General features: G+C 45.9%; 6 protein-coding genes, 1 non-coding gene and 1 pseudogene across 20 annotated transcripts in view; 4 read left to right on the top strand and 4 right to left on the bottom strand.

Moving 5' to 3' along the window:
- Positions 1-1,278, bottom strand: part of Ptpn7 (protein tyrosine phosphatase non-receptor type 7) — a 13,351-nt gene extending 12,073 nt beyond the window's left edge. For 2 of the 4 annotated variants that reach the window (XM_045130340.1, XM_045130355.1), the window contains exons 1-2: positions 1,209-1,278; positions 31-205 (exon numbers count right to left, since the gene is read on the bottom strand). In XM_045130340.1, coding sequence (XP_044986275.1) covers positions 31-152 — 122 coding nt within the window. In that variant the 5' untranslated portion in view covers positions 153-205; positions 1,209-1,278. Of the gene's footprint in view, positions 1-30; positions 206-291; positions 374-462; positions 591-1,208 lie in introns of those variants that run through there. The other 2 variants (XM_045130349.1, XM_045130345.1) reach the window with 2 other exon arrangements.
- Positions 1,279-6,990: 5,712 nt separating this feature from the next.
- On the top strand, positions 6,991-29,824 carry LOC101593757 (receptor-type tyrosine-protein phosphatase V-like). 3 transcript variants are annotated; one of them, XM_004670665.3, is made up of 35 exons: positions 6,991-7,169; positions 7,435-7,527; positions 8,119-8,187; positions 8,541-8,589; positions 8,758-9,030; positions 9,188-9,457; positions 9,654-9,917; positions 11,573-11,827; positions 11,928-12,173; positions 12,324-12,599; positions 13,652-13,924; positions 15,756-16,019; positions 16,235-16,501; positions 16,970-17,251; positions 17,785-17,925; positions 18,200-18,410; positions 19,279-19,346; positions 21,126-21,252; positions 21,350-21,397; positions 24,200-24,293; positions 24,416-24,506; positions 24,611-24,687; positions 25,306-25,440; positions 26,224-26,346; positions 26,860-27,020; positions 27,128-27,263; positions 27,607-27,674; positions 27,826-27,913; positions 27,995-28,073; positions 28,203-28,279; positions 28,395-28,523; positions 28,653-28,769; positions 28,886-29,052; positions 29,277-29,412; positions 29,622-29,824. In XM_004670665.3, exons 3-35 carry the CDS (start codon positions 8,131-8,133, stop codon positions 29,679-29,681), a joined length of 5,109 nt encoding a protein of 1,702 aa, XP_004670722.3. In that variant the 5' UTR covers positions 6,991-7,169; positions 7,435-7,527; positions 8,119-8,130; the 3' UTR covers positions 29,682-29,824. The 3 variants fall into 3 exon arrangements, with proteins under 3 accessions (XP_004670722.3, XP_045015899.1, XP_045015892.1); XM_045159964.1 differs by lacking the exon at positions 16,970-17,251; XM_045159957.1 differs by lacking the exon at positions 21,350-21,397.
- A 4,705-nt stretch (positions 29,825-34,529) lies between these two features.
- Positions 34,530-187,623, top strand: Lgr6 (leucine rich repeat containing G protein-coupled receptor 6). The gene is made up of 18 exons (XM_045140196.1): positions 34,530-34,741; positions 69,626-69,697; positions 73,019-73,090; positions 84,688-84,759; positions 131,621-131,836; positions 141,167-141,238; positions 158,686-158,754; positions 162,137-162,208; positions 162,391-162,462; positions 165,075-165,143; positions 166,222-166,293; positions 168,126-168,191; positions 169,354-169,425; positions 169,893-169,964; positions 171,478-171,603; positions 172,966-173,126; positions 180,276-180,356; positions 183,514-187,623. Exons 1-18 carry the CDS (start codon positions 34,530-34,532, stop codon positions 184,761-184,763), a joined length of 2,898 nt encoding a protein of 965 aa, XP_044996131.1. The 3' UTR covers positions 184,764-187,623.
- LOC123458198 lies at positions 82,905-83,014 on the top strand. The gene has a single exon (XR_006635496.1). It is a non-coding gene; the product is annotated as a U6 spliceosomal RNA (small nuclear RNA).
- Positions 187,624-208,509: 20,886 nt separating the features above from the next.
- Ube2t (ubiquitin conjugating enzyme E2 T) lies at positions 208,510-227,792 on the bottom strand. Its single transcript, XM_045136588.1, has 7 exons — positions 227,688-227,792; positions 219,119-219,277; positions 217,035-217,104; positions 215,617-215,722; positions 215,010-215,108; positions 212,081-212,164; positions 208,510-208,872 (listed from the first exon to the last, which is right to left on the bottom strand). Exons 2-7 carry the CDS (start codon positions 219,225-219,227, stop codon positions 208,726-208,728), a joined length of 615 nt encoding a protein of 204 aa, XP_044992523.1. The 5' UTR covers positions 219,228-219,277; positions 227,688-227,792; the 3' UTR covers positions 208,510-208,725.
- Positions 227,793-237,603: 9,811 nt separating this feature from the next.
- Positions 237,604-500,047, top strand: Ppp1r12b (protein phosphatase 1 regulatory subunit 12B). Of its 8 annotated transcripts, XM_045142103.1 has the most exons (25): positions 237,604-238,036; positions 298,149-298,279; positions 304,586-304,704; positions 309,242-309,401; positions 311,191-311,335; positions 313,426-313,500; positions 316,926-317,005; positions 318,408-318,547; positions 329,362-329,474; positions 330,706-330,906; positions 333,218-333,300; positions 335,062-335,187; positions 338,193-338,375; positions 343,218-343,400; positions 385,413-385,503; positions 391,578-391,781; positions 398,756-398,945; positions 399,026-399,138; positions 400,866-400,907; positions 471,120-471,136; positions 474,371-474,515; positions 476,009-476,113; positions 479,642-479,695; positions 480,868-480,918; positions 493,400-500,047. In XM_045142103.1, the coding sequence occupies exons 1-25, from the start codon at positions 237,746-237,748 to the stop codon at positions 493,484-493,486; spliced, it is 3,129 nt and encodes a 1,042-aa protein (XP_044998038.1). In that variant the 5' UTR covers positions 237,604-237,745; the 3' UTR covers positions 493,487-500,047. The 8 variants fall into 8 exon arrangements, with proteins under 8 accessions (XP_044998038.1, XP_044998036.1, XP_044998034.1 ...); XM_045142101.1 differs by lacking the exon at positions 338,193-338,375 and having other exon boundaries at positions 400,869-400,907; XM_045142099.1 differs by lacking the exon at positions 338,193-338,375 and having other exon boundaries at positions 400,869-400,922.
- On the bottom strand, positions 262,878-267,050 carry LOC105944921 (annotated as a pseudogene).
- A 4,602-nt stretch (positions 500,048-504,649) lies between the features above and the next one.
- Syt2 (synaptotagmin 2) lies at positions 504,650-553,407 on the bottom strand. 2 transcript variants are annotated; one of them, XM_045144235.1, is made up of 9 exons: positions 553,322-553,407; positions 516,801-516,995; positions 515,724-515,890; positions 514,203-514,331; positions 513,326-513,493; positions 512,816-512,983; positions 511,408-511,525; positions 510,482-510,615; positions 504,650-507,594 (listed from the first exon to the last, which is right to left on the bottom strand). In XM_045144235.1, exons 2-9 carry the CDS (start codon positions 516,976-516,978, stop codon positions 507,388-507,390), a joined length of 1,269 nt encoding a protein of 422 aa, XP_045000170.1. In that variant the 5' UTR covers positions 516,979-516,995; positions 553,322-553,407; the 3' UTR covers positions 504,650-507,387. The 2 variants fall into 2 exon arrangements, with proteins under 2 accessions (XP_045000170.1, XP_004670764.1); XM_004670707.2 differs by having other exon boundaries at positions 514,203-514,322.
- Between the last annotated feature and the right edge of the window lie 21,990 nt (positions 553,408-575,397).

Raw genomic sequence — 575,397 nt, 5'->3', positions numbered from 1 at the left:
GAAGGTGGCTCTCTCTGGGCAAGATCTCACCTCTCCTGCAGCCGTACGTGCTTCTTGGCCGGAGCTTTGGCAGCTAGAGGCTGGGTCATGTCTGTCCCCAAAGACGAGGGCAGCGGCTGTGCTCTGGAGTGCCCCTCACAGGCCTGGACCATGCTGGGGTGGGGTATTGGGCCCAGGGGAAGCTCACCGAGCCATGAAACCCTTCCTGAAAAATAAGGCCCCGCAGCTGTTAGTCTCCCTGGCCAGGAGGAGACTCCTGAAGCCCAGGGCAGCCATCTGCTTGATTTTTACTTGGGAGAGTCTTCTGGGAAGTGGCCTCCTGGTCACTCTGGGAAATACAGAAGCTCTTTGGTGGGCCCCAGGGCAGATGTGCATAAAAGAACCGAGGAGGAAAACGGAGGCGTGACTCCAGTACGCTGGGCTGTAAGCTGGGTCAGGAGCAAGAAGGCAAGAAGATGTCACCTTGGTCTACCACACGGAAGGGGGAAAGCTCACAGGACCATTTCGAAGTCTAGCCAGCGGTCTTCTCCGCAGTGAGAAACTGAGGCCGGTAGCACTGTGGGAGCCAGAGAGGACCCAGGCATGCCAGGCTACTAGCCTCTGGCGGGTCCTTGGCTAAATGCTGGCCGTTGTCTTCTGGGGGCTACGTCCAGGGAGGTAGGCGTGGGCTGGGTGGGGGTGGGGGGAGTTTCCTTCTTCCTTCTGCCCATCCCCCAATCTCCCGCCTCTGTAACCGTCACAGGAAATGGCCTCACCAAGCCCTAGAGCGACAGCGCATGTTGAGGCGACAGCTATAGGACACGGGGGGGGAGGGGGGCATGCAGATGGCGAGAATGTCTTCTCTGGAAGGGAAGCCCCCATCTCCTAACAGCTAGGTCCCACACAGGTGCTAAGGTAGCCGGGGTAGACTCACTAGCCTGCAGGGACCGAGGTGAGGGGACATCACGGGTCTGTGCAGGTGTGGTTGCTGGACAGGGTTTCTCCCACAGCAGGAGGGAGCCCTGTCACCTCCCCTATCTTGCTGCTCCATGTGGCTTCTGTGCCCTCACAGCCTGGGGGGAACGAGATGTGCCACCACTCGTGTCCCGGTCAGGCACAGAAGCCCCAGATTCACCCGCCTGCGCTCCATCCTCCACGAGGCCCTCCCATTTCCAGGGGTCCCCCAGCCCCAGCGCCACAGAGCGCCCGTGCCCACTGCAGGTACTTACTGAGGCAGCTGTGTCCCCTAAGGCTGTTTGTTGTCAGCTGCCTGTCTGTCTGTCCTTCTGTCTTTGAGGGCTGAGAGGCTTCAGGAAGCCAGCTTCCTCCCTCCACCCCCTCCCCTGGCTTCCACCCACGCACACCCAGCTGCGTGCTGCCCTCCGGCGACCGCCTAAACTGCCACCAGGGGTCCGGCGCCTCCTCCCCGTGCCCTCTAGGGGTAGGCTCATGATGCCCTGAGATCCTTGCTAGGTGCCAAGGCCCAGCTCCCTGGGAATGGACAAGGGATGGGGCAGTCCTTGACCACCAATTCCCTGCTGCCACATTTCTCCTTAGGATCCCCTCTGCCTCTTTGCTGGGGAGTCACCCATAGGGAACCTCAGGTTGCTCTTGCTCAACTTGACCTTGGCCAGAGACTCATTTCTACTTCTCTTCTACTTCCTTCCTCCTACTTCCAAGGGAGCCCTTGGAAGCCCTTGCTGCTTCAAACCTTGGAAATTCATGGCCAAGTCCAGGCCATATTCCCTGGAGCAGATCTGTCACAGAGATGCAGTAGGGGAAAGAGGAGGCAGGAATCCTTGCTCTGCATGGAGCAAAAGGAGCCGGGGGCTGGGGGGGGGGGGGTTAGGAGTGTGAGGGGGACAGGCAGTAAGGTCCCCTTCAGGATCTGAGCCCCCCCAGCTTGTGCCCAGACCAATCACCAGGAGGCAGATAGCAGAGCCAACCAGGAGGAGAGTCTGGGGGCCTGGACCCTTACCCCCCAGGGCTTCCTCTTCAAATCCTGCATCTCCAAGGAAGACTCACAGGTAGTCGAAGGCTGCGACCCTCACATCAGGACCCTTCCGTGTCCTCTTCACCACTGGGGCATGTGGATGCTTGGGGCCTGGGAAATGGCCTTCAGGTCCAAGAGTCCATGGTCTCCCACCCCTGCCTGGTTTTGGCAGATTCTTCACAGGCCCTCAGCCCAGCTAGTCCAGGGTTCATGCCTGCTGCATGGCTCCTTCACCCTGTAGCATTCCCAACACCCTTCTCAGCCCCCAGCCCGCACAATCCGCATCCTGTCTTCCTCCCACTTCTCTGATTCAACTGTCAAAGGGTGACAGCAGGCAAGGAATGCTGTGCCGAGGCACAGGGGTGGGGGCCTGGAGGTGGTGTGTGTGTGTGTTTGGGGTGGGGGGCGGAGGTTGGCCTTCCACTGGCTAGGGGGCAGGTGAAGGGCAGAGGTGACCCTTTAGGGCTAGGAGGCTCTGGGCAGCTGCCACCCTTGGCAGTGGGGAAGGAGTCGGCTGATTCTTGCTTCTTGTAACCTGTGCGCCTCTGGGGAGTGGGGGAGCTTCCCCCCTGAGAAGGAAGCACAGGAGAGCTGAGACACGGTTGTCCTCCCTGCCAGGATGCGGTGGGAGAAGCAGGCATACTTGTGGACAGTAACCAGAGGTTGGCCTCTGCCTCGCCCTCCCCATAAGGGTTAGTGTTTGCACTAGTAGCTGGTGGAGGCCCTGGGCTAAAGGAGGAGGCAGGAGGTGAGTGGAAAGAGGGCCACCTCCTCCACGCTGTTGATTGTTATCAAGAACAGGAAGCCAGGGGCTGGAGAGATGGCTTAGCGGTTAAGCGCTTGCCTGTGAAGCCTAAGGACCCCGGTTCGAGGCTCGGTTCTCCAGGTCCCACGTTAGCCAGATGCACAAGGGGGCGCATGCGTCTGGAGTTCGTTTGCAGAGGCTGGAAGCCCTGGCGCGCCCATTCTCTCTCTCTCCCTCTATCTGTCTTTCTCTCTGTGTCTGTCGCTCTCAAATTAAAAAAAAAAAAAATTAAAAAAAAAAAAGAACAGGAAGCGAGGATACCACAGGGGTGGGGAGAGGGAAGGGGACAAAGCCCTCTTCCACAGCTCTGTGCAGTGTCCCCCCTGGGTTTCCACAGGTTAAACCTGCTCGCTGTGAGCATATCTCTTGCCCTCTATAGATGGGAGCCCAGTGGGGGTCAGGAAGTTGGGAGCTGAGCTCCTGGGCGAGAATAAGGAAGATGGAAGCCGGTAGATGGGGAAGGTGGTGTAGGAGCAGTGCCGGTCAGGAAGCAGACCATGAGGCTCTCTCTCCCAGTTCTCTCTGGGTGGGTTTTGGTGGAGGGGAGAGTCACTTCTTGCCTGCCGCCTGCCCACGCTCTGTCCCCATTCTGCCCAGGAATGCCTGAGCATCCACAGAGGCCTGTGGCCAGGGCCTTTACCACAAGCCTCAGATGGGTGACACACGTGCCCTGGCCCTGCTTCCATTCCTCCCTCCCTGCCATCGCTGAAGGGGGCTGTGCCCCATCCAGGCTCCTGCAAGGTCCTGAAAGTGGCTCCTCTCCTTGGCAGAACCTTTCCTCAGCTGGGGTGGGACCGTCCCGCCAGCTCCCCATCTCTCACCACTCACACTGCTTGTCTTCCTGACTGGGATTTCCGTTCTCTACCTTGTGCTTCAGAGGATGTAAAGTAATGGTGGGGACCCAGAAGGACCTGACTCATGAAATAAAATTAAAAAAAAAAAAACCCATTAATGTTTAGTAGTTGTGTGACCTTGGACAAGTTCCTAAACTCTGAGTCTTGGATTCCCCAGCAGCTGTCTTGCTCCCCAGGGGAAGATAACAGGGACAATAACCCCTTGTCGGCAGGTAGAGCAAGGCCAGTGAAAGGCTTTGCCCGCAGCCTGGTGCAGAAGCAGGAGAACGGGTGAGGGCATAAGCCAGGGAGCTGCAACTGGTGGAGGAGGCATTCGGCGAGCCTCTCTCCTCGTCACCCCGTTCCTCCCTGTGTTTTTCCCACCCATCCTTCAGCCTTTGGGGAAGCTTTACCTCAGCAGCTGGGAGCTTGGAGGGAGCCATTCCCAGCATGACAAAGTGGGCAGAGTCCACTCCCAAGAGGCCAGGGGATGGGATCCTCAGACTTCAGATATGCTGGATATGGGCTGGAACAGGGTGACAATATGTGACTTGTCCCATGTGAAGTCCCATTTATGGTCTTTTTGACCACCTACACACACACACACACACACACACACACACACACACACACACACACACACGGCCTGACTTCAGTTCCAGAGGCTGTGATCCACCACCAGTTCTTAGTGCCCCTTTAACTCGCAGAAGTCCTAGTTCCCTACAGCACCAGGGAAGCAAAAAGCTCCTTGCCAGATGGTTGTCAGTCTCCAGAGGTAAAAGTTGCCACCTTGCACCCCTCTGAGGGGCTTGCAGAGAGGTGGAGAGCCAGGAATCCTGGGTCTGACACACTACACCTGACCCGCTCCCTCCCGGGCCACTCTCCTCTGTCCCTCTCTGGAGAAACCCTGGGATTCTATTCTGGGCTGCTGTTCCTGGGTGCTGTGTCTCCCTCAGATCCTGGGCCCGCCTCAGCGGCTGTTCCACCTCACTCGGCAGGCCCAGGCTTGTGATGGTGTGGGGGAGACAGCTTATGGAGGAGGAAGCAGGAAGACACCAGAGGAGACAGGATGAGTGAGACACAGAAGTGCCATGAAGGCTGAAGGAAGACCCCAGCATGTACCAGGCTGTACCCCAGTGCCAGCTATCTTGGGTACCACTCCCATCCTGACACAGTTTCCCTCCTGCTACTTCGTGGGTACCTGCTGGTGAAAGGGATTTTCCCATACCAGTGATGAAGGCTTGTGGCCTTAACCAACTTGATACCAGGGAGTCTTCCCACTGAGAGCCAGGAAGGAGCCCTACTCTACCTATGCCTACTACCAAACCCAGTACCCTAACAGGACAATTTTAGGTCAGAGGAGAGCCCCCCCCCACACACCTCTCTCTCTTTTTTTTTGTTAGGGTCTCACTCTGGCCCAGGCTGACCTGGAATTCACTATGTAGTCTCAGGGTGGCCTTGAACTCACAACAATCCTCCTACCTCTGCCTCCCAAGTGATGGGATTTTTCTTTCTTCTTCTTCTTCTTCTTTTTTTTTTTTTTTTTTTGAGGGCAGGGTCTCACTTTAGCCCAGGCTGACCTTGAATTCTCTCTATAGTCTCAGGCCAGCTTTGAACTCCTTATCTATTTCTTTATATATGAAGCATGGGGGTAGACCAGATGGCCCTTCTAGTTGGTTTGCTCTATAATTCTATAATTATAATTATAGTATTGAATCTTCCCTTTTGGGAACTTCCACACTAAGATAAGCACATGGATGTGGAAGGCTGTGTAGACCATAGGGAGACAACTCAGCCAAATCACTCCACACATTACCCACATGTATATGTACATCTACCTGAGAGGCAGGAAAGCTATTTTTTTTTTTTGTTGTTGTCGTTGCTGTTGTTTGTTTTTCAAGGTAGGGTCTCACTCTAGCTCAGGCTGACTTGGACTTCACTATGTAGTCTCAGGGTGGCCTTGAACTCATGGTGATCCTCCTACCTTTGCTTCCTGAGTGCTGGGATTAAAGGTGTGCGCCACCGCACCAGCTCTTTCCTTCTCTTTTAAGCTTAGGGCCTGAGAAATGGACATGTGTCCTATCACACAGCCCTTTCTTTCTAGGAGCCCTCGTGTTTTCCTCCCACTCTATTTCTATCTAAACAGCTGTGTGCCCCTTAGTGGACCCTATGTGGACACATGCTCATGGACTGTGAGTCCCCACACCCCCAGCACATCACCAGCTGTCCCCCTCCAGTTCCTTGTTGACTTCCCACTGCCTGCTCAGTGGAACCTTAGCCTTCCTCCTTCCCTGGTGACCTTCAGAGTGTGGGAGGGAAAGTGGGTGACTTACTTTCTCCTGCCTGGTGATTATCTTCCTCCATCATGGGAGATGCCCAAGGCCTGGCTTTAGGCTGTAGGAGAGCAGAGGAGGGGCCGGAAGGACCGCCTGGGACAGCTGCGTTACACTTGGGAGCTGGGACACCAGGAGCTGTATCTGCTCTCCTTGCCTCCTGCCTTCCTTGCCAGCTCACTCCACAAGGAACTGATAAGGTACTGAGACCTTGGACGACTCCAGGGCTTCTTTAGGGCAAGGATGTGGGCTCTTCTGTGGGGATGGCTGCCGGTGTGTCTATGTGTGGGGGGGGAGGGAAGAGACAGCCTGCGTGGTACTTTTTTGCTGAGTGGAGAGGCTTGTCCTCAGGTGGGCTCTGCACCTTATCTGTCAGAACCTCTCTGTCCCATCTCCAGAGACCCTTCCCCATACCTAAGGCTGCTGCCAACAGAGTGAAAGCTGGCATCTGGGCCTTTTATACCAAATACCTCCTCAAGGCTGTATCCACAGGAACAGCTATGGAGTGTGTGCTGTCCCCAGAGAACTTTGGGAACACCCACCCTTTAACCACACCCGTGTGCTGCTAGGTCACCTCTACTCAGATTTTGGGTTAAGATGCTTCCTGCGCATTCTGTCCTTTGTGGTGGCTTATGGAGTATCTGCTAGAAAGAGCGCAGTAAAGTGTCCCCAGGTGAGGCGAGGCGGGGAAGGACCGAACCTCTTGGCCAGACTGGAACCTCGGATCTCTCTTTCCTTTCACTTAGGTTTCCCTAATTGCTAGTGCCTCTTCCTGCCTTTCAGAAGTACAGACACACACACACATGGTCACACACATGCACACGCTCATACACATGCACACAGCCTGGAAAATCTGATGAGTCTGCAGTGCTGAATTTCCAGGCCCCCATCCAGGCCGGGTGGGCGGCTCTGAGGTTTGGGACGGGTAGAGCGGGGGAGGGGCAGCAGCCCCTGGCACTGGCCAGAGCAGGGCAGCAGGCAGAGCTGGTCTCTGATGCAGGCCCATCCTCCCTGCTGAAGTGGGCCCCGAGTGTCTCTGGCTCCTGCTCAGAGGCTGTCTTGGGGTTCAGTCTGTACCTGCCTGATCTCTATGCTGCTGCCTTCCTGCCCCCACTCCTGAGCTCGCTGAGTTTCCGGGCTTCCTTCCCAGGGCCCAGAGGGTTGACTCGGCTCCTTCCCTTCCCACGGCTGACTTGGCGTGGGAGTCCCCAGATGAGCTGCACCAGGTGAGCAGCTGGCTCTGGGTGGGTACAATGGAGCCTGATGCTGTGTTTTAAGCCAGGCTTCGTTCAGGTACAGCTGGGCCTCGTGAGTGCCCATGGGGGCTGGAAGAGAAGGTAGGGGAGACAGTGGGTTACTGCTGACCTAGCTAGAAGTAGGGGGAGAAAAGCAGAACCCCTAGGGGTCTGAATCACTGCTAGAGGTTTCTAAGCAGAGGACCCTGATCGAGAGATGAAAACACGCTTTTCCATCTCTGCTCGGAAATCCCAGGTTCGAGTCCAGCTACTTTCCTCACACATGTGGAGCCTCAGGCTGTTCTCTTGCCTTCTCTGGGCTGCAGCCTTCACATCTGTGTAGTTAAGGGTGAGTCTCAAGGGCCGGGTAGATTCTCGATCGTCTGTGTTTCTGTGATCTTCTCCATACTTCTGTGTTTCTGGCTACTCGAGCATGGCAGCCAAAGGGGACACACACGTGGGGAGCTTGCCCATCCAGTGTGACCTGCAGAAACACAAGCTCCCTATCTGTCCGGAAGGCACGTGGGACGGAGTCGGTAGACCCCTGGCCTTCTTCCAGGGTCGGGGGAGTTAGCCGCTTCTGCTCTGCGTGTGCAGTGGCAAGGCCATCGCTCCTCTTAGCCCTCTTCAGGAACACAGTTCGTTTTCCTCCTCGAAGAGCCAATTGCTGGAGTTGGGTAGAGGTGGGAGAGGCTGAGGGAAGCGGTGGGCTTGCCTGCAGCCTGACAGTCACGGTACTCTTCCACCTTCAGGACTGGGGGCCAGACTCTGCCTCTCTCCCCTCTGGCTGCCTTGCTCAAGCTGGGTAGGGTGGGGGGTCAGCGTCTGGGTTGAGAGGCTGCCTGCTTGAAACGCTGCCCTTTCCCTACCCACGGGCCAAGGGAAGGGCTAGGGTGGTCTGGCTCCACCTCCCGCTGCCTCCCAATTTTTCCCTCTGCAGACACCCGTCGGGATGACACCCTGGATTCTGTTCCTCGCACTCCTCTGGCTCCAGGGTTTTTGGGCAGAGGTAAGGTGGGCTTGGAGGGGTTGGCCAGGCTGGGTGGGTGGGCCTGCTCTCTAGGGCACATCCAGGCTTCCCACCTCTCTATGGGCCCCACAGCTGGTTTGCATTAGGGGAGAAGAGAAGCTGCTCCGTTCCCACCCAGGCCAGCATGAAGGCCAGGAGAACAGATCACTCCGGTCTGCCTGGCTGCCGCCCACACCACGGGCGACCCGCCAGGAAATGCCCCTTTGGGTGTGTGTTGGGCGATTGGGGAATCTTTTCTCTGGCTGGGATCCTCACCCCACTGACTTTGCCAGAGCCCTGGGTCCCAGTGCTCTCTGCCCATCTCCTCCCTCTGGCCCCTCTCCTTTCTGCAGGAAGATGCATGTCACTCCCAGGAAGGGAGCCTAGAGCCAGAAGGTGGAGGTAGGTGCCTTCAGTGGGAGAGGGGACTCTGGAGGTGGCCAGTGGGTGGGTACAAGGCTCAGTTGGCCACCAGACCCTGCTTCCCTCTAGCTCCCGGTTTTGCCTGCCCTCCTTCTTCGGGGCAAAGGGGGTATTCGGAAACTGAGTACACATTCATATTTCCCCCAGGCCAGCCCCTGACTGTGAACATCAGCAGGCAAGGGAAACCTACCAGCTTGTTTCTGAGCTGGGCAGCTGCAGAGCCAGGAGGGCTTAGCCATGCCCTCCGCCTCACGCGCCTGAGCCCCCTTGGCTCTCCCGAAGAACAGCAGCTCCAGGTTCAAACCAATGAGTCCAGCTTTGTGTTCCATGACCTGGTGCCAGGGGGTCGCTACCAGCTAGAAGTGACTGAACTCAGACCCTGCAGACAGAATGTCACCGTTACTCTCACTGCCCGTATTGGTATGAGGCCCGCAGGCTGATGGGAAAGGGTCTTGTTTGAGGCTGGGGCAGGAGGTGGCTGTTCTAGAGGGCTGGTAGGGGGCTGGAAACCAAAGCTAACTTCTTGAGGGTGAGCCTTTGGTGGTGACCTTGTCGCCCCTCCCCACCTCCGTCACAGCCCCGTCAGCGGCCCGTGGACTACAGCTGCATAGCTCCGGGAGCCCAGCTAGCCTGGAGGCCTCGTGGGGTGATGGCCCTGGCCAGCGGGACAGCTATCAACTTCTCCTCTACCACCTGGAATCCCAGACACTGGCATGTAACATCTCTGTGTCCCCAGACACACTGTCTCATCATTTTGGCAACCTCTTGCCAGGCAGCCAGTATGTTTTGGAGGTGACCACCTGGGCCGGAGATCTCCAGGCAAAGACCAGCATCCGACAGTGGACCGGTCAGTTGGCACCCATGCAGGGCCCCAGGAGACAGCTCGTCTGGGGGAGATGAAGTGATGTGGAGTCCAGAGTTTCATAGGCAGAGTGTCCCAGGGTGGCTAGGTTTCTGGGACACCTCGTGCCAGAGCTGATGCCAGCCTCTTGCTCCAGGGTCCTTCCTCAAACCTGCGTTTGCTCTGCCCATACTTCCTGCAGCTCCTGCGCATCCCGACCACCTAGTGCTGCGTGCCTTGAACACCAGTAGTCTGCAAGCCTCGTGGAACAGCCCTGAGGGGGCTGCCTGGCTCCACTTGGTGCTCACAGACCTCCTAGGGGGTACCAACCTGACTGCCGAGGTCAGCCGTGGAGTCTCGAGTCACACCTTCATCCACCTGTCTCCAGGCACCCCCTATGAGTTGACACTCACTGCTGTTGCTGGGCCCCACCAAGCCACGGGGCCCAATGCCACTGAGTGGACCTGTGAGTGCATGGTGGGCAAAGGGGACACAACAGAGGCTGCTTGATTTTCCTCTGGCCAAGTTGTGGGGAGCAGAGCTCTTTCTGAGCCCTGGACAATTTGCCTCTCTGATTGGCTCGTCCACCTGAGATGGTGGTGGTGGTGGTGGTAGTTATGACTACGGGAGGGGGGCAGACTCTGAGCCTGGCACTTTCTGGGTATGGTTTCATGGAGTCCTCCAGCCGGATGTGCTAGTTACTCTAGAGAGGGCAAAAGTGGGGAGGGAGGGAGAAAGAGAGAGAGGGAGAGCCTGAACACGAGGTCACACCGTGTGTATCTGTGTCTAAACGTGGCCACTCTGAACCTAGGCTGGACGCCTGCAGAGCCTGTGTCACCTCTGTCACCAAGGCAGCACATTTAAAATTTTTTTTCATTTATTTTTATTTATTTATTTGAGAGCAACAGACAGAGAGAGAAAGAGGGAGAGGGAAGGAGAGCATGGGCGTGCCAGGGCCTCCAGCCACTGCAAACGAACTCCAGATGCATGCGCCCCCTTGTGCATCTGGCTAACGTGGGACCTGGGGAAGCGAGCCTCGAACCGGGGTCCTTAGGCTTCACAGGCGAGCGCTTAACCGCTAAGCCATCTCTCCAGCCAAAGGCAGCACATTTTCACCCCGAGAAGCTGTTCGTAGTTAACCATAGGGGAAGCAGGCTGCTGGGCCTGTGAGTTTTGTTTCTGCTTCCTGCTGGCTGTGGGTGGCGGGGTGAGCTACTCACCCCTGGGTGCCTTAGTTGGGCTAGTGTTGTAAGGACTAAGCGGGAAGTCCTGGGTGCAGTCCCTTCAGCCAGGCTGGCCGCACATGTGTGATCACTTGATGGGTTCCTTTTTTTGTTAAAATTACTTATTTATCTTTGAGAGAGAGAGAATGGGAGTTGAAGGGCCTCTAGCCACTGAAAATGAACTCTAGACACATGCACCACCTTGTGCATCTGGCTTACGTGGAGAACTGGAGAATCAAACCTGGGTTCTTAGGCTTCACAGAAAAGCGCCTTAATCATTATATGCATTCTATATATCCAGTCCTTGATGTTTTCTTTTGTTGTTGTTGTTAGTTTGTTTCTGTTATTTGGTTTTTCAAGGTAGCCCAGGCTACCTTTTTCTCTAGCCCAGGCTGACCTGGAATTCACTATGTAGTCTCAGCATGGCCTCAAACTCATGGCAATCCTCCTATATCTGCCTCCCAAGTGCTGGGATTAAAGGCGTGCGCCACCACGCCCAGCTTGTGTTCCTTTTTTTTTTTTCTTTAAATATTTTATTTATTTATTTGGAATGGTGGGAGGAGAGGAAAAATGCCAGGACCTCTTGCCACTGGAAATGAACTCCAGATGCACACACCACTTTGTGTATCTGGCTTTATGTGGGCACTGGGGAATTGAACCCAGTCAGTTAGACTTTGCAAGCAAGCTCTTTAACCACTGAGCCATCTTTCCAGCCCAACTTGACGTGTTCTTGTGTCTGTTACTGTTGTAGCCAAACTGTAGGTGCCACGTCATCTGGAGTGTGGCAAATGGGGCCGTTCCTATCCGGATAACATGTGGACAGGTGTGTGTAGAGGCTGCTGGTGCAGGTTTCAAAGCAGAGCTTTTCTTACACACTGTTTTTGCCCTTCCTCCTCAGATCCCTCCACCCCATCTGACCTGGTATTGACTCCCAGGCCCCCTGAGCTCTGGGCAAGCTGGAAGGCAGGGCCTGGAGCCCAGGATGGCTATGTACTTAAGTTAAGTGGGCCAGTGGAGCAGAATACCAATCTGGGCCCCGAGGCACTCAACACCACGTTCCCAGGGCCCCTGCCTACCGGGCACTATGCTCTAGAGCTAAAGGTCCTGGCAGGGCCCTATGATGCCTGGATCCAGGCCAGTGCCTGGCTGGATGGTGAGTCTGCCTGGGGAGAGGGTCAGACTGGGGGCCTGCCCAGGGCATCTACAGCCAGCGGTGCTGAGGCTCTTACTTCCTGGGCTCTGCCTCTCTCTAGAGTCTGCTGCCCAGCACAGGCAGGGCCCTGGTGCAACACTGCAGCTGGATGGACTGGAGGCCACAGGGCAGCCTGGGAGGCGGGCCCTTCTCTATGCTGACAGTGCCCCAGGCCTTCTAGGAAACATCTCTGTGCCCTCAGGTGCCACCCACATCACCTTCTGTGGACTGGTACCTGGGGCACGCTACCGGGTGGACATTGCTTCAGCGATGGGAGTCATCACCCAGAGTCTCACACGCCACACCAGTAAGTGCCAGCATCGGTGTCCCCTGCATCTGGAACTAGAAGATCTTGGCTTGGGGAGGAAGTCAGCGTAGGACCGAGGCTCAGGAGAGCTGGACAATGGATATCACAGGGTCATAGACATAACCTCTCTCCAAACTGCCCCCCATTCAGGTCCCCTGGCACCACAGTCACTGGAGGTCATCAGCAGGGATAGCCCGTTTGAACTGACCATTGGCTGGGTTCCAGCACCAGGGCAGCGGGAAGGCTACAAGGTCACCTGGCATCAGGATGGTCACCAGAAGTCGCCTGGCAACCTTGTTGACTTGGGCCCAGACAATTCCAGCCTGACTCTGAGAGACCTAGTTCCTGGGTCCTGCTACACGGTGTCAGCCTGGGCCTGGGTGGGGAATCTCAGCTCCAGCCCACAGAGGACCCACAGCTGCACCCGTGAGTTTCTGCTTTGTCTCGGGAAGGCTGGCCCAGCTCTAGGGATGTGGCCTGGTTTTCCCCCCACACTTTGCCCTTCTTGTACAGTGTTCTTTGACTCAGAGATGAGTCCAAGGGGAAGGAGGCCTTTCCTAAATCTGTTTGCAAGCATTTTCTACCTCTTATCGTGTAGCTGGGTAGCCATCCCCACCCATCGGGGTACCCAGTCATCCATCTTCCATCCACACACCCTTCTAGCAAATATCTAATCAATGCCTCCCATGTTCATTAATTTAATTTATTTGAAAGAGAGAGAGAGAGGCAAGGAGAGAGAGAGAGAACGGATGCACCAGGGCCTCCAGCCACTGCAAACGAACTCCGGATGCATGTGCCACCTGGTGCATCTGCTTACATGGCTTATTGGGGAATCAAAACTGGGTCCTTAGGCTTCACAGGAAAGCACCTTAACCACTAAGCTATCTCTCCAGCCCAATTTTCTAGGTGTGAGGTAAGTGCTGAGTCTAAAGATTTCTAACAGGTGTAGAAAGGAAGACGGATAAACAAATGGGTTATATACCTGTAATGTATGCAATTTTATACATCATATTATAATAAATGTAAGTGCTCTAGTAGGAATATGAATGACATACTAGTTTGAATCATGTGAAAATGTATTTTGTTTGTTTGTTTTGAGGTAGGGTCTCACTGTAGCCCAGGCTGACTCTTGGACTTCACTAGGTAGTCTCAGGCTGGCCTTAAACTCACAACAATCCTCCTAACCTCTCCCTCCTAAGTTCTAGGATTAAAGGCACGTACCACGCCACACGGCTTGTATTCTTGTCGATTCAGATGGCTAAGTAGCATGAGTTTCATGCGGCTTGATCAGATCTTTCCAGAGTCACAGAAGGGACACCTGATGAGGGGTCAGAACAGGATGATTTCCGCAGAACCTTCTGCAGCCTGCTACTCCTAGGAAATGGGAGCGTGCGGAGGCCCTGAAGGCCTGGGAGGTTTGGAGCTAAACTGTGGCAGGCTTCATGTTATTCCAAATCTGTCTCTTCCTGTCCTCCAAGGCCCGGCTCCTCCCACCAACCTGAGCCTGGGCTTCAGCCATCAGCCTCCGTCGCTGAAGGTTTCCTGGAGTCCCCCACCTGGTGGCAAGGACGGCTTTCAGCTGTGGCTTTACAGCCTGAGGCCCCTAACGCTGCAAAGTGAGGAGATCCTGGCCGGGGAGGCCCAGAGCTTCTCCTGGACCCAGCTGGCCAGGGGTTCTGAGTTCCTGATGCAACTCTCTACCCTGTGGAGACTGGAGGTCAGCAGCAGCGCCAACACCACAGGCTGGACAGGTGAGCGCCGGCCACGCGCCTGGCTGTTCTCTGGCCCTCTGCGCTCTCCGGGACCATGTGTCTTGTTGACAACTCTGAGTCTGGACAGGAGTTAGGCTGCCTGTGGGGTTGTCCTCGGGACCGCTGGGTACTATGAACCCCTTTATAGTCCTTTCGCGGGGAATCCCATGGGCATTCTATTGTACCACAGCCATGGGTGTGCCATTCTCCATATTCCTCACGGCTGGCCATGGGCATGTTGGGGCACCTGCTCAGGTCCCACCTGCAAGCTGAGGTCAACACGTCCATGGATGAGAGAACTGAGGTACAGAGAGGGAAGGTAACCTTGCCTTAAGATCCTCAAGTCTCCATGGGAAGTCTGGATTTACATGCAGGCAGTGTGACTGGAATCTGGGCTTGCTGCCGAGCCATTCCCAACGCGAGAAGAGCAAGGAGAGCCATGGAAATATGAGGTGCAGAGCCTGCAGGGGGCCCTTTCCCCCTCGAGAACTGCCGGGGCAGCCAAATCTGGGCTTGGAAATCCTTTGGCTTTTTCAGCTCACTGAGCCCTTGGAGCAGATGAGGATTACTGGGGCCTACTATCTCTAGCACAGCCTTCTCCAGTGTGGGGAGCCCCACCTATGCCCGGGCCCTCCCTCCTAGCCTTCCTCTTTCTGCAGGGCCCCCATCACTGTACTTCAGACCTCACATGTCTGCATGGAGCTGGCCTGAGGGTCAGCAGACTGGGGTTTAGGTGAGGCCCAGCTCTGAAAGCAAGCTTCAGCCCACCCCGGAGCCTCAGTGTCCCTATTTATTTAAAAAAAAAAAAAAAAAGGAGTGTTCCTGGGCTGGGGAGATGGCTTACGGTTAAGATATTGGCCTGCAAAGCCAAAGGACCCAGGTTCGATTCTCCAGGACCCATGTAAGCCAGATGCACAAAGGGAACATGTGTCTGGATTTCATTGGCAGTGGCTGGAGGCCCTGGTGTGCCCATTCTCTCTATATATGTATATTCCTTTCTCTCTCAAATAATTAAATATTTCTAAAGATATTTAATTTAATTTATTTATTTGAGAGAGAGAGAGGCAGAAAGAGGGAGAGAGAGAATGGGTGCACCAAGGCCTGTAGCCACTAAAAATGAATACATGCACCCCCTTGTGCATCTGGCTTACGTGGGTCCTGGGGAATCAAACCTGGGTCCTTTAGCTTTGCGAGTAAATGCCTTAATTGCTAAGACATCTCTCCAGCCCAAATTTAAAAAAAAATATTTTTAAAGAAGTGTTGATCCAGGTGTGATGGTGCACGCCTTTAATCCCAGCACTCAGGAAGCAGAGGTAGGAGGATTGCTGTGAGTTTGAGGCCACCCTGAGACTATATGAATACCAACTCAGCCTAGGCTAGAATGAGACCCTACCTTGAAAAACCAGAAAAAGAAAGGAACATTCCTGTACGACTGGGCCAAGATCACATTGCCCCAGATCCCAGGCTCTGAGGATGAAGGACGTTGCCTGTTTACGTTCATCTTGGTCTTTCAATCTCCTTAGGTCTGAGGCTAATGACCCCTTTCACTCCTGGGCTCCTCAGTTTAGTTCTGATTCCCAATCTAGGTGGTACCAGCCACACAGGGAGAGGAAAACTTTGAGCCTGGCCCCTGCTGCATAACTGGAGGGCCTGGCTTCAGAGTCAGGCTGGGGTCTTACTTGCTGCCCTGAACTGCCATAAACTCTTAGGTTCTGCTACCAAGAATGGATGAAGTAGAGGGAGGGATCTTTGGGGGCAGGAGAAACCCAGATATCTAATTTAGATTATTTTCTCTCTTCCTGCCCCTGTCCCCATCTTGACTTTCCTGCAGCCCCCTTTGCTCCTACCATGGTCAGTGTAACCAGTGAGAGTGCCACCCGGCTTCGGGTAGACTGGGTCCATGCACCTGGGGGTCGGAACAGCTACCAAGTGAACCTGTATCAGGCGGGGGCCCGGGCAGCCTCCCACAGCGTGGGCCCTGAGGTGGACAGCACAAGCTTTTCGACTCTGACCCCAGGCACGAAGTATGAGGTGGAGGTTGTCTCGTGGGCTGGGCCCCTTCGCACCGCAGCAGCCAACGTCTCTTCTTGGACATGTGAGTGGGGCGTGGAAAGACAGTAAGGGAGGAGACCTCTGGGCACCCTCCCTCTCTGACACATTAGCTCTCACTTTAGCCCCACTTCCCCATTCCCTACCATTTCCCTACCTACAGAGAGCTCTGCGTGAGGTCTGACAGCCCCGGGCACCATGCGATGGGTTCTCAAGGTCAGGGTCAGGGCCCTGACTGACTTGCTATCTTTCCCTCCATAGCCCCACTCATGCCCAGTGAGTTGCTGGTGTCAATGCAGGCGGGCAGCGCCACAGTCAACCTGGCCTGGGCCAGCGGCCCCTTGGGGAAGGGGACATGCCATGCCCAACTCTCAGAGGCTGGGCACCTCTCATGGGAAGAGGCCCTGGAGCTAGGCCAAGCTCGCCTAGTGCTGCGGGACCTCACACCAGGACGTACCCTCTCGCTGTCCGTGCGGTGCCAGGCAGGACCACTTCGGGCCTCGACTCATCCCGTGGTGCTGCCTGTGGGTAAGTCTGTCATGTGAAGTGGAGAGGAACATGCCTGAGAGCTTGGCTCTTCCCCTCTGAGTCATCCACTCCTTCCAGGCCGCCTGGCTTGCCCACTCCTGCCCAATTCATACCCCCTATGCCCCTCCAGTGATGTCTAAAAGATAGGCTGTAGGCCGGGCGTGGTGGCACATGCTTTTACTCCCAGCACTTGGGAGGCAGAGGCAGGAGGATCACCATGAGTTCGAGGCCACCCTGAGACTACATAGTGAATTCCAGGTCAGCCTGGACTAGAGTGAAACGCTACCTCCAAAAGCCAAAAAATATAAAATAAGTAAAAATAAAAGACAGGCTGTTTCTCCATGAGGCTGATGCCCCGAGGTGTAACTGCTGGCCCTTTGTGCCTGCTGGTTTTGAGAGCCCCTAGCCCGGTGACACTCATCAGGAGACACTGACAGCCACATCGTACAGAGCCTTTGGTTCCCACAGAGCCTGGCCCTGTGGAGGACGTGCTTTGTCGCCCTGAGGCCACCCATCTGACCCTGAATTGGACTATGCCTGTCGGGGATGTGGGCACATGTCTGGTGGTGGCAGAGCAGCTGGAGGCAGGCGGGAGTGCTCAGCTCGTGTTCCAGGCCAACGCCTCAGACGACGGCCTCCTGTTGTCCAACCTGACGCCGTCCACTCCCTACCGCCTCAGCCTCACTGCGCTGGGCGGAAACGGCCTGTGGAGCCGGGCTGTCACCTTGCTGTGCACAACTTCTGCTGAGGGTAGGCACTTTCCTCTGCCTCTCCCTCCATCCCTGCCCTCCGCCGGGGCTGTCCCTTGGCAGGGCCTGCAGTTCTCCCTGGTCCCAAGCCCTTTCCTCTTCTCCTGATCTTGATATTCTCATACCATGCTACTGAGCCTCATGTCCTGATTCCTTAGCCCAGGAATCTTCTAGTTCTTCTTCAATTGTGTCCATTAGCCATTTTTTTTTTTTTTAGATTTATTTATTTAAGGCAGACAGAGAGAGTGAGAGTGAGAGAATGGGCATGCCTGGGCCTCTAGCCACTGCAAACGAACTCCAGACGCATGCACCACCATGTGCATCTGGCTTACATGGGACCTGGAGAATCGAACCGGGGTCCTTAGGCTTTGCAAGCATGCGCCTTAACTGCTAAGCCATCTCTCCAGCCCTCATTAGCCGTTTGTTGTCAGGCACCATGAAAGGTGCTGGGGACAGGAATGCATAGTCTCTGCTCTGGAAGTCTGACTGTTAGGCTCCAGGTGAGGGACTCATTTTCATTCTCTCTGTTCCTAGCCTGGCACCCACCAGAGCTAGCTGCAGCCCCCCAGCTGGAGCTGGAGACCGGAATGGGGGTGATGATCACACGGGGCATGTTTGGCAAGGATGATGGGCAGATCCAGTGGTATGGCATCATTGCTACCACCAACATGTTGTGTGAGTCTTGGGCTTGGAGGGGAAGTTTGCAGAGGGCCTGGCTATGCCTGGCATTGGGTAAGCGAGCAAGATCCGGGGAGATTGACTGGTGGGATGAAAAGCTAGGGCCAGCGCCAGCTCCAGTCGATAGCAGAAAGAGGCCCCAGCTTGTTATGGAGGATAGGGCTGGCATTGGCTTGTGAGGGAAGCTAGAGAAATGGAGGTGGACTCTTTTGGCAAGCGAGGCCCCAACTCATTGACCACCTTGCTCTGTCCTTCCTCCTTCCCACCCTAGTGGCTCGACCTTCACGGGAAGCCATCAACCACACGTGGTATGACCACTACTACAGGCGGTGTGACTCCTACCTGGCCACCCTGCTCCCTGACCCCTTCTACCCAGGGCCCTGGTCTGTGCCAAGATCCTGGACAGTGCTTGTGGGTACAGAAGACTGTGGCCACACCCAGGAGATATGTAATGGGCAGCTCAAGCCAGGCTTCCAGTATAGGTGAGAATTGAGACTAAGCAGTGGGCGCGCTCGAAGCGTCGCTGTGGCTGTCACACGCGCTTTCAACAACAGATAGGGACAGACTCACACGTGCCCGTCCGTGAGTGTGCAGAGTGACTTGGATCAGGTTTCCTGGCATGAGGACACACAAGGGAACACCCATCTGTCCTTTTTGTTTTGTTTTGGTTTTTCGAGGTAGGGTTTCACTCTAGCCCAGGCTGACCTGGAATGCACTATGGAGTCTCAGGGTGGCCTTGAACTCATGGCGATCCTCCTACCTCTGCCTCCCGAGTGCTGGGATTAAAGGCGTGTGCCACCACGCCTGGCTTGTTCTTTTTTTTTTCTAAAAATAAATTATTTATTTTGTTTTTTGGGGGGAGAGAGAGAGAAAGAGGCAGAGAGAGAGAGAGGATGAAAGGGCATGCCAGGGCCTTCAGCTGCTGCAAACAAACTCCAGACACTTGCGTCACCTTGTGCATCTGGTTTATGTGGGTCCTGGGGAATAGAACCTGGGTCCTTTGGCTTTGTAGGTAAGAGCCTTAGCTGCTAAATCATCTCTCCAGCCCCCCCACCTTTTTTCCCCAAAAGGACTAGGAGATGGGATTTGGGCTGTCAAGGGCAAGTCCAAGGGTGTCCTGGTACCTATTTCTAGGGTTCCCTCTTGCTTTCAGAACAGGGCAGGGACGAGAGAAGAGAAGGCAGGGGTGGTCTGTCTGGGAAGGCAGGCTGACTAACCTCTAAGAGGGACATGGAAGAAGCTCTCACTTTCTGATCTGAGCATCCACTGATGGTGACTGTCTCCTGGGAAGGGTTTGGCCTAACTCACCTGCTGCTCCCCAGCAGAGCCCTGCTTTTCTGTCTCTCCCAGGTTCAGCATCGTGGCCTTCACCAGGCTCAGTTCTCCCGAGACCATCATGTCCTTCTCGGCCTTCTCAGGTAGGCCAAGCACCTGACGTGGGATCCAGCCGCCCCTGGAGAGGGGAGGTGCCGACACCCCTCTGTGGAGGCTAATCTACAGTCCGCAGTAGAAGGGATTGAGTTTAGGCTCCTGGGAGTCAGGTGCAGCTTGGCAGAGCTGGGAGCCAGAGCCTACAGCAAAGGTGTGCCTCAGAACTGGGGTGCGGAGGTAGTGGGGCGGAGCTGGGTAGAGGGGCCACTGCTGTGCACAGCCCTCTGCAGGCTGCTACTGTCAGGGAGTCAGAGTTTGAGACAGCTCTGTTGAGTAGGAATGAAGACACAAACTTCCAATGCGAGCCACCCTACGTACAGAACTTAGAATTTCCTAGTAGCTATATCGAAAGCTAAAAAGAAAGAGGGAGGACTGGAGGGATGGCTTAGCAGTTAAGGCATTTGCTTGCAAAGCCAAAGGACACAGGCTCAATTCCCCAGGACCCACGTTAGCCAGATGCACAAGGGGGCGCACTCGTCTGGAGTTCGTTTGCAGTGGCTGGAGGCCCTGGCACGCCTATTCTCTCTCTCTCGCTTTCCCTCTTTTCTCTGTCAAATAAATAAATAAATAATTAAAAAAGAAAGAGGTCATGTTAATTTTTAGCAACTATTTTACATAAACCAAATACCTAAAATTCTACTGTTTCAAAACACCAATGAAAAAATTAATGAGCAGGGCTGGGGAGATGGCTCAGCAGTTAAAGACACTTGCTTGTAAAGCCTGCCAGCCTGGGTTCAGTTCCCTAGCCTCCCAACATGATGCTGGATCAGCATTCATGTGTAACTGCAAGAGACCCTGGTGTGCACGTGCATGCACGCACACGCGCACACACACACACGAAGTTATCAAGGGGCCATAGATATAGCTCAGTTGGTAGAATATTGCTTAGTATGCGTCAAGTAAACTAGGTATGGTGGCACATGCCTGCACTACTAGTACTTGGGAGGTGGAAGAAGGCAGATCAGAAGTGACAAGTCATTCTCAACTTCACTAAGAGTTAGAGGCCAGCCCAGGCTACACGGGATCTGTCTGAAAACAATAGCAACCAAACCAAAACAAACAAAAAAAACCCCTGAGATTTCTTCCATTCATTTCTTTAAAGTTTTATTTTTATTTATTCATTTGAGAATGTTACAGAGTGAGAGAAGGAGGCAGAGAGAGAGAGAGACTGGTAGAAAGAGAGAGAGAGAGAGAGAGAAAGAGAGAGGGAGAGAGAAGGGCATGCCAGGACCTCCAGCCATTGCAAATGAACTCCATTCACATGTGCCACCTTGTGCATCTGGCTTACATGGGTTCTGGGGAATCAAACCCAGGTCATTAGGCTTCACGGGCAAGCGCCTTAACCGCTAATCTCTCCCAGCCATCTCCCCAGCCCCCATTCATTTTTTTGAGTCTTTGACCTTTTGTGTGTGTCGTGCTGAACAGATCTTAAGTTGGCCCAGACACACTGTGTGCTCGGGAGCCCCGTATGGTTACCACACAAAGTGCAGGAGCCAGTCCTTCTGACCCTCCGTCATGAGGGGACTCGGGAAGGGCGCATGGTCTGTGGAGTAAGGCCAGGCACGGGAGGTAGGGCTGGCTTGCTGGCTCTTCTCAGTTCCCCTGGTCAGCCAGCTCTGGGTTTACTGGCATCCAGGACTTCTGGGAGACATATAGCGCCATCCCAGCATTCTCCACTCGAGGGACCAAGTCCATGAGAGGCTGGTATGGCCTGCAGGGTCAGTGGGATGAGGCTACCATGTCTCACCTTCCCTTGCCCTCCACAGAGCCTCTGGTCAGCGTGTCCCAAGCAGCAGTACCCCTGCCAGTCATGGTGGGCACCGTGGTGAGCTGTGTCTTCATTGTGTGCACTGTGCTGGGCTTGCTATGCTGGTGGCGCCTGAAGGGACCAAGGTATGTGGGCAGCGGGTGGGGCTGGGAAGCGCTGTGTGACTAGGGTGGGCCAGCCCTGCCCCGGGGCTGCCTTCCACTTGCCTCTCCGCTGACACAGGGATGAGAAGGATGGCTTCTCCCATGAGCTGATGCCTCACAGCCTGCGGTGAGTGTGCTGGCCCCGTGCTTCCCAAAGGCACCGTGGTAACTGCTATGGAGAATTCTGTTGGCTCCGAAAGACTCCAGGATGATTCAGACAAGGAGCTCTATTTGTTTCCAGCCTCCATCCCCAACCCTATCTCAAAGGCTTTTTTATTTTTATTATTCATTTATTTTAAAATATTTTATTTATTTAATGAGGGGCTGGAGAGATGGCTTAGCAGTTAAGCGCTTGCCTGTGAAGCCTAAGGACCCCGGTTCAAGGCTCGGTTCCCCAGGTCCCACGTTAGCCAGATGCACAAGTGGGCGCACGCGTCTGGAGTTCGTTTGCAGTGGCTGGAAGCCCTGGCGTGCCCATTCTCTCTCTCTCCCTCTATCTGTCTTTCTCTCTGTGTCTGTCGCTCTCAAACAAATAAATTAAAAAAATTAAAAAAAATATTTTATTTATTTAATGAGATGGAAAGAGACAGATAGAGAGGAAGAGAGAATGGGCATGCCAGGGCCTCTACCCACTGCATACAAACTCCAGACACACACGCCCCCTTGTGCATCTGGCTTACGTGGGTCCTGGGGAATCAAACCTGGGCCCTTCGGCTTCGCAGGCAAATGTCGTAACCACTATGCCATTTCCCCAGTCCCCTATTTTTTTTAATATTTATTTTTATTTATTTATCAGAGAGAGAGAGAGAGAGAGAATGGGTGCACCAGGGCCTCCAGCCACTGTAAACGAACTCCAGATGCATGCACCACTTTGTGCATCTGGCTTATGTGGGACCTGGAAAATCAAACCTGGATCCTTAGGCTTTGTAGGCAAGCACCTTAACCACTAAGTCATCTCTCCAGCCCTATTTTTATCTATTTATTTATTGGAGAAAGTGAGAATCAGACAGAAGGAGAGAGAGAAAGAGAATGGGTATACTAGGGCCTCTAGCCACTGCAAATAACTCCAGATGCATGCGTCACCTTGTGCATCTGGCTTATGTGGGACCTGGAAAATTGAACCTGGATCCTTAGGCTTTGCAGGCAAGTGTCTTAACCACTAAGTCATCTCTCCAGCCCTGATTTTATCTATCTATTTATTTATTTATTTGAGAAAGCGAGAGACGGAAAGAAAGAGAGAGAGAGAGAATGGGTATTCCAGGGCCTCTAGCCACTGTAAATGAACTCCAGATGTGTGCACCACCTTGTGCATCTGGCTTAAGTAGGTCCTGGGGAATCTAACCTAGGCTTCACGGACAAGTGCCTTAACCACTAAGCCACCTCTCCAGCCCCTCAAAGGCTTTTATTATTTTTTTAAAGTTTTTTGTTTATTTTTATTTATTTATTTGAGAGCGAGAGAAAGAGTCAGATAGATAGATAGAGAGAATGGACACACCAAGGCCTCCAGCCACTGCAAACAAACTCCAGATGTGTGCACCCCCTTGTGCATCTGGCTAACGTGGGTCCTGGGGAATTGAGCCTCGAACCAGGGTCCTTAGGCTTCACAGGCAAGTGCTTAACTGCGAAGCCATCTCTCCAGCCCCCTCAAAGGCTTTTAAACCAATGCCCCTCCTATTTCCTCTCCTTCCTCCTCCTTCAAAGTCACTGTACAAGTCAGGGCTTACTGAGAGAAAGGGCCAAGGAAAGGGATATTCTAAATTATGGTCTTGTCATGTCTTGGGGATGGTTCTTCATGGTGTAATCTCCGCATGGTGGGCTGAGGCAGAAGGATGTCACCTTCTAGGCCAGCCTGGTTACATAGTGGCACTTCATTTCAACCAAAGAAGAAGAAAAATAAGAAAGGGCTCTTCTCTAAAGTCTGATATGGCAATAGGCCTGAGAACCAGGGAAGGGTCCGAAAACAGCTGCTGGCAGAATTCTTACTGAGGGTAGGTCAGTCTTTGTTCTACTAAGGCCTTCAACTGATTTGACGTCCCCTCACTTTACAGAGGGTCACCTACTTTATTTCTACCACTTTTTAAAGTTAAAAAAAACATATATTTATTTATTTGAGAGAGAGAGAGAGAAAGAGGCAGAGAGAGAGAGAGAGAGAGAGCATGCTAAAGCCTCTAGCCTCTGAAAACACACTCCAGATGCACGTCCCATCCCCCCTTGTGCATCTGGCTTACGTGGATCCTGGAGAGTTGAACCGGGATCCTTTGGCTTTGCAGGCAAACACCTTTACCGCTAAGCCATCTCTCCATCCCTTTTTATTTACTTTTCAAAAGGCAAAAGATGAATATAATTTGAAGAGAAACCAGAGTGCGCCGACCAATGTAAATGTTAACCCTATCCACAAAACATCTGCACAGAAGCATCCAGAACATTTGACTGGATATCTGGGCGCTGTGGCCCAGCCAAGTTAATACATGAGCTAGGCATTGCACTCCTCGACACCAGGTCTTGCTGTCTGGCTCTGACAAACCACACGGAACCTATCAGGCCAGACCTCAGTTTTCCCTAACATTGGACTTACACTAGGCTGTAGCTCAGGGGAAGCGTGCTCGCAAGACAGTTGACATGGATTGAGTGTGGGCTGTGTCCAGAAGCCCTCATGTGCATTCACATGTAGTTCTTGCTCCTAGCTCTTTTACTTCTCTCCTCCATCTTCCCACACTGGATTTGCAGCCCAGCTGGGCCCTGGGGGAGACTGCTGAAATGCGTATTGTTCCATACGTGGGTGGTAAAGGCTAGCCCAGGGTGTGCATGTCCAGTGCCTACCACACTTACAGCCAGGCTGTACATCCAGCCCGGCCCCTGTCCCCCAGGGGAGGGCAGGCAGGCCTCTGAACACCCCAGACTGAGCGCTCGTCCCTCCCTGTCCTCCCAGGCGAACCCACAGACCCATCCCCATCCACAGCTTCCGGCAGAGCTATGAGGCCAAAAGTGCGCACGCACACCAGGCTTTCTTTGAGGAATTTGAGGTGAGGCTTGTGCCACCCCATAGTCCAAAGAGGGAAGGCTAGGGGACATGTGGGCTGGGGTGGACCTGCCTCCCAACCTCATCCTCACCACCTCCGCCTCTCGCCCGCTTTGACCTTCGCAGGAGCTGAAAGAGGTAGGCAGGGAGCAGTCCAGACTGGAGGCTGAGCACCCTGCGAACAGCACCAAGAACCGGTATCCACACGTGCTACCGTGTGAGCAAGGCAGGCAGCAGGGGAGGGGTGGGGGCAGGGCCCCGGGCTTAGCTGGGGGAGGGGCTGTATGTGCTGGTCCCAACTGCAATGTCTACCCTCCGCAGATGACCACTCCAGGGTCAGGCTGACCCAGCTGGCAGAAGAGCCCCATTCTGACTACATCAATGCCAACTTCATCCCAGTAAGGGCCACCAACAGGCTGTGGGGGGCATGTGGGTTGGGGACATGTGCTGGCTTGCAGGGCACACTGCTGTCCTAACCATTGCCGCTGTCTAGTAGATCACCAGTTTACGCTGCTTTCGGTCAGTCTAGCATGTGGTAGGCCGTATGCCCGGATCAAGCACGGTGCAGGGGCACATGGGAGAAGGAAAAATTTGGTTCATTTGAGAAATTAAGAAAGACTTTCTTTTTGGTTTTGTTTTTGGATGTAGGGTCTCACTCTAGCCCTGGCTGACCTGAAATTCACTATGTAGTCTTAGGGTGGCCTTGAACTCACAGCAATGCTCCTACCTCTGCCTCCCGAGTGCTGGGATTAAAGGCATGCGCCACCACGCCCGACTCGTGATCTTTCTGCTTTCATGTAGTTTTTTTCTCAGCCTTTCCAGGTGGGGCGTGGGTGGTGGCAGTCTCCCTGAAGCCACCCTCCAGGTTCGTGAGCTTGCTGTACATGTGTAGGCGTGTTTGCAGTACCCTTACTCCTGTGGGTCACAGGTGGTTGTACCCACTGCTGTAGATTTGGAGTCCTGGCGGCTAAGACACTGGTAATGGGTCCCCACTCTGCACCTCCCCCCCATCTTAGGGCTACAACCATCCCCAAGAATTCATTGCCACTCAGGGGCCTCTCAAGAAAACAGTGGAGGACTTCTGGAGGCTGGTGTGGGAGCAGCAGGTCCACGTCATCATCATGCTGACGGTGGGCATGGAGAATGGACGGGTGAGTGCCCCGCAGTTTCCCAGAATAGCCACCAGGTGGCACATGTCCTCTTTGCGAGAACGGCTCCCTTGTTCTCTCCTACCAGGGGCTCTTAGGTAGAGGGAACTTGGGGTTGGTTGGGGCCCCCAGGAGCAGGAGGACAGAACAGGTAGTAAGCTCCCAGCTCCACTCAGTTTCCCCTGGCCTGTCGCAGGAAGACAGGCAGTCCATTTTCCTTCTGTAAACCCTCTGTGCTGCTGATACGGCCAGGATCCTGCTGGAGCAGTGAGGCCCAAGGCAGACTGCTTTTAAGTCAAGGGCACCCCGTTTCCCACGGGAACCAAAGCAAACACAGAGCCCTAAGGGTTCTAAGAGGGGCTCAGGGCTGAGGGTGTTGGGGCTCAGCCAGAGGATGGAGGCTCCTGGAAGAGATCGTCTCAGACCACGGAATTTAATCAGAGCCATCAAAAATATGGGTAGGGGGGCTGGAGAGATGGCTTAGCGGTTAAGCTCTTGCCTGTGAAGTCTAAGGACCCCGGTTCGAGGCTCAATTCCCCAGGACCCACGTTAGCCAGATGCACAAGGGGGCGCACGCGTCTGGAGTTCGTTTGCAGTGGCTGGAAGCCCTGGCGCGCTCGTTCTTTCTCTCTCTCTCTCACTCTTTCTCTCTCTGTCGCTCTCAAATAAATAAACAACAACAAAAATTAAAAAAAAATACGGGTAGGGAGAGTTGGGACTGGGCGCATCAGGGGCTAGCAGTAGCAAGACTGCACCCAACTCTCCGCTCTCCACCCCTGGCTGCAGGTGCTGTGCGAACATTACTGGCCGGCCAACTCCTCTCCTGTCACCCATGGTCACATCACCATTCACCTCCTGGCTGAGGAGTCGGAGGATGACTGGACAAAGAGAGAATTCCAGCTGCAGCACGTGTGTGCCCCAGGGGGGTGTGGCGGGCTGGTGCGCCGGGCACTGGGGCTGAGGGTCCCCTTCCTGGGATCACAAGCTCTTGGCCACTGCTCGAGGAAGTATGCACTTGGGGAAGAGATAAGGAAGCCCAGACCCAAGGTGACACAGCAAGGCAAAGGAAGAGCAGGTCCCTCACCCTGCGCTCAGCTCCTGCTCACCCCAATCCCCTAGTGTTGTCCCAGACTTTAACCTCCTGGGCCAGGAAAGCAAGGGACTATGGTGGCCCTCCTGCCTGGCCATCCTTGGGAAGCAGACATAAAACAGGATACTGCAGGAGGGCCCAAGAGCCAGACAGCAATCAGACTGGGGTAGGGGCTGCATAGCGGCCACCCCCAAGGCACTCCTGGTTTGAGGTGGTGGTGGTGGTGGTGGTGGGGTGCCCATGGGGAATTGGTGATGAAGGTTTCAGGACTGATTGAGTGACCTTGGGATGAGGAAGGGAGGAACGGTTCCCTTCCATCCACCCACCTCCAGGATACCCAGCAAAAACAGCGGAGGGTCAAACAAATGCAGTTCACCACCTGGCCAGACCACAGCGTGCCCGAGGCCCCCAGCTCCCTGCTCGCTTTTGTGGAGCTGGTGCGGGAGCAGACAAGGGCTGCGCAGGGCAAGGGGCCCGTCCTGGTGCACTGCAGGTGAGGGCGGGTGAGATGGGGGGAGGCCCTTGCCTGGCTGTGAGCTGGGGGAGAAGTCTGGGACTTTGAGGAGCCCCCCCTCAGCTTCCCAGGGGCTGTCCCCACAGTGCGGGTGTGGGCCGGACAGGCACTTTTGTGGCCCTTCTGCGCCTGCTGCGGCAGATGGAGGAGGAGCAAGTAGTAGATGTGTTCAACACCGTGTATGCGCTCAGGCTGCACAGACCCCTCATGATCCAGACCCCGGTAAGAGCCCCCCACCCACATTGAACTAGGCAGCTTGGACCCCAAGGAGTGGGAGGGTGTGGGAGGCCTCAAGGGACCAGAACAACAAGCTCATGGGGGCACCCAGAGGATCTCAGGGCAAGGGGCTCACCTGGGCCACCATACTACCTGGACTGCCGCTTTCTGTGAAAGGGAAGGAGGGGCAGGTCTCTGCAAGTCTCCACACTGTGGGATAACCCAGAAAAGTTTCCCCAAAGGCTCTCTTGCCACTCCCCCCCCCCCCGGGCATCCCTGCATAGGCTGGGGCTGGGACCATGTTCTCCTGGGTAAGGTCACTCAGCAGACTGATGCCTTCTCCCTACAGAGCCAATATATCTTCCTGCATAGCTGCCTACTGAACAAGATTCTAGAAGGACCCCCTGACACCTCCAAGTAAGTCAGCGCCCTTCCCATCTTAACAAGTAGGCACTGGTGCCCTGTGCCTGCCTGCCCGACTCCCGGCTCCTGTTCACTGGCAGAGTAGTGAAGATTGAAAGCAGGTATTGGGCAACCAAGTGCTTTTCCCTCTCCATCCTTCTTCCAGCTCTGGCCCTATCTCTGTGATGAATTTTGCACAGGCTTGTGCCAAGAGGGCAGCTAATGCCAATGCCGGCTTCTTGAGGGAGTATAAGGTATGCCTTGGGTCAAGGAATGGGAGAGAATAGAGAGCAGTGTTCCCCTGCCCAGTCTCAGGATGCCCGTGTCCTTTCCAGCTCCTGCTGCAGGCCATCAAGAATGAGGGAGGGTCTTTGATGCCCCCTCATGGCCACAAGCAGAATAGCATGGTCTCCCGTGAGTTTCCACGGATGAGGAGGCGCGCGGGGGGGGGGGGGGGGGGGTGGCGCTGGGGAGGTATTAGCATGGGGGCTGCAAGCATGGGCTGGGAGCCCCGGCAGTCTCACCTTCACCATCTTCCTGCAGGGGACCATGCTCAGGTGCAGTTTCCTCCGGTGGAGGATAGTCCCGCTGACGACTTGCTGGAAGCCTGGCTCTTCCCTGTGAGATGTTGCGGATCTCAAGATGCCCCATTTTGAGCTCTCCCAGGCTGGGGCGGGGACTATACGGGCAAGGGGACATCATCGTCCCCAGGACCCAATTGGCTCTACTCTGCAGGGTGGACCTTCTGGCCGTGACCATGTGGTACTGACTGGCCCTGTGGGGCCAAAGGAGCTCTGGGAGCTGGTGTGGGAGCATGAAGCCCATGTGCTGGTCTCCCTGGGCCTGCCTGACACCCAGGAGAAGGTGAGGGCAGTAGAGGGACACTATGGAGGGTGTGGTGGTCAGCGCAAGGGTGGGAGGAGTGGGTGGTACCGTCTGACAGGAGGTGGGCAGAGACTCGGCGGTTACCTGAAAGACCTGATTTGGTCCCAGCTGCAGGAATTCTGGCCCTCGGAGATGCAGCCCATTATCACAAACACAGTGACGGTGCGCTGGGTGGCTGACAGCGTCGTGAGCGGCTGGCCCTGTGCTCTCTTCAGGGTCCTCCACGTAGGTGTTAAGGCCAGAAGGTGGGGGGTGGGGGGCAGTGGTGGGGACAGTCCTGTGCGTTATCTCCCTGTGCGCCCTCGTCCCCAGAACCAAGGCTGATCTTATCTTTGCCTCAGGGGGAGAGCGGGATAGAAAAGCAGGTGCAACGCCTTCAGTTTCCGTGCTGGGAGTCTGAGCACGAGCTGCCGCCGGCTATGGCCTTGCCGCTCTTCCTGGTTGCCGTGCGCCAGTGCTGCTCCAGGGGCAAGAGCAAGAAGCCGGGCACGCTGCTCAGCTACTCCAGGTGCCCTGGTCAAGTATCACCGGGCCCCGCCTAGGTTATGTAGCCTCCCGAGCTCCCTCTCTTCTTTGCACCTTGCCCCAACCCCAGGGATTTGGAAGGGATTTTCCTTTCTCTGCCTGGGCTCATCCCAGGTGACCAAGTACCCAGGGTCCTTTTCCAAGCCCGTGGACACCCGCCGCCCTACCTCTCGCATGGACCCCCTTCCAACCCTAAGTCAATTGCAGCAAGGGTACGAACCAGCTGGCTACCTTCCTGGCCATGGAGCAGCTGCTGCAGCAGGCCGGGGCTGAGTGTGCCGTGGACGTCTTTAACGTGGCCCTGCAGCAGTCACAGGCCTGTGGCCTCATGACCCCAACACTGGTGAGAGGGGCTCAGCTGTGGGAAGGAATCGGAGAGGAAGCCCGGCTGCAGATGGCCTTGCAGCAATACCATAAAAGTCGCCACCAGGTGGCGCTGTGGACCACCATGCCCTGCCCCCAATGGAGTCATAGGTGTTAGAAGACCCAGGGGCCCTTCCTCTGTCGGGTTTGGGCCGGCAGGTGAAGCCTCCTGTCCCTGTCTGCCCCCAGGAGCAGTATATCTACCTCTACAAGTGCTTGAACAGCGCACTGTTGGATGGGCTGCCCTGAGCCAGGAAGTGGCCTGCTCCCTGCCAAGCAGCAATGACCCCATCAAGTCCACCAGGCCTGGGTTCCAGGGAAGAGCAGCCTCCATAGGGCCTCGCGCTGTTTAAGGGACGAAGTTGGGGAATAAAGACATATGGTCAAGCTCATGGCTGTGTTCTTTATTTCATTTTATTTATTTATTTATTTTATTTTATCTATTTGAGAGAGAGAAAGAGGCAGACATTTTATGTATATATGTATGTATGTACGTATATACATACATATATATATATATATAGAGAGAGAGAGAGAGAGAGAGAGATGGAGAGCGAATTGGTGCACCATAGCTTCCAGCTACTGCAAAAGAACTCCAGATGTATGTGCCACCTTGTGCATCTGACTTACATGGGTCCTGGGGAATTGAACCTGGGTCCTTTGGCTTTGCAGGCAAGTGCCTTAACCACTAATCGATCTCTCAAGTCCTCTTTTAATTTTTTGAGGTAAGGTCTTCCTCTAGTCCAGGCTGACCTGGAATTCACTGTGCAGTCTCAGGCCAGACTCAAACTCACAACAATCCTCCTACCTCTGCCTCCTGAGTGCTGGGATTAAAGGCGTGCGCCACCACGTGCAGCCATATGGCCATGTGCTTGTCTGTCCATTCTCCAACCGCAGGCAGGGATGGGAGCTGGGGTCTGGGGTCTGACTGAGCCAGTTGATCCACAGTAGGGATACTCTTGGCTTTCTCCCAAGAGTCCCATACTTTCACTCACCATTTCCTTTTTCTTTTATTTTTTTTCAAAAATTTTTAAAATATTTTTTGTTCATTTTTTAAATTTATTTAATTGAGAGAAACAGACATAGGAGAAAGACAGATAGAGGGAGAGAAAGAGAATGGGCGCGCCAGGGCTTCCAGCCTCTGCAAACGAACTCCAGACTCGTGTGCCCCCTTGTGCATCTGGCTAACGTGGGACCTGGGGAACCAAGCCTTGAACCGGGGTCCTTAGGCTTCACAGGCGAGCGCTTAACCGCTAAGCCATCTCTCCAGCCCCTTTTTTTCAAATTTTTATTAACAATTTCCATGATGATAAAAAATATCCCATGGTAATACCCTCCCTCCTCCCACTTTACCCTTTGAAACTCCACTCTCCATCATATCCCCTCCCCATCTCAATCAGTCTCTCTTTTATCTTGATGTCATGATCTTTTCCTCCTCTTATGATGGTCTTGTGTAGGTAGTGTCAGGCACTGTGAGGTCATGGATATCCAGGCCATTTTGTGTCTAGGGGGAGCACATTGTAAGGAATCCTACCCTTCCTTTAGCTCTTACATTCTTTCCATCACCTCTTCCGTATTAGACCCTGAGCCTTGGAAGGTGTGATCAAGATGTTGCTCAGTACTACAGTCATTTCTTTCCAGCACTGATACCTTCTGAGTCGTCCCAAGGTCACTGCCATCTGAAAAGAGAAGATTCTGTACCAAAAGTGAGAGTAGCATTAATACATGGGTATGAACATTAAGAGAAGTGCTTACTGGGCAGTTTGATAAGCATAGTATATTCATTTATCCAGACACCAGCAGATGCTATACCCCTAGGGCTCATGACTGTTTTAAGTTTTCAGTATCAGGGATGTATTCCCTCCCATGGAGTGGGCCTCCAGTCCAATTAGAGGGGCAGTTGTTTTCCCCCATAACAGACATGCCACTATTGCACCCATTGGCTCATTTGGCCTGGCTGGCCAAATATAAGGCTTGCAGTGTCCACTGTTGAGTATCTTCACTGGTAACTCACCATTTTCTTTAGGCTTCCATCTCTCTTGAATCCTATGATGGCTTTGGGCCTAAAGTTTCTCTTATTCATTGTCCACTAGCCCTGAATGCTGTAGGAATTACCTGGTTTCCTACTTCCTGACTCCTGCCATCCTCAACCTTCTATACCTGCCAGAGCCCCAGTGGGCCATCCTCAGTCACTGTGGCCCCTGCTAGGGTAGAAATGCTAAACCCATAGTGTGGCCTGGAAGGGAGTAACTAGAGGTGGCTCTGTGGCCAAACCTGGCAGATTTCTCTGTTCTTTCACTCTTTTCTTTCCTCCCTTCAAATAGAAGGGATGAGGGGAAGGGAGAAGCTGAGAGACCGGGGGGTGGGGGGGGGAAGAGTGGAGCTGAAGACAGAAGCCTGGTGCTGGGCACTGACTGTTCCTGGGAAGGGAGGGCCCTGCGAGGGTACAGAGAAAGCCTGGACTGCGGGGAGTAACTATAAGAACAAACTGTGGGAATGAACTATGGGAAAGAACTGTGGGAATGCTTCTCATGGCCCTTACAAATAATTTCTCTGAGGTCATTGCCATGGGATGCTAAATTTCTTACTTGCACCTTGCCCTAAAGCTGATCTTACGACTATGTGATTCACCTGCTTAGAGCAAAGTGACCAGGTTTCCCCTGCCTTTGTGTCCCTTTGACCTGAACAGCACAGATGAGCAACACTGACAAGCAATGTTTAGCGATGCTGGCTGATCGCAAGCTGTGCTCTTTGCCGGATCTCCACACTGGACCAACCAGAGCAGCACTCCCTTCAGTGGAGTTAGACCATCAGTGGTGGAGCGCTCAGGACTCTTACCCGCCCACTGGAGTTCTCAGTAGTGTGCTGCAGAGGTGGCTTAGCGGTTGAGGAATTTGCCTGCAAATTTGCTTGATTCCCCAGGACCCACGTAAGCCAGATGCACAAGGGGGCGCATGCGTCTGGAGTTCGTTTGCAGAGGCTACGGGCCCTGGTGTGCCCGTTCTCTTTCTGTCTGTCTCTCTTCTCTGTCTCTACCCTCGCTCTGCTTGCAAATAAATAAATTAAATTTAAAAAAGAACAAAAGTGGAGCTTTCTGGAGCTGAAGCTGTAGCTTGGTTGGTAGAATGTTTGCCTCACATGAACTAGTTCCGTCCCCAGAGCCTCATGAACTGGCATGGTGGTGCAGGCTGGTATCTCAGCACCCAGGTGATGGAGTCAGGAAGATCAGAAATTCAAGGTCATCTTCAGATGCGTACAAGTTCTGGACCCTGTCTACAACGAAGTGGAGCTTTCTGCTCAGCCGGAAGCTTTCCCAGAATGAGGTTAGGCTCTGGTGCGCTCTGGATGGACCACTGGAAGACAGGAAAACTGGGAGGGGTAACCCAACCCCGTCTAGCTCTGCCCTGGGGCTTGGCGCAGAGAAAGACCAGACCAGGGGCAGTAAGAATGTCAGTGTCCTCTTCTTCGTGCTTCATGCAGAAGCCCACGGTCAGCACCGGAAGTGTGGGTGGGCTAGAGGCTCTTAGGCCTGTCCCAAGGAGCTGCTCCAGAGGTGGAGACGGTTTTCCAGCCTAGAGCAGGAGGAATGGGGATGGCGTGGAGGGTGGAGCCAAGATTGTGGATGAGTGAGGCGGGAAGTGCAGGCCTGCCTGACGGGGTGCGCTTCCGCCCGGCAGAGCGCTTCTGTCTGCAGATCTTCACCGCTAGGAAGGACCATTCCTAGGTCTCCGTGAGAGCTCAGTCTCTGTCTTGAGGATCATGGCTTCAACTGGAATCCAAGAGGCCGTGTCTTCTGGCTTCTTGGTCTGTCTGGCTATACAGTTCCTCCTGCCCAGCAGGGTTAGCAGAAGGTGGAAAAGGACAGATGGTCCTGGACATGGAAGGAAATGGCAGAAGAAATTCTGGCTGCCTCTCAGATCCTCTGGTGTGCGCTCTGGGTGGACCACTGGGGGGACCGTAGAACTGGGAGGAGTATCCCAGCCTAGTCTAGCTCTGCCCTGGGGTTTGGCTCAGAAAGAGACTAGACCAGAGGAAGGAAGAGTACTCACGAAGGAAGTATGACCCCAGTGTGGCCCAACCAGAAACTTGACTCCAGCCTTAACCACCAGCTCCTTAACATCCTGTGGATGGCGCCCGCAAACCCTGGGGATTGGACGCTTAAGGTGGTTGAGCTGCACCTGCAACACCGAGCCTCCAGGTGGCGCCAATGCACCGACTCGCGGACGGTGTCTGACAACCAGCTGGGCAGAAGGCAAGCCCTTCAGCCTCCCTGGCTCCCAGAGAGCGGAGAGCAAGTTGATCACCAGGCCTCAAACCCGACTAAGCCTGAGCCAGGTCATTTCCATACCCTGAGCACCCGCTAGAAATTCAGGATACGGTGTCAGAATGTGTGCTCGCTGCCTCTCCTTCAAGGAGCCTGAGCCCTCCGCGGACCTCCTCTCTTGTCCTGTCCAGAATGGGGTGAGGCAGGTTGACCTGAGCTCCAGTCCTGGGGCTCCTCCCCATCAGCTGTGTGACCTTGAGCCGGTCATGTCTTTCAAGTCTCTTGGTCCCCCCGGTATAGAAACCTGGTAATGGGACCCGTGGAAAACCTGATGCTATTTCCTGGCAGCCTCCTCTGGGTCCCACGAGAACCTGTGGCCCGTCCCAAAGGCAAGAAGGGTTCTGGCCTGGACCTTGGGACGCCCTTTCCAAATAAGTGTAGGTCCTTGATGCGCTGTCCGCTCCTTGCCTTGGGCTTCCTTCTTCCTTTCTCCCCTTTTCCCCCCTCTGGATGAAATTCCTGCCAGCTGGGAAGGAAGGAGGGAAGAGGAGCGAGCCACAGTTTAGAAAGTTTCCTTGACTCCTCCTCCCCGTGTCTCCCTCCCTTGCCAAGCCCAGCCTGTGAAACCGAATAACGAAGATCACTCAACAATGCCTGCCCCTCTCTGACTGCACCGTCCCGCCGCCGCCGCCGCCGCGCCCAGGCTCAGCCGAGCCCCGTGGGGCGGTCCCCTGCCTCCCAGCCCCGGGGACCCGGAGGCGAACCGCGCGCGCCCTGCGCCGCCGCCGCGCGCCCGCCAGGTGCCCGCGCAGCCCAGCCCGGCCGCTGCCGAGATGCCCAGTCCTCCCAGGGTCGGGGCGCTGTGGATCTGCGCCATGCTGTGGACCTCTGCAGGCGCCGGTGGCACCCCTCAGCCTGGCCCGGGGCGTGCTGCCTGCCCAGCCCCCTGCCATTGCCAGGAGGATGGCATCATGCTGTCAGCCGACTGCTCAGAGCTCGGGCTGTCTGTGGTGCCAGGGGATGTGGACCCCCTGACGGCTTACCTGTGAGTACTCACTCGTTCATCCTCCCGGCTCCGTCGCACAGCGGTCTAGGACACCTGCCTGCTTTGGTGTCCTGGCACATGCGCATCCCTTTCCCAGTCCAAGGCTGCAGGGCCGGGCGGGGGAGAGTCAGAAACCGAGGACCAGGCAAGCAGAGAGCCCTGGGCTTCTTCCCTGCTTTGGTTTCCGGGAAGTTCCTGCTGTGGGATCAACCTGCGAGCCCCAGCCTGGCAACATGGGGTCTGGATGCCAAGCAAAGGGAGACCTGGGTTGGCAGACTCTCTTCTTGCAGCGTTCCCCAGCGGAGCAATGCCCAGCACAGTGGCAAGGGCAAAAGTGTCTGTACCAGTGGCGAGGGGCTGGGAGTGTTCTCTAGCAGGTTGGCGCCGCTCCACAGCAAGGGGCAGCCCTGTTCTACTGAGGGAGGATGGCCATGGGGAGGGGGGCCTCTGCCAGCGCCATCTCCCTGTGGGCATGGAGGTCTCCCTCCCGGCCCCCTCCTCAAAGGCCTCCCCCCGAAGTCATGTCCCAGGAGACCGTGCTGGAGACACTAATTTGTGGGCAGGCGCTGAGGCTGAAAACCAGAGAACCATTTTTAGAGTCTGAGTTGGGGTGAGATGGCCCGTGAAGGGGACCCTGTTGGGGGCAGCTGTCTCAGGAGCTTCCCCTCAGAGCCAGAGGGCTGGGGGGCTATGGTGGTCCACCACCTGGGCAGGTGGGGGTGGGAACTGAACCCAGACCACCTGCCCACACCCATTCCTGCTCTGGGGAGAGGAAACCCCAGACCTGCCCTGCCTTTCCTGAGGAGCAAGAACAGGTGAGAAAGTCTGAGTAGGATCCCCGAGCTCCTTGGGACTTGAAAGCGGCTCCTCATGGCTTTGGGGGTCCCAGGACTGATGAGCACAGAGAAAGAGGGAACTGAGCTAGTCTTGTTGGGGCCCATCAAGAGTTTGCCCAATTCAGTGAGGCAAGGGTGCTCCAAGTGGGCATGAAGAATCCTCACGGGGTGCCCCTTCCAATCTATGTTTCCCCCCTCCCTCATTAAATGTCTTCTACTCCAAAAGGCACAGTTGTGGGCCAGAGGAAGGGACGAGGACAAACTAGCATCTATATTTCAGAAGGGTGCACAATTCAGGGGGTGATGGTGGAGGTGAACAAGGCACAAACTGAGCAGAACCCCGTAGGGCTGTGAGGGTACCTCAGCACCTGGCAGAATATAGTGGTTCTGAGCCCAGCCAGGTTACACTCCTGGCAGTCCCGCTTCTAGCAGCTTTACAAAGTAGGGGTATATGACATTGTTTCATTGGGTGACTATACTGTGGCTACAAAGGGTTGGAAATGAATCTGTTTAGCCTGCCTTTCAGGGAGCAAAGGAGAGTGCTCTTGCTTATGTTAAAGGTTCAGGGCATACAGGCCTTCCAGAGAGTGACAGGTTGGTCCTTTTTTTGGGGGGTGTAGTAGGACTTGGGGAAAGAGAGTGCAACTTTTAGGATCGAAGTGTCCCAACATCCATGCAGATAAGATTTTCTCCACACTTTTCATACATTTCCCTACAATATGAGAACCGTCTTTGGGGTAGGAGAGGTGTTTCTGAGCTGCTCCTGAGTTGCTCTGGGAATTGAGGAAGCCCCTCTCTCCCAAGGCTCAGAGAGTGTTATTGAGGGCGGGAGAGGGGAGAGACAGGTGAAGGTCTTGAAGCAATGTGGGGAATTTTGTAGTGACATCTGCAATATTGGAAGAAGGTAGAGAGGACTGTGTACCCTGCTTGGAGCCATGTGGGTGTCCTATGTGGGTGGGGCAGAGGGCTTTTGCTGTCCACAGGAGGCACAGAGACAGACACTTCCCCCCTGGTCCTCTCCAGGGAACTCAAAGACACTTGAAGATGCAGAGAGTGAGAACATGGAGGAGGAACCAGGCCACGGAGGTCTTGGGGCTTCTTGTCTTCTTGGCAGTGTTAGGACATGCGTGTGGGCTGCAGAAGATGCTTTTGGGCCCTCTTACAAATTCCTTTTTATTTATTTATTTATGAGAAAGAGGAAGGGGGGGGGGAGAATGGGCATGCTAAGACCTCCAGACCAGGCAACCGAACTCCAGACACATGTGCCACCGTGTGCTTCCGGCTTACATGAGTTCTGGGAAATTGAACCTGGGTCCTGAGGCTTCACAGGCAAACACCTTAACACTAAGCCATCTCTCCAGCCCCTTCTTACAAGTTTCTTGACTTCTCCCCAGCACAAATTACTTACATTTTCTCCTCCACCCTGGGGCAGGGAACAAGGCCCTCCCTGCACCCCCCCCCCCCACCTATACCTGCCATGAAGTGGCTACTTCCCAGTTCCAGGGAAGATCAGAAACTCTACCTTGTTACCTATTTCTTTGATACTCAGGTCCAGAAACCATGACTACCCCAGGGCCTAATGCCAGCCCTGTTTGATCAAGGTTGGGAGGCAGATCTCACTTGCACATAGTCCTTCTAGTGTCTCTTTCTAGAAAGGCCCCTCCCACACTGTCATTTTAGTAACTTTTTCAAAAAAAAATTATTTATTTATTTGAGAGAGCAAGAGAGGGAAAGAGGCAGAGAGAGAGAATGGGCCTCGAGACATTGAAGGAACTCCAGACACATGCGCAACCTTGTGCATCTGGCTTGCATGGGTCCTGGGAATTGAACTGAGTTCCTTTGGCTTTGCAAGCAAATGCCTTAACCGCTAAGCCATCTCTCCAGCCCCATTTCAGTAACTTTACTGGGCTGTGTGTATGTCCCCAGGTGAAGCCTCCTATAGGAAGGGACTGAGAGAAAGAGGCCGCTGCTGGCTCTGGGGCGCTGCGCTCTGATGGCGTGGCAAAGGCATGGCGCCCCTCGCTCGGCTCCCTGGCGTGCATACCCAGCGAGTAGACAGGAGTAGACACACAGCAAGTACTTGTTTTCGACAAGATGGGAACCCAGCCTTTTGTGGAGTAGGAGAATCTGGGGTAGCCATGTGGACTCCCTCCTTTTGCCCCGAAGCTGAGCAGTATTGGAAACACTCTGTGTGCGAAAAGGTGTCCGTAGCACAGGGCTGCAAAAGCTCAGTCTCATACCCTGGCAGTCACCGCTAAGCACTCATTTCTTCACTCGCTGTTGCCAGGGCCTCACTCCACGCAAGACCTGATGCCAGGCTGCTTCACTGCGTTCTGGAGAATTCACTCCCTCCAAGACTGCCCGTGATAATGATTCGACTTGTGTGCAAAGTCAGTATATATGTGTAGATTCAGGGTGATGTGCAGCCTCCTCCCCACTGCCTGAGGATAGCTGTGACCAAAAAACCATGGAGTCAAGATGCTAGAGGGGATGGGGATAGGAGACAGGCCCTGCTATGCAGGGATGTGCTGCATGAACCTGGCCAGTTATTTTACTATTTATTTATTTAAGAGAGAGAGAATGGGCATGTATCATGGCCTCTAGCTACTGCAAATGAACTCCAGACACATGCATCTGACTTTACCTAGATACTGGGGAATCGAACCCCAGTCCTGAGGCCATGCAGGCAAGTGCCTTAACTGCTGAGCCATCTCTGCAGCCCAAACCTGGCCCGTTCATTGGCACCTCTGTGACTTGGTTTCCTCGTCTGTAAGGGAAACAAATACCTGGCTCAAAGGACTGCTGTGTGGGTTGACTGACGTAATAACTGTAGGGGCTTGATGTAGGGTCTGGCAGATGGGAAGAGCTCAGTATTAGGAGTGTTGGCAATGTCTGGAGGCACTGATCACAGAGGGCTTCCTGGAGGAGGAAGTCCTCGAGCTAGCAAGGAAGAAAAGAGGAGCAGCAAGCACCATTCTATGAATGGTGTGAGGCACGTCTGTCTTAGGGCTTCGTGGAAGAAGGGACGTGTTGTGTGGGGGGGGTCACTCTGCCAGCTCCCTTTCCCAGCTCTGAGGCGCCTTTCCTGCCCGGGTCTCCACTGCTTCTCTTGCAGACTCTTAGCCTGCTCCCCATGCTGGGAACTTGAGGTGTGTGAGTTCTAATCCTCAGTCCCTCTGTTGCTGGGAGATCTTATATAGAAGCCCCTAAAATTTCTCTGCACTGCCGCATGCTACATTTGGCTAGAAACTAGCAAGTGGGAGACGGTAGAGTTCCTGGGCGCCCGGTGCTGGCCTAGGGCAGAGAAGGGGCCTTGGGGAGGGCCTGGCAGTGGCTGAGAAGCGGGGTGCAGGGAGGATCCATGTAGCACCCCGACTAGAGCAGAGAGGCGAGGACGAAAGAGGGAATGGAATGATTCCAGGAAGTGGGGTCCCCTGGGCCCTCTGGTCGCTGCCAGAGCCTAGGGGGTTGCCGGAGGAGGAGAGTGACTGTGTGGGGGAGCTGACGACACCCCAGTTCAAAGGAAAGGCAGGAAACAGCCCCAGGCAAAAGAAAAAGGAAACCTCTGGGCTCTGGCAGCAGTGGGCATGGGGTGCGGCCGGGTGGGGCACCGGCGGAGGAGAAGAAAGCCTGGCTTAGAGGGAGTTGGCCCCCAGCCCACCCAGCACCACCCTCCTCCCCCCTCCCGTGGGCTCTCAACCCTGATGGTCCCTCGTGGTTCCTCATGCCTCGGCATGCTCTCGCGCCCACCCAGGCCCACAGGGGACAGAGACAATGGGAAAGGCACGGGAGGGGACATCGTGCCAGGGTGCTGCCGGGTCGGGGTGGGCTTCCAGGCTCAGCTCTACCGTGGGGAGGAGCCGCGTGTGTCTTCGCACGAACCTTCCGCCTCTCCAAAGTTTCCATTTCTCAATCTTGAAACTGGAAACACTCCTCGTGTGTACCTGGAAAGGTGGCAAGAAGGGGAAAAACAGGCAGGGAGAAAGCGTGGCGCCTTTCGCAGGACAGGCTCTGCAAACATCGGCTGCCGGGTGGGTTTTTTGTCCTTCAACAAATGCCCCCACTGCGCCCCAGGAGAGGGGGCCATTGGGGTGCCCAGTCCTTCCCGCTGCCCCTCATTTCCCAGGAAAGCCCCCTCCACCGACCTTCAGGGAAATGGCCTTCCGAGGAGCCAGCCTGCTTTTGCTCTGGCCTGGGTTGAGGGAGGAAGCGAACCTGCGCAGGAGACAAGCGTGTTGGGTGGTGGGGGTGACTTTGCAAAGAGGGCGAGCCTGGGCTCCCAGGTCAGGTCGTCTGGATAGCTTGGCTTCTCCCCAGAAATGGAGTGAGTCTTGATGGTGGGGCGCGGGGGACTGGGCGTGGCCTCCCCCACCCCCCCCAGAGCCTAGAGAGGCCTGGGTCATTTTGTGAGCGTGTCCCTGTTGGGCCGTGTGACCTTAGCCTAGTAACTGGCTCTGTGGGCATCAGGGCCAAGAACAAGGCGTCCTTCTAGGGCTTTGGTCACCTGGGGGGGAAGTTAGAAGAGGAGGAGGGAAAAATTTCCAACCTTCCCTATTGAAAACAGCTTCTGTTAGCCAACCTGAAATGCACTGAGAGAATCAGGGCCTCTTGGGATTGGGGGAGTCTTGTGATCACTCACCCACTCGCAAGAAAAGGGTGGTCCCCAGTTTTTAACAGTAATTCAGGACTCTCCAGCCGTCCTTCAGACGTGGAAGAACAGGTCCCAGAAGGAGAAAAACACCCGAGAGGCCAAACTTGGGCAGTGAGCAGAGAGTTATTTTGGAAGCAGTGAAAAGGACATGGTGTGTGTGTGGGGTTGGGGGGGGGGACTCAGGGCTTGGCACCACGCCCCCCGGAGCCATGCCAGAGCAGGCCACGGAGGCTGGCGGCTGAGGGCAGGTGGGGGCTGGGCCAGCAGCTCAAAGACAAGGCACCTTCGGAGGTGAGGTCTCCTCTGTGTCCCTTCCTGGCCCTCTCTTGTCCACCAGGATCTTCTTTCTCCTCCAGAGACTTCCAAGGAGACTTGTGCCCAGGTATCTTGAATTGCCCCAGTCCTGAAGATTGGAGTCCCCTCGGATTAATAAAGATGTGGGGCTGAGGCTGAGGCTGTAGCCAAGGAAGCACTACGGGCCTGGCTTTCAGATGCTCTTGTTAGTTCCTGGGCTTGGTGAGGATGTCTTCTTCCGGAAGGATGATAGCGCACCAGGAAGGTCCATGGTCCAGGCTCAGCCTGAATGGCTCCTGATGGACCCAGAGAGACATACTTAGGAGCTTTCCAGCACCCCAGTTTCTCTGTCTTAACCAATCGCAGTAACAGCTGGTGCTTCCTGATGAGCTACCACTGGCAAGAGCTGCCTTCAAGTACTTTATCTGAAGCATCTCATACAAACCTGTGGAGAGATGGCTCAACGGTTAAGGCGCTTGCCTGCAAAGCTAAAGGACCCAGGCTCAATTCCCCAGGACCCATGTAAGCCAGATACACAAGGTGGCACATGCATCTGGAGTTCGTTTGCAGCAGCTGGAGGCCCTGGCACACCTAGTTCCTCTCTCTGAAATAAATAAATAATATATAAATCCTGTGGAGGAGGTATCAGTGTAGACCCATCCTACAGATGAGGAAACTGAGGATTTTTAGATGCTTAAGGTCACTAGCTGGTAATTCAAAATTTCAGTTGAGAAAGTCTCCCTAACCCCTTATGGATAGTGCCTCTTGGAGGTCAGATCTGGAGGGTTCTGAGTTCTAGCAGGATAAAATCCCAGGCCGAGCAGCCTCTCAAAGCCCATTTCTGATCGTCTGTCTTTCTGGGGGAAGAGTTGGTGGCTTGTCCTAGTCCTCTCTCACCTATGTGCAGTGGTTTCTGGAGGCCCATCTGTGGGGGGCTGCTTAAAAGGGAAGGTGTTAGGGTTCAGTACAGAAGTTAGGGACTAGTAGCTGGGGAGGGTGAGACAGAGTAGCATCATTATCTGTGCTGTTGGCCAAGACTTATCATGTGCTCCGTCGGCTGTGAGGCAGTCAGGCTCATGGCGCTGATCAGGGAGTGTGGGCCACATGTTCTTGACGCGTGAACTCTTTGTACCAGCGCCTCCTGGGAGCATCCTCGGGACAGGTGTTCAGAGGAAAAAGAGGCCCCAGGGAAGCCACAGAAAGCCTAGGAAAAGAGAAGACGATTATTTTGAGTCCTGGGGACCAGAAAGATTCAACTTGGGCATAGTGGGGAAGACCCCATTATGGGAAGGATAAGCCATGAGTCAGGGGAGAGTGCCCAAGTTGAGGATTCTTTTTCCTTTCCTTTCCTTTCCTTTCCTTTCCTTTCCTTTCCTTTCCTTTCCTTTCCTTTCCTTTCCTTTCCTTTCCTTTCCTTTCCCTTTTCCCTTTTCCCTTTTCCCTTTTCCCCTTTTCCCCTCCCCCCTCCCCTGTCTCTTTTCTTTCCTTCCCTCTCTTCCTCCCTCCTTTCCTCCTTCCTTCCTTCCCTCTTTCTTTCTTTCTTTCTTTCCTTCCTTCCTTTCTTTCTTTCTTTCTTTCTTTCTTTCTTTCTTTCTTTCTTTCTTTCTTTCTTTCCCTATCATCCATCTGTTTTACCATCTTCCTTCTTTTCCTTCCTTCCTCACTTACTTTCTCTTTCTTTCTTTTGTAATTCATTTTAGAGGGGGACAGGGTCTCGCTACGTCACCCAAGCTGGCCTTGAACCCACCATCTTCCTCCTCAGCCTATTGATAGCTGGGACTGTACGGGCTCTCCAGCACACCGGCACACATCAGAACGTCTGTCCCTATCTCAGCAGCTTTTCCGCACTGCTCTCCGGGGCACGGTGCTGCAGAATGGGCCTTATCTTCTTCAGGGTACTTTTAAAACAAAGCAAAACAAAACAATCCAAGGTGTTCGTCAACTGGGCCGCTTAGTCCACAGGCACCCAGCCAACCCCAGGCAACATCTGGCCACCCTGGGGACTGTGAAAAGCGCAGACTCGGCACACCTGGAAGCACTGCTGTGGAGGAAAAGCTCTCTTCCCTTCTTTCTCGCTGTCTTGTGTCAGGATCACACCCAGGCTCTGCTCAGGCTGGGCAAGTGCTCTACTACCAAGCTACAGACAGCCTTTTTTGTTTTTTTTAAATGTAGCCCAGGCTGGCCTCAAACTTGTGACCTTCCTGCCTTAGCCTCCCAAAGGGTTTGTTTTAAAAATATTTTTATTAGCTGGGCGTGGTGATGTACGCCTTTAATCCTACCACTCGGGAGGCAGAGGTAGGAGGATTGCCGTGAGTTCAAGGCCACCCTGAGACTACATAGTGAATTCCAGGTCAGCCTGGGCTAGAGTGAGACCCTACCTTGAACCCCCCTCCCCAATTTTTTAAAATTTATTTGCAAGGAGAGAAAGAGAGAGAGAGAGAGAGAGAGAGAGAGGAGAGGGAGAAGAGAGAGAGAGACATATAGAATGGGAATGCCAGGGCCTCTAGACTCTGCAAACAAACTCCAGATGCATGTGCCACCTTATGCATCAGGCTCTACATGGGTATTGGGGAACCAATTAGGCAAGTGCCTTAACTGCTGAGCCATATCTCCAGCCCCTAAAGTGTTTTTAAAATATTTTTATTCATTTTCAAGGAGAGAGGAGGGAGAAAATGGGCATGCCACCTGCCACTGCACACAGGTGCCAGATGCATGTGCCTCTCTGTGCATCTGGCTTCACGTGGAACTGGGAACTTGAATCCAGGCTGTTGGGTTCTTCAAGCAAGTACCTTTAAGCACTGAGCCCTCTCTCTAGCCCACATCAGTGTTTCTTGACCTCTGTCGGCCATTTCCTTAGTGTCAAGATAGACAGGATAATGCCACACTGGGGAGATATCTCAGCGAGTAAAGTACTCGCCACATAAACACAAGGCCCTGAGTTTGGATTCCACATCAACATACTTGGTGTGGTAGTGTGTGCCTGTAATCCCAGCACTGGAGCATTGAAGACAGGGCATTCTAGGGCTCACTGGCTAGCTAGTCTAGCCATATCTGGGGGCTCTAGGTTTAGGAAGAGGTCCTGTCTCAAAGAGTAAGATGGAGAGCAATTGTGGAAGGCACCAGACATCAGCCTTTGGCCTTTACCCACACATGTGCGAACGTGCACATGTTCACTCACACATATGCAAACATGCATAAACATAAGCATTCATAGCACACACGAACACATGCAAAATAAAAAAAAATAATAGCCAGGCATGGTGGCACACTCCTTTAATCCCAGCACTCAGGAGGCAGAGGTAGGAGGATCACCAAGAGTTTGAGGCCAGCCTGAGACTCCATAGTGAATTTCAGGTCAGTCTGAGCTAGAGTGAAAGCCTACCTCGAAAAACCAACAACAATAATAATAATACCAATTGGCCCATGGGAGCTGTTTTTATTGTGTATGCTGGTCTACCCTTGGGAAAGACATTCATAAGGAGAAAGTGGCGCAGGTGTCAAGGGGCTTTGGCTTCTCCGCCCACCTTTGTCTGTTTAGGACTGTGCTGAAAGTGAGATTCAGAGGGCTGGTGTTAGAACACAACTCCCCTATCCTCTCTCCTTGCCACTGTCCCTTCCCTTTTTCCCTAAGAGGTGCCAGAAAAGGTGGGAGTGTCTCTGAGAGTGTCCAGACTGAGGCGAGGTGGCAGGAGGGTGCTGAGTGTCTCCCTCTGCAAATCCCAGTGCCGGGGATTTGGACGTGGTCCTCAGGCCCAAGGCCAAGGCCAAGGGGATGCTGCAGGGGAAGAGAGGAGCAGCAGTGCAGAGCCCCTGGCCTCCCAGCCCTGTACACTGCTGGGCTCCTTGACAGAGGCCAGGAGCCCTTCCTTGATGAGGGACTAAAGAGGGTAGCCCAGGCTGATTGTCATTTCCAGTGTGACTTGTCACTTGAATTGCCCCCGCCTGAGTTAGTTATCACTGGCTCCCAGGAAACAAGCCCAAAATTTTGTTGTTGTTGTTGTTTGCTTGTTTGCTTGTTTGTTTTTCAAGGTAGGGTCTCACTCTAGCTCAGGCTGACCTGGAATTCACTACGTAGTCTCAGGGTGGCCTCGGACTTACAGCAATCCTCCTACCTCTGCTTCCCGAGTGCTGGGATTAAAGGTGTGCGCCACCACTCCCGGCTTCCGAAGGGTTTCTAACACCTCCTAGAGGAGAAGGCCTTCCCAACTTGACCCAGCCTGAGGGTTCTTTTCTCTACATCTCCAGGCCTGTCCAGTTTGAACATCGAAATGGGCTAAATCCCTGAGACAAGTGTATTCTGACACGATTCATGCCAACTCACACAGTGCCTTTTAGCCCCCTTTGTTAATGTCTCCTGACGATGCCACTTGAACTTGCAGACTGTTTTTTTGGGGGGGGGGCAAACATTCAGTCCTTCGTTTGACAGACCTGGATGGAATGCATGCTCTCTGAGAGGCACTGCGCAGAGGACTTTGTCATGAGCTTTCCGTGCGAGGACAGGACCGTGACTGACCCCTCTTCCAGATGAGGGGAGACAGTGGAGGGAGAGAGCCAAATTGGGGGTGAACTTGGAGGACTCTATAGTCCACACATGCGTTGCTGGGAGGCGGCGGTGGGGGGGTGTGATAAGACAAGCACACAAATAACTGTGACACCTCATGGGAAGTGAGAAGTGTAGGAAGCCGGGCCAGATAACCACACACACACACACACACACACACACACACACATGCACGCACACACGGCTGACAGGCGGGGCGGGAGGAGGGACAGCTCTGATGATGACGCAGGAGCCCCTGGAGAGGCAGTGCCGGTACCAGAGAAAAACCACAGGCCATGGAGTGGAAGACAGTCATCTTCCAAGATAATCAGGCCTTCTTGATGAGTTGTGGGAAGCACGGTCCTGCCTGGAGGAGTGCTGAGTACCTAAGGAATGTGGCCTCCTTTCCTGTGAGAATATCAGTGGTATTGAATACCCTCTGTCTGCGTAAGGTCTGCTCATCTGGCTGGCTGTTTGGCAGGGTATTCTGCCTCATTAGAGTCAGGGCTTCACTGCATCAAAAAGAAGGATAACTCAGGGATGGAGAGTTGGCTTAGCGTTTAAGGTGCTTGCCCGAGAAGCCTAAGGACCCAGGTTCGGTTTCCTAGGACCCACATAAGCCACATGCACAAGGTGGCGCAAGTGTCTGGAGTTCGTTTACAGTGACTGAAGGCCCTGGCACACCCATCCACTCTCTATCTGCCTTTTCCTCTCTCTGTCTCCCTTTCTTTCAAATAAATAATAAATAAACCTTTTGGAAAGAAGGGTAACTCCCAGGGTCAGGTTGTGTCTCCTTTCAGATAGGGAGCTTCCTGCAGGCAGAGCCTGTGCTCTTGAATCTCCTTTTCTCAGGATGATGTCACAATCATCCCTTCTCACCTGCTTGCCCACCCGCACTGCGGGTCACTACCTGCAGGAGGGCATCCGGGGACAAGGCCATGGACAGTACAAGGTACATGCCTTTAGTCGTTGCTCCCTCCTTCTTGGCTCCAGATCTGGGGCAGCTCAGGGGTGGCAGCATTTGGAGATGGGGAGGCTGGATCAAGTGTCCAGGGATTGTGAGGGTTGAGGCGGGAAGGGGCTGTAAACAAATCCCCTGCCTTTGTGGTGGACAGAGCAGATTAGGAGGTTGGGAGGGGACAAGAAAGGAAGGGGCTATTGTCTCGGACAAAAACAAGAGAGAAGGAGAATTGGGACAGGACCTAGACCCCCGCCCTACTTCTCTGAGGGCAGATGGGAACTCGGGACCCAAGAGAGTTGGCGATGGGAGCCAGCTCCCTGCTGAGACTACCCAGCAACCGAGCCCTCCAACAGTTACCTGGCATCAGTAGCTGTGAGCTGGGTGACTTGGCCCGAGCCCCTTAGCCTGAACCCCTTCAAAAACTTGCCATCTAAGCAGCTGCACAGGACCCTAAGCTGTGACGGGACCTGCTGCTCCACAGATGCCATATTAAAGTGGATTTTATTTTATTTTCTTAAAAATATTTTTATTTATTTATTTGAGGGATAGAGAGAGAGAGGGAGAGAATGGGTGTGCTAGGGTCTCTAGCCACTGTAAATGAATTTCAGACATATGTACCACCTTGTACATCTGGCTTGTGTAGGTCCTGGGTAATCAAACCTGGGTCCTTGGGCTTCGCAGGCAAGCACATTAAACTGCTAAGCCATCTTTCCAGCCCCAAAGTGAATTTTGTAATGATGTGCTCAAGTTTTGTATTTTGTCCTGAAAATCATGTCTCCCACCGTGCTCTTAAGCTCCCCCACTCTCATGCTGTAGTATGTGGGGTGACAGCGGACAATATCTTGACCTGTCTCCCACCCCAAAGAGTCATACGTTAAAATATGACCTTCTCTGTGGAGATGCTCCATGGCTTATTTCATGCCAGTCACATTGCCGTCCCCACGATCAGGCTGGTGAGCCCTTTGGGTCTCATGACTGAGGACTAAGGCGGGAAGGATGGGAGGAAGGGATCTTCTGCTGTAGGATGCCACAGGGCAGGAGGAGTGAGCCACTAAGTTGCAGCTGAGGGGACTAGAGGGAGATTGGCATCCCTGGGCTGCAGGTGATCTTGGCATAAAACAAAACAAAACAAAACAAAACAAAACAAAACAAAACAAAAACCCAACCTGGTATCTTCTGGGAGCAAGGAGCTACAGGGAGCGCTGTGCTGAGTCCATGGTGAGCCCGAGTCCAAGTGCTTCTGACCGAGGCGGCTGTCAGGCTTTGGTGGGCAGGTGTTTGCTGATCAGGAAAGCGGGGGCCACATCAGCATCCTGCGTGCCGGGCTCTACTCCAGAGTCTACAGTGCAGCAGAGTGGTTAAGCGCGTCCACCTACCTCCTCTGATCCTGGCTTTGCCATGTGCCATCCTTGGGAGACAGGCTTTCTCTTTTGCCCTTTAGTTTCCTCACCTTGTTGTGAGGGTGAGATGAATTAATATACAGAACATGATGGCACTCCGTAATCATTCAATGGGCACTAGCTGTTGTATTTATTTCAACTGACAAACATTTTTTGAAGGTATGCTTAGTAGCAGGCACTATTGTGGTGGGCACTGGCATTAGATCTCAATATAGCATTCTCTTCTTCTTCCTCTTCTTTTTGAGGTAGGGTCTCATTCTAGCTCAGACTGACCTGGAATTCACTATGTTGTCTCAGGGTGGCCTTGAACTCATGGTGATTCTCCTACCTCTGCCTCCCGGGTGCTGGGATTAAAGGTGTGCACCATCATGCCCGGCTTAGCATTCTCTTCTTATTAGATATTTTTTTCACTGTCTTTTCTTTTTTCGAGGTAGGGTCTCACTCTAGCTCAGGCTGATCTGGAATTAACTATGTAATTTCAGAGTGGCCTTGAACTCATGGCAATCCTCCTACCTCTGCCTCCTGAGTGCTAGGATTAAAGGCATGTGCCACCATGCCAGGTGAGATTTTTTTTAACTTTAAAAAAAAAAACTTTCTTCAGGGTTAGTTACCCATAATCAAATAGGGTCAAAAATGTTATGTGAAAAAGTGCAGAAATAAATAGTCATAGGTTTGAACTGTGTGGCATTCTCATGCCATCTTTATTCCAGCAGAGCTCTGAATCATCCCTATGCCCAGGGTGCCCACGCCACATATGCTACCCTCTTCTACTTACTCAGGAGCTCTTTCGGTTCTCGGGTCCGTGATTAGGACACTGCAGCACTTGGGTTTAAGCCCCCCTTCTTGTACTTACTGATGGCCTCAAAGTGCGAGAGCGGTAGAGCTGGTAATTTAGACAAGGAGAAGCTATAAAGCACCTCCTTTAAGTAAAATTACAATAAGGTATTTAAAACTTTATTCAGTGGCAAGTTTACGTGCATTTTTGTGTGTGTATGGGCATACCAGGGTCTCTTTCAGCTGCAAACAAATGCCCATCTGGCTTTACATGGGTGGCAATGGAATAGAAGCTGGACTGGCAGGCTTTGCAAGCAAGCACCTTTAACCACTGAGATATCTTCCCAGGCCCTAGAATAAGGTACTTTTATAATATTTTTTATTTGTTAATGAAAGAGAGAGAGAGAGAAAGAATGGGTGTGCCAGGGCCTGTAGCCACTGCAAAGGAATTCCAGATGCATGTGCCACCATGTGCATATGGCTTATGTGGGCACCGGGGAGAGGTCAAACCTGAATCCTTAGGCTTTACAGGCAAGTGCCTTAACTGCTGAGCCATCTCTCCAGCCCTAGAATAAAGTATTTTGAGAGAGTAAGTGTACACATTTAAAGGCTTTTTATTACAGCATATTACTATAATTGTTATCTTTTATCTTATTATTAATTACTGTTGATAGTACTTACCATGCTTAATTTATAAATTAAGATTCATCATATGAGCTGGGCATGGTGGCACATGCCTTTAATCTCAGCACTCAGGAGGCAGAGGTAGTAGGATCATCATGAGTTCAAGGCCACCCTGAGACTATGTAGTGAATTCCAGGTCAGCCTGGGCTAGAGTGAGACCCTACCTCAAAACAACAAAATAAATAAATAAATATAAAAATAATTTAAGAAAAATCCAAGGTAGGGTCTCATTCTAGCCTAGGTTGACCTGGAATTCACTATGTAGTCTCAAGGTGGTCTCGAACTCACAGAAATCTTCCTACCTCTGCCTCTCGAGTGTTGGGATTAAAGGCATGCGCCACCACGCCTGGCTAAAAATAAATAAATATTTTTAAAAATTTTGTCATATGGCTCGGCAGCTAAAGGCACTTGCCTACAAAGCCTGACAGCCTGGTTTTGACTCCCCAGTACCCACATAAAGCCAGATGCACAAAGTGGTGCATGCGTCTGGAGTTCATTTGCAGTGGCAGGATTCTCTGGTGCACTCATACTTTGTCAAGGCATCTTTCTTTCTTTCTTTCTTTCTTTCTTTCTTTCTTTCTTTCTTTCTTTTTTTTTTTTTTTTTTTTTTTTTGAGGTAGGGTCTCACTCCAGTCCAGGCTGACCTGGAACTCATTCTGTACTTCCAGGCTGGCCTTGAACTCACAATGATCCTCCCACCTGTGCCTTCCGAGTGCTGGGATTAAAAGCATGCGCCACCACATGTGGCTCCTCTTTCTCAAATGCATAAATAAAATGCTTTTAAAAAGATTCACCAGAGATATGTACAGGATACAAGGCTTGGTACTGTGTGAGGTCTTAGGATATATCACTCTTAGATAAGATGTGCAGCTGGGGAGAAACCTGTTAGTAACATACTCCTTGAGCCCCTTGCCTCAGGAAGCTCTCCTCCCAGGTGCCTAGCCTTTCTGGTTCGCCCTGCCCCCTGTTGCAGAGGCTTCTCTCTGTAGTGTAAAGGGATGGTGGTCAGTATGCCTCCCTCATCTAATGGTGCCTGGATCCCCTCTAAACCCACCCGTCTGTAGCTTTGGATTTACTCTTCACTTGGCGGAACTGGAACCTGAAACCCTGGGCTGGAATTCTGCATTTGCCACCTACTAGCCTTTGACCCTTGACCTTTGACCAAGTCCTCTGATCTTCCTGGGCCTGTTTCCTGTGGGATGATAGTTCCTGGTCCCAAGACATTAGAGCAGCACATAAGGATTCCGAGGAGGTAGGGCGAGGCAGCATCAGTTAGCCGTTGAGAGGGGACATGGTAAGAAGGAAGAGCCGGGGGTGTTGTCCGTGGAAGCTTGCAGTGGTCATTCCCTGAGACCTTTGAGAGTCTAGGGGCCAGGACAGGGCCCAGCCATCCAGCCAGAACCAGGTCCCGCAGCGACTATGTGCTGCAGCCAGTGGAAAGAAAAAGAACGTCTCCCTGCTGCCCACCATGCTGGTAGTGCCCGCTCCCCTGATCGGAATGCAGAAGCCTAAGGCACCAAACTCCATTTTGCCTGCCCTTCCGCCACATGCCAGATTGGCATGGGGGTGCAAAAGCAGCAGGCTTTAGGGCCCAGAACACCTGCTAGAGATGAGGCTGGTGTCAGGCAATACCTGGAGCAACCTGTGGCTACCCAGGGCTGGTAGGTGGATAGCTCTGGAACCTCTGGGGATAAGGAGGGTAGAGCTGGCAGTGAGCAGGGAACGTTTAGAAGCTCCACAAGCTTGGCCCTAAGGAGTTCTCTTGATGACTTGCTCTGGCCCTCTGCCCAACCCCACCTGGACCCCCCAGATGGGCAGAACAGGTCATTCAACTTGCTTCAATGTTTGACCTCAAGAATGTGGGAGGAAGCTCTTCCGTGAGTCCCTCTGGATCATGCCCACTTTCCTTCCTGTTTCAGCAAGGGAGAGCCCCTGTTTTGCCAAGCTCCCTACGGTCGGCTGGGTTTCATTTCACTTTCTCCATAAGGAAGGTAGCCGAGTGCACAGAGGCAGCCTTGGAGATGCCCTGCATGTCCCAGAGGGCCCCCCTGCTTCTGAGGGCTCCACTGTTCCTGCCTAAGACTGCCCACATCCCACAGCTTCTCTGCCCCACAGTGGTCCAGGCCGCAACTGGCACCGGGGGTGGGGGTGGGGGCTTGCTCACGTAGTCTCAATTCACAGGGAGGGACAGAGCTCATGAGCAGAGCAGTCATAGGGTTACAGGCTCTGCTTGGCCCCTTGGCCAGACACCTCATGTAGGCCAGGCCACAAGCGGTACGCTATATGTCAACCTGGTCAATTCTTAGAAAAAAAAAGAAAGAAAGAAAAAGGAGAAAAAAAAAAAGGTGAGCAATGTGCTGAAAAATAAGTCTGAAACCAACGAAGTAATATGTCATAAGTCACATGGCAGTTTAAGAACAGACTCTGGGGAGAGACATAGAAACATCACAGCCTGTCCCATATAGTGCGGAGTGCAGTCAGGTTGGGAAATCCCAGAATCATCGTATTTGTTTTTGTTTTGCTTGTAAATGGTTACTGTGGTCATAGGCTGGACTTGAACCCTCCTACCTCAGCCTCCTGAGTGTTAGAATTGCAGATGTGTGCCACCATGCCCAGCCCACACTCTGAGTTTTAAAATTTGCCAAAGAGTTTTATGCAGAACCAGATGGTCAGTGTAGTCTGCACAGCCACTCCCCGACCGCTCAGAGAGCTGCTCCTTGCTGGTAGCCTTTAGTGAGGCACCGCTGGTTCATGACCAGAGCTGAAGGGAAATGCCCCATGGACCTGACTGTTGGATTGCTGCAAGGCAGTGGTCCAGAAGTCAATTCAGTGGTTGGAGAGATGACGCAGTGGTTAAAGGCACTTGCTGCAAAGTCTGAAAACCTGGGTTCAATTCTCCAGTATTCATGTAAAGCCAGATGCACATGCATCTGGAGTTTGTTTGCAGCAGCAGGAAGCCCAGATGCACCCATTCGCTCTCTCTAAAATAAGTAGTAAAAAAAAGAGAGAGAGAGAGAGAAATTGGTTCAGACAAGATTGCTTGTGGCTCTGGGAGTCTTTGGAAGAGACCAGGAATGTGTCAGCATGGGCTGACTGAGGCCTAGCTACCTCCATAAAACCCTCTCCAATTCTTTACTCGGAGAGAAGTCTCCCCTGTGCAACTTTCACTGCCCGGGGGACCCCTCTACCTGGATTCTGTCTCCATCTTACTTGTCTGTTTTTCCAACTAGGCTGGGCATCCCAGGATAGTGGGGCTCCATTCAGCAATGCTCCAGAGGCCTCCTCTTTGCAGTGGAGAGATGATGGGAAAATGAATGGAAGAATGACCATGGGAAGGGCCAGAGACCAGGAGGCTCAGAGCAGGAACCAACCCAGGCCGTGGCACACAATGGACTTTCCTCAGAGACAGGGCGGGGAGCAAGGGAGCCCTCTCCAGACAGGTGGGGGCACTAACCTGGCTCCACTGTGGGCAGGAGCCCGAGGTGTGGCATCCGACCCAGACGGCTGTGGTGAGGGCAGAACCGCAATGGGGAGTCTCTTCAGCTGCCAGCCAGCCAGCTCATGGCCAGGCTTGGGTTTCATTAGGGTGAGACATCTGTTCTATAAACCTTTTCACTCAGTCTTGCCTTTCCTATTCATTCTCTATTTTTATGTTTAAGAGAAAACGTTTGAGAATTTCCATCCAGTTCTAAACAAGCTAACATGAACAAAGATATGTGCTTGGCCCTGGGCAGGGGCCCCTGGGACTCAAGGAGGTGGGTGAGGGAATTCCTAGGGTGTGCCTGGCTTTTGCCCACACTCTGATGAGCCAAGATGAGGAAGGCCTGCATTCTGGGGTTAGAGAGACCCCCCACACTGGCAGGTTGAGGAGTTTCATCCTGAGCATTAAATGCCAGTTAGGGGATGTGCACAAGCTGGTGATGGGGGCAACCAAGAAGTTCCCAGGATGGGGCATTGGAAAGGAGTCTCCTGTGAAATACTGTGAGGATCCAAGGAGCTGTGTCTGATGCCAGAGGGCCCTGGGAGGGAAGTCTGGGATACCAACACCTTTGGTCATGCCAGAAAACTCACGTGTTTATTAAGCATCTATTATGCGCCAGAGTCTATGCAAGGTGTCAGGCATACACGGAAGAGTAAGATGAAAAAGAAACACAGAAATAAACACTGCATTTCAATTCCATGAGGTAACAGCTAAGAAGTCCTCACAAGATGCCAGGGAATCTAGAGGAGAGCCTTAGCCAGCTAAAATTCATGGCAGACTTTAAAAAAGAAGTTCTAGGGTTTTTTTTTTTTTTTTTTTTGAGATAGGGTCTCATATATCCCAGTCTGGCCTCAAACTTGCTACATAGCCAAGGGTGACCTTGAATTCTTGATTCTCCTGCCATATTGTGTAACACCATATCGGACTCAAAAAAATGTTTCAAAAATGAACTTTCGGACTGGAGGGATGGCTTAGCAGTTAAGGCACTTGCCTGTAAAGCCCAAGGGCCCAGTTTCGATTCCCCAGTACCCATGTGAGCCAGATACACAAGATGGAGCATGCATCTGGAGTTTGTTTGCAGTGGCTAGAGGCCCTGGTATGGCCGTTATCTCTCTCTGCCTACTCTCTCTCACAAATAAATAAATAAATAAATAAATAAATAAATAAATAAATAAATAAATAATTTTTACAAAGAACTTTTAGGATTAGAGATATGGCTAAAGGGTAGGTGCTTGCACTGTAACAAGACATCTCCTAGCTTATTTTTTGTTTTGTTTTGTTTGGTTTGGCTTTAAAAAAATTTTTTTGTTCATTTTTATTTATTTATTTGAGAGTGACAGAGAGAGAGAGAGAGAGAGAGAAAGAGAGAGAATGGGCTCACCAGGGCTTCCAGCCACTGCAAACGAACTCCAGACGCATGCGCCCCCTTGTGCATCTGGCTAACATGGGTCCTGGGGAACTGAGCCTCGAACCGGGGTCCTTAGGCTCCACAGGCAAGTGCTTAACTGCTAAGCCATCTCTCCAGCCCAATGGTTTGGTTTTTTTGAGGTAGGGTCTCTCCCTGCAGCCCCGGCTGACCTGGAATTCACTATGTAGTCTCAGGTGGCCTTGAACTCATGGCAGTCCTCCTACTGCTGCCTTCTGAGTGCTGAGATTAAAGGCATGCGCCCCCATACCTGACTTCTAGCTTTTAATTTAAGTATAATCTGTGTTGCCAAAAAAAAAAAAAAAAAGATTCCCTATCATAGGCAAAGAGCTTGATAAAATTTCGCCAGCAAATACACTTGCGTAGCCAGCATTCAGACTGAGAAACCGAATGCCATTAGACTCTATGCAAGTCCCCCAGCCTTGCACCCTCTCCTCGTCACCACGGAGCCCATGCAGGCAGCCATGATGGTGATTCCAATGTGGGTGGCTTTAGGCTTCAGGTAAGGGACATTGTGTCTGGTCTCCTTCCCTTGCTGTGTTTGTGAGTCCCTGTCTGTGGCTGTTTGCAGCTTGTTCTTTATAGAACAATTTGTCCATACTGCTGCGGATGGAGTTGGGCACCTTCCAGTCTGGAGGCACTAGGAATAGCCCCGCTAAGAGCTGTTTTGTACAGATGTCTAGTGAGCACACAGGTGCGTCTCTGATGCTTAAATGCCTGGGCAGGAGTTGCTGGGTCACAGTAGACCCAAGATGTCTACTAAAGAAGTGAGGTGACTGTCTTAAGTGGAGAAGTGTGAGATAGGCCACTGGCTTGGCCTCAGGCACCAAGAGGTGGCGATGACGGGGCTGAACAGAGGGTGGGCAGGGAAGCCCAGGGGCACAGAGGGGCTGGGGATCAGCACGCACAGAGCCCTCTCTCATTGCCCTCTGCTACCTATGTTAGTTTCCAGTGGTTGGCATGACAAAGTGCCACAGATGGGGTGGCTTAAAATGACAGCAGTTTATTCTCTCCAGTTCCCGAGCCAGAGCCCTGAGGGAAGGTGTGGGCAGGCCTGCCCTTCCTAAGGTGACCCTGGGGAGAATCCACCACGTGCTTCCTTGAGCCTCTGGGGGGAGGCCCGATTCCGAGTGTCCCCATCACTCCTCTGGACGCCTGTCTTGGCCTTACCCCCTTTGTGAGGTGTCCGTAGGACAAGGACAATCGTCATCACTGTGTTTGGAGCCTCCTACATCCTCCAGGGTAGGCTTCCTGTCTCAAACCTGTCACTTCACTACACCTGCAAAATCCATTTTCCGAGGAAGGCCACAGTCACAGCTTTCAGGGCCACCATGTGGCATCCTCGCCATCATTTTTAATTGTTTTCAAATTTTGTTTATCTGTTTGAGAGACAGAAAGACAAAAGGGGGGGGGGGGGGAAGAAGCACATAGATTTGGTGCCCAAGGGCCTCCAGCCACTGCAAGTGAACTTGACACATGTGCCCCCTTGTACATCTGCCTTATGTGGGTAATGGGGAATCAAACCTGGGTCCTTTGGCTTTGCAGGGGAGTTCCTTAACCACTCAGCCCTCTCTCCAGCCCTGCCATCCTCCAGTTCACTCTACCCTGTCGCAAACTCTCAGCCAGACCATTTGGTAACCATGAATTATGCGTCCAGGCTCAGCTTCCTCCAGAAAGCCTTCTCTAACTGTCCCCTGACTCCCAGGTTGGCACCAAAGTTCTAGGTTCTATCTAAAGATGCCTTTGCTTCTGAAATGCCCCCACACTTGGGTTTCCTAAGAGCCTGGGAGGCTTTTCCTCCTGTTTATGCCCAGGCACACATACTTTCTGCTTTCCCAGGAAAGGCTCGGTGGGCAAGGTCACCGGGTACAAGGAACCTTGGCCTAGGGCAACTTTCTAGCAGGGTCTGGTCTGGTTAAGGCACCAGGCTCAGTAGCCAGAGCCAGGGCCATCCCTTTCTCATGTCCTTTTCTTCCCCCAAGCCACCTTCAGAGGGGCCAGGTTGTTACCTTGTCCAGGGACCTTCGTGGTAATCTTGGCTCCACATTCAGCAAAGAGGAAGGAGGGAAGCCTGGGGCAGCGAGCAAACCCAGCCCTTTGCCTTTCCTTGGAGGAAGCTGGGAGACAGGAATGCCTTTGGCTGGGAGACCCTGGCCAGAGATCAGAAGATCAAAGGAGGAGATCAGGGGCGAGGCAGGTGGCACCAGAGAGAAGCAGCAGCTGGTGCTCCTAAGGGCAGGGCTGACCCAGAACGCCCTCCCCCACCCCCGCTCCACCCCAACCCATCTCTGCTCACTTTGTGGTATTGCTTCTCCCCACTGGGAGACTTTGGGGGTGACTACCTGTGAGAGGAGGGACGCCCAGTGGGCAGAGCAAAGGCCTTCACGCACTTCCTGTAGAAGGGAACCATCATACCACCTTCCCTGGACCCAGACGTGGAGGCACACAGAGGAAGAGTAACCTGACCCTCAAACCACTGTTCAGTGTTGGCACCAAGACACAAACTGGTTGCTACTCAGTGACGGAAGGTGGAGATCTGCGGTCCAGCTCCTGGCTGCATGAGTGAGGAGGCCTCCGTGTCAGGAAGGGCTTCTGGCTGGGTAGGGATTTTGGCCCTAGATTCTGGATCTCAAATTCCTGCATGTCCCGTGAATGGAGTCGTCAAGGAGTTGGGGGAAAGTGTAGATGAGTGGGGTGACGCTGGGAGGGAAGGATGTACCCAGCAGAGGCAATGGAGCAGGAGAGGATCTGTGCAGGCGGTGGGCAGGGCCCCGGGGCAGCATAGAAGGTCTCGCTGGATGGACTGCACCCAAAAGACAGGAGCGGCGGCGCGCAGCAGGGCGGAGTCTCCTCCAGCCTCCTGGCATGATGTCTGCGCAGGTGCGTTTGGAGGAGGGGCGTTCAGCACCCAAAAGTTCGGTAAATCCTGGGAAAGCAAGACCCAGAGGCCTATGCGATGGGTGGGGCCCTCGTGGACTCTGTGTCCAGCGGCTGTGTGCCTGGAAGGGGAAGACTTGGGGGGAGCAGGAAGCTTGGGGCTCTAGTATGGAAAGGTAGATAGACTTTATATCCAGGCACCTCTGCATATAGACATGGTGTCCTTCTGGACAGATCTAGAGATCAGAATAAGAGGTATGCGAAGGGGCCATGCGCTGAGTGCTCATCTCTCTGTGGCTTGTAGAAAAGGGATCTTGAGGGCTGGAGGGATGGCTTAGCAGTTAAGGCGTTTGCCTGCAAAGCCAAAGGACCCAGGTTTGATTCCCCAGGACCCACGTTAGCCAAATGCACAAGGCAGGGCATGCGTCTGGAGTTCATTTGCAGTGGCTGGAGGCCCTGGCGCTCACTGTCTCTCTCTCTCTCCTTCTATCTGTCAAATAAATAAATAAATATTTTTAAAAAAGAAAATAGTGGGGTAGCCATCACAGGCCCTTGCGTGCCCATTCTCTCTCTCTGTCTGTCTCCCTCCCTCTTTCTCTGTCAAATAAATAAATAAATACAATTTTAAACAAGAAAACGATCTTGAAGCTGGTGTGCAAATGTGTTTGTGTGTGTGTGCATATGCGTACATGCTCCTGAATGAGTGGCAAAGACAGGTAACTAGGACCTGTGAAGGAGTTCTTAGACTGTTTGGGGACAGCAGCCGCAGGAATGAGCCATCCAAGGATAGGAGCTGACAGCTTGTCATTGAGGACAGGATTGTGTCATCTGACCTTTGACTGAACCCTCAGGGACCACAGTCAAAAGGCCACCGGGACTAGTATTGCCGCCTGGGCTTATAATTGCCTCCTCTGTTGTCACTGTCTCCAGAGGACTCAGTGGCTTCATCACTGGGTGGGTACCTGTGTGTGACAAGTGCTTGGTAAACGCTTCATACCTGGTGGTATGATTAAACACACTTGATACCCACGGGTGCGACTTGTTGGTTTACCAGGTGCCAGGCTCTGCTTAGGCTCTTTGCCACTGAGGCAGCTAAGGCAAAAGCAGCTGAAATCACTTGCCCAAAATCACCTGGCAAGAAAGTGGCAGAGCTGGAAGGCCAGTCCAGGTCAAGATGACTGCAGGGGCAGTGCCCTTGCTGTCTCATGGAGTGCTCTATCGTGTGGATTGTTCTAGATCTGTATTGTCCAATACGTTATCCACTAACCACATATAGTGATGTAGCCTTGAAATGTGACCAGTGAAACAGGGGAATTGAAATTTAAATTTAATTGTTGTGAACTTAAATTTAGCCACATAAACCAGGCATGGTAGTACATGCCTGTAATCCCAGCACTCCAAAGGTGGAGACAGGAGCATCAGGAGTTCAAAGTCATCCTCAGCTGCATAGCAAGTTCAAGCCCAACCTGGGCTACATGAGATTCTGTCTCAAGAAAAAAAAAAAAAAAAACCAGACCAGACAGACATGGTGGTGCACACCTTTAATTCCAGCACTTGGGAGGCAGAAGTAGGAGGATTGCCGTGAGTTGGAGGCCAGCCAGAGAGTACAGAGTAAGTTCCAAGTCAGCCTGGGCTAGAGTAAGAATCTACCTTGAAAAAATAAAACAAAACAAAAGCAAAAAACCCTCTCCCAAAAAATGGAAGGAAGGAAGGAGAAAAAAAAAAAAAAGAAAGAAAGAAAAAGGGTTGACGAGATGGCTTAATGGTCAAGGCGTTTGCCAGCAAAGGCAAAGGACCTAGCTTTAATTCCCCCGGACCCATGTAAAGTCAAATGCACAAAGTGGCATGTGCATCTGGACTTCATTTGCAGTGGTTGGAGGCCCTGGCATGCTCATTCTCATCCTCATTCTCTCTCTTTCAAATAAATAAATAAATAAAATATTTTTTAAAAAACCAAAACAAAACAAAGGGAAAGAAAGAAAGAAGGCAATTTTGCCCACATGTGCCAGTAGCCACTTGGTAGGCGGCGCTGGAGTTTTTCCTGCAGGGAGGGGTCAGGGAGGGGCGAGCCAGAGCGGTCCTCAGGCTTCTGCGCCCCTGGGAGGCTCAGCACTTCATGCCTGTGGGCCGTTCTGTGGTCACACTGTGGCCCTGGCTGAGTGGGAGGCCCGGGTCCCTTTAGCTCTTCTGCCTGATGGCTGCAAGGCCTCGCTCGGAGGAAGGAGCCAGGGAAAAGCACGCACAAGGCCTGGGAAGTTTCTGGGCCAGGCTTCGCTCCCGTAGCCTGGCTCTGGACATCACGGAGCTCTCCCCCATGCTCGCTGAGTCACAGCAGAGGACCCAGGGGTAGGAGCAAGCCCTCGAACCTGACCTGTGGTGGCACTTCTGACTGGGATCTGGGCTTCTGCAGAAGACTCCTAGTTCACCCAGTACAGCCAGAGGCTGTGCAGCCCTGGAAGAGCCTGGCTCCTCCCAAGGGGATTTCCTTGCGGTGCTGAGAACTCGCTCCTGCCCGGACCCCCTTCTCTTCTCTCGGCAGGCACTCTGCCCAGGTGCCCGCACCCCGGGCTTGCTGCTGGTGTCACGTGATCTCTCTCCTTTCCCTCCCTCCCGCTTATGATCGTCTCACTGTGGAGTCCAGGCTGGCCTCAAACCGCCAATACTCTCACCTCAGCCCCCAGAGCGCTATGATTACAGGCAAGCACCATTCTGCCTGGGAGATGAGAAGAAAAGGAGGGCCGGACATGGTGGTGCGCCATACCACGGTTCCCCACATCTAGCATGTCTGAGAGGGAGAGACCTCTTCCAGTCTCAGCTCTCCTTGACCATTTTTCTCTGCCATCAGACCAGGGAGGCCAACAAAAGGGCAGCAGCAATGACATTCCGCAAGTCTGATGGTTTTTCTTTGCATGTGTATGTGTGCATGCATGTGGGGCGTGTGTGTGTGCGCGCGCGTGTGAAGGCTAGAAATTGATATCGAGTTTCTTACTTGATTACTGTAAATGGATCCACTTTATTTACTGAGGCAGGCTCTGTACTTGAACCCAGATCTTGCCGACATGGTTCAGCTAGCCACCATGCTCCAGTGGCGCCATCTGCCAAGTGCTAGGATTGCAGGTGGGTCAGGAAGCCCACCAGGCATTTACGTGGGGGATCTGAACTTAGGTACTCATTCTTTACTCACTGAACCATCTCTCCAGCTCCCTCCATGGTTTTAACTGAAAGCTACAAACAAAATCCTACCTTTTTCCCACCTCACCTGACTTTTAAAAAATATTTTGTATTTATTTATTTGTTTGAGAAAGAGAGAGAATGGGCACGCCAGGGCCTCCAGCCATTGTAAACAAATTCCAGACGCATGAACCCCTGTGTGCATCTGGCTAGTGTGGGTCCTGGGGAATCGAGCCTGAGTCCTTTGGCTTTGCAGGCAAATGCCTGAACCACTTAGCCATCCCTCCAGTCCTGACGATTTTTTATGAGAGAGAGGACGAATTGGCATGCCGGGGTCTCAGCTACCGAAAAACAAACTCCAGACACATGTGCCACCTTGTGCACATGCACACCTGTGTGCGTGTGTCACCTTGTGCGTCTGGCTTATGTGGATTCTGGGCAGACAAACCTGGGTCCTTAGGCTTTGCAGGCAAGTGCCTTAACTGCTAAACCATCTCTCCAGTCCTCACCTGACTTTTTTCAAAAAAACATTTATTTATTTGCAAGCAGAGACATAGAAGAGAGAAAGTCAGAGAGAATGGGCACACCAGGGCCTTCAGCTGCTGCAAACCAACTCCAGATGCATGCACCACTTTGTGCATCTGGCTTTAAGTGGATACTGGGGAATTGAACCCAGGTCATTAGGCTTTGCAGGCAAGTGCCTTAACCACTGAGCCATCTCTCCAGCCCATTTAAAAATTATTTATTTATTTACAGGGAGAGAGAGACACAGAGAGAGAGAGAGAGAGAGAGAGAGTGAGAGAGAGAGAGAAAAGAGAGGCAGACACAGAGAAAGGATCACCTGACTTTGTTTTTTGGTTTTCTGAGGTAGGGTCTCACTGTAGCCCAGGCTGACCTGGAATTCACTATGGAGTCTCAGGGTGGCCTCGAACTCACGGCAATCCTCCTGCCTCTACCTCCCGAATGCTGGGATTAAAGGCATGTGCCACCATGCCCAGCTGGATCACCTGACTTTTCAGACTGTCTCTTTCTCTTGCCCTTATCCAACATGAATTATTTGTTACCTGTGGGCACTGGCAACCTCATGGGACGTTCTCTCTTACAAACACCCAACTGTTCTGCTGCCCTCCACCCTCACCCTTCCGCCCCTTCCCCTTCTGGTTTCTCCTCAACAAGCCCCCCTGCCATGCCAGGCAAGCTGGGAGATGTTCTTGTTACCAAAGAGCGAGCCAAAAAATGACAAAACAAAGCAAATAGTCCTTTTACTTAAAAATACAGCATTGTTCTCACATAGGCTTTTGTGCAAAGCCCAAGAGAACAACCTGTGCTGTTACGTGGCTAAAAAGATCCACTTTCCCAGATGGAAGCAAGTCCCTTGTTTGGAAGTTCGTGAAAACTGCAAAGTCCGACAGAACTTTGTGTGTTTTGAATCTCAAAGATAACTGGTGTCTAAATTCTTTGATAGGAGATGTCTCAGGATAGATTGGCCAGAACAGGTTGCATTGGAAAACTCGAAGTTCTTCTAGGTTTTAGGAGGCCTTATTGCAACCCCTACTGTGCTGAGACTTGCTGTGTAACCTCAGGTGGCTTGGTCCCTCTCTGGATCTGTTCTTGCACTAGCAAACTGAAGGAGTGTAGGTAAGGTACCCACCACTGAGGGAGTATTTGCAAACTCATGGGCTATTGCTTTTAGTTTTCATGTTTTTTTTAATCTTTTGTGGCGTTGAGCATAAAGTCTAGGTCCTTGAGCATTCTAGGCAAGAGCTCTCCTTCTAAGCAAGAGGTGGATGGGTGCTTTTGTAATAATTTATTCTTTTTTTTTTTTTTTTGAGGTAGGGTCTCATTCTAATCCAGTCTGGCCTGGAATTGACAATGTAGTCTCAGAGTGGCCTGTAACTCACAGTGATACTCCTACCGCTGTCTCCTGAGTGCTGGTATTAAAGGCATGTGCCACCATGCCCGGCTAATTTATTCTATTTTAATTTTATTATACATTTTGAGAGAGAGTGAGAAAGAAGGAGAGAGAGAGAGAGGCAGACAGAGAGAATATGGGTGCCCCAGGGCCTAAGGCTGCTGCAAATGAACTCCAGACACATGTGCCACCTTGTGCATCTGGCTTACGTGGGTCCTGGGGAATTGAACTCAAGTCTTCTGGCTTTGTTAGTCTTAATAACTAAGCCGTCTCTCCATCCTGCATGGGTGTTTTTGATAGCCATAATGACCAGGAAGTGCCACCAGCTCTAATGAGCAAGGCTGGGAATGCCGAAAGCCCTGCCTTCACCGCTGGGGCTAGTAAAGTCCTATCTGCTGTCTTTTGCTCGGGACTCAGTTCTCTGAGCTGCTCATGTCTCACTTATATCCCCGCCTTCCTTTCTGCTTCAGGAAGCCTTCCCTGTATGCTCTTCCCCCTTGGGTCTCTTTTGTCCACAAAGACTTAAACAAGAGAGTGGCTGCACAAACGGTTTAGCAAACCACAGAGCAGGGAACCTGCGTGGGTTTTGTCGCTCCTTTATGACTGAGCAGATCGTTCCAGCAACGTTCTGCCTTTGTGCGCTGTCTCCCCACCCCCAACAGCCCTAGCTCTGCATCAGGCACAGAGGCAGTGGTGCAACTACTCAGTGATATTTAGGGCTGAAATAGACCCCTTTGAATTTAACTGAGACAGCTTCACTGATTCCAAATCTGTGATCTTTTCTCCCTACCCCGAAACCTGCCTACGTGGGTGACAGAGGAATCCTGCAAGTGGACTCTGGGCACCACATGGTCTCCATGGCATTTAGCCTATCCTTTGTGGTTGGAAGGGACCCTTCCACACACACACTGGGTTTTCTATCCTGGCCTCTCTCTCCCTACTGTCAACCCCACACTGTCCCTAAGAATGGTCAATGTCTGTCCAGCTCGGCCTGGCCCTCAAGGAAGGGCTGTCACTAAAGGAAGGGTACTAGGTAGTCTGGGAGGTCCTACTCAGAGAAGGCCCAAGAGAAACCTGATGGCCCACTGTGGGTGCTGGAAAGTACCAAAGTGTCAGAACATTACCAGTGAGAGTGGTTAACAAGCGCCACCATTGATGGGTACCAACTTAGAACCAGTCACCTAGTCACCTCTTTGCAGAGGTTGTGCCTTATAGCTGCAGTGGAAAGGAACCAAGGGGGACACTGGGAAGAACTTCTTGGCAGAGGTTGTCAACCACCGAAACAGAGCTGAGAAGGAACGTATGTTCTCCGTAGCTATAAGAGTTATTTGCTTTTGCTGTTGTTGTATGTGTTTATGTGTGTGGTGCTGGGGTAAAACCAAGGACATGGTGTACCAAGGACACCCTAGGCAAGGTTTGACCACTGAGCTCCATCCCCAGACACCTCTCCATAATGTACTTATGAGGCTGGGCATGGTTGGCGGCACATGCCTTTAATCCCAGTTCTTGGGGGGAAGAGGTAGGAGGATTGCTATGAGTTCGAGGCCACCCTGAGACTACACAGTGAATTTCAGGTCAGCCTGAGTTACAGTGAGATCCTACCTCAAAAAAAAAAGTTTCATAATGTACTTATTTGTGTTGTATATTATTGTTTTTAGTTAGCATACAAAATAGTTTTAAAAAATATTTATTTACTTATTTAAGAGAGATGGAGAGAAAGGGCATGCTAGGGACTTCTGCCATTGCAAACCAACTCCAGATGCATGCACCACCTTGTGCATCTGGGGAATTGAAACTGAGGCATCAGGCTTTGCAAGCAAGTGCCCTTAACTGCTGATCCATCTCTGCCGTCCTAAAATAACAAGTTCTGTTGTGACATTTACACACACACACACCCCATTGCTCTTTGCTCATAGTTGGTCCCTTGCTACCATCTTCTGTCTCTCCTTCCCACTCCTGCTCTTCCCCTTTCTCCATTCCAAACACTCCCCCTTCTGCTTTGAATAATGCACTTATTTAAATGTGTATTGAACACTGCTACCTGCCAGGCGCCCCATTAGGTTCAGAGAATAAGTAGATTAAGCCCTTACCTTGAAGAAGTATGTAGTCACGTTGAGTGTGTTGGCAGACACCTGTAATCCAAGCATTGAGGTGGTTGAGGCAGGAAAATTGCCAGTTCAAAGTTAGCCTGGGCCACCTTTCAGTACCTTATCTCAAAAAAAAAAAAGAAAGAGAAAAAGAAAAAGGCTTGTAATCAAACCAGGCATGGTGGCACACAGCTTTAATCCCAGCACTTGAGGCAGAGGTAGGAGGATCACTGTGAGTTTGAGACCAGTCTGGGACTACAGAGTGAATTCCAGGTCAGCCTGGGCTAGGATGAGACCCTACCTCCTCCCCCCAAAAACCCCAACTTGTAATCAGATGTGCCCTTATAAATTAATAACTATAATCTAGCTAGATAACTATGATATTAATAAAAGGCGCATTTATTGCATGCTGTTTTACATTTGTTAACTCACAGACTTCATAGTACACGCTTGTCATGTAAGTTATTATACACAGTCCATTTTACAAGTGAAAATGGAAGCTTAGAGGGGACCAGGGCCGCGAGGTCAGCAAGTGTGCTGGGCAATACTAAAGGCAGGTACAGTGTTCAGCATAGGGGAGTGCTCACTAACCTTCACTGAATGAATGTGTTCAAGATATTGCAGGGACTCAGAGGATGCCTGTGGCTTAGCTCTGCTGGGGAGGCAAGGGGCTGTCTCACAGAGGAAGTGACCATAGGGCCCAGCCATGGCTGAGGGTGGGCTCATCTCCCAGCACCCCAACTGACCATTCCTTGAGGACAGAGTCTATATTTTCTCGTGTGTGTGTGTGTGTGTGTGTGTGTGTGTTTAAAATCATGGCTAGTGAGGTGGTGCTATGTTAACTCACTTGACCGTGGTAATTATTTCACAGGGAGAATGTATATAAAACCAGCAATGTATGCATTAAAAGTAACATAACAAACTAGTTGCAGTGATGGGCTATCTGAATCCACAGCGCAGGCAGTGGAAAAACGGGCCTTTTGTGGTGGCCTTTCCCAATGTGTGGGGGACAGCCTTCCATCTCCACCCCAGCAGAACTCGGGGTCTTGTCCGCCACTGGTGCTCCATGCCGTAGGAAAAATGCAAACACGCAAGTTCCCCATGTGCCCTTGTGTCTCGCCAGCTCGCCTGGGGGAGCGTCTCCCCGTCCCCACCCCCTCCTGCACCATTCCACTGCTCTGGGGGGCCCCCTTCAGGTCCCCAGCATCTTCCTTCTTATCAAACCTGTTCCTGTCTCCATGGTGACACTGCCTCACCCAGCTTCCTTGGGTGGTCTGGTTGCCTCACAGGGTGAAGCTCTGAGAACATTTTCCTAACGTGCAGCCAGAAGCTCCCACTTCCCGTGCCCAGGACCGCTCCTCTCATCGCACCCCAGCCCCCCCCCAAACCTCTCCGTCATCACTCTCAGCCTCTGCTCCACCCGCCACGGTCATGGCCGTGTCCAGCTGAGGGGACACATGCCCCCTCTGGGCATCTTCAGCTGCTTGGAAGAAGGCTTCAGGGTGACAGTGCCAGCTGTTTTTGCCATCTCTTGCCTGTCAGGAACATTAGCAGCCACAGACCTAGTACAAAGTGAAAATCGCTAAATGCCTTTGTGCAACAATGAAGCCTGGTCCCTTAGAATGTAAAGTCATGTGTGTGTGGTGTGCATGTATGCATGCACGCATGCATGTGTGGTGTGCATGTGGTGTGTGTGTGTGTGTGTGTGTGTGTGTGTGTGCTGTATGGTGATAATCTGGCATTGGTAGATTTTATGTTTAGTGTCCACTTCAACCACAGATTAGTTAGAGCCCAGAACAGCATCACTGGATGCTCATCTCTCCCTGGGCTGGGAGATAGACCAGGAGGGTGACCAGAGGCCAAGGAAAGGGGCCACACTTGTCCAACATCAACCACTCCCCCAATTTTTCCAACCTAAAGGGGGAGACCTGAAAAAGCTACTTATTCCCCCCAACACCTGTCTTTGTCACAAGTAGATGTTTCAGGAAATTTTGCAAATTTTGAACAGCAAGGCGCCAACACTCACAGTGCAGATAGACACACAGACGTCCATCACGCCACAGGCCAGGCAGAGGAAGGCTCATGCAGGCACTCTGTAACCTGCACAGGACCCCTTCCATGTTCGTACAGATTCGAACAGCCAAGCCAATGCAGGCACAACAGACGCCAAGCACCGACAGTCAGGATGCCTCTCATTTCCCATGAGCCCAGACATGACCCAAATGTCACCGTTGTGTCCTCTGAGTTGGACAGCTGGTCTCCAAGACGGCCCTAGCTCATCTCTTCCAACTTGATAGGGCCACTTTTGTGCTGCAAGTGTCCGCATGTCAATCCCCTCTGTCCCTGTGCAGGGCCCAGGTCCTCTTGCCACCACCTCTGGCCATCCCTAGGCCATGTGGCATCAGTGCAGAGGAGCTGGCCTTTGAAATCTGCTTGGCCTCCCTCCGCAATGCTCACATTCCTCCGCCTTCCCCTGGCACCAGCCTCACCCCTTTTTCTCTTGTGAGAGAGCCAGGCTGATGGGGTTCCCCCACTCCACTTTCCTCTAGCCACACCCGACCCCTCTACTGAGCTGAGCAGCTGGGCTGGGTGCTGTCAAGGGCAGGATATGGGGACAGGTGGGTGTATAGCCCCCTCCTTTCCCTCCCCAGGGGGAGAACAATGGGGCTGCCAGCCAGGGTGGTGAGGCGGAGGGAGTGGGTGGGGGGCATGGAACTGCATCAGAGCCTCGGTAGCGGCCCCTGGGGGGACAGCTGAGTGACGAGGCCTGAGTCACATGCCCCGCGTGCTCCTTGAACTCCCGCTCCCGTGCCTGCCTGGACACATCCAGAAATGTACAGAGTAAATATTTAGAGGTAATCATTTTCACTGTACCTCCTACCTCCCTCCATGCTGAGGATGAGCCAGGCCTAGGACTCAAGGGAGAGGATTACAGGCAGATGCAAGACCACAGCCTGGGCTCCTATAGATACCACCTTGGAGCATGGGCATCCTGAGAGCCAAACCCAGGCTAACACACATCAGAGATGGTTCTGTGCACCCCAGTCTTCGCTTGTGACCATCCGCATGCCAGCTGCGGCTGCTACGGGGCGCACGCTAGGCCCCAGGCTCACAGATGGCCCCTCCACGGTTCACAGAGAAGAGGGGAGGGAATGCAGACAAGAGCCAGCCCCACGCTGGGCATGCCAGTTCCTTGACGCTACCCTGCACGGAATTTCTCCCTTCCTTGGAGGCCATGGAGTCTGGAGCCCAAGCTTTATCAAAGATAAAACATTTGAGACTAAACAGTCTTTTTATAGACTGGAGCTACGCTCCCAAGCAATGTCCCCCACCATCCCCAGCCTGCCTTTCTGAGCTCATGCATAAAGCGAATGCGTTTCTGGGGGTGGGATATAAAGACTCAGAGGGTTGAGGGTGAGCAAACCACCTAGGGAAGGGAAGAAGCTGCAGGAAGGCCTGCAGGTGTGGCCTGGAGATGTGGCCCACCTCCACAGTCCAGGGAGACAAGAAGCAGCTGGGAGGGTTTCAAGCCAGAGGGACACTAAATGCGGTCTCCGACATGGCGGCTCGCTCAGACACAAACAGAAGAAAATGCTGACGTGGGGCGGGACCCACACATCAAGCCACCGGGACTCCCCCCACCCGCAAACCCGTGGGGCCGGGACTCTTGCACAGGAGAACATCTAAGGAGGAAGGCAAACAGTTATTGTGTGTGTACTGTTTATCAGGCAGTCTGTAAACATTAGCTCACTTAATCCTCACAAGGACCTTTCCAGCTCGGTGTGAATCGTTCCATTTTCATGGATGAGGAAACAGAGGGTCATGGGAGTCAAGAGCTCAAAGACTGATGGGTAACTAGAGGAAGGATTTGACCTTTTGACTGTAAAACTCAATCCTCTTTCCTTTTGTTTTCTGTGGCAGCTCACAGGGGGTGTTGTTGCGAGGATTAAATGGGATTATTTGGATAAATGCTAGCCAGTGCCTGGCACCAGGCGGGTTCCTAGTCATATCAGTATAATTATTGTGATCATTTTGCATGCAGGGTATCTTAGAAGATTGCACCTTTTACCCTACCCCCACCACACACACGTTCTCACGTTCGGCATATGGACCCCGTAGCTTAATTAGCTGACCTTATTTAGGATATAGTATGTATAGATAGCATGAAGATTTTTGAATTCTTAAGAATAGGTGCAAATCCTATAATTCTAGAAATAAGAGGACTTAAACCTCTATAATATACTCTATCAAGGCAACTTCTTTTATAAATATATTTAAAATATTTTATTTATCTATTTGAGAGGGAGGGAGCAAGACAGAGAAAGAGGCAGACAGAGAGAGGATGGGCACACCAGGGCCCCCAGCCACTGCCAACCAACTCCAGATGCATGCGCCACCTTGTACATCTGGCTTTACGAAGGCACTGGGGAATTGCACTTTGTTCCTTTGGCTTTGCAGACAAACATCTTAACCACTGAGCCATCTCTCCAGCCCCCAAAAGCCTTTATTGATTTATTTATTTGAGAGAGAGAAAGAGAGAGAGAGAGAGAAACAGACAGAGAGATTATGGGTATACCAGGGCCAATGGCCATTTCAAATGAACTCCAGATGTTTGTGCCTCCTTATGCATCTGGCTTTATGTGGGTACTGGGAATCAATCCTGGGTCCTTTGGCTTTGCAAGCAAGCACCTTAACCACTAAGCCATCTCTCCAGTCCTCAAATTAACTCTTGTTTTTTTTGTTTTTGAGGTAGGGTCTCGCTCTAGCCCAGGCTGACCTGGAATTCACTCTGTAGTCTCAGGCTGCCCTTGAACACACAGCAATCCTCCTACTTTTGCCTCCCAAGTGCTGGGATTAAAGGCATGCCCCAGCATGCCCTACAGACTTTTTTTTTTTTTTTAAATCAAAGTAACTCCTTTATCAGGGGATAAAAGATATTATAATAGGCATGTCATATACATATGGCTAAGATTAGTGGTAGAAGTTTTTAATAGTAAATGTATTGGTCATACTGGAGCCATGGGTATGATGCTCAAACTCATAAAAAAAGGGATGATAAAAATCAATGTTTGATTATAAATTCTAGTGTGAAGAACTCTGAAAATGCAGAGTCATAGTCAATGCCTAAGCATGGGCCGTTCAGAATGATCTCGACTGGGGGTGCTGTGGGGCTCCCCACGTCCAGCCGCTTCTGCGGGAATGTGCCAAGAGGCCAAATCTTCCTACTGCAGAAAGGCTGTGTGTGTGTGTGGGGGGGGGGGGGGTGCTGGGGAGCCAAGCAAAGAGGAAGGAGGCTGGCAGAACTCTCAGCGGGCAGCGAAGCCCACTGTGCTGGGACTGAGCAGGACAGCACTGTGGCAGCCGAAGGGCCAGCCCCTTGGTACAGCCACACTGCCAGCCTGCTCTGCGGCCAGCGCTTCTGGGCCTTAGCCCCCTTTGCCACAGCGTGCATGAGGCATTGTTTGCACTAGAGACCCCTCTCTCCCTGCTCTGAAATTCTATGCCCTTTTCTCTAGCTCCTCCCGGGCATAGGAAGTATTGGCAGGGTGGGTGGGTGGGTGGGTGGGGGAAAGCAGTGGGAGAACAGGCAGAGAATAGCCCTGGGAGGTCTGGCTCCCAGCCCCGATCTTGTTCCCAGGGAACGTGCCAGACTGGCTGTGGGGTCAAAACGGCATGGTGGGAAGGTGGGGGTACCGCGGCAATCCCTGAGATACACCACGGAGGCTGGAGCTGCGCAACGGAGCTGGCCGGTGGGCGCTCACAGCCTCCTTCCCATTTCTCTTTGCGCAGAGACCTCAGCATGAACAACCTCACGGAGCTTCAGCCTGGCCTCTTCCACCACCTGCGCTTCCTGGAGGAGCTGTGAGTCCATGGTTCCGGGGTGGGGCGGCCAAGAAACTCTGGTCACCAGTTGCAGGGACCAGGGCAGAACTTGAGGGATGGAAAGGGGTTTGGTAAGCAGGTGAGACTGGCTGCCAGGACAGCAGTGTCGAGTCACGTGGTGGGGGTGGTCTGAGTTCTAGCCAGAGTTCTCCCCAGCTCCAGCCCAACTTGATTCTTCCAAGGCGGTGTTTCGTTATGTTACTCACATTGGCTTGAAACACACTGTGTAGCTTAGGCTGGTCAGTTTACAATCCTCCCGTCTCAGGCTGTCTCAGGATTACAGGCACAGGCCACCACACTGCCTTAGCTTTCCTCTCGATGTCACCTTTCCCCGAGAGAGCCCCCTTTGAGCAGCGGTCATCCTCTGTGCCTGGCCACCAACCATTCGCCATATCCTGGTAGTTCTTCTCTGAGATCTCCTGTTTTGTTCTCTATCCCCCAGATAATCACTCACATTTGGGAGGAAACCAGTCTCCTAAGGGACAGATTTCCTCCCTTCATTCTCATATACTCTACACCCTCAAGGCGCATGTCATCAACTCCAGAGCCTTCTATGGTTCCATTAGCTGGCAGGATGTACTTTCCTTAGATCCTTCCTCCAGAGAGCACTTACTTCCTACTCCATCATGTCATTCTCAGGCTGGACTCCTTGAATCTGGCCTCCAAACTCTAAGGTGCTTGTGAATCACAGTGCCCAGCCTGGGTGCTGAAGGAAGCCAGATCACTGTACCCCAGCTCTCACTAGCTCTCTTCCCAACACCTCTCAGTCCTGTGGATTCTTATCTTCACAGCACTGTGGATCCTTTGATCTCCATGAACTCTTGCTCAAACTGTGCCCTGGGAGCCCTTGGCCTTGGAAATGCTGAAATCCTAAACCAGGCCCCACTGAAGCCCTAACCAATGGCCCCACCTTGACCAGTGATGCAGTGAGCCTGCTGGAGAGGGGAGTCCGTCTACGCCCAGGCCAAGGCTGGGTTTTGTAGATCAATTTCTTAATGGGCCCCCTCCATGTAAAAGGAGCTCCGGCCCTCAAAGGGAGACAAGTTAAGAGCCCGGCCCTCAGAATCCCTGCTCCTGAAGCCGAAGAGCTGTGTGTAGCCCTCAGTAGCCCAGTGTGGGTCTGCATAGGTGGAGTGGATGGGGAAGATGGGGCTGGTGGTGGGCAGAGAAGACTTGGAGAAAACGGAAGCCAGCTTTCAAAGGCAATGGAGGGTCTTCCGAGGTGAACTGGCACAGCTTGGGCAGGAATACAAAGTATAGCCAAGGCCAAGGCACTCAGCACAGAAGAGGGGACACCTCAGAGTTTAAGGCAGAGTCCTACCTCCTGCTTCAGGAGGGGAGCCAGATCTGCTTTAAAGGTCCCCTCTATAAGGCCCATCTCTCATCTCTGTCTACATAACCCTCCAAGCTTGGAGACCTCAAGTCCAACAAAAGTCCTGCAAGGAGACTTTTACTAGGGATCATTTTTCCCACAGTGCTTTCCAATCAAACCCAGGGCCTTGTGCATGCTAGCTCTGCCATTGAGCTACAACCTCAGCATGTGATCATAACTTTAAACACTAGTTTTCAAGATGGGCTTGTAATACCAACACGGGGGCGAGAGTACAGGAAAATTGTGGGTTCCAGGTTAGCCAGGATAACTAATAAGACCCCGTCTCAGGAAAAAAAAAAAAAAAAAAAAAAAGCGGGGCGTGGTGGCACACTCCTTTAATCCCAGCACTCGGGGAGGCAGAGGTAGGAGGATCGCCATGAGTTTGAGGCCACCCTGAGACTACATAGTGAATTCCAGGTCAGCCTGGGCTAGAGTGAGACCCTACCTTGGAGAAAAAGCAAACAAACAAACAACAACCACTGAAAAAAACTTAGCTTCTGTGGGAGGCTGACATAATTCCACAGCTGCAGATCCCCGAAGCATCTGATTCATACCCTAATATCCCTGGAGCTCTGGAGATCCAGAGGGCTTTGTGACCCACCCACACAATTAGGCTTTGCCTAGCCATTCAGGTGTTAGCAGCAAGTGTGCGTGAAGAGCATACCTTGCTGCATTTGCTCCTTTAGAATTGACTAGCCCATGACAGACATGGCAATGCTTGGATGAGAACATGAGACCAGTCTAAGCACCCTACTTCATAATGTCGCTGGACTTGTCTCCACCCTTTGACTGGTGATGGGGTATAACACGGGTCAGTAGTCAGCGGCAGGTTGTGGCCATCAGGGTTAGCTCAGGAGAGGATGCAGGCTCTGGAACAGCCCCAAGTCCTGGAATTAGATCTGGGCAGGAGCACAGTGCTCTGTCACTGACCAGTAAACTGGGCTTGAGGGATAGTGGCTGCACCTGTCCAGTCTCAGTTTCCTCATCTGAAATTTGAAAGCAATATAGGTTGAACAGTCTTTGTCCAAAAATCTGACATCTGATTTTTTTATTGATTATTTATTTTCAAGCAGAGAGAGAAAGAGATGAGTATGTCAGGACCTCCCACCACTGCAAATGAACTCCAGATTCATGCGCCACACTGTGTATCTGGCTTTACATGGGTCCTGGGGAAATCAAACCAGGGCTGTCAGGTTTTGCAGCAAGTCCCTTTAACAGCTTAGCCATCTCTCCAGTCCCTCTTCCCACCACATTTTTTTTGTTTGTTTGTTTGTTTTTTGAGACACAGTCTGGGTATATGGTCTAGGCTGGCCTGAAACTCAAAATCCTCTAGTTGCAGGCTTGCAGATGCTGGGATTACAGGTGCGCATCACCAGGCTTGGACTAAGATCTGAAACATTTTGAGCACTTACAAGATACTTCCTACCAGCGAACTACTCTGCACCTGACCTCGTGTGACAGGTTGAAAATCAAAACACAGGGCCACTAAGTTATGGTAGGGATCAAGGATTGTAGTTCAATGGTAGGGCACATACTTAGCATGTGGGAGGAACTGGTTTCTATCCCTAGCCCCAAACAAAAGAAAACAACAAATTATTATGTAAATGACCTTTAGGCTATATGTATACAGAACAAATGAATTTTGTGTTTAGATTTAGGGCCCATCCTTAAGACATTTCACAATATAGATAGAAACATGCTGAAATCTAAATGAATCTGAAATCCAAAACACCCCTGGTCCCCAAGCATTGCTATGAAGTCTTACTTGCCATGTCCCTGGTGTGACTTCTGAGATATGAGTGAGTGTGTGCTATTCACTGGACTCTAGAGCTGAATAGATGACAGATTCTGCTCCAGGCAGGGACTCACTAGGTCAACCCCGCCTCGTGTTACCTGCCAGCATCACCGACATTTGCTTTGATTTCCAGGCGGCTCTCTGGGAACCATCTCTCTCACATCCCGGCACGGGCGTTCTCTGGCCTCTACAGCCTGAAGATCCTGTAAGTAGAGGCCTGTCCCTATGACATCCAGTGCAGCTGTGAGAATCGTGGTCCACCCGAGTTTTATCGCCACTCGTTTCTTTGCTTTCCTCTTGACTGATTTGTAAACAAAGGTTGGAAGAAACTTAAAGTAGCTTCTTGGTGGTGGCTCATGTCTTTAATCCCCCAGGCAGAGGTAGGAGGATCTCTGTGAGTTCCAGGCCAGCCTGAGGCTACATAGTGAATGCCAGGCTAGAGTGAGACCCTATCTCAAAAACAAACAAACAAAAAACCCTGCAGGGAAGGAGGTCTTTATGAACAACAATCATGATCATCTTAGGTCTTCGTGAAACTTAATTTGGGATTTCTGACGCTCTTTCTTTGTCTCTTTCTTTTTGGATTTTTTTTTGCAGGGGGAACTTCCTTTAAACAAAATCAAATAAAAGTTAAATAAAAGCACATCACTTTATTATTAATTATTATTATTATTAGCTCATATACAAAATAATGGGTTTCATTATGATCTTCTTTTTGGTGGCAAAATCATTTTAATGAAGCCAGGCATGGTGGCACACGCCTTTAATCCCAGCACTCAGGAGGCAGAGGCAGGAGGATTGCTGTGAGTTTGAGACCAGCCTGAGACTAATTCCAGGTCAGCCTGGGCTAGAGCAAGACCCTTCCTCAAAAAACAAAAACAAAATCATTTTAATGTTCTCCCTGAAGAGAGACCCCAAGTCACTGGCAGGTGGGCTTGGTGAGCAAGTAGTGTTTACTATGACATTCCCTTACATACATGTCACCATCCTAGTGTGCACTATGACATTCCCTTACATACATGTCACCATCCTAGTGTGCACTATGACATTCCCTTACATACACATCACCGTCCTAGTGTGCACTCTGACGTTCCCTTTCATACACGTCACCGTCCTTTGCTCATATTCACCTCTTCCCTCTATTATTTGTGTCCCTGTGCCCCAGTTTGTTTGCTTTTAATGTTGATTTGGGGATTTTTTTTTTTTTTTTTTGGCACAGGGTCTCACTGCAGTTATGGTTGGCCTAGAACTTGCTATGCAGACCAAGCTGGCCTTAAATTTGTAGAGATCCTCCTGCCTCTGCCTCCCAAATCCTGGGATTACAAGAATTTAGTTTAGCCGGCCGTGGTGGCACACACCTTTAATCCCAGCACTTGGGAGGCAGAGGTAGGAGGATTGCTGTGAGCTCAAGACCACCTTGAGAATGCAGAGTGAATTCCAGGTCAGCCTGAGCTACAGTGAGACCCTACTTCAAATCCCTCCCCCCCCCAAAAAAAAGAGAGAGAATTTAGCTTAGTTTTAACATCAGGTCTTGCTATTTTGCCCAAGCTAATCTTGAAGTTGAATTCCTCCTGCCTCAGACTCTGCTAGGGTTACAGGTGTGTGCCCAGTTTCTGATGTTTTATTTATTTATTGTCCTCCCCCCTACCCCACCCGTCCTCTTGAGGCCCAATCTTAGCTCCTGTGCCTCCAGCTCTGAGTTCCCACTCTCTCTGTGAATAAATCTCCTTTCAAAATCCAGCTGCCTCCTGCAGCCCCTTAACCTCTCCTCGGGAGCAAAAGGAGCATGAGAGTTGGAAAGGACCTGCTGTTCTTTCACTTGGTGTCTCCTTGCCACCGAGCTTATAGCCCCTTGTAGAAAAGGAAAGGCCAAGGTACCACCTCCTCCACCCTGACCTGTGACACCCCTCTCTCAGTGAAGTTCTCCTGCTGGGAGAGTGGGAGGAGGTGGGAGGAATGGATGCAGAGACTGAGGATGAGTAGGAGATTCCCAGAGGCTGCACTACCCCAGAGACGAGTCTGGAAGGGTTTATCTTAAAGCAAGTGAATGAGTGTCTGGGGCTTCCCTACAACAGTGAGCCATTCCCCAGCTCTGCTGTTCGGCGCCGGCTCTACCTGCAGCTCTTCCTTGTACAGATGCACAAGAGCATCTGGCTGAGGGGAGAAGAAAGCCTGAAAGCCAGTTCTGTGCCCTGGGTGGGGACAATATCCACCCCAAATCAGATCTCATTTCTTAGTTCTCAGAGCAGCCAGGGGCGACCCTTCCCCTCAGCGTCTACATGTAAGAAAGCATCTTAGGCTTCTGGTGCCCCTGGCCTCCGGATCCTCCCTTCACTGCCTCTACATCTCTGACTCCAGGGCTCAGAAGCCCCCGTTCCCTCTGCCTCACTGTGGTCCCCAGTGTTCTTGTGTCCCTCTCCTCTGCCCTGTGTCAGCCAACTCTCCCTCTCTCCGCCTGTCTGTTCCCTGCCTCTCAGTTCCTCCTGCCCCCTCTGTCTCGCTTCCTATAAACCTTGCTGCCCCCAGGGACTAGGGAGGCATCGCGAACCCACTGTGCAGTGCAGGCGGCCTGCTTGGTGGCATGTCTGTGCCCAGCGGCAGGCTCAGACCTGCAAGCCGGATTAGAGAACAGGGCTCTGTTTGCCGGGCTTCAGAAGATGTGAGGCTCACGTCCCATTTCTAAGACTCCGGGCTCAGAGATGAGCCTCTTCTTTCTTCTCTGCTTGCATTAGGCAATAAATCAAAGCCCAAGAGAAACCGCAGCCTGCCCGCCCCCTTCCCATCAGAGGCGCCGGGCCCAGGGAGCAGGTCAGCCAGGAGAAGCTGGGGTGGCTACTCACCCCCCACTCTGCCACTGACCCTCTCCTGGTCCATCTTCGAAGACCACCAGTTCCCAAAGCCTTTGTGCCCTCCCTGTCTGCAGAGACCCTCTGTGCAGGGATAGTGGGTGGACTGGAACCCCCACAATCTTCTTCTAGAACTTCCGAACAGGAGGGTCTGCATGTGTCCTGGGTGTGAAGTCCTTTGTGACATCTGAGGTCACTTCCCCTGTTGCAGGTCCTTCCATTGCTTGTCTCTTGGATTAGCAAGAAAAACTGAACAGTAGAGACCACTATCAGCCCAAGAGCTTCTTTTTGTATGGGATGAGTCTGGCATTCTCTGGGCTGCATTTGCTTTTCTTTGAGGTCTGCCTGGCCAGGGGAGGTGGTACACCCCACATCCTTCTTGTCCTCCTGAAGGCCACATGAGATATGAGGGATTCCCCCTCTGATACCTTCTTTTTGTATTATTATTATTTTGGTTTTTTGAGGTAGTGTCTCGCTCTATCCCAGGCTGATCTGGAATTCACTAGGTAGTCCCAGGCTGCCCTCGAACTCACAGCGGTCCTCCTACCTCTGCCTCCTGAGTTTTGGGATTAAAACCATGTGCCACCATGCTGGGCTCCCTCTGATCTGCTCTAAGGGGCTATGGCTGGCTGAGCCTCTTCCTTGAACATACCCATGCCTGTGCTGACCCTCACCTCCTCTGCAGTTTTCCAAGTCTTCAAGCCCACCAGCTCTGAACAGGAGCCAACTAAGTGCCAGTCCTTGCAGGAAAGACCAGCCTCGTGCTCAGATCAGATCTGTCCCACAGGCCACAAAAGCCCAGATGCCAAACTCGCCACAGCCCATCACATAACTGCCCTAAGAGAAGCCATGGGTCCTGCCGTCCCAGACATGTGGACCCCTGAAGGCTCCGCCCATGATACCTTTGTAGAGCGCAGGGCAATGTGGCAGAGCCCCTGGGTCCCAAGGGCACGTGTGTCATCTCCTTCCCTGACAGGCTGCTTTTCCCAGCGCTGCCCTCTAAGAAAGTAGGCAAGGCCTAGCCTTGGCCCTCTCCCCTCCTCTGCAGACCAGTAAAGCCCCTGTGGCTAGTCCAGGTCAATATGGCCCCCAACTATGACTCTTGCTGCTTCTCACCAGGCCCATATCTGAGAAATAAGGGGGGAGGCTCAAGGGCTTGCCTCCTCTCCTTGCCTTTGGGGGCCTGAGCAGGAGGAGCTCATCACCATCGCCCCTGGTCAGAGTCTGAGCCCACAGTCTGGGACTGAGGATCCTGGCGGCGTCTTCTTGGTAAAGACGAAAGCTCCAGAAGACAAAGCCTGTTGCTTCCGAGCTAACACCTTCAGCATGGCAGAGGAACTCAAGAGAGTTAGTATCTCTCTGGTCCGGCCCTGAGGCTTCTACTGTAGCCCTCTCCACACTGCATGAGGCAGTCTGGGGTTGCTTGTCCTCCACCTGGCTGGACGGCAGCCATGTCTGGGCCAGAGCTGGGCTGCGTCCACGTTGATGAATTGAAGGGAACTGAGCCGGGAGGAATCCAAGTTGTTTGAGAGCGCTGACCTCTGCCTGAGCCTTCCCAGCTCGGCTCGAGGCGGGGAGGCTGCGTGTAGCCAGGGAGAACCTCTGCAGAAGGACAGCTCTGCCCTTCCGAAGGGCTGGATGACAGGAAGTGGGCGCATGTGCAGCAGAGAGATCTAAGACCAGGCTCCAGGCCTCACCAGAACAGGTGTCAGAGAGGATTCTTTAGACTTCCGCTTTCTCAGACTCAGTTTTCTTACCTTTAGAGCGAGTGAGTTGGCATTAATTTCTCAATATTTTTAGCTGCAGGACTGAAACCAAAACCAATGACACTAGCCATAGCACACACGCCTGTAATCCCAGTTCCCGGGAGGCTAAGCTAGAGGATCACTGAGTTCAAGGCCAGCCTGGGCTACATAGTAAGACACTATCTCAAAGAAAGAAAGAAAGAAAGAAAGAAAGAAAGAAAGAAAGAAAGAAAGAAAGAAAGAAAGAAGGAAGGAAGGAAGGAAGGAAGGAAGGAAGGAAGGAAGGAAGGAAGGGAGGAAAGAAAGAAGGAAGGAAAGAAAGAAAGAGGGAGAAAGAAAAGACAGGGTCTGGGGCTATAGCTCAGTACAAAGTACTTCTTGCATGCACACAGTCCTGAGTTTGATCCCCAGAATGACAAGATGATAATAATACTAATAAAAACCTTACCAGCACAGAAATCACAATACACAGGAACACTTCCAGAGGGTGTAGACGGTGGGTGGGTTCTCTGAGCTGTCTCACCCACCCGCTCCAGTGACGCCACCAGACCTCCCTGATCCAAGGGGGAGGGCACTGGGAAAGCGGCTGTGGGCTGCCTCCCTGCTCCCTGTGGGCTGTGACACTCATGGTTCCTGCCCTTAAATGCCTCTCTGGCCCGAAAGATTCTCCTCTGAGCATGCTCCTCGTGACTGGTCGGGTAGATGATGAGAACTGCACTGCCAATGGGCCCAAGGTTGTGCCTTAGACTCATCCCAGAAGCTTGAAAACAAACGAGACCTCATCTTCTTCCTCCAAAGACACTACCCTAGAGGCTTGGATGGGCCGCCCCGTAGCCCCATTCTCCAGGTGATCCTGATGTTGACATGTAGCCAGGGCTAAAAGAGTTGAGTTAAATCTACTCTCCTCACCCAGACAGAGCCAGGTCAGAAAGAAACACTGGCCTGGAGCCCTGGTCCTGATGCTGCCATCAGTGTGCTCAGTAATTCAGAGCAGGTCACCTCCCCGCTCTGAGCCTCCATCCATTGTCTAATGAGGGGGAAAAAAACGGTTGCTCCCTATTTAAGGTCTTTCTACCCAACTGCATCCATACAGGAGCAACGGTGGGGAAGAGCAGAAGAAGCAGACAGATCCGATGCCAACAAGTGCGTTGAGCTCCAGCTTGCTGGGTATTCATTCATGAAAGGACTTCCTTATGGCCAGGCAATCTGGCTTGCCTTGAGTTGTTGGGGAGGCCCTAGGCCCCTTGACATTGAAAGGAAAGTTAATTGCTCTCAGACTTGTTGCAGTCTGTGCTGGGGTGGTACAAGTAGGAGATCCTAAAGCTCTTTGTATGTCTCACTGAGATGTCACAGAAAGAGGGGTGTGGCTAGGAGCTGATGTGGACCCCGAGCCATGGAAGTGCTCCTTGAAGGTGCAGCTCACCTAGGCAGTAACCAGACGTAGCCTCCAGGACCCGTGGAGGGGCATGGGCAGCTGTGACCCACCCTGTTGCTTATTTACCCATCATTTTCCCTGTATCTTTGCTCAGAGCAGGCCGAGGTCTCTGCATGAGGGTCACAAGGTAGTCCATGGAGATCCGAGTAAGAAGTGCTCACCACTCAGGAGTCAGGAAGCTGGAAGGGTGGGAGGTCCAGCACATGAGGAGAACAGAACTCCCCTTCTGCATGTTTTCTGACTCGCCCTGAGCACAGGTTTGCCAGGTCCTCAAGGAGCTCCAGCCACCTTAGGGGTCTTGTGACCGGGCCCAGTTCTAGGAGGGATAGCGTCCCCTATCTGCTATGTTACTTCTTCCTATGCAATTATGTGAGATTGGATAGCCGAGTCCTACCAGCAGGTGAAATTATTTGTTTGTGGCGCTAGGGATCAATCCCAAGGTCTCACACATGCCCAGCAAGAACTTACTGCTGAGCTACATCTCTAGCTATCATCATTACCATCCTCTGCGCTGATGGGAATGGAACCCAGGGCCTTGAACATGCTGGGCAAACATTCTACCACTGAGCAATAGCCACAGTCCTCTGAGGGAAGTTTATGCATCCTTTTGAAGCCTCTTCCCTTGAAAGACCCAGAGACGGGAGGCAACTCCCTTCATAATAAGTGGTAGAACTGAGAACAGTAATTAATGACATCAGCCACAGCTTTTCCTGTGCATATGACATTGCTGTGAGGTAAGGTACTATTTTATTCGATCCATGCAATCACTGCATGAGGTCAGCATCATTTCCACCAACTCATGGATGAGGACCTGGATGTCTAAGCACTTATATACAACTGGAGAGGGCAGAGCTTAGGATGGGGATCCAGGTCATGTGACTTCAGAGCCTGGATATTGGACATTGTACTTAAAAAAATTAGGGGCTGGAGAGATGGCTTAGTGGTTAAGGCGTTTGAAAGGACCCAGGTTTGATTCCCTAGGACCCACATAAGCCAGATGCACAAGGTGGCGAATGTGTCTGAAGTACATTTGCAATGGTTGGAGGCCCTAGCATGCCCATTCTCTCTCTCTCTACCTACCTGCCTATTTCTTTTGTTTTTTTTTTAATTTTTTATTTATTTATTTGAGAGTGACAGACACAGAGAGAAAGACAGATAGAGGGAGAGAGAGAGAATGGGCGCGCCAGGGCTTCCAGCCTCTGCAAACGATCTCCAGACGCGTGCGCCCCCTTGTGCATCTGGCTAACGTGGGACCTGGGGAACCAAGCCTCGAACCGGGGTCCTTAGGCTTCACAGGCAAGCGCTTAACCGCTAAGCCATCTCTCCAGCCCCTGCCTATTTCTTTATCTCTCTCTCAAATAAATAAATAAATTTTTAAAAAATATTTTACTTATTTGAAAGAGAGGGACAGAACAGGCATGCCAGGGACTCTAGCCACTGCAAATGAATTCCAGACATATGTGCTACCTTGTACATCTGGCTTGCGTGGGTACTGGGGAGTCCAACTTGGGTCCTTATGCTTCACAGACAAGTGCCTTAATTGCTAAGCCATCTCTGCAGCCCTAACATTGTACTGTGTTTTGTTTTGTTTTTTGAGGTAGGGTCTCGCTTTAGCCCAAGCTGACCTGGAGTTCACTATGTAGCCTCAGGGTGGCCTTGAACTCAGCAATCCTCCTACCTTGGTCTCCCAAGTTCTGGGATTAAAGGTGTGCACCACCATACCTGGCCCTGTACTTTTAGTTATTGTTTTTTTTTTTTTTTTTTTTTTAAGTAGGGTTTCCCTCTATCCCAGGCTGACCTGGAACTCACTATTTAGTCCAGGCTGGCCTTAAACTCATGACAATCCTTCTTCAGCCTCCTGAGTGCCGGATTAAAGGCATGGTGTGTGCCACCATGTCCTGAACCATGTAAGTTTTAAGTAAACTGGGGAGGCCCACAAGTTAAATTCCACCCATGAAGCACAACTTTGTCATCAGAAAGGTCCCTTGCTGCTGTCAGCCTGGACTGGAAGGGCAGGAAGCTTGAGAGACCTGCAGGATCATGAATGCTCATTAGGCAAAGCATTTGCCTTGAAAGTATGAGAACCTGAGTTTGGATCCCCAGAACTGACATAAATCGGGACCTGAAGCCACAGCATTCCTATGGCAAGATGGGAGGTGGGGACAAGAGAAGCTTGTGGACCAGCTAGCCTGGCAGACCCAGAGGCAAACAAGAAGAGACCCTGCCTCAGCAAAGGTGGACAGCAAGGACCGACATACAAGCTGACAGGGGTACACGGACACTCACACATGCACACACACACACACACACACACACACACACATTTTAAAAAGAGAGGAAGAAAGCCTGGCGTGGTGGCACACATGTTTAATCCCAGCACTCGGGAGGCAGAGGTAGGAGGATCACCGTGAGTTTGAGGCCACCAAGAGACTATATAGTGAAGTCCAGGTCAGCTGAGCTAGAGTGAGACCGTACCTTGAAAAAGCAAAAACATAAAACAAAAAAGGAGATGAAGAGAGGCCTGTAGTACCATAGAGTTATATGTGGAAAGGGGCTGGACCCTCTAGCTACTCTGCATTCTGCTCCACTCTGCAGCCTGGACTCCTCTGTTTCAATGGGGTGAGGTCCTTGATCCCAGGGCCCCCCAAATCTGCCCTTGTTCTCCCTTATTCAGTTTTGTCTCCAAATGAGCCCCCACTTCCCAAAGTGTGCGTTGGCCCAAGCAGTGTGATATGCTCCCTAGCTGGGACTTTCCTGTGTCCTTCAGAGGAGGTCTGGGGAGACAGTGGGTGTGACTGGCCAGGGTGGCCACATAGGAGGCACCCACAGCTGCCAGGCTCATCTCCAGAGCTCTCAGCATTGTCCTGCCCTTCTTCTCTGCAGCCATTATGAGAATGTTATGCAGTATCCTGATTCAGAGTGGATTCCAACCCTCTTGGGTCAAAACCCAGCCCTATCACTTTCCCACTGAGTGATCTCAACATGATGATAGCAATGACCCCATGTGGTGGAGCTGTTACCAGGCTAAGTTTGAGTGAATGCCCATGAAGCTCCAAGAGACAGGCTTGGCACATTAGCTGTTACTGTCACTGAACGCAAAAGCTGGGAAATGGGCCACTTTTCCTGAAGCCTGGTGTTGCCTGAGAGCTCTCAGGATGAGTGCTCAGCCTCTCCGAGCCTCCAGGCTGAGAGGTGAGTTGGTGAACTACTGTAAGGGGAGGTTGGAAGCCCTCAGTGTGGGCACCATGCCAGGCACAAGTAGATGCTCAGTGGGCGCTCACCCTCTCCCATGCCTCTTGGGAGCCTGACCAGCCTTTGAGGCAGACCTATAAACATTCATGGCCTCTCCATCAACAAGTTCTGGGGAGAAGGCTCACCCCCTCTTCCCAGGTCAGACAGTGACATCCTTCCCATCTGCTTCCCAGCTCTTCCTTGAGCTCCCTACGTACCCTTCTCCACTCATTTCTGGATCTAGAGCCTAGAGATAAAGAATGTTTAGGTAGGGATGGGGAAATGGCTCAGTGGGTAAAGTACTACTGAACAAGCTTGAGGTCCTGAGTTTGGATGCCCAGCACCCACATAAAATGCCAGATGCGGTAGCACACACTTATAATTTTAGCACTGGAGAAACGGAGATGGCAGATTCCTGAGGACTTCCCGGCTAGCTAGTCTAGCTGAATTGTTGAGTCTCCGGGTCAGTAGAAAGACACTCTCTCAGGCTAGAGAAATGGCTTAGCGGTTAAGGCTCTTGCTTGTGAAGCCTAAGGACCCATGACTCTTCAGATCCCACATAAGCTAGATGTACAAAGGTGGGCAAGCGCAAGGTCACACATGTCCATTAGGTAGTGCAAGCATTTGGAGTTTGATTGCAGTGGCTGAGGCCCTGGCATGCCAATTCTCTCTCTCTCTCTCTGTCTCCCTCTCTCTAAAATAAAAAAAAATAATAAAGGGGAAAAAAAGAAAGACACTCTCACACACAAAAAATAAAGATGGGTGCTCACTTCAGCAGTACATATGCTAAAATAGGAACGATACAGAGAAGGTTATTAGCATGCCCCCTGCACAAGGATGACATACAAATTTGTGAAGTGTTCCATATTTTTTGTTGTCTCTACTTATAGAAGCTGTCAATAAAAAGGTCAAACAAGGTCTGGAGAGATGGCTTCGTGGTTAAGGTACTTGCCTGTGAAGCCTAAGGACCAAGGTTTGATTCCTCAGGACCCACGTAAGCCAGATGCACAAGGTGGTACGTGCATCTGGAGTTCATTTGTAGTGGCTAGAGGCCTCAGGGCACCAATTCGTTCTCTCAAATAAATTTTAAAAAGTCAAACAAACAAACAAAAACAGAAGAGTGGTTGAAGAAGCCACCTGATGTCAACCTCTGGCCTCCACATGCATGTGCATACACACATCCATGCACACACACGTATGCCCTGCCCGCACAATACACATGCCACAAAAAGTGTGCAGGCAGGCTGGAGAGATGGCTTAGCGGTTAAGCTCTTGCCTGTGAAGCCTAAGGACCCCGGTTCTAGGCTCGGTTCCCCAGGACCCACGTTAGCCAGATGCACAAGGGGGCGCACGTGTCTGGAGTTCGTTTGCAGAGGCTGGAAGCCCTGGCGTGCCCATTCTCTCTCTCTCTCTCTCTCTCTGTCTCTTTCTCTCTTTGTCGCTCTCAAATAAATAAATTAATTAATTAATTTTAAAAAAAAGTGTGCAGGCGACAGCTACCCATCAAGTATCTCCATCCTAGTTCTACTGCCCGGTGTCTCCCTTAGAACCAGACAAGTAAGATTGTTGCTTAGGGTGCCCATCTCAGGGGTCTCCCTGTACTTTGGGGTGCCTGCTCTAGCTTTCCTAAGACCCCTCTTATACCTAAGCCTGCTGAGCTCCCACACTTGTTGCTCCCCTTCTTGTGTTCTGAGCCTCTCCCTTGCACAAGGGGTTCCTGGAGCCCAGGAGCTTCGGACTCTGTGGATCCGGTGTGGGGTCTGTGGCCAGCCCTAGTTCCAGACAGGAAGCCTAGGAAAGACCATTCCACTGGTTGACATATCACGTCTGTAGGTGTGCTTACGTGAAACGGGGTCACCAGAAGAGGTCTGTGCACTGATCTGGGTGCTTCAAATTGCTTCTGTAGACAAAGACTCCTCCAAGCATATGTGTTGGGGGCCCTGATGGCCCAAGAATAGTCTTCAGTTTTTTAGTCTTACCTCATCCTCATCTAACCCTTCCACAAAGAAACCTTTAGCCTCTCAGTTGAATGGACAGGGAAACTGAGACCTAGGAGAAAATACCGTACTTCCTCAAACACTTCCTGGCTAAACTTTGACAGAATCCCATCTCTGGTTCTTGTTCTCTCTCTCTCTCTCATCTCAGGGTAGCCCAGGCTGGTCTGGAATTCACCATGTAGTACAGGCTGGCCTGAAACTCAGTTTGCAGCCCAAGCTGGCCTTGAACTTGTGTTCTTCCTGTCTCTGTCTCTCAAGTGCTGGATTAAAGGTTTGAGCCACCATGCGTAGATATTTCTTGTCATCATCCTCTTTCTTCCTGCTACAACTTACAAGCCCTTCTGAGACACCTTTTCTCCCCCACACAGGTCTTCCCCGTTCCCTGTGTTCCTCAGCAGTACCCCAGTCTCCATGAGCGGGGTGAGGACTGCACTGTCCTTTCTGGGTTCCATCCTGGAAGGAGAAGGGGGGTGTTCAAGGGAGGAGTCCTCCTGGTCCTGTCCCAGTGCCCGGGTGGTGCTCCTGACGGCCCTTTCTCTCCCCTTCAGGATGCTGCAAAACAATGAGCTCCGGGGGATCCCCGCGGAGGCGCTGTGGGAGCTCCCCAGCTTGCAGTCACTGTGAGTCACTGCCGCCCCTCCCCCCCAATCCCAAGCTTCCTGGGTCTGGGCACAGCGCGGGCCTCACCTCAGCTCCTCTTCTCCTGCAGCCCCTCTCCCTTCTGTGGCCCAGGGAATTGTGCTGTCGCCATCAGCGGGTGTCCGTGTGCACTTGCGTGCGTTTGCAGGACTGTGGGAATGGGACTTCCCTAGGTAGGGCCACCAGGGCAGCAGTCCTGAGGCCACTGGCATTTTGCCATGGGATCTGGGGTGTGGGGTGGAGACTGCCCCCCCCAAAGAAGCATGGAGAAGGGGCTGTCTCCTCCCCATAGCTGGCTCTTGCCCCAGGACTTGATGGGAGGAGGGCAGCTAGGTTCAGACACCCATTTCCTACTTAAGTGGGTGGTGAGGGCCTGTGATCCTAGACCCTGGACCACCCATGATAGGGCAGTAGATGATCTTCTCTTGCCCAGCAGGGGCTCCAGGGCAGCAGGGCTAAGCCTGTAGGTGGAAGCGGGAACAGGTGCAGGACGGGGTGGTGGGGGGCGGGGGCGGGGGCGGGGTGGGGTGCGGTAGTGGGGGCGTGGAGTAAGGGAAGCCAGCCTGCTGCTCTCTGCCCAGGTACTACTGGGTCATATGTACATCGTACCCAGCACAAGGCTGGGAAAATGACAGGAGCCTAATACCTGCCTGTGGAACCCAATTGAATTTCAGATACACCTATATCCATCTGATGCAGGTGAATACATACTTTGGGTTGGAGGCTAAGACTCGGGCCTGGCATTTAGCCAGGGGAAAACTGTGGCATATACAGTGTGTATGAGAAGCACCTCTGACATCCTTGGCTGTGGGTCCTGCTGTGGCCCTTCCTAATCCGTGGTTGTGGAAGGCAGACAGTCAGCCCTAACCTTTCTTGACACTCTGTGGGCAAGACAAAGAAGTGGGGAAGGTGGCTTTGGTCCCCATCTCTCCTCTAAATAAAGGGGCCTTGACCAGAAAGCTGTGCCACTGCCGGCATGGTTAGGATTTTCCTCCCACAGATACCAGCTGTCCTGCCCTCATTGGCAGAACCCGCTCCTCCTCACTCTCTCATCTGTCTGCACTCCATGCCAATGTGACTAGCGGCCTCTGCCCCCGGCAGCCTCTCCCTCCATCCAGCTTCGCCACTGGACAGGGCAGGCAGGCAAGTGTGCCCAGGAGGCCAAAACCACGAGGTGAGAGCCAGGATAGCCTGCGCTTGCTCCACATTTGTGGGGAGATGAAACATTTGCTTAGGGCACCAGCAGAGAGCTTGGAAAGCTAAAACAAAGAGGAGCAGGTATTGGGGTGTCACTTTATCCAAAGCATCAAAGAGAACTTCATAGGAAAAGTTGGACTTTCACTTATTTTGAAGTAAAATTGTTAATTAAAAAATATTGTGGGCTGGAGAGACGGCTTAGCGGTTAAGCGCTGGCCTGTGAAGCCTAAGGACCCCGGTTCGAGGCTCGGTTCCCCAGGTCCCACATTAGCCAGATGCACAAGGGGGCGCACGCGTCTGGAGTTCGCTTGCAGAGGCTGGAAGCCCTGGCGCGCCCATTCTCTCTCTCTCTCCCTCTATCTGTCTTTCTCTCTGTGTCTGTCGCTCTCAAATAAATAAGTAAATAAAAAAAAATATTGTGAATCACACGTTTTGCTTAAAGTTTATGAAGTTGTTGCTTTTATATGAGGCCTGACACTTTGGGGTTAGATGGTGTTGCACTCAGGTTCACATTGCTGGTAGAAATCACCCAACCAAGAGCAGCTTGTGGGGGGAAAAAAAGAGGTTTATTTTGGCTTACAGGCTCTAGGGGAAGCTCCATGATGGCAGAGAGAAATGATGGCATGAACAGAGAGTGGACATCACCCCCTGGCCAACATAAGGTGGACAATAGCAATAGGAGAGTGTGCCAAACACTGGCATGGGGACACTGGCTATAACACCCATAATCCTGCCCCTAACAATACACTGCTTCCAGGTGACATTAATTCCCAAATCTCCATCAGCTGGGAACCCAGCATTCAGAACACCTAAGTTTATAGGGGACACCTGAATCAAACCACCCCAGATGGTCAGTTTCCTCTACGCTTTCTGGGTAGTGGACAGCCCACTGGCTTGGAGGACTAGACCATTAGTGTCTACCCCAGGCCCACTGTCCCCTTTGCTTGGGGAATCCAGACAGGCAGGGCCTGAGGCAGATGGGTAGGTCTCGCTTCTCTCCATCCCATGAGAAGAGCGCCTGCCTGCCCGACAGAAAGCCTGGCTTCAGGCCCTGTCTCGGATCCTAACCACGGTGTCACTCATGCTCTCTGGGCCACAGTTTCTCCATCTTCAGGGTGAGGATCATTGTCTTCCGTGCCCACATCTGAGAGCTGTCTGGGAAAATGCCACGTGGAGTGCATTCAGGCAGAACTTGAACGCAGAAGGCTGTGCAGAGCTGTGGCGTGGTGATGCTGGGGCAATACTGCTCATTTAAGCAGTCATCAGCTCATTCGTGTCAAAAATGGGTTTGAGGACATACTGAGGCAGTGCGTCTTGTAGTGCGTCTGAGAAGTGTCACTCGGGTGAAGAGACAGGGAAGGGCACGGTGGACAGAGTGTGAAAAGGTACAGAAATAGAAAGGAATTGAGTGATCACTAGGGAGTCTGAACTCTCTCTTTCTCTCTCTCTCTCTCTCTCTCTCTCTCTCTCTCTGTGTGTGTGTGTGTGTGTGTGTGTGTGTGTGTGTGTGTGTGTATGCATGCATGCATGTGTGTTAGGGGATTGGTGGTAAGGGCAGTAACGGAGAAAGACCTGGAATTAGCAAGTGGTGATGCCTGACAAGTGGCAATGACCCTGTTAAGGCTTCGGGCTCCATGATTAAGGTAGTAGGAAGTGGGCTGGAGAGATGGCTTAGCGGTTTAGGCACTCACCTATAAAGCCTAAGGACCCAGGTTCAGCTCCCCAGAACCCACATAAACCAGACTCACAAGGAGACACATGCACACAGGTTGCGCACAAGATGGCGCATGTGTCTGGAGTTTGATTGCAGTGGCTGAGGCTCTGGCGCACCCATTCTCTCTCCCCCCATCTTTCTCTGTCAAATAAATAAATAAAAATGTTTTTAAAGTATTTTTATTTATTTATTTAGTTGGTAGAAAAAGGGAGAAAGAAAGGGAGAGAGACAGAGAGAATGGGTACGACAGGGCTCTAGCCACTGCAAACAAACTCCAGATGCATGTGTCCTCTTGTGCATCTGGCTTATGTGGGTCCTGGAGAATTGAACCTGGGTCCTTTGGCTTTGCAGACAAATACCTTAACTGCTAAGCCATCCCTCCAGCCTTTTTTTTTTTTTAATTTCTATTTAGTTATTTGTGAGAGACAGAGAAAGAAGCAGAGAGAGAGAGAGAAAGAGATTGGGCACACCAGGGCCTCCAGCCATTGCAAACAAACTCCAGATGTATGTGCCACTGTGTACAAACGAACTCCAGACACATGTGTCCTCTTGTGCATCTGGCTTATGTGGGTCCTGGGGAATCAAACTTGGGTCTTTTGGCTTTGCAGGCAAGTGCCTTAAGCACTAAGCCATCTCTCCGGCCCAAGCATGTTCTGTGGTATCTCATTTAATCCCGTAAACCCTATCAACTAGCTTATATTATGAGGCTTCATAGATAAGTGGCTTATCTATGAAGCCAGCCTCTCTCCAGCCCACTTCCTACTACCTTCATCATGGAGTTCAAAGCCTTAACAGGGTCAGTTAAGTAACTTGTTTGAGACCACCCAGCTAGTCCAGAGTAGGGGCAGGATTGTGGTTTTGTTCTGACTTCAAAGTCCCACGCTCCCATCCTTTAGTACTTCTCCAAAGCTCCAATGCTTCAGGACTGAGAGACTTGGGTTCGAGTCCTGGCTTTATCACTAAGTAACTGGCAGGCAAGTCATCTGCCCTCTTTGAGTCTAGGGTCTGCCATCTCTAAAATGGGAGGGTCAAATAGGATGATTGGCAGCCAGGCTTTTCAAGAGAAAATCATGCCATAGAGACATAAGGGTATCCTGATGGAGTGCCTGGCCTTGCCTTCGCTGGCGGCTCACTTGCTTGCAGCAGCAGATTTGGTGTCCCGACAATGTCCGTGTCCTCTGTGAACCCTCCTGGTGTCCTGGGAATGTGGTAGACTTAGATGGGGAGGAAGACCTGAGTGTCTCCAGGAGAAACCAGCTGAGCCATTTTGTCTCTTCTTTAAAAAAAGGGCTGGAGGGATGGATTAGCAGTTAAGGTGTTTGTCTGCAAAGCCAAAGGACCCAGGTTCAATTCCCCAGCACCCACATAAGCCAGATGCACAAAAGGCAAAGCAGATGTCCCTTTCCATACTGTGACCAACCTCAAAGGGACAGCTACATCCCAGACTAATGCCGAGAGCCAGGCTAATAAGAGCAGCTCGCAAACAGTGCTTGGCATGTAGCAGTCACGTGCACCTGTCATTTCCTTTGGGCAAACCCCACTTCACAGATGAACACCCAGAGACCCAGGGGAGTGATATAGCTACAGCAGAGCCAGCGCCAGAACTCAGGCGGGAATCAAGCATGCGCGCTGCGGCACCAGACTGCCTCTGAGAGCAGGTCTGAAGGGGCTGATGAGTGGGAAGATGGTCAGCCCCGGACATGGACCAGCAGTGGGTTCCGGGGATGAGGCGATTTCTAGGGCACCTGCTCCCATTACTGTTGAGGTCTGCCAGAGGCACCCAAAGATCCTAGATTGTCTTCTTTCTGACTTCGGCTGGGTCTTCTAGCATTAAATGGAACTGGATGAAGGGGACAAGGCAGTGCTAGTTGTCTAGAAACTTGGGACCTACCAAAACAGCAGCAGCGGTGGAGAACCCAAAAGACACATGTGGGGTGAGGGAGGACCATGCGTGTGCTTAGGCACCGCTACCCCAGCGTGGATCTCTTTGCCAGTCATGCCCGAGTGGCATCCACACTCACAGCCCAGTTGACAGGCTGACAGTATGGGCCAGAGGCATCGGTCGGAGAGCTAGGGGCAGGGGTGGGAACGTACAGAGAATGTACAGGATAGCCATGGCTTCCCTCCCTACTTATAGGTAAATTTTCAGGAGGCCCTAGGGGTGGCCTGGGTGCTGTCAGAAGGCGCCCATTGGGTGTGGGATGGAGGAGCTCTCTTCAGGAGGAGCATTTCTCAACTCTCCTGAGTGCCAAGGGGAGGTAGAGAACACAGTGGAGTGGAGGAGGGAGGAAGATATCTGCGGGGCAAGGACTAAGCACGGAGAATGGACAAAGTCAGGGACAGACTTTCCGGAAAGTGGTTCTCAAAGCGTCGTCCCCAGAACAGCAGCACCTGTCACCTGGGAACGTTACTGTGCACGTCCTTAGCCAGTGTGGTGGCACGTGCCTGTCATCACAGCCTTCCACACGCGGAAACAGGAGGGTCCCAGAGTTTGAAACCAGTTTGGGATACATAGTAAGACTTTGACTCAAAAAAGGCGGGTGGGGGGGGAGCGTGGAATATACATCACTATGACTGTTGCAGTCAGGTTCATATTGCTGGAAGAAATCACCCAACCAAGAGCAGCTTGCGGGGGGAAAAAAAAGGCTTACACATTTGAGGGGAAGCTCCATGATGGCAGGGAAAATGATGGCATGAGCAGAGGGTGGACATCACCCCCTGGCCCACATAAGGTGGACAATAGGAACAAGAGGGTGTGCCAAACACTGGCAAGGAGACACTGGCTATAACACCCGTAAGCCCACTCCCAACAATACACTCCCTCCAGGAGGCATTAATTCCCAAGTCTCCATCAGCTGAGAACCTAGCATTCAGAACACCTGAGTTTATAGGGGACACCTGAATCAAACCACCACAATGCCCCAGTGCAGATCCAGGGGTCGAGTCTCTGGATGGGTCCAGTGATCTAGGCCTTAGCAAGTTTCCAGTGATCCCAATGCACTGTGAACGAAGATGAGCTATGGGAGGAATGGAAGCTCCCTTTCTGAACCTGCCTTAATACACCACAACTGGGCAGCTTAACCACCAGAAATCGCTCAGGTCATAATTCTGGAGGCGACAGTGTGAAGTCAAGATGTCAGCAGGCTGCACTCAGCCGGAGGCCCTGGGGAGACTCCTCCCCTGCCCCTTCCAGCTGCTGGCGGCTGCCAGTGTGCCCAGAAGCCACGTCACTCCAGTGTCTGCCTGCCACTTTCTCACCACCTTTTCCTTCTCTGCTGTCTCTCTGTCACCTTTCAAAGGGATGACCCCATCTCAAGAGCCTTCCTTTAATTATATGGGCAGGGCTGGAGAGATGGCTTAGCAGCTAAAGCACTTGCCTGCAAAGCCTAAAGACCCAGGTTCAATTCCCACACCAACCAGATGCACAAGGTGGTATCCGGAGTTTGTTTGCAGTGGCTGGAGGCCCTGCCACACCTATATTCTCTCTCCCTCTCTCTAAAATATATAAAATTAAAAAAAATTATATTAGCAAAAGTCCTTTTTCCAAACAAGGTGCCACTCGTTGGTTCTGGGCATCAGGGCAAGGACATATCATTTGAGGGCCACCATTATACCTGCTGCAAGGGGGGATGCGAGTGGGGAAGGGGAAAGATGAGCCTGGATCAATGGGAGCTGGCTTGGGGGTGAAATACTGAGGCTGTGAGGGGTGTGCTACGCATGCCTGTAATTTGAACAGTCCAGAGGTTGAGGCAGCAGGATCAGACACTCAAGGCCATCCTCAGCCATATGGAGTTTGAGGCAAGCCTGGACTAAAAGAAAACCTAGCTCAAAAAAAAAAAAAAAAAAAGAACACAAAATACCAGAAAAAAAAAAAACAGCAATAACACCGACAACAAAAAAGAGTTAAAGCTGAGTCAGGAGAAATAAAACAGAGGGGCACAAGAGCCCTTGATCCAACTATGGCAGCAGGAGACACAGAGCTGGCGGGAGAGGTGGCAACAAGGCCCCGACATCTGTGAGCTCGGGTCCCAACCTGCAGTTTCCCAGTGTGCCATGGAGAAGGAGAAGGGGAGAATCTTCAGCCCAAGGCTAGCCCCAAGCTCTTTTTTTTTTTTTTTCTGTTCTAGTGAGTTTTCAGAACCCCTAACTTGCCTTTCAGCTGGGGAGGGCCCTGGGGCCCAGCTGTGCCAGGGGACCTGGTGAGGAGCCCCCAGGGACACGCGAGGTGGTGATGGCCTCCCTGGCACGTCTATTTTGAGCAGTATGATTATATGCTACTGTGTTTGCATCTTCCTGAGGTTCCGGGAGTTGATTACTACATGCGTCTGGGCAGAGGCTGCTCCGAGGTGGTGGGTGGGCAGACCAACCGTCTTTGCAGCCCAGCAGGGTCCCCATATGGGGGACCCTCCCTAAGAGAGTGTCTGTGGTAGGCTGTGCCCTGGAACCTGTTGGTGATTCTTTCAGCTGAAAGTAGTGGTTTGGAGCAGACGTGGTCCCAGCTGGGCCACATAGGATGGTGCATCTGTCGCATGGGATGCAGTGGAGCACAATGCTGGGGGCTCCCTAGCTCTTCCAGGGGCCTTTCCTGCTGGTGGGTGATGCTTGGGGTCTTGTGGGGCCAGACATTCTTCTCTGACTAAGCCACTCCTAAGCCTCACGGAGCTCTGGCATCCAGGGTGTGGACCTGGGAGCTCAGACTGAGCTCTGCATACATGCACCCAAGGCCCGTGGCTTGGATGCAGCTTTAGGAGGCTGAGCATAGCTGTGAATGCAGCCTAATGTAAAATCAAAACCTTTTAGTCATTATGAGATTTTTGGTTTTTTTCTTTTTTACAAATATTTTTGTGACTTGATTGTATGGCTCTCCAGCATGAACTTTGTAGATGAGCACGTGTCACAATTTCAAAAGGCTGGACATACCCGGCAGCCCTCAGGCAGAGCTGAGAGACTGGATAGCCCTTCCTCCACAGGTTTCTCCTCAGCCTAGCAGATGAAAAAAAAAAAAAAAAAAAAAAAAAAGCTGAGGAACTCTCTGAGCATCTCCCATGGCACAGGCACCCCACCAAGTCCTTGTTCAGCAGCGGGTCCACCTGTCCACTTACTGAGGCCCTCCCTCACTGCCCTACGGCTCAGCAGCTTGTCCAACGTGGCAGAAGGAATGCATAGTCCACTAGGGCTGTCTACATGTCTCTTCCTCTCGGGGTCCCTTTGGGTCCATCAGAGCCTCTCTGCTCATGCGTTCTGGCCCTCGAGTTCCCCAGGAAGTCCTCTCTTTCCTCCTCTCTTCCCATGGTGGCTGTGAAAACTAACTCTCAGGCTAGAGAGATGGCTTAGCAGTTAAGGCGCTTGCCTGAGAAGCCTAAGGACCTACGTTAGACTCTCTAGATCCCTAGTAAGCCAGACACAAGGCAAAGCAGGTGTGCAAGGTTGTACATGCACATTAGGTGGCTCACGTGTCTGGAGTTTGATTATTGCAGCTAGAAGCCCTGGTGTGCCAATTCTCTCTCTCTCTTGCTGTCTCCCACTCTTGCTCTTTTGCATAAAAATAAACAAGAAACCAGGCTAGAGAAATGGCTTAGTGGTTAAGGCACTTGCCTGTGAAGCCTAAGAAACCATGTTCAACTCTCCAGATGCCACGTTAGCCAGACACAGGGTGAGGCAATCGCAAGGTCACACATGCTCACTAGGTGGCGCAAGCATCTGGATTTCGATTGCAGTGATGGAGGCCCTGGCACACCTATTCTCTCTCTCTTTCCCTAAAAATGTTTTAAAGAAACCACTCCCCATAAAAAAAAACCTAACTCTCCCCTTTCTCTCTGTCCCTGAACACACCCTTATCAGCTTAGTAGGCACCTCTTCCCCAGCCCCTCTTCTAGGAAACACCGTTCTTTGGCATCCTCAGCTTCCCCGAGCAGTTTCCTATCTGCCTGTGGACTTTGGCCACTTAGAGGGATGCGTATGGTTCCCAGGTCTCCATCACCAGCATAGGCCGGAACACCAAACCGCCCCATGGAATAACTTTGGGGACTCAGCGGTGCCTCACACTGGACATGGCCTAAAGTAAGGCCACCATCTTCCCTCCCACATGTACCCTTTCTACATTCTCCGGCCCAGGAAGTCATACTATCCAGTTACTTCCTTAATTTGGAAACTGGGGTGTCATCCTTGAGTCTACATCCAATGCACTGGGTCCCAGTGACTGTGCGCTGGACTGCTCTGGAACAAGCTCCCATCTCTTTGCTTCCTTTGACTGTATCTGCCTCCTACCCTCTGCTTTCATTGAAAGCTCCTTCCCCCCCCCCCCCCGCCCCCATGCACAATGCAGCCAGGCGGGACTTACAGAACCAATCTAACCAAGCTCCTGGCTCACGGTTCTTCAGAGGCTCCCAGCTGCAAGGCAAAGCTGTGCCTCGCAGATCAATTGTCATACCTACTGTGATTTGGCCCCTGGGCCTTGCTCATGGCCCACTCTGCCCCTGTGGCCCAGCTGCAGCTTGCGCTTGTCTGGAGGCCTGCCGCCTCCCTTCCTGCCCTTTGCTGCCGTTCTCCCCGGGACGCTGGCTCCTGTTTCTCCTTTTCCTCTCTCCCGTCATGCTCATGCTTTAGGCCAGCTTAGATGTCTCACCCGGCAGGCGGCCTTTGCTGATCGCTTTGTGCCCTGAGATACAGACACAGAAGCCGCCGACCCACCGTCACTTATCTCATTGTGTTTCCCTGTCTCGTCCTCCAAGTACCATTTGTGTGGACACTGTGCGCCTTTTGTTCGTTGTTATGTTGGTTCATATTTTTAAGTTTTTGAGGTCGGTGCTCCCTATGTAGGTCCAGGCTTGCCTTGAACTCGTGATTCTCCTGTCTCCTGAGTGCTGGGATAATGGTGCCTGGCTTTTTTTTCTTTATAATGTCAGTGTTATTTCAGGTACCCCACACCCACAGCAAGTATATAGCAGACACTGGGTGATCTCTGCCAAAGGTGTCACACTTCCCAGTCATCAGGGAACAAAGGCAGGGCACCCTAAAAACACCTCTGGTGAAAGAGCTCATTTCCGCGAGGAGTTAAGACCAGGTAGAGAGAGCGCTGGGAGTCAGGCTTCCCTCTTTCCTTAGGAAAGAGGCAGAATAGAAATGCATAAGTCAACAAACAAGGCAACAAGATCAGAAAGGATAGTCATTTGCCCAGAGACACAACTTGGAAGACCTGAAGCTTGGATTTCATCTCAGGTGTGTCTGTCTGGCTCCTGAGGCCATGCTTTTTCCACCACAGCTTACTGCCCCCCCCCCCTTGGTGGTGTGTGTGCGTGTGCGTGTGTGTGTGTGCGTGTGTGTGTGTGTGTGTGTGTGTGTGTGCATGCCCATATGTGGTACATGTGGGGCACATGTAGAGGCCACAGGACAATGCTGAGCTTGAGTATTGATCCTCAGATATACTTTGCACCTCCTTTTACATCAGAATCTCTCGTTAGCTTAGAGCTCACCAACTACGCTGGACCTCCTGGCTCCCCTTCTCCAGGCGCACCGCCGGAGCCAGCATCGTGATGTGGGCACTGGGGCTCGAACTCAGGCAAACGCTTTACACAGTGAGCTACGTCCTCAGCCCGGCCCTTGCCTTTTTAAGATTCTTTCTCAGGGCTGGGCGTGGTGGCGCACGCTTTTAATCCCAGCACTGGGGAGGCAGAGGTAGAAGAATCGCTGTGAGTTCGAGGCCACCCTGAGACTACGTAGTGAATTCCAGGTCAGCCTGGGCTACAGCGAGACCCTACCTCCAGAAAAACCAAATGATAAAAAATAAAAATAAATAAATTTCACCACTGAAGCAACTTGAAGGGTGAGGTGGAGCCTGCAATATTCTTTCTTAGAACACTCGGGAGGCTCTAGGGAGGCAGGAGGGGGCTTGGGTGCACAGGGCCCTTCCTGTCCCCTTTCACTGCCCCTTTGGGGAGGTTGCATAGCAGATAGGGCTCAGGTGGGAACTGAACAGGGAAGCGTCAGGCTGAGCTGAGCAGGATTCAGGTTATAGCCAATAGGGTGCACTGACTTCCAGGGAAGCTGTGCTGGGCTCCAAGAGGAGGTTCAGGGGCAGGGAGCCTCCACCATGGACACTGCACTGACATTGTCTGCACTCCAGAGCACATATCACACTGAATAAAAGAATAAACTTGTTAATTGTTTTTCAAGGTAGGGTCTCAATCTAGCCCAGGCTGACCTGGAACTCACTCTGTAATCCCAAGATGGCCTTAAACTCACAGAGATCTTAGTCCTACCTTTGCCTCCCAAGTGCTGGGATTTAAAGGTGTGCATTGAGCTGGAGGGATGGCTTAGCAGTTAAGGCATTTGCCTGCAAAGCCAAAGGACCCAGGTTCAATTCCCCAGGACCCACATTACCCAGATGCACAAGGGGGCACACATGTCTGGAGTTGGTCTGCAGTGGCTGGAGGCCCTGGTGTGCCCATTCTCCCTCTCTTTCCCTCTTTCTCTGTCAAATAAGTAAATAAACAAAAATAAAATATAAAGGTGTGCATCACCATGCCCTGCTGACTTCTTAGTTTTTTTTCCGGGGGGGGGGCGGTTCAAGGTAGGGTCTCACTGTAGCCCAGGCTAACCTGGAATTCACTATGTAGTCTCAGGGTGGCTTCAAACTCATGATGATCCTCCTCTGCCTCCCAAATGCTAGGATTAAAGGCGTGTGCCACCACCCCTGGCTTTATATACATACATACATATATATATATATTAGGGCTTGATAGATGGCTTAGTGGCTAAGGCACTTGCCTGGGAAGCCTAAGAACTCATGTCCAAATCTCCAGGTCCCACGTAGCCAGATGTACAGTGACACCAACACACAACGTTGCACGTGTGCACAAGGGGGCACACGCATCTGGAGTTCTTTCACAGCAGGCTGAAGGTCCTGGCGTGCCCGTTCTCTCTTTGTCTCCCTACCTCTTTCTCTCTCTCTCTCAAAATAAAAATCAAAACTTCAAAAAAATTATTTTTATTTATTTATTTGAAAGGCAAAGAAAGAGGTAGAAAGAGAGAGAGAATGGGTGTGCCAGGGCCTCCAGCCACTGTGAACCAACTCCAGATGCATGTGCCGCCTTGTGCATCTGGCTTATACGGACCCTGAGGAGTCGAACCTGGGTCCTTTGGCTTGGCAGGCAAGTGCTTTGTCTACATCAGGCTTTGCAATCAAGCACCTCCACTAGTGAGCCCGTCTCTCCAACCACTAAACGTGCTAGTTTTGACAAATACATCCCATGTCCCTCAAAGCCAAGAATAACAGTACTTAGAGCCACCTGCTGCTGGAGGGCAATCTGTGTGGCTGCAGCTCCTCAGCATTCCTGAGAATGAAGATTGGTGGTGGGGGGGGGGACAACTGTGCAGGCTGACTACTTATTTCCTCAGTTCCAGGTTGGGGTGGACGCGGGGCTCGGGAAGGAAGAGGAAGCCTCCGGATCCATGTGGCTGGGGAGCCAGGAGGCACGATTCCCCAGGCGGCCCGCCCCCCCCCCCCCAGCCCCATCCTCTCTCCTTCCTGCTCTGTCGGCTGCAGTTGACAGGAATGAAGCTGCTCAGCCTCCTCAGGGAGCCACCAGGCCTTCTGGGCCAAGGCAGCTGTCTCGGCCCCAGCCTCAGCTCCAGCCTGCTCCCCTGGTCCCTATTAACCTGCCTCTCAGCTGCGCATCTGCTAACCTGGGGGCCTTAGAGTAAAACTCCGTCAGAACATCTGGAGCGCGGGAGTGTGGGGGACCGGGGGGGGGGGGGGCTGGAGGAGAGAGGAGGTGGGAAGGGGGAGAGGGGAAGGAAGACAGAAGAGGAGGGAGAAAGGACGAAAGAGGGAGAGCAGTCTGGTGTGTGGGGCGGGGGGGGGGGGCGGGAGGGGACTGGCAGGGGGACTGGAAGCAAACTAGTCCCCTGGGGTTCTTGATTCTGTCCTTTGTCAGGAAGAAGGGCCAGCAGGGGGTTGGTGAAGAGTGGGTCATTTTGCTCCTCAGATCAGAAACCAGCCACAGTCCCTTGATGTCCTGGGGTAAATCTTCCTTTGAGTTCTCCTTTCACTTTAATGTCTCTGTTCTCCACCCTTCCTTCCATCAGAGCCACCTGACCCCGCCTTCCCCCCCACCCCCACCCAGGACCCTAAACCATCCTCCTCTGCCTCTAAGCCTGGGCTGGAGCAGTTTCTAAGGTTAGGGTGCTTTACTTCATGCATGCTGCCAAGGCTCGCCTCGCTCAGTGCAGCCCTTACGTCCTCCAGGAAGCCCCCCAGGATGGCTCCATCTGAGTCTGGGCCTGCAGAGTCCATGGGAGACACTGACTACCAGGGCCAGGGAGCCTGTCTTCATAACCTTTTCTCTTCTCTCAGTCTTGGCTTTTGCATCTGTTAGGCGGATGGATGCTCTGGGCTTTGTGTGACGGAACCAAGCACTCTCAGAGAGGAAGGTGACCGTGGGTGTTGAGCCCAGGACTGTTCTGTCGTAGCCAGCGCCAGTCGAGCCAAATGCCCTGCTGGGCCCGGTGCTAGAAGAGGGATCCTGCTCAGAGCTCAGGCCCAGGGGAGGGCCAGGCCATAGGAACAGACGTTCACACCCTTTCGGGGTGGTCTGGAGATCCGAATTGAGTCTCAGAGACTTGGAAAACTAAGTGGCAACCTTTCGGCAAGTTAGGGAAGTTCTGAGAAAGGGCTTCCTGCCCAGCCTAGGTTAGATGGCACTCATCCCTCTCCCTATTAAGAGCCGACAAATCAGGCTGGAGAGATGACTTAGTGGTTAAGGCGTTTACCTGTGAAGCCTAAGAATGCATGTTCAAATCTCCAGGCCCCACATAGTCAGATGCACAGTGACGCAAGGCATGCAATGTCGCACATGCGCACAAGGGGCGAACACATCTGCAATTTGTTCATCAAATAATAATTTTTTTAAAAAAAAGAGTCGACAAATGTCTGAGTATGACAGTGCCCAAGCTTTTTCAGTCTTGAAAGAAGAGGGAGGAAGGAAAGGAAGCCCTGGGAGTGTCAGGAGGCGTGAGTCAGCTTTGCTCCCAGGCTTCCCACCCAGACCTCCGTGCCCGCTGTCACTAGCTGGGAGAAGATGTCCTCAAGACCAGCGTGCTAAATCCCGCAGCTCAGGCAGCCTGTTTCCTTTCAGATGGAAGGATGCTATGGAATTTTAGGGTCCTTCTCTGAAAACGGTGTTTCTTTTTTTTTTTTTTTAATATTTTTTATTTATTTATTTGAGAGCGACAGACACAGAGAGAAAGACAGAGGGAGAGAGGGAATGGGCGCGCCAGGGCTTCCAGCCTCTGCAAACGAACTCCAGACACGTGCGCCCCCTTGTGCATCTGGCTAACGTGGGACCTGGGGAACCGAGCCTCGAACCGGGGTCCTTAGGCTTCACAGGCAAGCGCTTAACCGCTAAGCCGTCTCTCCAGCCCCAAAACGGTGTTTCTTAATAAGCCAGCCCTACCACTTTCTAGAGAAAGGATTGAAGATTGCCTCCACCTTCTGAGGTTCAGCTTTATAATCTGTAAATTAGGAACAATAAGGAGGTTGCGCGCTCTAGCATGTGTGCAGTACGTATGTGTGCGTGGTGTGGAGAGCGTGTGGTGTGTGCACATGTGGGTATACACGTGTATGGAGGCCAGAGAAGAATGTCAGGTGTCCTCCTCCATCCTATCGCTCGTCCATGTGTTTCCCTGAGACAGAGTCTCTCACGGAGCCCAGAGCTACCATATTCAGTCAGACTGGCTGACTTGTGAGTCCCAGAGATCCTCCAGTGGCCACTTCCCACAGAACTGGGGTTGCATGTGTTGTGTGGCCACACCCAGCTGTTTGATCCAACTCAGGTGAAGCGGGTCCTCTCGGGCTGTTGTGGAGCAAGAGCGGAAGTGGCCGAGAGGAAAGTCCAGTAGAGGAAGAAGAGCCTGAACAATGGGAAGTAGCCATGTGGGGGCCTGGGCAGGGCATTCAGTCAAGACAATGACAGCTTCGCTTGGCCTAGGTCTCACCAGCTTCCTGAACTTGCAGCCCCAGCTGCAAACAACCCCAGTGTATAGATCTATCTGCACAGCAGTGGATCTCAATGACACCAGAGGACCACTGGCTGGAGGCTTGGTCAGAGTTCCCACAGAGACCCATGAATCTGAGAGAACACGATGGGTCAGCTGTGCACGGCAGATCTACGAGGCTCTGCTGGGGGCAGTCAGCAAGCCTACTTTGGAGACCACTGCGGGATAGGGCCTAAGCCATGGTAGTGGCCGTGTGGTCAGGTCGAGGGAACACGGCCTTGACATTGTAGCGCCAGGCCTGGGGATTGGTTGGGCAAGAGGTGCAGGGGAAGGTGCGGTGGGTCAGAGAAGGTGAGATGAAGACCCCCCTCCCTGGCACAGCCAGGTCTGCTCTCTGTGCCTCCCCAGGCTGCAGGATCCGTGCAGCACTCCCTTGTAGCCCCCCCATCCCAGCCTCAGCACTCCAACAGTCCAGGATTTAATTATACACTGACGCACTTTGTTTTTTAAAAACATGTTTATTTTTGTTCTGACTCATTGTAGAAAATTTAGAAGATACAAAAAAAAAAATAAGAAGAAAATAAAAATTGCCCACAGTTCTACCACCCAGACACAATGCTTGTTAACTGTGTATTTCTATGTGAACACACATACTCTTACAAACTCATATAATCACTTTATGAGATGTTCTGGTATATTATCTTGGTGCTGCATTACTGTTTCTTCAACATGATATGATTATATCACAAGAATATAAGAACTTTAACTGAGTATTTAAAAAAATATTTATCTATTTGTGGGCATGCGCACATGTGTATGTACGTGCACATGCCCATACATGCACATGTATGGTCTGTGCACGCCAGGGTCTCTTGCCCCTACAAATGACTGCCAGACCCTTGGGCTACTTTTTGCATATGGCTTTACATGGGTGGCTGAGAAATTGAATCAGTGCAGTCAGGCTTTGCAAGCAAGTACCTTTAACTACTGAGCCATCTTCCCAGCCTCTTAAATATTTTTAAAATTTGTGATATAATGAACATCATCAAAGTAATTCATTTAAAGTATACAGTTCAGTGGTGGTGTGTGCATTTGCAAACTTGTGCAACCATTACCACGACCAGGTTCTCAAGTCTTTTTGTTTTTGTTTTCGAAGTAGGGTCTCACTCTAGCTCAGACTGTCCTGGAACTCTGTAGTCCCAAGCTGGCCCTGAACTCACAGCAACCTTCCTACCTCAGCCTCACAGGTACTGAGACTAAAGGCATGTGCCACCATGCCCAGCTTCTCAAACCTTTTTGTTATTCCCCAAAGAAAACTTTACTCCTTAGCAATCATTCCCACTCTCCCCTCCCCGCTCCTTGCCCCAACAACTGAGCTTCTTGACTCTAAATTGTCTTGTGCTAAACTCTTTATGTAAATGAAATTACATAATATATAGTTTTTGATGGATTTTTTTTTTTTTAATTTGAGAGAGAGAGAGAGACAGAGACAAAGAGAATTGGCATGCCAGGGCCTCAGCCAATACAATTGAACTTCAGACGCTTCCACCACCTAGTGGGCATGTGCAACCTTGTGCTTGCCTCACCTTTGTACATCTGCCTTATGTGGGATCTGGAGAGTCGAACATGGGTCTTTAGACTTTTCAGGCAAGCACCTTGACCACTAAGCCACTTCTCCAGCACTGATATATTTTTTTTCTGATCTAGAATAATGTCTTTGTAGTTCATCCATGTTTGTAAGTATGTATCAGCACTGCATTGAATTTTTTTGTTTTGGGATAGGGTCTCATTTTGTATGTAGGGTCTCCTTACTCGCAATCTGGGCTCAAACTTGAGACCCTTCTGCCTGACTGCTGCTCATTTCCTTTTATAAGGGAATAATATTCCATCAGACGAATAAACCATATTTTGTTTTATCTAGTCATGATTTGGTGGACATTTGGGTTGCTTCCACTTTTTTACATTCTTTAGTTTCTATCAACAATGTCTTACAGTTTTCAGAAAATAGGCCTCTTTTTTTTTTTTTTTTTTTTTCACATGGTGCTGAGAGTTGAACCCATGGTTTTGCACATGCTGGGAAATAACTCTACCATTAAACTCTATCCCCTGGCTCCTGGGTTTTGCATTTTTCTTAAATTTATTCCTAGATGTTTTATTCTTGTTCATACTATTGTACATGAATTCATTTTCGTTTTTTTTTTTTAATTTGTTTATTTGAGGGGGGAGAGAAAGAGGCAGATAGAGAAAGGAATGGGCCTTGCAGGGCTTCTAGTCACTGCAAACGAACTCCAGATTCATGCATCGCCTTGTGTGTCTGGCTTACATGGGTACTGAGGCATTGAACCCTGGTCCTTTAGGCTTTGAAAGCAAGTGCCTTAACCACTAAGCCATATCTCCAGCCCATAAAATCATTTTTTAATTTTCTTTTTGGGGTTAGAAACGCAATGATTTGTGTATCCTGATCTTATATCCTGTAGCTTTATTGAGCTTCTGCATTGGCTCCAATGTTTTCTTTGTGGGTTTTAATTAGGTGTTCCATATTTGGTAGGTATTTAAGGTTTGGTAGGGAAAGTCCCTGTCCATTTTTTTTTCCTTATTTTGCTCACCTTTCATTGTATGATACTTTATTTTTTTTTCAGAGTGTCCCCTGCCAGAAATATGCTGCAAATATTTTAATTGAAATTACATTGTCTATACATCAAATTGTAGATGCTTTACTTGGAAAATTTAGTCTTTTCCCACAGGATTTATTTTTCTCAATTACAAACATCTTTTACATATCACAATAATCTTTTTGTAGCTTTAGTTTTTTTTTCATTCAGGACCTATATATTTCTTGCCAGAATTACTTCATGATGTTTATTGGGTTTTGTTGTTGGTAAGCTTTTCTGGTGGCTGCCACTAATGTGAAAGGGATGTTTACACCACTGTCTCTTCTGCTCATTGTTGCAACGTAGGAAAGTATTCAGGTGATGGATTCATTTGCTTTCTGTTGCAATAATGAAGGACTTGAAATGGAATAATTTGTAAAGAAAAGTGTGGGGGATGGGGCTAGGAGGGTTCTGGGGATTGAACCCAGGGCCTCTTCATGCTAGGCAGGAGCTGGTTCTCCTAACTAACTCACAGTTCTGGATGGCCCACAGCACAGTGGCGTCTGCCCGGCTCTGCTGAAGGACTTCTGGCCTCATTCACAGCACGGCAGCTGTATCATGACAAAAGTACATGGGCAAGAGAGAGAGGTTTCATAACGAGGCAGGAAACAAGGGAGACTCAGGCACCAGGCTCGATCCTATTGGAATCCACCTTCACGGGAACAGGCCGGGGTTCACAAGAACAGCATGAATCTCTCCCACGTGTGGTACCAGCCACGGCCCAGTCACCAGCCTAGGAAATCTTTGGGAGACCTACTCAAGTCATATTCAAATCAGAGCAAGTGTACATGTACCTTGAATTTGGTATCTTTATTGTGTTTCATATTAATCTTGGAATATTACTATTGAGGGCTGGAGAGATGACTTAGTTGTTAAGCACTTGCCTGTGAAGACTAAGGACCCTGGTTTGAGGCTCGATTCCCCAGGACCCACGTAAGCCAGGTGCACAAGGGGGCTCATGCATCTGGAGTTCGTTTGCAGTGGCTGGAGGCCCTGGTGTGCCCATTCTCTATCTAGCTGCTCTTTCTCTGTCTGTCTGTTGCTCTCAAATAAATAAATAAAAATAAACAAACAACAAAAAAAGAATATTACTATTGAGTTTCTTGGACTTATAGGTATGGGATTTATAAGTATCTAATATTTACAAATAAAAATTACACCTCCACTTCCTTTTTCAAATATTTTATTTATTTACTTATTTTATTTATTTATTTATTAGAGACAGAGAGAGAGAGTGGGTGCACCAGGGCCTCTAGCCACTGCAAAAGAAATCCAGATGTATGTGCCACCTTGTGCATATGGCTTACGTGGGACCTGGAGGATTGAACCTGGATCCTAAAGCTTCGCAGGCAGGAACCTTAAATACTAGGCCATATCTCCAGCCCTTATTTACTTATTTTGAGAGAGAGGGGGGCAAATAGAGAGAGAATGGGTGAATCAGTATCTCCACCCAATGACAACGAACTCCAAATGCATGCACCACCTTGTAAGCATCTGGCTTACTTGAGTACTGGGGAATTGAACCTGGGTCCTTCGGCTTCACAGGCAACTGCCTTAGCTGCTAAGCCATCTCTCCAACTCTCGTTTCTTTCTTTAAAAAATTATTTATTTAGATGCATGTGTATGTGGGGGTGGGGTGCCAGGGCCTCTTGCTATTGAAAATGCTTTTATGTTATGGCTGCAGAATTGAACCCAGAAGTACAGGCTTTGCAAACAAGTGCCTTTAGTCACTGAACAAACTCCCCAGGCCCCTTTAGTTCTGATCTTGTCTTATTTGTTAGAACTTTCAGAGAATGATTATTGGTGATTAGGACAATAAACATATTTATCTTGTTCTGAACTTTGAGAGGAAATTTTCTAGTATATTTTCATAAAGTATAATGATGCATCTCTTCTCTAACATAAATAGTCTCTATGATTTTAGGAAACTGTTCTTCTATTTCATGTTTTGGTTGTTTTTGAAATAGAGCTTCCCTATGTAGCCCAGGATAGCCTCAAATTCATGGCAGCCCACCTGTCTCAGGCTCTTGAATGCTAAGATTTCAGGCATGAGACACCATGTCTGGCTTCTATTACTTTATTTCACTATTTTAAGTCTTATTTTTTTTAAATGAGGTTTGCTGGATGTTTCCGGATGGCTTTTCAGTATGTATTAAGATTATATATATTGAACCCTTATGCTGTAATAAAAATCCATATTATTATCCCCATCTTGGTAATAGTATATTATTCTCCCTGCATTCTGCTGATGGTATTACACTGGCAATATTGTATGTTAGCAAAGTATTCATAAATGACAATGGCTGATAATTTATTTTCTGTGTTCTCTTTGGTGACTTTCATAAATGCAGTGAATTGGGCATTATTCCAGCCTTTTCTGCAACATTTATAAAGCAAGAGAATCATTTTTTTCATTTGAAGCTTGGAAGAGTTTAGTGATAAATTGCCTGCTCCCAGGACCTTTGCTTGGGAAGCAAATTCCTTGATAATGTTTCTAATTGCATCTTTTAATGTTTGGTCTCTTCTGTTTTCTTTTTCTTTCTCATGTAGTTTTAACATTATATTTTTCTGAAAATTATCCATTTCATCAAAACCTTTTGTTTTGTTTTGTTTTGTTTTTTGTTTTTGAGGCAGGTTCTCATGCTAGCCCAGGCTGACCTGGAATGTAGTCTCAGGCTCAAGCTCACGGGGACCCTCCTACCTTTGCTTCCAGAGGGCCAGGATTAAAGGTGTGCGGCACTGCGCCCAGCTCCCTTTGAATGATTTTTGAGGCAATATTTATATGCTAGAGACAGATGATGAGCTTTGCCTCACTCACCCCTCACGGGCAATACTTCTCTTCTAAATGCCTTGTTGGCAATCTCTACCTTCTCTCTGCCTCTTGCCTTCTCCTCCCTTCCTAATACTCTCAAATTTGAGCCATCTTGGCTTCTCCAAACTCTGAACACTGTCTCCTCAGCTAGCGTGAACGTAAGTCTTCTCTGGGCTTCATCTCTGTACAGAGGCCTGGAAGCTCTCTCTAGACAGCAGGGCTGGACCCAGTTCTATTTTTTTTTTAATTTTGTTTATTTTTATTTATTTATTTGAGAGTGACAGACAGAGGGAGAAAGAGGCAGAGAGGGAGAGAGAGGCAGAGAGGGAGAGAGAAAGAGAGAGAGAGACAGAGAGAGAGAAAGAGAGAGAGAATGGATGCATCAGGGTCTCCAGCCACCGCAAATGAACTCCAGATGCATGTGCCCGCTTGTGCATCTGGCTAATGTGGATCCTGGGGAATGGAGCCTCTTACTGGGGTCCTTAGGCTTCACAGGCAAGCACTTAACTGCTAAGCCATCTCTCCAGCACCCCCCTTTTTTGAGGTAGGGTCTCACTCTAGCTCAGGCTGACCTGGAATTCATTATGTAGTCTCAGAGGGGCCTTGAACTCATGGCAATCCTCCTACCTCTGCCTTCTGAGTGCTGGGATTAAAGGCATGCACCACCACGCCCACTTGAAGTTCTCATTATTGAGGCTGAAAAAGGCTTTCTTAGCATGCTCAAGGTTCTGGTTTTGGTCCCTTCATGGACAAAAATAAGTCCTCATTCTTAATTCTTTTTAAAAAATATTTAAGAGCTGGAGAAATTGCTTAGTGGTTAAGGTGCTTGCCTGCAAAGCCTAAGGGCCCATGTTTGACTCTCCAAATCCCACATAAGCCAGACACACAAAGGTGAGGCAAGTGCAAGATCACACATGCCTACTAGGTGGCACAAGCATCTAGAGTTTGATTACAGTGGATGAGGCCCTGGTGTGCCAGTTCTCTCTCTAAAATTAAATAAAAATTAAAAATATTTAATTAACTTATTTATTTTCAAGAGAGAAAGAGTGAGAGACAATAGGCATGCCAGGGTCTCTAACCACTGCAAACAAACTCCAAACACATGTGCCACTTTGTGCATCTGGCTTTACGTGGGTACTGGGGAATCAAACCTAGATCATTAGGCTTTGCAGGAAAGCTCCTCAGTGGCTGAGCCATATCTCCATCCCATATTCTTAGTTCTGTTATTGTGATGGTGATGATTATATGATGGTGATGATGGGTCTGTGGTGTGCGAGCACACCACAGCATCCACCTGCGGCAGTCAGGGGACAATGGGATGCTGGTCTTCTCCTTACGCCTTGTTTGAAACAAGGTCTCTCATTATTTTCTTTGCTGTGCTTGTGTACATGTGTGTGATGTGGTGTATATGTGGTGTATGCAAATGTATGGGTGCATGCAGTGCCCCGTGCACTCGCCTGGCTCAAACAATTCTGTCTAATGTCTTGCTCCATTGTTCTTCTGCCTGTTCTTATTTGAGCTGGAGTACCATTTATATTTTAGGAGAGAAAGAGAGAGAATTAGCATGCCAGGGCCTCAACTACTGAAATCAAACTCCAGATGCTTGTGCCACCTAGTGGGCATGTGCCACCTTGTGCTTCCCTCACCTTTGTGTGTGGGATCTGGAGAGTCCTTAGGCTTCACAGGCAAGTGCCTTAACCACTAAGTCATCTCTCCAACCCTCTTTCCATTTTTTTTTTTGGTGAGCTCTGGTGATTCTTGGGTCTCTGCTCCCCTACAAGTGGGGTTACAGATGTCATCACCATGCCCAGCTATTTATGTGGATCCTGGGAATAGAACTGAAATAGTCTCTCAGGCCTCCTCAGGCCCTCACATTTGCATAGGAAGTGCTCTTGACTGCTGAGCCATTTTTCCATCCCTTATAAATTGATTTTAGCCACTGGGAAGGTGAGACAAACTGGCCAGCATGCTTTGGGATTCTACTGACTCTGCCTCGTGTTTATCAGTAAACTTCCAGATTTAAGTAAAGAATAATTCTTGAGCTGGGGAGATGGCTCAGCAATGAAAAAGTACTTGCTTGCAAAGCCTGGTAGCTGGGGTTCAATTCCCCAGTGCCCATGTAAAGCCAGATGCATAAAATGGCACATGTCTGGAGTTCATTTGCAGTGGCAGAAGGCCACTCTCAAATAAATAAATAAAATATTAAAAATAATAATTCTCTTGGGCTGGGCAAGAGAATTGGCTCAGCGGTTAAATGTACTTGCTTGCAAAGCCTGATGACACAAGTTTATTTCCCCAGTACCATGCAAAGCCAGATGCACAAAGTAGTTGGTTTGCAGAGGTAAGAGGCTCTAGTGCACTCTTTATCTCTCAAAAATAAATAAATAAGGGCCGGGCGTGGTGGCGCACGCCTTTAATCCCAGCACTTGGGAGGCAGAGGTAGGAGGATCACTGTGAGCTCAAGGCCACCCTGAGACTACATAGTGAATTCCAGGTCAGCCTGGGCTAGAGTGAGACCCTACCTCAAAAAACCAATAAATAAATAAATAAATAAAAATATAAAAATATTATTTTGCATAGATGTGTTGTGATTGCAGAGCTTTTTGTGGGTGCTAGAAATTCAAGCTCTAGAGCAAGTGCCAAGTAAGAATCTAAATACTGAATCATCTCCCTGGTCCTTCATTCTTAGTTCTTTATTTTAATTTTCTCTCTTGAGCTTACAGCTTTGAGTAACTTTTTTCTTAATCCAAGAACATAGCTACTATATTTTTTTTGAATTCCTTGCATGGTTAAGAATTTATATGTGTAGACTTCACAAATAATTGCCTAACTAAATAGATATAAAATTCTTGGATCAAACTCTATTTTTTTTTTTTTTTTTTTTTTTGAGCTGGGTATGTTGGCATACACCTTTAATTCCAGCACTCAGGAAGCTGAGGTAAGAGGACTGTTGTGACTTCAAGGCCAGCCTGGGCTCAAAGTGAGTTCCAGGTCAGCTTAGGTTAAAGCAAGAACCTGCCTCTCAAAAGCCAAAAGTCAGTTTTTCTCAGAATCCTGTAACATATGGTGTAGCTCTGTTCTCCCTCTGGCATATGGTATGCCTGAAGATTCTGAGGTCAGCATGCTTCTTTATGAATGTTAATGAAGGTTATTTGCCTTTTGTTTTTGACAATTGAGAAATTTGCCAGATTGTGTTGAGGTATGAATCTTTTTGTTTGTTTGTCTGTCTGTTTATTTATTTGTTTGTTTGTATGAGGTAGGATCTCACTCTAGCCCAGGCCGACCTGGAATTCACTGTATAGTCTCAGGGTAGCCTCGAACTCACAGCGATCCTCTTACCTCTGCCTCCTGAGTGCTGGGATTAAAGGTGTGTGCCACCACATTTGGCTGAATCTTTTTTTAAAAAAATATTTTTGTTTTGTTTGTTTTGTTTTTTGAGGTAGGGTCTCACTGTAGCTCAGGCTGACCTGGAATTCTCTATGTAGTCTCAGGGTGACCTCGAACTCAACGGTGTTCCTCCTACCTCTACCTCCTGAGTGCTGGGATTAAAGGCGTGCACCACCATGCCCGGCACTAAAAAAATATTTTTATTTATTTATTTACAAGTAGAGAGAGAAGAGAGATAGAATGGGCACACCAGGGCCTCTAGCCACTGCTAACAAACTTCAGACACATGTGCTACTTTGTGCATCTGGCTTATGTGGATACTGGGGAATCAAACCTGGGTCATTAGGCTTTGCAGGCAAGTACCTTAACTGCTGAGCAATCTCTCTAACCCCCTCTTATTTTTTCATTTTAGTCTATTTTTTATAGATCCAAGTTTTCTTGAAACATAATGTCTCCTATTTATCTACCTATTTGTTTATTTATGAGAGAGAGAGAAAGGAAGAAGCAGATAGATATAGAGAGAATGGGTGCACCAGGGCCTCCAGCCACTGCAAACAAACTCCAGACGTGTGCACCCCCTTGTGCATCTGGCTTATGCAGGTCCTGGGGAATCGAACCTGGGTCCTTAGGCTTCACAGGCAAGCGCCTTAACTGCTAAGCCATCTCTCCAGCCCCACCTAATTGTTTCAGCTTCATTTTTCTCTTTGCACCAATCACTACTTCTGCTTCGTCCCCTCCAGCTGAGTCCTTTGAAATACCTGCAGTTCCCAAGTTCAAATTCAGTTCCCTTTCCCATTGAGCTCCTCTTCATTTCTATCACTTTCATCCTGTTGTCCTTTTATTCTGAATTCGAGGGAATGCTTCATGTTTGTCCTCACTGCGCATTCAGATTTTAAGGTGACAGTTCTATTCTTTATCACTCACAATGCAAGTAGAATGTTGCTTTTCAACTCTTCCTTCCCAGATCCTACCTAGCCATTTAGTTCCATTTATCTTTAAAATGTCCCTTTATTTTCTCCCATTTTATGTTATTCTTCTATCGCAGCCTTTTAAGTGTTTCTTGTTCCTGCTTCATAAAAATTATACCTTGTGGGTGTCGCGTAACTTTTACTCCCATGCCTCTCATTCTAGTAACAAATTACTTTCAGAGATATTACTTTCTGGGTTCCATTGGTGCTATCATATCTTCCTTATTTTTATCAGAATTCAAAAAAAAATACTATCACTTTTTTATCTTTTAACTATTTCTTAAAATATTTTATTTACTTATTTGAAAGAGAGAGAGAGAGAGAATGGGCATGCCAGGCTTCTAGCCACTGCAATGAACAAACTCCAGACACATGAGCCACCTTGTGCATCTGGCTTTACATGGATACTGGGGAATCAAACCAGGGTCTTTAGGTTATGCAGATAAGCACCTTAGCTGTGGAACCATCTCTCTAGCCCTTAACTAATTTGTGATAAAATATACATGACAAAATTTACTCTCCTGTGTGTGGATGCTTGTGCCCTATGTGGAGGCCATAGAAGGACATTGGGCGTCTTGCCTCCATCACTCACCCCATGTTTCCTCGAAGGGTCATCTCTCACTGATTCCTACAGGACTGGGGGTACAGCCATGTGTGTGTGGCCCGGCTGGTTAGATGGGTGCTGAGGAATTGAACTTAGGCAGTCTCAGGCCCTCATGGATGTGCAGGAGGGAACTATCATGATTTGAGAGAGAAAGAGAGAGTGTGTGTATGTGTCAGGGTCTCCTGCCACTGTAAACAAACTTCAGACACATGAACCACTGTGCATCTGGCTATACGTAAGTACTGGGGAATTGAACCTGGGCCATCAGGTCTTGAAAGCAAGCACCTTTAATTACTAAGCCATCTCTCCAGCCTCCCCCCGCAGTCCTTTTTTTTTTTTTTTAAATTTTTTATTTATTTGAGAGCAACAGACACAGAGAGAAAGACAGATAGAGGGAGAAAGAGAGAATGGGCGCGCCAGGGCTTCCAGCCTCTGCAAATGAACTCCAGATGCGTGCACCCCCTTGTGCATCTGGCTAACGTGGGACCTGGGGAACCGAGCCTCGAACCGGGGTCCTTAGGCTTCACAGGCAAGCGCTTAACCGCTAAGCCATCTCTCCAGCCCCCCTTTTTTTTTTAATGAGAGAGAGAGAGAATGGGTGCAACAGGACCTCTAGCCATTTCAAATGAACTCCAAACGCATGTGCCATCATGTGCATCTGGCTTATGTGGGTCCTGGGGAACCAAACCTGGGTCCTTAGACTTCACAGACAAGTACTTTAATGACTAAGCCATCTCTCTAGCCCTCCAGTCTAATTTTTTTTTTTTTTTGAGGTAGGGTCTCACTCTGGTCCAGGCTGACCTGGAATTAACTCTGTCATCTCAGGGTGGCCTTGAACTCATGGCAATCCTCCTACCTCTGCCTCCCGAGTGCTGGGATTAAAGGCGTGCGCCACCACGCCCGGCGAGTCTAATTTTTAAGTGTATAGTTTACTGGCATTAAGTTTGGTTACATCATCCACAGACCTTCAATATATCTTGTAAATAGAGACTTGGGTTTCAGATGTAGCTCAGATGATAGAGTGCTGGCTTAGCATGCATAAAGCATGCCTCGGTTCAACACAAAAGCCATATAAACAGGGGTTGGTGGTGCACATCTGGAAAGTGGAGACAGAAGAATCAGAAGCTCAAGGTAGTACATAGTGAGTTTGAGACTAGCCTGGACCATATGAGACCCTATCTCAAAAAACAAAACAACCAGCACTCGGGAGGCAGAGGTAGGAGGATCGCCGAGAGTTTGAGGCCACCCTGAGACTACATAGTGAATTCCAGGTCAGCCTGAGCCAGAGTGAGACCCTACTTCGAAAAACCAAAAAAAAAAAAAAAGAGCCGGGTATGGTGGCATACACCTTTAATCCCAGCACTTGGGAGGCAGAGGTAGGAGGATCACCGTGAGTTGAGGCCACCCTGAGACTACATAGTGAATTCCAGGTTAGCTTGAGCTTGAGACCCTGCCTCAAAAAAAAAAAAAAAGAAATTCTGTGCCCATTAACCAATAGTGCTTCATGCCTCCCTTGTAATTTCTATCCTATTTGTCTCTATAAGTTTCACTACTCTTGGTACTTTATATAAGTAGAATCATGCAGTATTTGCCTTTTTGTGACTGGCTTATTTCCTACAGCATAATACTCTTAAGATTCATCCATGATGTTGAAACATGTGTCAGAATTTCCCTACATTTTAAGGTTAAATAATAGTCCACTGTGGATAGAGAACTAATTTGTCCATTCATCCTTGGATGGACACTGGGAAGCCTCCTCCTGGCAGCTATTGGGCCTACTACTGCTGTAAGTACAAGTGTACAAATATCTCTTTGAGTCCCTGCTTTCTTTTATCTTTGAATAGAACAAAAACTAAACTTGCCTGGAGGCAGTTTTGTCACTGTGAAAGTGATGTGAATTTCCCATGGTTTCACTCCTGTTCCCCAGGCTAGTTCAACCACTCAGATGGACAGCTGGAAGTAGTCTGTTGTGTCGAATTCCGGATCAGATTTTAGCATCTAAGCAGATAGGCATCAGACACAGCTTTGGTGTCCTATTGTGGGCTCCGTATCTCTTACCCAGTAATTGGCTATCTGATTCTCCTCACCAAGGTCTGTAGGAAAGTCTACACAGTCATTTGCTACCCAGGCTGAACATTAGAATCACAAGAGGAACTTGTGAACAATGCTGAGCTTAGCTTCCACCCCAAACCAATGGACTCGGGATTTCTGGAGGTAGTCTTTGGGCTTTGAAAAGGTCTGGAGGCAGGGGTGGGGGCTGGAGAGAGGGCTTAGCAGTTAAGGTGTTTGCCTGCAAAGCCAAAGGACCCAGGTTCGATTACCCAGTACCCACGTAAGCCAGATGCACAAGGGGGCGCATGCGTCTGGAGTTCATTTGCAGTGGCTAGAGGCCCTGGCATGCCCATTCTCTTTCTGTCTCCTCTATCTCTGTCTTTGCTTGCAAATAAGTAAATAAAATAAATCTTTTAAAATAAAAGAAGAAAAGAAAAGGTCCTCGGGTGGTGCCTCGGTAGAGTTAGAGTAGGAAACCATTGCTTTGCTGCACGTGGTGACTGCACATGTCTATAATTCCAGCAAGTCAGGAGACTGAGGTAGGAAACTTATGAGTTCATGGGCAACATGGCTTACGTAGTGAGACCTTGCAGCAACACAAAACAAAAAGCAAAGAACGCTCAAGGTGGAAGGCTACCAAGGCCGTCCTTGCCTCATGGAAACAGAAAGGGCATCCAGACCCTGCCCTCTTCTTCCTGCTTATTACTTCCAGGGAGTTAAAGTCTCTGTGCGAAATTTGGGTTTGGCTTATGGGATAGACCGCACAGCGGCTACACAGGGGAAAGGCTGCTTGTTTACTGGATTCTGACTTAGCATAGAGCTGGGGCAGGAGAAGCTGTGTGCCTTCTGTCGATGGGCCAGGCTGCTTTGTTTCACAAGACAAAGCAAAGGACGGTTCTCACCCTCGGCCCTTCCCCCTTCTGCTGACCTCACAGGTCACAGAGATGTTGGGTTCAGGGTAAGTGCTGCTTCTGCCTCAGGTCTCCATTTTCATCTTTATCCCTATATCTTCACAGGTATTTCATTGAGAAGGTGGTTGCACTCCTCTCCATTTTAGTGGACGCAACTTGAACATGTTTAATTTGTTTGCTGGAGGACAGGGACAGTGGTCAGTCTCCCTGTGTGTCTATGTGTCCATGGGAGAGTGGGGGGGGGGTGTCCTTGCGGTCAGTCACTTGGGACCGAGGAGGCTGAGTACAGAAGGGAACATGTGGGTTGGCTCAGGAGGCTCTAGAAAGGCATTTTAAACAGAGCTTTGAAGATAATACCTTAATATAATATTAATATAAATAATATAACATAATTAAGTAATATAAATAGGTACTAGCCTCTGGTAAATTACAGGGACGAATAACCATGGACTCTGGGACAAGGACATATAGAAAGAGGCATCCTTGCAGCTCAAGTGGAGAATAGGTAGACCTTTTGAGCAATGAGGCTGTTGAGAGTCAACTCAGGGAAGGGAACGGGAGGGCTAAGGGGTTTGGAGGTGATTGGAAGCCATTCTGGGCAAGAAAAACAAAGTCCGCCCGGGGGTGATTCTCTAGTTTTTGTGAGTGCATGGCTGGCTGGATGAATGGATGGGCAGGTGGGAGGCTAAGGAAGACAGGATTCGTATCACAAAGGTTCAACTTCTCTAGTTCCCATACTGTTCCATGGAGAGGAGTAAACAGATGGTGGGAAGGACCGGAGCCCTATGTTAGGAAAGCCGGAGCTAATATGGATTTTCCCCCTTCCTTCTCCTCCTCCAGTACTGCCTTTAGCAGTGTGAATATTTGGTTCAGTTTTATTCCCTCAGTGCCTATTGCTACAGAGTCTTCAATGGTTTCTTTAAATACTGGGCTAGGACTGAAGATACGACTCAGCAGTTAAAGGCACTTGCTTGCCTCTCAAATGATGGCCCAGGGTTTGGTTCCCCAGTACCCACATTTATGTGTCAGATTCACAGAGTGGTACATGTGTTTGGAGTTCATTTGTAGTGGCATGAGGTGCCAGCACACCCCTACTTACTCTTTCTCTGCCTCATTCTCTCTCTCAAATAAATAAAAATAAATAAATAAGTAATAATAAAACAGCAGCAGGCCGCATGGGGTGGTGCAGCTGTTAATCCCAGCACTTGAGAGGCAGAGGTAGGAGGATCACTGTGAGTTCAAGGTCAGTGTGGGCTAGAGTGAGACCCTACCTCAAAACACACACACACACGCACACGCCAGGCTGTCACTCAGATTCACTACACTGACACCACTGCCCTCCATCTGGAGAAGCTAGCTGGGAAAATCCCCATTGGCCTTTTCCTCCACCAACCACAGCTGCCTTTGCCAAAGGCAGGCATTAGGCCCAAGCAAACACAGGACCCAGCTCCCATACACATCTCAGACAGCTCGGCAGGGCCTCAGAAACCAGCTTGCTGTCTGGAATCCAATAGTTGGAGGATGGGAGATAGATGAGATAGCTTTTTTGTAGTTCCCACCCCTGGATTCCGGGATTGTCACCCACAAAGCTGGCCTTCTGCCCAGATCTGTGGGTCCATGTCTTCAGGGGAAGCTCATGAAGGCTACGCAGTCTCCTTGTGCCTCCCTCCTGGAGGGCACGTAATTATTTTTATACACTGCTGCTGAATAGAACACAAGGTATGGCTTGCAGGAGCGTTCAGGTATCAGCCTTTGATGTACATAAAGGAAGCAGTTCCTCTGCCTCCTGGGGCTCTCACAAGCCCATCAATTCTCCTGACAGATGGAGGGAAAGGGTGGCTTGGGCCTTAGCATGGCCTGGAGAACAAGTTGGAATTGCCTTCATGTTAATATCCTACTTTTGATCTATTGGAAAGCTGACAGTGAAAGGGGAAGGATCTTATTAGGTGACATAAATCAGAGCTGATGAAATCCCATTCCTCCAGCAAGATGAAACCTTCCCTGGATCAGGAGAAAGAGAGGAAAGGGATCCTGCCAGCCCCAAGCTGCCCTTCGATCCCAAAATCTCAAGAGAGAACACAAGGTTGACTCGAGGCTCTTTCCACCGTCACCCACCCTGCTCCCTTTTCACCCTATTTTCATTTAATGCAGCGGAAAGGAAGTCAGAGTGGGCTCTTGGATAACGCTGTTCGGAGGCCCAAAGCCAGTCTCTGCTGTCCTCCGCCATGACTGACATCCTTGCTAACGTCTCATCTCCCTGGCCTGCTGCTCCCCGCGTCCCAAGTCTGTGTCTCATTTTCAGAAGCCTCTCTCAAAAAAGCAGTTCTCCACGAAAACGTTACCAAATAATGCTTGCCAGACTTTTTTAAACAATAGCAGGCAAATTCTACACTGTAGGAAAAAAAAAAAAAAAGAAAGAATAGTGTTCAAATGGTAGGACTTTAGTCATCTTGAGATGCTTGTGGGGTGTGGGGTGGAGTTGGGCGCCTGAGCCTTGGCGTGACATCATACGCTTGTAAACTGGCCTGCACAGCCAGCCCCTGTCTTGGACACAAGGACAGAGTGCAGAAGAATTTGTCCAAAGAAAGCTTAAATTCCTGGTAGGACATAGCCACAAGAACCTATCCAGTGGGAGACACTGAGCCCAGGGAGGGGAAAGGGACATACTTGAAGCCACAGAGCTCTGTGCCCCAGAGCCATCTTCTCATTTCCAGTATGATCATCAGTGTGACTGTCCCATGCTAGCCTTTCTGGGCACCTTCTCTGGCCTAATGATCACACCCATCAGTTTGTCCCCTCAACTCCCAGACAGAACGCCCTCCTGCACACTCCCACTGCCTGAGATCCGTTGGTGATTTGCTTATCTTCAGGAGTTCCTGAAGAGCAAGACCCAAGTCTCATCACTGCATCCCTCACGCCACCCATGGAGCCTCGCTGCCTTCTCAGAGCTGTCTAGCGTGACAGCCACTAGCTTCATGCACCAAATAAAGTGAAATCAAACAAAAACTGCTTCCTCAGTACCGTCACCCACACTTGAAGCGTTCAACAGCCCCTTGTGCCTTGTGACTTCTGTGTTAGAGAGCACCATTCCTCCACTCTGTTTGACGGCTTTGCTCTAGAGACCAGGTGCACTCAGCACCCAGAAGGGGGCGGGAAGGTCTGGGGAGTCCTCTGCCACCCAGACCAAATTGATGCCGGGCACAGAGGAGAGGCTTGCAGGGGGACGGCCCTGGAGCTGCATGTGGAGTCCTATCACGGGCGTTCTAGGCTTGGTTGCTATTTCTAGAACAGACACATCACCTAGTCCTTATTTGGGATACAGCTCCACGTGTCACCCCCTGAGGGCCTGTGCTGGCACTGGTCCCCTTATCTGAAACGAGAGGTAGTGCCTTTCAGGACAAGCTCTGACACTCACATGGGCATCAAGGGAGCTCTTACCAGCGGCCTGGATTGCTCAATGGTCCTTGAAGACGATGGGCTCTAGTTCCCAGCCCCTCCGTCTCCTCTCTGCTGAACAGACCCCAAAACCACCCTCAGACAGGGCCAAGAAGCCCTAGCTGAGAACAGGGTGGGCTTCCCTATCACCTGCAGCCTGGGCTGGGCTTGGGTGACGGGTCAGTCGCGGGCCCCCACGCAGTGACACCGCGGTTATACAGTGAGAGCCATATCTCCCGCCCCACGCGGCCGAGGGCCATGGGCGCACACAGTCTGGGAGCACCAATGCTGCTTTCCTCGGTACCCCGCATTGCTGTCATACCCTCTTCCCTGTCCCAAGGCCTGTCCCCACGTTGTTCCTTCTGACACGGAGACAGCTCTCACTTGAGCACTTGCAACAGCCTCTCACTGCCTCCTACCTCTTGCCTCCACGGGTCTCTCCCAGCCCGGTGCCAACACCGTGGCCTTGGGGATCTTCCCCCACTACCGTCATCTATTGTCATCTGTTCTTGCCAGCCCTGTCACCTCATCTCCAAGGGCTGGAGAGATGGCTTAGCAGTTAAGGTACTTGCCTGCAAAGCCTAAGGACCCAGGTTCGATTCCCCAGTACCCACAGAAGCCAGATGCTTAAGGTGGTACATGCATCTGGAGTTCGTTTGCAGTGGCTAGCAGCCCTGGTGTACCCATACTCTCTGTCTCTCTTTCTCTCTCTCAAATAAATTAATTAATTAAATGTGTACATACTTAAAAAAAAAAAAAAAGAAAGTTCCTACTCCAACCTTCACAACCAGCTTAAATGTAACTTCCTCCATGAAGTGTTCCTGGGTTTCCCACAGGCAACATAAGGGTGTGTCTAGGTTCCATTTTCTACAAACTAGATCAAAGAATGTAGAGCTATGGGTTTAAAGCCAGAGGCTTTGGGGTCAGACCAATGGCTTCCCCCTCCTGAGCCTCTTTTTCTGTATGCAAAGGGCCAGGAGAAGATTAAGTAGGAGAGTATATATAAAATGCTTGGCACACCTGCCAACCAGCTAGTTCTCACTGCATGTTAGCTAAAGCTTGCTTACTGTATTCATAACTAAGAAAGTAAATAATCTAAGAGCTTTTTGTGTGGGGGGGGGGCTATAACTAGGTGTTATTTAAATTTGCTTCTCAGAACTGAGCACATTGCTGACGCAATAGGATTATTGGGTTAATCCAACAATTGATGATGACTGTAATGAGGGGCATCTCAGGTAACCTGATAGGCAGTGGGGGCACATCTGGGGGCTTTACGGGAGCACTCTCAAAACCACAAGGTACTTGGCATGGAGGTCAGGGGCTGGAGAGATGGCTTAGCAGTTAAGGCACTTACCTGCAAAGCCAAAAGGCCCAGGCTCGATTCCCCAAGACTCATGTAAACCAGATGCACAAAGTGGTGCATGCTTGTGAAGTTCAGTTGCAATGGCTGAAGGCCCTGGCATGCACATTCTTTCCCCCCACCACCTCTCTCTCTCTCTTCCTCTCTCTTTCCCTCTGTCAAATAAATAAATTTTTTAAAATAATAAAAAAAGAATGGAAGCCAGTATGTGCAAAGGCCCACATTGCCAGGGTCTGGAGGTACAGTCTTCTCCATGCCCTGGTAGACAAACCCTTCTATAAAGCAGGGTCAGGATGTGCTGCGGGTAGGGCACCCTCACCCACCCCGCAGCAGCCCCACGGCTTCCTGATAGCCCCTTGGCTTCTGTGCCGAGGCTGGCAGTGGGCATGGGGGCCAGTACTGGAGGCCTGGGGCCCCTCCTTGCTGCTCTGCAGGTGCCAGCCTGTTCCTGCTGGAACCTTCCCCTTCCCTGGCAGGCTCTGGTCAGGGCTGTTGGTCCCTCCAGGCAATCAACGGCTCCCACATGGAATATTTTCCCCACAGAATAAGCATTTCCATAGTGGCAGCTGTTGCTGCTTTTCTTCTTCCTCTTCCTCCTCTTGTGTTAACTTTCAATATCCTTCACTGCACCCTCACCTGAGCCTCAGAAGCCCTACCCCTTTCCCTCCTCTTCTCTCCCTTCCCCATATTCTGCTGAAAGTCAAGCTCCGAGCTGGAGGTAAGACGATCAACAGGCATGTGTCAAATAAAGAGTCCTTGTCCTCAGGGTCTCTCTCCTCCTTCTTTCCCTTCACAGTCCCAGTTAGAAAGTGAGAACAGAAAAGGGCCTGGCCCACAACTTCTGGGGAGTTCTGGGAGGGGGGGAAGAGCTGAGTCGCTGGTGTGTATTTAGCCTGTGTAGAGCATGGGCCCAGGTCTCAGAAGCCCCTTCACCTTGGCTAGTGCTGCTCCTGCATAGGGATTGTTTTGTTTTTTTTTTTTTTTGAGACAAGGCCTTTATAACCCAGGCTGCCCTCAAACATGCAATCCTCCCGCCTCTATCTTCCTGGCGCTGAGACTATATGCACCGTCACTATGCCTTGTGCCATCGCGACAATCCTAATGATCGTCAAGCATGGATCTGACATTCTTATTTTGTGAGGGGTCCTGCAGCTGTGTAGCTGACCCTGAGGGCCTAAGTAGAGGGCAACTCTGAGGCGATGAGGCCAAGTTGGGGCAAGAGTTAGGGCAGAGTGGCTCTGCCAGCCTCAGTGGCCTGAGTTTGTTCACTAAGATGACTGCTGGCATGGGGCTCCCTATCTCTGAACTCTCAGCGTCAGAAACTGAACCTCGGTTCCCCCGCTCTCTGGAAAAACGGGTGGCTGATGAGGGAAAGGGACACTCCAGGCCCCAGGGAGGGGCTAGAGGTGTTTCCTTAGGATGAAGGCGTCATGTCACGGGAGGATCCGCCGAGGCCCTGGTCCTTCTAGTGGGATGCGAAGTAGAGCTCCACCTTGCATGTGTATGTCCCTAGCTCTGTGGAGTGTCCCTCACGCCACATTTTCTCACAAATCCCAGTTTTCAGCCTCTCTCTATTCCTGAGGATCACTGTCCTGTAATTGCTACATCTGCTCACGTTACTTGGCTCAGAGCTGGAGAGAAGATCCAAGTCATGGCAGGATAGAAAAGATGTGTCTGACCTAAGCGGGACAGAAAAGACTGATCACATCCTGCTTTTCCCTGCTGGCTTCTTGGTCTCCCCCAGAGCATCCCGGCCTTAGATCCCAAGTCACGGGCTCTTGAAACAGGTACAAGGTGCCCGGCACCAAGCTTGGGGCTTCCAAGCACCTCCTTTGAAAGGAATCTCTGGCAACATCCAGGGGTCAGCAGGTGGCTCACTAGCAGCCCTGAATCTGTTCGTTTTGTTTTGTATTTGAGGGAGATCTGGTAGGATATAGGATGGATTAGAGGAAGAAATTCCAGGAAGGAAGTCTAGTCCCTTGTGGCCTATAGGAGTCCCAGGTTTTCAAGTAGAAATCAGCTTCCTACAGCTGAGACATGCCTCTCTCCCTCTCTCTCTCTCTCTCTCTCTCTCTCTCTCTCTCTGTGTGTGTGTGTGTGTGTGTGTGTGTGTGTGTGTGTCCTTTTATCTTTGGGTTGTAGTTGTTTGCTTCTTTGTTCTTTATTTTTTTTTTAATTTTATGTTTAGAGAGACTTTATTAAATTAAGAAAAGGGGGGCTGGAGAGATGGCTTAGCACTTAAGCTCTTGCCTGTGAAACCTAAGGACCCCGGTTTGAGGCTCGATTCCCCAGGACCCATGTTAGCCAGATGCACAAGAGGGCGCACACGTCTGGAGTTCATTTGCAGTGGCTGGAAGTCCTGGCACACCAATTCTCTCTCTGTCTCTCTGTTCCCCTCTTTCTCTCTCTGTCTGTAGCTCTCATATAAATAAAAATAAACAAAAAAATATTAAGAGAAGGGAAGAGGAGAGCAGGAAGAGCTTCTGCCCATGAGAAGGCAGGAGGGGTAAGGCCTACCTACCTAGAGACCCAAATCGGGGTCACTTACGGGTTCTGAATGAGGGCTATGATTAAACAGCCCTGACACCAAGTTATGGGGGCTGAGCTAATCAGCCATAATATGTTTTTTTCTCTTTCTTTCTTTCTTTTTTTTGGAGGTAGGGTCTCACTCTAGCCCAGGCTGACCTGGAATTCACTGTGTAGCCTCAGGGGGGCCTTGAACTCATGATGCTCCTCCTACCTCTGCCTCCCGAGTGCTGGGACTAAAGGTGTGTGCCACCACGCCCGGCTCATCTTTTCTTTCTTCAAGGAAGGGTTTTGCTCTCTTCCAGGCTGACCTGGATGGAATTCACTATGTGGTCTCAGGCTGGCCTTGAATTCACAGTGATCCTCCTATCCCTGCCTCCTGAGACAGGATCTCAGATAGCCTAGGATGGCCTTGAACTCGACAGGTAGCAGAGGATCACCTTAAATTTCTGATCCCCCTATTCTCACCTCCCCCTCCCTGCCACCACACTGTCCAGTCCTACGCTGTGTTGTGGCCAAGCCCCTCATCACTGGCAACCAGACTAGCAGAGTACAAAGACCCTGACACTCCTGCCATTGTTTCCCTTGACCCTTGACCTCTGAGGGCACACCTCCTCATGTGACACAAACGAGCCAGGGGCTTCCTTCAGGTTCTGAGTTTCCACTATTTCTCTTCTGGACCACCCTCTGTGGATCACCTCCTGCTGTTTAACCGGAAGCTCTTCTGTTTCCGTGTACTCATGTTCACTTCTCATCTCACTGTAGTCAAGCGGGACACCTATGTCCCCACTCCCTGGGAAGTCCCAGGGTTAGCCGTTCTCACTTTGCCCCTTGCTTCAGCCTCAGCCCTAGGCTGGGGAATGTAAAGAGCAGTTTGGCCCTGGAGAGGTTAAGCTGTTTCCCCAGAGCCCAAGCAAGCCCCAACTGGCCTGCAAGGGCCCTGCTAATCTGCCCTATCACCGCAGGGAAGACTTCTAATCGGAAAGCACTAGAGGGGCCCAGACCCACGTGGGAGAGAGGAGTGTTGTTGATTTTATTCCAGAGCTTAATTGGTATAATTGCTCTCTTCCTCTTGCCAAACCAGAGTCAAGGTTGGCTCTCTCACCTGCCAGAGGGGGACTGCTCTGAAAGGTCTCTTATTTCCAAAAGGCAAGTTCAGCTAGAGCCCCCTCCAAACCTTTCCACTCCCAATGGCAGGGGAAGCCTAGGGCCGCTTAGCTCAGAGGACTAGGGACCCCACGGGTGTCTGAAGGGGTTTTTATCTGCCCTCTCATGGCAGGGAAGAATTCTAATTGGAAACCCCTAGAGGGGCCCAGAGGGCACCACCACATCTGGCTCTTCTTTTCTTTTTTCCAGTCAGAGTTTCTATCAGAGACTGAATGAGTGGGATGTGGGAGGGACTTCTCTGCATCAGGGTGCTGACCCTTGGGGATCCCCAAGAATCAGAAGATCGTGGACATTGGGGGACAGAGCTAGTGTTGCTTCTTCTGCCACTAGCCAAATTGATGACCTCTAGGTCCAGTGAGAGACCCCCAAGAATAAGGTGGGGAGCAGCAGAGGAAGATACGGGACATCCACCTCTGGTCTCCACGTGTACACATGCACATGCCTGCTCCTCATACATGTGCCCATATACATACAAATATGCACACATGTGTGTGTGTACATCATACACACAGACACATGCAAAAAAGTTATTCTTTCTTTATCTGAAACTTAGATTTCACCAGGAATTGTTCTAAGTACTATATGGGACAGATTTATACTAAAAGTTATTATTTGTGTTAAAATTTAAATGGACAACATGCCATCATTGTTTTGGGGACAAGATGTCACCATGAAGACCAAACTGGTTTTGAACTCTTCTGTTTTTAATATTTTATTTTTATTTATTTACTTGAGAAAGGGAGAGAAAGAAAGAGACAGACAGACAGACAGACAGACAGAATGGGTGAATCAGGGTCTCCAGCCACTGCAAACAAACCTCAGATACATGTGCCACCTTGTGCATCTGGCCTATGTGGGTCCTGGGGATTTGAACCTGAATCCTTAGGCTTCACAAGCAAGTACCTTAGCCGTCAAGCTATCTCTCCAGCCAGCCCCTGGCCTTGAACTCTTTTGTTTGTTTGTTTTGTTTTTCAAGGTAGGGTCTCACTCTAGCTCAGGCTGACCTGGAATTCACTATGTAATCTCAGGGTGGCCTCAAACTCACAACGATCCTCTTATTCTGCCTCCCGAGTGCTGGGGTTAAAGGCGTGTGCCACCACACATAGCATTGAACTGTTGATCCTCTTTGCCTCAGCCTGGGATTATAGGCATGTACCACTAAACGTGGCAGAGGTTATATATTTTTATTCACTATATGCAACAATATTACCATCCTTTCACCAAGCCCAACTGTCAGGGTTGAAAGCATAGAATTCTTGCTTACCCCAAACACAAGTAGAGATCTGACTGAGTTCCTCCGTATTCTCATGCTACCTTCTTCACCAATGTCACACACATTCTTGATTGCCGTCTTTGGCATGTTCCTGTACCCAAGTATCAGGAACAGGTTACAGGCACCTGCCCTCCCCAGGCCTCGCCAGCTCGACCAGAGCACTCTAGGAGTATAAGCTGGTGAGGGAGGCACTATGGCTGTCTGCCAGAGCAGAAGGGAGCCTGGAGGCTCGTGCAGCCTGGCATTCCCTGGGAGGCTGAGAAAAGGAAGCTCCGTCCCGTATCAAGGCTCAGCTCAGCCCAGCCTTGCCGGTGGGTTGCACAAAATGCTATCAGACCATAGGTTACATATGGGAGCATGCAGAACATGTGGATTCACACACGCACACTCACAAAGAAGGGACTTGGGGCTGGAGAGATGGCTTAGCGGTTAAGCGCTTGCCTGTGAAGCCAAAGGACCCCAGTTCAAGGCTCGATTCCCCAGGACCCACATCAGCCAGATGCACAAGGAGGTGCACGCGTCTGGAGTTCGTTTGCGGTGGCTGGAGGCCCTGGCGCGCCCATTCTCTATCTGTCTCTTTCTCTCCCCTTTTCTCTGGCATTCTCAAATAAATAAATAAAAATGAACAGAAAATATTTTTAAAAAAATAAAAGAAGGGACTTCATGCTTCCCAAGTTCACAGAATAAAAGGTTCTCCCCAGTTTCCCTGCCCTGTCCTGTGCCACTTCCTGTCTCCCGGTACGTGGGGCCCAATGCTCAGCTTAGCCACAGCCACTGCCCTGCTTTCTCACCTTCTCAAATAGGGAAGCAGGTTATCACCTCCTTAATACACGTAAACATCAGTATCACACAATGGGGAGGCAGATGGATTTGGGTGTCAGAGAACCTGGGTTCAAGGCTGCGGCGATGACTCAGAAGTTAAAAGTACTTGCCTGTGAAGCCCGTTGGCCTGGGCTCGACTCCCCAGTACCCACGTGAAGTTAGACGCACAAAGTGGTACATGTGTCTGAAGTTCTTTTGCAATGGCAGGAGGCCCTGGGGCTCCCACGCTCTCCCCTTCTCTGTGCCTCTCATAAATAAATAAATAAATCAAGCGAGCTATCTATCTTGTGGAGTTGTTCAAAGGACACGTGTCACCTGCTTGTACCTGGCACTGTAGCTGGCATATGACAAGCCAGAGACAGCAATTGCTACTGATGTCACTGTTAGAGGTGCTACCAGCTTCAAGGAAGGCAAGCAATATCACCTGCTTGTCTTCCTCCGGGAAGTCAGGCTTCGTGGCTTTGTGAACTTATCCATTGCGTAGGCAATAGTGGAGGGCAAACCCCAGACCTGTCAGTCCAGCCAGGTCCCAAGCTCCTTCGGCTTTCACATCCAGTGGGTTGCTAGGCCTGGCCTCAAAAGGGTATCAGGAATCTGTGTTCACATCCTCTATCCACACCAGCCCTGTATTTTCCTGCCTTGAGAACTTCATTCATGATACCCTGATTGCGGCTTTTCCTTGTCTAAATCCTGTCTTCTCTTAAGAAGATCATCTCAAAGGCAACTTCTGTGTGGGTCCAACTAGGACTTGGGGATCAGGTAGGTGTTTGCTTGCAGACCCAGAGAACACAAGATGCTATGCTTATTGAGAGTATTGAGAGGGCTTCCCCAGACAGAAGAATAATCTGGGCATCTCCTGGGGCTGGGGGAAGAGGTGTGGTCAAAAACCCTCACAGTGACAGGAGGGTCTCCTCCAGCTTCTTAGTGTGCTTGCTGGGGCCATCAGTTGGTAAGGGGATTCAGAGAGCAGCCATTCACTCGTCAGTTTAAAAACACCAGGTCCACCTGCCAGCTGGGCATTGTGCTAAGTGGTGGGAATTCTGAACTCGATACAGTGTTCTACTTACCAGCATAAGCAGGAGGGTGAAGCAGAATCCTTGTCTTCTGAAGTAATTAGTCACATCTAAGAATGGTTCTCCCAAGGCCAGCTGAGCACTAACCCCAGACAAATGACCTTACACCTCCTCATTCAGTCTTCCTCTCTTGTCCAGCCACTCATGGCCATTAGACTAGAGTATCAGATGCTCTGAAGACTGGGTTCAGTGAGTTAAAACTGTGTTTGTGGGTCAATGTGCCACCTGGGAGTCAGGTTAAAATTCAGGTCTGGGGCAGGAGAGATGGCTTAGCAGTTAAAGGCACTTGCTTACAAAGCCTGACAGCCTGGGTTTGATTCCTCAGTACCCACATAAAGCCAGATGCCCAAAATGGTACATGCATCTAGAGAGTTCATTTGCAGTGACAGGAGGCCCTGGCATGTCCATACTCATTATCTCTCTGTCTGCCTCTTTCTCTCTTTCTCTTTCTTTCTCTCTCTCTTTCTCTCTCTCTCTCTCTTAAATAAACAAATAAAAATATTTTAAAGCCAGCCAAGGTGACACATGCCTTTAATTCCAGCACTTACGAGGCAGAAGTAGGAGGATTGCCATGAGTTTGAGGCCATCCTGAAAGTATACAGTGAATTCCAGGTCAGCTTGGGCTACAGTGAGACTCTACCTTGAAAATTTTTTTTTTTTTTTTTTTTGCTGGGCAGGGTGGCACACACCTTTAAAATCCCAGCATTTGGGAGGCAGAGGTAGGAGGATCACCATGAGTTCGAGGCCACCCTGAGAATACATAGTGAATTCCAGGTTAGCCTGGGCTACAGTGAAACCCTACCTTTAAAAACAAAAACAAAGGGCCGGGCGTGGTGGCGCACGCCTTTAATCCCAGCACTCGGGAGGCAGAGGTAGGAGGATTGCCGTGAGTTCAAGGCCACCCTGAGACTACATAGTGAATTCCAGGTCAGCCTGAGCCAGAGTGAGACCCTACCTCAAAAAAATAAAAAATAAATAAATAAATAAAAAAACAAAAACAAAAACAAAACTTAATAAAATAGGGATGGAGAGATGGCTTAGCAGTTAAGGCACTTGCCTGCAAAGCCTGAGGACTCAGGTTCGATTCCTCAAGGACCCACATAAGCCAGATGCACAGGTGGTACATGTGTCTGGAATTCGTTTGCAGTGGCTGGAGATCCTGGTGTGCCCATTCTCTATCTGTCCCTTTCTCTCTCTCTCTCTCTAATAAATAAGTAATTTTAATATTTAAAAATAAATTAATTCAGGTTCTGATATAGTAAGTATGGGGTGAGTCCTAAGAATCTGCATCTCCCATGGGCTGGAGATACGCTTAGCGGTTAAAGCACATATCTGCGGAGCCTAAGGACCCATGTCCAGAGTTCGTTTGCAGTGGCCAGACGCCCTGGTGTGTCCATTCTCATTCTCTCTCTCTCCCTCCCTCCCTCCCTCTCTAATTAATAAATAAATAAAAGTAAAATCTTTAAAAAAATAATCTGCATTTCTCCCAGGTTCCCAGGTGATGCTGAGGCTAATAGCCCGTGTGGTGGAACAGAGGTCTAGGGAAGTCTTCAGATGCCCACTGTTACCACAGAGGGGTGGGGCGTTGCCTGACCAAGCTGGGTGACATAACCCTCGGCTTCCTTGGTGGGGTGGCCAGGCAAGCATGTTAGTGTCAGACTGCTGCTGGGTGAGAGTGAAGCCCTAGGAACATTCTAGCTTAGAGCATAAATCAGTAAGGCACATAAGCAGTGACTTTGTGAGGTGGGCCATGAGTGTGACGCAATGGTCAGGACGTGAACTTCGGCATCGAATCGTCCAGGCTTGAATCTCAGCTCCATACTTTCTCCAGGTTTAGTGGCTTACCCCCTCTAGACCCCATTTTTTTCTCACTTGCAACTTTGTAGTTGTGAAAACAAATGATTTGATCCACAGAACCCTCTTGGAAATATTAAGCGCTGCTCCATAAATGGAAGCCTCCAACTTTCTGAGGAGCTATGAGATCCAAACAGGACTGCAGCCGGCTGTGCGCATGAGCTGCTCTCCACCAGCGTAGGGACCAGCCAGGCGCTTCCACCCCCTGAGGGTCTGATGGTTGAACATTAGAGGGAATGGGCTCTTTGAGAAAAAAAAAAAAATGCCTAGCTGTGTGAATTACCTAGTACAGTAGTCATGAAGGCCATGGCAGGCAAGAGATGATCAGTTTCCTGTGTATGTGCCTGTCACTTCCCAGGTTCAGTTTTCCCCATAGGCAAGAGACAGGAGCAGAATGACACTGAAGAGCCTCCGATAGGGTTTCTGGTGGTGGGAGCCGTGCCTGGGCGAGGAGTTGAGGTGATGAGCACTTACGTGTGGAAAGGATGCAGAGAGGGGCTGCAAAGACTTCCGGGATTTCTGGACAACTTTAGTGTGTCAGATCATGAGCAACAGCGATCACCATTAGGAGAGGACACTTGGAGGGCTGATGTTACAGCGACCAGATTCATTTTTCAAGTTTCTAGAGCAAACGGTGTGGGTGTGGCAGTCCATGTGTGGACACATCGGTTATGCAAAGCAGTTGTCTTGGCTAGTCCTTCAATATTAGCCCTCTTCAGAAGTGACAGAGAAATGCTCAGCACTGCAACATCTCTATCACACCTTCCAGGCTCAGGGTCCATTGCAGAAGAGGTGGCAGAAAGAATGTAAGAGCCAAAGGAAGGGTAGGACTCCTTACAACGTGCTCCTCCAGACACAAAATGGCCTGGATATCCATGGCCTCACAGTGCCTGACACTACCTACACAAGACCATCACAATAGGAGGAAAAGACCATGGCATTAAAATAAAAGAGAGACTGATTGAGAGGGGGAGGGGATATGATGGAGAGTGGAGTTTCAAAGGGGAAAGTGGGGGGAGGGAGAGAATTACCATGGGATATTGTTTACAATCATGGAAGTTGTCAAGAAAAAATTAATTAATTAATTAAAAAAAATTAGCCCTCTTCAGTAGCCAAGTGACCCTCACTCCAAGGATTCCAATTCTTGCTTTCTCTCCTCCCCTCTTCTCCCTTTCTTCTTTCCTTTGTTCCTTTTCTTCCTCTCTTTCTTCCTTTATTCCTTCTTCTTCTGTTCTTTTAAAAATATTATTTATTTAGTTGAGAAAGAAAGAGAGTGAATTTGGGTGCACCAAGGCCTCCTGCTGCTGAAATTGAACTCCAAATGCATGCCTGATCCACTTCGTGCATCTGGCTTTACATGGGTACTGGGGAATAGAACCCAGACCATGAGTTTTTATTATGACATTTTCTTTCTTAAAAAAAATTATTTATTTATTTGAGAGAGAGAGAGAATGAAAGATAGACAAAAAGAGAGAGACACAGAGTACAGTTGTGCCAGGGCCTCTAGCCACTTCAAACAAACCCCAGATGCATATGCTACTTTGTCCTGGGGAACCAAACCCAAGCTGGCCAGCTTTGCAAGCAAGCACCTTTAATAGCCAAGCCATCTCCCCAGGCCCTATTGCAATGTTTTCATATGCACAGACCACTGTACTTTGCTGCTGCATTGCCCCCATTGGCCTTCCTCCCCTTCTGTTGTCCCTTGTCCTTCCCCTAATTGGTTCGTCCTGCTTTCATGCCAAAAAAAAAAAAAAAAAAAACCTGCGTTATTTATCCTTCTTTCCCTTCCACTGCCCCCTCTTGTCTCCACCTCCCCACATTTTAGGCCCATTTCTCTCACCACACAGTCCTTCTAATTTCATATCAAGTCATACGTATTGTTTGTGTGTTTATTGCAGCACTGGAGTTAAACCTAGAGTCTTGTACATACTAGGCAAGCACCCTATCCCTGAGGTCTTTTCAAATCTAGATTGCATATATGAGAGAAAACTTCTGTTTGTCTTTCTGAATCTGGCTTATTTCATGTGCCATGATGATCTCGAGTTCTTTCCATTCCCATGAAATGACATAATTTTATTCTTTATGGCTGAATAAAACTCCATTGTGTGTGTGTGTGTATAAATATATATATACACATATATATATGTATGTATGTATATCACATTTTCTTTACCTATTCATCTGCCAATGGGCATCGGGTTCCATATTTTGGCTAGTGCTACAATAAACTTGTATCTCCAATCAGAGGTGGGTGAGAGGTCTTTCTTTTTAAAAAATATTATTTATTTATAATTTTTAAATAATTGTTTTATTTATTTATTTGAGAGAGAGAGGGAGGCAGATGGAGAGAGGTAGAATGGGCGCACCAGGGCCTCTAGCCACTGCAAATGAACTCCAGATGCATGCGCCACCTTGTACATCTGGTTTATGTGGGTCCTGGGGAATAGAACCTGGGTCCTTTGGCTTTGCAGGCAAGCACCTTAACTGCTAAACCATCTGTCCAGCCCTATTTATAACTTTTAAAAAATATTTTTATTGGGCTGGAGAGATGGCTTAGCGGTTAAGCGCTTGCCTGTGAAGCCTAAGGACCCCGGTTTGAGCCTCGATTCCCCAGGACCCACGTAAACCAGATGCACAAGGGGGTGCATGCGTGTGGAGTTTGTTTGCAGTGGCTGGGGGCTCTGGCGTGCCCATTCTCTCTCTCTCTCTCTCTCTGCTTCTTTATCTGTCTGTCTGTTGCTCTCAAATAAATAAATAAAAACAAACAAAATGTAAAAAAAGATTTTTATTTATCTTGTGAGAGAGCGGGAGGGAGAGGAAGCACTAGGGCCTCTAGCTGCTGCAAACAGCTCCAGACATGTGCACCACATTGTGCATCTGGCTTTACGTGGGAACTGGAGAATCAAGTGTGGGCCATCAGGCTTTGCAAGCAAGCACTTTTAATCACTGAGCCATCTCCCCAGCCACTATTTATTTATAATTTTCAAACATTTTTTGGGGGAGGGACACATGCATGCCATGGCCCATGTGTGGAGGTCGAGGAGAACCTCAGATGTTGTTCTTCACCTTCCATCTTGTTTGAGGCAAGGTCTCTTATTCACCACTGCGTAGTCCCTGTTAGCTGGCCTGCAAATTTCTGGAGGATGCTCCTGTTGTGCTGCCTCCCATTTCAGTACGAGCACACTAGGATCACAGACATGCACTATCACATCCAGCTCTGCATGGGTTCTGGGGATGTGAACTCAGGTCCTCATGCTTGCAAGGCAAGCGCTGTACCCATTGGGCCATCTCCTTAGTCCAAAACTTAACTACAGCCTTTAGATCATGGCCTCGCCAGCTTGCTTTTGCACCCAAGGCTGCACGTTCCCTTAGCGTAGCCATCGCCCCCTTGCTGGTAAGCTGGGGAGTTTCCCCCAGGGTACATGAGACTTAACAGGGAGGGCATTGGTGAAGTGATTTAGGCAAGTGAGCATGGATGACCTATTTTCAAACAGGATTGTGCAATTGAGATTAAAAAAAAAAACTCACACTCTTTACACACTTGTGGTCACACAGTTCTCTTTTGGGTTGAGAATGGTGGGATCTTCAGGCTTTTGTGAACAAAGACTGGAATTTCCATGATTTAGGTACTGAAGTCTATATGGGAGAACCATAGCCCAGAGCGAAGACTCCCTCAACAGAGTCAAGTCCAAGAGCAGATCCATGTGCTTGTCATAGTCAGCTTGTCTTTGTCCCAGCAGCACAGGCCAGTACAGCTTCAGCCTAATCCCCAAACTAGGAGGCAAGCACAGTAACCTTGCATGACTTGGACACACCACCGAAAAGCTAAGATGTGCACTGTGCTTGTTCTACTGGGCTACTAAGATCTGGAGCTCGCATCAAAAGTTCATGTGTCAGGTGGTGCATGCATCTGGAATTGTTTTGCAGTGGCTGGAGGCCCTGGCACACCCATTCTCTCACTCTCTCTCTCCCTCTTTCTCTGTCAAATAAATATATAAATAAATAAATATTTTTTAAAAATTTTTTTCTTTTTATTTATTTGAGAGCGACAGACACAGAGAGAAAGACAGATAGAGGGAGAGAGAGAGAATGGGTGCGCCAGGGCTTCCAGCCTCTGCAAACGAACTCCAGACGCGTGCGCCCCCTTGTGCATCTGGCTAACGTGGGACCTGGGGAACTGAGCCTCGAACTGGGGTCCTTAGGCTTCAGAGGCAAGCGCTTAACTGCTAAGCCATCTCTCCAGCCCAATAAATAATTTTTTAAAAAAGTTCTTGTGTCACCTTGGAACCTGTGCACAGACGGACACCACCATCCGTTGTTCTGAGGAGCAGCGAATCGAGGGTTTCTCCTACGGCATGCTGGCACCTTCCATAGGCCATGAACTTAGCTAAGAGCACCAGGACTGTGGCAGGAGCTGTGTACAATGACGGGATCTTTGAGGGGCTAAGGAGTAAGGGGTTACGGGGGGGGGTTGACAGACTACGGCCTACATCTTTAGGGAGGCCTTTTCCGTTGATTAGGTCTAGAGAGCAGAAATTTCTCTCTCCTAGGGCAAGGGACAAATCCATCACGTGGCCTTTAAGTGGACAGAGTTGGGGCAAATGTCACAATGATGTCAATAGGGAAGCCAGGGCATAGATCTGGAACCCTGGGCTGTGGAGAAACTACTTACTGTCCACAAAAAGGCTGCGGCTTCTCCATTGGACTTGGGAGGAAGAGATATGGTCATACATTGAAATGTATGCCACAGAGTTGGGTTGGAAGAGGCCAAATATGGGAATTTGAAGAAGTAAGATATATGATAAGTGGTCTATGGCCATACCACCCTGAACGTGCCCGAGCTCATGTGATCTCGGAAGCTAAGCAGGGTCGGGCCTGGCTAGTACTTGGATGGGAGATATATATGATAAGTGGTAGACCACTCACCAGGGTGCTTCAGAATCTCGGTTGGGGATCTCACTGGCCTAGCCCAGCTCAGCCCCCAAACTTGATATGCACTTGCCCTGGGTTGACTCCTGTCCCTCTTTTCTTCCTTTCACCAGACGCCTAGATGCCAACCTCATCTCCCTGGTCCCAGAAAGGAGCTTTGAGGGACTGTCTTCCCTCCGCCACCTCTGGCTGGATGACAACGCACTCACCGAGATCCCGGTCAGGGCCCTCAACAACCTTCCTGCCCTGCAAGCCATGACTCTGGCTCTCAACCGCATCCACCACATCCCCGACTACGCCTTCCAGAACCTCACCAGCCTCGTGGTGCTGTGAGTGCTGCTTCTGCCCCCGCCGCCTTGCGGGCCTGCGGGCTGCATGTTTTCTTCCAGCCGCACTCGAAATCTGGCTAGCTCCGCTCCTCTCTGCATGTTGCCAAACCTTCCGCTCTCAGTTTCTCCTGTGTAGAAGACAAGACCGTCATCTCCTGTTGGCCCCAAAGCCAGTAAACTTATAGCCTCAAAGCCAGTAAACTTATAGAAGTACTCTGAGAGTCATGAAAGAGACAAAACACTACAATCAGAAATCAGAACTTTCTTAAAGTCTTTTCTTTTCTCACTATGAAAATATAATGACCACACCATGCTATAAGTTAAGAATTGCTTAAGTAATTTCTACCACCTTTGACATTCAAAAGATGCAGTTTTATGTTTTGGCATTGGAATAGGCTAAATTCATCTAATTTCTCAGGCCTAAAGAAGCAAAAAAAAAAGGCTATCACATGTAATTAGACAGTGAAGCCTGGCAGGGTAATTACCTGGGAGATAGCATCCCTGGCAGGAATAGGGACTGGGGTTAACTCTGCCTTCCCAGTGGGAACTTTACAGTGCAAATTAGCTTGCAGCTAATTGCTATGAATGATTGGTAAGTTCATAGTGTAATTACTAAGGGCTTGGAGGTCATGTGTAATTGCTCTGGGTTACATACTAATTGCTACAGAAACATGGTTCAGGAACATGTGTGTGAGTGACTCTGCTAAATGGCAGCATTGCCTCCACTGCTCTTGGAAATCCACTGTGGTTTTCTAGGCCAGAGAATGGATGATGCTTAGCTCCATGGACGAGATGAAAGGCAGGCACTAATTTGTCTCATGGCCTATCCTGGGAACATGAAGAGTCACAGTACATGCTTCTATCAGAACGACCAAGCCTTTCATCCTTCTGGGAGTCAGTGTGGTTGGTTTTAGCCTTGGTGATTTCTTTGTGACCTTATGAGGGTCAAGGGTCAGGTCTCAGTGAGGGATGAGACTGCCGTAAAAATGACAATTTCATCGTGGGTCCCAGACACAGGGATAGAAACATGCACTTACAGAGCTCCTGGGTGGGCACAGAAGGCCACAGAAGGATAAGGGAGAGCTGCTGGCCTCAAGGGGCTTACAGTCTAGTTGAAATAACAGAAAAGCTGTGGGAAAGTTAACTCGGACATTGTCTAGGTTAGGCTAGCATGATCAGGGGATAAGGAGCAGATGTTGTGAAGTGTGGGCAAAGAGGGGAGGCCAAGCTCCTGAGAGTGAGTGATAAAAAGGCTTCAGGTGAGAAGCAAGGAAAGACAATGATATTTGACAAGCAAAAAGAATGAGTTTCAGGACAAAGGACCCTCCAGGTCAGCCAGACTGTGGCTTTAGAGCCCACATTCTTTGACAAGGCCCTGCCTTCAGGGTCATTGCTCCCTGTCCCCCTCCACCCCCATGCTCACCATCTTCTCCAGCAAGCTCCTAAAACATACCAAGTTTATTATTATTATTTATTTGAGAGAGAGAGGCAGAATGTATATAGAGAGAATAGGCACAACAGGACCTCCAACCACTGCAAACAAGTTCCTGATGCATGCGCCACCTTGACACACCAAGCTTCTCAGACACCTCTGGTCTGTGTTGGCCCTCACAGCAGGGGCTCAGGACCCTCCCCTTTGCTTTCTGTTCTGGGTCCCACCCATATTTCCAACCTCTACTGTGCCTTCCCTGATCACCTGAGTCTTGGGCTATCTCTTCCTCCTGTCAATTCCCCTCCTAGCCCTGAACACACAGTGAATTCTTCACAGAACAGAGTGCACTGTGTCCTCCATGGGTCAGGCAAAAGCACAAACATGGGAGGTATGGCCCTTCCACATACTCCGTCCTTTTCCCCAACAAGTCTGCTAAAAGAAGAAGAAGTAAAAGAACGAACACATGAAGAACATAGAGAAGGGCTGGAGAGATGGCTTAGCCTAAGGATCCATGTTCGAGCCCCCAGATCCCACCTAAGCCACACGCACAAGTCGACACATGCACAAGGTGGCACATGTGCGCAAGGTGGCACACGGGTCTGGCATTCTCAACTACAGTGGCTGGAGGCCCTAGCGCACCAGTTCTCTCTCTCTCATAAAAAAAAAAAATAGAGGGGTAGCTAAGTGTGGTGGCTGATGCCTTTAAGCTCAGCACTTGGGAGTTGGAGGCTTGCTAGGAGTTGGAGGCCAACCTGGGCCGCAATGAGACCCTGCCTCCAAAGAAGAAATGCCCAAACTATGGGGAGATAGTCAGTTGTGCTTGTCTGCCGGTGAGTAAGCAGTCCAGGTGGAGCAGAGGTCCCTATTTCAGAGAGTAGGGAGAAGTTCAAAAAGTGAGAGTTTGGGGACATACAGGTCATAGCAGAGTCTGGCTTTTTTTTTTTTTTTAAGATTTTTTAAAATTTATTTATTTATTTGAGAGCGACAGACACAGAGAGAAAGACAGATAGAGGGAGAGAGAGAGAATGGGCGCGCCAGGGCTTCCAGCCTCTGCAAACGAACTCCAGACGCGTGCGCCCCCTTGTGCATCTGGCTAACGTGGGACCTGGGGAACCGAGCCTCGAACCAGGGTCCTTAGGCTTCACAGGCAAGCGCTTAACTGCTAAGCCATCTCTCCAGCCCCAGAGTCTGGCTTTTATGTGTCATTGGGGAAAGGACACTTGAAGGTTTTCAAGTGAAAGTTAAAAGAGGCATTTTAGGGAGGTTCAGGGAAGGATAAGTGGTGGTGGGGGATGGGCCCATGACGGAGAGCTCATGCCCTTGCGCATCAAGTTCAGCTGGGGAAGTGGCAGGAAGGAGAGACAGGAAGGCGTGCCTATGAGGGATGTTTTGAAGCAAGAGCCGATGCATCTTGGAAATTTTAGAGGATGGAAGAGCAAGCAAGAAAGGAATCATGGGTGACTTCACGGTTTGGCTGGAAGGCAGGAAGCTGGCTTGAAAGTCAGGTCCATTATAGATCTAAGAGGCATGGAGGACCCACTGGATATAAGTAGGGACAAAGAGCCGGGTGTGGTGGCGCACGCCTTGAATCCCAGCATTTGGGAGGCAGAGGTAGGAGGATCGCCATGAGTTTGAGGCCGCCCTGAGACTACAGAGTGAATTCTAGGTCAGCCTGGGCTAGAGTGAAACCCTACCTCAAAAAAACACAAAAATAAAAAGTAGGGACAAAGGACTAAGGAAAAAAATCCTACTGGAGCAAAGCTGAAACAGAACCCTTGGATAGAATGAGGCTATAAACAGCATTCATGGGGGCAGGAAAGAAGTTTCTAGTAGAAGGTGACCTTGAAGGGGTTAGAAGGTTGGAGAATACTGTCCGGGAACTTTGGGATAAACTGAGAAGTCCCAGGAAGCAAATAAGGAACACTGGGCATGAGAAGAAGCAAGAAGCTTGGTTCAAACAAGGCATGGTAAGGTCTGTCTGTCATCCCATGACCTGGGAGGCTGAGGCAGGGAAGTGGCCAGTTAGAAACCAGCCTCGACTACTTGGCAAAACATTGTCTTTAAAACAAAACAAAAAACCAGGAAAACTCCAAGGAGTGGAAATGAGGGTCTGTTCACTTAAACCCCGTGCTTTGGTCACACTGCTCTGATAGGTGTGGAACTCCTTTCCTGGCAGGAGACGAGACAGCAGTGGTGCCTTTGGTGTGTTTGGTCTCTTCAGCACACTATGAGCGGCAGCCCAGGCCAGGCTACTGGATGCTCCAGGACTCCAGGACTGGATGGGTCGTTTGGGGGAGGAAGGGGTCCTGGGGCTAGATGCCTATAAAGCCGCTGGTCTGGACCAGAGCTGAAGTGGTGACAGGAATTTAGCAGTAGGCAGGAAGAATGGCAGTGGATGGCAGTTAGGATAGAGGTGTGAAGGACATAGGAGAAAGTGAAAGGCAAGCAGACGTGGTGGCGCAAATCTTCCATCCCAGCGCTCAGGAGGAAGAGATAGGAGGATCACTGTGAGTTTGAAGCCAGCCTGAGACTACAGAGTAAATTCCAGGTTAGCCTGGGCTAGAGTGAGACCTTATTTAGAAAAAAAAAATTTTAATAGGGCTAGAGAGACAGCTTAGCAGTTAAGGCTCTTGCCTGTAAAGCCTAAGGACCCAGGTTCAACTCCCCAGAACCCACATAAGCCAGATGTACATGGTGCTGCATGCTTCTGGAGTTGGTCTGTGGTGGTTAGAGGCCCCGGTTCACCCATTCTCTCTCTCCTTCCCTTTCTCTAATAAATAAATAAATAAATAAAAATTAAAAATATATTGTAAGCCAGGCGTGGTGGCGCATGCCTTTAATCCCAGCACCTGGGAGGCAGAGGTAGGAGGATTGCCGTGAGTTGGAGGCCACCCTGAGACTCCATAGTGAATTCCAGGTCAGCCTGGGCTAGAGTGAGACCCTACCTCGAAAAACCAAAAAATATATGTACATATTTTTTAAAAAGTGAAAGGGGCTGGAGAGATGGCTTAGTGCTTAAGGCATTTGGCTGGCAAAAGCCAAAGGATCCCAGTTCAACCCTCCAGGACCCACGTAAGCCATATGCAGAAGGGGGCTCATGCATCTGAGTTCATTTGCAGTGGGTGGAGGCCCTGGTGTACCCATTCTCTCCCTTTCTCTCTCTCTCTCTCTCTCTCTCTCTCTCTCTCTCTCTCTCTCTCCCTCTCTCTCTCTCAAATAAATAAAATATATTTTTTAAAAAAATTTTTAAAAAGTGAAAGGCCTTGGTAAGGGTGAGAATTTATTCCCCAAAGGCAAGGTATCTGATCCTATTAAACCAGAAGCTTCGAGGGTTGGGATCTGTTTCCCTTCCTGGGGCCTGGTGGAGCAGGTGATATGGGACCATGAATAAGAGTGTTCAAGCTCAAGCTCACAAGACTCCCGTCCCACCCTTTGGATCACTGCCCCAGAGATCAGCCTGCTCCTTACCCCTTGTAAGGGTTTTCCTTTCTCTGCCTAAAGATGTTTGTAAGTACTTCAACTTCAGTAACATAATTCAAATATATCACAGTGTAGAATGTTCTGCATCTAATTTTCCTATAACAATGGATGGTTTTGAGCTGCAGATTCTGTTTTGTTTCTTCTTCCTAGAGAATTTTTTTTACTTTTGGTTTTTCAAGGTAGGGTCTTATTCTAGCCCAGGCTGACCCGGAATTCACTATGTAGTCTCAGGCTGGCCTCAAACTCATGACGATCCTCCTACTTCTGCCTCCTGAGTGCTGGGATTAAAGACCTGCACCACCACAACCAGCGAGAATGTTTTATTTTTTTGGATATAATTTCCTTGACTAAATTTCAATCTTGTGTTTTGGGTTTTTTTTTTTCTTTGAGAGATATCAGTTAACATTGTTAGCTTTACGTCTTCCACATTGATCCGTTTCTAATGTTTAATCTTGTTTCACCCAATCCATGCCCATCTGGATTACATTGAGCTTTCTGCCACAAGTCAACTCTCACCACCGTCTGCTCTGTTCCTTGTTTGGCTTGTTGGTGTGTGCAATCATGCACACATGCATGCATGTGTGTGTGTGTGTGCATGTGGAGGACATAGGACAACCTTGAATGTCATTCACCAGGTGCCATCTACCTTTTCTGAGACAGAGCCTCTTACTGGCCTGGATCCCTCTGGGTAGAATAAACTAGCAAGCCAACAAGCCCCAGAGACTGGCTGGTCTCTGGCTTTTCAATGCTGAGATTATAAGCACCAGAACAACAACAGCTTTGTTTACATGAGTTCTGGGGATCCAGCTCAGGTCCTCATGCTTGAAAGGCAAGCACTTTACCTTTACCTGTAGTCTGTAGTATTTTCTATTTTCTTTCTTTCTTTCTTTCTTTTTTTTTTTTTTTTTTTGGTTTTTGGGTTTCACTCTAACCCAGGCTGACCTGGAATTCACTAGGTAGTCTCAGGGTGGACTCGAACTCACAGTGATCCTCCTACTTCTGCCTCCCAAATCCTGGGATTAAAAGCGTGCTCCACTATACCTGGCTAGTATTTTCTTTTTAAAAATATTTCTTTAGGGGCTGGAGAGATGGCTTAGCAGTTAAGGCATTTGCCTGCAAAGCCAAAGGATCCCAGTTCAATTCTCCATGACCCACATAAGCTGGATGCACAAAGGGGCACATGCATCTAGAGTTCGTTTGCAGTTGCTGAAGGCCCTGGTGCACCCATGCTTGCAAGCTCGCTCTCTCTCCTTCTTTCTCCCTCTCAAATAAATAAAAAAATATATTTTTTAAAAAATATTTTAATTAGCTGGGCATGATAGCACATGCCTTTAATCTCAGGACTTGGGAGACAGAGGCAGGAGGATCACTGTGAGTTCGAGGCCACCCTGAGACTACCTAGTGAATTCCAGGTCAGCCTGGGCTAAAGTGTGACCCTACCTCAAAACACACACACACACATATATATGTGAACAGAGAGAGAGAAAATATGAGCATCCCAGGGCCTCTTCCCCCTGCAAATAACCTCCAGGTACATGCACCACTTTGTGTATTTGGCTTTATGTGGGTTCTGGGGAATCAAACCTGGCCTGCCATGCTTTACAAGCAAGTGACTTTAACCATTGAGACATCTCTCCAGCCCCTGTCATAGTCTCATAATGTATTTTTGGTCCTCACTTTTATCTCCTTAATCTATAATGCCATTTTTATATTATTTATTTATTTGAGAGAAAGAAGCAGAGAGAAAGAGAGAGATGGAGAGAGAATGGGCATATCAGAGCCTCCAGCCACTGTAAACTAACCCCAGACACATGTGCCACCTTGTGCATCTGGCTTACATGGGTTCTGGGGAATCGAACGTAGTGGGTCCTTTGGCTTTGCAGGCAAGGGCCTTAACCACTAAGCCATCTCCCCAATCTTATAATGCCATTTTTAAATTTTTGCCTTTGAAGTATTCTTTGTTTTGTAGCAGAAGGCAATTATGGACAGTTTCCTCCTGTTCCTTGTTAATTATCGTGTGTGTGTGTGTGTGTGTGTGCACGCGCGCATGTGTGTTATCTGTCCTTTTCCTTCCATCTTCTTTGAGACAGGGTCTCTCCTGTTTGCCACCTCAAGCACCAGTATAGCTGCCCTGCAGGCTTTGGAATTCTGACTCCCCCTCCCATTGCCATAGGCATGTTGGGATCACAGAGACCTGTGCCTCTTTGTGTCCAGCCTTTATGTGGGGCTAAGGAGGACCAAAGTCAGATCAGCAATCTTGCAAGCAAGTGCCTTGAACCAGTGAGCAACCTCCCCAACCCCTCTTAATTGTATTGTTTGTTTGTTTTTGAGACAAAGTCTCAAGCAGGCCTCCAACTCATGATATAGCTGAGGATGACCCTGAACTTTAAAAAAAAATATTTTATTTATTTGCAAGGAGGAAGACACACACACACACACACACAGAGAGAGAGAATGAGCATGCCAGGGCATCTAGCCGCTGTGAATGAACTCCAGATGCATGCACCACTTCATGCATCTGGCTTTATGTGGGTACTAGGGAATCAAACCCTGTCCGTTAGGCTTTGTAGGCAAGCACCTTAACTGCTGAGCCATCTCTCCAGCCCAGCCCAGACCCTGAACTTCTGATACTCCTGCCTCCACCTCCCAAGTGCTAGGATCACAATCACATCAATGCTGTCCTCAGCATGAACTCTGTTTTCTTCTATGCTTAGGACGTCGTCCAACTTTGCCATCCCCTTCTCCCTCCGTTACCCTGTTGTATGATTGCGCAGTCCGCCTGTGATATCTTTTCTCTGTATGCTCTGGGAGCTCAGGGCAATTAGCCCAGTGCATCATCTGTGAGCCCCACTGACTGTCCCCGCCAAGTTGCAGTGTGTGAGGTTCAGTCCTGAAGGTTCCATCCGCTTTCTACACCCTGGTGGGATGAGCAAGAGAGGGAGCACGCTCTGACGTATAGACCAGCTGGGCTCTGCTGCCTCTACCCAACCGTGTTGAATGTGGAGATCACTCCCTGTGCTCAAGAATACAAGTGCTTCTGCCATCCAACGAGTAGCCTAAGCCTTTCTCTTTCACCTGTTCCCCTTGGAAGCAAGAAGTAGGGAGGAAAAGAATGTTCACACAGTTGCTTCCCTTTAGATAGTCTTATTTTTGTTATCATATTGTTGTGGGGTACATACATGCCATGGAAGGCATGTGTAGGTCAGGGGACAACTCTGGGGTGCTGACCTTCTCCTCCCACCTTGTGTGAGAGGGGGCCTCTATTGTTTGGTGTCTGAGAAGACCAGACTAGCCACCCACACAAGCTCTAGGATTCTCTTGAATCCGCCTCCCGTTGCCTTCAGGTGCACTGGGATTACAGACACCTGCGTCACTGAAGGTCTGCCTTCTTTCTTGGGTGTTGAAGACCCCTACTTCAGCGGGCAGGCTTGTGAAAGCAAGCGCCTTTGACCTCTAAGCCATCTGCCGGACTCCGTAGTTCCTTTCTCTTAAGCTTTGAGAGTTGTCAGAGAGAAATCTCAGATTTGGCTCTCACTTGCTGGAGAGAGAAAGCTGAGGAAAGGCCTTTATTGTGCTTGCCTGGCCAGCTGCTCTGTACCGTCTCTAGGCTGTGTTCTTCTTCGGACTTAATTCTCCCTTGCACTATTCCAGGTGAGGATCCTGCCTGGTTTTAGTTACTTTTATTCATTAGGCGTTGCGAGAAGACAGTTGTGTGTCACTTATTTTCAGTGAGCTATTTAACTTGAGCATCTCTCCCACACTGACCTCATTCCTCGCCCCACCCACCCCTGCCCTGGCCAGGGTCTTCACCCTGCTGCACAGACGCGCCGTGCCCCTTCGCACCTCCCTCCGCTCTGCTGCCTGGAATGCCCCTGTCTCCGCTCCCCATGGTTAGCCTGTCAAGACCCGGCTCAGGATCACCACCTCTGTAAAGCTTTCCTTGATGCCTCAGCCTTACCAACCTCCCAGCTCTCTCAGCATGACCACAACCCTCTCCAGTTGTAACGAAAAAGCTTAGCCTTTAATTATATGTTGTCTGCAGCGGTTTGCTGTTGGCTCCTCTAAGAACGTCTGGCCACTGAGTCAGGCCGGATGGGTCCTAGGGTGCAGGGCCAGAAAAGAAGCCTCAGATACAAGCCCCTCTGACATCAGCCCAGCCTTGGTTTGGGCTCTCCTCTCCCCTGTTCCTTTGCTAGGAAGACAAAATGGTGTAGCCTGTGGTCATCCCGCCTTGGCAATTGTGGCTTTTAGAAGTTGGTCTTGGCCAACCTGTGTGTCCCTGGAGACAAAGGGTTAGACCACTGGGGTCATTCTGTTCATGCTTCTGCCTCTGCACTGCGACTCCTGCCACCGTGTGCTCTCGTCTACCCTGGTCTGACGCTACGGCACACATTGACTTGTTTCTCCTTCCCACACAGGCATCTGCATAACAACCGCATCCAGCATGTGGGGACCCACAGCTTTGAGGGGCTGCACAATCTGGAGACACTGTGAGTGAGAGTCCTGTCCAAGTCCTGGCCCATCTGGTGATGAGACCTGTGACCTGGGTGGGGTGGGGAGGGCGGTATGGACACGGGAAAATCCAGCTAAGTCCTGGATGCTGTGATCTGGACTTGGGCTTGTCATCCGTGTGCTTCTGGCATTTTCTCTGAGATGCTATTCGAAATTAATTCCTTCCTCCTTTGGGTGGGTAATGGGTGCCCTGCAGGGGGCTCAGAATGATTCAGGAAGTGGGAACCCAGGACCACCAGAGAAGAGCCCACCAAAAAAAAAGAGTATAGAAAAGAGTGCTTCAAGGGAAAGCTACAGGAATCAAGATATGAAACCTGGGGAGTGGAAGGCTTGCCACGGTTATTGGCGGAGTGGGGAGGTTGTTCTGGAACTAACTTGATGGCAGTTTTGATGTCTGTTTAAGGGTGACTGCTGACAGAAGGGCGAGGAATACCACAGAATAATGTTGGGACTGTTTGCCAAGTGATCTAACTAGCTGCATGATTAATGGGGAGATGGCCCATTCAGTGCTGCAGCCTGCCTGTAAAAAGCACCAAGCTGTTGACTGTTAAAAAGCCGTATTATTCACACATCATCATCCTGGAATTCAGTTAAGGTCAAAATGCACCCAAACCCTCCCATCACTTCCTCTGGAGTCCTGCCAGCCCCCGCGGAGTGGGCTGAGTGGGCCCCACTGAACAAACAGTTGGCTAGGCTCTGCAAGTACGGCTGTCCGTGCCAGCAAGGGTCTTCAGCATTCCTGAGGGAGCCCGGCAGCCATGGACACCCGGTATAGGACTCAGACAGGGCAGTGGGGAGATGAGGCCCCAGGTTACCAGGTATAAACTGCTGAGGGTGGGGAAGGACTCATGGCATCAGAAACTGAAATCCTCTAGTTAGAACCCATCCCTCATTCCCTACCCGCCCTCCCCTCCCCTCCCCCAGAGCATGGCTCCTGAGCTGAGGGTCTGGAGAATACCAAGCAAGCTGGGTGTGGTGGCACATGCCTTTAGTTCTAGCACCCGTGAGTTCAAGGCCACCCTGAGACTACATAGTCAATTACAAGTCAACGCGGGCTAGAGTGAGACCCTACTTCAGGACACAAAAACACTCCAAAGCAACCCAGGAGAAAATGCTGGGAGATGGGAAACAGCACGCTAACATGCTGGGAAAGCTCCTGGGTGACATCAGCTTTAAGGGCGCTCGGCTATTAGCACCTGTGGTTGTGTGGGGACAGGGATGGGAAGCTCAGACCAAAGTGTCCTCCCTTTTCCTGTTGTCATGATTCCGAGGAGCACGGCTGCTTTCTTGGGCTCAGCATGTAGCAGGAGAAATGGCAGAGCTGAGCTCACCACTCTCAGCATCCTGCCCTTTGGCCAACCGAGTGCCAAGGTGTACACCGTGCCCCAGCCTAGACTTAGAAAAATGGCTTCTCTCTACCACTGTGCATGGCTTGGGCTTATGTGCCTCCTGCCCTGCTGTCCGAGATGGCTGGCCCATGTAGCCCTCTAAATCAACACAGGAGAAAGTTCATGTCCAGAGAGGTGGCATGATTCCTCCCAGATGGGCCTTCCCAGCCACAGGCAAAGCAGACCAGTGTGTGCTGAGAAAACCTGCATGGAAGTCCTTAGGAGAGTGCCTGTCACCTGGAGAAATGCGAATCACGTGAGCCTACTGCGTGCTAGGAGAAACTCGGACACCCCCCCCTCCCCGTAGAACCCCTCAGGAGACGAGAGCTCCCAGAGCTGTGATTGGAGTTGCAACGCACCAGCAGGGAATGCAACCCCAAGGGTCCTGGAACGCGGGCCTGCTAGCTCTGCTGGGAAATAGGGTGAGGAAGGGGCATAGATACTGTGTGTTGGTTGGCACCTCAAAAAAAGTCAGCAAGCAGATGTTTCTTCACTTTTGGGGCATGCTGCCTAATTCTTTCTCAATTAGCCACTGACTTGCTGCGCGGGGCATTGGCTCACTCAGCTGGTGCTGGCTGAATTACAGAGCAGCTCCGCCGCTCAGCGCCCACTGTCCCTTTCATCTATCTGCAGGAGTGCTTGGCCCCAACACACAAAGCCCAGGGCTGCACCCACTTTGCAGATGGGAAAGCCAAGAGCAAGCAAGAGACAAGGAAAAGCCCTCCTAGTTTTACAGGGTGAAGGCAGACTAGCCTAGTGGTAAAGCCCTCAGCAGCAGACAGCCTATTTAGTCCAGTGCTGCTTCTACCAGCTGTGTGGGCTCAGTCCTTCACCTACCTCTGCAGGTCACCTTTTCCTAATCCACAGCCCAGTGTCACAAGGCTGACGTGTGGGTTAAGTGGGATGGTGTGTATAAAGTTGTTACAGAGACTGGCACATGTATGGGACCTGCCCTCCACTCCGTTCTCCTTCCTCATCCACAACACCCTCTTTCTTCCCCACCCTTGAGGAGTAAACTCTTCTTCCAACTTTTGATCTCCAATTAAAAAGGGGGAAAGTGTGCTCTTTATCCTCCATTCCCCAGAGCCTGCAGGGGAAGGCAGATGTGGAGGGGGAGGAGCGGCCGGGAGAATGAAAGGAGAGAGAAATGATAGTCAAGTCTTTTAATTGTTGCATAATTGGCGCGCTCGGCGGCCTTGGCGATTACTCGGGAGCTTTCATGTGAGCGTCTTGCTGGAAGGGGACTTCTCCCTCAGGCTCCGCAAATCTCTGCCACTTAGACCTCTCTCATCTCTGGCAGCAGAGGGAAGATCAAACCCCCACAGCCCAGGCTGTGGTTTGGCTCGAGCCAGAGTTTGGCTCATCTGCAGACTGCTCTGTGGAGGGAGGGCAACCCCAGCCTTACCACCTGGGAGGAGGGGCCAGGTGTGGGCATGTGTGGCTTCACAGGCTCCCCGAACTATGCACATGGTACACACCACATGGCTCTACGTAGATGCCCCCCACTCCATATTAGTACAGCATAGAGATGTGCTCCACAAACCACACCTGGGCAACTCAGCCTCTCTTGCGTGCTCAGCTCTGGAGGCCAGGCTATCTGATTCCAGTGCAACTCTGTAGGCCGGTCCACGGTATATGGTTTACCACTGGGAGGCTCACTTTCTTCACCTACGCAGTAGGCTGCTTCAACCAGGCATGGTGGCACACCCCAGAAATCCCAGCACGCAGCAAGCAGAGAGAGACGATCAGGAGTTTGGGGATTGCCTGACCTATATGAGGCCCTGTCTTGAAAACAAACAGCCAGGCATGGTCGTGCATGCTTTAATCCCAGCATTCAGGAAGCAGAGGTAGGAGGATCGCTGGGTGTTCAAGGCCAGCCTGAGACTACGTAGTGAATTCCATGTCAGCCTGGGCTAGAGTGAGACCCTACCTTGAAAAACCAAAAGAGCAAACTAAACAGAAAGAATAGGTGAGGGTTGGAATGATGGCTTAGCAGTTAAGAGCTTGCCTATGAAGCCTAAGGACCCTGGTTCAAGGCTCAATTCCCCAGGACCCACGTTACCCAGATGCACAAGGGGGCGCACACATCTGGAGATCATTTGCAGTGGCTGGAGGTCCTGGCGCACCCATTCTCTCTCTCTCTGCCTCTTTCTCTCTCTCTCTCTCTATCACTCTCAAATAAATAAAAATAAACAAAAAATATTAAAAAAAGAATAGGTGAGAGTCATAAACCATGCTTTTTATTATAATAATTATTATTATTCTTAGAGAGAAATAGGCAGGGAGAGAGAGAGAATGGGCACACCAGGGCCCCTAGCCACTGCAAACAAACTCCAGACGCATGTTTCCCCTTGTGCATCTAGCTTACGTGGGTCCTGAGGAATTGAACCTGGGTCCTTTGGCTTTGTAGACAAGTGCCTTCAGTGCTAAACCATCTCTCCAGCCCTGCACTGTGCTCTTTCATTCTAAAGGATCCAGGCATTCCCAAATGCTTTGGGCTAGGGCTGGGGTGGGGCTTTGCTCTGCCCTCTGCTGTGGAGGTTTGGCATTGCCAGAAGAGGATCCTGGGATGTTTCTCTCCATGTGGTCATCACCACTCCAAACTTTGCCAAGAAGCCTCAACCACGGGCGGACAGAACATGCTGTGTCCTGCATCCACAAGTCCTTTGCATGCCCACAGTGAGGGTGACCTGCCACCTGTTGGGAAACTCCAAATCAGAGATGCTCAAGGTGAAACCTGTGAAATAGCATTTCCCCATTAGACCAAATCTACAGATTTGGGGTGAGCTGCCCATTTCTGTAGTTTGTAAGTGATGGGACCACAGCAGCATCTCCAAGCGCATGCTCCACTTGGCACTAATACTCTCAAGGGCAGGTCAGTGGCAGGACTTCCTAGGTGTCTGAGTTGAGATTCAAAAGATGAAGAAAGTTCCTGGAAGTCTCCCAGGTACCACGGCCCCTAGGGCATTCTTTAGAATTCCAAGCTTGAAGGCCCCAGGCAGATAGATATCCCCGCCTGACAAACAGTGATCTTCAAATTCCCACCTTCACTCCCTGCATCTGGGAATTTGATTGATGCATCTTGGCACAGTGGTGAGACCAGAGGGACAGGCCCCAGGATGCTCTAGGTCAACATCCCTCCTTTTAGCCTGGGTGATGGTCTCTGGGCCTTGTTATGACCTTGTTAAATCCCAGCCAAGTGGAGCCCGTGCTGGCTGGACATCTCTCTCTTCATGAGAGCCTGAGCCAGAGTAAGAGCAGACACTTCCTGGCCCCACTCCTTGTCTAATCAGGACCAGAATTCAACGTGGGTCTAGAAGGGGAGGAGGGCAGAACAGGAATTTATAGAATTCTGTCTTAAAATACAAAATTACGCATTCCATGTCCAAACTCCTCTACTGACAGATGTCCCGGTGATCTGTTTCCGCACAGCACTCTTATTCAACTGCAGCTGTGGTAGAAAATGTTCCTCTGTCTCTTTGTCACCGAAACCACAAATATCAACAGGCTTCACTCTCTACTAGCTTGGAGTTGGCCAGAATGTCAACCTTGGTCTGGAACAGAAAACCAGGCAGATTTCCACCTATGATCATTCAGAGCTCAGGGCATCCTGGAGTCTTGTGTTCAAATTCTGACACCACCATCAACAAGTAAGCATATGCATGACACCTGACCTCTCAAAAGCCTCTGTCCCCACAAACAGAGGACAAGGCTGATATCTTACAATTGAGAGGATGTGGCAATGATCCCATCAAATGAGTAACCTCATGCAGTGCCTGACACACCATCGGCGCTAATTTAACCTTAGCTTTCTCTTTCCTGCTCTTCTACACAGTGTTGGGTGGAATGTTTGTGAAGGTGGCAGGAAGGAGTTACCCGGGGGTATCATTTCTCAGTGCCCCATGCTGTGACTCATCACTATAGGATAAATAGGAATTCCCAGGCCGTCAGGGAATGGCTACTGTATTAATTTCCTGTGGCTTGCATGACAAACTACCACAAACTTGGTGGCTTAACAAAATAGTAGTTTATTCTTCCGCAGTTCTAGAGGTCAGAAGTTCAAAATCAGGCTGTGGGCAGGGCTGATTCTTTCTGTAGGGTTTGAGGTAGCCTGTGTTCCTTACCTCTCTCCTAGATTCTGGTGGCTTCTGGCAATTCTTGGTGTTCCTTGGCTTAGAGACCCATACCTCCAGTCTCTGCTTCCTTCCTCACAAAGCCTCCTCTTCTTATAAAAATCCTGATCATTGGATTTACAGCCCACCCTGTTAATCCAAGCTGATCTCCTCTGGAGAGACTTCACGGCACTCCTTCTATGTCCAAGGTCACCATCAGTGGCACCAAGAATTAGAACTGGGGAGAGGGGGCTGGAGAGATGGCTTAGCATATTAGCAGTTAAGGCACTTGCCTGTAAAGCCTAAGGACCCAGGTTCGATTCCCCAGTACCCACATAAAGCCAGATGCACAAAGGTGGCACATGCGTCTGGAGTTTGCAATGGCTAGAGACTCTGGCGCACCCTTTCTCTCTCTACCAACCCCCCCTCTCAAATAAATAGATAAATAATTAAAAAAAAAAAAGAATTAGAAAGCTGGGCATGGTGGCACACGCCTTTAATCCCAGCACTCAGGAGGCAGAGGTAGGAGGATCACTGTGAGTTCAAGGCCACCCTGAGACTACACAGTGAATTCCAGGTCAGCCTGAGCTAGAGTGAAACCCTACCTCGAAAAACCAAAAAGAAAAAAGAATTAGAATTGGGGTTACAGTTCAGCAAAGTTTGCTACCCACTGGCGGGCTCCATGGCAGAACCTGCTGGGGGCAGCTAATGGGTGGCAGAGGCCTAGGTAAATCTTTTTGATTTTTTTTTCCTCACTCCTTTCTTTTTCTCTTTCTCTTCTCCTTTCCCCTTCTTCCTTTCCTTTTTGTCTTTTCTTTACACAGCATTGTGCTACATATTCCAGGCTGGTCTTAAACTTAAAAACCTCCTGCCTCTGCCTCCCAAGTGCTGAAATCATGGGTGTGTGCCACTATACCCAAATACTCTTTTCTTCCCTCCTCACAACCACTTGTTGAAGAAGAACTTTGTATCCTCACCATATCGATGGAGAAACTGAGGCAGAGAGTGGGCGATTAACCCAAAAGCACTCAGCTAATGAAGAGGCAGGGTCTGAACTCAGGTTTCTCGGCCCGTGGCTGGTGTCGGCCCTTCAGACCATGCTACCTCTGGAGGCGGAGCATCAAGGAACTCCTTCCTCTCCCTTTCTTAATCATCTTGCATTTGTGGGTTTATTAGCAGCAAATTTGTGGGCTTTTGTGGCTTATAGAGGAATTTATTGTTTCATATAAAACGTTTTTTTCCCCCCTGGCTTCCCCAGCAGAACCACTAATGACTTTTAACAGGCAGAAAATTGAGCTGCCCAATAAGTTTGTCTTGTGTTCTGTGACCATGACGAGTTATTAATAGTTCTTCCCAGCACAACATTCCCTTTCCTATTGCCCTGGTGTTGAGGGGTCAAGGTCACCTCTGTCACTGCTGCCCCTTCCTCCCTGCTGGTAGTGAGTCCAAAACTTCTGCTTTGATTTCCCACTTCACCCCTCACTCCCTCAGGCATCCCGGCCAAGTGGTCTGGAATGGAGAAGGAAGGGAGGTTAAAGGGGGTGGGGCGCTCTGCCACAGGATCCTTAGCAGATGCCACAGGGAGAAAGCTAAGAAGTTCAAGGCTGGCTTTGCATATCTTTGGGAAGGAAGAGCTGGAAAGAACCAGCGATCTCCATGCTCTTTGCTTCTGCTACTCTGGACTCACTCCGTCCTTAACTACTGAGTTGCTCCACGCACCAGACCATCATGACGGGCCCGTCACATGTAGCTGCCACAGATCCTAAAGGGTTCTAGATCAGAAATCCTGATTCTCTTTTTAAATGTCCCTATCACGAATGTGCTGTTCCCAGCATTCCCGCCCTCACCATCCTAGCCCCGTTACGGTGTCCCAGCCAGGGTTTGTCTTCAGTTCAGGCCCTATACTCTTTCCTCTGGATTCCCGTGTGGCCTGCTGGCTTTCGATACTGTATACTTGCCGATAATTCCAGCTCAGACTTCTCTGGCCTTCAGACTTTAGGATCCAATATCAGTACTCACAGCCCAGGAGCTGGCACAGATGTCCCATGCTGTCACTTAGAGAAATGCCCTTCATGTGGGTCGCAACCATTGCCCTAGCCCCTCGGCTTTGCCTGCAGGCATGTTGCCTCTACACTCGGCTAAGGTCAGGTCTATGTACCCAGAGCCTTCAGGTGCTCTACACTAACGGGCCCCTAGCATCCCAGGTTCTGATCACGTTTGGAGAACTAGGTCCTGCTCTGAGGATCACAGCTTGAGAGTGGTGAGGACTTTTCCTGGGTCAGGGACAGAACATAGCTACAAATGTGCTACAGAGAACAGCCTTGGGTGGAACGTAATGTTCCTCTGTAGAAGATAAATACACGTGGGATGAACAGCCTTCCAGCTGACAGAGTGAGGGCCAAAGGGGGAGGTGAAGGTGGCACTCTAGATCAGGACGGGGAAGCATTACTTTGTGTACAGCAGCCCCTGCGGTGGCCACACCCGGACAGCCAGAGCAGTGAGCGCCTGGCCACCGGAATAATCCAAGCAGAAACTGGATAGCGGTCGGCCCGGAATCTCAGAGTCGATTCCTGCTGAGGGCGTGGGTAAACTGTCATTGTTCGTTGAGCCTTTCCAGTCCCAGGCTCTGGAGACCCCAGGTGCTCCATTAAAGCAAGACAACAAGAAACCTCAGTGTCAGAGATGAGCCACGGTGAAGACGGGCGCACGGTTGCTTCATGCACATTCGGAGTGTGCTCTGGCAAAGGAGCGGGTGTAGGTGGAGGGAGGGTGTGTCTGTGTCTCTCAATAGAAACTGATGACAATTTTACTAATTGCTGCACTTATTAATGGGTGGCCTTTTATGTAGGCTGTTTAGCAGCTGAAACAATGCTATTAGTCATAAAGTGCTGGTTCCTGGCTTTCCAGGTCATTCATTTGCCCTGCGCACGTGGAGTCAGATTTAAGACAGGTGCTCTGTCCGCCGTACCGGAAGAGCAATTAAGACATGTGTTCGGTGTGCTGGCTTGCCTTTGTTCCAGGTCTTGGGAGATAAAGACGGTTCTGACTTTACATCAGAAATGGTTGTGCTTTGTGTTTCATAGTGTGGAGCCAGGCTCGCCCACATCCCCTCAGATGCCCTTATCTGAGATCTGGTAATAAATATAAACATTCACCTTGAGAATAAAACATAAGTGGAAACTCAATTAATGATATTCATATTGCTTAATTGCTGTGAAAATTAGATAGAACAACCCAGATGGCTGCACTTGTAGTGTCTAATGAGTGGCTTGCCCAAGGTGCGAGGAGAGGCAGAAGGCGTTGACATTTGTTGACCCTCTACTCTGTGCCAGTCTTGACCAGGTGAAGATGGCCTTCTGCAATGGGCATCCTCACTTCCGGTGAAGAAACAAGCTAGGGAAATCAAGAGACTTGCTCAAAGTGATCTTGTTGGTCCACCGAACCCAGCAATAGTCTACCTAGTACAGATTGCATGCAAACAGGTGTTGAGCCTCCACATCATAATCATTTGGTTTTGACATTTTTATGAGCCCTTAAACTCCTATAAAACCCTCCTTCTCCACATCCTCTTAATCTTTCTTCTCCCTGCTGTTCATAGCCTTTCCAAGATCCAACTCTGGGTGGTATATAGGTGTTTTAATCCAGGAGGCAAGAGATCTAAGTTCAAGGTTTGACTTGAGACTCCCAGTAACTTACCTTTTACTTTCCAAGCTGCAGCCTCCTCATCAGTGAAGAAGCCACGCAATTCTGCAGTGTCCACTGGCCCACAGCGAGGCTCTCCAGAGATCTCTAGAGATCGCTGAAGGACAGAACTGGAGCTGGGGGATCCAGGAGCAACTTAAGGCCTGGGTTGCCTTTTGAGATGTGTAGACCAACTGCATGGGCTTGCCATCAGTTTGATTGGACTTGGCTGCAGACTGCTAAGCAGATGAAGGAAGGATTAGGCACGGACAGATGCAGCTTCCAGATTGAGTTTGGACTGTATTTGGGATGGTTTCTCTTTAACGCCAGTCCATCCCCATCTGCTTCTAGCTCCTGCAAGCAGCAGACAGTTTACTCTTCCTAGGGGTCTAGCTGCTCGGGGGGGATGGATTTTCCTGCTATTTAGAGCATATAAACCACCCTGATGAAACAGAAGAATCAAACCAAACCTGAGGTCACCAAGAGTCTACATGATAGGGTAGAATCCCAAAGGGAGGCGTTGCTGTCCTGAAGCAACCAGTCACCAAAGCTAAATGAGCCCCCATCTTGAGGCCTTGTCCAATGGGCTCAAATGATCATCTTTGACACCAGGTATTCACATATATGGCCCTGTCTCTCAACTGCAGGAGATCCAAAAGGGAACCCATAGGCTCTCTGACCTCAGTGGAGTTATGTTGTAGGGGAAGCAATACACATGCAGGCAAACCCACTGCAGGCCTGAGTGGCTGGGGCTTCTATCTGAGCCAAGCCACTCTGAGCTGTGGAACCGTGGCCAAGTGATTACCTATCTCTGTGCCTCAGCTTTTCAGCTTCAGAATGGAGACAATAATAATACCTACTTCAGAGAGCTGGTATAGTGGGGATTGGATTAACATGTTAATTTAGAAGCTATCTAGGACCATACCCTTATACAGTAATCACCGTTATTACCAACATCAACACCACCATCAACAATCTAATGTCATGCATGCTGAAAAATAAAATACCAGAAAAATGCTGAGAGAGTGAGTGATTCATTCTAACTGCAAGGATAAGTTTGGACGCATGAAGAAAGGTATATTTGACCCCAGTTTCAAAGTTATGACTAGGATTTCAATTGTTGAGAATGGGCAGGGGGAAGGCATTCCAGGCTGAGAGCAGAAGTGATCTGGCTAAATATACAAGACTGTGAAAATACATGAAGGGTTGAAATGCAGATGAAGCTGAAAGATTGGTCAGGGGCATTGGAACCCATTAAGGAATCTGAACTTCATTCTTTATGCCTTTGTTCTAGAAGCCTCCTCAGATTTTCCAGTATATGAGAGTGACAGAGTCAGCTTGCATTTCAAAATGATCTTTCTGGCAGGTATGCAGTAACTAGAAGTATGAGTCCCAGACTCCAGCCACGAAGGTTCAAATCCTGGCGGTGGCAGGCCATTGGTTAGGGCAGTATAAAATACTGTAACAAGCAGATCATGATGTGTCCGATGGCTCAAACACAATCAAAACTCATTTCTGGATCATGTATCAGTCCCGGGAGAATGTTTCTTTTTGGCATCTAGCTTGTGGAAAGATAGAGAAACCATGGAAGAGACAGGCTGGCTAGTTTGTAAACCCTGGACTAGAAGTAGCACGCATCATTTCTGTCTACCTTCTTGGGTGAGAATCTGGTCACATAGCCACGCTTACTATAAGGGAGGCTGAGGGATACACTCTGGCTACATTCTTGGATATCCCTCCTATTACACTATTCAAGGGAATGTTCTGCTATAGTGAAATTGTTCTAGGTCTATACTTCTTTTAAAATACTATTTATTTATTTATTTATTTACTTGAGAGGGACAGAGAAAAAAAGTGTGTCAGTGTCTCTTGCCACTATAAAGAAATTCCAGCTGGGCATGGTGGCGCATGCCTTTAATCCCAGCACTCGGGAGGCAGAGGTAAGAGGATCGCCGTGAGTTCAAGGCCACCCTGAGACTACAGAGTTAATTCCAAGTCAGCCTGGACCAGAGTGAGACCCTACCTCAAAAAAAAAAAAAGAAAAGAAAAGAAAAGAAAAGAAAATTCCAGATGCATGCATCATTTCATCTGGCTTCGCGTGGATACTGGGAAATTGAACCCAACTGACAGGCTTCACAAGCAACTGCCTTTAACCCCTGAGCATCTCTCCAGCCCCCTGCATCTATGCTTATATTTATTTATTTTATTTACTTATTTGACAAAGAAAGAGGGAGAGAGAGAGAATGGGTGCGCGAGGGCCTCCAGCCACTGCAAACAAACACCAGACACGTGCACTCCCTTGTGCATCTGGCTAATGTGGGTCCTGGGGATCTGAACCTGGGTCCTTTGGCTTTGCAGGCAAATGTCTTAACCGCTAAGCCCCTATGCTTCTAATAAAGAGCTGCTAGGCATGCATTGCCATGGAACACTTGAAGTGTAACTAGTAAGACTGGGAACGGGCTTTAAGTTTTATTGTCACTAAATAGCTACGTGAGGCCGGTGGCTGTGGTACTAGACAGTGTGGTTACACAGCAAACAGAGAAAAATTGGAGGCAGACAGACAGTGGTCACTGCCAGAGTCACTTGTTAAGGATGGGTAATTGAGCCACTGATGTGCTTTCACACTTCGCCCAACTGCGGAATGGGCAGAGTGTTGATGAACACCCTGTAGGCTATTGGAGGGTAAAAAGAGATCATTTCACCATAGCGCTTACTGGCTGGCACAGTGCTCAACCAATGTCCCGTGTGGGTCTGAAGACCGGGAAAATGAGCAGCAGTCCGGGAAAGAGAACCCTCTCTTATCACCAAACATTGCCCTGTGGTCCAACCAAGCTATCCCACTTGCTTTTCTTCTAGTCACTCACTGCCTCTCCATCCTGTTCTCCAGACCAGGTTAAAATGCACATCTCCATGAAGCCTTCTAGGCTTCCCCAGGTGTGCACGAAGATTCTAAGGCTTTATATACTGTCCAGGACCTTCGACATCATGCTGAGAGGTCTCGTCTTGTACATTTGTCTAGACAGGCATGCTTATCCTTATCTGTCTATCTTCCACTCTGCCCAGCAGAATTCTTTGTGTATTTTGGGACATTTGGCAACCAATGTCTGTTGCATGGAGTTGAATTCATCAAGGGCAGAGGGGGATTGCCAGGACATGTTCCCTGGACAACTAGAGCCAGAGATGCCATCTACATGGCACCGAATAAAGCCAAGATTTGGCAACTTTCCTGGTTACAAAATCCATGGAGACAGCCAAATTTAGGCCACCTCACTGGTGTGGAGCTGGCAGAGTGCTTTTTGACATTTGTGCAGTTTTTCTTCTCCCACATTTCTCTACAGAAATAGTCTTCTGGTTCACATGTGTCTCTTACCACTGTCAGTATACTACTGGCAAAATTCCTGTCCAGAAACTACCATAGAGGGCTGGAACCACCCAGTTTAGCTGCTTGGACATAGTTTATTGAGCTATATAAGGGTTCCATGATAGCAAAGCCACACAGAACACATCCCATGACCTCTGTGGCCCTGGACAACCCTACTAGTAACTCAGGACTATCTTATTCCATTCTGACATCAACAAAGAGTCTCAAGAAAATACCCCTAAATGCCCTAAATTCTCCTAAGGGCTCATTAACTTTTTAAAAAAATTTTTTGGTATTTCGAGGTAGGGTCTCACTCTAGCCCAGGCTGACCTGGAATTCACTCTGTACTCTCAGGGTGGCCTCGAACTCACAGTGATCCTCCTAACTCTGCCTCCCGAGTGCTGGGATTAAAGGTGTGTGCCCATGACGCCCGGGTCATTAATGGTTTTTATTAATAAGGTTATTTAGAGCTTTTAATTTATTCACTCAGTGCATATTTGTTGAGCTTCTGCTCTGTTTCAGACATTATTCTGGTGCTAAAAATGTGAAACAGACAGTGTCTTTGTTCAAGGGGCTTACATGCTGGTTGGGGAGATGGGAAGAAAATAAATAAATATCATGTGGCAATAAGTTTTATGAAGGCAAAGAAAGCAGGGTGTCTCTATTGTGACATAACAAATCCCTTCAAAACTTAGTGACCTAAAATAACACCTTATTATTTCTCGTGGGTCTATGGCTTGGCTGAGCTCCCCAGGCCCAGTAAGAAGGCTGTAGTCACTGGAGGCTCAGCTAGGGCTGAGGGCCTCACTCACATGCCATGGCTTTGCTGCAGGTAGCTGCTGGGTCTTCTGCTCTCATCAATCAAGAATACAGTTTGAAGCCGGGCATGGTGGCACATGCCTTTAATCCTGGCACTCGGGAAGCAGAGGTAGGAGGATCTCCGTGAGTTCAAGGCCAGCATGAAACTAGGAATTCCAGGTCAGCCTGAGCTAGAGTGAGACCCTACCCCAAAAAACCTAAAAAAATAATAATACAGTTTGAGGTCTGGAGAGACGGCTTAGCGGTTAAGCACTTGCCTGAGAAGCCTGAGGACCCTGGTTCAAAGCTCAATTCCCCAGGACCCACATAAGCCAGATGCACAAGGGGGCGCACACGTCTAGAGTTCATTTGCAGTAGTCAGAGGCCCTGGCGCGCCCATTCTCTCTCTATCTACCTATCTATCTGCCTCTTTCTCTCTGTGTTGCTCTCAAATAAACAATAAATAAATAAAAAGAATACAGTTTGAGCCAGATGTGGTGGCGCACACCTTTAATTCCAGCAGTAGGGAGGCAGAGGTAGAAAAATCGTCTGGAGTTTGTTTGCAGTGGCTGGAGGCCCTGGTGTCCATGAGTGCTCTCTCTTGCTCTCTTTCTCTCTTGCTCTCTGTATCTCTCTGCTTGCAAATAAATAAATAAATAAAAATTTTTAAAAAGATGAAGCAGTCAGGCGTGGTGGCACACACCTTTAATCCCAGCACTTGGGAGGCAGAGGTAGAATCATCATGAGTTCGAGGCCACCCTGAGGCTACATAGTGAATTCTGGTCAGCCTGGGCTTGAGTGAAACCCCACCTCAAAAAAAAAAAAAAAAAAAAAAAAAAAGATTAAGCATTCGTGCAGTGGAAAACCCAAAGTCCCCATTTCCCTCTGCCTGTTGCGTCTATCCTCAATGCTCCTCACCGAGTGTCTTGTTCAGCCCCAGGCAGAGCTCCAGGAGCCTCAGAATTGGAAAAAATTCCAGTAGGTCTAATCTAAATCAAAGTGCTTTGCCCCCATCCTGGCTTCCATTTGTCCATCAATCTCATACAGCCTGTGGGAGCAAATCAAAATGTGACACATGGGAGGCCAAGATGTCTGGCTCACTAAGGGTCGGAGGAGAGGGAACAGAAGGGGTTTTATGCTGTGATTACTCCAAATCACCAGGATAGTCTGAGGGTAATCCAGTTGTGTGTGTGTGTGCGTGTGTGTGTGTGTGTGTGTGTGCGCGCGCAGAGGGACAATTATCTAGCTCACTGGCTGCCAGACACTTGTCACTGCTCCTCTGGCCCCTGGGCTGGGTTCCTGGCTCTACCTGTGGACTATTAAGTGTAATGGCCCTCCCTTTCAAAGCAGTCTGTCATTATCTCCATGTTAGCATGGTATTTATTCACAAAACCCTGTCATGCCACTCTGTAATTAAAGGACCTCTATGTGGTCCCTTGCTCTGGCAGTGGACAGCTATTAAAATTGTCAGGGCAGATGTGGCTTTAAAAGGCTGAGAAAATGGACTGTGGTTTTCTGGAAGGTTCAACAGGGAATGGTGGAGCTGACATCCCTACATCCTTACAAAGTCTGAAATTGTGTACCTCAGAAATAGGATTTTAAAGGATCAAGACCATCCCTAACCAGGCATATTTTACACATGAACTCATTGGCTGGTGGGTTCCAAAGGCAATGTTAAAATTTTGAAAGTTGCTATCTCTTCTAAAGTCAGTTGCAACCCTGGTGTAGAAGGAATCCCATTACAAATTGAAGTAAAACTGTCTGAAAGTCCTCTGAAAGTCTTCCCAGAAAACAATGAAGATAATTTAAAAAAAGGTAGCCACCCAAGTTGGGTAAGATGTGGGGAAATGATCACTATCTCTCATCCTTCTTCCCTGCTTCCCCCAAAACTCAAGTAGCCCCTTTTCCACCAGGCCTCCCCTGCCTTTGAGATTGCCTTATTTATCACAAGCAGTTCTAACTCTTTTTCTGATGGAATAAAATTTTCCTCAGCCTCTCTCATCTCTTTTGCCTTACTTTACTCTGTCATTGCCACCAAAGGTGCAGCACAAAATGTTCATTAGTTTGGTAGGGCTGGAGATTTGGCTTAGCAGTTAAGGTGCTTATCTGCAAAACCAAAGGACCCAGGTTCAATTCCCCAGTACCCACGTAAACCAGATGCACAAAGTGGCACATGTGTCTGGGGTTTGTTTGCAGCAGCTGGAGGCCCTGGCATGCCCATTCTCTCTCTCTCTCTCTCTTTCTCTCTCTCTCACTCTCCTGCCTCTTTCTGGCTCTCAAATAAATAAATAAAAATTTAAAAACTTTTAAAAAGAATTTGGGAGCCAGACATGGTGGCAAACACCTTTAATCCCAGCACTCAGGAGGCAGAGGTAGGAGGAGCGCCATGAGTTTGAAGCCAGCCTGAGACTACATTGTGAATTTCAGGTCAGCCTGGACCAGAGCAAGACCCTACCTCCAGAAAAAAAAAACAAAAGTTTGGGCAATCCCAGCACTTGGGAGGCAGAGGTAGGAAGATCACTGTGAATCTGAGGCCACCTGAGATTCCATAGTGAATTCCAGGTCAGCCTGGGCTAGAGTGAGACCCTACCTTGAAAAAACAAAAACAAAAAAAAGTTTGGGGAATGGAAAGGTGGCTCAGTGGAGAAAGCACTTGCCATGCAACTCTGAATACTTGCGTTTAGACCCTCAGACTTCAATTTGAGTGTGTGTAGGGTGAGACAGAAGGCAAAAATGGGAAAAATTTCCCCAGAAATTCATGGATAGAGGGGTGAACATGAATGAGAGACCAAACAAGGCAAAGATCAACCCAAAAGTTGTCATCTGATTTCTGCATGCACACCATGGCATGTGCATTTCTGCATTCACACACACACACACACAAAATTAAGAATAGAAATTGTTTGTATGAAGGAGTTGAGGGGATAAGGCTGTGATTGATTAACGGTCAACATTTGACCTTTGTTGCCTGAATGGTGCTGTCAGTAATATCTTTTTATTTCTTTTAGGAGTATATACGATCTTTACATACAGGTATAGAATTTTCTGTAGCATAAATGCTTAAACTTGGAGCCTTGAGTATGGATATTTTAATTTGAAAAGATGTTGTCAAATTGTTTCTAAACAGTTGTACACATTTAGTTTATTAGAAGGCTTGTTTTCCCACATCCTTGCCAACTTGGGTTACTGCCCCTCTTAAAAATGTCCTTCATTGTTTTTTGATTATACATATGATAGACATTTATTATGTAAAAAAAATGGAAAATGCAATAAAAAGTAAGAGAAAACAAAGATTAGTTGTCATGCCACCATCCAAAGATAAAAACAGCCAGGAGGTGACACACGCCTATAATCCCAGCACTCTGGTGGCTGAAGCAGGAGAATCAAGAGCTCAAGGCCAGCCTGCGATACATAGGAAGTCTTTATCTCAAAAACAGAACAAAGCTGGGTGTGGTGGCTGTAACGTCAGCATTCTGGAGGCCAAGGTAGGAGAACTGCTGTGAGTTCAAGGCCAACCTGGGTGGCAAAAGTGAGTTCTGCGTGAGCCTAGCCTAGACTAAGCGCCGACTCAAAAACCCAAACACACACATACCACCACCACCATCATCAACAACAATCAATCAAAAGGTTTAAAAACAGTCCATCCTCACGGAAGACAGCAGAGGCTGCCGCCAGGGTAGTCAATAAGCTGTGGAACTTTCTGGGAGTCTGTAGTGGCTAGTGACGCATTCTTAAAGATCATCCCATCCACTTCTCCCTCCACCCTATGAAGCCGAAGACCTAAGACATACTTTCCTCGGCTCGTGGGGACAGCGCTGGAGCTGTGGTTCCAGGTATCCACACCCCTAAAGTGTGTCCCCACTCAACATGGTTCTGCTGCCAGGAAAGCTCCAAGCCAAGGATTTGTGGAGTAGGAAAAGAGTACAAACATTCGAAAAATGTGTTTCCAGACCTTGGCAGCTGGATCCAACAGATTGGAAAACCCATCTCCCTGGCCAACCCCACGGCCAAGTTTCCATTTCTCGGGGACCCTGACATGCCCCGTTAAGCCTCTGCGCTAATGACTGCTCTGCTTTCCATTCCAGCGACCTGAACTATAATGAGCTACAGGAGTTCCCCGCAGCCATCCGGACCCTGGGCCGACTGCAGGAGCTGTAAGCTTTTCTGTTGGTGACTGTGGGTGCTTCTCCCAGAGGCGGGGGCCAGTCTGTATCTCCCTCGCCCCCTTACCCCCTCACCCCTTCACGTCCCCTGCTCCTTGTAAAAAGCCATGGCTGTAAGGCCTCTCCAGCCCCAGAGCAGCTCTAAGTAGTCCCAGGCCTCATTAACTTGGCTTTGAGCATTTCCTTGGAGTGTGTCATCTCCAGAAATGGCCCTGGGCCCTTCAAGCCTGGACAGACACAAGGCAGAGGTCACCTCCTGCAGCCTGGACCTGGCACTGCCCCCGTCTTGGTTGGAAGGGCAGTGGCCTACAGGCTCGCTCCTCTGTACCTTGCCTCTAGAAGGACTGAGAAGTTGGCTCTGGAGTCCCACAGCCATTTGTTATTCTATGTGAGCATTCCCTGAGCACCCACTGTGCTGCGCTCGGTGCTAAACGCAAATGAAGGGTGAGCTAGACATGGGTCTTTCCCAAGGATCTTTCAGTCTCATGTATGACACAAGGGAGCATGTGTCAAAGGGAAGAGGACAAAGCACTACGCAATTCCAACCTTTAGTGATGTAGTATTGGCTAAAATACCCATGGGAGTTTAGAGTAACTTAGAAAGGTCGTTGTGGACTGGACAACCTGAGGTTGGTCTCAAAGGATGCGTGGGATTAAGGTAGCAGAGGGTGGAGGCTTCAGTAAGCAGAACCCGACAGGAAGCAGAGTGGGTGGAGGATGCCCACAGGAGGGACTCTAGCCTTGTTGGAAAAGGGTGTGCTCAATGACCTGAAAGATCCAGCGTACAGACTGGAGTCCAGCTAGACTGGATGAAGGTTCATGAGAGGAGCCCCGAATTATCAGGCAATCTTGCCTCTTCATGGTTCAAAATACCACCAAAGACCAGCCCCGTGCATGCCACTTTCCCTCACTGCTTCCAGAAGGTTAGGGTTAGGGTGCCAGGTGTATACAGAACAGATAAGGGATGACCAATCAGAGGAAAAGGTCTGAATGGAAAAGTTTTGGAAGTCCTCCATTACAGTGAGTCACTGAGGTCCGTTTTCTTCTCCATCTCCTCCTCTTCCCCTTTCTCCTACCCCTTCTTCTGAGCTAAGATATGAGAGAGGATGATATTTGATCAAAAGAATATGGAAAGCCGGGCATGGTGGCACATGCCTTTAATCCCAGAACTCGGGAGACAGAGGTAGGAGGAGCGCTGTGAGTTCGAAGCCACCCTGAGACTACATAGTGAGTTCCAGGTCAGCCTGAGCCAGAGTGAGACTCTACCTCGAAAAACAAAATAAATAAATAAAACAAAACAAAATATGGAAAAATAATGAGGGACATGGAAGGAACAGGGTTTGCCAAGGCATGTGTACAGAAAGCTTTAGAGAAGAGATAGCAGAGACCCAAATTTTCAGGAGCAAAAAGGTACACATTTACAGCTTTCTCTATTTACCCATCCCTCCATCCATCCATCATCTGCTGAAAGAAGGCTGTTTACGGACGGGTTATCTATCTTAAACTTCCCATCCCCTCAGAGTTTCAGGTCTGATGTTAAAAGAACTATTCAAATAAACCATAATTGTTACTAGAAGGAATGAAGGAGGGCACAAAAAGGCCTTAGGGGCAGTGCTGGCCAAAGGTGTCTGAGGGAGAACCTGTGTGAGAGACCGTGAAAGTGAAAGCAGTGATGGGACAGGAGAGAGATGGGGGTGAGCAGAGGCGAGGGGACGTAAAGCCAGAGACTTCCAACAGAAAAGTGCATCATCATTGGGCTGGAGAGATGGCTTAGCGGTTAAGCACTTGCCTGTGAAGCCTAAGGACCTGGTTCAAGGCTCAATTCTCCAGGACCCATGTTAGCCAGATGCACAAGGGGGCGTATACGTCTGGAGTTCATTTGCAGTGGCTGGAGGCCCTGGCACGCCCATTCTCTATCTGTCTGCCTTTTTCTCTCTCTCTGTCTGTCACTCTCAAATAAATAAATAAAAATAAATAACAACAAAAAAAGAAAAGGGCATCATAATAGGAGGAAAAGATGATGACATAAAAATAAAATAGATACTGATTGAGAGGAGGAGGAGATATGCTGGAGAGTACAACTTCAAAGGGGAAAGTTGGGGGAGGGAGGGAATTACCATAGATTATTGTCTACAGTATGGAAGTTGTCAATTAAAAAAATAAATTAATTTTTAAAAAGTGGGGGATGAAAGCCGGGCGTGGTGGTGCACGCCTTTAATCCCAGCACTCGGGAGGCAGAGGTAGGAGGATCGCCATGAGTTCGAGGCCACCCTGAGACTACAGAGTTAATTCCAGGTCAGCCTGGACCAGAGTGAGACCCTGCCTTGAAAAACCAAAAAAAAAAAAAAAAAAAAAAAAAAGTGGGGCATGAGAGGCCTGCATGGGGGAGGGAGTACTGTGTGATTTTTCAACTCAACAAGTTGTTTCCTGTGACCTCTTCTTGCAAAGTAACCAAGTGCATTCTTCCTGGCTTCCAGACCTCAGGCACTCAGCGCTCACCACCACACAATGTGATCCTGTCATTTGACACCTGACTCTTCCCCTTATCCCCAGTGCAGCCATGACACTTGTTTGTTTCTTCCCTTCATTTGAGGAACTTCCCTCTCCCAGGTTCCCCTGGAAGGTTTCCTCTATGGGGACTGACCTACTATAACACTCACCACAAATAACCAAGGAGTAGATTCCCCTCTTGGTACCTGGGCTCAGCTGCTTAGCCTTGAGTTGCTCTCACACGCCTCTTCTGAGACTTGAAGCCTGAGACTCCACCCCTCCTTCTCCTTACAGTCTGTCTGGGGACAAGCCGTATATGCTGTTGGACAGAGAAGAAAATTCACAGATTTAGAGGCTGGCATCTCCCAGCCGAGGTCTCTTTGACCTCTGGATCTGTCTAATCAATGGTCAAAAAGTGGCCTGGTGAGGTGGCGCACACTTTTTTAAATAAAATATTTTATTTTTATTTATGTATTTATTTGACAGAGGCAGAGAGAGAGACAGAGAATGGGCGTGCCAGGGCCTCGAGCCACTGCAAATGAACTCCAGACACGTGCGCCCCCTTGTGCATCTGGCTAACATGGGTTCTGAAGAATCAAACCTGGGTCCTTTGGCTTTGCAGATAAATTCCTTAACTGCTAAGCCATCCCTCCAGCCAGGTGGCACACACTCTTAATGCCAGCACTCGGGAGGCAGAGGTAGGAGGATCACCATGAGTTCAAGGCCACCTTGAGACTACATAGTGAAATCCAGCCTGAGCTAGAGTGAGACCTTGCCTCGAAAAACTAAAAACTAAAAAGTAAAAAAGTCAGAAAGCCCTGTGGAGTTTCTTCCTCTCTCCTCTTCTCCCCAAGTCCTCACTGCTCCCGGGTGCTGTCTTTCAGGGGCTTCCACAACAACAACATCAAGGCTATCCCAGAGAAGGCCTTCATGGGCAACCCTCTCCTGCAGACCATGTGAGTACTGTTGCTGCTGCTCCCGTGTGGAGGCAGGAGGGTCACTTCTAGAAAGCCCCAGGGAGGCAGAAGTGTGGGGAAGCTGTTATCTCCTATGTCCCTTCGCTGAGCCTCCACTGGGAGGAGAAGGAACTTTAAAAGGGGTGAGCATCTGAATTAGGGCTTGGGTCTTTTTCTTCCAGACACTTTTATGACAACCCAATCCAGTTTGTGGGAAGGTCGGCATTCCAGGACCTGCCTAAACTGCACACACTGTAAGTGGGTACCAGAAGGCTCCGTGCCACAGCCGGGACCTCTCGCCTGCACCTTCCTGCTTGCTCCCTTCTGCCAAGCACAGCCCTGCTGGAAAGAGAGGCCTTGGGGGGGGGGGGGTGGATGGGCTCCACTTTCTCAGACCTACCTGAGCTTAATGGCTTCCCTCCAAACTCCATGACCAGTGGCTTCTTCCTCATGTGAATGAAGAGAACCCTTCTCCATAGCTAGGGAAGGCCACCTGTCCTCTTCAAATGTATTCATGGCTCATGGGAGCTACTCCATGCATACCTGTTGGAAGAACGGCAGACAGGCTGAGGTTCTGAACGCTGGACTGCTCCTCCAATGCCGTGCGGCACAGCTTCCTGGGACCCTCACTGCACCGTGTTGTCTGCCTCACACTTCGGCTCCTTTGGTCCTCTTTCCCACTCTATCAACTCCCGATCCAAGTCTTACTTCTTTTTTAAAAATAATTATTTTGTTTATTTATTTGCTTGTGTGTACACACACACACACCAAGGTCTCTTGCCACTGCAATTAAATGCTTGTTTGGCTTTACATGGGCGGCTGGCTGGGGAATTGAACCCAGGCTGACAGGCTTTGCAAACAAGAGCCTTTGCAAGGTGAGCCATCTCCCACCTCTCAAAAAAAAAAAAAAGAAAAAAAAGCTGCTGGGACTGGAGAGATGGCTTGGTGATTAAGGCAGTTGCTTGAAAAACCAAATAACCTGGGTTTGATGCCCCAGGACCCACGTAAGTCAGGTGCACAAGGTAGCACATGCATCTGGAGTTCATTTTCAGTGGCCAAAGGCTCTGATGCACCCATTATCTCTCTGTGTCTGCCTCTTTCTCTTTCTCTCTCAAATAAATAAAATTTTTTTTAAATGAGCCGGGCATGGTGGCTCACGCCTTTAATCCCAGCACTCAGGAAGCAGAGGTAGGAGGACAGCCATGAGTTTCAGGCCACGCTGAGACTACATAGTGAATTCCAGGTCAGCCTGGGCCACAGTGAGATCCTACCTCGGAAAGCCAAAAAAAAAAAAAAAAAAAAAAAAGACAAAAGAAAGAAAAAAGCTTCACACACCTAACCTCTCCAAAGCACATGTTTCATTTTCACCTTCTGGTCACAGTTCATTTTCATGCAATCCTTGCTTCACTGTGTAGATGGAACCTGAAATACTCAGGTACAGAATGGGAACAAGTCTAGGCCCTGACCTTCTGATTCTAGGCTCACCGCTGGATGCCATGTTGTCTCCTCAGGGTCTCTCAAATACTTTTGTCTGTTTGATATAGGATTTCATGTAGCTGAGGCTGGCTTTGAACTCTTCTTGATCCTTCTGTCTCCACCTCCCAAGTGCTAGGATTACAGCTGTGTGCCGCCATATCTGATACTGTCACCTTTTAAAAGAGAAGTTTCTGGAATGGGGAGATGGTTCAGGGGGTAAAGCACTTGCTGTGCAGGAGTGAGGACCTAAGTTTGAATCCCCAAAACCCATGTAAAGCTGGACACCATTAGAGTGGGCATCTGTAATCCCAGCGGGCCTCTACAGTAACATGGAAAGTGGGCACAGGAGAATGCCCCTGAAGGCCCTGAGCCAGCTAGCCTGACATCCACAGCAGTGAACAAAAGAGCCTGCTGGAGACAAGACAGACATTGAACACACACACACACAATAAGTAAATAAATAAATAAAAATTTCCTCAGACACGATGGCTTATGCCTATATTCCCAACATACTCCAAAAGCGGAGACAAGAAATTAGGAATTCAATGAACCAGGTGAGGTGATACACGCCTTTAATCCCAGTACCCAGGAGGCAGAGGATTGCTGTGAATTTGAGGCCACCCAGAGACTACATAGTGAATTCTAGGTTATCTTGGGCTAGAGAGAAACTTTACCTCAAAAAAAGAAAAAATAAAATAAGGAATCAGCTACATAGTGAGTTTGAGGCCAGCCTGGACTACATGAGACCTTATCTCAAAAGAAAATAACAGGGCTGGAGAGATGGCTTAGCAGTTAAAGCACTTGCCTGAGGAGCCTAAGGACCCAAGTTCAATTCTCCAGTACCCATATGTAGGCTGGATACACAGGGTAATATATGCATCTAGAGTTTGTTTACAGTGGCTAGAGGCCCTGGCGCACCCATACTCACTCTCACTCTTTCTCAAATAAATAAATTAATTAAATATTTGAAAAAAGAAAAAAGAACAAAATAATAAAACACATTAACCCTGTCTCTTGCCTATGTTTTGTTTTGCCTTTTTTCAAGCAAAAGCCTCAATGTTGATGTTGCCCAGCTCAATCTCAGCTGAGATGGGCTGACAATTTAAGAAAATTACTAGTTCAAAGCCAGGCGTGGTGGCACACGCCTTGAATCCCAGCACTTGGGAGACAAGAGAAGTGGGTGGATCACTGTGAGTTTGAGGCCACCCTGACACTACATAATGAATTCCAGGTCAGCCTGGGCTACAGTAAGACCGTAACTCGAAAAACAAAAAAAAAAGAAAAGAAAAAGACTAGTTCAAACCTGCTAAGAAGCGTGGCTCAGCCTCTAACTAGGCAAAAATGCTAAGTGCCTGGCCAATCCTCCACAGCCAGTTTGCTCTGTCTGCAGATCCCTGAATGGTGCCACTGACATCCAGGAGTTCCCGGACCTCAAGGGCACCACCAGCTTGGAGATCCTGTGAGTAGATCCTCGCTCTCTCCACCCACTCTATTTCCCCAGGGACTCTCCTGCCCCCTGCTCCTGGAAGACTGTGCGCACCGTGCGCTCTCCATCCTCTGGCCTGCCTCGGCTGCTGGCCATATGTGTTGCTGCCTCCAGGCAAGGTAGGGGGAGATGAGCCGAGGAGAGGAGGTCCATCCTCACTGGCCCTGCTTGGATTTCTCTGGTGTAGCCTCACAGAGTTCCCAATCCCAAGCCATGGGTACACTGAGGACACAATGTGGGAAAAGGGTTGTGAAAAAGCCCATTTCCTTTGTCTTTGAAAGGCTTAATTCTACCATTGTTATATCCTGCAGCATAGTAGGCCCTCGGTAAGTCTTAAATGAATGAGTGTAACAATCAAGAAAGCGCCCAGCATGAGCGTTAGGAAGTCAACTCCCTGCCCCAGATCACACAGCTCATTCATGGCACTGGTAGGACTGGCTGTCTCCTCTGTGCCTCTATTGTCTTCCCCTAGCTCAATGGCATGTAGAAAATTTTTCCATGAGGGTAGTAATAGTTTCCCAAGGACGACCTTGGCCTTGGGTATTTCCAGGGACACCCTGTGCCTAAGCCAAGCCTGTTGTCCAATCTGCCCTCGCAACCCTGGCCACCCCAGCCTTGGGTCCTTCTCCTCTTTCCCATCTCCACTCCCTCCCCCAGAGGCACAGGAAGCGAAGTGTGCGCTGTGTTCCCATGGTCCCACTACTACGGCTGGCCCTCCCCTCTAAATCCTGCAAAGCAGGAAATATTTAGTCCCTGTCCTACACGCCCAGTGTTGCTGGGGCCATTGGGAGAGGTGGGGTAGGGTTGGGAACGACTGGGCTGAGGCCCCTCGCTCACCCATCTTCTCCAGGCCTAGGAGAGCTTGGAGCTCAGATATGGGAGCCTGGCTTTTCTGTTCCTGCAGCCCCACCCCCCATTTTATTTCTCCCACCACTTCTCTTTGGTCGGCTCTGTCCTCCCAAGACACTATCAGGTCCAGAGCTGGAGACAAGTGTCTGGGAATGGCAGGGCCCTGGGTCTGGTGCCAGCTCTGTCTTTGTTCTCCCTGCAGGACCCTGACCCGTGCAGGCATCCGGCTGCTCCCACCGGGAATGTGCCAACAGCTGCCCAGGCTTCGAGTCCTGTGAGTGGCTCATGATCATTCTCCAGTGCTGGCATTGCGTTCCTCTCTCCATGTCCCAGCAAAAGCCTCTCTTGCTCCGGCCCCACTTGGTCACGTCTCTTTTTAAAATTTTATTTACATATTTATTTATCTATTTGTTGCCAGCGTATGTGTGTTTGGGCGCAAGTGTGTGGATGGGTGTGCTTGCGCCTTTGTATGGATGTGTATGTGTAGAGGCCAGAGTTGATGTCAGGTACCTTACCCATCTCCTTACTTTTTTGTTTGTTTGTTCTTATTTATGGAGGTAGGGTCTCTCTCTCTAGCCCAGGCTGACCTGGAATTCACTATGTAGTCTCAGGGTGGCCTTGAACTCATAGCAGTCCTCCTACCTCTGCCTCCCGAGTGCTGGGATTAAAGGCGTGTGTCGCCACTCCAGGCTTCTTCCTTACTTTTTTGACTCAGGATCTCTCACTGAACCCAGAACTCACCAGTCAGGCTATACAAGCTAGCCAATAAATCCAAGGGATCCTCCTACCTCCACCTCCCCAGCACTGAGATTAAAACCTCATGTTGCCATGCCTGGCATTTTATATGGGTGCTTGGGATCCAAACACAGGTCCTTGTGCTTACATTGGCAAGCACTTCACCCGCTAAGCCTTGGCCCCTTAGTCAAACCTCTTTCTGGAGAGTGGGCAACTTTGGTTCCTGTCAAGGACCTGCCTGGGAAGGATTATCCCCTCTAGTTCATGATTAGAGGACATTGGTCCCTGGAGTCAGTCCTGGCTTGTTTGAGGCCAAACACTACCATTTCACTAGCTTTGCTAATTTGGATACATTCTTTATGTCTCTGAACTTCAATCTCTTCATCTTTAAAATGAGAGTCAATTTGTGAGGCTTGAAAAATATGTGTAAATTGCCGTGCATGGTGGCACACACCTTTAATCCCAGCACTCGGGAGGCGGAGGTAGGAAGATCGCCATGAATTTGAGGCCATTCTGAGAATACAGGGTGCAAGTCAGCCTGGACTAGAGTGAGACCCTACCTCGAAAAACCAAAAAAAAAAAAAATCTGTAAATCACCCAGCACATAATAGGTGCTCAAAAATGACATCATTACTCTAATTTACACAAAAAAAAATTAGTTCCTTTGGGGACTATGAAGGTACTTAAGTAGTCCAAGCTTTTCTCTTCCCCTTGACTTCAACTTCAATCTGAAACTCCTTGTTAGGGACTGGCTCATAGCTCAAGACATGTGCATTGACATCAAGGTATCAGGAGATGGGGTCTCTACACCCAGCCTTGCCCACTGACTGGTAGCATGTTCTCAAACAGATCCTATGTTGAGGTCCTGGGCCTCTGGTTCCTCGTCTAAGTGGAAGGCTGAGCCAGATATTTCCTGCCAACTCCATAAATGGTGGTTATCGGGGCCATTTCCGTGGGTGGTATTGACCATCTTGCTCAGTAATGCCCATGTTCCAAGCTTGTCTCACTGCCCTACACCCCACTCTCTGTCTCTTTTCTCATGTCCCTGTCCCGTACTTCCTCCCTGACTTCCCCCAGGATGCTCCCAGGGTCCTATAGACCTTCGTGTAGATAAGGTATGCCTCCGCCTGGCAAATATGCAAGTCAGCCCCAACCTGGTTCAGTGCTCAGCACGGGGAAAGAAAGGGAAGTCTATTTAAGGCAGTCGGCACTCTAGTGAAAGATGTGTTCGTACCATGTCTCTGCTGGGTCCCTGTGACCTTCAGCGCTTTGCCTGAAAAGCACAGCCCTCGTCTGGGCTGCTTCTCCCACCCCCCTTCACCTTCACATAGCCACTGCTTCACCCCGGCCTGGCCTCTGTCTCTTCCCCAGGGAGCTGTCTCATAATCAGATCGAGGAGCTGCCCAGCCTGCACAGATGTCAGAAGTTGGAGGAAATGTGAGTCTGGAGGCAACTGGAGGCAGAGCCATTCAAGGCAGACTCTGGGCAGGTCTGATGTAGGGTTGGGAACTTAGTAGAGATCTGAACAGGTCCCCTAAAACTCACAGAAGATAACACTGCTCGGAGAAGGTGCCCTAGAGTCCCATGATGGCTCCTTCTGAGTGACAAAATGCAGTTGTGATTAGAGCCACTTCGGGGCTCAGTGGGCAGGTTCAGGAAGTCTTGAGAGGAACTAAAAGCACCCTGTGTTTCGGAGTGCGTGTTCTAGCTTTCCACACCTCATCCATACGCACAAATAGATTGTGCTTGCAGACACAAATATGCACTATCATGTATGAGACTCAAGTTTCACAAGGAAAAATAATCATTTTAAAAATGGGTGGCGCACACCTTTAATCCCAGCACTCGGGAGGCAGAGGTAGGAAGATTGCTATGAGTTTGAGACCACCTTTAGACTACATGGTGAATTCCAGGTCAGCCTAGGCTAGATCGAGACCCTACCTCAACCCCACCCCCCCCAAAAAAAAGACAAAAAAAAAAGAAAGAAAAAAATCTTTAATTCCCATTTATCCAATTCCCAATTCCACTTATCTTAAACTAGCATGCCTTCCTGAGGCCCTCATGTATGTCCCCTGCTTCTAGTCAGGGCAATGCTTTGGGGGCCAGGGCAAGGAGGAGATGTAAGGGTTTGTCCTGTTTGTCTGGGTGACAATGTCATTGACATTGCTGAACCCCAGTGTTCATCTTCTGCTTAGACAACCAGTCTACTGAACTCGGCTTCCCAGTTCAAGCAAGCACGTGGGCCATCCAAGGGCTGGGTGGTGCTCTGCCCGAGTAGGGGTCGAGAGGACCTACGACACGAGGGAGAATGGGGGACAGTTCCGCTGGGCTGGGAGCCAGGCCCGGTGGGAACCCTGGAAGCTGACTCCCTTTTGGGCCACAGGGATGGTTTTGTGGCTTTGTCTCCTGACCCACTTACCCAAGGCAACCGGATCCCCTTGTGTTCCCTTTAATTCTGGTGACTTCCGCGGGCTGGGCCTTTCTTCCTGTGCCAGGAGAAGTGGGGGGCTCTCCTTTCTTCCTCTCAGTGCTTGGGGGGCGTGGAGCAAAGCCAGAGTCTGAGCCTGTGGGTTCATCTAGCTTCTCTTGCTGCCCCTAGTGGCCTCCAACACAACCGGATCTGGGAAATTGGAGCCGACACCTTCAGCCAGCTGAGCTCCTTACAAGCGCTGTAAGTACTGATGGCGCCCAGGGGTGGAGGAGCCTGTGTCCCCAGCAGCTCACACTCATGGCACATGTCCAGTCTAAGCACTCATAACATGTGCCTGCCTCCCCACTCCAAGCCCCTTCCCCAGCACCCACGTGTGCACACACGTGCATGCGCGCGCGCGCGCTCACACACACAGGCACGCGCACGTGTGAGAGTCACCTGCCTGTTCAGATGGCCTCATAAGCCCCTTCTCCAGCCAGTCCCCAGGGGTCCTGAGGCTGTGGAGCCAAGCTACCATGGACTCAATGTACCCGTTCCAAGGGCCATGGCCAGGCCAAGCACTAGGCCAGCAGCAGATACCTTCTCCAAAGGTCTAAGGTCACTGCTGTTGGGGAAGGTCAGGAGGGACGAATGTGAGGGAGAGCAGGGTTGGGACAGTCCACCCTCCGCCTGTTACTGTCCTTTCTTATCTCACACCCTGCTCACAGAGACCTAAGCTGGAACGTCATCCGGTCCATCCACCCTGAGGCCTTCTCCACCCTGCGATCCTTGGTCAAGTTGTAAGTACTTTTTAGGATGCTGGGAGCCAAATGGGCTTATGGACTGGCTGGTGGGGTGAAGAGCTACCACTGAGCAAGGACACATAGAAACGTTTCATCGCGCACCCCGGGAATGTTGGAGCAGCCGATCACTCTCACAGGATGTTTGACACGCTGTGAGGCTTGATAAGCAGACAGCCTGTCTCCTGCAAACTCTGGAGCATCATCTGCTAATGTTCTCTAATGCTTTGGCAGCCTCGGTCCTCCCAGTGTCCCCCTGCCTCACTTCCAGCCCAGCCTCTCCACAGGCCTGGAAGTCCTTCTCAGTACAAGAGGGTGGTGGCTAATGCGGGACCCAAGGTCTCAGAGGGTTGTAGGGCTGCAGGAGACCATAGATTCTTTAACCCACATAGAATGTAAACGGGAGCCTGCAGGGCTGCCTGCGTGGTCAATTGTGTCGGGCTGAAAAGGGTTTCTGACCTGGCTGCCACACAATGGGGTGCAGTTATTCACTGGGCCAGGGCTCTGCCCGAGAGAAAGCTGGTCTCCTTTCTGCCTGCCACACCATGCGTCCCAAAGGCAAGTACACCCAGAAGGGGCTCTTTTCTGACTAACACAAAGACTCCTCTGGACTAGCTCCTGCCCTAGCCTCAACGACCACCCAGCTACTGACCCTCACTGCATTGATGACAGCTCCAAGGCCTAGAAGGAGAAGCCTGCTCCAAGCCAAAGGCCACAGCCCAGAACTTCCAGGCAACACACAGTCCTTCCCCAGCCTGTGGCTCTCTGGGCCCTGGGCCTCGGTCATATAAAACTCTCACCTTCCTCTTCACACTCCTGTTTGCTCTACTCCTGCCGGTTAGGTAGGACAGATATTTTTATCCTTTGAAAGATGAGGACATTGGAACTGGGGCAGATTTGTGACTCCCTTTGGTTACACAGTGAGTTAGTGTCAGTGCCAGGTTTCCCGCCTGCCAGTCCAGGACTGTTTCCACGACACACAGTCTGTGGTCCTACTATTTGCTTTGGAGCCCCAGCATCCTCTAATAATGTCTCCGGGATCAGCCCGTGTATGCGCATGCCCTTACCTCTGGCTGCCAGGCAGGTCCCGCAGGACGCAATGGGCGACCCAATCCCTGCTTGGGACCGCATGCCTAGCTCTGTCCTCCACTGACTCTGGCCTCTCCAATCATCAGAGAGGCCAACAGCAGGCAGGAAGGTGAGATGGTCTGAATGGGACCCAGAACCGAGCACAGGAGCTACGATTGGGGATTGTGATCTACAAATCAGGACCGCTTGGCTTTAAGTTATAACAGCACCTGGTACATAGTGGGCGATGGCTTTTGTACAGAGGGTGCCTCCAGCAACTCTCGAGCGCCCCTCCCCTGGCATGTCGGTGTTTCCTCCATGAGCTTGTCTCCTGGCTTTTGCTCCATTCCTCTTGCTTCCATCTACACTGACCACCCCTTCAGCACAGCCCTGCTCCTTCAGCGTTCCAGTGACTGCCTATAACCCTGACCATCCACTGTCCTAGGGACCTGACTGACAACCAGCTGACCACACTGCCCCTGGCTGGGCTGGGGGGCTTGACGCACCTGAAGCTCAAAGGAAACCTGGCTCTATCTCAGGCCTTCTCCAAGGACAGTTTCCCAAAACTGAGGTGAGTGCTCAGCTTGTCCCCATGCCTGGGGACATGTATTACGCACAGCAGGAAGCCATTGACAGACAAGGAGAAAACCATAGGACTACAACCCTAAAAAGAGCCTCATGGAGCTAGACATGGTGGCTGGCGCACGCCTTTAATCCCAGCACTCGGGATGCAGAGGTAGGAGGATCGCTGTGAGTTCAAGGCCATCTGGAGACTACGGAGTGAATTCCAGGTCAGCCTGGGCTAGAGTGAAACTCTACCTAAAATAAAAAAAAAAAAAAAGAGCCTGATGGCTTAGAGCTTGGCTCAAAAAACCTGCTACCAGCTGATAAGTTCTGACACTGTGCCTCTTCTCCCTCCTCCCCTCCTTTATAGCATTCCTCCACTCCCAACTACCAATGCTAATGGACACTGGAGCTTATGGAGAACAGGAGCAAGCTGATATATAAAGCCCTCCTGGGTCTCCTCGCTCCGCATAGCCAGACTGTCTGTCCTCGCGAGGGAAGCGTCTGAGTCCCTGGAACCAGAGCAGAGCCCCGGCACTGACAAGGGGAAAACAAGTTGCACAGCCAGTCCCCTGGTGCTAATGACATCCAGGCCTCCTTCGTGCAGTGGCGGCAGCACAGCCTGTGTGGCCCGAGCCTCGTCTGCTGCAAGCTAATGAGATGCCCAAGGCGTCTGTCCTGACCCTCAGAGAACACAAGATGCAGCTCTGATATGCCCAGAATGGGGAGGAGACAGGGAGAACGATTCACAAAGGGCAAAAGAGTCGCTGAGAGAGAGAGAGAAAGGAACCTTGCTCACTCTCTCTCTGTTTATGGTGCTTAGGATCAAACCCAAGGGCCTTGCACATGCCAGACAAGTGCTCAGCCACTGAGCTGTATCCCAGCCCCTGCCTCCTTAAATAGGAGATAAGGGGCACAGAGTACCTCGAATGCTGTGTGAACTTGGGGAAGTTACTCCCCACGCTAACCTTGTTGAGGAGACTTCTTAACCGATAGGCAGAGAGCCCTTGGTGGTCTACCAAAACACCCCCAGAGCCCACCGAGGACAGAAGTCAGGCTGCAAGACTCAGCTAAAGAAAGCCTTAGAAGCCAGGCGTGGTGGCGCACACCTTTAATCCCAGCACTCGGGAGGCACAGGTGGGAGGATCGCCATGAGTTCGAGGCCACCCTGAGACTTCATGGTGAATTCCAGGTCAGCCTGAGATAGAGCAAGACCCTACCTCGAAAAACCAAAATAGAAAAAGAAAGAAAGCCCTAGAGAAAGCAGGTTATCTTGGGGTTGAAGGGCAAGTACTTAGTGCCCAGCTCCTGGGGCTGAGGCTATCTTACTCAGATTTCAAACACACTAAAGCAGCCCTCCGCCTCTCAGGATCCTGGAGGTGCCCTATGCTTACCAGTGCTGTGCCTATGGTATCTGTGCCAGCTTCTTCAAGCCCTCTGGGCAGTGGCAGGCAGAGGATTTCCACTTGGAGGAAGAAGAGACCCCAAAGAGGCCTCTGGGTCTCCTCGTTGGACAAGCAGAAAACCACTGTGAGTTACTGTGGGCCCTGGCCTGGCAGGGTGGGGCACAGCAGTGAGGATGTTTGAGAGGAGGCTTAGGGATGTGGGAAGGGAGTCCCTTGTGACCTGGGAGGAGCTGTTCCACTGCTTCTACACTTCACCTAAGGGGGCTCCCCCCACCCCAACCCTCGCCCAGAGATGCTGGGTGAAAGAATGATGGTAAGAATTGCAGCAGTAATATCTCAACATCTGCCTGGCCCTCTGCAGTTCATGAAGTGCCTCAAATGAATCATTCAGTTACTCCCCTACCTAACGATTCATGCCCGTCATCTGAGTGGTTGCCACCTCAACACACGAACCCTTCAACCTCTGGGTATTGTCAGAGAAGATATACCCATTATTATGTTGACTAATGGATAGAACTAGAGCAACTGAAATAAAATTGCTTTCAAGAAAAAAAAGAAGCATCTCTGCTCACAATATGACCTAGAACCAAACAGAACATTGTAGGTGATTGCTCTCGGAGGCTGTCCTTTGCCACTGCTCTGGCCATGAGTCCAAACATGAAACTCCAGTTGTCAGTGAGCACCAGGGCTTGCCGACATGCACAGGCTGTCTTGAGCCAGAACTGTTTCTAAAAGAGTTGGAGTAGAAGGAAAGGTTGGAGATAGGTAGCCAGGAGACTATGAGGTATTGTCTGCTAAGTAGTGTCTTGGATAAAGAGAGAGTTCCTTTCCTCTCCTCTACCCTATCCCACACTTTTTGTTCTTGACCTCAAAAAGAGTTAAGAGAGAGAAAGGGGCTCTGATTATTGGATTTCATTTTCCATCTTGAACTTCCTCCCCAATATCTCAGAGAAGCTGACCAGAAAAATAAAAATTAAACCTAAGCCAGGCATGGTGGCACATGCCTTTGATCCCAGTGCTTGGGAGGCAGAGGTAGGAGGATCACCATGAGTTTGAGGGCACCCTAAGACTACATAGTGAATTCCAGATAGGCCTGGACTAGAGTAAAACCCTACCTTGAGGGGCTGGAGAGATGGTTTAGCAGTTGAGGCATTTGCCTGCAAAAGCCAAAAGATCCCAGTTCAACTCTTCCAGACCCATGTAAGCCATATGCACAAGGGGGCACATGCATCTGGAGTTCGTTCGCAATGGGTAGAGGCCCTAGCGTGCTCATTCTCTCTCTAAATAAATAAATTAATTAATTAAAAAATACTTTAAAAAAAACTATCTCGGAAAAAAAACCAACTCTAAAGCTACATGAGACCCTGTCTCAACAACTTATGATGGTTTAACGGTACACACATAACTGGGTCCAAACCCAACTACACCATATACCAATTGGATTGCCTTCAACAAATTAACCTGAAGGGTTTGTTGTTGTTGTTTGTTTGTTTGTTTTTTGTTTCTTTTTGAGGTAGGGTCTCAGTATATAGTCCAGGCTGACCTATAATTCACTCTATAGTCTCAGGATGGCCTCGAACTCACAGTGATCCTCCTACCTTGGTCTCACAAGTACTGGGATTAAAGGTGTGTGCCACCATGCCCAGCCTTAACCTGAGTTTTAATTTCCTTATCTTTTAGTGAAAAAGATAATCCACCTCTCAGAGGTTGGGGGAGAGAACTAGAAGGTTCCATACAAAGCAAAGTGTGTTTTCCACCACCTACTGCTGTGAGAACCAGTGTGTTCAGGGACACATACGTGGGGACAGTGTCATTGTATAGCCTAGGACACAGCTCACAGAAGACAAGGACTGCACAGTCAGGGGTCTCTGAGTGCTTTCCTTCCAGTACGTGGAAGCAGGATAGAGGCATTTCCCAAGGAGGGTACAACTCCCAAGAGCAGGACAGGCCAACAGCTGTCCCCTAGGGACAGTCCCGGATGTCTTCTGCACACTCCCTAAGGGGAGTGGAAGGGGCTGGAAGGAGGAATGGAAACTTTCCTTCTTCAAGGTGAAACTTTCCACCCGGCTTAGGTCTTGGAGAACCACAGGACTTCAAGTTAGTGGGCTGTCTGCCGCTTGTAACAGGAGCTAGGGCAGGGCCCCCCACTTCCTGTGGGAGCAAAAGAGTCTCAAGAAAGCAAGCCAGGAGCTGCTGCTCCAGCCAGATTCGATTTCCTCCCTGTTTGAAGAGTGGTTACTTAACACCTTGGCCGTGACTTTCCCAGCCTCAGACAGAGACCGTAGGTTTCACCCCTTGTATTTCATTCATGCATTTTGATTTCAAAGAACTGTGTGGATCCCCATTCGTTCTGGAGAGCAGAGGCAGGCGGGGAATGGAAAGGAGAGGGAAGGAAATGCCAGGATGCTTGTGGGCATACCTTGGCCTTCCACTAGTCCTGGAGTTGTCCAAGTCAAGGGCAGCTCCATAATCTTCCAGCCTCCTGGGAGAGCTCCCAACACAAGCTGTTTCCCTTTAAGTCGGGAGGAAGGATCTGCACAGGAAACAGACCATCTGAGCCGAAGATGGGGACAAGTGCAACGGAATCTCATACTTATTCCTTTAGGATGGAGGAAGAGCCCACAAAGCACTGGGTCTTAAACCTCAACAATGCACAGGTGTATTTTAAAAGCAAGCAGTTCTTCCTCCCCTTTAGATGCCCAGACATTAGCCTGAGTTGAGAAACAAGGCTTATTCTTTAAAAAAGAAAAATCTTTCAAGCTGGCATGGTGGCAGGACGCACCTGTAATCCTAGCATTTGGGAGGTAGAGGCAGGACCATCAGGAGTTCAAAGCCAGACAGAGCTACAGCCTGCCCTGTCACAAACGCAACACAATGCAGAACAACAAAAATTTTTGAATAATGGGTTGTCCTTACAAAAGAGGTCGTGTCTTTATAAGTTTCAATTTTGTTTTTTCACTTCTCTGAGGTACAGTCTCCCTCTAGCCCAGGCTGACCTGCAATTCACTATGTAGTCTCAAGGTGGCCATGAATTCATGGCGATTCCACCTGAGTGCTGGAATTAAAGGCATGCACTACCACACCCAGCTAGGTTTCAAAATATTTTAAATTTCAAAATGCTTCCAGAATTTATAGACCTCAGGCTGGGAAGGGTGGCTCAGTGGTTAAAGGTACTTGCTTGTAAAAGCCTAGGGTCAATTCCCAAGCTACCTATGTAAGTTGGACCCATAAAGTGATGCAAGCATCTGGTGCTTGCAGCAGCAAGAAACTCTGATGTGTGTGGGCGTGTGTGTGTGTGTGTGTGCACGCACACACACACCACAAATAAGTTAAAAAAATTTTTAAGAATTTATAGCTGGGGAGATTTCCCAGTGTACACAGGCACATGTTTGCAAAGCCTTCCAGCCAGGGCTCAATTCTCCAGTATACACATAAAGCTGGTGACATAAACTGGCACATACATCTGGAATTCATTTGTAGCATGGCAAGAGTCCCTGGCACACCCATATTCATTCTCTCTCTCTCTCTCTCTCTCTCTCTCTCTCTCAAATGGATAAATAAAACCTTTTTAAAATAAGAATTTATGGACCTCAAAGATGTCCATACTCCCATGGAGTTCACAAATCCTATTATCATAAATACTGTAATAAGATTGGCAATGTGGTAACGTGGCTCAGGGGTAAAGGGCTTGCTTAGCATACACTCAGCACCACCAAAAACAAACAAAGGATCCCACAATATAAATAAGAAAAAAAAAAAACAAAACTTATTTGACTCAAAATCCTATAGAATGTTCTTGACAATAGGTCTACTTCCTAATTTTGTTTTATTGGACCAACCTAGAATTATAAAGTCTAGAATTAGAATTGAAGTTAGAAGGAACATTAATATTTGCCTAGTCCAGTTTTGACTCCTGGTAGAACTACCTTCTTTCACCTTGGAGACTTTCTGCTTCAATATTTCCAGTGACTGGGATGGAGAGATGGCTTGGCAGTTAAGGCACTTGCCAGAAAAACCAAAGGACCCAGGTTTTCTTTTTCGCAATTTTTTTTAAAATTATTTATTTATTTATTTATTTGAGAGCGACAGACACAGAGAGAAAGACAGATAGAGGGAGAGAGAGGGAATGGGCGCACCAGGGCTTCCAGCCTCTGCAAACGAACTCCAGATGTGTGCGCCCCTTTATGCATCTGGCTAACGTGGGACCTGGGGAACCGAGCCTCGAACCGGGGTCCTTAGCCTTCACAGGCAAGCGCTTAACTGCTAAGCCATCTCTCCAGCCCAGGACCCAGGTTTGATTCCCCAGGATTCACATAAGTCAGATACATAAGTTGGTGCATGCATCTGGATTTCATTTGTAGCAGCTAGAGGCCCTGGTGAACCCCATTCTCGCTCTCCTCTCCCTCTCTCTCTCCCTCTCCCTCCTCCCCCTCTCTCTCTATATATATTAAATAAATAAATAAAAAGAAAATATTTTAAAAACATTTCCAGTGACAAATTATTCCGAAGACATGCATCTATAAATCTCCCCCACCTCTTCTTTCTACTCCCTAGCCCTCCAAAATAACTAGTCTCTCCCTGACAGTCGAACATCCAGGCTGTCTAGTCAGACAAACCTGGGCTTGAATTCTGTGTTACTTGCTGATTGTGAGACCTGGGCCAAACCACTTACCTGATAAGCCTCAGTGTCCTTATCTGTCATCTGTCTGTGCAGCTACTGTGAAAGTTAATGAGGCCATGAAGTGAGAACTCACAGGGAAAGTAAGAGCTCAAGGAATATTAACCCCTGTTAGGTAAGTCTATGAGCCAACGTATTACATTGTAGCATGACACTTTAGTCCCTTGCCTCCAAAAGCTCCTTGAGACCAGAGGCATCTCTTATTCAGCCCTGAATTCCTCTGCACTTACACAGCATCCAGCTAACTGTGACAACTTATTCTTGTTAGAAAGAGTAAGAACAGGCCGGGCGTGGTGGTTTGAGCCTTTAATCCCAGCACTTGGGAGGCAGGGTAGGAGGCCTGCCATGAGTTTGAGGCCACCTTGAGAGTACATTCTAGGTCAGCCTGGGCTACAATGAAACCCTACCTAAAAAAAAAGAAACGAAAAGAAAAGAAAAGAAAAGAAAAGAAAAGAAAAGAAAAGAAAGAAAGAAAGAAAGAAAGAAAGAAAGAAAGAAAGAAAGAAAGACAAGAAGGAAGGGTAAGAGCAGGGCTGGAGAAATGACTCAGCAGTTAAGGCACTTGCCTGCAAAGCTTAAGAATTCATGTTTGAATCTCCAAGTCCCACATAAGCCAAACACACAATGACACAAGTGTGCAATGTTGCACATGTGCACAAGGGGACGCAAGCATCTGGCGTTTGTTTACAATGGCTAAAGGCCCTGGGGTTTGTTCTCTCTTCCCCTCCCTCCCTCTTTCTCAAATAAATTAAAAAAAGAAAGAAAGAGTAAGAACAGCCAGGTGTGGTGGCATATGCCTGTAATCCCAGCACTTGGAGGCAGAGGCTGGAAGAGTAACAAAAGCTCAAGGCCAGCTTGGTACATAGTAAGACCTGTCTCAAAAAGAAAAGAAGATTAGGCGCATAGTAGTGTACACATTTAATCTCAGCATTCAGGAGACAGAGGTAGGAGTATCAATCTCAGCATTCAGGAGGCAGAGGTAGGAGTATCACTGTGAGTTTAAGGCCACCCCTGAGACTACATAGTGAATTTGAGGTCAGCCTGGGCTAGAGCAAGACTCTACCTCAGAAAGAAAGAAAGAGAGAGAAAGGAAGGAAGGAATACAACAAAGAGGGAGGGAAGAGGAGAGAGAGAAGAGTCCCAGTGCTCGGGAGGCAGAGGTAGGAGGATTGCTCTGAGTTCAAGGCCACCCTGAGACTACATAGTGAATTCCAAGTCAGCCTGGGCTAGAGTGAGACCCTACCTGGAAAAAACAAACAAACAAAAAATTAACAATCTAAACCTATGAGCTCATAATAATATCCTCACAAAGAAAATGAAACATAAGCGTGGTGGCTCATGCCTTTAATCCCAGCGCTTGGGAGGCAAAGGTAGGAGAATCGCTATGAGTTTGAGGCCATCTTGAGACTACATAGTGAATTCCAGGTCAGTCTGGGCTAGAGTGAGACCCTACCTCAAAAATCAAAAACAAAAACAAACAAAGAGAGGGAGAGAGAGAGAACAACTTCACTTGAATTATAATTTGCCTTCTTCTAAAACCCATCTAATGATGATAATTTTATCTCCACCTTCTAGAACAAAACAGCATATAGAAGTTGAACTTGGATGCCTAAGAACCTTCAGCTCTTTGACAGTCATTATACCTCTTCTTATTTTTACCTTTTCAAGCTCTTCCAGCTACTTTGATTATACCACACAAATGTCATCTGCCCCTCACTATTGCTGACTCGCCTTTGAACACATTGTAGCTTACCCAAATCTTCTCTGTTATTTATTAACTAATTCGTTTATTTTTTTTCTTTTGAGACAGGGTCTCATGTAGCTCAGGCTGGCCTCAAACTCATTATGTTCATGAGGATGATTTTGAACTCTGGATACTCCTGCTTTCACCTTCCAAGGGCTGAGAATATAGGCCTGAGACATCATGCCCAGAACCAAATTCCTTCTTAATGCGTAGCATTGACAACAGGACATGGAATTGCGATGACAGCCTGGCTGGAGTGAGGAGCTGCACCTGCATTCTCAGTAGCCCTCATGGACTAACGCTGGCTGCAGAGGGCACAAGAGGGTGCAGGATAGCCAAAAGAGCAGCTCTAAAAGCAAAACGTTCACTGTATAGAACCACAAAGGCACATAATCCACATGTGGATAAAAGGGAGCTGCCCAGGGCTGGAGAGATGGCTTAGCAGTTAAGCACATGCCTGTGAAGCCTAAGGACCCCAGTTCCAGGCTTGATTCCCCAGGACCCACATTAGCCAGGTGCACAAGGGGGCACATGCATCTAGAGTTCGTTTGCAGTGGCTGGAAGCCCTGGCGCACCCATTCTCTCTCTCTCTCTCTATCTGCCTCTTTCTCTCTCTGTCTGTCGCTCTCAAATAAATAAATAAAAATAAACAAAAAAAATTTAAAAAGGGAGCTGCCCAAATATTGATACTTAAGGGCAGGAATAGATCTATAGGGCTATTGAGTGACCAGGGCTGAGCAGACTTAGTCAGCAAGACATCTGCTTGAATCAGTAGGAATCAGGACAGAGGTGAGGTTTGAATGACACCATGACCCAAGACCCCCCAGCCATTTTCTGGTCTCCCCTCTCAGATGATATGGACCTGGATGAGTTCCAGCTGGAGATGGAAGATGCAAAGCCACACTCCAGTGTCCAGTGCAGTCCAGTTCCTGGTAAGATGGATGCCTGGGGAGCAGGGACAGGGACACCCCACCATCTGGATGAGAAGGTAGTTCAGCAGCATGTCTTCACCCTTTTCTTTGCCTGACACCTGCCCTACTGGGGAAGTAGCCTCTTTGAATTCTTGTGGGGAGGAGCTGGAGTTCTCTCCCTAAGGTGGCTACTGGTGGGGAGCAGCAAAGGGTTGGGAGGAGTCAAGCAACCCTCACAAACCACCAATCAGAAATTATGCATCTAGGAGAAAGCTGTTCTCATGGAAGAGGGAACTGAGAAAGAACACCTTGATGCTATTGCTGTGGAGTAGGTGGGGTTGTTTTTTGTTTTTTGATTCCCTCTAAGATCCACAACAATCCTAGAGCCAAGGGAGACTCTAAAAGATCAACTTCTAGAGCCTCCTCCGCTCCATCCCAGGAAGAGTGAGATCTCTATTGAAGTCCTGCAGAGTGGAAAATTCTTCAATGTCCCTGGACAACTCCTGCAATACTGTCTTAAAACAGAAGAAGCTGTCTCTGGAGTCTACCTTACGGCCATTGAGCTGGAAAAAGAAGAAAGAAAGAGAGAGAGAGAGAGAGAGAGAGAAAGAGGGAAGGAGGGAGGAAGGAAGGAAGGAAGGAAGGAAGGAAGGAAGGAAGGAAGGAAGGAAGGAAGGAAGGAAGGAAGGAAGGAAGGATGGATTTCTTCCTCCTTGACATCGCTCAATCTAGGATGTTTCTAAGAGGTCCCTCTCCCATATAGAAAATGCTTAACAGGCCATGCCAGAAGGCAACAGCATCCAAGACAGCAACTGTTCAGAATAAACACAAAATGTTGATCAGTTTGCTGCTCCTATTTCATACCACCTCCATTTTCCAGGTTTCCATCTTTCTTTGGCTCAGGCCCCTTTGCCCTCTCCTTGCCCAGAAAGTAGCTTTCGGCCTGACTTTGCCGAGCACCACCTCTTAGCGTTTAGTGACAATAGCACGCCCCCTAGTGTCAATGTGGAGCCAGAGCACTACCCCGACCCAGCAGGCGCAGGTGGCATTGTTTTCCTTGGAAACTCATGCTTCGCTCACATTACTGCAGAAATGTCATGTCTGAAAACCAGCAATCAACAGGGATGAGGTAAAAGAGGAAGTTCCACAAACAAGGCCCAACTTGAATTTGCTTTTAAAATAGACTCATACAAATAAGTCAAATTACAGTGGAGTATTTATTACACAGCCACTGGAAATGTGTCTTGGGGGCGGCTGGAGAGATGGCTCAGTGGGTAACAGCCTTTGATGAGTAAGAACGCTTGCTATGCAAGTATGAGGACCTGAGTTTGGTCCCCAGCATCTATGTTTAAAAGATTGGGCACATCCACACAGCTCTGTAACCCTAGGGCTGGGGGTGGGGGCGGGCTCTGGGGCTCACTGGTCAGCCAGTCTAACCAAACAGTGCAAGCTCCAGGTTCAGTGAGAGGCCCTGGCTCAAGAAAATACGGCAGAGGAGTCATGCAGGAGGACACTCTGGCCCCTACACATGTGCAACAAGATGAGTGTTTCTGCACACATGCACACACCACACATACTACACACACCAAAAGAGAATAAAAGAATTTTTGAGGAATATAAAGATGTGGGAAATTATACACAACGAAATTTAATTTAGAGCAAAAAAACTCTATGAATGTAAAATATCAATTAATTTAAATAAATACGTGTGTATTTGAACAAAGTTGATATATAACTAAATATATATGTTAATGTATATGTAAACTAAGTCAATCTTGACCTGGAAGGAAATATACTAAAATAATGAGTTCTTTTTCAGAGGTGGAGTCATAAACAGTTTTATTTTTCCCATGTTATATTTTCAAATTTTCTACAATTAGCATCTATTATTTCATAATCAGGAAAAAAAATTTAAAAATAGCTCTCACAAAAGGCATCTCAAATTCCCAAGCTACCTAGCAATACATTGCAAAACAAGTCTGAAGCCAAAGGAAATGAAGAAATAGTATGTCCACAGTTACAAGGTGATTTAAGAACAGACTCTGGGGAGAAAGATGGAAATAGCAACATCTTGCCTATCTAGTGTGGAGTAAGAATGGGAAACCCCAGAAGTCATCTGTATTTTTTTAATTAAATTTATTTATTTTTTTATTTATTTTGCAAGGAGAGAGAGGAGGGAGGGGGGAGAGAGAGAGCATGGGTGGGTAGGGCCTCCAGCCACGGCAAATGAACTCCAGATGTATGCCCCCCTTTGCACATCTGGCTTTCTGTGGGTACTGGGGAATGGAACTCCAGTGGTCAGGCTTTGCAGGCAGGCGCCTTAACCACTGAGCCTTCTCTCCAGCCCTGTGTTTTTGTTCAGGTGTTGTTTTTTGTTTTGTTTGGTTTTGGTTTTTGGTTTTTGGTTTTTGAGGGAGGGTCTCACACTAGTCCAGGCTGACCTGGAACTCACTATGTAGTCTCAGGGTGCCTTCGAACTCACGGCGATCCTCCTACCTCTGCCTCCCGAGTGCTGGGATTAAAGGCGTGCGCCACCACGCCTGGCTTTTGTTTAGGTTTTGGATGAGGTGGGGGGGATGTAACTATGATTCCTGGCTGGCCTCAGACTCCTCATCCTCCTATCTCAGCCTTCAGAATGATAAGGTTTCAAGTGTGAATCACCACACCTGGCAAAGTTGCCTTGCGTTAGCATCACTCGCTTGGCCTGTCAAATAGTGACTGCCTGCTGAATAGATGTGCGCGCAAAGCAAGAGAGAACCAGTCTGTTCAGGGCCTCCACCATGGAGTAGTTAGCCACGTGGGCCACGCTGCTGTGTGCCCCTGCCCCAGTCATATGCCCTCCGCTCCTATGGGTCCGTTTGTTCCTTCTCTCCCCTCCAAATCTTGTTCCTTTGGCAACCTGGTTTACTTGGCATTTCCTCGTGTCTGGGTGGATAGTGGTGTATGTGTGCATGTTCCTGTGCGCTCACCCCCTTCACAACTCCCCGGAAGGAGAGCTGGGCGTGTCCTCGTTGTTTCTCCACCACTCCAGCTCTCCCGAGGGCGGCAGAAGCCGGATGCTGCTGAGCACCGAGGCTGCAGGCTGTGTGCCCTGGGCGGTGGGGCTGCACCATCCATCAACCTTCGCCCAATCGGCGGGGGCGGGCGGTGGGCTCACGTCTGCTCCTGTCTTCTCCAGGTCCCTTCAAGCCCTGCGAGCACCTGTTCGAGAGCTGGGGCATCCGCCTGGCCGTTTGGGCCATCGTGCTGCTGTCTGTGCTGTGTAACGGGCTCGTCCTGCTGACGGCTTTCGCGGGAGGCCCCGGCCCGCTGCCCCCGGTCAAGCTGGTGGTGGGAGCCATCGCCGGCGCCAACACCCTGACTGGCATTTCCTGCGGCCTCCTGGCCTCCGTGGACGCCTTGACCTTCGGCCAGTTCGCCGAGTACGGGGCCCGGTGGGAAGCCGGCGCGGGGTGTCAGGCCGCGGGCTTCCTGGCCGTGCTGGGCTCCGAGGCGTCCGTGCTGCTGCTCACGCTGGCCGCCGTGCAGTGCAGCGCGTCGGTGGCGTGCGCGCGCGCCTGCGGCAAGGCGCCGTCGGCGGGCGGCGTGCGCGCGGGCGCGCTGGGCTGCGTGGCGCTGGCGGGCCTGGCGGCCGCCCTGCCGCTGGCCTCGGTGGGCGAGTACGGCTCGTCGCCGCTGTGCCTGCCCTACGCCCCGCCCGACGGCCGGCCCGCCGCGCTGGCCTTCGCCGTGGCGCTCGTGATGGTGAACTCGCTGTGCTTCCTGGTGGTGGCCGGCGCCTACATCAAGCTCTACTGCGACCTGCCCCGCGGCGACCTGGAGGCCGTGTGGGACTGCGTCATGGTGAGGCACGTGGCCTGGCTCATCCTGGCCGACGGGCTCCTCTACTGCCCCGTGGCCTTCCTCAGCTTCGCCTCCATGCTCGGCCTCTTCCCGGTCACCCCCGAGGCCGTCAAGTCCGTCCTCCTCGTGGTGCTGCCCCTGCCCGCCTGCCTCAACCCGCTGCTCTACCTGCTCTTCAACCCTCACTTCCGCGACGACCTCCGCAGGCTCTGGCCGCGCCCCGGGGCCCCGGGGACCCCAGCCTGCGCCGCCGCCGCCGCCGCCGCCGCTCCCGGGGAGCTGGAGAAGAGCTCCTGCGACTCCACCCAGGCGCTGGTGGCCTTCTCTGATGTGGATCTCATCCTGGAAGCCTCCGAGGCCGGCCAGCCTCCTGGGCTGGAGACTTACGGCTTTCCCTCCGTGACCCTCATCTCCTGTCAGCCGCCAGGGACACCCAGGCTGGAGGGGAATCATTTTGGGAACCCGCAAGCCTCCGTGAATGGAGAACTGCTGCTGAGGGCAGAGGGAGCCTCGTTGGCAGGCCGGGGCTCCTCCGTGAGTGGGAGCTTCCGGCCCTCTGGCTCGCTCTTTGCCTCGCATTTATAAATGTCCTCCAGCCCCATTTGTCACTTTCCTATCTCTTCCCACCCTTCTTTATGCCCTCTGTGAATGATGGCTGCTTGTAAAACAAATACAACCAAAACTGACCAGTGTGATCCACCGCAAACGCCCAGGCAGTCTCCATTGGTCTCTTTCTCTCTCTCTCCCCCCATGGTCACAATCAATGAGTGCTTCCAGACTGAGTTTGACTCTGCCTTCTTAGGCTTCACATCCATGCCGACTTCCTCCCTGTCAGGTCCAAAGCTATAAAACAGAACTGCAAATTTGCTTAAGGGAATAAAGGAAGTGGAAGACAGTGGAACTATGGGGTGCCGAGAAAGCCATGTTCAGGGCACATGAGCAGTGCTACCTCATGGAGAAAGGCCTGGAAGGGAACCACCAAAGACGTTGGGGCATCTCCCCTTGGAACTCATGGATAAAATACAAAATGTCGTCTGTGTCCCATCAGTCTTGACTTATGCCATGCAAAAGTACTTCCTGTTAAAACGTGCTCTGGAAGACAGCTATGCTCACCATTATGCCACCAACGCAAAACATGCTTTCTTAGAGATTCAAAGTTATGCTGATGTGTTAAGGGCTGATGTGTTAAGGGCGCTTGGGATTCCTAGAGCAGTGAAGTTTATTGAACGTTATTTAATCTGGTTCCTCAAATTATTTGATGACAGGTTTGTTTGCTTTTCATGGACTATCTGTTAATATCTCACAGAACTTAGCACAGCTTCGTCCCATAGGTTCATCTCTGTACCATCTAGTACTAACTACCCAGTGATGCCACCCGCTTTGAAAGCCCTAATTCTTGAAGCTCAACCTGGGGTGAAGTGCCAGAGGTCATGTGACTGGTGATTCCATCATCCAGAACATACCGTCCAAACTCTACTGCCATCTTGCTTCTATTAGGGCAAGACTGAGGGGTAGCCTGTCCCAGGACCAGGGCAAGAGAAAGGAATCTTTGTGTGTGCTCCCACCCCCAAACATCAATGGAACGTCTGCCCTTGGCAAGACAGAGGATTCTTGGGTGCCGGCAACATACACAGGAGAAAGTCTGTGGCTATGTAGATCACCTATTTATGGTTCTCCATAATGTGCAGCCTGCCAATTCATGCCAAGCTTGATCCTTCCTTATCCCAGAGCCTACTTCTGGGAGAAAGGGGTTGGCAAAGAGGCGGGGTATTGTATTGTTAGCATTGCATTTTAAGGAGCATTGTAGGTATTGGGACTCCTGGGCGCTCCCAACACACCCCAATCTGATCTTCCTGCCTCTCCCCTCATGACCTTCCTTGCCTTATACTTTGCCAAGTGCAGCTGAAGGTCTACAGAGTGCCTCCCTCCCCACTCCAAACACACGTGTTCAATCTCAGGATAGGAGGTGGGGAGAAGCCAAGACTTGGGAATAGGTGATACTTATTCCCAAGAACCCCCAACATCACTTGTATGGTGAATGCTCAGGCTGAGAGCCACTGGGACATAGTTTTCTGTTTGAATCCTGCTGTGATGTTCAGCCGGACCTTCCTCCATGGGCTGCACCATTGAAAGAAGCTGAGAAGGCCCTCCTTCTAGGTTCATAGTTCAAGTTTCTATAGCTTAGCTTCTCTGCTGTCTCCCTCTGCCCTCAATGCCCAGTGGAGATTCTGACATAAGTTAACAAGGCCACCTGAGCAGGGATGGTGAGATGAGGCAAAGACTACACATGGAACTTGAGTCACGTCTGAATCTCATGTGAGTAGTGTGGACTTGTGCAAACTCTGAAGATAAATGTCATAACCATTTAATAATTCCTTAGGGTCTTAGCATGGGGTCAGTGTCACAGTAGGAACTCACTAATAATGGTTCCAGGACCCCTGCTCTCTATTTCCCCAGGGCTGACCAAGAGCCTGTGATTGAAGAAATTAGCATCTTTTGGTACTGAAAATTGATGGTTTTCTGAGATACGCCAGGGATGACAAAATTGGTATGGTTCTGGAGAGCTTTCTAAAAAAGTCACCTTATATCCTTCCCTGTCCCTCCTTACTAGCCACCCTAGATCATTGTTACCTGGATTTAGGGAGCCAAATGTGACGTACAGTAGCCATGTATTAAACGTCTAGGAATGATAGGAATTGTTCCCTGCAAGTAGTGGCTTTTACTATGAAAAGTGGGCCAGCACTTCGGGTTGTGAGCTGTAGAGTGGACTGCTGTCACCTTGTTGTCTGCTTCTAAATATCTGGGCACCAGCCAAGGCTGGACTGTCTTAGCAGAGAAGAGGTGAGGAGGCAGTAGAAGTATTTTCCATAAAGTATTGTCCAAAAGGCCTACCCAGGCATGGAGGCACACAGCTGAAGCCCAGCACTTGGAACGTGGAGGCAGGAAGATCAGGGGTACAAGCTCTTCCTCTATTGTATACTGAGCTTGAGGCCGACCTGGGCTACATGAGACCCTGTCTCAAAGAAACAAAAAACACAGACTCTAGTTGATGTACATCTACCCAAAAATAGGATCAAATAGCAAAATTAGCGTTTTGAGCCGGGCGTGGTGGCGCACGCCTTTAATCCCAGCACTCGGGAGGCAGAGGTAGGAGGATTGCCGTGAGTTCGAGGCCACCCTGAGATGACAGAGTTAATTCCAGGTCAGCCTGGACCAGAGTGAGACCCTACCTCGAAAAACCAAAAAAAAAAAAAAAAAAAATTAGCGTTTTGTGTTTGAATTTCTAGCAGGTCAGTATGTCATTCCTATGGTTATCTCCCTTGTGATTGGCAAGAGTATGAAGATTATGTATGTCTTTGATTAATCACAAAAATCCAGATTGTTTCAGTGCACATGAATCCTTTTCTTGTCATTGTTTTTGTCAATAAAATCTTCCAAAATAGTGTCCATGGGAAAGAATCCACTTTAGGGGCCTATGGTGACAAGGGTGGTGGAAACAGCTGACCTGGTGTGTACTAGCCTGGGCTCTGTGTGCTGTGCTGTGCTGGCAGCCAGTGCCAACCACAGTCTCTTCTCAAACAGAACTTATTGTGGACCACAGCTTGCTAAGTGTTTCATCAAAAGGAAAACCAAAATTTAATTAAGATAAAATAAAGTCCAAAACTAAAATAAAATTCATAGCCAAAGCCATGCACATGCTTTTTTAATCCCAGCACTTGGGAAGCCAAGGTAGGAGGATTGCTGAGTTGGAGTCCAGCTTGGGCTACAGAGTAAGTTCCAGGTCAGCCTGGGCTAGAATCAAACTGTGCCTCAAAGAGGAAAACAAGGGCTGGAGAGATGGCTTAGTGGTAAAGGCACTTGCCTGCAAAGCCAAAGGACCCATGCTCAATTTCCCAGGACCCACGTAAGCAAGCTGCACAAGGTAGAGCATGAATCTGGAGTTCATTCACAGCAGCTGGAGGCCCTGGCATGTCCATGCTCTATCTCTCTCTTTATCTCTCTCAAATAAATAAATAAAAATATTTAGGACTAGAGAGATGGCTTACTATACAAGGCACTTGCATGCAAAGCCTAAGGACCCAAGTTTGATTCCCCAATACCCACATAAGCCAGATGCACAAAGTGGCACATGCGTTTGGAGTCCATTTGCAGTGGCTGGAGGTCCTGGTGTGGCCATTCTCTCTCTCCCTCCCCCCACCTTCTCTCTCTGCCTCTCTTTCTCTCCAACAAATAAATAAAAATATTTTAAAATAAAATATATAAAAAGTAATATCAAAAAGAGGAAAACAGCAGGGCGTGGTGGCACACTCCTTGAATCCCAGCACTCGGGAGGCAGAGGTAAGAGGATCACCACGAGTTCAAGGCCACCCTGAGACTACATAGTGAATTCCAGGTCAGCCTGAGCTAGAGTGAAACCCTACCCCAACAAGACCAAGCCTACCACTGGGGTTTCCTGATATTGTGAACCCAAAGAAATGGCTTGCTTTCTGTTCCTTGGGCCAGCTTCCTCATTGACTGTCTGCCTTGGGATTCTTCCCTCCCTGCAGCCTCGCTTCTGTGTGAGATGATGCTCCTGAGACAAGCAGAGGTTCTTCCTGAGAGAAGAAAGAGCTGAAGCTCAACAAAACCCTGCAGTTATGGGAACACGATACTACCTCTAGTATCATGGCAGGGCTTTACTGGCCATTGCAGTCAGGCTCACATTGCTGGCAGAAATCACCCCACCAAGATCAGCTTTGGGAGGGGGAGGGTTTATTTTGGCTTATAGACTCAGAAGCTCCATGATGGCAGGGGAAAACAAAAGCATGAGCAGAGGGTGGGCATCACCTCCTAGCCAACATAAGGTGGACAATAGCAACAGTAGAGTGCGCCAAACACTGGCATGGGAAAAATGGCTGTAATAACCACAAGCCTGTCCCCAATACACTGCCTCTAGGAGGCATTAGTTCCCAAATCTCCATCAGCTGGGAACCTAGCACTCAGAACACCTAATTTATGGGGGACGCCTGAATCAAACCATTACACTGACTTAGTGCCTAACTTTCCTCTCCTTCTTATTGTCCTCCATTCTGTTGCTCCTTCCCCTTCCCATCTCCTTTTCCTTCCTTTCCTGCATTAATTTTTTTCCAATTTATTTATTTTTAAATTCATTTTAATTTTTCTACATAGGCTATAGTTTTATATCTTCTCTCACCAGCTCCCCATTCCCATTTTTTTTTTTTTAAATCTGATGCACAAACCCTACTCCCTTCTGACAGGGCAAATGGTACCTTTGTAACACCCATCATCTGCTCTTCTTGGACAGGAAGTATTCCAAACCCCTCCATCCTTCTGGTTCATCTTCAGAGAAGCCCATTTCCTCCACTGTTATTGTTAGATTGGGTTAAGAGAAGCCGGGGTAGGGGGGAGAAACCAGAGTTAGTTCTAGTAAATGTGTATTTCTTTTTTTTTTTTTTTTTTTTTTTGAGGCAGGGTCTCGCTCTAGCTCAGGCTGACCTGAAATTCACTATGTAGTCTCAGGGTAGCCCGAACTCATGGCAACCCTCCTACCTCTGCCTCCCAAGTACTGGGATTTAAGGCATGCACCACCACACCCGGCTAAATGTATATTTCTTAAGATGCAGATTCGAAGTAAACCCAATACCAAACAGAAGGCTGAGGCTGGGTCTTGTATCTAAAACCAGAGGCTGTTCTAAATTTGAAAGAGCACCAGATTCTAGCCAGTGGGAATCTGTGATTAATCACTTAGGCCCACCATGAGCAGGCTCTACTATTCTCTGTAGGCCTTTTTTTAATTTTAAGGCCTGCTTTCATTTTATTTTTATCTGCTTTGCCACCACAATCAATTGCCCTTTCTCATCACCCTTTTAAAAAGCTTTAGCTGGGGGGAGGGGTGGGCTGGAGGGATGGCTCAATGTTTAAGGAGTCTGCCTGAAAAACCTACTGACCCAGGTTCAATTCCCCAGTACCTGTGTACAGCCAGATGCACAAAGCGGTGCATGCATCTGGAGTTGGTTTGCAACAGCTAAAGGCCCTGAAGCACCCATTCTGTCTGTCTGTCTCTCTCTCTCTCTGCTTGCAAATAAATAAAAATATTTTTTAAAAAGCTTTAGCCTGGTGTGGTTATGCACACCTTTAATTCCAGCACTTGGGAGGCAGAAGTAGGAGGATTTTTGTGAGTTCAAGGCTACCCTGAGACTAGAATGGATTCTAGCTCAGCCTGGGCTAGAATGAGACTCTATCTCAAAACCCCCAAAAAAGGGCTGGAGAAATGACTTAGCAGTTAAGGCAGTTGCCTGCAATGCCAAAGGACCCAAGTTCAATTCCCTAGGACCTACATAAACCAGATATACAAGGTGGTACATGTGTCTAGAGTTCGTTTGCAGTGGCTAGAGGACCTAGCATTCCCATTCTCTCTCTTAGATAAATAAATTTAAAATTTTTTAAAGTTTTTGTTTGTTTTTTAAATATTCAATTTATTTATTTATTTTGGTTTTTTGAGGTAGGGTCTCACTCTGTTTCAGGCTGACCTGGAATTCATTATGAAGTCCCAGGGTGACTTCAAACTCACAGCGATCCTCCTACCTCTGCCTCCCGAGTGCTGGGATTAAAGGCGTGCGCCACCACATGCCTGAGAGGCAAAGGTAGGAGGATCGCCGTGAGTTCAAGGCCACCCTGAGACTACATAGTGAATTCTAGGTCAGCCTGGGCTAGAGCAAGACGCTACCTTGAAAAAAAAATTTTTTTAACCCCCCAAATACCTTTAATCTAAGTTTTCAAATAAAAAGTGTGTGTGTGTGTAGACCAGAGGTCAACTTCGAGGGTCTTTGTCAGTCAGCCTCCATCTTATTCTTTGAGACCGGGTCTCTCAGTGAACTTAGAACTCATTGACTTGACTGGACTAACTAGCTCAAGAGCCCCTGTGACTCCCTGCCTTCACCCTCCCAGCACTGTGATTACAGATACTAGCCATCACGCCTGGCATTTTTACACAGCTGTTGGGGATCCAAACTCAGGTTTCCATGCTTTCATGGTGTGGTAGTTTGAACATAAAATGTTCCCCAGAGCCTCACATGTTTGTGATTAAGCCTCATTGTGATCAAGCTTAATCTCCAGCTAATGGAGCATTGGGAGGTGGAATCTTGGTGAAAGAGGTGTGTCACTGAGCGTGGGCCTTGAGGTTCATTAGTCCAGCCCCACTGGGTATACAAAACTCACTCCTTCTACTTCCTCCATGCTGCTGTGGAGATGTGACACCTGGCTGTCTGCTCCTGCCATGCTTTCCCCGCCATGATGGAATTCCCCCTTGAAACCATTAGTTGTAAATAATCCCTTTCCTTCCATTAGCTGCTCCTGATCAGGTGTCTTGTCCCAGCAATGAGAAGGTAACTGCTATATAGATCAAACACTTTGCCCACTGAACTGTCTCTCCAGTCCCTAATTCTTGAATAAGTAGTATACTGACATGGTTTAAATAACAGAAGGTTTTTGTTGTTGTTGTTTTTCTGTTTTGTTTTGAAACAGGACCACAGGTAATTCACACTGGCCTTGAACTTGCTGTATAGCTGAGGATGACCTTGAATTTCTGATCTTCCCAACTCTACCTCCCAAGTGCTGGGATTAGAGGCGTGTACTACCACACATGATCTATAGGTCTGTTATTTAGAACTTGTGTACACATGTAAGATAAATTTTCAGAAGTATCATTTCTAGGTAAAAAGAATAATTAATAACTATACTTTTCCTGTATTTCATTGTTATTTTTGTTCATTATCTGCTTATTCATGACTTCTACATATATATGCCTCACTCTGATACCTGTTCTTCCTCAGGCCTCTCTGTGCATCCTTGCAACATCAGTTCCATGGTTAATTTCTCTCTTTTTTTTTTTTTTTTATTTCCTGAAGCAGTGTCCCAAGACATAAGAGATTCCAACTAGCCAATCTTCTGTTTCTAAACCAGGCCAAATCATAGCTCAATGACCAAATAATGGGTTGGCCACTCAAACCAGGCACTTGTCTACTTGTCCTGGTCCACTAATTTATAGTGTGTGCTTGTGTGGGCTCATATATTGGACACAGTTGAAACTCCAGGGCTTCCAGTGAAACAAGTGCTGTGGGTGCTTCTTTCTCAAAATAGACCCGAGGGCTAGCTGACAGGAAAGTTGCACCATGTAGGGACCTGTCAGTCTCATCCACTATACCCTTGATCTTTTCCGTAAGTCGTTAACAGAGAACAGAGAGAAAATGCTTGGTTTCTGGACAGAAGGGGAGAGGAGAGAAGAAGGGAATATTGGGCAGGGTGGCACAGAACTGTAATTTCAGCACTCAGGAAGCACAGGCAGGAGTATCAGGAGTCAAGGCCAGCCTGGAATCCATAAGACTCTGTCTCAAAAATGGTTTAATTAAAAACATTAACTAAGTACATCCCTAAAAAGTTAAATAATAAGAAATCAAACAAGCCAATTAAAAAAATGGGCTATGGAGCTAAAGATTTTGCATATGGAGCATAAAGATTTTGTACTGCAAAGGACACAGTGAAAAAAGCAAAGAGGCAACCTACAGAATGGGAAAAAATCTTCGCCAGCTATATATCTGATAGATGGTTAATATCTAGGATATACAAAGAACTCAAAAAGTTAAATAATAAGGAATCAAACTAGCTAATCAAAAAATGGGCTATGGAGCTAAATAGAGCATTCTCAATGGAAGAAATATGAATGGCATATAAGCATCTAAAAAAATGTTCTACGTCACTAGTCATCAGGAAAATGCAGATTAAAACTACATTGAGATTCCATCTCACTCCTGTCAGATTGGCCACCATCATGAAAACAAATGATCATAAATGTTGGCGGGGATGTGGAAAAAGAGGAACACTTCTACACTGCTGGTGGGAATGCAATCTGGTCCAGCCATTGTGGAAATCAGTGTGGAGGTTCCTAAAACAGCTAAAGATTGATCTACAATATGACCCAGCTATAGCACTCCTAGGCATATATCCAAAGGAATCATCTCATTTCCTTAGAAGTACGTGCTCAACCATGTTTATTGCTGCTCAATTTATAATAGCTGGGAAATGGAACCAGCCTAGATGTCCCTCAACTGATGAGTGGATAATGAAGATGTGGTACATTTATACAATGGAGTTCTACTCAGCGGTAAAGAAAAATGAAGTTATGAAATTTGCAGAAAAATGGATGGATCTGGAAAGTATTATACTAAGTGAGGTAACCCAGGCCCAGAAAGCCAAGCACTGAATGTTCTCTCTCATATGTGGATCCTAGCTACAGATGACTGGGCTCTGTGTGAGAAAGAAAAAACTCAGTAGCAGAGACCAGTAAGCTAAAAAAGAGATACAAAGGGAAGAGAAAGGAAGGGAGGAGGGTACTTAATACGTTGGTATTGTATATATATAAGTAGAAGAATAGATTAACGGGGGTAAAAAGGCCCAAAGTGAGGTCAGGAGAGGAGACTGAATAAAGTAAAGGTGGAGGTAGGGCCAATCAAAATCTGAGAGGATATAAATAAATCAAATGGAATCCTTCAGTTTTGGACAATGGAACACTCAGGAGCCATAGATCGTTGCCAGAAAATTTTCAGCACTAGGGATGGGATACCTTCCAGTGAGTTGTTAGCCAGGGAGGTCCCTGATGCCCCCAAAACATTATAGGCCACTGCCAAGGCCCTTGGTTTCCCACCAGGAATATATGGTAAGACCCTATTGCTGAAGACTCCACATACTTGGGCTGCAAGGCCACTGAGAAATCCTGTTGGAACTGAGCTGATAATCTACTCCATGTAGACCAGCTGACAGAAAGCTGGAAGAAGTCATTCTACATGCCGTTCAATGGGAGAAAGAGATACCACCAGTGAAGATACTCAACAGTGGACACTGCAAGCCTTATAACTGGCTAGCCAGGCCAAATGAGCCAACGGGTGCAATAGTGGCACATCTGTCATGGTGGAAACCAACTGCCCTCCAATTGGACTGGAGGCCTGCTCCAAGGGAGGGAATACATCCCTGATACTGAAAACTTAAAACAGGGGTAGTCATGAGCCCTAGGGTTGTAACATCTGCTGATGTCTGGATTAATGTATACACTATACTTATCAAACTGCCCAGTAAACACTTCTCTTAATATTCATACCCTTATACTAATGCTTCTCTCACTTTGGGTAGAGAATCTTCTCTTTTCAGATGGCAGTGACCTTGGGACGACATGGAAGGTATCATGGTGCTGGAAAGAAGTGACTGGAGTACTGAGTAACATCTTGATCACACCTTCCATGGCTCAGGGTCTAATGTGGAAGAGGTGGTGGAAAGAATGTAAGAGCCAAAGGAAGGGTAGGACTCCTTACAACATAAAATGTCCTCGATATCCATGACCTCATAGTGCCTGACACTACCTACACAAGACCATCATAAGAGGAGGGAAAGATCATGACATCAAAATAAAAGAGAGACTTATTGAGATGGGGAGGGGATATGATAGAGAATGGAATTTCAAAGGGGAAAGTGGGGGAAGGGAGGGTATTACTATGGGATATTTTTTATACTCATGGAAAATGTTTTTAAAAATTGAGAAAAAATAAAATAAAATAAGATTTAAAAAAGAAATCAATAAAATAAAAAAATAAAAACATTAACTAAGTACATCCCTAAAGATTGTTTCCCAGTCTAAAGGACCATCTAGCTAGGAAATACAGATAACACAGAACAACAAATAATTTCTTGACTGAACTAAACCATTTATGTCCCTGACATCTGTCATTCTATGTGTTCTCCAGGTGTAAGTCATGTCCTTTGTTGTTGTTGTTGTTTTGTCTTTTGTTTTTCCTTCTCACGCAGAAGCCCAATCATCTGTAGCTAGGATCCACATATGAGAGAGAACATGTGGCGCTTGGCTTTCTGGGCCTGGGTTACCTCACTTAGTATAATCCTTTCCAGGTCCATCCATTTTCCTGCAAATTTCATAACTTCATTTTGCTTTACCGCTGAGCAGTACTCCATTGTATAAATGTGCCATCTCTTCATTATCCACTCATCAGTTGAGGGACATCTAGGCTGGTTCCATTTTCCAGTTGTCTTTTGTTTTTTTTTTCGAGGTAGGGACTCACTGTAGCCCAGGATGATCTGGAATTCACTATGTAGTCTCAGGGTGGCCCCAGACTCATGGTGATCCTCCTACCTCTGCCTCCTAAGTGCTAGAATTAAAGGCATGTGCCACCATACCCAGTGAGCCAGTAATTTTTGTTTGCAGAAGTGAGGATTTTGGGCACTTTGCATGAAGAAATTGGCCAGAGTCTTCAACAAGCCTCTCCCTGCGTTGCCCTCTACCCAAGTCCAGCAAGAATGAACCGATTTGTCCTCTCAGCAACCTCAAGGTGGAAGAGGAAAGATATTGAACAGTGCCTTGATGGGCAAAGAAGGCTGTCAGAAGGAGTGTCAGGATAGGCTATCCTGTGGACATGGGCCTATGTGGGAACTCCGCAGGTAATCTAGAGCAAGACAGTGCCAAAGCACGGGGGAGAATGGAAAGGTTAGGTGAGAAGATAAATCAGAAAATCCACTGGACACTGCCCACTGTTTGGATTTTGCAGGTGGCTTCAGAATTATAGAACTGCCACATGTCCACAATGAGTGAAAGCTTGAAAACTATCCAAGTCCTTGATTCTGGGGTGTGTATTTCAGGGCAGGTCCTTGATTTGTAACCCAGGCTGGCCTCAAACTCATAACAATTCTCCTGATTCAACCTCCCAAGTGCTGGGATTACAGGGGAGTATCCATCATGTTTCATTCTCCCTGCTTCATTTTTAAAAATGATTTTTTAAGATATTTTATTTAAGCCAGGAGTGGTGGCACATGCCTTTAATCCCAGCACTTAGGAGGCAGAGGTAGGAGGATTGCTGTGAGTTTGAGGCCACCCTGAGACTACATAATGAATATCAGGTCAGCCTGAAACAGAGTGAGACCCTACCTCAAAAAAACAAATATATATATTTGCAGTCAGGTTTGCATTGCTGGTAGAAATCACCCAACCAAAACAACTTGTGGGAAAAAGAGGTTTCTTTCCGCTTATAGACTCCAGGTGAAGCTCCACAATAGCAGGGGAAAATGATGGCATGAGCAGAGGGTGGATATCACCCCCTGACCCACATGAGGTGAACAATAGGAACAGAAGAGAGTGCCAAACGCTGGCATGGGGAAACTGATTATAACACCCATAAGCCCACCCCCAACAATACACTGCCTCCAGGAGGCATTAATTCCCAAAACTCTATCAGCTAGAAACTTAGCATTCAGAACATCTAAGTTTATGGAAGATACCTGAATCAAACTACCACATTCTGCCCCTGGCCCCCATAAACTGATATCCATACATAACTTAAAATGCAATGCACTCAGTCCAACTTTAAAAGTCCCCATAGTTTTTATTAGTTCCAGTGATATTTATACATCCCCATAGTCTAAGATCTTTTAACTGAGCCATAATACCAAAAACTCCCCCCCCCCCAGCCCAAAATGGCACAGAATAAATATTCACACTGCAAAAGATGGCACTGGGAAAAAAAGATGGCAAAGAAACATTCAGACAATACAAGACTTAAAACAACCAGGGCAAACATCAAACTCTGTAGCTTCAAGTCCAATAACTCTAGTTGATGACAAATCTCCAAATCTGATAATTCTAACCGGCAAAATGTCTCTGGAATTCCAATGCCGCCCCTCCAGCTAGGCTACAAACAGTCCTGGAAAACTTTATCAGACGCCAGCAGCTTTCCTTAGCAGCCATCCCGTGGTCCCCACATCTCTACTGGGTCTCCACTTCTCCACTACAATCCATGGTTCATCCTCATGGCTCCATCAGGTCTCCATGCAGGCATCCAGCAAACCTGCTTCACACTACCCATGGCCATTTCCAAAACACAAGAACATGTTGAAAACTCAATGACTCTCTTTCCTGTATTTCTTATACTCCACAATAACAGGTAGGGTGCCAATTTGTTAATCCAGAGGGGAATAAAGCAGACTTTGAAGAATAGGACACACTTTGAGCCCTCAGGCCCTTTCAAAAGAGTCTACATTATTCCTCTTGCCCCAGCGTAGGTCAGCTGGCCCAATATCAATGGTTGTAATCTCTCAATTGCAGCCAAACAAATCTCTCAATTTGCACCCAAAGATTTCATTTTTTCTATGCCATATCCTTCTGCTCACACCAGTTCATTTCTACACAAAGCAACCTCTGCACAACTTCTGAGGACATGGGCATAACAGCAAGCTTCTCACCCAAACTGCTACTCCAGTCCAAGCAAATCTCTTTCCCACCCTCATAAGCCAAACCTCACAGTCCATAGTTATTACTGCATTCAGGTCTTTCAACTCTGATCAGAATAGTCCATCAAGCTGTACTTACAGAACTGTAAGGTATCTTTTAGGCCAAGGTTTCAAATCCCTCCACATTCCTCTTGAAAATCAGCTCCAAAAGGCCAAAGCCACACAGTCAGATATCTAACAGCAATCCCACTTCTCGGTACCACTTTACTGTTGCAGTCAGGTTTGCATTGCTGGCAGAAATCACCCAACCAAGAGCAGCTTCTGGGAAAAAAGAGGTTTCTTTTAGCTTACAGATTCCAAGTGAAGCTCCACAATGGCAGGGAAAACGATGGCATGAGCAGAGGATGGACATCACCCCCTGACCCACATGAGGTGAACAACAGGAACAGGAGAGTGTGCCCGACACTGGCAAGGGGAAACTGGCTATAACAGCCATAAGCCTGCCCCCAATAAGACACTGCCTCCAGAAGGTGTTAATTCCCAAATCTCCATCAGCTGGGAACCTAACATTCAGAACACCTAAGTTTATGGGGGACACCTGAATCAAACCATCACCACCACCACCACCACCACACACACACAACACACATTTTCCTTTATTTGCAAGGAGAGAGAGAGACAGAGAGGACCAGGGCTACTAGGCACTGCAAATGAACTCCAGATATATGTGCCATTTTGTGCATCTGACTTTATGTGGGTACTGGGGAATTAAACCTGGGTTGTTAGGCTTTCCAGGCAAGCACCTTAACTTCTCAGCACTCTCCAGCCCATCCCTGCCTTATTTTAAAGAGAAGGAAACTATTTTTTTTTAATTTTATTTTTTATTTTTTTGGTTTTTTGCCCAGCACTTGGGAGGCAGAGGTAGGAGGATTGCCGTAAGTTCAAGGCCACCCTGAGACTCCATAGTGAATTCCAGGTCAGCCTGGGCTAGAGTGAGACCCTACCTCGAAAAACCAAAAAAATAAAAAATAGAGAAGGAAACTAAAAGGGAAGAACTTGCCCATTATCCCATAGCTACCTTGAGAATCAAGGAGACAGATATATAAACTATAAGAACAGGATGCTTATAGTTGATAAATATGATTTTTGGAATCAGACAGACCAGGTTTTACTTAACCTCTCAGATACATTATGTAAAAAAAACGGGAATAATAATGGTACCAAAACTCTGCAGGTTACTTGAAAGATTAAGGAATTTGTTGCTTATTTGTCTGTTTGGTTTTCACATGGAGACTAGTAGTGAGTCCCATTAGTCCGGAGACTAAGGAGCAACTGGTGGGAAGTTGGAGAGAAGTTACTTGGAGAACATCACCTTGTCTGACTTCAGCTGTTTCAGGGTCCTGGATAGAGGGAGGCAAAGGAAGGAAGGGGACACAGTTCAGCGGGATGTGGTGTCAGGGGAAAGATAAGCAAGAAAAACAAGTACATGAAGGGGCAAAGCCCTCGAGTGAGGTGAAAGAAGGGAATGAGAGACGCTGGATAACCTGTCATCTCTGACATAAGGTGAAAGCTGAGGAGCAGGATGGGTGCTGGCGGGAGGGCTGTGGTGGGAGGCAGGGGCAGCTTGCCAAGAGAAGAGAGTGGAATGTGTCCTGTCTACATGTAGCCTGTCTGTCCATTGCCCAGCATCTCCTGGGCTTCGCTGTCAGTCCTGCAGCCCAAGACTGCAAGCTGCCCAGCTTGCAGGGCTGCTTGGGGAGCAGGTTCTGAAACCATAGCCAACAGCCCCCCCCCCCCCCGTCCTTCCTTCCCTCAGGCTGCCCCAACCTAAACAAGCCAACCTGGGCGGGGGGCGGGAGGGGGCACGCGCTGATGGAAAAATACACACTTGGCTAGAAAAGGAGCTTTATTTGTATGTGTTGAATTCCCGCAGCAGCCAAAGGATAAATAGCTAGTCCCAGCCTCAGCTTGGTCTGCCCGCAAGGTGGGTGGTAAGTCTGTTCTTATTTAGATCATTTGTGGGGAGAGGTGAAGAGGGGACTGGGTGGGGGCAGCAAGAGAGGGAACTTGGAATCTACAATGTTTATATGATCAGTCATGGTTGTCATCTCTCCTCTTTAATTTGGGATTTGGAGTTGAGAAACGTTGCTCAGTTCGCTTGTCCTAGAAACAGAGTAGACTGGCAAATAGGCCGGGGGTAAGGGCAGCTCCTCAGTGCCTACCTCTAGGTTGGCTCACTGTCTTCAGCCCCCTGCTAGGTACTCAACAAATGTGAGCACGGTGCCAGGCTCGGTCCTGGATGTTTTGCAAACATTATTTCACTCAGTCCTCACAACATCAGATTTAAGTACCACCGGTGTGGTCGTTTTAGAGGTGAAAACCCAAAAGGAAGACTGAGTGTGTTAAGAACACAACTGATAAGCAGCTCCACTGGGCTGAAAGTGGGTTTTCTTTCTTTCTTTTTGTTGTTGTTTTTCTTTAATTTTCTTTCCTTTCCTTTCCTTTTTCCTTTCTTTTTCTGCCCCTTCTTTATCAGACAGGCTTTCATGTAGCCTAAATTGGCCTCAAACTACGTCGCTGAGGATGGCTTTGAAATCCTAATCCTAACTCTACCTCACACATACTACAATTGGAGATTGCTGACATGAGTCCATGTTTTAGCCATGTCCTATCCTTTCCTGGGCTGGGAGAAGGGGCTTTTTTTTTTTTTTTTTTTTTTTTTTTTTTTTGCTTATTTATTTGAGAGCCACAGACACAGAGAGAGAAAGAGACAGATAGAGAGAATGGGCACGCCAGGGCCTCCAGCCACTGCAAACAAACTCCAGATGCGTGCGCCCCCTTGTGCATCTGGCTAACATGGGTCCTGGGGAACTGAGCCTTGAACTGGGATCCTTAGGCTTCACAGGCAAGTGCTTAACCACTAAGCCATTTCTCCAGCCCAGAAGGGGCCTTTTTTAAACCTTTGGCATGCCATTTCCTCCCCCAAGAGGAGCTGGGTGGCAGGGCAAGGTGGCTCATGCCTTTAGTCTCAGCACTTGGGAAGATAGGCAGAAGAATCCCAGTGAGTTTGAGGCCAGCCTGAGCTACATAATGAGTTGCAGGTCAGCCTGGGCTACATTAAGAACTGCCTTGAAAAAAAAAAAAGAAAGAAAGAAGTAAATGGGTGAGTTCTAATAAAGTTCAGCTCTGGTATTTCCTGTGACTGGAAAGAAAAGTACCCTGTACTACATTCTCAGCGCCTACCGTTTCAGTTATGTTCAAGTGCTATGAGGAACATCAATCAGGATTGTAGATGGGCCAGAGAGTACGTGAGGCTCTGGGGCTGAAGCTTTCCTGAAACAGCTGCATGAGTTGAGAACATTATGGGAGGGGTGGGGGTAGGAGGCATCCACCTCACATAGTGGCATATGTGAAAAAGCAGGAATGAGCTAGGCATGCGCAAGAGGTTGAAAGAAGGCCAATATGGCTGGTATGGTACATAAGGGGGAGGAGATACAATGAAGATAAAACAAAGCATCCGGGTCATACAAGGTCATATGGTATTACGGTTATCTTCTCATTGCTGGCAGAAAACACCAGACCAAAAGCAGCTGATGGGAGGAAAGGGTTTATTTTGCTTTACAGACATGAGGGGAAGCTCCATGATGGCAGGAAACGTAGCATGAGCAGAGGGTAGACATCACTTCCTGGCCAGCATCAGATAGACAATAGCAACAGGAGAGTGTACTATAGTGTGGCTATAGTACCCATAAGCGCACTGCTGGCCCCCAACAACAACATGCCTCCAACAAGGTTCCAGTTCCCAAATTGCCATCAGCTGGGGATCAAGCATTCAGAACACATGAGTTTATGGGGGACACCTAATTCAAACCACCACATGTGGGTCAGGGAAGTAGATTAGTTTTTTTTTTTTGTTGTTGTTCTAATTGCAAATGGAAACCAGTTGGAATGTTTTGAGGGAAGCCAAATCGAACTTACTGTCAAAAGATTATGCTTGCTGCTGAGCGGTGCACCGACTACAAAAAGTCAAGGATGGTGGGGCAAGAAAACAAGATAAAGCTATGGCACCATCCAGGTGAGAAATGATGGCAGTTTGAACTAAGGTGTTGGAGGTGGGCAGGATCTGGGGGGGGGGGGGCTGAACCGACTAGGTGATACTTTGTATGTAGAAACCCTATTTACTTTTTGGTTTTTCGAGGTAGGGTTACCCTGTAGCCCAGGCTGACCTGGAATTAACTATGTAGTCTCAGGCTGGTCTCAAACGCATGGCAATTCTCTTACCTCTGCCTCTTGAGTGCTGAGATTAAAGGCATGTGCCACCACACCTGGCTTAATATTTTTATTTATTTACAAGGAGAGAGAGATGGAGAAGAGAGACAGAGAGAGAATGGGTGCACCAGGGCCTCTAGCCACTGCAAACTACAGATGCATATGCCTCTTTGTGCATCTGGCTTTATGTGGGTACTGGGAAATCAAACCAGGGTCCTTGGGTTTTGTAGACACCTTAATCGCTGAGCCATCTCTCCAGCCCCAGGAAATTTTGTTATGTGAAGTGCCTTTTCCCTCCAACTTCCTTGAGATCTCATTTCACATGAAGGTGAGCTTGAGCTAATCAGTGCATAGAACTTCCCTGGCCATAGTAACTGCTTTCAAGATGGACTAGATTTTTTTGTGTGCATGTGTGTTTAAATTGTGTGTAGTATAGTATGTGTTGTGGTTTGATTCAGGTGTCCCCCATAAACATAGGATCTCTGAATGCTATGTTCCCAGATGATGGAGATTTGGGAATTAACACCTCCTGGAGGAACTGTATTTTGAGGGGTGGGCTTATGGGTGTTACAGCGAGTTTCCCCTTGCCCGCATTTGGCACTCTCTTCTGTTCCTGTTGTCCACCTTATGTTGGCCAGGAGGTGATGTCCACCCTTTGCTCATACCATCATTTTCCCTGTCATCATGGAGCTTCCTCTCAAGTCTGCAAGCCAAAATAAACCACAAGCTGCTTTTGATTGGGTAATTTCTGCCAGCAATGCGAACCTGACTGCAACAGTAAAGTTGGTACCAGAAGTGGTGTCATTGCTGCTGGACACCTGGCTGTATGCTTTTGGCCTTTGGAGCTGATTTTCAAGAGGAATGTGGTAGGATTTGACATCTTGGCCCAAGAGCTGCCTTGCAGTTCTATAAGTACAGCTTGATGGACTGACTATTCTGGTCAGAGTTGAAAGGCCTGAACGCAGTAAGAACTATGGACTGTGGGGTTTGGCTTAAGAAGGTGAGAAAGAGCTTTGCCTGGACTGGGCTAGAAGCAGTTTGTGTGAGAGGCTTGCTGTGTCCTGAGAACTTGTACAGGGTTGCACTGTGTAGAAATGGACTGGTGTGAGCACAGGGATATAGCACAGAGATTTTTGGGCCGAGGCTTCTGTTTGTTCAGCTGCAATTATATGAGATTACAACCTTTCAGATTGGGCCATCTGACCTGTATTGGGGCAATAGGAAGAATGTAGACTCTTTAGAAAGGGCCTGGATGCTCAAGGAGTGTCTTATTCTTCAAAGTCTGCTTTATTTCCCTAGATTATCAAATTGGCACACCACCAGGTATTATGGAATATAAGAAATGCAGGAGTCATTGAGTTTGCAACATGGTCTTGTGTTTTGAAAATGGCCATGAGCCAGTGTGAAGCAGGTTTGCTGGATGCCTGCATGGAGACCTGATGGAGCCTTGAGGATGAACTGTGAGTTACAGTGGAGACCCAGTGGAGATGCCAGGACCACAAGATGGCTGCTAAGGAAAGCTGCCAGCACCTGATAAAGTTTTCCAGGACTGTTCATAACCTAGCTGGAGGGGCAGAATTGGAACTCCAGAGACATTTTGCTGGTTAGAATGATCAGACTTGGAGATTTGTCATCGACTAGAGTTGTTGGAGCTACAGAGTTTGATGTTTGCCCTGGTTGTTTTAAATCTTGTATTGGTTGACTATTTCTTGGCTATGCCCAATGCCATCTTTTGCAGTGTGAATGTGTATTCTGTGCCATTATGAGTTTTGAGGGGATTTTTTTGGTATTATGGCTCAGTTAAAAGATCTCAGACTATGGGAATGTTTGGACATCATTAGGATTGATAAAAAGCTATGGGGACTTTGAATGAATGTATTGCATTTTAAATTATGGGGGCCAGGGGCAGAATGTGGTGATTTGAGTGTCTCCCCATAAACTTAGGTGTTCTGAATGCTAGGCTCCAGGCTGATGGGAGATTTGGGGATTAACACCTCCTGGAGGCAGTATATTGTTGGGGGCGGGCTTATGGGTATTACAGCCAGTTTCCCCAAGACCAGTGTTTTGCATACTCTCCTGTCACTGTTACCCATCTGATGTTGGCCATGTTGTCGTTTTCTCCTGCCATCATGGAGCTTCCCCTCTAGTCTGTAAGCCAGAACAAACCTCTTTTCCCACAGGCTGCTTTGGTCGGGTAATTTCTGCCAGCAGTGTGAACTGACTACAACAGTATGTATATGGCATGTGTCTATAGACATGTACGCCATGCATGTGGAAGCCAGTGGAAAACATCAAGTGTTCTCGTATTTATTTCCTTGAGATGGGGGTCTCTCCTTCAGCCTGGACCTGCTGTCCAAAAGCAAGCCCTAATGATTGTTCAGCCTTATACCCCATGCTTCAGGTTAGATGTGAGTGGCCACACCCACCTTTTTTGAATTCTGCAGTTTAACTTGGTGATCTCTGGCCTGAGAGGCCTTCATGCTTAAGCAGCAAGTACTCAACCTCTAAAGCATCCTCCCAACACCCCCAATTACAAATTTTTTTCCTATGAAAAGCAGAGTTCACAGACCTGCTGGATATGAGTAACAAAGTATGGTTGCTAGTGGTAGTTGCCTCAAAGGGGTAAGTCTTGGGCTGGAGAGATGGCGTAGCAGTTAAGCGCTTGCCTGTGAAGCCTAAGGACCCCGGCTCGAGGCTCGGTTCCCCAGGTCCCACGTTAGCCAGATGCACAAGGGGGCGCACACGTCTGGAGTTCGTTTGCAGAGGCTGGAAGCCCTGGTGCGCCCATTCTCTCTCTCTCCCTCTATCTGCCTTTCTCTCTGTGTCTGTCGCTCTCAAATAAATAAATAAAAATTAAAAAAAAAAAAAAACTTTAAAAGGGGTAAGTCTTTAAGGATAAACAGCCATGGAGAAAGCTGATAGTATGAAAGGCAGATGGAATGACCAAGATCTTCATGATTTGCTGCCTCTGACACCACTGATTCATATGCACATTACTCCTTCTCATTGGGTAAGCCAATGACTTCCTTAATTACTGTTGGTGTAACTTCACTCAGAACTGAAAGCACCCTAATTGATATGTTAATAGTATCTAGGAACCACCAACCTGCCATGAGTATAAGAGTTAAGTACAGAATAAAATTAACTTCTAGTTTTAAAAAGAAAACAGGCTGGGTGTGGTGGTGCACGTCTTTAATCCCAGCACTTGGGAGCCAGAGGTAAGAGGATCACCATGAGTTCAAAGCCACCCTGAGACTGAATTCCAGATCAGCCTGGGCTAGAGTAAGACCCTACCTCAAAAACAAACAAAACAAAATGAAAAAACTGGGTGGGAGAGATGGCTTAGCAGTTAAACATGCTTGCAAAACCTGCTGGCTTGGGTTTGATTGCCCAGTATCCATGTGCTGCCAGACACAAAGTGGCACATGTACCTGGAGTTTACCTGTAGTGGCAGGAGACCCCAGTGTACCCACATACTCATTCTTTTTCTCTCTCTAATAAATAAAAATCTTAAAAATACATAAGTTAAAAGCAAACAGCCACATACTTGGGCTGCAGGGTCACTGAGAAATCCTCCTGGAGCTGAGCTGAAAACCTCCTTCATGCAATTCCATGGGAGAGAGAAAAATCACCAGTGGAAATAAACAACAGTGGACACGGCAAGCCTTAAATTTGGCCAGCAAGGCCAAATGAGCCAATGGGTGCAATAGTGGTATGTCTATTATGAGGGAAACCAACCACTCTCTAACTGAACTGGAGGCCTGCTCCACAGTAGAGAATACATGCTTGATAATGAAAACTTATGACAGGGGAAGTCATGAGTCCTAGGGGTGTAACATCTGCTGGTGTCTGGCTAAATGTATGTATTATGCTCACCACACTGCCCTCTAAGCACTTCTCTTAATGTTCATACCAATTGTAGTGGTTTGATTCAGGTGTCCCCCATAAACTTAGGTGTTCTGAATACTAGTCACCCCACCTAATGGCAATTGGAAATCAAAGCCTCCTGGAGGTGGTGTATTGCTGGGGAGGGCTTATGGTGTTATACTCAGTTTCACCATGGCAGTGTTTGGCACTCTTCTGTTCCTGTTGTCCACCTAATGTTGACCAGTGATGTCCACCCTCTGCTCATGCCATCGATTTCCCCTGCCATGATGGAGCTTCCCCTTGATTCTGTAAACCAAGATAATCCCTTTTTCTTCCCAAAAGTTGCTCTTGGTCAGGTGATTTCTGCCAGCAATGTGAACCAGACTGCAACACCAATATATTAATGCTACTCTCAGGTTCTTTTCTGATGGCAGTGACCTTGGGATGTCTCAGAAGGCACCATGGTGCTTTAAAGAAATGACAGAGGAGGGCTGGAGAGATGGCTTAGCGGTTAAGCGCTTGCCTGTGAAGCCTAAGGACCCCGGTTCGAGGCTCGGTTCCCCAGGTCCCACGTTAGCCAGATGCACAAGGGGGCGCACGCGTCTGGAGTTCGTTTACAGAGGCTGGAAGCCCTGGCGCGCCCATTCTCTCTCTCCCCCTCTATCTGTCTTTCTCTCTGTGTCTATCGCTCTCAAATAAATAAATAAATAAAAATTTAAAAAAAAAAAAAGAAAAAAGAAATGACAGAGGAGTGCTCAGCCCTTCACATCTATCAAGGCTCGGGGCCCATTGCTGAAGAGGTGGTGGAAAGAATGTAAGAGCCAAAGGAAGGGTAGGACTCCTTACAACGTGCTTCCTCCCAGACACAAAATGGCCTGGATAACCAGGACCTCACAGTGCCTGACACTACCTACACAAGACCATCATAACAGTTAGAAAAGATGATGAGATTATATATATATAGGGTAATTGCCAAGCATGTATGTGTAAGGCCCTAAATTCAAAACTAAAAATTTGTAGAAGTTACAAACCTACTACTTTCAGTTTATGCCATCAACTATCACTAATGAATGGAATAAAACTGCATTGGTTTTCTTTGTATGGACCCATCACAAGTTGTATAGCAGACTATTATTGAGTGAGGGTACAAAGATATCCTAGATAGCAGATGTGCAGCAAATACCTGTTCAGAGATGCATCTTGTGTATACTGTATCTAGCACAAGTAAAAACCATCTCTGCTACACTGGGATACAGGGATATTATATAGTCTTTTTTTTTCCTGCCTAGTCAGCCCCAATACTTCCAAATCTTTCACATAGCACGGCAATCTCTTCCTTCACCAATTGCTTTGCATGCAAACCTGTTATTTTTGCCATTTAATAAAAGAAAGAGGGCTGGAGAGATGGCTTAATGGTTAAGCACTTGCCTGTGACACCTAAGGACCCTGGTTTGAGGCTCGATTCCCCAGGACCCACGTAATCCAGATGCACAAGGTGGTGCATGTATCTGGAGTTTGTTTTCAGTGGCTGGTGGCCCTGGTGCGCCTATTCTTTCTCTCTCTCTCTCTGATAATAAAAATAAAATAAATAATAAATAATAAAATAATAATAAATAATAAAATAATATAATAATAAAAATAAACAAAAAGTCTTAGGAAAAATAAAGGAATGAGGCTGGGGGTACAGTATAGCTTAGTAGTAGCGTTCACACCCAACATGTGAAGCCCTGGTCCTACTTCTCAGCAAACTCCACCTCCTCTACCCTGACAAGTATATTATGAAACCATGAGTATGGAATTCAAGTTTGGCATCTAACTGTCCAGAATAATACTTGCCAAGAGCTAGGTGTGGTGGTGTATGCCTGTAATCTCAGCACTCAGGAAGCAAAGGCAGAGGCAAGAGCATAACTGTTCTAAGACAGCCTGGGTGAGATAGCAAGAACCTGTCTCAACAAAAAACAAAACAGGAGCTGGGCAAGGTGGCACACGCCTTTAACCCCAGCACTTGGGAGGCAGAGATAGGTGGATCTCAGTGAGTTCGAGGCCACCCTGAGATTACATAGTGAATTCCAGGTCAGCCTGTGCTAGAGTGAGATCCTACTTCGAAAAACCAAAAAAAGAAAGAAGGGAGGGAGGGAGGGAGGGAGGGAGGGAGGGAGGGAGGGAGGGAGGGAGGGAGGAAGGAAGGAAGGAAGGAAGGAAGGAAGGAAGGAAGGAAGGAAGGAAGGAAGGAAGGAGAGAAAGACCAACCAGGTTGTTGAACAAATGAAAGTTATATCACAATAATTCAGATCAGTTTCATAAATCACAAAGTGAAAAATGAAAAAGAATTAATAAAAGACACATTTTATTCACTTTTAAGGCTTCTAAAAAGCTAGAACCTTTGAAAACAGGATTTCTGTTTGTTTGTTTTGGTTTTTCAAGGTAAGGTTTCATTCTAGCCCAGAGTGACATGGAATTCACTATGTAGTGTCTATGAATTCAGTGATCCTCCTACTTCTGCCTCCCAAGTGCTAGAATTACAGCCGTGAACCACCACATCTGGCATGGCTTCATGCAAGAGAGCAAAAGCAAGAGAACTGGCACGCCAGGGCCTCAGCCATTGTACTAGAACTCCAGATACATGCACCACCTTGTGCGCATGCACGACCTTGTATGCTTGTGTCACTTTTTGTGCACCTGGTTTACATGGGACCTAGACAGTTAAACATGGGTCCTTGGGCTTTGCAGGCAAATGTGTAAATGGCTAAGCCATCTCTCCAGCTCAAAGCTTAGGATTTTTAAACAGGTATTTTATATATATATCAAACATTTTGTGTCCCTAGTGATGTTGGTAAGTTGGCAAAATATTTTAACATATGACCATATAGCACCCTGACCAGTTCACTCCCACACACATTTAGGATAAACACATACCTAACATTAAACTATTATTTATTTTTTAGGTTTAAAAGTTTTCAATATACATATGTGCAAGATAAATAAAACAAGCTATACTTAGGAAATCATTGTATTACAGAACACATAAATATACAAGCTCTTTTATACAATATAAAAACTAAGTCATCAAATACAAAGAAAAACATTCAAGAAAGGCAAGCAAATGAGACCACCTTGTCAAAGAATCCATTAACTAAGAGGGACCAGGACAAACTCCCTGAATATCAGGATGAAATTTCTTTTCTATGCCTCCTAGCTGTTTGCCTTTCCTTTTCTGTGTTGAGTTGTATACTTCAGAGTCATTGGCTTCTAGTGAAGTGTCAGACAGTTCTTCTTCAGCCTAAAAAGAAAAAATAAGGTGTAGGACTAGAGAGATGGCTTAGTGGTTTAGGCACTTGCTTGCAAAGCCTAAGGACCCAAGTTTGATTCCTCAGTACCCACATAAGCGAGATGCACATAGGTGGTATATGTGTCTTGAGTTTGTTTGTAGTGGCTAGAGGCCCTGGCATACCCATTCTCTTTCTCTCTATCTGCTTCTCTCTCAAATAAATAAATAATAAAATAGTTTGTTAAAAAAAGAAACGGTGAAACATAACATTAACATACATGTCAGTGGAGAAAAACTAAGCTCTGTAATTCTACTTCTGGATACTTGTTAAGACTGTATTGTGCATATATTTATTTCAAAAGCATCTTTGTGCCAGGTGTAGTGGCACACACCTTTAATCCTAACACTCAGGAGTCAGAAGTAGGAGGAACACTGTGAGTTTGAGGCCAGCTTGAGACTACATAATGAATTCCAGGTTGGCCTGAGCTAGAGCGAGACCCTACCTCTAAAAACACAAAAAAAGAGTTGGGCGTGATGGCGCACTTCTTTAATCCCAGCACTTGGGAGGCAGAGGTAGGTGGATCACCGTGAGTTCAAGGCCACTCTGAGACTATATAAGTGACTTCCAGGTCAGCCTGGACTAGAGTGAAACCCTACCTCAGAAAACCAAAAAAAAAAAAAAAAAAAAAAAAAGGCATCTTCTTCAGTTTTCTTCTATATTTATTTTTATTTTTATCAATTTTAAAAGCTACGCATAGTGGTACATGCCTATACGTCCAACACTTTGAGAGGCTATGGCAGGAGGGCTATTATGAATTCAAGGCTAGCCTGGACTACATAGTGAGTTCCAGGCCAGCTGGGGCTACATAGCATGACCCTGTCTCAAAAAAAAAAAAGAAACAGAGCCAGGCATAGTAGCGCACAACTTTAATCCCAGCACTTGGGAAGCAGAGGAAGATCCATGAGTTTGAGGCCATCCTGAGACTACAGACTGAGTTCCAGGTCAGCCTAGGTTAGGTTACAGTGAGACCCTACCTTGAAAAACGAAAAAAAAAAAAAAAAAAAAAAAAACCTTGTTTGTTTTTGGTTTTTCGAGGTAGTGTCTCCCTCTAGCCCAGGCTGACCTGGAATTCATTATGTAGTCTCAGGGTGGCTTCGAACTCATGTTGATCCACCTACCTCCCAAGTACTGGGATTAAAGGTGTGAGCTACCTCTCTTGGTAAAAAAAAAAACCTTTAAACTCAAGTTTTTCCTTTTTCACTCTTCTATGAATGGTCCCATAAGAAATATAAAATTTCCCCTTCTGCCCATACCTTCTCTCTATTTCTGTAACTAAGAGTCAAATATAATACAATTTTTGCCAGGCATATTGGCACTCACCTTTAATCCCAGCACTCGGGAGGCAGTGGCAGGAGGATCGCTGTGAGCTCGAGGCCAGCCTGAGACTACATAGTGAATTCCAGATCAGCTTGAGCAAGACCCTACCTCAAAAAAAAAAAAAAAAAAAAAAGCAATTCTAGGGGTTGGAGAGATGGCTCAGTGGGGTTAAAGCACTTGCTTACAAAAGCCTAATGACCTGGGTTCAGTTCCCCAGTAGCTACATAAAGCCAGATTTACCAAGTGGCCTATACATCTGGAGTTTGTATGCAGTGGCTAAAGGCCCTGGAATGCCCATTCACTCATTCGCTCTCCTTATAAATAAATAAATTAGAATAATAATTTTTAAAAAAAGACAGGCTGGAGAGATGGCTTAGCAGTTAAGCACTTGCCTGTGAAGCCTAAAGACCCTGGTTTGAGGCTCAATTCCCCAGGACCCACGTTAGCCAGATGCACAAGGGGTTGCACGCATCTGGAGTTCATTTGCAGTGGCTAGAGGCCCTGGTGCGCCCATTCTCTCTCCCTCTCTCTCTTTCTCTGTCTGTTGCTCTCAAATAAATAAAAATAAACAAAAATAAGTTTAAGAAAAAGACAACTCTAAGTCAGGCATGGCTGTACATGCCTTTTCTAGTTATTTTGTTTTGTTTTGTTTTTGTGAGAGAAAGCAAGAGCGAGAGAAAGAGAATTGGCATGACAGGACCTCCAGCCACTGCAAGTGAACTCCAGATAGGTGCACCACCTTGTGTGCATGTGCCACATTGCATGCTTACATCACTTTGTGTGTCTGACTTATGTGGGACCTGGAGAGTCAAACATGAGTCCTTAAGTTTCACAGGCAAGCACTTTAAGTGCTAAGTCATCTCTCCAGCCCAACATGCCTTTAATTCTAGTACTCAGGAGGCTAAAGAAAGAGAATCGATATAAATGTGAGGCCAAGCCAGGCGTGGTGGTGCACGCCTTTAATCCCAGCACTCGGGAGGCAGAGGTAGGAGGATCGCCGTGAGTTCAAAGCCACCCTGAGACTACAGAGTTAATTCCAGGTCAGCCTGGACCAGAGTGAGACCCTACCTCGAAAAACCAAAAAAAAAAAAAAAAAAAAAGTGAGGCCAGCCTGGGTTATAGAGTAAGTTCCAGGTTAGCCTGGGCTAGAAGGCACTTATTCACCCACAAAGCCAAAGGACCATGTTTGATTCCCCAGGACAAGCCAGATGCACACGGTGGCACATGCATCTGGAGTTTATTTGCAGTGGGTGGAAGCATTGATGCGCCCATTCTCTTTCTCACTATTAGCCTCTCTCTCTCTCTAAATAATAAAAATGTTTAAAAAAAAAAAAGGGCTGGAGAGATGGCTTAGCGGTTAAGCGCTTGCCTGTGAAGCCTAAGGATCCCGGTTCGAGGCTCAGTTCCCCAGGTCCCACATTAGCCAGATGCACAAGGGGGCGCACGCGTCTGGAATTCGTTTGCAGAGGCTAGAAGCCCTGGCGCGCCCATTCTCTCTCTCTCCCTCTATCTGTCTCTCTGTGTCTGTCACTCTCAAATAAATAAATAAATAAAAATTTAAAAAATATTTAAAAAAAAAAAAAAGAATCAGAGGTAACTTCCCTATAACACTGTAACCTCCAAGAATATAAAATATTAAGCAGTTGTTGGATGCCCTCTAGTGTTACCAATAAATGACAACTGTTAGGAAAATTCAATTGTTAGTTGAAGCAACTAAGGTATTTTGCTGATGATTATAAGAGAGAAATATCAATTAGCCATTGTGGACTATAATATAAATTTAGCAAAATAAATAAACCTTACATAAATATGTGTTCAATGAATTAATAGCAAATATCATACCCTTTGTTTCTGTCTTGCATGCATCTCTGTCCACTGCCTCGCTTTCTGGAGGAAGACTTGCTTATTATATTTAAATTCTGAAGACTGAAACAAAACCAATGAAAAAGTTAACTCAAAGAAAGTGATTTGCAGTGATAATCTCAAGCTGTTGCAATATTAGACGTACAGGCAGAGGGGCTCTGTGCTGTAGCATTAGAGGTACAGGCAGAGGGGCTCTGTGCTGTAGTATTAGAGGTACAGGCAGAGGGGCTCTGTGCTGTAGCATTAGAGGTACAGGCAGAGGGGCTCTGTGCTGTAGTATTAGAGGTACAGGCAGAGGGGCTCTGTGCTGTAGCATTAGAGGTACAGGCAGAGGGGCTCTGTGCTGTAGCATTAGAGGTACAGGCAGAGGGGCTCTGTGCTGTAGCATTAGAGGTACAGGCAGAGGGGTTCTGTGCTGTAGTATTAGAGGTACATCAGAGGGGTTCTGTGCTGTAGCATTAGAGGTACAGGCAGAGGGGCTCTGTGCTGTAGTATTAGAGGTACAGGCAGAGGGGTTCTGTGCTGTAGTATTAGAGGTACAGGCAGAGGGGTTCTGTGCTGTAGCATTAGAGGTACAGGCAGAGGGGCTGTGCTGTAGTATTAGAGGTACAGGCAGAGGGGCTCTGTGCTGTAGTATTAGAGGTACATCAGAGGGGCTCTGTGCTGTAGTATTAGAGGTACAGGCAGAGGGGCTCTGTGCTGTAGTATTAGAGGTACAGGCAGAGGGGCTCTGTGCTGTAGCATTAGAGGTACATCAGAGGGGCTCTGTGCTGTAGTATTAGAGGTACAGGTAGAGGGGCTCTGTGCTGTAGTATTAGAGGTACAGGCAGAGGGGCTCTGTGCTGTAGCATTAGAGGTACAGGCAGAGGGGCTCTGTGCTGTAGTATTAGAGGTACAGGCAGAGGGGCTCTGTGCTGTAGTATTAGAGGTACAGGCAGAGGGGCTCTGTGCTGTAGTATTAGAGGTACAGGCAGAGGGGCTCTGTGCTGTAGTATTAGAGGTACATCAGAGGGGCTCTGTGCTGTAGTATTAGAGGTACAGGTAGAGGGGCTCTGTGCTGTAGTATTAGAGGTACAGGCAGAGGGGCTCTGTGCTGTAGTATTAGAGGTACAGGCAGAGGGGCTCTGTGCTGTAGTATTAGAGGTACAGGCAGAGGGGCTCTGTGCTGTAGCATTAGAGGTACAGGTAGAGGGGCTCTGTGCTGTAGCATTAGAGGTACAGGCAGAGGGGCTCTGTGCTGTAGCATTAGAGGTACAGGCAGAGGGGCTCTGTGCTGTAGCATTAGAGGTACAGGCAGAGGGGCTCTGTGCTGTAGCATTAGAGGTACAGGCAGAGGGGCTCTGTGCTGTAGCATTAGAGGTACAGGCAGAGGGGCTCTGTGCTGTAGCATTAGAGGTACAGGCAGAGGGGCTCTGTGCTGTAGTATTAGAGGTACATCAGAGGGGCTCTGTGCTGTAGTATTAGAGGTACAGGCAGAGGGGCTCTGTGCTGTAGCATTAGAGGTACAGGCAGAGGGGCTCTGTGCTGTAGTATTAGAGGTACAGGCAGAGGGGCTCTGTGCTGTAGTATTAGAGGTACATCAGAGGGGCTCTGTGCTGTAGTATTAGAGGTACAGGCAGAGGGGCTCTGTGCTGTAGTATTAGAGGTACAGGCAGAGGGGCTCTGTGCTGTAGTATTAGAGGTACATCAGAGGGGCTCTGTGCTGTAGTATTAGAGGTACATCAGAGGGGCTCTGTGCTGTAGTATTAGAGGTACAGGCAGAGGGGCTCTGTGCTGTAGCATTAGAGGTACAGGCAGAGGGGCTCTGTGCTGTAGTATTAGAGGTACAGGCAGAGGGGCTCTGTGCTGTAGTATTAGAGGTACATCAGAGGGGCTCTGTGCTGTAGTATTAGAGGTACAGGCAGAGGGGCTCTGTGCTGTAGTATTAGAGGTACAGGCAGAGGGGCTCTGTGCTGTAGTATTAGAGGTACAGGCAGAGGGGCTCTGTGCTGTAGCATTAGAGGTACAGGTAGAGGGGCTCTGTGCTGTAGCATTAGAGGTACAGGCAGAGGGGCTCTGTGCTGTAGTATTAGAGGTACAGGCAGAGGGGCTCTGTGCTGTAGCATTAGAGGTACAGGCAGAGGGGCTCTGTGCTGTAGTATTAGAGTTACAGGTAGAGGGGCTCTGTGCTGTAGCATTAGAAGTACATCAGAGGGGCTCTGTGCTGTAGCATTAGAGGTACAGGCAGAGGTGCTCTGTGCTGTAGCATTCGAGTACATCAGAGGGGCTCTGTGCTGTAGTATTAGAGGTACAGGCAGAGGGGCTCTGTGCTGTAGCATTCGAGGTACATCAGAGGGGCTCTGTGCTGTAGTATTAGAGGTACAGGCAGAGGGGCTCTGTGCTGTAGTATTAGAGGTACAGGTAGAGGGGCTCTGTGCTGTAGTATTAGAGGTACAGGCAGAGGGGCTCTGTGCTGTAGCATTAGAGGTACAGGCAGAGGGGCTCTGTGCTGTAGCATTAGAGGTACAGGCAGAGGGGCTCTGTGCTGTAGTTTTAGAGGTACAGGTAGAGGGGCTCTGTGCTGTAGTATTAGAGGTACAGGCAGAGGGGCTCTGTGCTGTAGTATCAGAGGTACAGGCAGAGGGGCTCTGTGCTGTAGCATTAGAGGTACAGGTAGAGGGGCTCTGTGCTGTAGTATTAGAGGTACAGGCAGAGGGGCTCTGTGCTGTAGCATTAGAGGTACATCAGAGGGGTTCTGTGCTGTAGTATTAGAGGTACAGGCAGAGGGGCTCTGTGCTGTAGCATTAGAGGTACATCAGAGGGGTTCTGTGCTGTAGTATTAGAGGTACAGGCAGAGGGGCTCTGCGCTGGAGTATTAGAGATACAGACAGATAGGGCTATGTGCTGCAGAGGAAATGGGAATACTTACAATCTCAGCCATCAGTGGGTCATCAGGGTTGGGTTCTGACATGAGAAGTTGAATAGAGGTCAATGCTGTAGCAATGTTGAGGGATGGTCTCCATGCACCCTACATACAGATGAACAAATGCTTTTGTATTTGAATGTGTCATTTAAAGATGGGCTTGGTGGCGCATGCCTTTAAATTCCAGAACTCGGAGGTAGACATAGAAGAATCACTGTGATTTGAGGCTACCCTGAGACTACATAGTGACTTCCAGGTCAGCCTGAACTAGAGTGAGACCCTACCTCAAAAAAAAAAAAAAAAAAAAAGAATGTCACCTTTAAGAGCTGAGCATGGTGATGTACTTTCTGGGCAGCCTAGACTACATGAAACTGTCTGAAAACATCAAAAAGAATGTGATACTGTAATTCAAGTGTTATGTGGTGTATGCATGACAGAAACAGCTCAGGCAGAACTTGCTATGTAGCTGAAGAGGACTTTGAACTTTCTATCATTGTGCTTCCACCTCCCATCCCTGGAGTTACAGGCATGGGTGCACACCACGCCCAGCTAACTCAAGTTTTATAGATGAAGAAAACAGAACATCAAAGTCAAACCTTTATTCCTTACTCACTTTTGGTGGCAATTTGAGAATATCTAGACAGATTCTTCCATTAGAATCAATGTTTGGATGATAGATTGGAGTCAGAAATCGGATCTGTGGAGGTTCAAATGGGTACCTTTAAAAGTATAAGGCAATAGAAAATCAATGAAAACGCTCAATATGCCCACCACCTAGATTTAAACTACTTCACCTTCTAAATAATTCGAAGTATCACCTAAGAATAAGGATGTTGCCCTATATAACCGATGCCATTTTATCTATGAATAGTTTTAAAAATATTTCCCCAATTATCACTTACTATTCAAATTTCCTTAATTATCCCCCAAATATTTTTACAGCTGGAATTTTCAAAACAGAATCCAATTAAGACTTAAAACATTGCATTTGGATATCTCTTCAGTGACACACACACCTTGGAAAGTTCCCAGTCTATTCTCAGAAATGATGTATGAGATGACTATTAAAGCAACTCTCCTAGGGCTTTAACAAGTTTGGTCAGGATTGGACCTGGTAATTAGGTATCTAGTTTCAATATTTAAGATACTCATTTCATCCTTGCCTCATTCTACACAAAACTACAGCCATAACTTATCATATTAGAGCCTTTAAAAAGACCTGAAATGTAAAGTAGAGGTGGTAAGGACTGGAGTCAGAGGAGTTTCATGTTTTATAGGTATGTTATGGTCTGGGAAGATGAAAAGTTCTGCAGATACTAAAAGAAGGAAAAGAAAGAAGGAAGGGAGGGAGGGAGGGAAGACTGGAGAGTTTGCTCTTGCCTATGAAGCCTAAAGACTCAGGTTTGATTCCCCAGTACCCATGTAAGCCAGATGCACAGGGTGACACATTCATCTGAAGTTCGTTTACAGTGGCTGGGGACCCTGGTGTGCTCATTCTCTATCTGTCTACTTCTCTCTTAAATAAATAAATAAAAATATGAATGAAAGACAAGCTCTAAAGATAGACATAGGGCTTGTGACAAAACAATGAGATGTCTAAGATGGTTAAAAAAATCAATTTTATGCTATATAAAATATGTATTTAACCATAATTTTAAGGGGGCTCAGTTATAATTTAGTTCATCATTTTAGAGAGGAAAATTGAACTCCAGAGAGATAAAACACCTTACCATATTAAGTCCAGATAAGACTAGGATATTAAACTCTAGATCCTTTAATTCCTGATTTTCATTTTGTTTTGTTTTGTTTTCTGAGGTAGGGTTTCGCTCTACCTCTGGCTGGCCTGGAATTCACTATGTAGTCTCAGGGTGGCCTTGAACTCGTGATCCTCCTACCTCTGCCTCCAGAGTGCTGGGATTAAAGGTGTTTGTTATCACACCCGGCTTAACTCCCAAATTGAATGCTCGACATTGTTCTGTCTTGCAATAATTGTGCTTTACCTTCTAGGCTAAGAATCTAATTCATATTTACCTTTCAGGAAGCATAACTTCCAGTTTGAAGATACCTTTCTCATAAGGTGTGTTGGCTCCACCTAGTATTTCTTAAGAGAGGAAGAGGGGAGAGATTAAAAGGGAATCAGATTAGAAAATCTGAATTATGCCACAGACCAGGGAAGTAGTTCAAGTTCTTGTGGAGCAAGCACACAGCCATGGCTTTACTTTCTAGCACACATAAACCACAGTAGTAGCACACACTGTACTCCCCGCAGTAGCAGAGGTAAAGACAAGAGGACTAGAAGGTCAAGGTCATCCTCAACTACTTAGTGAGTTCCAGGCCAGCCTAGGGTACATGAGACCCTTAGTCTCAAAAATTTTAAAAAGGGACTGGAAAGTTGGCTCCATGGTTAAAGGCACCTGCTTGCAAAGTCTGCCAATCCAGGTTCAAATCCCCATGTAAAGCCAGAGGCAAAGTGGCGCATATATCTGAAGTTCGTTTAGTGGCAAGAGGCCCTGGCACAGCCAATTCTTTCTCTCTCTCTCCTTGCAAATAAATAAATAAAATGTGGAGCCAGGTGTAGTGGCACATTCCTTTAATCCCAGCACTTGGGAGGCGGAGGAGGATCACCATGAGTTCGAGGTCACCCTGGGACTACATAGTGAATTTTAGGTCAGCCTGAGCTCGAGTGAGACCCTACTTTGAAAAAACCAAACAAATCAATAATAAAAATAAATAAATAAAATGGGGCTGGAGAGATGGTTCAGTGGCTAAAGGTGCTTGCTTGCCAAGCCTGACCTGATAGCCCAGGTTCAATTCCCCAGTACCCACATAAAGCCAGATACAGAAGGTGGCACATGTGTCTGGAGTTTCATTTGTAGTGGCAGAAGGCCCTGGCATGCCCATTCTCTCCCCTTTCCCCTCCTTCTCTTTTTCTTTCCCTCTCTGCTTACAAATAAATAATAAATAAACAAATAAATTTAAAACAAGTTACCATACCAAATGAGCCTCATAAGGTTTACAGTTGAAAGAGAGAAAGTAGGTCTAGAATAATAATTCTTTCTTATGGCTTTGACAAATTATTTTTACAATGCACCATGACATCCATATACCCAACCCCAAAATTGTGTCAAATAAAGGACATATAAAAAACCTAAAACTACAAAATGCTGGCCACAAGGCCAAATACAAACTACAAATTTATTTTGTTTGGACTACACATTCTAACCATTTCTTTCTTATCTAACCTCAGAGATCTACCTTTAAAATGATCATCTTTGGTCTAAACACTGCTTCAGAGCTGATTGCACATTCTTTTGTTGTTGTTGTTGAGACAGTCTTATTCTATAGCTCAGGCTGGCCTTGATGCAATCCTCTGTTGCAGGTTACTTTTGCTTTGCTAGGACAAAACACCTGACCATAAGCAGCTCATGGAAGGAAAGAGCTTATTTTGGCTTATAGTCTTGAGGCCAGGTTTTATCATGGCAGGGAAAGCTTGGCAAGAATAAACAGCCAGGCAGGCACCACATCTCCATAGCAGTAGGAAGGAAGGAGTCTGAGTACTGGACTTGGAGCTGGGATATATTACCTCTTTGGGAGGTAGAACCTTGCTGGAGGAGGTATATCACTGGAGGCCAACCTTGAGGTTTATTAGCCCAGCTCCACTGGGTATAACTAGCTCACTCTACTTGCTTCCCTGTTGCTGATGCCCCAGACACACACCTCCTCCAGCAAGGCTCCACCTCCCAAGATCCTACAACTTTCCCAAATTGCCACTAGCTGGGGACCAAGTATTCAAAAAACATGAGCCTATGGGGGATATCTTACATTCAAGTCAACACGTTCTCCTACCTCGGTCTTCTAAGAGCTGGTATTACATGAATGTACTACCAAGACCCAGCTCATAAATCTTAATTATAAATTAGCAAAAGGTGTAATTAGGAGGAAAAAAACATGGGAAATGTCAAGCAAGCCTTATAATTGTAAACAGACTGGGGTAAAAAGACAGGGCATTTTAACCTTACAACTACTCTCTAACTTGAGAATATACAAATGCTTGGGTTTCAGCACAATCTTCAATAGGGTTATGACCATCATCAAAGGCATGACATGATACCTACGAGCTCTCAGATCATCTACTTGGTCCTTTTCCTGCCAGCACGTGATGCCTGGAGGTGGGTCTGTGGCCAACATGTACAGCTCCTTCTTCAGACGTGAAGCTTTCTGCATGGTCCTCAAGTAAAAGGAACCATTCACAGTTTACCAGTGGTTGAGGTATGCTAAAGAAGAGAAGCAATCATGAAATAGCCACAATGACTGGAATGTTCAACTCACAGCTTCCAGATTATTACTCTCCACTCTAACAAAGGCATTCTCTTCTTCATTTCATTTTATCTACTTAAGTAAACAAGTTTTAAAAATTCAAAAAATAGGAGGTATAAAATTAGTGCCTATTTATATCAATAAATTATAAAGTCATGAGGCCAGAGCCTAGATCTGGTTCTGCTTATAAATGTGTCTTCAGCATGCCTGGCATAGTAAAGGACTTGATAAATAGTACATGCTTTGTGAGAACAAGAATGATACAGAGAAACTAATACCTAAATGTCAAAAGCCCTTATGCTAGGGCTTCCAGATCTTCCTAGTTTTTCAGGGAATCCACCCCACAAATTAGTTCATTTTTCGCTAGCATTTCTAATCTTTCCTTCTCATCTGTCAACATTCAAATATGTTCTTATATAACATAAAACATTATATATAAATGCATAACCACAACAACTATTTCAATTCTTGTTATACCTCCAGTACATACCCAAAGGATATATTTGCTATACATATATGTATACTGATATACATTATCAATATAATTTCCCAATTTGTAGCTTCTCTTGCCACTTTATTAACAATGTCACTTGATGAACACACTTTGTATGTATGGTGAGGGTCAGAGCCAGGGATTGAACCCAGAGCCTTGTGCATTCCAGGGCAGTGTTCTATCACATTACCAGCCTTTTTAAGGTTTTTTTTTTTTTTAACTTTGAAAATTTTTTATAAAATGTTTAGTTTAAGAGGGAGAGGCAGATAGAGAATGGACATGCCATGCCCTCCAGCCACTGCACATGAACTCCAGAAGCATGTACCACCTTGTGCATCTGGCTTACATGGGTACTGGAGAACCAAACCTGAGTTCTTAGGCTTGGTAGGCAAGCAGCTTAACCACCAAGCCACTTCTTTAGCCCTAACTTCTTAAATTTTTCAGACAGGTCTCCCTGAATTCCCCAGGCTGACCTTGAACTCACTCTCTACAAGCCCATGCAGTCCTTGAACTGACTGTTCTACCTCAGCCTGCAGGTTACAGCCCCATGTCACCAGGTCTAGCTAATGAACACATTCACTTTTTTTTTTTTTTTAATTTTAGAGAGAGTGAGAGACAGAGAGAAAGAGAATTGATGCTCTGGGGCATTAGCCACTGCAGTCGAATTCCAGACACTTGCACCACCTAGTAGGAATGTGGTGTGACCTTACACTTGCCTTACCTTTGTGCACCTAACATGGGATCTGGAGAGTAGAACATGGGTCCTTAGGCTTCACAGACAAGTGCCTTAACCACTAAGTCATCTCTGCAGCCCATGAACACATTCTTAATGTTAGTCAATTTAGAATCTTTTCAGGCTGGAGAGACGGCTTAGCAGTTAAGGCACATGCCTGCAAAGCCAAAGGACCCAGGTTCAATTCCCCAGTACTCACAAGGTGGCACATGTGTCTGGAGTTAGTATGCAGCAGTTAAAGGTCCTGGAACACCCATTCTCTCTCTTATCTGCCTCCATCTCACTCTCAAATGAATAAAATCTCTTCCAGGGGCCAGGAAGATGACTCAGTGGTTAAAGGTGCTTAGTTTAGTTGCAAAGCCTGCTAGGTAGGGTTCAATTCCCCAAGCCACCCATATAAGCTGGATGCAAAAAGTGACAGATGTATCTGGTGTTCATTTGCAGCAGCAAGAGGGTATGCTGCCCCCCCCTACAAACAGCATGCATGTCTCTGCAAAAAAAAAAAAATTCCATAACCCAAATTTAAAAACATTTCCTACAGAATTATAATTTTTGCAATTTTCCCTTTAATACTTAAATCTTTAATCCACTAAAAACTGATCTTTGAAAGTTGTAATAAGCATCAGTAGTATTGGTAAGAAACTAGAATAAAGCTAGGAGAAAGTGGAACAGGGAGGGGTGAGAGGAAGGGATAGTTGGCATGCAAATGGAGGGACAGAATACAGGAGGTGGAAGGGTCTTGCAGGGGAAATGGGTAAGGGAGGGCTAATGGGGGGTACACAAACCTAATGATGGCATGAATCAATACCATAGAAACCTTCCTTCTGGTTAGCTAATTAAAAGATACAACTCTTGGGGTTAGGAAGATGATGCAGCAGTTAAGGCACTTGCTGCAAAACCTAAGGACTTGGGTTCAATTCCCCAGCCCCCATGTAGAGCTAGATGTACAAGGTAATGCATGTATCTGGTGTTCATCTGCAGTGGTTAGAAGCCCTGGCGTGCCCATTCTTTCTTTATCTGCCTTTTTCTCCCAAATAAATATTTTTTAAAACATACTATTCTTAATAAGGTGGAGGGAAAAGTACCTTATAGGGGGTGGAGAAAGCTTAGCCCTAAAACCATAGGCTCTTGCTGGTAAAGCCCAGTGCCAGAACTGGGTTACCTCAGTAAGCTATTAGTCAGGTAGGCCCATGAGGCCCCCAAAACAATGCAGACCATTGCCAAAGCACTTGATTCACCACAGAACTAAATGGTAAGACCCTGTTGCTGAAAACACACTGGGTATAGTAAAAGGACACCAAGGGATCATGTTGGAACTAAGAAGGAAACCAACTCCCTGATGGCTAGCCTCATAGTGCTGCCTAGTATTCTCATCTTAAATGACTTTTGTCTTATATACTTAGGATATTAGGTACAAACAAGTTTGTAAGTGTTAAATACAGAGTTAAACAGAAAATTATAGTTTTTTAATCATTATGACAATACTTTGTTCTCTAGTGATAATTTTTTCTTAAAACATTATTTCATATTAAAGTTATCACAGCTTCTTCTGATTGGTATTTGCTGAGATTCTGTTTCTCATACTTTCATTTTATATTTCTCTGTATTAGATAAACCCCTAATATATATCTGGATTTTAAATAACCATATTTTTTCTATATTTATTTTCTTTCAGATTTTCTCTTTCATTTTCTCCTATTAGCAGGAAAGTTAATTGTTTTTGTATTACTATATAATGACTTCAAATCTTGCATTTATACAATATTAAGGACCTAAATGGGCCACTTATATTTCCAATTTTATCTTTTTTTTTCATTTTTATTTATTTATTTGAGAGTGACAGAGAGAGAGAGGCAGATATATAGAGAGAATGGGCGCACCAGGGCCTCCAGCCACTGCTAACAAACTCCAGATGCGTGCAACCCCTTGTGCATCTGGCTAATGTGAGTCCTGGGGAATGGAGCCTCGAACTGGGCCTTTAGGCTTCACAGGCAAGTGCTTAATCACTAAGCCATCTCTCCAGCCCAGCCATCTCTCTCCAGCCCCCAACTGTATCTTACAGTATTCTGAAAAGAAATAAATGCTCTCCTAAATTGGGAGAGTCAAGCTCTCAGAGAGATCTATTAAATGTCAAGGATCCACATCTACAATACTACACATATGCACACATGCGTGCGCACGCACACACACACACATTCAGGCACATTTGTCTTCCACTAGGTAGAAGTTTGTATTTTACCTTTTTTCATAAAGTTAGTATCTTATTTAATAAATGTTCTCAAATAGAGATCCAGTGGAGGTGTTATAAGTAAAGGTCACATAAAGTCACTGTTTTTTTGCTTCGTTTGAGACAGGGTCTCACTAAATTACCCATGATGGCCTCAGACTCACAGCAATCCTCTGGTCTCAGCTACAAGAATGCTAGGATTACAAGAGGCATACATTACCATATCTCAGTTTAAAGATTACCTTTAAAAGCAAGACATTAAATGAACATGATCCGAATTGGTAATTTTTTTTTCTCCCAAAGGAGGGTCTCATTCTAGCTCAGGCTGACCTGGAATTCACTATTCAGTCTCTGGGTGGCCTCGAACACACGGCAATCCTCCTACCCCTGCCTCCCAAGGGCTGGGTTTAAAGATGTGTACCTCCACACCTAGCTACATTTTATATAATTATATTAGCAGACTATAAACAGTAGAAATGTATGATAATCTCAACTCCTTCCTTCCCTCACCCCACTACTCTCCCCTGCCCCCACCAAAAGGATCTCATATGTAGTCCATGCTGGCTTCAAACTCACAATTCTTTATCAGGCTTCTAAATACTGGGATTACAAGTGTTCACCATTAAGCCTGACTATGATAATCTCCACTTTGTTACATCTATTTTAGCAACAGGAATATGTTCAAAGATACTTTCCTGAATCATGCTGCAAAGACTAATTTTAGTCCTTGGGTTTTCTCTCTTTAAAGAGGATAGACAAAGTACTCCTCCATCATTGAAACATTCTTACAGAAAGTCGGAACTATCTGAATAAAATAATGTAGTAAGTTAATAGTGAATAGAGTCAATTACACTGTAACCATCTTTTTTTTTTAAATCTATTTGAGAGAGACAAACACAGAGAGAAAGGCAGAGAGAGAGAGAGAGAGAGAGAGAGAGAGAGAGAGAGAGAGAGAGAGAGAATGGATGCGCCGGGGCCTCCAGCCACTGCGAACGAACTCCAGACGCGTGCGCCCCCTTGTGCATCTGGCTAACGTGGGTCCTGGGGAACCAAGCCTCGAACCAGGGTCCTTAGGCTTCACAGGCAAGCGCTTAACCGCTAAGCCATCTCTCCAGCCCCACTATAGCCATCTTTGATATAAACTCATTTAAAAAATTTTTAATTTATTTATTTTTCTTTTTTGGTTTTTCCAGGTAGGAGGTAGGGTTTTGCTCTAGCCCAGGTTGACCTGGAATTCACTGTGCAGTCTCAGGGTGTCCTCCAACTCACAACAATCCTTCTACTCTGCCTCCCAAGTGCTGGGATTAAAGGCATGCACTACCATGCCTGGCTTGTTTTGTTTTTTCAAGGAAGGGTCTCACCCTAGCTGACCTGGAATTCACTATGTAGTCCCAGGCTGGCCTCAAACTCCTATCAATCCTCTTACCTCTGGCTCCCAAGTGCTAGGATTAAAGACATGCACCACTATGTAAATGTTAAATTCACCCTGCCCCCTCGCCCCCCTCCCCCGCCAGGTAGAGTCTTCTTCATTTGTTGCAGCTGGAGACTCTGGTGTGCCCATTCTCTTTGTCTCCTCTCCTCTCCTCTCCTCTCCCTCTCCTTGCAAATAAATAAGTAAAAATATTTTTTAAAAAAATATATTTAGCCAGGTGTGGTGACACACACCTTTAATCCTACTTAGGAGGCAGAGGTAGGAGGATCGCCATGAGTTTGAGGCCACTGTGAGACTACATAGTGAATTCCAGGTCAGCCTGGGCTACAGTGAGACCCTACCCTGAAACCTCTCAGGAAGAAAAGAAAAGAAGCAGAGAGAAAGAGAGAGACAGAGAGGAAGGAAGAAAGGAAGGAAGGAAGATTTGAAGGGCTGGAGAGATAGTTTAATGGTTAAGGTGCTTGCCTACAAAGCCTAAGGGCCCAGGTTCAATTCCCCAGTAGCCACATAAGCTAGATGCACAAGGTGGTGCATGCATTTGGAGTTACATGCTTGCTCACTCTTGCATGCTTGCTTTCTTTCTCAAATAAATAAATAAGTATTAAAAACTAAAAAAAGCCGGGTGTGGTGGTGCACACGTTTAATCCCAGCACTCGGGAGGCAGAGGTAGGAGGATCGCCGTGAGTTCGAGGCCACCCTGAGACTACATAGTGAATTCTAGGTCAGCCTGGACCAGAGTGAGACCCTACCTCGAAAAAACTCAAAAAAAAAAAAAAAAAAAAAGAAAGAGGGCTGGAGAGATGGCTTAGTGGTTAAATGCTTGCCTGTGAAGCCTAAGGACCCCGGTTCAAGGCTCGGTTCCCCAGGACCCACGTTAGCCTGATGCACAAGGGGGCGCACGCTTCTGGAGTTCGTTTGCAGAGGCTGGAAGCCCTGGCGCGCCCATTCTCTCTCTCTCCCTCTATCTGTCCTTCTCTCTGTGTCTGTCACTCTCAAATAAAAAAATTAAAAAATAATAATTAAAAAAAATTTAAAAATTTTAAAAAAAGATATTTAATTGAAGCCTGGCATGGTATTGCATGCCTGTTATATCCCATTACCAAAGAGGCTGAGGCAAGGGTATTGAGAGTCTGAGGTCAGCATGGTGAGAAACCCTCTTAACAAAACAAAACAAAAACCAAACCAAAAAAAGATACTAGGGAACATAGTGGGTAAGAGAGTGTAAACTAATATGGGGCAGAGAGATGGGGGGTGGAGAGGTGGTCAACCAAAACCAAGTATGTGTAAAGAAGTTTTTTCAAATGCTGACTAGGGGTGGGGAAATGGCTCAGCTGTTAAAGGCACTGACTAACAAAGCCTGCTGGCCCAGGTTCAATTCTCCAGTACCTGTGTAAGCCAGATACACAAAGTGGTACACATGCATTTAGAATTTACATGCAGTGGCAAGAGGCACTGGAGTGCCCACTCTCCATCCCCCCCACCATTCACAAATAAAATAATATTTTCTTAAAAATATAAGATGCTAGGGCTCAGTGGTCAAAGGTACTTGCCTGCAAAGTGTGGTGGCCTGAGTTTTATTCCCCAGTACCCATGTAAAGCCAGATTCACAAAGTGGCATATATGTCTAGAGTTCGTTTGGTATGGCAGACGTCCTAAACACCCATACTCACTCTTTCTGTCTGTTTCTCTCTCAAATAAATAAGCAAAAATATATTTGTTTTAAACATAAGATGTTTGGCTGGAGAAATGGCTTAGTGGTTAAGGCCCTTTAAAGCCTGCAAAGACAAAAGACTCTAGTTGGATTCCCCAAGACCCACATAAGCCAGATGCACAAACTGGTGTGCCTGGAGTTCATTTGCAGCAGCTGGAGGCCCTGGTGTGCCCATTTTCTCTCTCTTTGCCACTTTCTCTCTCTCAATAAAAATAAAATTTTAAAAAAAGATGCTGAAACCAGGCATGGTAGTGCACGCCTTAAATTCCAGCACTTGGGAGGCAGAGGTAGGAAGACTGCCATGTGTTTGAGGCTACCGTGAGACTACACAGTGAACTGCAAAACTGCTAGAGCAAAACCCTACCTCCAAAAACCAAAAAGAAAGAAAGAAAGAAAGAAAGAAAGAAAGAAAGAAAGAAAGAAAGCTAGCTAGCTGAATGTAAGCAAATATTTTCTAAATCAAAGTTGAATATAGTTAGGAAAATACTTTTCTATGTCAGATACACTGTGAAAACCTATTAGCACGCTATATTACTTTACTAAAATTTTAAAAGATACCAATTAAAATAAGTTCTGCTGATATTAAAAAAATAACAACCAACTGATCAAAGTTTCTTACAATCTAGCCCCAAACCCATGTTTTCGACCTCCTTCCTAGTAACTACTCCCTAAACTTGTGTTTCAACTGCAATGAGCAACCTACTGTTCGTAAGTCTCATTCTCTTTCACACCTATGGACAGTATGTATCCATCAAATGACAATTTCTTCCATCTCTACAGTAGCACAGCTGGGTGCTCTACCCTCTCTGTGCTTCCACATTGATTTGCATCCTGCGTTGTAATCCACCTCTGACAGCTTTCACAGTGCAGGTTCCTAGTCTTTTTACCTTTTTTAAAATTTTTATTTATTTGCAAGGGGGAGAGAGGAAAAAATATGAGAATGGGGCTGTTTAGGCACTTGCCTGCAAAGCCTTAGGCCTCATGATCTACTCTCTAGGTCCTATGTAAGCCAGAGGCACAGTGACCTAGGTCGCACATGCACACAAGGGGGCACATGCGTCTGCAGTTCAATGGCAGTGGCTAAGGCCCTGGAGTGCCAATTCTTTCTCTGTCTCACATTAAAGGGGGGGGGGAGGAGCCAGGCATGGTGGTGCACGCCTTTAATCCCAGCTCTTGGGAGACAGAGGTAGAAGAATCGTCGCAAATTCGAGGCCACCCTGAGATTAATTCCAGGTCAGCCTGGGCTACAGTGAAACCCTACCTTGAAAAAACTGAGGGGGGGGGGCGGCTGTTGGGCTTGCCTCAAAAAAAAAAAAAAAAAAAGATGTGAATGGATGGGCACAACAGGGCCTCCAAGCCGTGCAATCGAACTCCAGATGCATGCACCACTTTGTGCATCTGGCTTCGCATGGCTCCAGGGGAATCGAACCCAGGTCGTTAGGCACTGCAGACAAGCGCACCTATACCGCTGAGCCATCTCTCCAGCCCCAAGTTTGTTTTTGTAATCCAGTCCTGCAGTAAATTTAATCATCAAGGAACGATCGATCTGGGTATAGAGCTGATGCTGAGGGAAACATCGGAAGGTATATATTCTCGGCGCCTAAGTCTTCCACACGGTAAATTCCCCCGCGGTGTGCTCCGACCCCAAGTTCACCACCAGTAAACGATGGGGGCGTCCTCTCCCCGCCGCCTGGCTTTCCTGACTCCCGGGACGAGAAAACGCCCAGGTTACGTAGAGACCGGACTCCTTCCCGCAGACCCAGAAACTCACAGCGACCTCGCGGACCCGTTCTCACAGGCGGGGAAGCCTAGACGCCCAGCCCCGGCGAGCCGAGCCTCGGCACCACAGCCGCGCGGGTCTCCTGGGAGCGAGGACGGTTGACGTGGCTCCGCCTCCACCCCTGCGAGGTCTGTGATTGGTCCTCAGCGATCCGGAGGGAGGAGCGCGCCTGCCTATTGGCCCGAGCTCCGAGCGTGCTTCCGCTTACGCTGCATTCAAATTAGCCCGCGCGCCGGCCCCTAGGGCTTCCTGGGCTCTCAGGCGTTCTCCGTGCGCTAAGCGAGGGCACTACTTTTACTTACTGGAAGGTTTTTTTTCATTTACTTTCTTTTGAAACAGGGTATTGCTATGTGCCATGTTTAGCCCAAGGTGGCCTCGAACTCACCGCAATCCTTCTGCCCAAGTGTTAGGATTATTGGCGTGCACTTAAACATCCAGGCTTTAAGTATTTTTGACAGAGGATGCTTTACTTCTTCATCTAGAATGAATAGATGCAAGTTAAAAGTTAGCAACAGAGGACTGGATGGCTTAGCGGTTAAGGCATTTGCCTGCAAAGCCAAAAGGACCCAGGTTCAGTTCCCCCAGGATCCACGTCAGCCAGATAGATGCACAAGGGGGCGCACGCATCTGGAGTTCGTTTACAGTGGCTGGAGGTCCTCGCTCCCCATTCTCTCTCTGTATCTCTCTCCGTGTGTGTGTGTGCGCGTGCGTGTGTGTGTGTGTGTGTGTGTGTGTGTGTGTGTGTGTGTCCCTCTTTCTCTGTCAAATGAATAAATGATATTTTAAAAGTTAGGGTGCTGGAGAGATTGCTTAGTGGTTAAGGCCCTTGCCTGTGAAGCCTAAGGACCCAGGTTTGATTCCCCAGTACCTACCCATGTAAGCTAGATACACAAGGTGGCACATGCATCTGAAGTTCATTTCCAGTGGTTGGAGGCCCTGGTGTGCCCGTTCTCTCTCTCAAATGAATAAATAAAACATAATTTTTTTTTTTTTAAGTTAGCAACAGGGCTGGAAAGATGGCTTATCTGTTAAGGCACTTGCCTGCCAAGCCTAAGGACCTGGGTTTGATGCCCCAGTATCCACATAAGCCAGATACACAAGGTGCCGCATGCATCTGGAGTTCTTTTGCAGTGGCTGGAGGCCCTGGTGTGCCCATTCTCCCTCTCCTCTCTGTCTGCCTTTTTCTCTCTCAAAAATAGTTAGCAACAATCTTGCTTTTCACTGAATCATTCACTTATTCATGAACTAACACATTTGTGCTATGGGGTAACTTTATTAGTTGTTTTCTATAATATGTTTAATAGATTAACAAAATTTTCTCAAAAAATAAAGACCTTCAGGATTCATACTTTAGAGCTGGAGAGATGGCTCAGCAGTTAAAGGTGCTTGCTTGCAAAGCCTGAAGTCCCAGGCTCAATTCTCCAGTATTCACATAAAGTCAGATGCACAAAGTGGCATGGGTCTAGAGTTCATTTGCAGTGGCAGGAGGCCCTGGCATGCCCATACTCACTCTCTCAAATAAATAAATGTATTTTTTAAAAAGTGTTGCAGAAATGGCTCAGTGGTTATGGCACTTGCCTGCAAAGCCTAAGGTCCCAAGTTTGATTCCCCAGTACCCACATAAAGCCAGATGCCCAAGGTGGCACAAGCATCAGGAGTTTGTTGCTGTGGCTATTGGCCCTGATGTGCCCATTTTCCCTCTCTCCCTCCCCCTCTCCTTCTCTCTCTCAAATAAATAAATAGAATATTGAAAAGAAGAGGAAAGAGCATGGGGGGATTGCTTAGCAGTTAAGGCATTTGCTTACAAAGCCAAAGGACCCAGGTTCGACTCCCCAGGACCTACGTTAGCCAGATGCACAAGGGGGCACACGCATTTGGAGTTCATTTGTAGTAGCTGGAGACCCTGGCATGCCCATTCTCTCACTCTCTCTCCCTCTTTCTTTGTCAAATAAATAAAGAAAGAAAAATAAAATATTTTAAACAATAAAAGAAAAAGACTAGGAGATGGGCATGGTGGCACACACCTTTAATCCCAGCACTTGGGAGGCAGAGGTAAGAGGATCATTGTGAGTTTGAGGCCACCTGGGTGTTGTGGCCCATGCCTATAAAATAGCTCATTTCAGGAAAAAAGAAAGAAAGAAAGAGAGAGAGAGAGAGAGAGAGAGAAGGGAGAGGGAAGGAAAGAAAGAAAGAAGGAAAGAAAGAAAGAAAAATCTAAAGTTAAAATTCAGCTTCACAAAGTATTCTATCCATTAGAATTCTGAAGAACCGAGCAAAAATGTTTAAGTGGAAGTTAGGTAACTTGTTAGGAGTCTTTGCATTACATGGAAATTTGGTATTAATGACCTTGCACCCATTGTGTTGAAAAATCAAACCCAGAGCTTCCCATTTACTAAGGCAGCTTTCTGTCACTGTCACATCCCCGGCCCTGGAACAAATGATTTAGCTGTCTTCCAACTCTAAAAGGGTGTTAGTTTATGACAAGGAAGTACCTGTTTATAGCTAAACTAACCCTGACTTCCCAGAGCTGCCTCTGCCAATGGAATGCTCCCCAAAAGAATGGCTCAGTTTTGAGCCAGGTGTGGTGGCACACGCCTTTAATCTCAGCACTCAGGAGGCAGAGGTAGGGTGATCGTTGTGAGTTCGAGACTACCCTGAGAATACAGAGTGAATTCCAGGTTAGCCTGGACCAGAATGAGACCCTACCTCAGAAAAAAAAAGGGGGGAGGGCTCAGTTTTGAGAATCAAAGAATTAGACCATGGGGAATCTGCGGGTGGGACCAAAAAAATCATCCAGCCTCCATTCCTCATTTGTCACTGCTGTTAGCTTATTGTGCACCTTCAGAGCAGCCGTGGCATAGAAGCAACTATCACACCCTTTCTAATCTTATAAGCCAATATAATTTTGACTACAACAGTAATTTCTACTTTTTAAATTATACACACACACATATGTGTGTGTGTGTGTGTGTGTGTGTGTGTGTGTGTGTGTGTGTGTATGTATGTGTATGTGTGTATTTGCAAGGAGAGAAAGAGAAATCAGGCAGAGAGAGAGAATAGGAGAATAGCTGAGAGTTCAAGGCTACCCTGAGACTACATAGTGAATTCCAGGTCAGCCTGAGCTAGACTGAGACCCAACCTAAAAACAAAACAACAACATCAACAACAAAAAGATCTTGAAGGACCTAAGTTAAGATGCCAGCACCCATGTGAAAGCAGTCATGGCAACCAGTCCTGTAATCCCAGTGCTGGGGAAGCAGAGATAGGAGAATCCCTGGGGCTTTCTGGTCAGCTAGTCTAGCTGAATGAATGAGTTCCAGATTTAATGAGAGAGCCTGTCTCAAATAAATCAAGTGAAATAGCAGTTGAGGGAGACACTTAATATCTACCTCAGGCCTCCACACTCGCATGCAGCCACCCACACATATATGCCACACACATAAAACACACACACACAGACTCACACATTCACTAGGACTCTGCCCACGATTCGACTCTGGGGTTCCCCACTTTAGCTTCAGGACTGAACTAACTAGCTTATGAATTGGCCAATCTAATTTTCAGTTGGCTGTTGAGATTGTACATTTATTTTTAGCATTTACTTATTGCAATAAGGTGTCTTCTGTTATTACTTTGGAGTTGTGTCTCATTTTACTATTGACATTTTCTGGCATTTAATCCCTTCAATGCTCTTTTCAATTTTCTTTCTTTCTTTCTTTTTTCTTTTTTGGCTCCCAAGTGCTAGGATTAAAGGTGTTCACCACTATGCTCAGCTAAGTTTGCTTCCTACACAAACTGTAACTGCAGCTCAACTAATTCCATCTTCAGAACTGAAACTGATTATGTCTTTGGCTAGTTCTCTGAGAAATAAAATTTTAAATGCCTTTTGAAAAAGGCAGAAACAGAGCTGGGTGTAGTGGCTCACATCTTTAATTCCAGCACTAGGGAGGCAGACCTAGGAGGATTGCTGAGTTCAAGGCCAGTTTGAAACCACAGAGTTCCTGGTCAGCCTAGGCTAGAGTGAGACCTTAGCTCAAAGAAAAAAGAAAGGAAGGAAGGAAAGAAGAAAGAAAGAAGGAAGGAAGGAAAGAAAGAAAGAAAACAAAGAAAAGGCAGAAACTGGGCTGGGGTGACAGCTCAGCAGTTAAAGATGCTTGCTACAAAGTCTGTGTCCCAGGTTCAGTTCCCAGCACCTACCTAAAGCTGGGTGAAACCAAAATGGTGTATCCTTCCCGCATTCTATCACAGTGGCAAGAACCTGGTATATGCCCCCCACCCCCCACACGCACACACTTGCAAATAAAATATAAAACAGAAAAAGCAAAAAGCATGAATTTGGGGGGAAAAAAGGACCTACGGTTTGAAAAAAGGGATGAAAAGGAAAACACACACACACACACAAAACAAAGAAACAAACAAACAAACAAACAAACACCAAGAAACAGAAGATGCCAGGGAGAGAGCGCACACCTTTAATCCCAATACTGCAGAGGCAGAGGTAGGAAGATTGCTGTGAGTTCCAGGCCAGCCTAGGACTATCGAATGAGTGCCAAGTCAGCCAGGACTAGCATGAGATCCTACCACAAAAAAAAAAAAAAAAAAAAAAAAATTAAAGTAAAAGAAAACAAATAAAGCAGAAGAAAGGCAGAGGATAGCTGCGTGCTAAATGTGTAATTTCCAGTTGACCACTAGAGGGAGGTATGTTAAGTGGTATAACTGATAGGCATACAAGCCAGAATGAAAGATCGTCACAACACTCTACAGATGTCATTTTTAATTTTTTTAACTAAATAATAAATTCATCAATTTAGATTTTTTTTTAGGCAGCACTTCACTCTATTTTAGGCTGATCTGGAACTCACTCTAGCTGGTTTTCTAGGCTGGTTTCAAATTCATAGTAATCCTTCTACCTCAGTGCTAGAATTAATGGGGTGAGCCTCCATGCCCAATCAATGTAGAAATTTTTCCAGTTAGACTGGCTGAACAAGGAGACCCCACCAATCCTCCTGTCTTCGCCCCTCTTAGCACTGGGGGTACAAGCATGTACAGCCACAACTGGCTTTTTTTTTGAGAGTGACAGAGAAAGATGGAGAGAGAGAGAGAGAGAGAGAGAGAGAGAGAGAGAGGGGGAATGGGTGCGCCATGGCCTCCAGTCACTGCAAACGAACTCCAGACTTGTGAGCCCCCTTGTGCATCTGACTAACTGGGTCCTGGGGAATTGAGCCTTGAACCGGGGTCCTTAGGCTACACAGACAAGTGCTTTACCGCTAAGCCATCTCTCCAGCCCCACGATTGGCTTTTTAATGTCCATTTATTTTTCTGAGTGTGACAGACAGAGAGAAAGAGGCAGATGCAGAGGGAGAATGGGCACACCAGGGCCTTCAGCCACTGCAAACGAACTCCAGATGCGTGGGCCCCCTTGTGCATCTGACTAATGTGGTCCTGGGGAATCGAGCCTTGAACCGGAGTCCTTAGGCTTCACAGGCAAGCACTTAGCTGCTAAGCCATCTGTCCAGCCCACGATTGGCTTTTTATGTGTATCCTGGGGATCAAAGTTAGGTCCTTATGCTTAGGCAGCAAACACTTTTACCTGTTGAGCCATCTCCCCAGGCATCAACTTGGATTTTATATATATATATGTATTTTATATATATATATATATATATATATATATATATATATATATATATATATATATATATATATATATATATGGGCATACCAGGGCCTCTAGCCACTGCAAACAAACTCCAGATGTATGTGCCACCTTGTGCATCTGGCTTTATGTGGGTAGTGAGGAATCAAACCTGGGTCTTTAGGCTATACAGACAAGCACCTTAACTGCTAAGCCATCTCTCTAGCCCCACTTTTAAAATTCTTAACAAGACCACTATGTAATCAAATATAAAGTTGAGAGGTTGTCATTTGCCAGGTCCATAGTATTAAAGTGATGATAAGAGTTAAGCTTATGGCTAATGTTTCCTGATTAAAAAAAAATTACTATTTGGGCCTAGGGAGATGGCTTAGCTGTTAAGGCACTTGCCTGCAAAGCCAAGGGGCCCATCTTTGATTCCCCAGATGCACAAGGTGCCATAGGTGTCTGGAGTTCCTTTGCCATGGCTGGAGGCCCTGGTGGGCCCATTCTCTCTCTGTCTCTCTGCCATGTGTACTTTCTCTCTCAAATAAGTAAATAAATAAAATGTCTTTAAAATTATTTTAAAAAATACTCTGTGTGTGTGTGTGTGTGTGTGTGTGTGTGTGTGTGTGTGTGTTTGGAGGACTTTTGACACTGCAAACACATGCCCAATGCCTGTGTCACTATTTGATTCTGGCTTTATGTGGGTGCTGGGGGATCGAACCTGGGTCAGTAGGTCCTTTGCACACAAAGACCTTTAACTGTCAAGGCATGTCCTCAGCTTTTTGCTAATTTTTTCTTTTTCATTTTTCAAGGTAGGATCTTACTCTATTCCAAGCTGACCTGGAACTCACTCTGTAGCCCCAGAGTGCCCTTAAACTCAATGATCCTCCTACCTCTACTTCCTGAGTGTTGGAATAAAAAGTGTGTGCCACCATTTCTGGCTTTGATATAAATTTCTCTTCTGTTCTAAGTTCTATCTGGGAACATATGGGCAATTTTACTTGACAATACGAGACTGAGCTGGAATAAGAAGAGGTCCCATGTTGACAATTTACCAATAAAATCTCAGAAAGGCTTTTTTTTCCCCCATTTTTGCTTTATTGAGACAGGGCTTCACACCATCAAGACTGAATGGTCATGTCAGAGCCTCCAGCCACTGCAAACAAACTCCAGACACATGTGCCACCTTGTGCACCTGGCTTATGTGGATACTGGGGAACCAAACTTAGGTCCTTTGGCTTTGTAGGCAAGTGCCTTAATCACTAAGCCATTTCCTCAGGCCCTCTCTGTGTATCTTTGGGCTGGAATTCAGATCTGTCCCAAACACACCTTTGGGTTGGACCCCAGAATCTGGCCCCAGTGACACCTCCACCCACTAGGTAGCTGGAGACCCAATTTACAAGCTTTAATAGAACACCTGAACCTATGGGCAACATTCATTCCAACTACCACAGAGTATGGGTGTCATCTCCAGAGTAATACTCTTGGGAAAGCAAAGGAATCATGGGGCTTTTACTTAGGACACCTATGCATATTCATAAAAGGGTGGATCAATTGTAAGCATGCTCAGCTAGGGTTAGAATTTTTCTTACAAAACAGACGTGTTGTGCATGCTTGTCATGGAACACATATGTAAAAGATTAAAATGACAGAGATATCTCTGAGTATGATTGTACCATAATGCTTTATCTGAAAATAAAGAAGAGGATATTTTGAAGATACATTAACACAGGAGACACACACACACACACACACACACACACACACACAGAGCAAAGAGAGAATGGGTCTGTGCCAATGGAAACAAATTCCAGTTTGTTCCAGTTTGGCTTTACATGGGTATTGGGGAATGGAGCCCAGTCCATCAGGCTTTGCCTTTATATGTTTATATTAAAGATATATATGCACATAAAAATGTATATATATAATACACACACGCACATATATATGTGTGTATGTGCATATCTATATCTATATCTATATCTATATCTATATCTATATCTATATATATCTTTTTTTTTTTTTCGAGTTAGGGTCTCATTCTTACTCAGGCTGGCCTGGAATTCACTATGTAGTCTCAGGGTGGTCTTGAACTCATGGTGAACCTCCTGCCTCTTCCTCCCGAGTGCTGGGATTAAAGGTGTGAGCCACCATACTTGGCTACATTTAAAACTATTTTTATTATTTATTTGCAAGGAGAAAGAGAGAGAGAGAGAATGGGCACACTAGTGCAAATGAACTCTAGATGCATGTGCCACTTTGTGCATCCAGCTTTTTGTGGGTACTGGGGAATTGGAACTTGGGTCATTAAGCCTTACAGGCAAGTGTCTTAATCACTGAACAATCTCTCCAGCCCTTCATTTTGTTTTTCAAGGCAGGATCTCACTCTAGCTCAGCCTAAACTTGAACTCTCTAGCCTCAGGAAGGCTTCAAATTCATGGTGATCCTTCTACCTCAGTCTCCCAAGTGCTGAGACTAAAGGTGTGTGCCACTATGTCAGGCTTATTTTCACACTTAAAAATATTTATTTAATCTTACCCATAACTGTGGGCTAATTCCACAATGCATGACCCATATACCTCAACAAGGAGGGGTCATGGGGAGGGGGTAGGTCATGGATGAGCCTAATAATGGTACCAAACTGACTGTATTTGATGAATACAAAGCTAATTAATAAAAAAAAATATTTATTTATATTTATTTGAGAGAGAAAGAGAGGCAGATAGAGAGAATGGGCACACTAGGGCCTCTAGCCATTGCAAACAAACTCCAGATGCATCCACCTCCTTCTGCATCTAGCTTCAAACCTAGTTCCTTTGCCTTTGCCAGCAAGTGCCTTAACCACTAAGCCATCTCTCCAGCCCTCATTTTCACATGTTTTGTTGAAAAATTTCAAACACACAGGAAAGACTAAGGAACCTAATACTGTATATGTTCTCTTCATAATGGATAATACATTTAATTGTATTTTGTTCAAGGCTAAAATCCTAAAGGGTGTAGTTATTAAATCAATCAGAGAAGCGAGTTCCCCCCGCCCCACCCCTTTTCTTTTCTTTTGGTTCTGGAATAGAACCAAGTTCATGTTGAGTATGAAAGTATCTCATGTGTTGCCTTAGGAGTTTAGGATTTTCCCTAATAGCTTTCTGTGGCTTTGAAAAAAAAAAAAATCTAGGGGGACAAAGAATAGAGGAAGAGAAGGGAGAAAGAAGGAAAACTACTATCTTATTGACATTTGATTTGCAACTAGTCTATGAAGTATTATTACTCCCTTCGTACACAAGAGGCTTATAAAAATCAGCTAGTCTATAGATGTGAATTTCAGAGCTTAAGGTGTTCCTACTGAACTTGGAATGCATCCTTTTTAGGACTTGGAATAAGTGTTAATGTTTGAAAGTATGGAAAACCTGTAATAATCTGGGCTGGAAAGATGGCTTAGCAATGAAGACACTTGCCTATGAAGCATAAGGACCCAGGTACAATTCCCCCGAACCCACATAAGCCAAATGCACATGGTGGTACCTGTGTGTGGAGTTCGTTTGCAGTGGCTAAAGCCCCTGGTGCCCCCATTCTCCCTCTCTTTCCAATAAATAAATAAAAACGAAAAATAATGTAATTATATTTGATATATACATGTCATTTTATGTGATATATCTCATATATATGTAAAAATATATGTATACACATATATGCTTTTACCTACTCACATTCACATCACTGCAATTAATACATGTCAATTTCGTTTGCAGTGGCTGGAGGCCCCAGAGCGCCCATTCTCTCTCTCTCTCCCCCCCCCCCCGCTCTTTCTCTGTCAAATAAATAAATAAAAACTTAAAAAAAAAACCTCTATTTAAAACCAAGAATTAGATTCTAGTCTTTCGTGTACTATACATTTAATATCTCCACACTAGAAAATAGCAGTAAGTGCTGCTTTTCCACTCCAAAAGTGTGAAGTGATAATTAGGTGGCTAAGATTAGTTATTAGTCATTACAACAAACTACGACTCCCAAAATGCCCAGAGAAAGAGGCTGACGACGATCCAGGAGACAACTAGCCGCTTCAGGGCAAAGGTGACCCCGCTAGATTCGGCGACGAAGGAGGGAGTCTCGGCTCCTTGTATTTTTTTCCCGATGCATCTAGGGATATGTAGTTCTCCAAAGGCAAGTGAAAGCATCCGTCGGGCAGGACTTTCACTACAAGTCCCACGATGCCCCGAGGCTTGGGCAGCGCCTGCGTGCTGAAGCTAAAGGAGCATGCAGGCGGCGCTAGAAGCAGGAGGAGTAAAGATGGCGGCGCGGGGGCCTCCGCCTTCTGCTCCCGACTGAAAGCTCTGCGAAGGAGGCGGTACCCGCAACACTAGCCGTGCCGGCATTCTGGTGGTTAGTCTGTGCGGCAGCTGTCGGGGCTTGAGCCATGGCGGAGCTGGGGCACCTGGGAGGGAAGCGGGCCGAGTCGGCGCGAGCGCGGCGGGCGGAGCAGCTGCGGCGCTGGCGGGGCTCGCCGACCGAGCTGGAGCCCGCGGAGCGGCGGGGCGCGGGGCGGCAGGCGCAGACCAGGCGCGGGAGCCCCAGGGTCCGCTTCGAGGACGGCGCGGTCTTCCTGGCCGCCTGCTCCAGCGGGGACACGGACGAGGTGAGAAAGCTTCTGGCAAGAGGTGCGGACATCAACACGGTCAACGTGGACGGCTTGACAGCCCTGCACCAGGTGAGCGCCGCTCGCGTCTTGTAAGGCGTCCGAGCGTGCTACGGACCAGCCTGTGACCCCGCGATCCGCCCCACGGAGGGTATCTTGGTGTCACCGCAGAGACCTCTTGCTCGGAGGTCAACTTTGGCCAACTCGCTTTCATTCTTGGCCACCTCCCTCCATGAATCAAGTCTTTATTTATTTATTTATTTATTTATTTATTTTTTCCGACCCCAGGGTCTGTCTACCTGAAGGAATTTTGTCACCCTGATGTCTGGTCAGTGTTTGTATTTCCCTCCACCTACTTGGGTTGTCATGGTGACTGGTGATTTGGTCCCTGGGGTTCTGTCTATAGATTAGTCATCCTCACTTCGGTCTTCTTGTTGCCAGTACACCATGCCACCCATGTGCCGAATTAGTATCATTCGTGTGGCCTCATTATCGGATATGTTGGGTCAGTTAAAGAGTCTGTTCCTGTACTGCCTTAAGACAAACACATCTTCTCAAACCACACTTCTTGTTTTGCTTCTGTGTAGTTTGTGTCTTCCTCAGGCTGTAGCTTTTACAGCATCCTAGATCTCATTGTTGTGGGTGTTTTCTTTCCAGAAGTGCTCCCTCTCTCAGGGTCAGGGTCACTTCTGTCTGGTATTTATGGAACAGTCTTTCAGTTGGTTTTCTAAAGCCCTCTATAGAAGTGACTATCTCTGTGGGTTATGGGAGATCTGATAGTTCTGGGCTTGGTAATGGAATACCTTCACTTCACTCCCTTATGCTACAATATTCTGTATATACTGACTGTGATAAGTATGACTTCTCTCCCCAGCTGAACTTCATCAGTTATTTTGGTGAGCTGAGAGCTGGGCACCCACTCTTAAGCCTCCTGCCTCCATCTCCCAAGTACTGGTATTAAGGCATGCACCACCACACCCAATATATTCAGTGCTGGGGATAAGCTAGCAGGCAAGCCCTAGACCAGCGAAGCCACACTCTCAGTCCTCTTCTTCTTCTTTTGCTTTTAAAAGACATTTTTATTTATTTATTTGAGACAGAGAGAGGGAGAGGTAGTGAGGGAGAACGAGCGCGCCAGGGCCTCTAGCCACTGCAAACGAACTCTAGGTGCATGCGCCACCATGTACATCTGGCTTACATGGGACCTGGAGAATCCTAAGGCTTCACAGGCAAGTGCCTTAACCACTACACCATCTCTCCAGCTCCAAATCCTCTTTTAAATAAATCAGTTTTATTTTAAGCCACTTTCCTAAATGTATTTAACACATAGTTTAAAATTGTTCCTATTGTTCTCTTTTATGTGAAAGAAACTTCTCTTTTTACACTATTTTCTTTCCTTTTTTTAGTTTTTCAAGGTAGGATCTCACTCTAGTCCAGGCAAACCTGGAATTCACTATGTAGTCTCAGGGTAGCTTTGAACTCACGGCAATCCTCCTACCTCTGCCTCCTGAGTGCTGGGATTAAAGGAGTGTGCCACCATGCCCGGTTTTTACACTATTTTTACTTTTGTTTTTTTTTTTTAAATTTTCAAAATTCTATTATTTTTTAATGAGTTTATTTATTTTATTTTTTCTCAATTTTTATTAACATTTTCCATGATTATAAAAAATATCCCATGGTAATACCCTCCCTCCCCCCACTTTCCCCTTTGAAATTCCATTCTCCATCATATCCCCTCCCCATCTCATTCAGTCTCTCTTTTATTTTGATGTCGTGATCTTTTCCTCTTCTTATGATGGTCTTGTGTAGGTAGTGTCAGGCATTATGAGGTCATGGATATCCAGGCCATTTTGTGTCTGGAGGGAGTACGTTGTAAGGAGTCCTACCCTTCGTTTGGCTCTTACATTCTTTCTGCCACCTCTTCCGCATTAGACCCTGATCCTTGGAAGGTGTGATCAAGATTTTACTCAGTACTCCAGTCACTTCTTTCCAGCACTGTAATACCATCTGAGTCGTCTCAAGGTCACTGCCATCTGAAAAGAAGATTCTCTACCCAAAGTGAGAGTAGCATTAATATAAGGGTATGAATATTAAGAGAAGTGCTGACTGGGCAGTTTGATAAGCATAGTATATACATTTATCCAGACATAAGCAGATGTTACACCCCTAGGGCTTGTGACTATCCATGTTTTAAGTTTTCAGTATAAGGGATATATTCCCTCCCATGGAGTGGGCCTCCAGTCCAACTGGAGGGCAGTTGGTTTCCATCATGATAGATGTGCCACTGTTGCACTGTAATTTTTTTTTTTTTTTTTTTTTGAGGTAGGGTCTCACTCTAGTCTGGGCTGACCTGGAATTCACTATGTAGTCTCAGGCTGGCCTCAAACTCACGATGATCCTCCTACCTCTGCATCCCGAGTGCTGGGATTAAAGGCATGCACCACTGTGCCTGGCTTATTTTTATTCATTTATTATTGCATGTGGGTGTATGTGTATATGTTGTTATGGGTGAATGTGGGCATACATATCATGGTGCACATGTGGAGGTCAGAGGACAACTTTGGGTGTTGGTACTTTCCTTCCATTTTGTTTGAAATAGGGCCTCCAGCCACTGCAAACGAACCCCAGACATGTGCGCCCCCTTGTGCATCTGGCTAACATGAGTCCTGGGGAATGGAACCTGGGTCCTTTGGCTTTGCAGGCAAACGCCTTAACTCCTGAGCCATCCCTCCAGCCCTTAAATTTTTTTAAAATAGGTTTTCATTCATATTTGTTGTTGCTTGTTACTTTTTCATTCTTTTCAGCCTATTTTTATCTAGTGCCTTTGATTTACTTCTTTTTTTTTTTTTTGGTTATCTGAGGTAGGGTCTCACTGTAATCCAGGTTGACCTGGAATTCATTATGTAATCTCAGGCTGGCCTCAAACTCACAGTGATCTTCTTACTTTGCCTCCCATGAAGGCATGCACCTCCACACTTGGCTGACTTCCTTTTTTTTTTTTTTCCTGTTTTTTTGAGGTAGGGTCTCACTGAAGCTCTGACCTGGAATTCACTATGTAGTCTCGGGGTAGCCTCAGACTCACAGTGATCCTCCTACCTCTGCCTCCTGAGTGCTGGGATTAAAGGCGTGTACCACCACCATGCTCCACTTGACTTACTTTAAAAAAAAAAAAATTATTTTTATTTATTTATTTATTTATTTATTTGAGAGTGACACAGAGAGAGAGGGGGGGGGAAGAGGCAGAGAAAGAGAGGTGCACCAGGGCCTCCAGCCACTGAAAACAAACTCCAGACGTGTGTGCCCCTTATGCATCTGGCTAATGTGGGTCCTGGGGAATCCAGTCCCAAACTGGAGCCCTTAGGCGTCACAGGCAAGTGCTTAACCACTAAGCCATCTCTCTAGCAGCCCCCCATTTTTTTTTTTATTTATTTACTTGAGAAAGAGAGGAAAAAAAAAAGAAAAGAGAGAGGGCACACCAGACCCTCTAGCCACTGAAAATGGACTCTAGATGCATGTGCTACTTTTTGCATCTGGATTTACGTGGGTACTGGGAATCGAACCTGGGTCTTTAGGCTTTGCAGGCAAGTGCCTTAACTGCTGAGCCATATCTCAAGCCCCTTGTCTTTCTTTTGACTACTTAAAAAAATATATTTTATTTATTTATTTATTTGATACAGAGAAAGAGGCAGAGGGAGAGACAGAGAGAGAGAGAATGGGCATGCCAGGGCTTTCAGCCACTGTGAACAAACTCCAGATGCATGTGCCTCCTTGTGCATCTGGCTTACATGGGTCCTGGAGAAACAAACCTGGATCCTTTGGCTTTGCAGGCCCCTTGGCTTATTTATTTATTTAATTTGCTTTTCAATGCAGGATTTTGCTCTAGCCCAGGCTGACCTATAATTCACTATGTAGTCTCATGGTGGCCTCAAACTCATAGGAATCCTCCTATCTTAGCCTCCCAAGTGCTGGGATTAAAGGCATGTGCCCCCACACCTGGCTAAAGTTCTTTTTATTTTAATTTACTTGAGATAAAGAGAGATTGAGTATGGGCGCATCAGGGTCTCCTGCCACTGCATGTGCCACTTTTACATCTGGCTTTACATGGATATTAGGGGATCAACCGAGGTGTCAGGCTTTGCAAGCACATTGAACTGCTGAGCCATCTCCCCAGCCCTGTATTTCAGTTTTTTTTTTTCAGTTTTTCAAGATAGGGTTTCACTTTAGCCCAGGCTGGCCTGGAGTTTACTATGTAGTCTTAGGGTGGCCTCAAATTCACAGTGATCCTCCTGCCTCTGCCTCCCAAGTGCTGGGATTAAAGGTATGCGGCCCCATGCCCATGTTTGCATTCAAATTTTTGTGTGGACATATCTCAAATTTTAGTTGGGAGCTGGAGAGATGGCTTAGCAGTTAAGGCATTTGCCTGCAAAGCCATAGCACCCAGGTTCAATTCCCCAGGACCCACGTAAGCCATATGCCCAAGGTAGAGTATGAGTCTGGAGTTCATTTGTAGTGGCTAGAGGCCCTGGCACACTCAGTCTCTCTATCTCTGTCTCTATCTGCCTTTAAAAAAATTTTGTTTGTTTGTTTACTTATTTGAGAGTGACACAGAGAGAAAGAAGCAGAGAGAAAGAGAGAGAGAGAGAGAGAGAGAGAGAGAGAAAGAAAGGGCACGCCAGGGCCTCCAGCCACTGCAAACAAACTCCAGATGCGTGCACCCCATTGTGCATCTGGCTAACGTGGGTCCTGGGGAATCGAGCCTCAAACCAGGGTTCTTAGGCTTCACAGGCAAGTGCTTAACCACTAAACCATCTCTCAAGCCCTCTATCTGTCTTTTTGTCTCAAATAAGTAAATTAAAATAAAATAAAAAATAAAAAATATTTAACAAAAATTTTATTTGGCATGCTCCACCATGTCTGGCTTGAATGTTTAGGTTTAAACAAATTTGCCAAATACTTTTTAAAAGTGGTTCTCCTAATTTTTGTCCTAAATGGCAATGCAAGAGTAAGCTTGGGCTACTATAATAAAGTACCAGAACTGGTTGGTTTAAACAACACGCACCATTTCTCCAGTTCTGCAGGATGCCAGCAGAGTTTTGGTGAGGCTTCTTTTTCTAGCTTGTGGCTAGGTGTCTTCTAATCCTCCCATGGAGAGCAGAGAGAGCAAGGTCAAATTCTTAGGTTTCTTCCTCCCTCCCTCCCTTCATCCTTCCCTCCCTCCTTGTTGTATTTTGTTTTGTTCTGTTTTGATTTTGAGACACTGACCTTCAATGCTGGGATTTGAGGTGGGTGCCACCACATCTAGCTTGTGTCTGTTTTTATAAGATACTCATTTCATTTATGGGGCTCTACCATCATTACCTCCCAAAGGCCTCACCTCCTAATTCCATCATATTGATTAGGATTTCATTTTATGAATTATGAGGAGACACAGACCATTCAGCTGAATCAGCTGATAACATCCTTGCCTACATTTGATATAGATTTTTTTTTTTTTGAGGTAGGGTCTCACTCTAGCTCAGGCTTCCCTGGAATTCACTGTGTAGTCTCAGGGTGGCCTTGAACTCACGGCTCTCCTTCTGCCTCCTGAGTGCTGGGATTAAAGGCATGTGCTACCATGCCCAGCTAAAAGTTTGTTTTTTTTTTTTTTTTAAACCAGGCATGGTGGCACATGCCTGTAGTCCCAATGTTTGGGAGGCTGAGGTAAGAAGATCACTGAGTTTGAGGCCAGCTTGGGACTACAGAAAAAGTTCCAGGTCAGCCTGGGCTAGAGTGAGACCCTACTGGGGTGAGCAGTTATTTTTTTTTAAGATAAAATCTTGCTGTGTAGCCCAGGCTGGACTCAAAATGTCAGTCCTGCCTCAGCTTCCTGAGTGCTGTGATTACAACTGGGATTCCATATGCACCAGTTGCAGTAGTATGTTACGTGTTTTAGTAGTGACAGTAGCAGCTATATTAGCAAGTGGACATAACTCCCATTTCAATACTCTAGGACTTAATCTGTGCCAGAGTATGTCTTAAGTGCTTTTAGTTTATTAATACTTATCTAATATTAAAAAAAGAAAACCTTCAAATTGGGCTGGACAGATGGCTTAGTGGTTAAGTGCTTACTTGTGAAGCCTAAGGACCCTGGCTCGAAGCTCGATTGATTCCACAGTACCCATGTAAGCCAGATGCACAAGGTGGCGCATGTATCTGGAATTCGTTTGCAGTGGCTGGAGGCCCTGATGCATCCATTCTCTCTCTCTGCCTCTTTCTCTCTCGGTCAGTCACTTTCAAATAAATAAAAACAAACAGCAGCAACAAAAAAATCCTTCACGAGGGCTGGAAAGATGGCTTAGCAGTTAAGGTGCTTGTCTGAGAAGCCTAAGGATCCAGGTTCGATTCTCCAGTACCCATGTAAGCCAGATGCACAAGGTGACACATGCATCTGGGTTCATTTACAGTGGGTAGAGGTCCTGATGTGCCCATTCTCTCTCTCCCTCTGCCTCTCTTTCTCTCAAATAAATAAAAACAAAACAAAACCCCATCAGCACTTAGGAGGCAGAGATAGGAGGATCACCATGAATTCAAGGCTACCCTTAGACTTCATAGTGAGTTTCAGGTCAGCCTGGGCTAGAGTGAAGCCCTACCTGGAAAAACTAAAAAAAAGAAAACAAAACGAAAACAAACAAAAAACCCTCATAAGATGAGTAGTTTTATTATCCTTTGGACTTTACAGAGGTGGGGAAACTGAGACATCATTGCTCCAGGCCACCAGGGTAAGTAACAGAGCTACAGTTTATTTAAGCTCAGGCAGTCTGTTCATGTGCTTTTGATACGATATTTTCTACTATATTACTTTTATTTTATTACCTTTCATTGTTTAAAAAAAGGGTGCTGGGGAGATAGTTCAGTGGTAAAAGGTACTTGCTTGCAAAGTCGGCTGAACCCAGTTTAATTCCCCAGTAGCCATGTAAAGCCAGGTGCACCAAGTGGTGCATGTGTCTGGAGTTTGTAGTGGCCCTGACATCCCATAGTGTTTGTCTGTCTGCCTGCCCCCCCCCCACCGCTTGCAAATAAATGAATAAGTTATTTATTTATTTATTTTATTGGGCATTGTAAGCCAGGTATGGTGGTGCATGCATTTAATCCCAGAACACGGGGGTGGGGGGAGTAGAAGGAGGATTGCTGTGAATTCGAGGCCACCCTGATACTACATAGTGAATGCCAGGCCTTGACCACCCCCCAAAAAAGGGCATTGTAGAGTTCCAGCAATCAGAAAGCTGAGGTAGGAAGAGCTTGAGTTTGAGGTCAGCCTAGGCTACGTCATATAATTTTGTGTCAAAAAAAGTATATAAGGGCTAGGCCTGGTCACGCACACCTTTAATCCCAGTCCTCTGGAGGCAGAGGTAGGAGCATTGCTTTGAGTTCTATGCTACCCTGAGACTATATAGTGAATATATCTAGTCAGCTTGAACTAGAGCAAGACCCTTACTTGACCCCCCAAAATAAAGTATAAAAAGGAAGTATAAATTAAAATTTAGACAAATTCAGTCAACTTGCTTAGAGATATATACTAGGAACATTTTGCATATTCCTTTCATGTTCCTCCCCTCATGTTCATTATATTGATTCTGTATAAATGAATATGTTTACCAAGTAGATATCATGCATTTTTCTGATGTATTTATCTTACTTTCCCCTGTAAACATTTTGTTTTTATTATTTTTTTAACATATATATGTATTTTTTTAGTTTTTTCAAGGTGGGGTCTCACTTTAGCGAGACTTTACCTCAAAAAACCAAAAAAAAAAAAAAGAGGGGTAGGGATGTATGTCAGTGGTAGAGCACATGCAAGGATGCAAGGTCTAGTCATTCAATCCCCAGGATTGGGGGAAAACAAAAAGATGAGAAACTTGGCTGTTAGCATAGAGGTAAGAGTATGAAGAAAGATGAGAGACAATATAATTTGGTGGTAGGCAGAAGATAACAAAAATTTAAGTTAGAGCCATTGATAGGGACAACAAATGTCCTCTCAAAGAGGTCAGTATCCTAGTGCCCAGAACTTGTGTATCTTTTTTTTTTTTTTTTTGGTTTTTCGAGGCAGGGTCTCACTCTGGCTCAGGCTGACCTGGAATTCACTATGTAGTCTCAGGGTGGCCTCGAACTCACGGCGATCCTCCTACCTCTGCCTCCCGAATGTGTATCTTTTTATCTTCAGTGGTCAAGGATTAATTTTTCATTTTTTTTGTTGTTGCTTTTGGTTTTTTTTAATTTAATGTTTTTATTGACAATATCCCATGATAATTCCCTCTCTCTCCCCTTTGAAACTCCATTTTCTATCATATCCCCTCCCCCTCCAAATCAATCTTTCTTTGTTTTTGTTTTTTGGGGGTAGGGTCTTCATCTAGCCCAGGATGACCTGGAATTAGTCTCAGGGTGGCCTTGAACTCATGGCAGTCTTTTTCCCTCAGCCTCCCCAGTGCTGGGATTAAAGGTGTACATCACCATGCGCTGCCTGGTTAAGGATATTTTAAAAAAGGGACCCCGAGGGGCTAGAGAGATGGCTCAGTGTTTAAAGGCACTTGTTTGCAAATTCTAAAGGTCTAGGTTTGATTCCCTAGTATCCTAGTATTCATATAAAGCAAGGTGTGCAAAGAGGCCCATATATCTAGAGTCCATTTGTAGTGGCAGGAGGGTCAGGTGTATCCTCCCTAACAAACAGGTTTTTTTCTGCTATTTAGTCTTTCACATTTATTTTTATTTTATTGTTTGGACTTTTTTTTCCCTTGAGATTGGGTCTTGCTCTAGCCCCAAGCTGAATTTAGTACATAGTCTAAGGCTGGTCTCAAATTCACAGCAATCCTCCCACCTCTGCCTCCCCAGTGCTGGGATTAAAGGTGTGTGCCACCATGCCTGATTTATTATTATTTAAAAAAATATTTTATTATGTATTTATTTATGTCTTTCTGTGTGTGTGGGGGGGAGGGGCAGAAAGAGAGATAAGGGCATGCTAGGGCCTCCAGCCACTACAAACGAATTCCAGATGCATATCCACCATGTGCATCTGGCTTTACCTGGGTACTGGGGAATTGAACCTGGATCCTTAGCCTTCTCAGGTAAGCACCTTGACCACTAAGCCATCTCTGCAGCCCTCTACCCCCTGCTTATTTTTATTTATTTGCAAGCAGAGTAGAGAGACAGAGAGAGTAGGCACACTGGGACCCCCAGCCATTGCAAACAAACTCCAGGTGCATGCACCACTTTTTTTTTTTTAAACTTTTTATTTATTTATTTGAGAGCGACAGACACAGAGAGAAAGACAGATAGAGGGAGGGGGAGAGAATGGGCGCGCCAGGGCTTCCAGCCTCTGCAAACGAACTCCAGACGCGTGCGCCCCCTTGGCATGCACCACTTTGTGCATCTGGCTTTACTGGAGAATTGAACCCAGGTTGTTAGGCTTGGCAAGTAAGCACCTTAACCGCTGAACCATCTCTCCAGCCCTGGGCTTATTTATAAATTTAAAAAGAAATAATTTTTTTTAAATTTATTTATTTGAAAGCGACAGACACAGAGGGAAAGACAGATAGAGGGAGAGAGAGAGAATGGGTGCGCCAGGGCTTCCAGCCTCTGCAAATGAACTCCAGATGCGTGCGCCCCCTTGTGCATCTGGCTAACGTGGGGCCTGGGGAACCGAGCCTCGAACCGGGGTCCTTAGGCTTCACAGGCAAGCGCTTAACCGCTAAGCCATCTCTCCAGCCCAAGAAATAATTTTTAAATTTATATTTATTAATTTACAATGAGTGATAGAGAAAATGGGTGCACCACAGCCCCTTGCTTCTGCAAACTAACACCAGATGTATGTGCCACTTTTTGTGTATCTGGCTTTAAGTAGGTACTAGGGAATTGAATCTGGGCCAACAGGCTTTGCAGGCAAGTACATTTAACCACTGAGTCATCTCCCCAGCCCACCTATCATATTTATTTATTGAGTGCTTGCTCTGTCTCTCTCTCCCTTTCCCAACAGTACTTTTCTGTACAGACCAGGCTAGCCCCTAACCCGTGACAATACTCCTACCTTAGTCCTCCCAGGGCTTGGATTATAGGTGTGTGCCACCATATCCAGCTTTACAGAGTCATTTTTTTTCTAGCATTCTAGAGAGGGTAGGGGGACTACTAGATATGTTAACAGTAGTATTCATAACTTTTTGTGCTTATAGATGAAAATTATCATATTTATCCCTTTTTTTTACCTAAAGATGATGGGAAAAGATGTGAGTTTGGGATCTTTAATAATTAATCTTTAGTGGCTCAATATAGTAACAATTGAAATGAAAGATTTTGACCCAGGGTATGGGAAGCTGGCTCAGTGGTTAAAGGCCCATGCTTGCAAAGTTTGCCATCTTGGGTCAGTTCCCAAGACATCCATGTCAGTTTGACCCAAAAAATGGCACATGTATCTGGCATTTGTTTGTGTAGGCAGGAGGCCCTTGGCATCCCCACTCACCCTCGGGCAATTAAATTAATAAAAATAAAAGTTCTTGACCAAAATTTTATATTGAGCAAGGAATCAAAAGCTCATTTAGGTTTAATTCACACCTTGCTCAATTTGTTTATTTTGTCTTTGTGTGTGTGAGAATATGATGAGCCTGGGCTGACCTGTAACTCACTCTATATCCCAGGCTGGCCTCGAACTCAAGATGATCCTCCTACCCCGTGTGTGTGTGGTAGATTGAATATATGGCCCCCAATATACTTGATGTGTTATTAGCTTGTAGTTGGGATCTGCAGGCACTTGGCTGGAGGTGATGTTAATGGGTGGGTCTTAGGGTCCAGACCCAAGGTGTGGTAGTGGGTTCGTGATTCTAATCTAAAGATATACAAAGTGTGCCTAGCAGGAGTTTCTGAAGTGTGCTGTGTAATGTGGCTTTTGGTTTGGGACTTCTCTCTCTCTCTCTCTCTGCTTGCTCCTTTAAGAGGGAGCAATCTTCTTTCTGCCATTATGGAACTTCCCCTGGATCTGTAAGCTTCAATAAATCCCTTCCTTCGTAACTGTGCCTGGTCTGGAAGTTCATCTCAGCAAGCGTGAAGCTGTCTGCTGTACTCTACCTTATACTGCTACGATTAATGGCATGTGCCACTTGGTATTTTTTTCAAATATTTATTTATTCATTTGAGAGAGAGAGGAAGAGAGATTGGGTGCGCCAGGGCCTCTAGCCACGTCAAACACAGATACATGCTCCCTCTTGTGCATCTGGCTTATGTGGGTCCTGGGGAGTTGAACTGGGGTCCTTAGGCTTCACAGGCAAATACATTAATCTCTAAACCATTTCCCCAGCCCCACTTGGTATTTTTTTTTTTTTAAGTTGGTGGCTTTAGGTATGAGATATGACTTTAAAATGCTCAGATTGTGTTTAGATCCTGTGAACAAAGCTTCACATTTTCATATGCATATCTCTTATATTGATTTTCCTCTCCATGTTTAGATTGTTCCTCTTTGACAGTAAATGGCTTGAAAAATGAGGTCAAAGGAATGATTCACCTCATTATAAATCACTAGGGATAGTGGAAAGTGACTTTAAACGATGTCTGAACTGCATTCCATCTGTTGAGAATCATTTTACCTGTTGGAAAGTTGCTGTAGCACCAGGACCCAGGAATGTTCATGCCTTATCAGATGCCATACTGAGCTAGTAGTGGGAGAATTTTATTGGTACACACTATTAAACAGTTTAAAACAGGCAACATAATTGTGATTGCATCACTTTTAAAAAGTTATCTTTATTTATTTATTTGACAGAGAAAGAGGGAGAGAGAGAATGGGTGTGCCAGGGCCTCAAGCCATTGCAAACGAACTTCAGATGCATGCGCCCCCTTGTGCATGTGGTTAACGTGGGTCCTGGGGAATCAAACCTGGCTCTTTGGGATTTGAAGGCAAAGCCTTAACTGCTAAGCCATCCCTCCAGCCCATGATTGCACCACTTTCAGTTAAGAATGGAGATTAACTGAAAGTGGTGCAATCATGGGCTGGAGGGATGGCTTAGCAGTTAAGGCACTTGCTGTGCTGTGCTGTGTTTGTGCTGTGCGGTTAAGCTCTTGCCTGTGTAGCCTAAGGACCCACGTTCAACTCTCCAGATCCCATGTAAACCAGACACACAAAGGTGAGGCAAGTGCAAGGTCACACATGTCCACTGGAGTTGCGTTGCAGTGGCTGAGGCCCTGGCATGCCAATTCTCTCTCTCCTCTCTCTATCTTGCTTGCTCTTAAAAAAAAAAAGAATACAAATTGTCTTGCTTCAGCTTTATGCTGCTTCTAGTCCATGACAAAACCATCAAGGCTTAAAAGTATTTATTTGCCTACATGTGCACACACGTGTATAGACATGCTGGGATCTCTTGTTGGTGCAGACAGACACCAGACACACATCCCACTTTTTGCATCTGGCTTTATGTGGATGCTGCAAATCAAACCTGGGCCAATAGGCTCTGCAAGCAAGTGCCCCTAACCACTGAGACATTTTCTCAGCCCCTAAATGATATTTTCTGATTTATTTTTAAATATTTTTTTAGAGGCAGGGAGACAGGGACAGAGAGAGAGAGAGAGAGAAAGAGAGAGAGAGAGAGAGAGAGAATTGGTGTACCAGGGCCTCAGTCACCATAATTGAACTGCAGATGCTTGCACCACCTAGTGGGCATGTGCAACCTTGCACTTGCCTCACCTTTATGCGTCTGGCTTATGTGGGGTCTGGAGAGTAAAACATGCGTTGTTAGACTTTGCAGGCAATTGCCTTAACTGCTTAGCCATCTCTCTAGCTCAACTTCTTTTATTTATTTATCTATTTATTTGTTTTTCTTTGTTTATTTGAGAGAGACAGAGAAAGAGGGAGAGAATGGGTGCACCAGGGCCTCCAGCCACTGCAAATATACTCCAGAAGCATGTGCCTCCATGTGCATCTGGCTTATATAGGTTATGGGGAATCAAACCTGGGTCCTTAGGCTTCACAGTCGAGTGCCTTAACCACTAAGCCATCTCTCCAGTTGATGTCTGTCTTTGAGCCTGTGTAACATTGCTTAAGCTTAGTATGTTCCAGTTCCATCCATTTTCCTGCAGATTGAATAATTTCATTATTCCTTGCTGCTGAGTAGAATTCCATTTTGTATCTGTATGACATTTTTATTATCCATCTATCAGTTAGTAGACATCTGGGCTGATTTCATTTCCTAGCTGTTGTGAATAGAGCAGCAACAAACATAGCTGAGCAAGTGTCTCTGTAATAAAGAGTAAGTAAAGCCGGACGTGGTGGCGCACGCCTTTAATCTCAGCATTTAGGAGACAGAGGTAGTAGGATCGATGTGAGTTCCAGGCCAGCCTGGGCTACAATGAAGCCCTACCTTAAACTCCCTCCCCCCGCAAAAAATAGTAGAGTCTTTAGGGGCACATGGCTGGTAATTTCTTTTGATTGATTTAGGAATTTCTTAGTTCTAGTTTATTAAGGTTTTGGTCTTTGTTTTTTTGAGGTAGGGTCTCACTCTAGTCCAGGCTGACCTGGAGTGCACTATGTAGTCTTGGATGGCCTCAAACTCAAAGCCATCCTCATACCTTTGCCTCCTGAGTGCTGAGATTAATGGTGTGCACCACCACGGTTGGCTATTAAGGTTTTAATAGCTTTTATTTATTTATTTGCAAGCAGAGAAATATAGAAGAGAGACAGAGAAATGGGTGCACCAGGGCTGCCAGCCACTGCAAACTCCAGGTGTATGTTCCACTCTGTGCATCTGGCTTTACATGGGTACTGGGGAATCAAACCTGGGTTGTTGGACTTTGCAGGCAAGTGCCTTCACCACTAAACCATTTATCAAGCCCCTAAAAAGTATTTTCATTACAAAATTTAATATGCATATAGAAAATTGTATGTAAAACATAATGTGGATTGGGGAGATGGCCCAGCAGTTAAAGGTGATTATTTACAAAGTCTGTCAACCAATCTAGTGGATTCTTCTTTATTTATTTATTTTTTGTTTTTTGAGGTGGGGTCTCAGTCTAGTCCGGGCTGACCTGGGATTCACTGTGTAGTCTCAGGGTAGCCTTGAACTCATGGTGATCCTCCTACCTCTGCCTCCAGAGCGTTGGGATTAAGGAAGTGTGCCACTATGCCAGGTATATTCCACTTCTTTAATATCTGAATATTTTGTCTACTTCTGTCTGTACTTTTTACCACTAAAGTTAGTTCAAGTTCTAGGATGTTTCCTTCCCTTGCTTCCCCACTTCTTATAGTCTCTTCTCTTTGCCTACCCATTTTTTAGGTCTGAGTTCAATACCTCTGCCTCTAAGGGGCCTCCCCCGGGTTCTACCTATCCTATTTCTTCCCACGTTAAGGTATTTCTGTTTTCCCTTGGTATTGTCTTGCTTTACTTGTCACAACACTTGTCATATAGTCCTAGAGCTTAACTGGCTGTGTTCCACAAACCAAACTCTGTCTGTTGCTCTCAGATAAATAAAAATAAAACAAAAAATAAAAAAAAAGAATTTGATAGCATTTTTCTTATGCTTTTTAAAGACCAACATAACAAGGAGAACATAAAGTAGAAATGTTAGATGCTAAAAATATTGCAGAATTTAGATCTTTGACCTTCAGGGAGTTTTCAGTGTGAGGATGCAATGTTAGGAATAAGTGCCTCTGACATTTAAAGTTGTTGCAGACTTTAGCCCGTTTGCTGCATCATAGGTGCTACAGCTTTGAATTCAGCTAGAAGCAGCATAAAGTGAGTGATTAGTAGACATGTAAGAACCCGTACTTGCTACTGTAAGGATAAAACGCACTAATATTTAGAGTAGCTTAAGGAGGACCCTCAGTGGAGTAGGGACAGGAAGGAGGGAAAGGGCGGTACTAATATATGATGTATCCATTATAGTTTTTACTTAATAAAGAAAACAAAGCCGGGAGTGGTGGCGCACGCCTTTAATCCCAGCACTCGGGAGGCAGAGGTAAGAGGATCACTGAGAGTTTGAGCCCACCCGGAGACTACAGAGTGAATTTCAGGTCATAGTGAGACCCTACCTTGAAACACCAAAAAAAAAAAAAAAAGAAAAAGAAAACAAAAAACAAATGCGCCATATGCAGGGATATATATGTTAATTAAATTTGCTGGGTGTGGTGGTGCATGCGTTTAATCCCATCACTCAGGAGGCAGAGTTAGGAGGATAACTTTGAGTTCAGTGCCAGCCAGGGACTACAGAGTGAGTGCCAGGTCAGCCTGGGCTGGTGTGTGTCCTTATTTTAAAAAAATAATAAAGAAACAAAACAAAATAACAATAACAAAAGGAAAATTACTCTTTATTGCTTACTTGATAGAAAAATCACAGTGGAAGTTGTTAATTTATAGCAAAGAAACATAGAAAGGGTCATAAGCTATGATAGGATAATGGACCAAAGCAGAGTACATTGAAAGTAGTTTTGGTCAAGAAAAACAAGGTTGTTCTTAGTTGTACTTCACTATGACCTGGGGCTCAAAATAGTAAAGGAAACATTTTCTTCAAGAACTATGATAAAATATAATTACATAAAAAGGTTCTAACTAGCTGTTTGAGTGGGATAATGGTGTAATGAATAGATTCACAAATGAGTATAATTGTTCTGAAGAGCTAGAGGTTCTTTTTAATTGGGAAAGCCCATTCCTGGCAGGTTGGTCAGCTCATAACTGTTTTTTTCTTTTAAATTTATTTTATTTGAGAGTGACAGAGAGAGAGAGAGAATGGGTGTGCCAGGACCTCCAGCTACTGCAAACGAACTCCAGACGCGTGCACCGCCTTGTGCATCTGGCTAACGTGGGTCTTGGGGAATCGAGCCTCGAACTGGGGTCCTTAGGCTTCATAGGCAGGTGCTTAACCGCTAAGCCATCTCTCCAGCCCATTATAACTGTTTTTTTTTTTTTCTTCCAAGTTAGGGTCTCGCTCTAGCTCAGGGGGACCTGGAATTCACTATGTAGTCTCAGGATGGCCTTGGACTCACTGCGATCCTCCTACCTCTGCCTCCCCAGTGCTGGGATTAAAGGCATGCATCACCATGCCTGGATGTTTTATTTTGAGATAGGATCTCATGTTGACCAGGCTGGCCTTGGACTCATTCTATAGCCAAAAATGACTTTGAACTTCTGATCCTCTTGTCTCCATCTCCCACGTTCTGGAATTATAGGTGTTTATCACCATACCTGGATTGTGCATTGCTGCATATCAAACTCAGGCCTTTGAACATGCTAGGTGCTTTGGCAGCTGAGCTATATCCCCAGACCAAATGGGTAATATTTTAGGTAATTAATATGATAAGATTGTGTTGGATTGATTTTAGGAGAGAATGACAAGAGTTAAGATGCACACAATTGGAAGGCTAGGGGCTAGCTCAGTGAGTAGAGCATTTGTGTAGCATGCATTAAGACCAGGTTTTAATTCCTGGCTCAAAACAAAACAAAATAAAATTATTAGTTGCAGGAAAACAATGATTAGGGATAAAGAAGACAGTCTTTCCGTGCTGCTTCCATTCTACACTATAGCCTGAGTGCATATGGGGAAGCAAGAGAGGAAGCTGGTGTGGGGAGAGTAGAGCTTAGTTTTTGTTTTTTTAAAAATATTATTTATTTATTTATTTATTTGAGAGACAGAAAGAGGCAGAGAGAGAGAGAGAGAGAGAGAGAGAGAGAGAGAGAGAGAGAGAGGGAGGGAGGGAGGGAGGAAGAGAATGGGCGCATAAGGGCCTCCAGCCACTGCAAACAAACCCCTGATGCATGTACCACCTTGTGCATTTGACTTACATGGATCCTAGAGATTCGAACCGTGATCCTTTGCAGACAGATGCCTTAATTGCTAAGCCATCTCTCCAGCCCAGGTTTTCTTTTTCTTTTCGAGGCAGGGTCTCACTCTAGCCCAAGCTGACCTGGAATTCACTATGGAGTCTCAGGCTGGCCAGTGATCTACCTCTGCCACCTGAGTGCTGGGATTAAAGGCATGCGCCAGCAGGCCCAGCTAGAACTTTCTTTTAACACTTATAATTTGAGGTAAGATTATGAGATATCAAACTGTTAATGCGCCCTGAACATTTAGAATTTAGGGTCAAAGATTTTAGTCAGAATTGGTCAACCCTGGTATGGTGTTACATGCCCTTAATTCTAGTATCAGGAAGCTGAGGCAGTAAGATTGCCAGTTTAAGGCCAGGCTGTGAGACCTTGTCTCAAAACAAAACAAACAAAAATCTGGAAAGGAAAAAAAAGAAAAAGAGTAAAAAGAATTAGTGGAGTCCTCACTCTATATAGTCATCCCAACTGTCCTTTTATTTTATTTAAAAAAATTGTTTTATTTTTATTTATTTATTTATTTATTGAAGAGGGGGACAGTGAGAGAAAGGCAGAAAGAGAGAGAGAGGGAGAACAGGCATGCCAGGGCCTTCAGCCACTGCATACAAACTCCAGATGCATGTGGCACCTTGTGCATCTGCCTTACATAGGCCCTGGGGAATCAAATCAAGGTCCTTTGGCTTTGCAGGAAAGCTCCTTACCCACTAAGCCATCTCTCTGAACGACTCTTCACTTCATTGCGTTTGTGAAAGTGTATTTCCCTGTTTATGCAAGGCTTGATCTCCTAGGTTTCTGAGTAGTGCTACATAAAAATCTTGCAATATTCGTTACTGGCTCCATAGCAGATATATTTGGTTTTTGTATTAAAGAGTCAGCACAATAGAGTAGTTGGGAGAGCAGGCTCAGGGCTCCATCAACGGATTTGTATCCTTATTCTGTCATTTAACTATTTTGGGCAGTTTACTTAGACTCTTTTTGCTTTAATTTCATTATAGGTCATATGAGGATAATAACAGTTTCATATACATGGAGGAGTTGTGAGAAACAATTGAGTTAATGTATGTAAAGTGCTGAGAATGCTATCTGGCACAAATTATCTTACATTGTTTTTATTAAATATAATAAAGTGCCATCATCTGGGTTTGCATTATGATCCACAAATGTTTTAATAATCCCTAGTGGCTCTGTTACTCATTTTTATGCTTCCAACCACATCTTCCTATTAACAGCTGTCTATGTATCTACTTCTGCCTCCATCTCCTACCACAAAAGATATGGCATTGTCTCCACCTCCAGACCATCACACTGTTCTTCATTTTCTTTTCTTTTCTTAGTTTTTCCTTTTTATGAGAGAGAGAGAGAGAGAGAAGGAGGGAGGGAGGGAGAGAAGGTAGGGGAGAGAATTGGTGCACCAAGGCCTCCAGCCATTGAAATTGAATTCCAGACACTTGAGACATCTTGTACACATGTGTGACCTTGCATGCTTGCATCCCCTTGTGCATCTGGCTTATATGGTATCTAAAGAGTTGAACATGGGTCCTTAGGCTTTGCAGGCAAGCACCTTAACCACTGAACCATCCATCTAGTCCTCTTACAGTTCTTTGAAACTGACATTTCTTTCCTCTCTCAAATTATCTTTAAGGAGTAGTATACACCCACTATTCTGCTTCTGTGGAAACTGATTTCTCAAAGACCCCAAAGACTTCCTAAATGTCATACCTTATTGTCCTTTATTCTTTTAAAAATATTTTTATTTGCAAGCAGAGAGTAGGGGAGAGAACGAGATAGATTGAAATAGAAAGAAAGGGCACAGCAGGGCTTCTTGTCTTTGCAAATGAATCCCAGGTGCATGGCCACTTTGTGCATCTGGCTTGATGTGGGTACTGGGGAATCAAACCCAGGCTGTCAGGCTTTACAAGCAAGCACCTTTAACCATTGAGCCATCTCTCCAGCCCTGTCTTTCATTCTTTTTTGCAGGCAAGTGCCTTAACTGCTAAGCCATCTCTCTGGCCCTCCTTCATTCATTTTTTTTTTTAATTTTACTTATTTATTTGAGAAAGAGAGAGAGGAAGAGGGAGAGGGAGAGAGAATGGGCATGCTAGGGCCTCTAGCCACTGCAAACACACTCCAGATGCATGTGCCACTTTGTGTACATGCTGTATGTGGGTACTGAGAAATTGAACCTGGGTCCTTTGGCTTTGTTGACAAGTGTCATAGCCAGTAAGCCATCTCTCCAGCTCCCCTCACCTTTTAAAAATATTTAATTTATTTATTAGAGAGAGAGAGTCCTTAATTCTTTTAATTTATTATTATTTGTTTTCGAGGTAGGGTTTCGCTCTAGCTCAGGTTGACCTGGAATTCACTATGTAGTCTCAGGGTGGCCTTGAACTCACAGTGAACCTTCTACTTCTGCCTCCCAAGGGCTGGGATTAAAGGCGTGTGCCACCATGCCCAGTTTATTTATTTATTTGTTTATTTTTAGAGAGAATGAGACAGAGAGAATTGGTGTGCCAGGGCCTCAGCCACTGCAATTGAACTCTGGATGCTTGCACCACCTAGTGGGCATGTGCAATCTTGTGCTTGCCTCACCTTTGTGCGTTTGGATTACATGGGATCTGGAGAGTTGAACATAGGTCCTTAGGCTTCATAGGCAAGTGGCTTAACCACTAAGCCATATCTCCAGGCCCATTCATTCTTTCTTTAGCCTACTTATTAAAAAAAGTTTTATCCTTTGACTTCAAAACAATGCTTTCTTTTTGAGATCCTTCTTTTCCATCAGTGCCTACTAAACTTGATTTATATATATATATATAATATATATATATTAAAATTCCCACTAAAGTATAGATGCCTGGTCCCTAGCTCTGGAAATACCAACTTAGTACATCCAGAGTAGAACCTAGGATTGTGTGTATCATTTGCCCAAGTATCTCAAGTTATTCTGATGTGGTTTTGAATTTTGAAACCATTGACATGCAGAGTCAACATCCACTGGCATCCACTGTTTCAGCATGTTTCCTAGTTTTTCTCCCATTCAACAATGTTTACATATCTGCTATTTGACATTTTTTTTAAAGCATTTTACCTGAACTTGTCTTGTTTTTGAGGTAGGGTCTCACTGTAGCCCATGAAGCTTACTCTGTAGCCTAGGATAGCCTTGAACTCATGGCAGTCCTCCTATGTCAGCCCCCTGAGTCCTGGGATTACAAGCAAGAGCTACTACACTCAGTGTCTTCCTGAACTTTTGCCCATGTTGCAGCAACCATATATGATTGCCCAGCTTCATACTTGACTTTTCTCTTGCTGGTCATGAGTCCTGGTGGCAGGAAGCATGTTTCCGCTACATGTTTCCTCAGTGAACTGCTGGAATGCATGAATCAGTTCAGTGACATTCAGAAAGATGAACTCTTTCAGCATTGAGAAAGGCAGAAGACTGAGGTCTGACCTCTAGAGAATTGACGTGATTAGAATAGGAAGAGGAACCAAGAAGTGACTGGAGGAGAAAGCTAAGGAACTAGTTAGTATACCATGGAAGCTAAAGAAGAGAGAATTTGTTCAATTGTTTATCCAGCTAGCTGGGTAAAAGCATATGTTTATTGAGCAATCACTGCATGGCAGACACTGTTTTAGGGGACAAAGAATATATGCTTTAGAGAACTTGAATGTGTATTCAAGTCTAAAATAGAAATACAAACACACACACACACACACAAACTTTAAATTATTTGGCTTTATTCCTGATGAGGCTTAGAGTTAGGAATTGGTAGCCTATCCTAGTTATTTATCTGTATCTACTAGCAAGAAGATCAATAGACAGTCATCATTATCCCCTCAATTGTTAATTACTTCTCAGACTTAGTTCTGTTGTTGGTCATCATTCCCTAAGGATGTAGAGTCTGGTTAGGTAAAGCTAGACTAGAATTTCTAGGCTGATTTTTCTAAAAGATAGTTAGGATCAGGATATTCTCAACTAGTTAGAAGTGATTGCTATGATTACTTAAGTCAGAGAATTACAAATCTAGGATCCATCAGTCTTAGAATCATAATCTTTTCTGAGAGGATGCTTGGATAAGCAGTGAAATCATTTGAGAAATTTAGTTAGTCTGAAAGGACAACTTATCTTACTTCTTTGGACACAATTGACAGAAGGAATCATCCTATAACTGCTGTGCAGGGTCTAGATCTCAAGAAATATCTTCTGCCTTTCCAGACCTAATGATCATACTCCTGGAAAACTTAAACCCTGGCTTCATGAGTTTCTGACAGTGCTCTAGTACATTCTAAATTTTTTTTAAAAAAATTTTTGTTTATTTTTATTTATTTATTTAAGAGCAACAGACAGAGTGAGAAAGAGGCAGGAGGGTGGGGGGAATGGGCGCGCCAGGGCCTCCAGCCACTGCGAACAAACTCCAGACGCATGCGTCCCTTGTGCATCTGGCTAACTTGGGTCCTGGGGAATCAAGCCTTGAACTAGGGTCCTTAGGCTTTACAGGCAAGCGCTTAACCACTAAGCCATCTCTCCAGCCCCTAAATTTTTTTGTTGTTTCTTTGAGTCAGTGTCTTGCACTGTTGTCCTGGCTTGCCTGGCACATGCATTGTAGTCCAGGTTGCCCTCAAACTTTGCAGTCCTTCTGCTTCTGCCTCATGAGTGCTGGGATTACAGGCATGTGCCAACATGCCAAGCTTGAAAAAAAAATTCTTTTTTTGAGACATGGTCTCAGAATATAGCCCAGGCTGGTCTTGAACTAGAGATTCTCCTGTTTCAGCCTCCTCAGTGCCAAGATTATAGGACAAGTATGTATCACAATGCCCATCTTAAGGTGGCTTTAATAGGTTCCATTTGGCTTCTACTAGCTGGCTGTGACTTGTTGCCTGGATTTCAGTTCCTTGTATTTTAGATGTTATTATCAAAATAAGAGTTGGGCCTGGTGACACAGGAGGTGACTCAGAAGGTAGATGCAGGAGGATAAGAAGTTCAAAGCCATTTTCAGCTACATATTAAATTCAAGGCTAGTCTGGCTATATAGACCCTGTCAAAAAGAACAGAAGAAAGGAGAAGAGGGGGAGAGAAGAGAGGAGAGAGAAAAGAAGAAAATAGTGTTACCGTTTTGAACATGGGGAAAAATTTTAGACAAGACTCCAAATTACATTTAATATTTATTTATTTGAGAGAGGTAGAGAGACGAGATGGGTGCACCAGGGCCTCCAGCTGCTGCAAACGAACTCCAGACATATGTGCCTCTTTGTGCATCAGCCTTTATGTGGGTATTGGGAAATTGAACCCAGGCTGTCAGCCTTTGCAAGCAAGTGCCTTTAAGCTCTGAGCCATCTCCCCAGCCTTCCAAGTTATATTTAAACACATGAGTTTCCTGCTGAAAAATTCTCTCCAAGTACCAAATCAACCAGAATTGCGATTTAGAGACACAGACCCTTTGCGCTTCATAAGCTGTTTGTCAAATCCTTTTCAGTACGTCACACTGTGACAGGCAGAAAACTCAGAAAGTAAGAGTTTCATAATTTAGTGTTTCCAGCCCAGGCCTGCAGTTGCATCAGTAGAATGGTTTGTCAAATGGTTTTGATATAACCAGTGAATAAAGAGGAAAATATGTTTCAAATAATTTCTAGGAACATGATTTGGATTCTTATACTTGGTTCTTATTCACTTTAAAATGAATGCTATAGCCCTACACACACTTCCTTTGCTGAAAGCTGCCTTGAAGCTGTAGCTTTCAATCGCCTTCCCTGCTCTGTTTTCTGTCAGCAGAAACCTTTTCTCTTCTTTACTGCAGTCTGCTGTGATGCTTTGATTAAGCTACTAGCGCAGGCCAACTTTGACTCTATTCTAGTAGCTTATTTCTTGGAACTTGAGTCCTTTCTGTTTTTTTTTTTTTTTTTTTTTTTTGAGGTAGGGTTTCACTCTAGTCCATGCTGACCTGGAATTCACTATGTAGTCTCTTTCTACTTTCCCAAAGAAATGATCAGATGTCTTCTTTCAGATTCTTCATATTTGAATCATGTTCTGTTCTGACACTTTGAAGAACTAAGAAACTCAGCTCTCAAGTATGTATGGTATAGTCTTTTAAAGTCCTGTCTTTTTATCAACACTTCATGTGGAGGTTGGGGTAATTGCATAACACAGATAACACTGGAATTTATAAAACAATTGCTGGCCTTACTAATTAATAGTTATGTTCTCTTTCTCACAGGTGTTATTTTTTGCTGATGTGTACATATACCAGTCATTCCTTGATAATATATTGTATACATACATAAATTCTTGAAAGGATATTAAAATTCTCAAAAATCTCAGTCATTTATAGTTACTCAACATGAGAATAGTAATTTTTTAGAAAGGGTGAGGCAGGAGGATCACAAGTTTGAGGCCAGATTGGGTTATATAGCAAGACTGTCTCAAGAGGGAGAGATGAAAGAAAAAGATTAAAACATTATATTTTTCAATATTTTATTTTTTTAATAAAAAATTTTTTTTTGAGAAAGAGAAAGAGGCAGATAGAGAAAGAGAGAAGGGCATGCCAAGGCCTCTGGCCACTACAGATGAACTGCAGGTGCATGTGCTATCTTGTGCATGTGGCTTTATGTGGGTCTTGGGAATTCAAACCTGGGTCCTTAAGCTTTTGCAGGCAAGCATGTTAACTGCTGAGCCATTTCTCCAACCCTTCCTCAGTATTTTAGTTGAGCAAAAGTCTCTTTTTGTCTATCTCACTTCTACAGTAAAGGAAAGAAAGAAAAGCAAAAAGAGGACCTTTCAGTTGATTTGATGTCGATTGAGTCCTGGCCCGTGTTGTGTGAGCGAGGTGGGAGTGATCTTGAGGAGCAGTGAAGGGTCGTGTGTGCCTCCTGTTTCAGGAGCCTCTTGCAGCCTAGGCCAGGACTCAGGCAGAGGGCCTCTCCACACAGCTTCCTGTTCATCTTGGCTTTTAATTATGATTTATGTCTCTCCACCTGCATTTTTCCCAAGCCAATAGGAAACATCTAACTACTGGTATTTTCCATTCAGCGGTTTTGGAACAGCTTAAAGACTTCAAGAGAGAAAGCCATGGTTTTATTTGTTTTTATCTTATTTGATTTTTTTCTGAGGTGTAGGGTCTCACTGTAGCCCATGCTGACCTGGAATTCACTGTGTAGTCTTAGGTGGCCTTGAACTCAGAGTGATCCTACTACCTCTGCTGAGATTAAAGGCGTGTGTCACCACACCCAGCCAGTGCTTTTTATTTTTATGGTTTCTGCGAATGAGCTAAGAAACAGTTACCTACTTATTCTAAGCCCTTCTTTTAATTTTAATTTTTTTATTAACAACTTCCATGATTGTAAACATATCCTATGGTAATTCCCTCCCTCCCCCCACTTTCCTCCTTGAAACTCCACTCTCCATCATATCCCCTCCCCCTTTCAGTCTCTCTTTTAAATTTTGATGTCGTGATCCTTTTCTCCTATTATGATGATCTTATGTAGGTCGTGTCAGGCACTGTGAGGTCATGGATATCTAGGCCATTTTGTGTCTGGAGGAGCACGTTGTAAGGAGTCCTACCCTTCCTTTGGCTCTTACATTCTTTTTGTCACCTCTTCCACAATGGACCCTGAGCCTTGGAAGGTATGATAGAGATATTGCAGTGCTGAGCACTCCTCTGTCACTTCTTCTCAGCACCATAGTGCCTTCTGAGTCATCCCAAGATCACTGCCAACTGAAAAGAGAAGGTTCTCTACCAAAAGTGAGAGTACCATTAATATATGGGTATGAACATTAAGAGAAATTCTTTCTGGGCAGTTTGATGAGCATAGTATATACATTTAGTCACACAGCAGCAGACGTTACACTCCTAGGGCTCATGACTACTCCTGTTGTAGGTTTTCAGTATCAGGGATGTATTCCCTCCCATGGAGTGGATCTCCAGTCCAATTAGAGGCAGTTGGTTTCCACCATAACAGACGTGCCACTATTGTACCTGCTGGCTCATTTGGCTGGGCTGGCAAAATATAAGGCCAAGCCCTTTTTTTATATGCTCATAAACTTTAATAAAAATATTGTTATGACAAAATTTATGATACTAAAATTCATGGTTTCCACTTCTTTAATGGGAGACTTCTTGATGAAAATTTAGTAATCCTAGCTCTTCTGGCCTTGCTTCAAAATTACCCATAAAGGGACTTGGTTCCAATTTTATTTCATCATCAGTATAAACTGCTACAAACCATACTGATTTCCGAGATGCAGAACACTCCAAAGGGATGGTCTGAGATTGACAGTGAATATTCATTGGCGTAAAGTATATCTCAGTTTGAAAGAGGACTGTATCCTCTGAGATAACCATTTTCCTGATGCCACATTTATGAATAGGGTATGTAAAATGGTATAAATATATTAATATCCAGTCACAGGGCAGCCCATTCCCAGAAATAATTCATCAGCATACATGTACAGATTGTGCCTGTTCTGTTGTTAGTAGAAGGGCTAATGGAGACCATCACCCAATCCAAAGAACAGCTTATTTTCACACTGATGTCCTCCACACAAGGCCAAATTAAGACAGCAAGACGAATCTAAAGCCGGAGAGACCTTCATCTTCACTGAAGCTGACTTCCAGCTCAGCGCTGTCCAGGAAACAGTCCAAGCCCTTTTTTGGCATCAGTTAATATGTAGCATATTAAAATAAAAATGTCCATTGTTAACACCTGACAGTCTCATAGGCAAGTGTATTACTTTTCTCATTGATGTGAACAAATACTTGAGAAGGAACTTAAGGGAGGAGCAGCTTATTTTGGCTTACAGGTTGAAGGGATACAGTCCACCATGAAAGGGACGATGTGGCAGCTCCGCAGTGTGCTGAAGCTAGTTGTTGTGGTCCAGTTCACATCGCTGGTAGAAATCACCAACCAAGAGCAGCTTGTGGGAAAAAGAGTTTATTTTGGCTTACAGGCTCGAGAGGGAGCTCCATGATGGTAGGGAAGACAATGGCATGAGAAGAGGGTGGACATCATCCCCTGGCCAATATAAAGTGGACAACAGTAACAGGAGAGTGTGCCAAACACTGGCAAGGGGAAACTAGCTATGACACCCATAAGTCCACTCCCAACAATACACTGACTCCAAGAGGTGTTAATTCCCAAATCTCAGCTGAGAACCTAGCATTCAGAACACCTAAGTTTATGGGGGACACCTGAATCACACCGCCACACCAGTGATACTGTTTTGGCAGTCTGGAAGCCAGAGAATGTAACAGAAGGGAGACAGGGAGAGTATACGCCCAGGACCCACATCCACCAGTGACCTATTTCCTCCAGCTGGGCTCCACTTCCTAAATGCTCCATTGCCTGTCAAATTGGCATCTCCAGCTGGGGAGCAGGTGTTCAAAGTGAGCCTGTGGGGGACGTTTCACATTCAAACCACAGGAATAAGTAATTTAATAAGGCCAGAGTTATTAGGGCAGCAGCAAATTATGATAAGAATCTATTAACCAATAGGTATGGAGTTGAGAAATGTCTGAATAAAGGAGTCTTCATGCAAAGCTCAGGTATAGGGAAATTATTTTCTGAGTATTTTATATCAGAGACATGATTTATCATATTGTTAAATAATTGAACACTCATAGGAAGTTAGAGAGAAAAGAGTGTCCTTCACCAAGTTTCTTCTACTGTTAACATTTAAATAGCTGTAACATCAAAAGTAGGAGGTGGTTGGGTGTGGCAACACGCACCTTTAGTCCCAGCACTCAGGAGGCAGAGGTAGGAGGATCACTGTGAGTTTGAGGCCACCCTGAGACTATAGAGTGAATTCCAGGTCAGCCTGTGCTAGAGTGAAAAACTACCTTGAAAAAACATCTAACCAGCCAAAACAGCTAGGAGGTGACCACTTGTACAACCCACAGATCTTCCTTAGGTTTCACCAGGTTTACATGTACGTATAGTCAGTCGCCTGTGTGGATTTATGTAACCACACAGTCAAGATGCAGCAAGAAAGAATTTTAATTTTCAGAGTTATTTTGAAGCTTTTCTGCTGATTTTGATGATGTGACTTTTTTCTTTAGAAATCCAATTTCTAGAACCATTTGGAGTGGCACATGTCTGTAATCTCAGCCTGTGGAATGTTCTGGCCGGAGGATTGCTGTGGGTATAGCAAGACCGTGTCTCAAGAGGGAAAAACCCTACAAAATAAAATAAAGTCTAATTTTCAACTTGGTAAATCTGAAAATGTAAAGCATAATATATTGAGGGAAATAAAATTTTTTGAGCACTTAAAAAGGTTGACTGTGAAATGTATCTCCTGGTATTTGGGAGATGGCTCAGTGGGCAAGAGTGATGGCCGAGTTCAGCCCCTTAGCACCATGTTTTCTTTAAAAAAAAAAAACAAAACAGTGCTGAGTGGGGCAGAGACAGGAGGATAGCTCGGGCTCCCTGGTTAGCCAGTCTAACAGAAAAATGTTCAGCTGCCAGTTTAGTGAGACTGTCTAAGGAAACAAGGTGGAAGAGCAATCAAGGAGCACACCTATTGTCCTCTGGCCACCCCATGTGTGTACATAGGGCACACGTATCTGTACATGCCACACACACTCCACTACTACTACTACTACTACACACACCAAAATAGTGTGTCTAGCATCTAAGAATACTTCATAATATTATTACTTTGTTTTTAAGATTTTATTTTTGTTTTATTTATTTGAGAGAGAGAAAGAGGCAGAGAGAGAGAGAGAATGGGTACACGAGGGCCTCTAGCTGCCGCTAACAAGCTCCAGATGCATGTACCACCTTGCACATCTGGCTTATGTGGGTCCTGGGAATTGATCCTGGGTCCTTTGCCTTTGTAGGCAAGCCCTTTAACCAGTAAGCAATCTTTCCAGCCCAAAAATACTACATAATATTATTTAATAGTGACATAAAGTTTAATTATCATCGATCCACTGACTTCTTTTTTTTAATAGGGATAATTATGAAACAGAACTTTCATTATATTTTCTTCGAGACAGGACAAAAGAGTAACAGATTTTGAGTCAATTTCTTTTTTAGAAGGAGAGGGCTGGACCTCTCTCTATAGCTCAGATTGGCTTTGAATTTGTGATCTGTCTCCTAAGAGATTATAGGCTTGCACCATCATGCTTGGATTAATTATATATATATACTTAGTTCATATTTTTAAAACTGTGTATGCTAACAGATTTACTAAACTGAGAAATCTGGGCTGGAGAGAGAGTTCAGCAGTTAAAGGCACTTGCTTGCAAAGCCTGCCAGCTTGTGTTGGCCCTGGCTTGGTTCCCCAGTACCTATGTAAAGCCAGATGCACAAAATTGCACATGTGTCTGGAGTTGTTTGCAGTGGCAAGATGCCCTAGCATGCCTGTTTATATTCATCCCCTTTCTTTCTTTTTTTTCCCTGTTTCCCTCCATCCTGAATAAATAGCTAAAAATACATTTTAAAAACTGAGAAATCTTATGAGGTGTTGATTGTATACTTGCTGGCAATATAAAGCACACAGAAAGGCCATTGTCTCACCAACTTTTTACTTCTACTGACTTTTTTTTTTTTTTCAAGGTCTCTAGCCTAGGCTGACGTGGCACTCACTATATAGTTTCAGGGTGGCCTTGAACTCACAGTGATCCTCTTCTGCCTCCCAAGTGCTGGGATTAAGGCGTGTGTCATCATGCCCATCTAAAATATATCTTTTTAAAAACCATTTTTATTTATTTATTTGTAAGCAGAGAGAGAGAGAGAGAGAGAAGAGAGACAGACATGGAGAATGGGCACACCAGGGTCTCCAGCTGCAACAAATGAATTCCAGACACATGTGCCACCTTGTGCATCTGGCTTTACATGCCTACTGGGGAACTGAAGTCAGGTCATTAGAGCCTGCAGACAAGCACCTTATCTTCTTTTTAAGGCAAGGATTCCCTTGTTGTTTTTCTACTGCACATGCCAATCTAGTTGGCCCATAAACTTCTGGATTCTCCTGGCTCCTCCTGTGGACATAGATTTATTGTAATCACAGATGCATGTGCTGCTTTCCCTCTGGCTTTGTGTGTGTGTGGGTGTTGCAGAATATGTATGTGTTATGTATGATGTGTGTTGTATGCCTGTGCAGATGAGATGAGTGTGCCCCGTGTGAGTGTGTGTAGAGGCCAGAGGAGAACCTCAGGTGTCTTTCTCTTGTTGCTCATTGCAATGTTTCTTTGAGATGAGGTCTCTCCCTCAATCTAGAGGCTGTTGTTGGTCAGCAAGCCCCAGCTATTCTCTGGTTTCCATTACCTCCCCATGGACTCTCCTTTTTTATTGATTTTTTTTTTTTGTGATTTTAAGATGCTATTTTCTTTTTTTAAAATTTTTATTAGCATTTTCCATGATTATAAAAAAAATCCCATGGTAATTCCCTCTCCCCCACCTGTTTTTTTGAGGTAGGGTCTCACTCTAGCTCAGGCTGACCTGGTATTCACTTTCTAGTTTCAGGGTGATCTTGAACTCATAGCAATCGTCCTACCCCTGCCTCCCAAGTGCTGGGATTAAAGACATGTGCCACCAAGCCCAGTTGGACATTTTTTTTTAATGTGAGTTTTGAGGAGTTGAACCTGGCATTCTTTAGCCAAAAAGGCCTACATACTTAAGCAGCATGAAGCACTCTTAACTACTGAGCTATCTCCTCATACTGCTTCAGGCTTATTTGTTTGGTTTTTCGAGGGAGGGTCTCGCTCTAGCCCAAACCGCCCTGGAATTCACTATGAAGTGTCAGGGTGCCCTCAAACTCATGGTGATCCTCCTACCTCTGCCTCCCAAATGCTGGGATTAAAGGCGTGCACCACCACACCTGGCCTTTATTTTACTTATTTGAGAGAGAGGGAGGGGGAGAGGGAGGGGGGGAAGGAGGGAGGCAGGCAGGCAGGCAGATAAGGGTGTGCCATGGCTTCTAGCCACTGCAAATGAACAACAGATGCATGTATGCTACCTTGTGCATCTGGTTTATGTGGGTACTGGGGAATAGAACCGGAGTCTTTCAGCTTCACAAACAAGCACCTTAACTTTTCCAGCTCCCCTCTCAAACAAACAAATAAATATTGGATATTGCTGCTTTTACATTATAATGGCAGTTTGAGTGTCTGTGAGAGTCTATGACCTATGAAGCCTAAAATACTTTCTGTTCGGCTCTTTACAGAGAAAGTTTATCAACCTGTACTCTAAATCAATGTGTTGTAATACCTTATAGTACATTTTATTCATTTATTTATTTAATGCATGTGTGTATGTATGTGTTCATGTGGGTGCATGTGGGTGTGGTTGAGTGTGCACATGCTCACAGAGCTAAGAGAACAACCTGGAGTGCCATCCCTAGGACTGCTGTCTACCTTTTTGTGAGGCAGAATCTCTCAGTGGCCTAGAGCTCAATTAGGCTACACTGGCTAATCACTGAACAACAGGGATTGTCCTGTTTCTGCCTCTCAGGTGCTAGGATTACAAGTGCACACTATCATGCTTGGCATTTTTATGTGGGGACTGGGGATCAAACTCCAGGTCTTCATGCTGGCATGACAAGTACTTTGCTGATCCAGTGATTCTCTTTTATCCCTTCACCCTAGCTCCTGTTACCCTAGAGGCCCTCCTCAGTGGGGTTATGGTATTCACTGTGGGGTCATGGAGGTCTCTGTTAGTCTGCATGGAATAGCAAGGGGGACTTTGCTTCCAGTTATTCCTGCCCACTCTTTGGCTCCTACCATCTTTCTGTCCCCTCTTCTTCAATGTTCCTTGAGCCAGAGCAGACCTGTTGGCATCTGGTTTATTGTTGAGTCCTCTGTAGCATCTGGCTTTCTGTTTCGATTGATCACCATGTCTGCCACCATCAGTCTGGTGCTGGCTGTCAGGTTAGCAGTGCTCATGCTGTCACTTTCACTGCAGCCTCTCCTGCGCTGTGGCAGATGCGTAGAGGGGCATACCTCACAGTAAGCAGTTGGCTAACTTCTTTTAGCTTTTTGGCTTTTCAAGTAGGGTCTCGCTTGACCTGGAATTCACTGTGTAGTCTCAGGGTAGCCTTGAACTTGTGGCGATCCTCCTACCTGTGCTTCCCAAGTGCAGGGATTAAAGGTGTGTGCCCCCATTCCCGGGTGGCTAACTTCTTGCTTTATCGAAGGGTCTTGTTTCTTCTTTGTTTTCTGTACCATCTGTAAAATAAAGCACATTCTCCAAACAAGAGTGAGAGTAGCTTGGGTTAAAGGGGAGCATGCAAATTTGAGAGATTTCTTCTTCTTCTTCTCCTTCTTCTTCTTCTTCTTCTCTTCTTCCCCTCCTCCCCCTCCCCCTCCTCCCCCTCCTTCCCCTCCCCCTCCTCCCCTCCCCTTCCCCTTCTCCCCCTCCCCCTTCCCCCCTCCCCCTCTTCCTCCTCCTCCTCCTTCTACTCCTCCTCTTTTTTTTTTTTTTTTTTTTTTTTGGTGTGCAAGTCCACTTTTCTTCTCCAGGTGGGGGCTTCTCTCTGAAGTCTATGAGCTTCCTGACATTGGGATTCTGATTTGGTTTCCAGTACCAGACATGAGTTCTCTTCCACTGAGTGGGCCAAATGTCCAATCAGTGAACAGCTGGTTACCTGCAGAGGTTGTGTGCCACTATTGCACAAGTGTGGACTTTTTGACAGGCTGTTTGGTTTTGTAGTCTGTAGGGTCTCCTGCTTACTCATCCTGTTGGTGGCCGTTTTCCTCCAGTGGCTCCCACAGGGCTGTCCAGCACCATGAGGACCAGTCAGGGGGGCTAGCTTTTTTAGGTCCTAGCCTGGTAGCCTGATGTCCTGTGCCCTCAGTCAGCCGGGTCTTCAGCAGTAAGGTCTTGGTTTTCAGCTCTGGCAGGTAATCAAGTGTTTTGGCAATGCCTACATCATTTGGAGACTTCATATGTCTCCCTGCCCAACAGCTTACTGTAGGGGGCAACCCAGTTCCAGGCCAGGAGATTTACTGGCCAGAGTTCATGCTTTTAAAGTTAAGCCTTTTCCACCTTTTGTCTAGCTGCCTCTCCACTTTGTTTTATTATATGGCACATAGCCCAACAGTATATTATTAATAGCAGTCGTTGGATTTATGTACAAGTTTCATTTTTTTCTTTAGGGTACTAGGGATTGAACCCAGGACGTCATGCATGCTTAGCAAGTGCTCTATCCCTGTGCTGTGTCCCCAGCCCCTTGTACTAGTTATCTCTGTAGAAATGTGTTCCCATGTTTATCTCCTGTGTCCTTATATCAACTCTGAGATAAAAGGAAGGTTAAGTTTGGTGCTTTCCGTCTTACAGCCAGGAAACTTAGTTGGGATGGGCTGTGACATTAAAGTCAGGCTCTCTTGCTTGTTCAGTATCTTGCAATGTCTCCATTCTGTTTTGAGACTTGCCCTCTACCTTTGTCCTAGATAGGCAGTAGCTCAAGCTTTGGTTTGTTGGTGCCCTACAAATGAGATAGTTGAGAGAGATTAAAAGAGCAAGACAACTCACATCTTTCTTTAATATCCATCACCTTCACAATAGCATCTGAAATTCAGTTTGGGCAAGCTTTACCTAATTCTGAGCTTACTCCCAATGCAGTATTCTAGGAAGCTTGGATGTGGTTACAGGTAAATAGACACAATCAAGAGAGATAGGATATTTTTCGTTTTTAACACTGCTAGGCTATATGGAAAGTTTGCTTTCAAAATGAATTATAATGGTTGGAGAGATGGCTTAGTAGTTAAGGCATGGTTAAGGTGCTTGTCTGCCGAGGGTTACTGACCCGAGTTTAGTTCCCAAGTGTCGATGTAAAGACAGATGCACAAGGGGTCGCATGTATCTGGAGTTTGTTTGCACTGGCTGGAGGCCCTGGTGTGCTCATTCTTTGTTTCTCTTCTTGCTTTCTCTCTGCTTGCAAATAAATAAATAAAAATATTTTAAAAAATGAATCTGGTATCCTTTTTCAGGTTTTCACTTGGTCATTATTCAAGTTTTGGAATTGTTTTGCTATTCCTAATCTTTTCTTGGGCTTAGAAATGCCTTTTTAAAAATTATTTATTTATTTATTTTTGAGGTAGGGTCTCACTCTAGCCTAGACTGATCTGGAATTCACTGTGTAGTTTCAGAGTAACCTCAAACTCAGGGTGATCTTCCTACCTCTGCCTCTCGAATGCTGGGATTAAAGGCGTGCGCCACCATGCCGGGCCTCAGAAATACCTTTATTTATTTATTTTTTTCATTTTTACTAGAGAGACAGAGAGAATTGGCGTGCCAGGGCCTGAGACACTGCAATCGAACTTCAGATGCTTGCGCCACCTGGTGGCCATGTGTGACCTTGTGCTTGCCTCACCTTTTTGTGTCTGGCTTATGTGGGGTCTGAAGAGTCAAACATGGTCCTTGGCTTTGCAGGCAAGTGCCTTAACTGATAAGCCATCTCTCCAGCCCAGAAATATCCTTTTTAAAAAATATATATATTTTTTTTATTTATTCATTTATTTGAGAGAGAGAAAGATGCAGATAGACAGAAAGAAAGAAAGAATGGTCATGCCAGGGCCTCTAGCCACTGCAAATGAACTCCAGATACATGTACCACCTTGAACATCTAGCTTTACGTGGGTACTGGGGAATTGAACCTGAGTCCTTAGGCTTCACAGGCAAGTGCCTTCACTGCTAAGCCATTTCTCCAGCCCAGAAATACCTTCTTCTAATAAAACTTGTTTTTATTATGGTGTGTTGTTATAACCATTGTTTTTATTTTATTTTCTTTTGTTCTTTCTATTTTTTTCTTTTGTATTAACAACTTCCATAAATATAAACAGTATGCCATGACCATTATGACCTAGTACCACCACTCAGATTCCCCTCCCACTGAATCTCATCTTTCCAACAAGTCACTCTTCTATTTTGGTGTCATCATTTTTTTCCTGTTTTCTGAAATTATATATATATGTATTTGCAAGTAGAGGGGGTGGGGAATGGGTGTGCCAGGGCCTCTTGCCATTGCAAACAAAACTCCAGATGCCTGCACCACTTTGTACTCTGACTTTACGTAGACACTGGATAATCGAATCCAGGCTGTCAGCCTTTGCAAGCTGAACCATTTCTCTAGCCTAATGCCATCACTTTTTTCCCCCTGTTATGCAGGTCTTGTGTAGGTAGCATAAGCCACTGTGAGGTCATGAACATCCAGGTCACTTTGTGTCTGGGAGACATTACTGTAAGCACGTACCCCCTTCCTTTTGTTCTTACAATCCTTCTGCCATTAATAGATGAAATTAAATTTTTCCGTATGTTTGAAATTTTAAAGTGTGTTATTCTTTTATCATTTATATGGAGCTTTTCTTTTATAGAGCTCTTCTTTTCTTTCTCTCCATTCCTTGTGTTCCTTTTCTCTCTCTTTTTAAAGACAGAGTCACGGGCTGGGGGATGGTTTAGTGGTTAAGGCATTTGCCTGTAAAGCCAAAGGACCCAGGTTCAATTCTCCAAGACCCAAGTTAACCTGATGCACAAGGGGGTGCACACGTCTGGAGTTCATTTGCAGTGGCTGGAGGCCCTGGCGTGCCCATTCTCTCTCTCCCTCTTTCTCTGTCAAATGAATAAATAAATAAAAATAAAATATTAAAAAAAAGACAGAGTCACACATTGTCATTCAGGTTGACTATCGAGATCAAACTGTGACCTACTGAGTTATGCTATATTTTGTGTAAAACAGTGGCTTTTCAGACTATGCCTTGCCCTAAGAGACTTTTTTATTTTTATTTTTTTGAGGTAGAGTCTCACTCTAGCCCAGGCTGACCTGGAATTCACTATACAGTCTCAGGCTGGCCTCAAACTCAGGATGATCCTCCTACCTCTGCCTCCCAAGTGCTGAGAGTAAAGGCGTGTGCTACCACATCTGGTGGCTCAAGTCTCCATTTTATAAGCAGCTTTTGACTTCATTGTAAAGAGTGGAGGATAACTCTGCACTTGATTAGAGATGTGAATGGCACCATCTGTCTGGCACCACTCATGTAGCACAGACTGAGAAATGACTTATTCCTGGGAATATAAAGGATACACCTTGTAAATTTTTCAGCATGAATTGGGGCAATAGGAATGCATGGTCATTTTAAAACCATAATAAAGAAAATAAGCCAGCTGGGCTTGGTTGTGCTTGTCTTTAGTCTCAGCACTTGGGAGGCAGAGGTAAGAGGATTGCCAGGAGTTTGAGGCCAGCCCGAGACTACAGAATGAAATCCAGGTCTGTCTTGGCTAGAGTGAGATCCTACTTCAAAAACAAAACAACAAAAACCTAAAAACCAAGCCCAGGAATTTACCAGACGCATCTGGAACCCATAAAGAAATGGGCACTTTGGTCTGGAAGAGATTGTTTAGTAGTTAAGGCACTTTCCTGGGAAGCCTAAGGACCCATGTTTGACTTGCCAGATCCCATGTAAGCCAGGTGCACAAGGTGGTCCACGTGTCTGAAATTTGATTACAGTGGTTGGAGGCCAGTTTCCCAGCTCTGACCTCTTAGATTTCTTTGAAACTCTGCCTTTAATCCTTTGTAGTCAACCTATAATCTACATAGATGCAGATCTGTAGAGATATTTACTGTGCAATGTGTGATGTGTGATTTGAGCTCTAACATTAGCAATTAAGCTTGGAATAAAAGAACCTGTGTTTGCCTCAGCTGGGGAAGCACGAGTATCTGGCAAATTGCTGCCATTCAAACTGTCACACCTTGTGAATTTATTGTTATTCAATGAATTCTGACATTGTCATTCGCACCTGAGTTCTTTTATGTTTCTGACATGGTGCACTCATGACATTGATCTTGAATTCATGATCCTTAGTGCTGGGATAATAAGCATGTCCAGTCATGTCTGCCTTTCAAATAAGGAAATATTTTTATGTGAAAAAAAATCTTTTATATTTTTAAAAAATTATTTATTTGAAGGAGCGAGAGCGAGAGAGAGAGAGAGTGGCAGAGACAGAGACAGAGAATGGGTGGTGCACCTGGCCTCCAGCTTCTGCAAACAAACTCCAGACACATGCTGTACCTTATGCATCAGGCTTTTGTGGGTCCAGGGAAATCAAACCTGGGTCTTTTGGCTTTGCAGGCAAACACCTTAACCACTAAGCCATCCCTCCAGCCTTTTTTTTTTTTTTTAAACTGGGCACAGTGGCATATGCATGTAATTCTAGCACTCTAGAGGCAGAGGTTAGAGGATTGCTGCGTTTGAGGCCCGCTCAGTGTACAGCTTTTTCTTGACAAGTTCTGTACATACGCAGAATATACCATGATCATAATCCCCTCTCACCACTCTCCCTTTTCCCCTTCCTGAGTCCCCTTCCACTAAATCCTTTCTTCTTTTCAATTTGCCTGTCTTCTATTTTGATGACATCGTTTCTCCCTCCTGTTATTTAGGTCCATGTGTGGGTAATGGCAGCCACTGTGAGGTCATGAATACCACAGCCACCTTGTGTCTGGAAGATAGTACTATAAATAGTCCTTCCCTTCCTTTGGCTATTACATTCTTTCCACCAACTCTTCCACAGTGGTCCCTGAGCTTTGGAGGTTGTGATAGAGATGTCTCAGTGCTGAACACTCCACTATCATTTCTCAGCACTTTGGCGAGTTTTGAGTCATCTCAGTGAAGACCTTTATTTTGTAAATATATAGATAAAAACAATGTTTTTAATTTGCCAGCTTTTTTTTTTTTTATCCCTAAGATTACATTTTTTTTTCAAGGTAAGAGTTTCACTTTAGCCTAGGCTGACCTGGAATTCACTAGGTAGTCCCAGGGTGGCCTGGAACTCTTGGGGCTCCTCCTACCTCTGCCTCCTGAGTGCTAGAATTAAAGGTGTGCACCACCACGCCCAGCAAGATTATAATTTTTAGAGAAGAAATTTAGGTGCTTTCTTCAGTTGTAAAGTCACCATTGTCATCGCTAATAGGATTTTAAAGATATTTCAGCTTATCCTGTAACCTCAGTCCCCTGTTGTGTGGGCTGCTGTACAATCATTCTTCTCTTCAGGCCTGTGTCACAGTATTCATGACGCTGACCCACCCAGGATTTGGCTGTAGGTCAAGGAACAGCTGTGAGATTGGGCTGGTTGGCATTGATTTCCCTAGGATCACTTTAGGATTATTTAACCTGGAAAGGACAGCAGTACATGCTAGTTTGCTGCTCAGATGTGATTCCTGAACACAAGTCAGGCTTCAAGACAACTTAGCAATAGATGGGAATAAGGAACAGAAAAGACTACTAAGCGTTCCTTATTATTCCCTGTTTTGGCTTAGTAGTGTTACAATCCAGCCAGGATCTTAAGCTTCCAAAAATCTCTGTGCTCACCTCTCTTACCACTGGCATTCTAATCAGTCACCCTGTTCTGTGTGCTTCTCTAGTCCATCCCCTCCCTGTCTCTCCCTGCCAGTGCCTTATTTCACTATCTCAGCTTTTCTAATCTGGAGTAGTTTCTTGTCTTTTCTTTTTAAAATATTTTATTATTTATTCATTTATTTATGGGGTAGGGAGAGAGCCACTGCAAATGATCTCCAGATGCATGTGCCATCATGCATCTACCTTATGTGGTATCTGGAGAATCGAACCTGGATCCTTAGGCTTCGCAGGCAAGCGCCTTAACTGCTAAGCCCTTTTCTTCTCTTTCTTTTCTTTTTTATTTTACAAAACTTTTTTCTTTCTTTTCCTGTCTCTCTCATTTTTCCATCCTTCCTTCCTTTCTTCCTTCTTCCTTCCCTCCCTTCTCTTTCTTTCTCTTGTTCCTTCTTTCCTTCTTTCTTTCCTCTCACCTCTTTTCTTCCTTCCTTTCTTCTTTCCTTCCTCCCTTCCTTCCTTCCTTTTTTTCTTTTTCTTTTTTCTTTCTTGGTAGGGTCTCACTTTAGCCCAGGCTGGCCTGGAAGTCACACTGTATTCTGATTCTGGTTCCTGGCTGGATTGTAACACTACTAAGCCAAAACAGGGAATGATAAGGAACTCTTAGTAGTCTTTTCTGCTCCTTATTCCCATCTATTGCTAAGTTCTCTTGAAGCCTAACTCAGTATGTCAAATTCTTAACATTTCAAAAAAAACGGGGGGCTGGAGAGATGGCTTAGCAGGTAAGCACTTGCCTGTGAAGCACAAGGACTCTGGTTCGAGGTTCGGTTCCCCAGGACCCACGTTAGCCAGATGCACAAGGGGGTGCACGCGTCTGGAGTTCATTTGCAGTGGCTGGAGGCCCTGGCACACCCACTCTCTGTCTCTCTCTCTTTGTCTGTCACTCTCAAATAAAAAAATTTTAAAAACCCTGCATTTCCTGTGTTTTCCAGACTGTTGTATATATTGTTACCTCAAATTGTCCTTATCTATTCTTCTTGAGTAGGCTAATTTCTCCTTCATAACATGCAAGTTATGTCCGTTCAGGTGTTTCCTTCCCTCTGAACCAAACAAAGTTAGGGACTTACTCTGTGTCTGGAAGAAATAGGATCTTTGTAAATGTTACATGTGTCAGTGGGAAAGTGCTTTACAGTCAGAGAACACTGGTTCCTGAGGCAAATTCAGTAGTGTACTGTTTAGTCTCTGTGAGTTTCTGTGTGCTCTGTAGCTTTTCTTGTTGCTGATTTACAGCTTAATCCTACTGTGGTCAGATAGAGTACAAGGAATTTCAGTTTTCCTATATTTGTGGAGATTTGCTTTGTGTTCTAATATATGGTCTGTTTTAGACAAATGTTCCATGTGCTGCTGACAAAAATGTATATTCTGCAGCATTTGGATGGAATGTTCTGTAGCTGTCTGTTAGGTCCATTTGTTCCATGACATTTAATTCAGATGTCTCTCTGTTTATTTTTTGCTGGGATGACCTGTCAATTGATGAGAGTGGGGTATTGAAGTCTCCCACTACAATTGTTTGATGTTATGTGTGACCTTAAGTCTAATAAACTGGGAGCCCCCATGTTAGGTGCATATATGTTTAGGATTATAGTGTCCTCCTGCTGGAGTGTTCCTTTAATCAGTATAAAATGACCTTCTTTATCTTTCCTCACTAATGTTGGTTTGAAGTCTATCCTGTCAGATACTAAGATAGCAACCCCTGCTTGTTTCCTAGGCCCGTTTGCTTTCCATCCTTTCACCCTAAGGTGGTGTCTATCTTTTATTGAGAGATGAGTTTCCTGGAGGCAACAAATGGCAGAATCCTGCCTTTTAATCCAGTCTGCAAGCCTGTGTCTTTTGGATGGTGCATTGAGGCCATTGATATTAAGAGTTATTATTGAAAGGTATGCATCTATTCTTGCCATATTTCTTATTTTGTAGTGTTTCCTGTTTTCCCTTTACTCATTTGTTTTAACTGTTATTTGAGTGTGGTTTATTTTATTCCTATTTCCTCCTGTGTGTTTTGCTTTCTCTTTGGCATTAAGAATTCCTTCAAGTATTTTATGTAGAGCTGGTTTAGTTGTCATAAATTCCTTTAGCCTGTTTTTGTTGTGGAATGTCCTTATTTCTCCATCAATTTGGATAGATAGCTTTGTGGGATAAAGTAATCTTGGCTAACAGTTGTTATCTTTCAGAACTTGGAATACATCATTCTAAGCCCTACTGGCTTTTAAAGTTTGTGTTGAGTAATCTGCATATTCTGATGGGATTGCCTTTATAGGTGACTTGCTTTTTCTCTCTTAACTGCTTTCAGTATATTTTCTTTGTTTTTTGTGTTTAGTAGTTTAATTATAACATGGTGATAAGAGCTTCTTTCCAGGTTTTGTCTGGTGTTCTAAAAGCTTCTTGTATCTACATTGGCATTTCTTTCCCAATTTGGGGAAATTTTTTCTTCTATGATTTTGTTGAAAACACCTACTAAGCCTCTGCATTGAAATTCTCCTTCTGTTATACCCTGAATTCTTTTTTTTTTTTTTTATTTTTTATTAACATTTTCCATGATTATAAAATATATCCCATGGTAATTCCCTCCCTCCCCACCCCCACACTTTCCCGTTTGAAATTCCATTCTCCATCATATTACCTCCCCATTACAATCATTGTAATTACATATATACAATATCAACCTATTAAGTATCCTCCTCCCTTCCTTTCTCCACCCTTTATGTCTCCTTTTCAACTTACTGGCCTCTGCTACTAAGTATTTTCATTCTCACACAGAAGCCCAGTCATCTGTAGCTAGGATCCCCATATGAGAGAGAACATGTGGCGCTTGGCTTTCTGGGCCTGGGTTACCTGACTTAGTATAATACTTTCCAGGTCCATCCATTTTTCTGCAAATTTCATAACTTCATTTTTCTTTACCGCTGAGTAGAACTCCATTGTATAAATGTACCACATCTTCATTATCCACTCATCTGTTGAGGGACATCTAGGCTGGTTCCATTTCCCAGCTATTATAAATTGAGCAGCAATAAACATGGTTGAGCATGTACTTCTAAGGAAGTGAGATGAGTCCTTTGGATATATGCCTAGGAGCGCTATAGCTGGGTCATATGGTAGATCAATCTCTAGCTGCTTTAGGAACCTCCACACTGTTTTCCACAATGGCTGGACCAGATTGCATTCCCACCAGCAGTGCAGAAGGGTTCCTTTTTTTCCACATCCCCGCCAACATTTATGATCATTTGTTTTCATGATGGTGGCCAATCTGACAGGAGTGAGATGGAATCTCAATGTAGTTTTAATCTGCATTTCCCTGATGACTAGTGACGTAGAACATTTTTTTAGATGCTTATATGCCATTCGTATTTCTTCCTTTGAGAACTCTCTATTTAGCTCCTTAGCCCATTTTTTGATTGGCTTGTTTGATTCCTTATTGGTTAACTTTTTGAGTTCTTTGTATATCCTAGATATTAATCCTCTATCAGATATATAGCTGGCGAAGATTTTTTCCCATTCTGTAGGTTGCCTCTTTGCTTTTTTCACTGTGTCCTTTGCGGTGCAAAATCTATACCCTGAATTCTTATGTTTGATCTTTTCACAGTGTCCTGGATATCTTGAAATTCCCATTCATACCTTGCTATTAGCTTGTCTTTCTCTTTGTTGGACTGTATTAGATCAGCCACCTGGTCTTCTAGTTTAGATATTCTGTCCTCTCCTTCATCCATTCTACTGGTGAGACTTCCCACAGAGGTTTTTATTTTTTATTTTTATTTCATTGACTGTATTCTTCAGATCCAGGATTTCAGCCTGGTTTTTCTTGAGTATTTTTTCCTTACTCAAGTCTTGTAATGATCTCTTTATTTCATTAAGCTGGTTTTCTGTGTTTCTCTTTCAGAAGTTTGTTTTCCTTTGTTTTCTTCTTTGATTCCCTTCATTTCTTCTCTGATTTCTTTGAGCATAGGTACCATCATTTTCTTGAAATCTTTGTCAGACATTTCATCTAAAACAGTCTCATTGGTGATCATTTCTGATGGATTTATAATTTTTGGTGGGACTGTATTGTGTTGATTTTTTGAGCTTCTTGTATTATATTGTAGCGACTTTTGCATCCTGAATTGATTTGATGCTTGGGTTTTCTACTTATCTGCAGTGTTCCCAGATGTGGCAATCCACCTCTACATACCCTTAGGATATGAATTCAAGGTGTAGCTCTTGTCCACTAGTCAAGCCACAGAAGTAATCCTAGGTGTTCAGTTTGCTTGCTAAACAAGTATTCTAGTGGATTGGGTGGAATAATTTACTGGCAAATTCTAAGCTTCAACTGAGAAACATACACAATCAATAAAAACCAAAACAAAGTATGTAATTGTGGGGATTAAAACAAACAGATAATCATATAAAGCCAAAGTCCATAAGAGTGTGTGTTGTTCTACACCCTTAATCTTGTCAGCTGGGAGGTAGAGATTTCTGTTCTGAATTGGGTTCCAGGTCAACCTGGATCTGGGTCAGATCCTGCCCCCAATAATGACAGAAGCAAAAAACAAAGGCTCTCTCTATATAAAAGCACCAAAAGCAACAATATTCAACCCCCAAATACAGGTTATTTGGAAATGGTAAAGCCACGCAATAGTATGTACTCCATAACATGCCCTGACAAGGAAAGAGAGGTTAGCTCTTGCAGTGCAGGTCTGTGTACCTGGTGTTTTTTTTGTGTCAGTCAGCCTCTTTACCTTTTGGGGTGGCTTCCAATCTCACCAATGCTGAGTGCCCACCTCATTCCCTCCATGTTGTGCTGCTGTGCAGCTGTATCTCTCATTAGCTCTGCTGGCTGCGCTGCTACTGGGGGCTGAATGCTGGAGGTTTGTGGTTCTGATGGGAGGGTATGGGAGAGTTCAGACTTTTCGAGTTGCTTAGCTCGTTAGTTGATCTCAGCTGTCTTTCCTTCAGATTTCTTTTTTTTTTTTAAACTTTATTTATTTATTTATTTGAGAGTGACAGACACAGAGAGAAAGACAGAGGGAGAGAGAGAGAATGGGCGCGCCAGGGCTTCCAGCCTCTGCAAACGAACTCCAGACACGTGCGCCCCCTTGTGCATCTGGCTAACGTGGGACCTGGGGAACCGAGCCTCGAACCGGGGTCCTTAGGCTTCACAGGCAAGCACTTAACCGCTAAGCCATCTCTCCAGCCCTCCTTCAGATTTCTTAACTTTGCAAGAAGGCTGATGATGTTGAAAAATCTGTTGTTTGGTCTCCGCTGCTGCCGCCACCTGGTGTGCCTGGAGTGCGGGCTGTGAGCACCTCGGTGGGACTTTAGCCAGTTTCTTCCTTTCTGGTGGATCTTGGTCTCTCTGTCTCTCCACTGTGTCTAAGAATAACCTATATTCCTTCACTTTTCAGAAGAAGAGTGTATTTTGCTTGGGTTTTGCTTAAATCCTTCCCTAGGCTGGTTTGGCGTGGCTCCTATGCCGCCATCTTACCTAACAGTCTACTGAGGCAAATTCTTAACCTGTTCTTTGGAAGAATGAGTCAGTATCTAGAACTAAATCTTTCTTCTTATAGTTTTTAAAAAAATATTTTATTTATTTATTTATTTGAGAGAGGAAGAAGTAGATATAGAGAAAGAGAGAATGGGTGCACTAAAGCCTCTAGCCATTGCAAATGAACTCCAGATGCATGCATCCCTTTGTGCATATGGCTTACATGGGTCCTGGGGAATTAAACCAGGGTCCTTAGGCTTCACAGGCAAACGCCTTAACCGCTAAGCCATTTATGTAGCCCTTAGTTTTTATTTTTTTAGCTGCTGCTTCTTCCTTTTTTTTTTTTTTTTGCTCATGCTAACAATAGATTGGATGGATCTCTATAAATCCATTTAACAGTTACTGTTAGAGTCCAGTCTGGTCTCAGTCCCTGAACTTTATCAACTATAGTAGTCCTTTACTCCAATCCTATCTTATTTTTCTTATGAATAAAACCTTAACTGAGGTCTATTTGCAACTCACATAGAGTTTATGCTACATTTATGTTTGTTTTAAGTATGTGGAAAAGAGTATCCCTTGTTAATTCTCAGGCATTATTACCAGTGTAATGATAATAAGGATAGAAACTGAATTACAAAGGATTCAACTATGTGTCAAGTACTCAGTGGTTTTATGTACATTAACCCACTTATTCCTAATTGGGGCCCCATGAAGTAGGAACAGTGATGAGCTGGTGTGGATGAGGAAGGTGAAATATATGGAGATAACTTGTACGAGGTGGTGAAATTACTGCCTGGGATTTGGGTTCAGGAAATCTTGTTTCATAGCACTTTTTCTTTTTTTTTCAATGTATAATTTTTTTATTTTTACTTTTTGGTTTTTCGAGGTAGGGTCTCACTCTAGCCCAGGCTGACCTGGAATTCACTGTGTAGTCTCAGGGTGGCCTTGAACCCTGGCGATCCTCCTACCTCTGCCTCCCAAGTGCTGGGATTAAAGGCGTGCGCCACCACGCCTGGCAATGTATAATTTTTTATTGACAACTTCTATACTTACTTGGAGGGCATGATAATTCTCTCCCTCCACTCTCCCCTTCACAACTCCACTCTCCATCATATCCTGTCCTTCTCTCCATTAGTCTCTCTTTTATTTTGATGTCATTGTCTTTTCCTCTTATTGTGAGGGTCTTGTGAAAGTATTGCTAGGCATTGCAAGGTTGTGGATATCGAGGCCAGTTTCTTTCTGGACAGTTGTATTGTAAGGAGTCGTACCCTTCCTTTGATTCTTACATTCTTTCTACTACCTCTTCCACAATGGACCCTGAGCCTTGGAAGGTGTGATAGAGATGTTTTAGTGCTGGACTCTTCGTCATTTATTCTCAGCACTATGTTGCTTTTGGGTCATCCCAATGGTCACTGCTGTCTGAAAAGAGAAGCTTCTCTAACCAAAAGAGAGAGTAGTGTTAATATATGAATATGAACATTAAGTGTAGTGCTTTCAGATCAGTTTGGTAAGCATAATATATGCATTTAGCCAGACAAGAGCAGGCTTTATAACCCTAAGGCTCATGACCTCCTCTGCCATAGGCATTTGATTAGGTTTTCAGTACCAGGCATGTTTTCCCTCCCATAGAGTGGGCCTCCAGTCCAATTAAAGAGCAGTTGATTTCCCCAAGAGCAGACATGCCACTATTGCATCATAGCCCCTTTTATTTTTTTTAAAGTGAAAGTTTATTTATTTATTTATTTATTTATTTATTTATTTATTTATTTATTTATTTATTTATTTGAGAGCGACAGACACAGAGAGAAAGACAGATAGAGGGAGAGAGAGAGAATGGGCGCGCCAGGGCTTCCAGCCTCTGCAAACGAACTCCAGACGCGTGCGCTCCCTTGTGCATCTGGCTAACGTGGGACCTGGGGAACCGAGCCTCGAACCAGGGTCCTTAGGCTTCACAGGCAAGCGCTTAACCACTAAGCCATCTCCAGCCCCCCTTTTCTTAACTAGCATGCTGCGTATACTGAATAGGGTTATATAACTGCTTTATCTAGTATCTTTTACCACATAGGTCTGTGCATGGGGCATGGAGGGCATGAAAGTGTTTTGGACCAATATATTACTAGAGTTATTGTTTTGTTGTTTGTTTGTTTGTTTGTTTTTGTTTATCAAGGTAGGGTCTCACTCTAGCTCAGGCTGACCTGGAATTCACTGTGTAGTCTCAGGGTGGCCTCGAACTCATGGTGATCCTCCTGCCTCCCAAGTGCTGGGATTAAAGGTGTGTGTCACCACACCTGGCTTATTACTAGAGTTTTGACTATACAAAATTCTTAAAAATATACTGGGAAAATAATGACTTCTTGTTTAATATCTTCCTTATGGATAAAACTTGGTGCACTGCTTTGTACTTTCTGTGAATTTAAACTTCCTGTCATTCCTTGTGGCTTTCATGCCTCACCCAACTTACATTGCAGAATCACCTGCCTTCTTCCCAGCCTTACTTGATATCCATGGAGCTTTGCCCACCCCATGGCTTCTACTCTGTACTCCCGTGGCTTGTGAAACACTTGTTTATGGGCACAGAGTGATCTGAAGCTAAATAGAAAATACTTCTCTATGGAACAGTGGTTTATTTTTCACGCCAAGTTGGCAGAGGAGTAGACCTTTGGAGTGCTGTGGCTAAGACAGGTAGCCAAGATATGAGGGAGGTTTCTAATCCAGACCCATGCTAATAAACAGAGTGGTAACCAAAGCAGTTTAATAGGATCTTTGTATTTTACGTTTAGTCTAGTTAGGAGTGACCAACCTGTTTTCACTAACTGGCCACTTCACTCATATGAAATTATTGGAGGACTAGACACTAATATCAAATTACTTTGTGTTAAAATTATTTTGAGGGAGATGGGATCAGATGTTACAAATGCTACATGAGCCAGGTGGTATCTTGTCCTTGGCCCGTGAACTCTAATTTGGCCACCTCTATATTGGTAGGTAGAAAGCACTTTAGGTTGTTCTGCAATTTAATATGTGACCTTAAATTAATCATTTAATGTGTACAGGCTAAGTTTGTCCATCTTCAAAATGGCTGTGCCACTTTACTTACTGCTCTAGGTTTTCCTTTACACCCTTGTTATAACAGCACTTCCCCACCCTTACCCCCAAGGGACTTTCTTTTATTACTTTAAGGAAAACCTTTTCATTGTTTAGTATTCATCTCTTACGGAATTTTTAAATGGTAACCTCAGGGTCTGGGAGACAGCTCAGTCAGCAAAGTGCTTGAAGAATAAGGGCCTGAGTTGTATTCCCAGTAACCAAATAAATCTTGGTGGCTGTGCATGACTGTAGTCTCAGCACTGGGGAGGTGGAGACAGGCAGGTTGCTGGAGCTTGCTGGCTAGGCAGTTCAGTCTCATTGGAGAGCTCTAGACCAGGGAGACCCTGCCTCAAGGGAAGTAGCAGCATTCCTGAGGATTGACACCCAAAGTCATCTGTGGTCTGTACAAACACATGCATACACGAACTCAGGCATATACACATATTTGCTTACACACGTATGAACATATGTGCAACACACACACATACACGCACGCGCGCGCGCGCCCACACACACACACACACACACACACACACACACACACACAAAGGTAATTTCAATAGAACTTTCCTCCTTATATAGGTGTCATTTCCAGGCATGGTGGTGCAGGCCTGTGGTCCCAGCTACTTGGGAGACTGAGGCAGGAGGATTGCAAATTTGTAGTCTGACTTGGCTACAGAATGAGCTCAAGGCAAGTGTGGTTAGCTTAGCCAGATCCTGTCACAAGATAAAAAATTACTCATGAACTGAACTGCTCCACTGTGCCTCCTCCATGATGGACTTAAACCCTTAAAGACTGTAAGTTAAAATAAATCTTTTCCCTTAAAAAAAAAAGAGAGAAAGTTATAAGACTCATTAGGTCCCTCCCGAAGTTACATAAGCAGTAAACAAATACTGAGAGCAGGCAACTTCTGCCCAGGGAGCTCCAGGGACATAGGTTTTTGGGGTGGGCTTTTTGGTGATGCAACTGCCTGAGTTACCCATGATGGCATAAGTAGCCCCAATAAACTCATTAGTTTATTAAGTTAGACTTGGGTGAAGTTATTTCTTTGATCTCTTTTGAGGCCCTATGCAGGGTGAATAAATGTTCATAGGAAAAGTTTATACAACACCCTATATCCACAGGATATGTAAGAATCTCTCCTTGGAGCATTTATTTATTTATTCCTTTTTTTTTTCCCCGCAAGGTAGAGTCTCACTCTAGCCCAGGCTGACCTGGAATTCACTATGTAGTCTCATGGTGGCCTTGAACTCACGGTGATCCTCCTACCTCTGCCGCCCCAGTGCTGGGATTAAAGGCGTGTGCCACCATGCTCAGCTTGGAGCATTTATTTTGAACCTCAAATTCTATGCCCAGCAAACCATCATTCACGAGTGAGTCAAACTAAAAACATTGCTAAGATAAAAATTAAATTTAAAACAGGGCTGATGAGCGGTCCTAGGTTCAACTTCCAATACTACAGACAAACAAGATCTAATTATTATAGTTACTCAATTATATATACTCCTTTGTCTTAAGAGCAAGTGGTATTTGGAGTTTCCTTTTTAGTCTTCTTTTGTTTATGTGTATATGTATGTGTGGTGGGAGCATGCTAGAGTCTGTTGCCTCACAAATGAACATCAGGCGTTTGTGCATGCTAGGCAAGCACTCTACCAACTGAGCTACACCTGGATTTAGGACATTTAGAACAGGCCTTGCTAAAATCTAGAATGAACATACTTTTTGAAACGTAAGTATTATTAATCCTTAGGAAACATCATGCTTACTGTTGATGGAAGAAAGAGGTCTTCTACTTCTAATTTGTATACATGGGTAGACTTGGCACTATGCCAGTCTGAGAACAAAAATCCCAATCAGTATGACAATATGTGGTAAAAAAATGTTGGTATGTTTGAAACAAGATCTCACTGTACAGCCTTGGTTGGCCTCACCCACTATATGTAGTCCAGGCTGGCTTTGAGCTTGTCAGTCTTTCTGCCACAGCCTCTTAGTACTGAGATAAGAGGCATGCACCACCATGCTTAGCTCATGGAAAATTCTTTACTTCTGCTGTCTCTCTTGGCTTTCTATGTTGAAAGGCCACTGATCTGTGTCCAGAGCCTGCCTTAGCACTGAGTACATAATCAGATATAGTTCTCATCATCTGTGAGCCAAACTGTCTCTGCCAGTGGGGTTCTGAGTCCTTCACACAGTGCTGACAGTGGCTAGGCTCACCTGTCACGCTGGAGTAGACTGCTATGAGGATTCTCACTTAAGCAGGAGTCACACTGTGTCGCGATTGGAATGGAAAGACAGTATTTGGAAGAATTGATCCAGATACTGAATCACTCAATCTTGACTACTATATGCAGAAGCCTTCCCGTAGTGGTGACTTGCCAGTGTCTGGGATTTACAAACTCCACTATCACCTTCCATTTCTCATGTAGTTTCTTGGCATATGATGAAGCTACGTAGGTGGAACAAGGGGACTTTGAGCTTAGAGATGTTGAGTTTCTCAGGGAGCTCATCCGTCAGCACTGGCCCAGGGCCAGCTTTAGTTTCAGGGCTGAGTCAGAATACCTTCAGAAAAGCCAGGGGGAGTGGCCCCAGTTTGTATTCCCACCATCTGAGTGAAGGCTAAAGTATCAGAAGTTCAAGGCCAGTCTCAGCTACATAGCAAGTTGGAGGCCTGCATGAGACTCAGACTCAATTCCCCATCTTCCCAAATGAGAATAAATATACGTAGCAAAAATCTAATGGGAGAACCATGGTTAGATCTGTCAGTTTTGCTGTTTGAGCTCAAATTTGGTTAAAAAAAATTCAGAACTTTTTTATTTAACATGCTCTTTTAAAGAATCTGTAAGAGGGCTGGAGAGATGGCTTAGCGGTTAAGCGCTTGCCTGTGAAGCCTAAGGACCCTGGTTCGAGGCTCGGTTCCCCAGGTCCCACGTTAGCCAGATGCACAAGGGGACGCACGTGTCTGGAGTTCGTTTGCAGAGGCTGGAAGCCCTGGCGCGCCCATTCTCTCTCTCTCTATCTGTCTTTCTCTCTGTGAATGGCTGTTTAAGCTTTAAAAAAAAAGTCTTACAGATTCTTTTTTTTTTAAATTTATTATTATGATGATATCATTTATTTATTTATTTATTTATTTGAGAGCGACAGACACAGAGAGAAAGACAGATAGAGGGAGAGAGAGAGAATGGGCGCGCCAGGGCTTCCAGCCTCTGCAAACGAACTCCAGACGCGTGCGTCCCCTTGTGCATCTGGCTAACGTGGGACCTGGGGAACCGAGCCTCGAACCAGGGTCCTTAGGCTTCACAGGCAAGCGCTTAACCGCTAAGCCATCTCTCCAGCCTCTATAAGACTTTTTTTTTTTTTTTGCCATTTTTCATCAAGAAGAGATTAATCACTGCTGATGTTTTCAGTTAATAACAAGGAGTAAGAATATGGCAGGTTTTCCAGATTCTGCTTCCTTACTCTATGTCAATTTCTGTGGCTTTTGTATCAAATTACCAGAAACCTGGTGACTTACAGTAAGAAAATTATTTTCTTTCAGTTGAGTGAATTTGAGGAACTGCCATACCATTTCCATAGAGGCTATACTATTTTAAATTTTTATTTATTTATTCATTTATTTGTTTATTTAGAGAGGGAGAGAGAGAGAGAAGGGGCATGACAGGGCCTTTAGCCACTGCAGATGAACTCCAGACATATGCACCACCAATGTGCATCTGGTTTTTGTGGGTTCTGGGGAATCAAACCTGGGTCCTTAGGCTTCACAGGCAAGTACCTTAACTGCTAAACTATCTCTCCAGTCCCTCCCACTTTTTTAGTATATATGGGAGTTTGCGAATGTGGCTCAGTTGGTAGAGTGCTTGCAGCCACCCATGTACCCTTTATATATTTATTTATTTGCAAGCACAAAAAGAGAATGGGTGCACCAGGGCCTCTAGCCACTGCAAATGATCTCCAGATGCATGTACGACTTTGATTCCCCAATGGGAATCAAATCCAGGCCATCAGGCTTTGCAAGTCAGCACTTTCAACTACTGAGCAATCTCTCCAGCCCCTATACTATTTTATAGTAATGCAACAGAGAGGATTTTATTAGTTTTTTTTAAGGGAAGGTCTTGCTTTCCTGGAATTCACTATGTAGTCTCAGGGTGGCCTCAAATTTATGGCAATCCTCCTGCCTCTTTCTCAGAGTGCTGAGATTAAAGGCATGCACCATCATACCTGGCTTAGGGTTTTAATTTATTGACATCTTGGCCAATCTTTTTGTTATTTTCTATTATTTTATCCAGTTTATTTTATTTTATTCATTTATTTTGAGAGAGAGAGAATGGGCACACCAGGGCCTCCAGCCACAGCAGAGAAATTCCAGATGCATGTGCCACTTTGTGCATCTGGCTTATGTGGGTACTGGGGAATTGAACCTAGGACCTTAGGCTTTACAGGCAAGTGCTTTAACCACTAAACCATTTCCCCAACCCCTATTCAGTTTTTTGAGAATAACCATACTAGTGGGTACAAGGTGTTATATCACTGTAGTTTTAAATTTTTTAAAAAAGATATTTGTATTTATTTATTTGCAAGCAGAGAGAGATGGAAGACAGAATGGGTGTGCCATAGCCTCTAGCTGCTGCATGATCTCAAGACACATGTACCATTTTGCACATCTGGCTATAAGTGGGTTCTAGGGAATTGAACCCAGGTTGTTAGGTTCTGCAAGCAGGCACCTTAAGTACTGCACCAGCCCTCCAGCCTCATCACTGTAGTTTCCCTAATGATTAGAGATGTTGAGTATTTTCTTGTGTGCTTTTGGCTATTTCCGTGTCATTTGTAAACATGGGGCCGTATCTATTCAAGTCTTTTGCCAGTTTTTTTCTTTCATATTGCTTTTGTTAAGTTTTACAAGTTACCTGTATCCTCTAAAATCTAGATATAAATTTCTATCACATACATGGTTTTCAATTTTTATCCCATTCTGAAGATTGCCTATGTTAATTAGAAGTACCTATTGGTTCGCTCCCCTCACCCCCTTAATAACAACACTTTTATCAGCATGCTATATTGAAATTAAGGCAAACACAGGATTAAAAACAACCCACACAAGTAGGTGTTAGGCTGCACTAAGCCCAGCTTCCCATGGGACACCCACCCAAGCACTTGGAGTTGTTTTTGTGGAAGTGTTTGCAGGCCAGGGCAGGTAGTATTAGCATTATTCTGACTCAACAGCAAGGTCATCCCTGAAAGCCAGCACTTGGTGGCGGTGACAGTTGTAGACTATTCTTGGAACCAAGAAGGCTTCGTTTTGTAAGGTTTCTGTGAGCTCCCAGATTTAACTCTGGCACTGATCAACCGTGGGCCGGTCTTTGAAACAGATAGTGCAGTAGCAGATACAGTAGAAAGATCACAGTACCCTCCCCATGTTATTAGCAAAAACAAGTATTTTCCTTTGGCGAGAGCTTGCCTTGACTAGAGAAATGTGACATGTTGATTTTAAGAAACTAATTTATTTTATCTGGAAGTTTTTTGAATAGTTCTTTTGGACTAATAACTAAGTCCAGGTCTCCATTTCTTTGAGTGCTTGGAACAAACTATTGCTTTAGTTATATTCTTGTGTGTCTTTAGGACTACAAAACTGGAGGAAATAGACTTATTACACAATGGAAGGGATTTGAGTTAAAGGCAAAGAAGGTTCCCATCATTGTCATCGTTAACATCCAAAGCTTGTTTAGCCTCCTAAGCAGAGGAAAGGCTTTTTATCTGTTCTGGGCAGAGGCATGGAGTGTTAGGGCCCTTCGCCCTGGACAGAGTTTTATAGATGGGCGAATCTGCTCATGCTCAGTGGTGGAGTCGGGTCGTGAGTGAGTCAGCAGCACAGCTGTGGATGGAGCAGGCAGAGGACGTCTAAATTTAGTCATTATTCATTTGAGAAGGTTTGAGGGACCATTCGTCTCTCATCCATGCTTTAGTCATAGTCCTTTTGGAAGCCAAGGGGCGGGGGTGTGGAGGAGAGAAAGTGTCAATCAAAGTATTAATGAGAGCAAGTTTCCTACAAATCTAATGCTTGTTATTACTTATAAGGATTATTCTTTTCCAGCTTAATCATACTATTTTATTCATATACTATTTTTATGTAACTCTTAAATTTAAGTACTCTGAAACAGGGAATTTTCTGAACTTAGACTTAAAAACAAGCTACCAAATCCTGTTGGTTCAGAGACATTATTTTTATTTTATTTATTTATTAGATAGAGAGATTGGGAATGGGCACACCACTGCCTCCAGCCAGTGCAAACAACTGCCAGACACATGTGCCACCATGTGCATCTGGCTTATGTGAGTTCTGGGGAATTGGACCTGGGTCCTTAGGCTTCACAGGAAAGTGTCTTAATTGCTAAGCCTTTTCTCCAGCCCCAGAGACAATAAAATTTTTTATGGCTTTTAAAAAATATTTTATTTTTATTTATTTATTTGACAGAGAAAGAGAGAAAGAGAATGGACAAGCCAGGGCCTCCAGCCATTGCAAACGAACTCCAGATGTGTGTGTCCCCTTGTGCATCTGGCTAACGTGGGTTCTGGGTAATCGAACCTTGGTCCTTTGGCTTTGCAGGCAAATGCCTTAACCACTAGCAATCCCTCCAGCCCTAAAATTTCTAATTAATTAATTAATTTGAGAGAGAGGGAGGGGCAGCTATAGAGAGAAAGGGCACACCCGGACCTCTAGCCACTTCAAACAAATTCCAGACATATATGCCACCTTGTACATCTGGCTTACATGGGTACTGGGGAATTGAACCTGAGTCTTTAGGCTTCATAGGCAAGCCCTTTAATCTCTAAGCCATCTCTGTCCACCCCAGGCACATTTTTAATCAAATTAATTTGTTCCCATAAAATATTGTACATGGGTAAGGCTGTATGAGTGATGCTTAAATACGTTTTGTGTGTATGGCTTTTTTTCCCCCTGCACAATTGCTATTTGTGTAACCAGTGGCTTAGAAATAATGCTAGGAACAGTCCAAAAAAACCCTGTGAGGTCATTGCTGATCCCAGTGCTATGGATAAGTACACGGATGCTTTGGTTAGATATTCCATTCAAGGTTTGCACACATTGGCAGAGATGGTGTGCAAACCCTGTTCTGTCTGACCCTGAAACTGATGCTTTTAACAGTATATTGTCCTTCATTTTGTGGGTGGTATGGCATGTAATTTGAACAGCTAGATTACTTGATGTTCTCTATACTGATTCTTTAAAGATTTTGCCAAATTACATCTCAGACTAGGAGAATTTTAAGTTATTCTTTTAAATATCCTCACAGTGCTATCCTGATAAAATACTGTATCAAGAATTTGAAATTTAAGATGCCACAGTTGCTTAGCTTGGGAGAGCTTTAGAGTGAAGGATTTGATATTTATAGGCAAAAGTATACAAAATTGAAAAGAACACTAAAGTAGTGATGGGCTGAAGGAAATTAAGAAAAAGAAGGTTGACTTTAGGAAGGAATGAAAGAGAAAAAGTAAAATTTCCCACTTGGTATCTTGACTAGTTGGGATTATTTTAGCCACTCTGGAATTTTTGTCTTCTCACATCTTCAAATGGTGAAGAATGGTTTTTCAAAACATTGGCTTTCAAAAGTCTATCTGAGGCCGGGCGTGGTGGCGCATGCCTTTAACCCCAGCACTCGGGAGGCAGAGGTAGGAGGATCACCGTGAGTATGAGGCCACCCTGAGACTCCATAGTGAATTCCAGGTCAACCTGGGCTAGAGTGAGACCCTACCTAGAAAAACAAAAAACAAAACAAAAGAAAAGTCTATCTGGTGGTGGTGTGGCCAGTAGAGCTAAGATTAAGATTGTTCTTTCAGAGCTGAAGAAATTTTGCAACCAAGAAAGAAGCAGTTGGGTCAGCTGTCTTGGGCATGAGAGAGTCATAGTCAAGGTGACACATGGACTGCCTTGATGTAAGAGTTATTAGTAAGGGCAAAGTGTATATTTAGCATAGCCCCTAACCTTCTCTCTGGGTTTCAGTATGCTTCTGAAAACTGCCCTGTTGTGTTTGAGTGTGTACCTCAAAGTTCAGTCCGTGGTGGAGCCTAGTGGGAGGTGTTTGGGTCATGTGGGAAGGGTATGGCTCTCCAACAGATTAGTGCCTTTTCCCATGGGATGGAGCTGGGAGTCCAGCTCCCTCTTTTCTCTTTCACATGCATTCACTGCTGCTTCTGCTTTTTGCCTGATTTGAAGTAGCACAGATTCCTCACCTAATGCCCCTGCCCAGTTTTGAACCTCTCAGTCTGCAAATCATGAAGCCAAAATACATAGCTCTTTCCTTTAAATTACACAGGTATTGTGTTATAGCAACAGAATGGGTTAAGGTGTGTGGCTTCCATCCTTCCACTAGAAAGTATTTGTAGGTTTTAATGAAGCCTCTGCAGTGAGTGGGCTAGACCTTTCCATGTTGGATTATAGACCAATAACCATATAATAAAGGACAAATTTAATGATAAACATAATTATGAAACATTTTAAAATCTCATGGATAATTAGAAACATTTTATGTTATAAAGAAATAAAGACTACAAATGAAGGCATGCTTGTAGAATGCTAAGAAAACAAACAGAAATGTAATTTTGCAGCTGCTTGTTAAAATCAAATCAAATTTGGGATAAGTTTTGCCAATATCAGTATTTGTAAAAAGATCATCAAATAATTTGGGATAAATAACATGCTTTTTGTAACTAGAGTTAGCTAATTACATTTTCGCCTAAATTAACCAAACTTTTTTTTTTTCATCTTTTCCTCTTGTCTTTAGACAGGATTGGTACTAGGTTTGTTTCTGGAGGGAATGCTTGTAGTTTTCTTAATAGCTATGTATCACTGAGCTCCCGTAGTTACAGCAGTCCTCCAGGGTTCTGGCTTGAATTCTTTCCACAGTAACCTGCTGCTGCTTCTATTGTTGCTGATCAATATCTCTTGATATGTTTTTTTTTTTTTTTTTTTTCCAAGGTAGGGTCTCACTCTAGCTCAGGCTGACCTGGAATTCACTCTGCATTATCAGGGTGGCCTCGAACTCAGTGATCCTCCTACCTCTGCCTCCCGAGTGCTGGGATTAAAGGTGTGTGCCACCACGCCCGGCTTCTCTTGGTATGTTTGATTGAAGATAGTGGTTCTCAAATGTTTTTAATCTCCAGATTCCATTATACCCAAAAGTTTATTTAGAGGCCTCCAAACTTATTTATAATTTTGTTCATATTGGTTATTATGTGTTGATAAAGTTTAAAATACATATCAAATACATTATATATGAAATTGTCAAAAAATAAACCCATGCCTCTAGTCACTGTAACAGTAGGTTCTAGGCAATCGGACCTGAGTCCTTAAGCTTCTCGGACAAGCACCTTAACCACTAAGCTATCTCTCTAGCCCAAATGTTTTTCTTTTTTAAGAGTGAGTCTCACTCTAGGCCAAGCTGAATTAGCCTCCAGCTCACAGTGATCCTCCCATTTCAGCCTCCTGTGTGCTGGGGTTAACGGTGAATGCCACCATGCCCGGCTTAATTAATTAATGATTTTTTTTTGGAGACAGGATCTCATGTATACCAGGCTGGCCTCTAATCCGCTGTGTAGCTGAGGAGGACCGTGAACTCCGGTTCTCCTGCCTCCACCTCCTGAGTGCTGAGACTATGGGAAGGTCACTTCCATGCTTAGTGTATGTGGTGCTGAGTAGTCACGCCGGGGCTCAGTGCCTGCTGGGCAAATAGTCTACCAACCAAGCTACGTCCTAGCCATGCTAGTTGTTTCTGCAGTGTCAGTTGGAAATAGAAACTGAAATCATGTCATGTGCTTGTCTTACTGTTACTTTAGAACCTACTACTGTGCTTTCTACTGTAATGCCTCTTTCACTTATACCTCTGTTTCAGTGTAGCCCCGGTTGACCTGGACTTTATGTAGTCTGAGGGTGCCTCAAACTCATGGTGATCCTCCTATCCCTGTCCCCCCAAGTATTGGGATTAAAGACATGTATTTGGTTATTTGGAAAATACAGGTTTATTGAGTTCTGTAAATCTTTTTTTTTTTAATTTTTTTAAAAATTTTTATTTATTTATTTGAGAGCGACAGACACAGAGAGAAAGACAGATAGAGGGAGAGAGAGAGAGAATGGGCGCGCCAGGGCTGCAAACGAACTCCAGACGCGTGTGCCCCTTTGTGCATCTGGCTAACGTGGGACCTGGGGAATTCAGCCTCAAACCGGGTCCTTAGGCTTCACAGGCAAGCGCTTAACCGCTAAGCCATCTCTCCAGCCCTTTCTTTTTTTTTTTTTTTTTTTTTAGGTAGAGTCTCACTCTAGCTCAGGCTGACCTGGAATTCACTCTGTAGTCTCAGGGTGGCCTTGAACTCATGGAGGTCCTCCTACCCCTGCTTCCCAAGTGCTGGGATTAAAGGCATGCGCCACCATGCTTGGGGTTTTATAAATCTTTGTTATCAACTAGTCACACTTGTTGATAATCCCATTGGCAAGTAGAAGAAGAGTATCAGGAAATTGTCAGGCTTTTGTCAGTGGCTGGGTTCCAAACTTCCAGATTTCACTTGCATGATCAGGTTTTATCATTGTTGACAAAGACAACTCCCTTCCTCCCTCCCTTGCTTCTTCCTTCCCTCTCTCCCTCTCTCTTTCCCCTCCTCCCTCCCTCCCTTCTTCCTTCCTTTATTTATTTATTTATTTTTAAATTTTATTTATTTATTTATTTGAGAGACACAGAGAAAAAGACAGATAGAGGGAGAGAGAGAGAATGGGCGCGCCAGGGCTTCCAGCCTCTGCAAACGAACTCCAGACGCGTGCGCCCCCTTGTGTATCTGGCTAATGTGGGACCTGGGGAACCGAGCTTCGAACCGGGGTCCTTAGGCTTCACAGGCAAGCGCTTAACTGCTAAGCCACCTCTCCAGCCCCTTCCTTTATTTTTGAGGCAGGGTCTCACTGTAGCCCAGGCTGACCTGGCACTCACTCTGTAGTCCCAGGCTGGCCTTGAACTCATGGTGATCCTCTTTCTTACCTCTGCCTCCTAAGTGCTAGGGATAAAGTCGTGTGCCAACACATCCAGCTACAAGTTACTTTCTTTCTTGCTTTTTTTTTTTTTTTTTTGGTTTTTCGAGGTAGGGTCTCACTCTGGTCCAAGCTGACCTGGAATTAACTCTGTAGTCTCAGGGTGGCCTTGAACTCATGGCGATCCTCCTACCTCTGCCTCCTGAGTGCTGGGATTAAAGGCGTGTGCCACCATGCCTGGCTACAAGTTACTTTCTTTGAGGCTTAATAACTATAAACTTCCTAGAACACTTTTGAGTACAAATAGTATTCTGCTAAAAAGTGACTGTTTTACAACTTGGTTGGCTATACAAGGGCTTTTTTCTAGAAACAGCCATCAGACTTTGGGTGCAGCAGTGTACTGTGTATACGCTTCGGGCATACTTCCTATTGTGTCACACAGAACTTAATAATAAAAACATGGACTGGAGAGATGGCTCAGCAGTTAATGTGTTTGGTTGTAAAGCGTAAATGACCCAGGCTCAATTCTCCCGTACCCATGTAAAGCTAAAGGCACAATGTGGCACATGCATCTGGAGTTTGGTTGCAGTAGCTGGAGGCCCTGGTATACTCATTCTATCTCTCTGTCTTTCTTTTTTCTATCTCTCTCTGCTTGTAATCAAATAGATAAGAGAAAATTAAGAAAAAAAACAACCCAACAACATATTCAAGTACTTAGGTTGGACAACATTAATAGGGGCTGGAGAGATTTTTCAGTGGCTAAAGGCATTTGTTCCCAAAGCCTGACCACCTGGGTTCATTTCTCCAGTATCCATGTGTGGTGGTTTGATTCAGGTGTCCCCCATAAACTTAGGTGTTCTGAATGCTAGGTTCCCAGCTGATGGAGATTTGGGAATTAACACCTCTTGGAGGCAGTGTATTGTTGGGGGCAGGCTTATGGGTGCTATAGCCAGTTCCCCTGCCAGTGTTTGGCACACTCTCCTGTTGCTTTTGCCCAATTTGTGTGAGCCAGGGGGTGATGTCCACCCTCTGCTCATGCTGTTGTTTTCTCTGTCATCATGGAGCTTCCCCCCTTGAGCCTGTAAGCCAAAATAAACCTCTTTTCCCACAAGCTGCTCTTGGGTGATTTTTATTTTATTTTGTTTATTTGTTTTTTTGGTTATTCGAGGTAGGGTTTCACTCTAGTTCAGGCTGACCTGGAATTTACTATGTAGTCTCAGGGTGGCCTTGAACTCATGGTGATCCTCCTACTTCTGCCTCCCAAGTGGTGGGATTAAAGGTGTGTGCCACCATGCCTGGCTGGTTGGGTGATTACTGTCAGCAATGTGAACCTGACTGCAACATCATGTAAGGCTAGATGCACAAGGTGGCACATACATCTAGAGTTTGTTTGCAGTGTGGGAGACCCTGGCTTGCCCATTTTCTTTGTCGCTCACTCTTTTCTTGCAAATAAATGCAAAATAAATAAATTTTACTGCTTCATTCTTAGGTGGAATGAGGTTTTTTTTTTTTTTTAATTCAATTGCTTTGTCTATAGCACCAGCAATTTTTTATTTTTTTGAAGCAAGCCCAACAGGTTGGCCTTTTTTTTTTATGCAGGAGAGCGGAGAGAGGGATTAGGGAGTAAGGGGGAGGGGAAGAGAGAAGAAAGATAGAGAGAATTGGTGCACCAGGGCCTTCAGCTACTGAAATTGAACTCCAGATGCATGTGCCCTGTTGTGTGCATGTGCGACCTTGCATGCTTACGTCACTTTGCATCTGGCTCACTTGGGACCTGGACATGAGTCCTTAGGCTTTGCAGTTAAGCTTAACTGCTAAGCCATCTCTCCAGCCCAGCACCAGAAATTTTGTCTGTCCTGATTTTGGCATAATTATGCAAATGTCAACATGATGCAAAGAAGCAATTAGTTTCTTAATATTATTGTGAAAGCAGTTGTGATTTGGTGAATGGATTCTCCTAGCTAAAGTTTTAGCTCCTTATATGAAATTTGACAGAGGGGATTCACAGGCAAGTTTTCTTATTCATTCACACATTTATTTATATATTTATTTTGAGACAGTGTTTTACCATGTAGGTCAGGCTGTTCTCGAACTTGTGGCAATCTGTGCTTCAGCCTCCCCATTGCTCAATGCTGGTATTGCAGGCATTCACCACTTCTTTTAATTTTATTTATTTATTAGCAAGGAGAGAGAGAGAATGGGAATGGACATGCCAGGGCCTCTAGCCATGGCAAACGAACACTAGACGCATGTGCTCCTTGTGCATCTGGTTTATGTAGGTCCTGGGGAATTGAACATAGGTCCTTTGGCTTCGCAGGCAAATGCCTTAATCACTAAGCCATCTCTCCAGCCCCTATTTATTTATTTTTGAGGTAGGGTCTCAGTTTAACCAAGGTGACCTGGAATTCACTATGTGGTTTTAGGCTGGTCTTGAATTCACAGCCTCCAGAGTGCTGGGATTAAAGGCATGCATGCACAGCTCATAGGCAGGTTTTTAAAAGGTAGTCTCATGTGTTTTTAGGTCCTAAATTATCTTATTTTGGAACCTGTCTAAGCCTGAATACTGGTTGCCTTTGTCAACTGTTTTCTTTTTGTAATGTAGATATGTCAAGAGAGCAGCCCCCTTGTTTATTTATTTATTTTTAATTTAGATAGTCTTGAGATCTAATCCAGGCTGGCCTGGATCTCTTTAGTTTTCCTGCCTTGGCCTCTCTAGTTGTTGTTTGTGACTTTCTTTGAGGTTTATGGTAGATTTTAAGTTCTTTATGCATAAAGCTTTTTTGCTGTCCTTTAATTGCTGCTGTGAAATGGACAGAAGAACTTATGTCTGTAGCTACAAACATATTCTCCTATATTGCTTGAAGCCATTCTGAAAATACATTTCTTCATTTGAAATGTTCCCCACATCATTTCCTACCAAAGCAGTTGTTGTACCAAAGTCTTACACCATAACTGCCTACTTAGAAAACTGCATCTTATCCTATATTACTGTTTTCTTTTAAGATTCTTAAACAAATCAGTGCTCACCACATTTTAACATGCATCCTCTTTATAATAATGAAATAGGTTAACTGCTTAGAGCCCTTTAGAAATCATTTTCAGAATTAATCTTAAATGATCCTAATAGCGCTATAAACTCAGAAGTTATTTTTGTACATTGACTATCAAAATAAAAATATAATAAAAATTTAAAAAGACAATATGTCAATAAGGGCTGAGAATATAGCTCAATGATAGAGTGCTTGCCTACCACTAGATTTTGGGCTTAGTTCCTAATACAGAAAAAAAGAGAGAGGGAGGGAGGGAAGAAGGAAGAAAGGAAGGAAGGCAAGGAAGGAAGCCCACTAGGTCTGAAGATTTAATGTATCATTAGAATTCTCCTGGGCTGGGCACTGAGTATACGGAGAAATGTCTAGTACATAGCGAACTCCATAAATACTTGTTGAATGAATGAATTTCTCTTTCCAGGCCTGTATTGATGAAAATTTGGACATGGTGAAGTTTCTGGTGGAGAACAAAGCCAATGTAAACCAGCAAGACAATGAGGGCTGGACGCCCCTTCATGCGGCAGCTTCCTGTGGTTATCTCAACATAGCAGAGTGAGTGAGTTTCTCTGGTGGGTTTGGTGGGAACAGATTTCATTTTGTTTTTTCTCTGCTTTTAAGAATCTGAGGGCTGGAGAGATGGCTCAGTGGTTAAAGGTGCTTGCTTGTAAACCCTGACTGCCCAGGTTTGATTCCCCAGTACCCACATAAAGCCAGATGCACAGGGCGGCACAGTGGCAGGAGGTCCTGCTGCGCCCATACTCACTCTGTCTGCCTTTCTGTGTCAAATAAGTAAATAAAAGTTAAAAAAGATTCTGGGGGAAAGCAGGGGGGTGGGAGGTATTACCATGGAATATTTTTTATAATCATGGAAGATGTTAATAAAAATCTGAAAAAAACATTAAAAAAAGATTCTGAATTTCAGTTATAATGTATTATAAATTAAAAAGCAGATGTTGATTATCTTTAAAAGATAACTGATACTATATTTTACATAGCTGCTAAATGCATGGCCCTTAGTAAAACTCTGCTTGCCTACTTTAATTTATCTTTCATTAAGCATATTATTATTAGGCTGTTTTCGATTATTGTCATTATTTATTTATAGTAATATTATAAGTCAGGGAAAGAACTAATTATTTATATATTTATCAGTTTGGTTTTACCTTAAGGCTAATAAAGAATGTATTAAATAAGATTAGCCACTCGCCATCTTGTCTTAGTTTTTAATTTTAAAAAATTTATTAATTAGAGATAGGGTCTCACTCTATAGCTTTGGCTAACCTTAAACTTGCTATGTAGACTAGACTGTCCTCCAAGTTACTGTCCTGCCTCAGCATTCCAATGCTGGAATTGTAGGCATGTGTCCCACACTGGGCTTCTTTTTGCATTCTAAGGATTGTAGCCTTCTACTCTTTTTTGTTTTTTTTCTTTCTCAGAGGTTGGGTCTCACTCTAGCCCAGGCTGACCTGGGATTCACTGTGTAGTCTCAGGGTGGCTTCTGACTTACAGCAATCCTCCTACCTGTGCCACCTCGCCTGGCAGCCTTCCTACCCTTATTTCCAAGACCATTACAGCTCTAACTTTGCAGGAATAGAAATGAGGAAAACATAAACTAGCTTTCTAGGAAGAACTCACCTACATTTTATTTTGTGTTCTATGATAATCTTTTTTTTTTTTTTCTTTTGAGGTAGGGTCTTGCTGTGGACCAAGTTGGCCGAAAGTTCACTGTGTAGTCTTAGGCTAGCCTTGAATTCACAGCAACCCTCCTATTTCAGCCTCCTGAGTGCTGGAACTAAAATTGTGCCACTCCCGGCTTTATCTATCTATCTATCTATCTATCTATCTATCTATCTATCTATCTATCTATCTATCTATCTTTCTTTCTTTCTTTCTTTCTTTCTCTCTCTCTCTCTCTCTCTCTCTCTCTCTCTCTCTCTCTCTCTCTCTTTCTTTCTTTCTTTCTTTCTTTATGTCTTCTCAGCTGGGTACATTAAAAAAAAAAAGGTGTTGGGCCTGGAGAGATGCCTTAGTGGCTAAGGCGTTTGCCTGCAAAGCCAAGGGACCCAGATTCAGCTCACCAGGACCCACGTAAGCCAGATGCACAAGGGGGCACATGCGTCTGGAGTTCGTTTGCGGTGGCTGGAGGCCTTGATGTGCCCATTGTCTATCTGTTTCTTTCTCTCAAATAAATAAATTAAAATATTTTTTAAAAACTGGAAAAAAGATGCCTTAGAGTTTATTTTTTTTCCTCATTTAATTTGAGTTTGGGCTTAATACTAGTCAGCTGGATTATTTCTATATTTTTATTATTAATAGTGGTTTACTTAGAAACAATAAATTGACCCCAGAGTACAACATTTGGCTTGGCTTATAGTTTGTTGCAATGCTAGTTTATTTTATATATGTATATATATTTTTATTTTATTTATTTCTTTATGAGAGAGAGAGAGAGAGAGAGAGAGAGAGGGAGAGAATGAATATGGGTGCACTGGGTCCTCCAGTTGCTGCACACAAGCTCTAGACACATGTGCCATCTTGTGGGTCTGGCTTATGTGGGTCCTGGGGAATCAAATGTGGGTCCTTAGGCTTTGTAGGCAAGGCCTTAATCAGTAAGCCATCTCCTCAGGACCCTATTCTGAGTTTTTACTAACACTTTTTTTTTTTTTTTTTTTGGTATTTTAAAGCAGCGTCTCATTCTAGCTCAGGCTGACCTAGGCTTCATTCTGTAGCCCAGGCTGGCCTTGAATTCATGGTGAACCTCCTATCTCTCAGTCTTCTGCATGCTGGGATTAAAGGTTTGCACCACCACACCCAGCTTTTTATTAATACATTTCCTTTTTTTTCTCCTGAAAATAGTGTCAGAAAAACCTTTTATCAGTGCTCAGTAAGGCTTTATTTTCTGGGGACATAGAGAGCTAATGACTATTTCTAAGCCTCTGGACAGCTGAGGTTCCATTGTTTCCTACTACTGCTGACTATTGCCACTCTACTGTTCATTCTTGTTCAGGAAGTACAAAACTAAAGAGATTTTTTTTTTTTATCCCCCAAACTGGAGAAAAGTGGAAAAAATGGAGAAGGGCCATATTACTTTATAGAAACCATTTTTCTTGACCATTAGTCCAAGAACATGACAAAAAGGGGGAAGGGAATAGGGATTGTATAACTGAGGAACATTGTGCCATATCCAGCGAAGTCTTTTTGACTTTTAAAGTTTATTTAAATTATTTATTTATTTGATAGAGAGGGAGGGAAGGAAGGAGGGAGAGAATGTATGCACCAGAGCCTTCAGCCACTACAAATGAACTCTAGACACATGTGCCACCTTGTGCATCTGGTTTACGTGAGTCCTGGAGAATCGAACCTGGGTCCTTGGCTTTGCAGGCAAGCACCTTAACCACTAAGCCATCTCTCCAGCCCTCCAGTAAGGTCTGAGAAGACAGAGTGGTCAAGATGTTTCATTTAATTCAAGCAGTATTATAAAGTACCTAGAGAAGAAAGAAAGATACCCTGGTGATAACAAGGAAGGCAATAGTTGTCCTCAATCCAGTGATAAGTGTGTTTCAGTGATAAGAATACTTACATCAGGTTAGGTTTATGTGACTGTAGAGGTTCAGCTAATGTTCATGGGGCACAAGGGTGACATTAAAGAAGAGAGAAAATTTGGTTGGTGGAACAGACAAAACCTTCTTAGAGGCAAAAAAAAAAAAAAAAAAAAGGAAAAAATGGATCTATGAAAGATAATGAAAGGAGTATGTTCCATCTCATTAGAGGGGAGCTGAGTAAAAGGGAGGTATGTTTGGGAATAATACATGGTTGAGTTTGATTCAACCCAATAAATAATTATGCATTTAGTATGTGTACTATTTGTATTTTGATTTTTTCAGGATGGAGAAGGTGAAATTTTTGGCCTGAAGAGAAAGGAGCTATGGCTATGGGGAAATGCAGTTGTACTTGATGGATGCAATGATAGGACTTGATAGATCTAAAAGTAAAAGTAGATAGAGGGAATTAATTTTGAAATTGGATAAGGTCTATCTTATTCTAAGTCTCTGAGGAAAGGAAAAGAGATGAACAGCTGAACAGCTGGGCATGGTGGTTTACACTATAATTCCAGCACTCAGGAGGCTGAGGTAGGATGATCACCATGAATTTAAGACCAGCATAGAGATACAGAGTGCATTTCAGTCAGCCAGGCTACAGTGAGATTCTGCTTTGAAGATTAAAAAAGAAGAAAAAAATCAGGTGAATTATAAATGCCTTTGAGCTTTGTATATGAAGACTTGATTTATAAATTAGCATTTATTGATTATACCAGATATTAGTCATTGAGAAATTATGGTCTTAATCTAATTTTAAAACATATTTTATTTATTTGCAACCAGAGAGAGAAAGAGAATGGCCGTATCAGGGCCTCTAGCCTCTGCAAATGAACTCCAGATATGTGTGCCATTTTGCACATCTGGTCTTACATGGGACTGGGGAATCAAATCTGGGCCATCAGAGTTTGCAAGCAAGCACCTTTAACTGTTGAGCCATCTCTCCAGCTCCTTAATATTTTTTAAAGAATAAATTAATTAATTTGAGAAAGAGAGAGAGAATGGGCATGCCAAGGCTTCTAGTCGCTGTAGACGAACTCCATACTTATGCACTGCCTCATGCATCTGGTTTATGTGGGTACTGGGGAATTGAACCTGGGTCCTTAGGCTTTGTAGGCAAATGCCCTAACTGCTAAGCCATCTTTCTAGCCCTTAGTTTGTTTATTTTTTCTTTTTTTCAAGATAGGGTCTCACCCTAGCCCAGGCTGACCTGGAATTCACTATGTGGTCTCAGGATGGCCTCTAACTCATGGTGATCCTCCTACCTCTGCCTCCTAAGTGCTGGGATTAAAGGCATGTGCCACCATGCCTAGTAATCTAATTTTTGATTCCTTTTTTTTTTAAACCAACTTTCAATGCAGTGGCAATATGTTGATTTAAAAAAAAATCTTTTATTGTGTTTAAAATGTGGTTAGTTAGCCTAATAGTAGATCAGTAAATGCTTATTTACTGATGAATGGATTTTTGAATGATTGGTGTTTATTGAATTGTTGAATTTATTAAATCTAATTTGCATAGTCTTTTTCCTGTTCAAGTACTTTTGGATATCTGATACTGCTCCCAGCATTATTGGGGTTCTTATTGTCCTAAAGGTAGTTGAAGCTAAACTTGAATTAAAAAAACTGAGGCCAAAAGCTTTTGCCTTGTGCCAACTAAATGATTTTTGAGAAAATTACTTAACATGTGTGTACCTCCGTTCCTTAAAGTAGGAGTTAATAATACTCATTTCCTTCTTTATGATCTTGCCTGTTATTCAATACATATATAAACAAACACATATATATTTATGAACATGTGTATATGTATATAAATATATATTTGTGTGTGTATGTGAAACACTTTGAAAACAAAAAGAGAATCCATGTAAGATACTTCAGTTGTCAGCTTTCTCCTTTAGAAAATGTGTTCCATGTGGGTTTAGAAACTGCTTAGCTCTTTTAAAAAAAGTATTTTTATTTATTTACTGAGAGAGAATATATAGGCAAGCCAGTGTGTCTTGCCATTGTAAACAAGCTCCAGACCCATGTTACTTTGTGCATTTGGTTTTATATGGATACTGGGTAATTAAACCCGGCCAGTAGGCTTTGCAAGCAAGCGCCTTGAACTGATGAGCTATCTTCCCAGTCCCTCTGTTTAGCTTTTTAATGTTTCTTCTTCAGTAATTTAGTTTCTCCTAAGGATGCAGATTTCATGAAATAGCTTGTTAAAGGCAGTTTCATGGAGGTCTAATATATGTAAATGTTAATACCCATTTTATCCTTCAGTTCTTGTACCCACAACACTACCTAGTAAACTCCAGCTTGGCACTGGAAATATTTTCATGAGAATTACTTATTATGTAGCTTTTGGGGACTTACATTTTTAATACTTGTAAGTATAGTAAATCTTTTCGGAACCTATATTTGAACCTAAAATGAGATCTTATTTTGTAGCTAAGGACTGGCCTTCAACTCACCATGTAGGTTAGGATGGCCTTAAACTTGAAACCCTCCAGCTTTAGCTCTTGAATGCTAGAATTACAGGCATGGGCTAGCCACCCAGCTCTCCCTATAGTGTGTTGACTAGACTCTTGATGAGAATTTTAAAAAATTCTTTTTTTTTAACTTTAAAAATATTTCAATTAATTCATTTATTTGAGAGAGATAGATGGAGGGAGGAATGGAGAGAAAGAAGCAGATGGTGTGGGGGCAAAGGAGAAGAGAATGGGCATGCCAGGGCCTCTGGCCACTGCAAATGAACTCCAGACACATGCACCATCTGGCTTACATGGGTACTGGGGAATCAAACCTGGGTCCTTATGCTTCCCAGGCAAGTGCCTTAACTGCCAAGCCATCACTCTAGCCACCCTCCCCCGTTTTTTTTTTTTGAGGCAGGGGCTCACTCTTGTCCAGGCTGACCTAGAATTCACTCTGTAGCCCAGGCTGGCCTTGTACTCACAGTGATCCTCCTACCTCAGTGTCCCTACTACTGGGATTACAGGGATGTGCCACTATGCCTGGTAAGGAAAGAGGGGTGGTTAGGAATGTGAGTATGAAAGAAATCCTGTTGTTGACATTGCTCTTGTCAGGAAATGGAGAAACTTACAATTTTAATTATTGAAGGCTCATAGGGTTGAAAATTCAGAATAAGTTAATAATGAAACAACTTACCTATTCTGTGTCTAAGCCTTTCAGATGTGCGGTGCTGTGTGTAAACTCTGGATGTACAAGTGTACATTGATAGATTGAAAGGGATACTATTGATCCTGGATCTCGTCACACAGGTATTTCATTAACCACGGAGCCGGTGTGGGCATTGTGAATAGTGAAGGGGAAGTCCCTTCTGACCTTGCTGAGGAGCCGGCCATGAAGGACCTTCTTCTGGAGCAAGTAAAGAAGCAAGGTAACCTAGAAAACGCGTGCTGCTGGGCAGTTGTCTCACACCATCCCTACTGATCGCTTGTTGTAGAGCTCTTGATTATTATGCGACAAAGATAAGGACAGCATTCAGTCATCAATTACCAACATCTTATATCCTTCTAACAGCTCACTCAAGAATAGGCCAAATGCCAAAGGGATGACCAGACCAGGCATCATTTTCTTTCGTTGTTGTTTTGGTTTTTCAAGGTAGGGCCAATCTCTAGCCCAGGTTGACTTAGAATCTACTGTGCCATCCCAGGCTGGCTTCAAACTCATGGCGATCCTCTTACCTCTGCCTCCAGAGTGCTGGGATTAAAGGCGTGTACCACCACACTGGGCTGACCAGGCATTCTTGTTTTGGCTGTTCTGAAGTTATGTATGAATCCTATAGTTAGAGTGACCTGAGGAGGAATATGAGCATTACATACGTTATGTTACATCTGCTATATATTATAGAGGCCAATGAGAGGATGTGACACAGTGTGACCAAATTCATTTTGTAACTTGGCAGTCTTTTTCCTAGATGAGAACTAAAAGTAATACTGGTGAAGCTATTTATTATAACCTGTGAAAAAATTTTAACCTTTAACCATGCTAACCATGAAAATTATTCTAGTAGTTTTTATTTTGCTTGTTTTCGAGAGACAACGTATCACTCTAGCCCAGGCTGGCCTGGAGCTCACTATTATACCCAGGCTGGCCTCAAACTTGCTCTTGCCTTAGCCTCCCTGGTGCTGTGATTATAGGTGTGAGCTACCACACCTGGTTCTGATCATTTCTGGAGGTAAGAAACTTGACTTAGAAGAATATACTTCAAAACTATGTGTTTCTTATTTTGTAATTTTAGAAAAAATTAATTTGGGGGTATAGGGTGGGATTCTCCTATTAGTTGCCTCAAATATTTTTTTTTTGGCTTACTTATTTGATTTGTTTTGATTATGTTTGATTTGTTTGTTCCTTTTGGAGACAGGGTCTTACCATATAACCCAGGCTAGCCTGGAACATGACAACATGACATCCTCCTGCCCCACCTCATTGCCCCTCCACAAAAGATGGTGTTTCAGGTATACCTAGTTTCTGAGTTTTTATTATTAAAAACTATTGAGTAACAGTGGGCAAAAGCAGAGAGGTAGGTCTTAGGAATTCAGCTAGAACCATCATCAAACTCTGCGCATGCAGTATTTGAAGACTGTTGGGGTCGGCTAAACAACCTTATCCACAACTCACAGCTCATCTCAAAGTTCTGGTGGCCTTTCCTGCTACAGTCTTATAGAATAGTTAGGGCCAAATCTAGTCACATCGGTTTGTTTACATGTTTCAAAGCTACTTTTGTGTTTTAACAGCAGAATTGAGTAGTTCTGATTACCAGAGAGCTGGTAAACCTGAACATACTAATTATCTGCTCTTTATAGAAGGTGGGTTGAGCCTGAAAGTCATAGATATTCTAGGGAAATAACTGCTGCTATGACCGCCATCCATATAGAGTGTTCATGTTGTATGTAATTAATGACTATGCTTATCAAACCCTCCAGTCCCACTCAGTTTCATCTAAGATATAGTTTATAATTTAAAAACCATGCTAGTTTTAAAAAATAGTTTTGGTTTGGGAATCTACTTTTTCTATTTTGATTGATGACTCTTCCACTAAGCTGTATGGTCTATTGAAACAGGCGTTCATATTTGTGCTTAATAGTTTTTTATAGCACTGCTCATTCTCTGTAGTGTGTAGAGTTCTGGTTTGTCTAAATGCACTTCCTCTTTACCCCATCCATCTCCCCAGATCAGACGGATAATCGTTATGGAATTCATGGCTTCTCTTTTAAAAGCTGAGAGTAAGCAAACCAAGCACAGAAAAAGACTGCTCATGAGTATAAAACCTTTTGAATGGATATGCTTGTTATTTGGGCGTTTCATTGTTTTGTGTAATGAGGAATGCCTCACCTCGGCCCCTCCTTACCGACATAGCTGTTGGACAGCTGTGTGCTAAAGGGAAGATCCCTTGGATTTCCTCTGTAATGACTGCAAAGGAAACAAAGTGCACATTTTCTTGAAAAAATAAACTATTTTTTCAATTTCTTTGGTATTTCAAGGTAGGGTCTTCACTCTAGTCTAGGCTGACTTGAAATTCACTATGAAGTCTCAGGGTGGCCTCAAACTCATGGCAATCCTCCTATCCCAGCCTCCCGAGTGCTGGGGTTGAAGGCATGTGCCACCATACCTGGCAGAAAAGCAAACTGTATTTTTTAAAAATGTTTTTATTTATTTATTTGTGAGGAGAGAAGGAGTGAGGATGGGCATGCCAGGGCCTCAGACCATATTATTTATTATTATTTTTAAAAATATATTTATTTATTTGAGAGAAAGTGAGAGAGATGTATAGAGAAAATGAATATGGGTGTGTCAGGGCCTCTGGCCACTGCAAACAATCTCCAGATGCACGTGCCATTATGTTATCTGGCTTATGCTAGGTATTGGGAAGGTGAACCTAGGTCCTTATGCTTTGCAGGCAAGCCATCTTGAGCACTAAGCCATCTCTTCAGCCCCAGACCATATTTTTAACTGCGTATCACTTATTCATCTCTGTATTACTGTATATAGTTTCAGATAAGTATGTTCATTTGAATATGGTAATGAGCTTGAGAGGCAGTTCATTTTATAAGGCATCTTACCTAAACAGATTTTTTTTGGGGGGGTCGGGATTTCAAGGTAGGGTCTCATTCTAGCACAGACTGACCTAGAATTCAGTATGTAGTCTCACCATGCCCTCAAACTCATAGTGATCTACCTTCCTCTGCCTCCCCAAGTGCTGGGTTTAAAGGCATGCACCACCATGCCTGTCTGTGTAAACAGATTTTTGATAGTAGTCTTAAGAAGTAATGAGAAAAAAATAACAGAAATGAGAATATTAAAAGCAGCTCTGTCACTACTGTATTTGTGGCCTGTGCAAGGCACTTAGGCTTTCTAGGTGTATCTAGTAAATGAAGAAAGTATTACCTAATATATGTATATATCTCAAATGATTATTTAGAAGTTAAGATCATATAACATGTAAAAAGACTTGTAGCTGCATACAAATATTGTAAAATAAAAATAATATCCCTTCTAATTTTTATGTTCTGTTGGGAATGATGATGGGGGCTGGAGAGATGGCTCAGTGAATAAAGCGCTTGCCACGCAACTCTGAGTACCTGAGTACAGATCTCCATGTAAGAGCTGGGAGCAGTGGGGAGGCCTACATGAGAGTTTCCCAAAAGCTGGTAAATGGAGTGGTAAACAGGAGGCTCTGCCTCAAAAGAGGTAGATGGCAAGGACCAGCCTGAAAGTTATCCTCTGCCATCCATACTTATGGTGGCCCAAACATGCTCACACACACATAACATAGCAAATAAATAAAAATTTCATTAAGAAATAAAATTATAGCTGGGCATGGTGGCTCACACTTTTAATCCCAGTACTTGAGTAGCAAAAGTAGGACTGCTGGGAGTTCAGGGCTACCACGAGAGCACATTGTGAATCCCAGGTCAGCCTGGGGAGAGTGATGCCCACCTTGAGACCCCTCCCCAAGAAAAAGAAAGTTATAAAAAGATTTAAAAAATCTTACAATATTTTTAAGGGAGGGAGGCTGGGGAGATGGTTTGATAGACAAGAGCACTTTCCTGTGCAAACATCAGGACCAGAGACCAGAGGACCTGAGACTACCTGAGATCTATTCCTAGCATGTATGCAAAAAGCTGGGTATGACCATGCATGCCTGTAACTTGAGGTGGGGGGTAGAGGTGGAAACCAGAGAATGCTGGGGCTCTTTGATCATGCAGTCAACCTGAAAATGACAGCTCCAGTTTCCATGAGAGTCTATCTCAAGGAAATAAAACAGAAGAGCAATAAAGGAAGACACCCAACAGTCTCCTCTGGCCTCTGCAGTTGTGCACACAGAACGTGCACATGTGCATACCCTACACATGTACACACTATAAACAACCTACACAAAGAAAAATAAAAAGAAAACAGTGTTAGGTATGTTCCCTTAAAAAACCTGTATCACATAATATTTAGTAATATAACCCTAGAAAGGCCACTAATTTTTTTATACAAATGCCATTGCTCTTTATTTGATAAATTCCCAACTAAACTATTATTTTTTAAAATTTATTTATTTGAAAGAGAAAGAGGCAGGGGAGAGAGAGGAGAGAATAAATGGGCATGCCAGGGTCTTCAGCCACTGCAAACGAACTCCAGATGTGTGTGCCCCCTTGTGCATCTGGCTAATGCGGGTTCTGGGGAATCAAAGCTGTGTCCTTTGGCTTTGTAGGCAAATGCCTTCACCGCTAAGCCATCCCTCCAGCCCTAAACTATTATTTTTGATAATATTTATCATGTAGTTTGAATCTAAGGAAAATAGCTTTGCTGTGCCATGTATCTGAGACATATATATTATTCTGTTGCCCACAACTTTGTTAAAGGTTATCTAGACTTCAGCTAAAATTCAGTAGTGATGGTTGTCTGCTATCTGGCTTCTGTAGGAGTTGACCTAGAGCAGTCAAGGAAAGAAGAAGAGCAACAGATGTTGCAGGATGCCCGCCAGTGGCTCAACAGTGGGAAAATAGAAGATGTGAGGCAGTCTCGCTCAGGGGCCACAGCCCTGCATGTAGCTGCTGCCAAGGGCTACTCTGAAGTCCTCAGGTATTGTCCACGTAGATCAAGCAGGAGTTTGGTACGAAGATGAGTTTTAGAAGCTGAAGATTTTAGATTTTCAACTGTTATATGTTTCTGTTGATTTCCTCTGTGATCATGCCTGTTTTTTTTTTTTTTTAATCACATTATGCTGTTCCTCTGTGGGTAGTCTCCTTCCTTCTACCGTCACTTTTCCTAATGTGTATTGTGAAACAGATTCGAGATGTACTGGCTGGGAAGACTTCTTCCAGCTATGTGAGTTTGTTGTTAATTCTCTTACAACCTCCTCTTTGACAGTGCAGACTTGTAATCATTTTGGTTCTTTTTGACTCAGATAATGTCTTTTGGCTCATTAGATTAATTATACAGATATTAAGTATGCTGTGTCCAGCTTCTGTAAGAGAGATGATTGAATTATTTTGCAACTATTCTAGTTTCCCTTATATTTCTAAGTGTTTTAAAGTTTATTTTTATTTGAGAGAGACAAGGACAGAGAAAGAGGCAGATAGATAATAGCCAGTTAGCTAGATAATGGGTACACCAAGGCCTCTAGCTGCTGCAAATGAACTCCAGATGCATGTGCCTCCTTGTGCATCTGCCTTATGTGTGTCTTGGGGAATCCACCCTAGGTCCTTTGGCTCTGCAGGCAAATACCTTAACTGCTAAGCTATCTCTCCAACCCTCCTAAGTGTTTTATGTTAACATTTGCTTGATGTTGACATGCTTCTCCATGCACAGGGACTGCTGATGGCAATGTTGTGCAGTTGTTGCTGCACTCTTCTAATACAGAGGTTCTAATAGGTACTGGTACTCCCATTTCTGCCTAACCGTGACGTTTGTACTTTGTTCCATTCTTGAAAGGTGTGTTATCAAAGGCCTTAAATCAAAGGTGTAATTTAGGCTTTGGAAATCATATTTTTCCTGTTGTGTAACATGAATATAAATTAGACTGTAACTTTATAGTTAGCCAGAGTTCTCTGCAGATATTTTTGCAGAATTGGAGGTTTGAGATTTTGCAGTAAACAGTGATAGCCTATAAAGACCATCCAGAAAGCTAGTTGATCTATCCTAAAAATATGTGAACCCTGATTGTAGATGTGAATTCCTCTCTCTACTGGAAAATAAAGTCTATACTCTGCAATAGAGTTGTGTAATTTGGCTCACTGAATTAGGTTAATTCTAGGTATAAACGTGTCCGTGTATTTCTCTTATGTGGTATAATATGGATATGTATAGGAAATAACATATGCATGAACTTTTTGTGCATGTAGTGTGCATATGTATGTGTGTGTACATGCATGCATGTCTGTGCATGTGGAGGCCAGATGTTGATGTCAGGTGTCCTTCTCAATCTCTCTGCACCTTGTTCTTTGAGGCAGGGGCTCCCTATGAACTTAGACCTTAATTCAGCTAGACAAGCTAGCCACTGAGCACCAGGGATTCCCTGTATCTACCTCTCCAGTGCTGGGATTACAGATGTACACAACCATACCTGGCATTTTATGTGGGTATGGGGATTTGAACTCAGGTCCTCATGCTTGCGCAGCAAGTATTTTACTGACTGAGCCATCTCCTTAGCCCATTTATGTGACCTTTTTTGGAGAGAAAGAGTAAAGATAGTTTATGACTGATGCTCGGAGTAGTAATATGAAATGCAAGTTAAACCTTAGAAGACAGAAGGAATCACAGGACCTCGGGGGGTGAGCCCAAATCTGAAATATCAATGCTATGATAGTTTATTTGGCAGAAAACTATAAAAATCAAAGGGATAATTATATTATTTGGGGTTTTCTTCTAGACTTTTAATTCAGGCTGGCTATGAACTCAATGTTCAGGATCATGATGGCTGGACTCCTCTTCATGCTGCTGCGCACTGGGGAGTAAAAGAGGCTTGCTCCATCTTGGCAGAAGCCCTGTGTGACATGGATGTCCGGAACAAACTGGTTAGTGAGCCTGAACCTTTAAAAGGGCAATGAAATTGGTGGCTGGGTGCCTAGCAGAGGTTTAAAGTCTCTGTTCATCAGCCAACTGAGCGCTCTGGAGCAAAATGCATCACTTGTAGCTATGGTGTGTGTTGTCCTCTGCCTCCCAGCCCTTTATAATCAACACAGAACAATATTTGCTATGTAAAATAATATTCCACTAACAAGTCATTTGATTCTATTTATGTTGAAGCCCCTAAAACAAACAGAAAAATATTGCCTTAGTAAAAAATGAATGTTAAGAAGTCCAAGATCACTATCCTTGGTGAGGTAGGAAATATTTTACCATTTTTCAGCAAATGCCTTAATCGCTAAGCCATCCCTCCACCCCCTGAATTTATCTTTACAATTAAGACTGCTTTGGAATAGTAGGGCTTTGTTTTGGTTATTTGCCAAGAAGCCATAAGCATAAGAAATGGTGTGATGATTTTTTTTCATTAGTGGTTTTTTTTGTTGTTGTTGGTTTTTTTTTTTTTTTTGAGGTAGGGTCTCACTCTGGCCCAGGCTGACCTGGAATTCATTATGGAGTCCCAGGGTGGCCTTGAACTCACGGTGATCCTCCTACCTCTGCCTCCCGAGTGCTGGGATTAAAGGCGTGCACCACCACGCCCAGCTTTTTCATTAGTGTTTTATACAATATAAAACTATGTTTAAAGGATTTGCTATAAATTATAATGTTTTCACTGTGACAGTTGAAGGCATCATAATGTAGGGTAGGTTAACTAAAGAGGTAGCTATAAATTGAATATCTGTAGTCCAAGGCTGATGATCCAAGGCTCTAAAATCTAAAACTTTTTGAGTACTGACATGATACACCAATGGAAAATTCCACACCATGAAAACACAGAACTATTAAAAATATAAAACTAAGCCGGGTGTGGTGGCTCATGCCTTTAATTCCAGCACTCAGGAGGTAGAGGTAGGAGGATCGCTATGAATTTGAGGCCATCCTGAGACTACATAGTGAATTCCAGGTCAGCCTCGACTAGACTGAGATCCTACCTTGGGGGTGGGTATACATATATCATTTAACCATTAAAGGCACTTGCTTGCAAAGCCTGCTAGCCCTGGTTTAGTTCCCCAGTACCTACGTAAAGCCAGGTGCACACAGTGGTGCATGTATTTGGAGTTTGTTTGCAGTGGTAAGAGGTTCTGGCAGGCCCATATCTCTCTTGCTCTCTTTCTTTTTGTAATAAACAAACAAAAGCTATCTTCAGGCTATATGTATAAGTTATATATGAAACAATGAAATTTAAAAAAATTATTTTATTTGAGAGAGAAAGAGGTAGATAGAGCAAATGCATGCACCAGGGCTTCTAGCCACTGCCAACAAACTCCAGATGCATGTGCCACCTTGTGCATGTGGCTTATGTGGGTACTGGGGAATCAAACTTGAGTCCTTAGGCTTTGCAGGCTAGTGTCTTAACTGCTAAGCCATCTCTCCAGCCCCAAATGAATTTTTTAAATCTTTTAAAATTTAAATTTAATTTTATTTATTTGAGAGAGAGGGGGAGAATGGGTGTGACTGGGCCTTCAGCCACAGTAAATGAACTCCAGACACATGTGCCACCTTGTGCATTTGGCTTACATGGGTCCTGGGGAATTGAACCTGGGTCCTTTTTTTTTTTTTTTTTCAAGGTAGGGTCTCACTCTGGTCCAGGCTGACCTGGAATTAACTCTGTAGTCTCAGGGTGGCCTTGAACTCGTGGCGATCCTTCTACCTCTGCCTCCCGAGTGCTGGGATTAAAGGCGTGCGCCACCACGCCTGGCCGAACCTGGGTCCTTTGGCTTTGCAGGCAAATGCCTTAACTAAGCCATCTCTCCAGCCCCCAAATGATTTTTTTTTAAATTTGGATTCTATTCCTCCACATATCATTGTGTATCTGTAAATATTCCCAAAGCAGTTCTGAGCCTAAGCATTTTAGATAAGGGAGATTCAGCTTCTGTCATTGGAATTAAAGGCAGTAAGTTAATATTGAACAGTTCTTGATAAAGTCACTTAATTGCCACTTCTGTTTTCTACTGGTCATGGTGCCCCTTTTCTCTTCCAGGGCCAGACGCCATTTGATGTGGCTGACGAGGGTCTTGTGGAGCACTTGGAGTTGCTCCAGAAGAAACAGAATGTGGTAAGTTTCTTGGTGATGCTTTCAAAGCTTTCCTAGTGCTTTGCAGTCTGCTCTGCTTTGGGTATCTCAGTAACTTGCTATAGTGCTGTCTGTGAACTGGACATATGTGCACCCCACACATGTCACCATTTATTTTCTTCAGGAACTATCAACAGCCTGCTAGAAGAAACATGTTGTTGCATATTGTAAAATGTCTTCAAGCAGCTAAAAGTTAAAAACAACCTAGTAATTCCCCTTGAATTCTAGAAAACAAATCAAATCAGTGGGTTTGTTTTTTTTTCCCCAAATAGGGAGTACTAGGCTACAGGATAACTTGTTACCTTTTTCTTTTCCATACCAAATAAAGGATGCTTTTACTTAAAGCACATTGACTGCAGGAAGAATAATATCTTTCTTAACAACACAATTCTAGAATTGTTATTTGACATTAGGCAGCACTTGGTCAGTGGTTTATACTCCAGATTGATAAAACATTCAGAATGCAGTCCTCCTTCCTTCTCTCCTCCTATTTTGGCTATTTTTTTTAATTATTATTATTATTATTATTATTTTATTTTTAGTTTGGTTTTTCAAGGTAGGATCTCACTCTGGTCCAGGCTGACCTGAAATCAACTATGTAGTCTCAGGGTGGCCTCGAACTCATGGCGATCCAACCTCTGTCTCCTGAGTGCTGGAATTAAAGGCGTGCACCACCATGCCCAGCTTATTATTAATTCTTTTCATACAGGGTCTCACGTAGTTGATGTTGACTAACCTTCCATTCTCTGGTGTCCGCCTCCCAAGTGCTAGGATTACAGTACTGTGCTACCACACTTGGTTTATACAGTGCTGAGGACTGAACCCAGGACTTTGTACATGCTAGGCAAACACTTTATCAGTTTATCTACCTCCCCAGCCCTTTTCTCCTTATTTTAAATCTTTTATTGGTTCCAAGTACTTGTCTGCTTAGTGCTTAGCAGGAGAGCTACATAACTGCTACCAGTGTACAAACTGCAAAATGGAAAATCATGAGCTTGGCATGGTGGTGCACGCCTTTAATCCCAGTACTCAGGAGGTAGAACTAGGAGGATCATCATGAGTTCAAGGCCACCCTGAGACTGCATAGTGAATTCCAGGTCAGCCTGAGCTAGAGTGAAACCCTACCTTGAAAATCCAATAATAATAATAATAATAATAATAATAATAATAATAATAATTTTTTTTTTGTTAGCAGAGAAAGAAAGAGTATGAGTATACCAGGGTCTTTTGCTGTTCCAAAGAACTCCAGGCACATGTATCACTTTGTGCATCTGGTTTTACATGAGTACTCGAGAATTGAACCTGTGCTGACAGGCTTTGTAAGCAAGTGTTTTTACCTGCTGAGCCATCTTCCCAGCCTTCCCTCATCTTCTTTTCTTTGTTGAGCAATCAGGATCACTAAAAGCTGGGACTTTCCAAATGTAGCATTAATGCATTATTTAGCAGCAGTAGCCTTCCTCATGCTAAAAGTATGTTTTGCATACTTGGATTTTATTCTTTCTCAAACTCTTCTTCTGACATGAATTTATTTTTTATTTATATTTTTATTTATTTATTTAGTTTTTGAGGAAGGATCTCACTCTAGCCCAGGCTGACTTGAAACTCACTAAGTGACTACTGGCCTCGAACTCACAGTGATCTTCTACCTCTACCTCTGCCTCCCACGTATTGGGATTAAAGGTGTGTGCCACCATGCCTGGCCCTGAAATAATTTTTATACTCAAATAGAGATTGCAAACACTCACACATCCTTTTCCTAACACCATTGAATTTTAGACATGAATGATATCTTCACCAAATAATTTTTGTTTTTGAATTCCCTCTGAAACCTAGGCTGTTTTTTTTTTTTTTTTTTTTTTGAGGTAGGGTCTCACTTTAACCCAGGCTGACCTGGAGTTTATTTACAATGTAATCTTAGGGTGTCCTTGAACTCGTGGTGATCCTCCCTACCTCTGCCTCCCGAGTGCTAGGACTAAAGGCTTGTACCACCATGCCTGGCACCAGGCTGTTTTTGAATTTATGATCCTCCTCCTTCAGCCTTTCTGGTATTTGGGATTATAGACTTGTACCACTAGACCAAGCTTCACCACATAACATTACTATACTAATGGGATTATTTATCCTTTGCATAACTAGGGTCTGAGGACAGACAGACTGATACACACACACACACACACACACACACACACACACAATTTATTTATTTGAGAAAGAGAGAGAGAAAGAGGCAAGTAGAATAGACACACCAAGACCTCTAGCCACTGCAAAGGAACTCCAGACACATGTGCCACCATATGCATCTGGCTTACATGGGTACTGGGGAATTGAACCTGGGTCCTTAGGTTTTGCAAGCCAGAACCTTAACCACTAAGGCCTCTCTCTAGCCCATACATTTTATCTAGAGCATACATCTGAATACTAGACAGTTTTTTTTCTAAGAGCTTATTTCCCATTTGGTACCTGTGATGGTTTTAGAACTGTTGCCAACTGGGTTGGAGAGATGACTTAGTGGTTAAGGTGCTTAACTCCAAAGCCTAAGGATCCAGGTTCAGTTCCCCAATGCCCACATAAGCCAGATGCATAAGATGGTGCATGTGTCTGGAGTTCTTTTGCAGTTGCTAGATGCTTTGGTGTGCCCATTCATTTTCTCTCTCTCAAATAAATATTTAAAAAATGTGATGGTGTACACCTTTAATCCCAGCACTTGGGAGGCAGAGGTAGGAGGATTGCCGTGAGTTCGAGGCTACCCTGAAACTCCATAGTGAATTCCAGGTCAGCCAGGACTAGAGTGAGACCCTCTACCTTCTAAAACCAAAATAAATAAATACGTGGTGGCACATGCCTTTAATCCCAGCACTCGGGAGGCAGAGGTAGGAAGATCACCGTGAGTTCAAGGCCACCCTGAGACTCCATAGTGAATTCCAGGTCATCCTGAGCCAGAGTGAGACCCTACCTCGAAAAACCAAAAAAAAAAAAAAAAACCCAAAAAACAAAAAAACCCACCAAAAATAAAAACCAAAATAAATAAATAAATAAATTAAATATTAAGAAAAAAAGAACTGTCACCAACATATTTCAGTATGTGGCTCATTAACAGTTCTTTTCAAGTTCCTGCTGACTTTTTGTTGTTGTTGTTTTACAAGATAGGGATTGAGTATTAGGAAGGGGCAATTTCCTAAAGTTCTAACACCATGGTTTTCCTCTTCTGTCTTGGATGAAGATTTTCCTCTATCACTTTCTTCTAAGGAGACTCACCTGATTTCTTATTTTCTTAGATTTCCCTGTCCTCTGAAGTTGGTCCTGTTTGTCTCAGAATGACAATGCCATTGTAGCTCTCTTCAGTACTGCTGACTCTTTTTTAAACCAATAGTGAGTTTCTTCCCTTTTCTGTTTTTCTCAATTATCAGCTCCGAAGTGAAAAGGAGACACGGAATAAACTCATTGAATCGGATCTGAATAGCAAGTTGCACAGTGGACTCTTTAAGAAGTAAGACACACAAGTGAACGACAGGATGAGCTCGTGTTGCGGTCTGGTTCACGTTGCTGGCAGAAATCACCCGAGCAGGAGCAGCTTGTGGGAAAAAACGTTTATTTTGGCTTACAGATTTGAGGGGAAACTCCATGATGGCAGAGAAAAATGATGGCATAAGTGGAAGGTGGACATCACCTCCTGGCCACCATCAGATGAATAACAACAAGAGAGCGTGCCAAACACTGGCAAGGGGACACTGACTGTGACACCCATAAGCCCGCCCCCAACAATACACTGCCTCCAGAAGGTGTTAATTCCCAAATCTCCATTAGCTGGGAACTTAGCATTAAGGACACCTAAGTTTACTGGGGACACCTGAATCAAACCACCACAACTTGGTTGTGTATGTGACATACTTGAGAGTTTGCACAGGGAAGAAAGTCTGTATTTGACTTTAACCAAATGATCTTCAAATATGAGAGTGATTTTGAGACAAGGAGATAGCAGTAATGTAGTGGGAGGAGACACTGAGGATGGATATACTTACACTTAGAAACTGACTCTGGCCAGGAATGGTGGTGCACGCCTTTAATCCCAGCACTCGGGAGGCCGAAGTAGGAGGACTGCTGTGAGTTCAAGGCCACCCTGAGACTACGTAGTGAATTTCAGGTCAGCCTGAGTCAGAGTGAAACCCTACCTCTGAAAAAAGGAAAAAAAAAAAAAAAGAAATTGAGATTTTTCAGACTGCATATCTTCTATAGTAGCATAAATAAAAAAATTTATTTAATAAAAATACTTTATTAAGTTAAATATTTATTTGAGGTGAGGTACTGGTCATGGCAGGGCCTCTTACCACTATAAATGAACTCCAGATGCATATGCCATTTAGTACTTCTGGCTGTCTCTACGTGGACACTGGGGATACAGGTCAGGTCCTACAGGATTTATATATAAGCAAGAGCCTTTAACCACCGGGCTCTCTCCCCAGTCCTAGAGTTTTATTTTTGTTCCTCGTGCTTCCCTTGCTCTACTGGGTGTTCTGTCGGCTAAGGAACAGTCTCTTTTGTTTACCATTATTTCAGTGCCTGTCATGGTTCCATGACTATTACTAAGTGCTCAGTAAACATTTGTTAAGTGATTCATTATTTAGTATATACCACACCATCACCACTACAAATCATCATCACTATTCATGGTTCTCTTTTATTCATATGTTGAGCAGGCCATATTTGCTTGAGTCTTGCTCTGAAATTAGTACTAAGCCATAGACTGGGAAACACCAAGGTTCATGAGAACACTATCGATGTAGGAGGAGGATCTGTATTTATAGGTTTGTTGCCTTTATTATACCTGATTGTCAGTGAACCTAAATGATATGTTACTTAAAGATTGCTTTAAAATTGTTTCTTCAATTAAGCAAAGAGAAGATGCTCTATGAGGAAAAGATACCCAAGTCCCAAGAAATGGAGGAAGAAAGTAAAGAATCCAGCAGTTCCAGCTCTGAAGAAGAGGAAGGTGAAGATGAGGCTTCTGAATCAGAAACAGAGAAGGAGGCAGGTAATGCAACAGTTCTCCAGGTCAGCTGCCTGTCAGAGAACTGGCCTGGCCTCGAGGCCTTCAAAGAGAGCTAGATGTTCACTTCTCAGGGATGACAGTGAATGGCTGATGACAACATGGATATAAAAGTGGTGAGCTCTAGTAAATGTATCTGCCAGTTCTGATGCAGCCATATGATAAGGTGCACAGAGAATTCTTGCATGAGGGAGCCAATTGTACTGACTTTGTATTGATGGCATAAGGAACAGATTCCAACACACCAGTATGCTGAAAGGCATAGAGCATATAAAGGCACTTTTGGTTAAATACTTTCAATACACTGGTGAAATTTTTCATTTAGTTCTTGTGTCAGTCTAATTCTCTAAACAGAATCCTAAAAACTGTTTTCCTACTCTCATTATATAAAGCTTCTTCAGTTCCTGATGAATTAAGGAAAAAACAAATTGTACTTACCTTTGACTCCTTTTGATAATATATGCGGAGCATCCTTCAGTGTCCATGGAGATTGGCTTTGGGACACACAATAGATAACCAAAATTCTTAGATGCTCAAGTCTCTTATGTATGTTGGCACAGTGTTTCCATAGAACATGCACATCTTCCTGTGTACTTGAAATCATTTCTAAGTTACTTATAAGTAATGCAGTAATCATCCCTATGTTGTTTATAATAACTAGTGTGGTATAAATGGTATGTAAATAGTTGCTTTGGGAATAATGTAAAAAGTAAAGGAAAAGATTATATGTTCAGAACAAATACAGGACTTTTTCAGTGCATGGTTAGTTGAATCCATAGATTGTGACCCACAGACATGGACACCCAACTAGACATTAAATGGAGTTCCATAGGTTTACTAGTTGACAGGACAGGAACTCTTAACATAGGTGCTGAACATGATCAGACATGATGGTTCATCATAAGGATCATAGTTTTCTAGGTTGTGATTTACAGACAGGTAAACACTAAACAAAGAGTAATGCATTTTGCTACAGGGAAGTTCAGTTGCAACAGAATTGTTCTCATGAATAACTGGAAATTAATGAGAAACTAATTCATAGCACATATGCCTTGCATGGACTGGCATATTATCCCTTCAGATTTGAGTCTACTTTAAGATGAAATGTTTCCATTGGAAGACCAAATTAGAGTGGGGTGATGAGCCACATGCTAAGTTTATAGTGGAGTCTGTTTTCATCTGAACTCGCTGAACCCATAATGAAGATATTTTACTCTCTGGACCCCAGCTTCTGATATCCGGCTTTGCTGACATAGTTTTTCTCAATCATGGAAGACTAGTACCCTTATTCATATTTCAATCTACGGCTCACTGGACTTCACCAGAGGATGTTAGGGGCCATCAGTTCTAGAGCAAAGGCAGGCACCAGTGTAAGAGACAACTTTCTTCTTTGTTTCTGTTTTCTAATTTAATTTAATTTTACTTTTTTTGTGTGTGTTTTTCAAGTAAGATCTCATGGTAGCCTAGACCGACCTGGAACTCACTCTGTAGTTCCATACTGGCCTTAAACTCACAGCAGTCCTCCTACCTGTGCCTCCCAAGTGCTATAATTAAAGGCATGCACTACCATGCCTTACTATATTTACTTTTTGAGGCAGGATCTCACTGTAGTCCCACCTTCTGAAACTCACTTTGTGGCCTAAGCTGACCTTGAAGTAACTCATGGTGATCCTCCTACCTGAGCCTCTTGTGTACTGGGATTAAAGGTGTGAGCCATCATGCCTAGCTGAATTCATTAATTTTTGTTGTTGTTGACAACTTCCATAATTGTAGACAATATCCCATGGTAATTTCCTCCCTCCCCACTTTCCCCTTTGAAACTCTTCTGTTCATCATATCCCCTCCCCTTCTCAATCAGTCTCTCTTTTAATTTGATGTCATGATCTTTTCCTCTTATTATGATGGTCTTGTGTAGGTAGTGTCAGGCACTGCAAGGTCATGGATATCCAGGCCATTTTGTGTTTGGAGGAGCACATTGTAAGGAGTCCTACCCTTCCTTTGGCTCTTACATTCTTTCTGCCACCTCTTCTGCAATAGATCCTGAGCCTTGGAAGATGTGATAGAGATATTTCAGTGCTGACACTCCTCTGTCACTTCTCAGCACCATGGTGCCTTCTGAGTCATCCCAGGGTTACTGCCATCAGAAAGAGTAACATTAATATATGGGTATGAATATTAAGAGAAATACTTACTGGGCAGTTTGGTGAGCATAGTATATACATTTAGCCAGACAGCAGCTCGTGACTACCCCTGTTGTAAGTTTTCAGTATCAGGGATGTATTCTCTCCCATGGAGTGGGCCTCCAGTCTAATTAGAGAGCAGACAGTTTCCCCGTAACAGACGTGCCACTGTTGTACCTGTTGACTCATTTGGCCTGGCTGGCCAAATTTAAGGCTTGCAGTGCCCACTGTTGTGTCTCTTTACTGGTGATTTCTCTCTCTCCCATTGAACTGCATGCAGTGTAGTTTTCCAGCTTTCTATCAGCTTGTGTATATGGAGGAGGTTTTCAGCTCAGCTCCAGCAGGATTTCTGTGAACTTATAGCCCATGCATGTGGAGTCTTCAGCAATAGGGTCTTACCATCTATTCCTGGTGGGAAACCAAGGGCCTTGGCAATGGCCTGTAATGTTTTGGGGGCAACAGGGACCTCCCTGGCTAACAACTTATTGAAAGGCATCCCATCCCTGGCACTGAAAATTTTCTAGTACCAATATGGCTTCTGCATGTTCCACTGTCCAAAAAGGTAGATTAGATTTTGATTAGCCCTCCCTCCACCTTTCCTTTACTCATTCTCTTCCCCTGACCTCACGTAGGCCTTTTAACCCCCATTAATCTGTTCTTCAACTTAAATATATATAATACCATACTATTAAATCCCCAACCGCCTCCCTTTCTGTTCCCATTATATCCTCTTTCTGGCTTACTGGCCTCTGCTACTGAGTTTTATTCCTACTCACAGAGAAGTTTACTCATTTGTAACTAGGATCCACATATGAGAGAGAACATGTGATGTTTGGCTTTCTGGGCCTAGGTTACCTCACTAAGTATAATCCTTTTCAGATCCATCCATTGTCCTGCAGATTTCATTTTTCTTTGCCACTGAGTAGAACTACATCATGTAAATGGGCCACATCTTCATTATCCACTCATCAGTTGAGGGACATCTAGGCTGATTCCATTTTCCAGCTATTGTGAATAGAGTGGCAATAAACATGGTTGAGCAAGTATCTCTAAGGTAATGAAATGACTCCTTAGGATATATGCCTAGGAGCGCTATAGCTGGGTCCTATGGTAGATCTATTTTTAGCTGTCTCAGGAACCTCCACACTGATTTCCACAATGGCTGGACCAGATTGCATTCCCACCAACAGTGTAGAAGGGTTCCTCTTTTTCTGCACCCTCACCAGCATTATGGTCATTTTTTTTCCATGATGGTAGCCAATCTGACAGGAGTGAGATGGAATCTCAGTGTAGTTTTAATCTGCATTTCTTTATAGCTAGGGATATTGAACATTTTTTTATATGTTTATATACCATCTGGTTATTTCTTCTTTTGAGAACTTTTTTTTTTCGAGGTAGGGTCTCACTGTGGCTCAGGCTGACCTGGAGTTCACTATGCAGTCTCAGGGTGGCCTTGAACTCTCAGCAGTCCTCCTACCTCTACCTTCCGAGTGCTGGGATTAAAGGCATGTGCCACCATGCCTGGCTTTAGAACTCTTTATTTAGTTCCATAGCTCATTTTTTAACTGGGTTGTTTATTTCTTATATAGTTTTTGGAGTTCTTTGTATATCCTAGATATTAATCCTCTGTCAGATGTATAGCTGGCAAAAATTTTCTCCCATTCTGTAGGTTGCCTCTTTGCTGTATTCACAGTGTACCTTGCTGTATTAAAGTTTTGTAATTTCATGAGGTTCCAGTGGTTGATCTGTGGTTTTATTGCCTGAGCAATTGGGGTTGTATTCAGAAATTCTTTCCCAAAACCAATATGTTGAAAGTTTCCCCTACTTTTTCCTCTAGCAGTTTCAGAGTTTCATGTCTGATATTAAGTCCTTTGATCCATTTGGATTTAATTCTTGTGCATGGAGAAAGATAAGGATCTATTTTTATCCTTCTAAAGATACATATCCAGATTTCCCAGCACCAGCTAAAGAGGCTGCCTTTTCTCTGATGAGTATTTTTAGCATGTTTGTTGAAGATCAGGTGGCTATAGCTACCTGGACTTACATGTGGGTCCTCTATTCTGTTCCATTGATTTACATGTCCGTTTTTGTGCCAGTATCATGATGTTTTTGTTACTATGGATCTGTAATATGGGTTAAAACCAGGTATGGTGAAACCAACAGCCTTATTTTTGTTGCCCAAAATTGTTTTAGATATTCGAGGTTTTTTGTGCTTTCAAATGAATTTTTGGATTTTTTTTCTATTTCTTATAATATAGAGATTTTTGAGTCTTGGATTAATTTAATGCTTGGGTTTTCTAATTCTCTGCAGTATTATTAGATGTATCAATCAATCTGATGTTATGTATCTTCAGGGTAGGAGCTTAAGGTGTTAGGTGTGGCTCTTAAGACTCTCAGAGTAACCACAAAAGTGACCCTAGGTTTGTTGGTTTGCCTGTTATGAGAATATTCTAGTAGGCTGAGTGGAACAAAATACAGGTAAATTCTAAAATTTAACTAAACGATGTACACATTCAATGAAAAACAGCACAGAGTATTTATGGAAGTGTAGGTGTTACAGCAAGTAGATCCTCAATCAAAGCACAGTCCTTAAGGATATGTGTTGCCCCACATCCTTAATCCTGTCAACTGGGAGGCTGAGATTTCTGGTTTGTTGAGGGTTCCAAGTCAGCGTGTGACTAGGTGAGACCCTTCGCCAATAAACAACAGAGGAGAAGACAAAGGCACTATAAGCCAGGAAGCACCAAATGACAAGCCCAAAATATAGCTTATTTAAGAATGGAAACTCCAAGCATTCATCAGATTTAACATGTAATTTATCCTGACATGGAAGGTGCAATTAGCACTTCTGATTGGAGCTTATATAACCAGGTTTATTTGGTGGGTACTGACCTGGTGTAATCCCAGTTACCTTTTGGTATGGCTTTGGTCTCAATTATGTTGTGCACCCACTTGGGTCCTTCTTTGCTGTGCTGTGGGCCGAGGTAGGCTGGCTAGGTCCTTGCTCTGATCGCCTGTGCTGGGTGCTATGTAGGTGAGCTCCCTTCCCCAGGTCTCTGGTGCTTGCTGGCACTTGCGCTGGTGGTGGGGAGAGGGGAGGCTTGGATGGTGGCTGAAGTTTTCATGCTGGTCCTCATGATCCTCTTCCTTAGGAGCTGCTCCTCTGTTCTTCCCTACTGTCCTCCCTTCATGTTTCTTGAGTTTGCACAGAGGCCAGTGTGAGAGGAGAATCCCCTCACCCGGCTTTTCCTGTGGCTCAGGCCGAGCATTATGCTGTGGCCATGTAGACCCGGTTAAAAACTGCTGGAGCCGTTTCTGCCAGCCTGTGTGGACTGTAGATGCTCTGGATCTCTCCTACTTCTCTGCTGCTGTTGATAATTATACACCTTCACTTTTTAATAGTAGGGTGTATTTTGCTGTTTTTTTTTCTTTTTTCTCCCCTGTTTTGGTGTGGTTCCTACTCCACCATCTTAACCAGAAGAGTCCCCTGAATTTCTTTCTTGTAATTATTTTTTTTTTAATTTATTTGCAAGCAGAGAGACAGAGAGAGAGACTGATGAAAGACAGAAAGACTAGGAGCACCAGGGCCTTTAGTGGCTGCAAACAAACTCCAGCTACATGTGCCACTTTGTGCGCCTGGTATTACATGGGTGCTGTGAAATTGAACCTGGGTCATTAGGCTTTGCAGGCAAGTGCCTTAATTGCTGAGCCATCTCTCCACCTTCCACCAGCTGAATTTCTATTGTTGTTATTACTACTATTTTGGTTTTTCAAGTTAGAGTCTCACTCTGACCCAGGCTGGCCTGGAATTCACTATGTAGTCTCACAGTGGCCTTTAAGTATTGGCAATCCTCCCACCTCTGCCTCACAAAGGCTGGGATTAAAGGCATGTTTTGTTTTGTTTTGCTTTAGCCCAGGCTGACCTGGAATTCACTATGTAGTCTCACACTGGCTTCAAACTCACAGCAATCCTCCTGCCTCTGCCTCACAAATTCTGGGATTAAAAGTGTACCACTATACCTGGTAATCCATTCAATGCTTTTTGTTCCCTTATTTGTTTCCCTCTAGCACTGTATACATACATCTTTTCCAGCACTTAAATTCTTGCTGGGAATGCTGAGGTTATTATTATACTTCTTGGTCCTGGCATAATTCCTACAACATGACAGGCGTTCATATTTATTAAATGTTTTTGTTGACTATGCCTAGTAGGGGAATAGAAAGACATGCACATGAATATAGTGTGTCATGTGAGAGAGGTAGATGCAGTCAGTGTATTTACTAGTAAGAAAGATTATGTTAGTTCCAGGAATTGTCATAAAACTTTACATCTGTATAGTGCCTTTTACTGTGCAACCCACTTACGAAGATTTAATCCCCATAGCCATACTTTGGGGTATATATTATTATCACTTTTTTTGTTTTGTTTTTCTTAGGTAGGGTCTTCCTTCCTATCACTTCTTTTAGAATGGCAAATTCACACTGTAGGAAGTTAAGTGAATGAGGTTTCACAGCTAACATGTTGGATGGCCAAGATCTTAACTTAGCTCAGAACTACTCAGAACAGTAGTTGGCCAGTGGAAATTATCTGCATAAGAAGTGAAAGAAAAAACTGTGGAAAAGGATGAAATCCTCAAAGGAGTAGAGGAAAGTTGTATAAGGATCTCAGGGAACAGTATGTTCAGAGAATGAGATCAGATGTGATCAAGAGTTGAGGAAGGACTGGAGAGATGTCTTAGAGGTTAAGGCGTTTGCCTGTGAAGCCTAAGGACTCAGGTTCGATTCCCCAGTACGCAGATAAACCAGATGCGCAAGGGGACACATGCATCTGGAGTTTGTTTGCAGTGGCTGGAGGCCTTGGCACACCTGTTCTCTCTTGCTCTATCTGCCTTTCTCTCTCAAATAAATAAAGAAAAACAGTGAGGGAAAAAAAAGTTGAGGATAACCAGGATGTGTCTTTCTGTCAGAAGTTAGAGAGGATGCTACAGCCATTAGGAAGGCACTCGTAATCCTAGAGAGCAGCTTCAGGTGGTTGTGTAGGCAGAGACCAGATGGTTCCAGCAAGCCTCCCTACTCATTTCTGCAGTTCTCTGCCAACTGGAATTGTGCTCATGCTCAAATCAGCTTTTGTTAGGAAGCCTTACCATAGAGATTTGTGGTTTTCTTCCCTCTGCTAACGTTAGCAGCTATTTATTTGAAACTATTTTATAGTGCTTTTCTAATACTGCTAAGGTTTGTATTCTTTTTTTTTTTTTTTTTTTCCTCATTCCTTCTGCTATTCCCAACAGGCAAGCTTTGGAGCATTTGAATGTGTATGTATTGTGTCTTCATTTTTCTTATGCCATATGCTTTGCACAATGGGCTCAGTTAAAAACATATATTTACCAGCCAAGTGTTGTGGAGTACACCTTTAATCCCAGCACTTGGGAGACAGAATTAGGAGGATCAGCATGAGTTGGAGGCCACCCTGAGACTACATAGTGAATTCCAGGTCAGCCTGGGCTAGAGTGAGACCTTACCTCATAAAAGCACAAAAAAGGGCTGGAGATGTGGCTTAGTGGTTAAGGTGCTGGCCTGTGAAGCTTAAGGACCCAGGTTCAAATCTCCAGTACCCATGTAAGCCAGATACACAAGGTGGCACATGCATCTGGAGTTTGTTTGCAGTGGGTAGAGGCCCTGTTGCACCCATTCTCTATCTCTCTGTCTCATGTTAGAAATTTTATAAACATGAGAGGCAGGTATGATGCCTCATACCTGTAATCCCAGCACTCAGGTGGCTGGAGTAGGAGGATTGCTATGAGTGCCACACCACAGACAAAATTCCAGGGCTAGAGTGAGACTCTACCTCAAAAAATAAAAGAATTAGAGATAACATTTGAAAATTGCTTAACTTATTGGCCACAGTCTCTTATTAATACTATTGTGTCTGTGAATACTATGAATTATTGTGACCATTCAAGTCATTCTTTTAAGTACTATCTGAATAACTGCGGCCCCAGCAAATCTACCTTACTAGCCAAGTATGACAGATTGTTACAGTAATACAGTCAAATGCATGTAGTGCCTTTCCATATATCAACTCTGTGTTTGGCTAGGTGACTTGCTATGGCCACTGTAACATTTGGAATGTAACACAAGCAGAGGTTTGAAAACTATACCCTTGTCCTCTCTAACTGCTTTTGGAATCCTCTGCCAAACGAAGAAGTAGGGCAGGGCTGGTTAATGTGAGGACAGACGTGGCTCATTTATCCTCACCATCCAGCCACCACCAGGAAGCTGAGTAATGCCATCCAGGACTAGCTGTCCACTCAGATGCTTTACCGACAGAAGGCCCGTAAGGAGTGTGCTAGCATGCCAGAAGGAGACATAAGCCATCCAGCTTATGCCTTCCCAAACTGCCATGTCTGAGGATACAGTGAGTGGTTATTGTTTTAAGCCATTAAGGTGGAGAATGGCTTATTCTGAAGCACTAGTTAACTGACACACAAATAATTAAGCCAAAAAATAAAGAGGGAAACAGAAATTCTAATCAAAATAGTTACATTCTCCTCAGAATATAATATTTTGGTATCACATTAATATATCAGATGTATGAAAACTATTAATTTATGAGGTTGCATCTGTGGATCTTTAAAAATGAGAGCAATATGGGCTGGAGAGATGGCCTAGTGTTTAAGGCTCTTGCCTGCAAAACCAGAGGACCCAGGTTCAATTCCCCAGGACCCATGTAAGATAGATGCACAAGGTGGCACATGTGTGTGGAGTTCATTTGCAGCAGCTGGAGGCCCTGACATACCCATTCTATTTCTTATCTCTATCTACATGTCTCTCTAAATAAATAATAAATAAATATAAAAACTTTTTTTAATGAGAGAAATAGGAGCTGGAGAGATGGCAAGTTTCATATCATATTTTAACTCTGTCTTTTTATTGATTGATCAGAAATTTTTTAAAAATAGAGTTAAAATATGATATGAAATTTGCTTAGTCTCACACAGGTAGGATGTGATTTGCAATTATTACATAATTTATGAGTAAGTTACTTTGGAGTTCTTTTTTTTTGTTATTTTTTAAAAAATTTATCTATTTGAGAGAGACAGACACAGAGAAAGGCAGACAGAGAGAGAGAAAGAGAAAGAGAGGGAGAATGGTCGCATCAGGGCCTCCAGCCACTGCAAGTGAACTCCAGACGTGTGCGCCCCCTTGTGCATCTGGCTAATGTGGGTCCTGGGGAATCGAGCCTCGAACTGGGGTCTTAGGCTTCACAGGCAAGCGCTTAACCACTAAGCCATCTCTCCAGCCCAACTTTGGAGTTCTTGTTCCACAGTATATAGACTAGAACCATATCCACTAGGTATAGGCACCAATGTAGTTATTTAGTACACAGCCATTAACAAGCCATACACACTTTCTGATTGATGACCCTGTTGTGATGGACCACTCCTACTGATGTGAGGCTAGTGTCTAAAATTTGGTAGCTTAGCCTATATCTTTTGCATTCCTTTCTACCGTTCTGTCTTACTGTTAAGTCCAAGAATATCCACTACTTATATTAGACCAGTCACCTCACTGACCGACAGATATGTGCGTTTCCTCCTCCACTTGTCTATCAGCACTGTCTTTTAGCTTCCTCCAGAGCTGTTTCTCTGGAGAACCCTGGCTGATGTAGCAATTTTCTTGTTTCTTCCCTTAGGTGATGTGCTTTTTCTCGGAAAGCCTATAGCTCTTAATCTGAATCAACCGGATCAGCACTTGGATTCTACATGATCTTGTGTTTTTATTATAATGTATCATTTCTTTCTTTGGATTATACTGACCTAGGAATCAAGGCCGGTCTTACTGCTCCCTTCCCTCCCCTCCTCCTTTGGTCGTACATGTTTATGTGTTCGTGTGTGTGTGTGTAGGCATGCACGTGCTGCTCTTCACGTGGAGGTCAGAGGACAACTTTTAGGTGTCAGTCCTCGTCTTCAACCTTGTTTGAGGCAGGGTCTCATTGTTCACTGCTCTGCTGACCAGGCTAGCCATCCTGTTAGCTTCCAGCAAGTTGTGGTGTCTCCACCGCCCTTCTCACCGTAGGCTCCCTGGGATTACAGGGTCAGCGCTATACCGTCCACCTTTATGTGGGTTCTGGGGAATCTAAACTCAAGTGCTCATACTTACGTTGCAAGCACTTTATCCTTTGAGTCATCTCCCCATCCCAGAGTAGATTTTCTTTTTTTAAAGCAGGTCTCACTGTAGCCCAGGCTGACCTGGAACTCACTCAGTAGCCTAGGCTGGTCTTTAACTCATTGTGAATTTCCCAAGTGCTGGGATTAAAGCCATTAGCTACCATATCTGGCTCCCAGAGTAGATTCTCTGTAAGTAATTACTAATGAATTTTATATACAGTATAAGAATGTAGAGATTGTTTTCATCTGGAAATTGGACACTACCAAAATGAGATGCCATGACTTGATTTTCTTCTGCCCACAGTTGTTTGGTTTGAGTTCAGGCATTCCATGACCCTAATAATCTGTTGTTAAAATGAGCAAATTTTTTCTGTTAGTGGAAAAGGATTTCTATACACAAAGGTAAGATTTTCATACTTGGACTTACTGCTTCTCTTATCTTAAATAACAGATAAAAAGACAGAAGCCACTGTCAACCATTCCAACTCTGAAAGCAAGAGTCGTGTCATGGAGCAGTTCACAGCACCAGCTCAGAACACCTTCCCTGTCTCTTCTGCTAGGAGAGTAAGTACTTTGGAATTGATTTTGGGGTTATATTTCCCTGTATTGCAATCATAAACATTTAGAAAGCCCTTGAAGACAAATTCTTGCAAACCAGTAGAGACAACATTCTTGCCTGACATAGGCTTGCATGAAAAAATAACACTGCCTGTGTTATAAGACTTAAGAAATAGAAATTCACTTCTTACAGTTCCAGAGTTCTGAAAGTCTCAAATCACTGTGCAAGCCAATTCAGTTCCTGGAAAGGACTCCCCTGTCTTGAAAATCGCCCCTTTCTTGCTATGTTTAACACAGCGAGGGGAAGCTCTGGTGTGTCTGTCAGGGTCCCACCCTGTTGAAGTAGAACTCTACCTTGTTGATTTCATGTAACCTTTTTTACTTTCTCACAGGCCCAATCTAAGACTTTGACATGAATTTTGGAAGAATACAGACATTCAATTTGTAACATTGCAAAAAAAAAAAAAAAAATCCTTACAAAACCATCACCAAACAAATTTGGCTATAGATGTGTTTGGTAACTTGACAGGATGAAAATAGTCTGGGACCAAAAAATTCTGTCTTTTGCCTGTTTTCTTCATATCTGAAGCTAAGATAACTATACTTAAAGTTAAGAGTGGGCTAGGAAGATATCTAGCACCAAGAATTATTTTGATGGAAATTCTTCCTTTTCACTTCTCTTCTAAACTTTATTCTTATGGTTTAAGTCTTTATGAAAGGTGAAGGACAGAAGTAGAGAGAACTTGCACTTCTGCTACAACCTCTTCTGCAGGCCCCTTGGAAATTTGTAGGCTTCTAGTCAGTGAATCAATTCCTGGCTTCTGGAGAGAACCAAAAATGTTTTGGTTTTGCGGTAGGGTTTCACTCTAGCGCAGCTGACCTGGAATTCACTACGTAGTTTCAGGCTGGTCTTGAACTAACAGCGATCCTTCTATCTCTGCCTCCCTAGTGCTGTGATTAAAGGTATGCACCACCACACTCAGCTCCAAACTTTTATATTTTATTTATTTGCAAGCAGAGAGAGAGAGATAAGAGAGACAGAGAGAATGGGCGTGCCAGGGCCTCTAGATGCTGCAGACAAATTCCAGATAACATGCGCCACTGTGTATCAGGCTTTCTTCAGGCTTTCCGTGGGCACTGGAGAATTCCTTCTGGGCCATTAGGCTTTGTAGGCAAACACATTAACCACTGAGCCATCTCTCCAACCTAGGACCTTTCTTTTCTTCTTCCCTCATAGTTCTCCAGTCTCTTTAACAAGCCAGAAGAGCCCAAAGATGAATCTCCTTCTTCGTGGAGATTGGGACTCAGAAAAACTGGCAGCCACAACATGTTGAACGAAGTGGCCAATTCCAGGGAAGCTTTAAGGGACCGAGGCTCTTCCATCTGCCGCTCCTCATCAAGCCCTCGGATCTCTGCCCTGCTGGACAGCAAAGACAAGGTGCAGTGAAGCGGGGCTGGGGCTCCAAAGCAGTGTTCTCCAACGAAAGAGTTCTTGACCACGAATGAAAGTATTTTCTAGTTCCTAAGTTGACTGAGGAAGCACAGAGGCTTTAAAGATGTGTTTTAAGTGAATAAAAGTGACTCCTCATTTGAAAAGGGAAGGGAGTCTTGATATGGGGAATTTGTTATTTGTTGAAATGCAATAGCTTTGACATAGTAATAGTTTACTCAAATAATTTACTATTTGCTTGCTATTATTTGTTTGGCTAAAAAAGAAAAAAAAAGCTTTAAATACAGTTTTTCCTTTTGGCTTACCTTATATTCATTCATTCTTAGTCTCTTACCTAGAGCAAACAATGATTCAGTGAAAGTTGAATATAACCCAAATGATTCTTCTGAATCAGTATTTGAAAAACTTAGGTTTTTTTTTTTTTTTGTTTTGTTTTTTTAATCTTAAAGTAAGATGGGCACATTAGAACTTAGATTCTTATTTTAGACAGGCTGGCTTGGAACTTGGTATATAGCCTGGCTGACCTCAAACTTCAGTTCAATTACCTCAGCCTTCTAAGTGCTGGGTTTACAGGTGTGTGCCATCATGCCCATTTTAGGAAAAAAATTAAAGTTGTTAAAAGTATGATCAGAGTTATTTCATGAAAAATTATTTGTGTAGTTATCAAAGATTAATTTGATTTTAGATTTAACCAGAGTCAGTGTTCTTTTCTGGGGCCGTGCTTCCTTATAATCAGAGTCCTCTTACTGTCTTATGTTTTTGGAGGTGGCTCAAAGGAGTGAGGCATGGTGGTTGGATTCATTACAAAACATATTTATTATACATGTTCCTAAGGAGGCTGCATTTCAAAGCAAATGTATGCTGGAGACTATCTCAGACCTATTTCATTAAGAACATTAGAGGGGAGCTGTTTGCTTTTTAGACTCCCCTGCTCTAAGCAGTGCTGTTATTTGGGTGATTTGTGCTATTTTCTTTAGTGGATCATCCTGACTTTTCTCTTGAGAATTATTTCCCCCCATATACATTCCCTGTCCCCTCCCCCAACCAGGCAGGGTCTTGCTCTAGCCCAGGCTGACCTGGAATTCACTATGTAGTCTCAGGGTGTCTTTGAACTCACGGAGATAGCCACTTTCTTCTGCCTCCCAAGTGCTGGGATTAAAGGCATGCACCCCCATGCCCAGATCCCTTGCAGGTTTTAATGGAGAAGTTAGGAATAAACTTATAAAATCTAACCTTTTATAATACCCTTCAACATGGGATTGGTGTTGAATCTAGATAAGAGATTGTGTACCAATAAGTGCCATTCTTTTTTGGAGGGGGATTTGAGACAAGATCTCACTATTGTAGTCCAGGCTGGCCCTGAACTTAATCCTCCTCCTGTACTTTTCAAATGCTGGGATTATAGGGGTGTGTGCCTCTGTGCCCAGCTACGTCCTGCTTTTTTTTTTTTTTTCTCCCTCTAGGTAGGGTCTCACTCTAGCCCAGGCTGACCTGGAATTCACTATGGAGTCTCAGGGTGGCCTAGAACTCATGGTGATCCTCCTACCTTTGCCTCCTGAGTGCTGGGATTAAAGGCGTGCACCACCACGCCCTGCAAGTCCTGCCTTTTTTACCCCAAATACTTTTTTTCTTTTTAAAGTATTTTATTTATTTATTCATTTTATTTTATCTATCTACTTTTTTCTTTTCAATTTTTTATTAACAATTTCCATGATTATAAAAAATATTCCATGGTAATGCCCTCTTGTCCCCCACTTTCCCCTTTGAAACTCCATTCTCCATCATATCCCCTCCCCCTCTCAGTCAGTCTCTCTTTTATTTTGATATTATGACTTTTCCTCCTCTTATGATGGTCTTGTGTAGGTAGTGTCGGGCACTGTGAGGTCATGGATATCCAGGCCATTTTGTGTCTGGAGGAGCACGTTGTAAGGAGTCCTACCCTTCCTTTGGCTCTTACATTCTTTCCGCCACCTCTTCCGCAATTGTCCCTGAGCCTTGGAAGGTGTGATAGAGATATTGCAGTACTGAGCACTCCTCTATCACTTCTTCCCAGCACTGTGATGCCTTCTAAGTCATCCCAAGGTCACTGCCATCTGAAAAGAGAAGATTCTCTACCAAAAGTGAGAGTAGCATTAATATAAGGGCATGCACATTAAGAGAAATGCTTACTGGGAAGTTTGATAGGCATAGTGTATACATTTAGCCGGTCAGTAGCAGACATTACACCCCTAGGGCTCCCCAAAATATTTCATATTATGCCAATATTGTACCCTTTTTGTGTTTTGTTTTGCTTTTATAGGAAAGAGAAAACAAAAACTATTTTGGTTCAATAGCACCCCGAAGGCTCAGCAGCACAAGTAATATTGAAGAAAAGGAGAACAGGTAATCCTAATACAAGCCAAAGATGATTTCTTTTGGCTCTTCCGAGCATAGTGATCTGCCCTTTTCCATAGGTGTCCTCAAAACATTGTAAATTGTTTGTTCCTTCTGCTCAGGATACCGCCTAGTCCTCCCTCCCTCCCTTCTTGTGCCAATTACTCACCCTTTAAATTCTCACTTCAATTAAGCCTTATTGTCTTTAAGAAATCTTCCCTGACCCTTGCAGATATGAGTTAGTTTTAGCCTCCTACTGTCTCTGTAAAGGTAGAGTCTATGTCTACCTGGTTTCTCAAGGTCTCCTCATTCTCAGCACACTGCTTACCTATAGTAAACACTGGAAATATTATTAACTTCAGTCGTAAGTAGATGAAAGTTAACATGTTCTTCCCCAGTTAAGATGAATAATGGAGTTTTTAAAATTATTTTATTTTTATTTATCTGACACAGAGCAAGGAGAGGGAGGAAGAAAATGGGCGTGCCAGGGCCTCCAGACACTGCTAACGAACTCCAGATGTGTGTGCCCCCTTGTGCATCTGGCTAACGTGGGTCCTGGGGAATCGAACCTGGGTCCTTTGGCTTTGCAGGCAAACGCCTTAACCACTAAGCCATCTCTCCAGCCCAATGTAGTTTTCTGAAGTTTTACTTTACCTCAGGGCAAAGCCTTTCTTCTAAAGGTATGTTCCTCCTGGGAGCATGTTAGAACTGTAGAATTGTAGGTTATACCCCAGAACTGCTGAAGCAGAACCCTCATTTTAACAGAGCTCCCTAGGTGGTTCAGATAAACATTGAAGTCTGAGAATAGCTCTAGAGAACCTTTTGTAGACTTTCTAATAAATAAATACCCCAAATTCTTGATTGTGGATCCAAGAATCCTGGGAGAGTTTCTTCCTGAGTGTCTTCTCATTTATAATGCTAAAGAGTCACCCAGCAAGCCCTCTCTCTCTTTCCTCCCTGTACTAAATTCTCCCATGAAGACTTCTCGATCTCTCCCATCAGTCCCATCTTTGCCTTTTTTGTAACCTGTTGTGAAGGATTGCAAAGTGTTTTGTGAGTTTTTTTTTGTTTTTGTTTTTGTTTTTGAGGTAGGGTCTCTCTCTAGCCCAGGCAGACCTGGAGCTTACTCTGCAGTCCCAGGCTGGCCTCACACACAAGCAATCCTTCTACCTTTGCTTCCCTAGTACTATGATTAAAGGTGTGCATCACCACACCCTGTCATAAAGTGCTTTTTAAATGAGGATTAAAAGTGACTCCTGCAGCTGGGGAGATGGCTTGACTGTTAAGTATGTGGGTCTGGGAGGGCCTGAGACTGCTCATTTAGTTCCCTCAAAACCCATATACGCGGCTGTGGCCACGTACACCTGTAACCCCAGTCCACAGAGTGGAGACTAGAGAATTACTGGGGCTTGCCAATCAAATGTGCTACATGGTTCACTCATCCGCACACACGTGCACACATAACATACTCCACCATTCATACTCCACACACATGGACCTGCAAAAGAAAAAGTGATTTCTCATTACAAAGGGATGGTGGGCTGTTGGTATAAGTAATTTGGTACCTGTTGAAATGAGTTGGCTTTGACATTGGGAGAAGAAAGCAGAACATACTTATACTCTACAAAAACAAGTACATGAAGCAGAATCACTTGAAAGATGTGTCTATTTCGTTAGCATCTAGTTTGCTGTCTGTTTTCTCTCTGCTTCATACTGTGGACCAAACTGGTGGTAGGAATTATTGTTTCTTTCCCTTTCCTGCTTCTGCAGAGAGTCTGCTGTGAATCTAGTGAGGAGTGGCTCACACAGCCGGCAGCTGTGGAGGGACGAAACAGAGGGAAATGAAACTCCACAGACAGCTGCTCCCTCCACCTATGTATCAACCTACTTGAAAAGGTACCACTTACAGAGGGATGGGAGATGGTTTTCTTTCACTCTGGTCATGGGAATATTGTGCATGCCCCTTTATGCCCAATTGGCACTATAGAAATGAATCAACAAATGAATTGCTTTTCGATTTCCTGAGATTAACATCTTGACTAATTTAAAATTCAAATTAATTTATTTTCTTAATAACTGAATTAAAATAAGCTAATTCCAAATCAACATCACAGGCCTGACTTTATCCTCCATCCTCTCAGTTCTATTGAAACCTTCAATCAGAAGTGATATCTGTTATATCTCTGGGCAAGACTGAACTTAAAACACCCTTGCCCAGTAGCAAGTTTCCTTTTCTAAAACTAGTAGTTGTTATCAAAAATCAGATCTTTTGTGGGGAGGGAGGCTTTCTAAAGGGTGGCGAGGGGTGGGAAATGGAAAGTTTTCTGTTGCATTAAAGACATTTCATATTAAGCTTGTTAATTTAGGGAGTTGAGTTTTTTTTTTTATGACTTTAATGGCCCTCAGATTCATCAAGATGTGAAACTCGCAAGTTTGGTGCAGAGAAGGTACATGGGTTTTCTTTTTTTGTCCTCATCTGTATTCCTTTTCTGCAATCGTTTTCTTTGCCATGAGCTTGCCAGCAAGCAAAGCCCCTCTGCCAGAACCATTAAGCTACACGATACACTTGGTTATGTTTCATTTGAATTTTGCTGCTGATGTGGAGGAGTCTGTTTTCATTGCTTACTTTGAATTCTCTCTTCACTTCCACTTGACCCTTCCAGCTGCCTCTTCACATTTCACCATCAGGTTGGCCACTTTTGAAATAAGTGACCATAGACTGTATGAGCAGATTAGCTGTTTGGGATCAAAAGTTACTTTCCACCTGACAGGAAGACTCTTAAATAGTTAATATTGTAGCATGGAAAATGGCTGTAAAAGAAAGAGCCACTGTTGCCTTTGAGTTCTTCTGTTCTGTAGACATATCCTTTAGGGTATGACTCAACTTTCAGAGTGTACAAGTTTTGTACAGATCAGTGATCTCATTGATGTTTATCTTAATTTTTTTTTTTGAGGTAGGGTATTGCTCTAGTATGGGCTTACTATATAATGTAATCTTGGGCTGGCCTCAAACTCACAGCATTCTTCCTACCCCAGCCTCCCAAGTGCTGGGATTAAAGGCATGTACCACCACACCTGGCTAATTTTACTCCCTCCCACCCAAGGTAGGGTCTCACTCTAGCTCAGGCTGCCCTGGAACTCACTATGTAGTCTCAGGGTGGCCTTGCACTCACGGTGATCCTCCTACCCCTGCCTCCAGAGTACTGGGGATAAAGGTGTGTACCACCATGCCCAGCTAATTTTACTATTAAATTTTTAAAAGTATTTTTAAAATTTTTATTCATTTATTTATTTTAGTTTTTCAAGGTAGGGTTTCACTCCAGCCCAGGCTGAGCTGGAATTCACTATGTAGTCTCAGGGTGGCCTTGAACTCATAGCTGTCCTCCCACCTCTGCCTCCTAAGTGCTGGGATTAAAGGTGTGTGCCACCACACCTGACTGAAGTATTTTATTTTTATTTATTTATTTGAGAGAGGAAGGGAGAGAAAGAGGTAGAGAAATAGGCAGGCAGAGAGAGAATGGGCATGCCAGAGCCTCTAGCCATTATAGACAAACTCCAGATGTGTGCACTCCCTTGTGCATCTGGCTTATGTGGGTCTTGGGAATTGAACCTGGGTCCTTTGGCTTTGCAAACAAGCACCCTAACCACTAAGCCATCTCTCCAGCCCAGTTTTATTATTTTTGAGACAAGGCCAGTGTAGTCCAGGCTGGACTTAAGCTCCCTGTATAGCTGATTATGACTTTGAATTTTTTATCTTCCTGCCTCAGCCTCTTGAGTGCTAGGTTTGCAGGCATGCAGCATCACACCCCATTTATGCAGTGCTAGGGACTGAAGCCAGAGCTTTGTGCATGCTAGACAAGCACACCACCAATGGAGCTACATCCCCAGCCTACTGACTCTTATTTTTTTTTTTTTTCAAGGTAGGGTCTTGCTGTAGCCCAGGCTGACCTGGAATTCGGTGTAGTCTCTGGGTGGACTCAAACTCAGGGTGATCCTCCTAGCTCAGCCTCCTGAGTTCTGGGATTAAAGGTGTGCACCGCTATGCCCAGCTTCCTACTGGCTCTTTATTATATGACCAAGATATTTTGGACTTTATGAAGCTACCACTTATCTCTTACAGTCAAATCCAAGATCACAAAAATAAAATAAGCTGGTCATGTTAGCGCACATCTTTAATCCCAGAATTTGGGAGGCAGAGGTAGGATTGCCATGAGCTTGAGGCTCCCTGAGACTTCATAATGAATTCCAGGTCAGCCTGAGCTAGTGAGACTTTACTTTGGCGGGGGGGAGGGGGGGATATCTTTCTTTTTTTTTCAATTTAAATGAAAAGGTTGATGTTTATTGCCCATACAGTATTACTTTGTAGACTTAAGGTTTTAATTCCTTCTAAGAGCATTTTTGGTTTAAGCTAAATAACTGCAGTTTTCAAAGTCATTGTTTCACAGAGCTTCTTTACTCTTTTTCAAATCTCTAAAACCTCTCAAGTCTTACTTGGCTTTTGCAGTGTTACTTCTCTGTCACGTAGACATTTGGGGTTGCATGATTTTTGGCTTGGGTTTGTTGGGGATTAGTTTTTCTAATTTTGATTACTTTCTAGTAGAATTATTTGCCTTCTCATCATATTTCCTACTTTCCTGCTTTTCTTTGTTAACTGTCATCTCTCCTCCTTCATTCTTTTGGATGATTGACCAAAAGACCATCCTTCAAAGAGTGGTGATTGCTTCACTCTTGGATGACTGCCTGCTTGCTGCCAGCTGGAGTTGATCACTCCACTTCCCAGCTGTCCTCCCCTCTCTTTACCCACATTCCTGTCAAGTGCACCGCCGGGGTGGGAAGGTGGAGCTGGGAAATGGTGGGTGAGCGGCATGTCCTGAAGAAAGTGACCGTGTGCTGTCTTGCAGTGCTTCATTTGGTAGAAGTAGTGACCCCACAAGTCCCTACATTTCAGCCAATCGCAATTCATCTCCTGCTACCTCACCCATTACCATTGGTTCATCCACCTCTCGGGGCAGCCAGTGGCAGCCTGCCTCTCCTTGCCCTGCACCAGTCAGTGCAAACACTTCTGCGTCTGTGCAACATGGCAGGTAAGGCTGCTCAGAGCCATTTGACTTGCATTCATCCAAGTTAATGCTCCTGGAAACATGAGATTTGAAGCAAAGGGGCTTTGTCATCGTGGAAACAAATTCAAATTCCTATGAAAATGTCCATAATTTAATGAAGATATTTTTGTTTTGGCTTTTACCAATTGCTTATTGAATAACATGGAAGCTGTGTCATTATGCTTGGTCTTCGGTCAACTTAACATAATTGCTTTCATCTCTCAACTGCCTTTCAAGTTGTGATTACAAATTAAGGCTTAGAACTGCTATGTTAAATTAGGTATTAAAATATTGCCATATTTTACTTATATTAACTTCTTTGTAATTATGAGTAGGATTCCCAAGTAATCATTTTGGAAGATGGCATACAAACCCAGGTCAGAAGGAAAGCTTACCTGTGTTCCAAAAGCCTGCTGCAGCCTTCTGAGAACTTTAGCTAATGAGTGTTTTCTTGGGAACACTGTGGGAAGATTCATGTTTGTCTAAGCTGTGTTCTGGGACCAGTATCCTCTTGGTTTCTAGCTCATCATCTAAGGAAGCACAGACAAAGTGTCATTGTAAAAGTGCAGCAGACTTCAGCTGCAGTTAAACTATGGTTTTTAGTCCTTTTCTGGTGGTCAGAGACCTTTTTGTTTTGGCATATGGCTGTTTTTGGCTCTTGTCTGGACACAAAGAAAATGAAAACATGTAAATGATGACAGTGTTGTTGCAGGAGCACCAGCTATGGTGACACTTGCTTGACATTTGTCAACTAAGTAGATTTTTATTTGAAATAAGTAGTGACTATTAACTTGGCCAGGTAGGACAGTTGCATAATGGGTTTTTATTAATATTGTATAATTATGTAGAAATTCATTAGGTTTGCATAATAAATTACTTGAGGGAGAGACAGACTTGTGATAATACTAATACTGTATAATTATATACAAATGTATTAAATCCCTATAATAATCCAGCTGTACAGGTATTCTAAATATTTTTTTTTATTATGAGAGACAGAGAAAGAGGCAGATAGAGAGATAAGAGAGAATGGCCGCACCAGGGCTTCCAGGTGCTGCAAATGAACTCCAGACACATGTGCCACCTTGTGCATCTGGCTTATGTGGGTCCTGGGGGATCGAACATGGGTCCTTTAGCTTTGCATTACAGGTCCCTTAACCACTAAGCCTTTTCTCCAGCCTGGTATTCTAAATATTATTACTATAGATGAATAAATTATGGTTGAACATTTATCTGGTATGGCCAAGGCCCTGGTTCAATCCCCAATACTGGAGGGAAACAGAGCTAAAGCTAGGGGAAAATAAAAGTATCTATAGTTTATTGAACCCTATTTTGTGACACACGTTGGGTTAGACACTATACAAAAATTATGTCGGTATTAGTTTGCTCACATATAATACTAAATTCATACAATAGTGCTATAAATAAGATAAGCATTACAATTTTTCTACACAGAAATAGGGCTAGTACAGTAGCTTCAAAAGTCATTAAAGGATCCATTTTTTTTGTTTGTTTTTTGAGATAGGGTTTCACTCTAGCTCAGGCTGACCTGGAATTCACTATGTGGTCTCAGGGTGGCCTCGAACTCATTGCAGTACTCCTACCTCTGCCTCCCAAGTGCTGGGATTAAAGATGTGTATGTGCCACCATGCTTAGCCTAAAGGATCCATTTTTTTTAAAGTCTTTGTGTTCTCTAATCTTTATGTTATGGCTTCTATTTCCAAGGTTTGCTTCATGGTTCAATATAACTATTGGAGCTGTAGTCATTGTGAGTACATTTTGGGCAGGAAGCAGGAAGAAAGAGGGAAGCAGGCAGAGAGAATACCTCTGAACCAATCATTTTCTTTGAAGCATTAGTTTTATTTTATAGCACATTGCACCTTCCCAGCGTCTGGGAGACCTTGAAAGATGTGGATTTTTAGTAGGTATGTTGCTGTCTTCAAAAATATAGGAGACTTATGAGCTGTGCATGGTGGCACACACCTTTAATCCCAGCACACAGGAGACAGAGGTAGGAGGATCGCCGTGAGAGCTATCCTGAGACTACATAGTGAATCCCAGGTCAGCCTGGGCTAGAGCAAGGCCTCACCTCGAAACCTACCCCCACCTAAAAAAATACAGGAGACTTATTAGTTAGGGGAAAGAGAACAAAGATTATCAGCTAGGTAACTCCTGCCTCACGTACACACGTATCTTTATTTATAGTCTCATAAACAGCTCCAAGTGTATGAAGTATTACTCTTACTAGTGAGGAAACAGACCAAGAGCTTAATCATCTGCTCAGGATCACATAGTTAGGCAGGATTTGAGTCCATTTTTGTTCATTACAAAACTCATTTTGTCACTTTTTATTTACATTGAGTTTATATTTTCTTCTGGGTACTATTTTAGATGTTGTGCATCCATTCTTTATTTAGTCATAATGAAAACCCTGTATGTTATAATATTGTTTTCCCTGTTTTATAGATGAAGAAAAGATTAAAGGGTTAAATTATGGTTTAAATCCCAAGTGGCTTTAAAGGCTATATTTTTTATTCCATTGTATACCCTCTGGTCTTTACTTAGAGCTTTTCTTAATCTGCCCCCTAACAATTTCCTTGTAAAATTAATTGTGCCACATTTCAAAATAATAGTAAAAATCCTATTCTATAATTTAACAAAATCTCTTATATTTCAATAGCTTAAGAAAGACCAAAGAATGCTACTTTTGTTCTTTTTTATTTTATTTACTTATATTTATTTATGAGAAAGGGAGAGGGAGGGAGGGAGAGAGAGTGAGAAAGAATGAGAATGAGAATGAATATGGGCATGCCATGGCCTCTAGCCTCTGCAAATGAACTCCAGATGCATGTGCTATCATGTGCATTGATATATGGGTTCTGGGGAGTCAAACCTAGGTCCTGTGAAACTGCCAAGCCATCTCTCCAGCCCTGTTTTTGTTCATTTTAAGCAGAGAGAGGGAGAGAGGGAGGGAGGGAGGATGCACCAGGGCCTCTTGCCACTGCAAATGAATTCCGGGTGCATGCTGCCACTTTGTGCTAATGGAACCCAAATTGTCCGGCTTTGCAAACATGTGCCTTTAACTAGCCATCTCCTCAGCCCCAAAGCATTTTGTTAATCTTAAAAACAGAAAAGTACAAGTAAGGCTTTGATAAGTATAATGCCTTACCTAAAGTGTTTTTTGTTTGTTTTGTTTTTGAGGTAGCACCTCTTTCCCAGGCTGGCCTCAAACTCCTGGCCTCATGTGCCCCTCCTACTGTTACTTCTTAAGTAGGCTGAGGCTTAGAAGCAGCCTACTGCTGCTTCTGCATGGGCATAGTATTTTTCACAGCTATGCTTTTGGTTAATTTTGTTTAGTACTTCCTGCGTATTCATAAATCTAAGGACCTACTTACCTTTCTTTTTTTTTTTGTCTGTCTGTTTGTTGTTGTTATTGTTACTGTTGCTTTCCAAAGTAGGGTCTCACTCTAGCCCAGGCTGCCCTGGAATTCATAGCAAGCCTTCTACCTTTTCCACTGGAGTGTTGGGATTAGAGGTGTGCGCCACCATGCCCGGCTCTGTTTGATTTTTTTAAATGAGAAAATGAATATAAAATTACACTTTTAGAGCCAGGTGTGGTGGCACACCTCTCTAATGCCAGCATTTGGGAGGCTGAGGTAGGAGGATCTCTGTGAGTTTAAGGCCAACCTGGAACTACAAGTGAGTTCCAGGTCAGCCTGGACTAGAGTGAGACCATGCCTCAACCCTCCCCCACAAAAAAAATCTACTTTTATGAGATATTAATTGCTTTTGGAGAAGTAGCTTGTATACTTTTGCTACCACTGCCATCTTCCAAACTATTCTATTTTTACATTTGTATCTCAATACCATATTTAGATTGTTATCTTCTGATTATTTCTTTTAAATTTATTCTAATTATTTGGAAGTGAGCCTATAGCTACTTGTAAACATTTCTGGTAATAATTGTGAGTAGGTGAAAAACAAGATTTTTAACATTTGTGCTTCTCATTGCTTTTCCCATTTCTGTATCAATTTTGGATCTCTGTTACCCCAGCAACAAGCTGTGACATCACAAATGATAGCTTTTTGGGTGGAGAGCCAATGGTTGCTTCTAACTCTTTGTTAAGAAACAAAGATCTTATTTTCACATAATTGAGTTTAATTATACAGCTTGCTGTTCAAATGTCTGCAGTTAAGGTTACATATAGAATCTTGTTCAGGGTTTGTTTGAATTTCTCATTTATGTGGCTATGAATGTAGACAGTTAGGCATTTGACTAAATGGAGAAAGACTGCTGTTGCTGGACTGGATGGGAGAGAACTAAATAGTCTCAGGTTGTATTTTTTCACATGGATAATTCAAGATGATGATCATCAAATCTAAGCTGAGGACTACCACAAAGACCCCACTGCCAGGAATTGAGGGTCTGGTGGAGACAAATATTGTAAGTAACTTTAGTGTCTTTTTCACGTGTAAAGAGACTCTGCCTTTGTGCATGTGTGGAGGGAGGCCAGGTGGTAATGAGTCATTTAAAACACTCCTGCATATGTCACTATCTTGTCTTGTGTCACAGCTCATTTTTGTTTGTTCGTTTTCAATTTCATGCAATATATTTATATATATATATATGTCCTTGGACAGGGAATGACAGACTAAAGGTGTAATCATACTGTTCCAATATTTAAGAGCTCAGAAATAATTAACCAACAAACAAAATTTGAACAGAAAGAGTCTCATTAGACCTGCATACCTCCTTTCTCTGTGAAATGCTTTGTTATACAGCATGCCTGACCATTCTCCTTCTGTTCATGTCTTTTTGAATTTCAGGACTCCTTATAAACACCCGGCTGACTCCAGTGCAGAGAAAACAACAGACAGTGTCTGTTCTAGTGCCCCGCTCTGTGTGATCACCAATCGCCCTGCACCCAGTACTGCCAATGGGGTCACATCTGCCACTGTATTCTCCCCTGCTGGAACAGACTCCTCTGTGGAAGCTCGGGAGAAGAGGAGGTATGAGAAGTTACTGATGCATTTGTGCTTTTTTGCTTTTCAGTAGAGGATAAAGGAGGGGGTTTGAAGTTTTCAAGCTCAAATAAATATGTGGAAATAGATCTTAATTTTACTGTTTCAGTTCTGTATTTGGTGGTGGAGATTGTAGTTGTTTCTGATTGTCTAATGTTTTGTTCTAAGCATTCCTTTTTTCCCTGTCTTATGAGAGTTATCAGGTATTATTTCTGCACTTTGGTGGTGGTTTTTTGAGGTAGGGTTTCACTCTAGCCCATGCTAATCTGAAATTCAGTATGTAATCTCGGGGTGGCCTTGAACTCACGGTGGTCCTCTTACCTCTGTCTCTCAAGTGCTGGGACGAAGGCCACCAAGCCTTGCTATTTCTGCATTTTGTGATGGGGAACGTGAAACCCAGAGAAAGATCTTTTGTTTTACTCGGGGTAGTCTGTGATGACTTTCTGGCAACAAAGTAGTAGTGTGGTGAAAGGCTCAGAGAAACAGGGCCAGGGCATGTAGTTCTAATTAGCGAGGAATACTGAGAAAGACGATGGTGCTAGTGATGCTAGAGTGGAAAGACAGTGACTGGCTCTTCTGCAGTTGTTTTTGTTGTTACTGTTGAGATGGCTCTGTATCTCCCAATACTCTTGCCTTAGCCTCTTGAGTACTGGGATTACATGTGGACACTGCCATGTCCTGCTACTAATTTTAGAGAAAACTTAACAGACAGCAGTTGTAGATTGACATGGGAAACACTTAAAGAACAGTATACAAAGAGTTTTCATAAATTGTCAAGAGTAAGAGACCTTGGATGAACGTGACCAGTGGGAGAACTGACCATTTTCTCCCACTTACAGAGGCATAGAGTGGAGCACATTCCATTTGGAGGTTTCAGATCTACTTGAAAAGCCAAGGCTGTAGCTATCCTTTTACGACTAGGAAAATAAGTGAAATCATCAAAATTTAGATTTCAATTTAACTCATTTTGACTGTCTAACGGAAAGATACCTTGTGTTTCTCATATGTAAGAAGTCAGGAAATGATATTTGTAAGACAGAATAATGAATTTACTATTTGCTTATTGTGAACATAGCCTAAAACATTTTGAGAAGGAAAGGGAGAGTTAAGTGAGTTAAAAATAGTGTTTTTTTGCTTCCTTTTTTTTTTGTTATTTTCCATTTCTTTACATAAAAATTGAAGAATTTTTGGGCTAATAGGTTTCAGAGCCAGCAGCTGTCTGCTTTTACTAGACTTGTAGCCAATAAGTAATAATAAATAAGTTTTGAATATTTATTGTTTATGAATTATAACCTAAGATGTAATAGAGGTACTGTTAATTTAATCTAAAAACAATGTTTAAGAATAATATATTAATTATTATTAATTGGGGGAAAACCTGTTTTGATTGGATATTTTACCCTACCTCCTCTTTTCTCAACATTTTCATACATGTATACAATGCTTTTTGATTCCATTTCCCTCAGTTACCCTCTCCTTCTCTATTTCTTTCCCACTAAAACCCTTCTTTTCTTTAGATTCCCCATCCTGTTTTCATGCCTTATTTGTTTATTTGACTCCCTGATTTAAATTAAGGTTGCTTACAAAATCTTGGGTAGTGGTTCTTTACTGAAGAATGGGTGGCTATGCCACTGAATGACATGACTTCCCCTCTGCCAGTATCCTAAGTTGTCATTATTTACTCTGGGAGATGGAAGGTGTTGCGGTGAAATATTGACCAGCTCAGTCATGTGCTGGAATCCCTATCTGCTGTGAGTTCATGAGTATAGCAGACTTGATGTATCCAGAAGACAGCATTCTGCAGCACTGCTTCCATCCTCCTGTTCTTACATTCTTTCTGCCCCTCTTGCTGAGTCTGGGAGGGTATGGCTTAAGTGTCATGCTTAGGGTGGGGTACATACTAGTTGCCTATTCTTGGTATCTTTGCTATCTATGTCTCTGTCTTTGTCTTTACCCTTTGCATAAAGAAACTTCTATGTTTTAGGCTGTGAGTAGTATCAATCCAGTGTTGTGGCTTGACTAGGTAGACCAAACAAAGCTCTCTTTAAAAAATGGTCTAGGCAAGTGTGGTGGCAGTAGGGAGGCTGAAGTAGAAGGAGCACTGTGAGTTCAAGGCTAGCCTGGACGATAGTGAGACCCTGCGTCAAAAACAACAAAAAAATGTTTCTTAGCTGAGAGCAGTAAAGCAAGTTAATTTATTAAGATCACAATCCTTGAAAAGGTGGAGAAATCAGGTTTGTTATCACAGTGTCTCAAACTGTTGCCTCTCTGTTATTAGACAGTTACTACCTTCTGAGAATTTTGTAAACCTATAAGAGCATAATACTGCACTTGCTACGCTTGCTGATTTAATTTGGTTGCTGTATTCAGTCTATAAATAATTGAGTACATGATATGTGTCACACAGGATTACTAGGATGAGTTTCCTGATGAAGCAACAGCTACATGAATAGAAGGACTGAGCTGGGGAGATGGCTCAGAGGCTAAAGGTGCTTGCTTACACAGCTGGCCAGCCTGGGTTTGATTCCTCAGTACCGATGTAAAGCCAGCTGCACAAAGGAGCACATGGGGCTGGAGTTCATTTGCAGCAGTAAGAAGCCCTGGTGCACCCATACACTTTCAAATAAGTAAAAATGAAAATAAGTTTTAAAAATAGAATAAAAGGCTAGTAGGGCCAGGGAGATGGCTCAGTGGGTAAAGTCTTGCTGCACAAGCATGAGGACCTGAGTTCAGATCCAACAACCCGTAAGAAATGCCAGGCATGGTGGTGCTCACCTGTAACCAGGCACTGGGGCGGTCAAGACAGGGGATTGCTGGAGCTTGCTTCAGTGAGCTCCAGGTCCAGTGAGACCCTGTCTCAGAGAATCAAGTGGTGTGCAGTTTGGAAAGATGCCTGGTGTTTACATGAATGTTCATGTGCATACATGCACACTTGTGCACGAAGTGTTAATACACATGCAAAGAACAAAGAAAAACAGGACTAAGCTGAGATGTTAGTGAATTATGAGTGTGGTGTGTCAAGTACAGGTAGAAGTGTATTTAGGAATGGCATCAGGGGACCCTAGTTAAAGAGCTGATGGAGTTAGCTTTCACTTATTTCAAAATATTTATTGCTGCTTTTACCAAGTATCGCAGTAGCCCAAGTAATATGTAAATGATCCAAATGAATATGATCAGAACATTTAGGAAACACATGGGCTACCTAGTTAAAAAAAAAGATGAGTGTTAACAATAATTACACTCATGATTGGCACACATCGAAAATAAAAAATGATTCAATTCCATACACAAAAAATTTTTTTGTTTTTGTTTTTTTGGAGACAGACTAGCCTTGAACTCATGCAACTTTCTAGCCTCAGCCTCCTGAGTTCTGGGATGACAGGTATGCACCACCATCCCTGACCTCATACACAAATGTATAAAAGTTATTGCATAAAATTTACCGTTAAAGTTATGTGCACACAGTATATATGATGGTCAGATTTTTGTCACTGTGACCAATACCCAAGAGAAATGATTTGATTTAAAAAGAGGAAAGTTGGGCTGGAGAAATGACATAGTGGTCAAGGTACTTTCCTGCAAAGCCAAAGGACCCAAGTTCGATGCCCCAGAACCCACATAAAGCCAGACGCACATGGTGGCGTAGGCATCTGGAGTTTGTTTGCAGTGGCTGGAGGCCCTGGCGCACCCATTCACTTTTATCTGCCTCTCTCTCTCTCTCTCTCTCTCATTCTATCTCAAATAAATAATTTCTTTTTTTTTTTAAAAAAAAGGAGGAAAGTCTATTTTTTTTAATTTTTTTTGTTCATTTTATTTATTTATTTATTTGAGAGCAACAGACATAGAGAGAAAGACAGATAGAGGGAGAGAGAGAGAATGGGCGCGCCAGGGCTTCCAGCCTCTGCAAACAAACTCCAGACGCGTGCGCCCCCTTGTGCATCTGGCTAAGGTGGGACCTGGGGAACCAAGCCTTGAACCAGGGTCCTTAGGCTTCACAGGCAAGCGCTTAACCGCTAAGCCATCTCTCCAGCCCGTAAGTCTATTTTTGCTCATGGTTTCAGAGATTCGAGTCCATGGTCAAACTAATTCGTTATTTCTCAGCTTGTGGTATGGCAGACCATCATGGTGGAGCAGAGCTGCTTATTTCATGACAATCAAAAAGCAGAGAGTGACAGAATAAGGGGTTTAGGATAAGATATAGCCCCAAGAACATGCCCCAGTGACCTAGTTCCTCCAAAGAGGCCATACCTTTGAACATTTCTAACACTTCCCAACAATACTATATAATTATAAATCCATTGATGGATTAGTCCATTGTTAAAGGCAGAGTGCCCATGACCTAGTCACCTCTTGATTGGTTCCACCAGCTAGAGACTAAGCCTTCAACACATGAGCCTTCTGAGGGGACACGTCACATCTAAACCATAATAGTGTACTTTAAGCATAAATGAATTTCATGTTTAGATTTGGATCTCTTCTCCAAGATTCCTCATTTTGTTTATGAAAATATTCCAAATTCTGAAAGAAGTTCAAAATGGGAAAAACTTCTTAGCACCAGCATGTTTTTTTTTTTAACATTTTTGTTAACAGATGCTTGTTCTGTACTATAAAGAAGTAGGTGAGTTGTTTTGAATAGTGTGCTTATAGAGGATCTGCTTGTGAAGACTTCTCCTGGGGGATCAAAGAATGTTCTCATAAGGGTGTGATGCTCAAACCAAGGTCTTGTGTAGGTTGTGTCAGCACTGTGATTTATGAATGCCATGGCCACTTTGTATCTGGACTACAGTATTACAAAACATTCCTTCCCTTCCTTTGACCCTTATATTATTTCTGTCACCTCTTCTGCAATGGTTCTTGAGCCTTGGAGAGTGTGATAGAGATGTCTCACTTAGTGATGAACACATCATTCTCATTTCTTCTCTGTACTTTGATAAGTTTTGAGTCTTCTCATCAGTCACCTCCATCTAAAAAAAGGAACTTCTGGTTAAAGAAGTGAGAGTAGCATCGATACATGGGCATAAACATAAGTACTTAGAGGGCAGTTTGATGGGCATAATATATCCACTTAGCCAGACAACAGTAGTTTCTCTCCTCAGGCTTATGATCTCCTAAGTCATAGGCTTTTGATTAGGCTTTCAGTACCGGGCGTGACTTCCTTCCCATGGAGTGGGCCCCAAATCCGGAGGGCTATTGGTTTCTCCCATAACAGACATATCACTATTACAGTTGGCACATTTTGTCCCCCAGTGTGCTACATAGCTCTTTTCAGCATCATGACAGCTAGTTATTAGGGAGTAGGCTTCCAGCTCAGCTCCAACTCAGTGTCCAAGCATGTTTTGAAAACTGACACAGATTTTCTACAAGTGAAACATATTGTCTTACTCTTAGTTTTAACAAAAAAGTGGTCATCTGTCAACCTTTTGTTGCACAATCTGTAATTTATTTCTTTTGAGTTCTATTTTCTTTTGAGACATTGTAGAAACCATACTGTGATTTCAAAAAAATATATAATAAGTAACTATATTTACTTTTTAAAGGAATATTTTTATTTATTTCCAAGCAGAGAGAGAGGGAGAGAGAGAATGAATGAAGGAATGAGTGAGAGTGGGCATACCAGGGCCCCTTGCCATTGCACATGGACTGCACATGCATGTGCCAGTTTGTGCATCTGGCTTTATGTGGGTACTGGGGAATCAAACCAAGGCTGTCAGGCTTTGTAAGCAAGCACTTCTAACTGCTAAGCCATCTCTCCAGTCCCATATTTACCTTTACTATGAAAATTAAATGGCAGGAAAATCAAAAACAAAGGGAGGGCTTTCCACATCTCAGCTGCTGATGCAGTAAAGGGCTGATTGTAAGGCACAGCAGACACTGAGGTGCTAGACATGCTTGATGTGAGGTGTTAATGTACTTACCTGTCTTGTAAATAACATGAAATACCTCAGGTGTGCATGGTATATTATGGTATATTGATAATCGATATATTTCACTCACCCAGTTACCATGAGCACATGTAATGTCTGATGCTATCAGTTTGACTTATGTACTTGGAACACACTGGACATAAAACTGTATGAATAGCAAGAGCATACACAGCTTTTTTTGCAGCATTGTAACACAGCACTATCATCTCCAGAGTTCACACTTGAGAACTGCACAATCAAGTTATTAAAAAAGAAAAACAAATTTCATTATTTTAAGTAAGTTTATGATTTTGTGTCATGGATATCCTAGGGTACATGTGACCTGCAGGCCACTGGATACTTCTGATTTATGAAGTGGAGTGGGCATTCTGTGTCTAAATGCATTTTGGAAGCAGTGGATTAGACCAAGTCAAACAAGCTCATTCAGATTCTTTCTCAGGTCATCCCCGTCTCTGGAAGGTGAGGTGGAAAGGGGATTGAGGATGGGTAGAATGTACCCAGTAGGGTTTTTCTCCACAGAAACCCCAAACTAGTATTCCACTGGACAGTTTTTGGAAATTGTGGAGCTAGAGATGTAGGCAGGAACAAAATCACATAGATTGCTATCTGTGCCATATTAAAAAACTTAATCTTGGGCTGGAGAGTTTGCCTAGTGATTGAGGTGCTTGCCTGTGCAGCCAAAGGACCCAGGTTTCATTCCCCAGGACCCATGTAAGCCAGATGCACAGGTGGTGCATGTGTCTGGAATTTGCAGCAGCTGAAGGCTCTGGCACACCTATTCATTCCCTCTCCTTTTCCCTCCCCCCCCCAAAAATTTAAAAAAGTTTAAAGCCAGGACTAGTGGCGCACGCTTTTAATCCCAGCACTAGGGAGGCAGAGGTGGGAGGATCTCCATGAGTGCGAGGCCACCCTGAGACTCCATAGTGAATTCCAGGTCAGCCTGGACTAGAGTAAAATCCTACCTCAAAAAACAAAAAACAAAACAAAACAAACAAGCAAACAAAAAACAACTTGATCTTACATTCTCAAAGCTATGGAATCCCACGGAAAGATTTCCAGCAGGAGAATGACTTGTTCAAATAAAACATATCATTTAAGCCTTTACAGAATTAAAACCATTTAATTTTTCCCTCTAGACAAGCATTAGCTGAAAGAAAAAAAAATCAAATGTTTTGAAACAGCGAAATTTTCCTTCTGAAAGAGCATGCTGGGTGATAATGCTTCTCTTTTGAAGCTGCATTTTTCTCTAATCAGCTCATTGTGGAATTGTTTTCACTCCTGCTGGGAAAAGGTGATGGAGCCCTTCAAGCTTCAAGCCTGTGTTTACAGGTCCAGTTTGAAATAGTTAGTGAGCATTGGGATCAATGAGGCTTTGAAACTGCCACAGCAAGATGTACATAGCGGAAAGTCGCCTCTCAGAAATAATCTCCATTTTCTCTTGTAATTGGAACACTTGGACTGAGGATTGGGCCTTACTCCTAAATTCATAGTTGGCTCTCTTTTCAGAGGTCCTTTTTCAACGAGGGGATAAGTGAATGTGTGTTCAAACTGACCAACAGTCAGTTTCATCTCTGTACCCTCTGGTAGTAGATTTTTATTAAGTTAACTGCAAATAGACCGTTAAATGAAAAGCTTAAAGCAAAATTGTGATACCAAAAAGTAAAAAATATGTCAGTGTTAACGTTGTGGGGGGTGAGGCAGTTGGAGGGGTGGGTTCTGGCTAATTTTTATTTTGTAATTCTGAGTTTTTCAGTTTCCAGAATGAAAAGGTATTACTGTTATAATGGGGTGGAAAGGGCATGAGCACGTGAAAAAAATTTAAATCAAGCCAAATGTGGTGGCACATACATTCATTCCCAGAACTTCAGAGCCTGAGGTGGACTCACTGTAAGTTTGAGGTTAATCTTGGGCTACAGAGTGAGTTCCAGATCAGCTTGAGCTACAATGAGACCCTCCCTTGGAAAACAAAGTAAGTTTAGGAACTGTAGTCTTTCTTTGATATAAGTCTGTGGAGATGGCCATGTCCATTGAAGAATAAATGCAATAGAGATTCAGAGTTTTCAGGGTGCTAGATAAATTATGTTTTCTTTGTTTTACATTTTTTAAAGTTTTATTTATTTGAAAGTCAGAGAGAGAGAGAGAGAATGGGTGTACCAGGGCCTCCAGCCTGTGCGAATGAATGCCAGATGCATGTGCCACCCTGTGCATCTGGCTTATGTAGGTCCTGGGGAATTGAACAGGGTCCTTTGGCTTTGCAGGCAAGTACCTTAATCGCTAAGCCATCCCTCCAGCCCTGTTTGTTTTTGTGGTATAGGGTATTGAAGGTAAGGCCTTGATACAACTGGGCTAGATTCTCTAGCTCTTTTGTAAACTTTTTTGTTAAAATATTTTTTGTCATTTTTATTTCTTTATTTGAGAGTGACAGAGAGAGAGAGGGAGAGAAAGAGACAGATAGAAAGGGAATGGGCACGCCAGGGCTTCCAGCCACTGCAAACGAACTCCAGATGCGTGCGCCCCTTGTGCATCTGGCTAACGTGGGTCCTGGGGAATCGAGCCTCGAACTGGGATCCTTAGGCTTCACAGGCAAGCGCTTAACCGCTAAGCCATCTCTCCAGACCTTTTGTAAACTTTTTGAGGTAGAGGCTTACTAAGTTGGCCTTGAACTTGGGATCCTATAGCTTTAATCTACATAACAGCTGAGGCCACAGGCCTGGCCAATTTGCATGTGTTTTTCAGGTTTTTTTTTAAAGACAGGATTTCAACTGGATTCTGTGGCCCAGGGTAGCCTCAAACTTGTGGCAGTCCTCTTGCCTCAGTCTGGGTGCTGGGATTACAGATGTGAGCCATCATGCCTAGCTTAATTTAAACACATCGTTTATAGCACAATTTGGGACACAACTTATTGTTCTGTTTTTTTTATTATTATTATTTTTTATTTATTTGAGACAGAGAGAGGGACAAAGATATAGAGAGTGAAAATGGGCATGCCAGGGCCTGTAGCCACTGCAGACGAACTCCAGATGCATGCACCACCACATGCATCTGACTTACATGGGACCTAGAGTATTGAACCTGGGTCCTTAGGCTTCCCAGGCAAATGCCTTAGCTGCTTTGCCATCTCCCCAGCCCTGTTATATTTGTTTATTTGAGGGAGAGCAGTTAGAGAGAAAGAGAGAATGGGCACACCAAGGCATATAGCCACTGCAAACGAACTCCAGACACATGCGCCCCTTGTGCATCTGGCTAAGCTGGGTCCTGGGGAGTTGAATCCGGGTCCTTAAGCTTCACAGGTAAACACACCTTAACCGCTAAGTCATTTCCTCAGCCCACAGTTTATTATTTTTAATTATATTTTGTTTGTATATATGTGTGAGTGTGAATGTGTGTGTCCCACAGTGTGTGTATGGAGGTTGGAGAATACTTTCTGGATCATCCCTCACCATTCTGCTTTGTTTGAGACCAGGGTTTCTCTCCATCTTTCTCTGCTGCTGGTCGATCTGTCTGTCTATCTGTCTCTGTCTCCCTCTCCCTCTCCCTCTCCCTCTCCCTCTCCCTCTCCCTCTCCCTCTCCGTCTCCCTCTCCGTCTCCCTCTCCCTCTCCCTCTCCCTCTCCCTCTCCCTCTCCCTCTCCCTCTCCCTCTCCCTCTCCCTCTCCCTCTCCCTCTCCCTCTGTGTGTGTGTGTGTGTGTGTGTGTGTGTGTGTGTGTGTGCATGCATGCACGCTTTCCTTGAGAAATTTTCATCTCTACTCCTCCATCAGAGTGCTAGGCTTTTTAAAATACAAGGTCTGAGGATTGAAGTATGGTATTCAGGCTTGAGTGGTACTTTATCCACTGAGCAATCTCCCTGGCCCATAATTTATTATTTCTAAGAAGAGCATATCTTGGGTTTTTAAATTTCTCCACCCCCTGAAAAAAAACCTTAAAATTCAAATGCACTCAACGTGTATTCTTTTTCACATGGAAAGGAATAGGAGCTATGCTTCTTTTATGAAAAGGAGTGAAGCCCTAAGAGCACACAGTCCTTCGCCTGCCATCATCCAGACCTCCTTTTCTTCTTTTTAGAATTACTTTTGAACGTAAGTCATATCTACTCAGAATAAGGCTTTGATTCAGGGGCTAATATGCCTTAACCTATAGTCCAGAATGCAACAGTCTTGGCCTTCTTGGCATTTTAATCATTGGCCTCCAGTCTTTGAATTGTCCTGAGGAGTATGGAAAACGAGGTCATCAGGCTATAAAGAGCTGATTTGACTGGCAGACTGTAGGATAAAAATGGCAAGTGGCAAGCAGTTGGTTGATAACTCTGCAGAGATACCAGAGTTAAGCAGCAGCTGTCACAATAGTGTAGTGGTTAGTTCATGTTCCAAAGAGTCAAGTTTTCCTTAGCAACAAAATGTAAACAGTTCTCTTGACTAATATTAGAGTTTGATAAGTGTCTGCCTTCACCCACCTTTGCCTCTCTTTTCTGGTTTCATCTGTAGATTTTTTTTCTTCTCCTTCCCACTTAACTCTGAATTTTACACCATTTTTTACACTTGCTTCATCTTTTAAATGGCTACAGTTTTTCTATACAAGAAGCTAAATTTGCTTGTCTCTCCAAATAACCTTCATTACACACAGCTCTACTTGCTTACCAGGATATGGCCCATTACTGACCGAGTCTTACACACCACGCATATCTGCCTTCTCGAATCCTTCAAGGTCTTTAAAGCAGGTAATTATTCCCACCAAGGTGACACTGTTGGCAGATTAATCTGACACCGTTTTCAGAATGTTAGACATTTAAATCAAATAATTAAACTGAGTCATCCCTCTGTCTCCACGCTAGACAGTTGTCAATTCAAAAGGTAAATCTCTCTGGGTGTGGTGGAGCAGCCTTTAATCCTAGCACTTAGGAGGATCACTGTGAGTTTGAGGCCACCCTGAGACTACATAGTGAATTCCAGGTCTGCCTGGGTTAGAGTGAGACCCGACCTCAGAAAAACAAAAACAACAACCCAACAACAACAACAAAATAGTACTCTTCAAAAGAGATTCCACAAACCCAGTTTTCAACAACTACTATCCTTATCAGTTAGCATGGCCTCTCTCTGCCAGCAGACTGATTATAACTTGCTAACAGCTCAGATGACCAATAAGTTGCTATTCTGAAAATTTCTAATTTGCCTATACAAATTAGGATTTGTTTTGCAAATAATTGTGGAATAAAAAGAAAGGGAAAATAGCAATACCTTCACAAGACTCTCATAATAGGAGAAAAAAGACAATGACATAAAAATAAAAGAGACTAATGGAGAGGGAGGGGATATGATGGAAAGTGGAGTTGTGAAGGGGAAAATGGGGAGGGGGATATCATGGTTTATTGTCTGTAAGTATAGAAGTTGTCAATAAAAAAAAATTTTTTTAAGGGAAAAGGAAAAAGCCGGGCATGGTAGTGCATACCTTTAATCCCAGCATTTGAGAGGCTGAGGTAGGAGGATCACCATGAGTTTGGGGCCACTCTGAGAATACATAGTGAAGTCTTCCTTGTCTAGAGTGAGATCCTACCTCAAAAAGTCAAAAAGAAGGAAAAAGTTATCTCCTCCTCCTCCCTCATCTGAAGTGCAGATTTAGAGGCACTGACAGCTAAAGGCACCTTGTAAACAATGCCGGTGGTGGTCATATTGCACTCTGAACGATTTTCTTTTCAGAGCAGTCTGCTTTTATTTTTTTTTTTTAAATACTTTTTTTGTTCATTTTTTATTTATTTATTTGAGAGCGACAGACATAGAGAGAAAGACAGATAGAGGGAGAGAGAGAGAATGGGCGCGCCAGGGCTTCCAGCCTCTGCAAACGAACTCCAGATGCGTGCGCCCCCTTGTGCATCTGGCTAACGTGGGACCTGGGGAACCGAGCCTCGAACCGGAGTCCTTAGGCTTCACAGGCAAGCGCTTAACCACTAAGCCATCTCTCCAGCCCTGCTTTTATTTTTTACTTTTTTTTTTTTTTTTTGTTTTTCAAGGTAAGATTTCATTCTGGTCCAGGCTGACCTGGAATTCACCATGTAGTCTCAGAGTGGCCTCGAACTCATGGCAATCCTCCTACCTCTGCCTCCTGAGTGCTGGGATTAAAGGTGTGTGCCACCACGCCTAGCTTTTTTTTTTTTTTTTTTTTTTTTTTTTTAAGCTCAGACTGACCTGGATTCAGATCCTCCTTGCTTCTTCCTCCCACCTGCTGGAGTTACAGGTGCATGCTACCACACTCAGTCTGAATTTACCTGCTTTAAGAGCTTGTTTGAAGGTTCTGGCAGGGGAGAATAGCCACCTATATGCCCTTGACTGAAGAATAGTCCTGCTCTGTTTATGGAAGGTTGTTTTGAAGTGGTGAGGGAGGAAGAGGACACCTGTCTAACCAAACCAGATCGGCAAAATCAATACGGTGACAGATGTCACAGCCAGATGGCACTCACATCTGCACTTGTCTGCTTTGAGATAATACATTGCTATCCAAGGGTCTAGACTACTCTTAGATCTAGCAGTGAAAAGCTGGACTTAGTAGGAAGTGCATGGGATTGATTCAGAGTTCCATTTCAGTATTTTCTGCGTAATTTTGGGGTAACACAGGTTTCTTATAGGTAAAAGTGGGAAAGTAATACCTTTCTTGTGAGCTTATTGTGAGAATTAGAAATAATTCATGATGAACCTAGATTACTACTGGCTTTTCTCATGGGGCTGTTGTGAGAATCAAAAGAGCCAGATTATGTGGAAGTATAAAACTTCCCAACCTATGAAAGTTTACTAGACAGTTATTACCAGCAGAACATTGTGTGTGTTTCTTTAAGGTGTGTGCCTTGCTGCTCCAGAACTAAGACATTTGGAAATAAGATCTACCCACAAGTGAAAACAGTGCTACTGTTTTAGATTGTAGGTAGTTCTATTCCTTTAATTGTTGTGGATGTGTGTGGTGTGTGCGTGTGTGCGCTGTGTGTGTGTAGGTGTGTTTGGAGGCCAGTAGACAACTTCAGGTGGTTTCTTCAGGAACACTGTCAACATCTCAGGCCAGAGACTGCTAAATTTGACTCCCCAGAACCCAAGTACAAAGTGGGTCATGGCCATGCACATCTGTGTGTTTGGGGATGGGGTGGCCGCAGAGACCAGATAACCATGGCAACTTGCTGACAGACAGCAGCGCCCAGTTGAGGGAGAAATGTCATCTCAAAGAAAGAAACAGAGATATGTGGAAAGAGAGGGCCACCCAATATTCCTCTGGCTTCCACACGTGTGCATGGGGAGCATGCATCTGCACACACACACACACACACACACACACACACACTCCACACCCCTCACCACACACATATCACCCTATTGCTTTCAGAGGCTTGGGCACTGCTAAATTGCCCATGCTTCAGCAAATGTGCCCCACCCCTGCTTATGCAAGCAACCTAGTTAGCACAGCTCATTGGTGTCTAAGTAAGACATGGAAGTCAGAAAGGGTCCAGTTGGCAGGAAGGGGTTTACTGGAGGTAGGAGAGGGATAGGAGGGTAATAAGAGGTGAGTATGATCAAATACAGGATATACATACATGAAATTGTCAAAAATAATAAAATATTTTATTCCTAACAAATGCTCATGACTCGAGCCTTAGGCAGGCCATAATGTTTTTGTGCTGATGGAGGGCCTTGGCTTGATGTGTGTGGCTGCTGACTGGTCAGGGTGCTGGCTGCTGCAGACTGGGGTGGCTATGGCAGTCTAAGATAATGAGATGCTGGATAGGTGGTTGAGTCACTAAAGTACTTGCTGCACAAGCATCAAGACCTGAGTTTGGCACTTCCAGTTAAGATAGTGGCATAGGTACCACGCCAAAGCAGCCTACCGGGGGAAAAGCCAAAAGAAACCTTAGCAAAATACACACTTTTACTAAAAAGTGAAGTGTATAGGAAAAATGAAACAGCAGTGGAGAAGTAGGAGAGATCCAGAGCATCCAGAGCCCACGTAGGCCGGCAGAAGCAGCTCTGGCAGGTCCGCTGACTGCGGGAGCAACAGCGGTGCACCAGAAAGCTGCCAGGCTTGGCTTGAGGTGTAGGAAAAGCCAGGTGAGGGGATTTTCCACTCACACCGGAGCTCTCCGCAAACTCAAGAAATGTGAAGGGAGAGCGGCAGTGAACAACGGAGGAACAGATCACAAGATAGAAGAACACGTGGACCAGCGAGAGAACTAGAGCAGCATTGGCAGCCTCCCCTCCCCACCACCATTGCCCAGCTCCAGCGAACAGAGCAGCGTCCTGGGACCCGGCCACGCCAACTTGAACCGACAGCGGGACCCAAGCAGGAGCAGAGGTAACTGGGATTACACCAGGGCAAGGTCTAACCTGGTCACAAGCTGATTTGGAACCCTCAACAGATCAGAAATCTTAACCTCTTTGTTGTCAGGATTAAGGGTATGGGTGGGGCACCACACACCCTAAGGGACAGTTAGAGGATCTGGTTGTAATAATTCCTATGCCACACCTAATACCTTAAGCTCCTATGCTAGATCTGGTTGTTATAATACCTACTCTTGGATAAATACTCTGAGAGTCTTGAGAGCCACATCTAACTCCGTAAGCTCCTACCCTGAAGTTATATAACATCAGATTGTCTGATACATGTAATAATACCCAGCTGACTAGAAAATCCAATTATTAAATAATCCAGGATGCAAAAATATATACATTATAACATAAGATAACACCAAAAATCAAGACAATATAAATCCACCAAAAAGTATTAATACATCAGGAATGACCTCCAGTGAGAATGAGTTGGAGGAAATGCCTGAGAAAGATTTCAAAAGAATGATTATAAATATGTTCAAAGAAGTCAAAGAAGAAATCAAAGGAATGAAAGAGGAAATCAAAGAAAACACAGGACACCAATTTAATGAAATACAGAGGTCAATACTAGACATAAATAAGGAAATAGAAATAATAAAGAAAAATCAGTCAGAATTACTAGCAATGAAGAACACAGTTAATGAAATAAAAAAAACTCTGTAGAAAATCTCACCAGTAGAATGGATGAAGGAGAGGACAGAATATCTAAGCTAGAAGACCACGTGTCAGATCTAATACAGGCCAACAAAGAGAAAGACAAACTAATAGAAAAGTATGAGTGGGAATTTCAAGATATTCGGGACACTATGAAAAAATCAAACATAAGAATTTAGGGCACAGTAGAAGGAGAATTTCACTCCAAAGGCATAGTAGGCATCTTCAACAAAATCATAGAAGAAAACTTCCCCCAAATTGGGAAAGAGGTGCCAATGCAAATACAGGAATCCTTTAGAACACCAGCCAGACAAAACCTGGAAAGAACCTCTCCTCGCCATATTATAATCAAACTACCAAACACACAAGCCAAGGAAAAAATATTGAAAGCAGTCAGAGAGAAAAATCAAGTTACCTACAAAGGCAAGCCTATCAGGATTACAGCGGATTACTCAACACAAACTTTAAAAGCCAGAAGAGCGTGGAGTGATGTATTCCAAGTCCTGAAAGATAACAACTGTCAACCAACATTACTTTATCCTACAAAACTATCCATTCAAATAGACGGAGAAGTAAGGACATTCCGTGACAAAAGCAAGCTAAAGGAGTATTTGAAGACAAAACCAGTTCTACAGAAAATACTTGAAAGAGTCCTCCATGCTGAAGAAAAAGAAAAGCACCCATATAAGGAACCGGGAAAAATCAAACAATACTCAAATACTAGTTAACACAAGGTAAAACCGGAAGAACTACAAAAAAAATAGCAAAACTGAATACACACCTTTCAATATTATCTCTTAATATCAACTGCCTCAATACCCCAACCAAAAGGCATAGGTTCACAGACTGGGTTAAAAAGCAGGATCCTTCAATTTTTTGCCTCCAAGAAACCCACTTTTCTACAAAGGATGGACACTATCTTAGGGTGAAAGGTTGGAAAATGGTATTTCAAGCAAATGGACTTAGAAAACAAACAGGGGTTGCTATCCTAATATCTGACAAGGTAGACTAGACTTCAGTCCAACATTAGTTAAGAAAGATAAGGAAGGTCACTATATATTGATTAAAGGCACCGTCCAACAGGAGGACATTATAATCCTAAACATATATGCACCTAACATGGGGGCCCCCAAATTCATCAAACACTATTAGAACTAAGGTCACAGATAACATCAAACAGTGGTAGTGGGTGTCTTTAACACCCCACTCTCATCAATTGACAGGTCATTCCAGGAAAAAATAAACAGAGGCATCTGGACTAAATGAGATCATAGAAGGAATGGACCTAACAGATATATACAGGATATTTCATCCAAATGCTGCAGAATATACATTCTTTTCAGCATTCCTCTCCTTGCCATATTATAATCAAACTACCATTGGAACATTCTCTAAAACAGACCATATATTAGGACACAAAGCAAATCTTAACAAATACAGAAAAATTGAAATAATTCCTTGCATTCTATCTGACCACAGTGGAATCAAACTACAAATCATTAGCAAGAAAGGCTATAGAGCATACACAAAATCATGGAAATTAAACAACACACTACTAAATGATGAATGGGTCAATGAAGAAATCAAGAAGGAAATCAATAATTTCATAGAGTCAAAGACCTGAGTTTGGATCTCCAGCACTCATGAAGATGGTGGGTATGATGACACGTGCCCATTATCCTAGTGTTCGGAGACAGGCACATCTCAGGGCTAAGCTGTCTAGCTAGTTTGACCAAACTGACAAGCTCTGGGTTCAGGAAGTGACTTCATTTCAATGAACATGAAGGTGGAGAGTCATAGGGGATGACATCCTCTGTCATCTACATGAATATGCACATACATACATGAGTACCTGCACACACAAGCGTGTTCACATACTTAGGAGCATTCATACATGCACGCACATGTACCACATATACCATACATATGCCCAAAAAGTAAGCAGCAGAAATTCCTGCATCGTCCCTTCAGAAGAGATTTGCCCATGGCATGGCATGCTGAGGACGGTATTTCCCCACAGTGGCCTTCTTTCAAAATCACTTGGGACTGGTCCTCTCAAACGCTGCCACTGTTTGACCAGCTTCTGAGTGTACATAAGATTCCAAACCCTGTGTCTTTCTGCAGTGTTCTCAGCATCTTTCCAGGAGCAGGTTACATCTTAAGAAGACACTTTCTGCGCTCATCTGTTAAAGGCTTTGTCATGAAATTGCAGCAGTTTAGTCACATTGTCAGGCCCCACTTGGCCTAGTTCTTCTGCCACTCTACCACGTCTGCAGTGCGTCCTCCCCGGGAAGCTTTTGTGAAGTCATCTGTGAGAGTTGGAATTGTCTTCCAGTCTTTTTTAATGTTGATATTTCAACTTTTCTAGAAATCATTAATGTTCCATGTTTATCTAGAATAGTGAATCCTTTCTGGAATATTTTCAGTTTTCTCAGATCTACTATAGGATTCACCATCTATGCCAGGTAAAATCTGTTTTATAACTAATAATATCTGGTAGTCAGAATTACTTTGACTCATGGGTAGATATTGTATTGGTATGCATGAAAACAGTGGTAACCTCAATAGGGTGGTTTCAATAAGATGTCATCCATAAACTTAGGTGTTTTGAGTGCTTGGTCCCCAGCTGATGTCAGTTTGGGAGGTGGAGCCTTGCTAGAGGAGATGTGGTATTGGAGGCAGGCTTAGGGGTGTTAATGCCAGTCCCCCTCCCCCACCTTGCCAGAGTTCGGCTCACTCTCTTGCTGCTGTTTTTCCCTGTCATGGCAAAGGTGAGGTCCAGCCTCTGCTCATGACATGCTTTCATTCCCTCTGCCATCACAGTTTCCCTGGAGACTATAAGCCAAAATGAATACTTTTCTCCCACGAGCAGTGTCATGTAAGTTGCTTTATCCCAGCCACATGACAGTAACGACAGCAGCTCCTATGTATCTCCATCCTGCCTCAGTGAACTAAGTGCATTGTCAATGGGCAGTAATATTTTGGAATGAATCTTTTTTTTTTAAGCAGTAGTTCTCAACAATATATTTAAAATGTTTAGTAAACCATGTTCTAAGTAGATATGTGTCACCTGGACTCTTTCACTTAGAAAGAATGGGTAAAGTAGATCTAGTATGATTCTTAAGAGCATTAGGATATTCACAATGGCAAATGAGCATTAGCTTTAACTTCAGTAATAGTCTTTGAGACTTTGAAGCTAGACATTGACTTGCCCCTGTAGGTATGGAGGTTCTAAGTGGCCTTTTCTTCCAGTAAAGGCTATTTCATCTACGCTGACCTCTGGTTTAGTGTAGCCTCTTTCTTCAGTGATCTCGTCTAGATTAAAGACACTTGTTGCAGCATTGGTACTCCCTGCATCACCAGAGCTTTTATGCTGTGGACATAGCTTCTTCCTTCAGCCTCATGAACCAGCTTCTAAGTGTTCTAACCTGCTCACTTCAAATATTTCTCTATACCTACCTTACCTCTCTGCCCTGAGAATTGAAGAGAATTAGGCCATTACCCTGGATTAGGTTTTGACTTGGGAAAGGGGGTTGGTTTGATCTTCCATCTGGACCATTAAAACTTCCGTATCAGCCAGCCTGTTCACTTTCTTAGCACTTGTGTGAGCTCTGGAATAGCCTTTCATTTCCTTCGAGTGTTGCTTTATTTTCCCCACTCACAACTTGACCAACTGGTCAAGGAGATTTAGCCTTCAGATTCTCTTAAGCTGTCGACATTACTTCTTCATTATATGTAGTCACTTATAGTGGTTTGTTTTTCTTTTCTTTTTTGGAAGTAGGGTCTCACTCTAGTCCAAGCTGTCCTGGAGTTCACTCTGTAGTCTCAGGGTGGCCTTGAACTCATGGCGATCCTCCTCCCTCTGCCTCCCTAGTGCTGGGATTAAAGGCGTGTGCCACCATGCCCAACTTTGGCCTGTAGCTTTTGATTTACAAAGAGAGATGTGCAGGCCTTCCATTTGCTTGAACACTTAGAAACCACTGTCCTTCAATATTCCTATGTCTTAGGGAATAGATGAGAAGCTGGTGGTAGACTGGGAATGGCAGTTTGTAATCAAAACATACACAAATACTGATTAAGTGTTACTGTCTTACATGGGTATGGTTTGGGGCACTCTATAACAATTGCAATAGTAATGTCAAATATTACTGATCACAGATTATTATAACATATACAATAATAAAAAGATTGAAATATTGTGAGGATTACTAAAACATGATTCAGTGACATAAAATAAGCACATCCTATTGGAAAATGGCTCTGTTAGACTTACTCACAGCAGGATTTTTACAAGCCTTGAATTTGTTTAGAAAAATATCACCATTAAGCACAATAAAGTAAAGTGCAGTGAAGCAAGATGATACCCCTATTTATGGTGTCATTCGCTGCTTTAATGTTCTTTCTGTACGCTAAGGGACCATCTTTCTCATAGTAACACAGTAAAGTAAATGGTAGCAAGTGACTCTTCCTTACTTCCTAACCCCATGATAGTTTGTGCATTACAAACCAGCTGGGAATGGTGGTGCATGCCTGTAGTCCTGGTACTCAGGGGGCTGAAGCAGGAGATCATGACTTTGAGGATAGCCTGGACTACCATCCCAGATGCCCCCTAAATCCTATTAAACCAAACAAAAAACATCCCCTTCCTCAGATTTCTTTCCTGCTTAAGCTGATGAGGTTGTTTTCTGTTGTTTTGCAACCAAGTACATCATACATACTGTGCAATATTGAACATTTGATGGGATGAATGAACCTTTTCTGCATTGTGCCATCTCTAAAGTCAAAATGTTATTCTACTTGTCATTCTTGCATTAGTGTGGATATGCTTATAGCCAGCCACATGCTTTGCTGTCCCAAGTGTATCTAGATCAATGTAATGAAAAAGTTTAAAAAATATTTTATTTATTATTTGCAAGCATAGAGAGAGAGAAAGAGAGGGAGGGAAGAAAGAAAGAAAGGAAGAGAGAATGTATGTGTGAGTATGGGCGTGCCAGGGTTTCTTGTCCTTGCAAACGAACTCTAGACACATGCACCACTTTGTGCATCTGGCTTTATGTGGATACTGGGGATTTGAACTTGGGCCATCAGGTTTTGCAAGCAAGTGCCTTTAATCACTGAGCTATCTCTCAAGCCCCAAACTCATTTTTTAAAAAGATTTTTTATTTCTTTATTAGAGAGTCAGATGAATGCATGTGTGCGCACACAAGAGGGTGTGTGTATGTGTGTGTGTGTGTATTGGCACACCAGGGCCTCCAGGCACTGCAAATGAACTCCAGATGCATGCACCACCTTGTACATCTGGCTTACTTGGGTCCTGGGGAGTCCACCAGGGTCCTTTCACTTTGCAGGCAAGTGCCTTAACTGCTAAGCTATCTCTCCAACCCCCCAAAACTCTTTTAATGAACATTTTTTAAGTTTTTATTTATTCATTTACTTCAGTGAGAGAAAGAGGCTGAGAGACAGAAAGAGGCTGGGGGAGGGAGGGAATTGGCACACCAGGGCCTCCAGCCACTGCAAATGAACTCCAGGTGCATGTGCCCCCTTGTGCATCTGGCTTATCTGGGAACCAAACCGGGTTCTTTTGGCTTTGCAGGCAAGCGCCTTAACTGCTAAGCCATCTCTCCAGCCCTCTTTTAATGAATATTAAATTAAGTAATAAGAAAGTGTGTATGATTAATTTGTTGATTGCTTTGTCTTTCTTAGTAAAGAGAGGAGTAGTGCATCTTTCAGTTGATGGTGCTTTAGATGGAGTAGAATGTAGTCTGATTTGCCCTGTGAGAATGATGTTGTCAGTTTATATTTAAAAACAAAATTGCCCACGAATATCTATGAAGGTTTTTTTTTTTTTGAGGATGATGAAGATGCTTTAAAGTTAATTATGGGAACGACTGCCTAATTATCACTTACTGAAAATCACTGAATGGGATACTTCATAGTAAGTTGTTTAATAGCAGTTTAGCCCCAGTAAAGAGTTCTGGGAAAGAAGATCTGGATGGGACCTGCACACAGGTGATACATGCAAGGAGATTTAGGCCTTAAGTTAAAAAGTCTGTTCTCGGGCTGGAGAGATGGCTTAGCGGTTAAGCGCTTGCCTGTGAAGCCGAAGGACCCTGGTTTGAGGCTTGATTCCCCAGGACCCATGTTAGCCAGATGCACAAGGGGCCACACGCATCTGAGTTGGTTTTCAGTGGCTGGAGGCCCTGGCGTGCCCATTCTCTCTCTCCCTCCCCCTCTCTCTCTCTCTCTCTCTCTCTCTCTCTCTCTCTCTCTCTTTCTCTCTCTCTCTCTGCCTCTGTTGCTCTCAAATAAAAAAATAAACTAAAAAAAGTCTGTTGTCCCCTTCTCAGTTCTGTTGCTATTGAAACATAGCCACACTATTTTCCAGAGACAAGGACATTTGTCATGAGGTTCCTCAGTTTATCAGTTCAGGAGTAGGGGTTTTAAAAGTTTCCCCTTCCCTCTCAGGACACATACATTTAGGGAAAGAAAAAGGAAGGAAGGAAGGGAGGAAGGAAGGAAAAAGAACCAATTGTGGCTCTTCCCCAGTTCCTCAGCCACTTGAGTGAAGGAGCAGTCACCTAACACCTGCTGCTCCCAGCCCTTATCAGCCATGTTCTTACAGCTAATCGGCTTTCCGATAAAAATTCTTTTTTCAGAGCTGTATTAGTAACATGTAGGAGGGACTCAAATGTTGTGCCTTCACCCCTGCTTATACCCTACCAGTTCATTTTCCCTTATTAGTATAAGGCAGTTGCTTGTTGCAGTCTCATTAAATAGGTTCTGGTGTTCCCTGGGAAAAGACAGCCAGACGAGTGGCTGTTTGTTGAAAATTTGGCTTCTGGTAAATCATTGCACAGGTGCGTGGCAAGGTGTGTCCAAAGCAGCTTGACCTCCCCTGTGATGAGCTGACTGCAGGTGAGCTGCTTGCCATTTTTGTTGTATGGAAATCAGAGGCCCAGGAAGTTGCCTGTGTGTTCCAGGGCATGGAGTCATAGTGACATTCCCAGTGTTTGAGTGCTACTTGCTGAGCTAAGACATCACCAGGTACTGGAAATGGAACGGCAGAAGCAGCAGGTAACGTTTTTTATGAGTTTGCACATCCTAGATATATATACACTGCTGCTTCTCTCTACCCTTCTTCTAACGAATCTATGGGAGGCTGCATTGATTGCAGACATTGTTTTGATCGTATAATTGGGGTGGGAGAGGTGGTGTTTTGATGTTTTGATTGATTGGGGAGAGAGAGAGAGAAAGAGAGAAGGCAAGTGGTAAGAATAAGAGTCATACTATTCAGAATAACCAGTTTGGAACTTATGTTATTTCATATTTTTAATGAATTTAAACAGGTGCCCTGATAGAAAGAGCCAACTCAAAGGCTAAGGGGTCAGAGGACAATTTATAATTTAAAGATCTAGGAAAACTTTTTTCTTTTTAAGAGGAAATTGGCATTGGGACTATTATTCTTAAGTTGCATGCTGTTAATATACAGGTATTGTTTATGTTTTGATTTGTCTTACATTTTAACTAAAACAAAAATTGCTGTCAGATAATTTGGGTAATTATAGAGAGAACCTGATTTATGTAGTAGGCAAAGGGAATGTTGCCTTCTGTTGGCCTTGAAGCAGGAAATTACAAAATGTCATCTGGCTGGACCTGGTCCACATGCCTTTAATCCCAGTACTCTGGAGGCAGAGGTAGGAGGATAGCCGTGAGTTCAAGGCCACCCTGAGACTACACAGTGAGTTCCAGGTCAGCCTGGGTTACAGTGAGACCCTACCTTGGGGAAAAAAGAAATATTCATCTGTGTAAAAGCTTACTACAAATTGTATAATCACATTGGTTGGTTAGTTAGGTAGTTTGTTTGTTTCAGGGTCTGTTTATGTAGCCCAAGCTGGCTTTGAACTTGTTCCTGCCTTACCCTCCTGTCTGATAGGATTACAGGCACACATGGGCTACTACCTCTGGCTCTAGATTGAAAAAAATTATTTATTTATTTGCAAACAAAGAAGTGAGGAGAGAAAGAGTTGAGGGAGGGGGAGAGAGAAAGAAGGGAGGGAGGGAGAGAATGGGCGTGCCAGGGCCTCCCTCCAGGTATCGCAGACAGTCTCCACATGCATGCAGCACTCTGTGCATCTGGCTCCACAAGGGCACTGGGGAGTGATACCAGGGTCCCTAGGTTAGGCAAGTGCTCTCACAGCTGAGCCATCTCTCCAGCCCCTCCAGATTGAATACTAATGAAAGTATCTTTTTTCTATATGTAAGGTGAAAAGTTTCCTAACTAGTCTTATATACTCAGAGAACCTGTTCTGGGGAAAAATTGAAAATGATGCAGGCAATTGAGAAAGTTGTACTGCTTGCTAGTCATTTGGTCCTGTAAAGAAATAACTCATCTTTAAGATGGGAGGGGGGGGTCTCTGTGTAGCCCAGGCTGGCCTGAAAGTGGTGGTCCTCTTGTCTCAGTCTTGAATGCTGCGATTCTAGGTATGCATCCCTGCACTCAGCTTTCATCAGCCTCTTTGAATTCATTATCTCTAGAATATTCCTGTTCTCCCAGTCTTCTTTACCCATTCACCTCTTCTCTTCTTCCTCTCCCTCTCTTCTTTCTTCTCCCTATGTTTTCTGTCTTAGCCATGTGCATCACTTTACAGGTACAAAAATGAGACATTTTTTGAACAAATACTCTCCTTTTATGATCCTTTTCCTAATTGTCCTTGCAGAATTCCCCTCCCCCCGAAGTTTTCTCTGCTTGTATCAATACCCTGTTCCTAGCAGAGGGGCTCCTTCAGTTAAAGCTGTGCTGCTGACCTGCTCTGCCAACTCCTGACACCAGGCTGTACTCATCAGCGCTCTTGCAGCGCACTTCCTGCAACTGACTTGACCAAGTAGTATGCTGCTGCTGTTTTTTTTTTTTTTTTCTGGTATCTTTTTAAATAATGTTTTATTTGAGAAAGAGAAACAAAGGCAGATAGAGAATGGGTTTTCCAGGGCCTTCAGCTGGCACAAATGAGCTCCAGATACATGCAGCACCTTGTGCATCTGGCTTATGTGTGTTGCAGGCAATCAAACCTAGGTCCTTAGGCTTCATAGGTTAAGTGCCTCAACTGCTAAGCCATCTCTCCAGCCCTGCTATTGCTTTCAATCACTGTGGCGAACTTTATAAGCATGCTTTTTTGTACTTTATTTTATTTATTTGAGAGAGAGAGAGAGAGAATGGGTGCCAGGGCCTGTAGCCCTGCGAACACACTCGGATGCATGCACCACCTTGTACATCTGGCTTACATGGGTTCTGGCGAGTCAAACCTGGATCCTATGGCTTTGCAGACAAGCACCTTAACCACTAAACCATCTCTCCAGCATGCCTGCTTTTTTAAAGTTGGGTTTTCTTCACACCACAGAACCTAATTCATAGATAGTGGAGAAATGTTTGTTGAATAAACTTGTGCACGTAGTAATAATCTTCTTTGTCCATAAGATGGCAGCAGAGGAATGTCAGTTTATCTACTTGGAAGCAGGAGTCTAAAACCCTAGTTTGTGTTTGGACCTGTTTACAGATTAGTATTTTAATATAAGACATGTAGACTTCCTGGCACATGGAAGCCCTTTGTGGATATCTGTGGTACTGCTTCATAGAAGACCGGCAGGAAAAGGGTAAGCAGCTCCCTGGGTTGCAAGTAAGACACCAACTTTACCCTTCAACAGAGCACAGCTGTACCTTCTCAGGCAAGCCATGCGTTGCAGTCAGGTTCGCATTGCTGGCAGAAAACACCGACCAAGAGCAGCTTGAGGGGAAAATGGTTCATTTTGGCTTACGGGTCGAGGGGAAGCTTCATGATGGCATAAGGTGGACAACAGCAACAGGAGAGTATACCAAACTTTGACAAGGGAAAACTGGCTTTTTGATTTAATTTAATTTTATTTTTTGGTTTTCCGAGGTAGGGTCTCACTCTAGCCCAGGCTGACCTGGAATTCACTATGTAGTCTCAGGGTGGCCTCAGGCTCATGGTGATCCTCCTACCTCTGCCTCTCGAGTGCTGGGATTAAAGGCATGTGCAACCATGCCCAGTGAAAAACTGGCTATAGTACCCATAAGCCCGCCCCCAACAATACACTGCCTCCAGGAGGCCTCAATTCCCAAATCTCCATCAACTGGAAACCTAGCATTCAGAACACCTAAGTTTATGGAGGACACCTGAATCAAACCACCACATTCCAACCCTGGCTGTCAAACTGATAACTGTCCATGATGTAAAATGCAATGCATTCAGTCCAACTTTACAAGTCCCCATAGTTTTCAACTGATCCTAATGATGTTCAAACATCCCCATAATCCAAGGTCTTTTAACTGAGCCATAATACCAGAAAATTCCCCCAAAACTCATAATGGCACAGAATAAACACTCACATTGCAAAAGATGGCATTGGGCATAGCAAAGAAATATTCAACCAGTACAAAATTTAAACAGGGCAAACACCAAAACCTCTAGCTCCAAGGTCAACTCTAGCCAGTGACAAGTCTGCAAGTTCAATAATTCTAACCAGTGGCAAGTCTCTGGAGTTTTAATTCTGCCTCTCCAGCTAGGCTATTCACAGTCCTGGAAAATTTCACCTGGCGCCGGCAGCTCTCCTTAGCAACTGTCTCATAGTCCCGGCATCTCTACTGGGTCTCTACTGTAATCCATGGTCCATTCTCACAGCTCTGTCAGGTCTCCATGCAGGCATTCAGCAAACTTGTTTCATACTGCCCATGGCACAAGACCATGTTGCAAATTCAGTGACCCTCTCTTTTCCTGCATTTCGTATACTCCATAATAACAGGTGGGGTGCCAATGTTAATCCAGGGAGGAATAAAGCAGACTAAAGAACAGGATACTCTTTCAGCATTCAGGCCCCTTCAAAAGACTGCATTCTTTCTGTTGTCCCAATGCAGGTCAGTTGGCCCAGTCTCAATGGTTGTAATCTCTCATACAATTACAGCTGAACAGGCAGCAGTTTGGGCCCCATGACTTCATTTCTGTGCCATATCCCTGTGCTCACACCAGTCCGTTTCTACACAATGCAACTCTGCACAACTTCTCAGGACACAGGCATAACAGCAAGCCTATCACACAAGCTGCTTCTAGCCCAGCCCAGGCAAAGCTCTTTCTCACCCTCATAAGCCAAACCTCATAGTCCATAGTTCTTACTGCATCCAGGCCTTTTGACTCTGACCAGGATAGTCCATCAAGCTGCACTTACAGCACTGCAAGACATCTCTTGGGCCAAGATTTCAAATCCTTCTGTATTCCTCTCAAAAATCAGCTCCAAAAGACCAAAAACCACAATCAGTGTTTAGCAGCAGTGGCGCCACTCTCGGTACCAACATTGCTGTTAGTCAGGTTCGCAATGCTGGCAGAAATCACCTGACCAAGAGCAGCTGGAGAGAAAAAAGGTTTATTTTGGTTTACAGACTCGAGGGGAAGCTCCATGATGGCAAGGGAAAATGGTGGCATTAGCAGAGGGTGGATATCACCTCCTTGTCAACATCAAGTGGACAACAGCAACAAGAGAGTATGCCAAACACTGGCAAGAGGAAACTGGCTATAACACCCATAAGCCCTCCCCCAATAAGACACTGCTCCCAGGAGGCATTAATTCCCAAATCTCCATTAGCTGAAAACCTAGCATTCGGAACACCTAAGTTTATGGGGCCACCTGAATCAAACCACCACACCGTGTAACTTCTCTAGTCTGGGTTTCTTTTTTTGTATTTATTTTTATGTTTATTTATTTGAGAGAGAAGAGGCAGGGAGACAGGTGAAGAGAGAATAGGAGTGCCAGGGCCTCTATTCACTGTGAACAAACTCCAGATACATGCACTATCTTGTGCATCTGGCTTATGTGGGTCCTAGAGAATCTAACCTGATGGGTCCTTGGGCTTTGCAGGCAAGAGCCTTTACCTCTAAGCCATCTCTCCAGCCCTAGTCTAGGTTTCTTTTTCTCTTCTCTGCTCCTCTCTTCCGCATAAGATTTATTTCATTTCGTCCAAGGCTTGGGAGAGGCTGTGGGCATTACAGAGTTGCCTAGTGGCTGGAAAGGCTGGTGCAGAAAAGGTCTTGAGCAGAGCAGAGAAGCCCCTGGAAGGCTATGCTATATCTAGTTGTGCTTCAGGGTGAGTCACTTGAAGAGGTACTCACCCATATTTGGCTGAGGGCACCTCCTCATCCAAGAAATGGTTTTCCAGGAAGTCACAGAGGTGGGAGCCTGTGTGGGTAAAACCTGTGCATGAAGATCCAAATGAACCTAGTTCAAGTTCTTCTCCAGTGCCAAGGTGGCTTCCATGGCCTCCTGAGTTTTCCCCACTCATCTTGAGAAGGCTTCTGCACACCCTGGCAGAGGGCCCAGCAAGTTGCCATGCTGATTTTGCATCCTGAGTAGATGCTCCATACCCTTGTGCTTCTCCCTTGGCCAACTCTTGGAGGAAGTGGCCCACATCCTGCAGAGTCACATTGTCCCATTTGCAATAGTAGTTCAGAGAGAGGTAGGCATAAGAGGCCTGCAGGTGCAAATTGACCACGCAGTTGATAGCAGGCTCCACCTCAGTGGAATAATTCTGACAAATCTGGGAGGCCATGGCTGGTCCAACAATAAGGAGTTAGAAGGTTCTGGCTGGTCCTGTAAGGTGCAGACAGTGAGGAGATGGTCCCAGAGGTTGTGACTGGAAAGACTGAAGGGCAGTTGGAAATTTACAAAAAAAAAAAAAAAAAAAAAAAAGCGAGTGCGAGAGAAGTCCCTGGCTCTGTCCAAACACTGTTGAAGTAAGACATAGACACAGGCCACAGGGGCCCTTGGAGTGGACTGCTCTAGTCTGGGTTTCTTAATTGGCTAAGTAGTAGGGTTAGGAGATCCATAGGTAATCCATGGATTCTAAAATCATAGAGTTCTTAGTCAACTGTGCATGTCTGAATGAACTTTCATGAAATTTGTTTTATACTAAAAACTATGGGCATTATAAGAAAGGGATATGCCCTAGCTTGTACCCTCAAGATTGAGGAGCTCAAGTATAAGCATAATAAGCCATGAGTGTAGGTTAAGGAATACACCCACAACATTCAGAACTGAGTTCAGGCACATTAGGAGTTGAGAGGAAAGGTGAATGATAGAGGATAAGGTGTTTAGAATGGGTTTCATGGAGAGAGTGGAGGTAGAATTTGAGTTGACACTCACATATCTAAAAAGTTAAGTAGAATAAGAGGACTTATGATTTTGAAAGTTTCTTGCATGCCCAGAACCTGTTTTTTTAAAAAGATTCTTTTTTTAAAAAATATATTTTATAGCCTGGCGTGGTGGTGCATGCCTTCAATCTCAGCACTCGGGAGGCAGAGGGAGGAAGATTGACATGAGTTCAAGGCCACTCAGAGACTACAGAGTGAATTCTAGGTCAGCCTGGGCTAGAGTGAGACCCTACCTCAAAAAACCAAAATATACATACATATACATACACATATACATACATACACACACATAGATGCATACATACATACACATATATTTTATTTGAGAGAAAGAGGTAGAGAGTGAGAATTGGGTGCACCAGGGCCTCCAGCCACTGCAAAGGAACTCCAGATGCATGCACCCCCTTGTGCATCTGGCTTACATGGGTCCTGGAGAATTAACCGGGATCCTTTGGCTTTGCAGGCAAACACCTTAACCACTAAGCCATCTCCTTAGCCGCAGAACCTCTTTTTTAGAAGAAAATTAAGATCAGAACCTGCCAGCAAGCAGAATTAGTAATGAAAAAGTCAGGTTTCAAAAATTAGGTCTTCTGTACTCCATTGCCCATTCTTTCCAACAGCACCAAGAAAAGGCAGCTAGGAAGTTAGTCTGAGTCAGACCATTCTGTACCATGAGCTTGAGGGGGTGTAGTTTCCTGGCTTCTAGGAAGTTACTTTTTGGGAGATGTCGCTTCTGAAAACAAAGCCAACTGGAAACTTTCTTTATCCTCTTTGAAATCTAAATAGAAAATTAAGGGATTTTGAGAACCAAAAGAGATGTTGCTTAGGTCACCTGCCTTGTGCAATATTGTGTGAAGATGCTGGGTATCAGTTTATCTTTAGGAGAGTTCCAGAGCACTGAATAAGCACATTTCTATTTAAAGAAGTATTTAAAAATTGGAATTAGCTGACAGTAGTTATAGATTGCTTCCGACTCTTTTGTGAACAATGCTTTTTCCCTCATAGTCTATTAGATATAAGCAGTATACTTACTTACTCAACTCTTTATTTCCTCTTAGGAAATCTTAGTCTCCTAACCTCAAAAAGGAATGTAGAATGTGATGCACAGTCCTGGTGCCCCTGTGCTGAAATGGCTCAGTGATCATTGACACATGAATAAAATGTAGTGATGCTTCATGAACTAAATTCCATTATAGTGAAGCTAACCGTGTTTAAAACAATACTGGGCATGCAGAATTCATAAATATGGGAAGCAAAGCTGCAGCCTTAGCTTCTCCGTGACAAAATGCTTCTGCAAAGATTTGCTTTGTGCTTCAGAGGTGCTTGTCTTTCCTGTCTTCGTTAGAATTCAACTTCGGCCCTGCATTGCCCTTTGATGTTATCCTATCTCATTCTTCCTTTGCTGTTTGTTGGTCTTGAAAAAGTCCTCTGATTTCACTTTACTTATTTTCTAGCCTCTCATTTACTCTTCATCCTATGAAAATAGAATTTCTTCCCTATGTGCCTACCCAGTGACATTGACCTGACAGAGAGCAATAACAGTAGTTCCTAATTATCAATATCAAATTCTATGTTCACTTCATCTTTTACTTTGAATTATTGAGAGCATTTTATAATGTTGACTACTGCCTTTGATTTTTTTTTTTTTTTTTTTTTTTGTCCTGTCCTCTCCTATTCTTTCCTGGCTTTTACCTTCTCTGAAGTTCCTTCTTTGTGCCTTTGCAGCCCTTTTTCTGTATCCTGTAAATATTCTGTAAGCACCACCATTTTCTTTCCAGGACTCTCCCTTGATTGTTGTGCTCAGTCCAGTTTCTGCAGCTGTCACACTATCTCTGTCCCCAGCCCATATCTCTGTTGCTCTTCATACTACAGATTAGCGTCTTAGGACAGTGTCTGACTTACTCTCTAGACATCCACAATAGTAATCATTGTGGGGAGAGTTTTGTTCTGTTTTGTTTTTGTGCTGAGGACCAAACCAGGGCCTTGCGCTTAGTAGGCAAGTGCTCATCCACTGAGCTAAATCTCCAACCCCAGAGTTTTTTATATTGAGGTATGGCCTCACTGTATCCCATGTTGACCTAGAACTCACTCTTGTAGTTCCAGGCTGGCCTTGAACTCATGGTCATCCTCCTACCTCAGCCTCCCAAGTACTTAAAGGTGTGTGCCCTGGTTCATTTGTGACTTTTGGTTTTCCTTTCTCCCTCACTTTATGTTTCAGGTATTTCTTTCCGTGTTCTCAAATCCTCTTTAGAAACAGTATATAAATAAAGAAAACCAGACATTCTTCCTCTGGCTTTTAAACAAAGAAAGCCTTATGAATTAAAAAAAAAAAAATCAAAGAAAAGAGAGTTTAAATGGAAGTACTCTACTTGGATTAGATGAATGGATAAAAGTGCTTCCAGAAGTCATAGGTTACTATCTGAAAATCCCATTGTCAGAGGTGCGCTTCTTCCCTGTGAATGGTTGGACTTGGAGGCCCCCTAAACAGCATGGGCATTTGCCACATTTACTGGTTGCCCAACAGAACTAGATGGAAAAGCCCTCTTAAAGACACCACACACTTTGGTCAGACAGATTGGATTTGAGCCCCACTCCACAGGAGGGAACCCGTGTCTGACATTGTAAACCTGATCAAAAGTCCAAGGGAGGGGAGGGAGAAGTTAAGAGGATAGGAGAAGAGGAAGGGATATGAAAGTGAAGGGGGACTAGATGGGAGAGGAAGGAGAGAGAATAGGTGAGGGTGGGAAACAAGAGAAGGTAATAGGGGATGAACGGTGACTACGACAGAAACACACTGTGTATATAGAAAAATGCTAAAATGAAACCCATTGTCATGTATAATTAACATATGCTAATAAAAGAGCAAAACAAGCAAATTTTACCATATATAAATTATACTTCAGGATCTCACTTTTTAAAAAGTGCTACCTTTGCTGGGTGTGGTGGCGCATACCTTTAATCCCAGTGCTTGAGAGTCAGAGGTAGGAGGATTGCAGTGAGTCCAAAACCACCCTGAGACTGCATAGTGAATTCCAGGTGAGCCTGGGCTAGAGCAAGACCCTACCTCGAAAAACCACACACACAAAAAAGTGCTATTCTTTTCAACTTTGAAAAGCTTTTAATTGATGCATAGTAACTGTAAATAAGTCTAGGTACAGGATGACATTTCAGTATAAAAATGTGTAATGATCTGATTAGGATAACTGACATATCTATCCTTTAATACATTTATTGCATTTGTTTGTTTTGAGGTAGGGTCTCACTCTAGCCCAGGCTCACCTGGAACTCTAGTCCTTAGGCTGTCCTTGACCTCACAGTGACCCTCCTGCCTCTGCCTCCTGAGTGCAGGGATTAAAAGCATGTGCTACTGCACCTGGCTTTGTTGCATCTTTTGTTGAAAATATTCAAAATCTTCTCTAGTAGCTGTTTTAGACCATTCAGCTAATCTTTTCAAAACATAACTTTTCTCCTGTGCTATAGAAGTTACTTCTCTTTTCCATGTGTACCCATTAACACACTGACTGTCCTTTCTTCTCCTTTTCCCACCTACTGAGTCTTATGTGAAAGAAGTTAATCCAGCTGCAAAATGGACTGATGGGATATGAAGACTAGATTTACTATGTAGACTTTCCCCAAAGGTTAATCTGACATAGGGCCTTCAGAGGGTTTCTCTAGACCCTTCCCTTTTTCCTTGTGACTTGGGTCACAAGAAAATTCAGAAATCCTTGAAACTGCTAAGTGCAGATATAGTGCTTTTTTTTTTTCTAGAAAGGGGTTAAAGTATTTTTCTGATTGTTAAAGGTGGGTTAATGTGATTGAAGTTAACTACAGATCTTGGGGACTTTTTCTACTTCCCTAGGTTCTCCTTTTTATTTTTATTTATTTATTTATTTTTTCAAGGCAAGGTCTCATTCTGGTCCAGGCTGACCTGGAATTAACTCTGTAGTCTCAGGGTGGCTTTGAACTCATGGTGATCCTCCTACCTCTGCCTGCCAAGTGCTGGGATTAAAGGCGTGCATCACCACGCCCGGCTAGGTTCTCCTTTTTAAGGTAGGCCATACCAGAGATGCCAGCAGCTGGAAAGATATGTGTGGGCATCAGGGATAGCAGGCACCTGTGAGTCTGCTGTCCCAAGTACTGAGTACCTTCTGCTGCAGCACAGGTCTGCTCCCGGTTCCTTGTAGTATGCAGGTTAGAGCGTGTTTCTGCCTCCCCGACCCTAGGTGACCTCTCCTACTCCCTCTATCTTCTGAGACTGTCCAGAGGGCACCTTCTCTCTTTCCTGGTGTATTTAACTTACTTTAGTATTTAGTGTGTCCTGGTGAGTACCTGTGTTTTCTCCATCACTACCATATAGTTAATAAACTTAAACTGTGGAATACAAATCATGTTGTGTGTATCTTACTTGACATGGCCCTTTGCATACTAATGATTTTTATTTTTGTTAATTTTTATTTACTTATTTTGTTTTTCAATGTAGGGTCTCACTCTGGCCCAGGCTGATCTGGAATTCACTGTGTAGTCTCAGGCTGTCCTTAAACTCTTGGTGATCCTCCTCTGACTCTTGAGTGCTGGGATTAAAGGTGTGCACCACTATGCCTGGCTTGATTTTTCTATTTGAGAGAGGGTCTCACTGTAGCTCAGGTTGGCCTGGAGCTTTTCTTGAACTCATGATAATCCTTCTGCCTCACCTTTACCCCCATTTCTGGGATACCAGTATAAACCACCACACCTGGCTTAACAGTGGTAAAAAAAATTTAAAAAAAAGAACCAGAAGATTTTTTTTTCACAGTTCACTGTTTGTAACCTTTAAAAAGTAGCTTATGGAATTTTCCACAGTGTCATGTTTTAAGTATTACATGAACATTATTTATATTCTCACCACTGACGTGACCATTGCTAGCATCTGTATATATTCTGAGATTCTGCTACGTGGATTTTTTTCCATCTGAAACTTACTACTCATGTAATCTATCTATCCTTTGGCAAGATCAGATCCTAGCAGCCTGCTAGATCTACCCCAGTTCTTTTTAAATAAAATATATATTAAGAATGTGGTTTAAGCCAGCGTGGTGGCACACGCTTTTAATCCTAGCACTTGAGAGGCAGAGGTAGGAGGATCGCTGTGAGTTCGAGGCCACCCTGAGACTACATAGTGCTTTCCAGGTCAGCCTGGGCTAGAGTGAGACCCTACCTCGAAAATCCAAAAAAAAAAAAAAAAAAAAAAAAAAAAAAGAAATAGTTTAGTACTTTAGGACTAGAAAGATGGCTTAACGGTTACAGTGCTTGCCAGTACCCACATAAAGCTATATGCATAACATGGCACATGCATCTGGACTTGTTCGCAGTGGCTAGAGGCCTGATGTACTCACCCTCCCTCCCTTCCGCAAATAAATACATAAATATTTTTTTAAAAAGGAATCTGAGGCTGGGTAGGTGGCTTAAGCAGTTAAGGAGCTTGTCTGCGAAACCTAAGAGCTCCTGTTCCAGTCCTCCAGATCCCACGTATAGCCAGACACACCAGTGACGCGAGCATGCAACGTCACGCATGCCCACAAGGGGCACAGGCGCTTGGAGTTCGTTCAGTGGCTGAAAGGTCCTGCTGCATTCATTCTTTCTCTCCCCTCTCTCCCCTCTCCCTCTCTCAATAGTAAAAATAATGTGGTTTAAATGTCTCTCGTCTGTGGCATCTCTTGACTTCTTCCCTAAAAGTAGGTAGGCTCAGTCCTGATTTTAATATTTCTCATTCTCAAACGATTATCACTTCATTTATGTACACGATTACAAGATGCTTTTACCTGTTTTTTTTGTTTGTTTGCCTGTTTTTCGAGGTAGGGTTTTGCTGTAGCCCAGGCTAACCTGGAATTCACTCTGTAGTCTCAAGGTAGCCTTGAACTCATGGCAATCCACCTACCTCTGCCTCCCAAGTGTTGGATTAAAGGCGTGTGTCACCTCGCTCAGCTGCTAGTTTGTTTTGTTTTTTCTGTGCTTAATGGACATTGAAGTCCACTCCACACTCTGATACTGCTGCTGCTGAATGTGCTCATTCCTCTATGTAAAGATGTGTGTCTCAAGAGTGTTTCAATTGGAAATTATGTTTCTAAAGGATTGAATGTATGTTTCTTTCTTAGATTATATTTTTTACAGTTACATTATATTTGAAGCATTTTGTTTTTAATTTTTGCCAGTCTAATGAAGGTTGAAGTAGTTTCTCATTGTTTTAAACTTGCATACTAGAGAAACAACATTTTTATAAGCCTTTCTAATTTCCTATTTTATGAGTTTCTTGATTTCTTTGATTTATGCATTTGGGTTGTTGATCTTTTTTTATGGCTTAAATGCTTTGTAGATTTCCAGGTACAGATATTTTCTAAATGATTTGTAGTACTTTTTAGTTTATTTAATTCCCTGTAATTTTATTTTGCAGATGATGTGCAGTTTAGCCATTCCTGTTGTTTGAGATTTGGATTATTTCTATATATGTGTTGTGTTTTGACTTTCTTGGTTTTTAGGGGGAAAAAAAAAGCAGTGGTACAGAATTCATCCTGCTCTACTTTAGTAAGTAGTGAAGGTTAGAGATAGTTGTTCAGGTGTAGATGGTATAGCTTGTGGGTATGAAATAGAGCAACACTCGCTGGCCTTGTTGATGTATGAGTCTGTCATTCTTGGTATCATTAACACCTGCTGTGACCAATGAACTAATTGTAAAGTGACCTACATAAGTAAAACTGTCATTTGTGAAAGTGGCATTGGCACTGGAAGCTGGCATGTTTTTAATGGAACAAATGTTCAGAAGGAGAATTCAAGATGATATACTAGTGGTCTAAGGTAGGTCACAGAAATGCTAGAGTTATGTCAGCCCGGGAGCAAAAGGGGCTCTCTGAGCCACACTTTTGGTGCTCTGTGTAACTTGGAAACTAGAGTGGGATCTGCAGTTTTTCTGCAGTGGGCCAGGTAGTAAATATTGCAGGCTTACGGTCATGTGGTTTCTCTTGGGTCTGCTCGTTGTCTGCAGTGCAGTGGAAGCAGGAGGTACACTGTCTTCCCACTTGTATACGTCATTGTGGATTGCTACAAAACTTGGAGGTTTATCTTCTGGTTCTTTTTTTTTTTTTAAGATTTTTTTTTAATTTTTATTTTTTATTATTTATTTATTTGAGAGCGACAGACACAGAGAGAAAGACAGAGGGGGAGAGAGAGAATGGGTGCCCCAGGGCTTCCAGCCTCTGCAAACGAACTCCAGACACGTGCGCCCCCTTGTGCATCTGGCTAATGTGGGACCTGGGGAACCGAGCCTTGAACCGGGGTCCTTAGGCTTCACAGGCAAGTGTTTAACCGCTAAGCCATCTCTCCAGCCCCTGGTCCTTTTTTTAAATTTTTTTAATTTTTTCTTTATTTTTAATTGTTTTTATTGACAGCTTCTATACTTACAGACAATAAACTATGATATTTCCCTCCCCTCCCCCACTTTCCCTTTCACAACTCCGCTCTCCATCATATCCCCTCCCTCTCTCTGCTAGTCTCTCTTTTATTTTGATATCATTGGCTTTTCCACCTATTATGAGGGTCTCATGAAGGTGTTGCTAGGCACTGTGAGGTCATGGATATTGAGGCCAATTTCTTTCTTTCTTTCTTTCTTTCTTTTTTTCTGAGATAGGGTCTCACTCTGGCCCAGGCTGACCTGGAATTCATTCTGTAGTGTCAGGATGGCCTCAAACTCACAGTGATCCTCCTACCTCTGCCTCCATGCCTGACTCCAGGCCAATTTCTGTCGGACAGTTGCATTGTATATCTTCTGCTTCTTTAAGAAAATAAAAAAGTACTGATCCCAAGGCCTACAAATTCAGCACTATTGACATTTGGGGCCAAATAATTCTGCCCTTCCCCCAGGAGAGCATGCTGAGAAGTACCAGTCTAGAAGATTCAATATCTCTCTCTCTTTCTCTGTGTGTGTCTCTCATTTTGGTTACTGGAGTTGTAGCTTTGGTTCCTTGCTTAATGTTGAATTAGAGACCACAGTGACACATGAGCCTTTGAATGTAGCTATCCCAGAGTATGAAATCACATCGTACCTTGCTGTGTGCAAACACTACAAGAAAGCTTGATCTGTAGGTAACTTATCAAGCTGAGCATCACTTAGCGTCTTTCTCTACTTAGGTTTAATCCATCTATGACATATCAGGAATCTGTCCCTGCACTTCTCTCATGTGTTCTTTTTTATCCGTCTCTTTCCCACTGTTGGTGTTTTCTAACTGGCTAAGCCTAACCCTCCAATGAGGCACTATTTACAGCTCACTTGTATAGATGCAGCAACTGCAGTAGCCCAAGGACAGATGAAATAGTACCCAGAATGAGAATGCTACATCTTGTGTTCTTTCTTCTTTCACATAGGAAGAATGCCTTTTCCTTTCCCTCTATCAAATGAGAAGTAATATTGATTGGTTGGTACAGTGTATAAAATATGCAGCTAATGGAATGGTATTTTGGGAACTATTAGCAGCATTGACTCAACTGAGCCCCAAGATTTTACCTTCCTCCTCTTTTCTTCTCCCTTTCCTTCTCCTCCTCCTTCCTTGTAGCAGCTTCTTAGCAAATTAGAAGCTTTGCCTCTGGCTTGCTGGGTAGCAGTGGCAGTGCAAGCCTTCTCTGGTTTCCAGGGGAGACGGGTGCTAAGACTGCAGTCTTTCCCAGCGGCCACTTACCTTTCTTGCTGTTCATCTCCACATCTCTTGACCTTCATGCCGCCATGCAGGCCTGCACAAGAAGGTAACAGTCTCTTTTCTTAGAGCAGTCTACATCAGAGGGGACTAAGGGAAAGCAGGGTGGTATGGGGTAAGGCATATGGAGACAGCAGAGTATAAACACTGGAATTAGTCAAAAAGTCGTTCAGGAGTGCTCTGCGTCTATGAGCTTGTTCCTATTTTCTATAGCTAAAAATGCCCTGAAAATGGGAACTAGAACTACTTCATAAGACTTAAAAGTATCACATATATGTAAAAATGTAAGGTGCAGTAATATCACCTCTGGGAAGCACAGAATGAAAATGAGAATTTGGGGAAGAAAATGTAGTCAGCTGCTTTTAAACACACTGTCTTCTTAACAAAATTCTGTTAGGTGCTAGGTTACACGAGTTGAATATAGTTTCTGTGTAAGGAGAGAGCTGACAATAATCTCTCTCTTAGCTGGATTCTTGGGACTTTCAGAGCTGAGCTTTCCAGTATAATATCAGTGGTCATGCACGGCTACTTTAACTTAATTAAAACTAAAGTTAAAAATTAGCATCTCTGTTACACTAGCCACATTTTAAGTGCTTAATAGCCACAGTGACCGCTGGCTACTGAATTAGACTGTATATTGAATATTCCCATTTTTATAAAAAGTTATGTTTAAAGAATGGAATAAAGTACCCTACAAAATATAAATATATATAGTGGTATAATCAGCCCTGTTTATCATGGGTTTTTCATCTGTAGATTCAACCAACTGTGGATTGAAAATGTTCAGGGAAAAACATCTGTACCAAATTTTACAAACTCTTTTAATCCCTTAAATAATATGATACAACTACTAATTTCATAGCACTTACATTGTAGTAGAGATTAGAAATAAACTATGAATGCTTTAAAATATCTGGGAAGATACACATGTTACATGGGGAAGGGTGTCTTGGAACTGTAGAACCAATCCCCCTTGAATATTGAGGATGAGCATACTTGGCCAGACCCATGAATAGGGATTTTAGCAGGAAGCCCTGAAGGCCATCTTTCCAGATTCAGTATAAATGTGGATTCACTATGATTTAAAGCTAGATAAGGGTCTGGAAAGATGGCTTGGTAGGTAATGCACTCACTGCTCAAGCTGGAGTACCAGTTTGGTCCCAGGCCTTACATAAAAGCTGGAAGCTGTGTCAGCCTTCTGTGGTCTTAGTACACCGATGCTGACAGTGAGTTGGGAGGTGGAGACAAGAGTATTTGCCAGAAGCTTGTGGAGAGCACAGCAAAGAACAGCAGAGCAAGACACTGCTTCAAAATGGGGTAGACAGGCAAGGACTAACCCAAAAGTTGTCTTCTGATGTGCGCACACAGACACAATTAAAATAAAAAGTTAAGGCTAGGTGAGACCTTTAAACCTATAGACTTTCTGCATTATTTTATAATTGAAGAAACTAAGATATGGAACAAATAGTTTATAATTAAAAAAATAGGTCTGCTGTGAAGCCTAAGGACCCATGTTTAACTCTCCAGATCCTATGCAAGCCAGATGCACGAAAGTGAGGCAAGTGCAAGGTTACACATGCCCACTAGATGGCACAAGTGTCTGGAGTTTGATTTCAGTGGCTGAGGCACTGGCACACCAGTTCTCTTCTGTGCGCTCTCTCTCTCTCTCTCTCTCTCTCTCTCTCTCTCTCTCTCTCTCTCTCTCTCTCTCTCCTCTCTCTCTGTGTCTCTAAAATAAATTAAAAAATTCTGGGCTGGAGAGATTGCTTAGTGGTTATGGCTCTTGCCTGCAAAACCTAAAGACCCAGGTTTGATTCCTTAGTATCCATGTAAGCTAGATGCACAAGGTGGTGCATGTATCTGTAGTTAATTTACAGTGACTGTAGGTCCTGGGGTGCCAATTCTCTCTCTCTCATTCTCTCTAAGTAAAATAAATAAACATTAAAAAAAAATAAAATAGGTCTATCTGTACCATTCCACAGTGTTAGTCTTCCATCCCCAACTGAAAACAACAGGTAAACTTTAACACCTGACTTAACTGGGGAGTCAGCTGCATCCTTCAGAGAATGAGGTCCCTTGCATTACTTTGTATCTGTTTGTTCATGACAGCATGTTGATGGGCGCCCTCTGGAAATGGGAGAATCATTCTCAGATGTTAGAGTGTTCATTATGGCAGACTATTTGGAAATGTCAGAGGGGGCTGATAGAAGGCCAGTGCATGACAGTAGTATGCACTTACTCCTCGTATTGATGAATTTGGAAGAAAAGATACCCTGCTTTATAAATACACATAAGCTGGAATACCACTTAGTTTGGTGGAAGAAACAGTTTTTTCATTGTGATAAGAAAGGTTATACTATAAGCAGGACATCATAGTTGTAGTCTCTTTGAGCTTATGACATTGTGATCTTGGGCATTTTAATGCTCCTTGATTGGCTGTTCTGTAAAATAGGAATAATTTTATCATCTATACCCAAACTTAGAATTATGTCAAACAGCTATTTTTTATTCATTCAAGGTAGGGTCTCCCTCTAGCCCAGGCTGACCTGGAATTCACTCTGTAGTCTCAGGGTGGCCTCGAACTCAAAGCAGTCCTCCTACCTCTGCCTCCTGAGTGCTGGGACTAAAGGCATGCACCACCAAGGCCGACATAAATGGCTTCTTATTAAAAAAGATATTTATTTATTTGTGAGAGAGGAAGGGAGAAAGATAAAAAGAGGGAGAGGAAGAGGCAGATAGAGAAAGAATGGGCACTTAGTGGCCTCCAGTCACTATAAATGAACTCTAGACGCTTGCACCACCATCTGCATCTGGCTTATGTGGATACTGGGGAATTGAGCCTGGGTCCTTAGGCTTCACAGACAAGCACCTTAATCACTAAACCATCTCTTCAGCTCCCTCAAATGACTTCTTTTTTTAAAATCATTGTTTAAATATTTTATTTTTATTTGAGAGTGAGAGAATGGACACAGCAGGGCCTCCATCCATTGTAAACAAACTCCAGACACATGTGTCACCTTGTGTATCTGGATTATGTGGATCCTGGAGAATCGAACTGAGGTCATTTGGCTTTGAAGGCAAGTGTCTTAACTGCTAGGCCATCTCTCCAGCCCATCAAATGGCTTCTTAAAGTCCTTTAGGGATAGTTTTATTACGTATCACTGCTATAGAAATTACTTAATGTAAAAGTATAAATTTTAAAATACCTTAAACACGGGGAAGGAGAGAGGACTCAGGTTAAGGCACTTGCCTGCAAAGCCTAAAGAACCATCTCCTTTCCCCTTCCCCTTCCATCTCCTTTCCCTTTCCCCTCCCATCTCTTTTCCCCTTTCCCTTCCCCTTCCATCTTCTTTCCCCTTCCCCTCCCATTTCCTTTCCTCTTTCCCTTCCCCTTCCATCTCCCTTCCCCTTCCTCTTCCATCTCCTTTTCCCTTCCCCTTCCATCTCCTTTCCACTTCCGTCTCCTTTCCCATTCCCCTTCCATCTCCTTTCCTCTTCCCCTTCAATCTCCTTTCCCCTTCCCCTCCCATCTCTTTTCCCCTTTTCCTTCCCCTTCCACATCCTTTCCCCTTCCTCTTCCCCTTTAATCTCCTTTCCCCTTCCCCTTTGCCCTTCCCCTTTGATCTCCTTTCCCCTTCCCCTTTCCCTTCCATCTCTTTTTCCCTTCCCTTTCCATCTCCTTTCCCCTTCCCTCCCATCTCTTTTCCCCTTTCCCTTCCACCTCTTTTCCCCTTCCTCTTCCCCTTCAATCTCCTTTCCCCTTCCCCTTCCATTTCCTTTCTCCTTCCCCTTCCATCTCTTTTTCCCTTCCCTTTCCATCTCCTTTCCCTTCCCCTCCCATCTCTTTTCCCTTTCCCTTCCCCTTCCACCTTCTTTCCCCTTCCTCTTCCCCTTCCATCTCCTTTCCCCTTCTCCTTCCCTTTCCATCTCTTTTCCCCTTCCATCTCTTTTCCCCTTCCATCTCTTTCCCCCCCTCCACTTCCATCTCTTTTCCCCTTCCCCTTCCATCTCCTTTCCTCTTCCTTTTACCCTTCCTTTCCCCTTCCTTTCCCTCTCCCTTGCTCATAAATAAATTAATTTAATTAAATAACAAAATATTTCCAAAAATATGAATAAGCCTAACTCTATCACATAACTTGAATGCTTTTTTAAAGAAACTTATCTCCAACAAGCACTCTAAACTCGGGGGGAGGGGTGAACTTTTGAATCATTTAAAGGAGAAATATCCTGTCTTAAACACATCTTAGAGAAACTAGACAAGTTGAGGATACTTCTAATTCACATGAGTTTATTTCACAGAGTTGACCACTATAGTTAAAAAAGGGATAATTATAGTGCAATTTTCTTTCATGACTGTGGGTGTAGACATGCTAAAGTAAATAGTAGTGTATCTCTATAAAAAGTAAGTCTTAAAATTTTTTTTTAGTTGTTTTTTGAGGTAGGGCTTTGCACTAGCACAGGCTGACCTGGAATTAGTCTCAGAGTGGCCTCGAACTCACGGTGATCCTCCTACCTCTGCCTCCTGAGTGCTTGGATTAAAGACATGTGCCACCACACCCAGTTTAAAAACTATTTTAAAATGATGCATTGTTACCTGGATGTGTGGCTCAATAGTAGAGTTCTTGACTAGCATGTACAAAACCCTGAGTATGATCCCTAATACCACACACAAACAGCAAAAATAAAATATAAAATGCAAAACCTTAGACTCTTTGCTATAGGAATGGGAAGGAATTGCTTTAGTTTGGTGAGTGATATCTAAAGAAATCTTATAGCCAACATCACATTTAATTTAATTTAAAATGCTGAGCGTGTTGTCTCTGAAGGCAGGAACAGAGCATGGATACATTATCATCATTTCTTTACAGCATGCTCTATGGGTCCTCGTCTGAGCACTAAGGTAAGAAATGAAAGAAGAACTGTAAGGGTAGTGAATAATCCACAGATGAGATGATGTAATTCTGTATGAACAGTAACACATTTACAGATGTCTTGCATGCTGTCATTTTTACTGATGGCAGTTAGCATTCCTGTCATTCTGACTTCCTGATGTTAGTTCTCAGAGTGTGGAAATACTTGCTTGTTCCCCGAGTATGTGCAGCAAAGGCATTACTTCTGTTACTTTTCATTCTTGACAGGTCCTATCTGACTCCTGTACGAGATGAGGAAGCAGAATCTTTACGGAAAGCACGCTCCAGACAAGCGCGCCAGACACGGAGGTCTACTCAGGTAAATAGGGCTTTTCAAAAAATATATTTTATTTATTTACTTGAGAGACAGAGGAAGAGGCAGAGAAAGAGAATGGGTACACCAGGGCCTCTAGCCATTGCAAATGAACTCCAGATGCATGCACCACCTTGTGCATCTGGCTTACATGGGTCTTGGGGAATTGAACCAGGGTCCTTAGGCTTCACAGGCAAATGCCTTAACCACTAAGCCATTTCCCCAGCCCTAAATGTGGCCTTTTAAAACATGTCTTTTGTCTGTCTACCTTCCCAGTGGGGTAAAATTTAAAAACATAGAATAAAAGCTTTATTCCAGCCACTATATTAAAAGTTTTTACTACACTTACTATTCTACTGTATAGACTCAAGTGAATCTGTATCTACTCACCCTTAACTGTATATTCCAGTTTCAAGTAGAATGATTACATCTGAACTTAAGACCTTTAAATATCCTTACGGCCTACCACACCTCAAGAATCTCTAGGGGAAGACAAGTGTGATGGCACACGCCTTTAATCCCTGTACTCAGGAGGCAGAGGTAGGAGGATCTCTGTGAGTTCGAGGCCACCCTGAGACTACATAGTGAATTACAGGTCAGCCTGAGCCAGAGTGAGACCCTACCTCAAAAAAAAAAAAAAAAAAATCTCTAGGGGGAAAAGTTTAAAAGTTCCTCAAAATATATGATAGAGAGCTGGAGAGATGGCTTAGTTGAAGATGCTGGCAAAGCCTGACAGCCTGGGTTCGGTTCTCCAGTACCCCCATAAAGCCATATGCATGAAGTGGCACATGTGTCTGGAGTTCATTTGCAGTGAGAGGATGCCCTGACTTGCTCATTTCCTCTCTCATTCATATTCTCTCTCTCCTTGCAAATAAATAAATCAATAAACAAACAAACAAACAAATAGATAAAAAGATGGCTCCTTGGTTAAAGCACTTGACTGCAAAGCCTAACAACCTAGGTTTGATCCTCTAGTACACATGTCAAGACAAGATACACAAGGTGGCATATGCATCGAAGTTTGTTTGCAGTGGTTAGAGGCTATGATGCCCATTCATTCTCTCTCTCTCTCTCTCTCTCTCTCTCTCTCTCTCTCTCGCTCACTTTTTCTTTCTCAAATAAAATTTTTTTTTTTTAATTTCCAAAAAATATTAAAGAGAGTTCCCATTTGACCCAGCAGTCTACTCCAGGTATATAAGAGAATAAAAATGTATGAAAGTTGTATATAGATGTTTATAATAGCATTATTCACAATAGCCAAACATAGAAACAACCCAATAATATATTTTATAATATTTCATTGCATGTATATGTCTATTAACTAATGGATAAATAAAATATGTTATGTCCATACAATAAAATGTTACTTGATTTTTTAAATTTTATTTCACTCTAGCCCAGGCTGACCTGGGATTGTCAGGGTGGTTTCAAACTCATGGTGATCTTCCTACCACTGCCTTCCAAGTGCTGAGATTTAAGGCATGGCATGCCCAGCTTTGGAATATTACTTGGCATTAAAAATTAATGAAGTAGTGGGCTGGAGAGATAGTTTAGCAGCTAAGGCGCTTGCCTGCAAAGCCAAGGACCCAGGTTCGATTCTCCAGCTCTCACATAAGCCAGATGCACATGGTGGGCGCATGCATCTGGAGTTCATTTGCAGTAGCTAGAACCCTGGTGTGCCTTTTCTCTCTCTCTCTCTCTCCCCCCCTCTCCCCCTCTCCCTGTCTGTCCTTCTTTCTCTTCCTTTCTCTGTCTCTAGTAAATAAATAAAAAATAAAAGTAATGAAATACTGATACATGTTACAACATGGATTAACCTTGAGAAAACATTATGCTGTGTAAGACTCCAGAGACAAAAGACTCCATTTGTTACAGAATTCCATTCTTATGATATGTCCAAAATAGGTCCATACAGAGAGAGAAAGAGAAATAAAGTAGATTAATGCCAGGGGATATAGGAAAGAGGAATGGGGAGTGAAACCTAAGGACCCACGCTCAACTGTCCAAATCTCACATAAGCCAGATGCACAAGGTTGCACATACACACAAGGTGGTATATGTGTCTGGAGTTTGATTACAGTGGCTGGAGGCCCTGGAGCACCAGTTCTCTCTCTCCCATTAAAAAAGAAAAAAAAAACAAACACTAAAATAAAATGAATGTTAGATAGAATGTGTTTGCCAAGCCAGAAAGCCACAAGACCAGCTAGGTAGGAAGCTGCTAATAATATGTCAGATGAAAATAATTAGTGCGTAAACTTAGGGTGTGATGGCTGAGTATGGAGAGAAGGCTATGAATCTGTTATTTAAGGAAGCAGGAAATGGTAAAGCCAGGAAAGAGAGGAAAAGAAACATCCAGAGAGCTGGAAACACCAGAAAATAGCTGTGGCACTGGAAATGAATGAAAAGACAGTTTTCTGCTAAAAGGAGTTCAACTGTTTTCACCCTATGGAAGTCTAGCGGGAAAGTGGATAACTGAGAAATGGGCATTATACATTGTACACAAGAATCCTTGTTGCCTTTTCTGACCCTCCCAGAGTGGGTCAGTGTTCTTTGGGTTTTTGTTTTGTTTTTTTAATTGCTTGAAGACCATTTGCTTCTGCATCCTATAGAGGGCATCTTCTATGAGGCCCGTGACTTTTGTTTTTGTTTTACTGTAGTGAATATAGCATAAAATTTATCAGTTTGTTTATTATTAAGTTTTATACTTTAGTGGTATTATATATATTCACATCACCACTGTCCATCTAACACTTTCTTCATCTTTCCAAGCTGAAGCTCTATATCCATTAGACATTGACCACTTTAGGAATCTCATGTAAGTGAAACTATACAGCATTTGCTCCTATGCACATTTCACTTAGCTTATTTCATTTAGTGTAACGTCAAGGTTCTTCCATATTATATCATATGGCATAGTTTCCCCATTGTACATATGCCATAATTTGTCTAGCCATTCATCTGTTAATGAACACTCGCCTGTTGTGAATAATGCTGCAGTGAGAATGGCTGTACACAATTTCCTCAAGACCCTGCTTTCAGCTCTTTATGCTTAAAAATGGAATTTTTTGGATCATATGTTAATTCTATCTCATATATGTATATTGGATTTTCAAGGTAGGGTCTTACTCTAGCCCAGGCTGACCTGGAATTCACTCTGTAATCTCAGGGTGGCCTCAAACTCCTACCTCTGCCTCCCAAGTGCTGAGATTAAAGGTTGCACCATCACATCCAGCCTAAAGGTCTTCTTTATTTAAAAAAAAAATTTTAATTTAGTTACTTGCAAGCAGAGAGAGAAGATAAGCTAAATGTGCACACCAGGGCCTCCATCCACTGCAGATAGACTCCAGATGCATGTGCCACTTTTTCCATCTTGCTTTATGTGGGTACTGGGGCATCAAACTCAGGTCATTTGGCTTTGCAGGCAAGCACCTTAACCACTGAATCATCTTTCCAGCCTCCATTTTACATTTCTTTTAGCACTGCACCAGGATTGTCAATGTACTCCACCGGGGTTGTCATTTCTCCACATCTTTTTAATACTTGTCACTTTCTGGTTTAAACGTTTTTAAAATAATTGCCACAAGGGCTGGAGAGATGGCTTAGCGGTTAAGCTCTTGCCTGTGAAACCTAGGGACCCCGATTCGAGGCTCAATTCCCCAGGACTCACGTTAGCCAGATGCACAAGGGGGTGCACGTATCTGGAGTTCATTTGCAGTGGCTGGGGGCCCTGGTGTGCCCATTCTCTCTCTCTCTCTCTTTCTCTGTCTCTTCCTCTCTCTGTTGCCCTCAAATAAATAAATTAAAAAAAACACAAAAAATTAAAAAAAATAATTGCCACAAGACACTAATTTTGCTCATTATCTTTTCCCTCAATGTACAATAGATAAACAATGTATATTACTGAATGTGTCAATCAATGGGTAAGAAATAAACAATAGAGGAATATAAATTACCTTAAAATGATTTTAAATTTGGTTATGAAGAGATGGGAGAAGACAGGGAAGTAGCTGGAGAAGGACACAGGTAAAAGCAGAGGAGGCTGTGATAAATCCTTTGCAGTGATGCCAGACTTGATTGGTTTGCCTGTGATCCAGCAGTTGGAAGGTGCATATAAGAGGGTCAGGGATTCAAGGCTAGCCTAGGCTACATTGTCATGAAGTAAAGAAAATAAAACCATATAGGAAAAAATTCAGGAGAGAAAATGAGAATATGAAGTTCTACATCAGAACTAGGAGAGGTCTTTGGGCTTCTTGAAATATGTACGTGACTTGAAAATATTTTATTAGCTTTTCAGTAGTCTTCATTAGATTTTCTAAGGGACCCCTCCTTCCCAAAACAAAGAAAACCTATCCAGAAAGTAAACACCAAGCTTTATAGCATGACCTATGACGTAGCTTCTGCCTGTTCCCCTCCATGCAGATGTCCTCATTCTCCCTCTACTTCCCCAGCTTCACTTTCACTGAATTGCAGACAGGTGGCTGAATTATCCTTGGCCTCTCCTGTTTCTGAATCTTTGGACAGGCTCCCTCTAGTTGCAGTAATCTTTACACCCTCTTCCCCATACATACACCGTACCTCACCAGCTCTTTTTTATTCCCCCAAGCTGCTGTTAAGTATACCTCTTAGATAATCCTATGTTTCTATCTTAATATGCACAATTTCTAACAAGAGTCTTGTTTTCTTCTGTCATTTCTGTTAGATTAAAAGGTTCTTGAAAGGAATCATTTGATTTGTCTTTGCAGTTCAGTTATTTTAAGATAGTGTTCTCTAAGAGAATGAGTGAAGAATGAATAGTAAAAAATTAAAATTGAGGGACTGGAGAGATGATTTAGTGGTTAAGGCAAGTACTTGCCTATGAAGCCTAAGGACCCAGGTTCAATTCCCCAGTACCCACATAAGCCTGATGTACAATGTGGTGCATGCATCTGGAGTTCATTTGCAGTGGCTAAAGGACCTGGCACACTCATTTTCTCTCTTCTTTCTATATCTCTGCTTGCAAATAAGTAAATAAATAAAATAAATTTAAAAAAATTAAAAGTGGGGACTGGAGAGATGGCTTAGTGTTCAATGTGCTTGCCAGCAAAGCCAAAGGACCCAGGTTCGATTCCCCAGTATCCATGTAACACCAGATGCACAAAGTAGTGCATGTGTCTGGAGTTCATTTGCAGAGGCTAGAGGCCCTGGCATGCCTATTTTCTCTCTCAAATAAATAATTTTTTTTTGTTTTGTTTCTTGAGGTGGAGTCTTGCTCTAATCCAGGCTGACCTGTAATTCACTAAGGAGTCTCAGGGTGACCTCACTGAACTCACTGCGATCCTCCTACCTCTGCCTCCCAAGTGCTGGGATTAAAGGCGTGCGCCACCACATCTGGCTGATAAATAAAAATTTTTAAAATATATTTAAAAAATTCTTAGTGCTCTATAACTGTCTCCAAGTTTTGGGTCTCTGAGCACTTAACCACTTAAGCTGGAATAATCTCACTGTCCTCCCAGCTGTCCTACCGCAAGCCTCTCATCATTTACTTTGCTTCTCTCCAGCAGCTCCTATGACCCTGGGCAGGAAGGCCATTAATTGTTGTCAATCTGTGTATGTTTCCTAGAGTTGTTCAGCAATTGATGGTAGAGAAAAGCCAAGCTAGTGTTTGGGGAGGCTTTTTTGTTTTTGTTCTAACCTAGCTGTGAATTTCACCTTTTTTTTTCCTGAGTCTGGTTTTAGTCTTTCTTTGAGTGTAGCCCCCCACCCCCCGCAGCATGTGCTGTTCAGAGAATAAGAGTGTTGATCTTCGGCAGGGGGGAGCATTCAGATAAAGATGCTGACCACTGTGTGGTATGGGACAAGTAGATCTATAGCAGCACCATCCTCCTCTTCTCCAGAAAACAGATTGGGAAAGCCAAAGTGTTCGTTTGAAATGAACCCAGACTTTGGCCTGTGTTCTTTGCACACTGAGGTATTTATTTTAAAGCATGCATTATTTAAAATGTATCTTGGGAGCTTCATTTGGGATGTTTTTGAGGTACATTCCCTGCTCAAACATTATTGTGTATTTGTGTTAAATTGTTGGATTTTGTGATCTTTCCCAGGGTGTTACCCTAACAGACCTGCAAGAAGCAGAAAGGACTTTCAGCCGGGCAAGAGCAGAGAAGCAGGCTCAGGAACAGCCTAGTGAGAAGCCTGCAGACCCGGATGGGCTTGAGGGGAGCACTGAGAAGCAGGAGCCCTTGGCAGCCCCAGCAAAGGAAGTTGGGGAGAGCCAGCAACGCTGGGGCAAAAGTCTGGATGAGGAGGTAAGCTCATTTTTGTTGGCATGTTCTGCATCACAAACAAGGTAGTTTGGTGACTGCTCATCACTAGTGATTTATGAACTGTTGTTGTATGTTGCAGCAGACCACTGATAAAAAATACCACTATAGCTGTCTTTAGTGGGCAAACTTATGTGACTGAAAGAATTCAAAGTATTTCAGTTGTTAAGTGACCAGTTTCTCCCAATGCTTTTGAATGAATGCCTTACTATTTATTCTAAAATAAAAAATTAGGGCTGGAGAGATGGCTCAGTAGTTAAAGATGCTTTCTTGCAAATCCTAATAGCCTGGGTTCTACTTCCCAGTACCCATGTAAAGCCAGATGCACAAAGTAAGACATGTTTCTAGAATTCGTTTGCAGTGGCAAGAGGCCCTGTTATGCCCATACTCACTCTCCCTCTTTGTAAATTTCTCTCAAATAAAAAATATTTTTTAAAAAAGTTATAGGAGCAGTCTGCAGAGATTGCTTATTGGTTAAGGCATTTGCCTGTGAAGCCAAAGGACCCAGGTTCAATTCTGCAGGACTCATGACAGATGCACAAGGAGCACATGCATCTGGAGTTCATTTTGCAGTGGCAGGAGGCCCTGGTGTACCCATTTTTTCTCTTTCTGTCTCTTTTTTATATCTCCCCTTCTCTGCTTGCAAATACATACATAAAACTTTAAAACATTTTTAAAAAATGTTATAGGAGGGCTGGAGATATGGCTCAGTAGTTAAGGCTCTTGCCCATGTTTGACTCTCCAGATCCCACATTAGCCAGACACACAGGTAACACACTCATGACCACTAGGTGGCACAAGCATCTGGAGTTTGATTTCAGTGGATGAGGCCCTGGCATGTCAAGTCTTTCTCTCTCTCCTAAAAAAAAAGGTACAGGATAGTAAAATGCAAATAAAAAGATAAGCATTTATTATTTGTGCCAGGTAAAATTTTAAGCATTTCACATGTGTTAATTTAATTCTTAGGAGAACCTGGTGAGGTAGACATTACTATTCCTAGTTCTACGTAGTCTCAGGGTAGCCTCGGACTCACAGCAATTCTTCTACCTCTGCCTCTTGAGTGCTGGGATTAAAGGTATGTGCTACCATGCCTGGCATTATTCCTATTTCTGAGTTGAGAAAATTAAGTCACAGTGAAGTGTCCCAGAGTGGACTGATAAGTTTTGTGTTTACTACAGTTAGAAGGGAAAGGGATCTCATTCTTGCTCTAGCTTTAAATTCTAAGTTCTGAGATTCTCTTAATACATTTTGTTTGTTTTGGAAGTTGAGTGCTAGTTTTCCAGGTAGTCCTTAGACACCTAGTATACATTATCTCATGTAATCTTCATTGTCCTGTCTGAGGATGCTGTTACACCCGTCCTACAGATGAGGAAGTTGGAGCTTAGAGAAGTTCAAAGTCTGTAACTTCTATATTGTGAATGTTACACAAAGTGAAAATTTACATTATTAGGCATCTTTAGCAAACCAAGTTGAGGCTAATTGTCAGGTTCTATTTTAAGTCTAAGAAAAATATTTCAAAGGGGAGAACAGATAGTCTTAAAAGTTTTGGGGTGCTGGAGCTATAGCTCAGTGGTACAGCACTTGTCTAGCAGACATGAGGGCCTGGGATTGATCCACAATACCTCAAAAAGAGTAAGAGTTTCAGAGTGTGGGCACAGCAGCTTTTCCCAGTGCTCTCTCCTTTCTTTTCCTAGGTGACTGCTTTCCTCCACTGTGGCTGGTGTCCCATGTGTGGTTTGGGCCCATCAGCTTGCCACTAGTGTCCCTTCTTTTTCCTTCCAGGTGCCATTGGAGCCAGGGATCTGTACATGAGTTTGGACAAAGTGGCTAGCCCCAATGTATTCCCACTTCCCCTTCCTGTGTGACCACTTCTGCCATTGGAGCTGGGGTTCTGCATGTTAGTTTGGGCATGGAAATTTGCCACTAGTGCACTCTTCCTTCCCTTTCCTCGGTAGCCACCATTTCTACCATGGTAGCCGTGGGGTCCAATGCATGAATTTGGCACAGCTGCAGTGGAACTGAGATCACCTCACCTACCTTACCGTGAAGCAGCACCAAGTTTCTCCAAGATTGAACCTTAAACTGCACAAACAGAGCAAAGATAAGTAAATACAAAGAAACACCAAACATCATTCCAAATATCCACTTAACACAGGTGTGCCAGAAAGGCTTATCTCCAGGTGGGTAAGTCTCAATGCAAAATGGGTAACAATAAAATAGAGCAACACCCACCCCCTGAGAGTTGCCCAGAGGAAGCTCCAGACAGAGCACTAAAAGGAATGATTATCAGTGTGTGCAGAGAACTCCGAGTGCTCACTTCAGCAGCACATACACTACAGCTGCAACACGGGTCAGCTTACCACGGCCCCTGCGCAGGGTGACATGCAGAGAACTCAGAGTGCACATGGATAAAACACCTGAATGAATTCAAAGAGGATACAAATAGATGCCAAATGAACTCCAAGATAACACAAACAACGGCTAAATGAAATGAGGTCAAATCAGGATATGAAAATGGAATTCAGTAGAGATAGAAATCCTGAACAAAAAAAGGAACAAATGAAGCTGGAAATGAAAATTTATAATAATAAGTCAAATAAAAAGGGCCATGGAAAGTTATACCAATATGATGGGTCAGGTGGACAATAGCATAGGTGCCCATGAAGATAAGGTAAAGGATATTTGGTCTGTTGGTCCAAATCAATGAGAAATTTAAAAAAGCATATGGGGCTAGGAGCTCAGAAGTTAAAGGCACTTGTTTGCAAAGCTTACCAGCCTGGGTTCAGTTCCTTAGTACCCACTTAAAGCCACACTTAAAAAGTAGAGTACTATGGAGCTAAATAGAGAGTTCTCAAAGGAAGAAATACGAATGGCATATAAGCATCTAAAAAAATGTTCTACGTCACTAGTCATCAGGGAAATGCAGATTAAAACTACATTGAGATTCCATCTCACTCCTGTCAGATTGGCCACCATCATGAAAACAAATGATCATAAATGTTGGCGGGGATGTGGAAAAAAAGGAACCCTTCTTCACTGCTGGTGGGAATGCAATCTGGTCCAGCCATTGTGGAAAACAGTGTGGAGGTTCCTAAAACAGCTAGAGGTTGATTTACCATATGACCCAGCTATAGCGCTCCTAGGCATATATCCAAAGGACTCATCTCATTTCTTTAGAAGTACATGCTCAACCATGTTTATTGCTGCTCAATTTATAATAGCTGGGAAATGGAACCAGCCTAGATGTCCCTCAACAGATGAGTGGATAATGAAGATGTGGTACATTTATACAATGGAGTTCTACTCAGCGGTAAAGAAAAATGAAGTTATGAAATTTGCAGAAAAATGGATGGACCTGGAAAGTATTATACTAAGTCAGGTAACCCAGGCCCAGAAAGCCAAGCGCCACATGTTCTCTCTCATATGTGGATCCTAGCTACAGATGACTGGGCTTCCGCGTGAGAATGAAAATACTTAGTAGCAGAGGCCAGTAAGTTGAAAAGGAGACATAAAGGGTAGAGAAAGGAAGGGAGGAGGATACTTAATAGGTTGATATTGTATATATGTAATTACAATGATTGTAATGGGGAGGTAATATGATGGAGAATGGAATTTCAAACGGGAAAGTGTGGGGGTGGGGAGGGAGGGAATTACCATGGGATATATTTTATAATCATGAAAAATGTTAATAAAAATTTAAAAAAAAAAAAAGTAGAGTATTCAGAAGGCACCATGGTGCTGAGAAAAAGTGACAGGAGTGCTCAGCACTGCACTCTCCCTGTCACACCTTCCAAGGCTCAGGGTCTAATGTGGAAGAGGTGGCGGAAAGAATGTAAGAGCCAAAGGAAGGGTAGGACTCCTTACAACGTGCTCCTCCAGACACAAAATGGCCTGGATATCCGTGACCTCACAGTGCCTGACACTACCTACACAAGACCATCATAATAGGTGGAAAAGATGACATCAAAATAAAAGAATGAGGGGGAGAGAGTATGATGGAGAATGGAGTTTCAAAGGGGAAAGTGTGGAGGAGGGAGGGAATTACCATGGGATATTGTTTATAATCATGGAAGTTTTAATTATAAAAGACAATAAAAAAGGAGTATGAATCTGGAGTTTATTTGCAATGGCAGGAGGAGGCCCTGGTGCATATACATACACATGCATGCAGAAAATGAAACATGAGAGATACTTAGGGCACTTTGAAAAGACAAAGTATTCATGTAATGGGCATAGAAGAACTTTGGGCCAATGGCATACAAAATATTTTCAGTAAAATTATAGAAGAAAGTTTCCCAAATCTAGAGGAAGAGATGCCTGTCCAGGTACAAGATGTGTAGAGGATATTAAATAGTCAAGACCAGGAAAGAAACTTCTTACGACATAATATAGTAAAAACACTAAATACACAGAACAATGAAAGGGTACTGAAAGCCACAAGAAAGAAACATCAAATCACAAATAGAGGCAAACCCCATCCTAATAGCCAATTTCTTCCCTCTAAACATGTTATGCCCATATATTAATACTACCCCCACTTTTGATTAGAAAAGTTTCCCTTTTCAGATGGGGGAGACCACTAGGGAGACTCAAAACTCATCAAAGTGCTGGGAAGAAGTGACACTGGAGTGTTAATCAGACGTCTCTATCACACCCTCCAAGGCTCAGGGTCCACTGCAGAAGAGGTTAGAGAAAATGTAAGGGCTGCTTACAATGTTATTGTCCATATAAAATGTTTTTTTTTGGGGGGGTTGGGTTTTGAGGTAGGGTCTCGCTGTAGCCCAGGCTGACCTGGAATTCACCATGTAGTCTCAGGGTGGCCTCGAACTCATGGCAATCCTCCTACCTCTGCCTCACAAGTGCTGGGATTAAAGGCGTGCACCCCCATGCCTGGCTAAAGTGTATCTTGATATTCATGACCTCACAGTACCTGACACTACCCACACAGGACCTTCCTAATGGGAGGAAAAATAATAGTGGTATCAGAAAAGAAAAGCTAGTTGGAAAGAAGAAAGGATTCTGTAGAGGGGGGACTTGGGGGAAAGGGAGAAGTGGTAGGAGGGGATTATGATCATAATATATTATCCATAATCTTGAAATTTGTCAAAAAGTAAATTAAAAACTAGCCAATTTTTCAGTGGAAACTCTAAAAGCCAAAAACATTTGGAATGATGTATTTCAAATATTGAAAAACTACAGTCACTAACCTATACTACTATACTCAGCAAAATTGACTCTCATAATAGGAGAAAGAAAAACTTTGTTATCAAAGCAGGCTAAAAGAAGTCATGGCCACTAAATCAGTTTTGTGGAGGATACTGGATGGAATGCTACATTAAGAAGAAGAATAGCCAAGCATGATGGTGCACACCTTTAATCCCAACACTTGGGAGGCAGACTTAGGAGGATCGCTATGAGTTTGAGGCTACCCTGAGAGTCCAGAGTGAATTCCAGGTCAGTCTGGGCTAGAGTGAGACCCTGCCTCGGGGGGGGGGGGGGAAATGGTGGCACACATGCCTTTAATCCCAGCACTCGGGAGGCAGAGGTAGGAGGATCGCCTTGAGTTCAAAGCAACCCTGAGAGTATATATGAATAAGCCTGGGCTACAGTGAGACCTTACCTCGAAAAACAAAAACAAACAATCAAAAACATAAAAAGGGTAAACACATTCTAGAGGCATCAGGGTTAGGGGACATTAATAATCTTAGAACAGGCTGGAGAGATGGCTTAGCAGTTAAGCGCTCGCCTGTGAAGCCTAAGGACCCCAGTTCAAGGCTCGGTTCCCCAGGTCCCACGTTAGCCAGATGCACAAGGGGGCGCACACGTCTGGAGTTCGTTTGCAAAGGCTGGAAGCCCTGGCACGCCCATTCTCTCTCTTTCTCCCTCTACCAGTCTTTCTCTCTGTCTGTCGCTCTCAAATAAATAAATAAATAATTTTTTAAAAAAATAAAAGAAAAAAAAATAATCTTAGAACATTTGTTAAGCAAATGAAGACAAAGAAAATAGTAAACTCCATGAAGTAATCAATATGCCAGGAATTAACTCACACTTTTCAGTAATATACTCTAAATATTAATGGTCTCAATTTCTCAATCAAAAGATGCAGATTAACAGACTGGATCAAAAAACATGATACATCATTTTGCTGTCTTCAGGAAACCATCAAAGACAAGATGGGACATCTTTGTCACTCCCCCCCCCCCCACCCAAGGTTCAAGCAATAATTTGGAAAAGAAGATGGAAAGAATGTAAGAGCCATATAATGGGGAGGACTGCTGTGGAACTCTGTCATCCAGACATGGCCTGGCCATTGTATTCATGACCTCACAGCAGCTATTGTAACGTGCACCAGATCCACATAATAATGGGCCCATCAACATTTGTGAAGGGTGGTGGAGGAGGAGGTCATGAGGCCCCCAACCCTCCATGAGGAGTATATAGGTAATGATGGACCAAGTGTCAGGGTAAAAAAGGGACTAGTTGGAAAGAAGAGGGGACTTGGTGTGAAGGGGATGGAGAGAGGGATCAAGAGAATGTAATGAGCCGGCCATGGTGGCACAGGCCTTGAATCCCAGCACTCGGCAGGCAGAGGTAAGAGAACTGCTGTGAATTCAAGGCTACGCTGAGACTACATAGTGAATTCCAGGTCAGCCTGGGCTAGAGCAAAGCCCTACCTCAAAAAAAAAAAAAAAAAAGTGTTTATTAACACAGCTGTTTTAGTACCTTTTAGGACTCATCTGGACACTTAGCAGCATGATGGTATCTCCAGAGTAGATGTCCAGAAGCTGTTGATTTATGGCTAATTAACTAATTTTAATTTGGCTTAATAGCTATTGATGGAGCACCAACTGTTAATAAGGCGTGTGAATATTGAAAAGGCCCATTTTGAATAAACTTGCTGTCCTTTTTTCTTAGTTGAACTTGACTTCTAATATCTTATCCCTTTGGATCATTTCCAGCCTGTCTATCATCGCCTAAGGTGTTCAACTCAGCCAGATAAACCCACAACACCAGTGTCTCCTCCTTCATCAAGACCCTTACTGTACACTAGCTCCCACATACTCCGGACAAGTAGACCTTCAGCCACTGATTCTGAGAGTTCAGAGACCATCACAAACACTGCAGCTGCAAAGGAAATGGACAAAAATGGTATGTACAGTTTCAGAAAGATACTTTCCAGTGAATAGGGCCCTGATTCTTAAGATTCACTCTGTTTTTCCCCTGGTCAGAGAGTGAAGAAGCGGATTTGGATGATCAGTCCTCTAACAAGCTGTCTATCCGAGACAGAAGGCGGCCTAAGGAACGGCGAAGAGGCACAGGCATCAATTTCTGGACAAAAGACGTAGGTGTATTGATTCTTCTTGGGGCAAACATATTGCCTATCTGTAGCAGTTACTGTTTCCCTGCTGGGACAAAACAGCTGACCAAAAGCAGCATATGGAAGGAAGGGTTTATTTCATTACAGTTTTGAGGAGAAGCTTCATCATGGCAAGGGAAAGCATGGCAGAACAGAGGTTGGGCATCCTATCTTGCCACAGAAGCTGGAAGATAGCAACAAGAGTGAGATGGCTAGTTACTAATCAGTAGGACTGCACTAATAATCCTCAAGGCCCATCCCCACTGACACACCTTAAGGCTCCATCCATCAAAGGCTCCACCAGCTAGGCATTAAGTACTAGAATCACAAGCACACGGAGCTGGGTGGGGGCATTTTACGTTTAGATCACCATAACATAGTTGCCATCTTTCTTAAGAGAAAGGGCCCCAGGCTGGAGAGATGGCTTAGTGGTTAAGGCACTTGCCTACAATTCCAAAGGACATAGGTTCAATTCCCCAGGACCCATGTAAGCCAGATGCACAAATTGGTGCATGCATCTGGAATTCTCCTGCAGTGGCTGGAGGCCTTGGTGCATCCATTTTTTGTCTCTGCCTCTTTCTGTCTGTCTTTCAAATAAATAAAAAATTAAAATAAAAATTATTAAAAACAAAAAAAAAGAAAGGGCCCATGTGATGCCAAGAACTTTGTAGAGTTCCAAGAACTTTTACTGAAGAGAAGAAAAAAGACTCAACTAGTATGGGACTTACTTGGTATGTTCTTGATAGATACATAGTACCAAGAACAATGCTGGTCACATGGTAGACCCTCAGTAAGTAATTGATGAAGAATTTTAAAAGCTGAAAACTTAACAACTATCATGTAAACAAATATAACAAGTGAATAAACTTGGCAAATTTAAGCCATCCTCCCTATTGGTTCTAAAAATTCATATAGTCAACAATACCTTAATGTTGTGTGGAAGCAGAGATCATAACTAAATCTTTTAGGAGAGTTTTTAAAAGTTCAAAGAGCTTAAAAACTATAAGTTGACCTGAGTTTTGACTGAGTTTTACTCTTTTGAAATAAAAAGAGCAAGTAGTAGGAAATTGATTAACATTTGCTTTTAAATAAAGAGTGGTCACCAATGCTTACTTAACATAAACACCCATTCAGTACTTTAGCAACCCTTTTCCATAGTTTGTGCTATTCATTCAACTTTGGTATTGACATTTTAAAAACTAGTGGCCAATACCTTGAACCAGAGGCTCCTGGTTATTAATAACTCACTTGAAAGTTAGATAAAGCTACCTAGTGAGACAAGAAATGTAACAGTAATAATTACCTACTATAAACCATCTTTTGGGGAAAAATGTATTCTTTGTCTTAGGGCTAAATAAACTAATCACTTTTTTCTTTTTCTTTGTCAGTGCTGAGTCTTAAATTCAGGCCCTTGCATGTATTAAACAAAGACTGTACCATTAAGCTACATCCCAAGACCACAGACTGATAACTTTTCACATTGATGAAATAAACTACCTCTTTTATCCAGCTGTGGTTGATTTGACATTTTTGACTGTAGGTGACATTTCTATGTTGCTTGCCTGTCATAGCTGTTAAAAGCAGCTTCACTTGGCTATCAGTTCTCATTGCCCATGTTTGAAATGCCAAGATGTGTAATTGATAGGAACTGACTGTGATGCTTTCAAAGAGGCCTTGACCATGACCTTTTGTTTTTCCTCCTCCTCTTTCAGGAGGATGAAACTGATGCCTCTGAAGAAGTCAAACAAGCATGGGTGAGTGACAAGCCAGTAAGTGATCCACAGTCCCCTTCAGGGCTCAGCCTTGCTCTTGGCAGAGAGCTTTGGTAGACAAGCAGAGCCCATGCAAGCTTGGGTTGGGGCCAGTGTGGAGATGGGCATTGCTCTGAAAGGGTGGCAGATGCTGGTGGCTAGTCCTTTCTCATGTGACACAGCAAAGACCATGCTCTTGAACAGTTTCCCAGTGTTTGTCTGTGCCACATGTCACTCTTCAACACCAGTACAAGTTTTGCTTTTTTCTTTTGAATATTCCTGGATTGTATCAAGTATATTTTTTGTTTTGTTTTTTTGAGGTAGGGTTTCACTCTAGCCCAGGCTGACCTGGAATTCACTATGGAGTCTCAGGGTGGCCTCGAACTCACAGCAATCCTCCTACCTCTGTCTCCCAAGTGCTGGGATTAAAGTTGTATGCCACCACGCCCAGTCTGTATCAAGTATTTTGAAATCATTGGAAGAAAAGTAAAAAGTGCTACCAGTTCTCCATGGATCTGTGCTAATAGAGAAGAACATAAACATAAAACATCAGACAGTCTAAAAGTCATTTATATTTGATTTTGAAATAAGCTTATAAACCACTTTTTTAATAACTTCACCTTTTTTATTTATTTGTGTGCAAACACATGTTTGTGTGTGTTCATACTTGTCAGGGTCTCTTGTCATATCCAATTCCTCTCTCCAGAGAAAGTCCTGCATACAGCATTCCTGAAGATAGTCCTCTCTTCTGTGAGCTGCCAAACACCATTGAATGCTGAAGGCACTATTTACAGGAAGGAAGGAATTTGGTTTTTACTAAATTAGTAGAAATGTATGTGCTTTACTATTGGCAGTATGTGAAATGATAGCCTTGTAGTGCCCACAGTTTATTGGACTTGTGTTCTTAGAATATATTTAATGACTCATAAGGAATATCTACAACTAGCTTATTTTAGCAGTAAGGACATAAGTAGCGTGTTGTCATTGACCTACCTGGATTTCAGTTAAGTAGCTGGGCATGGTGGCACATAACTGTAATCCCAGCAGTCATGAGGTTGAGGCAATAGAATCACAAGTTTAAGACCAGATATAGCAAAACTTTGTCTCAAAAAGAAAAAAAAAAGGCAACATAGGTAATTGCCTACTCTTGGTTGAGACTGAGGCTGCTTAAATAGCACAAGTTATGTTGTTTAGAAATAGCATATAGAAGCTAGGAGTGGTGGGGCAGGTTTTTAATCCCAACACTGGGGAGGCAGATTGCTGTGATAGCAGGGGAAAACAATGACATGAGCAGAGAGTGGACATCACTGCCTGGCCGATATAAGGTGGACCATAGCAACAGCAGAGTGTGCCAAACACTGGCAAAGGGAAACTGGCCATAACACCCATAAGCCCACCCCTAACAATACACTGCCTCCCGGAGGTGTTAATTCGCAAATCTTCCTCCGCTGGGAACCTAGCATTTAGAGCACCTAAGTTCATGGGGGACACTTAGCAGTTAAGGTATTTGCCTGCGAAGCCGAAGGACTTAGGTTCCATTTGTCAGTACCCGCTTAAGCCAGATGCACGGGGGCCAGGGTGGGGGGGTGCTCATGCATGTGGAGTTCATATGCAGCGGCTAGTGGCCTTGGCCTGCCCATTCTCTCTCTATCTGCCTCTCTCTCTCTCAAATAAGTAAATAAAATACTTATTTTAAAAAAGCAAAGCAAAACAAAAAAGAAGTAACATGTGAAGGTTTTTTTTTTTTTTTTTTCCTACAGAAGTGTGTGTGTGCACATACATGCACAAATAACTCTTAGATTTATTATGGGGCTTGGAATGGCTTTTGGTGACAAAGTGAATTCAGGAATTTTCTTTGGTGACCAACCATTGCACAGAGGATCTGAGTAATAGATTACAAAACAGTAGAATGAGCCATAATTCCTAGATGGTTAATACTGGCCATTCAAATGTAGGGATTATAACAAGGAAGGCTTTGTTGTTATAGAATGTCTTTTGTATGCAAAGATCTGCCTACTTTTTAAAAATATTTTATTTATTTATTTATTGAGATACAGAGAGAAAGAGACTGGGCACACCAGGGCCTCCAGCCGCTGCAAATGAACTCCAGGTGTATGTGCCACCTTGTATCTCTGGCTTATGTGAGTCCTGGGGAATTGAACCTGGGTTCTTTGGCTTTGTAGGCAAGCACCTCAACCACTAGGCCATCTCTTCAGCCCCTGTCTGCTTTTCTAAACCTCTTGGCATTGGAAAATCCTAGCATATAGTACCAAGTAAAGAGAATTAAAATGATCAAAAGTATTGCTGCTCAGGGAATTCCATGTTAAGTCACTGAATTAAAATTACAAAAAAGGGCTCGAGAGATGGCTTCATGATAAAGGTGCTTGCCTGCCAAGCCTGAGGACCCAGGTTCAATTCCTGAGTACTCATATAAGCCAGATGCACAAGGTGGTGCGTGTGTCTGGAGTTCATCTACAGTGGATGGAGGCTTTAGTGCACCCGTTCTCTGTCTCTCTCTCTCTCTCAAATAAAATATCTAAAAAGTTATCAAAGTGTTTCTGGTTAGTGAAGAAAAACATAAATTGTTGAATTTTGGATGAATTCATATGTCACACTAAAAAATATTCCCTTATCCTTTGCTTTAGGCATCTACTAGTTTTTACCATCTATCAGGCTGGCTAACTTTATTGTGAATCTAAGCAAAGAATGAGCAGCTTTTTACCTCTAGGCTAGTAATTTTACCTATAGGATTGGTTCAAACACTGTCCAAGTACCATTCTGCAAAGGGGAAAGCTGATTATAGTACAAGGTGAGGCTTTTTAAAAAGTCTTTTATCGCTTTGTTGCTCCTCCTTATATAAGTGAATCTTATTATCTTATTTTTCTCCACTGTATACTGTTTTCTAATGCTAGCAGCCATTATCGATATGGGTCCACAGAGCAAAATACCTGGTAATGTGTCTTATCAATCTGTGGAGTCCACCCCCATACTGCTCTGGTACCTTCCTCTCCATCCATCAGGCAGTAAATTTGGCTCAGCTCTGTAGTCAAAAATGTCAGTCAAAGAAGAGGCATTCTTTTGAAATGGCACTGTTAACTAATTAGTGTAGAAATTGCTGAGACACAAAGGCAGTTCTTGTTTGGCTTAATAGAACTATATCTGCAATTGAGGTCATGCTAGTTCCACTCTCCCCTAAACCACTTCTAAAGGTGATGGTGTAGCAGTTACTTTCTCATTGCTCGGGTAGAACACTGGACCAGGAGCAACTTATGGAAGGAAAGGGTTTGTTTCAGCTTATAATTTCAAGGGGAAGATTCATCACAGTAGGAGAGATGGCAGAGCATTCACCTGAGCATCACAGCTTGTCACATCAGCTGGGAGGAAGCAGCAAGAATGAGCTTGCTAGCACTACCAAAGACTTACCCCCAGTGACACACCTCCTCCAGCAAGACTCTACATCCCAAACGCTCCACCAGCTGGGGGTTAACTATGAAGTTTAATCACAAACACATGAGGATATGGGGGATGCGCCACATTCAAATTGCCACAGATGGTATCTATTATTTTTAAAGTTGAGTCTTCCCAAGACTGGCATAATTTTGATCGAGCTATAACTTACAGTTAATAAAATACATAAATTTAAAGTGGACTATTTGGTGAATTTTAGCATTTGTGTCTGCATGTGTAACCACCCCCAAATCAGGTTATAGAACTTCTTTGTCACATTAAAAAGTTTCTCTTTGTGCCGGGTGTGGTGGTGCCCGCCTTTAATCCCAGCACTCAGGTGGCAGAGGTAGGAGGATTGCCGTAAGTTCCAGGCCTCCCTGAGAATACATAGTGAATTCCAGGTCAGCCTGGGCTAGAGTGAAACCCTACCTTGAAACACCAAAAAAAAAAAAAAAAAAAAAAAAAGTTTCCCTTTGTATTGTCCCAGTCAATTCCCTACCCCAAAAGATAATCATTCTTCTGATTTCTGTCAGCCATAGATTAATAGTCCATGTTCTTTAATTTAGTATGGAATCATCTAGACATATTTAATTTTAAGGATAGACAGCCAACTTCAGTGGTTTTTATCTCTATCACATGTCTCCACTCAGGGTCAGAGCTAAAATGATTCCAAATATGAATGGGTATTTTTCCCCCTCTCAAAAGGTTTCAGGAATTCCTTAGTCTCTTGCCTTTGTGCCCATAACCGCTGCATGGTTAAGAAAACTTTTGTATCAGTTAACCTAAGGTTCTTTTAAATACCTGGAAAAATGTTATTTACAGATGACAGGTATGGTGCCTTGATGCATGCTGTCTACAGAGTAGATGATAAAAGTGATCATCTTGCATTGCTATGCAAGTGACCCTGAGGAAGACTGGGTATAAGTTGAGTCTAAGACTTTGCTTAAGTCCAGCAGAATAAATAGGTTTAGTCCAAACTCATCCTGTTGGTAAATCCATCAGCCAGTGAAACTGATAGAGAACATATAATTTGATATATTTGCACCTCCTATGTTACCATGGTCTTTTCTAGAGTAAATATTTTCAGATTCTTGACATCTTATTTGAAGAATTAAAAAGTACACACATTCAGCATGAATGAATTCAGAATGAATTACTCTATTTTGCCTTCGAGCTCATTGAACATTGTGAGAGGTTACAGGAAAAATGTAAGAGCTAGAAGATGGGGGAGAGTGTTTTGGAAGGTTGTATTCTAAACCTGAGGAAGTCATTGCATTTATGACCTCACAGTGGCTGTTATTATCTGCATAATATTGGGCCCATCAATGTGTCATAGATGATGAAGAAAGACAAAAAAAAGACATCAAAATAGTAGAGGGACTGGTTGGAGGGAAGAAAGGATTCATTGGAAGGAGTATGGAGGCAGGGGGTGAGAGTGATGGAAAGGTCTTATGATCAAAATACATTATATATATAATTTGGTTTGTGGGGGCTGGGTTGTTTTTTTCAAGGTAGGGTCTCACTCTAGCCTAAGCTGACCTGGAACTCTGTAGCTCCAGGCTGGCCTCAGATTCACAGCAATCCTCCTACCTCTGCCTCCGAAGTACTGGAATTAAAGGCATGTGCCACTTTGCCCAGCTAAAAATGTTTTTTAAAACATACATAAAAGCAAAGCAGCAAGAAGTTTTATTTTAAGTGACTGTACAGGGTTCACTTCAAGGGAACCACAGAACTAGCTAGAGGACAAGGAACCTTGGTTATTGTTTGCAGCTTCCCTTTGTAAGGCCCAGGAGGAGTTGAATGCTGTGAGTGGAGTGTATATGGGCAGTCTTTCTGTTTTGATTGGGAGATGTAGGTTACATAATCCTTTAACTCTGTGTTCTTTCCCATAGTGCATCTGATTTAAAAAATTTTTTTTTAATTTATTTGAGAGAGAAAGAGACAGAGAGTGAATGGGCACACCAGGGACTCCAGCCACTGAAAATGAAATCCAGACGTGTGTGCCATCTTGTGCATCTGGCTGATGTGAGTCCTGGGGAATTGAGCTTTGGTCCTTTGACTTTGCAGGCAAATGCCTTAACCGCTAAACCATCTCTCCAGCCCCTGATAATTTTTTAAATTATTTTAATTTTATTTATTTGAGAGAGAGAGAAAGAATGGGCACGTCAGGACTTTCAGCAACTGCAGACAAACTCTTAATGCATGCACCACCTTCTACATCTGACTTACATGGGTCATGGGGAATCGATCCTGGGTCCTTTGGCTTTGCTGTCAAGCGACTTAACTGCTAAGCCATTTCTCCAGCCCCAACATCTGATTTTTCTCATACATATGCCCAATCATGCATATACACAAGATGGTAAAGAGATATTTTCCCCTGAAAGTTCAACTAAAGAACAAATTTGCATTACTGCACATGTACCCAAAACCTGTTCAGGTTTTATCAACCCTCTGACCCACAAAAGGGCAGTTATCAGGGGTTGCCAAGAAGGAGCAAACATACTGCATTGTTTGCAGTGCGGTGTACCTGCAGCTTGGGGTTTCAGGTTTTGAAGAGCATGGTTAGGAAAGGCGTATGTGTGTGTAGCTCAAGCCAAGCAGAGTCAGGTTGCTAAGCTGCATGCTTGCCTGCCTCACCTTGGTAGGTATATTTAAAGCAGTTCTATTTCATTATCCATATTAAGTATGTAACAGCCTGTGAAAGTCATTAGATATCTTTTTTTTTTTTTGCTAAGTGAAAAAGAAACTGAATCTGAATGTTTATGTAAAATGCTTTCATATTCAAGAATGTGTTTGAAGTTTAATATATAGTAGTCACCCTTTTTTCATGGGGGATATCTTCCAAAATCTCCAGGGGATTCCTGAAATTACAGGTAGAACTCAACCCTACATGTACTGTGCTTTTTCATGTACATACATACACATGTAAAATGAGTTTTAACTTATAAGTTAGCAAAGTAAAAAAAATTAACTAGGCCTGAAAAGATTGCTTAGTGGTTAAGGTACTTGCTTATGATGCCTAGGGACCCATGTTCAACTCTCCAGGTCCTACATAAGCCAGACGCACAAGGTGATACAAGCATGCAAGGTGGTACATGTGCACAAGGTGGCACACACATCTGGAGTTAGATTTCAGTGGCTGGAGGCCCTAGTGCACCAGTTCTCCCTCTCCCTCTCTTTCATTAAAAAAAGGCCAGTCTGTTGTGCTTGCCTCAAAAAAAAAAAAACCTAACAATAATGACTAGTAAAACAGAACAGTTGTATCAGTATACTGTAAATTACCAGCATCAGTACTCTTGATTTTGGGGTACTGGTTAAATAAAATCAAGGTTGCTTAATACAAGTACTGACATGATCATAGTGGCTTAAGCTAGCTAAGCAGTTTACCACTACCTGTCTAATGGGTGGGGTACATCCAGCAGGACATTCAGAGGGAGGATTTATGTTCCGGGTAAGACAGAGCAGGATAATGTGAAATTTCCTCACACTACTCAGAACAACACACAATTTAAAATTGTGAGTCATACGTTTCTGGCATCTCCACTTCATGTTTTCAGTGCTTGACTGTGAGAAACTAAAACTTCAGAGAGCAGAACTGCAGAAGTGGTCAGGGGGACTGCTGTAGCAGCAGCTGCATGGAGCATTCACTCTGGTGGAGTAGCCATGAGCACACACACCATTTAGGTTCTTTCCATTTTGCTCACCTGCATCTTTGGTCTGCCTCTTCTTTTTATTTGAGAGAAAGAGAAAGAGGCAGATAGAGAAAATGGGTATGCCAGGGCTTCTAGCCACTGCAAACAAACTCCAGATGCATGCACCACCTTGTGCATGTGGCTTCCCTGAGAACGGGGGAATTGAGCCTGGGTCCTTAGTTATCTAGGGAAGCACCTTAACTGCTAAGCCATCTCTCCAGCCCTCGAGTTGTATTTTATATGCTGCAATTTTGTGTTCCCCCATCTACTCTCTGGAGCTGTTTCCTAAGTCAGACTTGCTTCATAATTGACTTTAGCACTAGAGGGCACAAGTAGAAAGCAGAAAGGATGTTGCTGAGCAACCTGACTGAGTAATGGACCAAGGAATGAAGCCAAAGACAAACCACTTTTGGTTTAAAGGAATTGAAGAACCCAATTCAATGTGATAAAGGTATTTGCCTAACTTTTCATATATAAGAGTATAAGGGAGTTTAGAGATAGCATAGTTTAGGAACCTCATTTCAGAAGTTAAAAAAACCAAGGCCTGAGAAGTTAATTATTTGGAGACATGGAAGCATTCCTCGGTAAGTATCCTGAGCCCTATGTCAGGGAACCTTTATATGTGATGATAACAGTGCAGTCCTGAGATAAGGCCTATATTCTTTCCTACACAACATTTGAATTTGACCTAGCAGGTTACATATTTAAATTGACTTTGTAGTAGCACCTTCCTTCCTTGAGTGAAAGGAACTAGTAGAGTGGGTTACAAATCATCCTTAAAAAATATGCTGGTCTGGGGCTGGAGGGCTGGCTTAGCATTTAAGGCATTTGCCTGCAAGGCCAAAGGACCCGGGTTCAATTCCCAAGAACCCACGTTAGCCAGATGCACAAGGGGGCGCACATGTCTGGAGTTCATTTGCAGTGGCTGGAGGCCTTGTTGCGCCCATTCTCTCTCTCCCCCTCTTTCTCTGTCAAATAAATAATAAAAAATTTATATGTGTGTGTGTGTGTGTGTATGTCAGGATTATATTAATAAAGAATTGTTAATTCATGGTTATTAAGGTACCTGCTTTTTTTGCTAAGTATCTGGTGGCATGCTTGTGGAGAGATCTGCTGGCAAAATGTTATAAATGAGGTAAGAAATTGAATGTAAGTTTTTCAAACTAAATAGAGATAAGGGAGCCTGACCGAAATTTACAGCAAAGTTTAGTTCTAAATGTTAGCAAAAACATAAATACCCCAGAAATGCCTGTAATACCAAAAGCCACTGAGTGTGTTTTCCATTTTGTCCTGTTCCCCTTTTATTAGTGTTCCTATTCTTCCACCCAGCAAGCACTCTTAAGCACCATATCTTTAAGCACTTCTCTAGAGTATTGGATTGTAACAATAAACAAAAGTCCTATTCTTTGGGATTATATTCCAGTGAGGGAGACAGACAACAAATTATATCCATATGCAACAGTAAATAGTATGTTAAAAGGTAATAAATGCTATTGAAAAACCATGGAGTAAATATTGTAAGGAGGAATCAGATAGGAGTTGACATTATAAATAGTTAGGCCATAATTTGAGCTTAGAGAAGATGAAGTGGGTGTGGGGTGTTTCAGACAGAAGGAACCCCAGCAGTAGGCTCTGAGGCAGGGTGTACCCTGCAATGCTTGAGGATAGGTTAAAAAATCCAAGAGTATAGTTGAAAAAAAATGAGCAAGAGGACAGACAGCATAGGTTGATAAGTCATTATGAAATCTTTGGCTTTTGATTTGAGCATGTGGGTATCTGCTGCAGCATATCAAGTAGCGGAGTGATGTGATGTTAGTAAATGGGCCCCTCCTCTGCCACGTTGAGGACTGTCTGCCGAGGGTCACCAGTGAAAGCATGAGCATCAGCCAGGAGTCTGTTCCCGTTACTGCAGGAGAGATGGACCAAGCTTTCAGACATGGAAAGTTGTTGTACTTGGGACATACTGTGGAATTAGAGCCACCTAGATTTGCTGTGGGCTTAGATCTAGGGTGAGAAAAAAGAAGTAAAGGTTGTCACAAAAGGGTTTATTTAAGACAACTTGAAAAGATTAAGTGTCCATACCTGAGATGGAGAATACTATACAAAGAATAAATTTGATGGAAGACAAGCAGACATTTGGTTTGGGGTTTAAGTTTAATATGGCCAACTGACCATCTTTGACATGGAAGTATCAATAGAACAGTTTGATCTAGGTGTCTGGAGTTCAAGTGAGAGGTCCAGGATGGATTCATAAACGTGAATGCTAGTAAACATATAGATAGTAACTATATCCATTCTCATGGTTTGAGATACAAAGAGTAACTAGACAAAGAAAGGCCCAAAGTTCAAAGTAATAAGGCAAAGAACCATGGTAGATCTCCTCTCCTGGCTCTCGACTTTGAGAATATGAATGCAGTTTCCCTTTTGCCCAAATCAAAAACAAAATGTAGAACAGCAGGTTGTTTGGTTTTGTTCTTGTCTTAACATTTTTTATCAATTTGTATAGGGATCTTGCCCATGGAAGTGGCTCTGCTTTTTATAAAAGGTGGTCTAGGACAGGAGATCTAGAGCCCCCATCCCTTTGAAATGGAGATCACTACTAGCTCTCTGCAAACCCTGTCCAGAGCTTCAAGACTGCTCTTCCAGCTTCAGAGTTCTGTTGACTAACCATGCCTGCGCATGATTTGTTAAGTTCATTTACCTCTTAGTCTCCTTTGTTTTGCCCAACTTTTCTCAGCTGTATTAGTTTTTGTTGTTGGTGCTATTGTTATTTTGTTTTTCGAGGTAGGATTTTGCTCTATCCCAGCCTGACCTGGAATTCACTATGTAGTCTCAGTGTGCCCTTGAACTCATGGCAACCCTCCTACCTCTGCCTTCCAAGTGCTGGGATTAAAGGCATGTGCCACCACACACTTTTATTAAGATATCTTAACACTTCCAGCTGGGCATGGTGACCCACACCTTCAATCCCAGCACTTGGGAAGCCAAGGTAGGAGGATCACCATGAGTTCAAGGCAACCCTTAGTCAGGGCTAGAAAAAGACTGTATCTCGAAAAGCCAAGAAAAACTTTCCATTTCAGTTAAGAAGAAATGAGAGGAAAATAAAAGGTCAAAAGGTTAACTATTCCTGGTAGCTGGATAATCTTCCACATTGTTGGATAAGGTGTTCAATATTACTGGTGTGAAAATCAGTTATTCTGCCTCTAAAAGGATTTTTGAATAAAGCACAGTTTACTTGGTGTAATGTGACACTGGATCTGAACTTACAGGGTCTCCAAGGAATATGTGAGCTTTGATTACTGAGACTTCCTTGGCAACAGCAAGACCTAAAATTAATTGAGTCTTTAAAAGGAAGATGCCAAAAAAAAAAAAAAATGTTTTAAGATGGTTTATGCAGCTTGGGCTAAATCCATATATAGAAAATCATAGCATCTGCTGTATTTTAAGAAACTAGTTACCAAACAAGAGCAAATGTACAGGGAAGGGAAAGGAAAGGTCCTTCCAGGTCAAGGTGGAGTCACCACGAGCATCTTCAGTACGTACCAGATGACAGGCAGCTTCCCAGAGTGGGTGGCTGCCGCTGATCCATCGCCAGCCTCGACTGCTCACTTTCCCCAACTGCATACACCCAGGACAACTTGCTTTTCTACGAGTAGAAACTCTCTGGAGCTGGCTACAACAGAGCTGTTTGTAACAGCCATCACTTATTAAATCTGTTCTTATTTTTATATCCTTATCATGTTATCAAATTTTCCAGACTTCTTAAAACCCTCTCATTCTGGGCTGAAGCTAATTACCTTTATTTATTATTATTATTTTTATTTTCATCTGTCAAAGATAAAGAGGTTAAGTAGAGAAAAACCTGTATTTTATTATCTTTTTAAGTGCTGAAAGCAATAGAGGCTTGCCAGGAGATAAACAAGACTGTAGTTGTTACATTGTATCCTATAAGAAGTGTTGCACTTTACTTCGTAAGAAACTATCTCATAGCTCACCTAGTGCCTTTACACTTGGGCAAGCTGTTGTTCCATCTCAGCAAGGCAATCTTGTCTGTGAAATACCTTACCATATTAGGCAATCGGGCCTCATAGAGAGGAGAAAGCAAAACAGACCTACAATTTTACCTAAAAGGAAAAAGGCCAAGATATTGCCCCAGTGGTGGGTAGTGGACAGAAAATTGCTGGCTACTCTCCATTAGACAAAAGGATTTTATAAGATTAAGAACAAGATTAAAAAAAAAAATACTATTTGAGAGAAAAGAACCAACAAATAGCCAAAAGCAAAGTTGTGAAAGATTAGAAAAACAGGGGGAAAGGCTGTTATTTATTCAAAGAAAGAAAGGAGAAAAACAGCAAAATACCTATGCAACTAGAACTACTAAAAATACTGGCAGAAGAGCATACATAGGAGGAGCAATTTAGGCATAAAAATGAAAACAAGCTTGATAGAGAAATTTGAAGGGATTTATTTGCTCAGAAACAGAAAGGATTTGGAGCAAAATGTGAAATGTGAAGTTCTGTTCTTTCCTTTTCTACTCATTTTTTTCCCTCCTTACCTCAGCAATCCCTTTGAAAACTTACTGCTCAGAAAGCCAGGTATGATGGCACATACCTGTAATCTTACTCAAGGGCCCGAGAAAGGAGTTCAAAGCCAGCCTGGGCTACATAGTAAGACCCTGACTCAAAATAAATGAAGTTCCTCAGACATGTCTCATGTGTGGTAGAGTAATAGAAAAATCTAGAATATTTCTCCAACTCTCTAATCCATTCTTTAATAGTTAAGTAGTAAATAACTTTAAAATCACATGGTTCTAAAAGTCAATGCTAGTATTTTATATATAAACTCAAGTGTAAGGATAACTTTAAAAGCTCAATCATCATGTAAATTGAGAGAAACTAATTGTTGTAGTCAGGTTCACATTGCTGGTAGAAATCACCCAACCAAGAGCAGCTTCTGGGGGAATAAAAAGGTTTATTTTGGTTTACAGGCTCGAGGGGAAGCTTCACGATAATGGGAAAATGATGGCATGAGCAGAGGGTGGACCATAGCAACAGGAGAGTGTGCCAAACACTGGCAAGGGGACACTGGCTATAACATCCATAAGCCCACCCCCAACAATACACTCCCTCCAGGAGGTGTTAATTCCCAAATCTCCATCTGGGAACCTAGCATTCAGAACACCAAAGTTTATGGGGGACACCTCAATCAAACCACCACACTAGTTTTACTGATCCCTTACAGTATTTATACATGATATGTGTAATTATCCTTATACAACAAATTCTACAGGTTTGCATTTGACCTCTTCCATCTTCATAGTTCTGTGATGTATCCATACCTCTGATTACTTCATTATGCCTTGGAGGATTATTATTTCAAGAATTAGCATATTTAGGACTGGAGAGATGGAATAGTGCTTAAGGTACTTGCTTATGAAGCTTAAGGACCCAAGTTTGATTCCCTAGAACCCCCAAACCAGATGCATACAAGGTGGTGCATGCATCTGGAATTCATTTGCAGTGGCTGCAGGCCCTAGCACACCCATTCTCTATTTCTTTCTGCCTCTCTCTCTCTCTCAAATAAATAAAATAAAAAAAGAATTAGCACATTTAGATAGAGTATATTTAGTTTAAACCCTAGCACAACAGTATGCCTCATAGAATTATTGACCCAAGAATTACTGTGCGCCCCCACACACATAGTATACATAGTTTACACACTAGTACCAACAGAATGTGGGTTCATGTTTGTATTTCATTATTTTGTTTTTTTGTTTTTTTTTTGTTTTATTTTGTTTTTTGTTTTTCAAGGTAGGGTCTCACTCTGGTCCAGGCTGACCTGGAATTAACTCTGTAGTCTGAGGGTGGCCTCGAACTCATGGTGATCCCCCTACCTCTGCTTCCCAAGTGCGGGGATTAAAGGCATGCACCACCACACCCAGCTCTCTTTTGGTTTTTTGAGGTAGGGTTTTGCTCTAGTCCAGGCTGACCTGGAATTCATATGTCGTCTCAGGGTGGCCTCGAACACACAGCAATCCTCTTACCTCTGTCTCCATTAGGGCTGGGATTAAAGGCATGTGCCACTATGCCTAGCTTACTTTGCTTTTTTTATTTTTATGATTTCAGCCAAATGTTCTATCAGTGAATTGTATTTCAGGATAGTAAAGATGTTCTCTGTAACCATACTGTTCAAAAGAAATCATTGCTAACATTCTGGTGAATTTCTTACTTGCATTTTCTATCAATTTTTCTTTTCTTTCCCTTTTCTGTTTGTTTATTTAGAGGCAGGATTCCACTCTGACCCAGGCTGATCTGTAGCATAGGATGTCCTCAAACTCACAGTGGAACTCCTACGTCAGCTGCTTAAGTGCTGGGGTCATAGGAATGAACCACCAGCCTTGCCTATTTTTAAAAGCATTAAAGCAACTAATGAAGGACTGAGGAGACAGCTCTCTGTCAGTAAAGCATTTGTTGCACAAAGTATGAGGACTTGGGTTCAGGTCCTTAACACCCACATGAATGCTGGTCAGTGCATGTAACCCCAGCACTGGGAAAGTGGAAGTAGGCAGAGTTCAGAGAAAGCTGGCCAGCTAGACTAGCTGAATCAGTGGGCTCTGGGTTCACTGAGAAACCCTGTCTCAGTAAATAAGGTGAAGAGCAATGGAGGAAGACACCTGATACCAACCTCTGGCTCCCATACATGTGCACTCCACACATGAACATGCACGTACACATATGCACATACCACACATATATACACATGCCAAAAAAAAAAACCCCAAGTAATGATATTCTTGAGAAAAGGATAATTTTCAACTTGAACATTCCTGAGACTCCATCATTACCACAATGACAGTTTCATAAGGTTGTCTTCAAAGTGCTTGGGTTTAACTCTTTTATCAAAACAGTCAGTTCTATGATGGCTTTGATCATAAAAGAGCCTCCAGGAATAATTGTTCCCCTTTCAGTTGGAATCTAAAGGTTGCCTTGGTTACAAAAGTATTCATTTCTTCTGTTGATAGCATGGCTGGAGAACCTTAACCATGGCTTAGACTTAGTTAATGCTAGAGTTCTAGCCCTGTGATTGAGGTAGAAAGCTTAGTGCAGGATTTGAAGCCCCTTTTCAGCAAATGGAGTGTTTGTGGATTTGCCCCAGCAGGAATGTTAAGTTTACAACACTATCAGATGTTGCCTATAGAAGTGTGGTTTTATTTTAGATGGAACATAAAAAGTCAAATAGTTGGAATGAAAATGTAAAGATTAATTAGTATAAATTACCAATTTGAATTGTCTCAGTTCATAGCCAAGCAAGTATAAGAATCAGATAACAGCTATTTAGTGGTATAGATCTCTTCATAGGCAAGCCATAATTTCATAATCAAATATGATCCCTTAAAATACATAAATGTTTATACAGATGGGTCTTTACAGAGTATGACCTTTTAAAAATGCTTGATGCTTTTCATGCTTTAGAACTTAAAAAAGTTTTGTTATAACCAGTGCTAATGTTTTTGCCTACTAAAAGGAAAGGAGGGACATTTTAAAAACTCCTTGCCAGAGCCAGGCACCACAGTGCATGCCTATAGTCACAGCTTCGGCCTTCTTTGGAGGCTGAAATGAGCGAGTTGATTTAGGCCATCCTGGGATGACATAGTAATAGAATCTATCAAAAAAAAAGTTGTAAATTAGTAGATCAAACTAAAAGACATATTATGGCCTTGGAACTTTTTTTTCTTTTTTTTTCTTTTTTATTTATTTATTTGAGAGCGACAGACACAGAGAGAAAGACAGAGGGGGAGAGAGAGAATGGGCGCGCCAGGGCTTCCAGCCTCTGCAAACGAACTCCAGACACGTGCGCCCCCTTGTGCATCTGGCTAACGTGGGACCTGGGGAACTGAGCCTCGAACCGGGGTCCTTAGGCTTCACAGGCAAGTGCTTAACCACTAAGCCATCTCTCCAGCCCGGCCTTGGAACTTTTTTTGAAGTTGTTTTTCAGGTGAGAGAAGCATTTCAAGAGGAAAGCAACAAGTTTAAATATGTCACTTAGAGCTGGGCGTGGTGGCACACGCCTTTAATCCCAGCACTCGGGAGGCAGAGGTAGGAGGATCGCCGTGAGTTCGAGGCCACCCTGAGACTCCATAGTGAATTCCAGGTCAGCCTGGGCTAGAGTGAGACCCTACCTTGAAAAACAAAAAAAAAAATCAAAAAAAAATGTCACCAAATAAAACTTTATTTTATTTTTTATAATCATGGAAGCTGTTAATAAAAAAATAAAAATAAAACCTTAAAAATAAAATGTAGGGAGATTAACCCCTCCAAAAAAAACCTTTATTTTACTTAGGAGGTGGGGGAGTTTCAAAAGTGATATGCCAAACTGCCAGGTGTGGTGGTGCATGCCTTTAATCCCAGCACTAGGAAGGCAGAGGTAGTAGGATCACCATGAGTGCAAAGCCACCCTGAGACTACAGAGTGAATTCCAAGTCACCTTGGGGTAACCCTGCCTCGGAACAACAACAAAAAAAAATGTGATATGCCAAGCTGATGAGTCATGAGGCTTTCTGTTGTGACTGGATGTGAAACTTCTCATTTGCTCAGTTTCTGGTATGGCTGCTTGCTGGCTGTTGTTAAGAGATAACACTGCCTTTCTAAGGCCCATAGAGAGGCAGATATTTGTATCTGGTCTCGAGCAGTATGTCCTAGGAAACGGAAACAGACAACAGGGCCAGCCTTCTTCATTTGGGGAACATAATGCTCTAGATCAGAGGTCAACAAACTTTATGTAAAGGACCTTATGTTTTCTGCTTTAGGGGACACCTAATCTGTTTTAACTACATAACTAAACTAAACTGGAAGGTGTCTATGTCCCAATAAAACTTTATTTGAGGCTGGAGAGATAGCTTAGCATTTAAGGCATGGTTAAGGTGCTTGCCTGCAAAAGCTAATGACTCAAGTTTGATTCCCGAGTACCCACGCAAAGCCAGATGCACAAAGTGGTGCATCTGCCCTGGGGTTCATTTACAGCAGCTGGTATGCCCATCCTCTGTTTTTCTTTTCTGTCTCTTTCAGCTTGCAAATAAAAAAAATAAAAAGATTAAAAATAAAAGTTCAGGGGACTGGAGAGATGGATTAGCAGTTAAGAGGCTTGCCTGCAAAGCCAAAGGATCCAGGTTTGATTCCCCAGGACCTATGTTAGCCAGATGCACAAGGTGGTACATGCTTCTGGAGTTCATTTGCAGTGGCTGAAGGCCCTGTCGTGCTTGTTTTCTCTCCCTCTCTATCAAATAAATAAAATTTTTAAAAAAATATGTTCTTATTTGCAGATTCTAACTTTGAATGTGTGTAAGAAAAGATATTGGCTATGAAGCTAGGTAGGAGAGCGTGAGAGAGGAGGAGGTGTGGAGAAAGGGGAAGAACTAAAGCTCATATGTACTATTAAACTGGAAGAGAAACGATGGGATAGAGGTTACAAGTGGGGAGGCAAGGAAGGGGGAAAGGGAAGGAAAAAATTATATTTTAAAAAGCCATAATGAAGCCAGGCATCGTGGTGTACACCTTTAGTCCCAATACTCAGGAGGCAGAGGTAGGAGAATTGCCATGAGTTTGAGGCCACCCTGAGACTACATAGTGAATTCCAGGCCAGCCTGGGCTAGAGGAGACCCTACCTCAAAAAGGGGGGGGGGATGAAGAGATTGCTTAATGGTTAAGGAGTTTGCCTGCAAAGCCTGAGGACTTTCCAGATCCCACAAAAGTCAGATGCACAAAGGTGAAGCAAGTGCAGTCACCCATGCCCACTAGGTGGCCCAAGCATCTGGAGTTCAATTTCAGTGGCTGAGGCCCTGGCATGCCAATTCTTTCTCTCTCAAAAAAAAAATTATAAAGATTTTTTAGGGCTGGAGAGATGGCTTAGTGGTTAAGACACTTGCCTACATAGCCAAAGGACCCAGGTTTGATTCCCTAGGACCCACATAAGCCAGATGCACAAGGGGGTGCATGCATCTGGAGTTTGTTTTCAGTGGCTGGAGGCCATGGCTTGCTCATTTTTTCTCTCTCTCTGTCCCGCCCCCCTTATCTCCTTCCCTGCCTATTTCTGTGTATCTCTTAAATAAAATGTTTTTTTTTAAACTTTTTTAAAAAGCCATAATGAAACCCAATTATCTATATGTCTGTATGTTAAAAAACAGTGACAGTGCTGGAGAGATGGCGTAGTGGTTAAGGCACTTGCCTGTGAAGCCTAAGGACCATATCACCTCTCCAGATCCCATGTAAGCCAGATGCACAAAGGTGAGACAAGTGTAAGTTCGCACATGCCCACTAGGTGGCACAAGCATCTGGAGTTTAGTTCTAGTGGCTGAGACCCTGGCATGCCAATTCTCTCTCTCTCTAAAATAAAAAAAAAAAAATGATAAAATTAGAAATAGTGTTGGTTTTAGGACAAAAAGACTTAGATTCAAGGTTGCTTCCATCTCTTACTAGTTGTGAGATTGTAGAAAATAACTTAATGTCTCTGAGTTCTCTAAGATCTCTAAGAGTTCTTTAATCTATGAAAAATAAGATTATTGTCCCTATTGTGTAGGATTATTGTAATTGGCAACCATAATGTAATAAATGAAAGCATTTAGTATGATGGTACTTCACCTGGCTTTCCTCCACTCTGATGATATTCCCATTGCTCAGAATTCTTTCCTGTTCTACTGCCTCTGTCACTCCCTTCCCAGCACTAGCATTTATTTCCTATTAATATTTGGAGAACAACTAATGTCATTCTTATTTCTAATTATGAAGATTGCATGGATAATATGCTATTAATGAAAGTAAAAACTGCTTCAATGACCTTTTCTGGAACCAAATGAGAATTTTGTCACTGTCTTCTAAGTGGTTGACTGTTTCAGCTGGGGCGGGAATGCTGAGCAGTGAGGAGAAATCTGGCCACCCTCCCTCCCCATCATCAGCTTTGTCCACACATGTAGCAGGGTACAGACCACACACTGGTTTTCACATGCAACATAAAGGTTATAAGATGCCTTCCAGTGAATTTTGGGATTCTGGGCCCCCAAAACATTACAGTGTATTTTTTTTAATTTTTAAAATTTATTTATTTGAGACACAGGGCAGAGAGAGAGAAAATAGGCGTGCCAGGGTCTTCTAGCCACTGTAAATGAACTCCAGATGCACATGCCACCATGTGCCTCTGGCTTACGTGAGACCTGGAGAAGTAAGTCTGGGTTTGTAGGCTTCGCAGGCAAGCGCGTTGACCACTAAGCCATCTCTCCAGCCCCACCATGTATTTTTAAGAGGCTAGCTGAAGATGACATAGGATGTCATCTACACGCTGCATCCTCCAGACCCACAGAATCGGAATCAATTTAGCTTTTACAGCATTGTGATTAAACAGTTCTTATGCATTCTGTTTTGTTTTGTTTTTTCCAGGTAGGGTCTCACTCTGGCCCAGGCTGACCTGGGCTCTTATTAGTCATAGTCAAAAGCTCTGAGCTTTGTCCTTGAGTTCTCTTTGCTACCTCATACCCTTTTTTTTCTTTTTCTTTTCTTTTTTTTTTTTTTTTGGTTTTTCGAGGTAGCCCAGGCTGATCTGGAACTCACTATGTAGTCTCAGGGTGGCCTCGAACTCATGGCAATCCTCCTACCTCTGCCTCCCAAGTGCTGGGATTAAAGACATGCGCCACCACGCCCAGCCTATTTCATTTTCTTACCCCCCAGTGCTATAGATTGAATTCAACCACTGAGTTGTGTCCTGACCCTAGGGATTTTTTTAGTCATTATTATTATTGTTATTTATTTCTAATTCACTCTTCCTTCTGTTCAGAACTCTATCTTATCCTTTTCTTCCTCTCTCTTATCTATTCACATAGCATTTCTATCTGTACAGAAATTTCTAACTGTACAGATGACACACAAATGTTGGGTCCAAGCTCTTACATCCTGTACCTTTGGTGCACACTTCTTAGCTCTGTATCTATCTGTAATTTGATCCAGTCAGTTGGGAATTTATTATTATTTTATCCACTTCTCAGCTATCAGTGACAGACATGTTTGTAGAAAAAACATTTTACCTTTTGTTTTGTCTGGACTTACTTGTATATAGTATTTTGTTTTGGTCTGGGTTAGTTTGCCTTTTCTGTTTAAAACAGATTATGTCTACACCCACACAGACACTTCATCCAGCTTCCCATGCTGTCCTTTGCAGAGTGGTGACCAAACAAGGCCATGCATGTGGTGATTCTGACTTCCATTTGATTTGGACATTGATTTCTAGATATTTTCCCCCTTTACCTGGCAATTTATTTATTCAGCAAACTGAAGAATGGAGGAGTTGGTCTGCTTATAAAGTACCAAAATGTTCAGGTCACAGAAAATTACGTTTAGAAAGTACTTTAGTCCAGCTCTCTATCTTGCAGATGAAAACCTGGGATTCTAACAAGAGGAAGCGTGATTTAACCTAAGTTGTGTAATGCCTTAGTCCTGGAGAATAGTGCGAGCAGTTCTGCATTCTTTACACTGTGCGGACGGCTGACTTCCCGGTGCAGAGGTGCAGAACGGTGCTCATGACAAGACTGCCGGCGGCACGGGCTCTTCCTGGGGTAGGGAAGCTGTGTCTACCTTTGGAAGCAGTGGCAGAGCGGGGCATACCGCTTACAATGAAGCCTGCTGCGGTGCCAACTTTCTTTCTTGATTTTTTTAATACATTATCTATTGCAGTGCAAACAGATCCAAATAATGGCAGTTTTCTTCCATTGCATTCAATTCTGAGTGTAAGAACTAATGTCTACAAATAGCCAAGCTACAGAGAATTTAACTGTTTTTATTTCAAAGTGAAAACCACTCTTCTAGGTTTTTGACTTCTAGGTCAAGATGGTACAGTAAGCATATTCTGAATCTTATTCCTCCCATGCTAAAACAGAAATGAAGAGTGGATTTTTAAAAATTGTATGTGCAGGACTGGAGACATGGCTTAATGGTTAAGTGCTTGCCTATGAAGCCTAAGGTCCCCAGTTTGAGGCTCAGTTCCCTAGGACCCATGGAAGCCAGATGCACAGGGGGGCACATACATCTGGAGTTTGTTTGCAGTGGTTGGAGGCCCTGGCACACCCATTCTCTATGTGCCTCTTTGTCTTTCTGTTGCTCTCAAATAAATAAATAAAAATAAACAAAAAACATTTTATAAATAAAAATTGTATGTGTATGTGGGCGTGTGCACACGCACCAGAGTCTCTTTGCCACTGCAGTGGAATGGTTGTATGTAGGTGGCTGAGGAATTGAACCTGGGCCAGTAACCTTACAGCAAATGCCATTAACCACTGAACATTCTTCCCAAGCCCATGAGCAAATATCTTTAAAAGATTTTTTCCTAAATAATCACACTTACAATAAATAATGAATGAATGAATGAATTTGGGTCAATAGTAAAGAGAAAGACAACTGATTTATACACACAGCAAAATAAAGGCGTTTCAAGATACCTACGGGGTAATTGACAGCCCACAAATCTTCTGGAATAAAAGAACTAAAAGATGGTCTTTAGGAAAGTAGAGAAAGCAGAACACAAAGCAAAAACTGCAGACAAGCAGGGCATGATGGTGCACGTCTGCAGCACTTCTGGAGGCTGAGGTAAGAGGATCCTTTTGAAATGGAGGCCAGTCTGGGGCTACAGAGTGAGTTCCAGGTTAGTCTGACCTAGAGTGAGTCCCTGCCTCAAAAAAAAAAAAAAATAATAATAATAATAATAAATAAGTGTTAAATGTTGGTGCTAAAGCTGTTCGTTTTTCTTCTGTGTTTCAAAAGCTGTCGCTAAAGTAACAATAATATGATGTTGCAAATGTAAGCATGTGCTAAGGTCCTTGATTTAAATAGGGAATATGTTGATCAACTTTGTAGACTTTTAAGGAACAATTAGTAAGTCTGTGAAACAGGAGTAAGGTTGGAGGGGAGGGGTATAGCTCAGTGACAGATCATTATTCTTGCATGCTTGGGGCCCTGGGGCACTAGTAGGGGTGGTTGGGGAAGAAGATTAAAAAGAGCAGAAATAATCAGTAAAATAAAAGAAATATAAAGCACAACTCCCGATTCTGTAGAGGATTTTTTTTTTATTTTGTTTTTTGAGGCAGGGTCTCACTTAGGCTGGCCTTGAACTCACAGAAATCCTCCTGCCTCAGCCTCTCAAATGCTGGAATTAAAGGCCTGGGCCACCATACCGGTCAAAAATAAATAATTTTTTTAAAGTGCATTAACTTCACCTAATAGAAGACCAAGAAGATGAATAGAAGGAAAGGAAAGAAGGGTGAATAAAAAATACAAAATAAAATTTGCAAGAAATCTACAAAGCCAGAAGGATACTCATTAAATTATCCTGTGTTCTATTTTTAAAATGAAACTAAAGGTAAAAATAAAAATATGAGTAAAGATAAGAAATTGAGCAGCATTGATATATCTCCAAAGATAATCTGGGGCTGGAGAGGTGGCCCAGTGCATGCAAAGCCTGACCATCTGAGTTCAGTTCCCCAGTACCCATGTAAAGCCAGATACACAAAGTGGCTCATTGTATTTGGAGTGTGTTTGCAGCAGCTGCAGGCCCTGGTATGCCTTCTCTCTCTCCTTCTCTTTCTTTCCCCAAATAATAATTTTTTTAAAAAAAAAGATAATTTTGGCCAGGCGTGGTGGCACACACCTTTAATCCCAGCACTTTGGAGGCAGAGGTAGGGGGATCACAGTGACTTCAAGGCCACCCTGAGACTACATAGTAAATTCCAGGTCATCCTGGGCTAGAGGGAGACCCTGACTTGAAAAAAGCAACAAAAAATAATTTGGGCTGGAGAGATGGCTTAGCAGTTAAAGCACTTGCCTGTGAAGCCTAAGGACTTATGTTCAACTCTCCAGGTCCCACATAAGCCAGATGCAGTGACAAGCGTGCAGTGTCGCACATGTCCACAGGGGATTCATGTGTCTGGAGTTCAGTTGCAGTGGCTGGAGGCCCTAGCACTCCAACTCCCCCCCCACACACATAATAAGATAATTTTGTGCAAAGAGCATCAAATTATATCCAATAAAAAGGGAACAATCCCCTAAAGGATATCAAATAATAGACTGTAGATTCTAAAATTTTATTAGTCAAAACATATAGTCTCAAAACATATAGAACAAAGACCAACAGAATTAGGAAACTATAACTGCAATCAGTAGTACAGATTTTTACATGCCTCTCTCAGAAGTCAGTGTGTCACACACAGAATACTTAAGTGCATGGGCTGGAAAGATGGCTCAGTGCTTAAAGATGCTTGCTTGCAAAGTCTGATGACCTAGGTTCAGTTCCCCAGTATGCATATAAAACCAGATGTACCAAGTAGCACATGCATCTGGACCTCACTAGCAGTGGCATCAGGTCCTGGCACACCCAAACTCATTCTTTCTTTGCCTGGCTCTTTCTGTCTCTCTTTCTTTGCAAAGAAAATTTTTTTAAAAATTCAAAATAAATAAAAATATTTTTAAAAATACCTAGGGACATAAAGAATTCAATCAAATAGAAATAAAGCACATATGCCATAAAGAACTCAATAACTTAAAAGTAAAACTTATTCATTCAATAAGGATTGATAGACTAATTGCCTGATATCAGATACTGTTCTAGGGTCTTGAAGTCCATTCATCAACAAAATAGACAAAGATCCTGGCATATTAAAGCTTACATTCCAGCAGGGAGTAGGAGGAGAGAACAGGGAGTAAACAATATACATAATAAAAGATATACTAGACACTAGTGCAGTTTAAAAAGAGTTGGGTAATGAGGATTAGATAGAGGACAGATTGTAGTGTCCTGCAGGGTCTCGTTAAATCTCATTAACTGAGATTTGAACAAAGATATGAACAAGTTAGCCACAAAAATACCTGAAGGAAGAATATTCTAGGCTGAGGGAACAACTAGAGCATAGGCCATAAGGTGGGTACGTTCTGGTACATATAAGGAAATGAGAGTGGAAAATCAGTTCAAGTGAGTAGACTGTTGTAGGGCAGGGGTGTCCAGCCTTTTGACATTATAGCAGGACATTGTTGTCTACAAATGTGGCAGGCTGCATTCATAGCTATCCTGGAACACAGGCAGCTCAGGTTGACCACAGGTTGGACACACTTCTTATAGGGCTTTGTAGTGTGCCCTGAGTTGAGGGGCCATTGTAGGATTTTGAGTACAAGAGTGACATGATCTGGCTTAACTTTTCCAGAATCACTTAGCTGCCCTTTTGAGGTTCAACTGGAGAGAAATGGAAGTCAGGACACAGAATAATGCAAACGCAAGATGGTGGGGTTGAACACGTAGTAGCAGCAGAGTTGTGGAGAATTGATAAAACACTAGGTACATTTGAAGGGAAAGCCAACATTTCCCAGGGGATGGGGGGTAAAAAAACAATTCAGCATGACTAAGCAACTAGAAGAGAATGACCAGAAACTGACATAGAAACGAGTGCACGTGAAGCAGATTGAAGAACGTCAGGAATGCAATTTGAGTTTGTAGTACATACTAGATACCTAACTTTGGCAGTAGGATATAAATATCTGCACAGCATTTAGAAGACATTTAAGCTGTGAGACTGGTAAGGTAATGGAAGCAGGAAGGGCATAGTGTCCGGTGAGAGAGAAGAAAATGTGTCAGAACTATGGTGATCAAATGACAAATGTGGCTGATGGTCAAGTAAGACGAAGAACTGGCCATTGGTTTTTGACATGATTAACCTTGATGAAAGAGTGGCTTGGAGGGAATAGTGGAACAGGAAGCCTGATTAGTATGTCTGTGAGATACAATGGGAAGAGAGGAATTGGAAATAATTTTTTTTTTCTAGGAACAAGCTTTTCAGCAAAGTGGGGCAAGAAACACAGTGGCATCTTGCAGGAGAGATGTCAAGATGACAGCTTCTAAGATGGGAAAAACAAGAGCTTATTGGCTAATGGCATTGATGCAGTAGAGAGAGTGAAGAAAAGGCTGGTACAAAAAGAAGAATGGGAAGTTGCATAATGAGGTGCTTGAGGAGGCCGGAAGACTCATGTTGAAGGATGAATAGCTTCAAAGAGTAGATTGAGTTCCTTAGTGAGAGAACGGTAGTGACGGCTAACTGTGGCAATGGGCCATAGAAGTCCTCTTCTGCTCACTTTATGTTTCTAAGTGAGAGCAAACAAGACCAGTAGCCAGGAAAGAACATGAGGGAGGAAATGCTAGACATTGTACAGGGAAAAGAATGAAATGGTTACTTAGGAAAAGTGAATAATTAAGAGTTCACTAAAAAGGTTAGGGAGATGACTCAGTTAAAGTACTTGCCAGCAAGCATTAGGGCCTGGAAGGCATAATTTGCCCCAAGTTCAATTTCCAGCCCCCATGTAAGCAGCTGACATAGCCATTCATGCCAGTAAACTCAGTCCTGTGGGGATTGGACACCTGAGAATTGCCGAGGCTCACTGGTCAGCCAGACTGACCAAGAACAATGGCAGTTATGGGTTCAGTGAGGCTCCATCTCAAGGAAACATGCAGTGAGCAATGAAGGAGGATGCCCCACATTCACTTCCAGTCTCTGCACATGCATGCGTCTGCACATGGGTACAAACACTGCACGCAAGCACACACACACGAGCAAGCAAAAAAAAAAGAAAAACAAAAACAAAAACAAAACCCTAAAGTTTCAAAGTAATGAATTTAAATTAAGACCAGTCAGGCCAGGTATGGTATAACACATATGTATAATCCCAGCACTTGAAATACTGAGGTATGAGGAGTGTCATGAGTTCTGGGCCAGAATGAAACCCTACCTCAAAAAAAAAAAAAAAAAAAAAAAGGAAAATATAAGTTGAGGTTTTGGAAGATGGCTCAGCAGCTAAAGGCACAGCTTGCAAAGCCTGTCAGTGCAGGTTCAGTTCCCTGGAACCCACATAAGCCAGATGCACAAAGTGACACATGCATCTGGAGTCTGCTTGCAGCAGCAAGAGGCCCTGGTGTGTCCATTCTCTATGTGTTTGCAAATAAATAAAAATATTTGGGCTGGAGAGATGGCTCAATGGTTAAAGGCACTTGCTTGTAAAGCCTGATGGCCTCGGCTTGATTCTCCAGTACTCACATAAGCCAGATGCAGAAAGTGGCACATGTGTCTGGAGTGGTTTGCAGCAGCAGCAGGAGATCCTGGCGCACCCATCCATCCTCTCTCAGATTGCAAAGCCTGATGCCCCAGGTTCATTTCCCAAGCCACCCATGTAAACCAGACAGCAAAAAGTGCTGCAAGCACCTGATGTTTGTTTGCAGTGGCAAGAGGCTCTTGTGAGCCCCCCCATACACAGAAGCACACATGCAAATAAATACAAATTTTAAAAGAAAAGAAAAAAGCAAACAGTATAAACAGAATTAGGAAGGGAAGAAGGCACAAATTACAGATAAAACATAAGACAATAAGCTATTTTAGAAAATAAAACAAGGAAAAAACAGAATCCACACCAGCTTGTCTTCCTTCCAACTTATTTAGGGACAAGACAAAGGTGGTAGAAAACAAAGTTAAGACTTCCCACAAAGCACTAGATAACTAAAGAGCTTGACATTGTGCCTAGTGGACTAGGAGATATAATAGTCTGTACTGTGGACTTTGGTTTGGGGCTTATTTATTTGAATATGGTACTAACTAAGCATATGGAAATTGACTCTGATCTAATCTTCAAAAACATAAGTGCTATCTGAGAGCAGAAGGCAGCGAGAACTGAGGGCACGAACCACCCCTCACACATCAGCCAGGGCCCAGGTGAAACCACAGAGGAATTGATAAGGTGAGCAAGCGCTGCTTCCGTGGCGAGCCTGACAACCGGCGCCAGGGTGATGGAGACAGACACTGAGGAGACTCAGCGCCCCAGAACAGAAACCCTGAGCCTGCCGAGAGTTCAGCACTAAAACAGAGTTAAACCACACCCACCATGGCTCGGGGAATTTTGTGGAAGAGATGGCAGAAAGACTGTAAGAGCCACAGAGTGGAAGGGAATATCCAGAGGCTTTGCCCCCTACATTGACTGCTGCTGTCATAACCCATAACCCACAACTCCATGGTGAACACTAGTAATTCCACTGAGGAGAGCCCTCAGTGGAATGGGGGCAGGGAGGAAGGAAATGATGGTACCAACACATGATGTGTCCATATAAAGCTTTACTTAATTTAAAAAAGGAGAAAACAATACATTGCTATCACCACTATCGCCACCCCAGCTGACCATCCCACTTAGTAACATTGCATATAACACCATGCAGATTACTTGGAGCAGTGCCTGGCATAGTTAGAGGCCTGTTCTCCATGTTCAGACAGTATGTGGTTTTATGTATGCCAGTTAGATTGATCATCACGAGGCACAGTTCTTTCCTATATTGCATGCTAAGCAGTAGACCCCAGGAATCTAATTAATTTGATTCCCTCATAGGTTCTGTTTGTACAAACATTGCCATGCCTCATGAACCTCACAAGTGGCTTGCTTAGAGAAATGCATATGCAACTCTCATACTCAGCAACAGAGTTTGCCTCTGTATAATTGTGTTTATGTGGCATCACACTGGTGTTGCAATGTTGGAATGACAAGAGTTGACAGGACCATTAACTGGTGTACCCTGGGAATTGCCCCCCCATGACTGACTAGAGAAGTGTTATTTCTTAATTTTAACATGGGGTGCCCAGCTAGCTCAGTTAGTGGAGCGTGAGACTTACAAACACGTACACAAGCTGTTCTTTACCTGCTGCCAAAATAGTCTGGACTGAAGTTGTGCTGTCTTTATGAAATGCTTTTCTTTCAACTTTTTCCTCCTGATGGTAAGGATTTGGGTGCTTTTATTTTGTTCTAGCGATCGCCTATATCTTAGGCATAATAAGAAACTTCTGTTGTTTAGACAGGATCTTGCTGGGTAGCCAGGGCTGGTCTTAAACTCATAATCTTTCTGCCTCAATTTCCCAAGTGCTGGGATTACAGGTATGCATTACCATGCCCAGCAGAAAGAAACGTGTGTGTGTTCCCATATTTGTAAATGCACATATGTGCACGTCTGTATGAAGGCCAGAAGTTGACCTCTGGGGTCTTCCTGAGTCACTGTTTACTGAGGCAAGGTTTCTCACTTGAACCAAAGGCTTGCCAATTCCAATGGTCTAGCTAGCCAGCTTGCCCCCAGAATCCCCTCTTAGTACCTCCTGAGCACTGGGATTACAGACCAGCCACCACACCCACCTAGAGGCAAGCATGTTACCCACAAAGCCTTCTCACCAGCCCCAGGGGGAAATATACTATCTTCACAGGAATGGTTTGCTGTTGCTGATGATTTGTTGTGGGACAGGGTCATACTTCGGTCAGGCTCACACAGACGGACCAGAACCTCACTGTAGCACAGGCTGGCTTTGAACTCATGGTGGTGGCTTTCGAGTACTGGCATTGCATGTGTGAACCCCCCATCTGGCAGAGTAGCCATATTTTAAAAACCAGAGCCACCCAAGCACCTTTCTGCAACAAAACCCTAGTGAAGGAAAAAAACTGATCTCCAGTGTAAATGTGAAAGGCAAAAAAATAAATGTTAGATATTAGAAGGTGTGGCTCAGCCAGAAGAAAGTCATTTGAGAAGAGAAGTAGGAGAATGTTGTCCATGGAGCTGAGTAGTGCAGTGTCAGCACCATCTGATGTTTGCTTTTGTCTGGAGGCAGGCATTGTTTTGTTTGGGGTGTTTTTAATTCTCTTTGGGGGGCTGGAGGTTGAACTTAGGGCCTTGAGCATGCTAGATGAGCACCCTCCCACTCAGCTATATCATCAACCTTCGACTCTTTGAGAGCGTTTGGAAGTGAGAACATGGAGCTAAAACTGACAGTGTGTGCACAAACACTTACACTGTATGTTTGCGTGTGCAAAGGAAAAAGGGTGTATGCCAGTTCATTGTGTACCAAGAAAGTTCTTTCAGATATTCTTCCAGAATCATGCTATTATAAGGAAATCACATGTTGAATTCCTAAACACATTTTTAAAAATATTTTTTTATTTGCAAGGAGAGAGAGAGGAGGGTGGGGGAGAAAGAGAGAAAGAGAACAGATGTGCCAGGGCCTCTTGCCACTGCAAGCGAACTCCAGGCACATGTGCTACTTCATGCATCTGGATTTCCATGGGTATTGGAGAATCAAACTCAGGCTGTCAAGCTTTGCGTGCAAGCACCTTTAACCACTGAGCCATCTCTCCAGCCCTTAAACACATTTTAAAAATTTTATTTTTATTTATTTGACAGAGAAAGAGGGAGAGAGAAAAAGGGAGAGAATGGGCATGTGAAGGCCTCCAGCCACTGCAAACAAATTCCAGACATGTGCACCCCTTGTGCATCCAGCTAACGTGGGTCCTGGGGAATTGAACCTGGGTCTTTTGGCTTTGCAGGCAAATGCCTTAACTGCTAAGCCATCCCTCCTGCCCCCTTGAACACATTGTTAATGTTGAGAGGGTGTGTTCTTACTAAACCTAGACAAACAGAACCTGATAAAAATCAGTTTAAAAGCAGAAGGGATTATTGCAGTTTACGGTGCAGTCCGTCATGCCAGGGAAGGCTGGCAGCGGGAGCTTGAGGCAGCTGCTCACATTCACTGAGGAAGCAGAGTGATAAGTGGTACTCAGTTAGCTCTTTTCCTATAGAGTCAGGACCCCAGCCTTTAGAATCGTGTCACCCACAGTTAAGGTGGTTTTCCCACCTTAACTAACCCAATCAAGATAATCTCTCACAGGTCCTGTTAAGTTGACAGTTGACTATGAACCAAACACTGGTTGCTCTTCTTCTCTAGGATACATTTTTCTTAAAACTTTGCATTTTCTAACTATTGTTCTTTTTCTTACCACCTGCTAGAATTCATCCAGATTTATAGGCTTTTAGGGCAGCTACCAAAATGTAAAAATAAATCAAGCTAAATGGTCATTTTAAAACTTGAAGTTAAATATAATTCTTTCTATTTATAATTTATTTTTCACACCCATCTTATGATCTTAATTAATAGGCTGTTTTCTGTGGCATATAGATTATAAAAATCATCTATTGTCATAATTCTCTTTATGGGCTCAACAGATTTATTTGGGTTACTTATACACACACACACACACACACACACACACACAAACACACACACATTTATTTGTATTGCTAGGGATCTAATTTACCCTCCCCTTTCAGGCTAGGCAAACACTCTACCATCAAACCATCAAACAACATACCCAATGTCCTTATTTATTTATTTTAAAAATGATTCCAAGGCTGGAGAGATGGCTTAGCAGTTAAGACACTTGCCTGCAAAGCCAGAGGTTCGATTCCCCAGTACCTGTGTAAAGCCAGATGCACAAGGTCGTGCGTGCATCTGGAGTTTGTTTGCAGTGGCTAAAGGTCCTGGTGCACCTATTCATATTCTTTCTTTCTGTCTCTCTCTCGCTGTCTTTAAAATAATTAAGCAAATAAAGATTTTTTTAAAATTGTTCCAAAATGTAATTCAGCATCTTTCTCTCTGGCTTTTTTTGCCTTTTTATTTTTTTCTATGTAGTCTCAGGGTGGCCTTGAACTCACGATGATCCTCCTACCTCTGCCACCTGAGTCCTGGGATTAAAGGCGTGAACCACCATGCCCGATTTGTCTTTTTTTTTTTTTTTATGTGAGAGTGGGAGAATGAGAGAGGGAGTAACAGGTGCACCAGGGCCTCCAGCCACTGCAGTCAGACTTCAGATCATGCTTCCCTTTGTGCACATGTGCAGCCTTGCGTACTTGTATCACCATGTGTCTGGCTTTCATGGTACCTGGAGAGTCGAACTTGAGTCCTTAGGCTTCACAGGCAAGCGCTTTAACCACTAATCCATCTCTCTGTGTTTTTACCAGGACTCTGGGTATAATTTATGTATGGTAAGCTAGATAGATTTAAAATGTGCCATCTCCTGAATTTGGGGTTACGTACACATGGAACCGTGTCTCCATGTGTATCTGTGGTTTTAACAAATGTCACAGATACATCATATGCTTTTAAGCTACTTGACCATTTATAATAATTAACCATCCATATTTTTAAAACTCTATTTAAACAAACTTTGCTGGTTTTAAATTTAACAAAAAGATTTAATTAATCCTAATGATTATGATCAATTAGAGCATTTTTTTTTTCTTGTCCAGGCGCCATGAATCTTTTAGCAGGAATGCTTCACTATGTGGGTCTGTCTTCAACGCAGCAGGACACACTCAGCTTCCCTGACCTTGACCTAGCAAATACCACTACTGTCATCAGGATCTTGGTCTAGACCCAGTGGTTTCATTGAAAGCAGACTAGATAGGGAATAATGTAGCTTAGTGCAGTGTAAAGTAGACCATGCATTCAAGTGTGAGAGTGGACAGTGGTCAGAGACCATTGCAGGACAGAGCACACTTTCAGGGGGAGAAAAGCAGACTGTGACCAAAGGGACCTTCCTGCCAACCTACATTTTAGGCAGGCTTTATACTATTTCTAAAAAGTCTCTAGAACAAGCTTTTTCTGAGGAGGGACTTTGTCTTGTCTAGGTAGTTGAGAAGGCTGTTTGGATCGACTATTACAAAGGGGCCACTGAGGGGTTGCAGAGATGGCTTAGTGGTTAAGCACTTGCCTGTGAAGCCTAAGGACCCAGTTCAAGGCTTGATTCCTCAGGACCCACGTTAGCCAGATGCACAAGGGGGCACACGCGTCTGGCATTCATTTGCAGTGGCTGGAGGCCCTGGCGCACCCATTCTCTCTATCTGCCTCTTTCTTTCTCTGTCTGTCATTCTCAAATAAATAAATAAAAATATTCTTTTAAAAAAAGAAGCCAATGATAGGTCTTGGTTCTTTATCAAAAAATGTGATGGTGTGAATGGCTGTCCCCCAGTAGGTTCAGTTGGTAAAGCTTTAGATTTCCAGCCTAAAGATACGCAAAGTGCTTGAGCTTTGCCTGCGGTTCCTATGAAAGGGGGCCAGCTTCTTCTGCCATTATGGAACTTCCCCACTATCTGTAAGCTTCAATAAATCCTTTCCTCCCTATCTGTGCCTGGTTTTGAAATTCATCCATGACTTCAAACTGTCTACTATAGAAACTCTCCTGTTAGTAATTTTGTAAGATTCATGGCTCCTGGAGCCAGATTTTTTTTTTTTCATTTTAGAGAGAGAGAGAGAGAGAGGGAAAGAGAGAGAGAGAAAGAGAGAAAGAGAATTGGCACACCTGGGCCTTAGCCACTGAAATCAAACTCCAGATGCTTGTGCCAACTAGTGGGCCTGTGCAATCTTGTGCTTGCCTCACTTTTGTGCATCTGGCTTATATGGGCTCTGGAGAGTCTCACGTGGGTCCTTGGGCTTCACAGGCAAGTGCCTTAACTGCTAAGACATCTCTCTAGCCCTGCTGAAACCAGATTTTAATAGTTATCTATTAGATGTGGTTATGTACATACTGGAGTAATGGAAGCAGAAGGATCAGAAGTTCTGGGTTATTCTTGGCTAGTCACTGAGTCCAAGACCAGCCTACCCTGTCAGAAAGAGAGAGAGAGAGATGCTACTGATTAATGACCTTCTAGGCAGTTTAGGATGTCACATCTTCTCATCTCCTCTCAGGGAGAGATAGTACTTGGGTCCCATTCTTCTGAGCAGTAGTTAGGTATTAGAGTGTTGCATGGCAGTTCAAGTCATTGGTTTACAGGCTGGTGGTTAGGAAGGAGGGATCCAACTCCAACTGTCCTCCCAGGTGTTCATAATCTGACTAGCTACCTATCAGTATTGCCTTCCATCATTGTGATGGTTAATGTTTCCACAAATTTACAAATGCCTCTACAAGGCCTCTTGATGCAGCAAATGAAATCCAAACACATGCATCACCTTGTGTATCTGGCTTTATGTGGGTTCTGAGGAATCAAACTTGGGCCAGCAGGCTTTGCAAGCAAGCACATTTGACCACTGAGCATCTGTTTAGCCCAAGTTCCCAAGGTTTACACTTCCATAACACTAGGACTGTTAATCATATGAGAGCAATTGAAAATATTTTATGGACTAATAGTTACAACAAGCTCCATTCTGGACACCTCATAGATCCTGTCCTGCTTGTTCTCTCTGATACTGTACTTCAAAATGTCATCCTCTCCTCTTCTCATTTCCAGCAGTCCACGACAGTATATATAAGCCTTTTAATGGATGTGTTTGTTGGTTTGATTTTTGTAGCTTTTATTGCTTTTTCATAAAAATCACATCAAAAGCCCCTTCTGAAATTGAAAGAATTGTTTGGCTCATCTGTGCTCTGCATTCCTTGCTTGTAGACTGAAGGCTGACCTCTCACTCTGGAATGATTCATTTCAGAGAAGTGAGAGTAAGAGATTCACTTTGTGATCAAATCCTAATGTGGCTCCCTCCCTCAGGAGCATGTGTGCAGGAGTCATTACTAACTGTGTTACCATCCCCAGTCTTCCCATCCCCAGCACAAGGGATGGTTTCACAGCACATAAACCAAAACAGAGGATTAACACAGGGGGAGGGGAAGACTAATGAAAACCTATTTCTTTCATAACTTCTTTTTACCATATTCCATCAAATAATGTCTGTAGCTCTTCTAGATGCTCAGTAGTAAAACACCAGTGTAAATTCATAGGCTAGTACGTGAAGCTTCTGTGGGTTCTTCCTTCTGGTTGGGGTCTGCATCATCAGTGGTCTCCTTTGCAGACAGCTTTTATGTAGGGCTGGGGACGTGAGTCCAAGGGTGAGGGCTTGCCTGGCACGCACCCCAATACTGCAACAAAGCAAAACCCAGGTTAGTTGTTTATCTGAAATCAGAAATTATTATACAAAAACATAGAGATCGTAACTTGCAACTATATAAATCTTAATATTTCCTGCGACGTCTTTGAAGGCAGGAATCCTATTGTAAAGAACTATATGTGCTGATATTACCTTGCATAGAGTAAACACTTTAATAAGTTTTGGATTAGTGATAATGAAAAATAATATATGTTCTTTGGCCTTTTATGTTTATAAATAAACCTGAAAATGAGTATTCATTTGAAATTCTCAGTTTTAAAGGAACAAACATCTTAAGTGGTTTAAACTATAATTTTTGATATAATACTTGACTCGTCACCTTCTTCCCTAAATCTGAGCTAAAGTACTATGTATTGTGGCAGCTTAGAAGTTTATAAAATGAGCTACTAAAACGTTGATTTAGCCAAGAAATTGTTGAAAGACTAGGTAACGTCTGCCAAACTGTTAGTGGTCCCCTTTTCACCTTGTAGACCTTGCAGTCTGGAAGCCGTGCTCACTTTCTACTTTCTCTTGTAGCTTATTACATGCTATGGTGAAGAGTTGTTTGTTGGGCTGGAGAGATGGCTTAGCGGTTAAGCGCTTGCCTGTGAAGCCTAAGGACCCCGGTTCAAGGCTCGACTCCCCAGGGCCCACGTTAGCCAGATGTACAAGGGGGCACATGCGTCTGGAGTTCGTTTGCAGTGGCTGGAGGCCCTGGCGCGCCCATCCTCTTTCTCTCTTTCATCTGCCTCTTTCTCTGTCTGTCACTCTCCAATAAATAAATAAAAAATAACAAAAAAATTAAAAAAAAAAAAAGAGTTGTTTGTCAAGCTGGGGAGATGGTTCTGGGGGAAGGACGTTTGCTGTGCAAGCATAAGGACCTGAATTCAAACCTCGGCACCTGTGTATAAGTCTGAGGATGCTCATGCATGCCTATAACCCTTGCACTGAGGAGGTCAGAGATAGGAGGATTGCTGAGGCTGGGCTGGTCAGTAAGTCTCACCAAAAAAAAAAAAAAAAAAAAAAAAAAAAAAAAAAAAAAAGCTCCAACTAAGTTTGGTGAGAGACCCAAGAAGGGAGGAAGGAGGAAAGAGAGGACATCTGACTTCTTCCTCTGGTCTCCACATGGGTGTGCACATCTGCACGCACACACATCTTTTGTTACTGTGCTGAAAGTAGAATATCAGATATTGTACTTCCAAATAGATAGCTTCAAGTTTATGACTATTTCAGAAAGATCTAGCCTTAACATTTCTGACTGAAATTATTCAACACTTGTTACCTTAAACATCTAGTAATTCAAGCTCAATCGTAGCATTCCTAGCAATAATAAGAGGGTCTTCTATCATAGGAGCACTCTCTACAGAGCTTGATATTGCTATCCTTTACATTAAAGACCTTTAAAGGTATAGTTAAGGACTATGACTTGATGATACTACTCTCGATAACTTTACCTTTAAAGAAGAAGCCAATTCTAAGAGATTGAGGTTTTTCAGGAACTGCAGCTTGTAATATAAAGCCTCTGTAGGTTTTCTCAGCCCATAGAGTTATGAGGATAATGTTTAGAAATGGTTTGTAGATGACGTAGCTTTGCCATTATAGTCAACCCTAGTCTTGGCATATACGTGTATAGTTAGTTGTATATGCTACTGTTTGGAGTGATTATTTATTTATCTCTACCTCCTGAGTGCTGGGATTAAAAGTATGTGCCACCATACCTGGCTGGAGTATTTTTAAAAATTTTTTATTGAAAACTTCCATAATTAACAGACAATAAACCAGGTTAATTTCCCCCCCCCCCATACTTTCCCCTTCACAACTCCACTCTCCATCATATCCCCTCCTCCTCTCAATTAGTCTGTCTTTTATTTTGATTTCATCATCATCTTTTCCTCCTATTATGAGGGTCTTGTGTAGGTTGTGCCTACACAATAATAATGCCAATAATAATAATGGGCATGTAGGCCATTTTGTATGTGGAAGAGTGCTTTGTAAGATGTCCTGTACCCTTCCTTTGGCTCTTATATTTTTTCCACAATGGACCCTGAGTCTGAGATGTTTCAGTGTTGAGCACTCCTCTGTCACTTCTCAGCACCATGGTACCTCTTGCATCATCCTAGAGATCACTGCCATCTGAAAGGAGAAGTTTCTCTAACCAAAGATGCGAGTAGCATTAATATATGCCTATGAACATTAAGAGAAGTGCTTACTGGGCAGTTTGGTGTGCATAATATATGCATTTAGCCAGACACTAGCAGGCATTACACCCCTAGGGCTCATAACCTCCCCATCATAGGTTTTCAGTATCAGGGATGTATTCCCTCCTGTGGAGTGGGCCTCCAGTCCAATTAGAGAGTGGCTGGTTTCCCTCATAACAGACATGCCACTATTGCACCCCTTGACTCATTTGGCCTGGAGTGTTTTTTTAAAGATGTCTTACTATGACACACTTTCTTTTTTTTTTTTTTAATTTTATTTTTGAGAGAGAGACAGAAACAAGGAGTAAGACACAGAGAGAGAGGGAGAGAATGGGCACACCAGGGCCTTTTAGCTGCTGTGAATGAACTCTAGATGTGTGTGCTCCCTTGTGTGTATATGCAGCATTGCACACTTGCATAACTTTTGCATCTGGCTATTTGTGGGACCTAGAGATTTGAACAAGCATTCTTGGACTTCACAAGCAAGCACCTTGACTGCTAAGTCATCTCGCTAGCCCAATACTTTCTTTTTTAAAGTATTTTATTTTAATTTATTATTTGAGAGAGAATGGGCACACAGGGCCTTCAGCCACTGAAAATGAACTCCAGACACATGTGCCACCTTGTACATCTGGCTTACATGGGTCCTGGGGAATCAAACCTGGGTCCTTTGGCTTTGCAGGCAAATGCCTTAACTGCTAAGCCATCTCTCCAGCCCCTGCAAATGATACTTTCTAACCTGTCTGTTGTGTTACCTACACTTTATATTCTCTCCTTCCTTACATACTGTTTGGTCCTTGCCCACTTTGTTCTCTCTTTTTTCTTTTTAGTTATTTATTGTACAGAGAGAAAGAGTGGTGGGGGGCAGAGAAAATGGGCATGCCAAGGCCTCCAGCCACTGCAAATGAACTCCATACACATGCACCACCTGTGCATCTGGCTATCATGGGTCCTGGGGAATAGAACCTTGGTCCTTTGGCTTTGCAGGCAAACATCTTAACCACTAAGCCATCCCTTCAGCCCTCATTCTCTTTATTAGATAAAGCTTAGAAAACATTTTTAATCACTTTACTCTGTCTTGGATAAACATTGGAACCCCTTTCCCTGACTTACAGTCTGTTGAATGGCAGATTCAGCAAGCAGAATATGATGTTTTATTTTTCTCCGAACCTAATAATTCTATCATGTTTGATATCCAAAAGGTAATATACTTGAAAAACCTATAGATGAAGCAACTGTAATTGTCTTCCTCTTCCTATGATAATGTCATTGTTGATTTTGGATTGTCAGTTGTGGTGGTGTTTAGGATGGGGGTTTATTCATTCAGGAAAAGTGAATTGGAGTTCTTTCTTTGACATCATGGTAAGTACAGCTTCCTCTAGTTATGCCATTAGTTGGCATTCAAGGACTCTCCATGCCATATACCTCACGAGGATTTACAGGGCTAATTTGAATAATATCAGTGTTTGCATAGTGAACAGTCAGATGCAGGAATATTATTGTTCTCTCTTGGCTTATAATAGTAGTGTTTATCAAATCTCAAATTTTTGTAGTGCTTCCAGTTTTGAATAATCAAGCAGTATAATAGTGGGACAATTTTACTTCAGAGAACATATCCTTTGCCAGTTTGATAGCTAAGAAACAAGATGGCTTTCCTTCCCTTGCACTAGTCTGAAAATTGTTCTTGCTCTTCTTACCAGCAAAGGGCTTGTACATATGCTTTAAACCTTTCATATGATTTCATATGATTCATAGTATGAAATACATCTTACAGTGTGACCCAATACATATGTCTATATATGTGAATGTGTTCTATATAGACTAAAGCAGCAGTTTTATGAAAATGTTCTCTATTATGGTTAGTGCATAGTCTGTTTCACTTTAAAAAAATTTTATTATTTATTTGTAAGGAGACAGACAGAGAAATGGACATGCTAAGGCCTTCTACTGTCCTGGAAGGGATTATAAGTCCATAAAAATGCAGGAGTTCCCAGGCCAGTGAACCCCAGTTTCAGGTCCTTGGCCAAATTATCAAAGAATTGGAAATGTTGATGCAGATAATGGTAAATTATGAGTTATGAGATTTATTTTAGGGAGAGTTTGTAGGAAAAACAAAGCAGGAAAGTCCAAACCAAAAGATAATCTTCCCATTCTGAGGAGAGAGGGGAATGGAGAAAATCTTCCTTAACTTGCTGGGAAAGAAGCCTCAGGGAAGGGCCCCGGGAGACAGACAGACACAGACACACACACACACACACACACACACAGCCGGAAAGTGCTCAAAAAAAAAAAAATTAGGAAGTCATCGCTGGGAAAGGAAAAGAGACTGAGGAGATCCCTTCACATAGTGAATCAAAGAGAGGTCACACACATAGGATCAGATATCCAATCAGAATGAACCTTATCTTCTGACTCAGGTATATAAGGGACCTGTTTGGTTTGTGGTCTTTAAGAGGCTAACTTAGAGGGCCAGCCTACAGCTGTGCTAAGCCCTGAAAAGGTTGAGGAAGAAACAAGAAGCTGTTGCTGAGGAATTGTTTACATCCATCTTGGATGAGGCTGAATTGGTTGTGTGTTCTAGTCCTGCCAGTGGGTCAGTCCTAGATACCTACCTAACAGAAAAATAAATAAATAAAATGTTATCTTGCTCCTAATTCATATCACCCCCACTACAACCAACTCCAAGTGCATGTGCCACTCTGTGCATCTGACTTTATGCCTGGGAGTGTTCCTTTTGACTATTAGAGTGAGGTAGCATATGCCAGGATTCTCCATGGCACACATCCTTTTCCTCCTTAGTGATGATAATTAAATATTTTATAGACCACACATTGAGATTATGTAAAATCCCCCTTTGTCTACTAGTTTGGGCATCAATTATTGTTTCTTTCCTGGATTGATTTTATGATGATGCTTCCAAACAGTGATTTTTCTAACTTCATCACTCTCCACACATTCATCAGTAGACACTGTGCTATAAAGAACTTTCCTCCTCATTTTTATCCATTTCTTTTAGTAGTGTGTTTGTAATGAATGCTTGTTTTATTTAGTGGATTATAATTCATTCATATCTCTATTCTGATGTTTCTATGGTCCTTCCAAGCAGACTTCTAATGTCCTTCATTCATGTACCTGTTGTTTGAGTACTTTCTTCTGCCACACGAGACCCAGGCTCATCTCCTTTCCCTGTTCCAGCTCTGGAATTAGCCACTTCTCCAGGGAGCCTTGTTTCTTTTAGTGCAGAATGACATTCAGAAACCAGGTACTAGGTCTTCAGATGTTACTGGGGTGGTTGCTCTTTCTAGGCCCTCTCAGGATAGAAGCAAGGAAATACATACATAGATGCACACATTTACACATTTACATTTAATTATTTCTACTGAAATTCCTGAGTCTATTCCAGTACCTTCAATTCTCTATAACAACACAATGTAAAGTTTTCCAGTTTAGTGGAGTATATGTTTTCAAAGGTTTGTCCTTATGATTTTCTGAATTTCATTGATATCTTTCATAATGGTTACCTTTTTATCCTTAATTTTTCCCCTCCTCCACCATCCAGTTCAGAATTTTGGCAGGCCCAATATTGTGCAGGTCTAGTGCACATAATTGCTATGAGGGTATGAGTACAATGGCCATATTTATAGTAAGGTATGTTTCTTGAAGGAAACAAAAAGAAAGATCGTAGCTGGGTGTGGTGGCACACGCCTTTAATCTCAGCACTTGGGAGGAAGAGGTAGGAGGATTGCCATGAATTTCAGGCCAGCCTGAGCTAGGGTGAAACCCTGCCTCGAAAACCCAAAAAGAAAAGAGAAAGAAAGAAAAAGGGTTGAAGGGAGGAAGAGAGGAAGGGAAAAAGGAAGGAAGAAAGGAGGAGGAAGAGGAGGGGAAGGAGGGAGGGGAAGAGTGAAAAAAGGAGGGAGGGAAAAAGGAAGGAAGAAAGGAGGAAGATCTTGCCTTCTAATCCATTTTGTTAGTCTGTATCTTTTGACTAGGGAATTAAAAGCATTTATATTGAGTTATTATTAAAGATGTATATTAGCCGGGCGTGGTGGCGCATGCCTTTAATCCCAGCACTCAGGAGGCAGAGGTAGGAGGATCTCCGAGAGTTCGAGGCCACCCTGAGACTACATAGTGAATTCCAGGTCAGCCTGAGCCAGAGTGAGACCCTGCCTCGAAAAACAAACAAACAAACAAACAAAAAAGATGTATATTAATTTGTCATTTTGTTGATTTTATAGTATTTGGTGTTTTTATACTGCTCTCTTGATTAAGTATTATTTATTCTTTCCTGTGGCGTCATATAAGGTCTTGTCCATCTCTTTCCATCTGAAGAATTCCGTCTTAGATTAAGTGTAGAAACATACTGAGCAATCCTAAAATTTAACTGAACAATATACAGACACAAGCAAAACCAATTATAAGATACATATTCAAGAGTGGAGATTTTAAATGATAGAAACATGCAAAAAATGACAAAAGTTAACCTAACATGACCAAAAAGGCAAAAAAAAAAAAAAACAACTTAATGTACATTAAATTTACAAGGGGGACTTGGGCGATGGCTCAGTGGTTAAAGAGGCTTGCTAACAAAGCCTGCTGGCCTGGGTTCGATTCTCCAGTACCCATGTGAAGCCAGATGTAGAAAGTGGCACAAGTATCTGGTATTCATTTGTAGTGGCAAAAAGTCCTGGTACATGTATGTGGATGCACACACACAGATAATTCTTTTTAAAAAAGAAAGTTACTGGGCTGGGAAGATGGCTCAGCAGTTAAAGACATTTGCTTGCAAAGGCGGCTGGCCCAGGTTCCGTTCCCAAGCCATTCGTGTAAGCCAGATATAAAAATGTGGCCCAAGTGCCTGTGTTTGTTCGCAGAGGAGAGGCCCTTGTGCCCCCATCCATACACATGCCCACATGCTCTCACGCCCTCCCGCAAGCAAGTAAAGTGTTGTTTTTTTTAAAGAAAGAAAGTTATTACGTTGATCAATATTTCTCCTTGTTGGGATGAGTTTTAAATTCTTTCCCTTCCTGTGATGTTTCATTTAGCAACCTGCACTGATTCAGGAGGCACTTCTAATTTAAACCTATACAAGAAGATTTGGGATATGTATTGTTCCAGTGCAGATCAAGACAGTTACTTTTCTAAAAAAATTATTTTAATTGGGGGCGGGGGAGAAAAAGAGGCAGACAGAGAAAGAATGGGCATGCCAGGGCCCCTAGCCACTGCAAATGAACTCCAGACATATGTGCCTTGACTGCTAAGCCATCTCTCCAGCCCCAGTTACTTTTTTTTTTTTCAAGCTAGGGTCTCACTCTCACCCAGGCTGACCTGGAATTCACTATGTAGTCTCAGGGTGGCCTCACATCCTCCTACCTCTGCCTCCTGAGTGCTGGGATTAAAGGCATGTGCCACCACACCCGGTTTCCCAGTCATTTTTATTAGTGAGTTTCTAGCCTACCTGAGCTGAGGAGTGAAGTCATTATTATTATTTTGGCTTTTTGAGGTAGTGTCACTCTAGCCCAGGATGACCTGGAATTCACTATGTGGTCTCAGAGTGGCCTTGAACTCACAGTGGTCCCTCTACCTCTGCCCCCACGTGCTGGGATTGGCATGCACCACCACACTGCCAGCTGTCAGTACCCTTGATGCACTCCCGGCTTGGCGGGGCTCAGTGCTGTGAGGCGGGGAGAGTTTAGTGGGAGCCTTTGGCTGCGGTTTCAGTGTGCAACGGAGGGAGAGGAGGTGGAAGGACATTGCCTGGTGGTGTTCCCATGGAGCTCCACTGGTCTCTGTCTTTTCTGAGAGAAGAGAACTGATAGAGAATGTCTCATGCTCAGCAGATGGAACTAACTATATAAGGATATCCATTATATAAAATTTATAGATCTGAATTCTCATAATCAGTAGCCTTTTTAGAGAGAGTATAGATAAATTCTGACCTGTGTTAGAATTGACCTGTCTTCCTAAGGAGGTGGTTTTCAGGTTCAGAATGAATCAAGACCTCTTAATAGATGCTTTTCAAAGTATAGTGTTTAAGTAACCCCATGTAGTTAACCACTTCTCCTCATTTAAGTTCATAAAACTAGTCTTTGGAATAAAGAATATATCAAAACAATCAAAGGAAAAGGAGTGGTTTGTTAGAAGGGTTTAAAGAAAAAGAAATGTAAATTACATGTGAAAAAAGAGCCCCGAGAGGAGTAAGTTGTTACTTTGGGGATAAACATTGGCTTAGAAAGCGTTTGGCCTAGAAATGTTGGATAGTGTAGTGATGACAACAGAGTGCAAAAGATTAAATTTGAGATGTTTCTTCAAGGCCAAATCCAAAATCCTTCAACACCCCGCAAGAAAAAATTCCTCTCTTCTTAACTCTTACTCAGCCTTGTGCTGCGAGTCCTGTAGTGATGCAGTCTCACAGCTGTTACTTGGTGTTGTTGTTGTTCGGCTTTTAGCTTTTGGGTTCTCAGGGTAGGGTCTCACTCAAGATCAGGCTGACCTGGAACTCACCCGGTAGTTCCAGACTGGTTTCCAACTCACAATGATCCTCCTCCCTCTGCCTCCTAAGTGCTGGGATTAAAGGTGTGCACCACCATGCCCAGCTCTTTTTTCTCTTCTCACCTTGGTTCCCCTTTTTAATCTTGCTCATTCCTGAATGTGGTGTCAGAGGAAACTCTGACACACTTTCTACATAGTTTCAGCCAATAAGATCTCTGCTCTACAGAGCTTACTTTACAGTAGGCCAGAGTTTCAAAGTGCTGGGCTTCCTCACCAGGCCACAGGAGCATCTCATTATAACTGAACATGAAAGGCCTGAAGGTACTTTGACTGATGCTTCTGCCTAGGCCTTGTTACTTAACAGATCCAGAAGTTGAAAATCACCATTCTCAAACATAGCAAAGTTTTTAGAGAAATCAGCCTTTTGACAACTGCTACCAGCCCTGGAGTGGTAACTGTTGGAAGGTTGTGGGGTTTGTCCTGAGCATTCCCTGAGTCTCCCTTCATTCCTAGAAGTTGGCAGCTTTTCCTTCCTTCTACAAGTGGCAACCAAGTTCTGGGTTGAAAGTGAATCCTTGCCCTTGGCTACTCTCCAGCATTCCACGCTCAGCGAATGGGGATTTGGAATGTCAGAAAATAGAAGAGGGGAGGGGGTGGATGTGCTATGACTGCGAGTGTTTAGAAGCAAAAGCTGCTCGTCTGGAAGGACTTAGGAAAACCTGACTTCCTCAGACTGCTTCCTTCTCCTAGACCCTTGCTTCCTTATTTGTATGGGTTTTTGTTTTGTTTTGTTTGTTTGTGTTTTAAGTTGCTTAACTTGAAGTTATCACAGCAGCTCCAAACTGGAGCCACACAGCACTGGAGTCAAGCTAAGGAAAAAGTATGATTTCCAGAAGACTTGCCTTTCTTCCCTCTGGATAAAGGGAAAGTAGTTCCCAGACACGTCTGCAGCAAGATCCGAGTCGTCTTTTTTCTGGGATTTAATCTGGTGTCTTCAGGAATTTAGACTCAGGCTTATTCAAGAGCAGACCTCAAAAAGAAGTGACCTTTTGGGAGAATCAAGGACTCAATCTAGGCATGAAAGGTGTTGCTCAGCACCATACCCTCTACCATGAGCACTTGTGGTTGAAACCGAATTGAAAATATTGATGGGACACGCCTCTCAGACTCTGTTTGACTGTGAACTGCTTCAGAGCTCAAGACTATAATTTACAAGGCGGCTTTTATCCTTTATTTAGTTCTCTCCAAAGTCATCTTGCATCAACTCAAAGGAGAGAGTCTGTGAGGGTAACCTACAAGAGCAGTTTCCCAGCTTTCTGTGAAGAATCCAGAGGTTATCTGTCCGCATCCTGAGGAACCATGTCCTCTTTATACACGCGCAGTAAAGAATTCACTCGGAATAGGAAATCTCAGTCTGATTCCCCCCCAGCATCTCCCTCCCCGACTGCCAAGACACTCCGAGTAAGCCTTCTTTATTTCTGTATGATCGTAGTTGTGGCAAAGGTGGGAATTGTGCTTACATATAACTTGTAGGGCCAGATTTCAGAGAAGGCATTTCAGAACGTAGAGAAATCAGTAAAGGGGAAAACTTGTGGTGTTTTTTTTTTTTTAAATACTGCTAGCTTCTCTGCTTCCTAATACTTGGTACAGTCTTAAATAAAAACAGACTTAAATATTTCAGGCTGAATCTTCTGTTTTTAAGCTTTTAATAAGTTGTAAACTGCTTGACAGTGAAAGTCTAGAGTTTTACCATACGTGTTTAGGAGGTTTTTCTCAAGTTTTGTGGCTGTATTTAGTTGCTGCTTTTCCTATGTTTTATGAATCAACACTGTTTCAAGAGAAAAGGCTCCCAAAATGGTTGTGGGTCTGTGTGCATTAAATTTCAATTATATGCAAGTTTTGCATGCATATTTTTGTATGCATGTCTGTGAGATAGAGTATGCCTTTGCCCATTTTATGTCTATCTGTGGATGACAGAAAAATTTAAATGAACCAAAGACTCAGGGACACTTGGAACCTTACTACTCAGTTACCAGGTACCGTCAAGAAATTTCTTGCTTAAAAGCCAAAGAAATAACAACCAGCCATGTGGAGGTGTTTGTGATGTTCTAGGCAAAAGCCATTTGGTTTTTGTTGTTGTTGTTGTTGTTGTTGTTTGGTTTTCGAGGTAGGGTTTCACTCTAGTTCAGGCTCTCCTGGAATTCACTATGGAGTCTCAGGGTGGCTTCAAACTCACAGTGATACTCCTACCTCTACCTCCGAAGTGCTGGGATTAAAGGCGTGCGCCACCATGCCCGGCGCAAAAGCCATTTGGAACATTTCTTTATTTCCTCTGAAGACTCTCTGCTGAAGGGATTAACATATGGGCATTTGCATCTGACCTCTGTCATAAATTTATAAGAGCAAGAAATGCTATCAATAGCAAGCGACAAGAAGCCCTGATGGGCATATTAGGTAGTAAGCAGAGTAGCAGTTCCTTCTTAGGGAACTAAATGGTGCTATATCGCATATGCAGCATAAGAAGAGGAACAGACCCAGCTTCCTTATTTGGGGAGCTATGGGAAGAAACACTTTAAGAAACCTCAACAGGATATTTGTTTCTTTTCAGTTATTTTATATCCGTTTCCAGTGTCTTCCTCGCAGCATAAATTATCAGAAGGTGGAATTTGGCATATATCATATTAGTCTGGGACCTCAGCCAGAGAAACTTAGTTACCACAATGAAAAAAAAAATTGTTATGAAGCTATTTTGTTCATAGTTCTTTTTCTGAGAGGACCAAGAGTGCTTCTGATTACATGCCACCATTATTGAGTTCCAGTAGTATTTCTTCCCCACGTGGACCAGTACCTTCCTTTTCTAAGAGGCTGCAAGCACTTTTTCTCCAGAAGGTATTGAGTGTTTTCTGTGGCCCCCAACTGAGGGCCACAAAACTGGATAACAAATAGCATTGCTTACTTTGTGCTTCCTTCCCCGTCATGTTCCATAGCACCTCTGGGTGCAGCTGTTTGTTAGTGATTGTTCACGATGGCCACAGCTCCAGAGCAGTGTGTGGTGCCTGTGACCACTCAGCAAGTTGTTGTTTAGTGACCACCTTTCATTTTCCCTCTCTCTGGGTACTTCTTTCTTGTCTCCTGACAGACACTGTCCATCCTCCCACCCTCACCCTGCTACCTCCCTTCTCTGCTTCTAGACAGAGGTCACAGTGTGAGAAAATTTGAAGCTTTAGACTACAGGAAATCAAAACATGGGTAGCTTTAATAAGAGACTGCTTCTTGGTTTCAGTGGTCTGTGGCTGTGAACTCCTAGAATAGCAGCAGCTTACTGTAACCAACTTTCAATGTCCATATGGCTTAAGATGGTACTGTACAGAATTTTGATTTTTGTATGCCACACATTTTCCATTGTGTTAATTACATTTTTAGTGACTGAGATAGAGAAATTATATGCAAAAGCAAGTTGGGGGCTGTTGACTCTTGGACTGGTTACCAAGTAGGATTCATCTCATGAAATTTCACTAATTCCTTTCCTGACATGTTTGACTAGCTAGGAAACTCTTTAGAAACAGGATTTGAGGGGCTGGAGAGATGGCTTAGCAGTTAAGTGCTTGCCTGTAAAGCCCGAGGACCCTGGTTCGAAGTTTGATTCCCCAGGACCCACAATAGCCAGATACACAAGGGAACACAGGCATCTGGAGTTCGTTTGCAGTGGCTGGAGACCATGGCGCGCCCATTCTCTCTAGCTACCTCTTTCTTTCTCTATCTGCCATTCTCAAATAAATAAATAAAAGTTATTAAAAAATAGTAATAATAAAATAAAAACAGGATTTGAGTATACTTTAATAGCCAGTTTTATTGTGAGCTTGTGTTCATGTGTCTTCTGAGTCCTAGCTGCAACTCTGCCATTCTGAAACTTTGTCTACATTTTACATATGAAGAAACAGATGTATAAGAGATGTGGCTAGCCCAGCATCATTCATTCAGATAGTAACTGGAAGAGTCTCTCTACCTAAAAAACCTTTATCAGAGCTGGGCCTGGTGGCACATGCCTTTAATCCCAGCACTTGGGAGGCAGAGGTAGGAGGATTACAGTGAGTTTGAGGCCAGCCTGAGACTACATAGTGAATTCCAGGTCATCCTGGGCCAGAGTGAGACCCTACCTCAAAAAACCAAAAAAAAAACAGACCTTTATCATTTAGCTGGGCATGGTTGCGCATGCCTGTAATTCCAGCACTGGAGAGGCAGATCACCATGAGTTCGAGGTCACACTGAGACTATATAGTGGATTCCAGGCCTTTATCATTTGCACACCAGAGTACATAGCAGATAGGGCAAAGATGATAGTTATAAGCCTAAGTAGTTCTAGACATAGCTTATCCATGATGGGACATGATAAGCTGAAATTTCAGGAAGGAGGAACACTGTATCTGTAAACCAAGGGAGGCAAATAACAGGCCATAGTTTAATCGTTTGTGCTTGGTTCTTAATAATAATAACATTTTAATTATTATTATTGTCATGCCCTCTGGGACCAAAATCCCCATAGAGCCTGAGACTTTATGGGCCACAGGGTCTTCAGGTTTCTCTTAAAGAAAGAAATGGCCGGACTTTTACAGTAAAGACTTAAGAAGTTTCTAGGTATATTTTCAAGGCAGAATAGCTCTCATTATCCTCATCCACCCTCTGTTACATGCATATGTAGATAGTTGTCCACCAGTGATTGCCTACAGTTAAAGAGATACAGCCCTTAAACCAAAATTCTTCAAAACAGACAATGGAGAGCCAGGCATGGTGATGAATGCCTTTAATCCTAGCACTTGGGAGGCAGAGGTAGAAGGATCACCATGAGTTCAAGGCCACCCTGAGACTACAGAGTGAATTCCAGGTCAGCCTGGGCTAGAGTGAGACCCTGCCTCAAAAAGAAAAAAAAAAGACAATTGAAATTTTGAGCAGACATTTAAAGGCTCATAGTTAATTTTTAGTGTCATTGGAGGGACTAAATATGAAGTGCTTCCATATAAGGCAAGCATCCTTAGAGAATTTAAAAGTAGTGACTGCTCACATACAGAGAATATTTTGGATCTTTTGTTCTTCATCAAACATCAGGAAGTCCAATGGGTAAATTAAAACTGTAATGGAACAGGTTTATTTTTTAATATTTTCTTTTTATTTATTTATTTGACAGAGAAAAAGAGGAAGAGGGAGAGAGAGAAAACGGGTGCACCAGGGCCTCCAGCCACTGCAAATGAACTCCAGATGCATGTGCCCCCTTGTGCATCTGGCTAGCATGGGTCCTGGGGAATTGAACCTGAGTCCTTTGGCTTTGCAGGCAAACACCTTAACTGCTAAGCCATCCTTCCAGCCCCTTGAACAGGTTTATTTTAACATGAGAAAACAAAGGAAGGATGATTTTTAGTGACTGGAAAACAGATATTATTTTTATATATACTTTTCCTTTTGAACTTAGCTACATTTGATGCCTTTTGAATTATGTAATGCTATATTTCTGTACTTAGTAAGCCTTTGACCCTTTTTAGTAATTTAAAAATTTAATGCCTTCCTGGAGACCAGGCAGCTAACTTTCTTCCAAGTGAAAAATCCCTCCTATGCAGCAGATAATACATGTCCTTACTAGCCGAGGTTTGTGTTCACTTGCTCTCATCCATATCTAAGAATAATATATTTTAGTCTCTGAACATAAATTACATGTTAATCACGCCCCCAGTCATCAGGTGTGTCAGCACACAGTGGTATTCCCAGCACTCAGGGTGCTGAGGCAGGGGATCAATCGTAAGATCACAAATTTGAGAGTTACCCAGCTATATAGTGAGTTCAAGGCCAGCCTGGTCAGCATGGTGAGACCCTATCTCCTCCTCCCCCCATCTTTACCCCTTTTCCTCACTAAGGAAAGATGCCATCTACCCTCTGTATGCCCCTCTCACCCCTCCGGAATAAACCTGAACTACAACTACAGCCCTAGCTCTTGCTTTTTGCTTTTTTTTTTTTTTTTTAAGTTTTGGATTTTTTGTTTTTTTTTTAAGTATTTTTGAGGTAAGGTCCCGCTCTAACCCAGGCTGACCTGGAATTCACTATGTGGTCTCAGGGTGGCCTCAAACTCACAGCGATCCTCCTACCTCTGCCTCTTGAGTGCTGGGATTAAAGGTGTGTGCCACCACACCTGGCTCTTACCTATTAATGCGATTGTTATTTGCACATGTGTGCATGTATGTATGACCACTCCAAGATATCTTGCTTCTGCAAATGAATGTTTGTCTAGCTTCACATGGGCTGAGTCCAGGCTGGCAGGCTTTGCATGCAAGCACCTTTAACCACTGAGCCATCTCCCCAGCCCCAGCTCTTGGTTTTTAATCACTGTATAGAACGAAAAAAATTCTAGGGCTAGGGTGATACTTCATTTGGTAAAGTGCTTGTCTTCTAAACATAAGGACCTGAGTTAAATCCCTAGAACCTGTGTTTAAAAAGAAAAAAAAAAGAATGCTGGGTGTGGTATTCTGTGCTTATAATACCAGTACCTGGGAAGCAGAGATAAGCGGATGCCTTGGACATGCTGGCCAAACCAGGCTGGCCCACTTGGCAAGTTCCAGGCCAGTGAGAGACCCCGTCTCAAAAAGAGCAGGGTGGTGTCTAAGGGATAACATCTGAGATTGTCCTCTGGTTTATACACTCAATCTTAAGGTATACCCCTCCACACACACAAAGAAATCTAATATAAATTCCTATAACTTAGGAACTGATCTATTTAAGTGGTTTAGCATCTTAAATCATCCTGAAGAACTGAGACACTGGATCATTTATTAAGATTCTCAAAGTGTTATTTGCTAATTAAAAATATATGTGGTGGGAGGGTGGAGGGATGGCTAAGCAGTTAAGGTGCTTGTCTGTGACGCTTAAAGACCCAGGTGTGACTCCCCAGAGCCCATGTAAGCCAAATGCACGTGATGACACATGCATCTATGCAGTGCAACCATTCTCTCTCTCTTTTCTCTCTCAATAAATAAATAAATAAAACTAAAGTTTTACGCACACACACACACACACACACACACTTTGTGGGCTAGGGAAATGATTTGGTGGTTAAAAACATGTGCTTTCAAAACCTGCCTGCCTGGGTTTGATTCCCCAGTACCCACATAAAGCCAGATGCACAAAGTAGTGTATATGCCTGGAGTTCATTTGCAGTAATAGGAAACCCTGGTGTACCTATATTCACTCATTCTCATTCTCTCTCTCTCTGTTTTTCCCTCTCTCCTTCTCACAAATGAGTAAATAAATATTAGATGGATGGATGGATGGATACATAGATATTGGGGAGGGGGCTAGGTGCACCACCATGATACCAGTGCTTGAGAGGCTTAGGGAGATTGCAAGCTCAAGGTCAGTCAGGACTGTGTAGCCAGTTACAGGACAACCTGAGTCTAAATGAAACCAGAAAGTGGAAGGAGGTGCAGAAGAGAGACAGAGAAACACATACTATAGATACACAAAGAAAACAAATGCTAGCAAATGTCCAAATTAGAGTGCTTACTTGGCAGTCATTATGTTGAATACCTGAACCTGGGGATCTTTTATTAGGCAGATATACATTGAATTGGTTATTTGTGACATGAGGACTTGACCTGTATTTATAAACCAAGGTCAGTAGCATTTGGCTGGATTACTTCAGGTTTTAACATCTCAATAGAAAATAATTTACATAATATTTTACCCAGCTATTAATGTATGCAAGGAGAATAGTAAATTAATTTGATTTGTTGTTTTAACCATCCTAATCGATCCATTTGATAAGTAATTAGATGCTAAAAGATTGCAGCTTTCCTAAGAGTTTATCTATGGAGGAACTCTGGTTTGCAGGCCACAGACGCTCTGGCTCTTCGTCTTCATTCCTTGGGTGCTAACCAATCACTCTTTGTACACGCTTGAAGCACCTCTGGCAAGTGCTAACTCTGTAGTATACTATTTTATGCTCTCTACCTTTGATACTACATCTGGGGCACTATCAATCTGGACACCACGTTTTTCCTACTTTAGAATTTGTTGTCATGGAATGGGAAACATTTGTCTGTGTGAACAATGCTAATTAGGATGCAATCTGTTCCCCATTTTTTTCTGCCTAATTGAAGCCACTGGTTTATATTTGTTTGTTTTATTTCACTCAAGAAAAACTAATAGGCAATGATTTCTTCAGTCCAAGAACTCTTCTCAGACAGCAGCAGTAGATCTCTAGGAGTAAAAGTAGATTTCCATTGGGATCCATTGCACACATTTCAGGTGGATACTAGCCTAGTTAATTAATGCCCTTGAAGAGGTGACATCTGAAGCCTGGGTTTATTAACCAGAAAGATTGGGAGTTTAGAAGGTCTGAGCACCAACGCTGCAAGCTATGTCCTCTTCTTGCCATTCTGAGATCATGGTTCTGTGATAAGTGGCTATTAAGTCACTCAGTCTTGTTTTGATAAGGAAATCTCACTGTCACCTATACTTGGTCTTGAATTCATGGCTCAAGCAGTCCTGCTTCAGCTTCCCAAGTAACTGGAACATACAGGCATGTGTTACCTGCCCTGTTGTCAGTCCTTGCACAGTTAACAGCCCACAAGCATGTACTATGTAGTAAACCCTGTGTTGGATGCTGGAGTTCATAAATGAAAGACATAATTTACTGTCCTCAAGGAATTGCCAACTTAATTGGAGTGACAACAAGCAAAACTTATGAAGAGGTACATTGTCTCTTTTTCTTATTTATTTATTTATTTATTTGAGAGAGAGAATGGATGGGCATGCCATGACCTCTTACAAACGAACCCCTGACTCACGCACCACTTTGTGCACCTGGCTTTACGTGAGTGCTGGGGAATCGAACCTGGGCTAACAGGCCTTGCAAGCAAGTGCCTTTAACCACTGAACAATCTTTCTACTCTGAATTTTCCAAGAGAGACATAGGTATAGAATATTTTAGATCAGTCAAGTAGAAAATGCATTAGCCTGATGTTTGCAGAGTAATGGGAGCTAGATGGGTAAAGAAGAAAAGCCATAGTAAACAAAATTGTGAGAATATATGAAGCATTTTGAGAGCTGCCATTCAGTGTGGCTAGAACAAAAATAGCTGTAAGTATAATAGGAAATAAGGGGCCATCTCAGGTGTAGTTGTCATTTTGAGTATTGGGGAGCTATTCTGGGATAAAGGATTGAACATGTGAAGTAAAGTTGTTACGATCAGAATTGCATATTAGAGGGCTGGAGAGATTGCTTAGTGGTTAAGGCATTTACCTGAGAAGCCAAAGGCCCCAGGTTTGATTACCCAGGACCCATGTAAGCCAGATGCACAAGGTAGTGCATGCATCTGGAGTTTGTTTGCAGTGGCTAGAGGTCCTGGTGTGTCCATTCTCTCTCCATGTATATGTGTGTGTGTGTGTGTGTGTGTGTGTATAAATGTGTGTGTGTGTATAAATGTGTGTGTGTGTATAAATGTGTGTGTGTGTATAAATGTGTGTGTGTGTGTGTGTGTGTGTGTGTGTGTGTGTCCAGCCTCTTCCTCTCTCTAATAGATAAATAATTGCATGTTAGAGAAATCACTGACAGCAGTGGAAGAAGAGTCAGGAAGTAATCAGGTTAAAAAAAAACTAGCAGGGAAATGGTTTCACTTTGGGACTGATTGAATTAGAGGAATTTGGAACGTTCAGATAATTATGTGCAGAAAGTATAGGTTAAGCATACCTAACCCAAAATCTGAATTACTTCTAAATTGGAAACTTTAAACAACATAATGCTACAAGTAGAAAATTCAAATAAATAAATAAATAGAAATTCTGACCTCATGTGATGGGTCACAATAAAAAATGGAGGTACACTAAAAATAAGTGGGGAGAGGGAGGGAATTACCATGGGATATTGTTTACAATCATGGAAGTTGTTAATTATAAAAAATAAAATAAAATAAATATTGCATAAAATTACCTACAGATTACATGTATAAGATATACATGAAATGAACTAATTTCTTGTTTCTATTTGAGACCTATCTCCAAGATATCTCACTAGGTATATTCCAGAATCTAGGGGAAAAGACTTCTGAGATAAGTGATATTCCGCCTATTCCTGATCTAAAGCTCAGGAAATCCTAAATTATGGACTAACAAGATTGACAGTTAGGATTAAAATTATAGGAGTGGTAAAGGGTAAGAATAAACTGCAGGGAGGTAGCAACCGACAGCCGAGATCTGCTGCTATGTCCCTAGCTGGTTCCAGTTACCCCGGGATCATGTGAGGGGAGACAGCATGTCCTGCATTTTGGAGTTCTTTGTTTGGAAGCATTGATATCAACCTTCATTTGTAGTAATGAGCTGCATTTCTCAAAGGATCCAGAAACGTAGGAACTCAGAGTTCAGTGGGTATGAATTTCAGATTGAATTATAACTTTATTTTCAGCATTGTAACTAGTTGTGTAACCAGACACAACTATTATTTTTTTTTAATCAAGTTTGAAGAAGTTCCCAGACTATTCAGTATTGGCTTAGTTGGTACCCCTGCCCATTTCATAATGTTTGGGTGAACTGACAAGTAATTGTACTCAGAAGGCCAAAGGAAAATATTAGAATTGGATTTCATCAGCCTTTTGTTGTATTTTAGGTTCCTTTTGGGTCTGGGTTTTTTGTTTGTTTTTCAAGGTAGGGTCTCACTCTGGCCAGGCTGACCGGGAATTCACTATGTAGTCTCAGGGTGGCCTTGATTGGGTTTGTTTTTTACTTGATTGTTATGCAGTTGGTGGTGATTACCCATGGATACTATTGGTTCTCGTCATAGACCCCAAACCAGCAACCAACATGGGAACTAGTGAGATGACCGAAGATACTAAAATACTAACAGTATGTGCTAAACTTGGACCTTGTCATGGTTTACTGTGAAAGCAATGTTTTCAGGTTGGGGAGGTGTTGGCTACTGTGCAAGCCTGACTATCAAACTTTGGGTCCCCTAAACCTACATAAAGCCAGGACATAGGACACTGTAACCCTGGTGTCTGTAATACGAGTGCTCCTTCAGCGAGATGGGAGGTGGCATATGCAAGGAGAGGCCTGCTTCAAAGAGTGAAAGGCGAGGACAGATACCCAAGGCTGTCCTCTGACCTCTACACATGTGCAGTAGCACACGCATTCCTGTACTCACATTTACACACACAGTTTCAAAGAGGAAGCAGTATTTTCATATATGAATTATATTAGACTAGTAACTTTTTGTTTGTTTGTTTTTAGAGGCAGGGTCTTACTCTAGCTCAGGTTGTCCTCAAACTCATGGAGATCCTGCTACCTTAGTCTCCTGAGTGCTGAGATACAAGCATGTGCCACCATGCCCAACTGGTAAGTAGGTTTTTTTGTTTGTTTTTGTTTTGTTTTGTTTTGTTTTTTGTTTTGTTTTTCAAGGTAGGGTCTCACTTTAGCTCAGGCTGACCTGGAATTCACTGTGTAGTCTCAGGGTAGCCTTGAACTCATGGCGATCCTCTTACCTCTGCCTCCTAAGTGCTGAGATTAAAGGCATGTACCACCATGCCCGGCTCTAAGTAGCTATTTTTAAAGTTTGTGTAAAAAGCTAAATATTTTAGATTTAAGTTCAATTCTAAATTAAATGGAAGTGTATTAAATCATTAAAAATACATTTTTTCAGGAGATAGTTCAGTCAGTAAAGTGCTTATCTTGCAAGCATGAGGACCTGAGCTTAATTTCCAGTAACCACTATAAATTCTGGACATGGTGGCTCACATTTGTAATCTCAACTCTAGGGAGTTGGAGACAGGTCCCTGAGGCCCACTTGCCAGCCAGTCTAGCCTATTGGCAAGCTCAAAGCTAATGAGAGGCCCTTTCTTAAATTAGGTGGACAGCATTCCTGAGAAACAACCCCCAAAGGTGGCCTCTGGCCACATGTGTGCATGTGCACCCCCCCCACACACACACTTTAAAAATAAATGTTATCTCTTCTATCTTCCAACATCAACTCTAGAAAGAGCATGTAACATCTAGACAGTAAAATAATGAGCTTAAATGGCTATCACTTAGAAACAGTAAGTAGGAATTGGGCTGGATAATAAATATCTACAAATTAAACACTTCAGTACTAAGGAATTTATTTGATCATAATTCCTTTTGTGACCAACTAACATTAGAACCAAAGAGAAGCCTGGGACACAGAACAGGGAAGCAGAGGTGACTGTAAGCAGTTTCAGTAGCTGACATACATTTCCTATGTCAGCACCTAAATTTATTATCTTATTTAGTGCATTCACTAAGCTTATACATTAAGTACCATTATCCCCATTTTACTGATAAGAACATTGAGACGGGGTGGAGGGGATTAGGTGATTATCAAAGACCCCATAACTAAAAGTGCTGTAGCCAGCCACCTCAATCCAAAACCTCCATTTTGACAAGTAAGATGTGTAACCACAACAGTGAAAATTCTGTCACTCCATGAGATAGCTCCTGAATTATTTGGTCTGATTTCAAAAAAAAAAAAGAAAAGATGAGGACAACAAAACTTATTTAAAAGGAGGGACAAAAGCTTAGAGAATAATTTAAGAAGAGACCATCTAAATCAGAAAAAAAAATTTTTTTAAGGTGGGCGTGGTGGCTCACGCTTTTAATCCCAGCCCCCGGGAGGCAGAGGTTGGAGGATTGCTGTGAATTCAAGGCCACCCTGAGACTACATAGTGAATTCCAGGTCAGCCTGAGCTAGCGTGAGACCCTTCCTCAAAAAACAAAAAAAAACAAACAAACAAAAAAAAATTACACTATTTTAAAATCAATAATTTTTTTTTATTTTTAAGTATCTGTGATATGATTGACTTACTTTTGAACAGATCTGCTATGCCCTTGAATGGTATGATCTATAATCACTTTTAGTGTGTCTGTCAATTGTATGTAAATTATTACTCCAAGACCAGTTTCAAATGCTCAAAAATAGATCTTTATGGGCTGGAGAGATGGCTTAGCGGTTAAGCGCTTGCCTGTGAAGCCTAAGGACCCCGGTTCGAGGCTCGGTTCCCCAGGTCCCACGTTAGCCAGATGCACAAGGGGGCGCACGCGTCTGGAGTTCGTTTGCAGAGGCTGGAAGCCCTGGCGCGCCCATTCTCTCTCTTCCTCTATCTGTCTTTCTCTCTGTGTCTGTCGCTCTCAAATAAATAAATAATTAATTAATAAAAAAATAGATCTTTATAATCAAGTCATTCTTATTTTGTTTATGCTACTAATTTACTTTATAAATAAATTTTAAATCAAAAATACAAAAGTATGCTTCAACTCATAAAGTTATCACAAGTTCTGATTAAGTAGAACTTAAATGACAGGATTTGTTTGTTTGTTTGTAAGGTAGGGTCTCTTCTTCCCAAGTGCTGGGATTAAAAGCCTGTGCCAGCACACCCAGATAGGCTTTTTGTTCTTTGTTTGTTAATCTGAAGGACTCTTCCCTTACCCCAAAACAATATACCACAAAAGCACTTCCTCTCACAAAGGTCTAAAATTTTATTATACCTGTTTTGCTCTGAGAGGCCATTTTAACCCCTAAATCCAAACAAACAACAAACAACTTTGTAGATTTGAAGACATTCCCTGTGGGAATGGAAAAATTAAGGAATTTCCTATTGGAGAGCTTCATCATTCAGAGTATAGTAGTACTGTAGGATAGGATAATGATGGCCCTAGCAGGGCCCTGACCTGTGCCAGATTTGTATGTGTGTGCACACACACACATGCACACATATATGCAGAAACCAGAGGGCATTTTGGATGTTAAACCTCAGGAACACTGTATACATTTTTTGAGGTAGTGCCTTTCACTGGCCTGGAGCTCACCAGTTAGGTTAGACTGACTGGTTGTTGAGCCACTGGGATCCTCCTGTGCTTGTTCTGATATCACAAGCACATGCCACCATTTCACATGGGTTCTAGTGATCAAACCCAGGTCCTCATGCTTGCAAGACAAGCACTTGACTAACTCTCTCCCAGCTCCTATTCCAGATGTTATTTTTCATTACCATCAGTTTCAGACTCCAAGCTGATCTATCTAGGAAGCCTATACTTTCCTTAAAACCTTGCCCCAGGGATTGGAAAGATGGCTTAGCAATTAAGGCACTTGTTTGTGAAGCTTAAGAACCCAGGTTCAACTACCCAGTACCCACGTAAGCCACATGCACAAGGTGGTGCCTGTGTCTAGAGTATGTTTGCAGTGGCTGGAGACCCTGGTGTGCCCAGTCTCTCTCTCTCTTTCTCTCTCCCTCCCCCCCCCCAATAAGTAAATAAATTTTTTTAAGTTTTTGGTGCACACCTTTAATCCCAGCCCTCAGGAGGCAGAGGTAGGAGGATCGCCATGAGTTTGAGGCTACCCTGAAACTCCATAGTGAATTCCAGGTCAGCCTGGGCTAGAGTGAGACCCTACCTCGCAAAACCAAAAATAAATAAATAAACAAACATGCCCCAGGGCTGGGGAGATGGCTCAGTGCTTAAAGGCACTTGCTGGCAAAACCTGCTCATCTGGCTTTTGCCAAGATTTAAAGCTAGATGCAACATGGCACATGTACCTGTGATCCCAGTTTACCTAGGACAATGGGAGGGGGAGCCAAGAGAATCTGAAGCTGGCAGGCCAGCCAGTCTGATGTTCACTTGCAGCCTGGCAGTTCGTTGGCAGCGGCAAGAGACTGTCACAAAGAAAGCGGAACATAGGGCTGGAGAATGGCCTAATAGTTAAATGCACTTCACTTTGCAAGCAGAAGGGACCTAAAGAGGGCTGAGAGGCCACTTGAGTTCAGTCCCAGGACCCACATAAACAGCTGGGTGTGGCCACTTACCTCTTTTTCCTAGCAGTGTTTTTAGCATTGTCTGATTCTAAGTGTATATACTTAAACAATGCAGGTAAGAAATGATCATTCTTACTTTCAGGGTATTTTAAACTGGACCATGTTTATTGCTGCTGTTGTTAAAAGGTCCTTGTAATACTTACAAGAAATGACTGTGACCTAATCTCCAGGCCCTATATTTATGACAAGATGGATCTGCCATGATTATGTGACAGCTGTATGGTACAGTTGACTTTATGATAGGGAGGTTTGTCTGGATGCACCTGATCTAATCAAATGAGCCTGATAACAGAAAGGGAAGCAGAAAATGTAAAGTGTGCAGAGACCTCAGTGTGCCACTGCTGGTTCAAAGGGGAAAGAATTTGGTGAGAAGGAATGTGGGGTCTCCTATAAGCAGTGAGCAGCCACCAGCTGACAGCACCAGAGCCTCAGAGACTAACCTACAGCCCTAGGAACTTGGGTTCTGTAGTCACGCTTCGCGGAGCTTCTTCCCCAGCTCCTCCAGATGGGAGCCTAGCCTGCAGACACTGAGCCGAGCAGGCAGCCCAGCGAAGCTGTGCCAGACTGGTGACCTGAAGCTTGTGAGGTAATGAGCACGAGGGAGGGGGGTTGGTTGGTTTGTTTGCTTTGTATGTGATGCGCGCGCATGTGCTCATGTGTATGTGGAGGCCAGAAGTTGATGTTGGGTATCTTCCTCCATCACTCTCTACCTTGTTGTGTTTTATTTATTTATTTATTTTTCTCTTGAGGTAGGATCTCACTCTAGTACAGGCTGACCTGAAATTCACTATGTAGTCTCAGGGTGGCCTTGAACTCAGAGATCCTCCTACCTCTGCCTCCCAAATGCTGGAATTAAAGGCGTGCACCACCACACCCGGCTTTTTTCACCTTATTTTTTGAGGCAGGATCTCCTGGGATCCTCAAGTCTGTACTTCCCCAGGGTTGGAGTACAGGCATATGCTCTTGCGCCTAGCATTTTATGTGGGTGCTGGGGATCTGAACTCAAGTCCTCATGCTTACAAGGCAAACACTTGACTGACTGAGCCATCTCTCCAGCCCAGTGGATATTTTAAGACTCCCAAGTTTTGGGATCATGTGTTTTGACAATAGAAGGCTAGTGCAATTTAATGATAATATTAAGGAAATTGTTTTTAAATGTGTAGAGGGAACCAATACAGGCCTGTTGGTGTCAGTACTGTATTACCTTATTGTTTCACAAATTTTGAAGTTCCCTTTGCATCCATGTATTTATTTCCACGTTGTATAGAACCCTTAGCTATATTACTAGGGATATAGCTTCAAAAAGGTCCACTTCAGAAGCTGGTACATTCTCCTTATTTCAAGTTTCATGAATATCCTGAGTTGTAAAAAATGTTCTTCTTTAAGGTAGATTAGAAAACCTCTTTCTTTCTTAGACACATTTATGAAACCAGAATGATGTATGTATTTTATGAATATATATATGTACATGTTGCATATTATTTTGCAGTTAACTCAGATTGTGATTAGGTTTCCAGGGACTTTGAAAGTCAAAGGTACTTATCTCAGCCTCACTCATATTGGCTTATTTTCATTGGCTGTTGATCTGAGACCCTGGGGGAAAGAAAGCTGCCTCACCATAGGGCATCCCAGAATAGTTCAACTTGTTTCCTCCAGCTCAGCTAAAACACAGAACTGAACATGGTATAAAATGTTCCTTCTGCTCAGTCCTTCTTTTGGAAAATGTAAATAGGAAATCTTTTTTCTCATCACTGTGGGGTCCAACTCTGACTCCAAAGGAACATGAGTTAAACCAGTTTCAACCTTGGCAGTAGGCATGTGACTTGGTCTTATTCCTTTTTCCCTTGGGCCTAACTTTCCAGAACCATGGTTTTATTTTAAACTTGTTAGAAAAAAAGTTTGGTTTTAATTATGTGCCTTCCTGAACTCCTGATACGTTTCAACTTAAAAGCTTTTGTAGGGATTTTCTAAGCCAGCCTCTGTTTTGAAGGCCCTCCCTACTCATTTCACAAATCAATCCCAGCCTAGTTCCTGTCCTTTTCTAGGACTGCCATCTAAGTCAGTGCTGATCCTCGCTCTAGTCTTTTATGAGAAACAGATCTAAGCAATGTGATTATTGTGGAGTGCTAAAGAGCATTTCAAGAAGTATGAAAGGAAGGAATCTGCTTCTCAGTTTAGAGTCATTTCTTAAACCATGTTCTAGGCAGCTAATTTGTGTGCTAACCTGAAAATTGGGCAGGAGATTCATGCATTTTCTAAAATACATAATGTCACTTTGTAGAGGTTAGCTACACTGGTCCTGAAGTGTATACTAAGTTCTAAGTTCTGCTTTAAAATGAGAAAACCTGCAGAGTTTGGAGGTAGAGCAAGGTCATTCCCAGGACAGGTAAGAGGAGCCCCCATTCCTAGCCTACAAAGGTCCCCTCCTTATTTCTTGCCCTCTGGGGTTACCTCTTAGGATCCTGTTCTGTGTGAGAAGCTTCATTGATCATTTTCCTGGCCTATATTCTGCTTGTCTCTTCCGATGTCACTCTTTAGCTTAACTGTTCCCTGGAGCCCATGTAGGCAGAGTCCCACTTCACTTGCCTGTAGATCCACTCAGTAATCTACCTGCAGGACTGGCAGTCAGCTCTGTAGAATGGGAAACCACCGAAGTCAGTTGAAATGTGCTTTGTTTGGGTGACAACAGGATGAAAAGGGAAAATTGATGTCTCCTGAATCAGTTTAGCCACTCTGTTCCTTACTCAAGAAACCTAAAGGTTTCCTTCCTGAATCTAACCAATACATTCATCAACTGCTCAGTTGTCTACAATATCAAGAAGCCAAGAAAACGCATGTTTTCTAGAGATATTCCACCAGTGAAAACCAGTTAGGAAGAATGATCTTATAAACCTAAGCATTTTTTTATTCACAAGCTAGGGAATTGAGCATTCAATATTGTGTACTTTGTTTGCTACCTTATCTTATAGTATGTAAGAATATTCTTTGTAGGCTATAAACTTAAAGGAAACTTTTTATTGTGAGACTACCATGTCCTTTAGAAATCCCAGTTTTCCCCTACGCTTTTGAAATAATAAGGTGTGGTAGTTTGTATTAGGTGTCCCCGATAAATTCATATGTTCTGAATACAAGGTCCCCAGCTGATGGCAGTTTGGGAATTGGAGCTTTGCTGAAGAGGGTGTTTTGTTGGGGGTGGGCTTATGGGTGTTATAGCCAGCTTCCTCTTGCCAGTGTTGGCTTACTCTCCTGCCGTGGTGTCTCACCTAGTAGAGCAGTGGTGATGTCCAGCCTCTGCTCTGCTGTCTCATGGAGGGAGCTCCCCTAGAGTCTGTAGGCCAGAGACTAACACTTTATGCCCATGAGCTGCTACTGGTCAGGTTCATGCCAGCAACATGAAGGTAACAGCAACATACTATTTGTACTGAGCTAACTGTCATTTCTCCTGCATCCAAGTCTTGCTGGTCTCTAAGTTTTAATAAAGTTCATATGCTGTCCTCTAATTGTCTGGGCTGACCTGCTAAGGCTAGCCTTTAAAGGTGCCAACCCAGCAAACCAGGGATTTCACATAGCTCCAAAGTCGGATAGAGAAGAGTGCTAGAGGAAAAGTGAAGGACTAGCTCAGCAGTGCTGCTCCGCTCCTCTGCATCCAGGTGAATTGTCTGTTGGATTACTCATCCTCTACACATTTTGTAAAAGGTCACCTAACAGAAGCTTGACATGCCTAAAGAAGATAGTAAATTATGATGTTTTCTTTGAGTTACTCCTGGCAAGCAGAAGGAGGAATGGCATTCGCCAGATTCTTAGATGGCTCTCTGAAGGAAGTACCTGTAGGAAACCAGTAAGGGCAAGAACTGTTGTGCCCGTCACAGGCCAGAGCACCATTAGCATTACCTTTGTCCATATGCCCTCATCTGTGGAAAAGTAATATGTGTCCCTGTGAAACTTGCCTTTTCATACCTGGGACCTCCCCTCCTCTCTCCTCCACCAAACTTAATAATGCTCACCTATTTTTTTGTGTGTTTTTCAGTTTGTTTGCTTTACTTCAGCCTTTTCAGTGGAAGCTGTATAGTATATGCAGTCTACATCATTAAGTCACATAACTGAGAACTTTCCTTACATGTGATGAGGGGGCATAGTTTCATTTTGATTCTAAAATGTTCTAAATGGAAAAGTTAATTACATGTCATTCTTATAGGAGTACATTAGTGGGAATGACTTGCATGTTTTGCTACATGTAATTGTTAAGATTAACATATAGTAAAAATTTCAATTTCCGTGTTTGAATGGCACAAAAGGCTCGTTTATTCATTATAGAATAGCTGCCAGAGATCCCACAGCAGAATTTAAAGCTAAAGATGTTATTAAATCTTAGCCCCCATATGGGCTATTTACAAAGAAGAAACTGGGGCTGGAGAGATGACATAAGGAGCTTGCCTGCAAAGCCAAAGGAGCCAGGTTTGATTCCCCAAGACCCACATAAGCCAGATGTACAAGGTGGTACATGTATCTGGAATTCATTTGCAGGACTAGAGGCCCTGGTGTGTCCATTCTTTCTCTATCTTCTTCTTTCTGTCTCTCTCTCTCTCTCTCTCTCTCTCTCAAATAAATAAATAAAGTAAAAATATTTTTAAAGAGAAAAGACAGCTGGAGAGATGGTTTAGTGGCTAAGCACTTGCCAGTGAAGTCTAAGGACCCCAGTTTGAGGCTCGATTCCCCAGGACCCACTTTAGCCAGATGCACAAGGGGGCACACACGTCTGGAGTTCGTTTGCAGTGGATAAAGGCCTTGGTGAGCCCATTCTCTCTCTCTCTGTCTATCTGCCTCTTTCTCTCTCTGTCGCTCTCAAATAAATAAATAAAAATGAACAAAAATTTTTTTTAAAAAAAGAGAGAAGAAACAGGAGGGGGAAATAAGACACTTTCAAATGAAGGACTAAGTTTCAGGAAAATGAAGTCAGCCAAAAAAGCCTGACTTAATTGTCAAAAAGTTAATCGAACCTTTATTTGTGTTTGCACCATGAAAAAGTGGGCTTATATTTCAGTAGCATGAAAGAAGAGAACATCCTACACAGATCACTTTGATTATGAATGGATCATTCTTGGGCTGGAGAGATTTCTCAGTGGTTAAAGGAACTTGCTTACAAAGCCTGCTGGTCCAGAGTTCAATTTCCCAGTAGCCATGTCAAGTCAGATGCACAAAGTGGTGCATGCATCTGGACTTCATTTGCAGCATCAGGAGGCCCTGATGTACCCATATTCTCTCATTCTCTCTCCCCCCTTTCTCTCTTCCCTTGCTAATAAATAAATATTATATATTTATAAATATTTAAATATTATAAATATTTATATATATTATATTATAAATGCATCATTCCTTTTTTTATTTTAGAAAGAGAATTGATGCACCAGGGCCTCAGCCACTGCAATCAAACTCTAGATGCTTCCACCACCTCTAGGGGGCATGTGCCACCTTGGCTTGCCTCACCTTTGTGCAGCTGGCTGACATGGAATCTGGAGAGTTGAACATGTGTCCCTAGGATCTCTCAAGCCCTAGATCATTCTTTATATATATGAAAGGAAGGGAAAGTCCATGTCTAGACTGTCTAGAATGCTTCTTGATTATGGATGCTGTTGTCTGATGGCTCTTTTACCCAGAAGCACCGGGGAAACTACATGTTCTCCTAAACTATTTCATTTGGTTGCATGTGAGCTCAGTTTCCTGGTTCAAAGCACTAAGTTCTTTTTATTACTCTAACCAGCATTAACAACCAATATCCTTACCACTGAAAAACAAAGAGAAGAAAAGAGGAAGGGGACTGACTTTTTTTTCCCCTTTTTTATTATTATTTGTGTATTTGTATGTGTGTGCATATGGTATGGAGCACAACATGCATGCTGAGGCCAGAGGATGGCCTCCAAATGTTTCTCTCTCCTTCCACCTTCTTTTGAGACAGGGTTGCTCTTGTTCTGCTTATGAGCTTCTGGAGTCTCCCGGTTCTGCCTCCTATGGCTGTAGGCATATTGGAATTAGTGCATTTACACCCAGCTTCACGTCTGCACTGAGGAGGACCAAACTCTGGTTGGCAGGCTTGCAAACAAGCACTTTTAACCTCTGGTCCATCTCTGTAGCCCCAGGGCTGACATTTATAAGAGTGTATGTCCTCCTAATTATCCCATTGAATTCTTAACATTAGAGTAATCGGTAACTTGTCCAAGGTCTCATGGCTAGAAAATATCAAAGTGGAATTTAAAGCGCATAGCCAGCCAAGAGCACAACACTCAGAAACATGAACTATTCAGGGACTGGAAAGATGGCTTAGTGGTTCAGAGTGCTTGCTTACAAAACCTGATATCCCAGGTTCGATTCCCCAGTACCCATGTAAAGCTAGGTGCACAGTGATGCATGCAGAGATGGTTTGCAGAGGCAAGAGGCCCTGGTGCACCCATTCTCTCTCTCTCTCTCTCACTTTTTTCTCTCAAATAAATAAATAAAATTGACTTCCAAAAAAAGAGAGAGAGAGAGAGAAATAAACAATTCAGTTCAGTTTATTCAGCACCTACCTTGTTCTGGACCTGTGAGTACTGTTATAATTGAGAATAAGATAGTGGAGGAATCTCAGTTAATGATGTAGAGAACTCTCAGCAATGGTTTTTCGAGGTAGGGTCTCACTCTAGTTCAGGCTGACCTGGAATTTACCACGAAGTCTCAGGGTGGCCTCGAACGCATGGCAATCCTCCTACCTCTGCCTCCTGAGTGCTGGGATTAAAGGCATGCGCCACCACGACCAGCTAGGACAGCAATACTTTTTAATGGATATGTCTATGATACATCTTTCTCTAACATCATCGTCTCAAAACTCATTTCTTGCTGGAATCCTTGTAATTGGAGCACAGCAGCACGTGTTTGCATATTTTCCCCATGATGCTCCAAACAAGCTTGTGAAGAATGTTCAGTGTTCTGGCTTGTGCCACAAGCCGTGCTTCTTCCTCTGTGCCTTCCCTACAAGGTGTTACTCTCTGAGCTGTGAGAAGCACAGCCATCTCCTGACATCTGCTAGAAGAAATGTCACTCATAATTATTCACCCACCTATTTGACATGTCACAATTCACCATTTTCCTGAGCTAGAAATTTTAACTCACCCACATGCTGTAAGGCTGTTCTTAACCACAAAGCTAGTGAGCAGACAGCAACACCCAACTTTGACCAAATACTATTGAAACAGTCCTTTTCTTTTTTCTCCTGCTACACTGGGGATTGAGTCTAGGATGTGGTACATGTTAAATAAGCACTCCACTGAGCTATATCCCCAGACCTCTATTTTCAGAAAGGTGGGGGTGGGGGGAGCTGGAGAACTGGCTTAGTGGTTAAGGCACTTGCCATCAAAGCCCATGGACCCAGGATTGTTTCTCCAGATCCATGTAAGCCTCTGGAGTTTGTTTGCAGTGGCTAGAAGACCCTGGTGTGCCCATTCTCTCTCTCTCCCTCTCTAATAAAAAAAGTGATTTTTTTTTAAAAACAAAACAAAACTTTATTTATTTGCAAGCAGAGAAAAAGAGAATGAAAATCTGTCAATGTAATACACCACATAAACAAGCTTAAACATAAAAATCACATGATCATTTCGATAGATGCAGAAAAGACCTTTGACAAGATACAACATCACTTCATGATCAAAACATTGGAGAGAATCGGCATGGCCGGTTCACATCTTAATATAATAAAGGAAATATACAAAGCTCCAAAGGCCCAAATAATACTTAATGGAGAGAGACTGGAGGAATTCCCATTGAGATTAGGAACAAGACAGGGATGTCCTCTCTCACCTCTGCTTTTCAATATAGTTCTGGAAGTCCTAGCCCAAGCAATAAGGCAGGAGAAGGAAATAAAAGGGATACAATTTGGAAAGGAAGAAGTTAAGTTAGCTCTATTCACTGATGACATGATTGTATATGTAAGAGACCCGAGAGACTCCATCCCAAAACTCCTGAAGGTGATTAACTCCTATAGCAAAGTAGCAGGATACAAAATCAATGCACAAAAATAGGAAGCATTTCTGTATGCAAATGACAAAGACACAGAAAAAGAAATAAAAGACATAGTCCCATTTTCAATAGCAACAAAAAAAAATAAAATACCTTGGAATAACATTAACCAAGGAAGTAAAAGATCTATACAACGAAAATATAAAAACTCTCAAAAAAGAAATTGAGGAGGACTTGAAACAATGGAAAGACCTCCCATGCTCCTGGATAGGCAGAATTAACATTGTGAAGATGACAATCCTACCAAAGGCAATATATAGATTTAACGTAATTCCAATTAAAATCCCTACAGTGTTCTTCACAGACATAGAAAAAATGATCTCAAATTTCATATGGAAAGGCAGAAGGCCTCGCATATCCAAACATATCCTCAGCAAAAGAAATACCTCTGGTGGCATCACCATACCCGTTATAAAGTTATACTACAAAGCCATAGTAATAAAAACAGCATGGTACTGGCATAAAAACATGAGTATAGACCAATGGAATAGACTTGAGGACCCGGATTTTGGGCCAAGCAACTATAGCTACTTGATATTTGACAAAGACCCAAACAATATAGACTGGAAAAAAAGATAACATCTTCAACAAATGGTGCTGGACAAACTGGATAACCACATGCAGGAAACTAAAACTTGATCCACACATTTCACTATGCACAACACTCAAATCCAAATGGATCAAAGACCTCAACATAAGACCAGAAACTCGAATACTACTGGAAGAAAATTTAGGAAGTACTTTCCATGATATAGGAATGGAAAAAGACTTCCTGAATAAAACCCCAGTGGCTCAAGTTCTTAAACAGTCACTCAACCATTGGGATCATATGAAGCTGAAGAGTTTCTTTACAGACAAGCATATAATAAGCAAAGCCAATAGAATACCCACAGAATGGGAGAAAATATTTGCAGGTTATCCAACTGATAGAGGCCTTATCTCTAGAATTTACAAAGAACTCAAAAGTCTAAACAATAAGAAGACAAATACCCCACTCACAAAATGGGGCACAGAGTTAAACAGGCAATTCACAGAGGAAGAGATACAAATGGCAAACACACACCTAAGAAAATGTTCATCATCCCCAATCATCAGAGAAATGCAAATTAAAACAACTATGAGATTCTACCTTACCCCAATAAGGATAGCCAACATCAAAAGTTCAAATGAAAATAAATGCTGGCGAGGATGTGGAGAAGCAGGGACACTCATTCACTGTTGGTGGGAATGCAGGATGGTACAACCACTTTGGAAAGCAATATGGAGACTCCTGAAAAAGCTGACTATAGAAATACCAACAGACCCAGTTATACCATTACTGGCCATGTACCCTAAAACCTTCAAACCAAAAGCCAGAGAGATTTGCTCAACCATGTTTGTAGCAGCTCAATTCGTAATAGCTAAAAGCTGGAATCAACCCAGATGTCCATCATTAGAAGAATGGATAACAAAGATGTGGTATATCTACACAATGGAATTCTATACAGCAGTAAGAAAAAATGACATAAAGAAATTTGAGGAAAAATGGTTGAACCTGGAACAGATCATTCTCAGCGAACTTACCCAATCACACAAAAAAAAAAAAAATCGACACATAGTCTCACTCATCTGCAACACCTAACCTGAATCTGCCCAAGATGCCTTACATACCCAGCAAGCACCTCATGGACTAGACAATAAGATGGATGGGAGGGCGGGGAGGGAATCAAAGGGTGGAAAACAGTAATCCGGACCCAAACGGCAATGGTACCATAAAATTCTACTTCCTAAAAGACAGACCAAATGGCTGAACCTTCACTAGACCCTTACAGGAAACACCTGAACCACAAGACACTGGAGAGGGTAGGATCAAGACTGACCTAAATCTCCTACAGCTTCCCTCCCTCCCCCTCCCCCTCTCCCCTCTATCTCTCTCCTCTCTAACTCTTGTATATTAGTTATCTTTTCCTCAATTTCTTAGTGGACACTGACCTGTAACCCCCACTTCCAGCTTGGGCCTACCATCCACAATGAGCTTTTGATCAGAGAAACCTACAAGGTTTCCCAAAATAATGACAGACTTCTGTCAGAGTACTTGATGACCCACCAAAGGCCAGTGGTAAGACTCTATTGCTGAAGACTCCATACGCAGCTGACGCGTAAAATGGAATGACATGGCTGGAAGCCAGGAGAGCGTCAGTCCCCAGACAGTCAGCGTGTCTAGTGCCAGAAGGCGCTACATAGGCGACTGGGGGAAATGACCAAGATGTGTCCAAGCAACACATTGTTTAACCTAATTAGCAACAAAAAACCGGATGTGATGCCCACACAAGTGCAATAGTGGTACACAGCCATGGTGAGAAATCAATTACTCTTGATTTGGCTAACTGATCCACTCAGTGGTACTAGACCCTTAGCTGGAGCTGAGAAACAAGTCAGAACCATACCCAAACACAAGCCCACTCTACAATATCAAGCTACCATCAATCACGGGGTATAAGAGTGCCTACACCTATCAAACTGTCTATCAAAAAAGTAAGTGTTATCTCAATTTTCTGGGTGCTAACTTACTCTCTGTTGGAGAATCTGCTTCTCTTTTCCAGATAGATGCAGATCCTAAGAAGAGAGCTGCCCCAACATACCTCAAAAGGGGCCCAACTGAAACTAAGGACAACTGGCGAAATAAGCAAGGGTGATGTTTTCCTGTGAACCGGATACCAGCACAAAGGGGAAGGAGATCAACGCAGAGAAAAATCAACTCCTACCAAATCAGAGAGCCAAAGCCTCAGAGGCCCCTAACACCTCAGCACTGAAGCAGACCAAAAATGAACCCAACATGGCTCAGGGAAATCTTGCGGAAGAGGGGGCGGAAAGAATGTCAGAGTTACATGTTGGGTCATGATTTGCAGAGACATTTATCATACCAATAACTGGGGGCTAACTCCACAATGCACGACCCATTTTCATTAACAAGGAGGGTCTAATGGGAGGGGGTAGATCACAGATGAGCCTAAATAATGGTACAAAACTGCCTGTATTTACTGAAAAGAAAACTAATAAATTAAATTTAAAAAAAAATAAAACTTTATTTATTTATTTGCAAGCAGAGAAAAAGAGAATGAGAGAGGAAAATGGTGCACCAGGACATCTTACCACTGCAAATGAACTCCAGGTGCATGTATCACTTTGTGCATTTGGCTTTACTTGGGTACTAGAGAATCAAACATGACTGTCAGGCTTTGTAGACAAGCACCTTTAACTATGGGGTCATCTCTGTAGCCCCCAAGCCCTCTCTTTTACTTTCCATTTTGAGCGAGAGCCTCACAAGGTTGTCCAGACAGGCCTCAGACTTACTGTCTTCCTGCTTCATCCTCCTGGAGTGCTGGGATTGCCAGCTTCAGTCAGGAGGCCCAACTCCTGGAACATTTTTATAGAGAGTAATAGGAATCATTGAGGTGGTTAAAATTTAGTGTCTTGTTTTAAAAAATACTACAAGTCAGCCGGGTGTGGTGGCTCACGCCTTTAATCCCAGCACTCGGGAGGCAGAGGTAGGAGGATTGCTGTGAGTTCAAGGCCACCCTGAGACTATATAGTTCCAGGTCAGCCTGGGCTACAGTGAGACCCTACCTCGAAAAACCAGGAAAAAAAAAATTACAAGTAAGAGAAAAATTGGTGTTACTAATAGTGCTAGTATGGAATATAGATGTGACTTACTAATAACCAGGTGTAAATGTACAAATATGGAAAAAGAAAATGTCTAGAATTGCCTTCATTTCAGTCTCTAAATTTCAGGGTTCTCAAGGAACAACAGGTGTATGAGAATGTAAACTTTTCTAAATGATCCCCTCACCTCAAATGGGGCCTGTCTCCATGTAGTACTTAACCAGAGTTATACACAGAAGCACATGGGGAGCTTTTTAAAAAAAAATTTTTTGTTGTTTATTTATTTATTTGAGAGTGACAGAGAGAGAAAGAGGCAGATAGATAGAGAGAATGGGCATGCCAGGGCCTTCAGCCACTGCAAATGAACTCCAGATGCATGTGCCCCCTTGTGCATCTGGCTAACTTGGATCCTGGGGAATGGAGCCTTGAACCAGAGTCCTTAGGCTTCACAGGCAAGCGCTTAACTGCTAAGCCATCTCTCCAGCCTTTGGGAAGCTTTTTAAAAACACAGGTGGCAGTCTTCATTTCAGATCCCTGAAAAAGACTCTTTGGGATTTAGGTTACGATGTGATATGTGCCTTTTAGAAAAGCCCACGTGACCTCATTCTCGGGAGCACAGCCCCTGACTTGACAAGGAACTCCATGGAGAGAGACGCTTTGGGTGTACTGTGATGCCGTACTTCCCTGGGCAGCTCTAGGCGTGATAAGTCAGGCTGTCAGACCACACAGTTTACAAACTAGTAGCTTCTGGGGCTTAGGAGCATCTTCATAGCAGCCATCAAGTAATGCAAAGCAGTTCAGGGAGTCACTGTTCATTTTGTACATGCGGGACCTACCTGCTTCTCTTCTTTATTCTGTCCTTCATGGTTTTGTTATTTTTTAAAATATTTTTTATTGACTTGAGGGAGGGGGAAGAGTGAGAGAGAATGAACAGGCACAGCAGGGCCTCTAGCTGCTGCAAATGAACTCTAGATGCATGCACCAGCTTGTGCATCTGGCCTACATAGTTCCTGGGGAATTGAACCTGGATCCTTTGGCTTAGCAGGCAAGAGCCTTAACCTCTAAGCCATTTCTCCAGCCCTGTTATTCTTTTAAAAAAATTATTTATTTATTTGCAAGCAGAGAGAGAGAAGAGAAATAGAGAGAATGGGCACACCAGGGCCTTCAGCCACTGTAAACAAACTCCAGATGCATGCGACACTTTATGTATCTGGCTTTATGTGGGTACTGGGGAATCAAACTGGGGCTTTTAGGCTTTGCAGGCAAGTACCTTAACCGTTGAGCCTTCTCTCCAGCCCTTGTTATTGTTTTAAGACTTCAAGGACTGGAGAGATTGCTTAGTGGTTAAGGCACTTGCCTGCAAAGCCAAAGCACCCCAGGTTTAATTCCATAGTACCCATATAAAGCCAGATGCACAAGGTGGTGCATATGTCTGGAGTTTGTTTATAGTAGCTAGAGACCCTGGTGTACCCATTCTATTTCTATCTGCCCCTTTCTCTCTTAAATAATAATAAATAAATAAAATATTTTAAAAGACTTCAAAAGAGGAAAGAAAGTAATAAATACATTCAAATCAATTGTTTATTTTCCTAAGTTCTTAATCTTTACTGAAGGGATGAGAGGGAAAAGGTTATCTATATTTTTTTAATGGAAAATGCAGATATAATCACTTTTTGCTGTTGTCTTCTTTTTAGTGACCAAGCTTATAGTTTGCTATGGTACTCTCCTTCTGAAAAGTACTTTCTTATTTATTTATTTTTACCAGCATCTAAGAACAAGGATGGGACTTTCTCTGCCTCTTTCCCCAAATCCCCTCACTGGAGATCTGAGTGAAAGCCAGGAATTGGCCTGAGTTTTAATATTTATAAATTGTTATATTTACTCAGGAAAGGCTTGGGAAGTTAATGTCACTCAGAAAGTCAGTGACAGTCACTCTTGCAGCATGAAGTTGCTCCCCCATCTCACTGTAAAGTTCACACATTTGATTTGAAAAGTACATTTATGAGTGAAATTTTAAACTCAGTTCCTTGCTAATACCTTTTTCTTTTTTGTTTTTGTTTTGTCTCCTTTCTCCAGCATGAAAGACTTTCTAGGTAAGAATTCTGTTTTATATGCATGCTTAATACTTGTGATTAGATATATGTCTAATTAAGATTAGTTTTGTATAGTAGGTTAGCAATGTCCCTCATATCATTTTCTTCCTTTTCATTTCCATAGTCACCATGGTAATTCAGACTTTTGTATTATCTCTTTTCCGAAGTAATGAAACAGCATTCAACTCACCTTGCTGCTGCTATACTTCTCCTCTTTCAATTCACCTTATATACTGCCACCAGATGAATTTTCCCGAAGCACTAGGCACTATGCTTGACGCTAGGGAAACAACATGAATAAGGCATTATCCTTACCCGCAGTTAGCTTACAAACCACTGGAGAGACAGACAGATCCTTTTAATAAACTGTAGACAGTTCCATTTAGAAACATGGACAGGTATTATGAGTGCAGAGAGGGAGCAGTTAACTTAATCTGCTGGCTCAAGAGGGCTTCTTTGCAGAGGAAGCCTGAGTTGAGGCTGAGGTTAGATATTTTCACTTTATAATGGATGCAGCACTGTGTTTTGTATCTAAATGGTGCATATAAACAGCGGGTAAAATGCTCTGTTTTACAATTGCTTAAAAATGAAGGAAGAGGGCTGGAGAGATGGCTTAGCGGTTAAGCGCTTGCCTGTGAAGCTGAAGGACCCCGGTTCGAGGCTCAGTTCCCCAGGTCCCACATTAGCTAGATGCACAAGGGGGCGCTACGCATCTGGAGTTCGTTTGCAGAGGCTGCAAGCCCTGGCGCGCCCATTCTCTCTCTCCCTCTACCTGTCTTTCTCTCTGTGTCTGTCACTCTCAAATAAATAAAAAAATTTAAAAAAAAATGAAGAAAGATATCAGGGGTGATCCTCTATAACATTTCACCTAGTATCTAAAGGTACAAAACTGGTCTTCCTAAAGAAGAAAATAAAAATAATAGTAATTTTAAAACTAAGTAATTAAGTCCCTCCTTTTCAACTATTTCTATGAGGGAGAAATTAAGAGATTAGGGAAGATGTAGTTATTGGATGAAACAGAAAAAATGGGCTCTTCATAATTATTTTGACAATTGAGCTAGTTCTCCTTTATTAACACATGGTAAGATTTATATGTATTCTTCCTCTGCTTGCTCTCCCATGAAGCACTAGCAGAAACTTATTTGTGCAAAGTTGGGAGAGTGATTTTATGATAGACAGTCTTTGGAGAACTCAGTTTTGTTACAGTGGGCATTCGTGAAACACACTTCCCTTGCAGATGTCAGGATAAGCTCTAAAGTTGTAGTGTATGAGGTGCCATTTCAAGAATAAGCAAAGAGACCGAGTGTGGTGGCACATGCCTTTAAACCAGCACTCAGAATTCAGAGGTAGGAGGATCACTATGAGTTCAAGGCCACACTGACACTATGTAGTGAATTCCAGGTCAGCCTGGGCTAAAGTGAAACCCTACCTCAAAAAACAAAGAATAAGCAAAGAGATTGGTAGAACAGTCTGTCATCCCACACATGTCATATGTATAATGTGAATTTTCATCTTAATGGGTATAGAATTATTTTGTATTCAAAAAAATAACTGTTTTGGGGGGAAATAAAGATCTTACCCCCAAGCCATACTAGAAATCCAACAGTAATATATCTTAAGTGGATCACATTTTGGGGGGGGGTTGAGGTAGGGTCTCACTCTAGTCCAGGCTGACCTGGAATTAACTCTGTCATCTCAGGGTGGCCTTGAACTCATGGTGATCCTCCTACCTCTGCCTCCCGAGTGCTGGTATTAAAGGCGTGCGCCACCACGCCCGGCTTGGATTACATTTTTTAAAAAAGAAATAGAAAATATTTTATAATTATAGGAAAAACCTTCCCAAACATTATACACTAAAATGCAAAACCAATAAGTTTAATTATGTAGAATTTGAAATCTCTGCTACAAAAAATGACTATAAAGAAACAAAAAAGAAAAATACATATAAGCTATGCTAGACAGTTATAAAAATCCTCTATATAAGAGGATTGTCCAACATGACAAGAAAAAGATGATTACCCTAAACAGTCCCACAGATAGCAGCTCAGAAACAAAGAAGAGGAATAACAAAGATATTGAGCCTCTCTCGTGATTTAAAATAATTGAACCTGGGTTCTTAGGCTTTATAGGCAAATACCTTAACTGCTAGGCAATCTCTCCAGCCCAATAGTAGTTATCTCTTGGGCAAGATTATGGGGTAGAGACTTTGGTATTACTTGATGTATTGCTATTGTAATCAGAAAAATTAGTACATAGGTTTCTGTTTTCGGGGAGAAAGGGAATGTGTGTCTTGGCATCTTTAAAGTGGCCTCTGGCACCCTTCAGAACTAACTTAATTGCTTTGCTCTTTCTTCTCTGCCCTCTTTGCTACTGCTCCTCCACCACTCCTAGCACTCACTTCCTCTCTTCCACCCCAGCTTTGGCAATGGCTACCACGAAACCTCAGGGGCCAGTGGTACAGCTCTCTCTGCAGGGCTGGTTTGTGCGGAACACTTTCAGATGTGCCACAGTGGAGTTTTCAAGGAGCCTCGGAAGGACCAGAATGATGGTGGTACACTAAACTAGTAATTAGCCAAGCTCCTCCTTTAATGCACTTAGCAGTGCTCCAGTACAAACCACCGCCAGCTCTAAAAGCTCAGTGGCCAGGTGTAAAAGTCTAACTACAAGCACAAGTCTTGATCTGGAACACAGAGAAGAGGGTAGGAAAGGGGGTGCGTGGGGCCCTTGTTATTTGTGACTCCAGCAAAGCTGTAGTGCACCAATAGAGCACAGATGCCTCAGCATGGTTGCAGTCCCTCCCCTTCATGCTCCAGCGGGGTCTCCATGCCCATGTGTGCCTTATTCATCCGTAGTTCATTGCGATCATCCTCCAGGAGTCATTGAGAATCAAGAAACTTTGACTTTTAAAAGCACACTCTTTAGAGAAGCTGTTGAACTCCAAATTTGAAAAGCTCTAAGATTTAGCTGAGCACATGAGTCTAAACCGCCAGATTTTCCAGTAAGCTCCGTTCCTGGCAGATGACGGCCTCTCTGCTCACACTGCATGGGTGCCCGTGTGCGTGCTCATTTGTGCAGTGTGCCCGTGAGACCTGGAATCCTGACTGAGAAAGTCTGGGAAGGAATGGTTCTGGCCAGTGAAGTACTTCTTTTAAAAGTACCAACTACCCTTAAGTTTTATTCCCTTGCCCCTGCTTTGTTCTCAAGGCTGCCTTTTACCTTCGATGTTATGTCCAGGTTGGAGTCAGGAGGCAGTAACCCGACAAGCAGCGACTCTTACGGTGACCGAGCCTCAGCGAGAGCCCGTCGGGAGGCTCGGGAGGCTCGTCTAGCCAGCCTGACCAGCCGGGTGGAAGAGGACAGCAACAGGGATTACAAAAAAGTAGGATTTTTATTAATTTTTTCTGTTCTTGGGTTACAACATATAAACCTCTCAACCTTTTCCCCAGTGTAGAAAAATGACCATAGTTCTAAGAGAGCAGGAGAAAGGCACTTAACGAGCAACAAATTCCTTGCAGACTTCTTGGTTTGCTCCACCCACTAAATAAATAAAGACCATCTGTATATTTTTTATTGCAAGAAGTATATGCCTAGTTTCAGATATTTAGAGGTATAGAGAAAGTAAGAAATTATGAATTATAAGAAGAGTAAAAATTATAATGTTGTCCGAGCCCATGAGGATAATTTGGTAAAATGTTATTTGTAAGAAATGTACTTTTAATAAGGTACATGAATATCAACTAAATACTTCTTGGTGTTAGTTTTAAAGAAGCCATTATCAACTGTCTTTCTGGGTGTGGGGAGTATGTCAGTCATTTTACAGTCTGTTTCCTTTGGTTCCTCCTCTCTAGACTTTGAAAACTTCCCCTTCAGATATTTAAGATACTAGTGGGGAGGGGACATTTTGGTTAAGGAAATATCTTTTTGTTAATGTTTTGTTAAAAAGAATTTGACAAGGCTGGAGACATGGATTGGCAGTTAAGGCACTTGCCTGCAAAGCCTAACAACCCAGGTTTGATTCCCCAGTATGCATGTGAAGCCAGATGCACAAAGTGGCACATGTATCTGGAGTTCGTTTGCAGTGGTTGGAGGCCCTGGCATGCCCATTCTGTCTCTCTTCTCTCTGTGTCCATTGGCAAATAAATAAAAATACTTTTTCAAAAAAAGAATTTGACAAAAATTAATATGAAATCATTTTTGTATGGAAACCACACTTTTTAAAATAATTTTTTTTGAGGCAAACCTAACAGACTGACCTTTTTTTTTTTTTTTTAATGTGAGAGAATTGGCATGCCTAGGCCTCCAGCCATTGTAATCGAACTCCAGACACATGTGTCACCTTGTGCGTCTGGCTTACATGGGATCTAAAGAGCCAAACATGAGTCCTTAGGCTTCATAGGCAAGCGCCTTAACCACTAAGCCATCTCTCCAGCCCCAAGCCATACTTTTTTTGGGGGGGAGCAGGTAGAGAGAAAGAATGGGCCTCTAGCCACTGCCAAGGAACTCCAGATGTATGTGCCATCTTGTGCATCTGGCTTACATGGGTCCTGGGGAATCAATCCTGGGTCCTTTGGCTTTGCAGACAAGTGCCTTAACCACTAAACCATTTCTCCAGCTCCCAAGCCACACTTTTAAGTAATACAAAGACCCTGAAGGAGAAAATGGTGACTGATTTATTTTAATCCCAGAAATTAATACTATGGAATTTGAAGTGTCATTCTCATTGTCATGCCTTCAAGAAGCCAGAGAATAGTGGCTGTCCCCTGGCCTATCTTTTATACTTAGCTCCCCATGGTGGCTTGGGACAGAAAGAAAGCTCCAGGTATTCTCCATTTGGGATCCCCACTCAGTGACCTGATCTGCTTTCCCTCACAGCTCTACGAGAGTGCCCTGACGGAAAACCAAAAACTGAAATCAAAACTTCAGGAGGCCCAGCTAGAGCTAGCAGATATAAAGTCCAAGCTTGAGAAGATGGCCCAGGTAAGGGGAGGAAGAAGAACAAAGTGGGGAGGCAGAGGCTGATGTTAGGAGACAAACTGGATAGGGATCTAAGGGATGGGCTGGGAGACAGTCAGAACTGACCTTCCTCAGAGCCAATCGCATGGGAGCTTTGTAGAGTGTGCTTAGATTTGAGAGTTCAGTCGCTGTTAACAAACAATTGAAGACTTGATACTCAGTGAACAGCTGCTGATGGTCTGAATGCCAGTAGTTAATATTGCCTACTCATTTCTCAGTGTAAACATGTAAGCCAGGTCAACAGGTAGTTCTTCCTCTTTCTCATCATGTTTCAGTGCAGTTCCTCTGCACTTCACCTCCTGGAGAAGAATAAGTAGTGCCGAGAGGAAATGAGACCCAAAAACATCAGTGATTTGCCTTAGGTCAAGGACAGAAGTGATTGGGGATTAAGTCCCCGAAAAAAGATTCCATCCTAGAGCGTTTATCACTTCTAGGCCACCATTCTCCTTTGATCAGGAAGCAAAGAACTAGTGGCAAAATGATCAGAGACCAGGTAAACCACTTCCTCCCAGCACCAGGCCTGCTTTAATTAGATGAAATTCGAGAGGGTAATGACATCATCATCAGTGAAACAAGCCTTGCAGCAACACTGTCTTAAATTATTGCAGAGTTAACAAGAAACCTGTTGAGTCATTGCCCTCCTGAAATGCCCCGGGACTAAGAAATGCAAAAGCTGAACTGAGGTCAAAATGGCTCTTAATGAGGAGTATATGAAATGAAAACCAGGGGCTGTTTAATCTGGTAATATAATTCAAAAGCAATCCAAAAGACTGAAATGCCTGCTTGTACAGTCCCAAGCCCATGGGATGTGGTGGCAGCAGGGAGGTGGAGTTCCATCTGGACATGTCACTGCAGCCCCCTGACATAGGATGAGCAAAGAGACACCTCAGAACTGCTTGTGATCGCAGAAATACATCCTGCACCCACACACTTCCCAGACAGGGCCTTCCAGGCTCCAAATGGAGGACTGATCATGAGTACCACCTGCCCATTTACAAGTCTTCCCCTCTGCCTGTGGCAGGAGCTGAGCATGGCTCTTACTGGAATTTCTGAGACTCACTACAACAGGTAGATAACAACTGGGCTCAGTGTGATTTTGTAGGGGGAAAGCTGTCTGGAAATCTAAAGAAAAAACCCACAATACAGTTATAACTGTGCCGTAAGGCAGTGGATGGGCTAAATAGCTTTATGGTCACTTTTCCCTTCAATATTGCTGGTATGTCTTGTTCCCAGTAAACTCTCAGAAGGTATCCAGGGCTGATGTTTGTGTCAGTTTGGGATCTTGGTGTGTTGCGTATGTGTGTGTGTGCACGCCACATGTATGTGGATGCTAAAGATTAACACTTAAGTGTCTCTTCAATTGCTTTCTACCTTATTTTTGAGACAGGGTCTCCCACCGAACCCAAGCATACCGATTCAGCTAGGCTAGTTAGCCAGCAAGCCCCTCGGGTCCTCCTCTCTCCACCTCTGCAGCTCTGGAATTACAGGCATGCACTTCCATGCTTGGCTTTTTATATGGGTGCTAGGGATCCAAAAGGTCCTCAGGCTTGCAAGGCAAGCACTTTACTGACTGAGCCACCTCCCCAACCCCCAAGGTTTATTTTTATTCTAAATAATGCCACATATCAGTAGCAGTTTATAAATGCAACCCTGCTGGGTCTCAGGTTATTACAGTGCTATTCTACAGAAAATTAGGGAACAGTGCCAGGAAGAACCCAAGCTCACTTGCTGCCCACTTCCTCAGCAAGAGCTTCTGACAGGTGATTCACTGACTTCTTGGGGTTCTTGCGCTTACACCAGCCAGGGCTTTGCACAGCAGCCTGACAAGCTGCAGACAGTGGTGTGCGCCTAGGACCTTAGGAACAAAGCCAGCCTTTCCTCCCAGGAGGGAGCAGCATTACCTGTTAGCCAACTGCTTTGCTGGGTGTGTTGAAATGTACTGATGATTCATTTGTTTGTTGTTTCTATTTCTCGAGGTAAGGTATCCCTCTAGCCCAGGCTGACCTGGAATTCACTATGTAGTCTCAGGGTGGCCTTGAATTCACTGTGATCCTCCTGCTTCTGCCTCCTGAGTGCTGGGATTAAAGGTGTGTGTCACCATGCCTGGCTAGAATATATTGAATTTTTCCCAGTGTGAGTGAGCTACTGAAACTCAAGAGAAGTGGTGGTGCTACAAACCAAGTCACTACTTACCAAAAATGGAGTTGTTTGGTAGGACTGTAGAGGGAGGGCCTATCAGCCTCCACATTTGTTTGGAGACAGTTACCACATGGACATACATAAAAGGTCCACTCAAATTCTAAGAGAGTTAAAATGTAAAACTAAATAAGCAAACAAAAAGAAACAGTTCTTTGTATATTGAACTTTGAAAATAGTGAAACCTGCACAGCTTCTTGGGCTTAGGAAAGAGGCATAGAAGGACATAAAATACAAAGTCTACTAATGCATACTTTTCCTCTGCTTCTCAGTAGATGCAGTATAAAGGCAGACAGCCACGACCTTCAAAACAGGAGGTGAAAGTCCAGGACAAGAGCCAGAATTCCAAGTTTTATTGTTAGTTTTGGCTGTTCTTTAATTTAAGTAAGGAAAGGAAAGAAGAAGGGAGGAAGGAATCAAAGAAAGAATTCTGAAAGAAAACCAGCATAATTTCTTTTTATTAAATGATGTCTGGGAATTATGTTAGGCAAAATAAAAATAACCACCCTTTATTTATTAAATGCCTTTTGAACATAAGAACTTCTATGCAATCCTGTAACACTAAGACCAGAAGAGACTTGATGTTTCCTATCCACTCCCCTATTTAAGGCAGGACCTTTACCTGAAGTTATTTGTACATCTTAGGTGTCGAAGCCTTTTATCTCTCTGAAGAATCTAAATGAAAAGTTAAAGGTGGTCTAAATATACACTATAAATCCTCTAATCAAGTAAAAGCTCACTGTACCCCTAAGTCCGGGGTTATTAAAGCAGATAAAAGTGGAACTCTGTTCACAAAGGCAGATGCCATGAATGAGCTCCCAAGAAGCCTGCTATGGGAGGACACCACTGCTCTAGAAGTGAAATGGCCTCAGCACTCCTAACAGACATACGTGATGGGGAAAGTGCCGTCGGACATAGACATTCACGTTCTGGGGGCTCCAGCTCCTTAAAAAAGAAAAGCTGTTTCTTATTTCCTCTGGATTGTGATAAAAGAAGGCAGTTGGTATTTGAAGAGAGAAAGAGGGAGTGGGAAGGTGACAGTCAGATGTGTGTGCTATGTGTAAAGTCTATACGTGTCAGGCTTCAGGGATTACCCTGCCTTCCCTCCTAGGTACTTTCCTACTGTAGGAGACAATAATGTTGGGCTTAGAGCTCTGTCATAATCTGTTGGCTGGGACCGCTACTAAAGGAAAAGCCCAGAGCTCTGACATCTCCCTGTGGAGATTGAGCAAAACTGGCTTCCCATTGGCCCCCAGAACAGCTTAAGTAACAAGTGTTTTCCTTCCATTTGCACAGCAGAAACAAGAGAAGACCTCTGACCGGACATCAATGCTGGAGATGGAGAAGCGAGTATGTGCTTCAGCCCTGCTTTCTGACCTTCTCTAACTGTTGTCCGTGCCAGCGGAAAAAGTTCTGCCACATTCCTTTCCCAACTTGATGATAAATTCTTTTTGTCTGACTCTGGACGGTAATATGATTGCCAGTCCTTTAGGCATCCTTAAATAGTTGGTCACTCTGTCCATAGTCCAGTCTTCGGGTGGGAAGGTGCCTTGGAAAGACATCCCATGCATTGGTCTGCTGACAGAAGCGCACACACATGCAGAGCTAACACACCCACACCCACACATTTCCAAGGGTTTCCCCTCTCCTTGGCCTTGGGCATGCATGGTGACACACATAAGACCTGAGCAGTGAGTCTTTCATTCACCCTCTGACCGAGGGAAGCGTTCTGGTTGGATTGCTGACCTAGTCCCAGTTTCACTTAGATGTTGCTCTGGGGTTTGACATTCTTGGATTGAGAAGACACAATTGGATTTATTGATGAGCACTAGCTTTGATTTGACACTAGGGAAATTCTATGTTCCCATCTCTCCTATTATGTGTTTAATCTGGAAAGTAGCTAAGTGTTATATTTCATTCCTTTGGCCTATGACCAATCTTTTTTGGTATCTCATCTGATCAAAGGTTCCTCATTGGGTTCAGACTGAGTTGAGTTAGTTTCTGGCTGAAAGAAATGAAAGGGCCAGGGCTAGAGAGATGCCTTAGTGGTTCAGGGAGAAGCAGAGGGAAGTCTACGCTGTTTCTTTGTAGATAATGTCTACTTCCCTACGTACCATTGGCTCCTCATCATGAGAGAAACAGTTCCCTAGGAATTTAGGGTAGTATGACTGAAAATACTGATGGATTTTTCTTTCTATAGAACAAGGGTTCTAGTCACTTTTAGCCATTTGAAACGTCTAATTTGCAAGGTAGTGCCCTGGTCTGTTTGCCTGCTAGCAAGCTATTTCCCCTGTATCTTCTAATATTCTGATAGAGGACTCTGATATTGTGACTTTTATCAGTGAAATAGCTCCATCTCACGGGGGCAGGGACAGAGAGAGTGCACACCTGAGGAAGATTTGCCCCAAGTCAGTAGACAGGCCCTCCACCCGTGAAGCTGCTGATCTCAGGGCCTGTGTGGGAAGCAGCATTGCAGCGTCTTAACCCATTGCCTGTTCAACAAGCTCACTGTTCCTAAACAGGAGAGGAGGGCCTTGGAGCGGAAAATGTCTGAAATGGAGGAAGAAATGAAGGTAGGACGATTTTTCCTTTGTCCCTTTGTGTGCCTGTCCTTTAGATCCCTGCCCAAGTAGATACTTGAGCTTGGTCTGCCCCTTCTCAAGTTCACTGCAGCTGAACATGTGTTAAGGAGAGGGAAGACCTCTCCTTGGCCATTTCTTAGGATTTCTCAGCTCTTGCTACATCCACTGTGGCCTTTTTGGTGGCCTTCCTGGAGCTTTGGGTTATGAGGAAATTTCTAGCTGACTGGAAACAAACCCAAGTGGATCTTTTGTGATTTTTCTTTTCTTTTCTTTTCAAGGTAGGTTTCACTCTAGTGCAGGCTGGCCTGGAATTCACTATGTAGTTTCAGGCTGGCCTTGAACTCACAGCCATCCTACCTCTACCTCCTGAGTGCTGGGATTAAAGGCGTGCACCACCACGCCAGGCTTCTTTTGTGATTTTCTAAGCAGTGTTGTCTCCATTTCTTCAGAGGATCACTGGGGGCTCAGTGAAGCCTGGGTATGGCCAGAGGCCTTTCTCCTAGTGACCTCCCCATGCAGTGCCTGCAAGAAGAAACACAACCTGAATCATTGTGCTACAGTATACAGATGTATTCAGACCATTTTCCCTGTAGTATTCCAGTGTTCCTGACACCCCCTAGGATAAGCTCATACTACCACGTGATAGATACACTTGAGGACTCACGGCTTTCCTCTCCCCTCATAACAACCAACAATGACCATTACCTCTGCTAGCCTCTTTTGTCCAGCTTAATGGACAATTGCCATTCTAGGTAAATTTGAAAGTCAGTTTGTTGCTATAGGAGGGAAAATAGAGTTGCAGGGAACACACAGCTGCTTAGGGTAGCTCCCTAGCTGTGATTTGGAGCAGCTGATCCCTGCAATGATGCCACAACACCATACTGAGCACCTGCTCCGTCAGCTTGTTTTCCTGCTTCAAGGATCTGACTTTGCTGGATATATGATGCCAGGCATCTGTATTGTGAGATGTCGGTTTCCATAACCAGGAAGCAGAAGCTCTGGAAGAGTATCAAGCTAATGCTCAAACCTGCAAGCATCCCCAGTATGCACTTGGATTACTTTTTTGGTTTTTTCGAGGTAGGGTCTCACTCTAACCCAGGCTGACCTGGAATTCACTATGGAGTCTCAGGGTGGCCTCGAACTCACGGTGATTCTCCTACCTCTGCCTCCCGAGTTCTGGGATTAAAGGCATGCACCAGTACACCCGGCTGGATTACTTTTTAAGAGACATTTAATGTTAAATAGCCTAAAACAATGGGTTATTTACCCCCAAAAGAAAGAAAGAAAGAACAGAAAAGCCTTTCAGGACCTGACAAGGTCAAAAGCAATAGTTTTCACAATATCCTGTACTCATAATCATGTTACCCTTGAGAGGCCCAGGATGAAGGAGAAATGCCAACTTCTGCCCCGCACTGCCTACTCACCATCCCATGGCGTGACTGGTAACAGTCATGTCAAATTTCAAGCAATATCTGATTATACCTCAAACACTTTAGATTTTCTAAGTTGACTCAGAGCCACAAGAAGTAGAAATAATAAGTGGTTGGTTTTCCTGAGATGATAGGGCAGTACCCTCTTACTATAAATTTATCTTCTGAGTTTTCTACATTTGTCCTTTATAAATGAATATCCATAGCTCCTGGTTGCATGAAATGGTGTAACTTTGAAACCCTCAAAGTTTGACCATTTGTATTCTGCTGTTAGGCAACTGTCAGTAGTGTTTATTTAGAAATCGCCCAATAGCTGGGCATGGTGGCACATGCCTTTAATCCCAGCACTTGGGAGGCAGAGGTAGGAGGATCGCCGTGAGTTCGAGGCCACCCTGAGACTACATAGTGAATTCCAGGTCAGCCTTGGCTAGAGTGAGACCCTACCTCAAACCCCCCACCCCAAAAGAAGAAAGAAATAGCCCGAGTCGGGGAAGATGGCTCAGCAATTAAAGGTGCTTGCTTACAAAGCTCAGGTTCAATTCCTCAGCCCCCACATAAAGTGTTGCAAGCACCTGGCACTCCTTTGAGGCAGCAAGAGACCCTAGAATGCGCACATGCAAGTAAATAAAGGTATTTAAGGGGCTGGGGAGATGGCGTACTGATTAAAGATGCTTGTTTGCACAGTCTACCAGCCCAAGTTCAATTCCCCAGCCATCTACATACAGCCGGACAGGCATTTGTTTGTGTCAGGAGACCCTGACCCATGTGCATGAGCCCATAAACACATTCACAAATAACTTTTTTACAAATAAATTTTTGAAAGAAAAAAAATGGCCTAGGGCTAAGGCATGATGTATACCAGAAATTCCAGCACTTAGGAGGTACAGACAGGATGATTGAGAATTGAATCCAGCCTGGGCTATAGAATAAGATCCTGTCTCAAAGAGTGGAGCATTGGGCTACAGCTCAGTTGTTAGAGGGCTTGTCAGGAATGCACAAAGCCCTGGGTTGGATTCCTAGGATTGCATAAAACTAAGCGTGGTGGCACACACTTATAATCCTAGCAGTTAGAATGTAGAGGCAGGAGGAGCAGAAGCTCAGTCTCAGCTACATAGTGGGTCTGAGGCCAACCTGTGGTACCCTACCTCCAAGAAAAAAAAAAGGGAGGGGGGTTGAGGAAGGAAGAGCCTAAATGCTGATCTGGAGCATGTCAGTGACACCAAAGTTTATGCCACCCAGTGAGTACCCTGCAGTCCGTAGCCAGGCTGAACCACAGATCCTGAAACTATTCCTGTCCACAGAGGCCCTATACAAAGATCTAGAAAACAGCCAAAAGGGGAGAACTTGAGGTCTTTCTGACTGTATGTTCATGTGCATGTGTAGGTGTGCATACATGCATGTGGAGGCCAGGAGACCTCAGGTGTTGTTTCTCAGGTGCTGTCCACCTTTTTTGAGACAGGATCTCTCACTGGCCTGGAACTTACCAAGTAGGCTACACTGACTGGCTAGTGAGCTCCAGGGATCCACCTGTCTCCACCTCCCCAGTGCTGGGATTACAAGCTTGTGCTCACCACCACACCTAGCTTTTGTTTTATGTGGGCTCTGGAGATCCAACTTAACTCCTCATGCTTACAAGCTAAGCACTTTACCAGCTGAACTGTCAACTGCAGCCAGCTCATGACATCATGACTGTTTGGGCCCCAAACATTAGGTAGGCTGTTTTGAGATTTAAAAATATATATATACTTAATCACTCAGAATCTGTTATTCTCCATTATCCATTACAAAGCCAAGTAGAGAAAATGCCTGCAGGCTCTCAAGCCTCTAGACCTAATTTGCTCAATTCCTAGCTTGATATTCCAGGCTTTCAAATTGTATCACTCCCTCCAGAAGACTAATGAAGAGCATCAGAGCCTCCCAGTGTTGTGTTTGTACACTTTTTTTTTTTTTTTTTTTGAGGCAGGATCTTTGTTTAGCACAGGCTGACTTGGAACTCACTGTGTAGTCCCAGGCTGGCCTTGAACTCACAGTGATCCTCCAACCTCTGCCTCCCGAGTGCTAGGATTAAAGGTATGTGCTACCATGCCTGGCAATGTCTGTATGTTCTTAAAAGGCAAAATCGTCAAATACACAGATATAAATGCTATGAAATTGCTATGGCCGATCCCTGAAGGAGTTGAAGAAAATTCTTGTTTAGCTGTCATGCTCTTCATGCAGGCTGTCATTTATGCTGACCAACTTACTAAGTGATTAGTGACTAAAATCTCTGTATATGGGGCTAGAGAGGTGGCTCCGTTGGTGTTTGCTTGCAAAATCTCTGTATATGACGTAACCAGTTAACACTACTCGTCAGCATCTTGTCAAACCTGGGGCCCGGTAGACCAGGGCCAGCTCGTCTCTGTGCTCGTGCAAGTTCGCGTTGCGCATGTGCGTGGTCTTCCCTGCTTATGCTTGGTGGATCGGACACATGAGGCGCTAAAGGGCAGAAAGTAACTCCAAAGCTTGATTCCTGACTTTGACAAATAAAACTCAGTCCGTGTGAAATAGGAGCCATGAGACGGGCTCCCCCAGATGTATGTGGTTCTAAGATGGGTGGTGCCTTTCTGGCCTTTGGGAAAGGTAAGTATTTATAAATTCTCCCCAGGAGAAACCACCCAGATCCTGGATTGGAATAGAATAACATGCCAGTTCTGACAGGTGTGCATGCCAGTGTGAACTAAATTGGGCCTGCACTTTGTCTTGGGATGTGTCCACACACAGCCTGACCCCTTCCCACCACCCTCCATTCAGCATCAGAAGCCTTGCCAGACTCTTCCCTTCCTTTCCCAGCACCTTGCATGGCAGGCACCCAGCAGCCAGGCCCCTTCTAAATTGTTCCTAGATTTCTACTTTGTACTCTCGGGAATCTTGCTAGCTGCCACTGCCCCTGCGCTCTGCCTTGCTCCGTGGCCTGATCTCCTCTTCGCCTCTGTGCCATGCCTTGTTTTCAGGACTGCTTTCTCCAGAGCATTCCACCAAACTGTGTCCTGCCTCTCACCTTCGTGCTGACAGCATTCAGATTCCTCCACTTAGATCTGCCTGTGCTCACATGTTAACTCATGGGTGCAATATGCCTTGGGAATCAAAGACCACTTCATCTAATGACAGTGAGTGTGTTGAAAGCTTTGCTCCAGTATCAACACCAGTGAAGGGTGAGAGCCAGGGACTTTCTGTGCTTTTTAAAATTTGGTCCCTTCCTCTGCCTTTAAATTCTTCCATGTGCTGTGCCATGATCTCCCTCTTCTGTGCCTCCATGGCCAAGATTCTTAAGTGAGCAAAGAGGATGGCTCAGTCTACCCTCCAGTGGCTACACGGAATGTTTGGCTGTCCTGCCTTATTCCAAGGTAGCCATTTTTCCTCTTTGAGCAAAGAGATATTAAGTAGTTTGTGTCTACTTGTTTTTCCTTTTCACTAGTTTTCCCCCCTCTTGCTACTTTTCATTTTCTGGCTAGTTCACTTCCAAAATATTACTCCACTGATTTTCATTTCTGTCCTTTCTCATTGTGTGGGTGTGAGAGACTTTCCTGATCCCTGAACCTTTTTGTCATTATAACCCACAAAGTTGTCTGTCATCATCACCAAAACTCTGTTTGCATAACTAAATCATTTCTCTCTTCCCAAAGAGCTGATAAGTCTCAGTTTCAGTGTCAGCGCCAAGGGTTACTTAAGAAGAACATCTCACATAGTAGGCAAACCTACACTGTGATCTCCTGAGTTCCTCGTGGCATATGAGAAAGTAGGAAGACTGTGGATTGACTGTTCTAGTCATTTGTAAGCAGGCAGTGGAAGCTAGACAATGATCCAGTTAGTCCATTATCACTGCACCTTTTTGATTTCCCCATTTTTGTGTACATTTATAATTTCAAGAGCATGAGTATATTTGTGCACATCTTTAAGTAGCTCCCAGCCTTGATGTGAATGGGACAGAGAGCACAGTTAGCTGTGAGCATAGTGATGAATCTAATTGTATATAGCAGGTTAGAGACAGATTAGCAATTTCTGGATCCTACACAAGCACTCTGCTGTGCCGAGGAGAACTGGGAAAGTTAGTGAAGCTTCCTGCAGAGCAGGCTAGACCACCATCCAGAGAGCTGACACTTATTATTTGGGTGTGTTCCATGTCATCCTTCTACACAGTAAGTGCATACACAGAAAGTGCTCAAATTAAAGACCCCTCTCTTATTTTTTTGCTTAATTTTTTGTTTGTTTTGTTTTTAGTTTTTTGAGGTAGGGTGTCACTCTAGCCCTGGCTGACCTGGAACTCACTATGTGGTCTCAGGGTGGCCTTGAACCCACGGCAATCCTCCTACCTCTGCCTCCTGAGTACTGGGATTAAAGACATGTGCCACCGGGCCTGGCTTATTTTTTGCTTAATTTTTAATTCTTTTCTTCTAAGAGAGTGAGTATGGGCGTGCCAGGGCCTGTTGCCACTGAAAACAAACTCCAGATGTGTGTGCCACTTGTGCAACTGGCTTTATGTGGGTACTGGAGAATTGAACCTGGCCTGCCAGGCTTTGCAAGCAAGCACCTTTAACTGCTTTAACTGCCAACTCCTTAGCTCTTGTTTTACTTTTTTAAATGAAGTCAGAGTAGAATCCAGAAAGAAGACAAATAGGGATAGGGACCGAGTGTGGGAGGAAGATAAGGGGAAAGCCAAAAGGCAGTGGTTTGGATCTAGGAGCCCACCAAACCCTCAGCTCTAGTCTTAGTGACAGGGAGGGAGGCTCCTGAGGCTCTGGCTCAGCCGTGTGAATTTGGTTCAGGAGACACCAAGCCTGATGACAGGCTGTCATTGTCAAAAGCATTCTGCATGCGTTTTCCGAGAAGCTGGTGTTTATGTTCATGTAGCTGACCTTGGGCATACTGAGACCTCTGTCAAGAACCAGAGATACAGCTCTCCCTCCCTCCCCTGGTTCTTCTCTCCATCCTTCCCCTCCCTGTACAAGTTGCTGTCCTCACTATGGCCTTTCTCATTTCCTTTCTTGCATGCAAACTAAAAACAAAAACAAAAAGTCACGTGGTTTCTTTGTCCTACTTTTTCTCCTCTGGTCTGTCTTGTCTCTGTCTTGTCTGTGTCCTCTCCATGTCTCACTCTCTGCAGAACCTCCACCAGCTAAAACAGATTCAAACCTTGAAGCAGATGAACGAACAACTGCAGGCTGAGAACAGGGCCCTGACCCGAGTGGTGGCCAGACTCTCGGAGTCCATCGAGTCCTCGGACACCCAGGAGCTCTAGCTCTTGCCCTTCCTCTCCACCTCACTTCCCTCCTCCACTACTCCAGGCAGGTTTACTCTTCTTGTTGGTCCCGGAAGTCTTTTGCCCATCCCCTCCACCAGCCTCCGTGTGCAGGTACCTGTAAAACTTGGTCATCTGGCTATGGAAGGAGCCAGGAATGAAGCCAAAGAATAGGACATGACAGCCTAGGTCAAGGGAGGCAGTGGGGAGAAGATTTGGGTGAGCAGTGTCTCTGGTAAGGTTGCTACATTGCCTTCTGTTCCCCTAGAAACTGAGTATGGATTTGCTTAACTTGGGTACGCACATGGATGGATGTGGGTTTACCTGTGTATGTACATGCACTTACATTTCTAAGGTAGGGTCATTGTCAGACTGAGAAAGAACTTTCTTAGCATCAACACAAGTGTATCCTGGGGATTGTCCTGAATTCTAAGTTGTGGTTTGACCTGGGGTAACAGAGGGCAAGAGCTCTCAAGCCTGACTGCATGTTAGGCCCAACTGGGAGCTGTTAACATACACCAGGGCCTGGGCCTACCCCAAAAAATTTGAAATGCAACTCAAGCTTCAGTATTTTTTAATGCTATCCTGTTAAGTGTGTATGTATGAGGGTGCACACACACACACACTTGAGCAACCATGGTTGAGAACCACAACCCTTTAAGTAACCAGACAGAATTAAATCCCCATGTGTAACAACATGGCTGGGTAGAGAGGACTAGGCCTAAAGGCCAGAGCTTCCCCAGCCCAGCTTCTGCTGCCAGCAAAAGCACCCTCCATCTCACCATTGGAGCAGAATTAGATAAGCATTCTTGGCCTCCTCCTGCAGTGCCTGGGCTTTCTTCTTCCTCTTTAGGAAGCATTTCTTTCATCCCTGTTGCAAATCTCCTGACCCTAGGGATGTGTCCTTTTCCCGCCCTGAGTGTGTGGGTCTTGAGGCAGAATATAGCCTGTATAAATGACACTCTCAAATAGTGAGGCCCCTCTTAATGGAGCTGGCTTTGCAAAGGAGATGACAGGCAGTGAAACAGAGAGCAGGGATTTATTTTCAACCAAGAACACACTACCTCCCCCCCCAAAAAACAAATTTTTGGCAAACTGGAACCTTCTCCTGGCTGTGGATCTGAAAGACAAGCTCACAAGCAGTTTGTTTTTCTATCCCAAGATAGTGTGATGGGGTCACCACTTCTCTGAAATGAGATTTTAATTTTTAGCAACAATCTAATTAGTCTTGACTAAGGCCTATTCTTTTTTCTGCCTATTTGCTTTTGCCTTCAGGGTCAGTAGCTGGCAACTAAGACCCACTAGAACTGAAGCACCCAAATTACTATAAGGGGTGAGCTAATATCCTGCTCAGACAGGAAGAAAATTGAAAGGGAAGGCCTGGAAGTTAGCAGCCCGTATTAGTTCCAAACTCTGCTTTAAAGTTAGCCTCAAGGACTGAAGATTGGCTCCGTGGGTAAAGCACTTGCCATGTGAGTGTAAAGGCCTGAGTTGGGTCTGCAGACCCTGTGTAAAGCTGTAAACCCCATGGCTGTGACCCCAGTACACCTGAGTCAGAGGGGAGGTAGAGGCAGGAGAAGCCTCAGAAGCTTACAGGGCAGCTGGCCTGGCACGCACAGTGGCAAACAAGAGTCCGTGCCTCAAACACGGGGCACTGACCCCAGGGTTCTTCTCATCTGCACACACCCCCGTCATGCATACACACACATACAAGAGATTGGAAGAAATAGCTTCACGATTTCTGGCAAGGACACTGAGGTATAGCTCTGTGTTGGAGCGTGTGTCTAGTTCGCACAGGACCCTTGATATTTGTGTATACACACTAAGGGAATCCAGAAGATTTGACTTAGGATAAAATAGATGTCCCAGTTATTTTTAGTATCCCAGTTTGTTGCAAGACAGCATAGGGTATGAAGCAAAACTAGATCTCATTCTTTCATTAGTTAATTACCATGATAACAGTTGTCATTTATTACGATCCATGTTTAGTGAGTCCTTGGAACCGTTGTATATATTTAAAAAACAGGTCACAGATTAAGAAACTTGTCCAAGGTCACTCAGAGACTAAGTATTTGAACAAAAATTTAAACAGACTGTGTTAGGTTCCAGAACCTCTGCTCTCCAGCACTGTCCGTGGCTTAAGCCATCTGCATATTTGGCACAGCTTAGCCATTTGTTGAGCATATGGCCTAAATAATGTGGGAAGGATGTGTGGAGCGAGTATAGTGTGCCCCAGCATTGCGGCACACAGGGAAGGACAGCATCCTGCCGTCTCAGCACTTGGCTTCCCCTAAGGTTACCTTCCAGGCAGTGTTTACCTGGCAGAAGATTGTGCCACTACAGAAAAATGCCGTTGCCTGGCAGAACCTGCAGCAGATAGCAAGCTATGGCCCACTGCTACAGCCGTGAGCCATACCAATTATCACAGAAGAACTCATGAGATTATTGTTTCATCAATACATTATTTGGAATTCAAACTTTGATGCTCAGAAATTAAGATTTATTGGAGGCAAGGCCTGCCTTTTGATTTCCGCATGATCATTATGTTTAGGCTGCTGAGCTTCAGCCACAGAATGGAGTCGTAGCTGCAGCAGAGACTTTGTGGCCCGCAGACCCTGACACTGTCTGGCTCTTGACAGCAAAGATTGCTGACTGACCCCTGCCGGAAGGAGAGATTGGATAATGAATCCAAACTGGCAGTGTCATCAAGAGATTTTTCTGTGTCCTCCCTCCCCCATTCAGTAGTCCCCTGGAGACTCTGTCTCATCCCAGCACACAGCCCCGGCCGGCACTAGCAGCAGAGGAGGGAGAGCCTCAGAGAGTCACAGGCAGGGGAGCTCAGGCAAGGCTGTCATGAGGCCTTGCCCTTATGCTCTCTGTGCTTCAAAATCCCAAGTCCCCTTCCTCTCCAGCACCGTCCCCATCCCAGACTGTAAGAAGCAGTATTTGAGAAAACATAGGTTTAGTGTTTTTGTTTGTCCAAGGTATCTTAACATCAAACTGTGGTAGGATGGAAATTTACAAATTAAGTAGCTGGAGTCCAAAGAGTTAAAATGATAGCTTTATTAAACCTCATACTTATATAGTACTTTTACATATGTTCTTGCTTAATCATACTTTAACTTCAAGTTAATATCAGATAACACTGCTCATTTCCCCTCTCTTTAGAGAGCAAAGTTGATGCGTGCTCTGATTGTTACATTCCACTTCTGGTACTTTTGGACACTCCCTTAAGATGTCAGTTGTAGCATGTTACAGCTGTGAAATTGTCCAACATTTTCCCCCCAAAGAATTGAGTTCTTAATGTGGAAAAAATCACCAAAGCTCAACAAGTTATGTTAAAAGACACTTCAGTTCTGACCAGCTGCTGTTCAGCATTAAAATGCAATTCAGGGCTGGAGAGATGGCTTAGCGGTTAAGGTGTTTGTCTGCAAAGCCAAAGGACCCAGGTTCGGTTCCCCAGGACCCACGTTAGCCAGATACACAAGGGAGCGCACGTGTCTGAAGTTCATTCACAGTGGCTGGAGGCCCTGGTGCACCCCATCCCCCCAACCCCCACTCTCTCTCAAATAAATAAAACTGCTTTATAGAGCTTCTTCGCCCTCTTGGGGATAGATTTTCCCAGCCTCACTACACTGTAGCCCTGGGGCCCGGCCTACAGTGTCACAGAGGAGACAAGAAGGTAAAGCACCTGTGGCCACCCTGGGCTGGCTAAAAAGAAAAGAAATCTTCCTGAACTGACTTACTGAGCACAGGGCTACAGGGATAGAGGCATGAAAGAAAGTAGCCAGAGCTTCCTTGATTGAGTTGGAAGGAGGAGAGTCAGGGTCAAAAGTCTGAATCTTTAATATAGTCTGGATTATATTCTTAGCAAAATTTATAGATTATTTTCCTGCTTTCTCATAACCATGGGAAAACTCAGAGTGATTATGGGGGTGCTCGGTATTACAAAGCCCATTGTAGACACCGACACGCTTCACATGCTTCTCCTGTCAGCCTCTCAGAGGCCTGTCTCATGAGGGAATAGGGCAGAATTATTCTTCTTTTAGAAATGCAGAGAAGGCAAGTTGTTGTCCTAAGGTAATACAGGTCATTAATAATAGTGAAGAAACCAGAGTTTATTTCTAAGTTACAACAGTTTTGGTGTTTTGTTTTCCACCCCACCTGTAATGAACTCTCTTGAGTTGGACACAGTGGGCACAGTTTCATCATTACCAGTTAACTAGCAGAGCGCCATGGACGAGCTATGGAAGACCATCCTCATTTGTAGAATTCAGGATGCAGCTGCATCACAGGTCCCTGAGGCTGAGCCTCTTACATTGTAGATGGTATTTTTCCTTGGTTCCCTGATGTTAATTCTTTCTGTATTTGTGCATACACACACACACACACACACACACACACACACTTAAAAGTTTAACTTGTGCTGGGTGTGGTGGCGCACACCTGTAATCCCAGCACTCGGGAGGCAGAGAGGTAGGAGGATCACTGTGAGTTCAAGGACATCCTGAGACTACATAGTAAATTCCAGGTCAGCCTGAGCTAGAGTGAGACCCTACCTTGAAAAACAAAAATGTTTAACTTGCATCTCCCTTGCAAGATTGAGGAAGCAAAGATTGTATTTATTGAGGTACATTTCAGATTCCCTAGTTAATGGAAGAGCCAAGAGCTATAATTAAATAGGCCTCGGGACTCCTCAACCCAATCTACTCGTTTCTGGGAGCATTGCCTGTCATATGGATCCTGTGGGCTTTAAATAGCTGATCAGTGAAAGGGTATCTGCATGACAGACGAGGACAGATTTCTAGACCCTTCACTGTGAAAATACACTTACCTTCTAACCTAAGTCTTGCTACCAGCCAGGCTCCCACATAACTGTGGCTCGTTAAGAGTTTTCAGATGTATAGCATCTGTCAAGTGCCCGGTCACATAATAAGACTTGGATATCCAAGCTGGGGCTTGTTTTTCCTTTGTGCCACAAGTTGAGCAATACTGTATGTCATATTCCAAGATGACAGTATTGCTAGACTGAAACTCCACCGCTCCTTTCCTACATAAACATGTGCTTTCTAGAATTATAACATTCCCTAAGCTATGAATATGGCCTCTTGTTGCCTCTTAATAACTATCAGGGGAAAAATAAATACATGGCTAGTGTTTGTCTTAACCATATCTGTAAGTTCCCTGGGTGTCAATGTTGAAGGCAGATGTGTATAGTATGACCAGTAAGAATGTGAGTGGATTCTAATCACCAAAGGCACCAGAAGAAGAACCCGTAAGTCACCGTGGCACATGGCAAAACAACCAGGTTCTGTACCTCAGCCTGCATCTTGTGGTGTTTTTCTGTGGAGCATGAAGCAGTGTCCTCTTTTAACTCTTACAAGTCACTTCCTCTGTGACTCCTTCCTGAATTCCTTCCCCATGGCCTCACCAGCCTACTTTGGCGCTCTCCCCTACTTTTCTAGGCTAGAGGTGAGTTCAAGGGCAGGGACAATTGCAAATAGCTACTGATGCAACAGAATAGAAAGATAGGCTGTGTGGAAGACGAAGCTGTCTCAGAAGGTGAGGAGCCGTAGTCTCCCCAAATATTTATGTTAACAACCCAGTAAGAAGAATCAAGGGGATCTCGTCCTGAGCAAAGGGTGGTGACAGCTCATCACACACACTGTCTGAAGAGGCTCTGCTCACTGCTGGCCTGGCCTGGTCTGGGAGGGTAGAGGAAGCAGTTGTGCCAAGCTCTAACCCACCTTTCCCTCTGGCACTGCAGGTGTTAACAGAACTGAAGTCCGACAACCAGAGGCTGAAAGATGAAAATGGTGCCCTCATCAGAGTCATCAGCAAACTGTCCAAGTAGACTAGGCTTCTTGTGAAGAGGAGGGACAGCATGGCTGCCCTGCCCCCTTGTCCAGCCATGGCCTTCCATTCAAAAGCACTGAATGTTTTGGAGGAAGGACACTTCTTCCTGACCCTCTGCAGTCACCTCCTCGGCACTGTCCATTTTCTGTGCACTCTCAGTGTCTCATTGCCCTCACACCCACCTCCCAAGTTTTATGGCAGTTTAAACTGAAGCATGATTGTGATCATGTGAGCCGTCTGGAGAAGGCCTTGTGGAGTACACCAAGCTAAGCTGCGGAGCCCCTAGTTTCTGCTGCTTTGTCCACATTGGTTTTGGTCCAAACATGTAAGAGTTTGGCCCACTGCTGTCTGATAGAGTCTTGCGGTCACCACTCCAAGTCCCTGTCTGGAGTGCCAAGAGAAAGGGCAGAATGTGGAAGAAATCACTCGACTGCCTCTAATGCTATGTTTGCTTAGAGTTCAAGGTGACTGTGACTCTGTCAAGGCGCTGTATGTGTCACCTCTCAGGAACTAGTTTTCATTTTTTCTATCAATAACCCAATAACATCCCTGATTAGTCTTCTCCCCACCCCAGAGTTCCTCCCTTTCTGCATCATTCAGATAACCCTGCCCTCACTTGCCCTTTTCCTTTCTCTCCTTCTACTGTCTCTCCCAGCCTCCTTAGCAACGTTGCAAAAGCCGGGACAGAGCTCCTGACCTTGGTTGTCTTTGGCCATTATGGAAAATCATCAGTCTGGTGCTTAGTGCTGTCACCATGACCCTTGTCCTTGAAAAGCTGGACCATGGCACGTTAGCCCATTGCTCATGTCTCCCACTCGTCTCCCTACTGCAAGATGGACTTACTTTCCTAGAAAACCTGGACTAGGCAGAGTGCCGTGCTGAAATCCCAGCACTTGGAAGCTGAGAAAAAATAATCATGAGTTTGAGGCCAGCCTAGGCTATATAGTAAGACCCAACCTGGAGAAAAGTGGGAAAGGAAATGTGAGCCTTGATTACCCCAGTCTGCCTCACCTCCCTTGACCTTGTTTTCCTGTCCACTCTGGCACCTGTTCCTGATGAAGAATGAAGTCATTGCAAGGAGGCCTGAGAGGTGATGGGGCAGATTGTTGAGCTGGACTGGAGAATGGAAGTAGGCTGGAAAGATATGGTGAGAGCATCTGAGGACACTTGGAACATGGTGCTTACACTGTACAGACAGTGGTAGCTTTGTTTCTGGTGGTTAGATTTAGGGGACTGACACTGACCTTTCTAGAAACCAACTGGAGAGGTTGAAAAGGGTGAGGTTTCAGCCCATGATGGGAATCATGGAAGCTTAGAGTGGCAAGGCCCAGTGATTATTTGGCCCAGTTTCTGTAGTGTCACAGGGACCCCTGCTGCCACAGCTTTGACCCGTGTCGCTTACCTGCTCATGGCTATGCATTTATTACCCAAAGATTGGGCAGCTCTAACAATGAGAGTCTTTGCTAACACAAGCCAAAGTCGGCCTACTTCCTGCCAAGACAGCTTTTTCCTTATGTGTGGTTGGTGGTCTCTCCTTTCCTAGTCTCTTCAGTCGCTCCTCAAGTAGCATGCTTTTTATACCTGTCACATCCTGGCTGATACCCTATAGATAAAGACAGCCTTTTAGACTATCATGCCCCAACATAGAGTACTCCATAATTCTAGCACACAATTAAACTGTTAGTTCCCAGTGATAATTTAATAGTAATGGGCACAGTATTTGCTTTCTGTAAGTTTTATCCATTGTCTCCTTTTGCGTGATCAGGTCGTTATTTTGAGGTTGCCAGTGATGGTCAGTGCTGGGTGTGGGTCACTCTCTACAACACGCACTACCTCTGTTAGCTCCTTTCCTGCAAATGGCAATATCATCCTCTGGGGCCCTTGGAAACGTTACATGCTCCTGAACCAGCAGCTGTAGCTCAGAATCCCAGTTACAGAACAGAAGCCATTCTTCGTCCTACAAAGCCCCACTTTTAGCATATTCATGATTCTCTTTTCCAGCTCCACCCATTTTTCTGTAGAAGCTGATCCTTTCGAACCTCTGTATTATCATGGGACACGGGAAACTCAGTTCCTAGAGGATGCTAAGTTAGAATGAGAGTTCGTATCTTCTGCTGTGGCGGCATTTCCTTCTTACTAGGGAAAGGACGCTCAGGTGCTGATTGATTCTCCTGACACACTTTGATGTAGGGGATGTAGGGAGAAATGAGGGTGCTGTGTCATTGTCAGCAACTGAAAATGGGATTATCAGGAAAACATTTTGAACCTCTTCCACTACATAGACCAGGAAAAGGCATTACAGAGAACTCTCTTTCATCTCTCTGTACCTTTTGAAGTGTAGGGCACAGGTTCTCAAAACTCGTTAGACTGGCATTACACCCTGCTGCCCTTGTATGTTAAAGGATGCCGCTTCTTGCCAGGAAGTTCTCCTTATTCACTTGTAAAGACATTTACAAGCTTGGCAATCTCAGGTATACTGGATTTTATGACCAAGAATTCATGAAAGTGTAAGTTCTAGGTAATTTCAGGCATTAATTTTATTAGATAACATTCTGAATTGTGATTTCTTCCAGAGAAGAAAACTCCATCTTATCACAACCATATTGACTCAAGAAGGTGGTGGTTTAGGCCTTCTGATAGCCAGCTGTTCTCTGGGTACTATAAGCCCAGGTGGTCTTTTCCCGGGCTGCTTAGCCATTGCATACCATGGACAGGCCTCCCCAGTGGCCACAGATGCCCATCTTCACCTCCTGGCCTGGTACTTGTGAGCACCCTGGCAGCACAGGTTGCGCAAACCAGCGCAAGCTGCCTGCCAGCTCTGCAGGGCTCAGCTCTGTCACTGAGTAACCAAGCCACACCTTTGGGAGTAGTGGCTGCGCCATTGCAGAGGTTCTCTAGTCAGAGTTGGTCTCTTTATCTTTCAGAGGTGGCTGAGCTACACCTGCAGCTCCTGAATGAGGTGACTTCTAGCCCTGTCAGGTCCCTAAGGTAAGGGTTATGCGTACATCAGGGTGCTGCCACCAAAGACTCTGACCAACACATATATCCTGGGCCTGTTCAGAACACTAAATCTCAGTTTGCACTTCCCTAGACCTCCCTGACTATCCCGCTATGAGATTGTTTCTCTTCTTGACTTTGCTGGTTCTGTGCCTCAAGCCCTTTAAGGAGACTTACATGATGAGTTGTTCTTAGAGGCCACTAGTGGGTTCCACTCAAGAGTTACGGAGGTTAACATCCCACAGAAACCCTGTGTGAACTACGAGCTGTTTCCACCAGGAGGGTCTCCTGAGCCAGAGACGAGAAAGAAAGAATCCTCACAGGCTTGGCTAGGTTAGGCCCATTTGTAGCCCTTCTAGCCACAGTCAACTCTCAGAGAAAGGCCAGTGTTTCTGTCGCGAGTCACTGCACTGAAGGTCCTGACGGCGCGGGGCTGGCATGCATCAGGAGGGGCTGGGTGAGCAGAAACCTGGGGAAGAAGGTACAGGGTAAACGTTGCTGGTTGCTCTCAGGCGGCTCTACCCATTAGCGGAAAGGGGGCACCTAGTTCTACTCAACTGGTGAGCCCCAGGTTCCAGTATGGTTTCCTGCAGGGAACTGCAGGGGCCCTACTGTCCTTCCCTCCTGGGACCACCAGGGCCCCATGACTTGTATACCATTGTCAGAAATATAGCTACAGATGTTGGTTAACATTCTATTTTAAGACAGGCACAGACCTTTGATGTGGGTTCCTGTGACCCAATAAGGTGGCTTTCAGGGCGGAATAAGGTGCATTCATGAATAAGGCCCTGAGAGTCCAAGACCAACTCTTCTGTTTAATTATGTGACCTTGGGCAAGACGATCTGAAATGACCCTGTTGACTTAAGTTTCTGTGATTATTCTTAGGAATATCAGAACATTTCTTACACTCAGAATTTCTGCTTCAAAATTCCTTCTAACTTCAGTATTCAAGACCAAAAAGTCTTGTATTCATCTAGATTCACTGTTTAATCAGCTTGTCAAGGTTGACTTCTCATCCTTGTTAGAGAGTGAGTTTAATATTGAGGGTAATTGAATAGTGTTGCGATTGTTCTCCCTCAAATGGTCTGGTAAAGGTATTAAAACCTGCAGAGGTGGAGTTTGGAGCTCAGGGAGGATAGAAAGTGGCTTGTTGAGGGCAGCCCTTGGCCCTTGGACAAATTGATTGAATAGGAACGAGAGCTGCTGCTTCATAGGTTTCTCAACCACCTCTCTCCAGCTGTCTCGAACGTGATACGTGATCTGCTCTGGCTTTCAACACCCAAACAGGAGACTAATTACATTTCTGCTTAGCACCAGCTGTTTCTTAATCTTGAACGCTACCTTGAAAAGCAAGAGACTTTTCCTCAGTGAAAAAACCTCAATCTTTAGTTCAATTGAGCTCTCCTCTAGGTGCTAAGCTCTCAGATTCTGGTGCTGTTCAAAGTGGTCTTTCATTGGAAGCAGATCCATAGAGGAGACTATGAAAGCAGTGTTTCCAGGCACCATAGTCACATTGTACAAAAGAGCGCCCAGCTCTCCTGGATTCCTGTAGGCCCAAGTTGGAGTGTGGGTAAAGGGCCAACACCCAGAAATAGACAGCTTAGGTGCTGTGCTGGGCAAAAGGCAGAGGCAGTGGCCTTGAAGGTAGAGCAGGATGGAGGCTGTGAGCCCTGGGAGTGACTCTCCCTGTGGACTTCATCCCTCTGCCCCAGTGGAGCAGAGATTTTATCAGCTACCCTAATGGGTATCGACACTGCTCACAAGCAGTCGGCCCTGTCAGGTATAGCTATTGATTCTGTTCTCTGTTCTGATTAGATTGGAAAAATAGATCAACTCCATTATAGCTCAGGAACTGTCATTGTCACAGCTGTAAGGAATGAGGTGGTTTCTGAGGGCTGAGGTAAAACAAGAGGGCTCTTGACTGGCAGCTACATGCTGAAAGAAGTTGCACCCATGTCTTCTTGAGAACTGTGGCTGGGGGTTAGAATTTGGGCCGAGGTGTGCCTTGAAACCCAGCGCTAGAAGTAGGTGGAGGAGGGGCAGCTCAAGCCCATGGCACTGACGCAGGTTCTGGCCTTGACTAAGAAGGCTTGGCAAGGTGAGGACTCTTCTATTCTGAATACCTGCACAGGCTTTCCAGCCTGGACATTTCAGAATAAGGCCTGGCATTTTCTTAATTAGAAATGAGAGCTCTGAAACCAGTTTACCCAGCTGTAGTATTCACTTCGTTTGTATCTTTTGCTCTTCCATCTCCCTTCCAATTTCCCAAAGGACTTTATCTCTGAGCCCTTCCTCACTCATCCTTTGGACATGAATGCACCAGAGTGATATTTGGTTATTTCTCCTCTAAATTCTTCCCTAATGAGATTTTACTTGGGTGGCCTCTTAAGGTGACATCAGGATGCTCTTATGTCTTTCCAAAGTAAGCATAGCCTTCCTTTTTCCTTCACCTCCCTCCACGTTCTTTTATGTCTTGCTTCCAAATTTGGACATGATGGTGCTTGAGAAAAGAAGTTTTCCACTAACCAGTCAAGATTCCAGGAGGATTTTCTGATGCCAACACCCCACCGCCACCACCACCGCCACCAGCCCCTTTTCCACTTTCAAGGCTTCCTGGCTATGCTAATGGCCCCTCAGAGACAAGTTTTGACTTGCAAGACTGGATGATTCATCCATAACCTGGCTGAGGAGGCTGTGGGTAGCCATGTCTGACTCATTCCAGCTTTGACCTGAGAGGTGTGACTGGTTCCAGCTTAAGACAGTGTTGCTGTACCAGGTGACACCTGCCTGGTAGGAAAGAGGATCCAGGACTGGCACACTGACCGGGAGCCTCATGAAGAGCCTCTGACTTGCTCCTGAAACCAGAACTGAGGGTCAGACTACAGATTTGGACAAGGGCAAGGACGGCTTGACTCTGTGCAAGCGTATGTCTCCTTGATATGTGCTCCCGCCCTCCCTGATAGGGAGGAGCTGGGTAAAGAACATTTGGAGGTAAAGGCACTAGGAGGCTTGTGCAGGGATAGAAGAGGGTTCTGGAAGGGTGTGCCCCTCCTCCTCTAGCCAGTGTTCCTTGAGCCCTTGGAAGGTATTGTCTCCCTTGCCTTCCTCTGCTAGGAGAAGATGTGGCTGTTCTCAGTTGAGCATCTCAGAGCCTGCCCTTGGCTGTATGGTTTTCCTCCCTTCATGCTTCCTCCTCCCCAACCTGTCCCATTTTAATAGCGTTTTGTGTTTTTCCACCCTGCTCACCTTACTTCCACCACACTCAGTGCACCAGATGTACCTGTCAGCTGCGTGTTAGGGGCTAGCTTCAGTCATGGTAAGTACACCTGCAGGAGGGCCCCGAGGGGGAGCCAGGCTCTCTGTGAGCTGAATGTATTTTTATGCAATTTTGAGTGGCCTTTCAACCCTGACATGGATGATTTTGTTTTACTGATTGTTATATAGTATTAAGTATTCTGTGTTTGAAAGTTTGGGAATAGTAATATTCACATCTATATGATGCCTGTAAACACAACAGTATTTATAAATGAGTAAATAAAACTGTGTTTTAACTTTGTGCAATGGGATTGGTAAAATCTCATATTTATCAACACCCACGGGCCTTATCTAGAAGCCCCACATTTTCCACTGACTCAGAGGTCTATGTCATGGACAACCAGTTTGTAGCATCTCGTAAGGACAGGTTTCCTGGATGGGCCAGGCCAAGGAAAAGCCTAGATTGAGGGTTCTGGACAGCTACAAGAAACCCAGGTTCCCAGTGACGACGAGGCAGAAGGCAAGGGCACACAACACGTGCTGAGTCCACTTCAGCGCCTACTAACACCGCCCTAACTAGGAAAGTTAGGGTCCGATAGCTGGTTTCAAGGGGCCCGTGAGGGCTGCCGGCAACACCCTCATCTGCTGACAGAGCAGGGTTTTCCTTAGGTCGTGTTTGATTCTGCAGATCCAAAACTATGCCCTAGTTCCAAACCACATATACAACTGAATTGGGGGTGGAGGTTAAATCTAAACTCCAGGCAGAGCCCGGCCCAGGGAGGAGCTCGCTGCGCAGGCCCCCTGGCAGGGTTTGTGGGTGGGTGGCCAGGCCTGGGGTCTGCTCTCTCCACGCAGCCAGCACATCGCTGGCACTGTTCAGCCTTGTGTTCTGCCAAGCGGAAATCCCCGGCCACTGACTCAAAGGGAGGTCAGGGAGCGAAGATTCTTCTCCCCTGCTGTCATCCAGCTGTTTTGTAGCTCAAGCAGCAGCAGAACAAACATATATGATGTCACGGTTGAAGAGTTCAGACCTGTCCTGGGGCCTACAAACAGAGGAAAAGAAGTTCCTTCCACCACGAACATCATTTCTGCCTCCACTGCTGGCTGCCTGGAGTCTGAAGAGACAGTGCCACCTAGTGGTTATGGGGCGCATAGCCCTCCCCGGGGAAGGATAATGTGCCTATCTCCCTGCCCAGAGCAAGGAGCCCTCATTCTCACCAGGTTCTGTGCGTGCACCATGGTCACCCAGCCCCCCGCCCTCCCCCCCCCCCGGAACTAAAGCAGCAAGATGGCAGATAAACTGGAGGATCCAGGGTCTTGCCCCCACCCCATCTTGGATGTGGACCTGTCAGGAAGCACATGTCTAACCCATGGTGGTCTTAGACGTCTATGTGCTCATTGAAGTGGCACGCTGTCCTGTCTTTGCAGGGATGAGAACCTAAAAGGCAGGTTAACCCTTTCCTGATCTTGGCCATTCTGTCCCTACTTCTGCCCGAAGCAGTCAGAAGCCTGAACACTGGTTCCTCCTGTCTGCCTTGTAAATCAAGACATACAGCTTCTTTGCAATGGGAGATTCCAGACTATAGTCTCACTTTGTGACCATCCATACCCTAGGGTTGGTCTCTCTTCTGTGAGGCTCAGATAATGGCTAGTCCTAAACCCAGGTCTTCTGGAGAAATTTCAAGAATGTGGGCTAGTCCCTAGCCTCTCAAGAGGATGGTTCCCAGCACAAGGCCTCAGGCACTGACATGTCTTCTGTCATGAGGCTCTGTGTACCCACCACCCTCCAGAGTGCCCAGACCCAGAAGAAAACAGGCTGGGGGCACCCCTAAAGACCTGCTGGTCCAGAGGCTGGAGCCTTAGAATCAGCTCTGCTCTGGGGCAGCTCCTGCCTCCCCACCCCTTTACCCTGGTGGAATAAAAACAAGTAGAGACACCCCCCACCCCCAGGTTTCTTTCAGCTCTTTTCTTTAATAAGGAGAGACAGCTCGTTACAAAATAACAATTTGACAAGAGATCAGACAGGAACAACAGAGTCCACATAAGGGGGTGGAGAGCATAGCCAAGCAGGTGGGGGAGGGCTACATGTGTCTTTTCTAGGAAGACAGGGAGGGCTCCTGGTGGGGCCGATGCATTCCAGGGATGCTTGAGCCAGGCTAGGCCCTAGCCCTAGTTTTGAAAGTTTCTGGTCTCAGGGTTTTCAGGAAGCAGCAAATCAAGTCCTTAAATGAGCAGGAATCAGGGCAGGATGGTCAGGTTTCTAGGTCATTCCCCTAAAGTCCCGATTGCTGAGGAAAATGGAGGTGAGATCCCGGTGTCCCACATTCTCCCTACCACCTCGTCAGGGCCTCCTTCCACTCTGTCAAGAGTGGTAGAGCCCCACGGTGTTGACCCCAGCCTGCTCTGAAAGGGTGCCCTCCACTTTCCCTCATCCCTTGTTGTGTCCCCAGAACAAAGGTCCCTGGGACTTGGATGCACTCATGTAGCATGGCTTGTAAAGGGCAGAGTTCACTTTGCTGCCTCTGGCCTTGTGTACTACACTTAACCTGATCCTCAAGTTCTCCTGCCTAAAGCCTCCTGGCTTGGTCACGTGTATTACCTGCCTTCTTGGGAGTCCTGGGGGGGCCCGGGGCTGCAGTCCAGCACTATAACTGGGGACCTAAGGCATCTCATCCCTTCCGCCCACCTACCTGTATACTCCTTGGCATGCCAGCTAACCCTGTCCTGGGAGCTGACGTGTGGATCAAACCCAGTGCTCACATCCACATCTGCCCCTCCCACCCGGCTTTTATGATGCTGTCAGGCCACAAGTGGAAGTAGGAGGAGGTTTTCCCATGGAGCCCCCCATGGCCATCCATGGGCCCTGACCAGCCAGTGCTAAGTAGGCAGGGCTGGTTCTGTGGCTGACGGGAACCTTAACAGACTGAACTGCCCACTATTTCTGAAAACCCTGTGGCTCTATCAGACCCCCCCCCAGGAAAGAACCCCAGCCATGGAGTCCCCACCACTGCCCTGTCCACAGTCAGGCGGGAAAAGAGTCACACTGTCAGACCTGGGTCCAGAAAGCCAGCCAGAACATCTCCCGAGGTCCCACCAGAGGCCCTGGACACTGCTCACATGGCAAGGGCTGAAGGATGGGGAGGGGGGGTGACACCAGGTGAGCACTTTCATAAGTGCTCCATGGGAAGCCAGTCGGAGGGACAGGAGGGCTCCTGGGAGGAGCAGGAGGCCCCTTTATGGCTTTTCAGTTAATTCAGACAGTGGGAGGAAAGGAACCACACCACAAACATGGGACACAGGAGCAACAGTGGGACACCAGACACCAGGCTGAACAGAGGGGGCCATGCCTCAGGGGGTGGCCCTGCAGACGGACGTGTAGCAGACTTGTCTTTAGGGCCACAGTGTCCTGCAGCATCTTCCTTGAACAGGGCTGGCACCAGGACCAGAAACCCACTCCCTCCCAATGGATCCCATCACAGATTTTCCCACAGGGGGAGGTAGAGAGGGACAAAGACATTGCACAACACTGAATCAAGGAAGCAGCCTTGCCCCGTCTAGAAAATGGGTGTGAGGTGGGGAGATGGACAGCACTCTCAGCACGGCCATGCGGCTATTTACAAAGTTGCAGACATGCATCTGGATTAAACAAGATTCTGTATGGGTATAGATAGCTATCTTCTTTCAGATACTCCTAAATGCACGTGGAGGGGGTCGGATGAGGCTCGATGGCTTCTGAAGGTTCTTGTTTTGTTGTTGCTTAAAAAATAAAGTATATTCATGTAGCTTCAAGTCACAGTGTCCCCTTCTCAATATTGCAGTTCAAATAACAGGCTAAATCAAATCCATTGTAACCAACCTCTGGCCCCTGGAGATGGAGACCGAGGAGGAGGAGGGGAAGAGGGGAGAAGTAGCCACAGGGTAGGTGTGCCAGACACAACAGGATGTCCATTTACATCTGACTTTCAAATAAAACAATACACCACTGTTTAATACCACAGTGCCTAGGATATACTAATATTTCAATATTTGTTGTTTACCTGAAATACAAGTTTAACTGAGCATCCTGTATTTTTGTTTGCCAAATCCATTAGCCATCCTGAGACTCTGGGCCCCCAGGATCAGGACTTGGGACTTTTCTGCATCTGCCACCAATTGTGGTAGGGAGATACGAGGATATGAAGGAAGCTCAGTCTCTTCCTACCTTCAGGGGGTGGGTGATAATTTCAATATATATATATATATATAAAATCTCCAATATATATGCCCCTCGGGGACAGGCTCTCTTCTTTCTGTACAGCGTTCAGTGAGACCCGGGACTTAACCTCAAAAATTGGCCTAGGATATTAAACGAACAGGATTTTCTCCCTCTCTGCTCTACTCCATGGCATGGAGACAGGTTTACAAAAGCTGGCTTTACACACAGGAGGCCTACAGGAATCTCTTCTCACTGAAACCTTGGGATCAGCAAAATCACTGTAAACTGATTCTACAAAGACACAAACTACGTGTTAGTGTCTCACAAAGACAGACCAGGGGCCTGCTCTGCTATTGGCATTAGCCAAGGGACTCTAGGAATATTGCTTTTTTGTGATACAGAGCACCCACTCCCAGTTTGGGGCTCCCCGCCCTTTCCAAGGTCTCAAAATCTGCCCATAAAATGGTAGAACTAGTTTTCCTCAGGAAGCCTTCAGGCCTTGTCCCTGGTTTCTGAGTGGAAATGGGTTTGGATTTTCATGGTCTCAGAACCTTGAGAAAAAAAAAAAAAAAAGCCAGGTGTGGTGGTGCACCACTTTTAATCCCAACACTTGGGAGGCAGAGGCAGGAGGATTGCTGGGAGTTCAAGGCCAGTCTGAGATTACAGAGTGAGTTCAGGCTGGACTAGAGTGAGATCCTACCTCAAAAAAAAAAAAAAAAAAAAAAATCAACTCTACTAAGTACTTTCCTCTCTCTGGCTCACACTTTCAGATGAAAATACAGTCCAGGGGCATCCGGAAACCCTCACTAGCCAGACACTCTGACATAGTCTTACGTAGTGCCCACAGTCCTGGACCCTGACATCCCCAGAAATCAAGCTACATGGCGGTGAGGGGCTGGAATGATGCTCTGTGGCTTGGGTCACGTTAGCCCCAGCATCAGCACGTGCCTGCCTCGCCCCTGGACCTGGACAGATACTGTCTACTTGCATGGCTAGTCACCCAAGGAGCAAGTGGCCCCAGCCCGGACCCCAGCTCCACCATGGTGCCCAGAGGCAAAGTCTCTGCACGCTGTCTCCACCCTGGCAGGCTGGACACGGGATAAAATCCACCTCTCATCTCCAAGCCCAGGGACACTCAAACTACAGGGGCTCCTGCCATGCCCCTTCCCTTCTTGTTGAAGAATGACAAAGTGTGGGCTCTGGAGTGGCTGGGTGAGGTTCACGGGCAGAGAAGGGACTGGTAAAGGGCAAAACGATGCACGTAGAGCGCGGCAGGATTGCCAGGAAGGAGTGCCTGTGAGGGAGGTTTGTGGAGTGGGGGTGAGGAGAGTGTGTGTGGGGAGGGACCCTGAGAAAGCACCAAAACCCCGCAGCTCTGGGGAAGGGACAAGAGTGTGGTGACTTCTGGAACTTGGGACTCTGCAGCCACCTGGATTCTGAATGTGGCCTACAGTCCTGCAACATTCTACCAAAGTCCTGCCTTCCCACTGTTACACACACACCGTGTATAAATATGCAACTTCCAGTGTCCCAAGAGCCACTGGCAGGAAGAAGGCTCTCTGAAGAGAGGCAGGCCAAACCTGTGTCATGGTCTGCTTCTGGTGAAGATGTTCCCTCACGTCCTGGTTCAACCCCAAAACAGTACAAAGCAAAAGCAAATATCCCTCGTTTCAATAAAAAACAAGGACACTGCGCCTTCTTCACGCTGGGTCCTCGCAGCCTGACTCCATCATCTATGTCGGGCAGCTACAGGAAGCTGACGCGGTTCTGATGGGCAGGACAGGGAGGTGCTGTCAAACTTGTTGAGGAAGAGAGTGATCCCCACGCAGGCTTCCGGGGAGCCGTGAGTTTTCTATGGTAAGGAAATGGCGAAAGCCTGAGAGCTTCAAGGACAGGAGAGAGGCCAAAGGAAGGGAGACAAGCAGGGATGACCTCTGGTCACATGGGGGCCTAACTCTTGCCCAGGCTGAAAGTTTAGAAGGGGATTCAGTGCAAACTTGACTGACATATATATGGCTTTTGATCAATTCTGGGGACAAACAGTAAAAAGGAAATGGGACACGACTGAACATAGGGTCGAAACCCTAGCAGGTCTCCTCCGCCGCCCTTCAGTTCCTGGCATTCCTAGACAGAAGTGTCTCTGACAAGTGGGCGGAAGGCTGGGGCCTCTTCCCAGGTTGTCCTGGGCCACTCACCTACAAATAAGCCCCTCGCGTCAAGGGCAGAGGGTCCAGGAAGTCAGGAATGGGAGTTGGGAGAAGGCAGTATTCCCATCAGTCTCATCCCAGGAAATCACCGTCTGTCCATCCTCCCCTTCTTACCATGTCCTCCTTACCTGGACCTCGGGGAAACTAAACATTTAAGCCTTCCTCTTAAAGTTCTCGGGCTCTGTACAGATAACACTGTCTTCAGACAGTGTTTTTCCACTTAAACGAAAAGAGAAACAAAAGCACAATGGCCAAGAAAATGCAAATGAACTGCACTGCCTATATTCTGGCGAGGAAGATAGCGTCCGTTTCCCACCGGACAAGGCAAAGATCCAAGAGTTTAATTTTAGGCTTTCCAGGCAATGGGACTTCTGGTTCTTCATAGTTTGATATTCATTGCCAACAAGAGTGAGATCCCGGGACTGACAGTCTCCAACAGTCCCTGTTAAGAGTCTGACCGATAGTTCATTTCTATGAATGTCCCAGAAACCCCACTTCTGGGAAAACCATGAGTGACAAGAGGAAGTCCATAATAACAGCAAGGGTTCTGGTCCTAGTTCAGGACACATTAGTACCCACACCTTCTGCCTTCCAAACAGCCACTCACAACGGGTGTGAGAACTTCCAACATCTGCCCAGGATCTTTGGCCTGTTCCCAAGCCCATAGATGTCCCACAAAGACAGTGGACTTTCTTCACCTTGTCCCTGAGGAGCCTTCTCTTCTCACACAGAGGCTCTGTTCATTGCTCATTCCACGGAGTGAAGAGAGACTCAAAGACAGGCACGCACGCACACACACACACACACACACACACACACACACACACACTTTTGTCAGTTACTGCCGCCTTCACTGTCAGGAAACAGGACGTGCTGCGATTTTGTTGGTCCAAAACCCACAAAAACCAGGAATCGCTTCCACTTTCTGCCAGTTCAGGGCCTCGTTCAGGGTGAGGCTTAAGTGAAGCTTTGAGAGAGTGGGGGAAAACTTGATAGGGCATGCAGCAAGGGCAGCTCTGAGGACAACGAACAGAGCCAGGCTTCTCTTTCACCTCGTAGGGGACTCTCCTCACGCAGTCATCAAAGGGAAATTGGTCCTTAAAAAAATAAAAAGGAAAGAAAAACAGAATACACCACAAACAAATGGAAAAAAAAAAAAAAACACCTCTCAGGTCGCATAACTGAGGTATTGATAGCTCTGGATCTGGTCAGTTCCGTGAAGGGCGCGTGGCCCCCACTGCTGCCTACTTGTTCTTGCCCAAAAGTGCATCCACTTCTTCCTCGGGCTTAAGAGAGTGCCACTGGGCAATGGGCCTCCGGGGATTGGCTAGCATGTCAGACCAGTGCCTCAGCTCTGTGCCAGTGGCATTGCTGCCCACAAAGATCTTGCCGATGGCTTCGTTCTTGCCCAGCTTGTCGTAGTCCAGCACGGTGACCACTACCTGGACTTTCTGCAAATGAAAGCAAAGAAAGGGAGGAGTTGGAAGAAAGAGATGAAGTGGGGATCCCTGACCAAATATCTCCCCTCTATCAATTTGTACCCCAAATGGTTGGGAAGGAACCACTTCCCAGACTTCTTGCCTCCACCTCTAGCTCCAACTAAGTCTGAAGTAACATGAAGTGGGGACCACATGTTTTTGAGGCAACCTGTTTCTACCAACAGACACACATGTACAAGGTTCTAGGCCCTGTGACCTTCTCGGGGACTATTTGACCTCAAATGAGGTCAGCAGACACATAATTGAGTGACGAAGGCTTCAGAGACAGGTAAAACCCAAGGGGCTAGACGGGCTGGAGGAGAGTCCCTCTGGAGGCAGTCGGAGAAGGCTTCACAGAGAAGATGACATCTGAACTGGAATGTGAAGACTGCACTTCTCCAGGAGGAGAAATAAGGGAAGGGGGTTCCAGGAAGAATTAGCCTGGATAGGGCCACAGAGACACCTGTGATCCTGGAGACTGGAAAGCACGGGCAGACTAGAGTCTTTGAGGAAGAGTGAGAAGCTTGTGGCACAAGTGAGGTCAGCAGGAGGCGTTAGGTCTTATTCTTCTGACAGGAAGCAGCTCTTGAAGACTTTATTTTTGAGTGTGTATGTGTGCACGTGCGCGCGCTGTCTGCACATGTACGTGCCCTTGCAGAGTCCCGTGCACTTGCCTGTAGCAGGGTGTGCTTGCCTGAAGTGGCCTCTTTTTCTCTTCCACCAACATCTAAGCCATAGTTTCTTACCACTTCTGAAGCTCGCTGGTTGTCGGTATGCTCCAGTGACTCTCCAGTCCCTGCGCCCTACAAGACTGGGCTTACAGGCATGTGTGGACATGGCTGGCTGTTCACGCGGGTTCTGGAGGTTTAAACTCTGGTCATCTCGGCTCCCTCAAGCTCTTGTGCTTGTGCAGAAAGCACGCTTAATCATTAAGCCAGCATCTCCAGACCGTTAAAGACTTATTTAAAAAATATTTTACTTATTTATTTGAGAGAGAAATAGAAAGAGGCAGGTAGGGAGAGAAAGGATGGGCACACCAGGACCTCTAGCCACTGCAAAGGAACTCCAGACACATGTGCCATCTCGTGCATCTGGCTTTACAATGGTTACTGGGGAATCAAACCTGGGTCCTTTAGCTTTGCTGGCAGGCACCTTAACTGCTTTGCCATCTCTCCAGCCCCTCATTGAAGACTTTTCTTTTTAAAAAAATATTTTATTGCCGGGCGTGGTGGCGCACACCTTTAATCCCAGCACTTGGGAGGCAGAGGTAGGAGGATTGTCGTGAGTTCAAGGTCACCATGCGACTACATAGTGAATTCCAGGTCAGCCTGAGCTGGAGTGAAACCCTACCTCAAAAAACCAAAAGAAAAAAAATTTTTTTTAATTTACTTATGAGAGAGAGGCAGATAGAGGATTGGGTGTGCCAGGGCCTCTAGCCACTGCAAACGACCTCCAGATATAGTGTCACCTTGTGTGTATAACTTTACATGGGTGCTGGGGAATCAAACCCCAGTTGTTAGGCTTTGCAGGCAAGTGCTTCAACCACTGAGCCATCTCTCCAGCCCCCATAACTATACTTTTATATAAAACACTTTTGGTATGTATGTGTAGTTTGTGTGGCATAGTGTGTGTGTGCATAGCATGTACACGTATGCAGAGGCCAGAGAAGAATGTCAGATGTCCTCCTCTCATTTCTCTGCTTGTTTCCTCGAGACAAGAGTCTCATTGAAGCTGGAGCTGCTGGCTCAGTGAGACTGCCTGGGATTCTCTGGTCTCCGCTTCCCACAGGACTGGGCGACCAGGAGCGCTCGGCCATGCCCGGCTCTGGACGGGGGTGCTTGGGGTGAGCTGAGGTCTTCTCAAGCCCTCGTGCTTGTGGGGACAGCGCTCTGCCCTGCTGAGTCACTTCCCAGCCCCGCTCGTATGTATCTCAAGTTCTCCACGGTGGAGATTTCTGCCAGGTTCATATGATTGCCACGCCGCCTTTGCTCCCTTGAAGAATTCCATAACGATGCCACAGACACCTCATATCTGACAGCAACAACTCTGAAGGTCCCCTTGACCCTCATGCCTCACAGCCCTCCTGGACGGCAGGAGCGGAGAAGGGTCACGGCTCCGGGAGAGCAAGCCTTTGGCTGCACCTGACCTCGAGCCCACGAGGGCGTGGTCTTTCATCCTACCTGGCACGGATCCCAGTTCCACCTGGAAGTGGTGAGAACAGTGACAGAATTCACTGCTGAGCAGAAAGGAAGGAAAACAAGGACCAAGAAGACTGGAAGAGTGGAAAGGAATGAGGAGAGAAGAAGGGTCAGAAGAGAAGGTAGATGCGAACCTAGGGAACAGCAGAGTGGGGACAGGGATGGCCAAGGCAGGACAAGGCCACTGAGGGGCAGCTGCAGAAGCCATTCCCTTGGTCACTCCCAACCTCACTGCTGTCACCACCCCCCAGTCATGCACACAAGTGTTCCACCAAAGACCTTAAGGAATTCCTATCTGTAGGATTTTTTGTTTAAATTCTTTCAAGCTGGGCGTGGTGGTACACGCCTTTAATCCTAGCACTTAGGAGGCAGAGGTAGGAGGATGGCCATGAGTTCGAGGCCACCCTGAGACTACACAGTGAATTCCAGGTCAGCCTGAGCTAGAGTGAGACCCTACCTCACAAAACCAAAATATATATGTATATATATATAAAAAAATTCATGGTCATCTCTTTAGAAAATGGGGTCCCTCTAGCAGAGCCCCCTAGAAGGAGGCACACCCCAGCATCACCAGATCCAGAGTCTTTCCCACTCAAGTAAGCCTGTTCCATGGCTGCCGCCCCCCACAAGCCCAGAGCCCAAGACCCGCCGTGCTGGAGCACCTGGATCTGCTCGAAGGGGATCTCGAAGCTGAAGGACTCGTTGAAGTAGGGGTTCAGGGTCTTCTTCTTCACCGTGGTCTTCTTCTTCTTGAGTCTCTTCCCATTCTGCATCAGGTGGATCTTCACGTAGGGGTCTGCAGGGACAGAACCCGCCGGAAAGGTCCCAGTGTACCCAGAGCCCGTGCTGAGACCCCGCTCTCAGAAAGCCCTGAGTGAGGGCAGGAAGTCTGCGCACAGAGAACTCACCCAGTTCAAGGGTGGCAAAAGGTATCAGCTCAACGGCCAACCCTCACCATCTGCCTGTGGGCTCTTGGGGAAACTTCTAGGCCTAAGAAAGGCCTTGTGAGAAAATGTGGGAACTAAGTAGTGAGTGCCTGTACAAGGCGGGGCATGCTCTGCCAAGTCCTGACCCTGGCTCAAGCCAATGCTCTAATCTTGCAAGTGAGAAACTGAGGGCACAAAAGGGAAATGACTGGCCTAAGGTCCCATCCTGGGCCAGTGGCAGAGCCAAAGTGCAGGCACGGGGCTGTCTGAGGATGCCTGGCAAAGGCAGTGCTCTGGACAGGCCCCTTTCACGGTCAGGTAACTACGGCTCAGAGTCGCCTCCTAGGACAGAGCTGTCCGAGCCACTGAGGTGGCCTGGCAGACCACGCGTTGTGGGTTAAGCTCTGCCACTGCTACGATTCCCAGGGAGAAGTAAAGTCCTTAACTCGCGGGAGGATGAAATTCCTCTGATCCTCCCCACCGAGGCTCACAGGGCCAAAGGGCAACGGGAAGGGAACATACAGGAACAGGGAGCCCTTGGAGAAGGGTGAGGCTGGGGAGCCGAGCTCCCCTGGGAGACATCCAGGCTCTCACAGGGAAATTTTCCTCCTCGTTACAGGCTCACTGGTGCCACCCACTGGCATCTAGAAGTTCTGCATTACCTGAAAGGCCGCCCACGTCCATCTTCTTGAGATTCTTGGCCTCCAGGATGCAGACTGTGAGCTTCCCAGCGGTGGGCACGTAGCGCAGGGAGGTGCAGATGTCACCCAGCTTCTCTGGCTGCCCAGGGAGAGAAGCAAGACTCGGGTCACCTCAGCTATCTTGTGTTGGGGGGGGGGGAGCTGACCTCATTTTGCAAAGACTTGAGGCAGTGCTTTCCAACCACGCCCCTCTCGTCTCCACACCAGTCCCCACATCTGAAATAGTTGAGAAGGTCCTTCAGCTTGTGACCTTGGGACCCCTGCTACAAGTCTCAGCCATGGCCTGGGGCGACTGATGAGTAGGAAGAGAGCGGGTTGAGACGGGGGACCTGGCAGAGCTGGGGGATACGTGGTGGGCTCGGGTTTCTGTTTTTACTGTCTATAAATCTTCACGTTTGTGTGTTGTTGTTGTTTCGAGGTAGGGTGTCACTCTAGCCCAGGCTGACCTGGAGCTCACTCTAGTCTCAGAATGGCCTTGAACTCATGACGATCATCCTACCTCTGCCTCCTGAGTGAGGGCTGGGATTCAAGGCGTGCACCACACCATGCCCGGCTTCTACAACTCTTTTGTATAGACAAGAAAAAGATTCTTTGTGACCAGTGAGAAACTGAGATGGCCGGTGGGGTGGGGGGGGGGTTCCCTCATAATGGCACTGGGTAGGATGAAGTCTCAGGGCTCCTAACTCGAGGCCTCTGCCAGCCCTTAGCTTCTCGGGAATGAGACACCAGGGCAAAACTGATCGCACATGTCTCCCTTCCCAGGTGAGGGCCTTCTTCCCAGGCACAGTGTGGGCCCGGTCTACACCGAAGGAGGCCTGGCACTTACCTCACCCCTGCACCTTTACCGAGCACCAGGCCACGCAACACCAGGGGCCTGGCTGAGACAACTAACCCATTCTGGCAAGACAGAGTGGCTAGAACAGGAGTTTTGGTGCGCAGTAGGAGCATAAATATTTGGGGGAATATGAGGGAATGACTGCTGTAACAGTTGCTGGGGGGACAAACGCCCATGCTGAGAGTCATGGAGAATCAAAGTCAACTTTTCCGGTGGGTAAACTGAGGCAGAACCTTAAAAGAAACGGTAATAATGGTGTCTTTATTCAGTTGAATGCAGCTGAACACCAGACACTACGCCAGGCACTTTACATGGACAGTTAATCCTCAACTGCAAAGAATCTAAAGGAAGGCACCCAGGGCCAGAGAGTCTACACAACCTGTCTAGGATCAACAGCTAGGCAGTGAAGAGCCAGAACCCGAACCCAGAAGGCCTGACTCCAAGATCACCCACTTCCCGTCATGCTGAGAAGCAAGACCAGGAGAGCAGTGGCATGCCCCTCTCTGCCTGGCCTTGTCTCCTCTCCATTCTCACCTCCTCCTTCTCCCCGCCCTGCAGGTCTCTCCATTCCTCGATGGGCTGGCCAAGGTCCACGGTGTTCATGGGCACCTTTACCTCTCCAATAATGTCGTGTTTGGAGAAGCGGTCAAAGTCATAGATAGCCATCACCAGGGTTTTGCCCCCCAGCTCTTGATATGGCACCTGTAGGGCACAAGCGGGGTTAGAAGAGTCCAGAGTGACTCAAGTACCTCCATGCGATGCTGTGGGCAGATCCCTGGACCTGGGCCTCTATTGAAGCTAGTCCATAGGGCTCCCAGTCAGTCTGTAAAACCGAGAGATATTCTGGAGAAACAAAACTAACATGGTGGGGGGGGGGTCCCCACCCTCCACAGAGATTGGCAGTAATCTTACATGCAGACCAAAGCTGCCTGACATCATCCCAGACTGAGCTGGTCCTAGAGCGCCAACCATAGCTGAGGACCAGGTAAAGGTCAGCACCCAGGGGCAGGAAGGGAGCTGGCATCCCCTTCTAGGCCGCCTTACCTTGAAAGTGAAGGTCTCATTGAAGGCAGGGTTCAGTGTCTTCCGGTGGACTTTGGTCTCATATTTCTTCTTCTTGTCTGGGAGGAGGAATACTTTGACATAGGGGTCTGAAGTGCCCCCCATGTCCAGGGCAGGGAGCTCAGCCGCCTGCAGGACACCCACAGTGAGCTATGGAGAAGGGGAGAGAGGAAGCATGAGTCTCCAGACTGTTCCAACACCAGATCTGGCCCCAAACCCAGCTCCTGCCAACCCCTCCCAGAAGGAGCAGCAGGGGGTAGAGCCAGGCCAAGCTCAGTGGGCAGTCAAGTAGCAGAATTCACTTAGGACTTTTCCCAGAGCAGGCTGGTGGCCAAGCGTGAGTCAAATTCCAGAAAAATCTGCCCTGTGGCCTCCAACCTGCCCTACTCCATGGAAAGAACAATGCCTGCATGCTCTCTAAAATAACCACCATTTTTTAATTTTTAATTTTATTTTATTCATTTGCAAGAGAGAAAGCCCAGTATGGTGGTGCACACCTTTAATCCCAGCACTCAAGAGGCAGAGGGAGAAGGATCGCTACCTCAGACTATATAGTGAATTCCAGGTCAACCTGGACTACAGTGAGACCCTACCTCAAAAAACCAAAAGAGAGAAAGAGAGAGAGAGAGAGAGAGAGAAGTAGACAGAGAGAGAGAACGGGCACACCGGGGCCTTCAGCTGCTGTAAACAAACTCCAGACACATGTGCCACCTTGTGCATCTGGCTAACGTGGGTCCTGGGGAATCAAACCTGGGTCCTTTGGTTTTGTAAGCCAATGCCTTACCCACTAAGCCATCTTTCCAGCCCATAAAATTACCACTTTTATCCCTACCCTGCCCTCCTAGCCAGCCCCACATACCTGGTTAGCCTGGAAATCATAGTCCAGGGAAAACTGCAGTTTTCCCAGGTTCTCCGGCTCCTTCTCCTCCTCTCCTTCACCTTCTCCCTCTGTCAGGCCTGTCTCGGCATCATCGTCATCCTGCGAGAACTGGGGGAGGGGAGAAACGAGTTGAAAGGGGGGAGCAGAACAGCGGGATTTGGCACAAAGATGAGGGAAGCCAGAACTGGGCACAGAAGGGTTGCCAGAGAGAACAGCTCTACAGCCCACAGGACCCGCAGCCCCATGCTTGGAAGACGTATCTGTGGCTTGGGTGCACCTCTCTAGTCCCCGTGGGCCTGCTGCAGGCCCTGTGACTTCCCGAGAAGAAGGGCTCATTTCTCCCCAATCACTTGCCAAGCTTCTATTCATCCAGCTTGAGCAGGACGTACCAGGATTGTAGTCCGGGCAGCCAGGAGCAAGGCAGGTCCACAGAAGCAGAAAGACAAGGAAATGATATAAGAAAATCCCCCAGCTCACGCCAGTCTCTGAAGTTACAGGCACTTGGTGAGACCAGACTGGGTGAGACCCAGGTTGTTCTTGGAAACACACACACACACACACACACACACACACTTCCATACCACAGGCTCCTTTGAGGTACACATAGACACACATATGCATGAGCAGTTAAGTGTTTCATGACCCTGGACTACTTCTTGAGATCAGCCCCTACTTCCAACTTCTACATTGCTTCTTTGAGAAAAATCTTTCCCAGTCACCTAACAGACAGGGGAATATGAATCACACAGGGGCTCTATAAAACTTGAAAGGAGAGACTTTGATATATCAAAGAACTTATCAAAACTGACCAAAGCCAAAAAAAAAAAAAAAAAAAAACCCACAAGGGGGGCTGGAGAGATGGCTTAGCGGTTGAGCGCTTGCCTGTGAAGCCTAAAGACCCCGGTTCGAGGCTCGGTTCCCCAGGTCCCACGTTAGCCAGATGCACAAGGGGGCGCACGCGTCTGGAGTTCATTTGCAGTGGCTGGAGGCCCTGTCTCTCTCCCTCTATCTGTCTTTCTCTCTGTGTCTGTCGCTCTCAAATAAATAAATAAAAATAAACAAAAAATTATTTAAAAAAAACACAAGGGCAAATACATCATTACATTATTAGTGACAGCTTCCACTTGGCCCTGCCTTGGGGCTCAGGACCTTCCTCTTGCCTCATCTGAGTCTCTGTCCCAACTAGAGGCACCAGTTGTCCCCCAGCCCCTCGTGGCAGGAATGCTCAGGGTTGCCAGTGGTGGTGGTGATAAGCCCACACACTGTTTCCTTCTTTTGCCCTTTCAAGGGTGACCATATGCCGACATGTGACTGAGTCCCCTTTGCTCCAGCTGGTGGGTGGGTCACCTCGTACGAGGACCCACATGGAGAGTGCGGGGAGAGCCAGGTTGTTTGAAGGAGGGAGAGGCGTGGCTGTGGGAGCCCAGCATGCTTTGCTTCGTCGGTCAGCATGAGGAAGCTCGGCCTGGACACCTTCTAGAGCCCACCCCTGAGTCCTACCTGACCTCCTTTCATGTCCTTCATGTTCATGGCATTCTTTGCGCCCTTGCCCTTCTCCTTCTTGTTCTTTTTCTTCTTACAGCAACACTTCTTGCAGATGCAGAAGCAGCAGGTGACCAACAGGAGGCCAGCGACCACGGCGATGGCTATCAGAGCCCAGGGTGGCACTGCCCACGTGGAGGAGAAGAGCCCTGTGTCAGCATGCTTACCTTGCAGGCCCTGAGCCCACAGCATGGGCAAACCTGGGCTGGGACTCTGATCCCCCACGCCCTTACTCCATGCATTTATCCACATAGCCACGAGTGATCTGCATGTACATTTCACATGAATACCTTGTTCCTTCCTCAGCTACAGCCCTTCTGGATTCAGCCTAGTGGCATAGCAACCGGGAGTTCATATGGAAGGAGATCAGCTTGGCAAATTTCATAGTTTCAACTTGTTTTGCTCTTTCCCCATCGGTTCTTCCTCACCACAGTCAGGTGTAGGAAGAGCCCTGGGGTCCCCGCCCAGGATGCGCTGTCCTGAGAGGGCCAACTCTGACACAGAAAGGTCCTCCAAGTTCTGGGTGCCCTGGAAGGTTGGCTTGGCATAGTCCCAGGGTCCGGAGGCCAGGCCATAGCTGCTCTGCATGGTTCTGAAGCTCTGACTCCTGCTAGTGTATGGCTCCTCCCGGCAAATGGAACCCTAGTGTTTTGCCGGGAATTCAAAAGGCAGCCAGAGCTTTCATTTTCCGTACTCCAAGACAAAATAGTTTCAAAATGTTACTGAAAAGTTAGATAATGGTGTTGATTTTTTTCACCTTTTGGTTTCATCTTTGGGCAATTGTTTAAAGTCGTAAGAGTCTTTCCTCCTTGTAGCTTGGGATCTATTATATAACCGCCCTTGGTTGCCTCATTAGCTTCAAGTCTGATTACCAGTATGGCCCATGTCTAAAGGGCTTCCTGGAGAATCTAAGCTGAGGCCTGAGGAAAGAGCATAAGCAATCCTTTGTGTGGTGCCCACCTCCTCTACCCTGCTTTGCCCACAGGCCTCCCTAGATACTGGCCTTGCCCCCTCTCAGGCAATAAGGCCACTCACGGGGAATCTTGTTGATCTCATTGAAGAATTTCTCCTTCAGCTTGGCAAACATGTCCTCCTGGCTCTCCCCAGAACCCCCGCTCTCTGTAGAGTTGTCAGCATGTCCAACTGGCACTGTGGCGGTAGTGCTGGCAGGAGCCACGATGGGCTCCTGGTTCCTCTTGAAGATGTTCCTCATGGTGGCAGAGGGGACAGCTGGGGAAGGAAGGAAGAGGGTGGTGTAAACATCCCGGAGGCCTTATCCAAAGCTCCAGAAGAGCTTTCCAAAGCTGACGGCTATGAACCACTCTCCCTTTATGGTTCAAAGGTGCTGGGTATGTGTGCTAACAACAGCCGACGTTAGTTTAGCACAGATCTGTTCAGGGGCCGTGAGCAGCACTTACCACATATGACTCACTGAACCCCCAAAACAATTTAATGTCTGCTACTGTTCTCACTTAACAGAGGAAGAAGCAGAAGTTTAGAGAAGGGTTCAGAGAAGCTAGACACTTTCCCAAGTCCACCATAAGATGGAAATGGGTTTGAAGAAGGCTGTTGATAGCTTTCCTGTAGTCATTTAAACCTAACCTCCTGGGCTGGAGAGATGGCTTAGCAGTTAAACGCTTGCCTGTGAAACCTGAGGACCACGGTTCGAGGCTCGATTCTCCAGGACCCACGTTAGCCAGATGCACAAGGGGGCGCACACATCTGGAGTTCGGTTTGCAGTGGCTGGAGGCCCTGGCGCGCCCATTCTCTCTCTCTCTATCTGCCTCTTTCTCTCTCTCTCTGTTGCTCTCAAATAAGTAAAAGTAAACAGAAAATTAAAAAAAAAAAAAAAACCTAACCTCCTGCGACACTAGGAAGGAGCCGAGATGACAGTTCACAGTGAGGCGCCCTCTGCCTGTCTTCACTGACTTCCATGGACAGCACTCAGCTTACACTCTGCCCGGCTCTGACTCCAGGGCTGACACGCAACCACCACGGCACCACCGCGCTCCAGGTACACCTTCCGCTTCCTGTAGGCTCCCCCCGACCCTCTTCTTTTACTGCCCTGGTCCCCCAGCAGCTGCTCAGGGTTTGTTTCTACTATTCGACACTTTACAGTGCTGGAGATGGGACCCGGGGCCTCATGCATACTAAGCAAGTACTAAACCTCTGAGCTCTACCCTAACCCTGGCCTCAAGCCTTTTATAGTAAAATAAATAAATAAATAAAACTATATATATTTACTATGTGGGCTGGGAATGTAGTTCAGTTAGTAGAGTGCCTGCCTAACATGCACATAGCCCTGGATTTGATCCCCATCAGTGCATAAACTGGGTACGGTGGCTCACACGTATAATTCCAGCACTTAGGAAGCGGAGGCAGAAGGATCAAAAAGTTCAAGGTCATTCTTGGGCAGCCTGGTATACATAGACCCTACTTCAAAAAAAAAAAACATTACTTATGACACCTGAAAGTATGGCTCAGGGGTAGAGTATTTGTTCAGCATGCGCAGTACCCAGGGTTCTGTTCCCAGACACACTGTGTATGCGTGTGTGTATCTATACACAAATAGATGTATTTATAATGACATATACATATGTACATACTTACATATATATGCATATCATTGCATGTACATATGTATATAATTAGATATGCATATGTGTATACTATATAGTCTATTCATATATTTAACCATATAGCTGTATAGATATATAAAACATGAAGAGCATGAACTTTGGTCTTCATTGAAAACTATATTCCTATGAGCTTCCAAACTCTGCCCGTCACCAGTCCTGTGCACTCCCCTACAGCACATCTGCTTCTCAGAGTGCATGCCGCCTCTGACCTCTAGTCCCCTGGGAAAGGCCCTGCTCCCCCTCCATGCCAGGTGCATGGTGGTTGCTCAGGCTGGGGGTCACATCCTCGGTGACCTGGCCCTATGCGCCCAGAGGGTCTCCGGGTCACAAGCATGAACAGTGCATTTCCCAGAGGCACCAGTTCTCCTTAATGACAACTTGAAATGCTTTCAAAGCTTAAAACAAACATGAAAATATTGCAAAGTAGAATGTGTGCAGCACAAAAAAGTAAGGTATCATGGTATTTGTCTTAAAGACTGAACCTCCCTCCACCCTGCTGTACACCCGCTGCTTGTTGCCGAGATGGGCAAGCTCAGGAAACCTGGGAAAGTGGTGCTGGTCCTGGCTGGGCCCTAGCTCAGACTCAAAGTCATCATCATGGCTAACCCTACAGCCATGCTGTGGTGGCTGGAATTGACCACTATCCAAGCAAGGCAACAGCTACCATGGGCAAGAAGCAAATTGCCAAAAGATCAAAGATCACATCTTTTGTGAAGGTTTATAACTATAATCACCTCATGCCCACAAGCTGCTCTGTGGCGATCCCTTTGGACAAAACGATTGTCAACAAAGATGTCTTCAGAGACCCAGGTCTGAAATATAAGGCCAGATGGGAGGCCAGGGTCAAGTTTGAGGAGAAACACAAGATAGTCAAGAAAAAGTGGTTCTTTCAGAACCTTTGGGTTTAGATGTCCCCCCACCCACCCATCATTAAAAATAAAAAAATTAAAAAACAAAAAAGGATTGAACCTAGGGCCTCACACATATTTGGCAAGCAATCTATAACTGAGCTATACCTCCAGCTTTTTTGTAGTATTATTTAAAGATGAGGCCTCACAAAATTCATTGCCCAGGCTGGCCTCAAACTCATTGTATAGCCAAGGTCGGCCTTGAGCTTGCTATCCTGCTGCCTCAGCCTCCTGAGTCCCTGGGATGATGGCCTGCCTACTGGGCCAGCAGTATGAGACATTTCTCATTGCACATAAGGGACGAGCTGAAAATGAAAGACAGATTTAGGGACTCTGGTGTTCTGTCCTCCCTCTAAGGCCCTCCCAATCCTCACCCTCAGAGACGTGGCCCAGCCTGACATAGGATGTACTTACTATCTGTGTTTTGATGCAGACCCATGTTCATTATCAAGTGCTTAACCTCTTCCCATAGACATGTTGAAATAGTCTTGACTATTATATAGTTTTATATATATAAAATATATATATTTATATATATAATATAAATATATATAGTTATATATATAAAATATAATATATATATGTATATATATATGGTTATATATATATATGGCTGCCCTGGGCTGACAGACCCTCTGATCCCATGAGCTCTGTGTGCAGTCACTGCATCACTGCAAGAGAGGCCTGTGGCTTCTCACCCCCCCACAGCGTCGTGCTGTCCCAGACACCCCTGCCCTTCATGAAGTAGCTTGGTTGGGATGGAATTCATCAGCCATATGACTTACTTATTTAAAGTATGCAGTTCAGGGCTGGAGAGATGGCTTAGCGGTTACGGTGCTTGCCTGCAAAGCCAAAGGACTGAGGTTCAATTCCCCAGGACCCACAGAAGCCAGATGTACAAGTTGGCACATGAGCCTGGAGTTCACTTGTAGAGGCTGGAGGCCCTGGCATTCTCATTCTCTCTCTCTCCACCTTTCTCTCGCGCTCTCAAATAAATAACTGAAAATAAAGTATGCAGTCCGGTGGGCTTTAGTATATCCATAGTTATGCAACTATTACTACGATCTGATTATGTTTTCACTGCATCAAAGGAAACCCTGTGTCCGCTAGTCATTCCCCACTCCTACCCTCCTTCCCGCTTAATAACCACTCATCTACTCTCCTCATAGATTTGTCTGCTCTCAACATCTCATAGTATTCCACTGTACAAATACAACGCGTTTTTATTTATCCATTCATCAATAGATGGACATTTGGATTATTTCCCAAGTGGGGCAAACACACGTAGTGAATCTGTAGACCAGTTTAGGAATTACTACCATCTTCACAATATTGAGTCTTACAATGTCATTCCATTTGCTTCTTTCAACATTGTTTTCCAGCTCTTAACCTACCAATCTTGTATGGGTTTTGTCATATTCATTTGTATGTCATGTGTGCTTTTGATGTATTACTAGTAGAATTTTTGTGAATATGCACTGCCAGGGACTGAACCAAGGGCTACATATACCAGGCAAGTGCTCTAACAGTGAGAGATGCCTCCAACCAATGGTTTTGCTTTCTTTTCTTTTGTGAGATGGTTTCATGGAGTCCAGGCTGGTCTTGAACTCAGTAGGTAGTTAAGGACGACTGGCAGCCCATCCTCCTGCCTGTACCTCCTAAATGTTGGGATTACAGGCTACTGTGTGCCACCATACCCTGGAATTCTTTTCTTAATTTCACTTGCAGGTTGTTCATTGCTAGTTTATGGAACCACCATTGTGTTTTATGTATTAATCTTGTATCCTGCCACATCCCATCCATTTATCAGCTCTAATTATTTATGTGTGTGCCCCTTAGGATCTGCCAGATGTGAATCATGTGTACTAAGTTTTTAAAAATTTTTGTTATAATCTGGATGTCTTTTATTTTGCTTTTCTCCCTCAACTATCCCCCCCCCCCCCAGAGCCCATGTCGAACAAGTGATACAACTGTAAGTTCTTGTCTTGTTCCTGATCTTTCAGTCTTTCTCCATTCAAAATGGTACCTGGAGGATTTTTGTATCTACTACTGCTCAGACTGGCCAGTAGTTCTGATCCTCCATTCTACATTCTGGATGAGATTTCCCCCCCTCAAAAAAATGCTCTAGCCAAGTCCTTTTCCACAGCTGAATTCCTCATATTAAAAAACTGCCAAAAATAATACCCACTTTTCAGAACTGTTTTAAATATTCTGACAATGCATGTGATCATGTTTAGTTCATAAATGGCATTCATTAGGTGGGCTGGATCATTCATTAAGGGGCCTGGAAATGACTTCTGCATCATAAGGGCCAAGAGCCATATTAGAGAAAACCCTCCTCCGGAATAGCTGATCACTCGAAAGCAGCCGCACATAGAGCCACACAGCACACCAGAGCCAGCCTGGGATGTGGGGACTCAAGCCGCAGCAGAGCAGGAGGATCACATCGTGAGAAGGCTGCCGATCTGAGAAGTGACCACTCCTCTGCCTTGTTGGAGCCACTGCAGGTTCCTGAGCAGAGGAGGATCCCTGACCTGTTAGCAAGAGGGCCTTAAAAAAAGTACTGTCCCCGGCTGGGCGTGGTGGCACACACCTTTAAGCCGCGCATTTGGGAGGCAGCGGTAGGTAGGAGGATTGCCATGAGTTTGAGGCCACCCTGAGACTCCACAGTGAATTCCAGGTCAGCCTGAGCTACAGTGAGACCTTACCTCGAAAAACCAAAAAAAAAGGTACAGTCCCCAAGGAAGACAGGAACAAGACAGGCAGGAGGCTGGCTCAACGGACCTGAAATTACATAGAACCAGATAAAGTGGGCAACGGGCTAGGATGCAGCTCCGTGCTGAGTGCTTGCTTTGTGTGTGGGAAGCCCTGAGTTCATCCCTAGCCCTGCCAAAGAGAAGAAAAAAGGAAGAAAGGAAGCTGGGTATGGTTTGCGCATGCCTTTAATCCCAGCATTTGGGATCACCGTGAGTTTGAGGCCACCCTGAGACTACACAGTGAATTCCAGGTCAGCCTGGACTAGAGAGAAACCTTACCTTGAAAAGAAAAAAAAAAAAAAAAGAAAGGAAGGAAGGAAGAAAGGGAGGTGGGACAGAGGAGGGAGGGAAGAAAACATATGTGACAGTCTTCATTCATTCATTTATTCAAATACATAATGACCTCATATCAAGCTTCTCTTGTGGACTTTACTATAAGACACATGTGGAAAAGTGTGCATTAAAAGTTGCACAGGGGCTGGAGAGATGGCTTAGCCGTTAAGCACTTGCCTGTGAAGCCTAAGGACCCCAGTTTGAGGCTCAGTTCCCCAGGACCCGCGTTAGCCAGATGCACAAAGGTACATACACGTCTGGAGTTCATTTGCAGTAGCTAGAGACCTTGGAGAGCCCATTCTCTCTGTATCTGCCTCTTTCTCTCTCGGTGGCTCTCAAATAAATAAATAAATATAACAACAACAAAAAAAAGTTGCACAGGCTGGACATGGTGGCGCATGCCTTTAATCCCAGCACTCGAGAGGCAGAGGTAGGAGGATCACCATGAGTTTGAGGCCACCCTGAGACTACAGAGTGAATTCCAGGTCAACCTGGACTAGAGTGAAACCCTTCCTTGGGGAAAAAAAAAAAAAGTTGCACAGAAGTGAATTTTTTTAAATTTTTTTCTGTTTTATTTATTTATTTGAGAGGGACAGACAGAGAGAGAATGAGGCTGATAGAGAGAGAGAAAGAGAGAATGGGCGCACCAGGGCCTCCAGCCACTGCAAACAAACTCCAGACGCGTGCGCCCCCTTGTGCATCTCGCCAACGTGGGTCCTGGGGAATTGAGCCTTTAACCGGGGTCCTTAGGCTTCACAGGCAAGCGCTTAACCGCTAAGCCATCTCTCCAGCCCAGAAGTGAACTTAAAACTATATGGAGTTGCCACAAAGACAACATACCTGGTGATTGAGAGTCTGTGACTGGGCCTATCTGACCTAACCTAGGGAACAGATGGTTGATCCAAGGCCTGCAGAAAGAACGGGAAGAGTCCGGGAAGGAGTCAAAGACGAGCAGCCTTGGCAGAGAGCAGCAGCAGGCGCAGCGGGGAGGTGGCGGCGGTGCAGGGAGTCTGACCAAGAGGCCACCCCTCTTTCCCCTGCGCAGCCACCCCACCTTCAGGGCCTGTGCAGGTTCATCTACTCCACCCACTCTGCACCTGGAGTACCACACAAACCTCCCGTCTGGAAGCTTCCACTGTGCGCTCAGCCTAATCACACTGCAGCCAGCAGATTGCTTAAGATCCCTGCATGGCCTGCCCCGGGTGGCTCTCAATTTCCTGCCACTGTCGCCCTATCACTCGGTTCCTGCCTGTTGCTGCTGGCCACCACCCCACCCCACAGACTCTAGTTCTCAGCCACTCAGCCAAGAACATCTCTCCCTGGAAACCTCTGGCCTCCTGGGGTGGCAGCAGCCCCCTATCCTTGCTTCCCCATGGCCTGTCACACCTGTAAACAGTCCCCATGCCCTGGTCCCCACACCTTGCGTTCTCTTTGGCTTCTCTGTCTGTGGCAAAACGCCAGAACTCCATCTGTCAACCAACATTACTGTTGCAGTCAGGTTCACATTGCTGGCAAAAATCACCCGACCAAGAGTAGCTTTGGGGAATAAAGGGTTTAACTGGGCATGGTGGCTCACGCCTTTAATCCCAGCACTTGGGAGGCAGAAGCAGGAGGATTGCCGTGAGTTCAAGGCCTCCCTGAGACTACATCATGAATTCCAGGTCAGCCTGAGCTAGAGTGAGACCCTACCTTGAAAAAAAGGGGGGGTTGTTTTGGCTTACAGACTCAAGGAGAAGCTCCATGATGGCAGGGGGAAACGATGGCATGAACAGAGGGTGGACATCACCTCCTGGCCAACATCACGTGGACAACAGGAACAGGAGAGTGTGCCAAACACTGGCATGGAGAAACTGGCTATAATACCTATAAGCCCGCCCCCAATAAAGCACTGCCTCCAGGAGGCATTAGTTACCAAATCTCTATCAGCTGGGAACCTAGAATTCAGAACACCTAAGTTTATGGGGGACACCTGAGTCAAACCACTACATTTCTCCCCTGGCCCTCATAAACTGATAACCATCCATGAAATGCAATGCATTTAGGCCAGATTTAAAAGTCCTCATATATTTTTTTAATTTTTAAATTAATTAATTAATTTAATTGACAGAGAAAGAGGGAGAAAGAGAATAGGCACACCAGGGCCTCCAGCCACTGCAAATGAACTCCAGACACGTGTGCCCCTTTGTGCATCTGGCTAACGTGGGTCCTGGGGAATTGAACCTGGATCCTTTGGCTTTGCAGGCAAACACCTTAACCACTAAGCCATCCTTCCAGCTCCCCACCCCATTTTTTTTAATCAATCCTAATGATGTTCAAACACCCCCATAATACAAGGTCTTTTAGCTGAGTCATAATACCAAAAAATCCCCCCAAAAAACATAATGGCACAGAATAAACACTTGTACTGCAAAAGATGGCACTGGGCATGACAAAAAAAATATTCAACCAATACAAGATTTAAACAGGGCAAACATCAAACTCTTTAGCACCAAGTCCAACAACTCCAGTCAGTGACAAATTTCCACGTCTGGTAATTCTAACCAGCAACAAGTCTCTGGAATTACAATTCCACTCCTCCAGCTAGGCTACGCACAGTCCTGGAAAACTTTATTCCTGACAACAGCTCAGATCATGGGTCCCCCAGCTACTGGCCCCCCAGTGCTGCACGGAGACAGTGACCGCTGCTCCACTTTGTTCTCATGCTTGACCTGTCCTTCTCTGGGCCACCAACTAGCTGGGCGTGGTGGTGCATGCCTTTAATCCCAGCACTCAAGAGGCAGAAGTAGGAGGATTGCCGTGAGTTCAAGGCCACCCTGAGACTACATAGTGAATTCCAGGTCAGCCTGGGCTAGAGTGAGACCCTACCTCAAAACAAACAAACAAACAAACAAACAAACAAACAAACAAAAGTCACCAGCCACCCATCCTGCTCCCTCCTCCAGAGTACCCTCCCAAGGCCTCTCCTTCCCTTGGCGGTCAGGTCACAGCCACACGGTCTGCACTTCGTCACCTCTGACCTTGCTCCATGAGGCTTCCGCCCCGCCTCTCTGCAAGCGTGACTTTCAGTCAAGTCATGGGTGACATCGGTCACACAGGACATTTTCATTTTGTTGAACTTGACCTCTCAGTTGTATTTCCCCTACCCTCTGCCACCTTCCCTGAGACCATCTCTCCTTGCACCTCAGGATCTGTCCTGAGGTTTCGCTGCAAGTAGTCTGTCCCACTCCCTGGTTTCAGCCTCCACCCACTCTCATCACTGTCAGAGTCTACGTCACCCCTATTCCAGGTCCCAGGACCCAACTGCCCCTGGCAGAGCCACTAACCTGCCGGTCACCCTTGCTTGCCCCGTCAGCTCCACACACCATCAAAGATCCGGATACAATGTGAATCCAAGCAAGTCCCGGTGGTCAAAGCCACCCCTCCCTTAGGAAGATGGACCAGAACCCTTCACATGGCCCTGTCCTGTGCCTGGCATCATTTTATCTTTCCCTCCTTTATACCAAACACATCTTTCATTTCCTCTACTACATCAAACTAACCCCACCTCGAAAGCTTTGCCCATGCCGTGCCCACCTGAACTCACCGAGTTCATGTCCGTATGTATTTCGCAGCTCAGTTCAGCTCGGCTTCCTCTCCTCCTGTCCTTTATTCCCTCCCAGTCTTTTGTTATTGCTTTAAAAAAAAACCCATATTTTATTTATTTATGAGCAGAAAGAAAGAGATGAGAGAGAGGGAACAGTCACGCCAGGGCTTCTTGCCACGGCAAATGAACTCCAGATGCGTGCACCACTTTGTGCAACTGGCTTTATGTGGGTGCTGGGGAATTGAACCCAGGCCACTAGGCTCTGCAAGCAAGTGTCTTTCCCACTTAACCATCTCTTCAGCCTTGTTTTTGAGACAAGGTCTCAATGTGTCCCTAGGCTGACCTCCAACTGGCCATCCTCCTGCCACAACCTAATGAGTGCAGAGATTACAGGTATCTGCCACCACAGCTTTAAAAAACATGGTGTGAATATGGGCATGCGTGGGTGCAGAGGTCAGAAGACAAACTCAAGGTGGTGTTCTTCTCTTTCCACCTTATTTGAAACGTGGTCTACCAGATTTGCTGCCCACGAAGCCTCAGAATTCTCGTGACCCCACCTCCCATTGCCTTGGGCACACTGGAAATCAGGTACCTAGACCACTTTGTGTCCCTTACATGAGCGCCAGGGGTCTGAACTACAGTTAACAGGCTTGCAGAGCAAGCTCTTCTAATAACTGAGTCATCTCCCCAGCCCTGTTTTTTTTTTAATTTTTTTTAGATATTTTATTTATTTGAGAGAAAGAAAAAGGCAGAGAGAGAATGAGCACACCAGGGCTCCAGCCACTGTCTATGAACTCCAGATGCATGCACCCCCTGGTGCATCTGGCTACGTGGGTCCTGGAGAATTGAACCTGGATCCTTTGGCTTTGCAGGCAAACACCTTAACCGCTAAGCCATCTCTCCAGCCCCCTGGCTTTTTATTTTTATCATTATTATTTTGTTGTTTTGTTTTCGAGGTAGGGTCTTGCCCCGGCCTGGGCTGACCTGGAATTCACTGTGGAGTCTCAGGGTGGCCTCACGGTGATCCTCCTACCTCTGCCTCCTGAGTGCTGGGATTAAAGGCATGTGCCTGGCTGCTTTTTATTTAAAAAAGAAAGAAAGAAAGAAAGAAAGAAAGAAAGAAAGAAAGAAAGAAAGAAAGAAAGGAAGGAAGGAAGGAAGGAAGGAAGGAAGGAAGGAAGGAAGGAAGGAAGGAAGGAAGGAAGGAAGGAAGGAAAGGAAGGAAAGAAAGAAAGAAAGAAAGAAAGGAAGGAAGGAAGGAAGGAAGGAAGGAAGGAAGGAAGGAAGGAAAGGAAGGAAGGAAGGAAGGAAGGAAGGAAGGAAGGAAGGAGGAAGGAAAGGAAGGAAGGAAAGAAAGAAAGAAAGAAAGAAAGAAAGAAAGAAAGAAAGAAAGAAAGAAAGAAAGAATAGCCTTCAGGGTCTGTGTGGCCAGCTGGGCCCTTGCTTCTCTCTCATGGGTTTCTCTAGCCATCCTTCTTGCCACATGGACCATGCGGATTCTCAAACACGCCAGGCGCCCTCTCACCTCAGGACCTTAGGAAACACCCTTCCCACAGCTTTCTACACAGTTGTTCCTCAGCTCATTGTTGTCATCATAGATGAGTGCATATAATATGGCAACCCACACTCGGGAGGCAGAGGTAGGAGGATCATGGTGAGTTTGAGGCCACCCTGACAGTACATAGTGAATTCCAGGTCAGCCTGAGCTAGAGTGAGACCCTACCTCGAAACACAAAACATAAAAAGAAAAACAAACAAATAAAACGGCAACCCAGCCCCAACCACTGGCACCCTTATCTGCTCACTGAGCACCTGTCCTCTAGACCACCTCTCTACACTAGCATTTATGATTCATAAAACACAGTAGTTTTTGTTCATTTTTATTTATTTATTTGACAGCAACAGACAGAGAGAGAAAGAGACAGAAAATGGGTGTGTCAGGCCCGCCAGCCACTGCACACGAACTCCAGACACATGTGCCCCCTTGTGCATCTGGCTAATGTGGGTCCTGGGGAATTGAGCCTCAAACCAGGGTCCTTGGGCTTCACAGGTAAGCACTTAATCACTAAGCCATTTCTCTAGCTCAACAAAGTAGTTTTTTTACCAGCATCTAGTAAGTGCTAGAATGGCAACTTCTACTCCACGATGCCCAGTGTGCATGCCTGTGATGTCACCAGTCACAGCTATAGAACTTAAAACATTCTTCCTCTTCTGTTTTTGTATACGTATAAGAGGTTTTTTCCTCTTCTCATAGATCCTTCCAGAAGCCAAAGAAAGAAGAGGCTGGTGGAGCCAGGCGTGATGGCGCATGCCTTTAGTGCCAGCACTTGGGAGGCAGAGGTAGGAGGATCACCATGCGTTTGAAGCCACCTTGAGATAACATAGTAAATTCCAGGTGAGCCTGGGCTAGAGTGAAACCCTACCTCGAAAAAAACAAAAAGAGAGAGAGAGAGGCTGGAGGCTTGACTTGTGTTCACAAGACTCTTGTGAGAAAAGAAGGCCCCAGAGGAAAGTGGGTCAAGGCCACAGGACACTTGGCAGCAGGCAGATCTGTCTCTGGTACCTGACTGATCCCCCCCGCCCCCCACGCTCACCCATGGCCCCCTCCAGCTTGGACACGTGTCCCCGTGCTGGGATGCAGGGCCCAGTCTAGAGGCTGGACAGGACACTGAGGAAAAAGGCACCCTTGGGAGTTTCAGCTTCCCTGGTCTCAGGATCACAGGCAACCAGCTGGAGGATGGCAGATGATGAATGAGATGGGCTCCAGGAGCTCCCACGGCTCCCAGGCCAGAGGAGCTGCGGCCTGGTCGGAATCACCTGGGCAGGGAAGCGTGAAATGGCACCATTAGGCAGAGGAGTCGGGGCTGCCCTGGAGGAGCTGGTGGGGGGCGGCTCCGCCCGCAGGGCCTTGGATCAAGGTTTACCAAGAAAGGGTCAAGAAAACAGATGTTCAGGAGGGCAGATTGGAGAAGGGTCTCCTAGGTGCAGCCCCCATCAGGACCCCATGGATCTGGTTAGCATACACATGGTCTAAATTTCTACTGCTTCCCTGAGGGTGGGGTTGGGGGAATCTGCTGGCAACAGGGAGCTCCAGTGGAGGGGCAAGTGTGCCCAGTGCGGAGACTAAACAGAGGAGAATACACTCAAGACCCCTTCTTTCCTCGGCCACTGGCTGCTGTCCATGCATCTGAAAGTGTCAGTCCCGGTGCCCAGGACTTGACAATGGCCCAGAGGCTGGCAGCCACTTGCCAAGGTGGTGGGAGGGGCAGGATCTGGGGCCCTGCACACACTGGCCCACCCTTCTCTCTGCCAATGACAACCTGGTTGACTTGACTTGCCCTTTGTCTTATACTCATCCTCCCCTCCCACCCCCGCCCCGTCCCCTGTGCCATTGTCATGTGGAACAAACCAAAGGAAGTGACCTGCCAGGGCAAGGAGCAGGGCTGGGAGTGGAGATGGGCATGGGCAAGCAAGCCTGCCTGGTTAAACACAAAACTGGGGGTGGAGGGTGGGCAGTGCCTGGCATGAGCCCTCTGTAGCACACACAAATGCCTTGTCTCAGGTTCCTGGCCCCTTACTACAGACACCCTCAAGCGACGCTTCCTGGGAACTTTGCTGCCAGTAGCCTGCAGACAGGCGGGGAGCGAGGCCGAGGAGGAAAGGGGCTGAAAAGCCTCACACGCCCAGCACGTGCAGCAGGGTCTTGGCTCCACTGGTGTGGGGACATCACAGCAGGCTCAGGCGGTCCAGAGTCACCATGCCCCTAGGTATAGAATGATCTTCGCAGAGACAGAGTCAGCGCCACACGTGGGTGCAACAAGTTTGTGCATGCCTGCATACCCGCCAACTCACTCTGGAAAGCCACAGATGGGTGGGACCAGTGTCCCTGCCCCCGGGGTGGGTGCTGGGAGAAGCATGGCAATCATTTCTATATGTCATCTATTTTTTTAAATTTTTTGTTATTTTTATTTATTTATTTAAGAACGACAGAGAGAGAAAGAGGCAAATAGAGAGAGGGAGAGAGAATGGGCGCGCCAGGGCTTCCAGCCGCTGCAAACGAACTCCAGACACGTGTGCCCCCTTGTGCATCTGGCTAATGTGGGTCCTGGGGAGTCGAGCCTCGAGCTGGGCTCCTTAGGCTTTACAGGCAAGTGCTTCACCGCTAAGCCATCTCTCCAGCCCATGTCATCTATTTTTTTTAATATTTTTTTAAATTATTTATTTATTTATTTGAGAGCGACAGACACAGAGAGAAAGACAGATAGAGGGAGAGAGAGAATGGGCGCGCCAGGGCTTCCAGCCTCTGCAAACGAACTCCAGACGCGTGCGCTCCCTTGCGCATCTGGCTAACGTGGGACCTGGGGAACCAAGCCTCGAACCGGGGTCCTTAGGCTTCACAGGCAAGCGCTTAACCGCTAAGCCATCTCTCCAGCCCCATGTCATCTATTTTTGAATACCAAATCCCAAGATACACTGGCCCGTGTCACCTCCTCACCCCCGGCCCCACACACTTCAGGACCCAAACACAACAATGAAGGACCGTGCCTCCTGCCTGGAAGTGTCACCAGGACCACTCCCACCCAAGGGCCCCACTTCTACTGAGCCCTGTAACACAGGAGTGCTGAGGCTCATTTTGAGTCTTCCTCCCATGTGTGATTCTGTTCAGAATCGGATCCTCACCTCACATCAAAGTCACACAGTCTTGATTCCCCACCCTTATCAAAAACACATGTAGGGGGCTGGAGACATGGCTTGGCACTTAAGGCACTTGCCTGCAAAGCCAAAGGACCCCAGATTTGATTCCCCAAGACCCACATAAGCAGATGCACAAGGTGGTGTATGCATCTGGAATTCATTTGCAGTGGCTGGATGCCCTGGCATGCCCATTCTCTCTTTCTCTCTTTCCCTCTCTCTCTGTCTGCCTCTTCCCCTCTCTTGAATAAATAAATAAATTTAAAGAAAATACATGTAGGGCTGGAGATGGCTCAGCAGTTGGAGGTGCTTGCTTAAAAGGCTGCTGGCTCCAGTTTGATTCACTAGTACTACATAAAACCAGACACGAGGTGGCACATGCATCTGGAGTTTGTTTGCACAGACGAGATCATGGTGTGCCTATGTGTACACACATACACGCTTGCACATGTACACACACATACAATATACATGCAAGGAAATTGGCATGCCAATTCTCTCTCGCTTTCTCTAAAATAAAAAAAAAAATTGAAAAAGGAAAGAGATTTTTTTAAAAAAGCACGTGTATGCCCACATGCACATACCACAACTGCCACCCAACAAATTAAATGACTTGGGGACTCTGCAGTTCTTTGGATTATCCACTCAGCCCTGGCCTTGATTAAGGCAGATAAGGTAGAGCTGACTAGATAGAGCTTGCTTAATCTTTCCTGACACTATGTTTGCAGAAGCCAAAGTAATGACATGGAAATAGGTTAGCAGCAAGATGCCTGTCGCTGAAGTTAGGCTGAAACGATCAATATTCAAGGATAAATTTACCACTTAATGTTGGCACCAAAGTGCCAGTCCAACATTTATTGTTTGTTTGTTTAATTTAATTTAATTTTTATTTATTTAATTGACAGAGAAAGAGGGGGAGGAGACAGAGAGAGGGGGGGGGTGTCAAGGCCTCCAGCCACTGCAAACAAACTCCAGATGTGTGCACCCCCTTGTGCATCTGGCTAATGTGGATCCTGGGGAATCGAACCTGGGTCCTTTGGCTTTTCAGGCAAACACCTTAAATGCTAAGCCATCCCTCCAGCCCTGTTCTTTTATTTCTTGAGGTAAGGTCTCACTCTAGCCCAGGCTGACCTGAAGCTCACTCTGTAGTCCCAGGCTGGCCTCTAACTCACAGTGATCCTCCTACCTCTGCCTCCCGAGTGCTTAAAGACATATGTCACCACGCCCGGGTGAAGTTTTAGTGAGTTAATGTTTTAGCTCATTTTGGAAATAAATTATCTGTCAGGATTCCTTGTGTGTGAAGGCCTGGTGTGCCTCCGGGGTCAGCTGTGTACTTTAGCCTTAGAGTAGAACTGCTGCCCCCCCCCACACACACACACATAGGCAGAGCTTGTTCTAGATCAGACTTGGGGAGGCTGTCCCAGCCCAGGGCTTTGAAAAGGCAGCGGCCTTCCCTGAGTCCACCTCCAATCTCTCTGGCTGCAAGAGTTCTCATTTTCTTTCTCTTCCATCTAGACTGAGATCAGTAAACCCTAGGCCACTGAGAGATGGCCAGCGAGAAGCCCAGGCCACGTGCTGAGGCTCACAATCAGCTGTCTGGGACTGAACCCTCCTGCGCTGTTCACTTGTGTGTGACGTCGGGCAGGCCCGCCAGCTTCCCTGGCCCTCGGTGCCTGAGCATCTCCCAGTGTTAGCCGCCCCTGTTCTGCCACTTCGGGGCAGCCCTCCTGAGTTGGGCTCTGCTGACCACCTGCCACATCCCAGCTCTCTTAACCCACACCTAGGACGTGTCTGCTCTGGAAGCATCCACACCACACCTGGTCTGAGAGACTCCCTTCATCCGCTGCCCTCCCTGACTCACTAACTGCTAGGGTGTAGGGGAGAGGGAATGTCCTATTAGGCCAGGAGCCTCTGCACCCTTCCCTCGGCCACCCTAGCCAGGAACTCATTTCAGGATGAAGTGAGAGGAGCAGCCACCACTGTGGACAAGAGCAAAGCTTCCCTCTTATAAGCCAGGGAGAAGCTGACCTCCTTGAGAACACAAGGGAGCCACAGCCCAGCCACTGGCCTCTGCAGCTCTAGCTGCACCAGCCTGGGGGCTCCCCAGTGAAACCCACTGTCCAGCCCCCTCCAGCATCTCCCATACCCACAGACAGCTCTACTTGGAAGCAGGCCAGGAGGGTGGGGTGTTCCTGAAGGGGTGACTTTGTGGGGACAGCTGGTGGGTAGGTGGAAGCACGGGGTGGAGGCACTGGTCGTGAGGCCTTGGGATCCTTGGTGCATGCACGCCGTGAGAGGAGGACAATGGTGGGATCCACATCTCTGCCTGGTCAAGGTCCAGAGCGCATGGGCCAGGGAAGCATGGCTGGGGAAAGAGAGCCTCGGGGCAGGCCAGTGAGCGCCCGACGCGGCAGTGGCATGTGCAGCTCTGCTACATGGGAATCGGCCATGCCTTCCCCAGCTATCCTCCATGCCAGAAGCTTATCTTCATTGAGCTCAAAACCATTAAAAACAGACACTTTTCGGACTGGAGAAATGGCTTGGTGGTTATGGCACTTGACTACAAAACCTAAGAACCCAGGGTCCATTTCCCCAAGACCCATGTAAGCCAGATGCACAAGGTGGCACATGTGTCTGAAGTTCATTGGCAGTGGCTAAAGGCCCTGGCATTCACATTTTCTCTTTCTTTCTCTTTGTCTCTTTCTCTGTCTCTCTCTTTTAAATAAAGAAAAAAAAGATGGACACTCATTGAACAGTGGGAACTTTAGACACACATGCTCAGGGGTACCTTCCCCACAGACCCGGGCTGAGAGCTTTGGGAGGTGAAGAAGAGCTTTCAGCATGCAGCTGTGGGCAAAGGGGTGAAGGGGGCGGGCACTGGGCTACATCAGATGTGTGTGCAGGGATGTGTGTGAGCTACGTGTACGTGCCATATGTTGTGAGGGGCGGTGTGTGTGTGTGTGGTAGGGGGTGGGATGCGGGGGCATATGTGGTGGGCAGGAGTACGTGGGGTGTGTGCAGGCTGCGTGTACGCAGTGAGTGCATGGTGGGTAGGGATGTGGGTGGCAGGTAAGCGTGTGGGTACGCGGCGGGAGATGGGTGTGTAGTACACAGTGAACGTGAGTAGTGGGTGAAACGTGTGCATGAGTGTGTGGTGGGGAGGCATGTATGCAGCGTGCTGCAGAATGGGGAATATGGAAAGTAGGGGTGTGGCTGGTAGGTGAGGGTGTGAGAGGCAGAGAAGGTGGTACACAGGGGATGCGTGCTGAGTAGCAGTGGGTAGTGGGTAAGGGCGTGTGTGCAGGATGCAGGGGAGGGCACGGGTGGGCAGCGTAGGGAGTGAGTGGCAGGCAGGAGCGTGTGGAGGGCTGGGTGTGTGCTGGGTCGGGGTGTGAGTACCGGGTAGGTGGATATATGCTAAGTAGGGGTAAGAGTGATGGGGATGAGAGTGGCAAATAGGGGTATGTGGTGTGGGGTGCGGTATATAGTGGACGTGGGTGGCCGTGTGCGCAATGGAGCACAGTGGGTACGTTTCCTGGGGTGTGGGGGCATGCTGATGTGTGAGGAAAGGGAAAAGGTCAGAGACTTGGGTGCGTAGCAGGTGCCCTGGCTCTTGGCTCATTCCTAAACTTGGGACCCAAGTCTTCCCTCCTGCCCCTGGCTGGAGCCTAACTGCTAGGGCTTGGCATGCCCCCTGCTGTCTATGCAGGAACACGGCAAGCTGCAGGTCTAATCAAAGCTCAGGCCCAGGAAACAGGGACAGCTGGTGGAGGCCACAGGACTGCAGGATGATTTTAGCCAAGTCATGGAGCCCACCTGTGGCAGCAGAGCATCTCCTACTCCAGTCAGAGGAGGGGCTGCCTCCAGCCTTTGGGCCAGTGAAGCGCAGGGCAGGGGGTGTCAGAAAGGCTACACGTGTGCAAACACACGAACACCCTGTGTCCAAACGTGCTTGTGGGTATGGACATGCGTGCACAGGCATTATAAACATGTGTGCAAGCAAGTGTGTAGGTGTGTTCTACAGCCATACCTGGAAATGCAAGCAGCCCTAGGTACAGGGGAGCCGGGATCTCAGCCACAGCACTTGTCCAGGAAGCCGCCGTCACAGCTGAAAGCCCTGTGCTTGGATAATGAGGAGGTCACCTGACAGAACCAGAGATCACAGGCTCACCAGGCCCCTGCCCTCTAGCTTCTTTCCTTTTTTTTTTTTCTTTTCTTTTTTGCCAGAGTGTGGGTTCTGCACCCAATCCCAGGATCCCTGGGCCTAACCCTGCTTTGGGTACTTGGAAAGTGCCTCCTCTTCCAAGATGGCCTACAGTCTTAAAGAACCAACCTGGGGCTGGAGAGATGGCGCAATGGTTAAAGTGTTTGCCTACAAAGCCTAACGACCTGGGTTTGAGTCCACAGTACACCTAGATTGCACAAACTGGTGCACGCGTCTGGAGTTCATTTGCGGTGGCTGGAGGCCCTGGTGTGCCCATTATCTTTCTTCTGGCAAATGCATAAACAAATAAAATATTTAAAAGACCCCACCTGACTGCCTGATACCTCCACTTCTGGACATAAGTAGCACATAGGCTGCAGAACCACCAGGGCTGCTTTTGGATCCACCCACCAAATAGCTGAGCCCTGACCACCAACCCAGTTCTGTCCAGGACAGCCAGGCTGCGGTGCGGGCCCGAGACATGGGACTCTCCCTGGCTCCATCCCTTCGGCCTGGTGTCAGTTACCGGTGTAAACTACTTGGCTCCTCTGGATGGCAAGGGCCATGAATGGGAAGCAGAGTGTGTTTCCCACGGTGTTCTCTGTCAGCCTCCATCCCCACCCTGCCAGAGGAGCGAGGCCTGGCAGCAGATGGCTGACAATGTGGGGGTCTCACCAGACACTGCTATTCCTGGAAACCTGCACCTGTCCAGACCAGATCTTGAGGCCCCAGGCCCGAGTAGCTACACCTGTGTGAGCGGGAAGGCTTGCTGGCTTGGGGTGCTCCACCAGCAGGGGAGAAGTGAGCAGTGTTCCGGCCAGCAGATTCTCCAGGGTCCATGGCAAGGAAGGCTTTAAAACAATTTCCTTAAGCCAGGCGTGGTGGCACACACCTCTAATCCCAGCACTCGGGAGGCAGAGGTAGGAGGATCACCATGAGTTCTAGGTCACCCTGAGACTGCTAGTGAATTCCAGGTTAGCCTGGGCTAGAGAGAGACCCTATCTCGAAAAACCAAACAACACTTTCCCTTACCAATGGCCACCTTATCTGGTGTGAAATGACCACTCCTTCCTCTGGCCCTCATTCATTCACTCCAAATCCAACACCACATCCTGTGCGGAGTGCTCACCATACATAATGAAGAAACCCCTACCCTAACCTGTCCCCAGATAGCTCACCAGGAAGATAATGAACTTAGACCTTTGTAGAAATGGTCACATGTGATTCTTGTCATGTGACAGGAGACAACCAAGGCCCCACTGTGAAATCAGACCCCGACCTTCTGGCATAACTAGCTCAGGACTCTGTTTCCCAATAAACAACCTCAGATGGGGCTGGAGAGATGGCTTAGCGGTTAAGCGCTTGCCTGTGAAGCCTAAGGACCCCGGTTCAAGGCTCGATTCCCCAGGACCCACATTAGCCAGATGCACAAGGGGGCGCACACATCTGGAGTTTGTTTGCAGTGGCTGGAAGCCCTGGAGCACCCATTCTCTCTCTCTCTCTCTCTCTCTCTCTCTCTCTCTCCATATGCCTCTTTCTCTCACTGTCATTCTTAAATAAATAAATAAATAAAAATGAATACAAATTAAAAAAAAAACCTCATATGACCTTTGCAACCACTCTGGGAAGGCAGACCTAAATGGTGAGTGAAGGTGGGGGATATTCCAGGATGGGAAGGAGACATCATTGTTGCCCCCCAAATGCTAACATCAGACCTTGTTTCACCCTCAACCTGGTAAAGGAGCTGCTGCTTTTTCCATTTTATAGATAAGGAGACTGAGGCTAGGTGGGACACCCAAGAGCTGGTTGTTCACTCATACCAGGTAAGGGCAGGGAGAGGTTTGGAGAAGTCCAGTGGACCTGGTAAGTAATGGTGGCCAGCATACAGTTCAGGACGCTATCGTCTGGCCCCCTGTTCCAAATGTCTTCCCTCCTCCCAGAAGGTGGCCAAGCCGGAGAACTGAGCAGTGTCAGCCACTCTTTAGAGGGACGTGTCCATTACCACCAGCATCTCTGACAGTCATGGTCTCCAGAAATGGAAGTGGGTCAGGCAAGTCCCTGGGGCACAATTAGATTCCCTGAAGCCAACTATCTTCTGCCTGACCATGAAGGCTGAAACAGACATGGGAAAGGGGGCTTGGAGGGGTGAAAGAGCAAGACACCACAAGCTAGAGGAAGGTGTGAAGAGGGGTAATTCCATACTGGAGAGTCCCGTCCTGGAGTTCTACAGGGATCTCAGGGAAAAAAAGGCCAACTCAAGAGCACTCACTGGGGCGCCAGTCACAGCGAACGCATGCACCACTTTGCATCTGGTTTTATGTGGGTACTGAGGAATCAAACTAGGGTCCTTTGGCTTTCCAGGCAAATGTCTTAGCCACTGAGCCATGTCTTCAGCCCCAAACCATCTTCTCATGCATTATGTCCTCGGAGCCGGCTCAGCCATCCTTTGAAGTCACAGCTCTGGCCTCTCATCCAGTCTGTGGCTCTGACACTGGCATCTCTCCTGCCTCTGTGTCCAGTAACTGTCCTTCCTCAGTCTGCCCCCACCCTGCCCTCCTCGACACTTAGCGACATCTGCAACCTCACTCCTCATGCCACCGTGCCTGTATTCCAGTTCTCCTGTGTGGGTGAATGACCCATCTGTCCTCACAGAAGTGAGCGGTGTCTAGCTCTTCCAGCCACCACTCCCATCCTACTAAGGAAAGCACCTGCCCGTGATGACACAAGGCTGCCCACAGTCCCCAAGAGTCTCTTAGCTATGCAGTGGGCCATCCAGCAGGTAGCTCAGGGAAGTATGTGGCTCAGCAATGGGAATCTGTACTGGCTGTGAACAAGGGGGAGGGTAGGAGATCAGCCACCCACCTGGGGATAGTGTAGGCCTAAGAAGAAAGCCATTATTAGGGTAGCATTATTAGCCTTTAGAGGACTGTAGAGAAAGGGGAACTGCAAGGGAGATGATGGAGTGGGCAGCCAGGGTGAGGGTGAGCAGGCACGGGCTAGGAGAACAGAACACAATGCTCTAGTGAGCTAGGTTGGGGAGGGGACAAAAAGACCCTACTGGGCGATGTCTTTTAGTGTTTATACAGGTGCATATACCAATAAAATCAATCTAAGTTACAATTCAATCAAAAAAGAACCGTCAGGCTGGAGAGATGGCTTAGGGGTTAAGCACTTGCATGTGAAGCCTAAGGACCCCGGTTCAAGGCTTGGCTCCCCAGGACCCACATTAGCCAGATGCACAAGGGGGCGCACGCGTCTGGAGTTCGTTTGCAGTGGCTGGAGGCCCTGGCGCGCCCATTCTCTCTCTCTCTCAGTCTCCCTCTTTCTGTCTCTGTCTGTCACTCTCAAATAAATAAATAAAAATAAAAATATTTTTTTTTTAAAAAAAAAGAACCGTGCATGGTGGTGTGCACCTTTAATCCCAGCCCTTGGGAAGCAGAGTAGTCCCATTGAGCCTGGGCTAGAGTGAGACCCTTAGGTGGGGGGAAAGATGGGGCTGGAGAGACGACTCAGTGGTAACGACACTTGCCTGCATAGCCTAACAACTGGGCTTTGATTTCCCCAGTACCCACATAAAGTCAAATGCAGAAAGCACACATGCATCTGGAGTTTGTTTGCAGCAGCTGGAGATCCTGGAGTGCCTGTTCTCTCTCTCTCCCTTTCTTCTCTCCCCTCTCTCTGTTCCCCCCGCCCTTGCAAATAATAAAGAAATAAAAATACTTTTTAGAGAGAGAAAGACAGAGACAGAGAGAGAGAGAGAATTATTGTGCCAGGCCCTCAGCCACTGCAATAGAACTCCAGACACTTGTGCTACCTAGTGGGCATGTGCAACCTTGTGCTTGCCTCACCTTTGTGCATCTGGCTTACATGGGATCTGGAGAGTTGAACATGGGTCCTTAGGCTTTGCAGGCAAGTGCCTTAACCACTAAGCCATCTCTCCAGCCCCAAAATATTTTTTCAAGACAAAGAAGCACTGGATGTGGTGGTGCACAAACACCTTTAATCCCAGCATTCGGGAGGCAGAGGCAGGAGGATCGCCATGAGTTTGAGGCCACCCTGAGACTGCATAGTGAATTCCAGGTCAGCCTGAGCTAGAGTGAGACTCTACCTCACAAAAAAAGACAAAGTGCCGGGCGTAGTGGTACACACCTTTAATCCCAGCACTTGGGAGGCAGAGGTAGGAGGCTCGCCATGAGTTCAAGGCCACCCTGAGACTTTGTAGTGAATTCCAAGTCAGCCTGGGCTAGACTGAAACCCTACCCCGGAGGGAAAAAAAAAGGAAAAAGAAAGACAAAGAAACAGAAAAAGGGTACGCAGGGCAGAGTATTGTGGCCAGTGTACAACAGCCATATTGGCTCTTCTTGGTGGCCCACCCTGGAGCACTCCAGAAGTATGGGCACTGTCTGTGGACACAAGGCCAAGGCACAGAAGCCAAGGCCTCTCTCTGTACTTCCTCGAGAGCATCTCTGAGTTGTCTCAGAGGAAATGGTGGGCTCAGAAAAGGGCTAGCTGCTGGCTGGTAAGGGGTAGATCTGGCAAGGTTCTGGACAATGCCATGACCAGGAGACGATAGGGTACCACTCACACTGCCACCCGGGAGGCACAGACTTGGCTCAGGGAGGGGTGACACAGCAGAGTGCTGTCCCTGGATCCAGCAACCTCACCTTCTAGGAGAGACCGCACAGGGCATGGCCGGGGATGAATGAACACCCTGAGAATCCCCTCACTGGAACTAAGGCTTTTCTGCACCATTGGTATCTGCACACACTCTGGAATGGCCCCTCTTTGCCAGTGAGATGCCCAGGGCTCCAGTCTCTCTGCCCTAGGCCAGAAGCAAGGGAGCAGAAATCGCAGAGAACTGTCCCTTTCATACAGCTGCTGAGGACACTGCGTCCTACAGAGCACACCCCAGGGATGCATCTCTATTCACATTATTTGGGAAGGCCCACACAACATGGTTTACAGCTCTCAAGGAAACTGAGAGCCAGGGGGCGGAAGTGACTCTCTCAAGACCAGAGAGCGAGATTGGAGCCTGGCTCCAGTCCAGAGCACTTCCAAAGATGGCCAAATCCCAAAGCTCAGAACAGCTTAAGCCCTCTGGAGCACTATGGGGCTGCAGTCATCCGGGCTGGACCCCTGGTTGGAACTCTCACTGGAATTCCTGGTGTGGCTCCTATCAGACCCCACATCTGGTAACAGGAAGCCAGTATGGGGAATGCTGGTCTTATTCAATGTTTCTCACTTTCTGTAATGGGCCCAAGACTGGGGCGTCTCAGCTCAATTTCCTCTAACAGCATCTTAGCTCTTCCTAGTGGCCACTTCCCCAAGCCAAGTCCCCCGGCCTTGTCCAAGACACAGTGCCAGGGGCTCCTTGTGACGCATGACCGATGGTTCCTCTGCCTTCTCCTCCTCCTCCAGCAGCAGTAGGGCTGGAAGCAGATGAAGCTGCAGGGTGATCTCCCATCTCCTTGGGGTGGGAGAATAGATTTGGGCTCAAAAATGAGGCTTTTGGGCCAGGTGTGGTGGCGCACGCCTTTAACTCCAGCACTTGGGAGGCAGAGGTAGGAGGATCACCTTGAGTTCAAGACCACCCTGAGACTACATAGTGAATTCCAGGTCAGTCTGAGCTAGAGTGAGACCCTACCTTGAGAAACAACAAAACAGTAATAAGTAAACAAATTGGAAACAACATGGATTTGTATTAATTGCAAAAGTAACCACCAACTCACTAAACTCTGTATGTGGGTACTCTAATCTAATAAGCATTATTTAAATTACTTGTCAGAACCACCCTATAAAGAATGTACTATTATTTCACAAGGTGTGGTGGTGCACGCCTTTAATCCCAGCACCGGGAGGCAGAGGTAGGAGGATCACCATGAGTTGGAGGGCACCCTGAGAATACATAGTGAATTCCAGGTCGGTCTGAGCTAGAGCAAGACCCCCCCTACCTCAAAAGAAAAAAAACTGAAAAGTTAAGCTTTCCCACATAGTCAATACCATCCAGTCACGGCATTTGGGAACAGGCGGGGTCTTGAGTTAATGAGTGGTCCCATCAGTGAGGGTGCTCAGGTTGAATCAGACCACTACTGGGAGGGGTACCAGGGACAGTCCTTAGACGGGAGACACAGCATTGACACAGACGACATCAAGTCATCCTTTCCAGCCCTGACAACCTCTAAATCTCCAACGAAACTGTCCCAGCCCTTGCCTCACTCACCCAGACCCTGCAGGTCCCCAGACAGTTTGTCCTCAAGGAGAAGTGGCCGCCAGTGGTGTGGTAGGCTCCACAGTCCTCTTGGCGGCATCACTACTCTTGCAGGATGAGCTGAGGGGGGAAGAAATGAGACAGACCACACAGCACATGGGAAAGGGACCACCTCCCGGTAAGTTGGGGGGGAGAGGGGGGCCTGCCTCAGGGTGGATCTCATGGAAGCTGTTGCTGGGTCCAGGTGGGGACGGGTTTGGCTCTGGCCTCAGAAAGGGTGGGGCTTTCAGGTGAGAAAAGCCCAAGCTAGCTCCCCGAGGTTGCCAGAGAGCAAGGTGACTGCTGACGACTGTGGCAGCTCATTAAGCCCACGGAGCTTAAAAATAGTGAGGCACTGCAGGCAGAGGGGGAGGGGAGCTTGCAACACCACTGCGGCTCAGCCAGCACACCAGAGGCAAGAGCAGCATGGGGGAGCCCTCAGCGGCCAGAGAGGAAGCCACACGGCTGGTGCAGGTCCTCTGGACAAGCCTGCCGCACAAGCCAGCGAGGTGTCACCTTCATACCAACAAAAGGCCACGGAATTAGAGCCTGTGGCGCATAACCATAAACCCAGCCCTCAGGAGGCTGAGAGCCGAAGAGCATACGTTCAAGGCCAGCCTGGGCTACACAGCAAGACCTTCTCAAAAGGCAAGGCGAGCTGGAGCACATCGTCAGCTTGGGCTACATGAGATCCTGCCTTCAGAAAAACAAACCTACCGGGCATGGTGGCACACGCCTTTAATCCCAGCACTTGGGAGGGAGGCAGAAGTAGGAGGATTGCCATGAGTTTGTGAGTTCAAGGCCACCCTGAGACTACAGAATGAATTCCAGGCCAGCCTGAGCTAGAGTGAGACCATACGTTGAAAACACAAACAAACAAAACATGGAAGGAGGTAAGTGAAGAAAGAAGGGAGGAAGGGAGGGAGAGTCTGTGACTCAAAATAGGGTGGGCACAGGCATGAACCAAGGGGCACCATCGGGGCTGCATGCAAAGGCAAAGAGACAAGCTCGGATGAAATGTGGCACACACCTGCCCATGCGATGGCACCCCTGGCTCTCCTGGGCTACCTCCTGGGACGCCTTCAGCACTACCTTTCTTCTCAGCGAGTGATGCAAAGGACTTAAAGACTGGACAGCATTCACTCGCATCCTCTCCCACCTCCTTCCGTCACAGTGACCTTGGAGATGCCCCCTCGCTGTCCTGACTTTGTTTCCTCAGCCTTAAAACAGAGGCACCGCGTACTGCACCTAGACACACGAGGTTCACCACACCACCTGCGTGTGGCATGCGGCCCTAGCACAGGGAACACAGGAGACACCCTGGCTGGCAATTCTGAAGGGAGTACGGAGCAAAGGGAGCGCTTGGAGGACACGTGTGTCCAGTCTGAGAGACACAGTGGCTAAGGCAGCCTTGCTTGGAAGGGCAGAAGGCAACCCGCGCTTTCTCTGAGAAAGGGTGGGGGAAAGCTCCCTGGGGATGGCAGCCGGCAGCGACCACTGTCTCAGTACTGAAGCAGGTTGCAGTCAACTGCCCTGTGCCACGCACCCACGGATGCTCTCCATTGTCCCTCATATGATCTCACACCAAGAGCTGGGCCGGCCTCAGGAGACTACACGGACCCCAGAGGGAACAGGACTCGGGGGTAGGGAATCTCAGAAGGGAAGCTGAGGGTAGTAGGCCACTGAAGATCCTGGCCCATAGCAAGAGCTCTGTGATGGGAGACCTGTGGTGGGGGTCTCACCACGCCCCTCCCTCTCCTGTCCAGCCTCACCTGATCTGTTACATGGGGCAAGTGCTGCTGGGCACAGCCTGAGCTAGGCTTAGCTCTAGAGCACCCGGGCTGCTTGGAACACATGAGGCATACACAGGACAGAGGAACGGGAAGGGATTGTTTACTATAGCCCTCACTGGACAGTGGGGAAACCAAAACTCAAAAAGGAAGCTGGGGCTGGAGAGATGACTCAGCAGTTAAGGCACTTGCCTGCAAAGCCTAAGGACCCAGGTTTAATTCCCCAGAACCTATGTAAGCTAGATGCACGTGGTGGCACATGCATCTGGAGTTTGTTTGCAATAGCAAGAGACCCTGGTGCATCCATTCTCTCTCTCTCTCTCATAAATAAATAAATAGAGTTGGGCATGGTGGTGCACCCCTTTAATCCCACTCAGGAGGCAGAGGTTAAGAGGATCGCCGTGAGTTCAAGGCCACCCTGAGATCACATAGTGAATTCCCGGTCAGCCTGAGCCAGGGTGAAATGCTACCTCAAAAAAAAAAAAAAAAAACCAACCAAATAAATAAACAAACAAATAAACATTTTTAAAAGGAAAATCACATCCTTTCCAAGTCAGGTCATTTCCCAAGTTTCTAGCCACAGCTAGAACCCATATGCTGTTGCAACCCCCATACGCCCATCTTTTACTAACTGACACATTGGAATTCTTTATATTTTGAAGGGAACTGAATGGAGACTCAGGGACACAGAGAATTCCCTAAGACCACACTGTAATCAGAAAGAGAAACACAAAATATCTGGTCATTATTCCCAGGACTCAACATGCATTGACTGGGCCCCTTCTGCAGGCCAGGCTCCTACTTCATGTCGCTTTGCCCTCAGAGGGGAGCATGGTGGTCTAAGCACTGAGGACCAGGCTACCGGCATCCAGATCTCCATTACCTGAGTGTCTGCACCCAAGTTACTCGATATCCTGCAAATGATGCCTCAGCTTGCTCGCTTTGTAAGATGGAGATAACATTTTTGGAGTGCTGTGATAATTAAGGGAGATAACCCATATAAATACTGAAGAGCAGGGCCTCGCAATAGTCCACTTCCAAACAAGCCATTCGACACAGCAATTCCAATGCTAGGCATACAGTCAAGAGAAATGAGACACATGCCCTGACAGAAACCTTCCCATGTGTTCACAGCATCATTGTTCACAGGAGCTACAAAGGAGAAGTGACTCAAATGCCCATCGACTGATCAATGCATGGACCCGGCTCCTGTCCACACACAAGACGTCACCACAACACAGAGAAATGAACACCGGTGTGCTGTGGCACAGGTGTGCTCAACGCGTCAGGCACATACATGAAAGTGGCCAGTTGTGGCAGACCACACAGTGTATGGCCCCACGTATGCAAAAGATCCAGAACAGGCAACATTACAGAGACAGAAAGTATGCTGTTGGTTAGCTAGGGCTGGGACAATGCAAAGTTTGGGAATGATAATGTATATGGGTGGGGTTTCTCTGGGAGCAGGAAATGTTCTGAAATTAAATGGCAGCGTAGTGGTTTCACAGGTCTGTGACACATAAAAGATTTATTTATTTAAGAGGAGGAGGAAGAGAGAGTGTGTGCATATGGGTATACCAGGGTCTCCTGACACTGCCAGCAAACTCCAGACACATGTGCTACTTTGAGCATCTGGCTATATGTGAGTACTAGAGAATTGATCCCAGGCCAGCAGGCTCTGAAAGCAAGCACCTTTAACTACTGAGTCATCTCCCCAGCCATAAGACTGGTTTTTATGCATGTGTATATATGTGTGTGCATGTGTATGCAGGTATGCCTGGGCATGCAAGTATACATGCATGTGTTTGTGTATGTGGAAGCCAGACGACTGCCTAAGGAATCACTCTTCAGGATATTGGCCTTCTGTTTTGAAACAGAGTCTATCACTGGCCTGGTGCTATCCAATTTGGCTAGACTAGCTAGCCAGCAAGCCCTGTGGGTCTGCCTATCTCCATTTCCCTGGTGTTGGGGTTACAAGCACCCACCACCATGCTTGGCACTTTTACATGAATTCTGTGATGGAACTTAGTTCCTCTTGGTTGAAAAGCAAGCGTTTTACCAAATGAGTTATTTCCCTAACCTCAAAGCTGTTTTTTAAATAGATATTTATAAGCACCTGTAAATAAGTAGTACCAGGGCTAGAGAGATGGCTCAGCAGCTAAAGGTGCTTGCTTGCAAAGCCTGCTGGCCTGGGTTCAATTCCCCAGCCACCTATGTAAAGCTGGATAGGTATTCATTTGCAGCAGCAAGAGACCCAGGCATGCAAACATGTCCATGCGGATGCACACACATACATGCAAATGTAAAACATTAGTACCACCAATTGAGATTAAGTCCGATTTAGAGTTGAGATCAGAGAGATGTAGCAACTTTCCTCAAACCACGTGACTAGTGAGTTCACAACTTGAGTTTTCACTTTTATTTATTTATTTTTTGGTTTTTCGAGGTAGGGTCTCACTCTGGTCCAGGCTGACCTGGAATTAACTCTGCCATCTCAGGGTGGCCTTGAACTCATGGCAATCCTCCTACCTCTGCCTCCCGAGTGCTGGGATTAAAGGCGTGCACCACCACACCCGGCTTCACTTTTATTTTTTTACTTCAAGTCCAGGGGCTTCTCTGAAATTTCCCCTAAGACTTAATACAGCCCAGATTCGTGGGGACCACATCTGCCCTAAAATATTTTAGGAGGAGCTAGGTAGCTAACACCTATAATCCCAGCACCAGAGTGGCACTGGAGGAGAAATGTGAGTTTGAAGCTAGCCTGGGCTGTATAGCGAGTGCAGGGCCAGTCTGAGCTACACAGTGAGTTTGCAGACAACCTTAAAGTACACAGCGAGACCCTACCTCAACAACATGGTGGTGGGGAAAGCCTCCATTCTTGGTCCCAATGAAGTCATTAGGACCTATTACCTAAATACTTCCAACTTGGGCTGGAGAGATGACTTAGCGGTTAAGGCACTTGCTTGTGAATCCTAAAGGACCCAGGTTCAATTCCCTAGTTCCCACATAAGCCAGATACACAAAGCATGCATCTAGAGTTCATTTGCAATAGCTAGAAGACCTGGCATGCCCATTGTTTCTCTCTCTCTAATTCTGCCTCTCTCTCAAGTAAATCAATAAAACATTTAACAAATACTTCCAGGGGCTGGAGAGATGGCTTAGTGGTTATGTGCTTGCCTGTAAAGCTTAAGGACCCCAGTTCAAGGCTCCATTCCCCAGGACCCACATAAGCCAGATGCACAAGGTGGCGCATGCACCTGGAGTTAGTTTGCAGTGGCTGGAGGCCCTGGTATGCCCATTCTCTCTCTTTCTTTCTCTCTCTCTCTCTCTCTATCTGCCTCTTTCTCTGTCTGTTGCTCTCAAATAAATAAAAATAAACAAAAATTTTAAAAACACACTTCCAATTTGCACAAGTATGAGGTACAGGGGGATTTGAGGTCAGGACCAAAGTCACAGGAAATAAGCAACACACAGAGGATCCCACAGTGCTAGCCAATGCCAGAGCCTCCTCTAAAGAACCCTGGGAAGTAAACAGAGTAGATGAACCATAGACGCTAGGCCATGAGCTCATTGTGGACTTTAGGAGTGACCTTGGCCAAGCAACCTCATGGCTGGGGCTCTTGGTAAGATACCTGGGGAGACACTATGAGGATGATCCTCAATCTCTCCCAAGGCCCGGAGCAGCTCTGAAACAAAGTGCCCCTCTCTAAGCCTGCCACTCGCCCCAGATGACCAAATGGAGGGTTATGGGGCAGTGGGCATCTCAGTTGCTAACCTTAACCCAAAACTATGGGGGATGTACAGCCTGGTCGCCCTGTCTGTAGTCCTTAGCCAAACATGGTGGGGAGACTATGAGAGGCCCTTGGCCTAATCACTACCGCACACTGTCAATAGGTCCTATTGGCTTTTCACCCCAGCTTGGAAAGAGGCATGCAGTGGACCAGCGCCTGGACCACCCAGGAGGAAAGGTGCTGACCACGGTGTGGAACCCAGGCCCTGCTTCTGGGCGGCCCCTAGTGTTGTCAGGAAACTGGAGGGCAGGGGCTTCTAAGACTTGGGACATCCCATGACAGTATCACCTCAGCCTGTCTGGGGCTCCCAGCTAGTTGTCTCAGCTTTAAGGGAGGCCCTCCGTCCCTACTCTTTGCTTGTTCAACTGTGGCCCAGCAACACACCTGTATCCCAGCCTTGATGCCTTTGGAGATACAAAATCACACACCTTTCCTTGGCCAAATGAAGGGCAATAGAAAATCAGGGTTGATAGATTCAGCTGAAGCCATCCAGAGTCCAAGTGGCCTCACTGGGAGAGCAGCCCACTGGGGTTGGTGCCAGGGCCTCAGCTAGGAGGCCTGCCTGTGCCAAAACAGGAGCAGGAAGAGGCCACCTTGTGCATCCGCCGGGCCTGCTGGCTGTGCCAGACCATCATGCACCACAGGGCATGGCAGGGTGGGGGAGGCGAGGAAGTGGGCATCTGTCCCCATGTGTCCAAATAGCCAAAACCGAGGTCCAGAAACAAAAAGAAGCAACACCACATTCTAGAGACTTCCAGACAACTCCCAACTCACCCACTCCCAGCTCTGGTGCTAAAGTTCTTTATCTTCAAAAAAGCCTCTTTCTATTGTTTCTAATATTTTATTTTATTTATTATTTTATTTTATTTTTTTTTTGGTTTTTTGAGGTAGGGTCTCACCCTGGCCCAGGCTGACCTGAAATTCACTATGTTGTCTCAGGGTGGCCTTGAACTCACAGCAATCCTCCTACCAAGCCTTCCAAGTGCTGGAATTAAAGGCATGTGCCACCACACCTGGCTCCTAATATTTTATTTTTAATTTATTTATTACACGCAGAGAGAGGGGGTAGGAGGAGAGAGAAATAGGTGCTCCAGAGTCTCTAGCCACTGCAAACTCCTGCATGTGTATCTGGCTTACATGGGTACTAGGGAATCAAACCTGGGTCCTTAGGCTTCTCAGGAAAGTGCCTTAACTGCTAAGCCATCTCTCCAGCCCTCTATTTTAAGAAACACTGTAGTAGTTGTGACAGCACTTTATAGCTCAGTTTTCATCAGCATCTTGTCTCAGATTCCTACTATCCCAGAGCTTCATGTAAATACCAATCCAGTAAATCCTCACTACACCCTATATGGCGTTTAAACTATTTTGTTTCCATCTAACATGAAAAAATAAGGTAGGAGGTGTTCAAATAACTTAATCAAACTTCTACAGCTAAAGTACTGGAGGAGATCGGATCTGAACACAGGCCACCCCTCCTGAGCACCCAGGGACTTAACACCCACCCTGTATGAGGGCCACTGGAACCAGTCACACATAGGATGGCAAGAGGCCACGTGGGTTCCAGGAGTCACGTGGCCAGAAAGCCTTCTTCCAAGAGCAGAGCGTGCTAGTGCCCAGGAGCCACGTGCTGAACAGAAGGCCTGGGACTGGGCTGCAATCTGTCCCCAGCAGCCGGATGCCCTGAAGTCCGGGCTGCAGGCAGGGTTTGAGCTGGCAGCCTTGGCCAGGCATGCTGTGAGCAGCAGCTTTGAGAGACGCTCCTGCTGGCGATTTCGCCATGCTGCACTCTCTGTCCTGCCTAAGCTGGAGTCTGAGGGTTCTCCTGCTACTTCTCATTTGTCCCTCCCTCCATGACCCAACCTTGCTGCCTCAAGCTCCCAGTAGGGGCAAAACTTAGGGATTGGGAGATCCCCCTGGCTATCTGGTCTCCAAGGATCACCAGCCCCAAGTATCAATTGGGGGCCAGGTTTAAAAGTCTTAAGATGGTGGTCCTGACCTTCAGAAATGTCCCAGTCGCAGCCCACCCCCCTGCCCCCAAGGTGCTGGCTTATCCTAAGAGAATAAGCAGTCTTAGTAGAGCTGGTGATTCCCACGCAAGTCCTTCCTCACACCTCACGCGAGCCTGCCCTGCTGCAGTGACGCCCAGCGAGCTCAGACAGAAGCACTTCTGCGTCCAAACGCATCCTTTGTTAAACGGCTAAGACGAGATGCTACGAGTGACATGGCAATCACAAAAAACATTAAAGCAGCTGGCAGCTCCAACAAGTTCAAGAATCTCATTTTAGCTGGGGAGGGGCTTGGGGTCCTGTTGCCTTTCCCCAAGCCCCTCTGCAATCTCAGGACAGAAAAAATGAAGCAGGATGCAGAGATTAAAAAAAAAAAAAAAACAAAAAACAACCAAAAGATAACCAAACAAAGGCAGAAAAGAGACCCTTGTCAGCCTCTCCCTCTCCGGACCTGCCAAGGACTCTGCACATCCTTCCCTGGGCTTGGAGGCTCAGATAAGGAAGCAGCTTTGCTCGCGCCTCTGCAGCACTTCTGGATGCCGGTTCAATGGGCCATCTGCTGCCAGGCCTTTCTGCAAAAGCCTCAAGTCCCATCTCCCCAGGGAGCTGGAAGCTAGAGAGGCATCAGCTCCAAATCATAAAGGAAATTTATTAGGGAAGAGGGCTGCTGGGAGGATGCTGGGGGGGGGGGGGCAGAGCAGATCTCTCGGGGCATTCAGACACACAAAGGGTTACTCACTGCGACGACTCCAAAGGAAGCAGGTACTCACCCCCCACACGGCCCCTCCCTGCCCCGGCCCAAGTCACACTCGTGTCCTTTGCCGCTGGGCAAATATTGACTTTCTTTCATTCTGCTGGCCAGTGGAACGCAGGGTGGAGAGACTGGCCACTGTCTCCCTCCCCTCAGCAGGGAAGGTCTCACCTGAGATGGGTCCAAGACGCAGAGCTTGTCTTAGAATCAGATATTTGCCTTTTGCTCCATCTACCTTCCTCCCTTTGCCAAGCCCTCATGGGTTTATTTCCATGTTCTGGCTGTCTTGCCGCATGTCTGGGTGGAAAGAAGCCGAGCGGCGTGGCTGGTGTGCGCAGCAGAACGATGACATGGCCCTGGCGAAACCTTGGACCGGGGCTGTACTTCTCTGAGGCCTTGCATTCTCATCTACAAAATGGGCAGCCAGCATTCTCAGTGCCTGGGTGAAGTTCCTTCCTCTCAGGGCCCCTGTTCTTCCTGCCCTACTCAAAGCACTGTGCGTCTTGCTCTGATTCTAGAAGAGGTGGAAAACAACCGCCCGGGCTTCACAGGGAGGACGGAAAGAGCACCAGAGGCAGGGGCCCCAGTGCTGGCTCAGCTTCATGACTGCGCTAGCACAATGTGATCCTGGGCAAGGCACTTCCCCGAACCTCAGTCTTCCTGTAATCAGAGGACTGAAGGAGACAGTCCTGAGACCCCTCTTTTATTTTCCCCAAGGTAGAGTCTCACTGTAGTCCAGGCTGACCTGGAACTATGTAGTCTCAGGGTGGCCTTGAACTCACGGAGATCCTCCTACCTCTGCCTCCCGAGTGCTGGGATCCCGAGTCCCCTCTTGATGCCTCTGATGGTTCTGATGTTCCCACACCATCACCCACTGTGGAGACAATGATGTGGGACTCCTGCAGCCTTTACTCCAGGACCTCATTTCCCAGGTTTTCCTCCTAGTCAACCTGTCTATGTCCATCTACAAAGCTTCTGCTCTTAACTGCCAACACTCACTGAGGAGCTGTCTTCACTTCTCCCCAGCTGGAGTCACAGGATGGACACCAGGGGCCAGGGAGCACCAGATGCTCGGATGATCCCAACGAACCACTCACCACCCTCAGGACCAACAAGAGCGGCGCAGACACATCCAAACCACCTTTCTACTTCACACCCAAGGGAACTGAGGCCCACAGGAGGCGCCAAACTGCTTGAAATCACATAAATAGTCTGCAGTAAGCCCAAGCCCTGGCCCCTGGCACCTCTATTGTCATTGCATCCACATAGGCAGTATGGTCTGGTCCTGGAGTCCCCTGGAGGCTCAGTGGGTTCCTCTGGCCTGGAGAGACTGTTACCAACCACATACTCCAGGAACATCCAGCTTTATTCCTCTCTGGTCATCAGTTGACTTGTTCTTGGAGGGTTCAGGGAATGGAGTAAAAGGCCATCTTGTAGTAACCACAAATGGGACCAGGAGTAGCAGAGGGTGTGGAGGATACATCTCTAGAGGGCTGTGGGTGTGCGGCTGTAAGAGGCCAGGCAAGGTCTCTTTCTCACGAAGTTCCTACTATAGAATGACTACAGTGTGCCAGAGGGAAGAGGACAGGGCCAGAGACACTATGGCTGCTCCCATTCTGCGCAGACTGGTCTCTGGGTGAGATCATGCTGAAGTCCCCAAACTCCACCCTGCTCACCGTGGCTGCTGCTCCCGATCCACGTGGTTTCATTGAGACTGCGAACAACAGCAACCCTTTTGGGGGGAGCACTTCGGGGCTCCACAACGTGTTAAGTACTTCATCTGTTTCTATCTTTAATCTTCATACCGACCCTAGAACATTACCACTATTATCACTGTATTTTGACCATCAAGTCACTGAAGCTCAAAGATACACAGGCGCTTGTTCAAGGTCACACAGCTAATAACCAGCAGAGCAGGGGCTGTGGGGGGAGAGGATCCTAAGGTGTTACTTGGCAGGGGTGTGCAGGGGCTGGAAAATGACCCCACTAGGATAAAGTGTGTGACCTCAAGATGGCTCCACTCTGGAAACAGAAGCGGGAAGGGGCTGAGTGTTGGGAGTTCCAGAGTCCACTTGCTCCCATCAACTCCTCTGCCAAGCAGGCACCAGTTTCAAATTCCAGCCCCAGATCTGCAGGTTTGGAAGGGTCCTGGGGAGCTTGCCAATTTGATCTTCTTAATGTACAGGTGAGGAAAACAAAAGGGGGGACTGACCCAAGGTCACACAAGGTCACACATATGGGAATCAAAGCCTATAAACTCAGTTCCTCTGTCTGGTTTTCACCCAGGGCTCTGCCCAAACTCCCCAAGGCTCAGTGACAGGCTACTGACTCATTGCATAAGACGCCCCGACAGGGGTGTCCCCAAGGAAGCCTTCCGCAGGCCGCTCGGCAGCCAGGAGGAAAGGCTGGGCAATGGGCTGCTACAGGCCACTAGTAGAGATTTTGAGGATTTCTTCACAGCATACTAATCTGAGGTGGGTGCAGGCCTGTAGGGCACAGACATCATGACCTTGGGAGGTCCTGGCTGTTACCTGCCTCTCTCCAAGGCTGTGCTCTGTGCTGACAGTGTGCAGTGCTGGCCTGCCTGTCAGGCTGGAGACTCGGGGAGAAGAGATGCTGGAGGGCAGGCTGCAGGCTTTCTCTCCTCGGAAGGTGGAGGAACTACACCCCCAGACACCAGGGCACCTTACCTAGCTGCCTCCAACTCCACCCTTCACTTGGGCCAGCAGGTGTGTAGGGCTGGCATAGGGAGACCTTGGATGCCATAAGCCCCAACTTCCAAGTTTCAGGAGAACATACTGAGGCCGAGAGAGGTACACAGGTTGCCCAAGGTCATGGCACAAGTCAGAATGGGTCTCTGGGTTCACATCTCCACACTGCCAACCCTTCTCCCTCCAGAGTAAATGAGCTCTGGGCCTCTGCAGGGGATCAAAGGCCGAGAATTCCCAGCACAGAAGCGTGGCGGGCACATCAGAGGATTTGTACACCAGAACTCTCTCCTCCACACCGTTCCCATTCCTGTCTGGTGCGCAACTCCCACAGAAATTCTGAGCGGTACAGCCGCTTGTCCAAGGTCACACAGCAAACTCAATAGGGCCCTTGGTCTACTGCGCATCCATCCCTTCCTCTCCTGGGCCTCTCCAAGCCCCACACTCCGGGTCAGGAGGATCCTTGAGTTTCTAGTTCCTCCAATGCAATGAGTCTGGTTGGAGGATGAAAAAGTTCTGAAGAGGAGAAAGGGCTGGAAAACATGACCTCGAATCTCGGGCGGGCAGGCACCGCACGGGGCCCCCCACTGCGCTCCACTTTGCGCCAGGGGGCTCCAGAGCTCCGCACGTGCGGCATCCTCCAACTCATCCACACTGCGGCGGGGGCGAGAGGGGTGCTCGCGCCCTGAACCCGCTTCTCCCTGCACGCCCACTCCATGTGCCCTCTCTGGTACCCCTTCCCACGACGGCTTCGGAGCTGCGAGCGCTCCCGCGTCCCCACTAGATTCCCCCCCCCACACACACACCCGTCCCGGCGGACGCACCGCGGCCTCCCCCGGCTTCTTCACGCGCCCATCCCGGGCTCCCCACGAGAACATGTCACGGTCGAAGGGTTCCCAGGGACATTCAAGACAGATCCCCTGGGGACAGACACGGCCAGTGGATTTCCGCAGCCCACACTCACTGCGGGCTCCGTCCCGCGCTCAGTTTACACTGCAGTGAGCGCCAGGCCCGGAAAGTGGAGGATCCCAGTGTGCGGACCCGATGCTGGGGAAAAGGGAGGGAGGGTCCACCCGGCCCTGGGGGAGCAGCTGGTGGCCTGGGTGTGGCCTCGCAGGGGTCCACAGGCTGCCCGGGCTCCCTCTTACCCGGGGACGTGGAGGGCGCCGTTCGGCTTGGGCTGGTGGGGGAAGGTGGCCAGGGGACGACGGGGGTCCCGAAGTGCAGGTGCCCTCTTCCCGCTCGCGGGCCGGCCGGAGCGCTGCGGCTCTGCTCCCCGCAGCTCCCCGGCTCGCGCGCTGCGGTAGTAACCACCCGCTCCGCTGCCCCCGCCCGCCGCCGCCGCCGCCGCCGCCGCCGCCGATTGAGATGCGCCTCACATCCGCCTGCACGCGCGCGCGCGGGCCCCTCCGAGGCCATCCCCGCCAGCCGCGGGCGCTGGGACCCGCCCCGACAGCCCCACGACCACCCCCACCGCCCAGCTCCTCCGCCCCGGACGGTCAGCGGCGGGAGAGGAAGGACGGCAGAAAGGGGCACCCGGACACCGGGCCCGGGCAGAGGGGCTTAACTACGCGTGGCCGTACAGAAGTTTAGGGCGGGCCAACGAGGCCGCTCGGTCCCCCGGAACCCCGTGGGGCTCCCCCACCACCCCGGCTCTGCAGAGGAGTCCCCGCCCGCGCGGTGCCCTCCTGCGGCACTCCCCGGCCCGCCCCCGCCCCAACCCCGCCCCCCGCGGGCTGCCCGAGCCTCTCCCGAGCGCGATTGGCTGGGGGAGGGGAGGAGGGGAGGGGGCACTGCCGCCGCTCCCGGGAGGAGGGGCTGGGAGCGGAGCGACGCGCTTCGGGGATCCTGAAGGAGGCTTTCCGGAGTCGAGGAAGAGAAGAAAAGGGAGGGGGAGGGGAACAAAAGGCCGAGCCGCCGGCGGGGAGGTGAGGAGGGGGGTCGTGGTCCTGAGGGCGCTGCATCTAGGCATCAAGGAGGGTGGGGTCTGGGGGAGTCCCGGGAATCCCCCGTGGGCCACTTGGGGAGGGGAAGGGAGATAGACGGACCCTGGCAGGAGAGAGGAACAGTGCCTTCGGGCACGGACCGGGCTGCTTCCCAAATGGGAGCCTTCCAGAAGGGCTCGGCCATGGACACGCAGTCCTCCCTGCCTGCCCCAACTCTTGCTTTCCTCCTGGCAGGCCAGGCCAGGCCCTTGACCCACCTTCTTGCTGCTTTCACGGGGAGCGAGGGAGGGTCAGGGAGGCCAGGGATGGTGGTGTTCTTCCCGGGCCTTCGTCCTCCCCTTTGTGCCTTGTCCTGGTTCCCCAGCAGTCATCTACTAAGACCTACGGAGCCCGGTCATCAGGTAGAGTGTCCCAGCCCTCCCCATCCTTGCCCGCATAGGCCAGGCCTGTTTCACCCTGCGCTGCAGGGCTGTTCTCTTTGCCTCCTGTTCTGCACACTCAGAAACGGGAATCGAGTTCAGGGAAGTGATCATGTGTGTGTAGGGAGAGCTAGCTCAGAGGCTTGGAAGGGCTTCTCATTCATGCCCACGGAATCTGATGAGCCTGGGAAATTCCCACTCCAGCAGCAATCCCGTCTTCCTCCCCTCCCCCACCTGTCCCCAGCCCCACTACTTCTCCAGCCCTCCCAGCCCGGCCACTGCAGCGCTACAGCACCCGTGCAGGGCCAGAGCCTCTCTTTAGGAACGGCTGCTTTGCTCATGGCCTCTGAGCTGACAGAAAGCTGGTTCTGGGAATTCCACAACACCTGGATGGGTGCGTGAAGGTGTGACTGAGTGACCATTTTCTAAGAAAAAAAATATATATATATATATATACACACACACACACACACACACCACACACAAAACAAGGAGACCTGAGAGTCAAGGGCTCAAGGTCAGAATGATCAGAAGAGGGCACTACGGACCTCCCCACGTCCAGGCCTGCACAGGCTGCCCACAGAGGATGGGACCTGTCACCTGTGCTGGGTGGGCAAGGCTGAATAGCAAGATGCCGCTCCCTTCACCTTCTCCCTGAGGAAGCCGTGCTGCTCTGAGTCCCTCATGGAAGGCTTGGCAGATCGCACTCAGGCTGCAGGATTCCTGGCGCAGCGTGGTGACAGACACTTCTTGAGGACATGCATGCCTGCACTAGGAATTGTGGGGCTCCCTGGATGCCTGGAGATGGACACAGTGACCCTTACGTGAATTGTTTGGTTGGTTGGTTGGTTTTTCGAGGTAGAGTCTCACTCGGGCCCAGGCTGACCTGGAATTCACTCTGCAGTCTCAGGGTGGCCTTGAACTCATGGCGATCCTCCTACTTCTGCCTCCCGAGTGCTGGGATTAATGGCGTGTGTCACGACGCCTGGCCCCTTCCGTGAATTGAAAGATACCTTGTACCTTACTCAAAGCTGTGCCCAGTGAAATGGTGTCAAAATGACAGAAAACGTATCATCTCTGTAGGACTACTGTTTGGTTGTACAGACTGTCTGCCACGTGCCCTGTCCCCTCCTGGGGAATAGTGGAATTCTGATGACACTTGCAAGGGTCCGGTGACATTTGCATAGGCAGGAGGCTGGGACCAGGTGGAACGGGATAGGAGCATAGGGACATGGCAGGTCACTTGAAGAAGGTAGTTTCATTTGACTCCCAGCCCCCTTGGGGAGACCCTTCTCTGATAGAGGTGGTGGTAATAACAGCCACGCAGCCTGGATCTTTTGATCCTTATAAACCATCCCAGGATTCTGCAGGGCAAGGCGAGGACAGTTTGTTGCTCCACGAAGGAATAGGGAGTCCCCAGAAGCATGGGCAATTCACCTAAGGTCCTGTGGTGGGTTTGACACACAGCAGGGTCATGTGACTCTGGATGTTGGTCCTCACGGACTGGGTGCATATCTCCAGCTCACCCTCCTCTCCAGGGCTCATTCCTGGGTGCTCTTGATGGGCTCCCGCACCAGGATCTCTAGGTAGGATCCTTCCCCATTCTCCAGCCTCACCTGGCTCTGCCTACTCCTTCATCCCTGCCCTCAGCTAGATCCATCGCTTTGCAGAGCCTGAAGGAGCAACGCCGCTTCCTGGCTCTGGGGCCTTTGCACATGATGTTCTCCCTGTGCAGGACACTGGCCTCTCCCCACCACTTCACCATGCCAGTCTCCCTTCACTGCCAGCCTCAACTCCCTCTCCCTGGTGTTCCTCCTGTCCTTTCTTCCCTTTACCCCACACCTGACGGGAAGCTCCATGAGGGGAAGGATCCACTGCTCATCTGGCCTCTGGGCACTGAGCAAATCCTCAGTATCTCCTTGGCTGTGAGGTGCAGAGTCCTCAAACCCCAATGCTGCCACTTGTACACTCTTGGGCAAATTATGTATCCTCTCTGAGCCTTGCCTTCTTACCTGCCACAAAGGGACTGGGCTATGAACAGGGTGGCTATCCTAAGGATTAAGGAGATGATGTGTTGAGAGACTAAGGCACTGCTCACTGCTGTGGTAAAGAACTTGAAGGAGCCAGGCATGATGGCGCATGGAAGGCATCACTCGGAAGGCAGAGGTAGGAGGATCACTGTGAGTTCAAAGCCACCCTGAGACTCCATAGTGAATTCCAGGTCAGCCTGGGCTGGAGCAAGACCCTACCTAAAAAAAAATATATATATATATATACTTGGAATAAGGGAAGGAACACCTTCCTGTACTCTCAGATTCTTCTCAGGACTTTACCTCACTCCTGCCTTCCATCCTTCCTCTCCTCTGTTACACCTCACTTAGTGGCTCCTGAACCCCTGATTTCTGTCCCTTAGACTTTGTGATCAGAAGGGACAATAGCTGATGCCAGCTTTCCACTACCTTCTGCTCTGTCCCTGCAGGGCCACAACTCAAGCATGGGATTTTTTCTACACTAGACCTGGGTTGGCCTCAGGTATCAGGAAAATCAATCCCAGACTCCCAGCCCTGATGGCATGTCCTGGCAGAGCCTGGCATGACCACCTCCAAATAAATCCACAGACTACAACACGGTGCCCCTCTGGTCTACTGAGACGACAGCTTAAGGGTTCACAGTCACGTTCAGAAGAGGCACCCTGAAGCACCCTCTGCGTCCTCTCTGTGGCTGCTCAATGTCCTCCTTTCTGCCGGAGCGACCTGGGTTGACAGCCCTCCCCCAGCCCTACTCCAGGAACAAACCCATCGCTGGAACTCTGCAGCGGAGAGGCAGCCTTGCCTCGCGCTGGCTCCTTGCTGAGCAAAGGCAAGGGACTGAGGGAGGCAGGACGAATACCTATGCACCTCTTCACTCGGACTGCATTCCCTGCCCGCTTCAGACCTGTCCAGACGAAATAATGGCTTCTGTGCTTCCCTTGCAGAGATGCAGCAACTGGATTTCTGCAAAGAGCTTCTAACTCCTGCAGTGCTACTGTGACCATCATTAGGACTGAGGGACTCCTTTTCCTCCTCTTTGTCCCTCTAGTCCCAAGCCCTGAGCCATCAGAGCAGCAGCCCCTAGTGCATGTATAGAGCCAAACGACAGAATCATCGGGTTTCCACAGCAGTCCTAACAACAGTGTGGACACTAGTTAAAATAGAGAATCATAAGCCAGGTGTGGTGGCACACACCTTTAATCCCAGCACTCATGAGGCAGAGGTAGGAGGATTCCCTGAGTTCAAGGCCAGCCTGGGACTACATAGTGAATTCCAGGCCAGCCTGGGCTAGAGCAAGACCTTACCTTAAAAAATAAATAAATAAATAAATAAAATGAAATACAGCATTTGGGCTGGAGAGATGGCTTAGTGGTTAAGCGCTTGCCTGTGAAGCCTAAGGACCCTGGTTTGAGGCTTGATTCCCCAGGACACATGTTGGCCAGATGCACAAGGGGTCGCATGTGTATGGAGTTCGTTTGCAGTGGCTGGAGGCCCTGGCATGCCCATTCTTTCTCTCTCTCTCTCCCCCCCTCTCTCTCTCTGCCTCTTTCTCTGTCACTCTCAAATAAATAAATAAAAATAAACAAAACAACCTAAAAAAATACGGCATTGGAGCCAGACTGGTGGGTGTAAATGTTACATTCAACAGCTGTGTGACCTTGGGCAAGTTATTTAACCCTCTGTGTCTCATCTGTCAAATAAGAACAGAAATAGTTTCTATTTCATATAGTCATTGTAAATATTGAGTGATTTAATACATAAATAAAAAAGAAGAAGAAAATGCATAAGAACTCCAAAAAAAAAAAAAAAAGAAAAGAAAGAAAAAGAAACTCAGAACAAGGCTGGGGTTGTGGCTTGGTAGTGGAGTGCTTGTCAGCATAATGAAAGCCCTGGGTTTGATCCCCAGCACCGGACAGAAAGAAAAAAAGAACATACAATGACCCAGTAAGTGATAGCTGTTGATTTAATATTCTCTCTACTTTGCAGCTGAGGGAGCTGTCAGAAAGAGCTACTGTTCATTTCCTGGCTACTGTGCACCAGGCAGTTTAGACGAGGGGCCAAGGAGTCCGGGGTGGGTCACAGGTTTGGTTCACATGTGCTGTCACCTGATGAGCCTGCTGACACCCCTCTGCACACTGGGGGGAGTACCTAGGATTTGACCTTGTCTGACCCAGAAATCTTGGGTGGCAGAGTGGCTGTGTGTTAAGGGCAAGTGAGCGCTCACTCCCGTTAGGAGCGAGTAGGCCCCATGTAGGGCCCTGGCTTACTCTCCTGTCACCCAGGGAGGGGCTGTGTCAGTCCCTCTGACTTGACTGCTAAGACCATGCAAGATGGAAAGCTCTGGTGATGGGCCAGTCAGCAGGAGCCACGCACAGCCACTTCAGACAGTAATGGTACTGGCAGCCGAGACGCTGAGACCAGCAGCAAGTGGCAGCCCTGCCTATGAGGGGAAAGGAAGTCATCGTGAGGGGCTCTGAAAACCCCTGTTGGGCAGAAGCATACTTGGGGAGCAGGGGTTTCCCACGAGAGCAGGCAGGTGTTTGTTGCTCCAGACCGGATGTTGTGATGGTACCAGTAAGGAGAGCCAACGCAGCCTGGTACTTAGCATACCCCAGACACTAGTCCAAGGCCCAGCAGGAATTTATTACTTAATACTTACGGTAACCGCAGGGCACAGGGTTACCCTTACTGCATCATACAAATGAGCTAACGAATATAGTGAGAAGCAAAATGAGTTGCCTAAAACCACACAGCTAGGATGTAGAAGACTGAAAACTTGGACCCGGTTCTCACGCTCAACCCTTTGCTATGTGTCCTGTCTGTCAGTCTCTGTCTAGCAGGTGCTTCACTCCTTCACCACAAACTGGACAAGGCCATAGGGTACTGTTTCTTCCCATTTCACAGCTCAGAAAACTGAGGCTCAGAAAGGACAGAGGACTTGCTCCAGTCTGCACAGCTGGGAAATGCCAGAGCCAGGATGGAAGCCCTGGCCTGTGGGGTTCTGAAGCTCATCCACCTCCTGAGGAGGAGAGCTCCTGTCCATGACTTACACGATCAACTTGAGTGTCCTCCAGGCTGCTGGCACAGCCCCATTCCCCCCGCCCACCCGACAAGAAAGAGCACCTCCATCTTCCCAAACAGGGCTTTTTCCAGGACGCGTAGCCATTCTCAGGGCCCCTGCAAAGAACAGATGTTCAGCAGAAGGGCCTTGAAGAGGGAAAGAGAACTGAGGCTGCCCTCCAGAACTCTCCACTGAGAACTGAAATCAAGAGAACAGCCTCTCACAGCTGTGGGGGGTACCTGCAGTGTGAGGGCTCAGTGCTCCAGGTGAGCCTGCCCAGGTGAGAAGGGCCATTGCTCTCACACAGTACACAGAGATGCCTCTCTCTCCCCCTACTGGTCAGAGAACACAGTATATATATCAATTCTTCCTAGTACAGTTGGGCCTGGGGTGGGCGTGGGGAAGACACAGCAGTGGAGAAGCTTCTTTCCCACGTTCTTCAGATACATGTGCTTGATGATGCACAGAGTGCTGTGGGATCTGCTGGGCCATGCATGTGTGAGTGTGTGAGTGTGTGTGTGTGTTACTGTGCATCACAAAAATCAGGAAGTCCCCTGGCAGAGAAGGGCACAGGAACAGAGAGTGCATCCTGTGACAAATGGTCCATGGGAGGGGGGATGCACCAAGAGCCCTGGAGCAGAGCAGCTGGAGCCTCCGTGGAGCCAACTCTGGAGGAGGGAGACAGCTTCTCACTACACTCAGAGTCACTTTGCCTCTGGTCCCTAGGAGCGAGGCAGGAAGGCGGGAAGCAAGGAGTGCTAGGCAGAGCAAGAAGGAGGTGGCAGGGGATGGAATTGGGCGTGATGAAGGAATCAGGGCCTGAATTTGAAGGACCCTAGAGGTCAGATTGAAGGTTAGAGGGGGAAGCCCAGATAAAGAAGGGGCAGGTAAGCCAGGCATGGTGGCACACACCTTTAATCCCAGCACTTGAGGCAGAGGTAGGAGGATCTCTATGAGTTCGAGGCCACCCTGAGACTACATAGTGAATTCCAGGTCAGCCTGGGTTAGAGTGAGACCCTACCTCAAAAAAACAAAAACAACAATAACAACAACAACAAAAAGCAAACAAAAAGGAATCTGGTCGGGACCATGCTTTTGGAAGTCGCTGACTCAAATCCTAGAGAAAACCTGCTTTGATGATGCCAAAATCACAACTGATAGCCATGACCGGATGCAATCTCAGGCCATTAGACTCAAGTTCTGGCTGGTTCTCTGTCTACCTCAACACATTCTTATCATTGGCAGTCATAAATATCTCCTTTCTTTTTCCTGAAGCATTCATGAATAAGTTTCAAATTAAATATTAGTCTTCCATGTTAAAGAATTGGGACACTGAGGCATATTTTTAACCAAGTCATACGCATCTAAAATGGCATCCACCGCGGCCCACTGTGAAACTGGAAGTTCCCGTGGGACAGCTGTTCCCTCAGCAGAGAGGTGGTGACAGTTAAGAGCAGTGGTAGGGGCCAAAGAGCCACATGTGCATCTGCTAAGAGGGCGTCCTACCCCTTTGTCTTAAATGAGTAGCATCTTACCTGCTGGCCTCTTGTGAGGAAGTGGACGTATGTCAAGAGTCATGGTAGGGCTGGAGAGACTGTTCAGCAGTTAAGGCACTTGCCTGCAAAGCCTACTGACCTGGGTTCAATTCCCCAGTACCCATGTAAAGCCAGATCTACAGTGGTGCATGCATCTAGAGTTTGTTTGCAGTGGCTAGAGGCCTTAGTATGCCCATCCATTCTCTTTGTCTCTCTCCCCTTGCAAATAAATAAATTAATTTAAAAAAAAAAGAGTCATGGTGATGACAAAAGAACTCCTTGGGCTGTGCCCATGTGGATGACAGAAAGTGTCAGTGGGTTAAAGGTTCCATTGCTGCCCTGTAAGAGTCCACCATGCGAACCCCTAAGAGTCTCACTTTTCATTTCTCCCTCTGAATAGCCATCTCCTGCCTCTCTGCAGAAGGCTGTCCTAGATCAACTCTAACGTATCCATTTGTTTTCCTTGCATCCTGCATCCTTGACAGTGGATTCCGTACATAGAGAAAGCCAGTCCCCTGTGATGGAATGGCTGGGGGCAGGCGGCGACAGGAAACAGGGAGCTAGAGTGCATCCAATCCTGCTTCCAACAAACACTGCTGGGGGCCTGGGACTGGATGCTGTCCCACCCTGTCATCATAACTCCTGGGCCCCGTGGGTCAATGCAGTGATCACTGGCAACAAGAAGGCCCAGGGAGGCTGACAACCTGGATTTGGCATGTTCCTAGCACTGACTTGCTGAGTGATCTTGGCTAAGTCATTCCTGTCTGGGTCACATCTACAGGCATGAAATCCTTGTCTTGATCAGAAAGATCAGTGCACAGTCCTACAGTGACTTCTTGGGCTTCTGGGCACTGACAGCCTGCTTTTGGCCAGCCTCCTCCCTGGGTCCCTCTATCCCTCTCACTTCAGACCCTAAACAAGGAAATTAATTGAGTGTTCAGGCCTCTTCTCTTGCCCAGCCACACACGAGCTTACTGGGAAATTAGGGTGACATTGGTACAAATAATTGAGTATCTCTCCCAAAACAGTCTTCAGGCCCCGTTGCTTTAGCTGCTGCTTAAATGGATGAGCTAATTAATATAATTAATTGTTCCCAGGGACTAATATTTTCAGTCACATGACCCAGGAAGGCATATTCTCCACGGCCTCTGGGCTTCCCAGACCAGCGGACCAGCTCTGTGCTGTGCTGGGGACAGCCACCGTGCCCTGCCCCCAATTCAGCTCTATGTCTGAAGTCTTGGCAAGAACCTCACTTGCCTCTGTCCACAAAACCTGCCTCTAGTCTCCCCCCTGCCAATTCTTTCATCCATCCTTCAACCTTTTGTTAACTGTCTCCCTGTGTCAAATGGTGTTCTTAGCACTGGAAGGCAATGGTGAGCAAAAGCAAACAAGGTCATGTCCTCACAGGGGACTTGAGTTTGCTTTGAGAGGTGACATTAATCACTGAGCACACGCGCACGCGCACACACACACCATATCTTTGTTGTCACCAATATTGTGAAGTGTGGGACAGTGGTCTATAATAGAGGTGCTCAGACTTGGAAGAGTTAAGAAGATCAAGGATGGCTTCTTAGCCCTTGAATGGATGTGAAGACTGGGCACAGTATTAACTGGACGGTGAGGGAAGGGAGTGCATTCTAGGCATCACAGCCAAATTCTCCACAATCCAGGTGAGAGATGCTAATGGCTGAACCAAGCTCCTAGGGATGGAGAAGAAAAGAGGGTTCTAGAGAGTGACTGGCAAAAAGCGACTGGCTTTGGGGCTGGGTTGGATATGAGGAGAGAGATGAGGGGGCATTCATATCAACTTCTCCGCACTGGCCTGTGGCTGCACGACAGGGATAGGGGAAGGAGCAGCAAGCATGTGGATGCACACGAGAGGAGGGGACACTTGTGTGACACTGAGTGAAGGCCCACCACACCTGATGGCAAGAAGGCTCTACGTCCTGCCCATACCCTTGCCACTCACACCATCCTTGACTCACACTTGAGGTTCCGGCTGCAGGTCTGAGCCTAAGGGTGTAGCCCGGGCTTCCTGGGCTGGGAGGAGACTTGGCAGGAAAAAGGCCAGCAAGTGCGGCTGTTTCAGCCCCTAAAAGGCAGAGGGACACCTGGCCAGTGTTATCAGTGAGCTGGGATGGAGGGTGGCACTGGAAGAAAAGTGGGTTTTGGGACACTAGTCCACCCACCAACCCAGAGATGTGCACACACACACGCATACTCACATCCACACACACGCATGCATGCTTGCACACAGACATGCATGCACACTCACACATTCCATTCAGAACAGACAGCCATGGCACATCAACCTATCAGGGCCAGCGCGGGGGCTGGCAAACAAACCTCCGGCGCCTCAGACCCAAGGGCTCGGGCTCCCCGCCTTGGTTTTGCTGTTCTTCTTCTAGACTCAGCGCAGAAGTGCAAGCCCACCGGGGCACATGGGCCCTCCATCATACCCCGGGACCCCAGGACCCCGTGACCATGACACGCAGCCCTGAGCAAAGGACAGCAGAGACCAAGGGATCAGACAAGCCTAGGTCTGAGTCCCAACAGTAACTTTCCAAGTGGGCAGCTCTGTCTTTAACTGCTCCAGAGTTCAATTTTTGTCATCTAGAAAAGCAGGAAATAGGGCTGGCAATGTAGCTCAGGGGTACAGTGCTTGCCTAGCATATGCAAGGTCCTGGGTTTGATCCCCAGCATTAAAAGAAAAAAAAAAGTAGAAAGTAACACTTTTTGAGCTGAGCGTGGTGGCGCACGTCTTTAACCCCAGCACTCAGGAGGCAGAGGTAGGAGGATTGCTGTGAGTTCAAATCCAGCCTGAGACTACATAGTGAATTCCAGGTCAGTCTGGACTAGAGTGAGACCTTACCTTAAAAAGAAAAGAAAAGAAAAGAAAAGAAAAGAAAAGAAAAGAAAAGAAAAGAAAAGAAAAGAAAAGAAAAGAAAAGAAAAGAAAAAGAAATGAAACGAAAGGAACGGAAAGAAAAGTAAAGTGACTCTTTTTGGCAAGGGTAGTGTGACACTCCAGTAAGCTGTAAAGCATATTCCATGTCAGAAACATCACACACATGTGGAGAACCCAACACAGTGCCACAGCCAGGATGTGTGTCTAAGCTCCCTTTGCTTTTCCATTTGCTGTCCCCAGTGAAATGTCCTTGACTGGTGTCTGCTAGAACATTCCAGCAGTCAGCAACCCACCACACCATGAGCTAGCTTCTGCCACTGTTTAGACATCATTAAGAGTTAGAGAGGCCTTCTTTCTCTTGAACAAAAATGTCTCCCTGTGGCCTCCACTGACACTTAGACCCCTTCCTAAGACATGGCTGCTCTTCAGCTTCCTGGAAGCAGCCACCATGACCTCCTGCAAGGGGGGGTGTCAATCCAAAGTACACCCCTTCCTCCTGCCGGCAGTGTCCTCCGTTGCTTCTACCACCCCAAAGTCGTCTGGACAACTGACTGTATCCTTCCTGCAGTGAGATTTGGAGAGAAGTCCTAAATACTCCAAATATAAGCTCGAGCTCCATGGGCCAGGCTGAGGCCAGGCCACCTTCTTCTCAGCCAATGGTACGGAAGCCTTTTTGGTAAGTCCAAGCTTGGGCAGGGCTGTCCAAATACCTCCACACAAACAGCCCGCAGGATGGCCCATAAGAAGAGGCCCAAAGGCAGCCTTTGAAGAGGTGTCCAGCATCTTTCTCCTCCCCACAACTCTCTATCCTCCCCACAGAACTGGTGCCAACTTCCCACGACCTTGGACAGAGCCATTCTCGGCTTCTGGGGTACTTGGGGCCTGGGCTTGCAGGGATGGAGATGACCACAGGGGCTCTGAGAAAACGCCAGGTCATGAGCAAGCAGACAGACAGAAAGGTGAGGCCGTTGCTGTGTTTCCCCTCCTCCCTCGTACTGTTGCGCCGTGCGCTGGCTCGGGCATCCCTTCCCCTAAGCTGAGGGAAGCATACGCTGCTGCATGTCTTTCCTCTTCACCTGAAGCCACTGCCCCGGTCCAAGAGCAGAGGGAGTGCAGCCAGCACTGAGGAGAGCTTCTTCATGGTCCTTGATGAGCACTAGAGGCCAGACTGGATGCTGAAGCTAGAGAAGAGCTTGTGGAGAGTGAGGGCAGGGCCGGAGAGATGGCTTAGCGATTAAGGCGCTTGCCTGCAAAGCCTAAGGACCCATGTTCGACTCTCCAGATCCCTCGTAAGCCAGATACACAAGGGTGAGGCAAGCGTAAGGTCACACATGCCCACTAGGTAATGCAAGCATCTAGAGTTCAATTTCAGTGGCTGAGGCCCTGGCATGCCAATTCTGTCTGACTGTCTCTCTCTCTAAAAAAAAAAAAAAAAAAAAACCTTTAAAAAGAGAGTGAAGGCAGATGGGTCCCAAAGGACCAGACCCTCTCAAGAAGGTGGGGATGGGATACAAGGTGGTGTTGGGCGGGGGGCGGTGACAAAACTCAGTATTGATGTGACTCTGCATCTCCTCCCTGGATACCTTAACCACCTACTTGATGACTTCATTAGTGACTCACAAGGGAGTCACTGGCCCCTGCTGACACCACTCTTACTAGGTTTCCTCAACACGATACCATCCCTTCTTACCCCACACTCTATGCCAGCCCTGCCCCCAGCTCACCCAGTGACCCTGGGTAAGTCACCTTGCCTCTCCTTGTTTATAAAATAAAACACTTCAACTATATGGTCTCTTCGGTCCCTTTGAGCTCTGACAGTTCATGGGTCTGAGTGTGTATGAGCTGAGAGACTGGAGGTGAACAGATGGCATCAGTCCCTGTTTTGGACAGAAAGAGGAGAAAAATGAAGAGGTCATCTCACTCAGGATGGGGCCAGCAATGGGCATCTGTAGGTTTTCACCGAAGCTTCTCTGGGTACTGGAAATAAGCACTGAGGTGCTGGATACCATGGCGGCACGTCCTAGCTGGACCCCTGTCCGCTGCCCTCCCCTCTTTAGTTGGGTAATCCTCACCCAGGCCTCTAATACTACCTCTTGGGGTCCTCCATGGGCAACCCAGAATGGGGTGGCAGGAGAGCTGGAGCCCCGCTTCCCCCGCCCTGGGCCGCAGGGCTGTGACAGCAGCTGCCAGAGGGGGTGAGGAGGCGGGCAGCCTAGGTGCGGCTGGGAGAGCTCGCATGGTGAGCAAGCCCCTCCAACAGCGCCGGGCAGCCTGCGCCTCAGAGGCACTGCAATGCAGTAGTCCAATGTTTTTTGTTAGGTTTTTTTTTTCCCCCTAAATGTCTTCATCTCCCAGGGAAATGTACAACCAAATGTTTTCAGGAAAGGGTGGCCAGGTTTCCTGGGGATGTGTCAATGCCGCCCCCATTCAGGACACAGGCCTACTTCTCAGTCCTGCTAGGACAAAGCCTCTGGACCCCAGTCTTGGTAAAACCAGGAGATCCTGGTAAAAGGAGCACAGAGTAGATAATTTTCCCTTCCTAAAAGCTGGGCACACACAGAGTGATTGAACGTAAATGTTTGCTGAATTAAAGCACTTCTCAGTTTCTGGATCCCTGGGGGCTCTTCGCTTAAGACTCCTCCACACAGAGGCAGGGATGCACTCAGGTTCAAGGAGAATCAATCACTCTTTCCCTCACTCTTCCTCCTTTTTTAATGAGCTGGGAGGGGGCTGATAACCCTCTTCTTTGGGAGTGTACGATTCTCCGGAAGGGCAAGCGGGTAAACCACCCAGCCTCCGTCAGTAACCCCCGCCGCCCCCTTACTGCCTAGCATAATAATGCCCTACACTGGACCTCTGCTGATGTTTTTGTGATCCTGAGTTTCATGTTAAGGGAACTTTTCAGTCCAGCTCTGCCTTCCCCATTAAAAAGGCAATGAGTTCAATTGGTTATGAAATACATCCAGAAGAGCCAAATGGAACCAGGAGCAGACCCAGGCCTGCAGCTTGGCTTCTCTCTACTGTCCCCTCAGTGGAAGATTTCCAGGGACTCTAATTGCTATGGAGAGACATTCCTGAGAAAGAATAAAAAAAAAAAAAAGCAAGCTGCCAAAAGAGATGGCTTAGAAGTGAAGTTGGGCCAGCAGCATCTGACCAGGTGAGTAGAGTTCAGCTTCAGACAGGACTGCAGCAGACACACATGGAACTGTCCTCTAGTCCCCTGCCAGTTCTCAGGTGCCAAGTTTGGGCACAGCAAGTGTGGGCACCACAAGGTCCTAAGCTCTCTCCCTATGGAGTGGCTGTGAGAGCCCCGTCTGTCCTTCTGTGATGTTGGGTCTCTCTCGGGCACAGATGGCTGTAGCTCAGGGGCAGCCAGGACACAGCCAAGCCAATCTGGGAACAGCCCAGGGGAGGGACTGCCAGCCAGCCCATCTGCAGCCGGTGACAGCTGCTAACATGTAACTTGGGGTGAGGGGCGGGGAGTTGCATTGATAGGGTCAAGGCCACTGCCTGTGAGACCTATCCCCCTGCCGGCAGATTCCCTGGACCCTGCACTTGGTAGATCTTTAGCAAAAACAGACCAATACCTGAGAGAGGCTGTCCCCCACCTCATACATGTTTCCCAAAACAGTCTGGACCACATGATCGCTGCCAATGAGGGTGACAACTCACCTCTCCTTGAGGTCCTAACAAGGGTCTGGGCTCTGAAGACAGTAAGAGGGACTGAAGCTGGCCACAAAGGGGAACACGCCCCCCCCACCCACCCAGTAAATCGCAAGGAGTCCCAAGAGGCAGGACAGTGTAGTTAGTGCAAGCTGAGGGCCTTGGTACTGACCTTGCTACCTTCCAGCTGTTTTGATGTGAGGCAAGTTTCATTAACATGTCAAAGCCTCCATTTCCTCAGATATAAAGCGATAGGGTGTTGCAGTCAGGTTTGCACTGCTGGCAAAAATCAACTGGCCAACAGCAGCATGTGGGGGAAAAAAAGGTTTATTTTGGCTTACAGACATGAGGGGAAGCTCTATGATGGCAAGGGAAAATGACGACATGAGCAGAGGGTGGACATCACCCCATGACCAACATCAAGCAGACAACAGCAATAGGAGAGTGTGCCAAACACGGGCAAGAAGACACTGGCTATAACACCCATAAGCCCACCCCCAACAATACACTCCCTCCAGGAGGTATTAATTCCCAAATCTCCATCGGCTGGGAACCTAGCACTCAGAACAACTATATTTATGGGGGACACCTGCATCAAACCATCCATAGGGATACCCATACCTCATCCGGCAGGATTATGTGACATAACATACACAAAAACCACTCCCAGATTTGAATTTGCATTAAAGATCTGCTGGAAGTTTCCTCAAAACGCAGATTCCCAGGCTCAGCTGAAGATTTGATGTTGGGGGATAAATTCAAGCTCCCCAGGAGACTCTGCGCCGGGGGTCCAAGGACCATGTTTTGAGAAGTATCACCCCAGAAGACAAGAGAGGTGGCCTCGGGCAGGAAAGATGGCTTAGCAGTTAAGCACTTCCCTGTGAAGCCTAAGGACCCTAGTTCGAGGCTCAGTTCCCCAGGACCCACGTTAGCCAGATGCACAAAGGGGCGCACACATCTGAAGTTCGTTTGCAGTGGTTGGAAGCTCTGGCGCACCCATTCTCTCTCTCTCTGCCTCTTTCTCTCTCTGTCTGTCACTCTCAAATAACTAAATAAAAATAAACAAACAAAAAAAGAGAGGTGGTCTCAAGGGCAGCGTGGATGCAGGCTCATGCTTGCAAGGTGTTGCACCTGCCCTTGTTTCCTCTCCCCCAGCTCCCCCTTTTCTTTGATCTAGGGTTGTATTTTTCATGCCGCAGTCTTAAGACTTCTGCACTCATTTTTCTCAGCCATTTTAGACTTTCAGCAAATACTTACTGAGCAGCTACTCTGCTCTGACACCATTAGACATGCTGAGGACAAAGAAGAGTGAAGAAAAAGAAAAAAAAAAAAATCCTTGGCCTCACTGGGTGAGATGATGGACATCTGCACTTGGGAGGCTGAGGCAGGAAGATCCCAAGTTCAAGGCCAACCTGAGCTGATAGCAAGACCCTGTCCCAAAGCATAATAAAACAAAACATCATTACACTAGTTTATATACTTATATATTCATTCACATACCCAGTAAGTATTTCTGGGTACCTACTCTGCCAGGCACCGGGCCAGACGCTAAACTTAGTGCAAAACACCTTGTCATAAGAAGCCTTTAGGGAACACTCAAGCCCCGGGGGACCTCCGCACCAAACCCCATGGCTTAGGGCAGTGTCACGCTACTGTCCTCTCCTCCCAAGGCCACCTGCTGCCCTCACCAACTGCAGGTCAGGAGAAGCTCCTGGAAGAGACGGATTGCTTGGCCTTCTTCCCTGGCTCATTCCCTGTCACTGCTGGCTACAAACTCTCTTTCTTTCTTGCTCCAACCCAGCCCTCCCTTTGTATAATTCTATGCCTCATAATTACATGTGAGGGCAGGCTAATTCCCCCAAACACGGTGTCAGGCCATCGATAACATTCCCTCACGGCTGCCCTGCATCAGGCTGCAGCCCTCGAGCTGCCTGGCAAGTAGAGCTCAGCCCACAGCCTCAATTTTTCATGCCAATCCCGCATCCATCACCAGCCTGCCAGCTCCAGCCTGTGCTCCAAGGGGGCAGGTGTTCCAAGAGAACGCTCTGCAGGTGCTGGCCCGCTCTACCACCCCTGCTGGAGCGCTTATTGGAATTTAAAAAAAAAATTATTTCGTGGTGCTGGGGATCAAATGCAGGGCCTCACGCTTGTTAGACAAGCGCACCACCACTGAGCTACATCTACAGCTCTTGAAGGGTTTAAGAAACACAAAGGGCCCTCAGAACTCACTGGATCCCCATGGTTTGTAAATGAAGTGAGGCTCAGAAGGACCCTGATTTGCTCAAGATTGGCCACTGACTAGTAATTTACTTCCTTGCTTTATCCATGCATTAATTCACTTGGCAAACCTTGAGAGTCCACTGGGCACCAACAAGGTACTGTCTTCAAGCAGCTCCCACTCCAGCGAGGAGATGCATGTGATCATAGCAAACGACAGCAAGTGTAGCGGTCAGCATGGTGGGAACAGAAAGCAGAGTGTCAGCTGGGTCTGAAAGTCAGGACCTTGCACGTGAAGCCTTAGAGAGGCAATAAGAATCACCCAAGAGGGCTGGAGAGATGGCTTAGTGGTTAAGGCACATGCCTGCAAAGCCTGAGGATCCAGGTTCAATTCTCCAGGTCCCACGTATGCCAGATGCACATGGTGGCCCACACATCTGGAGTTCGTTTGCAGTGGCTAGAGGCCCTGGCATGCCCATTTTCTTTCCCCCCCCCCATGTCTCACATAAATAAATAAAAATAAATCTTTTTAAAAAATCATCCAAGAGTCAGGCATGGTGGCACACGCCTTTAATCCTAGCACTCAGGAGAGAGTGGTAGGAGGATCACCGTGAGTTCGAGGCTACCCTGAGACCACATGGTGAATTATTCCAGGTCAGCCTGAGCTAGAGTGAGACCCTACTTCGAAAAAAAAAAAAAAAAAGAATATCCAAGTACATGGTAGAGAAAGGCTCTCATGGGCACATCCTGGAAGTGGCAAGGCACGGTGTCTGTGACACAGCAAATACAGCTGTGACTAAGCCCAGATCTCTAGAGCCCAGCTTTCCCTATTGTGCAACCTCTCTGCTTCTTAAGGATGCAGGGATTATTCCCCACGCCCCCCACTTATCTGTATCTGGGCCTTCCAATAACCCTCTTATTACCCATAATATCCAGAGCTGGCTCCAAAAGAAAGCATATCCATTATCAAAACTCATGGGGCGAGGCTGAAGGGATGGCCTAGTGGTTAAGGCATGGCCAGCAAAGCCTAAGGACCCAGGCCCAGTTCCCCAGGACCCACATAAGCCAGACACACAAGGTGGCTCATGTGTCTGGAGTTCGTTTATGGTTGCATGAGGCCCTGATGTACCCATTTTCTCTCCCGCCCCACCCCCTTTCAAATAAATAAAAATAAAATACAAAAATAAATGAATAAAATATTTAAGAAAGAAACTCCCGGGGTGCCGAGCATGGCAGCACTCTGGAGGTGGGTGTGAATTCAAGGCCAGCTGGGGCTACGGAGTGCGTTCCGGACAACCCGTGCTGGAGTGAGACCCGACCTCAAAAGACAAAACACTGACTTGGGTGTGGTGGCGCACGCCTTTAATCCCAGCACTCGGGAGGCAGAGGTAGGAGGATCTCCGTGAGTTCGAGACCACCCTGAGGCTACATAGTGAATTCCAGGTCACTTTGGGCCAGAGTGAGACCCTACCTTGGAAAAAAAAAAAAAAAAAGTAGCAACAACTTCATGGGGCCAAGAGTTCCGCTATAGGGAGAGGCGGCACAGATACCCCAGGGACAAGTGTGCGACCCAACTCCTTGCAGCGCACTACTAACCAGTAAGTGGGAGGGTTGGAGCCAGGTGGCTGAAGAGACCCTAGGGCCCCATGTAATCTAAGCTCAGTGCGCATGTCCTCAACTTCGCTGGGAACACGCCAAATTCACTGGTAGCCACTGTGTGTACTGTGGTTCCAAATACAGGCTTTGGCATGACACAAGGATCAATCATTAGCTCGCCCTTTACTATCTGAGTAGCCTTGGGAAAATCAGGCCAGCTCTCTGAGCCTTGAGATCATGCATAAAAGAGGATTACTAATATCCATCTAATAGGGCCATCGAGGATCAAAATAAGGCACAAGAATAATTAGGCGCTGGAGAGATGGCTCAGCAATTAAGGCGCTTGCCTGCAAAGCCTAATGACCTGGGTTTGATTCTCCAGTACTCAGGTAATGACAGATGCACAAAGTGAACCATGCACCTGAAGGCCCTGGAGCACCTATGCTGTCTGTTCTATTTTTTTAAAAATAGAATGATTACTCGGGCGTGGTGGTGTACACTTTTAATCCCAGAACTCTAGAGGGAGCGGTAGGAGGATCACTTTGAGCTCAAGGCCACCCTGAGGTTACATAGTGAATTCCAGGTCAGCCTGGGCTACAGCAAGTCCCTACCTTGAAAAGCCAAATCATCATCATCATCATCATAATTAGCAGGACTTGAGATGTAGCTCAGTTGGAAAAGTGCTTGCCCAGTGTACACCAGGCCCTGGTTGCATCCCCAGCACCACACAAATTGCGCATGATGACCCATGACTGTAATCCCAGCACTCAGGAGATGGAGGCAGGAGAATCAGAAGGTCTTCCTCGACGATGTGGGACTGGGGACTTGAACCCACACCATCAGGCTTTGCAAGCAAGCACCTTTAACTACTGAGCCATCTCTTCAGCCCGACACCACCATCTATCTGCCCTCTCATGAGGGCACCTTTCATAGCCTAATGTGGTGGCACATGCCTTTAATCTCAGCACTTGGGAGGGAGAGGTAAGAGGATCACTATCACACTACGTAGTGAATTCCAGGTGAACCTGGGCTACAGCGAGACCTGACATCAAAAAAGAATACCTTTCATATAGATATTCTCCAAGTTATACAGAAGTAGGAAGGAGAGTATAACTGCCCCAGGGAATTATCAGCCAACTTCATATTTAGGAACGTTTTACAATCAATTTACCGATTACCCCTCACACCTGGGACTAGGGGGTACCATGCCCTGTTTGTGGACTTATTTAAAGGCAAATCCAGATAGGTTGTTTCTCCCGTAGTACTTCCATATCGCTCTCTAACCTAAAGGCCTTTGGAAACACATTCCGCCTGGTGGCCGTGGCATCAGCATGCCGCGCACTCTCAGATTCTCTGCTACTGTAGAATTCACATTCAAACTCCACTCACCATTGCACTCAGCTCTGCCCAGCCCAAACTCCACCCCGCAGCCTTACCCTCCCTCTGCCTCTCCTGATACCACCGTCTTCCTTCCTTCTTTCCTTCCTTCCTTCCTTCTTTCCTCCCTCCTCCCCTCCCTCTCTCTCTTTTTTTATTTTTATGAGAGAGAGAGAGAATTGGCATGCCAGGGCCTCCAGCCACTGCAATCGAACTCCAGACACATGTGCCACCTTGCATGCTTGCTTTACCTTTTGTGTCTGGCTTATGTAGGATCTGGAGAGTCGAACATGAGTCCTCAGGTTTCGCAGGCAAGCACCTTAACTGCTAAGCCATCTCTCCAGCCCTGTCTTTCTTTTTTTAAAAAATTTTATCTGGGGCTGGAGAGATGACTTAGAAGTTAAGGCACTTGCTGGCAAAGCCAAAAGATCCAGGTTTGAGTCCCCAGTACCCACATAAAGAAAGATGCACAAGGTAGCTCATGCATCTGAAGTTCATTTGCAGTGGCTAGAGGCCCTGGTGCACCCATCTTCTTTCTTTCTCTCTCTCCTTCTCTCACATAAATAAATAAATAAATAAAAGAATTTTAAGATATTTTATTTGAGAGAGAATAAAAGAGAGAGAGAATGGATGTGTCAGGGCCTCCTACCACTGCAAACAAACTCCAGAAGCCTCTTAGCCTGGAACATTGCTTCTTCTGCCTGCATTGGGTGCATTTAACTAAGTTGAGTTTAACTTTCTTCTAGGATGTGGCTCAGGTGCCTCTCCTCCCCGACTTCCACTCCAGGTTGAATCGCTGTTCTGCATCTCCGTGTTGTTCTCGCTGTATGCTTCCTGGACCCATTAACTTGTATGTGTCCCCACCAGAGAGGAGAATGTATGTATTTACTTGAACATATGCATTTACTTGTATGCAACCCCACCAGAGAGGAGAAGGGCCTTTGGTCCTCTGACGGCCCCACTGCTTAGCATGGACTAAGCACTTCACCAGGATTTGGAGAATGGCTGCAACCCAGCCAGCAGTGGCAGTGGATGAACAGGGATGTGGGGTGCTGACAGGGTCTTAGAAACTCCTTCAGGTTGGTGCCACTGCCGCAGGAACCCAGAGGGCAAGAAGAACCTGCCTCTTGCAGAGGTGGAAGTTAAACCAAAGTGGCACAGGTCCCCTTTCCGCTGTCCTCCCTCCCTCCCCTGATGTCTCCAGCGCACTTTGCAACACAACTCCTCAGGCGGGCCAAGGAGCCTGTGCTTGGCCACAGGGTCTGTGAGGCACAGGGCAGAGTCTGTTGGGGACTGGGTGGGGACTGGCTCTTCCAGCTCGGCAATGGGAAAGCCTGGTTCACACATCGCCTCAAACGAGGCTTCCCCAAACAGAGGCGTGAGTGTGCAGGGGGGCTGGAAGGAGTACCTTTCTGTGTGCAGGGAAGACAGAGCTCCCAGGACCCTTTTGGTGGGGGGGGGGGTTGTTTAAGGTAGGGCCTTGGGCCCCTTTTAACTGTCTGAGAGGCTCCAGGGAAGTCTGGTCTCTGCCCCTTCATTCTAGTCCATTTCTAGCTCATCCAAGGGTTGCCTGGGTTTCACAAGAGCAACTGGGCCCCAGTTGCCTTCAATGGCCCTATTTCTGTTTTCCAGTCAGCTTCACTGAGGTATAGTTACATACATACAATAAAACATACTAACTTAAGCCAGGTTGTAGTGGTGCATAACTTCAGTCTCAGCCCTTGGGAGACAGAGGTAGGAGGCTCACTGTGAGTTCAAGGCCATCCTGGGCTAAAGCGAGACTTTACCTCAAAAAAACAAACAAAAAAACCCCACTAATTTTAAATGTCCGTTTAATGAGTTTTGGTAAGTTTACCCCCACGTCACCCCAATCATAGATACAACACTACCATCACCCCAGGGAGTTTCTTGTGCCCTCTGCCCTCAGGTGCCCCCATTATTGCCAACCCTAGACTGCCACCGATGTGTTGTTTGTACCATAGCTTTAGTTCGCCTAGTTTTGTTTTTTTTTTTTAATTTTAATTAACATTTTCCATGATTATAAAATATATCCCATGGTAATTCCCTCCCTCCCCACCCCTACACTTTCCCATTTGAAATTCCATTCTCCATCATATTACCTCCCCATTACAATCATTGTAATTACATATATATAATATCAACCTATTAAGTATCCTCCTCTCTTCCTTTCTCTACCCTTTATGTCTCCTTTTTAACTTACTGGCCTCTGCTACTAAGTATTTTCATTCTCACGCAGAAGCCCAGTCATCTGTAGCTAGGATCCACATATGAGAGAGAACATGTTCGCCTAGTTTTGTTTGTTTTGTTTCTCGGCAGGGAATCATGAAACTCAGGCTGGCCTCAAATTTATTACATAGTCCATCTTTCAAGTGCTGGGATTACAGGCATGCATCAGTGCACCATCTAGATTTTCCTGTTTGAAATTAATCTGTAAGTGGAATCACACAATCC

Source organism: Jaculus jaculus, chromosome 1, assembly GCF_020740685.1.
Source record: "Jaculus jaculus isolate mJacJac1 chromosome 1, mJacJac1.mat.Y.cur, whole genome shotgun sequence".
Classification (NCBI taxonomy): domain Eukaryota; kingdom Metazoa; phylum Chordata; class Mammalia; order Rodentia; family Dipodidae; genus Jaculus; species Jaculus jaculus.
Note: the sequence above shows the minus strand (reverse complement) of the source record. Positions and strands in the feature narration are given on the sequence as shown.

What these genes read in the sequence shown, in the direction of transcription:
- LOC101593757 (XM_004670665.3), top strand. Translation starts at nt 8,131, where the DNA reads ATGACACCCTGGATTCTGTTCCTCGCACTCCTCTGGCTCCAGGGTTTT. An exon ending in TCCCGTGGTGCTGCCTGTGG is followed by an intron (nt 16,502 to 16,969) that starts GTAAGTCTGTCA and finishes TGGTTCCCACAG; the next exon opens with AGCCTGGCCCTGTGGAGGAC. An exon ending in CTTTCTTTGAGGAATTTGAG is followed by an intron (nt 24,294 to 24,415) that starts GTGAGGCTTGTG and finishes TGACCTTCGCAG; the next exon opens with GAGCTGAAAGAGGTAGGCAG.
- Lgr6 (XM_045140196.1), top strand. Translation starts at nt 34,530, where the DNA reads ATGCCCAGTCCTCCCAGGGTCGGGGCGCTGTGGATCTGCGCCATGCTG. An exon ending in CTCCCCAGCTTGCAGTCACT is followed by an intron (nt 84,760 to 131,620) that starts GTGAGTCACTGC and finishes TCCTTTCACCAG; the next exon opens with ACGCCTAGATGCCAACCTCA. An exon ending in GACAGTTTCCCAAAACTGAG is followed by an intron (nt 171,604 to 172,965) that starts GTGAGTGCTCAG and finishes TCCGCCTCTCAG; the next exon opens with GATCCTGGAGGTGCCCTATG.
- Ube2t (XM_045136588.1), bottom strand. Translation starts at nt 219,227, where the DNA reads ATGCAGAAAGCTTCACGTCTGAAGAAGGAGCTGTACATGTTGGCCACA. An exon ending in ACCCACTGATGGCTGAGATT is followed by an intron (nt 212,165 to 215,009) that starts GTAAGTATTCCC and finishes GTTTTGTTTCAG; the next exon opens with TCTTCAGAATTTAAATATAA. An exon ending in ATGCAAGACAGAAACAAAGG is followed by an intron (nt 208,873 to 212,080) that starts GTATGATATTTG and finishes TTTTCTTTTTAG; the next exon opens with GCTGAAGAAGAACTGTCTGA.
- Ppp1r12b (XM_045142103.1), top strand. Translation starts at nt 237,746, where the DNA reads ATGGCGGAGCTGGGGCACCTGGGAGGGAAGCGGGCCGAGTCGGCGCGA. An exon ending in CACAGTGGACTCTTTAAGAA is followed by an intron (nt 317,006 to 318,407) that starts GTAAGACACACA and finishes TCTTCAATTAAG; the next exon opens with CAAAGAGAAGATGCTCTATG. An exon ending in AGCTTGAGAAGATGGCCCAG is followed by an intron (nt 476,114 to 479,641) that starts GTAAGGGGAGGA and finishes CCATTTGCACAG; the next exon opens with CAGAAACAAGAGAAGACCTC.
- Syt2 (XM_045144235.1), bottom strand. Translation starts at nt 516,978, where the DNA reads ATGAGGAACATCTTCAAGAGGAACCAGGAGCCCATCGTGGCTCCTGCC. An exon ending in ATGATTTCCAGGCTAACCAG is followed by an intron (nt 513,494 to 514,202) that starts GTATGTGGGGCT and finishes CCTTCTCCATAG; the next exon opens with CTCACTGTGGGTGTCCTGCA. An exon ending in ATGAGACCTTCACTTTCAAG is followed by an intron (nt 512,984 to 513,325) that starts GTAAGGCGGCCT and finishes TGTGCCCTACAG; the next exon opens with GTGCCATATCAAGAGCTGGG.